General features: G+C 41.8%; 6 protein-coding genes and 2 long non-coding RNA genes across 17 annotated transcripts; 3 read left to right on the top strand and 5 right to left on the bottom strand.

Annotated features, from left to right (window-relative positions):
- The first annotated feature begins 6,438 nt into the window (after positions 1–6,438).
- Positions 6,439–44,930, top strand: COMMD7 (COMM domain containing 7). 3 transcript variants are annotated; one of them, XM_078150206.1, is made up of 10 exons: positions 6,439–6,652; positions 13,993–14,046; positions 15,130–15,232; positions 27,913–27,969; positions 28,051–28,088; positions 28,981–29,071; positions 29,822–29,871; positions 30,438–30,486; positions 31,544–31,622; positions 43,782–44,930. In XM_078150206.1, exons 1-9 carry the CDS (start codon positions 6,569–6,571, stop codon positions 31,618–31,620), a joined length of 603 nt encoding a protein of 200 aa, XP_078006332.1. In that variant the 5' UTR covers positions 6,439–6,568; the 3' UTR covers positions 31,621–31,622; positions 43,782–44,930. The 3 variants fall into 3 exon arrangements, with proteins under 3 accessions (XP_078006332.1, XP_020846395.1, XP_020846394.1); XM_020990736.2 differs by lacking the exon at positions 43,782–44,930 and having other exon boundaries at positions 13,996–14,046; positions 31,544–33,755; XM_020990735.2 differs by lacking the exon at positions 43,782–44,930 and having other exon boundaries at positions 6,440–6,652; positions 31,544–33,755.
- Positions 44,931–129,393: 84,463 nt separating this feature from the next.
- On the top strand, positions 129,394–329,836 carry NOL4L (nucleolar protein 4 like). 3 transcript variants are annotated; one of them, XM_020990731.2, is made up of 11 exons: positions 129,394–130,238; positions 185,242–185,397; positions 195,821–195,932; positions 208,815–208,924; positions 261,941–262,082; positions 299,553–299,824; positions 307,405–307,590; positions 307,783–307,974; positions 309,390–309,512; positions 310,118–310,319; positions 324,781–329,836. In XM_020990731.2, the coding sequence occupies exons 1-11, from the start codon at positions 129,915–129,917 to the stop codon at positions 325,023–325,025; spliced, it is 2,064 nt and encodes a 687-aa protein (XP_020846390.1). In that variant the 5' UTR covers positions 129,394–129,914; the 3' UTR covers positions 325,026–329,836. The 3 variants fall into 3 exon arrangements, with proteins under 3 accessions (XP_020846390.1, XP_078006331.1, XP_020846391.1); XM_078150205.1 differs by lacking the exons at positions 129,394–130,238; positions 185,242–185,397; positions 195,821–195,932 and adding an exon at positions 207,553–207,636; XM_020990732.2 differs by lacking the exons at positions 129,394–130,238; positions 185,242–185,397; positions 195,821–195,932; positions 208,815–208,924 and adding an exon at positions 246,729–246,948.
- Positions 176,456–196,425, bottom strand: LOC144455925 (uncharacterized). Its single transcript, XR_013484792.1, has 3 exons — positions 196,178–196,425; positions 186,813–186,880; positions 176,456–181,168 (listed from the first exon to the last, which is right to left on the bottom strand). It is a non-coding gene; the product is annotated as an uncharacterized LOC144455925 (long non-coding RNA).
- LOC110211433 (uncharacterized) lies at positions 198,765–246,223 on the bottom strand. Its single transcript, XR_002325394.2, has 4 exons — positions 245,574–246,223; positions 237,100–237,272; positions 208,883–209,013; positions 198,765–198,839 (listed from the first exon to the last, which is right to left on the bottom strand). It is a non-coding gene; the product is annotated as an uncharacterized LOC110211433 (long non-coding RNA).
- A 4,033-nt stretch (positions 329,837–333,869) lies between the features above and the next one.
- On the bottom strand, positions 333,870–395,357 carry ASXL1 (ASXL transcriptional regulator 1). 2 transcript variants are annotated; one of them, XM_020990728.2, is made up of 12 exons: positions 394,697–395,357; positions 389,470–389,552; positions 376,136–376,244; positions 346,360–346,480; positions 346,184–346,281; positions 345,532–345,625; positions 344,110–344,262; positions 341,859–342,022; positions 341,673–341,769; positions 340,793–340,898; positions 339,724–340,357; positions 333,870–339,057 (listed from the first exon to the last, which is right to left on the bottom strand). In XM_020990728.2, exons 1-12 carry the CDS (start codon positions 394,751–394,753, stop codon positions 336,073–336,075), a joined length of 4,701 nt encoding a protein of 1,566 aa, XP_020846387.1. In that variant the 5' UTR covers positions 394,754–395,357; the 3' UTR covers positions 333,870–336,072. The 2 variants fall into 2 exon arrangements, with proteins under 2 accessions (XP_020846387.1, XP_020846388.1); XM_020990729.2 differs by having other exon boundaries at positions 346,184–346,239.
- Positions 395,358–445,454: 50,097 nt separating this feature from the next.
- On the bottom strand, positions 445,455–482,921 carry KIF3B (kinesin family member 3B). Of its 2 annotated transcripts, XM_078150204.1 has the most exons (10): positions 482,739–482,921; positions 481,364–481,400; positions 459,466–460,939; positions 457,826–457,927; positions 457,315–457,437; positions 457,107–457,225; positions 451,376–451,489; positions 450,581–450,686; positions 449,792–449,970; positions 445,455–449,060 (listed from the first exon to the last, which is right to left on the bottom strand). In XM_078150204.1, exons 3-10 carry the CDS (start codon positions 460,870–460,872, stop codon positions 448,964–448,966), a joined length of 2,247 nt encoding a protein of 748 aa, XP_078006330.1. In that variant the 5' UTR covers positions 460,873–460,939; positions 481,364–481,400; positions 482,739–482,921; the 3' UTR covers positions 445,455–448,963. The 2 variants fall into 2 exon arrangements, with proteins under 2 accessions (XP_078006330.1, XP_020846389.1); XM_020990730.2 differs by lacking the exon at positions 481,364–481,400.
- Positions 482,922–523,905: 40,984 nt separating this feature from the next.
- POFUT1 (protein O-fucosyltransferase 1) lies at positions 523,906–540,771 on the bottom strand. 4 transcript variants are annotated; one of them, XR_002325393.2, is made up of 8 exons: positions 540,600–540,771; positions 539,319–539,440; positions 538,426–538,608; positions 537,317–537,429; positions 532,977–533,169; positions 531,758–532,000; positions 525,523–525,783; positions 523,906–524,533 (listed from the first exon to the last, which is right to left on the bottom strand). XR_002325393.2 is itself a non-coding variant. In XM_020990725.2 (7 exons), exons 1-7 carry the CDS (start codon positions 540,712–540,714, stop codon positions 525,595–525,597), a joined length of 1,158 nt encoding a protein of 385 aa, XP_020846384.1. In that variant the 5' UTR covers positions 540,715–540,770; the 3' UTR covers positions 523,906–525,594. The 4 variants fall into 4 exon arrangements, 2 of the variants coding, with proteins under 2 accessions (XP_020846384.1, XP_020846386.1); XR_002325392.2 differs by having other exon boundaries at positions 525,093–525,783; positions 540,600–540,770; XM_020990725.2 differs by having other exon boundaries at positions 523,906–525,783; positions 540,600–540,770.
- A 101-nt stretch (positions 540,772–540,872) lies between these two features.
- Positions 540,873–558,598, top strand: PLAGL2 (PLAG1 like zinc finger 2). Its single transcript, XM_020990723.2, has 3 exons — positions 540,873–540,991; positions 551,350–551,718; positions 553,194–558,598. The coding sequence occupies exons 2-3, from the start codon at positions 551,435–551,437 to the stop codon at positions 554,413–554,415; spliced, it is 1,506 nt and encodes a 501-aa protein (XP_020846382.1). The 5' UTR covers positions 540,873–540,991; positions 551,350–551,434; the 3' UTR covers positions 554,416–558,598.
- The last annotated feature ends 18,118 nt before the right edge of the window (positions 558,599–576,716 follow it).

The following is a 576,716-nucleotide window of genomic DNA, read 5'->3' as shown; positions in this document are numbered from 1 at the left end:
TGCCTATTCTAATACAAATTTCTTTTTCTTCTCATATTGCTAAAGCTAACATTTCTAGTACGATATTGAACAACAGTGGTGATAATGGCCATCCTTGTTTCACCCCCAATCTTATTGGAAATGCTTCTAGGTTGTCCCCATTACATATGATGTTTGCTGAAGGTTTTAGGCAGATGCTATTTATTATTTTAAGGAAGACTCCATTTATTCCTATGCTTTCTAGTGTTTTTAATAGAAATGGGTGTTGTATTTTGTCAAAAGCTTTTTTTGCATCTATTGAGATAATCATGTGGTTTCTGTAAGTTTTATTGTTGAAATGATCAATTATGCTGATAGTTTTCCTAATATTGAACAAGCCCTGCATTCCTGGTATAAATCCTACCTGGCCATAGTGTATTATTCTTGTGATAAGTTGCTGTAATCTATTTGCTAATATTTTATTTAAAATTTTTGCATTTATATTCATTAGGAAAACTGGTCTATAATTTTCTTTCTCTGTTTTGACTCTTCCCAGTTTAGGTATCAGCACCATATTTCTATCATAAAAAGAATTTGGTAAGATTCCTTCTTCACCTATTTTCCCAAATAGTCTATATGGTACTGGAATTAATTGTTCTTTAAATATTTGATAGAATTTGCTTGTAAATCCATCTGGCCCTGGAGATTTTTTTCTAGGGAGTTCATCAATGGCTTGTTCAATTTCTTTTTCTGAGATGGGGTTATTTAAGTATTTTACTTCCTCTTCTGTTAATCTGGGCAATTTATATTTTTGTAAATATTTATCCATCTCATTAAGATTATCAAATTTATTGACATACAGTTGGGCAAAATAGTTCCTAATTATTGTTTTAATTTTCTCTTCCTTGGTGGTAAATTCACCCTTTTCATTTTTGATACTGGTAATTTGGTTTTCTTCTTTTGCTCATGGGTAAGCTGAGTTAAAATAATAAAAATGACAATTCTACCTAAGCTAATTTATTCAGTACCACACCAATCAAACTACCCCAAATTATTTTATACAGTTAGAAAAAATAGTAACAAGATTCATTTGGAATAACAAAAGGTCCAAAATATCAAGGGAATTAATGAAAAGAAATTCAAGGGAAGATGGCTTAGCAATTTCAGATCTTAAGTTGTATTATAAAGCAGCAATCATCAAAACTGCTTGGTGCTGGCTAAGAAACAGAGTGGTGGATCAGTGGAATAGGTTAAGTATGTAAGACACACACAAAAAAAGTATGAAAGACACAGGAGTCAATGACTATAATAATCTATTATTTGATAAACCCAAAGACCCTAGCTTCTGGGATAAGAACTCACTATTTGACAAAAACTGCTGGGAAAATTGGAAAAGAGTATGGCAGAAACTAGGCATAGACTAGACTCCCATACCATATACCAAAATAAAGTCAAAATGGGTTCACGATTTAGATATAAAGGCTGATACTGTAAGCAAATTGGGAGAGCAAGGAATAGTTTACCTATCAGATCTATGGAGAACAGAAGAATTCATGACCAAAGAGGAGATAGAGAACATTACAAAATGCAAAATGGATAACTTTGATTACATTAAATTGAAAAGGTTTTGCACAAACAAAGCCAATGCAACCAAGATTAGAAGGAAAGTAGAAAATTGGGGAAGAATTTTTACAACCAGTGTCTTTGATAAGGGCCTCATTTCTAAAATATATAGAGAATTAAGCCAAATTTATAAGAATATAAGTCATTCCCCAATTGATAAATGGTCAAAGGATATGAACAGACAGTTCTCAGATGAAGAAATTAAAGCCATCTATAGTCATATGAAAAAATACTCTAAATCACTACTGATTAGAGAAATGCAAATCAAAACAACTCTGAGGTACCACAGCACACCTATTAGATTGGCCAACATGACAAAACAGGAAAATGATAAATGTTGGAGAAGATGTGGGAAAATTGGAACACTAATGCATTGTTGGTGGAGTTATGAACTGATCCAACCATTTTGGAGAGAAATTTGGAACTATGCCCAAAGGGCTATAAGAATGTGCATAGCCTTTGACCCAGCAGTAGCACTTCTAGGGCTATATCTCAAAGAGATCATACAAATGGGAAAAGGACCCACATGTACAATATATATTACATATATAATATATTATAGCAGCTCTTTTTGTGGTGGCAAAGAATTGGAAATTCAGAGGATGCCCATCAATTGGGGAATGGCTGAACAAGTTGTGGTATATGAATATAATGGAATACTATTGTGTTATAAGAAATGATGAGCAGAAAAACCTGGAAAGACTTGTATGGACTGATGCTGAGTGAAGTGAGCAGAACCAGAACATTGTACACAGTAACAGCCACATTGTTCGATGACTAATACTGATAGACTTAACCCTTCTCAGCAATGCAAGGATCTAAGACATCTCCAAAGGCCTCATGATGGAAAATGCTATCTATATACCAAAGAGAGAACTCTGGAGTTTAAATGCAGATGGAAGCATGGCATTTGCTATTTTTCTCTTCTGTTGTATTTTGTTTCCTTTTTCTATTGGTTCCTCCTTTTGGTTCTATTCTTACTTACAACATCACTAATGTGAAAATATGTTTAATAAGAATGTATATGTATAGCCTATATCAGATTGCACACTGTCTTAAGGAGGCAGAGAGGGAGGGAGGGGGAGAAAGATTTAAAACTCAAAAGCTTATGGAAGTGTCTGTTGATAATTCAAAATAAATTAATAAAGAAAAAAAGAAAAAATGTTTATCAATTGATTATATATATGTAAATATGAATACATAGACATATATATAGGTATAAATGTATGTGTGTGTATGTTTCAGGTGTCTGACCTAGCTCTGAATGATGTCAAAATGACCACAAATACCCAAGCCGGGGATGCTTGTCATTTTCAGTTCCTTCCTGGTCCAGGAATTTCTCAGCTTGGTCCTTTTTATCTAACACCAATTCCTCCACACATAGTTCCCTAGAGCAGTGGTATCAAACAAATAGAAAGAGGGTCACTTAAAGATACGTAAGGATCCCTGCTAGCACACGGTGACTTAGAACATTACATATTAACATTATCTATGTCTAATTATATATTTATGTATCTTGTTAGATGTTTCCCACTTACATTTTAATCTGGCTCTGGCTGTGCTCTGGAGTGCCCCCTGGCCTTATGTTTGACATCTGCACTCTAGAGGAGCAGCTCAGCTATGCAGGCCCAGGTGCAAGAAATCATCAATCAGCAATTATCATCATTGTCCATATGTCAAGAGGATATCATCAATAGGGGATCAGGATCTAGGAAAGTTTTTTTTTTAAATTTCTTAAATTTTGAATTCAATTTTATTTCAGTTCCAAATTCTCTCCCTCCCCCACCCATTAAGAAGGCAAGAATTACAAAATTTATTATACATATGAAGTTATGAAAAACATACTTCTAGATTAGCCGTGTTCTGAAACAACAAAAAGCAAAAAAGAAAGAAAGAGAAAAAATATGCTTTAATCTGCACTCAAAGTCCATTACTTCTCTATTTGAAAGTAGATAGTTGTTTTATCATGAGTCCTTTGCAGTTGGGGTAGATCATTGTGTTGATCAGTTACTAAATCTTTCATAAATTGTCAGCATGTACATTGTTCTCCTGGTTCTGCTCACTTTACTTTGTAGTTCATGTAAGTCTTCTCAGGTTTTTCTGAAACCATCCCTTTCATCATTATCTTTCTTTCATTTTTTTTTTTTGGAGGCAATCAGATTTAAGTGACTTGCCCAGGGTCACACAGCTTACAGTAAATGTCTCAGGCCACATTTGAACTCAGATCCTCCTGACTCCACAGCAGGTGCTCTATCTACTCTTCCACTCAGCTGCCCCTTCTTCATCACTTCTTGCAGCACAAAAATGTTCCATCACGTTCATATACTACAAGTTCAGCCATTCCACAACTGATGGGCATTCCCTGTTTCCAATTCTTTGTAATCACAAGAGAAGGTGATGTAAATATTTTTGTACAGATGGGTCCTTTTCCTTTTTCTTTGATCTCTTTGGTGTATAGACCTAGTAGCGGTATTGCTGGGTCAAAGGGTATTTACAGTTTTACAGCTTTTGGGGCATAGTTCCAAATTGCTTCCCAAACTGGTTGGACTAGTTCACAGCTCTACCAACAGAGCATTAGTGTACCTGTTTTTCCACATCCCCTCTAGCATTTGTCATTTTCCTTTTTTATCATCTTAGCCAATCTGATAGTTATAAGGTAGTATCTCAGAGTTGTTTTAATTTGCACCTCTCTAATCAATAGTGATTTAGAGCATTTTTCATATGATTATTGACAGCTTTGATTTCTCCTCTGAAAACATCAATCGAGGAATGGCTCTTATTCTCATAAATTTGGCTCAGTTCCCTATATATTTGAGAAAAAAGACCTTTGTCAGAAAAACTTGCTGCAAAATTTCCCCCCCCCCCCAGTTTTCTGTTTTTCTTCTCATTTTAGCTGCATTGGTTTTATTTGTGCAAAACCTTTTTAATTTTATGTAATCAAAATCATTGATTTTACCTCCTATTAACCTCTTTATCTCCTGTTTGGCTATAAATTCTTCCTCTATCCATAGATCTTACAAGCAATTTCTTCTAGAAGAGGTATTTTTAACATTTTTTTGTGTCAATGGGTTTCTTTGGCAGTCTGTAAAGCCTATGTATTCTTTCTCAAAATAGTGTTTTTAAACATATAAAATAAGTAAGATTACAATGGAAACCAATTATATTGAAATACAGTTGTCAGAATATCATTTTAAAAGTTGAAGGAGGGGCATTTAGGTGGCACAGTGGATAAAGCACTGGCCCTGGAGTCAGAATGACCTCAGTTCACATCTGACTTCAGATACTTACTAGCTGTGTGATCCTAGACAAGTCACTTAACTTCAATTGCCTCAAAAAAAATGTTGAAGAAGGGGCAGCTAGGTGGTGCACTGGATAGGGCATGGGCCCTGAAGTCAGGGGGACCTGAGTTCAAATTTGGCCTCAGACCAAACACTTGACACTTACTAGCTGTGTGACCCTAGGAAAGTCACTTAACCCCAATTGCCAAAAAATTTTTTAAAAAATTAAAAAAATTTTTTTTAAATGTTGAAGGACTTCAGGTTGAGAACCCTTAAAGTTTAGTACAATTTCTGATCAAAGGCATAACACACAACACATTCTGCACACTCTAGAGCAGGAGTGGGTAACCTTCAGCCTCCAGTCCACATGTGGCCCTAGATTCAGTCAAAAGGCTGTACTTGAAAGGCCACATGTGGCCTAGAGGCCACAGGTTCCCCACCCCTGCACTAGAGCTATACACATACTACTTGTAATTATTATTAGTACTCCTAAATACTTTTGTGTATACATGTAGTATCTCCTTTAGGATACGATTTCTCTTTTTCCTTCTCTCTCTCTCTCTCACCAGCACTTAGAATTTAACAGGTACTTAATAAATATTAATTGAATTGAATTGGAAAATAGTTAATTATCCTGGAAATATTGACAGCAGCTTTCCTTCCATATACAGAAAATTTTTCTCACAACAAACCTGTGAGAAAGATAGTACAAGAATTACTGTGCCTATTTTACAGATAAGGAAACTGAGACGTTCAAAGAAGGGAAGTGGTTTGTTCAGGGTCCATGCTCCTACAGCTGAGCCAAGAATGGAAACCCAGATCTTATTTTTGAGGGCTTATGGTGAATCAGAAAGCACACCGGACTTTTTGTGTGGATACTTGGGTTCCAGTAGCAAGGAATCCACACAAACACGTACCTTAAACGTCTGATTCGGAGTCATTTCCTTTTTAAGAGCCTTACTTTTTTTTGATCTGCAAAATGGGGATGATAATTTGTTACACTACACAAAGACTACTGGGAAGAAAGCAAGAAAGAAGTAGAATGCAAGCTGTTATTATTATTTTCAGAAAACCGGAAAGCAGGGAGGAGTAAGAAGAAACTCTTCCCAGGTGAGCCAGACCTTCATTTCTCTCTAGGCTGCATACTTGACTCTTTGGACTTTCTTTACTATCGGTCTCCTCCCCCGCCCCCTTTTTGCTATTCAGCTTCTTTTTCTTTGTGTTGTCTTCCCCATTTAAATTGTTAGACCATAAGCTCCTTCAGGAGAGGGATCGTCTTTCTGCGGGTATTCCTATTCCCAGTGCCTGGCACAAAGTAAGAACTTAAAAATAAATGCTTGTTGACTGGACTGTACTTCTCACCCTTTCGGCTTTGGTTTGCTTCCCTGCTACCCTGGACTGGCTCCAAGCTGGGGTAAATTCAGGATGCGTAAGGCACGCCAATGACTGGGAACCACTGAGAGAATGTAAGACTCATGCACAGCTGGGGCGGGGCGGGGCCGGGTGGAGTTGCGCATGCACCCAAGCACTAGGTTGCCAGCCTCCTCCAGCTGAGCAGGGGAGGGGGCGGGTCACGCGCGGGTGTGCGCGCGCAACGTTCAGCGGCGGCGGCGAAACCGAGGCTAGCGGCGGCGGCGGCGGCGGTTAGGGCGAGGCTGCGCCTAGCTACCTAGGCCAGGACGGTGGTGCGCCTGCGTGCGTGCGTGGCCATGGGACGCTTTCACTTCACGCGGGACCCCATCCCCGAGTCCGTAGGGAGCGATATGCTGCACTTGAACCAGCTCAGCGCGGAGGTGCGCGCGGCGCGGCCTGTGGGTGGGGGAGGGGCAGGGGGCGTCCCCAGGGGCTCCGGGGGGCGGGGCCCGGCCTGGCTTTCGGTGCACGCTTCGTTTTTCTGCGCGCTTGGGTTGGTTTTGTAAAGAGCCCGGGGTCTGGCATCCCGAGGCCGGGGGGGTTCCCATCCGTGCATCACTGTGTGTGGCCTTAGACAAGTCGCATGCCCTCTCTGGGCCTTCGGGACCTCATCTGTAAAGTGAGATGGGTGAATTAGCGTCCTTACGGTCCCCGAATCATTGATCCTTTGAACCCCAGAAAAAACCCTTAGAACCAAAGCCAAGGAGATTTTAGGGGTGTGGAGAAGGGGATTGGGCTGAGGGGTGGCCCCCGTGTTGACGTTGTGGGGCGATTGGGGGGGCTGCTGAGACAGGGAAGTGCAGCCAGAGGTTAGACCCGAAGGGAGGGCTTCCGGGAGTGAACCCCATCCAGCCCAAGGCCGACTGGCTGAGCCCAGGGCGTGTTTGTTCTCGGCCTCCGCTTTCCCGAATTTTGCTTCGGTTGTAAAGGAAAGTCATCTACAAGGAAAAGTTTGTTTGACTTAAGGTAATGTTCCTTACAGGAAGCCAGGTGGCAGCAGTGGAGAGTGCTGGATTCGAGTTCGACAGACCTGAATTCAAACCCAGATGCTTACTAGCTAGCTGGGTGAGCCTGGGCAAGTTATTTAACCTCTGCCTGCCTCAGTTTCTTCGTTTGTAAAATGGGGATGATATTAGCACACACATTGTTGTGAGGATCAGGTGTGATAATATTTGTAAAGCGTTTTGCAAATCTTGTATCCCTGACCCCTTAGGCAGTCTGATGAAACCTACAGACTCCTCAGAAGAATGTTTTTAAATGCATAAAATACATAGAGTTACAAAGGAAACGAATTATATTAAAATGTAGTTATCAAGAGAATTTGGAACTTGAAATTTTAAAAGATCAATGTTAAAAATTAATTTTTAAAAATAATGGTTATCAAAAGTTTAAAGGGAAAAAAAGATTGCAGACAGCAAGTCAAGAACCCCTAACTTAGAGGATCTCCGAAACCCTGGCATCCTTCAAAATTCCAGGATTCCAACTTGTTTTGTGAGTTTCATGAGAGCAGAGGCAGCCTTTATTGATCGAAAGGAAGGTGTTCTATCTAGGCTTTATAGTCAGGGGAGATGTCTTCAAATTCTTATTCCCTGTGCTAGTTTTGTCGCCGTGGGCAAGTGGTTTAAATAATTTGAACCTCAGTTTCTCTCTCTGTAAAGTGGATGTAATAATACCTTTAGTTCTGTACTTAAGGGGTTGTTTGTATCAAATGAGATGTCAGCTGTTATTACTGTAAAACTTTTCTCTGCTCATTGCACACAGTAGGGTATGAAATAAAAATTATATTGTAGTCCATGAGCAAATACCTTAGTATTCTGTTAGTGGGATATTGTGCTTCCCAGCCTTTCTATAAAAATTAAGATAATAAAAACAAGGTGAATTCTGTGTAAACTACAAAATACAGGCAAGCACTAAATGAACATAAACCATATTTCTTTCTGAAAATCAAAACTAAGATCCAAACCCCTTTTTAAAATTAACACTTTATTGATTCCTTTTTTTTTAACAGCATACATTTTTCAACATACCACCATCCCAACTCACCCAGTGAACCTTCTTTTGTAACAAAAACAGTTAAGCAAAACCTACTCACACATTGACCAAGTCAGATAGTATATGCAACATCAGTCAATCAGCAAGTATTTAATAAGGGCCTACTATATGCTAGGTATTGCTTCATGTCAGGTATACAAATACAAAAACAGAATCCCTGCCCTCAAGGAGCTTATATTCTTAGGGAAATGTGAGCTGGTTACAAACAAGTAAATATATGATATATACAAAGTGAAAAAAAAAATTTTGGGGGGGGAACTAGGAGGGGAATTAGAAAAGATCTCTTGAGGTGGTGAGCTTCTGTACTCATAACACCTCACCCTTTTCTCCTCTCCTAGGAAAGAGAATAAGGTGCAGTTCCTTATTCTCTGGGACTAAGATTAGTTATTACAATTACAGCACAATTGACTTTGTTAATGTTCTTTTCATTTATATTTCTGTAGTCATTGTTTACCTGCTTCTGTGTCCAGTCATTCAGGTCTTACTATGTTTCTCTGAATTCTTCATTGTTCCCTACAGAGCAATAATAGTTAATTGATTTTCCATAATTTGCCCAACATTTCTCTATATCCATCCTTAGTCTCTCTCCGGAGTTCTTGTGCAAAAATGTTTATTGCCTATTGGACATTTCAACCTACATGTTCCATTGGCATCTCAAATGTAACATGTCTAAAACAACTCAATATTTACTTTAAAAAAATTTTTTTCCCCCAATCAACAAGCATTTATTTTCTCCCTCCCTCCTTTCTCAGTTGGGGAAAAAGAACAACAAAACCCTTATACAAATATGAGTAGTTGAGTAAAACAAGTTTCCATATTGGCTGTATCCTAAAATTCTGCAATTTGAGTCTCATCTCTTAGAGGAAACTTGTAATAATTTCCTCCCAACCCACCCCACTTCCAGATTTCTGTTTTTCTTGAATATCATCCAGGTTTGTAACCTTGGAATCATTTTCCACTCCTCCACTCTCTTTCACTACACATATCCAATTGACAAGTCTTGACAAGTCTGTCTTCATCACCTTTCTCATCTATTCTTTCTTTCTATTTACATCACCCTCACCTTACTTCAAACCCCCATATCTTCTTGCCAGAGCTATTGCAGTAGCCTAGTTACTGTCCTTGCCTTAAATCTCTTTTCCAGTCTGTTCTCTACCAAGCTGACAAAGCTGTTTTTCCTAAAGAGCAGGTGTGATCGTGTTGCTGTTATAGTCAAAGCTTGTAGCTAGTTCTTTGATACCTGTCGGGTATCTGTTTGGCATTTAAAGTTCTTTATCACCTTGTTACAAACGATCTTTCTAGCCTTATACATTATTTCCCCAGCACACTTTAGGATCTGACCGAACTGGCTGCCTTCTTCCTGACACAGGACACCCCATCTCCCATCTTTGTGCCTTTGCGCTGATTTCTTTATGCTTGTAGTAAACAATTTCCTCATCTCTTGTCCACCTAGTTTCCTTCAAAGCTTAATTCAGATGCCACCTTCTACATGAGGTCTTTCCTGACATCCCTCCCCAACAATACCTTGCAGAAGGTAGTATGTCTGTGTATATATATGTATAAATTGCTATCTATCTACTTGTTTATGTACACCTCTCTTAATAGAATGCAAGCTCCTTGAGGGCAGACTTTTTCACTTTTGTTTTTGTATCCACGTTTTCTGGTACTATGCCTGGTATATAGTATGTGCTTAATAAATGCTTATTGATAGATTGATGGGTCCCTCTTCAACAACCACAGAGTCATGGTATGAATATTTTGGCACCAAAAAATAGACCTTTTCTGTCTTTGACCCTCTTGGGATATATGCCTAGTTAGTGGATCTCTGGGTCAAAGGGTGTGAGTAGTTTAATGATTCTTCTCCCATAATTCCAAATAGTTTTTCAGAGTGTTTGGACCAATTCACATGTCCACAAAACTTATTTTTTTTAAGTACAACTTTTTTCCCCCAGTTACATGTAAAGACAATTTTTAACATTCATTTTAAACATTTTTTGAGTTCCAGATTTTCTCTCTCTCTCCCTTCACCTCCCCACTTCCTGAGACAGTAAGCAATTTGGTTTAAAACCTTAACTCTTAATGTAGAAAATTTCCTTGGTATTGCTGCCCTGGGGTTGGCTGGCTCTACAGTAGAGTTTATTTTGGGGCTGGAAGCCTAGCCCTGAGGAAGCAAACGAATCAAGGCTGTAAATTAAAGAGTTCAACATTTAGTCTTTCTAAAAATATTTATTGAGTACTTAACCTGTGATGGCTCTGCACTTACCCTTTAAAGGAGATGAATATGGAGAAGACTACCTTCGCCCACTAGGAGTTTGCAGTCTGTTAGGGAGATAATACAAATGATAATTGTCTTATTAGCTTAATATATTACTGTATTTGAGTTTCTCAGCCACCCATTAAGATAAATAAAGCAAGTGTTTATAAACCTCATTTTACAGATGTAACTACTGTGGCGTGTGTCTCTCTGCTAGTAATCAAGTAATAAACATTTATTTTTGGTGCTATTGTGTACCAGTGGCCTTGCTGGGGTTACTAAGGGAAAAAAAAGCAAAAAAGAGTTCCTGCCCTCAAGGAGCTTACATTCTAATGACTGAACTGTAGGAAGGTAGGAAGGAAGAACATTTATTGGGTTCTTATTAAATTCAAAACACTATGTTTAGCTCCAGGAAAACAGAAAAGGTCCTTGCTCTTCAGGACCAAACGTATTCTAATGTGATACATAACTCAAATTTAGGAAGGAGGTGTTAGCCTTAAGTCAGAAGAAAAGGGTCCCTTGGTCCTCAGGTTGCTGAAGCCAAGCAGGTGGCAGTGCATTTTCTTTATAGTAATTCAACATTTTAAAAAGAATTCTGAACAAATATAAAGAAGTATTTTCACACACAGAGCAGAAAGTAAGAGAATTCTAATATGAAACCATGAATCTCCATTTCATACTGATAGTTGTGTTTTATTTTTTTTAATATCTAATAAATTGTGCAAGTTACTTTCAAAACCGCCCAGCGTGGCTGTGCTTCTTTCTGAACTTCACCTGTTCTATTTGCATTTTTAAAAATACTACAAATAGACCTCTTTTTTTCTTTTGACATCACAGTGGCTAACCACTGTCTCCTCTCCTTCCCCAACACTCCTCCTTCCATTAACAGTGAAACTAAGAGAGGGAAAAACCTTTGTAACAAATAAAGTACAGCAAACCAAACCGATTCTGTGGCCATGTCCAGAAAAGTATTGTCTTTTTCTGCATCCTCTGCGCATCGCCTTTCTGACAGGAGGTGAGGTCTTAAGTCTTTCAAGTTTATTTTTCTTTACAGTGTTGTTTTCCTTGCTTAAATTGTTCTCTTTACTTTGCATCAGTTCATAATATCCTGGAGTCTCTGAAATTTTCTTTTGTCATTTCTCATATTCTTGTATGTTTTTAGACCACAATTTGAATCATTCCCCTGTTGCTAAGAAGCCATCTAAGGTAACCCCTGAGAGTCTTGTTCTCCCTTGCCCCCTTTGGTGTCTTTCCTGATGTTGCACTATTTGGTAGGCCAAGGACTTGGGTGGGATTTTTTTTCCTCCTTGGTCTTCCTTGGCTCTGGCTGCTAAGGGGCTGGGAGCTGCTGCAGGTGCACAGGTAGTTACCAGGTTGCACGTCCTGAAGGCTTACTCCCCAGGGTGATGGCAGGGTTGGAGAGGCGGGGTGACAGGGGCCTTTATGGATCCATAAAGGTCTTCTACAGGAGGTGGTGTTTCAGCTGAGTCCAGAAGAAAGCCCATGAGTCCCCAGAATTCAAACCCTTCTCAATTTCAGTAAAGGTTGTATATGTTGGGTTCATTGTGAGGGAAACAGACTAAGGGATTGAGCAGCATGATTATGCCTTCAGATATTGGACTTCCATTTGGAAAAGAGACTGATTCTGCTTCCTCTGGCGGAGAGAGCTATGGCCTACCTGTTAGGCTTTCAAAGCCCTTCACACCCTGGCCCCTTCCTGGCACCTCCTATTCCCATATTCTTATACTTTTCTATTCTTATACTTTACTCCCCTCCACATTCCCTGTGACCCACTGACTCTGCTGCCCTTTCTGCTCCTGGAATGGGATACTCCATTTCTCGTCTCTGATCATTTTCACTGGCTGACCTCCATGCCTGGAACATTTTCCCTTCTCTGCCCCCTAACTACCCTGTCTTCCAGGCTGGTCTCAGTAAAAAGTTTCACTTTCTGCAAGAAGCCTGTCCTAGTCCTTAATCTTAGTGTCTTCCCTCTGAGACTACCCCCAATTTATCCTGTATCTATAACCCTGTATCTATCTTGTTTGTATATAGTCGTTTGTCTGTTGTCTCCCCTCCTTGGGAGCAGGGACTGTTTTTTGCCTTTCTTTATATCCTCAGAGCTTAGCACAGTGCCTGGCACATAGTAGGCATTTAATACATGCTAGTTGACTGCCTGACTGACCTACTAGGTGCATGTTTGCAAGGATAATTTCAGTTGAGCACTTATTGCTAAGTTATAGAGCTGTCCAAAAATGGAACAATAATAGAGTTGACCATCACCACAAAGCTTCAAGCAGAAATCACTTGGCAATCTTGTGGTTAGGATTGGAGAGGACCCCAAGAGTCTTCTAGCTTTGAAGTTCTCTTGTCCATTTAATAGTCATGTATTAAGGGTCTGTTCTATCAACTGTGTTGTAGGCTAAAGGAAGTTCTGGATCTGTGCCCAAGAGCCTGCAGTCTGATATGGGAAATAACAGTGCTTTATATTCATTTGTTATCTCATTTAATCCTCACATTCTTGTGAGGTAATAATTACAAATAGTATTAGTCCTATTTTATAGTTGAAGAAATTGAGACATAGAGATGTGTCTGCGGCTTGCCAATCAGTGGGCACACAGCTCATTCCAGGAGGTGTTCAGACCTAGGTCTCTGCTGACAGTCTCATGCACACAGATGGAGAAGCTCTGTGAAATCAATTGAAAAAGATTGCTTTCAGCTGGGGTGGATCAAAGGGAAATATAGATTTACAGCTGGAAGGAAGCCCAGAGACTTTAAAGACTAAGATGGTTTCTGAAGTTCTGTCTTTAAATCTGTGATCCTATAATCCTAGTGGGTCTCTTGCCCCAGGATTTGAACTTAGATCCTCTTATTTGATTGAAATCCAGCATTCTCTGTAATACTTTGTGCTGGAAGAAACGTAGATCCTCTCATTTGATTGAAATCCAGCACTCTTTGCAATCCTCTATGCTGGAAGGCACTTGGAAGCCGTCTTGAAGGAGGTGGCATTGAAGCTGGGCCTTGCAGAAGAACAATAGATGCCCTGGTGCTGCAACCTATGGCAGAATGGAGATTGAATCTTCATCTCAGTTCACAGCTTTATGTAGCACCAACTGCTGTGTAAATACTTCCTGGTGCTGATGAGCTATTTTTAAAATTAACGCTCCTTCAGTGAACTGGATGCAGGTGGCAATTTGTTGTTGGGAAGAGATTTCAGGGTGTTGGAGGCAAAGGCTGGTTTGGGAAGTGAGCCAGGAGGAGGAGGGGGAGGAGGAGGTTTTTGATGTTTGGGGCTGTAAATGTTCTGAGGTCTTGCCTTGTTCTTTTCTTTTGAGATTCTGCAGCCCAGAGTGGAGTTGAATCAGGAATCTGACTCAGGAGATGAACGTACTAAAACTCTTGTTTTCATTTTTGCAGCAGTTTGCCACGCTGACCGAAGTGATTTTCTACTTTTTGGTTCAACCCAAGGAGGTAAGGTCCTTTACTTGATGACCAGAAGTGTTTGATTGGGATGCTGTTGTCCTGGACAGCCTGGAAAGTAACTGAGGGCTCCTTGCCCCTTGGCAGAGAGGTGATGGGCTGGCGATCTTAACCTTAATCTTTATTTCAATACAGTTGGTTTCCTTTGTAATCTTATGTATTTTATTTTATGTAATTAAAAACATTCTGAGAAGGGCTTCACTAGACTGCTAAAGGGGTCTGTGACAAAAAAAGGTTAAGATTCCCTGGATTAGAGGCTTAGAATGAGACATACTTTTTCAGACATGGCTAATGTTTTGTTAAACTATATTTATTTGTTACAAGAGAGGACTGTTTTTTAGAGGGTAGTTATTGGGTAGTAACAGAGGAAAGAAAGTAGAATCAATAAAACATTTCAAAACACAAAAGAAAAGGAAAAATATAAAAAGGGACATAAGTAATTTTGGTACCGTACACTTTATTTAACATAAGCTCTATTTTCCTTTTTTGCCATATTAGCCACTCTGATAGTGTGAGGTGGTACCTCAGAGGTGTTTTAATTTGCATTTCTCTAATCAAAAGTAATTTAGAGCACTTCTTCATATGCCTATAGATACCTTTAATTTCTTCATCTGAAAACTGCCTGTTCATATCTTTTGACCATTTGTCAGTTGAAGAATAACTTGTATTCTTATAAATTTGACTCACTTCTCTACGTATTTGAGAAATGAGGCTTTTATCAGAGACACTTGCTATAAAGATTGTTTCCCGGTTTTCTTCGTTCCTTCTAATCTTGGTTGCATTCGTTTTGTTTATATAAAAGCTTTTTATTTTCATGTAATCAGAATTATCTATTTTACATTTCGTAATGCTCTCTATCTCGTTTGGTCATGAATTCTTCCTTTTCCAACAGATCTGACAGGTAGACTATTGATAGACACTTTAAAAACAAGTTGTACGTGATAGAAGTTCTTGGTTTCATAAACAGTCCTTTTTTTGTTCATTGCATATTGAAATATTTGTATTTGATTATTAAGATTTTAATAGAAATGATTTTTAAAATGTTAAGGAGTTTGTGTTTTTCTTGTGCCACAGGTTGAAACATTCCTGTCTAAGCTGTCTGATTTTGCTGCCACCAATCAAATCAGCCTCGGGCCCTTAAGGAATATTGTGAAAAGCCTTCTCCTAGTGCCCAATGGTGAGTGAATGCATGTTGTCTGCCCTTGATGCTTGTTATTGGTGTTACTATTCACTCTGCCATGTTGGAAACAGTGCTGTCTTTTCTCTCTGTCTTATCATTCATGTGTCCTTTAGGCTTCTGAACTTTTGAAAAAATATAAATCAAAATAATTTTTTTTGAATGACATATTTATTTTCTCTTCTTCTTACCTTCCCTATTCTCCAGTTGATTAAAAAAGAATAAAAACGCTCATAACAAACACTCACAGTCAAACAAAACAAATTCTTGTATTGGCTGTATCCAAAAAACTGTATTTCTCATTCTTCATCTTGAATCCATCCCTTCTCTGTTAAGAAGTTGGTAACATGCTTTCTCATTGGTCCTCTTGAATTGTGGTTAGTCATTGTATTGATGAGAGTTCTTAAGCCTTTCAGAATTATTTGTCATTACAATGTTGTTGTCATTGTATGAATTGTTCCACTGGCTTTGTTTGGTTCACTCATTCATACAGTATTTCCAGGTTTCTTTGAAACTATCCTTTTCTTCCATTCTTATGGTACATTGGTATTACATTTCACGCCATCATTTGTTCAGCCATTCCCTAAGTGCTGGCCTCTAAGTCTTGCTGATTCTGTGGATGCCATGTCTTTTATATCTGCCCTCTTATAGGTCTTCTCATGCACCCCTCCCTGCTCCCAGGACAGATCTCACCCACCTGGACTATTAAAATTGCCTTGAGGTGGAGTTTCCCAGCTCTATCCTTTCATCCATCCATTACCCGTTGCTAATTTATCTTCCTTGGGCTTAGATCTGGCCCCATCACATGTGAGGAGAGTGTGGTGCGGGGAGAAGGGCCCTGAAGTTGACACCCTGGACTTCAGTCCTGGCTCTAACCTTACCTGTGAGTGAGCCACTTACCTCTCTGGATCTCTTTTCTTCCTCTATGACAGGGGTGTTGGAATAGGCACCTCTGAGGTCTCTTCTAGCTCTGAATGTGTGAGCTCTGACTCTTTAATGGTGCAGGTCTCTATTCCTAGTACATGAGTTCAGACTCCTTTGCTGGCCTCACAGACTCCGGGTGCCATGCTACTTTTTCACCTGTATCTCATCTTACTTCCCTCTTTATACTCTCTGCTCTTGCCACGTTGGAGTCTTTTCCCTGGATATGTTCTTTGGACTTCTCCTCCTGTGCCCTTACTCAGAGTGTTCCCTTTTTAGGGTACTTTCTCTTTCTTTCCCTTTCTCCTTTGTCTGTTAAATGCCCACCTAGTCTTTTTTTTTTTTTTGGCTAGGCAGTTGGGGTAAAGTGACTTGCCCTGGGTCACGCACCTAGTTAATGTCAAGTGTCTAAGGTTGGATTTGAATTCAGGTCCTCCTGACTCCAGGGCTGCTCTATCCACCTAGTTTCCCCCCCCCCCAGTCTTTAAAGCCCAACTCACATAGTACTTCTCTGATTTGAGTTCCACACCATTAGTAATGACTTCTCCCCCTCAGCCTTCATTTATAAAACAAATACTCTGTCAGACATTCAGTCAGTATGCATTTATTAAGGGCTGATTGTGTGCCCTGCAATGTGTTAAGTGCTTGGGGAGCTGAGGGTGGGAAGGCCCAGGATGAGATCTTACAAAGAAAAAGCAAAAATGGTTTCTCTTCCTCAAGGAACTTACATTTTAATGAAAGAGACGTATATAAATCGGTACATATGACATTCATATAGGGTCAGGAGAGGGTAGTTTTCTTTTCTTTTTTCCTTTTTTTTTTTTTTGGTGAGGCAGTTGGGGTTAAGTGACTTGTCCAGGGTCACATAGCTAGTAAGTGTCAAGTATCTGAAATTGGATTTGAACATAGGTCCTCCTGACTCCACTGTGCCACCTAGCTGCCGCTGAGAAGGTAGCTTTAGAGAGACACTGAAAGGCCTCCTGTGGACGTGGCTTTTGAGTGAAGTCTTGAGGGTAAGCCAGGGCTTCTAAGTGGTGGAGGTGAGAAGGGAACAGCCAGGGCAAAGACAAGGAGATGAGATGGAATGTCATGTGAGGAACATTCCCCAATTTTTGGGCATCCCCTTAGTTTTCAATTTTTTGCAACCGCAAAAAGAATCACTACAGATAGTATTGTATATTTTTAGTTAGAGTTTGTTTCCTCCTTCTTCTTTCTCCCTTTTCCTTCCTGTTTTCCTGTTGCATGAAATGTATTTCCTTACCTAGTTGTGTGTGGAGCTTAGCTGTACTTCTTCCTTGAGACTCTGCCATCTTGGCATCATCATTCATGCAATTTAAAAAGAAAGAGTTTTTAAAAATTGACATCAACCAAGTCTGCCAGTCTCTGCGGTATCTCACACCTGTAGTACCCCACCTCTGCAGAGAAGTAAAGGAGGAGGTACATCATCTCTTTGAAACCCACCCTGATTTTTACAGTTAGCCAGTGTTTGGCTCTGGGGGTTTTGTTGTTCTCTCCCATTCCATCATTGTCATTGTGTATATTACTTTCTAGGCTCTGCCCTTTACTTCAGTTTGTAAACTTACCCGTGCTTCTCTGAATTCTTGATACTCATAGTTCCTGACACAGTAATATGCTGTCATATTTCTGTACCACAGTCGGTTTAGCTCTGAGGAGAGCTCTCTGACTGCCTTCCTGGTCTCCAGCCAGTTGTAGAATTCCCAAGCTTGAAAAAGACCTTAAGTCCAACCGCCTCCTTTTTAAGGTAGAGGAAAATGAGGCTCAAAGAGTGAAAGAAATTGCCCAGAGTTACTCTGTGAGTTAATGTAGACAGGGATCTCTCGCCTCCCAGGCTGGGATTCTTTTTTTTTTTTTGGTTAGGCAGTGGGCTTAAGTGACTTGCCCAGGGTCACACAGCTAGTAAGTGTCAAGTGTCTGAGGCTGGATTTGAACTCAGGTCCTCCTGACTCCAAGGCCAGACCTCCATCCACTGCACCACCTCGCTGCCTCCAGACCAGGATTCTTTATATTTTTGTCCATCCCTAGCACCTAGCACAGAATAAATAGGTACTTAATAAATGTTTGCTGAACGAATGGTTCTTTCTACTTCTGTCCATACTAACCTGTACTGTTTCACCATTTAATCATCTAGTCTTTCTTTTGCTACCTGTTTCACAGGTGTCTGTCTTGTTTCCCTAAGAAACTGGACGCTTCTTGAGACCAGCAGTTGTTTTGGTTACTCCGTGGCTGGGGCTCAGTAAACACTGGTTGAGGTGAAGTGAATTGAATGAGGAGAAGAGGAGCAGGACAGTGCCCCTCCATCCCTACTAGATGACAGATATGTGTTTGTTTATTAGTCAAGATTTGTTAATGACATTCATAGCTAATCCTTTTGTGCGGGAGGACTATACACTTAGGCATTCACTCAATCAGCAAGCATTTATTAAGTGCCTCTTCTATGCTAGGCATTGTGATAGGCCCTGGGGATACAAAGACAAAGAGTAAACCGGCCCCTGCCCTCAAGGAGCTCTGTTAGCATCGAAGTAGGAGTACTGAGTCACTCTCAGAAGGAGTACCTGTCAGACCTCTGCTCAGAAATCTTGAGTGGCTTCTGTTGTCACACTCCTGGGGAGCTAGGGAGCTCTCTCCCTACCTTTCTAATCATATTGTCTTCATTCAGGGGCTCTGCAGACCTGTTAGCTCAGCTAAACCAAGACCTGCCTTTTCATCTCCCACTTCTGTGCCTTTATTTTCATTGTTCCTTATGCCCTAAATATTCTCCTTTTTTCTCACTGGTGGATTTCTATTATTTCACTAAATCACAACTGAAATGCCTTCTCCAAAAAAGATTCCTTCTCTTCTCCCTTCTGTCCCCCCACCCCCAGTTATTGGTAACAGCCTTTTTCCTTAGGCCTCACAGAGTATATTGTATGCATTTACTTTATCATGTAATTTTGTGGATTATAGTTTTCTGTGTTTTGTTTCTTCTCTCCCTGTTAGACTATGACTTCATGAAGGCAGAGTTCCTGTCATATCTAAGTAGAAATCACATAACCCTGAGTACAGTACCCTATATACTGTCAGCACTTAAGAAATGTTGGGAGAAAGCACAATTACAGGGTCTTCACAGTTTAGCCTTCTGTCTCATCAAAGTAAAGCTAACATGTCAAATAAAATGTTCATTGTTGTGAGAGAGAGAAGGCTAGCTATGCATTCATCTGAGTCTGAGACTGGCATTTTCTCAGGTTTTTATGTAGAGGTGGGAACATCCTTGACTTGAACAGATTCAAGTATTATCATTTCTAGCCTTTCTTTCCTTTCCTTAATTTGTGTTACTTCTTTTCACCGGCATTCTTACTGGGTCCAGGTTATTATTCTTTCATTCTCCTATTTTTTCCCCCCAAAACCTGGCTTTACTTTTTCTATTAGTCACCTAAGCTTTAAAAAAAAAAAGGACTTAATTTTAACTCTTGATTCTCCCTTCCCTCAAGAGGTTAACAAGTCCTATCAGTTCTTCCTTCATAATATCTTCCTTTGTGAGTCTCTTCTTTTCTATCCCCCCTGCAACTACCCCAGGCCAGATTCTTAATCATGTCTGTTTTGCTGCAACGATCTTGACATTCACCAAACAATGGGCAACTTTGCTCAGTAAGGACAGTCTTAAGTGCTCAAGGAGCCCCTGAGATGAGACCTAGTTCCTTCTCTGAAGGAGCTCACAATCTGACAGCGGAGGTGAGACAGATACAAGTAACTATAATACAAAACAGATTATAAGTGTGTGTGTGGGGAGGGAGTTGGTCCAGATACCTTTGATCAACCAAGGTTGTTCGTTCTCTACCCCCTCACCCCCCAGTTGATGAAATCACAGAACAGTCAGGTAACAAGGACAGGGTATTAATTAATGTCTTGAACATTGTGCAAAGAAGGATTGTCATTTTGCTCTCCTTTATGAAGTGTCAGGGAGTTGTTCCTTGATGAAATTAAAAGGGTAGCTTACCATTAGCTGGACTTTAAAACGACAGCTTGCTAGCCCTCGAGATAGTCTGGGCAGGATGTATGTATAAGGATTGTGACTCATGGCGGTCTAGAGGAGAGCTAGCTATGGAGGAAGAACCTAGCTCTTGAGTGGGGGTTGATCACCCTTTTTTTCCTTACATCTCTACCCAAGGGCAGTGGTAGAGAGATTTCTCTTTTTTCCTCTTCCTCACTCTTCCTTCAGACATGGCACTTTATAGCAGAGCTAGTTGCCCAGTAGGTGAAACTGCAGTCAGCAAGGAGCAGGCCCAGGGAGTCAAAAGAGTCAAAAATTAGAAGCAGCTCTGAGGAGTGATGTCCCTGTAACTGAGAAAAGAGTCTGCTGTAGTTTCAGGAGAGTCTGGCAGTCAAGAGTGGGGCTGTGGAGAGGAGTTGGCCTGGTGCACGAAGTTGAGTGACCTGCCCAGCCAAGAGGCTGCACCCAGAGGGGAGCAGTCTGAAGACAACCAGAAAAGAGGCAAGGCGCAGATAAAATAAGGAAGACTTGGCAGCTAATTAGATGTGAAACATAAGGAATGATTAGGTATTAACGGTAATAACTTGAGGATTTGGTGCTTGGTTGCCTAATAGGAGTGTGATGCTGTTAGGATACATATGAACATCAAGATGAGGAGGAGCAGATTTTGGGGGAAAGAAGATAACTTCTGTTTTAGACATGTTGAGTAAGAAGTACTAGGAGGATATCAAAGTATAGGTCTCCAGCAGTCAGTTGGAAATTTGAGTGTAATGCTTATGAGAAGGGTTAGGGTTAGAGATGTAGATTTGAAATTCACCCTCAAAGGGCAGCTAGGTGGTGGAGTGGATAGAGCACTGGCCTTTGGGTCAGAAGGACCCGAGTTCAAATCCAGCCTCAGACACTAATTGTGTGACCATGGGCAACTCACTTAACCCCTATTACTTCCAAAAAACAAACAAACAAAAAAAAAAAGAAATTCATCTTCATAGGGGGTAATCGTTGAAACCATAGGGAGTAGATAAGGTCACCCAGGAAGAAAAAATAAAAAGAGAAGAAAAAAACAGAGTTAAGACAGAATTTTCCTTTGGGGAGAGAGAAGATAAGTAGGCCATAGGAGCAGTTAGATATAAGAGGAAATCTTGGGGAGAATCTGGTGTCACAGAATCCAAGAGAGGAGAAAAAGTATCCCAGAAGGGAGTTAGTTTCTAGTAGTGTCACGTGCTGCTAAAGGCTCAAAGAAGAGGAGGATTGGAAAGAGGCCATTGGCTTTGGTGATACAGTGTTGGCCACTTTGGGGAGGATAATTTTTAATAATCCTGGGGTTCAAAGCAGTGTGGCAAAGAATTGAAGAATGAGGAGCTAATGAAGAAATGGAAGCAGTGAGTAAGGGGGAAGAGAACTAGGACAATAGGTTGAGGTGCATACCAAGGTCAAGTGAAGGGTTTTTAGCACAGAGGAGACCTGACCTATTGTAGTAGGTAAAGTAGGCAGGAAAAACCCATTATTGGTTTCCCACCACCAGTTTTTCCCTTTCTAGTCCTTCCTATATACAGATACCTCATTAATTATCCTAAAACATTGCTTTTATCATGTTACTCCCCTGTTTAGAAACTTTTCAGTGGCTTCCTGTTCTCTTAGAGCAGCATTTCTCAAACCTTTTGATCTCAGGACCGCTTTATACTCTTAAAAATTATCGAGGACTCCCCCTCCCCTCCCACCAAGATCTTTTATTTATGTGGGTTATATAAATTAATATTTACTGCATTAGAAATTAAAATTAGTATTATAAAGTACTTTTGACTTCACTGACCCTCTGAAAGGGTCTGGGTGACTTCCAAAGGTCCTTTGAGAACTACCACCATACAGGATCAAGTTCAAACTCTCAGGCTTCTGTGACACTGTTGTCTCCTAGTTCTCCTACTACTTGTCTGACCATTCCTTCTCAGTCTCCTTTGCTTCTTCATTTCCCACTCCCTTAGTGTGGGTGTCTACCATGGCTTTTTCCAGAGTCGTCATCTTTTTCTAGATTCCCTGGTTGACCTCATCTAGTTTCATTTCTTCAGTTATCACTTACCTCTTATGCACATGACTCCCGGAGTTACACACCTAATCTGGACTTCTGCATTTATAGCACCCTAGACAAATCCAGATAGATGTACCTCAAACTTAACGTGTCTAAAATAGAAATGATTACTTTTCTCTCCAAATCCCTCTGCCCCTTTGAAATTTCCCTCTTTTCTTTTGAAGGCATCATTGTCCTTCTAGGACACAGCCTCATAATCTCAGATACAATTTTTGACCCGACCTTTTCTTTTCTTTTCGTTAATTTAAACATTTTATTTATTTATTTTAGGCAGTTGGGGTTAAGTGACTTGCCCAGGATCACACAGCTAGTAAGTGTCAAGTGTTTGGTCTGAGGCCGGATTTGAATTCAGGTCCTCCTGACTTCAGGGCCAGTGCTGTATCTATTGCACCACCTAGCTGCCCCAACCCTTTCTTTTCCCCACTCCCTGTCATCTAATTGGTTCCCAAGTCCTGTTGATTTTAACTCTATAATACATTTCACACTTGACTCTTCTCCCCTCATGAAGCCACTGTGAGAGTTCAGACCCTCCCCACCTCTTGCCTAGACTACTGTAATAGCCCACACTTTTTTCTACTGTTCCACAGAAGAAAACATGGCCTATTATTTTTGGTTTTTTAATAATTTATCTTTTTTATAATTATAATTTTATTAATATATAAAAATACAATTATATTATTATTATTATATATTATATAATATAATTATAATTTTTATAATTTATCTTTTCTTTCCAGCTAGATAAAGTTCTATATCCAGTCTTATACCTCTTTATATCCTTAACTCTTAGTCCATATCCTATAGAAAGAACATCAGCTGTGTAACATTGGGCAGGTCACTTACACATTCTGTTCCTGTATTAAATAGGGATGAGTTATATTTGTACCACTGGGAACCTTTTATCACTATTATTAGCCATTCAGTAAGGGTTTGATGAGGGTCCTTGGAGTTGAGACTGCCATTGTAGAGATCTCTACTGCTGCAGGAAGCTTTAGGAAGTAAGATATTCATTTAGCAGAGTTATTAGTACCTACTGTGTGCTAGGCATTATTTGGGGTGAGGTATTCAAAGACCAAAAAAAATGTAAAAAAGGGTTCGCATTCTACTTGAGAGATTATATACATTATATCAACAACTTTTCAAAAGCAGTTCTTTCTAAAACTCACTCCCCAACATTGACTCAGGGGTTACACGCCTTTTCGTTTTCAAGGGAAAGTCTTAGCCAAGTGTACAAAAAGGGCCAGGCACATTCAATCGTGTTTTTTACTTCACCCAGCAGTTAATAGGTGCCCAGGCTGTGTCTGGGACCGTCCTAGGAGCTGAGAAGCAAAGACCAAAATAGAAATGGGCACCTGACCTCAAGGAGCTTATGTTGGCCTGGGGGTGGGGTTGATGGGGGAAACAACCTGTACAAAGATAAGTAAATGCAAAATGATTATAAAGGGTCTCCTGGTTCAGCTGGTGAAATTAGGGAAGGCCTTAAAAAGGAAGCGGCCCTGTGGCTGAACCTAGAAGGGAAACAAGGGTTCTGAGAGGCTTGAGTAGATACTAAACTGTGTGGTATCACTAAACAGGCTTTTTAGTACATATTGATTGAATTCTTGAAACTCTGGGTCTTCTTTCTTTCTCCCTTCCTCCTCTGGAGTTTTTTCACAATGGCCTCATTTTGGCATCCTTCTTCCCTTGCTACACCAAACAAGATTGTGCAGATTGATGGCCTGAGGAACAATATTTGCTAACTTTCCAACAAATTTTAACAAAAGCAGAATCTTTACTCTTACCTTAGTTTCTCTCTAGACCCTCACACTGGTACCAGGTGTTCTAACCAAAATTGCCTTGCCTTTGAAAAACAAGGCTCTGGGGCTTTTTAGTAATGGCTCATGTTAGCAGTCTCTTCTGTTAACTCATCTCCCACAGCCTAATGGGAGTGGTGGGACAAGTACTACTGGCCCTGTATCAAAGATGTGGAAACTGAGGCTCCAACAGGTCACTTGGGCCCAAGATCATGCAGCAAGTTAGTATCAGAGCTGGAACTTAACCCACCTGTCTTGATTCCTGGGCCAGTGTTCTTGTAGCATCCTGCGAAACTGTCCAAGAAGAAGGGCAGCCAGGTGGCGCTGTGAATAGAGCTCTGGCCTTGGAGTCAGGAGGTCCTGAGTTCAAATATGACCTCAGACACTTGACACTTACTTACCTGTGTGACCCTGGGCAAGTCACTTAACCCGATTGCCTCACCAAAAAAAGCAAAAACAAAACAAAACAAAAACAAACAAACAAACAAAACTGGCTAAGAAGGAAGGAAACAAGCTTATATTAAGCCTCATCTATGTGCCAGGCACTGTTCTGAGCACTTTACAAGCATGATCTTATTTGATCCTCACAGCCACCCTGGGAAGGATGCTATTATTATTCCCATTTTATAATTGAGGTAGACAGAGTTGTTGAGTAACTTGGCCCAGGGTCACATAGCTAATGTCTGAGGCTTGATTTGAACTCAGATTTCCTGACTCCAGGCCCAGCACTCTAAGATCCAGAACTGTGTTTAGGGAAAGAAAATCTTATTTCTCCCTGGTGGGATTCAATGATTGATAATCCTTAGTGCTTACATGGGAACTTAAGGTAATACTTTAAAACTGGAAGGGACCTTAAGAGTTCTGTCCTCATTTTACAAATGAGCAAACTGAGGCCCACATTCTCCTTTCTGTTTTACTCAAGTCAGCCACCTATTACTGTGAGTGTTGCACTAGGCTTAATATCTTCTTGAGTGCCCCTTTTTTGAGAAAGGAACCATAGATTAAGTTTTCTGCACTCATTGATTTAGCAGAGAGTAAAAGTACCAAGGACTAGGATGATCCCTAAATTTTTTTTTTTACAATGGCTCAGTCTAGGGACCTGCTTTCTCCAAATTATAATGCGAGAGGGCCTGAGAAGTAACCTTTTCTATTGTTCATGATTAAAAAATAACAAAAACAAAAAAACAACAAAAATGATAAAGTCTTGGCCTCAAAGCCTGTGACCGTCTAGCTCAAACCTACTCATAACTCTCCTCCCACCTTCCGTGCCCTGGTCAGACACCAGGCCTTTCTTGCCCAGGCCCTTCTCAAGCAAAGCTCTCCCCAGTGCTGCCCCATCAGGAGGGAGCCTGAGAGAAGATCCTCTAGATCCTTAAAGATTTAGCTCAAATTCAAATGAGGTTTCAAACCCTGACAGCCTTTGTCCTCTTAAAAGATCTCTCCCTCTGACTCCCATTTTAATCTCATGCACTTATTGTAATCTAGTTTGTGTTCTGTTTATCTAGCTTAGAGGTGGTGTGGCCTAGTGGATAAAGAGGGAACTAGGAAGACTTGGGTTCAGGTCCTGCCTCTGACACATCCTTGCTTTGTGACCCTGGGCAAGTCACTACCTTCTTGGTGCTCTAGACAACTCTCCGAGTTCCAGATCAGAAACTGACCTGCATTAGTAGAAAGTGTTTCCAAACCTGGGAGCTCATTTTGCCAATGAAATGCCATGTTTAGTGATTGTACTTATTTGGAGGAGTGCATAGCTTAACCCCCTACTAGACTGTTAGCTCCATGAGGGCAGGAATTTTCTTTGTGTACCTGTATGTATCTTCCAGCATAGTGCAGTATATACAGTGAGTGCTCAGTCAAGCTTTGTCCAGTGAATGGATCACGAATGTACTACCTGCCCACCCTCCACCTTCCTGCCAATGCACCTTACCCTTTATGGAGGGAACCCAGACGTCCCTCTCTACTTAGACCCTTAGGCTTATTCTCCCCTCTCCAGTGGTGGTGGACTGCTTTTATGAGACAGATACCCCAGTGTATCCTCAAGATATCTGGGCCTTTCCAGACATCTTGTAGCCATACCCTTAGGTCTTTGGGCCCTTGACCTTGCTCCATAGCTGAACTCCCCTACATGTCCTATCTTCCTGATTTAGAGTGTGATCTTCTTGAGAGCCAAGACAGTATTATTTTTCTTCTTGTTGTCCCTAGAGCTTACTTAGCATAATGCTTCTCACATAGTACTTTATAAGTTCATTTTAATAAATATACTGCAAAGGCAAATTTCAAGAATTATGAAAGATTCCTTGGGCCCTCTAGAGTGGCCCCACTGGATCTAGTGTGGTGGGGGTTTAGATGGGACTGTTGACTGACTCTTTTGAGCCTGCCCAGGCTGCCCAAAAGCACATAGTGCTTCCTGGTATTTCGACTTTTTCCTCTTTAGACTTCCTTGTCCTGTCAGATTTCTGAGATGAAAGATTTCCTTTCTTTGTTTAAATGGTTTCTCTTCAGGTGTTAGTGTCCATAGACATGTCTGAGTGTTGGAGGAGTAAAGGGAGGAGGCAGTTTGGGGCCCATAAGAGGTTATATCTTCACTTCTTGTTCTTTAAGCCTCTTCTCAAGGTTTAGGAAGAGGCTAGTGGCAAAGCCACCAGGCATTTATTTGTGACTTTCTACTGTAGAATTTTGGTTGAAAAGTTGGTCTCCAAAGCCTAGAGAAGGTACAGACATTTATAAACACTTTGTTGTCCCCGCCCCCGCCACCGCAAACCACCATCACTTCAGAGACTTGGAGCCTCTTGTCCTGACCCCAGAACAAAGCCTGAGGACTCAGCAGGGCCTGGTCTCTAGGGGCTTCAGGGGCATGACTTAGCTGAGCCCGATAGGAAGGAACTTTAGAATTTAAGCTGCTGCTAGCCAGAGGGTTGACAGCTTAGCCACAAATCTAATTCCTGTGGCATCCAGCTGATATCTTTAAACAAGTAGTATCTGCAAAGAAAGGGGTGATATTTCTTACAAGTTGATTAGGAGCTCAGTATAATCTATAAAACTTAAGTCTTGTAAAATCTTTCTTGCTTTCCCCTGTAAACCAGTTTGCCTTGAATTTTATTAGATGCGGTTTCTCTCCTCCCACTCCTATACTTTTTTTCTACATATTCATAACAAGCATCCTTCGAGGACACAAGTAGATTCTTACCTCTTCTAGGAAACCTTCCCTGATTACCCATATTAGTCCTTTCTGTTTTCTCTTTTTCCACTTCAGAATCTTTGTTCAGCCCTCTCATTTGACAGAGGAGGAAGCTGATGTCCAGGGAAGAGAAATTGCTTGCCAAGCCAGAACTAGAATCTTGACTTATGTAGAGCCCAGTTCTGTACCCTACATAGTCAGTCCCCATACCAGACCCTTTGTCTTCATCCCCTTGTTGGTTACAGTAGAAGCCTTTTGAGGGCACAGTATAGGACCATTTATGTCACTTTACCTTTGTATCTGTCCCAGGGCTTTCATGCAGTGGGCTCATAATTCATCCTTAGCCCTACATTCTAATTCAGGACTTGCTACTTTGTTCCCTTGGGCAAATTACTTCCTTTCTCTGAGCCTTAGTTTCCTTCTCTGTAAAATAAAGACCAAATGATCTTTTATATCCCTTCAGTTGCCAAGTCCTGGGATCCTCGGATTTTGTATCCTCTAGTGCCTAGCACAATGTGTTGCACATTGCTTAATATATTCAATCAGATTGTCTTGTTAATTCTTGCCTGTTTCCTTTCTCCATTTTAGATTTTAAACCTTATATGGGTCTAAGTCTTTTATTTCTTTGGTCTCCCCTGCACAGCCCAGGACACTTGTTAATCCTGCAAAGGCTGACTGTTCTCAGGTTTAAAACAAATTTGTCTTTCTGCTTCCTAGGTGCCTTGAAGAAGAATATGACTGCTGAGCAGGTCAGAGCAGATTTCATTACTCTGGGTAGGCCCTTTATTTGCCTCTGCTAAATATTAAGTGATTGGTGCCTTTTATTATGCTAATCCTCATTCTTTTCTCCCTCAGGGCTCAGTGAAGAGAAAGCCACTTATTTTTCTGAGAAGGTATCTCAATTCCTTTTAATCAGGATTAATTAAGATTTCTTGTTTTATTTCCAATACTCCAGTGCATCTGTGATCTCATTCATGTGGGTATTCATGTTTTACTTCATAAAAGGAAAAATACTGATTTGGAGAAAACAGTCAACCACAGATAACTTCTCTTGGCTTAATGGTTTTCGTTCGATAGCACAGAGTCACAGAAAAGAGGGCTGGGGAAAGGCTGCCTGGCAGGATGCAGGAGTTAAGAAGGCTTAGGTTCAAGCCCCACACCTGATAAAAAGACTGGCTGTGTGACCCCTGGCAAGGCATTTAGCCCCAGTGTCTCTCCCCTTCTGTCCCCATCCCTCAGTCTCTTAAGACTGTATGTCTATCCGCTTTGATAGAAGGAGTTTCCTTATTGGGCATTCCCTATACCTCAGAAAAGAAAAAAAGTACAGGGTTTAAAGTCGGGGGACCTATTTTGAGGCCCATATTCTGACCTCTGGGTATATTAAAAGGGAGTTAATAATACTTGCACTACTCAGTAGGGTTGTTGTCAAGAGAGAGCTTTGTAGTGCTGTATCACTGTGAGCTTTTATTATTACCATATAACTGGGGTGATGCTTTTAGTGCGTGGTTTTTTTTCCCTTGGGCCGGATTTAAACATTTCAGAATTAATAAGTGATATTTCATTATTTTTATACCAGCCACCATTGCTATGTTGAAAAGAAAGAAGATATTTAAATTCCTTCCTCTTCCTTGTTGCCTTTCTGGATAGGGGCATGTAGGCCTCTTTATGTCTACTGCCTAGGATTGAATCTCTTATTGGGGGAAGGGAGTTGGGAAATGGAGGAAATGGGAGAAAGAAGATTTTGTTCTTCATGTGATTTTTTTAAATTTGTTTTTATTCTGGCAGTGGAAACAGAAATCTCCCACACTTGCACGATGGGCAGTAGGACAGACATTGATGATCAACCAGCTTATAGATATGGAATGGAAATTTGGAGGTAACTAGCTTGAGCCAGGTTTGAAATTAATGGGGGGGTGGGGATGAGGGGAAGTATGTGGAAGAAAGGGAACTTCTGGGGCAGCTAGCTGGCACAGTGGATAGAGCATCGGGCCTGGATTCAGGAGGACCTGAGTTCAAATCCGGCCTCAGACACGTAACACTTACTAGCTGTGTGACCCTGGGCAAGTCACTTAACCCCATTGCCTAAAATAACAACAACAAAAAAAAAAAAAAAGAAAGGGAACTTCAAATGGGGAAGATGTTGTCCCCTTTTAGAAGGGTGTTTGTGTTAATTCAGTGGGGACCCTCCTGCCTAAGCAATGAAATGATATCTAACCCTAGCTTCTAGGTGCTAGTAACCTGTTTTTCCCTTATGGCCAAGCTTCTAATTTTGCTCTCTCCACTTGGTCCTGATGATCCATCAGTTAGATGGTCTGTAGAATCTGGATCTTCCAAGTAACTCTTGGGTCAGTGACTGGTTTACTGCCTGTCCTGTGGAAAGCCAGTGTGACATAATTATATAAGGCAGCCTCAGTGACAGTGGGAAAGGCCTTCCACTTCCTCAAGTCTTTTCCTCACCTGTAAAATGGAATAATGACACATAAAAGAGTGCCTGACTCCTAAAACTGCCGTCCAAAAGCTGCCCAATAAAATGTATGTGTAGATAAAGCTTCTCAAACACTTCCAAACCTTTCAGGAGTGTCTCTTGATACATCTCATTCTCTTGATTTTTCCTTCTGTGTTACAGTGACGTTGGGGAGCAGTGAACTACAGAAAGTGGGCAGTATTTTTTTACAAGTAAGTCTTCCCTCTCCGCCTCCTTCCCCCCCAAAAGAACCTTTTGGAAATATGCATACTTTTGTCATTTAATCTTTTAAAATGAAGGTAATTAGGATCAAATCTGCATTATATTTCCTGAGAACAGTCATAGAAAAAAATATAGGAAGTTCCCAAAGTCTTAATGCTTAGCAAATTTAAGCTTCACTAGCTTACAACTGCACTAATACTTATGGGACTCCCCATAGATCCCTGACTTGTTATTAGAGTAAAGGACTTCAACGCAGGTGGGCTTCAAGCACTGGCACCTGCTGAGCAGTGTTGTGGTGAGGGTGGGCCTTGGGGCAGGGTTGGGTTGGACAAGATGGTCTTTGAGCTCTCTTTCAGCTCTTCGACTCTGGGATTCTTTGGGGGGTTGGAGGGAGGGGTGACCATGATGAATGTTACCAGTTTTATGCAAAATGTTTGATTACCAGATACTGGGGTACATTTAGGAAGCTTAGGTTTGGGAGGAGAATCAGACTGCTCACAAGGAACTATGAAATTAAAAGCTGACAGCTTTGAATTTTGCTTTTTTTCTTTGTCAGTTGAAGTTGGTGGTTAAAAAAGGAAACCAGACTGAAAATGTGTATATAGGTAAGTCCTACCTCCCTTTTCCTGAGCAGGGCTATTACAGAACAGAAATATTTCTTCTCTGTGACTTGGACCCATATTTAGCTTTTCTTCATTTGTGGAGCTCTCGTGAGAGGGCTAGGGTAAAAAAGAGTGGCAGTCAGGGGGTCTGGGTTCAAGGATTGGTGCCATCACCAGTGAGCTTTGACAAGTTGTTTCCCTATTCAGAGTATTAGTTTTCCCTTCTATGAAATAAGGGTCTTTGTTTACATGAACATTTCTATTTATAATAATATTTATGATAATAATAGCTGGCACTTACTATGTGCCAGGCACTATGCTAAGCACTTCACAACTATTATTTCCTTTGATCCTCACAACAACTCTCAGAGGTATTATTATTATTATTCCCATTTTATAGTTGAGGAAACTGAGGCAAAAGGTTAAGTGACTTGTCCAGGGTCATACAGCTAGTAAGTGTCTGAGGTCATATTTGAGCTCAGTTCCTCCTGACTCCAAGGCTGGTGCTGTATTCATTGTGCCACCTAGCGGGGTCCCCAGGTCCTGTGGGTTTGATTTTCAAAAAGAAGAGATAGAAGTTGAGGATTAAAATTCTTCAAAATTCAATTCTATCCCATAAATGCTGATTACTCTCTGGTAAACATGTGAAGGGTTATAAGGATGAACAGCACTATAATTTGGGGAAATAAAAACATGTTCATAAATTCATTAGTCAGCAAGCATTTTGTAAGTGCCTACTCTGTGTCAGGCTCTGAAAATACAAAAGGAAAAATAAAAGAGTCTCTGCTCTTAAGAAGCTTACATTGTACTAAATAATACAAAACATTTAAAACTGTAGAAGAAATCACTCTAAACACCATGAAGACTATCCTTCATTGTGGAAATCTGTCATTTTTCACCCTTTTATATGTGATTTTGACCTTTTTTTTCTTTTTGTCATTTTAGTATTTGTAGGCCCAGTAAGAAGGAAGGTTTAAAAAAGGTGTTTATGAAAAGTAATCCTTTGAGGAATCTATAAAAATTGGGAACATTTACCTGACACTGAATTTTCTCTCCCTAGAGTTAACTCTGCCTCAGTTCTATAACTTCCTGAGTGAGATGGAACGTGTCCGAGCCAGCATGGAGTGTTTCTGCTGAAGGTGAAGGAAGAAGGCTCAGAGGGATAACTTGTTTGTCCTTGTGGCCTGCTCTGTAACAGCTCGAGGGCTGGGGTGTCCCCCAAAAAGGTTACAGTTCTGTACTAGGGAGCCCAATACAGTTATCACATAAACTCATGATTCTTGAAATAACCACTCATCACACAGGCCATGTCTCAAATATTTAAACCATTGCGAGGGGGAGAAATGGAGCCAGTTTGTGATACTCTGCCTTTCCCTCCTCCAGAACTCCTATTTTCTCAAACTTACAAGATCAGCAGTCTAACTACAGAACAGAGTTAACCTGAAATTTGGCAAGGGAGGACTTAACTGCCAGCATCCTGAGAGCCAGAATCTGAAACAAACAAACAAAAAAATGCATTTACCATGTGTAGTGGAGATTCTCTCAGATGAGACCCTATTTTAATGATATATCTGTATGTAAACCCAAGAGCTCCTCTTTCAAAGACTTCTGTTCTTTGGAGGCCTTGACTTAGTCTCTCCTTCTGCATCTGCCCTGCGAAGGTCATCATCTTCTCAGCCTCCTTAGGAGTCTTTTTCGCTGGCTGAGTAGCCACTGAACAGAGTTCTGCCTTATCTAAGTGTCTAATAGAGGGTTTGAAGAAGAGGCCTTGATCCTCTTGTCCATGTGCACTGGGTTGGTGATGGTTTGGGAGACAAGATGACCAGAGTTCGGATTGGGCCTGAACAGAGAGTCTGGGCAAGGCAGAGGAAAGTTGCTATACTGTAAGGACAGTTTAGGAGCAGGATTACCTTCAGGTTAAAGCCTTGTGGAAAAGAGGACCATAGATTTGGAGCCTCTTTCAAGACCTTGGAGGCCATCTGGTCTAACATCCTCTTTTTGTAGATGAAGAAACTGAGGCCCAGAGAGGGTAAGTGGCTTGCCCACTTCACACAGGTGGCAGAGCTGGAATTTAAACTTAGGTCCTGCTACTCCAAATCCAGCATTCTGCACCATTATACCATGTTGCCTTGACCACATGAAGAAGTTGTGTGTACTTTGATATTGACATGAGACTTTAGTTTCCAGCCTAGTATATCACTTTTCACAAATTGCTGATTAGAACATTAAGAACTTGGCAGGCCTTAAACTGCAGCGTGTCTAGGTAAGTGGGGGACTGTAGAAATCATTTCATCCACCAATTCTTAACCTGGAATTCATTAACTTAAAAAAAAACCACTTTTTTTTAGAACCTATTGCACTATGCTTGATTTCCTTTGGAACTTTGTGTATTTTATGTTATACATTTTAAAACATACTGAAGAGTCCATGATTCAAAAAAGGTGGAGGATCCCTGATCCAATATGTCTTACAGTTATTTAGACAATCTTCTTTTTCTGTTCTTTGTTTTATAGGGAAATGCATGTGGTGGTTGATGTTTGTCAAATTCATAATAATGTTATTTGTTTTGGGGGTTTTTTTTTTTGAGAAATTGTCTAATCCAACCACCCTCTCCCATTTTACAGATAAGGAAATAGGTCCAGGGAGGAAATTGCCTTGTGAAAGGATGTACAGTGAGTTAGGGGCTAACCCAGACCCAGGTCTTCCAGTACTGCACCTTGTTCTTTGTATTCCCCCAGCTGAGCTGCCTGGAGTTGTTGCTTATGTTGCTTCCCTCCAGTGGTCTCACTCTCCACCTGGCCTGTTGAGAGCCAAGGTCTAGCCAGGCATTGCATTTTTCATTTCTGGAGGTTTTAGTATGTCTGCTGTTGGCTAAACAAAGACTTAAAGAAGCTTATGGACTAAGGCTGCTTCCACATCAAAGGCCTGTTACAGATCAGCCTAGGGATGAGTTAAGTATGGATGAATCAGGAGCACATGAACTCAACATTCCAATAAATACACTTGGGCTCCAGCAAGGAGAAATAACATACTCAGCCAAAGGCATTGTAGGTTTCCCTTGATTCTACATTATGCCAGCGTTGAATTACTCAGATATTTCAGGTCAGTGTTAACAATTTTCCCTTTGTCATTCAGCTAACTCCCTGTGATGTTCATGTTTAAATGTGAGTTTTCCTGAGTTTCCAAAGTGGTGATGTTTTGTTGGGTTATTTTGCTTTGTTCTGGATTTTTAGGGACAGAACTAAATGTAATAAATGCCTTCATTTCCCTTTCTTGGCCTCATTTTCCCCAATTGTAAAATGAAGGGATTGAATTAGACAAACCCTTCCAGTTCCAAAATTCATAGTTTTCAGGCCTCTTCCAGCTCAAATTAATTTTTTTAAACCCCTTCCAGTTCAAGTCCTTTTTAAGGCCTTCTTCTGTTTCTGACATTCTGTGTTCTAAGGCCCCTTCCAGCTCTGACATTCAACATTCTATACCCCCTTCTAACTCTGTTTTCCAAAATCCTTCTGAGCTTTGAGTTTATTTTCTAAGATCTCTTCCAACTTTTGCGTTTTATGTTTTAAGATCCTCTAGCTGTATCTTATGTGTTAAGGTCTCTTCCAGGCCCAATAGTCTCTGTTCTGAAGTTCCTTTCAGCTCTGGCATTCTTGGATTCTATAAGTAGTTAAGTATGTTTGTAATATGTCTCTTGGTTTTGCTCTGTTCTATACCTGTCCCTAGTTCAATTGATGCCTCATCCCTGGACTAGTATAGTAACTTCTTAACTGGTCATCTGTCTTCAGTAATCCACACCCCTCACAATCCATTTTACATATGACCACCATATTAATCTTCCATAAACATTGCTTTAAACATAGTTTCCTGCTCCACTCTTCGGAGACTCCTCAATTCTTCCATCATCTGCTCTTACCCTTTGTGATCCTATAAGCCCAAAAGGTGAATGCAGATCGATTGAGTTGTTCCCTGTTCCTCTATCAGGAATGCAGCGCTCCACCCTACTGCTTTGCTTTATTCAAAGTTGCCCAAAATAAGTATTGTTCATATCTCACCACAGGAAGATCTCTGTACTTTGAGCTCTCGTTATGCTCAACTACTTAACCCACTGACAGTAATAGACTACCTTGGGCTGTTATTTGTATGTGTTATTTTATTTCATCTTTACCAGTAGAGTGAGGATGACTATCTGGTAGGTAAGAATTAGAACTTCTGCTTTTTTATATCCCCAGCACCTAGTAGAATATTCTCTTTGCATAGTAGGTGTGTCATACCTATCTGTTGATGACAGCAGATTCTGTTCTGAAGACCTTACCCCAAAGTCTTCCTTTCCACAAAATATGAATCCAATTAGACTTTGGTCAGCTATTTGTCTACAAGATAAATATTTAAGACTCAGAACCGTGTTTCATACTTGTAGCTTCTTCAGAGCTCCTAGAATAGGAGGGAGCATGAAGTAGACCCTCAACTAAAATTTGTGGGTTGGCTGATTAATGAGAATTGTGTCTCAGAGGATGCTTAAAACCGCTCTTTTTAATGAGTCATTTAGCATTCTATAGGCCTCCGTTTTCTCATTTGTTAAGTGAGATGGTTGGATTGGTTGCTTGAGTTTGCTATAAGTCAATGCTTCCATAATTTTTTTGTCAACTAAATAAAGTTCAAACTCTTGAACCTGCTATTCAAGGGCCTGCAAAATCTGGTCCCACAATACCTATCTAGACTTATTTGTCCCAAAGGCACTATCCCAACCAACTAGTGGTCTAGTAGTAACTTGGTCATGCTTCTGTGGTGGCCTTTGGAGAGAGGGAATATGTGCATTCCTACTTCTGTTTTAGGGAGTTCATTTATGTCTTGTTCAATTTCTTTTTTTAAGATAGGGTTATTTAAGTATTCTATTTCCTCTTCTGTTAATCTAGGCAATTTATTTTTTTTAAGTATTCATCCATTTCACTTAGATTGTTAGATTTATTGACATATAATTGGGCAAAAAAGCTTCTAATAATTGCTTTAATTTCTTCTTCATTGGTGGTGAATTCACCCTTTTCATTTTTGATACTGGTAATTTGGTTTTCTTCTTGCTTTTTTTTAAATTAAAATAACCATGGGTTTATTTTGTTGGTTTTCTCATAAAACCAGCTCCTAGTTTTACTTATTATTTTACTTTCAGTTTTATTCATCTCTCCTTTGATTTTCAGGATTTCCAATTTGGATTTTAATTGGGGATTTTTCATTTGCACTTTTTGGTTGCATGCTCAGTTCATTGATCTGCTCTTTCTGTATTTTATCGATGTAAGTGTTTAGAGATATGAATTTCCTTCTGAGTGCTGTTTTGGCTCCATCCCATAAATTTCCTACTCCCATTTAATAGAAGAGAAAATACTTCATAGAGGCAAAGTGACCCATCTACCATCATACCTAGTAAGTCATGGAATCATAAAGTTAGAATAGGAAGGGACCTGAGAGGCCATCGAGTCCAACCCATTCATTTTACTGGTACCTTGACCCAGAGTAAGCATGTGAGGTAGAATTTGAACTCAAGTTTGCCTGATTCCAAGCTCAGCACTTTGCCTTGCTACCAGTTTCTAGCTGAAGTGTTGAAACCAGCTTGTAAACCAGGTGCTCTGATTCTAGGATAAACCTTGCTATGTCAGGTCCCTGTTTTATGTCCTTTCTCCCCAAACACTACCTGTTCATTCCCACCTGGTAAGCATGGATGCCCTTAGTGATACTGTGCCTGTCCCCAAAGTACCACCTTTCTGATCACTACTGCACTCTCCTTTTTCTGTACCTTTGTTAGCACTCCATTTTCTTGACTTAGTTCTTGCTATTTTAATCTACTCTTGGTAGATCTCCAAAAGGTGGTTCCTAAACCCTTCTGTGGGTTGAGGGCACTTGGCAGAGCCTGGGAAAATCCCAAGTGCCCAGTCACTGGGAGTTTTCAGACCTAGACTGGATGTGCTGCCTGTCAGGGGATGTCTGATTGAATTGATGCTTTAGTTAGACGGTGAATCCAGGGACCTAGGGACTTTTTCAGCTCTTCAATACTGATTCTGTGATCCTGAGGGCAAAGAGGGGAATGACAGCTACCCTGGGTCACACCAGCAGTACAAGGCTGGGATTCTAGCTTTGGTCCTCCCCTTCACTCACAGAGCTCACACTTAGGTGAGGTAATAAGACCCACTTGTGTACAAAGATGCCATATCTCCTCTGGTAGACATGGACCCCCCAAATGCCCAGTGCTGAGTGTGGCAGATATGCCTTGGGGCTGCCCTCTTCAGGGAATGAATGAATGAATGAATGCCCCTTGAAGGAGCTTGAATTAAATTTGGGCCTCAGTGGAGGAGCACAGCTTCAGCAGGTGGAGATTTTAGGAGAGGCACAGACAAGAAGACATGCAAGTGTATTTAGGGGAAATGGAATAGGTTAGTCATGATTCTAAAAAGCTGTCTGAGATGTGCCAAGTTAACTGAAGGGCTAGTGGTTCCAGTGTGAAGCTAAGTTAGAGCAAAGCCTTTGCATTCATTCATTCATTCATTCATTCATTCAACATCTAATAAGCATTTTTTTTTCCCCAGTAAGCATTTGTAAAGTGCCTACTTACTATGTAGGGGCAGTATGGAGAAGTGGTTAGACATCTCTCCCTAGAGATGGGATGATCTAAGTTCAAGTCCTTTCCGTCTTTCCCCCCTCCCCCCCATACTTGCTGTGGGACCTTGGGCAAATCATATGACTTAACCTCTTAGTGCTCTAGAGATGTCAAAGACACTCCTCGCATTGGGCTATATGTAAATAAAAAAATACAATAAAACATAGATACATTTTAAAACTAGGTCAGTAAGCAGCCTGTGGGGAATATGTATGGAGTAGTGGCCCCCAGTTTCTACTTGAGTTGGACACTGTTGGTCTAAGCAATTCTCTTAAAGCCATATTGCAGAGAAGGTGTGGCCCCGTGCAGTTTTCTCACTTGGCAGTGAGCTATACCAAGGCAATCACAGGTACAGTCCTAATCCTCATCCCAAATATGTGACAGCCTGTGCTGTACTAGAACTGGGAGACACCAAAAACCAAGAGGCCCTGATCCCAACGACCCTGCATCCTGATGTAGGGAGAATAATGTGCCAAGAGAAATAAATACAACACACCTGCAAAGTAATGTTGTGGGGGGGGGAGGGTAACACCAGTGCTTGGAGGTATCAGGACTGGGTCTCTATAAGAGATGCTGCTTGGGCTGAGCCACTTTCTACGTGGGACTAGGATGCCTGGATTGTTCCATAAAGAAAATTCACACTTTAAAGTTTTACCAAGAACTTTCCTCAAAACAATCCTTTGAGGTAAGTGGTGCAAGGAGCATCGTCTCAGTTTTAAAGAGAATTTTGAGTCTCGGAGAGTTGAATTGACTTGTTCTGGGTCATAGTTAGAAGAGTTGGTTTTACAGCTGGTCAGACTTGGCCCCTTCCACCAGAGGCCTTGAAGAGAATGTCTAAAGTGGGGGTGGGGTGGGAGTTCTTTGACTTTATGCCCTGGACCTTTTTGACAGTCTGGTGAAGCTAGGAGGCCCTTTCTCCGAATAATAATGTTTTTTTAAATAAATATAGTCAGAGGAAATGCAGAATTTCAGTTAGAAGTTAGTAAAAATAAAGATATGACTTTTTTCCATCCAAGTTTACAATCCACCCGAATTCTATTCCTGGACCTTGGTGGGGGGGGAGGTTTGTGGGCCCAGGTTCAGACCCCCTTGTCTGAAAAAAAATCAGAGTGATTGATGAATCCATAGGTATGTCTACATACTGCCAGAGTCACTGTACGTACCCTGCTGTGCATCCTTATCTGTCTCTCCTAATATGTTCATAGGTGTGTGGGATTATCTGATGTAGTCAGAGGTGCATGGGATTTTCAAACCCTTGATCAGAACAGTTGTAAATGCATTTAAATAGCTTGTTTACTCTCCTGTATAAAGGAATGTGCCTACCCTCGCCTCAACTGGACCTTTCAGGGCCGGTCTTTAGTTCTGCCTGGCAGAGTTGGCCAGCTCCTGGATGAACCTGTGTACCAAAGGCATGCCAGGAGCAGGAAGAGCCAGGGGGTATAAGAGGCTACATTTGCAGACATGCCCATGTATCTTCTCTGCATCTTTTGTTTTGATATTGACAAATTACTAGGTAAATTCTCAAGTTTGAGCTTGCATCACCTTCTTCTGAATCTCAAAATCAAGCTTGATTTCTGGATTCAGGAGAGGTGAGCAAGCACCAGATTCCCCTGACTATAGGCCTGGCCTTCTCTCTCAGAGTGCCTGGATGACAGCCAGCAGCATTTTGTTCCAACAGTATCTCTGGGCTGTAGCCCCCTGGGTCTGACACAACGAGGAAGACAAGGAAGGGAGATGAAGGTGCATTATTGGGGGGGGAGGTGGGGGGCAGACAAGAGGCCACAAGGGGCATTGGTGGTATTGCTCTGTGATGGTGGTTTGGCCCAGGCCAGGGGTTGGCTTTGGTCGAGGAGTGTCAGTTTTTTGAATGATTTCCTGACAGGTAGAAAAAGCTGACTCAGCTGACCTCCTGTGGTGTCCTGTGCACTGCCAGTTTTTCCGGCTGCCAGTCAAATCCACTGAGCCGAGAGCTAATCTGCCCAGGCCAGCTGGCTCTGAGGGAAATAAGGGCCCCTTCCAGCTCGGTGGGAAGAACTAAACTGTGTATCTTTGGTGGTTTTTATTTCTTGGACGTTTCTCAGCTTGGTCCTGTGGGGAGTGGGGGAGAAGAACAGCTTTAAAGGAAAGAGAAAGATCCTTCTTCTCCCCCTTCCCTTTCCTAGAATTCTATTGTCAGACCTCACACCCTCCCCTTCCCCCAGCAGAGCCTAGGGCCACTGCCAGATGTGCTTTCGGTTCCCAAGTCCCTGTGGGGTGCTGAGCCAGGAAGCTGAGGTAGGCACCTGGTAGAGAAATAGAACTGAGCCAGGCAATCTGGGTTTAAATCCTGCTTTGCTTACCCTCTGCACCTCAGTTCCCTCATCTGTAAAATGAGAGGCCTAGATTAGATGATCTGTTATTATCGGCATGACCTTCGACAAGTCGTCTGACCTCTAAACCGAGGGGATTGGGCTGGATAACTTCTAAGGTCCTTACATAGAGCTGTCTATGAACCTTTGAAATCATTCCCATGATTTGGGCAGTGGAAAGAATTCTGGATGGAGAGTCCATAGATAGGTTCAGTTCCTGACTGATTTGACTATGGATAAGCCACTTCTCTGCCTTACCTCAGTCTCTTGAGCTGTAAAATGGAGAAATTAATGTGACAGTGAGGTGGTCGGCCTTTGGAAACAAATACTGAGCACTTTCAAATTTCCCAAATGCTTTCCATGTATTATCCATCTCATCTGAGCCACAAAACTCTTAGGTTCTCTAGGAATTAGTCCCATTTTGCAGATGGGGAAGCTGAGGTATCCTAAAGGACAAATGACTTGCTCATGATCACACAGTTCCTAAATATCGTAAGTAGGATTTGAAACCAGCTCTTCTTAACTTTTAAGTCTAGCACCCTGTTACTATGAAGTCCTGGGGAAAGCAGGCTCCCATGCCATTATTATTATTATTATTATTATTATTATTATTATTATTATTATTATTATTATTATTATTATTATTATCATCTGGCCTTTTCCAGTACAATTCCAGGTCAGAGAAGCCTACTTTGAACAGGCTTGGCACCTGGATCAGGAGAAAATTTCAGCCAGGCAATATCCCAGACTCTGCCTTGCTATGGAATCAATTAACCTTTTGGTGAGGCCTTCCTTCTCCCCTAATCAAAAAAGAAGAAAACCCCATAGGGAAGGTAGATAGCATCCTGTTGTAGGCATTTGAATTCCTTGGGAGATTTATCTAGTCCCAATCATTTTTTTTAAAAAGTTTTTTTTTAATTACATTTTATTTGCAATTGAAGATCTCTCGTCTTTCCTTCCCTCCCCCCATGGAGAAAGAAAGAAAAGCAAAATGTTATAAACAGTCAAAGGAAATTTCCACATTAGCCATGTTAAAAAACAAAACAAAACACAATCTGCACTCTTGAGTGCATTGCCTTTATCAGGAAGTGGGCAGTGTGTTTCATCATGAGTCCTCTGGAGTTGTGTGTGGTTGTTCATTACCAAGTTACCTTTTTTTTTTTTTAAACAGAAGAGGAAATTGTGTTTCCCAGAGGGGGAGGTAGCTTGCCTTTGGGTAGTGACAGGATTAAAAAATTAAAAAAAAAAATTGGCTCAGCCCAGGGTTCTTTTATCCTGCACTCCTGCTTTCTCAGAGGCTAGTCTTCTCCCCTACCCCACCCCCCATTCTGGGGCCAGGGAGCGATGATTACTCCGCACAGATAATCAACACATTTTTTAATGTGTGCCAGGAACTCTGCTAGGTACTAAGGATACAGTACAAAAATGAAAACAGTAGCCATGTTCTAATGGAGCTCACGTTCTAATGGAGGAGAAAACAAGTCTAAATAAAAATACCTAGAGAAGTTAATAAATACAAAGATAAACAAAGGATTTTGGGATAGGGCACTAGTGGCTGGGGTTATTGGGAAAGCTTCTGAAAAGTGGAAGATGGTGCCTGAACTGCAGCATAAAGGAAGAAAGGGCCATGGAGGTAAGGAGGGAGTGAATTCCAGGCATGGGGGGCAACGAGGCTGCCTAAATCAAGCACAAAGGGGTCATTAATATCCCTTGGTGGGGGGGTCACATGCTGGTGGGAGCCTGGCTGTGAGTGAAAGTGTATCCAGGAGCTGGTGTTGAGAGAGGGGCTGCTGTGGGTCTGATTGCTGATTCCCGCTTTCTTCCACTAGTGTATCGGAGCTGAAGGTTGAGGTGGGTGGGAAGCAGCTGAGAGCCTTCTTTAGGGGCCCAGCACTGGCGTTTGTCATTTAGCTTCAGTCTATTAGAATGATTAAGTTGTCCAGCCAGCGAGTCTGCTGTGGTGAAAGGCAGGGATTCCTTGGAAATTATGATGCTCTTCAGAGCCTCCAGAATTTACTAAGCTGCTCCTTATCCCTGCAATCTTCAGGAACACTCCTGACATGGGGCAGTCAGGCACTGCTGTGGCTCCACTGTGTGCACTGGCCTTTCTTTGATGAAGGGCTGGGAGGAAAACCACTCGCCAGTCCAAATGATTAAAGGGCTTAAATGATTAAAAATAAAACGGGCATTTCATAGAGCATTTCAAAGGCAAATATTCTTGGCCACAGGGGTTGGAGTCAGGAAGACCTGAGTTCAAATCCAGCCTTAGACATTTACTAGCTGTGTCACCCTAGGCAAGTTACTTAAATTTTGCCTCCAGTGTCGTCCTCTGTACAGTGGGGATCATAGCACCCACCTCCCAGGGTTGTGAGGATAATTCTTGCAAAGGGCTTGGTACAGTGCCTGGTATGTAGTGCTTAATAAATGCTTGTTCCTCCCTTCAAGCCCTGGGCCCGCTCATGGGCACCAGAAGAGCAAGGTTAGGGTTTACTCCCTCTACATCTTGGCGCTATTCCTCAGCTCCAGCTCTGCTTGGCCCAGAAACTCCCTTGAAGGTCCAGGAACTCCTGTTCTTCTGCCATGGAATTGCACTCTGCAATATCAGGGCTCGTATAGAATATTAGTACTGAAAGGGGCCATAGAATAGAGAATATGAAAAGTAGGAGAGACTTTGAAACAGAATGTAAGCTCTAGCTGTTACCTCTATTGTGTTAGTGTGCACGTGTAACATGTTGTGTTTGTATATTTGCTTGCATTTATATATTGAGGTTTGCAGAGTGTTTTACATATATTATCTCATTTGAGCTTCACAATAATCCATTGTATTTCCAATTTTTCTCTCCATTTTGCAGATGATAAAATTGAGTCTGAGAGAGATTAAGTGACTTGCTCAGGGACACAAACTAAGTGCCTGAGACAGGAGTTGTACTCAGGTCTCCTGACTCTGAACACTCTCACTGCTATGCTACCTAGCTATCTCCTACTTCCCTCTATTTTTCAGGGTCATAGTGGGAGGGAAGGCAGAACTAGATATAGTGGGCTGAAGGAAGGTAAGTGGCCATAGGAGTAAGTGGCCATTAGGACCTTAATGAGTACCAAACAGTAAAGATTAAAGGTGATGAGCTACCCATGGTATGCAGGATAAAAGTAGTATTGTGATAGGGAACTATTGACTTAAAAAACAGAGTTGAAGTGTTTTGAAGTTATGAACTGGTACAATTTAGAATTATGCTAAGAAAGTCATTAAAATGTTCAACCAAAGATCCCAGTAAAGGTATGTACCCCCAAGAGATCAGAGGCAGAAAAAAATACCTCATGGGTTAATAGCAGTACTTTTTGTAGTAGCAAAAAACTGAAAAAAATTTTTTTGGAAACAAAGTAGACACCCATCAGCTGGACAATGGCTCAACAAATTGTACAAGAATGTGAGGGAATATCACTGTACCAACCTCAGTGAGCTCTTCCCTCCCCATCCATATCAATCTGCTGAGATTCGTCTCTTCCTGTAAGCCCAAATCAGTTGCCCTCTTCTCCTTGAGTTTTCTCTGACCCCCATCAAGTGAAAATGTTTTCACCAAAGATTTCTGCCAGTTTCGTGGAAAATGTCCTCCAGAGTCCAAATAGAAGAGGGGATTTCCTATAGATGACAAAGTGCCCCAGATACTTCTTTCTGTTTGGGAATGATATCTTGATTGAATCAAGCCCCAGAGTACTATAGGGCCTCCTCAGGGAGATCCACAGCCATTCCAAAGAGATCAGCTGAATAATCCACACAAGAAAAATCAAGGGGATGAAGAGTGGCTATTGCCCAGGTATGGCATGGCAGTCTGAACAGTTAAGTAGTTAAACAATATATATACTTTGGACAGACACTGTGGGTGGACAATAGGCTGGGAACAGAATTGAATAAGAGGAAGAGAGCAGGCTTTATCACATGTTGGAAATTGGATGCCACTTTCAAAGCCCTCAAGCTGTTTGCTGACACCATTGTGCCTCTGGTGAAGCTGTTGTGTCTGTAAAACGTAAAATGACAATTTCTGAAGAATTGAAATTGCAGGTTACCCAAATGGCAGTGGAGGGATGTGCGGTAGACCTATTACCAAAGAAAAGAAACTGCACAAAAGAAGCTTAGTAAAAGTGTTGGGACATGTATGATTATAAAGGGCTACAGGCTGATCATGTAATGAAAACAAAGGGTAACCAATCGATAACTCAAGTCCTATGCTAGAACCCGTGGAATCTTAAAAAAAATTTTTTATAACTCATTTTTTAAAATTTTGAATTCCCAATTTTCTTTGTCCTTCCAGACACTCTCCCACTGATTGAGAAGGCAAGCAATATGATACCCATTGTACATGTGAAGTCATGCAAAACATCCCGTGGGATCTTCTGAGCCGTAGAAGTAGAACTCTGGCAGGACAGGTGTCTCTCTTTGGAGGATATCTGTAGGAGGAAGTAGACAGTCGTGCAGATGGGTGAGAAGGTATAAATGGGTCACCATCTTGAACACTGAAGAGAGTACTCACAGGGATGAGGCTACACATCTTAGCACCATCAGAGAGCTAAAACCAATATATCTTTGTGCCATCCCATTTTCTGGTATTTTTCAAGGTGCTTCCTCTTCTTTCCCTTCCTATTTCTGTCACGCTCTCTTTTGGCATGTAAGGCTTTTCATGCTGGGTCATTGCCAATGATCTTGACTTCTGTCTTGCCACTGGACTCCAGTGACTCTGGAGGAGAGAGTGAGGCTGATGATTTTGTGCAGCTCTGCCTCACTCTTGTCTAATTTACACACAAGTCAAGACATCATCCTCAGGATGTCATTGGTCCTCTTCAAAAACGAAGGATGAACAACAAGGCTCTTCGTAACCTTGCCGCTTCCTACCTTTTCAGTCTTCCTACGCTTTACTCCTCTCCATGGCTCTTTGGTGCTGGTGCATTGACCTCTTTGCTGTTCTCCCAACAGGACTCTCCGTTTCTCTCTCTGTCTTTTGGTTGGCTGTCCTCCGTGCCAGGCTGCCCCCTCACCTCTGCCTCTTAGTTCCCTTGGCTTCCTTCAAGAGTTGGCTCAACTGGGGCAGCTGGGTGGTGCAGTGGATAGAGCACCAGCCCTGAAGTCAGGAGGACCTGAGTTCAAATCTGGCCTCAGACCAAACACTTGACACTAAGTGTGTGTTCCTGGGCAAGTCACTTAACCCCAATTGCCTAAAAATAAATTTTGAAAAAGAGTCAGCTCAGCGTACCTCACTTTTCCATCTGTCCAGCTGCTAGGGCCTTTCCCTACCTTTATCTACTCTATGTATCTTATAGGTAACTAGTTATTTACATGTCAGTCTCCTCAAATAGGGTGGAGACACCTGAAGGGTAAGGGCTCTTTTTGACCTTTGTATTCCCAACATATTTCTTTGTATACTTGGTACGCATAATAATCACTTAATAAAAGTTTGTTGACTGACTTACTCAGTTTCCATCGTTAAAGTTTCAGTCTGTATCAGCCCAAGAGGAACCAGAGCCATGTAGAAGCCACATTATGATGCACTGGTCTGGTAGACAAGAGTCTTGTATTCTGAGAAGTCTCTTTGCTTATCTGAACCTCTTTTTTCCCACCTGTAAAATGGAGGTAGTAATTCCTGCCTACCTCACAAGTAATAACTGTGTGCTTACCTCAGGGCACAGGAATAGGGATAAGGATGAATCAAAGGATGATGGGTGGTAAAGAAGTCTGAACTGAGAGAACTGTGTGACTTTGAGGAAGTCACTTGCCCCCTCTGAGCCTCTTTTCTGTGGTATAAAACAGGCTTGTTGAATTTAGTGAACTCCAAGATTCTTTCCAGCTCGAACACCCTAGGAGTAAGTTTCCCATCCCAGCACTTATCGTCAGCATGATTCCTGTTAGGGGCAGGAGTCTGTGGCTGTGTTCTTAATGGACTTCGAAAGCTTAGAGCGAACAGGCTTTTTGCTCTAGCTCTTTCTGTAGCTCAAACTACCCTATTTTATATTAGCACAGAGGGTAGGCACCAACAGAAGGTTCTCCCCACTGCAGGCTCTGATTTAGAAGCTGAGAAATAGGCTGAGGATGTTAACCCCTGAGCCACCAGGAATGAAAAAAGACATTTGTGGACCATTTGCTTGGCTGGTGTCTGAGGCTTCAGAATGAATTTCAGGCTGTGCAGGGCAGGGAATGTTTTCTTTGTTGTATTTGCAGCCCCAGGGCTTAGTATAGTGTCTGGCACTTAATAGCATGTCATAAATGCCTGGTGATTGATTAATGAGGCCAATGGGGAGAGGAAATTTATGGGACCTTCAGGTGGAAGCCTAATATCTGATACTGCTGCAATTTACTAAAGTTTCCTCACCCTAAGCTTGGCATAGTGGGATGATTACTGGCCTTGGAGTCAGAAAGAGCAATATTATAGACCAAGCATTGCCACTAGTTAGCTCCGTGACCTCAGAGCTCATTCAGCTTTTCCAAGCCACTAAAAACTGTTTACAATTTTAACAGCTTAAGTAAACTTTACAGTGTAACCCAGTGTAAATTTTAAGTGTAACCTTAGCTGTAAACTGAAGTAGTTAGATGAGATGGTTTCTGAGGCCTTGTGTGTAATCCTTTTAATGACTTACATGTGCATATGCTTTATAAGTACCTTCCCAGAGGGCCTGGGTTAGAAAGCTAGGCTTTGCTCTCGCGCTCTCGCGCTCCCTCCCTCCCTCCCTCCCTCCCTCTCTCCCTCTCTCTCCCTCTCTCTCCCTCTCTCTCCCTCTCCCTCTCTCTCCCTCTCTCTCCCTCTCTCTCCCTCTCTCTCCCTCTCTCTCTCTCTCTCTCTCTCTCTCCCCTTCTCTCCCCTTCTCTCCCTCCCTCCCCCCCCTCTCTCTCCCTCTCTCTCTCCCTCTCTCTCTCCCTCTCTCTCTCTCTCTCTCTCTCTCTCTCTCTCTCCCCCCCCTCCCTCCCTCCCTCTGTGGTTTCCTTTTTTTTTTTTTAGAGGCAATCACTGTTAAGTGACTTGCCCAGAGTCTAACACCTACTAAATCTCTGAAGCTGCATTTAAACTGAGGTCCTCCTGACTCCAGGGTCAGGGCTCTATCCACCGCACCACCTAGCTGCCCTATCTGTGTGATCTTGAGCAAGTCAACAGAACTCCAGGCCTCTTTCTTCATTTTTAAAACGAGGGTGTTGGACTATATCAGGAGTCCTTAACCTCTTCTTGTGTCTTACGCCTCATTGGCAGTCTGGTGAAGCCCATGAACCTCTTCTCAGGATAATGGTTTTAATGCATAAAATAAAATACATAAGATTGCAAAGCAAACCAATGATATTGAAATACAGTGATCAAAATATTTCTGCAGTTTTCCATACCCCGAATGGCTAAACAAATTGTGGTACATAACTGTAACTGTGCTGTAAGAAAGGACAAATGTGACCAATACAGAGAAGAATGCCAAGATCTGCATGAACTGATGCTGAGTGAAGTAAACAGAGCCAAGAAAACAGAACACACAATGACCACAACAGTGTAAATGGAAAGAACAACCGTATACACACAAATCAAAAGTGAATAGAGACAACTGATAAAGAACAAGCATGACTCCAAAGAATAAATATGAGAAGATGCTCCTACCTCACCTCTTTGCAGAGGTAGGAGGGCCACAAGCATTGCCATTGCATATATTTTCAGACTTTTTTTTTCACGTATTGATCAGGAATGCTGCTTTTTTTCCTTTTCCTTCCTTTCTTCCTTTCCTTCTTTTTCCTTTCTTTTTTTCTTCCCAAATATTCTTTTTTTATTATATATGATTTCTCTCTGGAAGGAAGAGAAGGAGGAGGGATACTGAAAGAAATTCTGATGGTGTAAAAAAACCCAAAAGACATCAATAAAATTTTATTTAAAAAAAGTTAATGGACCCCAGGTTAGGAACCCTTGGTCTATAATCTCCAAAGTCCCTTCTAAACCAAGATCTGTCCACGTAGGAGTGACCTGAGGTCACACAATGAATAAATGGCAGAATCTGATTATCCTGATTGTACTTGTAGCCTCAAGCCTAGAACTGAAACTATGTGTTTGCATGGATTGGGGTCCATGTTTGGAAATTCTCTCTACAGTGTCTTTTTCTGGTTTGTTCCTCAACCTAGGGTTTCTTCTAGGAACATAAAATTTTAGCTCATTTCTAGGGTACCACAGCAAAAGAAAATGCTCTCAGCTCCCGTGTAAGGCTTAAGGCAAATATGCTACAAAATTTAGGACAGGTTTTATCTAATTTGACAGAAATGCAAAGGGCTCACACCCAAGCCTATCAACTGTCAAGGAAGTCTTTTTTGTTTTCCTTGGGAGCCTCCCCTCCACAGGGAACCATGTAATTAAACTTGTTCTGTTACCCTGTGCCCCTCCATTTCCTATATCAAATAGGCATTTGGAGCTTCATTCTTATGATGAGCCCCTCCTTTCCCAGGACCTACAAAGTCCTGCAAGCTTCTAAATGTACCCTGGGTAGGGACTTCTTGACGGGGGAAAACACTCTCTAGATTTGTTGTTGAGTTGTTTTTCTCAGTCTTGTCTGACTCTTTGTGACTCTATTTGTAGTTTTCTTGGCAAAGATTCTGGTTTGCCATTTCTTTCTCCAGCCCCTTTTACAAATGAGGAAACTGAGGCAAACTGGGTTAGGTGACTTGCCTACAGTCACAAAGCTAGTAAGCGTCTGAGACTGGATTTGAATTTGGGGAGATGAGTCTTTCTGACTTCAGGCCCTGTAATTTTTCCACTATGCCACCTAGCAGCAGATCTCTAGCTCTGTACAATCCATATCACTCACAGTACCAATGAAGAACAAGGTTGGGGTTTCCCTACTCTGCATCTTGGCACTGTTCTTTGCTGTTCCTCAGTTCCAGCTCTATTTGGCAAAAAACTCCTCTGCTGGCCCTGGAACTTCCGTTCTTCCACTATGGATACTGCACTGCTATTTTTAAAAGTAATTTTTTTCTTTTTTAATTTTTAATATTCATTTTGTAAAAATTTTGAGTTCTAAATTCTTTCTTCTTCCTGTCTATCCCCCATCTAGTGAAAGGTTTAAAGTAATTTTAAAAATATTTTTGTTATTCTGAACTTGACAAACAGCAAACAATTATTTACATACAAACAAGAACAGGAAAAAGATTTGTATGTGTTTTGTGGATCTCTAAACTTGTAGCATGTTCCTTTGTAATAAATATTTAATACCTTCTGAACATTAGTTCCACTTGTCTGTGTTCCTCTCTGAGCTTCTGTTCTGTATCTTTTTATTTTTTTATTTTTTCTCTTCTTCATTTTAAATAATTAATTAATTTTTAGTTTCCAGCATTCACTTCTATAAGATTTTGAGTTTAAAATTTTCTCCCTCTTCCTTTCCTCCCCCCTCCCCAAGACAGCATGCAATCTGATATAGGCTCTACTTATACATTCATATTAAACATTTTCACATTAGTCATGATGTAAAGAAGAATTAGAACTAATGGGAGTAACCAGGAGAAAGAAGAAACAAAACAAAACAAAAGGAGAGCAAATAGTATGCTTCCATCTGCATTCAGACCCCTAAGTTCTTTCTCTGGATGAGGACAGCATTTTCCATCCTGAGTCTTTTGGAGTTGTCTTAGTTCTGGTCTATACATACCCTTTTAAAAGATCTGTTACAACAAATCATTATCATTACCTCTCCAGCAGGTAGACGTATGTTGGATAAAGCACTGGGCTGTAGTTAGGAAAACCAGAATTCAAATCCAGCCTCCAACACTTAGTCATACCTGTGACTGTGGGCAAATCACTTAACCTCTACCTGCCTCATTTTCCTCAACTGTAAAATGAATGACGATAATAATAGCACCAACCACAAAGGGTTGTTGTGAGGATCAGAGATAATATTTATCAAAGCATGCTTAGCATGGTGCCTGGCACATAGTAGGTGCTTAATAAATGCTTGTAAAGATGTGCTTAGTACAGTGCCTGGCATATAGTAGGCACTTAATAAATACTTCTTCCTTTCCCTCTCTTCTCCAATAAATATAATTAAGTAAAACAATTATACCCTTTGACCATGTCCCAAAATGTGTCTTAGTCTTTTACCTCTACTTCATGACCTCCTTCACGACATGGAAAGCATTGCCCTCCAATTTTTGCCATAGTTTCTAGATTGTCCCAAGAACTCCTTGGGGTTTGGTGATTGGTTCCATCTGGTTCAGGTATCCCTGGCACTTCCTGGTTCCCTGGAGCACAGGATTCCCTGGAGGGTCCATGTGGCTGTGCAAGCTTTCTTCCAGGGAGCCCTTCATGTAAAACTGGCTTAACTCTGACTGATTGACCTCTCAGCTCTTGCTCTCTGCCTCTTCAGCCTGCCCCTTCCTTCTTTTAAAGGCAAAGCCCAAGGATACAACTCAGGTATGAATTAGCTATGAATCAGCACATAGGTCATCAGCAGCATGTTGTGGATGGGCAACAAATACCCATAAACAATTCACACTTTATGAAAAATTAACCTTGTCGATGGAATTTCACACTTCGTTAAGGACAATCACCAAGGCCAGAACAAGGTCATCCTGAGTAGGGACAATGAGCACTTTATATACCTTGTTTGGAGTACCATCTTCTACTCCTCCATCCAGGGCTTCAGGGGAGAAGCTAGGAGCCAGGACAAAGGCTAGACAGGTCCATTACACACCCCATGGTCTAATAATGGCATTGGGTGGGACTGTGAACGTACTTGTCTAACTGGAACAAAGGGTCAATGTTGGAAATAAGGGAGAAGGGAAGGCAAGATTGGGCTATGGGGACCTCAAATATTAACCAGAGAAATACAGACAAATGGTCTGGCCGCCTAGAGATTTCTCAGCCTGTGTTTGGGAAGGTGGCCCCATACTGCAGGGCCTTAGGTTACCTTAAAAGTCCCTGCTAGCTCTCAAAAATCTTTGTGACATCCATGAGACCCCTGTAAAGGATGTAGGGCAGAGGTTATTATCCCTATTTTTTTTTTTAGCTGAGGGAATGGAGGGAATCGTTCGCATAAGTTCAGTCACTGGCAGAATGGGAGATGCAGAACTTGAACCCAGTTCTTCAAAATATAGTGCTATTTTCACATAAACATTAGTCTCCTTTGGAGTCAAACACATTAAGTCTAACTAGGCCATTCTCCTACTCAAGAATATTCAATGGCTCCCAAATGTTTTCAGATCAAATACAAAACTCTGGGGCAACTAGGTGGCATAGTGGATAGAGCACTGGCCCTGAAGTCAGTAGGACCTGAGTTCAAATCTGGCCTCAGACCAAACACTTGACACGTATTTAGCTGTGTGACCCTGGGCAAGTCACTTAACCCCAACTGCCAAAAATAAATAAACAAATAAATAAAAATACAAGACTCCCTCCGTTTGGCATTTAAAGCCTAGCACAATCTGGCTCCAGGTTATCTTCCCAGACTCAATTCTCCTAACTCTCCCTCACAAAATGTACATTCCAACTGAATTGCCCTACTTGTTATTGCCCCAGACGGCATTCTGTTCTGCTTAGGCTGTGTCTCTCATGCCTGGAATGCACTTCCTCCTCATAGAATTCCCCTCCCCCCTCCCCCAGAATGCTGAGTTTCTTTCAAGATTTAGCTCAGGTGCTACCTCCCACATGAGGGGCTTTTCCTGCTTCCTCTGGTTGTTAGTGCTTTCCCTTTCAGGAAATTATTTTGTATATACTTTGTCTAGCACGCCTCTGGGCCACTCCCTGCCTCACCCTTGCAGACTGGGTCTATCTAAGAATGACTGCCCCAGGTTCAAGGTATTCCTATGGGACCACACTCCTAAAACTGTGGTTCCAAATTCTCCACTATTGTGTTGCTTTTTTTTTTCTCTAGTCAGCTGGAGGATACAGTTATCTCAAAAGAAAGGAATTCACTGGAATGATGTAGTAAGAATATTAGCAACAAAACATCTCCCAAACAAAAGCCTGGAGCAAACTCTCCCACAAATGCAAACATCATTAATGGGAATAGTGGATAATGGAAAGGTACCTGAGTATGAAAAACCCTGGGTAGGGGCCCCTTAGCTCTCTGGTACTTACAGCAAGGCCCCTCCGCATGTCCTCTTGTAATATCCTCACAATGCTCTTGGGCTGGGCATGTGTGTGGTTATAACATCAGAGCTCTGGGCTCTGCTGAAATCCTTAGGTACTGCTGTGCTCTTCCCCAGAAAAACAACAGAACCAACCTTAGGACCAATAAATTCTATCTTATGACTCAGCTGAGATCCTGGCTTAGCGTATTGTTATCTTCTGGAAAAACAACAGGAAACTATATTCTAGGGCTAGTATGAGTCTTGACTCTGGGGCCTGTCATCAACTGAGCAGGATTTTTAGCTCCAGGCACAGGAATTTCTCCATCTTTGTCTTTTCTTTCTCTCCCTTCCCCTCCCCTCTTTTCCTTATTTGTTTCTTTTTCCCTCTCTCTCTTTCTCTGTCTTTCTATCTCTCCATCTTTCTGAATCTCTGTCTCTGTCTGTCTCTTTCTCTCCCCCTGTCTTCTATTGCCTTCTCTCTCCTTGACTGGACTCTCCCATTTATATTTATTTATCTGTCTGCCTGGTTCTGTCTGTCTCTCTCCTTCTATTTTGCCTTCTCTCTACTTGGCTGGACTCTCCATTTACTTATCTGCATACCTGTTGTATTCCTACTGTAGAGTACTTGAAAGTAGGGACACTTTCATTTTTATCATTGTGTTCCCAGCACCTGGCACATCATAGGTACTTAATAAACGTTTGTTGAAATGAATCCTGGTAATTGAAGAGGCACCTTATTACCAGACTTCACAATCTGTTGTGGAACAGTGGTTATTGGAACTCCTTTTTTTTGTTTTGTTTTGTTTTGTTGTTGGTAGGCAATGGGATTAAATGACTTGCCCAGGGTCACACAGCTAGTAAGCATTTTATGTCTGAGGCTGGATTTGAAGTCAGGTCCTCCTGACTCCAGGGCTGGTGCTCTATCCACTGTGCCACCTAGCCGCCCCAGAACTCTTTGGTAGAATAGACCAGATGGGCAGAAACCAAAGGCAGTGAGTGGTTCAGTGGGTGGTGATAACTGGGGGAAGGACTCAGAGGTAGTCTTCCTTGTGGTTAACTTTTTGTTTACATCATTGTAGTCATCGTGTGTATTGTCCTCTTGGTTCTACTTGTGCTTGCATTAGTTTATAGAAATCTTCCCGTGTTTCTCTAATTCCTCATAGTTATCTTTTTTTTCTTACTGCAGAATGATAGTCTGTTATATTCATATGCCATAGTTTATTCAACCATTCCCTAGTTGATGGGTATCTACTTTATTTCTAGTTCTTTGCTACCACAAAAAAGGGTTTCTGGTATTTTGGTATATATTGTTTTTGTTCAGTCGTTTTTCACTCACGTCTGACTCTTTGTGGTGGGGTTTTCTTGACAAAGACACTAGAGTGGTTTGCCATTTCCTTTTCCAGCTCATTTTACAAATGAGGAAACTGAGGCAAACAGGGTGAAGTGACTTGCCCAGGATCATCCAGCTCATAAGTGTCTGAGGCCAGATTTGAACTCAGGAAGTTGAATCTTCCTGATTTCCGGCCTGGTACTCTGTGCCACCTAGCTGCCCAGATATATATTATACCTTTGTTTCTGTCTGACTTCCTTGGATTGTGTGCCTAGGAGTGGGATCCCTGGGTCAAAGGATCACTTTTAATCACTTTTCTTGCATAATTCTAAATTGAAGTCCAGATTGGTTGGATTACTTAATAGCTTCATCAAAAGCAGTATGTATATCATGTCTGTGTCTTCCCACAGCCCCTCCAACACTGACTGTTCACATTTTTTTCATCACCCAATGATTCTATTGATTATCCCCAATTTATCCTGCATCTATCTTGTTTACATATAGTTGTTTGCACATCCCCAGTGCTCGGCACAATGCCTCGCACATAGTAGACACTTCACAAATGCTTACTGATTGGCTGTGGTCTTACCAGGGGAGAGAAGAGCAGGAGTATCACCTCCCTCACTCTGGATAGTCTACTTCCATCCATACAGCTGATGATTACATTTACAATCCCTCAATGACACTGTTGCCTCATCCTGAGCTTACAACCCACTAGCACCTGCCCTGTCCCCTCCAGGTCTTTTTTTGTACATGAACTGTTTGCCGTCTAGCAGTCTTGATATACCCAAGGATAGTCACACAGCTGGTTGTCAGAACCAAGGTTAGAAATACCCAGGAGAGGAAGGCAGAAGTACCATGGAGGTGGTCTGGTGTCTGGCCCACCTGCAGGTACTCTGTCTAATCTTTGCTCCCTTTTGCCTTCTGGAAGGCCCCAGAAGAAGAGAGCAGCAGCAGGAGGTGTGGTCAGGACTAGGCTGGGGATGGATGGGGTGGGGGTGGGGGAGACATGGAACAACCAGGACTTCCTGTTCTTAGGGCATACCGGGAGCTCACTAAGTGCCTACTAACAGATTGAGGGTGTGGAGCGTCTGAGCCACAGCAAGCCACTTGGAGGGTCACGAGCACAGTCAGCCAACAGCAGGAAGGCTTAGGAATCCCCAGAGACCCAACAGCTCCCAGCTGCCCCTGGTCCTGGAATTGGTCACTCTGTCCTATTCTCCTGCAGGGGAAGGTCCTAGCTACTGGGCTGCACTGTGTAACTTGGGCACATGCTTGGCCCCTCCTGCTTCCCTTTTGCTTTTTCAGATCTGGAAACCTAGGCCACGGGGATTTTTAAAATGACAGCAACAACTGCCAGTGGAACTCTGCCTCTTGGAATCCCAAGCTCCCTTCGAGGCTCACCTCCTACAAAGCACCAGCTGTTAGTGCTCTCACCCTCCCCCAAATTACTTAAGGATGTAAAGTTCAGACACCTACCAGCTTGTATAACTCATCGGTGAATCACTAAACCTCTCCTACCTGTTTCCTCATCTGTAAAATGGGCATGAAAATAATAGCACCTACCTCCCAGAATTGTTGTGAGAATCAAGTGAGTTGAGTGAAAACCTTAAAATGCTAAATAAATGCTAGTTATTATTATAGGCTCTTGCCCATGCCTGGAACAGATCCTGGCTATTGAAACCCTTCTTTTTTCTTTCTTTCTCTCTCTCTTTTTAAGCCCAGTGAAATAGCTGAAGTCCCATATTTTCTATGAACCATTCTCTTATCTCCCCCTCCTTTCCAGTGATCTCTTCCTCCTCAAATCTCATAGCATAATAGTATGTCTCCCCCAATAGACTGTGAGCTCCTTGAGGGCAGCGACTGTATTTTGCCTGTTTTATATCCTCAGCACTTAGTTCAGTGCCTGACACATAGTAAGTGCTTTAATTTTTAATGATTGACTATTATAGCTGATTCTTTTCCTTCCTATCCTCTAGATTTTAAGTTCCTTATGTTCAAATGCGGTGCCTTATTTTATTGTTGTATCTCTGTGCCCTGCATATATAATATAGTACCCTGTATTTCAGTGAAACCACAGGCCCAGTCTATCTCTGCCCTCAAAAAACCTATCTTCTATTGGGAGAGACATTTGCATGTAAAAGTATACATACAAAATAAATCCAAAGTCATTTTGTTTGGGGAGACAAAATAAGTCCAAGGTCATTTTGTTTGGGAAGAGGAAGAAGAGAGAATAGTAGCTGAGGGACACCAAAAAAGACTTCATGTAGTGATAGCACTTGACTTTTGAAGGAAGCTAAGGTTTCTATGAGACAATTCACAGAAGAGAAGAGTAGAGAGGACATTCCAAGTCACACGAACACTGAAAGATGGGTCTGGCTCTATTGTTTACTAGCTGAGAGACCATGGAAATGTGCCTCACTTTCTCCATATGTGCAATGACAGGTCTGGGCTAGGGTCTCTAAAGACCTTTTCAACTCGGACAAATATATGTTGTCGTTCAGAGATAGTGGAGTGGTTTGCCATTTCCTTTTCCAGCTCAGTTTTATAGATGAGGAAAATGAGGCAAATAGGGTTAAGTAACTTGCCTAGGATCACTTAGCTATTAAGTGTCTGAGGCCAGATTTGAACTTCAGGAAGATGATTCTTCCTGACTCCAGGCCTGGCCCTCTATCCACTACACCACCTAGTCGCCTGTTCAACATTTCTGTCTCTCCAGCATTAGAAAGGGGCACTTTACCTTCTGGACTGACCCATCTGCCCGGCAGGGGCCAGCAGAGGGCGCCAAAAGATCAGTGTTTTGATAGCCACTCAGGTTGACGTCTCAGGTTGACGGCTGGCCCCTGGAAGCCGGAGAGCTGTTTTGCTTGGCTAGGATTTGGGGGATTCTGGGTCTTTTGGGGGCTTCCTGATGACTACATGCCCCCCCTGTTGTTGAGTCATTCTAACACGGGGTCCCTGTCATCCTACTGGGTTAAAACCCAAACCACAGATAGAGGGACAGCTAGGAGAGAAAGAGGTGGTGAGGGGGTGAGTTTAACAAAACCACTCCCCTTCCCTTAGTGACCTTTCATCAGATTCCTGCATTGGTTAAGACCCTGTCTTTAGGCTTCTTTCTACTCATACAGAAGAAACACAGAATGTATGAGTTCAAAGAGTTCTTAGAGCCTATATAGTCTAATCCCCTATTTTACAAAGGAGTAAACAGAGGCTGGCCGCTAGTTATGATTTTCCCTGACATCCCTGAGTTTACAAATTGCTCAATTATTCCTGCTTTTTTGGCTTTTCTACCAGCCCCCCTCTATGTTTTCCTGAAAAATCCCAACTTCCAGGCATCTAGGTGATCAGCCTCCAGCCTTCTACCTCAAGCCTTTAGCTAAAGTCATTCCAGCATCTTTATATCCACCCTGGAGATCTTCTCAGCACTTGGCTTTAAGGCCTTGAGGCCCTGAAAGAAAGAACCCAGCTAGGCCTTTCCAGGCAGCCACCAGAAAAAAGATTATCAAGACAATATATGTATTATGAAAAGGAATTTAGGACCACAATAGTCCTGCTGCCTCCTTTCTGGCTATCATCCTTATTTCCCTCCTACCAGAAACTTGGACTCTACCTCTGGGTCCCCTGGCTCTGACAGGTGAACTATTGCCTTGACTTTCCTGGGTCCTGGCCTCCAGGCCACTTCTAGGCCATCTCTTCATTATGTCCTCAAAAGGTGAAGATACCCCCTTTCTAGCATCTATTTATGTATTGTCTTCCCTATTGGATATAAAGTCCATGAGGACTGGGGCTGTCTTTCTGCATCCCCAGAACTTGTCACAGTGCCATTTAATTTTATTGTTCAGATGTTTCTGACTCTCTGTGACTCCCATTTGGGGTTTTCTTGGCAAAGATACTGAAGTGGTTTGCCATTTCCTTCTCCAGCTGATTTTACTGATGAGGAAACTGAGGCAAACAGGGTGAAGTGGCTTGCCCAGGGTCACCCAGCTGGTAAATGTCTGAGGCTAGATTTGAACTCAGGTATATTCCTGGCTCCAGGCCTTAGTGCTCTATACACTGTACCACTTAGCTGCCCATGCATTTAATAAATATGTTATCTATCTATCTATGTCAAACTGGGTTCTTCAGCAAATCCTCATCAAGCAGGGGTGGGGGTGGGTAGGTATAGTGTTATAAATGACCAGACTGGAGCTTGAGGAATCCTAGGTTCCAGGGATACTGGTCTCTCTCTTTCTCCAATGGCTGTCTTCCACTTTACAATTGTGGGTCACAATTTTCGGCCCTCTGGAATGGAGTAAAATCAGAATTTTAGGTAATTGACTTTTTTGTATAGACGTAGGTCCATGTGTCAAAGACTCTATCTTACTGCTGTATTGTGAATCCTGTTTTCCCAAAGGAACAACCTATCACCCAAGATCAAGGAATATCAACTACGGAATCCACAAGGTGGCGCAGTGGATACAGCACTGGGCTGGGAATTGGGAAGACTCGTCCTCATGAGTTCAAATCCTGCCTCAGACACTTACGAGCTGGGTGACTCTGGGCAAGTCACTTCACCCTGTTTGCCTCAGTTTCCTCATCTGTAAAATGAGCTGGAGAAGAAATAGCAAACCACTCCAGTATCTCTGCCAAGAAAACCCCGAATGGAGTCAAGAAGAGTTGGACAGAACTAAAAAAACAGCAGAACGACACCAAGGGAATCCATTATATAAGAACCCAAGATTCCTGGGGACTATGAGATCTATAAGATCAGGACTGTATCTTATACAAACCTTGGATCTTTTCTAGTGCTTGGCATAGTACTCTGCACATGGTAGGAATTTAATAAAAGTTGAATTGAATTGAAAGATCATAGAGTCTTTGCATATTAGAACTGGAAGGGTGTTTGGACAATGGAATGGCAGACCTGAAAGGCCATAGATTCAAATCAATTATCTTAATTTCAACCCAACAAATATTTATTAAAAACCTACTATGTAGCAGACATTAAGCTAGGCACAGGACTATAATGATGGAGAGTAACACAACCTTCAGTTTTAAAAAAACTTACTACAATGTGGTAGAGGGAGTGAGACAATCCTTCTTGGTATAACAGCAGCTTGCCTATGAGTTATGCATTGAAAGTGTCAGAGTGCCCTGAGAGCCTCTGGGAAGGAAGGGTCCACCTCTATGGCAAGAGAGAGGAGCTTAGAGAAGACTTTCTGAGGGTGGTGGCACCTGAGTTGAACTTTGAAGGAAGACACAGATTTCAACAGATTTTGGTGTAAGGGGCTGGGGCAGGGGTGGAGGCAGAGGAGCCTGTTCCAGGCTTGGGGTACAGTGACTGAAGAGGGGCAGAGTAGTGTCTGGGAGTAGCTAGTACTCATCCAGTCTAGTAGAATAATAAAAATAAGAGCCTCCATTTACATACCACTTTAGCGTTTACAGAGCCCTTTACGTGTGCATTTATCTTTACATTCATTATCTCACTAGATCTTCTCAACCACCCCCTGAGGTAGGTACTGGTCAGGACCTGTGTTTAATTTCATTGGTTTGGGGAGCTCTTGAGAGAAAACTCCCTCTTCCTGCATGGGCAGGCAACTGTTTTGCAATGTAAAGTTTTAGCTTCCTGGCTTTAATTTAAGTGATTGGCTCAGCGTCTCACAGCCTGGATATGTCAGAGAACTTGAACTCTGGCTTTCCTGAGCCTGAGGACCACTCTGTCTCCAAGAGGTCAGGCTGCATATTATTAAAATGGGGAAACAGAGGCTTAGAAAGGTTCAGTGGCTTAAGTAGTGTGCTACAGTAGAAGGAATACTTACTGGCTCAGGAGTCAGAGGAACTGGCTTTAAATCTCCCCTCTGAAACTACCTGTGTAGCCTGGGACTGTCCACTAAGCCTCCCTGGACCTCATTTTCTTCCATTTGTAAAATGAAATGGCATCTGAAGTCCCTTCCAGCTCCAAATCCTTGATCCTCTGGCACTTGGTCACAAAGTGGTGGAGGTAGAATTCAAACCCAGGTCTTTCCTGATCTAAACCCAATGCTTGGTTTCTTTTGGATAGAGGGTAGAAGAATTGGGCCAGAGATTGTGTTCCCTGTCCTCCCTGTGTGACTGCAGGTCAGTTACTAAACCTCTATGTGTTGACACATTCTTACCTCATAGGCATGTTTCAGGAGGGTGGTTGATTTTTTTTTTTAAGCCTCTTTTGAGTTCAGCTATGTAAACAGCTCCTCTATAAAAAAAAAAAGGTAGGGCTATGGTGTCTCAAGTTCTCTGTGTGTGTCTCTTGTGTTACTTCCAATCTGCCCTTCTTGGGGTTGTCTGTGGGGGTGGGAGGTGGGAAGATGGGGAGGTAATACAAGGGTCTGTAGCACATTTCTGCCCATCTGCCTGCTTGTTGCCTCACCCTCTCTCTTCATCCTCCCAGTCCCCCAAGGCCCTTATCAGGAAGGCAATTTGGGTTTGTGGGGAGGCAGGCAGTAGGGGAAGTTCCCCAGGCCCCTGGGATGGGTAGGAGAAATAGGAAAGCCACGAGGGGTGAGGGGCCCAGCTGTGTGGGCCTGGTCTGAAGGATGTTCAAGGCTGAGGGGGAGGGGGCTCCTCCCCTATTTCTCCCCCCAGCTCTCTGACTCAATTCCAGAATCTCTCCTGTTCTCTGCCTTCACCAAGCAAGGCACCCACACCTTTAATTAGAAAGCAGCCGTTTCCTCTGGATCGTCTTCATCACTGTTTAATTAACTGCACACACATAGACCCCCACCTTCTCCTCACACCTAAAGCTCCCCCTTCCCACAGACACCCCCACCCCCATCCCTCCCCTCGAAGTCTGCCTCTCCCACCCCCCCACTCCCAGCCCTTTACCCATAGACTCCTTCCTTCTTTCATAGGCTCCCTTTCTCTCCAGCCATCACCCCTTTGCAGACCTCCCCTAGGATTCCTTCTGCCTACGCATAGGTCACTTTTTCTGCCCCCTCCCCCCAAGGCTACTGAGCCTGGTTTCGCAGAGAAGCTGGGGTGAAGAGGGGGGAAGGGAAGAAGTTGGGAGGAGGGGGATATGTGAGAAACAGGGAAGGTTTGGGGTCCATAGTCCTGTAGATCTGCTGAAAACTCCAGGTCCTGCTCAGAACCACCCTTATCCCCCTCCAAACCTCTCATTTGTGTGTTATTTTAGGGGAAAGAATTGGGGGGAAAAGTTAAGTTTTTGTTTGGCAATGGGAGTTAAGTGACTTACCCAGTGTCACACAGCTAGTAAGTATTATATGTCTGAGGTCAGGTTTGAACTCAGGTCTTCCTGAATCCAGGGCTGGTGCTTTATCCACTGTGCCACCTAGCTGCCCCCCCCCCCGAAGAAGTTAAGTTTTAGTCTTGTTTACTCTAATGTCATCCTGCCTCAGGGGAATAGAGACCCTGGGCTCTCCTGTTCTTGCCACTCTAATAACCTCCCCGCTTATCCTTCCTTTGGGGAAACTAACCCAAAGAGCAGGCTGCTGTTCCCAGTAGAAGGGTTTTTTCTCCCTAAAGAGGGAACATGCTCCCCACCCCCCATAAGTCCTGTCTTGCTCTGCCCTCTTACATTCTGCTAAGAAGACCATTCCCAGAGCTACAGCCTCAGTAGATGGTCTTCCAGACTGAGGATGCTGAATGGAGACCTTTGCAGAGGCCAAACTGAGTCCTGGGGGGAGAGGGGGGAAGTTGGAGTTAAACTGGGGCCCCTACAGAGGCTGAGCTGAGGCCTGTGTGGAGGCTAAGCTGAGGTTTGTGTGGAGGCCAAGCTGAGGCCTGTGTGGAGGCTGGGCTGAAGCCTGTGTGGAGGCTGAGCTGAGGCCAAGCTGAGGCCTGTGTGGAAGCTGAGCTGAGACCAAGCTGAGGCCTGTGTGGAGGCTGGGCTGAAGCCTGTGTGGAGGCTGAGCTGAGGCCAAGGTGAGGCCTGTGTGGAGGCTAGGTTAAGGCCAATCTGAGGCCTGTGTGGAGGCTGAGCTGAGACTAAGCTGAGGCCTATGTGGAAGGGGAGTTAAGATTCTACTAATCTCTACATTCCAGCAGCTGTTTCACTATGGATAAGAGGAAGAAAGGGGGAAATCAGTCAAGGGAAACTCCAATTTGAATGTCTGGGGAAAAAAAAGAGATGGGGAGACAGGAATTTTACTCCTGGCCAAGACTCCTTGGGCAGGAGTCTGGAGGAACTGTTTGTCAGTACTGGGACTGTCCATCATTATTACCACCTATTTTATAGGATTGTTGTGAGGGAAATTCTTTGAAAAACTGAAGGCCTCCTAGAAATATGATTTACTATAATTATTACAAATGCTTATTGACAATGCTTATTATTATTGACAAATGCTCATTAGTCTTTTTTAATGCATGGGTCCTTGGATTACCTTTATCTTTTACTCCCCCTTACTAAACCTTCCACCCCAGAGTTAGTTCTTTCTAACCCTCAGTAGTGCTGTCTTTGGGGACCGGTAGAGGAGAAGGGCTTTAGCCATGAAGGGGCATTTGGGGCATTGTCCCCATGGGGGTATACAGGGCCCTTACTGGCATTGCACCCACCTTCATGACCCAATTTTTTAGTTTTTCATGTACCCTGTAACTATTTCTAGGGCCCCCACATGTCACCATGACTGGGAATATATCACCTGAATGAGCCTCTTAGCTAAGCCAGTACTTGGACAATGGATGCATTGTTTTTGACTGGGCCTGCCCTCAATGGCTTTCCAGCTTGCTAGAATCTCCTGGCAAAGGCTATAAGAGCCCAAGATTACCTTGAGGTCAAGCTCAGGAGGAAGGCTTTTCTTGGGGGCCCCATTAGCATAAAGTTCCTGCCATGGTCTTGGAGGGGGAGGCAGAGAATGAAAAAGGTGAAGGAAGATATTAGTCTGGGACCTAAACCTATTGACAAGAAGACCCGTGAAAAGCCATCTCTCTCCCTTTCTTTCTATTCTCATCCTTCTCTGGAACAGTCAGTTTGCTGCCCCAGCAACCCTCTGTTCCTGTCAAATCCAATATCCAATGGCTATGTCAGGGGACGCAAAGTGTTAATTGACCTCAGCTCATCCAGTCTCTGTGGAGGCCTCATTTCAATATGGCCTCATCTAAGATGCCTGGATTTAGTTAAGAGTTAATAAACATTTATCAAGAGCCCACTACTGCTAGGCATTGTGCTAAGTGCTAGGGATATGAAACAATGTGAAAAAAGAAACAATTCCTGCCCACAAGAAGCTTGTAATCTTGTTTATTTGTTTGTTTTTCTAGAAATAAACCTGCTTTATACCAATACAATCTCTGTGGCTTTGGTGGAGGCGAGAGGGAAGAAGCGTTTATACATTTTGAATCTAGTGGCAAGGATGAAGAACGGCCCCTCCAATCCCTTTTGGTTTGGGGGGAATGAGATTTAAAGCTGTGCATGGGAACTGGAACCTAGCAGTCTGGGCAAGAAGAAAATATCCAAAAAAAGAAAAGAAAAAAAGGAAGAAGAAAATATGCCGTTGATTGATTCAACCATGAGAGTAAGAGTGAGAGGTTTTAAGCTGTGTATGATGGCAGGAGTGATGGTAGGATGGGAGGGAGTGCCCTACATAGTGATTCAACTGTGAGAAAAAGGGTGTGAGGGGCAGGGTGAGTAAGTGATTATCAGTCATTAAGACCTAAAAGTAGGGAAGGGTCCAGGATATATCAGATCGAGGGGGAGAAAGGCAGTCCTTCCAACATGGAGTGTGTTGATGGAAAATTTGGAGTTGGGGGGGAATCACTGATTATGTTTCTGGTAAAGGAATTGAAGCTGGTCCCAGAAGAAGAGTGAGAGGATGGTATGGGTGTCAAAGTGGAAGTAGGAGGCGCCCATGCCCTTGTACATGCCCCAAATGCCCTCTGTCTGGTAGGCCCTGGTACATCAGACCCTTCCTCATCTGTGGGTTGGTTGTGAAGCCTGGTACTGATTACGTTGAAAGATGTCACGGTGAGGACAACAGCCAGCCTACTTACCATCTGTGGCCAGAACCAGCTTCTAGCTTTGCGGCGGAAACACGTTTGAGAGACAGCATCTCTCTGATGCCAGGGTCAAACTGTTGGTGTCTCTCAGGAGTTCAGGATGAATTGGTGGTCCCCCCTCCTCCTAATACCAAATAGGAGCTTATAATCTAATGGGGGAAGACCCACACACACAAAAGGAAGCTGAGAAATGAGGAGGGGGGGAGGCATTGGGTACCCAAGGCTAGAGCATGGTGAAGTCAGTCAGAGATATCCCAAAGTAGTGTAGCCGGGTGCGAAATGAGAGGCAAATTAATGGTCAAAAAAACTTAGATTCAAAGTCCTGACACTGCCAATTACCAACTGGGTGACTTCAGGCAAACCAATTTATTTCTCTAAGCCTCAGCTTAAAATGAGCTAACGTAGCTGTGTGACCAGCAGAAAAATCATTGAATATTTCTGATTCTCAGTTTTCCTGATTTATAAAGTAGATAATGATAGCTGCAGGACAGAGCACCCGTCCTGGAGTCAGGAAGACCTGAATTCAAATCTGGCTGCAATCATATACTAGCTGGGTGACCCTGGGCAAGCCACTTTACCCTGTTTGCCTCAGTTTCCTCATCTGTAAAATGAGCTGGAGAAGGAAATGGCAAATCACTCCAGTATCTTTGCTGAGAAAACCCTAAAAATTTGGTCGCGAAGAGTTGGGCACAGCTGAACACCAGCGATTGCTGTAGTGTACAAAATTTCTGTGAGGTTCCAATGAGACAATGTATCCAAAGCATTTTACAAACCTCAAAAGGATATGTATATTTTGGTAGTTATTACCCCCACAGCTTATTGTTAATGGCAAAGGCCATTACCAAATAGTTGTAACGATTAGTAATTTCTAATCATTTAAAATATGATTAACCTAGGCCTTGCCTAATATCTCTTTTCATTCCTTCCCTTGAAAAATTTGACCTTTTGGACTTCAGAAAAACCTGGAAAGACTTACATGAACTGATACTGAGTGAAATGAGCAGAATTAGGAAAACATTGTACACAGTAACAGCAACATTGTGTGATGATCAACTTTGACAGACTTGGGCTCTTCTCAGCAATGCAATGATCTAAGACATTTCTGAAAGACTCATGATGGAAAATGCTATCCACATCCACAGAAAGAATTGTGGAGTCTGAATACAGATCAAAGCATACTGTTTTCACTTTTTTTGTTTTTTCCTTCTCGTGGTGATTCTTCTTTCACAACATGACTGATGTGGAAATATATTTAATATGATTGTACATGTACAGCCTATATCAGATTACTTGCTGTCTTGGGAAAGGGGGAGGAAAGGGAGAGAAGGAGAAAAAAATTTGAAACTCAAAATCTTATAAAAATGAATGTTTAAAACTATCTTTACGTGTAATTGAAAAAATAAAATGCTATTAAGTGGAAAGACCAAAAAAAAATAACTGTTAAAAAAAGAAAAATTTGACCTTTGTTTCCTTTGATGGAATGTTATTTCTTACTATGGAATTCTTTGAAGTAATTACTGTGGGTAATTGGGTATAGCACTATAATGTGGGTAAGTAAACTATGGGTTTGATAGGTAGAGCACTTTAACTGTAAATTATAGAATCACAGAATGGAAGTGACCCCAGCAGCCATCTAGTCTATCCCACACATGAAAGGAATCCCTACTATGAAATACCCAATTAGTCATCTAGACTCTTGTGAAGACCTCCAAGGAGGGAGAGATGATCACCTCTTAGATAGTCCATTCTACCTTTGGGTAGATCCAATTATTAGAAAGTTTTTCATGATATCTGGTTCAAATTTGCCTCTATGCAGTTTTTAATTTAGATAGTATTGTAAGTTCTGGTATATTGGGATGGCCCAGCTATGAATATGAGAAATCTCTCTAATATTTGTCTTCTTTTATTGCTGTAGAATGTTTTATAGTTATGTTTATATAAGTCTTGTCTTGGTCTTAGTAGGGTAATTCTCAGATAGTTTATGCTTTTTGCAGGTGCAAAATTTTTAAAAAGAAATTCTTACTAATATCTTTTGTTTTCATGTAGCTAAGTTTTCCCCTTGAGTTTATCCCTCTACCCTCACCTCAAGAGTCATTCCATATAGCAAAAGATATTTTTTCTTTCTTTTATTTTTTTAGGCAATTGGGATTAAGTGACTTGCCCAGGGTCACACAGCTAGTAAGTGTCAAGTGTTTGGTCTGAGGACAAATTTGAACTCAGGTCCTCCTGACTTCAGGGCTGGTACTCTATCCACTGCACCACCTAGCTGCCCCTGCAAAAGATATTTTTTAAAAGAAAAAGAGGAAGAAGAGAAAAAACAATCAGCCTAACCAATCAATACATCAAAAAAGTCTGAAAATATATGCAATGTTCCGTATTAGTTGACCTCTCACCTCTGCAAAGGAAGAGGGAGAGATGTTTTCTTATATCTCTTCTTTGGGGCCATGCTTGGTTTTTGTAATTTTGCAATATTCTCGTTAGATTATTTTGTGTTAGTTCTTTTGATTTGCATTGTTGTAGTTATTGCACATATGGTTTTCTTGGCTCTACTTACTTTACTCTGCATCAGTTCATGTAAACTTTCAATGTTTTCCTATGCTTATATTTGTCATTTCTAATAGCACAGTACCATTTCATTACATTCACATAGCACAATTTGTTCGGTCATCCCCAATCAATGGGCACCTTCTTTGTTTAGCTACCACAAAAAGTGCTCCTATAAATACTTTGGTATATGTGTGATCTTTCTTTTTATCAATAACCTCTCTGGGATATATGCCTTGTTGTAGAATCTCTGCATCAAAAGGTATAGACATTTTAGTCTTTTTGCAGTTTCTAAAAAATGAACTTTCTCTTGTTTTTTTTTTCCTCCTGCGGTTGTTAGTACTGTATATAGGACTTTGTATCTATTTTGTATCTTATTTGTGGAAGCTATTGATCATCTTGATTGCTTTCTCCATTGAGAAAATGAGATAATATTTGTAGAGCTTAGCAAAGTGCCCGGCACATAGTAGGTGCTAAACAAAGGCTTGTTCCGCTTCTCCCACTCCCAATTCTACAGAGGGGAACAATCTCTGTGGGGAAGGGGTCCACTTTCTTTGCCACTACCAATGCCAACTAGTGACTAACTATCACCAGATGTCAGATAAGCCTGGGAGCCCTGGGAGTGGCAGCATCTCCAAGACCACTGCTTCTGTTTCTAGCCACCTCTGGAGAAGCATCCCCTCTGGGCGCCTGGCCTCAGAGGTGCTTGGGTGGGGGTGGGGGGGTGGGGGGGTACCCCAGCCACAGCTACTGAAGACCCAGAAAGGAAAGAGTGTTCTTGCCGTCAAAGTCCTTGTCACTCTTAAATGGCTTGACATCAGAAACTGATGTGATTTTATCAGTGGAAATGACATTAAGGAAGATGAATCACTATCTGTTTTGCTGCTGCACTGTCAGAACCATGGGCACTTTCCATTTGACTTGCCATTGAAACCTTTTATATGTATTGTCTCCTCTGTTGGAATGTGAGCTCTTTGAGAGCAGGGACTGTCATGCTCTATACCCAGCACTTAGTACGGAGCTTTGCTCTTAGTAAATGCTTAATAAATGCTTTTTCTTCCTTCCTTCCTTCCTTCCTTCCTTCCTTCCTTCCTTCCTTCCTTCCTTCCTTCCTTCCTTCCTTCCTTCCTTCCTTCCTTCCTTCCTTCCTTTCTTTCTTTCTTTCTTTCTTTCTTTCTTTCTTTCTTTCTTTCTTTCTTTCTTTCTTTCTTCCTTTCTTTCTTTCTTTCTCTTTCTTTCTTTCTTTCTTTCTTTCTTTCTTTCTTTCTTTCTTTCTTTCTTTCTTTCTTTTTCTTTCTTTCTTTCCTTCCTTCCTTCCTTCCTTCCTTCTTTCATACATTTATTTATTCATATCATTCTAGGTCTTAATATATGATCCTGTAAATAAATCCTTGGCCTGAAGGTTTGCAATTCTGGGGGCTCCTGCCGGGATAGGGATGGAAGTGGTAGGCCACTAGGTGGCGGAGTGGATAGAGCACGGGTCTACAGTCAGGAAAACCTGAGTTCAAATTTGTCCCCAGAAACTTACTAGCTGTGTGATCCTGGGCAAGTCACCTAACCTCTATTTACCTCAGTTTACCCTCATCTCTAAAATGGGGGGAATAATAGCACCCACCTCACAGGGTTGTTGTGAGGATCAAATGAGATAATAATTGTAAAGGGCTTAGCCTGGCACATAGTAGGCGCACATATAAATGTTAGCTGTTAGCTGTTAGGGATGAATATCTGCAAAGGAAGGTTGAGCACTTAGCAGCCAAGACTTAATTGTGTGATCTCAGGTAGCCTATTTAGCCTTTCTGGGCCTTAGTTTTCTCATCTGAAAAAAAAGGGGGGAGTGATATGATATTTCCATTGCCCTCTTCTCAGGGGTTTTGTGAGTATCTAATAAATGAATGTGAAAGTTCTTGGTAACTCCAAAGTGTTATTTTGTAACCATGAAAGATATATTATTCCTTTGTTCCTTCTGATGCCCAGAGCAAGGCTCCCTGACTGCCATCTTGGGCCCTTCCCCCTCTTAGCAACCCAACCCAGCTTTGTGGTTCTGCTACAGCCAGTGGGCTGGGTTATCTCTGTGGCCTCAGCTGCCTCCTGGCCCTGCGCTATGGAGAGACATCTCATAAAGCTTAGGAGCCCTGGGTTTGTAGGTCTCTGATAAATCAGCCAGGGAGAGGGTAGCCAGGCAGTATTTCTGTCAGGGCCCATTTTTTTCCTCAGCTGAGTCTTTCATGTGCCCAGTCTGTTCCCACCCCACCACCATCACCACCACCCCCATTCCTCCAAGGACAGTGATGATGCTTTCTCTCCCTGTTTGCCTTGTTCCCCTGCTTTAATCTCACAGGCCTGCTTCTTCCCTGGCAAACTAAAGGTTGTGTGGGGAAGCCAGATAGTTAAATGAGGAAGGGGAGCCAGCAGGGAGGCCTTTGGGCCTCAGCTACTTCCTCCTTGTTTTGTGTTGTTTGATTATTTGTTCCTTCCCTATTTGGCCAACCTGTTCAGAGAGATAGAGAAAAGCTCCGAGGAAGGATTGAGGCTGGGAGATCTCAGGGTGCAGCATGGTGGAAAGAGGACTGCTTCTGAACCTGAGAGCATGGGCAAGCTCCTTTTTAGGATTATAGGCCAGAGGTCCAGAGAGGTTATGCCAGCCAAGGTCACACAGCTACTAACCTGCAGAGTCAAGATGCAGCATCAGGCGGTCTATTCTGGGGCTTGCTTCCCTCTGCCACCTTGCTTCTCTGCACCTCTGTTTTCTCCTGTTTTTTAGGGCAGGAGGACGTTACTAGATAAGCTTTAAGGTCTCTTCCGGGTAGAAAATATCCATGAGGGGGAAATCCTGTGACCCATTTGTAATAATAAGAAATACAAGAACAAAAACCTAAACAATCCCTGCTCTCAAGGAGCTTATATTCTATTGGAGGAGAGGGAAATGATGATTGTCTATACACACATATATTTCAATATAGATATACATGCTACACATATGTATATATATTTCCCTTGTCTTCATATATATATCCATATATATTCCCTTTTCTTCATATACCTGACATCTTCCCTTGTTTTCTTCATATATACTTGTATATGTGAGTATATGTGTGTGTGTGTGTGTGTGTATATATATATATATATGCATATATATATATATATGCATATATATATATACATATATATATATACATATATATATATATATATGTTTAGGTATAAAGTGAGGCTAGATTTGAACTCAAGTCTTCCTGACCCTAGCCAAGGAGCTCTATCTACCAGCTAACACATATATACATAGACACACATGACACTAGCTATGTTACTCTGAGTGTCACCTCTTTACCTCAGTTTCCTCAACTGTAAATTAGGGATAATAAAGTACCTACCCCACAGGGTTGCTGTAAGGATCAAATGAGATAACGTTGGTAAGCACTCTTAGCACAGTGCCTGGCACATAATAGGCATTATATGAATGTTTATTCCCCTTTTCTTCATATATACATTATATATATACATACATATATGCACATACATACAAAGAGAACAAGGGAAGAAAGCATCATTTTTCCTACATACTGTGTATGTGTAGCATATAGTTAAAGATAGATAAAGAACCTACAGAAAAGAAACATAAAAATTTGGTTGGTGTGGGGAGAGGCCCTAGCAGCTATGGGTTTAGGAAAGGTCTCATGTAGGAGGTGATGCTTGAGCTGAACTTTGAAGAAATTAAGAATTCTCAGAGGCAGAGATGAAGAAAGAGTACATTCTGGGCATGGGGGACAGCCAGTGCAAAAGTATGGAGACCAAATGGAATGCCATGTGTGAGGGACAGCCAGAATAGAAAGTGAGTGAAGGAGAGTCAAGCATAATAAGTCTAGAAAGGTAGGTTGGAGCCAAGCTATGAAAGCCTTTAAGAATCAAACAGGGGAGTTTGCATCTAATCCTAAAGATAATAGGGAGCCATGGGAGTTCATTGAATAGGAGAGTGACATACTCAGATCTGTGTTTTTAGAATACCACTCTGTCAGCTATAGAAGAATAGGTTGGAAAGGGCAAAGACTGGAGGCAGGGAGACCAATCAAAAGGCTATTGCAATAATTTGGTAGGGAGATGAAGAAGGTATTAACTAGGATGGTTTGGGTATGAGATAAGGAAATGGATGGGAAAGATGTAGTAGAGATATAACCAAAGAAGGCTTGGCAACATGTTTGATATGTATGGTAACCCCCAAAGAGATGAAAGAAAGAAGAAAAGCATTAAGGAAATGCATTAAAATATTTTAGCAGCTCTTTTTGTGGTGACAAAGAACTGGAAACTAAGAGGATACCCATAAACTAGAGAAATGGATGAACAAATTATGATACATATATAAATATGATGCAATACTATTGCAATCTATGAAATGGTGGAATGAATGGCTTCAGAGAGATCTGAGAAGACCTGTATGAACTGATGCAGAATGAAGTGAACAGAACCAGGAATACAATTTATATAAACAATATTGTAATGATAAACAGATTAAAAAGACTCAAGAACTCTGATCAATGCAGTGGCCAACCACAATTCCAGATGACCAGTGATGAAGCCTACTACCCATCTCCTAATGGAGAAATGATGACCTCAACAAAGTACAATGAGCTGTGTGACTCTGGGCAAGTCACTTAACCCCAATTGCCTAAAAAAAAAATAGAAAAAAAAAATTTGAAGTATAATGAGATGTACATTTTTAGACACAACTGGTGTAGAAATTGTTTCACTTGACTATGCATATTAGTCATAAGGATTTTGTTTTTCTTTGTTTCAATTTGAATTGGGGGTGGGGAGGTGGGAAAGAGAGAAAATAAAAGTTTGTTTTTGAAAAGAATAAAAGTTAAAAAAGAAGAAAAGGCAGAGAAAGAGAAGAGGATGACTTCAAGGTTGTGAACCTGGATGACTGGATGTTAGTACCCTTAACAGAAATAGGAGGAATAGGGGTAGGGATTTTGTCAGGGAAAAATAAAGAGCTCTGTTTTGGACATCTTAATTTCGCAATGCCTATTTCAGTTGGAAATGCCCAATAGGTAGTTGGTGGTGTTGAAATTGGAGCTCAAGAAAGAGAATAGGAATGGATATATAGACCTGGGAGGCATTTGCATAGAGACAATAATTGAACCAATAGAAGCTAATTAGGTCTAGGGGAATAAGGAAGAGAGAAAGAGAAGAGAAGAAGAAGAAAGAAGAGAAGACAATAAGAGAAGAGATGAGGAGAAGAGAGGAAAGGAGAGCAGAGGAGAAAAGAGAAGAAAGAAGAGAAGAGGAAAGGATAGGGAGTGGAGGGCAAGGGAGGGAAAGGGAGGGAAGCAGAGGAAAAGGGAGGAAAGGGCCCAGGATAGAGGCTTGGGGTAGGACCATAATTAGGGGGCAGGCCATGTATTTAGCAAAGGAGTGGACCAATAGACAGAAAAAGAAGCAATAAAGAAGAGTGTCACAAAAATCCAGAGAGATGAGAATAGGAAAACGTGGTCATCAGTGTCAAATGCTGCAGAGAAGAAGGATGAGAAAAGGATTGAGAAAAAACTATTAGATTTGGCAATTAAAAATATTATTGGTAACTTTATAGATAATAACTGAGTGATGAAGTCAGAAGCTAGCCAAGGTGTTAAGGAGTGAGAAGAGGGGAAGCGGAGGCAAGAAATGTAGACAGCTTTTTCTAAGAATTCCACTGTAATCAGAAGAGAAATGAGATGATAGTTTGAGGGGAAAGTAGTTTCTTTTTATTAAAGGTTTTTTTAGTGTTTTATTTTCCCCCAGTTACATGTAAAAATGGTTTCAACATTCATTTGAAAAACTTTGAGTTCCAGATTTTCTCACTTCCTCCCTCCCCCCCCCACCCCCATGGGATAGTAGTTTCAAGAGATGGTCCTTTAAGAATATACATTATCTGAGTGTTGTTTGCATGTACAATAGCATGAAATGATCCAGTAGATAAAGAGATTGAACAGGTATTTGAGAGGGAAGTGGTAATTGTGCAGAAAATCTTGCTGGAGAAAATGGGAGAGGATAAGATCCGGGGAACAAGTAGAGTGTTGATCTTGGTTGAGAAGAAGGGCTACCTCTTCATCAGAGGCTAGAGTGACAGAGGAGAGAATGGGGGATGATGACAAGGGGATACAGAATATAGAAGAAGAAGCTTCTGGCAAATGGCTTCTTTTCTTAGTCAGTTGTGAGGCAAGGTCTTCAGCCAAGGTTAGAAGAAGAATGGTATGGGAGACCTGAGGAGAGAAGGGAAGATCTGGAAGTCTCTCTTAGGGATTGGGATTAAGAATCAAATAAGGAAAAGTAAAAAATTGCCTTGCTGCACTAAAAGCCCAGTTGATATTAGATAATACACATACATTTGTATTCAAGTCAGTCACTATGGTTGTGTGACTTCCTTCAGCACCCTTGGCAGCATGCAAATAAGAGTGGGTAGAAAGGAATGGGGTGGTAGAAATAATCCACAGTTGGGGTTCAGCAAAGTATGATTGATGATAGGACAAGGCGATAAGGAATTTGACAGGAGAGGGCAATTTAACATTGAACTGGTTATTGGGGCAATGTTAGGAAAGGAGGAAAAGGAAGCCTGGGAGAATACTGAGGGGTGGAGGGACAAGACATGATGGTGAAGAGGGTGCATAGATGGGCGAGACATAGGGAACAACAGAATGACAGGTTGTGTTAAGATAAAGGAATTTCAGAATTCTTAATCACAGAAGGAGGATATTTGTGGGTGATGGTGACATCAAGGGTGTGATCATCCCTCTGTGTCTTAGGAAGAGAGAAAAAGTAGGAGAATAACGAGGCAATATTTGCAAAACACTTAGCATTGTGCCGGTCAGAGTTGTTTAGTCACGTCCAGCTCTTTGTGACCTCGTGGACCATACAGGGGTAGGGAACCTGAGGCCTCAAGGCCACACGTGACCCTCTAGGTACTCAAGTGCAGCCCTTTGACTGAATCCAAACTTCACAGAACAAATACACTTAATAAAAGGGTTTGTTCTATAAAACTTGGACTTAGTCAAAAGGTTGTACCCAAGGACTTAGAAGGCCACATGCGGCCTCAAGGCCGCAGCTTCCCCACCTTTGCCTGTCCATGGGGTTTTCTTGGCAAAGATGCTGGAGTGGTTTGCATTTCCTTTTCCAGTGTATTAAGGCAAACAAAAGTTAAACAACTTGCCCAGGGTCATACAACTAGTAGGTATCTGAGGTCAGATTTGAACTCAGGTCCAAGCCCAGCACTCTCTCCGCTGAGTCACCTAGCTGCCTCCTAGGCAAATAGAGGTTAAGTGACTTGTCCAAGGTCACACAACTAACACGTATCTGAGGCTGCATTTGAACTCAGGTCTTCCTGACTCAAGGCTCAGCACTCTATCCGCTGAACCATCTAGTTGCCCCACCCAGCACATAGTAGATGCTATTTACATGCTAATAATAACTATCATCACAGTAATTATTATTACGTCATGGGAGTTGAGAAGATTGAGGAACTGGGAAACCAGAGTGTTTAAGGGAACATCTGTATGGAAGCTGAAGTTCCCCAGAGTAATGCTATCCTAGCCATGAAATATCACTCCACAGTTCACAAAGTACCTTATGTTCCTTATTCCATTTGATCCTTTCAACTCTCCCCATTTTGCAGATGAGGAAATTGAGGCACAGAAGGAAAGTGATTTGTTTGGGGTCCACATGACTGGTGAGTGTTAGAGCTGAGACTCAAACCCAGGTCTCTTCCCAGTACAATATACTTAGGTCCTGTTTCTACTACTGCTGATGTACCCCATATAATTTGGACCTAACTTGTCCAAGACCTAACTAGTATAATAAATAAGACTTTCAAGAAAGTCCTGTCCAACTCTGATTCCATTAATTATAATATGGTATTAGTCTCAGAGGCCAGAAGGATTTCTCCAAAGAGAGAAATCTCCCTTCTTTGTCTCCCTTATGATTAGTAGGCAATCCCCTTTAATGTTCAGAGCCTCAGTTTCCACATCAATAAAAAAAAGAGATACGGCAGTACTTCTCTCAATGGGTCTGTTGTGAGGAAGGTGCTAGCATGAGTAATTAATCCTAACCTCCCCCCTTTCCTCCTCTGGCTCACTCCAGAACTCCAAGGGAGCTCCCCACTCATGCTATGGACTCTGTCTCTCTTTTGCTTCCCATCTATCTCTCTGTCTCTGTCTCTGAGCGTCTGGTTCCGTGTCAGTGGAAGAATGCACGGAATGACCAAGTTCAGCTAGGGTTTGAACAGCAAGCCCAGGCTTATCCTCAGGACAAGAGGCTCCACCTACTGGTGATGGCGGGGAAAAACACACCCAGGGAGCCCTTGTTTCTCAACAGGGTGAGGAACTATTTTTATAGGGTTGGAATATCATACTGTAATTCCAGCAGCCAGGCAGGTAGTGAGCCTCAGAGGGACTACTTGAGAGCCACAGAAGCTGGGCTGCCCACGTCGCTTTCCCCCACATCGCTTTAATACCTTAGAAACAGCGGTTACAATAGGGAGTTCGTTGTCACCATCCAAAATCCAATTCACTTCTCCACACATTTATTAGACATTGGCTATATGAGGGGCTTTATACCAAGTTCAGATGAGATTGGGGGGGTGGTCCCGCCCTCATGCTGCTCACAACCTAATGTGGAGAAAAGACATAAACGCAGACAGCTGGGAAACAGTTCCATGAAAATTACCTCATACAGTAACAAAGTGCTATACCTGCATTAAATCTAATGGAGAAGGTGGCAATGGGCAGGGGGAAGGCAACCTGGAGGAAGTGACGTTTGAGTTAGGTTTTAAAGGATAGGCAGAAATTCAGTGGGCGTGGTGGTGTGGTCTAGTAGATAGAAATTGGACTTGGAATTAGGAAGACCTGGGTTGGACTCTGTTCTGCTACCCTTGCCTAGCTATGTGACTCCGGGCAAATGATAACTTCTCTGGGCCTCAGTTTCCTCATCTATCAAATGAGAGGCGTTAGACTCAATGACCTCTCAGGTCCCTTCCAGCCCTAAGTCTATGATCCTATGAATAGTCAGAGAGAGAGGGGAAAAAAGATATTCCAAGCTCAGGGAATAGTGAGAAACAAAGGAATTCACACACACACACACACACACACACACACACACACACACACACACACGCAAATATGATTTCACAGGGAAATTGATTACAAGGATGACTAGTTCAATTCAAGAAACACTAGGCACCTGCTTTGTACAGAACTTTATCCTCTGTTGCTAGGAGAGATGCAAAGCTTAGATACCCAGTTCCTCTCCTCAGGGGGTTTACAGTTTATTATTAGGGCCCTAAATATTGATAACTATAATAACCAATAATACATGACAAATGTACTAGAAAGGTACAAAGGGTTGTTTATGGAGCACTTTCACTATGCCCAGCCCTCATCTAGAAACATAGGAATTGTTAGGCTGGATTAAGCTGGTAGCCCATTAGGTCCAAGAATCATCCAGCCAATGGCAAACAATCCCAATTCAATTCAATTACACAAGTATTTCTGAAGCCCTGCTCTAAGCTTACCAATGAGGACGAAAAAAAACTGAAAGGGACTTTAGAAGTCATGTAGTTTAATCCCTTCTATCTATATAGAAGGAAACTGAGGCAGAGAGAGAGACAGAGACAGAGAGATGGAGACAGAGATGGAGAGAGAAGGGCATGGCCAAAATAGTCCATCAGGCACCAGCTTGAATACCTAGATTCTACCTCTCAGACCAGTGGTATTTCCACTAGATGACACTACCTCACTTTCCACCACAGGCACTGCCAGGGACCTCCAAATTCTGAGGCTAATGCTCAAAAGCCAACCTGTCCATTCCCCTGAGGTGTGGCAGGCTGGCATCTGAATCCACTGAGGGATATGAGCAGCCCTCACAAAATGTCAGAGCTGAATTATGAGGAGAAGGAATTTGCCTAAGGTCACACACTTAAGTGTGACTGGGTAGCCCAGGTCTTCTGATTATGATACCAATATATTGTATACAATACTCTCTCCCCATCACTGAATAGAAACTCATTGAGGGCAGATTATTTCACCCTGTCTTGGTATCCCCGAATGCCTAGCCTGGTAATTAACAAATGCTGTTTTGATTAATTAAAAATACAGCCACCCTGGGCAAGTCACTTAACCCCAATTGCCTAAAAAAAAAAATACTGCTGTTTGAGTACAGATTGAGGCATTTTTGTTGGCTCATTTGGACATGGCCTTTGATTCCACAAGTATTTATGAAGCCCTGGTCCTCTGATTACAATACCAATGTATTGTATACAATACCATAATATCAATACCAATTCCTGAGCACACACCATCCTGTCTCTCAGTCCCAGGGAAGAAGTTCTGAATGCTTCTCATAATCATCTGTTCCAGGGTCTAACAACCTCAAGTGGCCCAGAAGCACTTCCTAGTGTCTACCTTGGATCACTTCTGCTTCAGTCAGAACAAATTTCTATTGCTCAGACTTGCGGAGAGAAAGTCATAGGGTCTGGCTGGTGAGACTCCAGTAGGTAAATTCTTCTTGATTTTGAATGTAATATTCTAAAGGTCTTCTCAGACTACTGCTTTATTGAAGCCTCTTGGTCAGATGACTGGTCTGAGAAGCTGACTCTGGATCAGTCTTTACTGGAACCACAAGACTCTCTCCCCAGCCATCCTGCCCCCAGTCCCTTGGTTATTACTCCCCAGCACAGTACATTCTCCTGATGGTCAGGACTAATGGATTTGGTATATCATTAACCCCAAGCAGGGCTCCTGCCAATTTGCTGACCTTTTGCCAAAGGGGACTTTCCTTCCAATGGCAGGGTACGGGCTCAGAAACTATTAGAGCTGGAAGGGCCTTGAGAGATCAACTAGTCCAATCCCCCTCATTTTACAGATGGTGGAAACTGAAGCTCAGAGAGGGGAAGTCATCTGGCCAAAGTCACACAGATAATGAGGGGCAAAGCTTGGGACCTGAACCCAAATCTTCCAGCTCCAAGTTCAGGGCTCTTTTCACTAGATCAGAATGTACACAGAAATAGCCTTTTTATAAAAAAAAATTAAATTTTATTAATTTTTTCAAATGAAGATCTACCTGCTCTCTCTTCATCACCACCCCCCCCCACATTGAGAAAGCCAGAAAAACAAAACCTCCTGTTACAAACATGTATAATCAAGCAAAAGAAATCCTTGCATTGTCCATGTCCAAACAAACCAACAAAAATGCCTCAATCTATGCTCACACAGTCTTATTTTTAATTAATCAAAAAAGCATGTGTTAATTACCGATCTAGGCACTGGGGACACCAAGAAGGGGGGAAATGGTCTTCCCTCAATGAGTTTCTGTTCAGTGAGGGGGAGGGGGAACAACAACATACAGACATCCAAGTAGATCCCAGATATTTTCAAAACAAATCCAAGATAATTTATGGCAAGGAGACACTAGGAGCTGTTGGGGGGGAGGGGTCAGGTCAGGAATAACCTCATGTCAGAGGCCGTTCCTGAGTTGAGCTTTGCAAGCACTGGGAATGCTAAAAAGCGGAGGTGATGGAGCGCATTTTTAGGCATAGGGAACAGCCCTTGCCAAGGTACAGACATCAGAAGGGGAACATTGGGTGTGAGGGACCAGTTGGCCATTATGGTTGGCATGCCAAGGGCAAGAAGGGAAGTGATGTTTAATAAATCTGGAAAATTAGTCTGGAGCCGGACTGTGAAGGGCTTTAAATACCAAAGAGAGGAGTTGGCATTAGGGAGCTACTGGAGTTTCTTGAGCAAGAGAGGCACATGGTCAGACCTATGCTTTAGGAATGATCTCTTTGGCAGTCAGGTGGAGGATATATCCAAGAGAGGAGAGCCTGGAAGCAGGGAAATCAACTAAGAGGGTGTTATAATAGTCCTGATGGCAGGTGACAAGGGCTTGAACTAGGGTGGGTGGTGGGAGTGTGAATAGGAAGAAGAGGATGGATGGGAGAGGTATTCACAAGTAGAATAGACAAGATTAGGCAACAGATTGGCTCTGGGAATGAAGGGGAAGGGAGGACAGCTGTGTCCTGTGCAGAAAGAGAAAGTTAGGACTAAACAGGAAAAGATAAATGTTGGAGAGGATGTGGGAAAATTGGAACGCTAATACATTGTTGGTGGAGTTGTGAACTGATCCAACCATTTTGGAGAACAATTTGGAACTATGGCCAAAGGGCTACAAAAATGTGCATACCCTTTGATCCAGCAATAGCACTTCTAGGGCTATATCCCAAAGAGATCAAACAAATGGGAAAAGGACCCACATCTACAAAAATATTCATAGCAGCTCTTTTTGTGGTGGCAAAGAATTGGAAATTGAGAGGATGCCCATCAATTGGGGAATGGCTGAGCAAGTTGTGGTATATGAATGTAATGGAATACTATTGTTCTATAAGAAATGATGAACAGGCTGACTTCAGAAAAACCTGGGAAGACTTATATGGTCTGAAGCTGAGTGAAGTGAGCAGAACCCAGAGGACTTTGTATACAATAGCAGCCACGTTATACAATGACTAAGAATGTTAAACTGAACCCTTCTCAGCATTACAAGGATCTAAGACATCTCCAGAGGCCTCGGGACGGAAAATACTGTCCACATCCAAAGAAAGAACTATGGAAGTCGAATCGCTCTCACTTATTTTTACCTTAAGTTGAATTTTGTTTCATCTTTCTGATGGTTCCTCCTATTGGTTTTAATTTTTACTTACAACTTCACTAATGTGAAAATATGTTTAATGGGTATGTAAATGTAAAGCCTATGTCAGATTGTGCACCGTTTGGGGAGGGTGGGGCGGGGAGAAAAAGAGAGAAAAAAATTTCAACTCAAAATCATATGGAAAAAAAAATTAAAAAAAATTAAATTTAATTTAAAAAATTATGAAAAAAAAAGAAAGTTAGGACTAGGGGTAGGTTGGGGGGGAATGATTAGTTCTTCTTTGGACATGATGATTTTGAGGTGCCCACAAGGCATTCAGTTTGAAGCGTTCAATAGGCAGTTAGCGGGACAGAAGTTGGGAAGAGAGATTAGGACTGAGTATGTAGATTTGTAGTCCTCCGCATAGAGATGATAATTGAACCCCTAATGAGGTCACTGCAGGAGAGAGTAGAGAGATAAGAGGGACCAGGAGAGAACCCCGGGGTAGATACACATCTAGGGGCTAGAATATGGGTGCTGATCCGGTAAAGGAGAGTGAGAAAGAGGGCTCGGATGGACAGCAGACAAAGCAAGAGCAGGATCATGAAAACCCAGAAACGAGAGAGTATGTAGGAGGAGAGAGTGGTCCAATAGTGTCACATCTGCAGAGGGACCAAGGAGGATAGGGAGTGAAAAAAAGCCCATTGTATCTGGCAATTAAGAACTCTTCATTAATGCAGGGAAGGAGGCAGCTACTCAGGCCGTATGATTTGAGAGGTGCAAAGAAAGTCCTTTTGTTCCCAGATGTCCCCTTATACTACTTAAATATGAGTTTCCTCACAGCCTCTCAGGAAAAGACAAGGAAAGACGGCACAGTGCAATAGATAGAACTCTGGCCTGAGAGTGAGGAAGATTTGGCTTCAAATCTCATCTCTGATACTTACTAGCTATGAAATCATGAGTGAGTCATTGAACCTCTCCCAGCCTCAGTTTCCTTGTCTATAAAAACGAGGATTGGACTCACTTGCTTCAGGGAGCTTTCCAGCTCTAAAACTATAGTTCTATAAAAGGCCTCACGCCAGCCCAGCCCAGCCCAGAGACTCCTTCTGGAATTCCCTATTATAAATAGTTAACATCAATATGGCATTTTATGATTTGCAAAGCACGACATATCATTGTACTGTATCTCCTAACAGCCCTGTGAGATACATGTTACTGGGATTATTAACCCCCTTTTAGAAAGGAAACTGAGACTCAGAAGGGGTGAAGTGGTTTGACTGGGGTCTAATAGCTAGTGAACCCTCATCTTTTGGCACTAAGGACTAGTGATCTTTGCACCAGCCCTGGCCTGGCACCCCGGATGAAAGGAGGCAACGTCAGAAGGCAGAGTCAGAGTTTCCCTCCAGGTTTACCCTCTATATCTGGCCAGTCAGCAGGAATTGGCCAGCTCTCAATTCCATAATCTAAGCCAGTCTCATTCTGGGCCCAGAAGGCCTGCTCATCATACCTGCCTCCAGGGACTAAGTCTGGCAGCCAGGACAAAGGAGCTAGTGGGCGATCTTCAGGTTCCAGTTCAATTCAATTCAACAAGCATTTATTAAGTACCTAGTAAGTGCCAGAAAGTGTGATGAACGGCATGCAGGTCAGGGTAGTATGAGGAGCAAGGGTGCTGGAGAGAGGCCAGACTAGACAGACGGCAGCAACGTGGTAGAGTGGAAGGCTGCGTTTGTGGTTGGAGGGCCTGGATTTGAATCCTGCATCTCAGACACTTCATAGTTGTCTGGCTTTGGACAAGTCATTCCTCATGCCCTTGGGCCTCCATCTTTACATCTATGAAGTGATGGTAGAGGACTAGACTCTCCCAGCTCTACATTCTATGATCCTATTGTGATTAAAATGGCAAGGTTTGTATTAGGTCTTTGAAGAACAAAGGGAAGCAGGACAGGATTCAGATTCATCATCTAGTGCATCTTGAAGGACCTGTGGGGCAGTGAGCAGGACACTAGGTCCCGAGGTAGAACCTGGGTTCAAATCCTAGTTTTGCTACTTCCTACCTGTGAAACTTAGGGTGAGTGGCTAAACCTTTCTGGGCCTTATTTTTCATCCTCTGTAAAGAGTAGGCTGGGATAAATGATATCTGAGATCTTGCTTCACCTCTAAATCTATGACACTCTGCTTATCTATGTACAACATGTCTCCCCTCCCCCACCTCTCACCTTCCCAGGAGAGAGCAGAGAAGGCTTCTAGGGAGAGGTGGCCTTTGAGTTGGGGCTTTAAAGATGAAGGGATGTTAGCAAGAAGAGGTGAGGGTGGGCAGTAGCCTGGAGAGATGGTTTCCAAATCTGGGGAAGGATGGGAGCAAAGGTGTGAGGGAGGGAAAGCACTTAGCTGTGTTTGAGAGAGCTGAGGAGGGGAGGATGGGTTAAAGTAGGGCTTCTGAGCCTTTTTTTATGTTGAGGACCTCTTTGGCAAACTGGTGAAGCCTATGAACCCCTTTTCAGTATCATTTGTAAATGCATAAAATAAAATATGTAGGATTACAAAAGACACCAATTCTATTGAAATAAAAACACATTTTTCTTTTTCTTTTTTTTTTACCATCCAAATTCACAGACAATTGAAATTGATCCATAGACTCCAGACAAACCACTTCACCCCCTCTGAGTCTCAGTTTCCTTCTCTGTAAAAGGGGGTCAATAATCCCAGTAATATGTACCTCACAGCATTGTTGTGAGATATAATACAATAATAGGACATGCTTTGGAAATTGTAAAATGCCATGTTGATGCCAACTATTTGTAATAAGGAATTCATCCTTTGTTCATTCTTTGTACTTGAAGAGAACCAATGACATCACACTGTTGGGGTCAAGATACAGTGTGTTCAACTGTGGCTGATCAGTCCAATATGAGCTTGGAAACTCTGGATTCCTGATTCAGAACCCCTGGGTTAAAGAGTCAAAGAGGGCAGCTAACCACAATCACATGGGGATCTAGGGCATGGTAATGTGGAAGGAGACCTGGCATTGGAATCTATAGACTTGGGTCCAGGTATTGGCTCTGCCTCTTTCTAACTGTCCACCTGTGCACTGGTCACTTCCTTTCTCTGAGACTCAATTTCCTTACCAATGAGATGCTAGGTGGCAGTGGAGTCAGGATGACCTGAATTCAAATCCAGCCTCAGACACTTACTAGCTGTGTGACCCTGGGCAAGTCACTTCACCTCTGTTTCCTCAACTGTAAAATGGGGATAATGACAGCACTCACCTCACAGAGCTGTTGTGAGGATCAAATGAAACATTTGTAAAAACACGCTTAGCCCAGTGCCTGGCAAAAAGTAGGTGCTATATAAATGTTCATTCCCTCTGCTCTCCTCCCCTAAAATGGAGACAGTAATACTCATACAAACACTTCCTATATCATCAACTTTTTTTTTTGTGGAAAAAAATCCAAAAAACAAAAAAATCCCCAAAAAAGAAAAAACCAATAAACCATTTTGTAAGTCTTGAAGGAAATGTGATCTACAGAAAGGGGGCCCTGTTAAAAGTGAGAATAACCAGGAAGGGATTCGTGTAGGAGGCGTTTCCAAGAGGGATGAAGGAGAGAAATGAGTAAAAAAAAATCTCTGCAAGCTTTCAAGCCAGAAAGGCAAAGAGAATGGTGGTACCATCGGCAGAGCTGGAAAGCTGGGATGTACAGCTGGTTTGGGGAAGAAGATAATGAGGTGGAGTTGGAAGACCATTGCAGGGACCTCTAATTGGGCCCCCATTGGGACAGGGGGCAGAGAGGTCTAAAAGATCGGTTTTCCTCATTGGACTAGATGACCTCAGAGATCCTTTCCAGCCCTAAATCTATGATCATGTGATCAAATTGGGCTTGGGTGAGAAGAGGGGAAGGATCAAGGCAAGAGGTAAACTTGGATGTTTGCTGGCCCTGACCTATGTGAAGCCCAATAGCTGGGGAGAGGTGCAGTAGGAGAAGTTTGGAGACAAACGTTGCTAGATATGGCCTTAAAATTCCCACCTTGCCTGTGTCCCTATTTTCCCCGCTAATTCAAATTGCCATCAGATTTCATTTTCTGACCAACATTTCACATTTGCCAATTAGTATAGATGTATATGCTTTTCAAAGCACTTTCAGCTTTACTCTGTCTCACTAGAGGCCCAGGGGCATAGCGGAAGGACGCTGGATTGGAAGTGGAAGGTGACTGGGTTCAAGCTCCACCCGCACTGCATGTTTTTGCTGTTGGCATTGGACAAATCACTTTATTTCCCTGAAGTTCAGTTTCCTCATCTGAAGAATGGGGACTAGTAATACGTGCATTAATTACTTTGCAGGGTCAGATCATTTGTTCATATTTTAACATGTTTTGCAGATGCTTTTTGTTTTTTATACCTCTGTCATTCTGTGTTTTATCATCAATGGTATTATCCCCATTTTACAGATGTAGAAACTGAGGGACAGGCAGCTAGGTGGCGTAGTGGATAGAACACTGGGCCTAGAGTCATCTTCCAGAGTTCAAATCCTGCCTCAGACACTTATCACTGGATGACCATAGGCAAGTCATTTAACCCTGTTTGCCTCAGTTTCCTCATCTGTAAAATGAGCTGGGGAAGGAAACAGCAGACTACTCCAGTATCTTTGCCAAGAAAACCCTAAAAAGGACTGAACAACAAAAACTGAAGGCCAGAGAAGTAAAGAGGTTTATCTAAAGTCCCACAAGAATTCAGTGACATACATGGACTAGAACCCAGGTCCTTCGACTCTGAATCTAGTATGTATCCTACTACGCCACCCTACAACTGACTAACCCTTTTCAGCTGTGTAGATGCTGGGGGACTCATTACCTCCTGAGGCAGCTCTACTTTGGGATAATTCTAATCATTAAGCATTTTTTTTCTCCTGATAGCATGTCACTCTCTGCAGCTCGTCTCCTTCCTATCCTAGTCCTGGCCTAGTAGAACAAGTCTAAACTCTCTTCCCCAATACATCCCTTCAGTTTCTTAAAGAAAACAATCATCTACTCCGTCCCCACCCCCCAAGTTTTCTCCTTGGTTGGTGGCTGTCAAGGCTTTCTAACCTGGGATTGGCAAATGTCCAACCTGGGGCCACAGCTAGCAAGCAAGCTCCCTACTTCTTCAAAATGGCTGCCTCCCCAGCACCGAGGCTGGCTGATTCTCAGCTAGGATAGTGGCTGTTTTGTAGGTCACAGGGGCAGTGTCTTCCTGCCGGGCCTGGAAGATGGACCTTTTGAGGCCAGGCAGCTTGGCCTAGTATGATAAAGCTATTGCTTTATTGCTCATAGAATTCCAAGCTGGAGAGAACCACATCGACATCCTTAAAGCACCCCTCTAGGGAGGAGAAATCCCAGGTCTGAGTTTCCAGGGTCCCAAATGGGCCACAGGCACCCACCAAAAAGAAAGAGAGTGTTTTGTTAGAGCAGGGAGACCTCATGAACTGACTATATGATCCGGGGCTGGTGATTTTCCTTTCCTGGGCCCTAGTTCCTTTATTTCTAAAATGAGAGGGTTGGACTCAGTGATTTCTAAGGCTCCTTCTAGCTCTGACTAAACAAAAGAGGTTCCATTGCAGGATTATTTTTTCTCCTTGAAACATTGATAGAAATGAGTTGCAGTTTAGTTTGATGGACTGGGGAGGGGTCTAAGGAGTAATGGGGGGGAAAGGTTTATTATAGGAACACCCACACACTCTTAGCAAAGGTGTGGCTTAGGGCTGTGGCATTGACATCTGGGGGCCTCCTCCTGAACCCCAAGAGGTATCCCCTCCAAGGAGTTGAACTCTGCCATGGCTGCTGCCCCACGCCCAGGTCTGATCCCGTGGCCTGGATTTCTTTTTCTCTCCTCTTCATAGCTTGCCTCGGCATCTTGCCAGGCCGGGAGGGGCATGGGGGTGGAGGGAGGAAGGCCGAGGGGGGCTGTCCCTGGCCTGCCTTCGTTGGTGCCGGGAGCTCTCTCTCTGCCTCTGATTTTCCCCAGCGAGGGTGTCGGGGAGCGCGAGGCAGGATAGATGTTTGCAATAATTACCCAGCCGAACCCTTTCTGAGCTCTGCCTCCATGGTAACAGCAATGGGTTGTCCCAGCCTGAGCCTGCAGTAGGATGAAAAGAGAGGGGAGAGGGATGCAGAAGCTGGAGAGAGCCCTGCAGTGTGCGCTGGGCGATTTCCTGGGGGGCTGGCACCAATACTCTGCCACAGGCAGCCCTTGCCTTCAATTCCCTTGCTCCCTTTGTAATGCTTTTGACACATTCCTCCCCCCAACACACACACACACACACACACACACACACACACACACACACACACACACACACCCTTCGGGTGCCTCCTTACCCCCTCCTACATCCTCCCCCCAGCTGCTCCCTTGAATCCACCAGAGACACAGAAACTGCCAGGGGTGGGTCAGGGAGGACAGGCCTCCAAACAGCTCTTTGTCTGAGCCCAGCCGCTTGGCCCAGGGGGAGGCCTGCTTGACATTGGGCGGAGGCACTGGGGGCATAGCAGAGAACACTGCATTTGGAGTCAGAGGCCTGGGGCTTGAAGCTCAGCTCTGCCACTCATTACCTATGTGATCGTGGGCAAACCGTTTTCCCTGGCCCTCACTTTCTTCCTCTGTAAAACGAGGGGTCTGGACTAGGTGATTTCTACGGGTTCTTCTAGCTCTAAATTCTACGATGCCGTGGTTGTCAGCCACATTCGAAGACCTGCAAATAAATGGGAATAGGCCAATGGGACTGTGCAGAAGGAAGGGGTGAGGGAGGCCGAGGTGGGGGAGGGAGCCCATCATGGGGGAAAATAGCACAGGAGGGAGGAAGCCATCTGTAGGGGAGAGCAGGTGTGCGGGGGAAGTGAGAAGGGGGAGGGAGGGATGCTGGGCTGGGGGTTGGGACTCTGGGGGTTCCAGCCCCACTTATCATAGGATAATAAGATTTGAAAGCTGGAAGGAATTGTAGAGACCATTCAGCCCAGCCCCCTTATTTTGCAGACAAGGACAATGAATCCTAGAAAGGTGAGGTGACTGTACCCAAGGTCACATGTAGAATAAATATGAGCCTTGGGATTTGAACCTAGATCTTCTGACTTCAGATCCTTTCTGTATTGTGAACCCCCATTGTCAGAGCTAGTGCTGCCTCCCTCGGGTTCTTCTTTAGTCCCACAGGGCTTCTAATAATAATTCAAAGCACTTTCTTCCTTCTCACAACATCCCTTTGAGGGAAGGAGTACAGATGTTATTATCCCAATTTAACAGATGAGGACACTGAGGCTTAGCAAAGTTAAGTGAGTTGTCCAGGGTCACTCATGTCAGATGGAGCTGGGACTTGAACCCAGGTGTTCATATTCCCAGGCTAGAGTTCTTTCCATTGGCTTACTTGCCTAGAATACATGCCAAATCCCTTTCTCTCAAGAGCAAACAACAAGCATTCATTAAGTGCCTACTATGTGCCATGTGGTAGCTAGGTGGTACAGTGGATAGAGCACCCCACCTGCAGTCAGAAAGACTCATCTTCCTGAGTTAAAAATCTGGCCTCAGACACTTCCTAGCTGTGTGACCCTGGGCAAGTCACTTGTCCTATTTGCCTCAGTTTCTTCATGTGTAAAATGAGCTGGAGAAGGAAATGGCAAACTATTCCAGTATCTTTGTCAAGAAAACTCCAAATGCGGTCACAAAGAGTAGCACACGACTGAAAATGACTGAACAATTATATAGTGTATGTGTCATACACTATTCTAGGTGCTGGCAAATGAAACAATACCAGGCTTTGAGTTCTTGATAAAAGGTGTTTTTGAGGAGGCAGCATGATGTATCTGGGTCTCAGCTAGCTGGATGACCTTAGGCAAGTCATTTCCACACTCCAGGCTTTTTTTTTTCCTCTGTAGAATGAGAGGTTTGAATTAGATGATCTCTAAGGCCTCTTCTGATCCCATCATCCTTTAATCCTGTGATTGATGTCTGCAGCTAAAGAAATAGGAATAGCTTAGGAACTCCATATTGTTTCTAGCTCTTCATCCCAAGAAAATTGTGGGGTCCCATGGTTTGACTCATGCTCTGGAGACCATTTTAGGGTAACAGCACAACTCCAGGGGAAGCTGCCAGGAACAAGTTCAATCACTTTTGTGGGTTACTGGCTCACCTTACCTTTGGGTCCCAAATAAATGTGCAGCAAAACACAGCTGGGCAGAAGATCTCAGTGATCTCAGACCCCTTTTGAGAATGTTTCAGGAAATCTCAGAAAGGCTCCAGACCAACTTTGGGAGATTAGATGGAATGGTGTCTAAGGTCCCTCCCAGGTCTAACACTTTCTGCCTTGTGTTGGAAGGTCCTTCCCAGCTTTCATGATCTCTGTTTTCTATCTTCTAAGATTCTCCCCTGTCTCTTTTCTTCTCCTCTGATGTCCAAGTTAGCTTGGACCCCAAGTGCTGAGGAAGTCAAGCCAGCAATTTTTCCCAAATTATAACATATTGATCCTGAGAATCATATTGGTTCTCTGAATGGTTGTGACCTTAAAGTCATTTCAGATCTTTTGAGAGTCAGTTTTTTCATCTATAAAATGGGAATGATAACATTTCCACTATTTATCTCACAGGAGTATTGTGAGGCTCAAAGCACTCTATAACCAGAAATGTTAGCTATTATTTCAAAGAATTTTTTTTTAAATTTTTATCTGCTTTTTGAGGCTTTTGACTCTCAAATACATTAACACTGAAGTGTTAAGGACTTCATTAGGGACCCCTCCCAGGGGAATTTGCATTTTTAAAGAGACAGATGGAGAAGGCAATTCTTACTCCGAAGGAATGAACCTCTAATTTTGAGTAGCAGTGACACCTGACTGGAGGCAATATATTTGGGGTGACACAGGTGAGAGGCTGAGCTGGAATGTCTTCCTGATACTCTTTGAATCCCACTGTCCATGCCAATGATGCTACTAGATTTGCCTACAAGGTCTAGATGTCATCCCAGGAAAAACTGAACTGTCCCCATAGAAGGTGATACATGTTGGCAGGACCTCTGGGAACAGACTGGGCACAATGGGACACACCTGTTAGCAATGTGTTGAGCTGCTACCAATATTTCCATATTCCTGTAATTCAGCAGGCAATAAACTGATCAAGATGTGGCTAACAAATAGAACCCAATTAGATCATCGTTTGTGATTTAGCTGAAGTGTTTCTTCAGGGAGGCAGGGGAACTAGGGAGGGGCACACAAAGGCCAGTGCCCCCTCCCCTGGGATATTCTCTTTGCCACCCCATCTGCTACCCCAAATGCTAAGTGGATCCCTGAGGAGAACCCTTGCCCAGCCCTGTCTTGATCAGTGACTGCTTTAAGCTCTATGTGTGTATGTGTGTGTGTGTGTGTGTGTGTGTGTGTGTGTGTGTCCAAGTGTGTACGCAGATATGCATACGGGGGTCTGTCTGGCACTGGGTGAACTCCAAGATCTTGCTGGAAGCAGCTGAAACAGGAGAAACCCAAGCCAAGGCTAGGCAGCCAGCATTCCTGACCTCCCCTTGCAGGAGTCTCTAGGGGACAGCCGGACAGATGTCCTACTGGCCAGGTTGGGCAGCTTACACTACAGGTGTTACTTTACCTGAAACATATTACTTGGGTTCTCCCTACAGAGGAGGAGGGAGCAGCTGGGTGAAGTAGTCCTGGCCACTGAATCACTGCAATCCTCCTGACTCCTCCACAATTGCAAATAATCACCTGCAGGGTCGTGGGCAGGGTACAACTGAGGACTCTATCTCTGAAGGGAAATTGAGTCACAGGGTATCAGAAACTGGGAGGAACCTAAGGGGGGGGTGGGGTGATTCGTCAAGTCCATTCCCCCACTTCAGTGTCAGAAATCAGCTTTCCATCAATACAATTGGGAGATGAGAGGGGAAATCCCACAGTTTACCCCATGGGCAAAAGAAAAAAAAAAGAATCAACAGAGGATTCATTAGTATGGTAATGATCACTTCTAAGGAGTCCTGCTTAAAGGCCAGTTTGCTGTCAGCTTATTGTGCAGATGGAAAGTGAAACAGCACTGCCCATCCAGGGTGGGCAGATGGTGGGAAGGCAGGGAGGCAAACCCGAGAGTCCCATGTAGTATCCAGAGTGGGGCAATATGCTTTAGTGGGAAAAGCATCCAGCTCTGAGACAGGAGACCTAAATTCTAGACTTAGCTTAGTCACTAAATTACTATGTGACCTTAAGAAATTCACTTGACAATACTGGGTCTCACTTTCTCCATCTATAGAATGAGATCCGGAGTTGGAAAGGACCTTAATGGTCAATAACCTTTTTATAAATAAGGAGAATGACTTACCCAAGGTCACACTGTTAGTGCATAGCAAAGGTAGGATTTAAACCCAGGTCGTGTGACTCCAAATTCAGCATTCTTTCTATTTCTAGTCTCCAGACTTTTTGATCATGCTTCCTTCCTCTTAGCAATCAAGTTTTGAACATATACATTTATATATTATATATTTAATATTTACCTATTTATATCTATATTATGTGTTTAATATACATTTATGGATTTATAAATTATATTTATATACTATTAAACTGATTGTATACATTACAAAAATTTATGCAAAAGTTAGAAATCTTAAAAAAGGATGAGATAAAGACAAAATAATATTTTTTTTCTTAGAGTCAGTAGGGAGTCCCTGGAGTTTATTGAGTAGGCAATATGATCAGATCTGTACTTTAGGAAGGTAGCTTTGACTCGATGTTGAGGCTGGACCAGAGAGGGGAAGATTTGAGGCAGGAAGACCAATGAGAAGGGCAGCTAGGTGACAAAGTGGATAGAGCACCAGCCCTGGAGTTGGGAGGATCTGAGTTCAAATCCAACCTCAGACACATAACACTTACTAGCTGTGTGACCCTGGGCAAGTTACTTAACCCCATTGCTTAGCCAAAAAAAAAAAAAAAGACCAATGAGGAGGCCATTGCAATAATCCAAGTGAGAAGTGAGGAGTGTGTGAGTAGTGAGAAAGGGACAGATGTAAGAGACATTGTGGAGGTAGAAACAAGAAGAGCTGACAACTAACTGCTTGAATTCGTGAGATGAGTGAAAATGAGGAATCAAAAATGTCATCAGATTTTGCACCTGAGTAATTAGAAATTTGGTGGTATCCTCCACAGTCCTGGGGATGTTTGGAAGAGGGGCAGGTTTGAGAAGAAAGATAATGTAATGAAATCCTCAATCTGTTGTATCCCATGTATACCTGCTCATCCCAGGCAGCCCTGTCCCACTCCAGATGGATAGGGGAGGGCTGGGACTCTTACTCACCAGTCACTGCCTTAGGGTGAAGAGCCTGCAAGGGGCATCTGTTGCAGCCACAAGGTGATCTGGGGGCAGGGGTGGGTATGATGTGGGATTTTTCCCAGTGATGCCTATGCAGCTTTTGCTGTAGGTATTCAGGATAGATTAGATTATACCTTCCCTTAAGGGGCCCCAGTCCTTGCCTCAGCAAAGTGGATGTTGGGAACTTTTGCACCTGAAGAAAGGGAGAGTTGGGTATAATGAGGGAAAGAATATTTTGTGATTGTATTTGCAACAAACCCTATTGTTAGCTATCAAGAGAATAGGATTTGACCCATCTTCCCACCTTCCTATTGGATGATCACACTCTCCTTTGGAGACCAATGCTCAGAAGATTGGTCCTTTACAACTCTAAATCTGCGACCTAGAGCCACACATCGTTCTAGAGCTGGAAGGTACCTCAAAGTTCCTCTAGTTCAACTCCCTTATTTTTACAGATGAGGAAACCAAGGCCCAAGGAGCATGAGTGACTTGCACAAGGTCACATAGGTAGGAAGCTTCAGAGGTAGTATTGAATTCTGTCTTCTGGTTCCAATCAATTAACCAACCAATTAATTTACATTTACCAAGTGCCTACTACGAGCCAGGAACTGTGCTAAGCTCTGGAGATACAAAAAGAGGCAAAAGGACAGTCCCTTCCCTCAAGGGGCTTACAGTCTAATGTAGAAGATGACATCTGGCTCCAGAGCCAATGTTTGTTCCACTACATCCCCAAGCCTATCAATCTTTACCACTCTAGAGTCCTTTCTGGCTCTGACTTCTGATGGTCTATGTGCTAACGTCCATATTAAGTGGCATTCCCATCACTTACTACTTAATGTACTATGGTCTAGGATCTCTTTAGCCTCTAAGTTTCCACTGTCTAAGCTCTTTAGAGAGGGAACATGGAGTAGGGTGGAGATGTCAAAAATCTAGAGTTCTTCCTGAATCAGATTGAAATGTAACTGGGAGGGGCAGCTAGGTGGCACAGTGGATAGAGCACTGGCCCTGGAGTCAGGAGGACTTGAGTTCAAATCTGACCTCAGACACTTGACACTTACTAGCTATGTGACCCTGGGCAAGTCACTTAACCCCAACTGCTTCAGAAAAAAAGGAAAAAAAATATAACTGGGAAACATTTAACAAAATAAATAAAAATATAATAGAATAGAGATGATGTCAATTGTAGTTTTCTAAGTCAATATGCTGCAACAGAGATGTTTTATTTGAGTTAGACACTGCTGGCGTGGGGGACAGAGTACTGAACTTGGAGCTGGAAGGAAGACCTGAGTTCAAATTCTGATTCTGACATAAGATGAACAACCCTGGAGAAGTTACCATATCTCCCTGATCCTTAGTCATCTGTAAAATGATAAGTATTGGACTAGATGAGTTCTAAAGTCCCTTCAACATCTGACATACGATCTTGTATAGCCATTCCGGCCTAGCTATTCAACAGTATTTTTATGTTCTTCTGGGACAGAATCAAATGCCCCACCACCTTCAGGGAGCTTCCCAGCCTACAAGGCAACCCTAGGCCTTCTTTCCTCCCCATCTTAAATTCTTGCCATGTCCCTACCATCTTGCCTTCCTCTTGATCCCATTGGAATGTAAGATTTTTTGAAGCCTCAGCTGGGCCATCCAAGACAAGAGAATTGCTCTCCCTAAGACAAAAGCAAATTGTTTAGCGATGGCTTGCCCTAGAAGAATCAGTGAGCTGCTGTCCTGGGAACTTGGGGAAAATGAGATGGGTGTCCCATGGAATTTTAACTCCAGCAAAGTTTTAAATACACATCAGGATGAATCACTGTGTCCCTCCTTCACCCCAATCAGGATGGCCCCTTAATTGCACACTAATGCTATTAGGAAATGTTCCCAACCAGCAACAGTATTTTTAAACAACGAGTTGGAGGAAATATTTTCTAAATCCTGTATCGTGCTGTGGAACCGCTCTGAATTATTAACCACCCAGGAAAACCTCTATATTTCTTGACGGGATTTAATTTCGACAGATACAATTTTCCTCCTGGTGATTTATGAAAAGCACGTTCTTTTCTCCAGGAAATCACACTAGCCACCCCCTTCTCCTTAACCTCTCCTCCCGTCTCCCGAACAAGAATGTTTACCTGGAAACTATATAAACTTTTATCTTTAAAAAACTCTTAATCACCTCCATCAAGTGCAGCTTCCTATCTCTCAGGCTCTTCAAAGGCCAGGGGAGCTGTAGATATGGCCAATGCTAGGCTTATTATAAATGCAGCAATCAGTCACTAATTAGTGTATAAGTCATTGGAATAATCTTACTCATCCCACCAAAGGGGTATCCTTTTATTCCTGTCACATAAATGGGAGTAACTGGTGGTGTTTGCTTGTCGTTTAAAGCTCAGAGTTCTCATAACAGCTCAGATTTCCTATATTGCTTTGAGGTTTACAAAGTACTTTTCCTTCAACAACCCTGTGAAGTGGGAGGTATAAGTATCATTATTCCCATTTTACAGAGAAGGAAACCAAGGTGCAGGGTCACATCTGCTGTATAAGCTGGGATTCAAACCTGAATCTTTCCTGATTCTAATTCCAAGACTCCTTTCACTGGATCAAGCTACTGCCCTAATGTTTAGACTAATTTCATTGTGAACAAAAGGGTTTTGTGGCATTTTTCAGAGGTGTCAGAACTCAGATATAGAAATGGACCAGTTAATTAAACAGTACATGAGGATCCCTACAGACAACATATTGACTCAGAAAACCACATATTAATATTATCTACGTTATCTTGTATTTTAATTTATTTTGTCAAATATTTCCCAATTACACTTTAATCTGCTTAGGGCAATGCTCTAGAGTGTTGTGAGCCATATGGGCCCTGCATAACATACCTCTGGTCTACTGGTAGATAACTAGCCTTGGAACTAGCAAAACCTGGATCAAGTGCTCCCGCTGTCATATCCTGATTGTGTGATCCTTGGCAAGTCCCTTAACTTCTCAGTGAACTGGGAAACTCTTATATAAGACTCTAAGTTACACAGAAGGTCATGACTTGCATTAGTAGAAGGACTTTCCTCATCTAGGAGACCTCTATGTCAATGAAATCACAGGTCCAGTCCCCACTCAGAAGTGGGGAGGGGAGGAGAGTTATTGTCATTATTCTGCTATGGAATAATTCCATCAAATCAAACAGTAGAACAGGGCACCTCAGCCTCTCAATATTTATGTTACCTCTCTGGGTCTCTGTTTCTGCCTCTGTGGAGTGAGGTAGTTGGACCAGATGACTGTCAAAGTCCCTTTCTCACTCTAAATCTACAATCCAATGACCCTTTGATCCTGGACCTCAGAGTCTGACCCCTGAGGAAAGGAAGAAGTGGGCAGTGGAGAGAGAAGAGCAATGGGAAACTATGCATCTCCTAGCCAGCCTAACCATTTGAGATATCATAAAAGATGCCATTTTTATAATCCTTTAAGGTTTTCAAAGTACTTTCCAAGTAGCATGAACATGTCATCAAATCAACTTTTAGAAAGAAATTTATTTAGTTAGAACATCAAGGAAGAACCTGAGACCCAAGGCTTCATTTAGGAAGATGCCTTGGAATCGCCCAGGACCACTTTGAGGCATGAGTAAGTCCTCACTTAGGGTTACCTCTAGTGGTCTTTGTATTGTGAGGGTGAGGCCTGCCTGACTAGGGGCTAACTGTTCTAAGCTCTGTTGTTTCCAGGATAATCAAGGTGTGTGAGTGCTACCAGCTTCTCCAAATTTTATGCTTTGCAGCCCTGCCCTAGTTATAGTTCTGTTCCTGCTTCCAAAGCCAAGGCTCTTTTCAGGATGCCATGTTGACTCAGTTGAGTTTCCAGGATCATTCTGTCTCTTGGGCTAGGAGCTGGGGGTGGAATCAGGGTAATACCTGGACTCCCACCATAATCTTCCACCTCTCAGTCAAGATCAAATCCCATATCAAAGAAAAAAGGAGGTATGGAATTCAATGTTATGAAAGCATCCTAGGATACAGATCTAGAAGGAATCTTAGTAATTTGTCTAATGTCCATATTTTACAGATGAGTAAACTGAGGCCTAGGGAGAGGAAGCAACTTACCAGAGGCTCCATAGTGAGTAAGCAAAAGAGTCGAAATTCACATTCAGATCTTTGAGTATTAGTCTGCATCAACTAACCCAGAACAATCTTCTCCTTAGAGTCATTTTCCAAATGTGCCTTGGTCTTCCCAACCATGCTTAACCACTTTCTCCTACCTAAAATTACCAGCCCCACTCCTCTATACCCGTCCAATACCTGCCTATCCTTCAAGTCCCACCACTTCTGCTTTGGCTCACCTGTCAAAGTCATCATCATAGGATCAAAGGATTCATAGGACACAGAACTGAAATAGCCCTTGGAAACTAAATCTAACCCACACAATTTATTTAGATTTTAAAAACCTGATCGATGCCTTTTGCTTTTTACATCATATTCAGTTTCTGATACACCCCTTCCTGCCCAACTGAGTCCTCCTTTGTAAAGAAGAAAGACAGCACAGCCTACCAACAGCAGGAGAGTGTCTGATGACATACAGAGCATCCCATGCCCCCAGTCCACCATTGGCCAAGAAGAAGGTAGTGCATTTTCATCATCCCTTCTCTACAACCAAGATTGGTCATTAAAATTAATCTGAGTCGTAATAGCTTTTTACTGTGGTTTTCATTTGCATTATCACAGTCACTGTAGATAGTTGCTCTGTTTCTGCTAACTTCATTCTGCATCAGTTCATACAGGCCTTCTCACATTTCTCTGAATTCTCATATTTGTCATTTCTTGCAGCATAATAATATTCCATTGTGCTCACCTACCATAGTCTGTTTAGCTATTCCCCAATTGCTGGATAACCCCTTTGACTTGAGGTTTTTTGGTTTTTGGGTGTTTTTTGCTACCACTAAGAAATGTTACCACTTCCCAGGCCCAGGTCTCTGAATAGGGCTTATTCCACCATGCCCAACAGAATGTCAAGGCCACCTCTGTTGCTGACCTTGTGACATGCAAGTCTAGTTCCTAAGGTGCTCTCCTAGTGCTCCACCTCCTGCCTGGCTTGATATGCAAGACTTTCCCTAGGGGTACCCAGCACAGGGAAACACAAACACAGACAAATCACACACAAAAATCTACCCAGGAATACCAGACACTGCATAATAAAAAGACCTAATATTTATGTAGTGCCTACTATGGGCCAAGCATTGTGCAAAGCCCTTTACAAATATTGTTTCCTTTGATCCTCACAACAACTCTGGGAGGTAGGTGCTATTATTATCCCCATTTTACAAATAAGGAAACTGAGATAAACAGAAGTTAAACAATTTGTCCAAGGTCAAAGAGCTAATACGTGAGAACAGATTTGAACTCAGGTCTTTCTGACTCAAGACCCAGTGCTCTATCCATTGAACCACCCAGCTGCCTCTGACCTTTTCTTCCCTCCCTCCTCCACCCCCCAGTCACCCCAAATTCTGCTGCTTGGGGATAATGGGGTAGCCTCAACACCAGCTCAGAGACCCCAGTGATCATTTCTCTTCTGTCACAGAATCATAGAAGATCAGCATGGGAAGCGATCCCAGGGATCATCTATTCTGATCCTAACTCCCCTGCCTCCTAATCACGATGAGCACAACCCTGGCCCTCCCCTTCTTGGAACTTGTTTTGTTGGTGGTTTGTTCTGCATGGTACCCAGCTTCATCACAGGACTTGGATTTTGAGCTGGAAAGGAAATCAGAAGCCATCTGGTCTAGCCCCCTAATTTCACAGAGAAGGACACAGGACCAAAGCCTTGCCCCAGATCACCCTTGGAGTTGGCTCCTAAGGGTGGAGATTAAAACCCAGGCCCTCTAACTTTCAGCCCAGCGTCCCATGGCATGGCTCCCCCTCAATTTCTTTCTTCCAGAATCCCTGATACTGGTGCCTCACTGCATGCCGCAGCTGGGCATATAATTCAATGAGCTCATCCAGACAAGGGGGGAGCACCAGACGACTTCTAGGTCTCTCCATCTGCCCTGCAGTTGAACTTTTTTTTGTGTTTCATCTCCCCCAACTAGAGCGTTAGTTTCCTGAGGACAGGCACTGTCTTGGTTTTTCTATTTGTGTGCCCAGTGCTTAGGCAAAGTGCCTGATACATAGTAAATACTTACTAAATGCTTTTTCCTTCACTCACTTACTCACTCACTCATTCATCCATTCATCTTTCACAACACTCACAGACCAGCCAAATCTGCTCCCCCCTTCATGACTTTCACTTTCCAGGACCTCACTCCCCCTTATTTGACCCCAGGAAGCTTCCGGCAGAGAAGTTGTTGGACAGACAGCAGCAAGGCGGGAGAGACTCCTTGGGAAAAATCTCCCTATGTCCTTGCCCAGAGGGACCTTGTAAGATGCTGAATCATGGTTTGCAGGAGCTGCATGTTAAATATTTCAGGGCCAAGCTGGCCCTGGTCTGCCCCTTTAAGGTCTCACTCCCCGGCTTCGGAGGATTAGGATAAGGAATCCCCCTGGGGGCTATCCCCAAGGAAATGGATGGGTCTGATGGGCTTCTCAAAAAGCCAATTGTCTTACCTGAAGGACCGGCCTGGGGGAGCCCCTTGTGAAGCATACGATGGGTGGTCCCCCAGAAGATGTTACTTCCTAAAGGAACTAGGGTTCTACCTTTGGGAGCAGGGCTCAGGGTGTCCTGAGAGCCCTTTCAGCGACAAGAGCCTTTCAGGTATCTGAAGACAGTAATCATGTCCCATTCCCTCTCCTCCCGTCTCTCAGTCATAGACTCATAAACTCAGAAAATGTCAGACCTAGGAGAAACATTAGAACATCAAACGCAGAGTGTCAGAGTTAGAATCATAAGATCATGGATTTCAAGCTGGAAAGGACCTTAAAGGTAACCCTATTCCAACCCTCTCATTTTATGGATGAGGAAATTGCCCAAGGTCACACAGGTAATAAATGACAGAGGCGGGGTGTGAACCCAAAGCCAATATTTTTTCTACTGTCCCATGAAAGCTTATAGATAACCCACTCCAAGCCCCCTCCCCCCATATTAAAGATGGGGAAACTGAGGCCCAGGGAAGGTAAGTTTATTTCATGAAACTCCTTTAAATAAAAATTCTGAAAATTTCCCACCTACTTCGCTTTCTCTTTCCTCTGCCCAGCAACATCCACAGGTCTAGTCAAAACAAAACAAACAGAACAACCTCTCAGTTTACCCTACTTCCCTGTTTTGCTCCTATCCTTAGAGTAGGCTCAGACTCTCCCTCAGGAAACCCTGAGAGGTGGGAGGGACCTGCTGTTTGCTTTGGGTGGGAATATGGTTGGATTCAGCAGCAGTTGTGAGAGCCCTTTGTGAGTGAGATGAAGGAATGCTGAACTTGAAGTCAGACATTTTAAGATCCGATCCTGGCTGTGCCATTATATTATCTTCTATATGGCTCTGACCTTGGCCAGGGCAGTCGGCCTCTGTGTGCCTCTGTTTCTTTATCTGTAAAAAGAGGGAGTTAAACTAGGTGAGCTCGAAATAGCCTTTCAGCTGTGAATCCTATGAATGCCTGCCCAGTATTGTGTTAAAACAAGGCACCTCTTATGGGAAAGTTGTCCCACAGGCACAGGGGAGGAGAGGCATGGGTGTGGTCATGGGAAGAACCCTGCCCTGGATCACTGTGTCCCCAGTCTTGCTTCTGAAGTTAACCTGCCGTGTGACAACTTAGTCTCCTGCCCTCTCTGGGCCCTAGTAGTGTCATCCATAAAGCTATGAGGGTAAGGTTCCTTCTGGATGTAGCATTCTGTGATTCTAGCAGATGGATTTGAAGAGCTGATCTGACCTCACTCGCTGACTTCTTCTAAGGGATAGGGCAGAGTAGGAGAGACTTGGTCAAGGTCATATAGCAAGACAGCCCTTGGAGGGAAGTCTCCTGACTGATGCACGGTCTAGGGCTCCCCGTCGATTTCAGAGAGGCAGGAGTGGCCGAGACTGTGAATCTAGGGATCGATGACAAGGCTTTTTCCTCATGTGAGAAAGGGAGGGAGGGAAGAAGAGAGAGAAGCTGGGCCTGGGTGTTACTGGGCATGCTGTCCCTGCACCAGCTAGGCACTCAGCCTCCCTCCTTCCTGCTCCTGCTCCCTTCAGGCCCCAATATCATTTCTATTCTGCCATGGGATTTCCCAGAGGCCAGGCAGCAGCCTTGATTTCATTCATTAAGCAGAGGAAAAGGAACCTGCTGCTGACCCACAAAGATCAGGATATATCCCAGGGATGAGGGCATTTCTGAACCTTTCCTGTGGCTCAGCCTTTCCATGCACCATCCAGTGAGGGTCCTGGGGAGGCTTCTGGCCAGCATGGGTGTTTGCAATCATTATCCAGTCATCCCCTTCAAGTATACTGCAACCATAGCAACCCACAGATGTTCTGTCCTAGCCACACTCTGCAGTGAGCCAAGCACAAAATTTAACCCCTTCTGGCCCAGGGCAGTCAGTGATCAGGTTTCCTGTGGGACCAGGGGAAACCTAAGCAGAAAATCACAGGAACACATCTCACCTGCTGAACCAAATGGATCATAAATCCTGGACGGACAGGACCTCCCCTGAGCCAATCAGACTCCATCTTCCAAAGTCAAGAGGAAAGACAACAGCTGGCTTCCCGCCTGCTTCACCTGACTATAAGGGAGAAGCCAGAGCAGCTCTAGTACCTGGAAGCCTGGACACAGGAGGGGCCTCACCTGAGTTACCTATTAATCAACGACAGGCTTATATTGTCTTTCAGGGACCCAGAGACTTAGGGACAGCCTTTTGTAGTGGCTAGAGCCCTGGCCTGAGGGTCAGGAGACCCTAGTACTACCATTAACCTGCTGAATGATGCTAGCAAAATTCTTTCCCCTCTCAGGAGTGGCAATTTCTTCCCATGTAAAGTGAGGTATCCAAGCACTGATGTCCTCTAAGGTTCCTTCCAGCTTTGACATTCTATGACTTTTGTACTAAGGTTCCTCCCCCCACCCCCACATCCAGCTCTGACATTCTGTGTTCTAAGGTCCCTTCTAGCTTTAACATTCTCTGTCTACTGTTCTGAGGGCCCTCCCCACCCCTACCCCCATTTCCAGCTCTGACGTTCTGTGTTCTAAGGTCCCTTCCAGCTCTAACATTACATGTTCTAAGATCCCTCTGAATTCTGAAATTCTTCCATTCCGAAATAGCCTTAGATAGAATTGACTTTTCCTGGGGGACCCGGCAATTGACTACAACCTGCCATAAATTAGCAAACCAACCCAAATTTTAAAACCTACTCCTGCTCTACAGATAGTTCTCACTTTTGAATGGGTCTTACATGCTTTTCACAAATCCATTATCACCTGGGTCCTCACCTCTCTATGGTTACATCTATCTGACAGAGAGGGACGCTAAGGCCCAGAGAGGACCAGTGAGTGATTTAGCCAAAGTCTCTTTCTGGGAGGAAGCACCCAAAGAAAACCAAAGGAAATTAGCCTAACCATGTGTGAGATATGTTTTCAACTGCCTTACCACTTAATGTGTAAGCCTCTTGGGATCCTATTTATATGGACTGGGTAGTCTTTGTTATGCTGCATTCCAGACAGAAAAAAGAACCCTGAACTTGGAATCAGGAGACCTATGTTTTTATACCACTTTTGCTGCTTACTGGTTCTGTGGTTCTGGACAAATGGCTTTGCGTCTTTGGCCTCAATCTTCTTGTTTGTAAAATGAGGACAACGAACCTTTGAATTCACTTGCCTCACAGAATTGTAGTGAGGATCTAATAAGAATCAAATGGGATCGTTTACATGAAGTGCTTTTCTACCTATAAAGCTTTATATATGTGCAAGTTATTAGATAATCATTATGCTTTATTTTTGTTGTTGTGTCATTTCAGTCGTGTCTAACTCTCTGTGACCTCAGTTGGGGTTTTCTTGGCAAAAATACTGGTTTGCTATTTCCTTCTCCAGCTCATTTTACAGATGAGGAAACTGAGGCAAACAGGGTGAAGGGACTTGCTCAGGATCACACAGCTAGGAAGTGTCTGGAGCTGGATTTGAACTCATGAAGATGAATCTTCCTGATTCCAAGCCCTGTGCTCTATCCACTGTGCCACCTAGCTGCCTCTTGTGTATTATACAAATATATCAATGTCAATGATAATTTAGTGCTTTTCTAACCAGAGGATTGGATTCCCTGGGAGGTAACTACCCCACATTCAGGGTATTCTCTGTGTCCCCACTCATTATGGTTTATGAATCCCCACTATGTTCCCCTTTCAAAATTCACAGGATGCACTTAGTTCAAAGCAAAGATATTTCCTGATGTGGCAAAGTAAGAAACATATTATCTCCCCTATAACCTGGGCCATACTCTCCCATCAATACACAATGCATCAGCAGGAAGAGTGACCCAAGGAGGGAGCACATGTGGCCTGAGTGCACAGGAGGAGGAAAGTCTCATGTTTCTGATGCTTCTAAGTTGCCATGTCCTCACCCTGCTCACACTGAGCAGCTTCCATCCTGCTGGATCCCATCTTTTTCTGGAGGAGCACAATATTCCCCCTGTCTTCTTTTCCTCTTTTCTCTTACATTTCTGCTTTTTCTTACCTCTTTCTTTCCTGCCATTTCCAGGCAACTATTGTTGCAGTGGATAGAATTCTAGTCCTGGAATCAGGAAGACCTGAGTTCAAATCCAGTCTCAGACACTTAATAGCTGTGTGACCCTGGGCAAAACACTTGACCTCTGTTTTTCCCAGTTTCATCAGCTGTAAAATGGAGATAATAATAGCACCTACCTGGCAAGCTGAATATGAGGATCCAATGAGATAATGTTTGAAAAGTCACTTAGCACAGTGCCCAGCATAATAATAATAAGAGCTAATATTTATATATAACACTTACTATGTACTAAATGCTATAGAAATGTTATCTCATTTGATCCTCACAACAGCTCTTCCAGGTAGGTGCTAATATTATCCCCATTTTACAGATGAGGAAACTGAGGTAAACAGAAATTTTTGCCCATACAGCTAGTGAGTATCTGAGGCCAAATTTGAACTCAGGTCTTCCTGACTCCAGGTCCAGTGTTCTATCCACTGAGACACCTAGGTGTCAGCACATAGTAGGCTCTATACAAAGACTTATTCTCCCCCTACTCCTTTCCTTCTCCTTCCATTTTCCATTCTTTCCTTCTCCCTGCCTTTCTTTTTCCTTTTCATTCTTCTTCCCTTCCTGCTATCCACAAAACTTGAAATTGAAGAAATAAGGTGGGTAGAGAGTTATAAAGAGAAGGACAATGAGGTTTCAGAGTTAAAAGGAGATGACAATAACTACAATAGAGCACATTTTTTGCACTTTTATGCTAATACAACAATGTCATATCCATTATCTCATTTGATCCTCAAGCACCCTATGCCAGGTAGAGTTGAGGTTATTATCTCCATTTCCCAGATCCTGAACTAGGATGGAGATTATAGTCAGGGTTGGGCAAAGAGTATGTCTGGTGGTGGGCATACTCAAAGGAAGGATTGCTGTTGGAATTGAGGGGAAGAGAAATGCTTCAGGGCCAATTCAGTTCAATTCAACAAGCATTTATTATGTGCCTACTATGCGCAAGGCACAGGTGCTAAGTACTTAGAGACAAAAAGACAGAAAGGAGAACAGTCCCAGACTTCATGGAGCTTATATTCTTTTGAGGGCAGGGAGCAGATCTGGATGTGCTGGGGCAGAGAGCGGTGGTCAGATGTACTAGGTCACAGTTGGGGGATGTTCTAGAGAGAGATGATCAGTTGTTTCTAGGTTTCCAGATTAGTGTTGGCCTCTTTGTGGGTCTTCACTGACTACCCTTTTCCCTCTTCCTTTGTAGTGCTCAGGAATATTTCATGGCTTACTCTCAGAGCTGGGAGGGGCCTTAGATAGCAGCCTATCCCAGCCTAAGCTGATCCACACATATTTATTAAGCACCTGGAATCATGCTAAGCAATGAGGAGACAAAGGCAAAAAAAAATTTTTTTTGACTGTGGCCTCAAGAGACTTACAGTCAATAATGGGAGAGAAAACATGGAAACAACCATGTTCAAACAAGAGTGTAAATAGGAGTTAATCTTGGAGAGAAGGTGCTATCATTGAGGGAGCCTAGGAAAGGCCTCTTGCAGAAGGTGGGATTTGATTTGAGACCTGAAGGAAGCCAGGGAAACCAGAAGGTCTGAGTGAGGAGGGACAGCATTCTAGACATGGAGGATGGCCAGTGGAAAGATGTGGGAGCCACCATCGTAATTTCACAGGTAACAAAAATAGTACCTAATGTTTATATGGCATTTCAAGGGTTGTAAAGTACTTTACACTTTCAATTGACCCTCTTGATCACTTGGTGAGGTAGATTCTATTATCCTCAGTTTATAGATGAGGAAACTGAGGCTCACAATGATTGTGACTTGCTAACCAATGAGTGTTAGAGGCAACATTCCAGTCTGGATCCTCCTGACTCCAAGGTCAACTGTTTCACCATTATACTACCTTTCAGGTGTGGAAACTAAGGCCCAGAGAAGAGATGCATTTGTGAAATGAGGGATTTGTATTAGATGACCTGTAAAGTCCTATGCTATAAGATTTTTTACTTTCTATGGTCTAAGGTATCTTCCAGTTCTAACCTCCTATTTCCAAAGTCCATCTGAATATAGACAATCCATATTCTAAAGTTCCCAGCTAGATGGTTAGGAGTTTCCAATTCCAGACAGGTGGACTGATGGGCCTACAGTCTGTAAGACTTGAGTTCAAATCCAACCTCAGATACTTACTAGCTGTGTGATCTTAGGCAAGTCACTTAACCTCTGTCTACCTCAGGCTCCTCAACTACAAAATGAGGATAGTAAATGAGATTATGTTTGTAAAGGGCTTAGCACAGTGCCTGGAACATGGTAGGCACTTAATAAAAGTGTGTTCCTCCTCTCCCTCTGATAGTATGTGTTCTAAGGTCCTTCCTAGTCCTGACATTTGTATTCTGATTCCTTCAAGCTCTGGCATTCAATGCTGTAACAGTCTAGGTTCCAAGCATCCTTGCCTAACATACTATGATTCTGTCCTGCTCAAGGATAATGTGGTACAGGTAGATTATTCCAAAGGAAGAACCTAGTTTAGTACTAAGTCTAACTACTAGGCCACACTGTGTCCCTCTAGCTCATCTGGAGGTTACGAAGGCCTGGGGCTTCCTCTTAGCCAAGACACCGAGTGACCTCGGAACAAGGTTTCACTTCTCAAAACACAAACCTATTTTGGATCCTACTGACTTCCTTTCTTGTACTCTCTACTATTCAAACTTTTATAGCTCCAAATAACTGTGAAATGGACATCCTGTCTCTTCGAGCCTTTCCCAATGTCCTTCTCTTACACCACAGGCTAAGATGTTATTTTTTTTTAACTGCCGATATCTGTTACTCTGTTTTCCTTGACACTCCTATTGGACTTCATTTTGTTATACCAGTGTCCAGCAAGGCAGGGCAGCCACTTTGAGAATGGCTTCTTCCCCATCCCCTATCTAATATCCCCAGTGGCCACACTGAGCTTCCTCACTCCCTAGACCTACCTAGTCAGCTAGGCCTAGTTAGTAGCTATTTGGACCCTCATGGTAAGAACAGCCTGCTCTGGGGTGGATTCCCAGAAACAACAGCCACAAGGTTGAGTTTACAGTCATGAAGCATTAGAACTATAGAATACTAGAGCTGGGAGGGACCTGGGAATGAAGAATATCCAAGATTAGAATCCAAAGGATTGTAGAGGTTGTCCAAGTGAGCCTCCTCATTTTATAGATGAGGAAACTGGAGCCCTGGCTGTAGATGTGAAAATCCACTTATGTGACCTAGGGACAATCCAGAATCTACTTACCCAAAGTAACTCACCAGTGGAGTATTTTAGTTTTACCCTGTCACTAATATACTGTATAACCTTAGGGAAATCACTTCCCCTCTCTGGGCCTTGGTCTCCCTATCTCTCAAATGAGGGGGCTAGACCTTAAGGTCCTTCCTTGTTCTAATGTTGCAGGATTCTGTGCTTCAAAAGGAGGATTTTTGTCCTCTCTGTGAGAGAAGTTCTAGGAAGAGGGCTGGACTTTTGGGTATTGTAATCACCCACCTGGCTCATAACTAGGCTTGGCCTTAGAAAGGATGGTAGCTAGATTTGGAAGCAAGAGTATAGTATTTTACATTTAGTTAGATTCATTTCAATGAGGATTCATGGAGCTTTTTGTCCATCTCTGTACTTGACACTATGGGAAAGATGAAAGGAAGAGACATGACCTTACAATATGGTTAGGATTATGTGATCATCAGATTAAGATCTGGAGGAGACCTTTAAGATAACAGATTCTAAAAGTCCATCCTTGTCAGCACTGGACATGGAGTCAGAGGACAAATTTCTAGTTTTGCTGTTTATCACCTGGGTGACCTTGGACAAGTTATACCCTCACCTATCCAAGTTTCTTCATCTGTAAAATGAGAGGTTGGAGTCTATGATCACTAAGGTCCCTTCCACTTCTAAATCTAAGCTGATCTTCTCCCTAATTTTATAGATAAGGAGATTAACATCCAAAAAGGGGGATGGACTTGCCCAGGCACACAGGTAAGTAACTGTTGGGATTAAAACTCATATTTCTCCTGATGTCAAATCCAATGAGTTTTTTTTTTCTCAAGTATTAAACCAAGTGGTCTAGTTGAGGAGATCAAACTCATGCACATAAAACAGACAACAAGGCAGACTGGTCTTTGAGTAATTACCAGTGAAGAACACAGTCTCCAAGCTCCATAAAAGCTCAGAGAAAAGAGCAAGAACCTTCTGAGCTAGGGAGATCAGGAAAAGCTTCCTGGAGGTGATAGAATTTATTGAATCGAACTGGATTGGGATTTGAGTGAGACCTTGAAAACCTCATAGTATTTAGAGATATGGGGGAAGCAATAGGGCATTCTAGGCAGGGCAAATAGCCTGAGTGGGTCTGTGTGAGGAATAGATGAGTAAAGATTGGCTAGTTTAAAAAAATGGTTTCTGTTGTGGGGGAAGGAAAAATTAGATTGAATCTCTAGAGTAAATTCAGATTATGGGAGTTCCTTGAAAGCCAAGCACATGATTTGAGCAGGAATTGGAAACCATGGAAAATTTTGAGTCAGCATTGTATAATGGAGAAAAGCCCTAGACTTGGAGAAAAGAAAGGGAATAAGCATTTAAATGGTGCCTACTATATGCCAGGCATGCGCTAAGTGCTTTACAAATATTATCTCATTTGATCCTCACAACTCTGAGAGGTAGGTCCTAGTATTATCCTCATTTTGCAATTGAGGCAACTAAGGTAGACAGTGATTAAGTGACTTTTCCAAAGTCACATAGCCAGTAAGTGGATTTGAACTCAGGTCTTCCTGCCTCCAGGCCCAGAACACTATCTACTGTACTACAAACCACCTCCAAAGAGTCCCCAGAGACTTGGGTTCTAGTTCCAGTTCCAACACTTTCTTGCTGTGTGAGTTTAAAGCCAATTCCTTTTTCTGAGACTCTGTTTCCTAATCTATAAAATTCATACAAGATTTACTTTAACTATATCAGCTGTTCTGAAGAAACCATTTTCTAAACTGCTATGGGGAAAACAGGATTATTATGATTATTTTTGTCTTGATTAAAAGAAAGACACAGTGGCATTTCTTTTTATTTAGCTCAATAGCTACCAGGGAATCAAACGATCAAGTATTCATTGAGCATCTTACTATGTGCCAGGCTCTGTGCTAGGCTCTGGAGATACAAAGTGCTAATTACACAGTCCATGCCCTCAAGGAGCTGTCATCATATCAGGGAGAAATGACATGTACACATATAAGTCAATAGAAAAGAAATGCAGTGTGTTTGTAACTGGTGGGATAGGGTAGGAACTAGGGGCCAGGGTGATCAGGAAAGGCTACTTGAGTTGATCTGGGAAGGAACTAGGGAGCCTGTGGGGCTGAGATGAAGAAGAGGAGCATCCCAGATGTGCGAAACGGCTTGCACAAAGGTATAGAGGCAGAAGATGGAATATCCATTTGTGAAGAGCAGCAAAAAGGCTAATTTTGCTGGACCAAAGTACTTGAAAGGGAATATGTGGAATAAGACTGGAAAGGTAGGTCAGAGCCAGATTGTGAAGGGCTGTAAATGCCAAGTACAACAGCTTGTATTTCATCCATTGGAGTTTATTGTTTGGGAGAATGATACCGTCAGCCCTATGCTTTAGGAATAACAATTTGGCAGCTATATGAAGAATGTAATGAGGGGGCAGAGACTGGACGCAGGGAGATCAATTAGAAGGCCATTGTAATAGTCTAGGTGAGAGATGATGAAGGCCTAAAGGAGAGTCAGGAAGGAAGGAGGTCTATGGTCTCCTGGTAAGATGTAATTTACCATAAATGAGAAGGAAAGGTGAGAACTGGGAGGGTGATGTGTGACCAGGAAAGACCTCCTGTAAAAGGTAGCATTTCAGCTGAGTCTTGAAGGAAGCTAGGGAAGCTAAGCAGGGGGCTGGTGGAAGGGGTACATTCCAAGTATGGGGATAATCAATATAAAGTATAGAGATATGGAAATGGAAGATGGAATGGAGTGTTTGTATAAAAGGTCATAAAGGTAGGTAACACAGTGGATAGAATGCCAGGCCAGGAGTCAGGAAGACTCATCTTCCTGAGTTCAAATCTGGCCTCAGACACTTACTAGCTATGTGACCCTGGGCAAGTCACTTAACACTGTTTGCCTCGGTTTCCTCAACTGCAAAATGGGCCAGAGAAGGCAATGGCAAAGCATTCCAGTATCTTTCCGCAAATGGGGTCATGAAGAGTGAGACATGACTGAAAATGACTGAACAACAAAAAGGTAGGAAGGACCAGGTAATGAAGAACTTTACAAAGAACTGAAGAACAGTTAGCCACTGGAATTTAACTGAACAAAGAGGTGACATGGTCAGGCCTGTACTTTAGGAAAATCATTTTAGCCTCCAAGTGGAAGATGGATTTGGAGTAGGGGGAAGACATGAGGCAGAGAATACAAAGTTTACTGCAATAATTGAGGTGAGAAGTTGCGAGGCCCTGAACTAGGGTGGTGAGTAGAGAGAAGGGGAGCATACATGAGGAAGGTCTTGAAGGTAGACATGACAAGATTTGGCAACAGATTAAATATGTGGGACAAATTAGAGTGGAGAGTCGAAGATGACCATGAAGTTGTGAGCCTTGGTAACTAAGAGGATAGCAGTTTCCTCAACACTAATGGGGAAGTTTGTAAGCAGGAATGGTTTTGGGGAAAAGATAATGAGTTCTGTTTTAGGCATGTTGAGTTTGAGATGTCCACTTCTGAAATGCCCAATAGGCAGTTAGTGATGTGGGACTAGCACTCTGGAGGGAGTCTAGGCTGGGAATCAGCTGCAGAGAAATGATAATTGAATCCACAGGAGCTGATGAGATCATGAACTGGGAGAAACAAAAAGAGGACCCAGGACATGGCCTTGGGAGACATCCATGGTTAGTGGCAAGGATATGGTTGAAGAGCTTGCAAAGGAGGCTGAGAAGGAGCAGTCAGATAGACAGGAGGACTGAGAAGTGTTAAGAAAACCCAGATTGTTGAGAGTATCCAGAAGGAGGTGCTCAACGGTGTCAAATGCATTAGAAAACTCAAGAACAATGAGGATTGAGTAAAGGGCATCAGAGTTTTCATTTAAGAGTGGGAAGTTTCCCACTTTGGAGTGGGAAGTTTCAGTTGAATGTTGCAGTTAGGATCCAGATTGCAGAGGATTGTAGAGAGAGGACATAAGAGGGAAGCACCTAGTATAGACAGCTTTCTCAGAGACTTTAAAAGGAGAGAAGTATAGGATGAGAGCTAGTGGGGAAGGTTGGACCACATGTGGGTTTTTTAAGGATAAGGGAGAGATGGACATATTTATAGGCAGCAGGGAGGGAACCAGTAAATAGAGATTACAAATTAGAGAGAAAAAGTGGGAGTGATAATGGGGGTGATCTTCTGGAGAAAACAGGAGGGTAGTGGAATCAAGGGTGCATGTAGAGAGATTGACCTTGACAAGGAGAAAGGCTACCTTTTCATCTACTACAGGAGTGAAGAATGAGTTAGAGGAGGAAGATGTCTGATTGATGGGAGATCTGGAGGAGGGGGAAAGAGAAAGCTCTTGACAAAATGGCCTCAAGTATGAGGTAAGGTCCTCAGTAGAAAAAGTAGAGGGATACGTGCTACGATAAGATATAAGAATGGAGAGATAAGAATGTTTGGAGAATAGGATTTTTTTGTCCTTTGAAAAGGACCAGTGATATCATGGGGTGATGTCTTAACTCATGCATGAACTGGATTTAAGTGAAGCAGAGTTGGATAAAGTTACCAGCCTCACTGTCTCTTTCACAGTCACCCAAGTTTAGTGGTAAGACAAAAGTCAAGACAACTGGCAGTGGCCTGGGATGCAGTGGATGACCTTGGCATCTTTGATATATGACCAAGCTGTAAGCATTCCACAACACTTGCTTCAGCTGTTTTCACGGCCATTAGAACACGTTTTTCTCACCCACCCATTTCCCCGTGGGAAGTCTTCACACGCTTGAAGTAGACATTCTCCCTAATTCACTGACAAAGTTGAGAGTAACTAACAGGCCAGGTTTGAGGCCTGTTGGTTACCTTCAACCTGGTTTAGCCTGTCTGCTGACACAATTTTATCAGGGTGTGGCCATTGTGCATGCTACAGCTTCTTGGAGCCACAAGTGAGAGCTGGGTGAAGGTGGACACCAAAGGTTGATGAGTAGCCATGAAAAGGACTAGAAGTGCTAGCCATCCCTGAATACCCCACACACCTCTGGAGAATAGGCTAGTTAATTGATGAGAGAGGAGTAGAATGATGTCCTGGTTGTAGTAAGGGGCCAATTGAGATTAGATGACATAAATTTGTAGTGGACCCAATCAGTACATTTTCTTTCTTCTTTCTTTCTTTCTTTCTTTCTTTCTTTCTTTCTTTCTTTCTTTCTTTCTTTCTTTCTTTCTTTCTTTCTTTCTTTCTGAGACAGTCAGGGTTAAGGGACTTGCTTAGGGTCAGGTAGCTACTAAATTTTGAGTGTCTGAGGTCACATTTGAACCCAGATCCTCTGATTCCAAGGCCAGAGCTCTATCTACTGTGCCACCTAGGTGCCCCTCTAATCAGTACATTTTCATGATTTTTCTCCAGGTCCATTCAGCAGTACATCAATAGGATAGACTCAAAGGAAGCAGCCTAGGGGCAGGGTTTGACAAGGTAAGATGAAAGGGCAAGGGATTTAAGAGGAGAGAAGAGTGTAGACTTGAATTGGTTCCCTAAGGGGTCAAGACAGGGAAGGAGAATGTTTAGGGATGATGAAGGGAATGGAGAATTAAATAAGAATTTTGGAGATGAACATGGAAGCGGAATACTTACTGGTGATGGCAAGATCAATATATAGGTACTATTCACAAAAATAAACCTAAGAGGGGGAGGACAGGAGGGGGAGGCTGCACTGATTGTTCTATCCAAAACATTTCTTTTTTTTAATTATTATTTTTTTTAGGCAATTGGGGTTAAGTGACTTGCCCAGGGTCACACAGCTAGTGTCAAGTGTTTGGTCTAAGGTCAGATTTGAACTCAGGTCCTCCTGACTTCAGGGCTGGTGCTCTATCCACTGTGCCACCTAGCTGCCCCTCCAAAACATTTCTTGACTGAATCAATCAATCAGAACTAGGTGTGAACAAGACCTAGGTATCTCCTTGAATAAGTCAAAGACATTTCAGGTATGTGCCAAAAGAAGTCTGTTCCCATTGGATGAGGAACTTGAGAATGCCCTGTAGGGCCTATATAAAAATAGGGAGCTAATTCACAATCTAAGAGATTTGAACAAAGAGATTTCTGGTCAAGCCCTTGAGAGAAAGTGTCTTATAGGGAACTAGAGCACCTTTACAAGGACTAGGTCTTGGTCTTCTTCCTCTGATCCTTTGGCTAGATCCTTCTAAGGGTCTGAAGAATTTGTTGGCTTTGTTTTTGGGACAGCAATGATTGATGGAAATATTTACATTGGGAACCAAAGATAGACTGAACACAGTGAGGAATAGCAGATTCAAGGCTCTACCTAGAGCCTAAAAGAAAGTGACATCATCCCTAAGAGAAACATTTGGAGGGCTCTACTGAATGGACTTTGAGGAGATGAGTTACCCCTTTGCTACATGGATTTTCAGCTTAAGTCCACTTTCCCCCTGAAATCTGTATGTACTTATAGAGAAAGTATATCATGTACTGGGGAAGGGGGAAGGGAAAGACATTTCATACCAACTATTTTTACTATACCATCTAACTAAATATCCCTTTCTAAATGAAATTTAAATCTGGCTAGTAATTAATATTAGCTGATAATCATGGGGGAAAACACACTGTGGGGGATTCATGAACTATAGTACTAGAAAGTACTAAAACCCTGAGGCCCTGAAGGTGAGAAGTGATGAAGCTCTGAACTAGGTTCCCAAACCATGCTCTGGATACCCAACTTATCATGTGAATGACAGCTGGGCCAGAGTCTTTAAAAACTCGTTTGTAAACTCTTACGAAGAAAGTTAATGTATAACTGTGAAGAGTGTCATCTCATAAAAGTGAGAAGCAGCAGAAAACAAAACCAATTTAAACAAAGCTTGGCGAGAGATCCAACTAAGCAAAGTCATGTCAAAAGCATTGCAGGATGAAAATAGAAGGACAACAAAAGGAAGAAAAATGGAAAAGATCTGTTTAGATTACTCTAACAAACTGTTTTTGTTGTTGTTACCATCAAAGACAATATAATGACTGCATTTGGACTCTAGCATCTCAGCCTCAGAAGTGCCTGTAGAGGAGAAAGAAATGAAATTAAGGAGAACAAAGATAGGAAAAGCAGTGGGATTAGATGAAGTGCATATAGAAAAGATCTCTGCGGGAGGGGATACAATTGTAAGGGTGATGAAGGATTAATATGTAATGTATTTAAAGGAGGAAAAGATAACAAAAGCAAAAAAAAATCCCAGAACTTACTAACAATTTAAAAAAAAGTGACCAAGAATGCATCAACTACCAACATATATGCCCACCATCCCACTTATTAAAAAATTTTATTTGAGTCATTTATACTCAGACAGATGATATCCTCAATGGGGGTATTAGTAAGGAATAATTTAATCTTTCATAATCAGTATTTGGCAATAGACTATTTCTTTACCATTTCAACTAAAAGATGTGGAGGATGTAAGATCCCATTGTGCTTATTGTTTATAACTATGAAAAAAACTACTTGATTCAGTTGAGCAAAGCACAACTTCAAAGGCTCCTTCCCAGCAAGAGGTCTCCCATCTATCCATCAAAATAATTTGAGATTCTTTGAAATGACAAAATAATCCTTTTCAATCACTCTCCAATCATAAACACCAGGTGAGGCATGAAACAGGGAGGTGTATGCTTGTCGAAGGTGTTTACCACTGGGATGGAGGAGGCAAGAATAAAGTTGAAGAGGGTTTCTCTCTAGATAATTAGGCCTTCCAGATGCTCCTACAGATGGTGTTGTGCTGGTTACAGCAGTCACTAAAACATTGCAGAGCTTCCTGGAAAAGATCCATGATACCTTAAAGGAATTTGGTTTGACCATTCAAACAGGAAAGACCAAGTGGATGAAGAATATGTTTATTGCCCAGATTATAACATGCATTTGGATAGACACCCTGTGGAACTTGTCATCAGTCTGTATATCTGGGACAGATGATATAATTGGATATTGACTTGAGACTGGAGTTGAACAGAAGGCCCAGAATGGTCTGGATTGCCTTTGGGGAATTAAAAGCTTCTTTAGGAATTCCAAGCTTCCCAGGGAAACAAAAACCCATCTTTTTAATGACAATGTTCTACTAGCATTGCTGCATGGCAGAGAGTTGGAATACAACAGTGTTCAAAGAATTAAAGGTGAATATAAGATGGTAGGTTATGTGTGAGTAGGTTGCAACATAAAACCTGTGAAGGACTTTGAAGAACAGGAGTAAATGATATTATCAACGAAATGGGCCAGTCATCTGGTGATAACAAGGTAGAGAGGCTGACAAGTAGAGAGTTCTGCTGGTATCTTTGAGACATCAGAAGAAATCAAGGGAGGCCTCTGGTATGCTGAGTGGACCCCCTATGGCAAATTTATGGGAGGACAAAGAGAAGAGTTGAATGACATAGACAGGCATAGATGGATTGGATCTGAATCAAAGATCAAAGATCCATTGGAGTGCTTGAATATTGTTTCAGCTCTAAATTTCTACAATCCAAGATTTTTATTTTATATATTATATACAGAATGAGTTTTTAATGAATAATAACATGTTTCCAAGGCATTTTATACTTTACAAAATGCCTTCCTATCCATTATTCCTACTTCAGAGTCAAAAAAACAAAACAAAACAAAACAAAAAACTGAGACCTAGAGAGGTTAAGTAATGTGCTAGAAGTCATATCACTGGTTAGTGGTAGAACTGAGACACAGCCCACCTGACTCCTTATTCTGTGTTTTTTCATACCACTTACCATGCTATCCTATGCCAATATTAAGGACCCTCATAACTAGATTCTTCCTCGGGTCTTTGTGAAATGTTTCAATTGAGTCTGTTTGCTCTTATCTGGTCTTCCCCACACTTGGAGAAATATTTCTAGAGATTCTCGATAGCTTCCCAGGTTTTTCTGGGGGACTGTGGGAAGTGGAGGTAGAGAGTGCAGGTGTGGAGTAATCTTCACTTCAAGCCAGCAAGAGTTCATTAGGGGTCTTTGCTTTGTGCGAGACCTTCTCAGATATTGAACAGTGCTTTGTTTTACCTCACTAAAATACTTACCAAGTCATGTTGTATAATATGTAAGATCATAAGGTTCTAAAGGTAAAAGATACCTTAGGGGTTATCCAGTCTAACTTTTCTATTTTATAGATGAGGAACCTGAGGCAGAAAGAGGGGAAGTGATTTGCTCAACCATTAATAACATAGGTAATGAGCAGCCAAGAAGTTTAGGGCTGGAGAGTAGACCCATGGTTTCATTAATATAAGGAACTCCCAGATAAGGAAACTCATTCTGCTATTGCAGGTTGACATCTTCTTTCCAATTCACAGTCTTAGAAAGTTTCCTAAAACAATGAGATGTTAAGTGACTTGCCTAGGGTAACACAGCCTGTCTATGTTAGAAGTCAGACTCAAACCCAGGAGTTCCTGGTTCCAATGCCAACTTAGTCACTACCTCTAGCAACTTACCTCATAAATAACAGAACGAAGTTTTTTTTTAATTTTGACTTAAAAATATTTTTAGAAAATGTTATTGATATGTTCTGTTTTTATATTACAGAGTTACAGATTACTCCCATTTCATGAGAAGTCTCTTGTAACAAAATGAAACAGTTAACTTAAACTAATAATACAGTGGCATTTCTTATCTATAGCAACCCCTACCTCTCTATCAAAAAAATTAACAGAAATCTATTTTCTTTCTTTCACATCCCACCCAATTGAAAAAGAAAAGAAAAACATATCTTGTAGTAAAAATACATAGTTAAACAAAACAAATTCACTCAATGACTGTACACAAAAATATATGTCTCATTCTGCACCATAAATCCATCACCTCTCTGGATAGCATGTTTCATCATCAGTCCTCTGGAATCATGAATGGTCATTGTATTGATTATAGTTCTTACAGCTTTCAAAATTGTTTTGTTTTGACATGGTGTTGTTATTGTATAAATTGTTCCCCTGTTTCTGCTCATTTTATTCTTTGTCAGCTTTTTATACTCCTGAAAATGGCCCATTTTTATTATATTGATCTTAAAATATAAATTGTTCTTCCAGTTCTGCCTACTTCCTTCTACATCTGTTCATGTGTGTCTTTCCATAACTTTTTAAAATCATCTATTTGCTGATTCCAGACCAAACGTTCTTAATTGCTATCTGGTTTTGTGCATTAACCTACCACTTCATTGCAAGCTTCATAAAAGGAGGGAATCTGTTTTATCTGAAATGTTTTTCTCCTTGGGCTTAGCACACAGTAGGAACTTAAACTTTTGTTGAATAAATGATTGAATGCGGCCCATGCTGGGCACTGGAGATAGAAAGGCAAAAAACAACTTGGGCCTGGCCCTCAAAAAGCTTATACCAAAGATGAGGAATATGATATGTAGGCTTTTTAGCAGAACCCAAGAGGGACTGTGATTAGAGGTAAAGAAGATGATCTGTGTACTACATCTGTGGGCCAGGCTGGTTGAAGTCCATATGTCCTGTCTGTCTGACTTTGGGGACTGAAGGGCAGTGTGAATGAGTCAGAGGAATCAGTCACTACTTATGTATGGGGACTTCCCATGATGGGAGCTTCTAGGAAATCCCCAGAAACTCTTCTCAGGGGAAGAGCCTGGCTAGAATCATAGAATCATAGGACTTATAGCTGAAAGGTCTTATGAGGTCATCAGCCTAACTCCTTCATTTGACAAAATAGGAAACTGAGACTCAAAGAGGTTAGGTGACCGAGAGGCAGAAATCATAAGGCTTCTGTACAATTTAGAGGCAGACTCCACATTGGACCTGATCCAAATTGAACCTGAGTTCAATCCCAGCTGTAATACATGCTATATAAACCCTGGGCAGGTTATTTCACCCCTCTAGGCCTCAGTTTCCTCCTCTGTAAAATGAGGATTTTAGACTAGGTGATTTTAAGATCTCCTTTGATCTGACAACCGTGATCCTATGAGCTCCTCATGCATAGATGTTTGCTTTTTCCTCACACAGTTCATTTGGGTTGTCAGGAACTACTCAATAAAATCAAATTTTTAAGCCAAAATGAGGATGAGGGATATAGATGTAATGGGGACCTGGACAATGAGCCCAGTCTGTATAAGCATGCACAGAGTGCCTCAGATGTAATCCCCCTTGTGGAAAAAGGTAGGGAGACTGCTTCTGGAGAGAAATGATGACATGTAATGAAAATGCCTTGGGAGCGTATGTAGATATTCTCTATCTAGTTCCAATCTGTTTAAGATGTGATGAAAAGGGGCTTTTTTGATTGGTTACCAGGAGCCAAGTATACATTCAAAAGTCACTGGTCCACCAGAACTTTGGTCCTTCTCATTGGTGACTTCTCTTTGCCTGAATGTGTCCAGTGAGTGAAGGGAAGACAGTGATGTGAGGGGAGAGCTTTGATCCCTCTCTATCTGTGCTGTGATTGACATATGGTCTGTGCATTCAGTTCTCCAGTCTTTGGGCTCTTTGCCTTGGCATTTATTCTTTCATTTTAGGTGACAGAGAGTAGGGATGATTACAATGCTATGAAGGGTCAGGAGAACGCAGCTTCAAGGTATCAGGAGAGCAGAGCCATCCAGGGTCAAGGAGTTTAAGAGCTAAGTCCCTGACAGGTTTTGCAGGCAACCCCAAGGATTGAGAATCAACTGCTCAGACCCAGTCCAATGATAGCTGAGAAGAGGATTCATCCAGCAGATTTTGGACATGAATTAATGGGACCAATATGTGTATATATATGTATGTATATGTATATATATGTATGTATATGTATATATATGTATATATATGTATATATACATACACACACATATATATGTGTATATATATATGTATATATATATATACATACACACACACACATATATATATATATATATAAAATACATATAGAAGCTGCATTAAGTCTGAGTTCACTCTTCTGAGACTCCAAAATGGTATAGGGAAGAGGGTCTCCAAGGTTTTGAGCAGAAAATGTATTTCTGTTCTTTCTGTATCTTCAAAATAAATCTCCCTTTGTAAAGTCTAACTGATATTAACCGGTTAAATTGGACCAGGGTGTTATTCAGTTGCAGCTAACAGTGGGCGGATGGGGGGGGGGCAGGAAATACACTGTAACAGAAGTTTGAGTCAATAGTATTAGAGAAAAGCTATCTTAATCCCCTTAACCTCTTGGGGCATCCCCTAAAACTCTGAAATGCACATGCAGTCACCCTTGTTCTGGGAGAGTAAGGCTAGAGTACTTGATATATAGACCTTGTTTGAACAAAAATGTTTCTCTTTTCAAGTCAAGAGTAAAATAAAGTTATGCAAATGGCACATTACTGCATGTAGCCTGTAACTGATTGAAAGTAATATTTTCTTTCCCTGAAGTCTTGAATTCAATTCCAAATTGGGATTTGATTTCAAATCCACTTATAACAGTGTGTTAAAATAATTAGCTTGTTCTATGCCCATCATCAATATATAATGGCCTCTAAGATCCATGAGATTTCCTCACTTGGATCTGAGGGAGCCTAATTTAGTCAAGAAGATCAGAGTTCTTAAAGCTCTTCAGATTTGTTTTTCTTTACAAGTTCATGTTGTATAAATTGTTCTACTGGTTCTGCTCACTTCCCTTTATATCAGTTCATATAAATCTTCCCAGATTTCTCTGAAGCTGGACCTTTTCCTTATGGCACAAAACTATTCTATCATATTTATATACCATAGTTGGTTTAGCCATTCTCCAGGTGATAAGTACCCTCTTCCTTTGTTTCCAGTTCTTTGCTAGAATAAATAGAGCTATCATAAATGTTTTTGTAGACATGGGTCCTTTTTCTCTTTCTTTGACCTTTTTTTTGGGGGGGGGTGTAATATACCTAGTAAGTGGATCACTGGAGCAAAGAATATGTATAGTTTAGTGACTTTTGGGGCAGAGTTCCAAATTGCTTTCCATAATGGTTGGTCTAATTCATAACCCCACCAATGGTGCAATGTTATGGAATTCTATTATCTCTAAGATCCCTTCTACCTCTAACATTGTGTGCATTATTATATGCATTCATTTATTTCTTAAACACTCACTGTGTGCCACACGTTGTGGAAGACACAATGATAAATAAGACTAATTCCCTTCTAGCTGTTAAATTCAATGTTTTATGGTTCAAGGACCATTCACAATTCAGTTTAATTTAATTTGGCAAATGTTTATTAAGACCTGCTATGTACAAGGAATTGATGGCATAGCAAAAGAGAATCAACCTTGGAGTCAAGAAACTCTGGATTCAAGTCTGGCCTCTAACATATCCTGGATTTGTGAATTTCTAGAAGTCATTTAACCCCTCGCTGTCCCAAGCAACTCTTTTAAAACAGGGATTCTTCAAGTTGTGGTGTAGGATTGTGAAGGAATACTATTGTGCTGTAAAAAATGATGGAGGGGATAGAGTCAGAAAAATCTGGGAAGACTCACATGAACTGATACAAAGTGAAATGAGCAGAATGAGGAGAACATTGTACACAAGTAGCAGAAATATTGTAACAGTAACCGATTGTGAAAAACATAGTTACTCTGATCAGTACAATGATCCATGACAGTTCCAAGGGACTCATGATGAAAAATGTCAGCCACCTCAGAGAGAGATGAATTCTGAGTACACTTTCTTGATTTTTCTTGCCTTTTTTTGCCTTTTTTTTGCAATATAGCTGATATGGAAATATGTAGCGTATGACTTTACATGTATAATGGGTATCATATTGCTTGCCTTTTCAATGGTAGTGGAGGGACTGGAGAAAGGGAGAGAATTTGAAACTAAAAGTTTTAAAATGGAAGGGAGTTTTTAATCTGGGGTCCATGGATGGATTTCAGGGAATCGGTGAGCTTGGATGGGATAAAAAGACTTTTTAATTTTCACTAATTTTTGGTTTTCTTTGTAATCGTGTGTCTTTTATTTTGTATTGCATTTAAAAATATTATTCTGAGAAGGGGCCCATAGACTTCCCCAGACTCCCAGAGGTGTCCATGACACAAAAAAGGTCAAGAATCTCTGCTCTAAGTATAAATTAGAATTCAGGGCAATTTGTATTGGTGGGGAGAGTGTCCTGATACTAAAGAATTCATAATTCTAGTCCAAAAGGAAAATGTGCTAGGTACTAGGATACAAAAATAATAACAATAATACCAATAGTGATAATAATAATAATAGCATTTATATAGCACTTTCATGAAATGTTTTACAAATATTATCTCATTTGAGCCTCACAACAACCCTGAAAGATAGGTGCTACTATTATCCCCATTTTAGAGATGAAGAAAGTGAGGCAAAAACAAAGCAACCCTCTATTTTGAAGGAGTTACATTCTACTTGCACAAAGTATGATACAAGTTAAATTGAGGAGTATACACACACACACACACACACACACACACACGCACTCTCTCTCTCTCTCTCTCTCTCTCTCTCTCTCTCTCTCTCTCTCTCTCTTCATCTTTTCTTACCAAAATCTTTGAAGGTTCAGCTTAGGTGCTAATTTCTCTAGGAAGTCTTCCCAGATCTTCCTAGCTAAGGATTTTCTCTTCTTCAAAAGAGAATCATCTATAACTCTTCTTTCCTCCATTACACTCAATCTTTTATTACAATTATTTGGATATATACGAGAAGAACTCTTGCTATTAGACTAGAAGATCCTTGAGATCAGTGGGTGCTGCTTTTCATCTTTGACTCCCTAGGCAGCATAGGAGACCTTGCACATAGGTAGGTGCTTTATAGAAGTTTGCTAATTTGAATAGAATACATGTGCTCAGTACTGAGGGAAATACAAAGATCAATAAAATATGTGCCCTCCTCTCATGAAGTTTCTAGTTTAGAAGATAAGATACAGCATGCATATCTTATTTATACATTTTTATTTATATTTGTAGTGTACACACATATAATATATAATATATTATGTATTCTATGTAATATGTATTTATATATTTTGTATTTACTCATCTGTTTCCATAGAAGGAGAATGGAAGCTTCTTCAGGGCACTATAGGTGCTTAATTTATGCTTGTTGAGTTGAATGTGCACAAGTAACTTTAATATTAAACAGATTGTGATCTTTGTGTGAGAGAGATGTCTCATACTCTTCAATTCCCAAAACAGTAACTATAAGATTTTCTATGCCCTGATACTTTTATCAATCATGTGAGATCACCTGATGATTAAATTACAAAATCAATCAATCAAAAGTATAAACTAAGTGTGAATAAGTTCTTAATCACTTTGGGGAGAGTGAGATGCTTGAAACCCTGAGATGAAAGTAGATGAAACTACAGAGGAAATGTATTGGGAATGACTGAAAGTATTGGGCATGTCACTGGGTCTATGTATATCCATCCTCTGATAAATTGCTCCTGGGATTACAACAAGAGGAAGTACAATTTTGGGAGCATTGTGAGGTGACAGAACCTTGCACCTGTAGCCAGAGGACAGGGGATAGAGAGAGTGTCCTACTTCTTCCTCTGCCTCTCCATTGCCCATACCATTGGAGAGACTGGACCAGTCACATAATGAATCTAGCTTGAAGTTGACATATTGAGGAAAAGCAGCTTCTGGGTCATGACCTCTCCACAGTGAGAGAAGTACAGCTACTCACCTTGCAAAGGCACAGATTGCTAGAGCCCAGAAAAAAGTTACATCCCAGAGGAGCTTTGTGAGGGTCTGACAGGGTAATAAAGGACTTCCCATGATCCAAAACTATGAGTTTATCCTGTGGCCATTTGAGCTTTCAAAGCTTGAACCCACTTTCCCCTGGACCCTGAAGGTGATTGGTTTTGTATCAATTGTTCTTACTCCACCACCTTTGTCAATATCTCTTTCTAAAAGCTAACTATCTCTGGCTGGCTGAGTAATAATCACTGCAGAGCACGTTGGATGGGGGCTTTTGAGTTCTAAAAACATTTCTAGACACAGTTCTCTTCCAACCCCTTAGGATTACCCCCTAGAACCCTGAGGGGAAAAATAGTCAGCCATCTCTGGAGACTCACCAAACAGTGTGAGTGAGCCCAGAGGGGCTGATACATATACATGAGAGGCTTCATGCCAGAATGGTTAGAAAGCTGGGCTTAGAGTCAGGAAGACCTGTAATACATATTGGCCCTGTGATTCCAGCAAGTCACTTAATGGATTAGTGCCCCAGGAAGCTCTCAAAGTTTATCAATGTGGGAACCAGCCTGGGTGACCTCTAAGGCCCTTCCAGCTCTAGTGATCTTAAGTTCAAGGGAAGGTGCTGATCTGCATTGGGAGAGAGGGGGCTTCTAACACTAATGTTGTTTAGTTGCTTAGTCATGTTCGACTCTTTGTGACCCCATTTGGGGTTTTCTTGGCAAAGGTGCTAGAATGGTTTGCCATTTCCTTCCCCATTGGATTAGGCAAACAGAGGTTAAGTGACTTGCCCTGGGTCACATAGCTAGTGAGTGTTTGAGGCCAGATTTGAACTCAGGTTTTCCTGATTCCAGGGCTAGTAGTCTATCAGCTGAGCTACCTAACTGCTGCCAATGAAGTTAAAAACTAAACTAAAAAAAAAAAAAGATTTGTGTAAGAGAGGTACAGACAAAAAGCCATGTGAGTAAGAATTGAAAAAGAATTCACCATGGAGTGAGGTAGAAAGGAACAATCAGAGAAGATTTCTTAGAAGCATCTAGGTAGTAGTACAGTGGATAGAATACCTGGTCTGGAATCAGGAAGATCTGAGTTCAAATGTGGTCTCAAACATTTACTAGCTGTGTTGCCCTGGGCAAGTCACTTGACCTCTGTTTGTCTCAGTTTCTTCCTCTGTAAAATGAGGGTAATAATAGCATCTACCTCCCTGGGTTTTTGTGAGGATAAGATGAGATACTACATGTAAAGCACTTAGCACAATGGCCAGACAACAGTAGGTGCTATTTAAATGTTAGCTATTATTATTTGAGTAGAGAATGTTCTAGGTAGGCCTTAGACAAAGGAAAGGATTACTAAAGATGATCATAGGATCCAAAGCTAGCTTACTTTTTAGAAATCATCTGGCTGAGCTACCTCATTAAAGACAAGAGGAAAATGAGAGGACCAGGAGTGACAAAAACTTGTCCAAGGTTACATGGATAGTAGTTGATAGTGTGAATGAGGTTTTGAATTCAGGACTTATGATTCCAGAATTCCAGGGTGTTCATTCCACTGTAAACCAGATATTAGGGCAATAGGGATGTGGTTGAGGGTGGGATTCCAGGCATGCGGATGATTGTGAGTAAAGGCACAGAAAGAGGAAAAACTCCGTGTGTTTCAGGGGATGTCATGGAACTCAGTATGGCTAGAATGTCAAGAAAATGGGGATAAGAAGGGTCAGGGATGAAAATAATGGGAGTTAAAGCTAGAACTGGAGGGTGAAACCAGGTTGTGAATACCCAGCTAAGGAGCTTGATCTGCATTAGGTAGACGTGAAGAAGCACCCAGGGATCTGGAGTCTGATATACACAGAGACAAATACTCCCTTACTCCGGTCTTTCACTGTTTTCTACCAGTGCTTGGGACCCAACACCAATGTGGTCAAGGGGAGACAATGATGAAGGTGGAAAGCCTACATACCCACATGGACTAACCATTAAGATTCCTGGTTTTCGTGGAGGTGATTCTCAATCCGTGAATAATAAGGGAACCTGATACAAGCTTGTTGACTTGACTTTCTAGAAGCAGGGTGCTCTGGTAAAGGGGAAAATACATGCCTGGAAGTCAGGAGAATTGGGTTAGTGTTCTTACTACTTTGGATAAGTCTCTTTCCCTTTCTGACCCTTCAATCTTCTCATCTAAAAAATCATGTATAATAATTTCTGTCCTGCTGGCCTCACAAGGCTTTTGTGAAGATGAAATGAGATAATTGCTGGGAAGTTGCTTTGGAAGCACCTTTTCAGGTGGGTATAATGATCTAGGAGAAAGAGGGCAGGTGGTATAATGATCTAGGAGAAAGAGGGCAGGAGATGGAGTCAGTGGGTTCAAACTTTGACCCTTACTAGCTGCACAACCTTAAGCAAGTCACTTGACAACCCTGAACTTTAGTTTCCTCTTCTTAAAAAGGAGAATAATGACACCCAGAATATCTGCCTCTCAGAACTGTTATGAGAAATCCAATAAAGTAAGGTATACCAAGTACTCTGTAAAACTTAATGTGCTATATACCCAACAGCTCTTATTTAAAGACAGGGCCAGTCATTATCTTTAGGCCCTCTATGTAATACAATGAAAAGACCAAAGAACTTGAAACCAGAAGGCCCACGTGCAAGTCTTAACCCTGCCCTTAACTTTGTTTTAAATAAATTTTCATTTACCTTTTGTTTTAAATTTCCCCTATATCCCTCCTCTTTCCTCTTCAAGAGAGCTGTACTTTATAACAGAGTTTTGTTTTGTTTTTTTCAGGAAAAGAGCAAATTCAGTAAAACCAATCAATACATTTTAAAAATCTGGTATTATAGCAAAGCTCCACACCCATGGACCCCTCACCTCCACAAAGGAGTAGGGGCAGATATCTTCTCTTATCTCTTCTTTGTGCCTCTAACTTTCTGCATAACCTTGGAATACTTCTCCTTTCTGGGCCTCAGTTTCCACATCCATCAAATGAGAGTAATTTCTTATCTGCTTCTTTCAAAGAGATAGTGTAAGACAAGCACAGTGGTGATGTAGATGAAAGAAAACCAAAGTTATAGTCAAAAGACCTGAGTTTGAGTCTCAATTCTGCCATATATTAGCAATGTGGCCTTGGGCAAGTCATTTCAACACAACCTTACTTTCTTCATCAGTAAAATAGGTATGATAATACCTACCCCACAGTGTTATTGGGGGAGAAGTAATGGGAATAGCAAATGTTATAGGGCCATAAAGTCCTATAAAATTATTATTATTATACTTTTTGTTCCTCAGGCAAAAGTTCATAAAGTTTGCACCTTAACCTTCTAACCCAAAGGTTCAGGTCCAGGAGATTTGAGTGACTAGGAGACTAAAGAGGCATCAGGCCTGGAGCATCCAGCAGAAAGAACCCCCACTCTTGGGCCCACAGCATTGATTTCTTTTGCTTGCCTCCTTAGGATCCCATGATAGCTAGCTTAAGAGTGGTCCAGACATCTGGGTGAAGCAAAGATTTTCCAGGTATGGAAACTAGGATTTGGGGGAAAGGAAGTGACTTACCCAGAATCACACAGCTAACTTGTGGTAGAGTTGGGATTCAAACCCAGGTCTCTGCTGACTCCAGCTTCAGTGTCTCTTCATCCACACCGTGCTGCCCATGAATGAAACAGCTAGCATTTAAGAGCTCAGAGGAAGGAGAGAGCTCTGCTTATGGGCTGTGATGGTCAGAAATGGCCTCCAGAGTAGGAAGGACTTGAGTGGGGCACTGAAGAATGACTTGCATGTTTTGGTTAGGTAGAGATAAAGGGAAAGGTCATAGCAGGGAAGGGGTACGAAGACCCAAAGGTCTGTAGGATGTTAAATCTGACCAGTTTGGAGATGGGGATAGGTTGTTGTGATTGTGATGAATCATAGTTTCTGTATTTTAAGAGAGAGAGAGAGAGAGAGAGAGAGAGAGAGAGAGAGAGAGAGAGAGAGAGAAAATAGGAACTTGAGTATTTTATCTCCAAGCATTGAATTAATGAAAACTTCACATTAATTCATTAATATGAGGCAAGCCACTTCCCTTTGTTGTACCTCAGTTTCCCCATCTGTAAAATAAGGGATTTGGAGTAGATGATTTCTAAGAGCTCTTCCAGCCCTAAATGCTGGGAAAACAATAATATAGGAAGAAACTATTCTAGGGATAAAATTCCCCTTGCCCTTTGATTTATAATAGTAGTAAATACAATTTCCATACCTGTGGCTCCATTTCCAAGGTAGGGACTGTTTTCATCCTTGCCTTTGTATCCTCTTTGAGAGGCAGCTTCAGAGTCAAGAAGACTCTGAGTTCAAGTCCTGTCTTTACCACATATCAGCTGTGTGGCTCTGTAACTTCTCAGTGAGTTTCAGAGCAGATGCTGACTTCCATTGGTAGAGGGAATTCAGTAGAGGGAACCTGGGAGGTCGGGTGCAGATCCTATCCCTGTTCTATCACCTAATACAGGTCCTGGCATACAATTGGTGTTTACTAAATGCTTGTTGAAATGTATTGAATTAGATTTGAAAGCTTACAACAACCTGATGAGGTAGGAGGAATGAATATTTACAACTGTAGAAACTGAGGCTTAGAGAGAACAAATGAACTGTGGTCACACACATGGTCACACATTGAGCTAGTAGCAGACCTGTCCAAATTAGGTCAGGAATTAGTCTGAACAAGCCTGTAGACTTTCAGAAAAATAATGTCAGAGCTAGAACGAACCTTGGTGATTAATGCAACGTTGCCCTCTCCTCCCAGCCCCTGTTCCTATTTTATAGAGGTGACTTGCACAGTGAGCTTCCCCAGAAGACCAGCCCAGGATGGTTTCATCACACCTAGGTACCTCCTTCCCTTTTATTTTCCAGCAAATTCTAGTTTTATATGTAAGACTATCACAAAGAACGAGTGAATCTCAAGTAAACTTATTTGTCCAAGCAGATAGCAAATGAAATTATAGAGATTAGAGCATAACTGCAAAATACAGAGTGAATGAGTTCTCTCCCTGTTCCTCTTTCTCCCACTCTCAACCCCTGCCAGTTGAAATGTTACCCATCTGTCCTTCAAGGCCTCATTCAGATGCCATTTCTTCTGAAAAGGCTTCCTTGGGCCAGCAGCATGGCACAGTGGAAATAGCAATGACATTTGGAGGTGGAAAGATCTGGGTTAGATGTTCACCTTTGGTGCTAATAATTCACGAGTTCTGGTGCTAGTTATTCACGAGTCCTGGGGCATACGATTTCCCTTGTGGGCCTCAGTTGCCTATTGTATGAAGTGAGGTGTTTGGATGAGCTGGTGTTTGAGGTCCCTCCTAGTTCTATGATTCTATGATGTCATCTGTGTTCCAAGGCCCTCCTACTGTAAATCCTATGAACATTTTACCTATGACTTTTCCATTTGGCAGTGGCTTCTCTTCATGAATTCTATGGTGGACTTTGTCTCATTCTCTTCTGTGTCACAGCTCTTTGTGTATGTGTTATACCACCTCCATAAGACTGAAGCTCCATAAGGGCAAGATCTGTGTCTTTGCTAAGCTCTGTATTTTCTCCAAGGCCCAACAAATGCTCTGCAGGCAATAGGTACTTAATAAATACTTGTTGACTTTAATTTGAATCTTTCTTTTGTACTTGGATCATAGATACCTTAAAGGTTATCCCATCTAAGTTCCTTATTGCACAGATAAGTGAACCAAGTTCCAGAGAAGGAAAGTGACCTGAGGTCACATAGGAAGTAAGTAGCAGAATTGGGATTGAGCCCAGTTTCCTTGGAGTCAGCTAGATGGCTCAATGGATAGAGCACTGAGTCTGTAGTCAGAAAAACCTGGGTTCAAATCTGGTCTCAGATATTTACTAGCTGTGTGACCCTGGGCAAGTCACTTAATCTCAGTTTGCCTAAATCCACTGGAGAAGGAAACAGCAAACTACTCTAGTATCTTTGCCACAAAACCCCATGACACAGGGTCATGAAGAGTGGTTCACTACTGAACAACACTCAGTTTCCTTTTCTGTAAGATGGGATTCTTTTCAAATTAATTGCTAGGGTACATAGGAAAGCAATCTACTTGAAAAAGACTTAACAACTTAGTTGTAGGGTAGCTAAGTGGTACAGTGGATAGAGTGCTGGGCCTGGAGTCAGGAAGACTCATCTTCTTGAGTTCAAATCTGGAATCAGACACTTACTAGCTGTATGACCCTGGACAAGTCACTTAAACACTATTTGCCTCAGTTTCCTCATCTGTAAAATGAGGTAGCAAACCACTCCAGTATCTTTGTCAAGAAAACCCCAAATGGGATCACAAAGAGTCAGTTGTGACTTAAAAGGACTGAGTAACTTCTCACTCCACATCCAATATTCTCTCTACTGCACCATGCTATCTGAATCTGTTTTAGGTGTTTGATAATAAAGAAATTACTTTGTATTTACTTTATAAATATTTTGTATCTCCTAATATGAATACGTATTGTTTCTTCTGAAAGAATGTAAGTTCTCTCAGGACAGAGATTGTTTTACTCTTGTCTTTCTATCTCTACTGTCCAGCACAGGGTCTGGTATATAGTAGCTGATTAATAAATATTTGTTGATTGATTGAATAATAGCTTACATTTCTGAAGCACTTTGAGGTTCCTGTGGTGCCTTTTCCCCCTAATAATAATAATGTTGTGAGATTTATAGTACAAATGTCATTATCCGTGTTCCAAGGCTGAAGAAATTGAGGCTCAGAGAGGTTTAAATGCCTGGCCCAAGGTCACACAGGTGATAGGCAGCTGGTGGAAGGCAGCATTTTACCTATGACCTTTTCATTTGGCAGCAGCTTTTCTTGATGAACTTTTATAATGGACTTCGTCTCATTTTCTTCTGTTCTTTTTGTTTGTTTGTTTATTTTCTCCTTTCTCCATTAGACCAAAAGCTCCATGAGAGTAAGATCTATGTTGTATTGAGTCATGTATATACTCAAACCCAGATCTTCTTACCCAAGAACCAAGGCTCTTGTGACAATACTAGGCTACCTGTCATAATTGTGTCTTATTTATATACTGCTTTCTCCACTACAGAGGCAATGGGCTATAAGGATATAGAGTCAGGAATACCTGGTTTTGAAACCTGCCTCTGGGTCTCATAAGTCTCCTTAGGACTTCTTTGCTAAGTTTTAGTAGCTAAGTTTTCCATCAGAAAAAAAAATTATAGATCCCTCCTATATTCCTCACCTCTACTCTGTTAGCACAAGTATTGCATTTTACAAATGAAGAAACTGAGACTCTGAGAAACTAAGTTATTTGTCCAGGGTCACACAAGTAACGATCATGGGAATCAAGATTTGAACCCAAGTCTCTTTGACTCCAAATCTAGCAGTATTTTTAATAGACCAGTTTACCTGTCATCTCTACTAATTGTAAGCTCATCTAGAGAGAGATCTTGTTTTCTTCATTTTTGTATCTCTGACACATCTAAGCTTAAGGCTCAGGACACAGAAGGTTTTAAATAAATGTTTGCTGAAATGAATTAAATTGAATTGAGTTTTTACCTCAAATTAACTTATTGTCTTCTCTTTGGCCTCATCAAATCTTAGTTTTCTTTAAAGTAATGTAGGAATTAACTTTTCCAGGAGGCCTTACCTGATTCTTCCCAGTTTTTAGTGTTTATACACTCTTGAAGTTACTTTTTGTAATTTTGTATTGACTTATCTCTGCACTCGTGTTCCCCTACATAGTATGAGTTTTTTGAGATCATGGTTTATTTTATGTGTAAGGATGAGGTTCCATTCCCCCTGCCCCCCAAGCTAATTACAGAAAGCCCAGATACTTCCCCTCCAATAGATTGAAAGTATAAGCTAGGTATGAATAAGTCATTAATCAATTTCAGAGGATTCTAAAGTTTTGGTCACTGGATGGAAAGCAGATGATAGCACAGAGGAAACATCTTGTGATTAGTTGAGAAGATCAAATTCTATCTCTTGAGCTAGGTATAAAAACAGCAAACTAGTGATCAAGTCTAGTGATAGAAGAGTTGCAAATTGCAGCCATGCTCCCAAGAGGGAATCATTCTTGGGAAGAAGAGAAGAGTTTCTTGAGTTTTCTTTCCTCTCTCCCCCAACCATATTGACCATGTCATTGGAGAGATTGGATCAATAGCTCAGCTTGGCCTGCTGGAATCAAATAGATTGGACCAGTAGGGGACCACACATCCAGTCAGTAGAATAGAAATTCAAAGAAAGGTGGCTTTAGGGAGCATGGCCATTCATGTTAGAAAGAAGTTACAGTTAGGGAATCTACAAAGGTATTTACCCTGAGAGGCCATCAGAGAGCTGCACCCGAGGGGAACTTCACAAGGATGAAGGGAGAAAGTGACTTCTAGTAGCTAGGAATGGTGTGTGTTACACCTTTGCCACACGTGTTCTCTGCACATATGCTTTAATACTTTAAATTTTTGTCCAGTCTCTCTATGAACACAGTGAGTATTTGTAGGAGTGTATACGTTAGACTTCTGGGGGATTGTTTTTTGTAGCTATTGTTCTTGTTATACCCTTTTAGCAAATACTTTTTACTTAGAAGCTGAGTCTGGCTGATTTTAGTGGAAAGTACACTGATGGGGGCTCATGAGCAGCAGTACTGAAAACACAACTCCTCAGATTATTCTTAAAACCTTGAGAATAGTAGTCAGCTACTATCTGGGAACCCAGCTCTAGCCCATGGGAGAACAAGTTGGGGAAGTAGTTCCAGAAAGGGTGCTACATATGCATCCCCAGTCCTTAGTTTAGTGCCTTGTATAAAGTAGGTAACATGAATGTTTGTTGTGTTGTATCATATTGTATTGTATTGTATCACTGGGATACGTGCTCTTGTTTCATCTTACCTACTAGACTGTAAGCTCTTGAGGGCAAAAGCTGTCTTTCTAACAAGTTTGTATAGCACTCAGTGCCCTGGTCACAGTGTCTTGTTGAAATGAATGTAGTATCTGCCACAGTTTCTTCCTCTGTGAAATGGGAACACCAATTTTCAAACCAAAGGAGAGTGTTAGGAAAATTAAGGACTCAGATTTCATATTTGCAGAGCCATTGGCATATAGAAAAAAAACATGGAAATGTTCAACTATTTAAAAACAATTCCCTCTACCTTCAACGCAAAGAAAAATTGGAGAACATTAGCCAATCCTAGCTGAGGCCAAGGGGAAAAACTTCTGCAGAGTGAGGGAGCAGGAAATGGGGCCTGAGGCCTACATTTCTGGTGATAGAAAATGGTTCTGTATGGGCCAGAGTCTAGGACTTTTTATTTCCACCAAAGTTGGTGGAGGAGCTGGCCTGGGGCAATCTGACAGAGTCAGCACACGAAATGTGGGAGGAACCCCCTGAGGCAGGCTAGAAATGAAGGCCTGTGTTTCTTGATGACCTGGTTGGAAGACAGAGCCGAAATCAGGCAGAATGTAGCAGTAACCTTTATTTATGCCCGTAATTTCTTTGAGCAAAGAGGATTGTCCCTGCTGGGGGTGGCAAAGTAGCCAAGGTCAGTTCTCTACAAATACTTGAATGCCCAGGTTAAAGGGTATAGAAAGGGTCTTAGTGGAAAGAGCCATGGACTTGATAGTGGAAGAGATGCTAGCTCTCTTACCAGCTATGTGACCTTGGGCAAATCATTTGTTTCGTTAGGCCTCAGTTTCCTCATTTTAAAAATGGAATATTTTGACTAGATGATCTCTAAATTCCATTTCAGCTCTAAATCCTAAATCTGAAATCTCTCTTGAGGTTTTTCCTTGTTTGGGAAGGCAGACCCAACCTGGGGGCTTCTCCTCCATTCCCCCCACAAGACCATCTGTTCAGGAGAGAGCAGGGACTAGAACATTTCATCTTATTTCACAGCCCTCCCCCCAGAATTAAGTTTTTCTTAGAGGTAGACAATTGGGTATAATTCTCTGGGGATCTTCAAGTGAAGGTGGAGGTCTGGAGATAAAGAGTTTGGGGCTCCCACGAAACCCACTGCTCTTGGTCCCCCCTCCCCAATTCATCTTTTTCCCTCTAACTGGGAGAAGTCTCTCCGACTCAACTTAGTTCCTGCCTCAGGCCCCAAAGCTGTCCAGAGAGGTTGGAGACTGTAGGAGAGGCAGCCTGCCCAACCTGCCCCCAGGCCCTGTGGGGAGGAGGAGGGGGACTGTTAGGGGAGAAGAGGCAGGCCCCGCCCTATGCGGGCCCCAGCTTGGGCAGTGGGGAGAGGAGGGGAGGGGACGTGGAGACTTGCAGTCCAGCGGCCAGGGTTGGGGTCAAGCAGAGAAACAGCGAGAAGGGGGCCCAGTCTCAACCCTAACCGGCCTGGGACAAGGCGGAGCTGGGCCTCTGAAGGGAGGCCCCAGGGGCCGGGCCGGGGCCAAGGCCAGGGGGAAACTCGGCTTCTGAGGCCTGAGGGACTGAGACCGGGGCCGGGACAGGGGGAAACTTGGTCCCCTGCGGCCTCGGCCCGGACACTGGAAGCCCGGCCCCCTGCGCTCCTGGCGGCCCCGGCTGGGGCGGTGGGAAGTCCGGCCCCCTGCGCCCCCTGGGGCCAGGGACTGGGGGGGGGGAAGCCCAGCCTCCTTTGCCCTGGGGCCGGGAGGGGGAGGGAAGCTACGCGGCTCTAACAGGTGGGATCCCGCTGCGTGGAGGAGGCGGCTAGGACAAGGACGACGAGGAGGAGGAAGAAGAGGAGGAGGAGGAGGAGGACGGAGACGAGCAGCCCGCTAGCCTGACAGCAGCCACCGCTGGCGCCGCCGGTGTCTCGCTCGGTCTCCCTCACCCGCCCCGGGCTCCCCCTCACAGGCTGCGGGGCGGCCCCTCCCGGGGAGGGGACTCGCCCGCCCCCTTTGCACCTCCCGGTCCCGACTGCTCCATCCCCTCCTGCATCCCGGCCGGGGGGGAGGAGGAGGCGGAGCAGGAGCGGGAGCAGGAGCAGGAGCAAGAGCCGCCGCCGCCACCGCGGGAGCGCAGGAGGAGCGGGAGGGACCCTGCCTGCTGCAGCCCCGCGCGTCCCGGCCGCCGAGGTCGCCGCCACTGCCGCCGCCGCCGCCGCATCTCGGGACGGGGCAGCCGCTCCCCAGACCCAGTCTCAGTCCCAGCCCCAGCGTTAGTCTACGCCCGTCGCTCCCTCCTTAGTCCGGGCCGGCCGGCCGGCCAGCTCCGCTCTCTGCCCGCCCCCAAGGGCCCCGAGGATGCCGAAGCCGACACTGCTCCTGCGGGGGGGTTGGGACCGCAGCCCCGGGGACACGGAGCTGGGGCGCCAGTTCCGGGACTGGTGTCTCCGGACCTACGGAGACTCAGCCAAGACCAAGACGGTCACTCGTAGCAAATACCAGCGGATCGCCGAGGTCCTGCAAGGCGGGGGCAGCGGGACCACGGGTGCCGGCAACAGCGGCCCCTCATCAGGGGAGAAAGGCAAGTTCCAGTTTTGGGTCCGCTCCAAGGGCTTTCGGCTGGGGACCAGCAGGGAGCCGAAGATGGGTCAAGTGGTGTATGTGCCGGTGAAAACTGGAACGGTCAGTGCGCGCCCGCGCCTCCCCTCAGTGTCCGCGTGTGTCTTGTCTGTCTGTCTGAGTGCTGTCCGTCTGTCCTAGCCCTGCTTGTGTCTGAGTGGTCATCTCTCTCCACCTACCCACAGCCCAGTCTGATCCCGCAGTGTCTCCCCATCCCAGGCAGGGGACCCCTTCCCTCCCTTCGGTACCCTTTGGTTCCCGACGGGATGGCCCAGGCGGCGCAGACCCGCCCCGGCCGGCTCTCCATGTAGCGAGCGGGCTGTCCCGGGAGCAGGAGGCAGCGAGGAAGGCTTCGAGTCCTCCCCCCGCGCCTCTCTCCCCAGCAGCGCGGGCTGTCCCGGGTGCTCACCCGGGCATGTTCTGTCCTCCTCCTCCTCCCCCTCCCCCTTCCTCCTCTTCTTCTTCCTCCTCCTCTTCTTCCTCCTCCTTTTTCTTCCCCCCTCCCCCTTCCAGCAGGCGGCTGCTCCGGGAGCCAGACCATCCCACCCCTAGCAAGCAGGCTGTCCCGAGCGGGCTGGCGAGCGAGCCCCGGGCGGGAGCTCCTAGCTAGTGCCACCGCCCCCTGCCCCCTGGCTGCTACGGGGGTTGCAGTGGCCTGAGGAGAGGGAGTCTTCCCAGGGGCGCCCCTCTTCTCCTAGGCTCTGGGACGAGGCCCCGCAGACTGGGGGAGGGGGGCGGTGCGACGAGCCCGGGCCAGGGAGTAGGGGCTGGAGCTGGAGCTGGGGCACGGGCAAGGGCAGGAACGCCCCGACCCCACCCGGGACTGGCCCTGGGTGGACGGGCGGGGGCGGCCCGGCGCGATGCAAACTGGCGCAGGAGGCGCCCCCGGGCGGGGCGGGGCGGGCGGGGCCGGACGGTCCTGGGGTGCGGATGGGGACGGGTCCACCCCCTCATCGCTCTCAGCCTTGGTCTGAGGAGAGGGGATGAGGCTGGCAGGGAGGGGGCATCTGACCCCTCCATCCCCCCCTCACCCCTCGGGCTGCCTACCCAGGGAGTGGGGGAGGGGTGGGGCCTCCTAGCGCCCGGTTTGGCTGGGGCGGGGGCCAGTTAGGGTGCAGGCGGGGGCGGAGGTAGGGGAGTGTTGCTTCTCCCTCCCACCTCGGGCCCCTCGGGCTGCTGCCCTGGGGAAAGAGCCGGAGGCTCCCCCACTGGGACCTCATTGTTCTAAGGAGGGTTTGGGGGTGGGGGTGATGCAGGGGCCGCCCCAAGAGCTCAAATCTTTGAACTTTGAGTCGGAGAAATTAAGAGATTCACGTTTTATATGCGGACATCGCACCCCCCCCACCTTTCCACGCCATCCCTCCCCATCCTCTTTTTTCTTCTCCGGGGGGCTGGGGTTTAATGTGGGTCTTCCTAACTAGTAACTCCCTCAGTCTTTGCACCATCTGCCTGAGAGTAGAATCTTCATAGACAATTGATTTTGTCGTTACTAAAAGTGCACTTGTCCCTCCTCCCAGCCCTCCGCGGGCGAAGGAGGGGGGTGGGGGTAGGGGCTGTGGGATGGGGAGGGGAGAGGCAGTGGGAAGGCTGGCGAGCAGGCTGGCGAGGGAGATGCTGGAGCTGCCTGGTTGGGAGGATGGAGGGAGGATAATTCGGGGAGGGAAAGGGGATTCAGCAGGCTGCCTCCCCCCGCCCCCTTCTTCGCAGCTCTGAGGAAACAGTGTTGTCCCCTCTCCCAGATACCCTGTAAGGGAGATGGTTGCAGGCTGCGGTGAGGGCAGTCCATCTGTGGTAAATGCTTATAAACGCACTATTTACCTCCCATCTGGTCTGCCTCTTACCAGGGGCTGGGCTGGGGGAGGGGAGGGGGCTTCAGGCCTGGATTCCCAGCTTGGAATGAGGGATCCCTGGGGTAGGCTCCCTGCCCTCAGATTTTAGGACCCTTTCAAACCTGTCTTTAGCCTGACCTCCCTTGCCCCACCCCACTTCGCTTTCCACCAGACCTTCGGAACGGGTTGGGCCTGGTCTTTGAGACCCCAACAGGCCCCAGGATGTCAGGCAGCCCATGCCTGGCCTTGGGAGAGAAAATTCCTCCCCCTACCTCCCAGTACAAGACCCCAGGCCCGGGGAAAGGGGGGGGGGGCACAGCCTTCTTAGTTAAGGATACCAAGGCCAAAATGAAAGCTACCCCACCCCACCCCCAACCTAGCTCCTACTCTCAGGAATGAATAAACTCCCCCAAAGGGAGGATAGGAGAGGCCAATCCTCTGGAGAGCTGGTTTACTGGGAGGGAGGAGAGAGAGAGCGAGCGCGCGCACACGCTAGTGAGCCAGCGGACTCTACCTCCTGTCCGGGACTCACCTAAGCTCCCATAAATCTGCAAACAAAACAGACACACCCCTAAGAGACTGTGAGTTTCCGAAGGGATGAGAGGCTTCAATTCCCCGAGAGAAAAAAATCAGGCACGTTTTAAAGATAAACAGATCGGAGTTGGAGGAAAAAGCCACCCATTCGCCTTCCTCTTTAAGTTTCCAGGTGCCTGCCTGCCCAGATCTCTCACTCTTCCTCATTTTCAATTATTTTAGGTGAACCCTACTGCTATAAATTCAGTATGGGGGGGTGTGGGGGATTCCCTTAGAGTTAATTTGTTAGATGACAATTTTTGAAGATGTGGAGGGCATTCCCCCGCCTCAACTGAGAGGGAACCATGCCCTGAGGCTTCCCAGTATATAGATCATGGTGTAATGTAGAAAGAAATACTGAATTTGGAGTCAGAGGGACCTGAGTTCCAGTCCTACCTCTGCTCTACTAGTGATCTTGGGCAATTGGTTTCACCTCTCCTGGCATTAGTTTTCCTCTATAAAATGAGAGGGTTGGAACTAGTTGATATCTAAGGTTCCTTCTAACTCTAAAACCTATAGTTCCTCCCACCCCCATTAAAAAATTAAAGTTAGAGATTTCCCATTGTGGTAGGGATTGCACTATAGGCCCATCTGGCCTGATTTTTTTTTTTAAACTAAGGGCCAGGCTGGGTGAGGGGAGGGGTCCCTCTGTGGATTCCCCTGAGGCAGGGCCCTTCTCCGATTAAACTCTCCTAAACTGTGTTCACCTTGACCTCTCCTACTCCCCCCTCCCCCTCCCCCCCCCGGCCAAATCTCACCCCCCCCCCCCACGCATGGTCTCTCTGGAACAGACACAAAGAAAGATTGAGCCTGTGGATTTTTAGGGTGAAGTGTTTTGTTGAATGATTCTGTTCTGGTTCCTCCTCCAAACATCCCCCCCCATTTTCCCTCCTCCCCCCATAATTCCCCTTTCTCAGAATCCCCCCCCCCCTTCCCCAAAGCCATATGTATTGGGCTGGACTTGGTTTGTGGCTTTCCTTCATCCTGCCTGGTTATCTGACACCACTTGTCCCCTGTCCCATCTGGCCCTTCCTTTCCTGGGTGTATCTGACAAAGGCTTAATCTGTCCCGGACTGTCCCAAGGCTGAAAGAGGGTGAGAGAGAATTAAGTTTATGCAGATGGGACTTGAGGTGGGGGTTGGGACTTGAGGTGGGGGTTGGGGCTGGGACTTAGGCCGGGATCTGTAGCCTGAGCTAGGGATAGGAGTAGGGCCAGGGCCAGGGCCAGGGCAAGGGCCATTCCACCCCCCCCCTCAGCTGGAGCTGGGAGATAGTGGAGGAGGGGATCCACAAGTTGATTTTCAATGTCTGCAGGGTGTCACAGGAAATCTAAGATACAGACAGTGAGAGAAAGCGGAGGAGGGGAGGAGCTGAGAGTGCTCAAGGGGATAAGATCTTTTTATGACAGGAGTTGGGGCCTCTCCATTTATGAAAAAACACAATTAAGATTTCCTTCTTTTTTTTTTTTGCCTCACTATGTCCTGTCAGAGACAACCCTTTTTGGGGTCAGGGAGACAGGGAAATCAAACTGACCCTTTTCACTTGCCACAAAGTAAACCTTTTGCCTCCTTCAAGCCTCTGAATGAGGTGACCCTTTCAGTCAGTCAATATTTATTAAGTGTGCAATGTGCAAGGCACTGTACTGGGCTCTGGAGATACAGAGACAAAAAATGAACCGGTCCCTGCCCTCAATTAATATATATTGTTACTTAACACAGATAAATAAATGCAGGATGTATATAAATTAAATACAAAGTACACTAAAAACTGGAGAAATCAGGAAAGGCTTCTTGAAGGAGGTGATTCTTGAAGGATCCTTTAAGGGACCTAGGGGTTCCGACAGAGGTGAGGAAGGATATAATTCTATGCACTGAGTTGGCTGCCTGGGCAAAGGAGGGGAGGTGAGAGACAGAATGTTGTATAGGGGAATTGTATGTAGGCCAGTTTGCTTAGAACTTAAGAGTATGGGGTGGGGGTGGGGGAGTAATAAGTAGTCATGGAAGGATGGCCAGAGATAGATCGAAAGGGCTTTAAATACTAAACAGAAAAACTTGCATTTTATCCTAGAAGCAGCAGGAAGCTACTGAACCTTCTGGAGCAGGGGGTGACATAGTTAAGCCTGTTTTTTCAGAATATCATTTTGTCAGTGGTATGGAAGGTAGATTGTAAAGGAGATGGGCTGTGTGCAGGGAACCCAGTTAGGAGGCTATAGTCTAGGCCTAAAAGGTCATGAAGGCCTGAGGGTCTTATGAATGGAGAGATCTGAGAAACATAGACTAGAGAAGACTTGGTAATTGATTGAATATGGGTAAATTAGAACTAAGAGTTGGGGATGCCTCTTAGGCTATGAGTTTGAGTGACTGGAGACAAATAGTGGTGCCCTTGACAAAACTAGTGAAATCAGGAGGGCAGGTGGGTTTAGAGGAAAAGACAATTTTTAAATTTTAGACTTGTTGAGTTTGACATGTCTAGGAGACATCTTGGTGGAGTTGTCTAAAGGCAGGTGGAAATGAGGGAGGTGGGCTGTCCTAGAGATGGATGAGGACCCAAAAGTATAGATTTGGGAGTCTTCTGCTGATTTGAAAATATCTATGATAAAGAGTAACCATAATCTAGCATTTTTTTGAGTGACAGTTCTGGGCCAGACTCGGTGTTGAGTGCTGAAGACAAAAACTGAAACGCTCCCAGCCTTCAAGAAGCTTATATTCTAACTAGGGAGGCAACATATGTGTATATAGATAAATACAAGATATATGCAGAGTAGATACAAGATAATCTTAGAGGAGAAAGGCACGAGGAGGTGGGGATGGGGCAGGGAATGAAGGGGGAGGCCCCAGGAAAAAACCCTCGTTGAAGGTGCTTCTTGAGCAGACTTTTGAAGGCACGGGTTCTAAAAGGCTGAGATGAAGAGAAAGAGCATGTCAGATATGTTTGGACAGCCCAAGTTATACTCATGCATAGAGGAGATTTCTCTTTTTCTTATCATTGTAGGGTATTAAGTCAGGGATGGTGTTAATGTTATTAATGACATTCACCCATTTATATAGCACTTTTAAAGTTTACAAAGCACTTCCCTCTTAGCAGCCCTCTGAGAGTTAACTATAAGTGCTCTTATACCCATTTCACAGGTGAGGAAACAGTCTCAGAGATGTAGAATGACCTGTGTCATAGAGTCATAGAGTTTTATAACCAGGAGAAATGTCAGAGCCTAGAATGTCAGAGCCAGAATGAACCATCTAGTCAAGCTCCTATCCTTTTATAGATAGGAGAGACTGAGGCTCATAGACAGGAAAGTGACTTGCTGAAAGTCACACCTTGAGTTAGTGACTCAAGGACTAAATTGGGACTAGACCCTTTAGGTCTCTAAATTCCCAGTCCATTATTATTTCTATTATATTGGGATTAGCCGTATCTAACCCACCTTTTCTACTGGCCCTTAAGTTGTAAAATTCCATTTTTTGGGCTAAAGGATTATTCCCCTTAAACATCCCATTATGTACATGGAGGTAGGTGGGAGCAACACCTCAAGTTATCTTCAGTCATTTGCTCCTCAGTGTTTATAAGCTCCCAAAGATCGCATTAAACATATTGAAATAGGAAAGGAGGATGCTAGAAAGGCAACCAAGTAGACGAATCAATATTGTTGCCAGGAACAACTCTCAATGTGTATGGTATCTTGTATGGTATTTAGGATCGTGGATTTGGGGTGGCAGCAACAGTGGTGGTGATAGATAAAGTCTAGGTAGGTTAAATGTCTTCCTTGTCTAAGGTGACACCGTGTATTAACAATATAGGCAGAATGTTAGAACTGAGGAATGGCTCCATTGATTAGTATCAGTTTGGACCTCTTATTCACTGTTACAGTTTTGTGTTTGTGTCTTGTCCCCTTATTGGACTGTGAGCTCCATGAAGACAGAGGCGCATCTGAACTTTATTTCTCCTTCAGCTTTTGACAAAGTGCCTAGCATATTTAATAAATGTTGGTTGAATTGAATTGAATGGGAGATGTCCTGAATGGGATTTGAGTGACAAATAGGTGAGAAGGGCAACCCCATGCAGGGCACTAGGAAGGCTGGGTCCTGAGAGAAATGTGTGTTGGGGCTTCAGAAAGGGGTACTAGGGGATTTGGGGAGCACATGACTGACTTGCTTCAGCCTGGGCTGGCACCCTAGACCTGCAATAGGAAAATGATTCCAGGCAGGAAAACCATTTGGATTGCTGTTGCCCAGATGAGGTGGGTTATTTCATTAATTAAACGCCCATGTATCCCCAGGCAGTCAGGAAAGCGGGTATCTGACCCCCAGTGTCTTCCAATTTCCCAAAGCCACTATAGGACCTTGGCCTGGACCTGGGATGACTCCCTCAGGTACCAAGATTGAGCTTCCCTTCCTCCCTGCTCCCATAGTTACTACTATTGAGATGAGGATAAGGATGCTATGGCTACCTGCCCTGGGGGAATGTCAGCTTATAAAGATTCCCTATTTCTTTTTAATACCTTTCCCTTTCTTGAGGCAGTATGTTGTATTGGAAAGAGCACTGCATTTAGAGTCAAAGGATTTGAGTTCAAATATCAGCTCTCCTACTTATTAGCCATATTATTCTAGGGGAGTCATTTCTCTTTGGGCCTCAATTTTCTCATCTGTATAATGAAGGGTTGGGTTAGGTGATCCCTGTGTTCCCTTTGAGCTCTAAATCTTATGTCCTTATGAGACTGCATCTTTAGATTAGCTTGCTTTGGTGCATTTGGGTGGTGGGAGAAGGAGGAAACTAGATAAAGACCTTTTTTCTTCATGGTGATTAGAAATGCTGTTTGGCCCTTTCTTCTTGAGGGTACATGGTCTCTGGAGTGAGAGGGCAGAGGTTGGGAGCCAGGTGTGAGCAGGTGCTTTAGTATTTTCCTTAATCTCAGAGGGGTGTGTGTGTGTGTGTGTGTGTGTGTGTGTGTGTGTGTGTGTGTGTGTGTGTGAAAGGCAGCAGGAGCTTGTCACAGGTCAGCAACACTGTCCAGCTGGCTAGAAGGGAGAGATTCATCCAGGCAGCCTGGTATGCACAAGTAAGGAATGAGTCAAATGAGACAAGATGAGATGCTCATGGAATGGCTACACCTCAGGCTGAACCCTTAGGGTTCTGAGGGCCAGGCTGATGGAATCATAGAATCTATGAGTTTGGAAAGAATTGGGAGGTTGCCTAGCCCAACCTGCCTCACTTAGATGATATGGTGACTCTGCCAGTGTGAAGACTTGCCTTGCGATTCCTCTTGTTTCTCCTCCTCTTCTGCCTTCTTTCTTATCTTGCTCTTTCTCCTTATTATCTTCCCCCTTCCTTCTCTTTTCTCCTTTTATTCTTCTCCCTTCTCCCCATTCTCCCCACCCCCAATTCCTCATAGGGTTGTTTGGTGCATCGTCTCAGGGTCCTTTCTAAGGTAGCAATTAAAAGATTATGTCATTTGTCATGGTTGTGTGTTGGTGAGCTTCCCTTGTGATGGATAGTCAGGCAAACTCAAAGACATCTTCCATGTTCCTGTGAGTGGGGGTATTCTTATTAACAATCAATGGAGGAAGGTGTTGGGAATCCAAGAAGAACAAAAGTGAAGTGTCCCTGGCCAGGGAGAGGGAACAGGAAGGAGATGGAACTGGTCCAAATTATGCCCAGAATATGGTTTAGGTAGACCTAAGACAATTGGAGATCATGGAATATTAAAGATGGAAGGAACCTTAAAGACTGACTAGTCCAGCAGCCTCCCATTTTATAGAGGAGGAAACTGAGGGACCCAGAGAAGGGAAGTGAGTTGCTCAATGTCACTTGGTGTGTTAGTGGTGGTATTGGTCTTCAGATCCAGATCTTCTATGTCTGAACCTATAGTTCTTTTCATCACTCCAGGCTCCCTAGTCCAGCACTAACCTTGGGCCAAGCCCCTTTTCCCCACCTAGTGTCTTAGCTGACCCTTCTGGAAGGGTGGAGCAGGATGATGTTACCAGGGATGGAGGAGGTTAGCTTTATGTTCCCATAGCACCTAGGCAACTCAGCTGTATAGGGGGGCCTGCGAGGCCACTGAGAAGCCAGTTGGGCAAGACTCTTGGGAGTCAAGGTGGTGGGTTGGTGCCTCTCTGCCTTCCACTCTCACACTCAGTCTGGGGGGAGAAGCAGATGCCACTCCTCCTCTCTAACATTATTTCTCCCTCCTCCTTCCTTTTACCCCAGCACAGCTCAACATCCCAAGCCTGCTTCTGACCAGTTTGCCTGAGTAAAGAAAAAGAGGCATGACAAAGCCTTCAGCACTTCCCAGGTCCCAGTCTGGCAATGAATAGTGCTTAGAGATCTGCTGAGAATAAGGACCCAACATTAGAGTCACAGAATGTGTGAACTGGAAGAGAGGGACCTTAGTACATAGAACACAAAATGTTTTCTCTAAAAGTGTAGAATGTCAAGCTAGAAAGGACTTTATGGCATAGAACAAAAAAATATTCAGGACTTAAAGGGACTGTATAAAACAGAACACAAAATGTCAAACCTGGAAGGGACCTTAGAACATAAGACATAGAATGGCAGGCTTGGAAAGGAGCCTTTGACACAAAACAGTATCAGGGCTAGAACAGACCTTAAAACACAGAACACAAAATGTCAGAGCTGGAAAGGACCTTAGATCACACACACACACACACACACACACACACACACACACACACACACACACACAGAGTTAGAGCTGGAAGGGATCTTTGAACATAGAACCTAAAATGCTAGACCTAGAAGGGACTTTAAAACTTTGATTAATAGAACTAGAAAGAACATAGAGCATAGAATGTTAGGAAATAGAACATAGAATGTCAGTGCTGGAACAGACCTTAAAACATAGAATAAATAATGTTAAAACTGAAAACCTTAGGATATAGAATGTCAAGGATGAAAGGGAGTTTACAACATAGAACTAGAAAGAAACTTAGGACATATAGAGCTGGAAGGAGCCTGGCTTAGAACATAGAACAGAAAATGTCAGGGCTTGGAGGAACTTTACAACTTAGAACATTAGCACTAGAAAGATGCTTGGAGCATAGGATGTTAAGAGCAGAGACCTTCAAATATAAAACATTAGCACTGAAAGCTAGGCAGACCGTTACTACATGGAATATATATTGTCAGCACTGGAAGGAACTTTCTACACCTTCTAGATTAAACCCCCTAATTTTGCATATGGGGAAATTAAGTCTCTGGAAGGGAAATAACTTAGAGTTATTATACAAATTTCTTTGGTTCAAAGAAAGGCATTTATTATTATTATCATACATGTTATTAATATTAATATTATATTAACCAACATTATATAGAATAATTAATAATATAATCATATTAATAATATATTTATATTATTATTGTGTATGTTTTTTTACTCCCATAGTTTAATAACAGGATTCTAAGCCCCGAGGTACGGACCCAGATAGAGCTAAGCCCTCAGAGGGCTAAACTATAGGGCAAATAGCCAAGTAGCAGTGAGGTGGGCTCAAGGGGTTTGAGCCTATGGCCTCCCTTTTTCCTGGTACCAATTTTTTAAACCCTCATTCTTATTGATATCCTTTCTTTTTTATATCACTCTTATTTCCAGATATATCCCTTTTCCCTTTCCTTTGAGCTATCCATCCTATTTTTTAAAAAAAGCATAAAGGAGAGAGGAAGAAAAAGCAATTCAACAAAATAATTCAACACATCAATTATGTCTGACAATATATACAATAATCCACATCCATAGTCTCCCACCTCTTTGAAAAAGGAATGAGGGGCTCACACCAGTTTTAATGACAAGATTTGGTGCTCATGGCAAAACCCAGGGAAGGCACTTCTAGAAGAATAATCCACCAACCTTAGACGTGATAGGGTCTCTTTGATAGCCTTCACTCAGTTATAATAATGAATTATTACATATACATACCATAGAATTATAGTTATGTAACAGGAGATGGTGCCAAGCAATTAAAGGCTCTCAGTTTTATTCAGCTAATAGTTGAGGGCAAAAGTGGCCAGGCTGTAGTGGAATATACTTACTTCATAGACTGCTGGTAATGGACACTCTAAACTGGGCTATTCCCTCCCCTGAGGTAGGCTAAGCTCACATTCAGACATTCATTTCAATCAAAGGAGTCCAGTCGTAGGAATTCTCAGCCATTACATCCCTGGTGTGTCCTAGCTGGGACTCCAGCCATGGACAGAGCCCCGCCCCAATTCTCAGGGTATTATCAAAGCTGCCCAAGTGTGTGCTGGGAAGCAGGTGGAGGTGTCTGAGCCAGGTGGGCTGATAAATATCTGGCAATGAGGTGGAGCTACCAACCGTGCTATTTGAAAGCTTCAGACAGTAATATGGCAAAATTGTCAAAGACTTAAGAAAATTTTAATGCTGAAAGGACCCTTAGAACATAGACTGTCAGGGCTAGAAGGGCCCTTTGAATACAGATTGTCAGAACTAGAGTACAAATTGACAGGGCTGGGCAGGGCCCTTAGAACAATGATTGACAGGGCTATGCAGGGCCTTTAGAACATTGAATGTCAGGGCTGGGAGGGCCCTTAGAACATAGAATGTTGGAGCTGGGAGGGCCCTTGCCCTAAAAACATAGAATATTAGAATGGAGATTATTGAAACAGGTCTGGACCTTAGAGATCATCCAGTCATATGTCTGTGTTCTCGTAGGCTTAGATGGTTGTGCACCTGAGCTTTCCAGAAGCCTTTCAAATCATTTAGCTTAATTTTCCAACATTTTGCTTCCAGAAGTCAGGCAGTTATAGACTCTAAGAGGAAACCCCTGACAAGTTCATTGGTAGGCGGGGGTGAGAGAGAAGGGGAATGACACTCTGCACAGTCACTCCTATCCTTCTCTAAGCTCAGTAGGAGCATCCTGGATCTCACTAGCTAGCACCTGCAGGGCCAAGATGGTATAGTGGAAAGAAGACCCAGTTTGGAGTGAAAAAACCTGGGCTTCATTTCCAGCTCTATCACTCACTTGCGTGCTGCAATGCCCTGCCCCTTCCCCTCCACCTCTTAGCTTCCTTCAATACTCAGCTCAACTCCTACCTTCTTCAGATCTTTCCTTAGCTGCTAGTGCCTCCTCCTCTCAGATTACCTTCCATCTACCCTGAATATATCTTGTATGAATCTCATTATTTATACGTTGTCTGCCCCATTAGAATGTAAGCTTCTTGAGGGCAGGGGGTATTTTTGCCTTTCTTTGTGTCCTGTGCTGAGCACAGTTCCTGGCACTTAGGAAGCACTTAATAGATGCTTCTTGACTTACTGTGTGACTTTGGAAAAGTCACTAAGGTGGTCTTATCTGTAAAATGGGAGAACAATTTCTTTAACTTTTTTCAGAAAGATGGTGTGGAAATGAAATGAAGTCATGTATCTGAAAACTTTTTGTAGAGTGCTCAACAAATATGGGGTCTAGAATGAGGAGAGGGCACCTTGGGTTAGGGTGACCAGGGAAAGATTGACAGGTGAAGGAGGTGTTGAGCTGAGTTGTATTCAGCCCAGTGGAGAGGAGAGCAATTCCAGGTGGAGCTACTGACTGAATAAAGGTTCAAAGGAAAATTTTGGAATCCACTTTCTCCTCTTTGTAGTCTTGGAAGTCTTGATATTCTATAAGTGTTCTCTAGAAGTGATGTTCTCCAGCATCCTCTTGACAAGTTGTTGTACATCCTCTGACTGAAAACCTCTAGTGATGAGGAGCTCCCTACTTCCTGAAGCATCCCCCTTCCAATATTAGTTTTGATTGTTAGGGGTCCAACTTCAGTTCTTTCGTTGTACAGATGAAGAAACTGCAACCCAGAGAGGGTAAGGGACATATCTAATGTTACATAGCAAGTTTGTGATAGAGCTGGGATTAGGTCTCTCAGTCTGCTTATTCTTTTCCTTAAATATTGAATCTAGTTCCCAGCTAACTCTTAATTGCCCATCCCACCACCCCTTTAAAAAATGGTCCTTCACCAGTGACTGGCAGGAGGCTTCTATCCCTCAGCAAAGGATGTTAGAGTACCACTCTCTTGGGACCCTTGGGCTAGCCAGCCTTGTAGCAAAGATGGGGACCTTGAAATTTTTTTGGGGGGGGCAATTGGGGTTAAGTGACTTGTCCAGGGTCACACAGCTAATAAGTGTCAAGTGTCTGGTCTGAGACTAGATTTGAACTCAGGTCCTCCTGACTTCAGGGTCAGTGCTCTCTCCACTGCGCCACCTAGCTGCCCCAGGACTTTGAGCTTTTGGGAAGTTCAGCCCTCACCAGATCTGTTTCTATCACACATATCATGGAAGGAGCCCTGGGCGTGGAGTCCAGTTTTGGTTCTAGAGCTGACTCACTGTGTGACCTTGAGCAAGTTACTTCCCTTCTCTGGGCCCCGATTTCTTCATCTGTAAAATAAGGGGGCTGACCTTGATGATCTCTAAGACCCCCACCTTCCAGGAAAGCTGGCCCTTCTGGCTCCAAGGCTAGTGGACTCTCCTTTTCCCCACCAATAGGTGGGAGAGACAGAGCATTAATAGTAGACTTGGTCCTTGGTGATGATTTCAAGAATGACTTTCGTGTGAACTGCTTGCCTTATAGGAAGACGGCCATCATTGCCATCCCCCTCCCTCCATATTTATACTATGCTTTTTATATTTTATACTCTCTGGCTCATTTCTTCCTCTTTTTATAGATGAGGAAACAAGCCCAGGGAGGTTGGATGACCTAGCCAAGGTCATCCAGTGAGGTAGCAGCAGAACTGGGCCTGGGGCCCCTTGTCTGTCCCTTCTTTGCACTGTATGAGGTTGTCTCCCTTGAAACACTGGAGGAAGTGTCTTCATTGAGAGGAGTCCCAAGAGCAAAAGGATTTGAGGCGTAGAAATTGAGAGACAGTAGAAACAGTCCTGGACTTGGAGTCAGGAAGTCTTAGAGAATTTCACCTCTGTCAGTCAGTGCTAGCTGTGTGACAATGGGAAAGCCGTTTCCCCTCACCGGCCTCAGTTTTCTTCTCTGTAAAATGGCAGTAATAATGGTAACACTACCTAACCTCATGGGATTGTCCCGAGGAAAGTGTTTGTAGTTCCTTAAAACTTTCTAGAAATGGGTGCTAGTCTGATTAATAATTATAATAAGTTCTGTCCTTTTGAGATGTAATAATAATAGTCCACTCTGCCATGACCTCCCCCCCCCCCAGAAATAGCTGCCTTCAGATTTGTGGTTCTTGATCAGGTTTTGTAAAACATGTTTCTTGGTCAGAAGGTCTGTTGTAAGAATGTCGAAATGCAGAGGGAAGGGCTGAAACTCTAGTCCCAGCAGCCTGTGTAAGAGGGCTATGAACTGAGCTAAGCAAGGGTCCTAGGCTCTGGAAAGAGAGAGGATAGAATTCTCCTGACCCACCTGGAAGAGTTTGAAGTGGAATCTCTGTAGGGTGGACCCATCCCAAAAGGCTGGCCCAGTTTGGTAAGGAGTGAATGCTCTTCTGAGGTCGTATTTTCACCTAATTGGTCTATGTAACCTCACTGTGAGGTAGGGTTTTTAGACACCTGACCCTGTCATCATCATCACTAGTAATGACAGTGGTTCACATTTCTGTGGCATTTTGTGATGTAGAAAGTACTTTCCCTGTGAGGTAAGTTGTTGTATGTCATCCCTATTTTACAGATGAAGAGGCTGAGATCCAGAGAGATGAAGTGAAGCACCTAAGATCCATAGTAGGACTTTTCTTACCACCTTGTACAGTTAATTAACAGCTTTTGCCCCCACCCCCACCCCCACCCCATGCTCATTTTTGCCCTCATCTGCTATACCATCCTACCTGGTCTGGGTGTCAGTTGCCCCCAGAAGCTCTCTAGGCCTCCTGTAAGGTGCCTAAACCCACTGCCAGAGACCACCTCAGAATTTGAATGGGATCTTTCCCTTCACAAGTGGCAGCAACCAGGAAGGTAGAAGCTCCCCTTTCCAAATCTATAGGAACCATAAGACCTAGAGTTAGGAGTGGCCCTCCAAATCCTAGCCCAATGTATCCAGTAAGCAGTAGCGCTGGGCCAGATGTGTCATGTCCCTCCAGGCTCGTGTCATGTCACAGGACTGTCTCCTCTCCCAGTAACAAGGGAGAGTTTGTGTGGAAGGAGACCTAGAGCCCAGCATTTCTTCTCTTTGGCTTCCTGCTTTTTGCTCAAATTGGCTTCTTGACTTCCAAGAGATGTCATTTGAACCCAGAAGGTCTGGTAGTAGCAGCCATTTCTCCTGAAGAAGGGCTGTTGGCTAAACCTTCTAGTCGAAATTAAGGTTTTGGATCATGGCATGTTAGAAGTGGGAGTCCAAAAAAAGCTAGTCTAACTAAAAAGACCTCATTTTACAGATGAGGAAACTGAGGCCCAGAGATGGATGCTTAAAAGACAACACAAATCAAACTCTGAGGGAAGAACCCAGTCTTTGACTCAGGAGAATTAAAGGTCACATGGGCTTGTGTCTATGCCTGAAAGCAGTGTGAGGCAGTCACAGTCAGCCGACAAGCATTACTTAAGCAGTTACTATGTGCCATGTCCCGTGCTAAGTGATAGGGAGACAGAGAAAGGCAGTGGCAAGGGTTAGGGCTCTAGAGTAAGGGACTTGGGTAGAAATTCTGGCTCTGGAAATTGTCCTCTGTGTGATCTTGGACAAATCACTTTCCCTTTGTGGGTCTCAGTTTCACCACTGTAAAAAGAGGGGGTTGGATTAGATTGTCTCAAAGGTCTCAGAGGATGGGATCAGATCATAAAGCTGGAAGGAAGCCAGAACCCTCCTCCCTTTCCAAGCCAGGTAGGGTCTGGGAGCTGGGTGGCTGGTGGCAGTAGAGAGAGAGGCCATTCCTTAATTGGGCTCAAGGGTAGGAAGAGAGAAGACTCTTGGGGAGGGGAGTCTGAGGGTCAACCGTGAGGGCTGTCTCTTTTCTACATGCAGAGGGTGGGAGGAGAAGGAAAGGGTATAAAAACCAAACTTTTTCCAACTGCAAGTCATTTTATGAGGGCCATTTTTGTCTATACCTCTCCCCCCCCAACCTGGAAATAAGGTTTAGCAGAAGGAGCCCTAAATTAGAGGTAAGACAAGGGTTCAAATCCCAGTTCTGCTGCTTACTAGTTATAGAAACATGTAATTTCCCCTCTCTGGGCCTCAACTGTCCCATCTGTAGAATGGGGATGTTGGATTAGATGACTGATATTTAAGGTCCCTTTCACCTCTGATATTCTGTGATTTTATATTTAGGGAAGACATAATGATTGTCTTGCAGCATTTAAAGGCCTGCTTATAGTTAAGAAGAATTAGATTTGTGCTTGACTCCAGAGGGCAGAAAGAAAAGCAGTAGGTGGCAGTTGTGGGGGAAATTTTTGGCTCAGGATAAGGAAAAGCATCACATCAATTAGAGCTGTCCAGGGAAGTAATGAGTTCCCTGGCTCTGGAGGTCTTCAAGTGAAAGCTGAATGGCCACTTGCCTGGGATGTTGTTGAGAGGTTTCCTGGTCAGGTTGGGGTTGTACTAAGTGACCTCAGAGGTCCTCTTCATTTCTGTGAAGCTCTGGCCGGGAAGTTCGTATTTATGTCTCTTTGTCTTCAGCTCCTTCTCTTGTGCAAATTAGCAATTACCTTCCCTGATCTCGTGTTCTCAGTGCCCTTCCTGGGAGGATTGCGCTGAGATGGGCCAAAGCAAGCTCCCGGGCGGAGGCTGTCTGTCTCATTAGCTGATGGCAGCAGGGGGAGGAAGGGAGGGGACCTGTTGGCCAGAATCAGGAGCTCAACCCCAACTGGGGCTTGCAGGGCTGGTGCCAGCCAAGGGCAGTGTATTCTGTTAGATGGCCATGCTGGGATGCTGAGGGATCCCCCAGGGGCAGTCAGTCAATCTCCAAATATTTACAAAGCACCTGCTGTGGGCCTACCTCAGGTTTGGTTTGGACTGTGCTGTGCTGAAGGCAAAGTAAGCCCCAGACCCAGTCTTTGCTCTCTAGGACCCTACAGTCTAGGAGGGGAGACAGGTTTCATACATGTGAAGAGATAACGAACAAGGGAAAGGCTTAACTGGCCAACTTAATATTCCCTGGAATGGACCTGCCACCTCATCTTCTGCCTTGGTACATTTGTGTAAGCCATCTTCCATGAAATGGACTCCTTCTTCATCTCTGTCTTCCTGAATCTTTCTCCTCCTTCAAAGATCACCACAGGTACTGCCTCTGTCATGAAACATCTCAGGATCTCACCAATTTCTAGTGCTCTCCCTCTGAAAATATTCCTACAGTATCTTGTCTGATTGTCCCTTTCACTCCCAACCCTGTATTCATAATTACTTCTTTGTACATGGTACATTTTCGATGAGATCTTTCCAGATCCCCTCAGCCATTGATGCTTCCTCCCCTAAAGTAGCTTTTTTGGCATGACATACACATATAGATATAAAAACATACACACACACACACACACACACACACACACACACATGCATATATATATGTATACCTGTATATCATATGTACGTCCCTCTACAGAATGTAAAACTCTTTGAAAGCAGGTACTATTTAATTTTTGTCTTTGTATACTTTAGTGCCCAGCACATAGTAGGCACTTAATAAGTGCTTGTTGACTGACTAATAGTAAACTCTATGTTCTTTAAGGTCAAGGGATCTTTCCATCTTTTTGCTGTTTTCTCCTCCATGCCTATTCTGGCACTTTGGATGTAATGAGTACTTTATAAACATTTGCTCAATCGAATTGAATGCTAGTTATGGAATATGCTTTTTTTTTTTAAGGCAATTGGGGTTAAGTGACTTGCCTAGGTCACACAGCTAGTAAGTGCCAAGTATTTGGTCTGAGGCCGGATTTGAACTCAGGTCCTCCTGACTTCAGGGCCAGTGCTGTATCCACTTTGTCACCTAGCTGCCCCTGGAATATTCTTTTTGAACCTCAATTTCTTCATCTGTAAAATAGGGACAATAATCTTACATCAAAGGACTGATATGAGGAAAGTGCTTTGTAAACTCTTAAAACTTATAGAGATGTGAACATTTCTTACTATCAGATGTCATTGTGTCATTGTAGAAAGCTCTCTGGACTGAGAGGGTCAAGAGAAAAAGGTTCTAGATTCAAATCTTCCGCTAACTTGTGTTAACTTTAGATTAGTCCCTTTAACTCCCTTCAGCCTCATTTTTCCCATCTATAAAATGGAGAACTAGTTGATATCTAAGGTCCTATTTAGCTCCGACATTCCATGCTCCATAAGACATTCCGTTTAAATTCCGGGAACAGAGTACAGATGGGTAAGTACTGGGGGAACTAAAAGAGACCTCTGCTCCCTGTGGGATGGAGTAATTAGGAAAGGCTTCTTGGCCTTGAAAACCAAATAGGATTTGGATAAATGGAGATGAGAGGGGAAGGGCCATTCAGGTATGGCAATAGCTGCAGCAAAGGCATGGAGAAAGTGAGAGCCAGAGGACTATTCCAGGGACATTTTGGAGATTTGGCTGGAGGAAAAAGTTTGAGTTGAGGATCAAGGGAAGGAAAGGCTGAAAAGCTAACTTGGGGACAGACTCAGTGTGTGTGTGTGGGGGGGGCCTTTAATGCCAGCTTAAGTAGCATTACTTCTCCAATCTCTCCCCCCCACAATACCACGACATCAATCTTCCTTGAATATCAGAGCCTTCAAAAAAGAAAAGGGTGAGCGATGGGGTCAGTGTTTTGGGCTGGACAGCATGAACCTGAACCTCTGAATTTTGCTCACGAACCAGTCCTGGACAGGGACTGGGTTAGCAAGAGGCCTCTACCCCTGCCTAGAGGGAGGCAGTGCAGAATAGATAACTGTATTGGAAAGTGCTCTCAGATCTGGGTTTAAATCATGCCTTCAACACTTACCAGATGTGTGACTCTGGGCAGGTCAGTTGATCTCTCTACACCTAGTTTCCTCGTTGGTAAAACAGGGATGATACGACCTTCTTCTGGGGGTTGTTGTGAGGAAAGGTGCTTTGTAAATCTTAAAGGGTTATTATTAGTATGTCGTTGGTGGGATTTCTGGCTTGTGACTCAGGTCCCACAACAGGGCCCCCTCCTAGGAGACTTCCTGCCAGGCCTAGAAGGAGAGAAACAAGATGGTCTAGTAGAAAAGGGACTGGGCTTTGGTGTCAGAAAACCTAGGTTTAAATCTGGCCTCTGTCACATATTACTTGTGTGGTCATGGGTGTGTCACTCCATCCATGTCCTCCTCTGTGAAATGGGGAGTAGGACTCAATGACCCATAAGGTCCCTTCTGCCATTTGATCTATGTTACCCAACTAGGAGAGTTAAACTCTGGCCATCCCTGGTGCTTGATGGATCCCCTCTGCTGATTGATAGAACGTAGATTGGACTGCAGCAAACCCAGTGCTGAGACCACCCCCAGAATGGGAATGATATTCCCAGCTTCACAGCAATGGAGGAGGAGGGCCTGAACTGCCCCCTGCTCCAAATCTACAGGAACCATAGAATCGAGAGTTGGAAGTTGCCTTAGAAATCCTAGTCCAACAGTAGCCTAAGCTCCAAAGGGTTGGGTATCTTGTCTAAGATCCCTCAAGAGTCAGTAGAAGAGACAAGATTTGATCCCAGGTCAGTGGACTCCAAATCCAGTTCTTTTCCCCACTACACCAAGCGGTCTGTCTTCCCCAGAGAACTTCCATCCTTCTCTGCCCTCGACCTTTCTAGAACTCTCTAGGGCTATAGCCCTGCAGCCTCTTGTGTGGTTGGTCCCTACCGGATGCAGCCTCAGCTGGGTGAGAAATCTTGTGTCCAGCTGTACTGTAGGGCCAGTGGTTATTTTTTGCTGGGTGGAAGGAGAGGGGTGGTACACACACACACACACACACACACACACACACACACACACACACACAGCCTCCCAGGATTTCTCCAATGATCAGTTTGCCTGCTTCTGGAGCAAGCAGTCCCTCTCCTCCCCCCAACACACAATCACTCTCTCACACACACACCCTCCCCACCCGACTCCCTTCCCCTGTCTCCCCAGCTGAGCCAGAGGCATGTGATGGGCTGTCTGTAGGCCCCAGTGGCTGGGGAGGCCGACTGCTCCTTCTTCTCACCTACATGGTATGTTTTGATCCAGAGGAGAGAGGGGAAAAAAAAAAACCCTTGAGCTAGTGACAAAGGTCTGAGTGTGGGCTGGAGAGTACAGTTCCGTCTCTTAGCAACTGGCTCCTACCTCGGCGCTCCCTGAGTCTGTGTGGGACACGGTGCATCAGTCATGCTTCTGCGGTACTGGGAAGGCAGGCAAGCGCCGCCCGCTCGCCGCCCGCCAGCCGAGGGGGTGGAGAGTGGCCCCGGCTTGGCCTGTGGGAAATACAGGGAAATACAGGAGTCTCAGACGGAGAGGGAGCATCTACCTGGGGTCCAATCCAAGCTGCGTTTGAGCCACTTTTCCCACTCTTCAAGCTAAATCTGGAGCCCATAGGCTGAATCCTAGGATCACGGGATTTTCAAGCAGGAAGGTAGACCTTAGGGATTATCTGTTCTGACCCTTTTGATTTACAGATGGGAAAACTGAGGCCCACAGAACCAAACTGACCTGCCCAGTGTCCACATAGATTGTAAGTGACAGAGCTGGAACTCAAACCCAAGTGTCCTGACTCCCTAGGCCAGCACTTTCCATTCTGCCGTGCTGCCCAGCAGAAGCCTCGTGCCAGCTCCCTGGAGGGAGGCTGCCTTGCATTATTGATGTCTTTCAGGACAGCCTCCGAGAGGGACAGTCGGCGCCTGCAGCTTCGGGCTGCCAGTTCTGTATGGAACTTTCCTGGCAGAGGGGAGAATACTCTCCTGGGACCGGGTTCAGCTCCCAAGAGAGCTTAGAGAATTTGGCAGAGAGAGAGAGAGAGAGAGAGAGTTTGCCACCCAGGTCCATCCTTCTCCCTCTAGCCCACTCTTCTCTCAGGAAGCCTTCTTTCCACTGGGGTTTCCTCCTCTTTTCCTCTCCCATTTCCCTCTTTCACTTCGTTTTCTCTACTTGTTAGCTCTTTTGAACTGGGGTAAATCATCTCTCTTCTCAGTTCACTTGTCTGTAATATAAAAGAACTGGACCAGGTGATCTCTAAGGGCCTTTCCAGGTCAAAATCTTCTGATTCTGAATTTTAGACCCAACCCCGTCATCCATCTGACAACAGAGCTCATCTCTGTAATATTTTAGAACTGGAAGGGATATTTAGTCCAACTCCATTTTATAGATGGGGAAACTGAGGTCCCAAAAGAAGTAAGGTGAACTGTTTTTCCTAAGGTCACATAAAATCAGGACTCCAACCTAGGTCCCCTGGCCCTGAATTCAATGTTTGTTTGGTTTTTTTCCCCCACTTCGAGATGCTTAGTTCTCCCTTTAATGCAGAGCATAACCTGTCAGCTATGAGCCTGGCTCCCCATAGGGAGGGGCTGATCATTGTCAGTTCTTCAGCCTTCTGCCCTTGCCCCCTCAGGTCTCACCATGCCTCCTTCCCTCTTCCTGGCTTGCTTCCCACCACCTCTCACTACTCTCCACCACCCCCACCCCCACCTCCAACTCCCCTTTTTAAAAAAAGTAAGTTTCAACACGAAGATGGCTGGGAAGGGAGGCTTCCAGCCCAGAGGGTCCTGCAGCCCTGAGAGGCTGTCTGATGCCCAGAGGGGGAGGGGAGGAGCAGCCAGACAGTCCCAGTGCCAGGGCTGCACAACACGCTGCCGTCCTTTGTCTCCTCGAGCTCCAGGCCACATGGGTGAGGGGAAGGCTTCCCCCCTCCTCCCAACCCCCCAGCCGCACGCCACATTGCCCAGTGTTCTGGAAGCAGCCATCTGGGCTGGCCGCCTGTGCGAGACTGGGTGTGCTGGATGAGGGAGTGTAGGAACAGCCGCAGCACCCTACCCTGCTATACCTCCCCACCTTGGCGTGGGGGCAGGAGATGGGGGGGTGTCTTTTTAGCCACTTGAAAGTGGGAGGAAGAAGAGAAGGGGGGGTAGAGCATGGTGGGGGGTTGGGGAAGGACCCTGATTTGGTTTGAGAGATAGGCTGGGTGATGCTGTTTCTCTGGCAGCTGGCTCTCTTGGGGAAGAGAGCAGACAGCTTTCCCCCAGGATGCTGAACCACACAGCTCTGGCATGGCCACATTCTTGGGGCCCCCAGCCCTGCTCACACTGCACCACAGACACAGGGAGTATGGGGTCAGGAGAACACTGATAATTCGTAGAGAAGAGTGGCAAGGTGATGGGGGGCACCCCTACAGGCCGCCTAATGACAATTACTCCCATTTGTAGAGCATTTTATATTCCTTCTTTTTGTGATCCCCACAAAGGAAAGACTGTAGTCCAGAAAAGGGAAGAGACATATCTAAGGTCACAGGGCTTGGGACAGACAAAGTGGACACGACTTTAGGCAGGCTTTCTGACTCCTAGTCCTGTGCTCTTTACACTATACCATGCTGCCTCCCAGAAGACACCCTTTCCCTCCTCCCCCTCCCAAGTCCTACATTTAAAAGGGGTCTATATAGCAGCTGTATAGCTCTTTAAGATTTGCAAATCTCTTTACATGTATATGTTAACTCATTTGATCTTCAGTGATAATTAAGGAATCATTTGTATTTGCCTTTGGAACCTTCTCATAGCATCCCAGATCCCCAAGTTGGAAGGGACCTTAAAAACTATCTGAGTCAACCTCCTGCCTTCATACTGTCAGTAATAATAGCTAACATTTATGTAGTACTTTGTAGGCAGCCAGGTGGCGCAGTGGATAGAGTACAGACCTGGAGTCAGGACTCATCTTCCTGAGTTCAAATTCAGCCTCAGATGCTTACATTGTATAACCTTAGGCAAGTCACTTAACCCTGTTTGCCTCATTTTCCACATCTGTAAAATGAGGTGGAGAAGGAAATGGCAAACCACTCTAGTATCTTTGCTAAGAAGACCCCAAGTGAGATCATAAAGAGTCAGACATGACTGAAAAATGAACATGTAGTACTTTAAAGTTTATAAATTGCTTTATATAATATGTGAACTTATTTGATACTCACAACAACTCTGTTGGGTCAGTACTTTTATTATCCCCTACAATCCCCTACAGATGAGGAAACTGAGGCTGAGAGAGGTAAAGCAAATTGCCCCGGGTCACATAGCTAGTGAGTACAAGGTCTGCTTGACTCCAGAGCCAGCGCTCAATCTGTTCTGACACCTTAGGGACATTGTAGGCTTCCTTCTTCCAAAGATGGATTTGCTGAGACCTAATCACTTGTCCAAGGACACCCAGCCAGTCAGTGGCAGAGCTGGAACTAGGACTGGGTCTTCCTGATCCCCAGTTAAATGCAATTGCCACAACACCATACTTCCTCTGTGTTGCAGAGTCCGTGCTGAACAAACTCTTTTCCTAACCTTCAAATATCCTGAAGAGCTTGATTAGCTGAAATGAAAGAAAAGGGGAGAGATGGGAAAACGAACCCTTTGGCCCTCCCTGCCCCAGTCTCACTTCCCTTGGCTCTACCTGCCCTGCCCTGCCCTGTCCTGTCTTGTCCTCACTACCTCTCCCAGCCTTTCATAAGGACAGAGCACATGCCTTCCTGGCACTCGTTGAAGAGCATTCATCGTGCCATGCACTATGCAGCTGGACTGAACATAAAGAGGATGTGGTTAAGTGTTTAGAATGCGGCTCCCCATCAGATAATGATTATTACGGGCCCTCATGCCTGGCTATGCAGGTGAAGCATCTGCCCAACACTTCTATCCCATCTTACACACCTCCTCCCCCACCACTGTGCTGCATCCCCACCCCACCCCCAGGCTTAGCTCTACCAGGCTATCAGGTGGTCTTTTCCTATAAACTGTTTATCCCTACATCATCAGCAGCAGCACTACAAAGCTATTTTGCTGCTTGCTACCTCAGTTTACCATATGTAAAATGAGGAATCAATGAATCAGTGAGCTTTTATTGAGCACTTTCTATGTGCCTTTATTAAGCACCTACTATGTGCTCAACAACAACATGCCCAGAAGTGGGCTGAGCACTGAGCATTTATATACAAATATAAAATGAAATAGCTTCTGGCCTCAGGGAGCTTACATTTTGACAAGGGATGGGGATGGAGTTCTAACATTAATTAATTAGGCTTTAATACCTATTATTACTCCCCTTCATATAAAGGATGTCCCAGCCACACTATACTAATCTCCTTTGCATGTTCTTATCTTGTTCTGTTCTGTCCTGTCTGTATGCCTTTGTTCACACAGTCCCCTAACCTTTGAATAGACTTCCATTCTTGTACGCTGACATCTCTTCCTTCCTTCAAAGCTCAATTCATGGGTCACCTCTTCCGAGAAGTCTTCCCTTAGTGTATCCCCTAAATCCCCACTTAAGGTGATCTCTCCCTCTAGATTTCTCACAGCTTGTGCTTGGATCTCTCCTTTCCAATTGCTGTCACATTCTTGTACCATATTTATTTGTGTACATCTCCTATGCCCTTTCCCACCCTCTGCCCTCACTCCATCCCCTTAGGAAGTCAACCTCTTGACAGCAGGGAGGAACTTTATCATGTTGCATCTTTGTACCTTTAGTGCAGAGCAGGGTGCTTCTTGTACATAAAAGGTGCTTAACAAATAAATATTTGGTTAATTGAATTGAATTGAGGGGTTGGCCTAGATGGTCTCTAAAGTCCCTTAAAGCTCTGACATTCTGTGTTGTATGTTTTAACATTCTGCATCCTAAAGGCCCTTCCAGCTGTAACACTGTCAATCTGATATTTTTGCTGCTGCCCCAAAGCCCCAGAACCTTAAAAAACAAGGCAATCCAAACCACCTTCTAACATCTTTAAAACAAGGATTGGTTAATTGTTTTTCATGTACTTGCTCATATGAATGAAGTATTCCAGAAAGGCGTCCTTAACAGGAACAGCCAGCGTGACCTCCAGAGGAGAGATGCTGGCTGAGGCTTGCTGTGATGCTCTCCAGCCTCACTCCCTCAGTGGGGAAGGAAGCAGCAGGCCTTTGGCAGGGGGCCATTGCTACCCCAAACTCCTGGTGTTTGGGGAGCTCTCTCCTCCCCACAATTCTGTCACCATGGAACCAGCTCCCTCTAATCCTTTTACCTGCTCTCAGGCTTTCAGGAAGGAAAAAAATGCCAAATTCCTGGCCTGGCCTGGCCCAGCCAATTCAAAGCTGTCTTTCTAGAAACACAAAGCTCACTTGTGGTGAGAGGTGGTCCATCTCTGTGTCTCCTGGCTGGGTTTCATTTAAACCTTTGCATCGTCAACCAAGGTTAAAAGATCTCCTGAGAAGTAAATAGTACAAACTTCTGGTGTGACCTGTGTGGGTCCTGAATTACTTGTTAGGAAGTCCTCCTTCATATCTAATTTAGATCTCACCTGGTATATAATAGGAATCCATTTCCCCTTACTCTATTGTCATACATTCCATTTAATTTAATTTTAAAAATCAACAAAATAACTGGCTACTATGTGCAAAATTGTTGAGACGTTCATTACCAAGTTAGTGTAACCTGGGAGGGGGTGGGGAAACCAGGGCAGAACTAGCTGACTTCTAGATTGATTTGTTCATTTTTATTCATTCAGTAATCATTTCTTAAACACCCCACATGTGCAGTGCACAGTGCTCAGCATAGTTGGAAATACAAAGACAAATAAGATATGATCTTGCCCCAAGGATCTTCCAGTCTGGTGCAGAGATAAAAATAATACAAATTACAGTAGGGTAGCTACATAAGAAAACTATACCATGCTAAGAGATTAAGTGAAATAAAGTTCCCTTCTAGCTGGGGGGAAATCAGGGAAGGCTTCTTGGAGGAGTTTGCACTTGAGCTGGTTTTTGAAGGATGTGTCGACAGATGGAGAGTAAGGTAGTGGGAGGAATAGGTGTTCTAAGGTACAGTATGAAGGCAAGAAGTGAAAGTGTTCAGGGGAAGTGATCTATCTTGATCTGAGGGCAGAGGAGTCTCTCTTTTGACATAAAGTATTGTATGTCATAAAATGTCTTTCTCTATCATCACCTCAACTTGTCAGGGGTGGGGACGATAAGGGAGAGTGGAAAAGTAAGATTGGGAGAATATTCCAGTCCATGGAAGACATTGAGGTCATAATTCTTGCATTTTGCTCTGGACATAAATATGATGAGCCACATATCTTACAGAGGTTTGATTTAAACAAGTGGACTTTGGTGTCTTAGAAAAGCAGAATCATAGCCTGATGGGGAAAAAAAATGGGATGTGAGTCACAAGAATGGGTTCTAGTCCCAACCCTGCTACTTATTACTAACTCTGTGATTGGGCAAATCACTTCCTCCTCATGACACTCATTTTTATCCTTTGTAAAGTAGATATGATAAATCCTATACTACCTAAGTCACACTGTTGTTTTTGAGGGTCAAATGAGATTAACACATCTAAAAGTGTTTTGTAAACTATAAAGTAATATGTTATTTAAGTTATTAAGCTGCTTTCATAGAATCACAGCTGGAAGGGGTGATCATCCAGTCCAATCATTTCATTCTACAGATGGGGAAAATGAGGCTCAAAGAAAGAGGGTAGAAGAACTCAGATGAGAATCAGGTCCCCTGATTTTCATTCAGTGCTCTCTCTGCTATACCATATACCCCTCAATTAGGATAATAGAATTTTAGAAATGGAAGGAATCATAGAATACGGAATAGTAGAACTGGGTTGGAAGACATCTTTAGAACATAGTGTCGGTGCCAAGAGGAACCTTAGAATATAGCATGCCCTTCATTTTCTGGAGATAACCGGGGCCCAGAAAGAGGAAGTTTCTTGTCCAAGTTGACACATTGAGTTGCCAACCTAGCCTCACCTTTCCAACAGATGTGGTCCTGGGCAAGGCCCTTCATTACTCTGTACCTTGCTTTTTCCCAGTGTCACATGAGAAGTAAAAACCAGAAATTTATTTTTAGATGGCATTTTGAGGTCCTCGCTCAGAGGCAGAGAGCACCTCCTAAACTATCTCTTGATGGAGTACAGTTTGATGCAATTTGGTGTTCCCCAATTGTTTTTTTTTTAAGCCAAGGATAATAAGTAAGATCTCCCCAGGAGAGAATTTTTGGTGGAATCTGGAAGGCCAGACAAACTTTGTGGGAGCCTGAGGAAATTACATACACAGATACCTTGCTTCCTTTAAAAAAAAAAAAAGGTAACATATTTCTCTGTGCCCTCTTGGTTAATGTGTATTTCCTCTGTGTTGAGTGGAAACTTCTAGGCCCTTGCCTAGTGTGCTATAGTGTAAAGGATGCTGGAAATTGTTAAGTCTTGGGTTCAAATCCTAGTTCTGACATTGACCTCCCTACCTGTATGATTGTGGGCCAATCACATGACCTCTCTGAGCCTCAGTTTCCCCTTTGCAAACGATTTCCAGTACTTACCTCGCAGGTTTATTGTGAAGGAAATGCTTAAAATGGGATAGAAATGGGGACTATTGATACGCCCAATGTGCCCTCAGCGACCAAAATTGATTCCTCCAAGAGTAAGTGGTAGATCTCATCTTCCCTGATACCAATGCCCAGCTCCTCCATCCTCTAGCTTTCCTTTACAACTTACTAACCCCTGGTATCAATGAGAGAATCCATGTTGAAAAGATCATTAGCCTTGGAATCACAGCACCTAGGTTCAAATCCTGGCCCTGCCACTTCAGGTATTGGACCAGATGGTCTCTACTGTCCCTATCAGCTCTAAATCTGTGATCCTATTATTCTGGACTTAGAGTAAAGAAGACCTGGGTTCAAGTTTCATTTCTTACATTTACTAGCTGTATGACCCTGGGCAAGCCAATTCTCTTTGAACCTCACTTTCTACATTTGTAAAAAATATTAAAAAAAAGGGCCAACCTTGGGCAGCTAACACATTGAACTAGAATGTGTTTGTTTGAGTACCCTTGACTGCCAACACTTCCTAAACTTCACTCCCCATTGTCCCATTGAGTCAGTCTATATGGACTTTTAAGAGCTGGAAAAGACCTGAGAATACAGAACATGGAATAGCAGCACTGGAATATAGAACGTCTGAGCTGGGAAGGTAGTCAGGACATTAGGTCATAGATTTTAGAGCTGTAAGGGGCCTTAGGAAGCATCTAGTCCAATCACCTCATTTTACAGATAAGGAACCTGAGGCCTTGAAACATTCAGTAAACTGCTGTATAGGTCTTAGAGGTAGAAGAGGCAGAACTCAAATCCAGGTCCTCTGACTCCAAATAATATCACCTACTCCACAGATTTGTGGTGAGAATCACAATGAGTATTATATGTGAAGTTATTTATAAAATATGGAGTCCATCTGACATAGAGGAAGAAAACTGTGGCTACAGTGATCAGGCCTTTGCTTTTTGTGGGATGAGGCAGAGGACGTACATAACATTATAAAGTAAATTCTGAGCCCCAAGCAAAAAAATTATGGGAAAATCTATTCCCTTGCTCTTCACCACATCAGTTATTACAAAATAAATAGGTCTTCACCTCTTGTGGGATACTCTGACATTCAAGGACTGCTTGGTTAAGATTTCGAACAATTTCCAAATTTACCTTATTTACTTTTGGATTGGCCTCAAAGTCATATAAGCTTTCTTCAACTCCTCCCTTAGCCTCATCCCTTCATCAGTCACCAAGGGTTTTGTTTCCACGGTATCTATCTAATTCATCCCCTTCTTTCGTCACTCGTTGTTCCTTCTTCCTTTGCCTATTGTGACTGCCTCCTAATAAGTCTCCCCAATGAGATAGTCTTTCTTTCTCTTTCCTATTAATCTTGCATATGCTGACATAGTAAACTTTCTGAAGTAGGGTTCTGATACTGTCACAACTCTGCTCAAACACCTTCAGTGGCTCCCTACCTCATGCTGAATAAAGTGTAACCTGTCGCTCAAGGCCCTTCTGTTCAGATTACAACTTGCTATAGCCCTCTGTTCTCCTTTATGTACTTGGTACTTCAACCAGACTAGACTGACTGTTCACTGTCCGAACACTTCCTATGCTTTCCCATTTTAATGCCCTTTGCTCCTATTGTTCCTTTCTTTTTAAACATTTTTTTAAAAATTATTCCATTTTATAATTAATAAGCCTCTATTTCCTTTCCTTCCTAAACCCTCCCTCATTTTTTTTAAAGCTCAAAACCTTTGTAACAAATATGCAAAACAAGTCCCCACATCCTCTGTGTCCAAAAACATGTGCCTTGTTCTGCTTCTTGAGTCCATTACCCGTCTGTCAGGAGGCGGGCAGCATAGACCATCATCAGTTCTCTGGACAGATGTATTCCTTTAGCCTGTCCTGCCCTATCTCAGCCTGGAGAATCTTACCTATCTTTCAAAGACCAGCTCAAATGCTGTCTCTTCCATGAAGCCTTCTCTGATTCCCTATCTGATCTCAAGAGAATTTTGCATTTTTCCCATTCATATGTGATATTATAATTTGTATCAGTGGTTTGTGTACTTGTGCTATTTCTTTTACTTCTACTAATTTCCTTAGAATTTTAAGGTTTACAATAACTTTTTTTAAAAAATAGATTTTTGTGGATCTTTCGGGTTTTTTCTCATCACCAAAGGTTTCCCCAATATCCTTTCCTCTCCCCAGAGGAGCCATCCCATATAAGAGATAATATTTTTAAAGACAGAAAAACAAGAGAAAAAACATCAAAAATCATCAAAACATCAGTTCATTGAAAGAGTCTGAAAGTATATTCAATGTCCCATACTTGTGGACTTTTCATCTCCACAGAGGAAGTGAAGTGGGGTCATGGGGGAAGGGCCTTCTCTCATCAATTCTGTACAGCCTTAGTTGTTCTTCATAATTTACAAAGCACTTTATATTCTATCAGTCCTGGGAAGTACATAAGGCAAATCCTATTAATATTTTACAGTGGAATAAACTGAGGATTAGAAGAAAGTGACTTCCCCAAAATCACAGTTAGGAAGTGTCAGAGCCAGGGCACATGATCACAGACTTTTCTGACTCCAGAACCGGTGTGTTCCCCTATAATGTACTGTTAATAAATAGACTATAAGCTTCATGAAAGGAGAGACTGTCTAATTTTTGTATCCACTGCTGCTCCCAGAACACTACGTCACACGTAGTAAACACTGGGCTCATAGGTTTAGACTGTGGTAGAGATTTCAAAGACCATCTTGTTTCATCCTCTCATTTAGCAGAGGAGGAAATGGGCCCAGATGGGTTAATTTGCTCAAGGTCGCATAGGTATTAAATAGCAGAGATTAAAATTTGAATTCGGGTCCTCTGATTCTAGGTCTCTGGCCCTTTTTATGAGTCCAGAGTTGCCCTCCTAGGCAAAGAAGGCAATCTCCTTCCTTCCCTGCCCAGGACTTAGCGCAGTGCCTGGCAGGTAGAAAGCATTTAATGTTAGTTCACTGACTCACCCTCTTTCTGAGGGGAACCTCATGCAAGCCAAGATCTGAGACTGGGTTTCTTAACCTGGGAAAAATGAGAACTATATTTCAATATAATTGGCCTCATTTGTAATTTTACATTTTATTTTATGTATTTAAAAACATTCTGAGAATAGGCTCAGAGGTATTGCCTCACCCCTCAAAAAGTTGAAAAACTCCTACCATAAGGGTTTCATCAAAGCCTTTTTCCACACAGTGCCCCAGCTCGCCAGGTCTTTCACAAAAGAAAAGAATGAGGGTGGGCTCTTCTGACTCCCAAAACATTGTTTTTTATAGCAACAGTGCCTCCATCTTAGAAATCATCTAGTCTAATTCTTTCATCTCACAGATAAGGAAAGAGGCCTAGAGTACTTGCCCATGGTCACCCAGAGCTGGGATTCAAACACTAACTCCAAATTCACTACTCCTTGTCTGACACCATGTTACTTTCTTTAAGGAGAGATGTGTATTGAGGTTAAGGAAGGTGTTATGCTACCTGAGAGGGCTAACCTTGGGCAGCTAACACATTGAACTAGAGTGTGGTTTTTTTTTGAGTAACCCATGACTACCAACACTTCCTAAACTTCACTTTCCATTGTCCCATTGAGTCAGTCCATATGGACTGTTAAGAGCTGGAAAAGACCTGAGAATACAGAACATGGAATAGCAGCACTGGAAGATAGAACATCTGAGCTGGGAAGGTAGTCAGGACATTAGGTCATAGATTTTAGAGCTGTAAGGGGCCTTAGAAAGCATCTAGTCCAATCACTTCATTTTACAGATAAGGAACCTGAGGCCTTGAAACATTCAGTAAACTGCTGTATAGGTCTTAGAGGTAGAAGAAGCAGAATTTGAATCCAGGTCCTCTGACTCCAAATGTAGGATTCTTTTCATTCTGTCATGCTGCCTTCTAGGAGAGTGGTGCTAGAAGGGACCTTAGAGATTGTGTAGCCCAACCTTCTCATTTTACAGATGGGAAAACTGAGGCCCAGAGAAGGGGAATGGTTCACCCAAGGTCAGCCTGTATTCAGGATAGGTCTTTTGACTGAGCCTGTTGGGAAAGCCCAATACTAGCTTGAGGTACAAGGAACTGGTTTTCATGTAAGTCAAGGTCACTTACTTCCCTTTTTAGCCATCAGGAATGAAGCATACAAATTAAGTTTTTGGGATTGAGCCGTTATCTCCAACTTTCACAATATTGGGCAGGTCAACCCAGTTATTTAACCCTGGGAGGGGTCTTTATTAATAGGCCAAATTTATGTAATAAATTAAGGTTTACAAATATGTCATTTGATCCTCACAATAACCAAGAGGTAGGTGATATTATTACTCCTAATTTTACAGTTGAGGAAACTGAGACATTCAGGTTAAGTGACTTGCCCAGATTCCTACAGCTACTTATTTATTGAGGGACTGTTACATTTAGGGTCTTGTGCTGCTAAGCCAAAGATAAGTGAGTCTTTTAGAGGTTCCTACCCTCATGGAGTTTATAATCCAATAGAGGAGATAAAATACTAAGACAAATAACCACAGTAGATTTGAAGTCCTGCATGGGATGTCAGGATTTTAGTGTTAGAACACCTGAGTTTCAATACTGCCACTGCTACTGTTGCCTATGAGACTTTGGGAAAATCTCTCAACTCCTTTGGGCTTAAATGGGGACTTGGGGTTCAGTTTGCCCATCTATAAAATGAGATTGGTTTAGATGATTTCTAAGGCCTCTTGCAGCTCTAAATCTTGTGATTCCCATAATACAAAACCATTTGAGAAGAAATCAAAGGAAGGCAGGATCATTTGTTTGGAGGAGGAAAGGGGGACAGAGGCTTCCAGAAGACTTCCTGGAGGAGGTAGCATTTTGGTAGGGCCTTGAAGGATTGGAAAATTTCCATAGGTGGAGTTATAAAGAGGTTGTCATTGTGAGCAAAGACACAGAGTTGGGAAAGAAAATTAAAAGAAGGGAAACAGAGCTCTTTGGCTGGCCCTTATTGAACAGAAGTAGAAGAGAGGTGAAGCTGGAAAAGTAGCCTGGACCCAGCTTGTGGAAGAATTTGCATTCCAGGCTGAAGTGATTAGGCTTGACTTGGTGGGCAGCTCCAGTGGTTTTTTTGAGCAGAGAAGTGACAGATTCCCACTCAGAGCATGCCAGGAAACCACTGATGAGCCCAGTGGTGAAGCCCTGTCTCTGGATACCTCCCAACAGTTTCCAAAAGGGATTTCACGGAATTCCAAGTCTTCTCCTGTGAAAGGGAGTGAATGAAGTGTAATATTGGTGGCATTCTTTTGTTTCACAGATGAGGAAATTGAAGATTTCTGGAAACTAGGAATCCTCTGTGATCCCAGTCATGGGTCAATGGTAACATGGGGCAGGTTAACAGCAAGGCCGTCAAACTAGTTCAGATGCCAAATGATAACATTGAGTCATATATTGTTACAAGTGAAAGGACCTTGTTGTTCAGTCATTTTTTCTTTGTGTTTGACTCTCTGTGACCCCATTTGGGGTTTTCTTGGCAAAGACACTGGAGTGGTTTGCCATTTTCTTCTCCAGCTCATTTTACAGATGAGGAAACTGAGGCAAGCAGGGTTAAGTGACTTACGCAGGGTAACACATCTAGTAAGTGTCAGAGGCCAGATTTGAACTCAGGAAGATAAATCTTCCTGACTCCAGGTTGGGTGCTCTATCTACTGTGCCACCTAGCTGCCCTTTAAAAGGTATTTTACAAGTCAACAATATATCTGGCTTATTTTATAGGTGAGGAAGTAGTGGCCCAGAGAGGGGAACTCACCACCTTGCCTAAGGTGTGTTAATGGCAGAGCCGGCATGAGAGAACTGCGTCCCAAGCTCAGTTTCTTCTACCACATCAATGCTCCTTCCAGCGTTGTCTTGTACAAAAGTGCCCTTCTGGGTTCAGGACCAGACTCTGTCTATGCCTGACCACCAGGTATCTTGAAGAAGGGAGAAAAACAGGGAAAGTTGTATGGGTAGAGAGAAAGGAATACATAGTAGAAGAAGTGTTATTAAGGTAAAAATTATAAGATTTGGCAACTAATTGGCTATGGAGGGTAGGAGACTGAGGGATGCAGTTCTATGAACTCCCTACAACTCAAGGAAGTATGTTATCCTCCAAATCTATTTAGGCATCTAACACTTACTTGTTGTGCAACCTCAGGCAACTTCTCTGGGTCTGCCTGACCATTTGTAAAAGGAGGGTAGTAATACCTCTCCACCCAGAAGGAGAATTTGGATTAATATACATGAGGTCCTCTGAGCTCCCTAGAAGATAGGGTTTATATACATCCACAATATTATTGTTTCATTGTTATTTAAATGACACCCGATTTAAACAGGCCACCCAGTAGAGCCACCAGCTAAGGACAAAACACCATTCAAAAACCAATCAGAATTACTTGATCTAAAATGTCGTGGATTTGTATAGAAATCACATCTCCATTTAATTCTGAAGCCACATCCCTGCTGCAGACAGAGAAAGCTTGGCCCAATTGCTCTGCCAGCCTTGAGCTGTCTGCAAATGCTCAGAGTGATAGGTGCTGGAAATATCAGTGCACGTGGTTTTAGATCTGGGCTCAGAAACAAAGGAGAGTTTGTGGGGGACCCTGTCAGGGCAGCTCCTATTCCAGGCCCAGGGCATTGAACTCGCCACTACCAGCTGGTCTCCATTGACTGAATTTAGTACCCTTGAAGAGTTATTGACAGGGCCCGTTCCAGGACTGTCTGTGATGGTAGCCACCTTCCCTGGAAATCTGGCTGGTGCTCAGCTACTCAGCATGTTACAGGAAGAAATAGATGACTCCCATCTCTGTCGAGCTTTACGCTTTGCAAAGCGCTTTCTTCACAACAGCTGTGGGAGGCGGGTAGTACAAGGATCAGAATCTGCATTTTATAGGTTCATAGATTTCAAGGCCTGGGAAGGGACCTTAAAAGGTTTTCTGGTCAGGTGGAATGAGCTGTCCAGGGTCACATAGCTAGTCGTTGTCATTGTCTCAGCTAGAATTTGAACTCCTGATGCCATATTGAGCATGCTTCCTAGTCCTCCAATTTATGGAGTAATGGAGAGGACCCTAGACTGGATTGTAGTGTATGTGGAGGGGAATTAAGTGTAAAGAAGACTGGAAAGGGAGAAGGGGACCAGGTATTGAGGATCTTTAAATGCCAAAGGACTTCATATTTGATCTGGAGGCATGAGAGATCTGCTGGAGTTTATTGAGGAGTGGGGTGACACAATCACCTTTAGGAAATCAGGAATCAGGAAAGCTAGGTTCTAGTCTGCACCCTGCCACTAACTCACCGTTCGACCTACTTATTCTCTGTGCCTTAGTTTCTTTATCTATAAGCTGAACAAGGGGGAAACAGGAAGTTGTATAATTCAATGAAACATTTTTCAAGCACATACCTGGTTCAAGGCCCTGCAGAGGATTAAAGTAAGTAAGACCCAGTTCCTGCCTTCACAGAGCTTAAACTCTAGCAGGTGAATAAAACTAATACATGTAACTAGAATAGTGGCAGAATGTGGTAGGTGTGAAGTTGTGGAGGTAGAAAAGCTCTTTGTAAGAACAGTTGAAGGTTGGTAAGGCAGGTTGGGACCAGACTGTGTTATTATGGCTGTATGTTTTCTCTCTTAGCTAGACTACAAGGGCAGGGACCATGTCTCATATGGTCTCTTCTAACCCAGAAAAGCACAGTTCTGGGAACACATTTATTTAATTGTTTCCTATTTATTCTGTATATAGCTTGCTTTGTATATATTTGTTTGCTTGTTGTCTCCCCCATTAGACTAAGCTCTTTGAGGGCAGGGATGGCCTTTTGCCTTATTTTGTATCCCCAGTACTTAGCACAGTACCTGGCATATAGTAGGTGCTTAATAAATGCTTATTGATCAACATAATAGTCTCTTAAGAAATAGTGGTTGAATTGAACTGTAGGACCTTGGATCCTGGACTAAGATTGGAGTTCATATTATCTACTCAGGCCTTTAGGGATGGTGCCAGTGGCACAACAATCATAGAATTTGAGTTAGAAGGGATCATTTGACCTCTGGGATCATTGTCATGATGACCTTTGGAACCATTCTTCTTTTATGAAGAAATTAGGGTCCAAAGCAGGGAATTGACTTGCGCAAAGTCACACTATTAATGTGGCTAGGTCAGAATTTGAGCCCAGGTCTTTTGACTCCAGACACAGGGCTTTCTTCACTCTACCATGCTCCCTGAGTTGAGGAGCCATTAAACTCCTTTCTAGTTTAAAAGGATAGGGAATTCTCCCAACATGGTGCCATATAAGTAACAGCAGCATATTGTCGTTCTGTCACATCCACCTCTTTGTGACCCCATTTGGGGTTTTCTTGGCAGAGATACTGGATTGATTTGCCATTTCCTTCTCCAGCTCATTTTACAGATGAGGAAACTGAGGCAAACAGGGTTAAGTGACTTGCCCAGGGTCACACAGCTAGCAAGTGTTGAAGGCCAGATTTGAACTCAGCAAGATGAATCTCCACATCAACTCACTGTGCCATCTAGCTGCCCAATAGCAGCATAACTTAATAGAAACAAAAAAATTCTATTTCAAGTCTGAGCCCTAGATTTGAATCCTGGCTTTGCTACTAAATACTTGTGTGACCTTGGGCAAATTACTTCTGCTCTCTGGGCCTCCATTTCTTCATCTGTAAAATGTCCTCTAACATCCTTTCCTGCTCTGAGACCCTGAACCCTGTCATCCTGAGACTTTGGCTCACATTTCTGTATCATTTCAATAGTGAAGGTAGGTGGGAAAGAGTCTGGGACTAAGAGGAACTTTCTGGCTAAGACTGAAGGAGCAGGTAACCAACCCCCGGCACCTGGAGAGTTGGAGTGGGGCAAGAGGTGGAGGAGTAATGGTTAGGTCATTGGAGATTTAGAAAGCATTGTCTCCCCATCATAATTTGGAAGGGATAATGTGATAACTTGTGTTTCTTTAATGCTCCCAAGTTTTACAAAGTGCTTTCCCTCCCATATGATGAAAGTAATGCAAGGATTATTTTTCCATTTTACAGACAAGGAAACTGAGGCTAGTCAGTGGCAGGCCAAGGTTTGAGCTCAGGTCTTCTGATTCCCAAGGGCAAGGCTCAACTCTCACAGTGTGGGGAGTCTGTCCTAGCCTCCCTGCCCCACCCCCTTTGCCCTCTCCTGACCTCCCACAGAATGTGTATAGTGCAGGAGGAGGGAAGGTCCCAAGGGTGAATAAGAGGTACAGAATGAATCTCTTTTGGAGTGGGACAGAAGGCCACCAGGCTGGCAGGAAGCAGACAGCCCTGCCTTGGGGCTAGGACAGCAAGGGCTAAGGGCTCTGGGTGAGGTGGACAGACGGAGCTCCTCCCCCATCCCCATTGCCTGACCCCCGGGGCAGATGCAAAGGAAAGAATGTGTGTAGGGGCTCTACTGTGGGGCTGCTTGCTCTGTGGACAGAAAACAAGTCTTGTATCTACTTGAGTTTGGCAGGAAGTGGCTTTTTATTGACAGGAAGTTGAATTCAGCTGGTATCAGCCCTCAGCCTGAAGGGCAAGGAGAGCAGTCAGTTATCTCTAGTTAAACAGAGCTTACAGAGAAACAGCAACCCCGAGGCCCCCCTAGTCCCTCTAGGCATGATAAAACTGAAGGCCAGCTTCTCCTCCTCCTGCCTAGTCTCTTCTTTGGGATTCTTGGGAGATGGGAGGTCAGGAGGGCCCCTAGTCTCATCTTTCAAGGGCACTGAGTCACAGTAATCGAGAATGCCTATTTTTACACTTTCTGGTCCACTTAGCAAAGTTTTGTTAAGTCACTAGTTTGATCCCAGGAACCAGGCCTAAGCTCCCTGGGAAAGAGTATTTGTAAAGTAGAGTATCCAAGATGAATAAAATATTAGAATAGAGAAACTAAGAATGTGTGAGAGCTGAAAGGGACCTTAGAATACAGTGAGAAAAGTGCATTAAACCAAGAGTCCTAGATGACTTGGGTTCAAATCCCAAGGAGATATTTACTTGCTAGCTGTGTTACAAGTAGATGGGTCCCTTCACATCTTGGAAACTTTACTCATCAGGAAAATGGAGATAATAACATTTGCTCTACCTAGCTCGTGGGGTTGTTCTGAGAAAATGATTTAGCAGACCTGAAAGGGCTGTAGAAATGTGAGCTGCTAATGATGATGATGATGTCTGAACTGGAAGAGACCATAGAATTTGACCCCTAGCAATGACCTTCCCCTCAGGATCTCAGGTAACATTTCTTTTGGTTTTTTTTTTTGTTCTAGGCAATGTGGTTAAGTGACTTGCCCAGGGTCACACAGCTAGTAAGTGTCAAGTGTCTGGTCTGAGACTGGATCAGGTAACATTTCTAATGCTACACTTTCTAATGTACTTATGTCTTATCATTTATATTATAGTCATCTGTGTTTGTTTTTTAATCACCCTATTATACTTTGAACTCTATGAGGGCAAGAATTGTATCTTATCTCCTTTCTATCTCCCTCAGTATCTAGTCCAGGAGGACTTTACACACAGCAGAACAGATGCTTAAGTGCAATGACCCAGTGGACATAGAATATGTGTCAGAGTTAGGGACCTTGGAGATAATTTCATAGATGAGAAAACCAGGTCCCAGAGAGCCCAAGCAATTCTTCCAAGGTCACACAGCCAGCATTGACAGCATAGAATAGAAACTGGGTCTTGACTCCTGATGATGTGGTCTACTCATCAGTGGCTCTGGGTGCTAAATAAAAGCTTATAGTGGGCAAAGTGGAAAGATGTGTGTGGTCATAGAACCCGAGTTTATATCCTGCCTTTTATTAGATGTGTGATGTTGGGTAAGTCATTTTTCTCTAGGCCTTGATTTCTTCATCTATAAAAAGAGGGGGTTGGGATGATCTTTGAAGTCCCTTCCAGGTCTAAATCTATTATCCTCTGACTTGGAGTCAGGAGAAACTTGGGTTCCAGTTTTCTCTCACTTATTATCTATGTGACCATGGTCATGTCATTTAACTTTTCTTATTTTCAGTTTCTTCATCTGGTAAATAAGGATGATAATACCTGTACTATTTAACTCGTAGGGTTGTCTTGAGGATCAAATGAGATAATGTTTCATAAAGTGCTTGGCAAGGCTTAAAGCCCTATAGAAATGTCAGCTATTATGTTACTTAAAAAAAATACGACACAACTGGACCTGGTGAGGAACTCCTATAAGTGTAGATTCTCTGCAATTTACTCTTGCTGGTGTAATCCTGGGCATTGAGAGGTTAAGTAACTTCCTCAAATTCACTCAGGATTTGAATCCAGGTTTTTCCTGATCCCAGGCCACATCTCCATCCACTACACCAAGCTACCATCCTTACAAAAGAAGACAAAAACAAGAAAAAAGAAACCTTAAGGTGTTACTTATGATCCTTCTAGAAAAAGAGTCCAGGCTTCTCACCCAAATGTAGTAATAAATGCTAATTTGCATATTGGATTGCATGAAATTTACATTCTATTTTCTAGGTGTCAAAATATACTAAGCTGGCCCTACCCCTTTTCCTGGGAGTGAGCTCTAGACTAACTCTTCTGTTCCTGTTTAAATAACAAGCTTTCAAGCTGGAAGGGGTCTTAGAAGTTATATAGCCCAACATACCCCTTCTATAGATGTGAAAAGGGAGGCCCAGAGTAGGGAATGGACTTTTCCATGGTCACACAAGAGAGTATATATAGCTAAACTGGTATTCCTTACCCTCAAAGGTCTCTAGCACTTGTCTAGAAAATTGACAAGTTGACTCCACTTAAGTTGGACCTAGATTCAGTAAATCTGATTGTAGCACCCACAAAAATAAGAATTTACATTTACATAGCACTTTAAAGGCTCTAAAGCACTTTTATATGTATTCTCTCATTTGGCCCAAATTACAGCCCTATCTGGGGCTATATTATTATCCCCTTTTTATAGATGAGGAAACTGAGGCACAGAGTGGGTCCAGGGTTACAGAGCTAAGTAAGGGAAAAAACAAAAAGCCCAGATTTTTTCCCCAAAACTATCTTTGGGCTGCCCCTTCCCAAAATCAAATTTAGGCCACAGCCTAGGAAGAAAACATCTGGGGGAGGGATCTGAGGCAGGAAATAGGCTGACTATGGAAAAGGCGCCTGGCCCCAGCCTTCAGCTACTACTACCTTTCTGGAAAGGCTGAGGGCTAAGCAGCCCTTAGAAAAGTTTCTGACCCTGCACCTATTCCCTAAAGCAACAGGATTTTTCCAGTCTGAGGACCAAAGTTTCCCCAGAAGGCAACCTAACCATCTACTCTTGGCAATTGAGCATTTTCCCTGGAGGCTGCCTGGATTTTCTCAGCCTGGAAGAGGGAGTGTCCTGTTACTTCAGAGGGTGGTAGCTAACCCTGGGCCCTGGAGGGGAGGAATGGGAGGTCACGGACACGGCAGTATGGAAGGGATCAGATAGCCACAGCCTGACTGCCCCAGACACACCACAAAGAGGAGAAATAAGGAGGCTTGCTGTTCAGCACTTCCTGTCCCTCTAAAGGCTGCTCTCCTCACCCCCCCTCCCCAATCCAGCACATATCCCCAGTGAGAGTGGAGGGGGTTAATCTCCTGGACAGAAGTACTGGGTGGGGCTGCTGTGCTAGTCATTCCCAAAGAGAACTCATAGAAGAAAGCCTGGCTAGGAAGCCCGAAAGACCAAGAGCAGCTGGGTGTTGTTGAAAAAGCTGGTGTCAGGATCAGAAGACCAGAGTTCAAGTGCTAAGGACTTTACTCTCTTAACTCCCACACTTGTTAGCCCTGCGATCCTCGCCTACTCACAGTAGCTCCATTCTGTACCTATTTCCTCATCTGTAAGATAGAGAAAATCATAGTACTTTGGAGGGGTCTCCTGAGCAAATGCTTTGTAGCCTTAAAGTATAGGCCTTTATAGTTATAAAGGCTCTTTTAATTCAACTCCTTCATTTTACAGAATAAACTGAGGTCTGTACAGGTTAAGTGACTTGTCCAAGGTCATTCAGCTAACCGTGAGGTGTTATTCCTTGGAGAAATGATTTCTCAGGGCATTTTTGGAACAGTCCACTCATTGGCGCTGAAGGGGAAGTTTACCTGGTTGCATTGGAAAAGAGCATTTTATTGACAATTAGGAGAGCCGAGTTCCCAACCTTATTGTGTAATTAATTGGAGATTCAGTTCCCTTCACCGTAAAATGGGAAGGTAAAATGGGAAGGTTGGGTTCGATGATCCTCAAAGTCCTTTGTATCTCTAAAACTGTATGCTAAGATTCCTTCCAGCTCTTACATTGTGTTTCCAGTCCCTTTCCAGATCTGACATTGTATGAGGAGGAATAAAAAAAAAAAAAAACGCAGGGTGTGTCCTCTTGGGATATAGCAGGGATTCGCCCCAATTAGCCGGGAGAAGGGTATGGGGAGACCCGATTTCCTTCAGATTCCAGCCAGGTAGACAGATGAGGGGCAAGGACGGTAGGATGGTGAGGAGAGCAGGGGTGAGGCAGTAGGTGGGCAAACAGCAGGTGTGTCCGGGACAGGAGGCTTTAACTCTATATAGGAGCAGCAGCCTCTGCAGCCAAGGGGACAGGTGAGGCCGAATCCTGGAGACGTTGGAAGAACAGCAGGTGTGCGTGGGATGGGATGGGAGGGATTTTGAATATGTAATAAGAGACAGGTGAGAGGGGTGTGCGCAAGTGAGAAGAGTCCCAGTACTGGCTCTTTGCCTGGACCATATAGTCACCATCTCTCTCTCTCTCTCAAGTTCCAGGAAACCCCTCCCCTGCCGAAAAGGGTTCCCGAACCTTTTATACATCTCCCACACCCTTTGTGTACCCCCAGCCCCAAGCCAGTCCACAGCCACAGAGCCTTCGCCCTACACTGACAGCTGGTATCTAATTACTGTGTGAGAATGAAAAGTCAGGCTGTCCCAGCTCCGGGGAGAGGGGATTAACGTCTCCTGCAGAATACACTTCCTCTGGTGGGTTGCCATGGTTACCCTCATTACCTGCCTGCCAGAGAGGAGCCCGCGGTTCCAGCCGGGCTTTTTAGGCCTGGGAGGGGCTGGTCCTGCAGTCCCACCGCCACCGCCCCCTTCCCTTCCACCTCCCAACCCCCCTTCCTCTCCCCACTTTGGGCACCCTGGGCGGCTCGTGGAGCGGTAATCTACAGCCCCTGCCCCCACCCAGTGCGCCCCACCCCTCCTCCTCTTTTCCCAAGATGTCCGGCATGTCCCAAGTCCGCTGCTGCCCGTACCCAGTGCGCCCGCCCGCTCCCCCCAGGAAGGGTTTAGAGTCCCCTCCCCGTGCTGTCTTGCATCTTTCTTCCCTCCCATTTCCAGATGGTCCTGGACCCCCTCTCCTCCCAGCGACTATCCCGAGGCCCCTTCCCTTTCCTCCTCCCCCACCTCCCAGCTCTGGGCGCCCTCGGAGGCTCGCGTGGCTGGCTCTGTCCAGCGGCGCTGTCCCCACCCCCCACTGCCGGGCCGCCTCTCTCCTCCCCGCTGTGTCGCGCGCCCCCTCGCCATCCGGGACAACCTCAGCCGCGCCTGTGGAGCTGTCCCGCGGACACATCCCCATCCCCACGCAGGGCTGTTCACCCCCCGCACACCCTCGTCTACCAGGCCACCCTCTCGGTGCAAGTAGCGGGATCTGGCGCACCCTTCTTCCCCCATCTAGGGCAGTGCCTCCCCCCGCCCCGTGCGGCTCTGAGCCGAGCGCTGGTCAGCCGCCCCCACCGGGCCCCGAGGAGGCGGCGACAGCAGCCGCAGCCGGCCGGGTCTCTGGCCAAGCGGGGGTGCCGGGGGCGGGGCGGAGGAGGCAGGGAGCTGGCACCTGGGGCTGCTCTTTAAATCTCCTGCCGTCGGCTCTTTCCTCCAGCCCTTGCCCCAAGCCCCCCCAAGGGGACGCAGGACGCCCTGGGAGCTGGCCCAGAGCCGGCGCCCGGCTCGGGCCTCGCGGGGGCGGGCGTGGGGGCAGTGCTCAGCCGCTCGGGGGCTGACCCCTGTACGGCTGGCTCTCTCCACCCCCCCCTTCGCTTCTGCCTCCTTTTCCGGAAAAACCAGGGGAAGGGGTATGCAAATGACAGCCCTCTCTCAAAAGAGATCTTGAATCCTCTTTTCCCCACTTCCCACCCTCTCACCCCCGCTCCAGTGCTGCTCTGGAGCCTAATGTCTTCTGAACCCCTGGCTCCCCCAAAGTACTGAATGTATCTCCACAGAAAATCCTAGATATTCCATCTCTGGTCTCTTTGCGGGTCCCCCTCCCCCTCTCCCCCATCCCACGTCTCACATCTTTTCCCAGAGTAGGGTGTATATGTGTGGGGGGGTATTTTCTCACGAACCTTCCCAGGCTAGTTCCTAAAAAGTACTGGCTCTCTGGCCACAGAAAATTCTGGATATACTTTCCTCCTCCACCCACTCCCCCTCATCACCCCCCCAAAAAAATTACATTCCTTCTCCCCAATGCCAGTGAGGGAAGGTCCTCTGCTCTATTCTTCCAAAGTCACTGGATATACCTACTGCCATTGAGAATCCTACACAGGCATCGCCCCTTATCCCTCCCCCGGCACAAAAAGGTAACGGGAGCGGGGTTCTAAGAAGCGGGACGGCCCGGCCCCCATGGTCCATTGAATGCATCAAATACTACTCCCTCCCCGCGCCTGAGGAAGGAAGAGTTTGTGCGTTTGTCTCCCTCCCTCAAAACCCCCCGCGGGCACTGGGACAGAGCTGAATTCTAGTCTCTGCCCTGGCCCCTGCTTAACTGAGGCCTAGCCCGAGAAATTTAACTTTTCCTTTTCTCCATCTGTTAAATTGGGGGAAGGGGATAGCAGGGTGCGGGGAGGGTGTAAGTTAATACTAGTATTTGCATCTATCCAACCCCTTTCCTCTAAGGAATTGGATACCTGGATACCTGCTCTCCCCTTTTCTGTCTCCCCACCCCACCTCCCGACTTTGCCGAGATACAGAGAATCCTGTGAGGATTGCTGAAAACAAGCTACCAGGAACATTTGGAGCTTCTTGAGAGACTCCCAAATTCTTGTAAGGTGTTGCCTGTTATTTGGGGGCTGCTCCTGCCACCTTCCTTTGTTGCTGGTGGTGTGCAGTTTGGTCCAGGCGTGATTTGAAAGAAGATGGAGGTTCAGCGAGGCATAAAGGAGGACTTGGAATATGGGAAGGCTGTTCCAGATGGCGGGCACTGCAGAGAAGAAGGCTCTCACACTAACAGTTGGAGATTGTATGAAGGGATGGAGAAGAGGCAGGTGCTAAATTGAGCCAGCAGATAGTGCTTTAATTTAAAAAAAAAATTTTTTTTGAGAGAAGAAAAGGGAGAGGAACTGATCATTTTATCTTTCTTCCCTAAGACTTAAAGAGTTCATAAAAATTATGGGGTTCTAAAATTCTGGTGTGATCGTTTATTTTGGAGTTCTCTTCGGCCTTAAATCTATATTCCATTAAATACATAGGCAAAAGAATAATAGTCTTTCATTTCTAGAATGGTTTAAGTTTTACAAAGATTTTTCTCAGGACAGCTCCTATGAATGAGATGAGCATACAAATATCATTATTCCTAATAGATAAGGAAAGTGAGGCTCAAAAAATTGAAATGACTAGTTCAAGGTATTACAACCTTGGGTGTGTAGACTGAGATTTCTTTCTTCACAAGATCTGGCATTCTGAACCCAAAGTTGATAAAGTTTTGAATTTGAAAAGAATTTTAACAATTATCTAATTATGTCCCTTCTTTTTAAAAGTGGGAGAAGTGAAATCCAGAAAAGGTAAATAATTTGCAAAAGGGGACATGGAATGACTTGAACCTCCAAGGTTTCTGGCTTTCTGTTTAGCACTCTTTCCACTAACTAAGCAGACACTCCTTTCAATAACAATAATAATAATATTTCATTTCTCATTTTGTATTTTGCAGAAGAGAATTTCTGGGAATGCTGATGATTACCCTGATTCTGGTCAGAGGTGTTTTTTGTCCAAAAGAGTATTTCTAATCTTTTCTCATTACTCCACTCTTCTCTGCAGATCAGATCAGTGTGATTTGGGCTCCCTCCCCACCTCTTGTTTTTCTTCTGAGGCCAACCCTGCTAGAAGCTGACTGTGTGCTCCTTAGCTTCACATTCCCTGTACCTGCTGTTGGCCCTGTTCAGCTCTATATTAATGAGAAGGCAGCTCTGTAGGCCTCCCTCTCCTGGAATAGCAGCTGGCAGAACCCCTACCCTGCTGACCCAAGATGATTTTATTAAAATGTGGTTTGGGGGAAGGGAGACACAAGCCCCCTCCTCCCCTTCCCCAGGGTTGAAGGTAGCCCACTGATAATATGCATAGTAGCCTTTGCCTCTTAATCTCTATAAATTTGCTTCCTGGTCTCACTGTGATGAAGTGATGTGGTTACATTTGCTTGTGCAATCAGCCCCCTGAAGGCTGGGGCTCTGACACTAGCAGTAGCCAAAGGCTCTACCTCTAGAGCCTTCCCCACTGGCTGGCTTTTCTCCCCGACTCCAATCCCTTTGAATAATTTCCCTGACAGTGAGCTGAATTTGAAATGTGCCAAAATCACATTTCCTAAGGAAATTCTCTTTGGTGTTTTCCTACATCAGAGGTACTGCCCCAGTTGAGAAATCTCTCTTTTTAGGCTGGGGCCAATCAACCAAACTTTTGTCCTTCCTAGAAGAAATAAACTTCACATCTCTATGACTGTACTGCACTGAATGATACCCTAGTGGCCTGGAACAGTTAACCTGCCTCTCTAAGAGCGTAACTTATTACCAGGGAGTGACTTCTAGAGCCCAGTGAGGAAGACAGGATTGCAGCCTATTAGGAGTTGGGCTTCTCCCTGCTGCCAAGGTCAGAGAGCCATTTAATTGGCTTACATGAAGAGACTGAGGAAATTCAGATTCTAGACACTTCTAAGGGATGAATGCATGTAGCCAGGAAATGCTTTGGTTAATATTGGAAGGAAGTATAGGGTAGTGTAAAGAACACTGACTTGCTATTTAGAAGTTTTGAATTCAAATCCAAGCTCCATCATTTATTAGCTGTGTGACCCCCTGAGCAAGCCACTAACCCTCTCTGTGCCTCAGCTTCCTCATCTGTAACACAGAGCTAATAATAGTTCAGTTGACAGAGCTGGGGATGTTTAACTTAAAGAAATGAAAACTTAATGGTGACATGATAGTTATCTTAACATATCTGAAGGGCTGTCACATATAAGAGAGATTTGTTCTTTGTGGCTACAGAGGGCAGAACCAGAAGGAGGTTTTGGTTTGTTTGTCTCTTTGGGGGGTGGGGTAGGCAAAGGAGTTGCAAAGAGGAAAAATTAGGATTGATGTCAGGAAAAGCTTCCTAACAATTAGTTCTATCCAAGGCAGAATAGATTGTCCCAGAAGTAGTGGGTTACCATTCACTTGAGTATTCAAGGAAATTAACTTTTGCCAGATAGAAGAAACTCATATTCAAGTAAGGACTGCCTTTTTATTCCCTTCCAACTCTGAGAATGGGTGATAATTCTACTCTGTAACTCATGGGACTATTTCAGGGAAATCCCATTGTAAACCTCTTTGGTTTTTTGTGTTTTTTTTTAACTAGACCTATGATTGCATCAGCTTAGGGATCTCCTTCTGAGGAACTCCTTTTTCCAATGCAGATTGGCACCTGCTCTGAAAATTGTAGTCTTTGAGAGATGACTGAGCACTCAGGCTAAATGAATCTATATACTTTCTAAATGCTATATGTGTGGGAGCTACTTATTAGTCATAGGCCAATAAAGTTCCTCTAATTCTTTCACTATATAGACAATGTAAAATAGCAGAAAGAACACTGGATTTGGAGTCGAAGGACCTATGTTTGAATTTTGCTGCTTACTAAGCTATGTGACCTTAGACAAATCACTTAACTGCTCAGCCTCAGTTTCCTTAAACTGAGATTGAACTAGATGGTCTCCAAAGTCCTTTTCATCTCTAACATTCTTTGATTCTGCAGTATACAGAATTCCACAATAAGCCTTTATTTAGAAATGTTCGACTGAATTTGTGCCAGTTTTAGTCAATGAGGTTCTGTTAACTTTACAGTTTTAGAGAGATGGATAATTGACCTGCATGGCTGATGGAAAGATAATTCTTTAGTATTACAAAAGATCTGTGAGTTCACCAGCATTGAATCCTTCTTCTAACTGGACTTTACAATTCCTTTTCACCTAAGTGGATAATCCACAGGTGTTGATGTGACCAAAATATCACCACTTGGTGATCACTATTGTGGTGATCTGCCTGTTGGCACTTAGCTAGGCCAATCCTTGGACAGCGGACACACAGTTCATTACTATGTGCATACCTGCCAGAGCTTGGGCTGCACTAGCATAGCCTTTGAGAATCCAAGCTTACCTCCACATTGCAATGAGACAGCAGAGGAGGGCTTGAGTGGAAGATGGAATGATTTGAGGACATTATTAATTTAAAAAAGAGATAAAGCTTTCCTAAAGGATGGTATTCTCTTTTTTAAAATAATATTTTATTTTTTCCAATTACATGTAAAGACAATTTTTAACATTCACTTAAAAAGATTTTTGAGTTCCAAATTTTCTTCCTCCTTCTCTTACTTCCCCCTTCCATGAGATGGTAAGGAATTTGATATAGGTTATACATGTGCATTCATTCCAAACATTTTTCCATATTAGTCATATTATCAAAGAAGACACAGACTAAAAGAAAAAGAAAAATGGTATGCTTCGATCTGCATTCAGACTACATCAGTTTTTTCTCTGGATGTGGATAGCATTTTTCATCCTGAGTCCTTCGAAATTGTTTTGAATCATTGTATTGCTGAGAATACACATTGCTGAGAATCACAGTTGATCATTGTACAATAATGCTGTTACTGTGTACAATGTTCTCCTGGTTCTATTCACTTCACTTTGCATCAGTTCATGTAAATCTTTCCAAGTTTTTCTGAAATCATCCTGCTGGTCATTTGTTATAGTACAATAGTATTCCATTATAATCATATGCCACAACTTGTTCAGCCATTCCCCAATTGATGAGCATACCCTTAATTTCCAATTCTGTGCCACCACAAAAACAGCTGCTATAAATATTTTTGTACAAATAGGTCTTCCCACCCTCCCCCTTTTAAAGGATGGTATTATATTTCTGAAGCTCTGAATACTTTATGATCAATTAGCCAGTCAACAAGCATTTATTAAACTCCTGCCATGTGCCTGGTACTGTATTAAGTGATGGGGATACGAAGAAAGGTAAAAGCATCCTCTGCTTTTAAGGAGCCTATAGATAATGTCTCACAGGGTCTGATCTGATTACAGAAATGGTTTTTTTTTTGATAGAACCCATGATGTAATTGTCTTAGGGATCACCTAGTGAGGAAACTTCTATTAGGTCATTTCTAAAACTTTTCTGAGATTTATAGTTTCAGTTGCCTGGAGCACTGAGAAGGAATGTGATTTGCCCAAGGCCATACAGTCAGTATTTTTCAGAGGTGAGACTTGAATTCAGGTCTTCCTTGGCTCTATGCTCTATCCATTTTCCCTGCTCTCCCAAAAGGAAGCTTCGGGAACAGAATTGTCAGAGTTGGGGTGGGGGGTGGGGCCTTGGAATGCAGAATATCAGAGCTGGAAGGAAACTTAGAGTTCATTTAGTCTACAGCCCTCATTTTAGAGATGGGGAAATTGATGTCCAGAGACAGAGACTAACTTGCTAAAGGCAATGGTGAGGTGCTATTAGTGGCAGAGCCACAGGAACCTAGGTCTTCTGACTTCCAAGTCTACATTTATCCTTGGTGTTAATATCCTTCCTAATTCTCTCCCTGACTTAAGATTATTGAGATATTGAGAATATTTAAAATGTTACTTTCAGCTGTCATTCTGTACCTTTCTTTGCTACTATAAACTAATTTTTGGATTAGAGATTTGCTGATCTCTGTCTTTGATGATCTTTTTAAAAAATTTTATTAATTTATTTTGATTTATCAATAATCACTTCCATACGCTTTTGAATTTAAAATTTTTCTCCCCCTTCCTTCCTACTACCCTCCCCAAGACGGCGCACAATCTGATATAGGCTATACATTTACATTCCTATTAAACATATTTTCACATTAGTGATGTTGTAAGTAAGAATTAAAACCAATAGGAGGAACCGTCAGAAAGGGGAAACAAAACTCAACAGAAGAGAAAAAAATAGCAATTCAACTTTCATAGTTCTTTCTTTGGATGTGGATAGCATTTCCCACCGCAAGGCCTCTAGAGATGTCTTAGAGCCTTGTATTGCTGGGAAGGGTTAAGTTTATCAACATTAGTCATTAGACATTCTCTTGGTTCTGCTCATTTCACTCAGCATCAGACCATGCAAGTCTTTCCAAGTTTTTCTGAAGTCAGCCTGTTCATCATTTCTTATAGCACAATAGTATTCCGTTACATTCATATACCACAACTTGCTAAGCCATTCCCCAATTGATGGGCATCCTCTCAATTTCTAATTCTTTGCCACTACAAAAAGAGCTGCTATGAATATTTTTGTACATGTGGGTCCTTTTCCCATTTGTATGATCTCTTTGGGATATAGCCCTAGAAGTGCTATTGCTGGGTCAAAGGGAGCTGATGATCTTAAAAACCAAGTTAGTAGCTACACTGAATCCTAAAAAAAAACCACAACAAAAACCTGGCTGAGCATCAGTTTAATACTATGTAAAATGAGGGGATTGGATTAGATGGTTTTTAATACTAGAAGGACCAGGTGTACCAACTGTGTCAATTGACACAAGAATTTTTAAATGATTTTTAATAATTTTACTATAATTTCTACTCAATGCACATACATACATAAATACAAATAATTATAAGCAAATATTATAATTTTATCCTGAAAAATGTTCATCCTGTTATCTCTAATACATGCAAATCAATGCTTGTTCCTTTGAAGTATTCTTAAATTCCAGTCCTTCTAGTGTGTTAACCTCCCTCATAGCTTTAACATTTTATGTTCTAAGGCAGAGATGTCGAATTGATCACATGAGCCCCCACAATACTCCCAAGTATGGCCTGAACCAGATTAAAATGTAATTGGGAAATAGTTTAAAAAAATTTTTTTTTATCTTGGAGGCAATAGGGGTTAAGTGACTTGCCCAAGGTCACACAGCTAGCTAGTAAGTATCTGAGGCTGGATTTGAACTCGATGCCACGTAGCTGCCCCCAATTGGGAAATATTTAGCAAAATAAATAAAAATACAGTAAAACACAGGTAATGCTAATATGTGATTTTCTAAGTCAATATGCCTACTACAAGGATCTTTACATATGGGTTAGTTGTCCCTGCTTCTATCTAAATTTGATGCTACTATTCCAAGGTACTTTCTAACTCTGATGTTTTGTGGATCTAATTCTGTGGGTCCTTCCAGCCCTATAGTTCTATTCTATGCTATGATTCTATAGATCCAAATTTGTGTGATATTACTGGGGGGGGATAGAAGAAATAGTCTCCACATTAAGGTCTTTCTTTAACCCAGAGGAATAACCTAATAATTCAATCCAAGAAACATTGAGCACCTACTAGGTACATAGCATACTATTAGATTGAGAATAGAGAAATTAATGAGAATCTTAGTTCTCAAGGATCTTATTTAAAAGGGGAAATATAAAGCTTTCAAACAGATATGATATAAATTAGGATGTGATAAGTGTACAATAGAAGACTAATTTAAAAGTTAAGAAAAACTTAAATGGGGGAGAACTAAATTCCATCAGAGAGATCAGGGATGGCTTCATAAAGGAGATGGCCCCTGAAGGGGAATTTCAACAGGCAGAATTGGAAGGAAGAAAAAGTGTGTGCATTCTAGATATGAGGGATTTGATGAACTAAGACCCAGAAATTAGAAAAAGAATGGGGTATGGGAGACCATCCCGTTTGTCTGGAATATGAAACACATGAACTGAAGTTGTGGGAAACAAGGTAGGGAAGGTGGAGTTCTTGGAATATTAGAATCAGGAGTTTTGCTTTTTTTTTTTTTCGGTATAGTATCACAAATACAAAACTTTGTTCCATCTTTTCATCTGACTTGCTGGTGCAATAGAGTTGGCATTGCTGTTGTAGTCAGTCAGTCAATAAACTTTTATTAAGCACCTACTATGTGCCAGGCACTGTGCCAAGTGCTGGTGCCAAGTCAGCTCAGGGGCATGATCCAGATCAAACTAATTTTGGCACGAGACAGAAGTGAGTTGGTTGTGAAAAGCATCCTAAGGATAGAGTGAAGATGTTTTTTCTTCCCTCAACTACTCTACTTGGGTGTCCAGGGGTTGTGACTGTTTGCAGCTACTGGTAGTGATAAGTATTTCCAGCCTCATTAGAATGAAGATGATTATCTTCTCTTTAGATTCAGCTTTTGCCAAAGGTATTGCTGTCTTGTGACTTGTTCCTTGAATTCCATAGAGTTGACTGTGTTGCCATGGGACATTAGAGGTGAAAGGAACATTAGAGATTTCAGATTTTTATAGTGGCAAGGACACTGAATTTGGAGTTAGAAGGACATGGGTTTGAATGCTGATTCTGATACTTATTACTTCACTGTCTTGGGCAAATCAGTTTGCCCCTCTGAGTCTCAGGTTGGATTGTAGGACTTCTAAGGTGCCTCCCAGCTCTAAATCCCATCATCCTGTGCTTTGGTATTTGCAGATCAGCTGGTCCAAATCCCTTCAGGAGGGAACAGAAGTCCAGAGAGGCGAGGGGACTTGCCCTGAGTTCCCCCCACCCCCACCATCACACACACACAGTCGGGACTGGAAAACCAGGCCTCCTGACCCTGTTTGATTCTCTTTCTGTTACATCTGTTGCTTCTTCTGTTCCTTGGAGACCACCCAAAATCTTACCCAACATAGTACTCTCGTCTTTCAACTGTGACTACATAGGGCATATTTGTGGACACCATCTAACCATCCTAGATTTCTTGGGACTGTCCTGATTTCAAGAAATGAAAGTATGCTTTTCACAAGACATTTTAAAAGAAATGTCCTCTTTCCAAACAGAGGTCCCAATTTAGGGTTCAAAAATCATGGTCCCCAAATGCACTGTAGCAACTGCATAACCTTGGTGCCAGCTCTGTTGGAAGACAATTTAAGGTGTTGGTCTTGTAGCCCCTGCATGGTTTGGTTACCACAGGCGGTCATCTCCTTTCCTGTGCAGCATCTTGGCAGTTGAGATTGGCTGATGACAGATAGGATCCTAAGTTTGAACTTCAAGGAAATAGAGATCATATTGTTAATGAGGGCCCCACTGGAAATCATTCCACCAAATGTTTTTCCAGCATTAAATTTGCTAGCCTTTGAGGCCAGCTGCAGAGCTTTGGGTTTCTCATAGACTAATAGAATGCTAGAGCTGGAAGGGACATTCATGACCTTCTGATGTCCAACACTTTTCTTTACTTCCCCTCATAGAGGGGAAATGACTTGTTCAATGCCATGTAGCAGGTTAGTAGCACAGTGAGGACTCCAAGGGTTCTTCTCTCCCAGCCCAGGCTTCCTCTCACCATACCCTGTAAGGGCTCTTTTCTCTCAGCCTAGGCTTCTGCTTACCATACTCTGTAGCCTCTCACCATCACACTACCATGCTCTTGCCTAGAAACGATAATAGGGTTAGACTTGGAGGGGACTTTAGAGACCATCCCATTCCAACCTCCTCATTTACTAGAGGAAGAAATTTAGGCTTAGAAAAAATGAAAGTTAGTAGTGTCTTGGGGGGTGGTGTAAACTGTTAGACAAGCATAGCATTTGAATGTTTTCACTGGGATGATAGGGCACAGATCAGTTTTGTGAAAATCTGTTCAAAGATATGTGACGTCCATGGTATACAACTGGAATAAGAAGAGCTTATTACTAATAATAATTCACATCTGTGCTTGTGTTTGCAGGTGCTTTTTCACATCATCTTGTCTGATCCTCATAATATTCCTTGGAGGCAGGCAGTGTAAAACATTGCCATTGTGCAAATGAGGAAACTGAAGGCCGGAGGAGTCAAGTGATTGCTCCAGGTCCCCCAGCTAGTAAGTGATGGAATCAGGACTAGAATCCAGGCCTCCAGTACTTTCTCCACAATAGCACTGTCGTTTCAATGGGACAGCTAGGTGGTTCAATGGATAGAGAGTCAGGCCTGGGGTCAAAAAAACTCATCTTCCTGAGTTCAAATCTGGCTTCAGACACTTATTAGCTGGGTGACCCTGGGCAAGTCACTTCACTCTGTTTACCTCAGTTTCCTCAACTGTAAAATGAGCTGGAGAAGGAAATGGCAAACCACTCTATATCTTTGTCAAGAAAACCCCAAATGCGGTCACGAAGAGTCAGACATGTCTGCTAAATGACTGAACAACAACAAAAGTTGTTGCTCCTCTAAAGATAGATTCTGTGATTTCATGTGCATAAGCTAAATGCTGTTCAGTGCCTAGTCTTTGAATTGGGGCCAGATTCAAATGGGAGGTACCTACACTGCTGGAGAGACTGTGGGATGGTGGGTCCCTGTCTGAATATGGGCTGTGCACACCATGCAGTTCAGAGAGCCCTGCTCTAGGTCCAAGATGTTCAGCTGCGAGCTCCTTTCACCCTACTTTGGCCACATCGTTTCTCTCCTAGGTGCTGAGGATTACAAAATCAGAGCTCCAGACTTACAAGGGACCTCAGAGGCTCTCAAGTCAAACCCTAGGGAAGACAGCACAGTACATTGGAAAGAGTATTGACTGTGGAATCAGGGGATCTGGGTTCAAATCCTACCTTTGGCGTTAACTGTGTGACCTTGGGGAAGACACTCCTCTTACCTGTGGTCTTCAGATTCCTCGTCTGTAAAATGATAGTACGGTTGGACTACACCAGACAGTCTCTGAGTTCCTTTCTAGCTTTGGATCTGGGATCTTTTTTTTGTTTTAAAGAGCCTTCATTCTTAGATGAGGAAACAGGCATAGGGAAATAACTTGAATTGTCCAAAATCACAAAGGGTGTAAGTGTGACCGGGATAATTTGGACCCAAGTTCTGTGACTCCATAGCTGGTACTCTTTCCACTGTCTTGGTGACCTCTATCATCCAGTTTGAATTCTAGCCCTGTCACTTTTTTTTTTTAGGCAATTGGGGTTAAGTGACTTGCCCAGGGTCACACAGCTAGTAAGTGTCAAGTGTTTGGTCTGAGGCTGGATTTGAACTCAGGTCCTCCTGACTTCAGGGCCAGTGCTCTATCCACTGCGCCACCTATCTGCCCTATATTTATTTATTTTTGCTTTTTTTTGGGGGGGGGTGAGGCAATCAGGGTTAAGTGACTTGCCCAGGGTCACACAGCTAGTAAGCGTCATGTGTCTGAGGCCAGATTTGAACTCAACCTCTTGACTCCAAGGCTGGAGCTCTATCCACTGTGCCACCTAGCTGCCCCTTAGCCCTGTCACTTACTAGTTTTATCCTAAATGTGATGTGGGGCAAGTATTTCCCTTCTATAGGGCTCAGTTTCTTCATCTGTTAAATGAGGGTTTTAGATTAAATGATCTCCAAGGTTCCTTCCAGTCCTGTTCTATGCTTTCTTTCCATAGAAGGGCAGCATGGTATGAGGGAGAAAGGCTTGGGTATAGAGCCAGAGACACTTGGGTTCAAATCCATACTATCACATTAACTGTGACCTTCAGAGAGCCTATGCATCTGTAAAGTGGGAATAATAATCCTTACATGGTTCTTGCAAAGAATAAACGCTATAAACATGAGCTAGTGGGGGAGGGCCATATTTTAAAAATAAAATCTAAGTTTTGTTTTAAATGAGTGCCCTGTGACAACATAATGGGGTTGTGGAAAGAGCACTAGCCTGAGAATCAGAAAACCTGATTCTTTGCACCTTAGAGTCTTCATCTGTACAATGGGTATAATCACACCTGACTGGCCTCCCTCCCTCATGGAGCGAATGAACATGAAAGTGATCTGTATCTATGTGTCTTTATCTATGAAAGTTAATGTTATTATTAGCAACGTCATCATCATTTATAGAGTTGCTCTGAACAAAAATCATCTAAGAGATTTTCACTTTTTGATATAATTAGAAAACCTACTTTTTTTTTCTCTCTTCTTTCCCAAGTCCTCTCCAGTTTGAACCCTTTCCACTTTTCTCCCAGACCCACTTACCCATGGCAGACCCACTCTGAAGGTTTCCTGGGGAGGAAGACAGGGATGATGTGTACCTGTGCACGTGTTACAAATACCTATGTGTCTGTGCCTGTGTGTGTATACATGTGTGACCTATATATGTTTACTGTATCATTTATGAATATAGTTTAAGTAACTGGTTTTACCTCCTGCAAAGGAGCTATTCCTTCCTGGATTTTGGCCCCATCCGCCACAGATCAATTTCTTTTGCGTTTCTCAGTCCCCAACCATCCTCAAAGTTCTGATTTTATGTGAGGAGGGAGCCTTGGTATTGAAGGATGCCCTCTCTATCTTGGCACACCTTGCCAGTACCAGCTGACACCACAAGAATGATCCTGATAAGAAGCGCTTAGTGGCCGTGCTTTCCCCATCCCTCCCCCCCCCCCACGTGGCCTAATAACAGGCTGTTATTACCTACATCTTCACACACAAAGACCCCTGGTGAGGCTGCTGGCATTCAGCTGCTTTGGTGGGGGGGGGGGGGCTGGGTAAGAGGGTTGGGCAAGTGAGATTGTGGAGGTAGCTTTTCAGAAAGGCCAGTGTGGAGAGAGATGAGGAGGCACCCAGGTGATTTGAGCTCCTTTCCCTAGGGCCCCCATCCTGGGACTGCTGTAAAAGGTTCCTACTAATTGGCATGAGCCTGGTGGGGTTGCATCCTTCCAACCACCTCTCCCTCCTTTTCCCTACCTCAGTCCCCTAGGGACTTCTGGGATGGTCTTGGCACAGTATGCAACTCCAGACCCATCTCTCTTTCCCCCGCCCTTCCTCCTCTCTTCCTCCTCAAACCCCCTCCACTAAGTCTGGCACAATATGTCTTAAATCATGGAAAATGTCATTCCTTAAATTTGGGGCCCAGAATCTGTCCCTGTCCTGTTTTTCCAGGCCCATTGTTGCTGGTAGACTTTACTATCAGCAGCTGCAGCCACCCTAGCTCTGATATCAGTCTCCCTGGAGCAGTGTTTAATTTATACCCCTCACTGCACTTCCCCCTTCCTTTTTCTGCCCCCTAGACCCCATTCTTCAAGGCATTTCAGGGCTGGAGAACTATGCCTGTCCCTCCCTCCAACCTTAATAGCCTCAGGCCCATCTCATCACCCTTGTCACCCATCCCTGATACTAACTCAGCTTGCCCACACTGTTGTAGGGGGCAGATGGACTGTCGGAGCCTGAGGGCATCTCTCTGAAACGGGTAGCTGTGGTGGAAGATTTCTTTGACATCATCTATTCCATGCATGTGGAGAGCTCTGCAGAGCCAGGCAAAACCCCCAAGCATGCTGGGCAGAAGAAAACCTACCGAGCGGTGAGATTTTGCTTCCTTGCCTTCTCTCAAAGCTTCAGGCCACAGACTTGGCCCCGGGCAGGAGGGATCTGCTGCAGAATGAGATGGCCCCTCAGCAGAACAGGGAGCATGTGGGCAAGGGCACAGAGGGCATCAGGAGGCTCAAAAAATGGGAGGGGGATGGGAATAGAAACTGTGGTCTAAACACTGGGGAGATCACCGGACTGGCTTGGTGTGTGACCCAGGGCATGTCACTCCTCCTTTTGGGAGAGAAACCTCCATTTTTTCTTCTAAAAAATGAAGGTCAGGATAATCCAAGCTGAGCCGTTTATGACCTGTGTGACCTTGGGCAATTTACTTTCCCTTTCTGAGCCTCAGTTTCCTCCTCTATAAAATGAGGATTGAGAAAATTCTATCTGTTCTGGGCAGTTGAGACTCATAGACTTAGAATTAGAAGTGTCTGTAGACACCATTTAGTCTAATTCCTTCATTTTATAAATGAGGGAATTGAGGCTCCAGAGAGGTTTATGACTGGTCCAGGGTCATGGAGGTAAATGACAGTGGTAGGATTTGAACGCAGGTCCTCAATATCCTTGCCATTGAACCACACTGCCCTTTCGGCTACTCAGTATCAGTGTGGTATTGGGCTATTTAGTTCCCCTGTCTTGGCCTCAGTGTTGTCTATGAAAGGAGAACCAAATGACCTCCAAGGCTATACACTGCCATTACTTTCCCCCTCATTCAAATCATCTCTCTTCTGGGTTAGACACTAAACTCCACAATTCGTAGTGATTGATACAGTGGAGGAAAAATACCTCAAGTCACCAAGGCCTCATATATATCTTCCTAGGTCAGCATACTCTGCAGATGCTATGCCCAGCACTCTTCTAGGCACTACAGGGGTAAGAGAAGCCCTCAAACTCAGTTTATTTGGAGAGACAAGTATACACCAAACAACAGCAAGCAGTATAAAACATTACGCTAAATTGATTGGCATAAGTTATTAGTGGTGGAAGATTTCAGAGAGGGAGGCCAGGGAGGGCTGAAGTAGTCAGGGAAGACTTCATGGAGGAAGTGGGGCTTCGGTTGAAGCTGAAAGGGCAGATAGGATTGTATTATGAAGATGGTAGCTGATTTTTGGTGAGGGATCATGGGAGGTCAGATAGGTGCAGGGTCAGAAAATCTGGGTTAAAATCCTGGCTCTGTCATTTAATTGCTGTGCAAGCTTGGGTAAGTCTTTTCTGAGCTTCCGTCACAGCATTTATAAATTGGGGATAATCAAACTTGCTGTGCAAACTTCATGAGGGTTTCAGATTGCTCAATAGATGCAAAGCACATCGAAACTGCAATGTGCTATACAAATGTGAGTTAGTTTTGTGATGAAGAACAATGTGAATGAAGCTATAGTGTTGAGAATGAGATTGCCAGGAACCAACCTGGCTAGAATGGGACGTCCAATCCGAGCCATTGGAAAGTTCCACGTCCTTGGATTCCCTTTCATCTCCTGTCAAAAAAAATCAAGGGTTACCAGTTTTGTTGGGTTACTCTGAAGCCAGCACCTATGTCAGTGTGGATTTGGCACAGTGCAGGGCATATGGTTGTCCTCCTGCTATTGCCCTAGAAGAAAGAGAGTCTTCCCTTAGATGGGACAGATTTCTGAAATACGGATGAACTGTGCATCCTTGGCTAAGCCCTGCCAAATTGTGAATTCAATTCTGCCACTTTTGGTGCTTCAGGACTTCCTAGAGTTCATTCTGTGAACAGCACCAGAACAATATTGTATAGGTTGAATTCACTCTTAAAGGTGACCATTTCCCCTTTGTGACCTGATTCCTTTTATCCACATACTTTTTAGCTTATTTCTCTTCTTAGGAGATGAACTTTGGCCTAAATCATTCATGAAAATAGACCCCAGCCTATATGCAAGGTCCTGAGAAACCCAGGGAAAGCTTGATGAGAATCATGGGACCAGAGACTATTAGAACATAGAGAATCTGAGCAAGAAGAGGCCTTAGCATATAGACCTTAGAATGTGGGAGCTAGAAGGAACCTTGGCAGATAGGACCCAGAAAAGAGCTTAGAGATCATCTGGTTCAGAACGCAAACCCCTCGCTTTACAGACGAGGAAACTGACAGCCTTGGGGGTTACTTGCCAGTGATCACATAGCAAGTTAATGATGGATGTGGGACTTGGACCCAGGATTTTTGATTCTAGGCAGAAATCCATGGGGAAATGGTTATATTTGTCCCTTCCCTTTTTGGCTAGTATTTGTAGAAAGAATTCAAATGATCATTATTATCAAAGTCAGACAGATATGCTTAGCCCATAGGTAGTAGTAAAAGGAGGTCAGGGGGTTGACATTGGTAAGTGTGGGCAGAGCTAACATGTATTTTATAGGCTAAATAGAATTTTTGTGGTCAAGTGGTTTTTGGAAGGTCATCCTAAATTTTCCCCCACTCAGCCTACTGACAGGTCTGATGGTCTTGTGAATTCAGAGGTACCTTGGAAGTAGGTAGAATGCTAGACCTGGAATCAAGATGATCTAAAATTAAATCTTGCTTGGCTCTTACTAGCTATATGGCCCTGGACAAATTACTTAACTTCTCAGCCTTTGTTTCCTTACCTGTAAAATGAGGATAATAATGAATTGGGCTAATAATGATTTGATATATTATGTGTGTGTGTGTGTATGAAAAGTACTTTGCAAACCTTAAATTATTATATAAATATTAGCCATTTTTGTTGTCTGATTTGGATTAACAGGACCACATCTCAAAGAGTTCTGAACTTAGATTTGGAAGCTCTGAGTTCAAATCCTGGCTCTGCTATTTTCTTATCTCATGACTTGTGCTGAGTGATGTCACCTCTTCAAGCCTCAGTTTTGTCATCTGTAAAATGGAGATGAAATACTTGCATTACCTACTCCGGGGGAGTTATTGTAGGGAAAGTACCATAGGAATGTGAACTGCTTTGATAATTATTGGGAATTATCTATAGGTGTCACAGAATTATAGCATTTTGGAGTTTGTCAGTGGTCACCAAATCCAAGCCATGTAAGAAAAACTATACCTCCTACAACATTTACAACAACTGCCTAAAGACCTCTAGTGAAGGGAGAACCCGGTTCTAGCCCCTTCAGGAAGCTCATTCAACTACTAGCCCTTAGGACAGTTTTCCTTACAATAGTGTGCTGTCACTATATTTTGTATGCCCTTTGGTGCCTAGCACTCAGAAGGTGCTCTATTCCCCCCCTGAAGGTTTCAGTCTTCTCCCTCTTTGTTCATGGTGCTTATGGGCTGGAACTTGTACCCAGGTTCAGCCTGGACCATCCAGGGCAGTTTGGATTCAGGAACAAACTGATTGATATCAAGAGGTGGTCATCTCTAGTCTAACCCTTGTTTATCCCTTTGTTGCTGCTGCTGCTGCTAATAGCTCACACATATATCATGTTTAAGTAAATTCAATGCTTTCCTCACTATCACCTTGGGAGTGATAGGTAGTATAAATACTATGAATGCTGTTTTACAGATGAGAGGATTGGTTTATAGTGCCGAAGCTTGTATCACAACTGCTAGTGAGCAGCAGAACCATGATTTGAACCTAGGTTTCTCCGTCTGGTCCAGCGCCCTTTCCACTATCCCATGGCATATAACAGCTAGAATAAAACGATTGTAGGATTGTAGAATTGGAAGGGATCTTGGAGTCATCTAGTCCAAACCCCTCATTTTACAGAAGAGGAAGCTGAAATGCAGGGGAGGTTATATGGCAGCACCTAACAGAACTGAGATTTCAACCTAGGTCTTCTCATTTCAAATTAAAGGTTTTTTCCCCCAATACACTGAACTGCCTTTAGGTCTAGCCACTCTCTTGTCCTTGATTCTACATTTTTGGGGACCTATCCTCCATATGTCTTCCCACATGCTCTACTTCCTATTGTCCTACCTAGATCTGGCACATGACTGGCAAGGGTCCAACTGGGTTGCACAGAGAGTTGGAATTTCAGCAACAATGCCAAGGCTGAGCTCTATGTGGGGCCCGGGCCTTCCATATCACGTCAGCCTGAATGATGCTCAGTGGAGCACGTTGTTTTCTTAACTACTCTGCTCTCTTTTTTCTCTCCTCTCCACCTGTCACACTTCACTCACTCAAGCTATTTAATAGGCCTATGGGTCTGCTTTTTTTTCTCTCCCCCCCCCCAGTATGTTCACAATTTCACCTACATCAATAAATTCAACCAAATCCCAACTCCCTAAGCATACCAATCAAGATAAGTACTGGTGTCTCAACTGATCTCTTCATGGTGTAATGGCAAGAGCTAGGTCTAGGATTCAGAAAACCTGGGTTCAAATCTGTCCTACAATTTAATTAGCTGTGGAATTTGGAGCAAGCAGCTCTCTTTCTCTTGGCTTCTATTTCCTCTTCTGTAAAATTCAGGATTTGGAACTACATTCTTCCTAAGGTCCCTTCGAACCCTGAGCTCTAAACTCAATCTCCTCCAATCCCTTCTAGCTCTAAATACTATGATCTCTTTAAAAGAGATTACAAATTAAACCTAGCATCATATAATGTTATTCGTGGAAGGGTCCTTAGAACATAGAATGTGAAGGTTGGAGGGTCCCTTAGAACATAGAATGTGAAGGTTGGAAAGTATCTTAGAGCTTTTATTTTTCAGCAAGGGTTGGGCGTAAACCTGTTTTTGTCTGTTCTACTCCTGGGTATTGCTGGGTGGTGACATTGCCCAGCCCCAAAGCTAAGCCTCTGAGGTAACATCAGAGCTTCTAGGGCTCCTGGGGCATCATCATCTACCATTCAGGTCAGGCCAGGGGTGCTTACAGGCAGCCTGTGGCCATTTGCAAGAAATCTCTGCATTGCCCTTGTAATTTCATCTGGTAGAACCTGGAGGAAAGAGAGGAATCTACTGGGCCTTACTTTCATGATCTGTAAGATGAAGGGGTTAGATTAGGTCCCAAATCTCCAGTCCCAAATCTTAACACCCCACAATCTTACAAATAGGATCCTGGCCAACACAGAAGAACTGTAAAATTAATTTCAGATTCTAATAAAACAAACCAATGTGAAAGACAAATTCGGGGGTGGGAGTGGGAGAGAGGGGGAGTGGTAAGGAAGTCAGGAGATGAGAGGCAGCAGTGTATAGTAGAAAAGAACAGTAGGCTTTGAATTAGGAGACAGGAGTTTGAGTCCCTGCCTCTTACTAACTTGTATGACCCAGGGGGTTGGTTTACTTCTCTGGGCCTTGGTTTCCCCCTCTGTAATAGTAATAACTCAGATTTACTTAGCATTTTGTTGACAGAGCCCTTGCCGCACAACAATTCTGAGAGGTATGGGTAACATTGGTATTATTGTTCCCATTTTGCAGATTAGGAAACTGATTTGCCTACAATTTCATGTAAAGCTTGTCAGAAACAAGATCTGAACCCAGTTCTCCTGACTCCAAACTCAGCATTCTTTCCACTCCCTTAAGTCCTTTCTTACACTGATGTTTTAGACATATTCAACTTAACTCAATAAGCATGTATATTAAGGGAGTACTAGATGCCAGGTTGTATATAACCTCAAACTGAGAATCAGAAGACTTGGATTTCTTCCCTTTCCTCTGCCACAAATTCCCTGTCAAATCTTTAAGGAAAAAAAATTATCCTTATTCCTCATTTGTCTTAGCTGTAAAACAGAAATAGTAAACCTACTTCTAGTGTTTTAAAGAAATGTAGTAGGGCAGCTACGTGGTTTAGGGGATAGAGCCTAGAGTCAGAAGGACCTGAGTTCAGTGTGGCCTCAGATATGTACTACCCTGGGCAAGTCACTTAATCCTGATTGCCTAAAAAAAAAAAATGTGATGAAGAATGATATTTTTGCAGGAAAACATACATAGGATCCTAGAATTGAGAACTGGGAGAGAAATCCTAGGGATCCAGTCCTCTTGTTTCATATATATACATATGCATTCCTTATATATATTTTAAGAACATAAGAACCCCCCAGAGAGATTGAGTGATTTGCCTGAGGTCATACAAGTAGGAGGTAGCTGAGGGAGGGCACAGATCTAAGTCTTCTGAGTCTAAAATCCAGTGGTCTTTCCCCTACTTTCTAATGCCCTTCTCAGGAGAAAGATTCTGGATAAACACGTAAATGAAGGGGGTTGCGGGGGTGGGGGGGGCCTTCAGCTTGTCACAGTTTTAGAGACTTCCCTGATTCTCAGGTGGGGTCTGAATTTCTTTGTTTCCCACAGGGCAGCCTTTGCTCTGTAGGGCTGGGCTAGGGCCCCTGTCCTTGTGTCCCTTCAGTGGCTCAGGGGGCCTTGCCGGCCGTTTGCACATGACTTGTGTCCCCACGGTGGGGCAGGCAGCCAGAAGGCATGCTTCTTCCTGCAGCATGCTGGCACTGCTTTGTCCTCTGGCTCACGTCCTCCCAGTGGGCTAGAAAGGCTATTGACACCACTCCTAGCCTTGGTGGGGACCTGTCTCTGTCTGGAAAGTGTTGGTGACCTCCTCTTGGCCAACTCTACCCCCCGCCCCCCCTGCCCCCCCCAGCAAAACAAAGGTGGTGGAGTGGAAACATCATTAGATTTGAAGTTGGAGGGAGGACCTGGGTTGCAATTCCATCTGAACTACTTACTAGCTCTGTGGTCTTGAACAGATCATTTAACTTCTTTGGGACCTGATTTCCTCATCTATAAAATGAGAGGGTTATACTAGATGGCCTTTAAAGGTCTTTTCTAGCTGTAACAGGTAGTGTGGGTTCCAAACTAATTTAGAATCAGAGGCTGTGAGTTTCATTTGAAATTTACTAAATGTTTGACCTTGGGCAAGTTACCTCACCCTTCTAGTCTTCTTTTCAGTGAAGGCATTGGACCAGATGACCTCTGAGGTCTTTTCCAGCTGTGAGTCCCAGAGACATTTATAAGATCTTATGTCCCCTACATAGAAGCGGCCTGGTTAAGGAGGCCATACATGATTTTTTTTTCTTGCACGGATGGGGAGGCAACCTCTCTGTGAGTAAGAAGGACATCTTCATCAGGGTGACCATGATTTAGAAACTTTCCACTCATTTCCTAAGCAGACAGCTGCTCTGCCCCTCCCCTAATTCCTTCAATGCCCCTCTTCTGAGGACTAATCTGTGGGTTGCACTGCCTCAGGGGAACAGGCTGGATCGTCTCTTTTCCCAGGCCTGCTAACTGCACTGGCTTTCCCCGGTGCCCCACCCCTCCGAGCTCCTCCTGAGCTGAGATCATCACATTAGCCGAGTGTATTCCCTTCTGACCCCGCAGGGCTGTGCCCAACCGACCGTCTGCCCCTGGCACACTGGCCTGGAATTTGTTCTCAGTCAGACACAGGGGTAGAGATGAGATGTGTCCATCAGACATGGTGTTGGTTCCCCTGGCTTAGTGTTAATACGGGAGGAAGGCTGCATTGGGGTTTCCAGAAATTCCCGGGTGTCTTCCCAATCCCTGACTCTCTGGCTTTCTCCATCCACCTGCTCTAATCAGAGTCACTGGAGAGTTTGCCCTTGTCCAAGACCTCTAGAGAGACCTAATCAGACAGACAGTTTGGAAGGGAGATAACTCATCAAGACTGGCCGCTCTGCAGAGCATCAAATCAGCTGAGAAATAACAATGGGACCACCCAAATTAACTGAATGGTCTGAGCAGAGCTGGGCTGGGGGTAGTGCTATCACAGAAGAAAGAGAAAAGGGTGGGCAGGTTGCCAAGGGCAGCTTTGGGACCATCCCAGGGTCTCATCACGGGCCCTTCTGCAGGGAGTCCCTGATGGTGAGACGATGACAAATGTCTTATAGACACCTTGAGTGCAGGAAATCGAGCAGGGAGTTTGCTCAGCTATAACCAATATGGAGCCAAGAGAGAGAGGAGACAGACAGTTTGAGCTGATGGGTCTCATCTGCAGGGGAGAGTCCCCAGAGGGAGAGGCTCTGTAGAGAGCCCCATTTTCCTTTTTGAGGCTTTGGGACAAGGCTTTGAACTTTCTCTGGCTGTGATTAAAAGACCTATAAACTGGGGTTATGCTGCCACTTAGTGGAGATAAATGTGAGCATCCACTCATGCTTTGAGAAATTTCACTAGTCATAGAATATCAGAGTGGGAATGGACCTGGGAATGTAGAATGTCAGAGCAGGAAGAAACCTTAGAATAGGGGTGTTTAAGCTGGGGTACATGGTCTCATTCCCCACTCCTCACCCATGGTCCGTGGATTGATTTCAGGGGGTGCATGAACTCGGAGAGGAAAAATTACATATTTTTTTTATTAACCTCTATGTAAAATTGAGCATTTTCTTCAATTACTTAAAAACATTATTCTAAGAATGAGTCCATAGGCTTCACCATACTGTCAAAGGAGTCCATGTTACACCAAAAAGAGGTTAAGAACAGCAGTTTTAGAACATAGAACACCAGAGTTGTCAGAGACCTTAGACTTTAGGACATTGAATAAAGTTCAATGGGAACATTAAAGCACAGACTATCAGAGCTAGAAGGGATCTTAGAGTATAGAACATAGATGGTCTGACCTGGAAGGGGACCTTAGAACACACAATGTCAGGAAAGGACCTTCAGAGGTTGTCTGCTCCAAATTCCTCATTTTACAGTGGTGGAAACCGGGACTCAGAGAAATGACTCATTCAAGATCACACTGAGTTAAGGAGACTAGAGAGAGCGTCCAAGTCTCTATGACTGTTTCTCTTAAACTGTGGTGTTCCTTTTGGAAAGGATTTTTGGTTTAATCCAGGATGTCCCCAAAAATCTTAGGATTGTTTTAAGCCTAAAACCTGTCTAGACCCTTTCAACTGCCTTGGGCAATGAAAGGAAGAGGATTACATTTGTTTTAACTTTTCTTTAATTTTTATGTGAATCCAAAAGAGAAAATGCTTGATTGTTAGAGCAGATTGGGCAAATGATAGGGGGAAATAGTGTCTGCAGGGATTTGGGGAGAACAGGGACGCTCTCCTATTCCTCATTGTGTCCCATTTACTTCTTTTCTTTTTTTTCTTTAACTTCTTTCCCCACATTTTTTCCATTTCTATACCCAATGACAAACTTGGTAAAGATTAATCTGTGTAAGGGATAATCATGGATGGACTTAAATGAATAAAATAAAATATGTAGGATAGCAAAGGAAGGTAATTCTATTAAAATACAGTTATCTAAATATCACAAGTTCACAGACCCCCTGGTCTCCTTCCAGTCCTGTCATTTCATATTCTAAATTCTAAAGCCCACACTAGCTCTGACCACCTATGTGCCAAGGTCCCTTGTCAGCTCTAGCATTTGGTATTTTGAGGGTCATGCCAGGCCCAACATGCTATGTTCTAAGGTCCCTCCTGGTTCTAACATTCCATGGTTCTGTTCTCCTGTCTTTGACTCATTCCAAGGTGGGAACAGAAAATTGGCAGTTAGACCCTTGAATTCTATTTCTGGGAGGGACCCACTGGTTGTGATGAGAAATCCACTGGGCTGCCTCTGAGCACCTATGAGCTGCCTTTAGTAGCCAGTAGCAGGCTATTTTTGCAATTAAAAGAAGATGCTAGAACTAGCTTAGCTCACAGTATAATCCTGAGAGTCAGTTCTCCTTAACAGCTTACTTGGCCTATCTCTAAAACAGAACCTATAACAAAAGACTATAAATGATTACCAAAATAAGAAACAGCCTTATCTAACAGGCCTGCTTTTCGGTTACATACATCCTCTGACAGAAAGAACTAATCCTCAGAAAACATCTTGAATGATTTCAGTCCCTGGGAATTAAGGAATCCCTGACTTTGGCTCTCGGTCCCAGATAGCTCCTTGCTCTTACTTATCCCTGCTTTTCTCATGAGAAACAGAGTAAAATGTTACTCACGTTTGTGTCATGTGAACCTCACAGTTGAGGTTTACATGGAGTACTTTCCCCACACTGGATTTTGTGAGGTGGCTGGTGGAAGTGTTGTTATTGCCATTTTCAGATGAACTGAGGCTCAGATCGGGTTAAGTGAAGATAACAAAGCTAATAATTGCCAGAGAAATCTCGTGGTATATAAGAAATAACAATAACAACAATGATGAGGGTGATAGCATTTAAATAGAGTCTTAAGGTTTGCGAAGCACTTCACAAATATTTCATTTTATCCTTACAACAACCCATGGTATATTTTACAGATGAAGAAACTGAGGCACAGAGAGGTTAAAAGACTTCCCCAGGGTTACACAGCTAGTAAGTGTCTCTAAGCTCCCTCCTTTCTCTACCATTCTATGAGCCCAAATCAAACCCAGGTCTCCTGACTCCTGTCCCAGTGCTCCTTTCACTGCCTGATGGTACAGTTGTGCAGGGAAATAGAGTCACAGCACCTGTGAGCAAGGCAGGCTATTCCTTGATCACCTTACCTAGCGGCCAGAGACCAGGAGCCCGGAGATAATTAGACTTCTGTCTCTTTCCCTAGATTGCAGAAACCTACGCTTTTCTCCCAAGGGAAGCTGTGACCCGGTTCCTGATGAGCTGCACAGAATGTCAAAAGAGGATGCACTTTAACTCCAATGGGTTAGAGCCCAAAGGTAAACAAAGACAGATATTTGGGGTCAGGAGTGGGGCAGAAGGGCGGGCTGGAGCAAGGACCCCCAAGACAATATATTTCCACAGCTGCTGCTGCATCATCTGAGTAGGAGAACTGTGAATGCTGGCAGAGCCCTGAAGAGAAATGCCGATTAAGCACTTGTCCTAAATCCCAGAGGCCAGTGGGAATCCATGGTGCTGCCGGAGAGAGCTACATTTTTATCTCAGGGATCATTTGAAAACTCACCAAACATTCATCCCAAATGCCATCTCTGAAGCCTTCTTTTGAGCACCATGACTGAAAGTGATCTTGCTGTCCTCTGAAACTCTTGTAGCACTTAGCATTGTGGAATTTGGAGCTGCTGGCAGAGATCTCAGACATCATCTTGGGTGTAGACCAATGCTCCTGGAGGAGGTGACTTTGGAAGGCCCTTCCAGCTCTAGGATTCTATGATTCTGAGGACTGCAGATTCAGTTATTCAGCAAACATTTAGTATCGACTTAATGCTCTATGCTGGGCAGTAAGGGAAATATAAAGAGACTGAGACAGGACTGTCATGTAGTTTATAAAATTTAGTAGAGATAATTAGACGGGCACAGATAAAGAAAGCATAAATTTGGATGTAAAAAGTGAAACATGCTATTAAACAAAATGAGAAACACTGCTTTCAGCTCAGGGAATCGTGGAAGGTTTCCTGGAAGAGGTGCCTTTTGATTTGGGCTTTGACAGGCAGGTAGGATGTTAATAGGCAGAGAAGGGGAAGAGGTTTGGATGGGGTAGAAGACATTCTGGGCATAGAGAGACTGAATATTGTGAAAAAAGGCCCTGCTGAGGAAGGAAAGCAGAGGTCATTTTGGAGGTGGAGAGCAGGGGAGGGTAAGGGAAAGTTGGTCTATTTTAGATGGTACATAAAGTCTATGAAGAGGAAGATAAGGCTGGCAAGGTAGGCTATGACTGTATTTCAGGAGGGCCTTGAATAACATGCTGAGGAATTTGGATTATCTTGAACGAGCAGCCAATGCTCTGTGAGTTCATTTCCTTACCATTCATTCATTGTATTGCCCCAACACAATGCTTTGAATATAGTAGGTGCTTAATTCAACTCAACTAACATTTATTAATTACCTTTTGGGAACAGAGCAATATGGGGGAGACATTCAGATTAAATTAGATATAGTCATCACCCTCATGGAACTTATTATTTCCAGTGGAAAATAAGCCACACGCAGAGATATTTATAATATGAAAATAAGGCATGATGAGTATAAGACATAAGACTAGTATGATAAGACTTATAAAAATAAAGACTTATACAGGAACTGGTTTTTTTGGCCCTTTTTTGTATCTCCAGCACTGGCATACAGTTGGTGCATAACAAATGCTTGGTAACTTGACTATCAGAGTAGTACAAGCGAAGGTGTTTGACATGAGAAGAGATCACAGGTGGCATGGTGTAGGGGAAAAATCGCTGAAATTTTACTTAGAAGACCAGTTTCAGATCCCAGCCATGCCATCTAGGATTCTGTGTGACCTTGGGCAAGGGGAAGGGAATAAAGATTTCTCTAGCACCTCCTGTGTGCCAGGCACCGTGCTAAATGCTTTACAGATGTCATCATAAGTCACTTAACCTCTTTGGGGCTCCATTCCCTGCCTTCTAAAATGAGGGGGTTAGATGGCCTCTGAGGTCTCTTTTAACTCTAACTCAGTGATCTTGTGCTCCTGAAACCTCTGTGGTCTCATCTGTAAAATTATTCCCTTTCAGTTCTGAGACTGTAAATTGGCTAATTATTTTATGAACTTTCAGGGAAGGCTTCCCGGAGGAGGTATCATTTAAGCTAGGCTTTAAACTATGCATAGGATTTCAGTAGGCAGAGACGAGCTGAGGACATGCTGTCTTAAATTGTTAATAAATAAATATTTGTTGTTGTTGTTGACTCTAAGCTACCTCCAGTGACAGGAAGGTAAGTGGGGTAACTCCTAGCATTCAGGTACACAAACTCTAGCCTGTATCTACTCAGTGAGCTGCAGGTAGTCCCTGTACCCCATTTCCGCCCAGCCTCCCCAGAGACCCCCACTAAATCTTGGGGGCACATCTGCTTGCAGGTGGCTTTGGCACAGTAAAACAGGCCAATAAATTTAGCTGGTGCATGTAGGCAGTCTCCCTGAGAATGGAGCCCAGGTGGGCCATTCATCTAGGGTTTAGCTTCCCCCAAGTGCTCTGTGCCAAGTCTGTTCTCTGGCACCCAGCCCAGGGAAGGTTGCTAGAGTCAGGGGCAATTTTGCCCCTGTTTGAAGTGTAGGCTCTGGCTCTGAATGAAGGATGGCCCATTTGTTTAGGTGTTGATTAAGTGGATTCTGCTGTAAGTGACACAAAGAGTATTGTTACCATCGTAGATAAAAATCTTATACTGAAATGAATGGCAAAAGAAGCAGTACATGAAGAAGACCTGTGGGGTTTTCATTTCATTTTGGTTGGCCTGGGAAACAGCACATTAGGAACTTCTGACACCAGCTCAGTCACCATCGTCCAATGACTCTCCTTCCCCTGAGAGCAGTTAGGCCATTACCTCCCATCAGGCCCATCCACTGGCTCTTGCCATGTGAGGCACTGAAATAAATCTCTTGTAAAAGGAGCTGGTATCCCCTGGGAAATTCTGATACCCCCACACTTGGATCCAGAATGCACTGGCATGTGCAAAGTGGGACCCTCGAATTGTGATGAGAAATATACCTACCCATCTCTAAGCATTGACATTGATTGGCACAGTGCTACATAGGTGACTTTCTGCCTAACACCATCCTGCCCCAAAATTTGTCTGAACTAAAGCAGGGTTTTGTATACACACCTTGGTTGGTTGTATAATGCATTTCCTTGGTAGCTGGGACATAGAGGCATAGAATGGTGGCCCTGGAAGGTAAGACCTTAGGATGTCAGAAGAAAGTTTAGAACATAAAATGTCAGAGCTGGACAAGAGACCTTAACATATGTATAATAGTAGTAGTAGTAGTAGTAGTAGTAATAATAAAAATAATATCACTCATATTCCTATAATGCTTTAAGATTTCCAAAGTGTTTTCCTCACAACAGCCATTGGAGGCAGAGTTCAGGTCCAATTATACCAATTTGACAGATAGAGGAACTGAGACTAAAAGAGGCTAAGTAAGTGACTTGCTCAGTGTTGAGTACTAAGTGACTCAAAGCCAGGTCTCCTAAGTTAAAGGCCAGTGTTCTTTTTACTACTGCTGTACTGCTTGTCAAAAGAGGAATACAGGTTGTCCTAACTGGGAGGGACCTTAGAGATCCTCTCCATTTCTTTTACTAGCTATGATTTTGGACAAAACTACCTCTCTCAGCCTCAGTTTCTTCATATGTGGGACAATTATAGTTCCTATCTCACAGAGTTGTTAGGATCAAATGAGTTAAGGTATGTAAAGCACTTTGAAAACCTTAAAGTGCTATATACAGGTGAGCTATTATTATTGTTATTATTATTATGTAATCCAGCCCCTTCACTTGTCCGATGGAGAAACTGAGACCCAGGAAAGGGAAGTGACTTGCCCATGGTCACACAGCTAGTAAGAGTATGTGTATGTGTGTTTGGGTGTGATGATAATCACTAGAATTGGGACCCATATTGGTCCACTGGTGTTGACCACACCCCACTGCTTCTTTCTTTTAGAAACTTCTAGCCTAGGCAGTGTTTTATTCCTCCAGGATGTCTTTTCAAAAATAGGGTCTTAGTCCTGAGGGCATCTTCTCCCACTGCTTAATTCCTGCCTGGAGTCGTCACCCTCCGTTTCACATCCTAATCATTTCCACAGCAACTGGCTGTGTCAGACACAGAGCCCGTTCTGGGGGAGGAAAGGGGCTACGAGAGGTTGGCGTCAGCTAGGAAGGAGGCTTTGCTCTGTAGCGATTCTAAGGGGAAGCTACTCTCTGTCTCCCTCCCACTTCAACAGCAGGGATCCTTGAGGCAGGGTCTGTGGCAGTACTCTCTCCTGCCCTTTGCCAGCTTCATTCCATTTCAATTTCCCCTCTGGCAGCCAAGCTTCCTAGCAGGAGGTGGCATGAGGAGGATGCTCCCGTTCCCTTCCCCCTCCCCTCCCACCCCCCACCTCTCCAGGGCTCTGGAGATCATCAGCATGATGATGTCCTCATCCTCCCACTCCCCAATTAAGGCTCCAGAGGTCTCCTGGGGCTGCTGACTCCCTCTCCAAATGATCTTTATGGAGAGGAGGGAGGGGGTATCATGCAGTGAGTGGCTCATTTCCCCCACCTTCTGCAGGGAGGGAGGGAGAAGAGGAAAGAGGAGAGAGGAGGAAGCTGGAGCTGAGAAATCCCTTGGAATATAAATAAACCTTGTGGGTTCAGCAGAGAAACCTCAGTCCAGTGTGCTCCTGTCAGGAGAAAGGGTGGATTAATTCCCCATTGTGCCCATCAGGTCCTCACCCTTTGAATACACTTCATTTCTTTACCTCAGGTAACAGAGCTTTCCCTGTTGAAGCCAACACCCTAAGAAATGAGGGAGAACCGAAGAATGGGTCGCGACTCTAAGGTTGCTTACACTAGGACAGGTTTTTTGCCTGTATATTCTCCCTTTGTAGCTGAGATAGGTGAGGTGGAGAGCTCTGAGTGCACAGCATTTTAAACCCTGGCAATCATACTAACACAGGCTTATAGAGCCTTTCCTTACCTCTGCCCTCTGAGGTGGTTCAGGAAGCATTATTATTCCTGTTAGTCAAATTAGTAAACTTAGACCCAGGTAAGCAAAGCATATTACCTAAGATCACATACCTATCACCTTGAAATGCCGCAACCTGAACGTTGGTCCCTTCCAGTTCTGTGTCTTATGAGCCTACATCAGATCCCTCTTCTATAGGATAGCCAGACCCAGAGGCATTTGAAGACAGTGATCTTGCCTTCTCTCCAGGATAAATACCCCTAGCTCTTTCAAGCCAGTGTTCCTATGGCATTGTCTCCAATCTGTTCACCAACGAGATTCTTCTGAATCTCTTCAAGTTGAGCCTTCATTTTTCAATATCCTTCTTAAAATGTGATTTGTGGAATGGGGAGGATTTGGCCACTAGCAATTGAACTGCAAGTATTTCTAAGACATTACGCCTTAGTTTGCTCCTGGTACTGTTCAAATTAATTTTTTTGAACCAGGCCCATGATTTTATTGATATAGGAAACTTTCAATAAAGAAACCCTTTTAATCAATGCAGAGCAGTACTAGGTGCAAACTGAGGGACCTCAGAAACCATCTAGTTTACCTCCCAGGCTCTCATTTTACAGATGAGAAAACTGAGGCCCACTTGTTCTTCTTGACCCCAAAAGTCAGTGCAAGGGGTAGAAGTTGCAGAAAGGCAGGTTTCTATTTAATATAAGGAAAATCTTAATAATCATGAGAGCTGTCCCCAAAATGGAATGAGATGGCTCTGAATTCAAGTCTTCTGACCCCAAGGCAAATGTTCTTTCTCCTTTATCACACTGCTTCTCACCCTCTTTTCCACTTCTTGTTCCTTGGAGACCCCAGAAAAAGGGATTTAAGGAAACTGTAAGGACAGAAAATGTCAGCATGTACTCTTTGTGGCCCTATCTTGATTGGGGAAGGCAACAGAATTACATTATTTCCCTTCCTCTTCTTCCTTCTCTCTCTTTCTCTCTCTCTCTCTCTCATCTCTTTTGCTTCCTCTTCCTCTCTCTCTCCCCCTACTTCCTTTCTCTCCTCCTCTCTTTTTCCTCTTCTCTCTGTCTCTGTCTGTCTCCCTCCCTTTCTCTCTCCTCTGTCTCTGTCTCTTTCTCTCTCTCTCTCTCCCCCTTTCTCTCTCCTCTCCTCTCTCTGTCTCTCTGTCTCTCTATCTCTCCCTCTCCCTCCCTTTCTCTCTCCTTTCCTCCCCTCTCCTCTTTCCTCTCTCTCTCTCTCTCTCTCTCTCTCTCTCTCTCTCTCTCTCTCTCTCTCTCTCTCTGTGTCTCTGTCTCTCTCTGTCTCTTTCTCTCTCCCCCCACCTTTCTCTCTTCTCTCTTTTCCTCTTCTCTGTCTGTCTGTCTCTCTCTCTGTCTCTCTCCCTCTCTTCCTCCTCTCTCTCCTGCTGACAAGAGAATTGTCTCTAAATATAACATCCCCTCAAAATGCCTAGAAGGCATCAGCCAGCTCTGGATGCCTGGCAGCACACAGGTGGGGCAGGGGAGGAAGAAGGGACAGCAACCCTTTGCACTTTTCCTGGTCCCTCTGGCCATTAGGGATTGGTGTTCTCTCTCACTGCTGCTTCACTGCCAGCATTCTCTCCCTTAACCTCCATCCACTGTCCTAGAAGAGATAAGGGATGTTTCCCAGCAGGGCTAATTTGGGCTTGTTTGGCTTTTTGAGTTGATTCAGCACCGGACAAGAAAGGTGAAAGGTCATTTACAGAGTGAGGGCCTGGGGAAGGGGAGGTTCCCCTGGGCTGTTTCTAACTCAGACTAGGACAGGGACATTGCTCATGCTTCCTTTAGAAGAAGCCCCTGAATCCTGCCTTCTAGGTTTGTGGAAAGTATCCTTTCCTTGTCTGTTTCTAACCACGGACAGTCCAGGCCCCTGCATCCTGATTCTCCATTCCCCATGAACAGCATAAACAAGGGCTGAAAGCAAACGGGAAATCAGGGTGAGAAATGCCAGGGCTGCCAGACTCTACCGTCATTCTCCTGAGAGATACCTGACGACCCCTGGGGCGCTTAGGTCCATGAAAGAACATAGACTTAGAACCATGAGGTGAAGTGGGGGACTTAGGCCTTTGCTGAGGCTCTTGCCCCAGTACCCTCTCTACTTAAACTGCTATTTATTCTTCCCTGATCGCTTGTGGTGTGGAGCTACCCCTAAGTTCTCAAGGGCTATGCCAGTGGGACACAAGCTTTGTGTTTATGGTTCTTGAACTAGCCTAGCTAACTACTAGCTATGTGCCACTGGGCAAGTCACTTAATCGCTCTGTGCCTCAGTTTCCTTATCTGAAATAGTGGGAGTAATAATATCTGCGGTACCCACCTAACAGAATCATTGTGAGAAGCCAATGAGATGATGTAGATATTTGTAAAATTTAAAGTACTGTATAAATGCCATTTAATGAATGTTTCCCTACCAGACCTGTGATGTTACTTGGAGGGAGGTAATAAGCATTTGTACAACACCTACTATATGCCAGGTACTGTGCTAAGTGCTTTAAATATATCATGTCCTTTGATCCTCACAATAACCCTGGGAGGTAGGTGCTATTTTTATCCTTATTTGAGGCAGCAAGAGGTTAAATGACTTGCCCAGGGTCACACAGCTAGTGAGTGTGAGGCTGGATTTGAACTCAGGTCTTCCTGACTGTAGGCCCAGCGCTCTATCCAATGCTTCACTTAGCTACTGCATTAGAGTAGGAAACTAGTCATGAGGAAATGTCCTCTACCACTGTGAAACCTGCTCTGTGGCTCATAGCCTTTAGAGTTGTCTGGGGCAATGGCAGGTTAAGTGACTTAACACAGAGTCAGAGCCGTCATGTGTTGGAGGCAGAATTTGAACTCAGATCTTCCTGGGACTGAGACTGGGTCTCTCTCTCCACACCCTTGTGCTGCTTTTCTCAGCCACTGTACAGCATTATCTTGTTCTTCTTACATTTTAAATGGAATTTAGATAGAAATAGTCCTGGGACAAGTCAATATACTGCTATTATTCTTTTATTTATAATGTTGTGTGAACTATTGTAGAGATGGATGAAATGATTGCTGTTTGTCAATCTGTGCTTGTTGGAACAGCCAGCTGGTACAGTAGATAAAGGTCCAGGCCTGGACTCAGGAAGACCTGAGTTCAAATCCAGCCTCAGATACTTACTAGCTATGTGATCCTGGACAAGTCACTTAACCTCTGTTTACCTCAGTTTCCTTGTCTGTAAAATGGAGATAATAATATCACCTTCCTCTCAGGATTGTTGTGAGGATCAAGGGAGATAATTGTAAAGTGCTTAGCCCAGTATCCGGCACATGATAAATTCCATATAACTGCTATTGTTATTATTATTATTATTATTATTATTATTATTATTATTATTATTATTATTGATGATGATGATGATGATGATGATGATGTTACATACTTGTCGTCAGAAGGTGGGCCACCAGATCATGAATGCTTTGGCCCTAGCAATTCATGAAAATTAACTGCAAATACCTGGAAGAGGTTGTGATCTATATCAGTGAAGCAAGGTCTCCCCATAGATAAAGTCACAGATCCCTAAAGACAAAATAACTATAAAATCTTAGACTATCAGAGCTGGAAGGGACCCTTAGAAGGCATCTCCAAGCTTTCACCTCCCCTCACAAAACTGCTTCCAAAGTTGCCGCCTTGTGGCTGGCCCTGGGAAAATGCAGGAAGTACTACGGTCAGTTTTCATTGATTCATTAATACTTTCTGATTTTAGGTGATGGAGTAGGTTTAGCTTGGCTGGGTCTGAGGGAAGCTTCTGCACCATTGATTGTCTGTGAAGTTCTGTAAACATATCCAGCCCTTGAGCTGGTTGCCATCTCGATTTGGCAAATAGATATTGAAATACATCTCCAGAAGCTCTCCTCTTTCTCACTAAGGATTTGCTGGATCATTCACGATCACACTCCTTAGTATCTAATAAGGCAGCTTTTTCCACTGGGTAACATTATCTAAAAGTACAGACATCTTTTTCTTGTGAATGACACCCTTGGTGAGAACATTTAAAGTTTTGGCGCAATATACCTATTTTGGTCGTTAGGATATTTCTCTAATTCTTTAGCTTCCGGAGTGAATTCTGGACCATTTACTTAGTTCAGACTTAATAAGACCCTTGTTCTTCTGGAACAGTGGTATCAAACTCAAATAAAAATGGGGACCACTAAACCATTCAAAAGAATCCCTATAAGCTACATATTGACTTAGAAAACCACATATTAACATCTATATTCTATTTTGTTCTTAATTATCTTGTTAAATATTTCCCAATTACATTTTTATTTGGTTCTGCAGTCCATGTGTTTGACATCTCTTTTCTGGAAGACCCTTAGAAAGGGAGCAGGCATCCTTTTGTATTGAATCTAGATGTTATGTAATCAGGGAGGTGACAGCTGCTGCCAATAGCCCTGAGGAGGGAACCAGTCTCTCTTCCATTCTTCATTCTGTCTTTGGGCAGGAGAGAGAAGCAATGAGACTCACTACCTCTGGGCTAAATTGGCCCTTTTTTGGTAGCTGCAGAACTGAGTGTACTGATAGAAGGGAGAATTAGTCATGTGAGATCCCTGCATGTCTGAGCAGAACAGCTCTGGGGAGCCTTGTGTTTCCTTGGTGGTTTCCTTGTGTGTCTGTGTTTTTGTTCCTCTGAGTTAGATTTGACCCTGGGGAAATAAATCTTATACACCAGGCTAGAGTGTGAGCCACCTGTAGTCTTAGGCATGGAAAACACTGAAGAGCTTGGGCGGTGATGACTGTGTCAGCAAGAAATGGATCCTCAGATGATAACTTCTGTAGCTGAACCCAAATGTTCCTGTTCTTCTGGGATTGCCCATATCAGAGACTGCCAGGATGTTGGCCATCAAAGGTTGGGAGACTGTGACCCTAGATATGGAAGAATTGAATGTGGAATATGGAAGAATGTGTTGTGTAGGCGATCAATGTCAGAAGCCAGGATCCAAATCAGCTCTGTTTCTACCCCTACTCTTACCCCCCCCAAAGGCATCCACAGCTATGCAGATAAGTGAGTGACCTGGTAGTATAATTACAAGAATTTGGGGAAGTAGTCAAGACTTAAATGTATAATGACATCCAGTTGCAGAGGAGACTTCCAGTAAGGTCTTTCTGTATACCATTGGCATAGCCTTTTAGAACTCCAGGCTACGTCAATCAAGTACTACCTGTATCTCATCTTTAAAAATGGGAAAGCCTTTTTTACTTGAGTCTAGTCTCAGACCGTTTGTCTATTGTTTGAAGACCATCGTAGACAAGTGTGGAGAGGCTAATGAGATGACGAGGGGTTTTTTTGTTGTTGTTGTTGTTATTGTTTTTTACCACACCAACTCACAGCTTGGCTATGATACGTGCCTGTGGAAGGTGTGTCCATATAGGGGGAATATCAGATCCTTGAACTGATGAAGCTATTAGCTTCAGGAGGGAACTCTGGATTACTTAGTTCAGGCTTTAAAAAGGTCCTTGTTCTTCTGGAAAGCCCTTGGGTTGATGGAAGCAATCAGTCTTTTGTATTGAAACTAGATGTTAGAATCAGGGAGGTAGCAGCTGCTGCTAATAGCCCTAATGAGGGCACCAGTCTCTCTTCCACTCTTGAGTATGTCTTTGGATGGTAATATAGAAGAGGTGAGATCCAGTAACTAGTGAGTAGAAGAGGGAGGAGTCAAGAAATGTTTAACCTAACTGATGGGGAAGATAATGAATCAAGAAAAGCCCAGAGGATACATGGTTTTGTTGTTGTTTTGGTATTTTTTGAAGGGGGAAGGGAGGAGATAATGCCTTCTTGTAGATATCCCTTGCACTTAATAATGAGAAATTACATAGACACTGTGATTTATAATTTATAAATAGATTTCATAGATACTGTCTCATTTGACTATCTCAACAACCATATGATACAGGTAGTTAAAAAGAGAAAGATGATATTGTCCTTATTTTACAGGTAGGGAAACTGAGGCTGATCATGGGATTATAGATTTAGAGCTGGAAGGGCACTCAGGTGCCCTCTAGTCCACTCCCTCGTTTTGTAGATGAGAAAACTGAGGTCTGAGGCATCTCAGTAACTTGCCCAAGGTCATACAAGCATGGAATTCAAACCCATGTCTTCTGGCTCCAAACTGAGAGCTCTTTTCATTGGACTGAGCTGAAGAGGCTTGCTCAGCCAGATCACTAATATAATAAAAACTGACATTTTGATGGCACTTTAAAGTTTGCGGAGTGTCTTACATATATTATCTCATTTGAGTCTTTCAACAGCCCTATGGCGTAGGTGCTATAGGTATACTCATCCTAATTTTATAGATGAGGAAACTGAGGCTGAGAAGTTGTGACCTACTCAAGGTTACCCAGCTAGTAAAATTTCACAAGTAGGATTTGAACATAGGTCTTTCAGAGTTCAATTCCAGTGTTCTATCCATGCCACACTCCCTTTAATCAATAGTGCAACCAGGGACTTTGCCATCATCTCCAGACTCCAGGGCCAGGAGTCTTTCTACTAGAGCCTGCTCCTTTCATTAGTCTCTCAGCCCAGGCCAGGAGGTGGAGGGGAAACTGGAATGTGAAGGGTGTTTTTTTCCTACCCCCTGTGGCTGTGCCTGAGGGAAGGGGTGGGTAGGAGCTGACAAGGTCCTCCTGTGGAAGTGGAGGATGGAGCTAAAATCCAAAGGAAAGCCCAGTGCTCCACCCTCCCCTCTCACCCACTGAGCACTTGGGATGTGTTTCATTATGTTTGGGAATTCGGTTCTAATCGATACATGGCCAGCTAACCTTGGAGTTGTCCTTGACTCATAACTTTTCCTCTGCAGCCTCACCTGACCAAGATAGAGACTACAATAATAGCTCCAGGGCTGTGCAGAGCCCTTCAGTGGCTTCTCACCACCTACTGAATAGTGCCTCAAGTCCCAAAGCTGACATTCAAGGCTTCCTGCCAGGTTCCCACCTTGCCAGCCTTATAATAACATTACTATTCTGCAGCATTTTAAGGTTTGTGAAGCACTTTCTTTACAAGATCTCCATTTTATGTAAGGAAAATTGAGGCTCAATAAGGTGCCTATGGACTCCATTCTCCAGAATCTAGTGTTCTTTCTACTATATCATTTCCTATCTGGTGCTACACCCCTTCATGTACCCTTGCACCAGCCAAACTAGACTCTTCCTCCCCCTCCCTGCCCACATGCCCCTTGTTTTTCCACCTCTATGCCTTTGCTTGTACTGTTTCCCTATCCTTGGATTAACTTCTCTCCCAATCACCATCTCTTGAAATCTTCTGCATTCATTCTTCAAGTACTAACTCAAATGTTACCTCTTCCAGGAAGCCTAATGTTGTTATAGGCTATTCTACCTTATAATTATTTTGTAGTTATTGTATGTTTGTGTACAAATCATAACTCCGTGTAAGATCATAAACACCTCAAAGTCAGGGGACTCTTATTGTTTCCCCAGGGATTAGCATGGTGTCTGACATGTAGCGGGCACTTAATAAGTGTTTGTTGATTTGAGTTGAAAAAGGTAAGTGCTGTTTCCACAGAAGAGAGTTGGACTTGAGGTCGGGAGATCTGGATTCAAATCCTAAGTCCACCACTTAACAGCTGTGTGATTTTGAGGAAGTCATTTCACTTCTGTGAATTTCAGTCTCTTTATCTATAAAATGGGGTTAATAATACTTTCACTCAAGAGCTGCTGTGAGGGAAGCATTTTTAAAACATTAATGCACCACAGAAATGTGACTTATTATTTGTCTTTGTGTCTTTTTCCGAAGCATAGGACTCTCCATAAAGCAAACAATGTTTTTTGAATGAATAACTTAAGTTTAAAATGGTCACTTCAGTTTTGTCCAAGTTTCACATTTAACACTTCAACACTAGCCATGTTATCATGAGCAAGCCACTTCCTTCTCTAAGCCTCAGTCCCCATTTGTAAAATGGTGATGATAACACAGTACTAAGCCCAATGATGGTTAAGAAGAAAGTGTATCACTCATGTTAAAGGATTATAGAAATGAGTGTGTGAATAGCATGGGTTTTCTCTCAGTCCACTGAGTCCACTGAGAGTAAAGATGAAGCATTCTTAGGTGTCAGTGGCCGAGTTCCTCCTTTGAGGTGGAGGCTCCTGGAGCCCTAAGTACAGGCTATCAATAGCTTCTGGTTTGTTCTTTCCTTCAGAAAATGAGCCTCCCTCCCCTCTGGTTTCTGGGATCATCGACTACAACATGCCCCTCACTTCGACATACCTGAAGCAGATGAAGCTACGGGTAATGAATTCCCAGGAGCAGGTGAGTAGCCGTCTTCAGAGAGGGTTGGTTAGAGAACATCAGGCAGAAATGTCTCCCTTCCCTGGACCTGCCAGGTACATTGTATCACCCTATCAGAGACAAAAGACCAAGGCCTGTGAAAATTGACTGAAAATTGAAGAGGTTGCTGGTCTGTTATCTTGGAAAGGCAGTCAAAGCTGAAAGAGGTGGAAGAAGGCAAGGGAAGAAAGTATTCCTGCTTAACTGGTCTGCTGAGCAGAACTCCCTGATGGTCAGGAGGAGAATTATTCCGGTGAAATCCACGGAATTCATGTTCCCACCCACCTCCACATACCTTCTCAGACAATTATTAATAAGAAGGGGTCAGGAAGCTAGAATTTTGAGTATTCAGTTTGCCTTTTAACAAGTGTCAGAGCTGAGAGGGACCTTAGAACATAGAGTGTGAAACCTGGAAGGGACCTTGAAACATATAATGTTAAAGCTAGAAGGAGACTTTAGCAATCACAGGATCATATCTGGAAGGAACCTCAGAAGACATCTTATTGCATCCTCTCATTTTATAGATGAGAAAATTTGCTCAAGGCCACATAGCTAGTAAGTGGCAAAACTAGAACTCATGCCCAGATATCTGGTGTTTTTCCACCAAACAGCTATGTGTTGCAGTGGATAGAGCACTGGACCTGGAGTTAGGAAGACCTGAGTTCAAATCCAGCCTCAGACACTTACTAGCTGGGTGACCCCAGGCAAGTCACTTAAATGCTTTCTGCCTCAGTTTCCTCATCTGTAAAATAAGGATAACAATAGCAACTACCTTATGGGATTGTTGTAAGGATCAAAAGAGAAGGTATTTGTAAAGTGCTTTGCAAACCTTAAAACACTATATAAATGCTAGCTATTATTAAACCATAATTCTGTCTTATAGCAGTAATAATAAAAACTCACATTGCTATAACACTTTACACTTAAAAGCGCTTTTCTCACAGCCAACCTGTAAGGCAGTACAAGTATTATTATACCCATTTTATAGATAAGGAAATTGTGACTTTGAACAGTGAAGTGAATTTCCTACTGATTGAACAACTCATAAGTGTTAGAGGCAGGATTCAAACCTTGGCCTTCTGACTGCAGGCATAGTATTCTTTCCATTACCCCTCACTGCCTCATTCATCTGAGAGAATGAAAGAGTAGAATCTGAGCACTTTTGTGAGCTCTTTTCCTCAGGGAGTCAGGAGAAGTATGGTCTACTCTAGAGGCTTGAGACTGGGAGAGTGGACCTCAGAGGATGGCTTGATAATATTCTAGGGCCCCTAAGCTGTCCAAGCCTCCCCAGCTGTGGTTTATTCAGGGCTTTTCAGGGCACCCTGGAAACAGGCTATAAAAAGAAAAAAAGCACGCATACTTTACTGTCTATTCACAAAGCCAACCCTACAGCCCTCAGCAAAGTGAGGGCTTGGATTTTCCTGTTCAGCAGAGTGCAAGGTAGGGGGTGCATCTTATTCATAGGTTTTTTCACTGTGCCCTGGCCCATCATAGGAAAATAACCATGTCTTGCATTTTAAAGTATGTTTACATCCATTTTCTCAGTTGCTCCTCTTAACAGCTCTGTTATAGACTGAAGGGGCAAGGATTACTACCACTCCCACTTTATAGATGGGGAAACTGAGGCTCCATGATGGTTATGTGATTTGCTCGTGGTCACAAAGCTGAGAAGTATAGCTAGTAAGTGTTAGAGCAAGGACTTGAACCCAGAACTCCTGATCCCAGGCCCAGCATTCTTTCTACCTACTTCAGTGAGAGCTGGGAAAAACCTTAGAACATAGAACTTAAAAGGTCAAGGCTCAAAGGAGCCTTAGAACATAGAATGTAAAAGAGAGAAGGAACCCTCGAGGTTATCTAGTCTAGCCTGTATTAGTTGACAAAGGAGAAAACTGATGCCCAGAAGAGGAAAGGGACCTGGCAATTCAGTTGTAGGTTTGGTACTAGTGATCAAGTTTTTTGACTCTGAATACCAGTGTTTCTGTTTTCTTTAAAACACACACACATTTTATTGACACCTTTTGACTTTATTTCACATAATATCCAAGCTGCACCCCTCCACCACCACCACCACCACCACCACCACCACACACACACATTCCAGGTTGAACAATCCCTTGTGACAAAGATCCAGGACTCTGTCCACACCCCTTGCTGCCTCCTAAAATGATGCATTGATCCATATTTGGTCCAGGTTGGACTCAGATGTCTTTTGAGGCCCTTTCCAGTTTTGAAATCCCATGATTTTGTAATCTCAGTGCTCATTGTTCCATTGTATCCATGTGCAGAGGACAGATTATAACATTTTCAGTACAGAAAATACAAGATTAGCTCCTATTCCTGAATCCATAGAAAGACAGTAACTAATAATTTCAGGTTTGGGAGAGACCTAAAATCCAGTCTATGCCTGAAGAAGAATCCTCATTCCAACATCCCTGACACGTAGTCATCTAGCTTGTTTGAAGTCTTTCAATGAGGGGGAACCCACTCCCTCCTGAAGTGGCCCAGGCCACTAATAGTCCCCTCTGACCATTAGGAAGCTCTTCCTGACATCAAGTCTAAATTTGCTTTTTGGCAGCTTCTACCCATTGCTTCTAGTGCTGCTCTTCGAGGCCAAACAGAATGAGTCTGTTACCTCTTTCACATAACAGCCCATCAGATACTTAAAGACAGCTCTTGTGTCTCCCCTGAGTCTTCTCATCTCCCGGTTAAATATCCCCAGTTCTTTCATCTGATCTTCATTCGGCATGGACTCAGGACCCTGTTATTTTCATTGCACTACATTATGCTTTCACTCTACCCATTCAAAAGTGAGAAAGTAGAATCAGAACCCCTAGAAGAAGAGGGCACCCCTAACCCTCACCCTCCTCTTGTCCTACCTATATGGAGCCAAGGTTACTCTGTAAAAGCCCAGTTTAAATAGAATAAGTTTTTCCTTTGGGAAATTAAGCCTAAAACATAAATGGAGAAGGATCTCTACTATTATTATTGTTATTATGACTCAGATTTACATAATACTTTGTAGTTTACCCTTTTCTTACTCCACCAGACCTTGAGGACTGTACCTAAAAATCCATGGTACGGTGGAAAGAAAGTTGAACTAGAGATGGGGATGTTCGACCTGATTAGTCAACTCTTGTCACTGAGTCCATGTGTGATCATGGGCAAGTCACTTCCCTTTTATAAGTTGTGATTTTCACCTCTGGAAAAGAAAGTACCTATTTTATAATTAGGAAAAAATGGTTTAAATCCCAATACTGATCTTTACTACATTTATAACTTATAGGTAGATCCTCTCTCTGAGCTTCAAGTCTCCTCATCTGTATAATAGGGATGATAATGATACTTAACAGTACCCATCTCAGCTTCACTAGGGCTACCTGAGGAAAGTACTTTATAACCCTTAAAGTGCTATAGAAAGTGAGCTATGATGATGATTCCAACTCTGAATTTCTTTGATTCTGTGAAGTAGGGAGCTGCTGTCCACTGGGGCTATCTTTATAAGGTGCTAAAGGTCTAGAAAGCTTGGTTGGCTAAAATGAGGAAGAGACATTTGGCTTCATGGTCACCATACATGCAGTGTGGAATTCCATCCCCTACACGCAGCTCAAACACATGTTATACCCCAAAATATAAGCTATTCAGACTTCCCAATCAGCCTTCCAGGAGAGACAGGTTATGGCCTGTACTTCAGTATACTTCCTTGGTCTCATTAATGTGAGTACCCCCTCCACCGGGGCAGCTCCTGGGCTTTCCATGCCTCTTTTATCCTGTGGCATTCTTGACTATCTTTTTCTAGAACTTCTCCGTACAGAATCCACCTAATTAGGGGCCTAGCTCTGATTCTTTGATTCATAGTTAGCAGTAACACTGGGGTCACCCATCTGTTTTACAAATAATAACAAGACTTTTATTTATAAATCACTTTAAGGTTTGCATAGCACTTTACATACATTTTCTCCGACCTGTCTCTCATTCTTTCTCAGTCTATTTTGCTGGGTCATTTTCCTTCTGACCACTAAATGTGGGCACCCCCTAAGTGTCTTTGCTTTGAGTCCTCTTCTCTTCTCTTCCTATCTTTTCTCTCAGTGATTTATCCATTGTCTTGGGTTCACATATCATCATTATGCAAATGCAGCTCAGATCTGTATGTCCAGCCCTAACTTTCTCTCACGAACAGCAGTCCTGCTTGCTAAACATCTCCACTTGGATGTTGTTTAAGTATGTCAAACTCAACGCGTCCAAAACAGAATTCATTTGATTTTCTCCTTCAAACTCGACAGTTTCTGTGAACGGCATCAGCGCCCTTCCAGTCATCCAAGTTCACAGGCTTGGAGTTATCGTAGACTCCTCCTTCTCTCTCCACCCCCATGCTTAATCAATAGCCAAGTCTTGTTCCTGTCCATATTGACTGCCCTCCCATTTGTCCCTTTCTTTGGTAGTTCAGGCTTTTATCACCCCTTGCCCAGACTATTGCAATAGCTTCCTATTTGTTCTGCCTACTCCTAGTCTTCCCCTTCTGCAATTTATTCTCCACACAACTGCTAAATCTCCTGCCTACATTTCTAGTCCTATTTCATATGACTAACCTTCATATACCCTCTTCCAGTCAAACTGGCCCATTATCTGTTCTCAGTACGAAGCATTAGATTTCCTGTTGCTATGCAGGAAAGTGACACATGACTGCCCATCTCTGGAATGTGCTTTCTTTTCATCTCAGTCTCTTGAATGTCTAGCTTTCACTAAACTACAGCTCAAGTTCATTATTCAGCTGTTTTTCAGTCATATCCAACTCTCTGTGACCCCATTTGGAGTTTTCTTCATAAAGATACCGAGTAGTTTGCCATTTCCTTCTCCAGTTCATTTTTACAGATGAGAAACTGAGGCAAACAAGGTTAAATGACTTGCTCAGGGTCACACAGCTAGTAAGTGTCTGAAGCCAGATTTGAAGTCAAGTCTTTTTTATTTCAAGTGTGGCACTCTAACTACCTAGCTCCCTGTAATTTAAGTTCTATCTCCCAAATGATCCCTTTCCTGATTTCTTCCCCTCTTCGCCCTGGTTGTGAGCACTCTGTTCCTCTTAAATTCCGGTATTATTTTGCACATACTTTATATCTGCTTTTTTGTCCATATAGTCTGTCTTCTGGGGGAATGGAGGCTTTCTGAGAGAAGAGATAGTTTCATCTTGTCTTTGTCCCTCCCATACCCTCCTATACCACAGGCATGGGTACTGCCTTGTACAACTAGCCACTTAGTAAATGTCTATTGACCTGAATCCTCAAAATAATCTGGTGATATGGTGCTATGGGCATTATTATTCCTGTTTTACAGATGAGGAAGCTAAGAGGTTAAATCACCTACCCGGGGTCACACAGTGACTTAGAGACAGAATCTCAACCCTGGACTTGTGGAATTCAAGTCTGGCTCTCTATTCACCACACCATGCTACCTCTCCACTAGCTTTCACTTTCTCTGAGTGACCCATCCACTTCCTTTTCCTGCCATAAATGTCTTTCACACAAATAGGTTATCATTGGTAATATGCTACATCCTGGTTATGCCTGCCATATGTCTTTCCATTAATTTTTGGATCACCTGCCATTATGATTCTCCTGAGTTCTGGGATTTATAGCCACAGTGCATCCCTAGGACAAAAATATTCAATATAAAACACTTGGTAGCCCATGTACTAATGTTGTGACCACTGAGCAGTCGTGTTAGGGCATTCCTATGAAATCCCTCTGTATTTGGGGGCAAGGGAAGGAGCCTACACCAGGGAAGTTTGGAATGTGCCCGTTCCTTGGGACTTTCAAAGCAGCTATTGAAATCCAGTTGGATGGTTCAGTCATTCAGCATTAAAGTACGTATTTCCTGCCAAGTACTATGCTAGACCCTGGTTGGTCAGCCTGCTCAGTGACAATGGATTTACAGATAATTTAATCTAGTCACCTTCTTTCACACATAAGGAGACTGAGGACCAAGAAGAACAGATTTGCCTCACTTACACGTAGAGTGGCAGCACTGGACTTTAACCTAGGCCTTCTAGCTCATAGGAATTGGAGCTCTTGAGATGTTTCTTTGAGCCACATAGAATCTCTCACAGTGTTAGGGCTAGGAGAGAGAGAGATGATCCAGTGTGGGGAAGGGAAAGGGGTGAGGAGACAAGCATTTATTAAGTACCTACTGTGTGTTAGGCACTGTGCTAAGCACTTTACAAATATCTCATTATATCCTCACAACAACCCTGAGAGGTAGGTGCTGTTATTATCCTCATTTTACAGCTGGGGAAACTGAGGCAGATAGTGGTTAAGTGAGTTGCCCAGGGTTCACACGGCTAATAAGTGTTAGAGGTGAGGTTTAAATTCACATCTTCCCGACTGGGTTAGAGCTCTACCCATTATACCACATAGGTTTCTCCTAATTTTAAAAGCATGGAAACACATCAAGGAAGAAACTTGTCCAAGGACACATAGTATAATTAGTGAGGAGCTAGCACTACAGCTGATGGCTACTAATTCTGAATATAAAGTTGTTACTACTGTGTCATGCTGTATAGGAGGCAGCTTGCACCCACAGGCAAGGCATTTGAGAGGCTATTCAGTGCAGTAGATAACACGTTGCATCTGGAGTCAGAGGCCATCAGTTCACACTCTAAATCTGCTCGTTACTCTCTGGATAACCTTGGGCAAATGCCTTCTCTACTCTGAGCCTTGGTTTCCTTATGTATAAAATAGCGAGGTTAGGTGTAGAGATGTCTCTAAGGTAAAATCCAGTTCTAAATCTTATGGTCTATTAAATTCTGTAATTCTCTGCAAAAAATATCCAGATTATGTGAAGTTGGTATATTGTTGTTGTTGTTATTCAGTCATTTAAGTAGTGTACCACTCTTTATGACCCCATTTGGGGTTTCCTTGGCAGAGATATTAGAGTGGTTTGCAATTTCCTTCTCCAGCTCATTTTACAGCTGAGGAAACTGAGGCAGATAATGGTTAAGTGACTTGCCCAGGGTCACACAGCTAGTAATTGTCTGAGGCCAGATGTGAACTCAGGAAGAGAAGTCTTCCTGACTCCAGGCCCGGCACTATGGCGCCACCCAGTTGCCCCTAGCTTTGGTGTATTATACTTAGGGTATTTGTAGAGTGGATATGGAACACCTGGAAAGTGAAACTGATCAGACAACTGCCAGAATCAAACGTGAAACTAACCAGTGATTATTGTTTTTTGTCTCACAATTAAACCAACCACCTATAAATGGAAAAAGAAATCCACTCAAATATATATATGTATATGTACATATACATATATATTTTTTTTTCATTTACACATCTGAGAACTCTATAGTAAGACAAGAAAAGAAACTCAAAAAATTTTTTTGGTTTGATGAAACAACGTATGAACTATGGAGGTTCATCCTAGCATAAAAGAAGTGTAAAGTTACTTCCAGTCCAGTTATGTCTCATGAATTGTTGTTGTTCAGTTGTTTCAGTTGAGTCTGACTCTTTGTGACCCCATTTTGGGCTTTTCTTGGCAAAGATACTGGAGTGGTTTGCCATTTCCTTCTTCAGCTCATTTTACAGAGGAGGAACTGAGGGGAACAGGGTTAAGTGATTTGCCCAGGGTCACACAGCTAGTAAGTGTCTGAGGAAGAAGGATTTGAACTCAGGTCTCCCTGATTCTGTCCAAGCTCTGTCTACTGTGCCACACTGAGATATTCGTATTCCTCTATTCAAGTGTTCCGGGATGTCTCAAAGAAAGGAACTGGAGCTGTGATTTCATTGGCATAGAGGATTCCTTCTGCCTATTTGGAATGCACCTTCTCTGCGACCTGTAGTCTTAGTTGCCTACAGCACAGAGAAATTAAGGGAGGGTTGCCCAGGGTCACACAGCTTATATGTGTCAGAACTTAGTCTTCAGCCCAGACTGGCTCCAAGGCCAGCTCTTTACCCGCTATGCTGGGCCATTCCTTATGGTGCTCCAATCCAGTAACCTTCTTTAGGCTAAGCAAATGCCCTCTGTTCTGGGCCAGCCATTTCTTCACAGCTAGTTTTTCTTATTTATGGTAAATTCTTTGTAAATGAATTTTACAAAGGCTTTTGAATCTGTTCTTGGCCCTGCCACTGACTCTAGCCATACAACCCTGAACAAGTCACTTCCCTTCCTTGCCTGGATTATTCCACCTAGAAAATGAGTTGGAAGTTTACCTCTAGCTTTATAAACCACCAGAACTGGAAATTAGCTTAGAACATGGACATAAGAACTGAAGGGATGTTAGCTCATAGAATATATAGTGTTAGAGCTGTCCAGCACTTTTAGCAACCCATCAAGTCCTTTGTTTTACAGATGGGGAAACTGAGGCATAGAAAGGCAAAAACAACTTGCTTGTCTGGAATCTGTAAGAAAAATTTGAGCAGGCTTTCAATACCTTAAGGTGAAAGGCACACATCCATATCAGAGGCTGTTTTTTTTTTAAGTGACTGAGATGCTGAATTTGGAAAATAGCTATCAGTTGCCAAAGAGAGAAATTAAAAGCAAAGTGTTATATGTGAGTTGGGTATTTGGAACCTTCTAAATCCTCAAGGGCAGTTCTCCAACACTGGCAAACTAAATATCTGGTTACAACTAATTAAAAAATACACCAGGATCAGAAGAAAAAATGGGGGGGGGGGAACTATGATCAGACTTTTAAATTCTAAATTAGATATTGTTTACATTTTAGTTATTTGTGTATGTCTTTCCTTCCCTTCCCCCATTTTTCTAATCCCACCCAAGATTATGAGCTTCTTGAAGTAACTGTCATTCCTCCATTATTGAGCACATATTTTTGTACTCGAAAAATCAAGTTGCATTGATGTTGGTCTTCCTGCTGACATCGAACATAGAGCACAAGAATGTCAGAACTGGAAGGACCTTGGAAATCAGGTAGTTCTATCCCCTTGAGGAGGCAAATGACTTGCTCAGAGTCACACAGCTCATTAGTGACAGAGGTTCTACCAAGTCCCACATCCCCTGTCCCCAAGTCTATGGGGTTTCCAGGACTGTCTCTCTTACAGCTTTTCCTTTATGACCAAACCAGATTTATAACAAGAGTACCACCTAACAAAGGGCTCTCCTATCTGCTGTCTGACTTGTGTTCCCAGAAACAACCCTGAGAGGTAGGTTGTATAAATACTATTTCATAAATGGGGAAATTGAGGCCCAGTGTTCAGGAAGTGACTTGCCCAAGGTCCCATAGTGAGTTAATATCTGAGCTAGGATTTGAAGCTGTTGGCCACTGCATCATCATCTTTCCTCAGTTTTTACTTGATTTCCTTTACTTATAATTCACCTAGTTCTATAAATATGTATAGTCATCAATTTGGAATGGGTTGGAGCCTTAGAATTCAACTAGTCTAATCCTCTCCTTTTACAGATGAGAGAACTGAGCCTCAGAGGGGTTAAGTGCCTAGTAATTAACAGAGTTGAGATTTGAACCCAGGCCCTCTGCCTCCAAATCCTCCACACCTCTTGGGCTCTTTCTTACAAGCTAGAGCTTGCCCCATCTGCCTCCTACCTGTCTGGTTCCCATCATTGGAATCTTTTACTCTTTCCAGCTAGATTGTGCAGTGGACAGAGTACCAAGGTGGATAAAAGACTCATCTTCCTGAGTTCAGTTCTGACCTTAGACACTTACTAGCTATGTGACTCAACCCTGTTTGCCTCAGTTTTCTCATCTGTAAAATGAGCTGGAGGAGGAAATGGCAAACCACTGCAGTATCTGCCAAGAAAACCCCAAATGGACAAAGAGTCGGACACAACTGAAACAAATGGACAACTCTTTCCAGTACTTAGCCTCATCCAGGGAAAGCCATCCAAACAATTCAATCTTCTTCCATTAGGAGCTCTGTGATTAATTCCTGTGTGTTAATGTCCTACTAATGGTCTCAATACTCCCCTCTCAACAAAGTGTGAAAGCTAGGAGGGACTCATTGTTTAAATATGTACGATGGAGGCTGTCTCTTTAACCCACTAACCTTTAGCTCTTGGGTTTTTCTTTGGGATCCAAGCTTTCTCAAGTCTCATTTTTTGGAGAGGAGAAAGGCAGGAGTGGGGTGAGACTATACAAAGAAGAAGGGGCACTAAGTTCTTTCCCCCATCCTGTTTTCTTTTGCCTCCCTTCTCTTTCAGTCTTTTGTCAGGGGGCTGCATTGGCTTGTTCTGCTTCTAACCTTCCCCCACATCCATTATCTCTCAGATAATCCTGTTGATTCTGTCTCTTCACTACCACTCCCATCTGTCCCCTAGTAACCTTATAGAATTCTAAAATGTCATTAGCTGGAAGGGACCTTAGAGGTAATCTAGTTTAACTCCCTCTTTTTTTCCAGAAAAGGAAACTGAGGCACTGTCGGGGGGGGGGGGGGGGAGGGGTTGGGGAATGGGAGAAGGATTTTCTTAAGGCACACAGAATCAATACTGAAACTGTCTTGGCTGCGGGTCAAGTACTCTTTCCACCAAACCATTTCTCCTATTGCCGTTGTCCTATTGTAGGCTCATCTCATTTCTCCTAGACCAGTATAGTATTCCCTAACCTTTCTTTCTTTTTTTTTTGTTTGTTTTGTTTGTTTGGTTGGTTTTTTTAGGCAATTGGGGTTAAATGACTTGCCCAGGGTCACACCTATCCTGTCCATAATACCAGATTAAGGAACAACTCTAATCATATCATTCTTCTTTTCAGAAATTTTCAGCAGCTCCTAATTACCCATGAGATAAACTCCAAACTTCTTAGCCTAGCATTCAAGGTCTTTCCTATAGCTTTCCAGCCCTATTTCCTTTTGAGAAGTATCATGATATAGTGGATAGAGTACTGGGGTCAGAAAGACCTAGGTTCAAATTCTACTTCAGAAACTTACTAATTGGATAACTCTGGACAAGTCACTTAACTCTCAGCCTCAATTTCCTCATCTGTAAAATGAAGGGATTGGACTAGATATCCAAGTACTTCTTCCCACCTGTTCAAAGTAGACTAATCATGTTCCTGAGTCAGTCTATATTCTCCCTCCCCTAATGCTCTGGATACCCTTTCTCCACCCCTGCTACCAGCGGTTGCATGCTGAGATCCTACTCATCATTTGAGGCCAACCTCAAAAGCTATCTGCTCCAGGAAGCCTTCTCTTATCACCTCCAGAAGGAAAGGATATCCCTCTTGATCTTGTATTCACCTTACACACTTATCTCATTCTATTTTATATGTTTTTCTGTGTTTGTGTAGCCTGTAAGCTCCTTAAGAACAAGAGACAACATTATCTTTTCCAGTATAAAAATAGCACTTTCATATAGTAGGTGCTTAATAAATGTTTTAATTTACTTGACCTGGCTTTGATCTGGTACAGATCTGAAGTTAATTTTTCTGCTGGAGAAATGGAATAAAATGATTTGGAGAGACAGTGAAGTTCACTGAACTGCCATAGTAGCTGCATGGCCTCAGGCAAGCACTTGATTTTCCTGAGCCTCAGTTTTCTCATCTGTAATATGTATGTAATAGTATTTATACTTCCTACCTCAGGAGTTTTTGTGAGGAAAGCTTTTTACAAACTTTGAAGGACCAGAGAAATGTGAGTTAGTGAAAATGGAACTGTTTTCCCCAATTCTATAATCAGATACAAATGGATTTGGAGGTTCATTTTTATCTACGGTAAATATGCCTCTCCCTCTCTCCTTTGCTTCTGTGGGCTCTAAAGGCTATGTGTGCACACCACACTGCTAAGTGCTAGACTTCAGAAGAACATGGGGAAGAAGAGCTATTTTTCTTGGCATCATTCCAGAAGCCTTCTAGCCCAAGCCCCACACTCTTGCCTGCCTGCCTGCCTGCCTGCCTGGGCTGATGACTTCAAAAGTGTAGGAAACTGAGAACACTCAGGGCCAGCAGTACTAGACCTAGCCCTGCCCCAAAGCCACTCACCTAGACTTACAGCCATACATTATTAGTGCTGTAGTAGACATTAGACAACACAGTGAGTTAAATGTCTTCATTTGACAGTTAGGGAAACTGAGGATCAGAGTGGAGAAATCATTTCCCCAAGGCCACATAACTCGTAAGAATTAGAATTAGGATTTCACTCAGGTTTTTCTGATTTCCATCCTGGTGTTCTTTTCATTACATCAAGTTGCCTGTAGAGTTTTGTAATGTAAGGGAACTGGCCATTTCTGATTCTTTAAACCAGTTGTGTCAAATTCAAATACAAACATATCCCTGAGGGCCAAATATTGACTTAGAAAACATCAAATTTAAATTATCTGTGTTGTATTGTATTTTTATTTATTCTGTTAAATATTTCCCAGTTACATTTTAATCTGGATTTGGGAGGGGAAAGAGAAGTAGCCTAAGCCTTGAATTTGAGGTCTCTGCTTTAAACTACCATTCTCCCTGGCCTACTGCAGCCAGGAACTTTCCCTGTCTAGCTCCCTCCTTCTGGCCTTAACTGTTCAATGAAATCAGTTGGAAAAAAGAAAACAAAAACAAAAAACCCCCAAACAAACCACAACTGATATTCTCTTTATTGTGATCTCTTATAATGAGTTATAGAGCTGAGAAGAGTCTGTCCTTGCAGCAGAATCAGACTTTCAGATCTGAGTGGGAGATGAGAGACATTTAGCTTAACTGTTACCTAGAACAAGTGTTCAAACGCAGCTTCTTCTCTGGAAGACCTTCATTTATGGGAACTCACTACATTTAAAAAATTTTTATTTTATTTTATTTTTTTGTCTGTATTCTCCCCCTCCTACCTCCCTTTGCACCACCTCCGCCCCATTCCCTCCAAATTGAGAAACAAGAAAATCAAAATCTTAGCTACGAACATGTCTTGTCAAGCAAAACAAATTCCTGCTTTGGCCATGTCCAAAATATATGTCTCAAACTGCATGCTGAGTCCATCACCTTTCTGTTGGGAAAAACATAGCATGTTATATCATCAGTCCTCTCTGGAATTGTAGTTAGTCATTGTGTTAATCAGAGGAACTTGCTACATTTCAAGGTAGCTCATTTCTACTTACAAATAATTTTATATGGAGACTGAAGAAAATGGTTTTAGTTTCTTCTTTCATGCTCTAGGCCTTAAATACTGGGGTGGGGGGGGAGATTTTTGCTCTCTCAACTTATTTCTTTTATTTCTGTCTCAGCCTTACACATCCTCAAAGGGAGTGCCCAAAAAACCTATTGACTGAAAAGGGAAACAAGAAAATAACTGAAGGATTGGAGAGGTAGCCCAGTATAATGCAAAAAGCATTTAGATTTGGAATCGGAAGGCCTGAGTTGAAGAGCTAGTTCTACTGTTTAATAGCTGACTGACTTCAGGCAAATCACAGCCACTATGGGCCTCAGTTTCTTCTTCTATAAAATGGGGTTAATAAAATCACCCTACCTAACTTACAAAGTAGCCCTGAGGAAAATACTGTTGAAACTGCAAAACATTTTAGAAATATAATAAATGTGATAATGACAATAATAATTATTGATGATGATACTTTGATGAACCTGTGATTTCATTGATTGTGTGACCCTTTACCACCAATACAGATCAAAGCCTTTCTGTGCCTTCCCACATCCTTTGCTATTCTTGCCTTTGTCTGTCTAGAAATTCTTCAGAGAGGATTTGTCCAATGCCCTGGAGGCCTTACCCTAGGCTTTAATTATTTATTAAGATAATGATATGTCTCGTTGAAATTCAATATAAACACTGTCTTGCATTGCCCCATTTCGATTTTAGAATTTTGTAAGAAACTTATATCAGCTGCTATTCAGTGACTAAAGAATTGCATTTGTAATCCTAGAAGTAAAATCATCCCAAAAAGGAGGTTCTCTCTCTCTCTCACACACCCACCCACATACATACACACACCAGTTTTGACATAACCCCCACCCCCCCCAAAAAAGAGAGAAGTCTAATGGAGATAGATCAAGTGACCTAAGGTGACCAAACACTTATCCAAGGGTCTGAAAAAGTGTCATCCAGAAACTTTTGCATATGAAGTATGTATGGAATGGGTACGTTGTCTTTTTTAAAGATAAAAAATTATTATTCAAAATTAACAAAACTCAAAAAGTTGGTGAGAAATTTAAATAAATTTTCAAATGATTTTTAAGGAGTTTGTGGGGTTATTTGAACTTAAAACTTCACTAAGACTTTAGGGACACCCTGTATTTCTGATACCAGAGCAGCACTTGGGATTACCCATCTGTTTGTTGTTCCTTGTACTCAATACATGATCCATCCACCTCTTTTTCTGTTTCACAGTTCTTTCTTATTGCTGCCTTTTATTCTACTCCTAGGTTAAAGTTAGAGCCTCTTTTACATCCTTAAATTCTGGATCTCTACCTCTCCTCCCTACACCCCCCCCAACACATATATACGCGTACACATACACATGTATATGCACATGTGATAGCTAAAACCCTCAGGGCTGACTTTGAACAGGTATTTAAGCACAGTGGTCCTTATTATAGATGGTGATACCAGGGTAAATAAAATAAGGTCTTTTCCCTCAAAGAGATTATAGTTTAGAAGGGGAGATAAATGGGGAAGGAGAAGAGAATAAGCATTTACATAGCACCTACTGGGCATCCAGGTGGAATAGTGGATAGAGTGCTGGGCCTGGAGTCAGGAAGACCTGAGTTCAAATGTGGCCTCAGATGCTTACTAGCTGTGTGACCCTGGGCAAGTCACAATCCTTTTTTGCCTCAGTTTCCTTATCTGTAAAATAAGCTGGAGAAGGAAATGGCAAACCACTCCAATGTCTTTGCTGAAAAAACCCCAAATGGGGTCACAAAGAGTTAGACATGATTGAAACAACTGAACAACAACAACAAATAATACCTACTATGTGCCCAGGTACTGTGCTAATTCCTTTTTAAAAATATCTCATTTGATCCTCACAACAACCCTTCAAGGTAGGTGCTTTTATTATCCCCATTTTACAGTTTAGGAAACTGAGGCAACCAGTGGTTAAGTGATTTGCCTAAGGTCACACAGCTAGTAAGTTTCTGAGGCCACATTTGAACTCAGGTCTTCCTGACCCCAGGCCCAGTACTTGGTCCATTACGCCACTTAGCTACTACTAAATAACTTTAATGCAAAATAGATGGCCAAAACGTGCTATTTGAGGAGAAAGGGGAATTTTTGATTAGGAGTAGAAGGGAGGCATGGTAGATTAACCAGGAAGACTTATCAAGGAAGGAAAACTTGGGAAGCTTACTAAGAATAGTTTCATTTGATTTGAGTGTCGAGGCAAGGAGGATGAGAGGCAGGGTGGAGAAATCATTGTTGAACATGAAGTCCAGGAGGAGGAACCAGTGAGGGTTTATGAGCAGGGGACTTTTATAATCAGATCTATGCACTAGGAAGATTCATTCAGGACCTATAGAAGGTGATTTAGCTGGAAGGAAACTGGAGGTTATGAGGCTATTGCATTATTCTAGGGAAGGGGTAATGATGATCTGTATGATGAAATTGATAATCAGGTTTAGTAGTGTTGATTATTCTGCTAATTTGCCATCTCTTCCCCTCCCCAGACAGAGTCCCCTCCCTTAGCTCTGGCTATTCTCAGGTAACTTAGCTCAGGGAGACCCATAATAGACTGGAAACTTAGAGAAGTTGGCTTTCTGTATGAGAACTTTGCAAACCCCATAACCTTTCTGGGTCAAAGGTGGGTGCCTAAGGAAAGACTGTATTATGTTGTAGAAAGAGCACCAGACTTCAAATAGGATAACCTGAGTTGCCTATATGTTCACTTTGGGCAAGTTACTTCTGGGTATCAGGTTTATATTTTACATTATAAAACAGTGATAATAAAACATCATGGTTGTAAGGAAAGCACTTTATAAACCTGAAGGACTATAAAAGCAGGAGCTATCATTATATGTAGTACATGTTAGACTTCATTCAACAAACATTAATTAAGTGCCTAAAGCATAATGCTCATTGCTAGAGGAAGCATAAAGTTTGGATACTGTTGCAGTCTAGTAGGGGTACATAGGATACAAACCCAGATAACTATAATCTATAGATCTCAGTATAGGCGTGTGAAGTATATTTCATTAGGCTGTATACCCAGGAAATTTTATTTTTAATTTTTTTTCAGATAAACATTTATTGAATACCCAATCACAAAAAAACATTTTTACTCATCAAACTAAAGAAACTAAAACTTAACTGTTAAGAACTAACAACTAAATTTTACTTTAAGGGCAGCTGGGTGGCACAGTGGATAGAGCACTGGCTCTGAAGTCAGGAGGATCTGAGTTCAAATGTGGCCTCAGACCAAACACTTGCCACTTACTAGCTGTGTGACCCTGGGCAAGTCACTTAACCCCAATTGCCTAAAAAAATTTTTTTTTACTTTAAAATATAAACTTTAAAAATGAGACTTAAAATACCAAAAATGTGTTTTGACACATTAAGTTATATCTGGATACACCTCAAAGGAATATTGTGCTAATAATAATAATTAACATTGGTATAGCAAAAAGGTTTGCAAAGCACTTTATATACATGATCTCATTGGATCTTCATAATAATACTGTGAAGTGGGCACTATAAGCACAATTATCATTCTTTTTTTTTTTTTAACAGAGGAGAAAACTGAGGTTTAGAGAAGTTCATTGAATGCCTAGGGTCACAAAAATCGTGTCTGAGGTAGGACTGGAACCTAGGTCTGCCCTAACTTCAAATGCAGCACATCTCATATTACATAAATACATTAGACAAGTGCAAACAAAATGCTATATGTGAATCTTGGGGAGGAAAGTAAGTGGGGTTTGTGTTTGGTTTTTGTTGTTGTTTTCTTTTGTTTTGCTTTTTGGGCTTTTTTTTTCTTTTTGTGGGAGGGAGAGGGGCTTCATGGAAGAAATAGTAGTCAGAAACAGGAATGGTGACCTTTCTGAAAGGATGGCTGGGAATCAAACTACCCTTCACCAGTGTAGTAAAAACAGTAGGTTTAAGCTACACTAGCTCCTCCCCCTTAATGTCTTTTGGACTTCTGCCCTCATCTCTCCTGGGATTTCCTTTTCTCTGTTCCCCCTTCAATAGCAGAGCCTATAACCAACTCCCTGAAAACTATCAGTGTTTGGCCTGATTCTTCAAACGGTCATAGAACAATATGCTATAGTCACAGTACAGACTTTGTCTTTGTCAAGACTTCCTGCCATAATTGTTCTGGCTACTCTACTTGACACCTGGATATTCTCATATGCTCTGCCAAGAAGGGTCTGATGACTGAGATCCCTAAGACTCAGTTTTCAATTCTCAGTATCTTTTTATGTATATCTTTTGTCCCTCTGTATTCTAGATTCTTATGGAAATCAGGGCAAATATATATGTGTGCATGTATGCATGTATACACATATATAAACTACACATATGTGCTATAATTATAATAATACAAAATAATATAATACTATAATTATAATAATATACACATGCATATACCTACATATATATACTATAATTATTTTAAATGTTATATATTATTATCATACTATATTAAACACAAATGAAATCAGATTAATATATAATGACATAATAATATATACATATATTTGCCTTCATATTTAAATTAAATATAATGCAATTATATATAATCATGCCCAAATATAAAAACATGCATACACATATAAACAATAATAATAGCTAACATTTATGTAGCATTTACTATATGTCAGGCACTGTGCTAAGGTGCTTTACAATTATTTTCTCATTTGATCTTCACAACAGCCCTGGGAGGTAGGGGTTATTATTATCGCCATTTACATATGAAGAAATTGAGGCAAATAAGGTTTAAGTGACTTGCCCAAGGTCACACAACTTATAAATGTCTGAGGCTTTCCTGACTCCAGGCAGCACTCTGTCCACTGTGGCACCTAACTTCCCACAAACGAATATGAGCCCCTTGATTCTTATGGAAGATGGATTGTATTTCAGAGCTCAATTAGACCTTAGAGCTCATTAGGATAGGGGTGCTTAACCTTTTTGTGTGTCATGGACCCCTTTGGCAATCTGATGAAACCTATGGACTGACCTCCCTTCACAGAACAATATTTTTAAACACACAAAATACTTAAGATTACAAAAGGAAAGCAATTTGATTAAAATACAATCATCAAAATAGTTTTTATTTTGTTTTTGGGTTTTTTTTTGCTGTTTGGTGAGGCAAGCAGGGTTAAGTGACTTGCCCAGGGTCACACAGCTTAGTGAGTGTAGTGTGTCTGAGGCCAGATTTGAACTCAGTTCCTCCTGACTCCAAGGCTGGAGCTCTATCCACTGTGCCACCTAGCTGCCCCAAAATAATTTTTAAAAACAAGTTTACATACCCTAGGTTAAGAACCCTGATCTAGAACAACCTCCTCATTTTATAGGTGAAGAAACCAGAGAGATCTTAAGTGACCTGCCCAAGATCACAGAGGTAATCAACAGCCAGTGGCCTAACCCAGGTCATTAAGCTGTAAAGTCCTGGAGAACAGAGACTATCTTTTGCTCTCCTTTGTATCCACCGTGCTTCGCACAGTATGTGGCACGTAGTAGGCACTTCATAAATGCCAGTTGACTGATTGACTGACCCAGGGCCTCTGGCTCCAAATACAATGTGATCTCCACTTTATGATGCTGCTTCTCAGATGTCAGACAGCCAGTTGGTGACAGGGCCAGGACTGGAATCTGATTCTCCTGTACTTCCAACCTGGTGCCTCCTTATGCCACTCTGCCCCAGTAAGGCAAGCTGTTCTGGGGGCCTTTCCTGTTATATCACCTGTTAATTACATAATGAGGAATGGACTTGATGACTCTTAAAATCCTTTTCAGGTCTAACACCCTACATTCTAAAATCTCTTCCAGTTCTGAATTCAGTGATTCCATACCAAGGCTTTTGTAATTAACTGGGCTACGTTATTACATATAGCACAGTGAATGGAGATCAATTTTGTCCCTACGGTGTCCCCGTGTGTCAGGGCCTGAAACGACAGCAGGCCCAGTAGAAAAGACCTAGGTATCCAGGATCAAGCCTTTTCATATCTCAGTAAGTCACTGGGAGGCTGGGAAGATTTTGCTGCATCTTTTGTTCAAGGGAGAGCTGACCTTGACCAAGACAGTTGTTTGGATTTAGAGACTATCCCTGGAACTGGCACTTCTACCTGGGGTGGATATTTTTTGTAGTAGGGCAGCAGTCTCTCCACCACTACAGATATTTTTCCCTTGTACGTATAGGGCTCTACTTACAGGCATAGCCTAAGCAGCATAGTGCTTTTTTAGGTGGAAATACTGCTGTATATAAACGACCATTGATCTGACCTCTTAAACATAAACAAACCCATTTACCCTAAACTCCACCTTTACCTGTTAAGAATTAGATCTGGAAGGTACTTTGAGAGATCAGTCATCTCTCAATACTAGACTTGGAGTGTGGTGATCTTCAAAACTTTTGACTATAAACTCCCAATTCTATGCATATTTATTTATTTATAAATTAAATATATAAGCTATAATGATTATGTAAGCCATAAAATTTAGTCAGTCATTATATGTTTGTAATGTTACATAAAAACAGTAAATGTCTACTGTGTGCCAAAGAGGTAGAAGGTCTTCTTGGTCCTCAAGGACCTCACAATCTAATGGAGGAAACAACAAACAAACAAATATATACATATAAACTATATGCAGGATCAAAAGGAAATAATTAAAAGAGAGAACAGGCTAGAATTAAAAGGGGTTGGGAAAATCTTCTTATAGAAGATGGGATTTTAGTTGAGACTTAAAGGAAGCCTGGGAAGAGATGAGGAGGAAGAGCATTCCAGACATGGCAGATAGCCATTGAGCCAAGAGATGGAATTTGTTCTTCATAGAGAAGGAAGGATCTAAGACTATGTGTCAGGGAATAAAGTATAAGAAGACTAGAAAGGTAGGAGGGGGTTGGGTTATGAAGATCTTTGAACACCAAAGAGAAGATTTTGTATTTGATCCTGGAGGAAATAGGGAGGCACTGCAGTTTTTGAGGGATGGGTGGTTTGTGTGACATGGTTGGACCTGCACTTTAAGAAAATCACTTTAGCAGCTGCCTATAGGATGGATTGGGGTGATGAGAGATTTAGGGAAGGGAGACAATTAGGAGGTCATTATAATCATCCAGACATCTAGAACCCATGAGGTTTTGAGCTGGGCTGGTGCCTAGAGTAGGGGACAGATGAGGGAAGTGGAGGCAGAGCAGACAGGATTTGGTAACCAACTTGATATGTGGATATGGGGTAGAGGGTAAATGAAAAGTTGAAGATGACACTTGGATGTGGGAACCTGGGTGACTTGAAGGATGGAGATGGCATCAGTGGTAATAGGGAAGTTTAGAAGAGGGTTGGGTTTAGGAGGGAAAGATAATGTAATGATTCCTGTGACCCAGATGACAATCCCTCCATACCCCCTCCTCTTTCATGACTCACTCTGACTCACCCAAAATGAAAAGGGGAAAATCAGTGTTCTTACTCACTGGTCATCGCCTTTAAGTTAGAGCCTGCTTTCTAAAGCTAGGGAAGTGATTTGGGGAGTAGGAGGATGGGAGTGTAATTTTACCAGTCATACCTGATAGCTCAGAGAGGGGAGGTGGGGAGGTTGGGAGCTTAGACATCATAGTGATGGGGCAGAGTGGGAGAGTGTAAGGAGATAAGGAAAGGCCCATGACGAAAACCATCACTGTGAGATGCAACAAAAGCCTCCAGTTAGTCACACACCTCTTGGTGCCAGGTCATGGCCTCTCTGGGGGGAGGCCCAGGGACTGGGAAGGCCACATGGAGAAGGTGATACTGAATTTGAATCTTGAAGGAAACCCAGGATTCTGAGAAAACCATGGTAGGAAGAGTGATTGGCATTGGGATAGCCAGTGTAAAGACATGAAGATGGAGGGCCATGTGTGAGGAACAGTAAGAAGTCCATTTTAGCTAAATCATAGACCACATGGAGGGAGTTAACATATAAGAAGTCTGGAAAGGGGGGAAGGGCCAGGTCATGAGGAGCAGAGGAGTCTATATTTGATTATAAAGTAATAAGGAGCCCCCAAGGCAGGCGTTTTTTATTTTGGGCCCACATATCCCTATGGTGTCTGTGGATAGATTTCATGGGTCTGTGAATTTGGTTGGGGAAAAAAACTCTATATTTTTATTTCAATGTAATTGATTTCCTTTGTTATTTGATATTTTATTTTATTCTTTTGAAAACAGTATTCTGAGAAAGGGGTCCATAGGCATCACTGGCCTGCCAAAGGGGGCTAAAGGGACACAAAAAAGGCAAAGAACCCTCATGTAGTTTATTGGAGGAGGTGGTTAAATGGTCAGATCTGATGTTAGGAAAATCACTTTGGCAAATCTATAGAAGATGGATGAGTGAGGTTGAAACCTAAAGTAGGGAACCTAATTAGGATGCTCTTGGAATAAACCAGATGAATCTCACTGATGTTGGTCTGCACTAGGGTGTGGCTATGTGGGTGGAGAGAAAGAGATGTATGTAAGATATTATAGAGGAAGAAATGACAAGATTGGGCACTGATTGCATATGTGGGGTGAAGTGATAGGAGAAGAGAAAGAAGGGGTGATAGAGACTAGTAAGATTTTTTTAAGGATGGGTAAAACTTGGGCATGTTTGGAGGCAGCAGGGAAGTAACCAGTAGATAGGAAGAGGAAATCATAGTAGCGGCAATCTTCTTAGAGAAGACAGTAGGGGTTGGGATCAAATGGGTACCTGTGCAGTCATTAGCCATGGGGAAGAAAAGGGCTGCCTCTTCATTAGTTTGGAGTAAAGAAGAGTGGAGGATGATGTCAAGGGGTTGTGAGATAAGGAGAAAGGGAAAAGAGGGAATTCACAGTTAATGGCTTTGATTTTCTGAGCAAAATATATCAGGGTCCTCAGTTGAGAGGATGGGAAAAGGGGGTTATGTTTGTAGCAGCAGCCACTATGGTGAATGGGCTGAAGAGTAAAGGGATTGCCTTACTGTAGTGAGAGCCCAGTTGAGCTTAAATAATGTGAAGTTGTAGTGAATTGAGTAAAAATAGTTGTATGAATTCTTCCAACTCCATTCAGTGGCAGGTGAGATGGGTCAGAGGAGGTGAACAGTGGAAGTAATCTGGAGTTGGAGTTTGGACAGGGTATGAGAAGCATTAGGTCAAAGGGGCAAGAGATTCAAGAGTAGTGTTGACATGGTTAAACTGGAAGGGCAGGAGGATGTAGTCAGAGAAGGGGTGAAGGCCTGGGAAAGTATGGAGGGTAGCAAGATTTGACATCAAGGTAAAGACAAAGAATAAGTTTACAATTCTGAGTGCCAGAAGATAGAGGGACCATGTAAGAAAGATGCCCAAAATAAAGGGAAGTTTAATCATGGACTATCTAACTGTCCCTCCCCGCCCCATATATCCTGTGCTTTCTCACCTGAATTATTGCTCAATTGTTCCCTACTCTTGGATGCCCTTCCCCCTCTCCCATCTGCCTATTCGTCTTCTCACTCCCTCTCGTTCAAAACATTCTGTCAGTTACCAACTCCAGTTGTTTCTGCCTCCAAAATATTTTTTGCCTTGGCATCAAACTGCCACTACCCTAGTTTGGACCTTCATTCACTTTTCACTTAGACAATTGATTCCCCTTCCTTAAGTCCCTTTAGCCCGTCTTCCACACAGTTGCCAAAATGATTTTCCTAAAGAACGGATCTGCAGCCACGTTGTGCAATGACTAAGTTTAATAAACTTAGCTCTTCTCAGCAATGAAAGGATGTAAGACATCTCTAGAAGTTTCATGATGGAAAATGCTATCCACATTCAGAGAAAAAACTAGGGAGTCTGAATGCAGATCAAAACATACTGTTTGCTCTTTTTTTTCTTTTGTTCTGTTTCTTCTTTCTTGTGGTTCCTCCTTTGGTTCTAATTCTTCTTCACAACATGACTAATGTGAAAATATGTTTAATAGGAATGTATGTGTAGAGCCTATATCAGATTGCACGATGTCTTGGGGAGGGAGTGGGAGAAAATTCAAAACTCAAAAGCTTATGGAAGTGAATGTTGAAAACTAAAAATAAATTAGTAAAAAAATGGATCTGACCATGTCACTCCCCTGCTCAATAAATTCCAGTAGCTCCCTATTGCCTTTAGGATCAATTATTAACTCTGTTTGACATTTAAAATCCTTCATAACCTGTCCCTAACCTACCTTTCCAGCCTTACTACACATTACTTCCCTCCACACACTCTATAATCTAGTCAAACTGGCCTTGTATTTCTCATACATGGCACGCCATCTCTTGTCTCCATGACTTTGTCTATCAAGTCTCTAATATATTTTCTCCTCACCTCTGCCTCTTAAAACCTGTTGTTTTCTAAAAGACTCAGCTCTTCGCCATCTTTTTGTTTTTGATGCAATTGGGGTTAAGGGACTTGCCTAGGGTCACACAGCTAACAAGCGACTGAGGCTGGATTTAAACTCAGGTCCTCCTAACTCCAGGACCAATCCTCTAACCCTTGGGCCACCTAGCTGCCCCTGCATTATCTTTTTCATGTAGTCTTTACCTATCCCCCCATCTCTTCCCAGAAGCTAGTGTCATCCTCCACAAATCACTTTGTAAGGGTTTGGGTTTCTTTTTTGACATATGTTTTATATATTGCAACATAGATACATGATAGAATTTAACTTTTACAAGGACTATCTCACTGTTGTTTATATATCCTTAGCATAGTTCCTAGCACACAGTAAGCACTTAATAAATACTTATTGATTGCTTTTTTTTCTTTTTGGTGAGGCAATTGGGGTTAAGTGACTTGCCCAGGGTTACACAGCTAGCAAGTGTTATGTTTCCGAGGCCTGATTTGAACGCAAGTCCTCCTGACTGCAGGGCCGGTGCTCTATCCACTGTGCCACTTGATTGCTTCTTTAAAGCAGTTGTGGTTTATTAGAAAGAGAATTGGGTTTGGAATCAGAGGAGCTTGGTTCATGGCCTACTTCCAAAACATGCCATGTGACCTTGGGCAAGTCACTCAACTTTTGTGAGCTTCGGTTTTCTTACCTATAAAATGGAGATAATAATGCCTATACTAGCTACTTCATAAGATTATCAGGATGATGAAATGAGAAGAATAATTTTAATTCTAAAGTAATTATCTCCTAATCAGCAGGTGTTTATTGTATAGGTTCAGGTCTCATTTAGTCTACAGAGGGCTGTGGACCCTAACCCAAAAGGCTTTATATTTCATTGTAGGTTTCCAAATAAGGGAAGAACAAGATCATTTTCAACTTTCCAACTTGTTTGGGTTCAAGGAAGTGCTTAGATTCTTTGTTTGCTCTTGTTTTTCCAGAATCTGGGTAGGAAGCTTGTTTAAAGCAACCAAAAATCTTGCCATGCCAACTCTGACTGTTTGGTAAAATGAATAGACAGAGACAGAGTTGTGCAATGTGTTCTCTAGGAATATATCAAAGACAGTTTATTCATTCTAGCAGCTCTGTGAGGAGTTCAGCTCCTTAGAGATAATGGATATACAAAGGCCATGGGGTGAGGTGGCAGGAGGTTGGATTTGGGGGGTCAGAGGACCCAGGTTTACATGCCAGCTCTGTACTTATGTGACCTTGGGCTAGTCCCTTCTTTCTCTGGGCCTCAGTTTTCCCTTCTGTAAAATGAGGAAGTTGGAATAGACCTCAGAGGTTCCTTGTAGATTTATGTCTTGTCAACTTCATTTACTGATTTAGAGTTGGAAGGGAAAGAAGAACACAGTGTCAGAGCTGGAAGGGGCCTTAGAAGTCAGAGTTCAACCCCCTCATTTAATGGATGAGAAAGCTGAGATGCAGACAGAGCATCTATTGTCATCATTTGGGAGGAGGGTGGAGAGACTATAGCAACTATGTTCATAGATGCCTTGAACTAGAATAATGTTGGCCTGCATGGAGAAACCAGATGAGAAGGGCCTAGGTGGGAATGCTTTATCTGTTTCAAGGGAAAAAACATAGGCAAAGGTCAGAAATTCCTTCTCGTCCTTCAGAAAGGAGAGTATCTAAAACTCAGACAGTAAAATGGTGCTGCAAAGCACGATGGGAAACCTTATTCCCTTATGTCTCCAAGGACATGTGAGATTTAGCAGGAATGGAAGCTTCATTACAGAAGTTGCAGCAGGAGGAGAATACTCCATAGTATCCAGATTTCATTCACCTCCACAAATCAACAAATATTTATGAAGCACCTACTATGTGCTGATCCTGGTGTTGGGCAGAGGATGCAATGGAAGGAAGGCAGCTGGAGGTTAAGGTTTAGAGATGGTGACAACTCAGATTTTGATTGTCCGACTCAAAGCCTGCTCTGACGGGAAAGCCAAACAAATGTAAGAAACAAACACTTGGAGTCACAAGACCTGAATTTGAGTCTGAGCTCTAACAACTGATTACCTGTGTGATCCTGGGCAAGTTATTAGGTTCATAGGATCATACATTTAGAGCTGGAAAGGATCTTAGAGGGCATCTAATTTAACTTCCTCATTTGTTTAAGGTCACACAGGTAACAGAAATGTCCCTGTGCCTCAGTCTCTTCATTTGTAAAATAACAATAATAATAACTCTCATTCCTCTAGCACTTTAAAATTTACAAAGCATTTTCCTCACAACACCCCCTTTGAGATCAGGAATGCAATTATTATAATGACTATGCCACTGAGAGCCTTAACTAGAAGTATCATCACCTGAGAAAAAAACAGTTTAAAATGGGTACAGGCCTGGAGAACAGACCATATGTGTTGACACATAAGGACAGGGAATAAGCACCTCTTATCACGGTGGGAATTTGGGGGTTAGGTGGTAAAGTAGACTCCCAAACTAGGGTGTCATAATGATGGGACCCTGCAGAAGGAAGTGGCCCTTAAGGCAGTTGTACCCCATACCACTCCTCTGCATCCCCTCTTCATGCCAGCACCCTTGTTAGTTATAGCTCTGACAATGTCTTCAAAGGCACCTCACTAGCATTTGCAAATGTGAGTTATTATTACAAACTAGCTATTGTTAAACTTTCTTGTCATTGGGGACCTCCCAGTTACTGAAGTTGAGTTCTTCCATAAAACAGATATTTTCATTGAAATGTCAATGATAGGAATTCAGTTACTTCAGCCCTCAGACTGGACCTTGAACCAAATGTGAGTTGGACCAATTGTTCTTTCCTCATCAATCCTGTGCCTTTTGCAACAGTGTCCTCTGAGGACTGTGGTTTCAGGGAGGGCTCAGCTCTCCCTTTAGTAGGTCCTGTTCTCCCAAAAGACTTTGTAAAAAGCAAGCTCTTAACTCAAAACACCAGGTGGACCACCTCAGATCTGGAGGAGGAGCAGCAGTCTTGGGAGATCTGATACCACTCAGTCTGAGGTTTTGTCACCAAATCTAAATGATGCAGGAGGATTTCAGACTGTTTCAGCAGCTGATGTCTGGAGATCAATTAGAGATAATGGCTTCTGGTGGACATGAAGGAGCATGTCCGATCTTTTGACTGGCAGTGATTGTTCTTCCTTCATTAATGTGTGCTTTTTCCTTTAGAGGATGGGAGAGCCCAGGGCTGCACTGTGCATTTGCACGGGTGTCTCATCCTAATTCCTTGTTGCTTAACTCAAGAGTGGCTTGGATTTGGGCCCCTCTGGTTGCTCCAGCAGAGACCCATTCAGGCTTGAGAGGCAGAGGTATGTTTTGGAGCTCTGTGTAGGGTCTGCCACTCACAATAGACAAGTCTGCCTGGAGCCACAGGCCCCCTCAACCAGGATTCTGAGTGGTTTGAAATAAGCTCCTGGTACCCCTTTCTTTAACAATGGAGAGCAGAAACCTTCCCCTATCCAATTTCTACCTCCAGTGTCCCATTGGGCATTCAAAGCCCCCAGCTCAAATACTCCTTTCCTGATCCCACTCTGCCCCCTCCCAAGTAGAAATGATCTTCCCCCTCTCTGACCTCCAAAAGCACTGTGTATACCCCTCTTCTGTGAATTATCATGTTCTGTTTTGTATCATAGTTACTTGTGTGTATATGTTCTCTCATGACTGTGAACCCAGTGTCTTCTTCCCATTTTTGTATCCCCTTCAAGATTGAGCTTTTTTTTTCTTTCTTTTAAAAAAATTTTGTTCCAGACCCATCATTTCATCATTATGGGCAAACACTCTTGGTATGGAACTGTCTCCACTAGTGCAGATCTGCAAATCCACTGAAATTTAGGGTCTTAAAGAATAGCTTTAAGGGCAACTGGGTGGCACAGTGGATAGAACACTGGCTCTGGAGTCAGGAGGACCTGAGTTCAAATTTGGCCTCAGACATTAGTTGTGTGACCTTAAGCAAGTCACCTAACCCTGATTGTCCCCCCTTCCCCCACCCCACACACAAAGAATAGCCTGGAGTGCTGAGTTTAAGGTAACCCCACGTCCACAAGGTCAAGGTATCTCAGAGGCAGGACTTGTATCCAAGCCTTGCTGACTTCCAGTACCAGCCTTCTCTCTGCTACCCTTTGGTGCCTGTTAAGATCATTATTAGGTGCTTAATGTGGGAAAGGCATTGGCCTGAGAGTCTTGTTTAGAATACGCCAATTCTGCTCCAGTTAACTCTGTAACTTCAGCTCACTCAGGGCCTCAGTTTTCTCCTTTGTTGTGGGGGGTGGGGCCAGGGGCACTAGGTCCCTTCCAGCTCGAACATTATCCCTTCCCCTTCATTGTGCCAAGGTCCTGCCCTACTCGATCATTAACTGTTCTAATATTCTGTGTTCTGTGAGAAGAGGTAGTGAGGTTGATGGTGAGGGTTGCACTTTTGACTCAAACTCTGTCCTTGAGTAAATCACTTTATTCATTTTCTTCAGGTTCCTCATTTGTATAAAGGAATAGCCATGGCTGCTTCTTCCCTCTTAGTCATAAAACCATGATGACTGAGGCAGCATACACATAATGTGGGAGCTGGAAAGGACCTTGGAACATGGAAAGCTAGAAGGGACTTGGAATGAGCTAATTGTGTAGGTAGCATGGCGTAGTAGAGAGAGGATTGGCCTTAAAGCTTGGGACATCTGAGCACATTCAGGCATCCTGACATACACTGGCCAAGTGAACTTGGGTAAGTGCTTGACCACTTAGTGTCCCCCCATTGGACTGGACTCTCTAAGACTGTTAAGCTATAGAGCAGTTACTTACCTGCATTGGTAGAGGGGAGTTCCTTACTAGGAATCCCTATATTAATGAAATCACAGGTCCAGGCCAAAATGTATTTTTCTGTAGAGGTACTGTCTGTCTTCTGTTCATTTTGCCTAGAGTCATCTTCTAAGTTCAGGCCATTATTTTTCTGTTTTGCTGCTGTACAGAGTAGCCTAGAAGAGGTCCAGAGTGAGAGAGTGATTGCCAGGAAAGTCTGTGGCACCAGACCTGAGCACTGTGCTGCCATGGCTAACCCCCCAGCCCCAACTTGGCCCCAATACTGCGCACTCACAACAGCATGCACATTTGTGTCAGCAGAGTCTCATCCCAAAATATATTTTAATATAGATGTTATATAGACATAATATGCATAATATAGGTAGATATTATATAACATATAATTCTATTAATTATATAATATAAAGTGCTTTTAGGAGGCAGCTAGGTAGCTCAATGGATAGAGTGTTGGGACTGGGAGATAGGAAGACCCAAGTTCAAATCAGCCCTCAGACACTAACCATGTGACCCTGGGCAAGTCACTTAACCCAGTTTGCCTCAGTTTTCTCATGTGTAAAATGAGCTGGAGAAGGAAATGGCAAACCACTCTAGTATCTCTGCAAAAAAAAAAATTCCATACAGGGTCATGAAGAGTTGGACAAGACTGACACAACTGAACATACCTAAAGAACGTTAAGGTTTGAAAAACATTTTTCAGATACTTCATTTGAGCCTCACAATTACTCTTTTAGGAAAGTGTTAGAGTTGTTTTTGTTCCTGTTTTTTTTTTTGCTTTTTTTTTGGGGGGGTGAGGCAATTGGGGGTTAAGTGACTTGCCCAGGGTCACACAACTAAGTGTCTGAGGCTGAATTTGAACTCAGGTCCTCCTGACTCCAGGGCTAGTGCTCTACCTACTGTGCCAGCTCGCTGCCCTTTGTTCCCATTTTAAAAAGGAGAAAACTGACCTGAGGGAAGTTACATGAATTGCCTGTGGCCACACAGCTAAGTGTTTGAGTGAGGATTCAAAACTGGTTGAATTGGGCTGCTCTTGACTCAGAGGCCAGTGTTTTCTCCTGAACGTAAAATACACAGCTTTATTGCACACCAGAAGGGGAAACAGGCCCAGAGAAGAGGGAGTGACTTGCCTAAGGTCACACCATAAATAGCAGACCAAGGACTAAAAATGTAGGCAGGAGAAACAGCATGAGCAGAGACAATTAGGCAGAAAAGCTCCCATGTGTATTCTGTGGATAGTGAGCTAAACTTTTGGGCTAGAGTAATGGGTTTGTGTGGAGTTAAGAGACAATAAGGAGGGCTTATAGGGAAATTGTGGAGGGCAAGGCCAAGCATTTGGCAAGTCTCCTATCTTGTTCATAGTAAGGAATGACATATGTGGAAAATTAATCTAGTGGCCATGGGCAGCTAGGTGGTGCAGTGGATAGAGCACTGAGCCTGGAGTCAGGAAGACTCATCTTCCTGAGTTCAAATCTGACCTCAGATACTTCCTAGCTGTGGACCCTGGGCAAGTTACTTCACCCTGTTTGCTTCAGTTTCCTCATCTGTAAGTTGAGCTGGAGAAGGAAATGGCAAACCACTCTAGTATCTTTGCCAAGAAAATCCCCAATGGGGTCACAAAGAGTTGGACACAACTGAAACAACTGAACAACAATCTAGTGGTAAAAAAAAATCTACAAAGTATTGTTATCAAATTCTTGATTTTGCTTTTTATTGACTATATTTATAGTAGGTAAGATTCTCCAATTCTTATATGGCTCTAGCACTTGATAGCTGTAGAAACTCTTGGCAAAGTGACTAAATCTTTCTGAGCCTCAATTTCCTCGTCTTTAAAATGAGGATTAATAATACTTATACCCACAAACTTGGAGAATTATTATGAGGAAAGCAATTTCCAAACTTTAAGGCTTTGTAGAACTGTGAGCTCCTACTATTATTCCATATTATTCCATATGTATGTTTGTGTGTATATATGTATATATATGTGTGTGTGTATATGTATATACATATACATATATGTATATATGTATGTATATATACACACACACATACATACATGCATACACATATATGACTGAAGGTCACCTGCTCCCTGGCAGAGCCAAGAGCCAATCACAGTGTTTTGTAGCTAGGAGTTAATCTTGCTTATGTCCTCTGCAGACTGGCAGAGGACAACTCAAGACCTTGACAAGTAGGGTTTGCTGTGAGCCATTAATACGTCTGCCATGTAGACAAACTGGGAAAATGTCAAACCGAAAGAGAGAACACATCTTAACTACATCAACAGAAGCCAACCTCATAAAGTGCCAGGATCATAAAGGCCCTCTAACGTTATTTGGCCCAATCCAGACCTGACCTCTTCTACATTATCTTCAGTAAGTAGTTAAGTGGACTCTACTTGCAGGCCTTTGGTAATGGAGAGCTCACAACCTCCTGAGGCAGTGAATTCTGCTTTTGAACATCTCTAATTGTTAGAAATTAACACTAGTCAAATGGGGGACAATGAGGGGGAGCAAGGATCCAGACCCCTGGGGACCAATGTTGAGTGTAATTAAGTATCAAGATCTAAGTTGATGCAATTGTACTGTAACCCAAGAGGAAATAACTAAGCTGAATAGGACCAATAGAAGGGAAAATTGGAACTAATGACCAGAATCATGGTGAAACTGGGCAGAATCCTTGGGGGGGGGGACTCACTAATGAATTATGCAGTAATAAGGTTAAGTTCATGGTCTTCTTTTAGCAGGAAGGAATGACTTGGTGGTCATACTGTCACCAAGGATCTTAAAGCAATTACATTTTATGGTCCTGAATATTGATATTCATCACACTCATTATAAAGAAGGAAGTATTTTTTAATTGATTCTTTTTCAATCACCAAAAATTTGACTTTTCTCCTTCTTACCTTCTCCCTCCACCCCTGGCCCTGGCCCCGTTGAAAAAGAAGGAAACCCCAAACTCTATTACAAACTTTTAGAGTCAAGCAAAACAAATCCCTGCATTGTACATGTCCAAAAGAAATGTACATCTCATTCTACACTATGAGTCACCTCTCTAGCTGGAGAAGGGTAGCATGTTTCATCATGAATCCTTTGGGACTGTGATTGGTATTTGTGTTGATCAGAGTTCCTAGGTCTTTTGGAGTTATATTTATTTACAATATCATTGTTATATAAAACGTTTTCTTGATTTTGCTCATGTCACTCTACCTCAATTCATACAAGTCTTCCCAGATTTCTCTGAAGCTGTCTCCTCCAACATTTCTTACAGCATAAGAGTATCCCATCACATCCACATGTTATCACTTGTTCAGCCATTCCCCAATTGATGAGCACCCCTCAGTTTCTAATTAGCAAATAAGGAATTGTGAAGGAGAAATACCATAAAGGATTTCATAAAAATATGGGATCAAAAAAGAAGAGGGGCTGGTCATGTAGCAAGAGTAAGGGATAGACAATTGATGAATAACCTACATGCTCCGCTGGCACCCTTAAGATATCAAGAGACTGTGAGGAAGGAATACAGCACATTGGCTGGACCCTCTGTGGGAAACTTATGGGAGGACAGGGGCAAAAGTTGCCCAGGTATGCACATGGATGGCTTTAGATCTCTGTGCTGGGACAGAATACCCATAATGAGATTTTAAACCTTCTATGGTGTAATCACTATGCTAAGCAGGTCACACAAGACCTACTGTCATAGAATGATTCTAGTCCGGGGGTTCTTTACCTGGGGCTTATGAACTTGTTTTTTTAAAAATTACTTTGAAAAAAATTACTTTAATAACTGTATTTCAGTGTAATTGTAACCCTGTGTGCTTCATTTTATACATTTAAAAACGTTACTCTGGGAAGGTTTCACCAGGCTGTCAAATGGGAGAAGTCCATGAAACAAAAACAAGTTTAGGAGCACCTGTTCTAGTCAATTCATTTCAACAAACATCTACTGAGTACCCACTGGGTAGAAAGTACTGTGCTAAGCAGGATACAAAGTTTAGATAAGATATTGTCCCTCCCCTCCTGGGGCTTTCATTGTGGGGGCTGGGTGGTATGTTACTTACAAAGGTCACTAGCTCACAAAGTTATCCAATCTTCTTGTTTTATAGATGAAGAAAATGAGTCCCAGAGAGAGACAAAGTTTCTTGTGAAAGGTTGCACAGTGATGGAGAAGTCTGTATTTGAACCTAGTTCTCCTGACTCTGAGTTCAAAGTTTTTTATCCATCTATGCTTCTAGGAATGCCACCTGGGCTTCTGTCACTGACTTACTTTTGTTTTTGTTTTTTCTTCTCGGATCCTCCAAATCTACAAAATGGCCATGTCACTCTCTGCCTAGTTCATGTGGATAGTGAGAGGATAAATTTCTTTTAAAGTGGAAAGTAGATGTCCTAAGTGGAAACAATTAGTAAGAAAAGTAGGAAATCATAGATTTTAGAGCTTGCTGGGCCATTAGTCTAGTACCCTCATTTCACAAATGAGGAAATGGATAGGTGGAGAGGAAATAATTACTTGCCAAAGGTCATACAAGTGATCAGTAGAAAGAGTTCATGACTCAAACCCAGGTCCTTGGACTCTGAGTCCTTTCTACTATAGCATACAGTCTCCTAATGGCAAATGCCTATTGCTGGTATCTCATTTCTAGAAGCTTGCCTTTTCATTGTCATGAGAATCTTTTACCTTTTCATTGTCATGAGAATCTTTTAATTCTAGTTGGTTCCAATACTAAATGCTTTGCTCACTGGCTTTTGCATTTAAGCCCCCACTATGTGCAGTGACTTTAGGTATCAAGAGATCAGATAGTATGCCTTCCTCTGAATATCAGGATCTTTTGATGAATAGGAGAAGCAGGTGCTCAAAGAAACTATCTAGTCAAGCATCAGACTGGGAGAGGAATGGGGACAGTGAATTGTTGAAACGACTTGGTATAGAGACCTGGTTTGGTGTCCCAGCTCAAGCCACTAACTCATCATGTCATCTTGGACAAATCCCTTCCTCTCTCCCAGCCCCTGTTTTCTCCTCTTTGAAATGAGGGAGTTGAATAAGCTGATTGAACTTTGCTTCTCTGTGATTCTATGTGAACATGGGGAAAGGGAAATTGGTTTCAAAACGCTTCAGGTTTCAGATTTACAAGGTGCTAATGAGAAAGGCAATAAAATGCTATTTAAAAGACAGGTGACTTTTATATTTCCTTTGGTTTTCCATGTTAATGTATTATTACCTTTTCATTTGTTAATGGTGAATTTTTGTTGTCTAATGTGCATTGCATTTCCAATTTAGATCTACAGAGGGAGCCTTTTTTCCCTTTTAAACCTTGAATTGTTAACAATGCAAACCTTTCAGGCACAAGAAAGCTCTTCACAAAGTTAGAGATCCACGTGAAAATGATACCAACCACTATAGTTTTTTCTTTTTTCTTGGATAATTCTAGTTTAAATATGTAGCCACTTCTGAAAGCCAAGTCAGTAGTGAGTACTCCTAGTTTTAGAAACCATAGACTATTGAAGCCTGAGGGATTTTAGAGATTATCTAGGCCAGCCTCTCTTATTTTACAGAAGAGAAAATTGAGGACCAATAGGGGAAGTAATTGGTGCAAGTTTATATATCAAATTTATGGCAGAGCTGGCACCAGAACCCATGACTCCTGATTCCATGCCCCACGCTACTTCAGCTATGCCACATTTCTCACCACAAGTCTGTTGCCCTGACAAAGAGGTGAGGTGGGATGAGGGTATCTCCTTGAAAAGAGAGGCCCTGAATTAGGGCAGGAAAGAGAAATTCTTTGATTCAGATTAAGACCTGAAACTTTAGGAGATACCTCTAGACCTCTCATAGCAGTTACAAAATAGCATATCCATAAATACTTATGTAGGCTATGGGGTCAATTTTATGAAGTCTTCTTAGTGATGAAATCACTGAGAGAAGCTTAGTTGTAATTCTGCTGTTCATCTCAGTACTGCCTGTATCATTTGTAAAGCTCTGAATACTGCCCATTTGCTTTGTTCTGAGCTTGGGTTGCCTCTAGCTAGAGTATATGTATGTGGAGGGGGAGGTGGTAGTGGTGCAGAATTTCTACCTTGTGTTTATTTAGGACTAACCTCCACTAGATTTTTTCAACTTTGGGGTAAATTTTTGGCTCCTCCGTGTGGAGAGTTTACATTTTCATCTTAATTGTATGTTCTGTTTTAATTCTGTTTCATTCAACAAACATTTCTTAAATGCCTTTTATGTATAAGACACGGTGCTCAGGGAAATAGAATGATAGATCAAGTGTTTATTAAGCACTCAGCTATGTGCCAGGCACTACGTTAAGTGCTGGAGGCATAAATACAAGTAATCAAGACAGTCCCTGCCCTCAAGGAGATTACATTCCAACCAGAGAAGGGATACTGGAAAGGGAATTATGCTACTGGTGCCATGTGAGGAGATATTAGGGAAGTGGTGTGGAGGCCTAGTCTCCAGCAAGATAAGGCAAAAAGCTCACCTCTCAGGGCTGGGAAACCCAGAGTCAGAATCTAAGACATGGCCCTTGTCCTCAAGAATTTATTGAGGGACATAGGACACACACACACACACCTCACTATAAAACAAAATAGAGCATCAGGTAGTGAAAAGAGTACTGGAATTGGAATCCAAATTATTTGGATTAAAATCCCAGTGCTGACACTTTCCTAGCTGTGTGACCATGGGCAAATCACTTCTCTCTGAGCCTGTTTCCCTATTTGTATGGGGATGTCACTCAAATTACTTACCTGAGAGCATATCTGTGAGGGAAATTGTTTTGTAAAGTGACACAGAAAATTGAGCTGCTATTATTATGACAAGCAGTCCAAACCAAGTGTTATTCAGGTCTGTGGAGGAAAAGCTCATTTCCAACTATGTGTGTGTTTGAGAAGTAAAGAGGCCAGGAATCAGGGAAGACTTCATGGATGAGGTGGCTTTTGAACCGGGCCTTGAAGGAGAGGTTTTGGGAAATATGGTACAGTGTTTCTATTTTATAGCATTTTAAAAAATCATATTCATTTTATCCAGGGACACTGGCTTTGATTGGACAGCACTGCTGTGGTTTTTGGGATTACCATGTTTCTGGATGGCATGTGTCTTTTTGTCTTTTTCTGATACTGTATCTCCGTGGACAGTGTGTGCTCCCTTCTAGGACATTATTACTTATATAGCACAAAAAATATACAATATTTAACAATTGTAGTGTGTACTAAGAACAAAACACTTTCTCTGAAAGGTTGGAGAGGGTACAATGTATAGTCCTCTCAAAAAATAAAAGGGACAAAAGAAGTGACAGATGTTTATTGGTGAGTCAGGCAGGGAAGGAGAGGAAAGATCTAGGGACTTTTTTGTCATTGCCTCTCCAGCTCGTAGCACTGTATCTGGTACGTAAGAGATACAATAAATATTTGTTGACTCATTGATTCACTCAGAGTCAAGATAGACCTGAATTTTAATCCTAGTTCTAACCTTTACTGTATTTTAGACCTTGAACAAGCCATTTAATTTCTCAGTGCCTCAGTTTCCTCATCTATGCAGGGGGGAATTCACTTCTCTCTTTTTTTAAAAAAGGGTTTTTCCCTCACTTCTCTTCTCCAGACCTCCATTTCTTCATCTATGAAGTGAGGGGGATAGACTAGATGAACTCTAAGATTCCTTCAGATCAAACATAGTGTTTTAAGTTTTCCCTCCTACCACTGACATTCCACCCAAGTTTCTTCATGGGCAGTTCCTTACACCAATGAAATTCCGGATCTTTTGTTGTTGTTGTTGTTGTTGTTTGGAGGCCCTTTTCAGCTCTGTCATTCCATGTTTTAAGATACTTCTAGATTTAAATTCCATCAAACCTAGACTATTACATTGCTGTCCTTCAAAGTATAAGGAACAACTGCACTGTGCTGTGAAAAAGAGTCCTGCGTTTAACGTCAGAGGACAGATTTGAATCCCAATTGTTATTCACTACCTATGTGACCTTGGACAAATCACTTTACCACTTTGGGCCCCTGTTCCCTCCTCTGTAAAATCAGGGGGTTAGTTGGACCTAGAGAGGCTTTAAAGTACCTTCCTGTTCTAAAGCCGGTGAAAAAGCTTTGTAAATCTTAAAAGAGCTATATGAACCGGAGTTGTTATTACAACCAGTACCGTGTTGGTGTTTGTAAAAACAGGTGACTTACTGCATTCATGCAGACTCCGATCCAGATTGGTGGGGGGAGCGAGGGAAAGGAGAGGGCGAGAGAGGATAGCTGAGAAACAGTGTGAAGTTGAGTGGTGGAAAAGAGACAAAGGAAAGAAGAGGAAAGAGGAAAGATTGTGTGACAGGGAGAGAGTGGGAGGGGTTAGAAGAGGAGAGGAGGGCAGTGGGTTAGGCTGTGTGAAGGCTGCAGAAACTGGAGGAGGAGTCAGAGCAGGGCAGCTTCGTGATGGATGGGGCAGGGCAGGCGATTGGGGTACGGTTGAACACTCACCTGTCTAGTTTTCAAAGTCCAGTATCATAACCAAGTGGTAGAGTGAGCCCTCTTGGGTGTTTGTGAAATATGGGTCTGTAAAACACGGGGATGAGGCCACTAGCCAAGCAGCACAGCACGAACGGGAAAATTTCAGCTACTGTCCTTTGATAAAAATGCCAAGGTTCTCTGGGGGCCTCCTTCAGGGTTCAGGATAGGAAGGCTGGGTCTGGTTCTGCCTGAGGCTGGCGTTGGCTATCTTCCTTGATATAGGAAAGGTGCTGACTGTCCCTTGGACTATGGGTGATCCCTGGTCCTTTTCTCTCCATGAAGCAGTGGCTATACACCCCTCACTCCCTACTGTGTGGGCTCCCTGGGTGCAGTAACTGTGACCACTGGAGCCTGCATCTGTTGAGTGGGCCCAGTTTATCTTTGTTCCTCCTCTTCGTATCTTCATGGAAACATTTTTCCTTTAAATGCTCCTCAGCTAATCACAGCTGTCTCGATGCTCAGTGCTTCTCCCCATCAATCCCCCCTACCTGGTTCTTCTTTCTCTTATCCTTGCCTACCTCCTCCTCTTCTCTTCCCTCCCCTTATCGCTCCCCCTCCCCTCTGTGTCTCCAATCTCATCCGTCTCCCCTCGCTGCACCCTCCCAACTCAGCTCCCCTCCTTCCAGTGCCTGGGACCTCCCTCCACCCACTCCACGCCCCCTTCCCCCTGCACTCCTCTCTCGTCCGCCCCGCCTCCGTGCATCCTCCCGGTTCCATACCAACCCCTTTAATGCACCCCCACCTCCCAGGCTCTTTTCTGTGCCTGGGACCTCCCTCCACCCAGGCCCCGCCCCGTGCACCCTCCCGGTGCCCGGGACCTCCCACTGCCTTGCCCCGCCCCTCCTCATTACACTCCCCCACATACACACTGTCTCCCCCATCGCCGTGCTGGGCATCTCCCCCCGCCCCTCCTCTCTGCACTTCCCCCTCCCCGTGCCCGGGACCACTTCTCCCCGTGCCCCGCCCCCACTTCGTGCACCCTGCCCCCCCCGCCCCGTGCCTGGCCCCTCCCCCCGGTGCCCGGTGGGGCCCCCCCCTTCCCTGGCCGGCCCCGGCGCCGCTCGCACTGGGCCCTCCTCGCCCCCGCCCCCCGGGCCGGGCAGTGACGCGCCGCGGCGGTGCCAGCCCCTCTCTCCGGGCGGCAGCAGCAGCAGCAGCAGCAGCAGCAGCAGCAGCAGCAGCAGCAGCAGCAGCAGCAGCAGCAGCTGTGGGGCTGTCACCGCGGCTCACTCTCCGCAGCCGCCGCCGTCTCCTGCTCCTCTTCTCCCAGCTCGGGCCCCCTCCTCCGTTCACCCTCCCTCCCCGCCCCCCCTCCCCATCCGCCGCCGCCGCTGCCGCCGCCCAGGTACGGAGCCCAGCCCTCCCCCCCAAGTCCCCGCCCCGCGGACCCCTGAGCCCTGTCGCCCCCAGCCGTTGAGCTGCGGTTGGGGGGGGGTCTTCGGAGGGGGTGGGGTGGGGGTGACACAAGGGGTCCCAGGGAGGAGGACGATAAAGATTGAGGGGGAGGGCTTCCTGCTTCAGGAGAGGAGGAAAAGAGGGGAGGGGGTGGCTGCTCTTTGCCTTCACCCCCCCTCCCCTCTGGAGTGTGTGCGTGTGTGTGTGTGTGTGTGAGAGTGAGGGGGAAGGACAGGGTTCTGCCGCGCGGCGGGGTGGGGGGTGGCCCGGACTCCCGGGTGGCGGGTCCCTCTGGTCTCGGCAGAGTGGGCGCTTGGACTGGACTGTGTTGCCTGTGTGGGGGATGGCTGCGAGGAGAGGGGAGAGGAGGGAAAGAGGTGGAAGTGTGTACCTCTGTTTAAAGAGTGTTGAGGGGCTCGTGGTGTACACACACACACACACGGAGCTGAGGGTCCACGCCGCGGCGGGGATGGGGTGGGAGCGGAGTGTGGAGGGCTGCGATCAGACGCACAGTAGAGGTATTGTAAAGCGAACACTTTTTGTGGGGACTAGTGGACTAGTACTCTGTTGGCGCTTAGAGAGTTAAGGACTGTTCGGGGATTGTGGAAGGTGTTTGAAGAGAGGGTGGATGCACCGGGAGCTAGGAGGCCACTCCAGGTCTGCCGCTGTCTGAGGGGAAGTGGCTGCTGGTGGGGGATGGAAGGAGTGAGTGGCTGCCTGGAGCGGGGCGGGGGCGGCTCGGACAGGGACTTTGGTGTCCCCTAGCCAAGGAGTTGAGCTGGTGTTTGGGGAGTTCTCTTTGCCTAGGTTGGGGCTGCTTTGACCCCGAGACTCCGCCTGCGTGCCGAGTTCAGGTGAACTAAAGCTGAGATAACCTGTTATGGTACTCACTGGTGGGAGGTGACTTGGTGGGGCATATATGCTTGGCGGTTTGGTGAGCAGGCATTCCTAAATTAAAGAGGTTTGGGTACGGGGGCGTGGCGTGGCAGTGCGGAGGTTTTGCCTCCCTCGGGGAATGGAGATTGATGGAATTGGAGGAATTGTAAGATGCGTTTTTAAGGTGGATTTACACCTCAGGGGCCGGAAGCCTTCTCCATTGGAAAAAAAATCCCATCCACATTTTGATTCCAGCTGCTGCGGTTCAAAACTCAGCCCCCAAGAGCTGCAGCTGCAGCTCCTCAGACCATCTCCTGCCCCTCTGGAGCTGGGCTTCCAGGGGAAGTTCTCATTAAGCCTCTCTAATTAGCATTATTCCTGGAGAAAGGTTAAGGTTAGATCGTCCTTTTCCTTATCAAGAGCGCCTCCCCCTCCCCTCCCCTCTCCTCTCCTCTTCCCTCCCCTCTCCTCTCCTCTTCCCTTCCTTCCTCTTCTCTCCCCTCCTCCCTAAGTGCACAAAAGCACAAAAAATAAGTGTGAGGAGGAACAGATCAATGAAGGAGCCACAAACCCATTAATTCAAATGGAACCTTTTTTTTTCTAAAACATTGATTTTTCTTTCTGTCTGTGTGCAGGGGAGATTAATAACCTCCTGATTTCACCTGAAATGGTGTTTGAACTCTGTGATTTCCTCCCACTTCTGGTGGAGGGCTGTGCTTATGATAGCATCTCCCTAGGGGTAAAATCCTTCTTATTCCAGATTCTCATGGAAACCCCCTGTGCCCCAGCAGCAGGATAGGTGTTTGTATGTCCTGACCAGCTGGGATATAAGCTGGGCGAAAGACTGTGTATGTAGCCTCTCTTGATTTCCATGTATTTGGATGGTTATGGAAGGATTATTTACATGAGCTGTATGTAGGACTTCTTACCTTTTCAACTCCTGGCCCTCTGCCAGCAGCTGCCCCTGTGACCTTGAGAAATGACTTCCCCTCTGTGGTCCTCACTGTAAAATTAGGAGGTTAGATTAAAGGGTCTCTAAGATCCCGTCCTAGCCCTGTCTTTTTGCAGCTCTGTAAGGCATCATGCCTATATTCTGTTTGTCAATGAGTAGGGCCGGCTTTATGTAAACAGTAGAATAAATGATTCGCTGTTGTTTTAAGCTCCCAGTACTGTTGTTTCTTCATTGGAAAAACTTAAAAGTTGCATCATTAAAGTCAAACCCTTGTCTTATTCTTGGTTCATTTGGGCTTCCTTGAATGTCTTCAATAGTTGAAGGGTTGTCTGTTAGGAGAATGTGTTATTGTTACCAATAACAGCTCGGAATGGTTGCTTAAAGGATGAGTATGGGCAGAAAAGAGGTAGGCTAGTCGAATCTCGAGGATGAGAGACAACAGATGGGCAGCTCAAGTGTTCATTGGCAGCCTCAAGAATAAGAGGAAGGCTTTTATTGTATTGGGTAAATCCTCTGTGGAAGCTTCAGGGGAAAACAGGGACAAGAATTACATAGGATGAGAAAGCATGCCATGTGAGTGAGGCTCAGCTGAAGGGACTGAGGTTGTGTTTAGCCCAATGAAAAGAAGACTTAGGATCAGGAATGAAGGGCTATCTTATGGAAGGAGGATTAAATTTGTTTTGCTTGTATACAGAGAGCAGTGCTAGGTGCAGTGGTTAAAAGATGCAGAGGCAGATTTAAACTCAGTAGAAGGAAGACCTTCCAAATACTGATGATGGTGATTACTCTGTCTTCCAGTGCCTCAGCCTCTTACAGAGGTAACTCTGGGTCTTGGGAATCTGTGGAAGAGAAGAACATGCCCAGAAGGCCGAATATAAGCCCGTGATGGACTATCTGCCTAGCTGTTGCCAGAGAATCGGCTTAGCTAAGGGAGAAGAGGCATCACTAGAAGGCTGGCTACTCCTAAGGCATCACATCTCTTGAATACAGTAGTAATCTGTGAAAACATCTACTAAAACATAGAGGGGTTTCAGTCTCTATCATCTCCAGTCTTGAAGTATTGGATTAAGTAATAATATATTCCATGTATATAGCAGCCCAAAGATCTTCTCCACCATTCAGAAATGGACTGATCTGTCTTGGGAAGTAGTGAAAACCCTAATGAGAGGTCTTTAAGTAGAGGTTGGGTGGTTAATCCCGCATCAGGGATGTTGTAGAGGTAGGGAGAGGTTGGACTAAATGTAGCCTGCCCAGATGTAAGATTCTTCCAGGCTGGCTTTGAAGAACAGCCCCTTCCAACACAGATTTCAGGCCTCATCAATTACTCTCTGGCAATAATAGACCCAGTTGCTGGGTATGTATGTCCTGTGGGGTCAGACAACACTCAATTCAGCACCTCAATGTTGAACAGCGAGAACACAGCACCCAAAGGCATTTCCCAGCATAGAAGGTTGATATTCTGGATCTCTCCCTACCTGGGGTGGATGTTAAACTGGAACATGCTCTTCATTGCTTAAGAACTTTTGATCCTCTTCCTGGAAGGCAAGATCTCCATTCAGGGGAAGTCTTAGGCAGGGAAGTTGCTACAAGTTCAGCCCTAGCTTTCCTCTGAGGAAAGAAAACCTTTCAAAGTTATCTCCTCCCTATAAAGAAGCTATTTTGTCCATACAGACTATCTCAGCGAAGTGTCTTCAGCTTTGATTCTTACGTAGTAGAGAGAAACTCAGACTTTAAGAATCAGGAAACCTGGGTTTAAGTCTCAGCTCCAACACTGACTTGAACAAGTCACTTCCCCTTTTTGAGACTTGTTTTCTTGATCTATAAAATTTGAATAATACTACCTACCTATTTCAGAAGGTTATTGGGAGGAAAGCACTCTGTTCACTTTTAAATGGCTATATAAATGTATTATTGATCATTATTGCGATAATTATTACTAATAACAGCATGAGAGTTGAAATACTATTCATTTGTTTGCCTAGAAAGAATGAAGCATAGTTGGTTTGCATACAATTTGGTTTGTAGACTCGTCCTTAACGTCTTTGGTTTCTGTTATTTTGAGTTATTGTCCTAGTGTACTTACGTGTGAGAAGATAGGCAGGGTGTGATTGCCATTTTTAAATGTCTAACGGACTACCTAATAGAAGGATTAGATATATAACTTATGGTGCTGGAAAATGGAGGAGGAGTAAAAGTTACAAGGAGATAGATTTTTAAAATCAGTAAGTATTTATTAAGGACCTACTGTGTGCCAGTCACTGTGCTAGGCTCTAGGGATGAAAAAATAAGATCATCCCTGTCCTTAAGGAATTTATGTTCTGTCAAGGGAGAGAATATGTATATTTGTAGATATATACAAAATAGATACAAGGTGATTTTGGGAGGGGTGGGAGGTGAGGAAGGGCACTAGCAGCTAGGAAGAAAAGCTTCGTGTGTAAGGCTGGTGTTTAAGCTAAGTTTTGGAAGAAACCAGAGATTCTAAGAGGCAGAGGTGAGGAGGAAATGCATTATGATGAAGAACTTTTTAGTGATTAGAACTGTCCAATAATAGCATAGGCAGCCTGTGAAGTAGTGAGCTTCCTGTCACTGGAGGTGCTCAAACAGGAGACCAGATGACCAATTGTCACAGATTCTGAAGAGGTAATTCTTACTTGAGTTAGGAGTTGGAGTGGTTGACCTCTGAGGTCCCTTTCAGCACTAAAACACCATTCTGTGAATACATATTCTTTTTTTTAGGCAATTGGGGTTAAGTGACTTGCTCAGGGTCACACAGCTAATAGATATCAAGTGTTGGGTCTGAGGTCGGATTTGAACTCAGGTTCTCCTGACTTCAGGGCCGGTGCTTTATCCACTGCGCCACCTAGCTGCTCCTAAATACATATTCTTAAGAGATATTGTGTCAGGGAGAAAAAACTAAAGAGAACAGGAAGAGAAATTGAGAGAAAGTGTGTGTGTGTGTGTGTGTGTGTGTGTGTGTGTGTGTGTGTGTGTGTGTGTGTGTGAGAGAGAGAGAGAGAGAGAGAGAGAGAGAGAGAGAGAGAGAGAGAGAGAGAGAGAGAAAGAGAGAGAGAGAGAGAGAGAGACTGAGAGAACACTTAAATGCATCTGTGTTCTCATTGATGACAGTTCTCTCCCTTCTGGGGCAGATTGCAACTTCTCCATACCTTTTTATGTGTCTATATAATTCAAAATGCACCAGATGATGGATTATTTATATGCCCTCCTATGTTGTTTCCACATTTCTCACAAAAGTGTATGTCCGTAGAAGTAGTGGTAAAAACAGTTTATGTTGTCAGACATGAAATTCCTTATCGTTGCAGAAAAGGTGCTGTTCAACTGAGATTGTAACTGAAAAAGGCAGCTTTAAGGATCTTCCTGGTCCCATTGGGCAGAAAAGTGAATGTGCCCTTCTATTTAATTAGTGCTGTACCAGATTTCTTGGGATCTGCTGCTTTTCTTCATGACCAGCATTTAAAGTCTGCTGCCTTTGATCCTGATCTGTTCATCTTCCATTAGTCAGCCAGGCTGATGAACTGGCTGATGAGCAGAAGTGGTTAAGTTGGGGTCAAATGCGGTTCAATACCTTCTTGGCATGCTCAGAAGGCTGTGCTTAATGTTTGCTGACATGGAGACAAGGTTAAGGAGAGCTTTCTACCAGGGAATTTCATGGAACTGGCCTAGGCTGGCAGGGACCAAGGGGAGGTGCTGCCCAGTGGTAAGAGACCGAGAAACAAAGGCAGAGACAGAGAGAGGTGCAGAGACATATGGACGGGTGGGAGGAAATCATTCTCTGGGCCTTTAGAATGAAAGCAGGGGAACTAAGAGGGGCTTTCCCATTCCAAATCCTGGGGTGATGATGATCTTGGTGCTGATCTAGTCTGGAGAAAGCTGTTGCTGGGGCAACTGAAGGTGGCACAGATTCTGGGTTAAAAGAAGTTAACAGCTTTAATGCAAAACAAAATGCCATAATATGGCAACTGTGGTTTTTGCCCATGGAACCTGTTTCATCCACTCCCAGTGATCCCTGTCTTGGCTGGAGGGGAAGAAAGAAGCCCTTCAGAAAGAAGGGCTTGTTTTTGGCTTTCCTGCCTCAGAAATGCCTCCTCTCCCTCTCTGTTCCTCTCCCCTCCCCTCCTTTCCCCCAACCACACCCAGGACTCTCGGACCCAGGGTTACAGGTTAAGATTGCATTGAATTCCAAGAAAATCCCTCTTTTTTTTTCTTTGCCCAAAGTAAGTGGAGCATATAGAGTTTCAGCTCTCAGAAAGGGCCTGGAAAGTAAATCGTGTGTGGCAAGAGCCAGGATCCCACAGCGGGGAGGATATAAATGGCCTGACTTCAGAGGCTCCAGGAACCCAGTTCCAGAGAAATTGACCCCAGTTGTAAAATAATCAGGTTACTGATAGCACCTGCCTGTATTTACAAGCCTTGGTTACAAGGACAGTTTCCTAACCTGCCCAGAAGCCACCATTTTGCTTCATCTGTGCTATGTGCTCTGCCTGCCAGGCTCCTGGGGCCCCCTCAGTCCTGGGTAAGGGGTTTGTGTGCCAATGAGAAAAGGTGGCATGGTAGAATCCTGGAATCATAAAGTGGGAAGGTTCCTTTTAGAAAAGGGACCTTAGGGAACATGTCCAACCTATTCACTTTATAGATGAGGAAACTAGGGAACTGCCTGGGGGAGTGACTTGCTTGATGCCATAGAGCTAGTAATTAGCACAGCCTGTATTAAAACCCCAGGCTATCTGACCCTAAATTCTAGACTTTTCCCATTATTCCACTTCCCCTACTATAATGTCGATCTGGGGCTGAACAGTCTGAGGTCAAATTCTAGTGTTCTTGGACAGTTCCCTTGACCTCTGCAGTCTTCCATTTTCTCCTCTGTAAAGGGATTGGAACATTTCTAAGGTCTCCTCCTATTTTAAATTCTATAATCCTATGATCTAGGCCAGAGGTGTCAAACTCAACCTGCCAGCAAAACTGCCAACCAGAAAAAATAAAAATAAAATATAACATAGATAGGGTTGATTTGTGGTTTTTGTAAGTCACTGTGTGACCTGCAGGGATCCATTTCTATTTGAGTTTGCCACTGTTGATCTAGTCAGATTGACTCATTTTCCAGAAGAGGAAACTGAGGCCCAGAGACAGAGGAAAGCTACTGTCTCCCAGGTGACAGTGAATCATCAGCAGAGTTAGGACTAGATCTCCAGTTGTCCCATGTCCTCATTTTAGGCTCTTTCCATTTTGTTGTGCTATTTGAAAATGAACAGAGACTGAACATGCACGTGAATTTTGGACTGGAGATAAGGAGGAGGGGAGGGTTTAGCTTCCTTCCCTTTCACCCTCCCAGCCCTCTGTCACGCTCAGAGTGGAATCCTGGTTCCAGTGGGAGGGTGCGTCCCTGTGACTGTATTGCTGACTTCTGAAGAGCTCCCCTTTCAGGGGAGCAGTTGGCCCCAATGCTCTGTGACCCTAGTGTTACCAGTTCAGGCCCTTTCCTTGTTGGAAAAGAAGGCGGTAGAGTTTTTTATTGCCGGGCTCTAGAGACTGTTGGCTTTGGAATGCTGGAGGGCAGAAGGAGTGGGAGGGAGATGCCAGGCAGATGGTTCAGGGCAGCTGTTGTCACATGCTGCTGCCAGGTGTCTTATGGACGGAGGGGCTGAGGGTTGAGTGCTATACGGCACCTAAGAGATCAATGAGAGCTGCCCCATCATTTTACAGACAAGGAAATTGAGGTCTCACACAGCTTAGTTAAGTAGTAGATCTGGGATGTGATCCCATTTTCTCAGACTCCAAATCCAGTGTTATTTATCCTACTCTGACCCCATGCCTCTTAGGGACCAAGTTCAAGGATGGGGTTTGAGAAGGGAAACCTCCCACCATAATTCCACTTTTGTCAGGAAAGTTTTGTGCTCAGCCCAGCCTCAGCCCTGGAAGGGACCTTGGGCTATTTATTTCAACACCCTCATTAGATGAGGAAACTGAGACTTGTGGAAGGGAAATGATTCGTCCATGGTCACACAGTTTGTAAGTATTCAGATCTCTGACTCCAGATCCAGGGCTCTTCCCACTTTGCCACACTGCCTTAGAGGAAGAAGATTGAGGCTCAGAGAGTGCTTGAGGAGAGAGCTGAGAGGTAAATGGATGGCTCTTTTATTTTCTAATGAAAGTTTCACTGAAGTTTGCTTACATGAAAGAAGAAATTAGTAGACCAAATTCCCCTGAGAACCAAGGAAGGAAAAGAATGAAGGGCACAACTTGTAAAGCCAGAGTTGTAGAAAAACTGATTAGCCTAAAGGCTGGCCCCCCCTTTTCACTTGTGGAGTGGATTTTCTTTCTCTGAGTTATTTATGGGTACAGAACAGTGCACTCTGATAATTACCTGAGCAATTAGCTGAGGTTGCCTCATTCTCAGGGTGCCAGGGGGTGATGGGAGTCATGATTAGACTTGCTACAATTGAAGCCTTTATGTAAATATATATTTATATACATATATATGTGTGTGTGACATGTCTATCTATATCTGATATATCTCATCTATATCTGAGGAATTGATGGCATTTGCAGATAAAATTGGATAAGAGGCTCCTTTCTCAATTCAACACTAAAAGCCTTTCATCCATTTTTACAAGCATTTATTAAACACCTTTTTTCCAGATATAATTTTACATGCTAGAGTTACAAAGACAAAAAATAGTCTTTGCCTTCAAGGAATATATATTCTGTCATGCAGGGGTGGGGATAATATTGCTTTACAGGGTTTGGGTGATTTCCCCCCCTTTGGTCAAAATATATTAGTAGAAAATGTTATAATTTTTTTTTTAAGTTCATAACTTTAGAGTCACAAGGGACCTCAGAGAACACCTAATCCAGTTCCTCATTCTACTGGTGAGAAAGCTGAGACCCAGGAAAGGGAAATGACTTACCAAAGGTCATACAGACAGCAGCCAAGCTGCAAGTTCCAATCCAGGTCCTCTGACCGAAACCAATGCTCTTCTACATTCAAATCAACCCAGGTTCTGCCCAGGTCAGTCTGAGTCTAAACTTCCTTGGCATAATGACACCTCATGCAGAAGGGCGGGGAGGACTGGGAGCTTATAAACAGAAGGGAAGTTGTCTACTCTTATTAAAACAGAAATGATAGTGAGCATGCCCCTGCCCAGTATGAGTATGGAGTTAAAAAAAATCTAACAGTGGGAGCAGGGAAAAGAAAACTGGCTTCCAAAAGTCTTGATGTTAATAATTAAGAGAATTAAAGTCATGCCTCCATTTCTGTTCTCCCCTCAGTATTTCCTTTGGCTCCCACCCTAAGGTGTGGTGTTCTTGATCCTGACCTCTGTTTAAAGTAGGTCCTTCAGATCCCAGGACCCCCAGGCCTTTGGAGGGCCACCTCTATAATAATGTCGTCTCTGTACACTCCCCAGCTGTTTTACATGGCTTTCTTACGGAAACGCTGTGAGGTAGAGGGTAAGTGTCATCTCCTTTTACAGATGACAAAAATCAAGGCTCAGAGTGGGAGAGATTATAACTCAGGCACTCTGGATTTGAAGTTAGAAGCTTTGGGTTTGAAACTTAACTCTTCTGCTTAATTACTTGTGGGGCTTGTGGAAGTCACAATTTCACTGGTCCTTAGTTTCCTCATTGGTCAGATTAGAGGGAGGTGGGCTTTTAGATTAAATTTGGGGTCCTTTCTGCCCCAAGTCAGTCCCATGAATCTATGGCTTACCCAAGATCACAGGGCCAGTCAGTACTGGGACCAGAACCCAAATCTAGGCCTCTTGACATCCAGTCTTATGTTGTTTCTGTACTTCTGTGGTAGCTCTTGTAGCAAAATCATTACGTTTTATTAGAGTTCAATATGTCATGGTAGAAGAGTACCATATTGGGACTCAGAGGACCTGGGTTTGTATCCTAGCTATATAACCCTGGGTAAGTCAATGGGCCTCTTTAGGCCTCAGTTTCCTTTAAAGTTCTGGAGTTGGAGAAGATTATCACTAGAGTCGTTTGACAAACTGGGGCAAGTAGGTGTCACACTGGATAGAGTGCCAGCCTGGAGTCAGGGAGACCTGAGTTCAAATCTAACTTCAGACACTTACTAGCTGTGTGACACCAGGCAAGTCATTTAACTCTGTTTGCCTCAGTTTCCTTATCTGTAAAATATGCTGGAAAAGGAAATGACATCACTCCAGTTTCTTTGCCAAGAAAACCTCAAATGAGGTCACAAACAGTCAGACACTACTGAAATGACTGAACAACAAAACAATGACCTGTGACAGATTTCAATCCCGTGGAATCATGACTTTCTTGCTCAAAGTCACAGGGTCAGTGTCAAGAGATAGGATAGGAACTGGGTCTTTCAGATGTCGAGTCTGGTGATGTAGCTCCTTCCACTCATCACACCAGCTATTGAGGCAGATGGCTCTCTCCAGTAAATCCCTGCTGCAAAAGCTCTTCCTGGGATCAGAATTTGAGAAGCTCATTACCTTGGGGACATATTGGGATGAAACACCCATTCCTGGGAGAGATTTCAGCTGGCACAAGGAAGGCATTGCTAGGAAGCCTTGCTGGCCGTACTACAACACTGTGGGGTGGGAGTGCTGGGCTGGGTTTTTACGCAACCCCCTTTTGGAGAAACTTGTGCCAAGTAGATGGGGACCCTTGCTTTGTTAGATTAATATAGTGTATTTATTAAGTGCCTGCATTGTCTTAGGCAATTCAGTTCAGCAAATTCAATAATTACCTATTGAGAATGGTGAAGTGAAAAAGTACCCCAGACTTAGGCTCTGGTCTTGGCCCTGATATTTCACCACCTGTTTGATCTTATCTTGTATGAAGTAACTTCAATTACCTGAACCTCGGTTTCCACACCTATAAAATGGGGACAACAGTCCTTGTACTACCTGCTTCGCAGGGTTATTGTGAGGGAAAGGGCCTACTAAGTCCTAGAGGACTCTAGAAACGTGAGCCGCTGTCCTTGCTTACTCCTCTATCTTTCTCTGTGGGAGAAGTATGAGGTGTGGTCCTTGTACCCAGAGAGCTAACTATCTTGCTGGGTAGACAAGACTAAGGCATAGGAAACAATTATATACCAGAGGATGTGGATAATTTAGATCTATGAATGAAAGCTTTGAATGCCAGGCCAAAGAGTTTGAATTTCCCCCTGTAGGCACTGGAGAGGATGGAGAGTCTAAGTAGAGGATAGCCAGGGCACATTGCTTTCTAAAGTAATGACCACTGTATCTCTCCCTCTCGCTTCTTCTTCCCTCTAGAAATTCAAGATGGACTGAAAGAGAATTTAGGGGATATTTAGGCAAAACAGTTCCTAATCTGGCTAATCAGGGAAGGCTTCCTGAAAGAGGTAGAATTGGAAGCAAGTTTGAAAAGAGAGACAGGAAGTAGCCTGGACAGGAAGCAGAAGGCAGTTATCAAGCCTTCCACCTCTTGGCCTGGTGAATAATTCCTAAAGACCAAAACAAATGTTAACCTCTTTCATGAAGTCTTCCCTGGTGTTATACACGTCCACCTTCACCCATCCCCAGGACTAATAACTGCCTCCCCCCTGGAGTCTTATGTGGTACTTTCTCTTGCACCTCTCAGTTTCTCTTTGTTGGTGTCTTATTCTGTTAAGGTCCATAAGGCAGAGACTGCTGTCTAAAATTTTGTGTCTCTCCCAGCACTAAGAACAGGTCTCTCCCTACATCAGGTACTCTATAAATGTTTGTTGGTTAACTGTATACAGTAATAGACCATAATGTCAAAAATTTCCATTGTAAAGATTCTCAACAATTCCAAAAAGTGCTGGAAAAATATCCGTGCCCCGGCATGGGCACTGACTGTGGCTTTATTCTGACCCCACTGAAATAAAGTTCACAACACAACAAAAACGACGACAGCAGTGATGACTCATGTTTCCATAGCACCCCAGAGTTCACACAGTACCTGATTCTCTGCCACTCTTTAAGGGGCTGTTAGCAGTATTCCAATTTTACCATTAAGGAAACAGGTTCAGAATTGTGAGGCCACCGGCCCATGGTTGTTCTGTAAGTGTCGGTGCTGGGATTGGGAACTTGGGATTCCAAGTTCAGCTCTCTTTCTCCCCGAGTGTGCTGTCTTTGGATTCACTTCTGCTGCATTCTCAAGTACCAGGTTTGGGGCCCATTTTTGTGTGGTCACCAAAGGGGTACTTTTGGAATATGACTTTACTTTCAATAGAACACAAGCTACTTGAGGGCAGTGATTGTTTCATTTTTTGTTTGTGTCTCTATCCACAGCGACTGAGTAGTGGGTGCTTAATAAACATGTTTGTTGAGCTAGATTGAATTGGAAGATCGTTCATGCTGCCCTTGTCGGGGGACATTCCTAGAAGGCGACTAGCTAATCTTTATGGTCTGCTCCAGGTCCAAATTCTCAGCATTTTAGAGCTAACTTGCACTAGACATAATGCCACGCACATAGTAGGCACTTAATAAATGTTGGTTTATGTGATTGAGATATGAGATTCTGAACTGTGGCCTCTGCTGATGGAAGCATTGGCTGGTTTCAGAAATATCTTTGTAAAAAGTCTTCCGTGGGTGAATGAAGCTTCCCTTAGCCCAAGATGGAAGAGCTGGAAGCTACCAGAGATATATATTATTGAGTAGTACCAGGAAATGCCAGTCAGCCTCATGTGTTCTTTTTCTTTTTGGAATGATAGAGGATCCGGGGTGGTGATGAACATGAAGGGAAGTGGTTGGTGAGACATGGGGGTGGGACATGGGGGGGTTGTTTGAGCTTTTATTATTCATTATTTATTATTTATTATTCATAACTAGGTCAGGGTTTAACTCTTTGGAGAAGCTGAACAGTATGTTCACTTGAGGGCCAAACAAATGAAGTAGGAGTGTTTGATCGTGGGTAGAAGTCTGAAGGAGCATGATAATTTCAGAGAACATTTTCGTGAAGGGCAGCATGTTCCCTTACTCGGAAGGGTTGTTCTTTGGGGACAGTCTGAATCTCTGTGGTTGAGAGGACATATTCTCTGGAAATATTAGTTCTTAAGAGATGTGTGTGTGTGTGTGTGTGTGTGTGTGTGTGTGTGTGTGTGTGTGTTTATGTATTTAAGGGACCCTTGTACATTCCTCGTAATCAGCATACAATAGTGGAAAGGGAATCCAAAGACCTGGGTTTGATTCCTGGCTGTGTGAGTTGGAATCATGGGATTTAGGTTTGGACAGAACCTAGAAGAACATTGGATTTAGCCCATATATTTGACAGAAAAAGAAACTGAGGCCCAGAGAGGGAAAGGACTTAATCCTAGGTCACAGAAGTAGTCAGTGAGAGAGATGATATTTGAACCCAGGTAATTTGAGTCTAAATCTAGTGTGTTTTTTTCCCTACTTTACTACCTATGGACAAGTCATTAAATTTCTCAACCTCAGTTTTTCCATCTGTAAAATGAGGGGGTTAGACGAGACCGTCTCTGAGTTCCATACTAAACCTAAATCCTATGATTCCAATGTAAGGTAGAGAGTTGAGTGAAGAATACAATTCCCTCCAAAGGCTGGACTGTCAAGGGGGAGAGATTGAGAAGCCAAATCTGTAATTCTTCTTATTCCTCCTTACCGACGTCTCCCTGCAGATATGTGCCTGCCATTCAGAAAGGGACCAAAGAAAGTTCAAATCGGTTTTTTAAGATGTTTAGTCATTATTTAGAAAAAAAAAAGAAGGTTAGGCTCTCAGTGGGAGTAAGGTTGATATTGATCCTATTTTTTCCACCAGTGAAGGGAGATGTAGCCAGGCTCTGAATCTGAAGGAACCCAAGAAATGTTGAGGTTCCCCTTGTCCAACCGGCATTCTATTGCCAGCTTTGAAACACCCTGCTTTATTTTTCCTAGAAGATGGCCTGGAGGGAAAAGGCTTCTTCCAGGGTTGGGAGGTTGGGATCCAGTGGCTTTCTTCCCAGGGTTTTCCAGACAGCAGGAGAATTGGGACAGGGACCATGTGCAGAGTCTTAAGTGATTATGGGGGTAGAGAGCTCTGAATTTGGAAAGACCTGAGGATTTTTTGAGAACCAGTTCACTGCTAATTCAGTGTTACCTGTGTGGCTTTGGGTAAGACATTTAGCTTTTCTGGACCTCTGAACCTATAAGTATAAAATGAGGGGATTAGAAGGAATGTTATCTCTTAGGGCCTCTTCCAGTCCCAAATCCCATGTTCTTCAGTCTTGTGCTTGTTTGTAGTGGGTAGCAGCTCAGTGGATAGGACTTGGTCTCCAGAAAGAGACTACAACATTTTATCTTCTCCAGAAGGCTGCCTGTTACTATTTCCTTTCGGAAAGGACAGATCCAGGAGGCTCCCCTCACCTCCCTGGCCCCTTTTCAGACCCTCTGTTTTTGTTCAGCTGTGAGCCACCCACCCCCTTCCTTTCTTTAACATTCTGTGGCTGACCTCTTTGGCTCTGGAAGCTATCCAAGTGCTGTATCTCAGAAACCCAGGAAAGGTTAGGAAGGAGGAAGAGAGAAATGTCTTTTTGGCTGGGGGAGTGGGAGAAAGGAATTCCATGTATGCTGCATGGGAGTTGGTGGTGTGTCGCCAAGCATGGTTTGCAGTGGCTCTCCACACAGCCACTGGCAGCCAGAGGGACCCGGGCAACCTCAGGGCTCCCAACCCTGCTGGAGCTCCCTGCATCCTGTTTCCTTAGCCCAAAGCCCTAGCTAAGCCTTCTTCCCGAGGCTGGGTGGGGAGGCAGGGTGGTGCTTGTTTACTGGGCTTGCTTCAATCTTGGTGTTGACTCCAGGCTCTGAAGGGTAAGAGCCAGAGAGTCCTGCCATCCGCCCCTCCAGGATGTGAATCCTTGTAATTGTCCTCAATTACAGGCAGGGCTGTTCCTCAGCTCTGTCTTCAAACAGGAAACAGAACACCGGTCACTTCTTTGGGGGAAATGTTATCCAGCATGGCTCCTGCCACCAGATGATTTGGAAGTTGATGGTGGCTTGTGTGTGTGGTGCCTGTCCCCTACAATATCTGTGGAATCAAGATTGGCACAGGAGACTGTCTTGGGGTGAGGATGGTATATTAGGAGTAATTTCAGTCTTTCCTCTGTAACACTCTTTGTTCTTCTGATTATTATTACCCCCAGGATGAGACTTCCGTGAGCAGTGAGGATTTTGATATGAATGACTCCACATGGATGTCAGCTGATCAACATCTAAGCTCCAGCTTGAGCCCCAGCCAGGACGAGAGGATGCGGAGCCCACAGAACCTCCCTAGCCAGGAGGATGGTGAGTGCCTGCTTCCCTTGCCAGGGGCCCCTCGGGTGGAGGTGTGGGGCAGGAGGAGAGTCTGGACTCGGCGGTTGACCTTAAGATTTGAAATTATAAATTCTGCTCTCTGTTAGATGGGCTTGTCTGTGTGTGCCATGCAATTTCTAGCCCAGCTTGCCATGTGGAAAGATTTCTTCAAGGCTAAGAAATGGGGGTAAGGCAGCATCTGAATCCATAGGTCACAGCAGGCAAGCTACCCATAGACTTGCCTGAGAAGCTCCTTGGTAGGCTAGGAAGACAACTGGTCTGGGACCAAGGGGTCCTGGGTGCTAGTCCTGACTCTGGTATTACCTAGCTGTATGACCTTGGTCAAATTGCTCTTCTTCTCCCCTGACGTTGGTTCCTTCCTCTGTAAAATAAGGGAATATGGTTCATCTCAGCTTTTATGTTTTATTCTATTATCTTCTCTTGTCCAATTTGGCTGTGATGTCTTTGAACTACTACACCAGGGAAAATAAGCTGGTGGCCTTTTCCAAAATAGAGGGTTGTTTTGGGTTTTTTGGTTGGTTTGTTTTTGGGGGGGGGTCCTTATAATGTCTGGTAGATTGGCACTTGGAATAGTTGGGCTCCAGAGAAGACAGAGTCAAAGGGCTGGGGTTTTTCAATGTCCTTAGCCTTGCCAGGGCTTAACCTTGGAAAAGCCACCCTTTTAAATCCTGAAGAGTGAACCAGGAACATGCCTAAGTCCCAGGTTCCCAGCTTCTAACCCTGATAGAAGAAAAAACTTTGCAATGTTTAGAGTGATCCAAAAATGGACAAGGGGATGACTTGGGAGGCAGGGAATTACTGATTCAATTCAATAGACATTTAATGAAGGTTTTAATAAAAATTTAATAAATATGTACAAGGCACTATGCTCTATGAGTGGAATACAAAGATGAAAAGTGACAGCCTCTGTATACAGTCTAATAGGAGAAATTGCATGTATAGAAAAAAGGAGAAATTGCATGTATAGAAAAAAGTGTAACAGAGTCAAAAATGAAAGGGTGGGGGGCAAAGAAGAGATCTGGACAAAGTTCCCTGGTTGAATGTAAAGCCAAAGGAGAACCCTTTTACCTGGAGGGGATGAGGAAAGGCTTATGAGGAAGTGACATCTGAGTAAGGAAGGCCTTGTGGGAATAGAAGGATTTCACCATGCAGAGATGAGGAGGGAGTGAATGCATTCCAGGTGGGTGGGATGGCTTGTGCTAAGGCATGAAGGAAGGAGATGGCATTACTAGATGAGGGGACAGATCATAGTTGTTTGACAGGAGCATTGAGTGAAATAAGGCTGAAAAGGCAGGTTAGAGCCAGATTGTGTAGTGCTTTGAATGCCTGGCTTAAAAGTTTATATTTTATCCATATTGGAATAGAGAGGATGAATAGGATGAAGGCCAAGTTAAACAGTCTTGGGGTGGGTTTTTGTGATGATAATACTGTGATTTGGGCCTGGGCCCAGCGGAAAGGGAATCAATCACTCTTCTTTCTTCTAAGGTTTCTCTTTTATCTGCTGCCTTCTCCCCCAACCCCTCCCAAGTGGCAGCCAGCAGCAGTGAAGCACTCCTCTATCCATTAAACATATATTAAGCACCTGCTGTGTGCAGGTCACTGCATTCTTTACTAGGGGAGAGGCAAAGTTTATGGAAAACATGATAACCTGCCCTCACAGAACCTACAATCTGGCAGGGAGACAAAATCCCCTCACATAAAACTATAAAACATGATAACACATTAGAGCAGTGCAAAAAAAAAAAAACAAAAAGCATTTTATGAGTTTAAGGGGAACATTGTTACTGAAAGGGGAGCTCAGAGAGACTTCTTGGAAGAAGTGGCATTTTGGGTTTGGCTTTAAAGCCTTGGTAGGATCAACAGGAAAAGACAGAGAGACTGGACGAGAGAGCATAGAGGGAGGAAGAATAGTCCAGGCAGCAGGGAGGTAGGGAACTCCTAGGGTAGAATATCGTGCACATTTTGGGGCATGATCATTCTAACAGGTGCTTTTGTTTAACTGTTTTTCTTTGTTAGAAGGGAGGGCTCAATTCTAAGGAGACGGATAAGAGGAGAGAAGTGGTACCAGAAATGATCATGATGTAAAAACAAAAGGTGTCAATAAAGTTGGTTATTGGGTTGTTGTCATTTTTGTTTTAAATAAGTCTAGGCAAATGGTAAGGAAGGTCTGGAATCGGGTGGTAGCAAGAGAAGTAGAGAGGATGGCGCAGTGAATGAGCTTCTTACTAAGATCTTGAGGCCATAGAACTGGAAGAAGCCCTCTAACATCATCTTTGTCAGGGGTGCTTAAACTGGGCTCCATGACCTTGGATAGGAAAAATATTTTGATAGCTGTATTTCAATATGATTGCTTTCTTTTGTAATCTTATTTGTGTTTTATGCATTTAAAAACATCGAGAAGGGGTCCACAGGCTTCACCATGTTGCTACTCTTTATGACATGACATGCCTACCCTTTATTTTATGGATGAGACTCAGAGAATTGTTAAGTGACCTCTCTGAGGTCACACAAAGCAATTTGTGAACCAAGATTTGAACCCATGTCCTCTCACTCCAAATCTAGGACTTCTTTTCAGTATGCTATGATCCCTCTCATGGGGCACTGTTATCTGATCCCTCTGGGCACCTTTAGACGTCTCAAGGGAGCAGCTGCTGCTCGCCTGTGGCCTGATGAGGACTGTAGGAAACGGCAGAGTCAAATGAACATTCATTTATTCACCCGTCTGGAGAGTCAGCTTGGCAGGTCCGAGCTGGCAGAGCTAGTGTCAGAAGTGAGTTCCTGAGGTGGCTCAGAAAGTCCCAGCTTTAGATCTCCCACACAGGACTGGCTTGTACCCAGGGGAGATGTGGGGCTGCTGTGCTTTGAGGGTTTGGCATCTGGGGAAAGCTTTGAGAAGGCCCAGGATGTGGGGGTTGTTGCCAAAGCATCTGGGGTCATGGTACACTCCAGTTTTACTTTTGATCTGCAAGCAAGGGATGGGATATGTAATAGGCAGCAATGGGGACCGGGGGGTGTTGAGCAGGTAATTAGGAAGGGTTGAAGGTCAGAGGCCTGGAATGTGGGAGGAGGCACTGGGTCTAAAAAGGGGTGTAATGTTAACTCTGTGAAACGTGTTAGCTTTAAAAAGTAAATAAGGGGTAGATGTGTTGGAGTTTGGGTCAAAGTTCATCTCCATGGCAGAGTTGGTGTGGTTTGACTCGGGCTGTTTTTCTCAGGAGTTTGAATCCCTCTTTGTCTCGAGAGCTGTGACCCAGAGGCAGCTGGAAATGACCAGGCCAGTAAAGCCTTGAGAGGGTCTGGTGTGTGTTTCTCTGAGGAGTGGGGCTAGAATTAGAGAGCCATCTTCCACCAAAGGGAAGAAAAGGCCTTTGTGCCTACCCCAGCCCCAGTGACGTCGACTCCTTCGACCCCCTTGGGCCTCCAAAGCTTCCCGGGCGTCAGCCCTGCCACGAGGGGTTCCCACAGTCTGAAGCAGCCAGGTGCCCTTTGGGAGCAGGAAGTCCATGCTATCTAAAAGAAAACCACCTCTGGGGAGTTGTGTCTCCTGACAAGAGCCCTGGATTGCCTACTTTCAAGTTCCAACTCTAGCACTTTAGCCATGTAACCTTGGGCAGGGCATTTTGATTCTCTGAGTTTCAGTTTCATCCTCTGTAAAATGGGCACAAGCAACATTTGTACTACAGCCTGCAGAAAGTCACTTAGCAAACCTGAAGGTGTTGTAGAGATAAGAGTTTATCACTGCTACCACCAGCATCACCTGGCTTGGGGTGGCGTTCATCAGCATCCTGAGGCTGTACCAGCCATGTTAGTCTGGAAGACACTGATTGCTTCTGTGTGGTCCCTCTGGGCACTTTCAGACCTCTCAAAACAGAGAGGGCCCAAGTTCAGGAGATGTCTATTCTCTGGTCCAGGTGACCAGGGAGAGAGGAAAGGCTTGACTGAGAGACAGGACCGGGGAGGGGAAAAAACCAAACAACAACAAAAAATTAGAGACTTAAAACTGGATTAGTACCAATCCATCTATCCTTAGAGGGGCAGGTAGGTGGTACAGTAGATAGAGCTTCGGGCTTGGAGGCAGGAGGACCCGAGTTCAAATTTGACCTCAGACATTTGACACTTACCATCTGTGTGACCCTGGGCAAGTCATTTAACCCTGATTGCCTCACCAAAAAAAAAAAAAGAAAAAAAAAGAAAGTTCCCTAGAATATTAGCTTGCAGTTTTCTAGTGGTTGAAGGTTCAGAGACAATAAAAGAATTATCACACCCATTTTCCTGAGAAGGAAACTGAAGCCCAAAGAGAGGAATTGACTTATAATGATTAAGTAGAGCACTTTAAGCACTTAACAAAGCACTTTCCTCAGCATAACCTTGTAAAGGAGTTAATGCAAGTATTATTATCCCCATTTCACAGGTGAAGAAACTGAGGCTCAGGGAGGTTAAATGACTTTCCCATGGTCACACAGCTAGTGAGTGGTACAGCCAGGATTTGAACCCAGGTCTTCTGATGCCAAGTTAGTGCTCTTTCTATCACACCAACCACACTGCCTCCCATGTTATTATTACATCACATATGTCAAGGACCTGTGACTTCACTGGTTTGGGAACTCCCTACTCACTTTGCTGACATGGATCGCAACCCATCCATGACTTATTAGCTTAGAGCTGCCTGGTGCTCGGGGATTAAGTCACTTGCTTGTGGTTACACAGCTAGTAACAACAGAGGTATGTTTGGAACCATATTTTCCTTGACCCCAAGTCTGGCATTCTGGTCACTATACTGTGCTCCCTCTATAATTATTTACAAAAATAACATAATTATAAATAACCCCTTTTGGAGGGACAGTCACTATTTAATATTAATACCAAGTACTTTAGTGGCTTTAATTTCCCTCTGCTCAGTGAAACTGATCCTATTGGCCAAGGGAACCACTATCAGATCTAGCCTTTCCTCTCTTCCTGGTCACCTGGACCAGGAATAAAAATCTCTTTCCTTCTTTGGGAGGAGTCCCTGTCATCAGACTCAAATTAATTGACCATCCATTATACAACTGGCATCCCACCCTTCTTAATCCAGCCCTCTGCTGTGTGTAGGGGAGGGCAGGCAGTCTGAGACTGACCAGCTACAAGGACAGGGTTGTTCATCGGGGCAGGGTGGGCAGGCAGATATGACTAGGGAGAAGGAGAGAGAAAGGAGAACCAGAGTAGAAGACATTTACTGCTGCACAATCAATTTAGTTATTTAATCTGAAAGGTCTGGAGCCTACAGAGTGATCTGTTCAGGGAAGGGGAAGATTGAGTCTCAGCATAGGCTCAGTAGCTATTAGCAAGAGCACTGAATTAAAGTCAGGGGCCCTGAGTTCAAAACCTGGCTCTAGTCCTTACCATCTGTGGCATCTTGTGCGATTCACTTAATGTCTGTGGACCTCTGAATCCTTGTTTGTGAAAAGAGGGGTTGGGCTAGATCTCAAAGAATCCTTCCAGCTATAAACCTTCCATTCCTATGAACGGCATAACATTTCTGCATCCTGTCCTGTCCGCCTAATTTTTTTCTTTTCTCTTTTGTTTTTGGAGGCAATTGGGGTTAAGTGACTTGCCCAGCGTCACACAGATAGTAAGTGTCTGAGGCCAGATTTGAACTCAAGTCCTCCTGATTCCATAACATGTGCTCTACCTACTGTGCCACCTAGCTGCCTCTTACCATCTATCTCCCTGCCCTGTCATACACTAGGGCTGCTAGAACTTCTCCGCTTTGCTGGATTTAGGCCGTAAGCAGAAACGCTTTGTGTTTCACGAGTTACCTTTTGGGCAAACCTTCTAAACTTCAGCCGTATGTAACCCACTTGATGGTTGTGTATGGGGTCGCTGGACCCCCATGTGGGAAGACCCTTTTGGAAAGGTGCACTGTCACCCCATGGGAGCATTACCTAGCCCCATAGTACGCGGGTTGTTACTTTGCTAGCTCCTTCCTCTGGAGCAAGCTCAGTTTGTAGACCCAAGAATGACAATGGGAGGCAGCTAGGTATCTTAGTAGATATGGCAGTGGACTGGGACCTAGGAAGAACTGAGTTTGAATACTGCCTCAGACATTTACTAGCTGTGTGACCTTGGGCAAGCCATTTCCCTCCCAATGCAACAAGCATCTGTTTATTTTAAATATATATTTTACCGAATGCTTTTGTTTTTACATCACTGAGATTTTTCCCTGTATCTCTTCCCTTCCCCCTTCCAGAGAGACATTTCTTATAACAAAAAATTTAAAAAGAAAAAAAGAGAGGAAGAAGAGGAAAAAATCAGCAAAACTAATCAAGATATTAGAACAAATCTGACACCATAGGCCCATTGATCCCACTTCCAACCCTTTGCAAAGGGGGAAGGAGAAGTATTTTTTCAAATCTCTTTTTTGAGTGGGCAAGTCAGTCAGTCTCACCCAGCCTTTGTTTCCTCATCTGTAAAACTGGTATAATGGCACCTCCCTTGAAGAGTTGTTGTGTGGATTAAGTGATAGAACCTATGTAAAGTGCTTTGCCAGCCTTAAAGGGCCATGTAACTATTAACTGTTATTGTTATCTTCATCGTCATCATCATAATGAATCAGTGTAGCTCAAGAGAAAACAATGGATTGAGGCTTGGTATTATAGAGAGGACTGTGTGATGATACGGTAAGAGAGTAGGATTTGAAGTCAGGAAACCTGGGTCCACATCTCAGTTCTGCTACTTGCTAATAATGTGACCATTCCTTCTCTGGGCCTCAGTTTCTTTATCTATAAAATGAGGATGATAATCACACAACTTAACAGGGTTGTCATGAGAAAAGTACTTTGTAAATTATTAAAAAACCAAAACAAAACAGTATAGAAATGTGTGCTAACCCCTAAATATAAATGACAGGAAAGGGTAGATTGGTCATGTAATAAGCACTGGTACCCACAAAATATAAAGAGATTTAGGGCATTGGGTAGATCCTCTGTGGAGGCTTTTTAGGAAGACATGGACAAGAATCACACAGATGAGATGGTGTGGATGGGTGGCTATGTTTACCAGTGGAGGGATTCACACCCAGATTATGGGTCCATCAAAGTAACAATAATAATAACGATAATAATCATAAACAACTGACACTTATATAATGCCTTAAAATTTACACTGTGATTTATGTACATTATCTACGAGTCTCTTTACAGCCCATTGAGATAAGTTCTATGAGTGTTATTATTATCGCCAATTTACAGAAAATTAAGTTAGAAGTTAAATGACTTGCCTGTGGCCAAAGAGCTAGTAAGTGATGGGAGAGAGATTTGTAGCCAGGTCTTCCTGGCTCTGAATCCAGCACCCTAGGCATTAGTTCAAGCTGCTTCTATTAGACTTCTTAATTCCATTTGCTTGGCGGCAATAAACCAATCAAATGGGAAAATGTGCATGGGTGAATTTGAACTGCTTTGGAGAGGAGGCTATAATGTACCCATCTTCCTGATTAAGAAAGCTGAGGGCTGAAAATCTGTGACTCTTAAGATAAAGTAAGGAGCTCCAGGACACAGAACAAATCAGTAACGAGGCAAAGATTTCAAATCCAGTTAGTGATTCTGAGAAGAAGGTTTTGCCCTCTGGAGCAGTGACTGTCAAATATAGATACATATGGGAATAGCTGTAGTCTGTGTTTAGCCAGGCTCAACAAGATTATTCTCCAAAATAGACCTGCTGGCTGTAATTGTGTTCCTTCTGAATGAGTGCATGATGTTAGGCTGGGTTGGTGGGTCAGCAGAGCCACAAAAGATTGGAGAGGAAGCATACAGAGTTCTCCATCCTCTTTTCTAAGAATGTAACTGGACTATATCTTTGGGGCAGCATAATATGGCAGATGGGGCATTGGTCCTCAGAGTCAGGAGCTGTGAGTTCATATCTCCACTTTGCCCCTTCCTAGCTGTCTGACCTTGAACAAGAGGCCTTCCCAGCTTGGCTTCAACCTGACTTTGTGAGATGGGGGTGACTCTTTCAGTGCTACTTGTCTCATCATTGTGGGGAGAGTGCTTTGTGAAACTTTAAAATGCTATTAAGAAAGCAGTTTACTGGCTTTCCATAACTTTCTTGGGAACCCTTGATCTGGAATACACTGTTCAACATGGGCTCCTCCGCGTTACCTTGATGAGTTGTTTGTGAATCTGGGATAATCTCAAAATAAAGCTCTCCCAATCCCCTTCTCAGACTTGATGATCCTGATTGTGTCTATATGTGAATGTCTGCCTATACATACCATTCATATAAATCATGCTGCCCCTCCCACTTCTGTCTGTTGGCATTCTACCCATCCTTCAAGACCCAGCTCAAATGCCACCTCCACCTGATTTCTTCTCTTCCCCGTGTCCCTCCAATCCAAGCTGGAAGGGATTTATTCCTCCTGGTCTCATCGTTACTGTTATCTCCAATTTTAGGGTCTTTTCTGTAGCCAAAGGTTTGGTTGTGACACTGATCACCCCACATCCTAGGAGACTCTGCCTCCAAAGGAGAGAAGAGGAAGTGTTCTGGGGAAGTTTAGATTCCCAAGAGGTACAGAGTTCTCCCGGACCTCAAGCTGCAGTGCCACAGAGGTCGGGATGTGGGAGAGGACACCCATCCCTTCCATTTCCCTTTGGGTGTTATTCACCAGACCTCCTCTCTCAGCAGCTTCCGCACCGGAAAATGTGAGGTCCTGCTTCCCAAAAGGATGAGTGGGGGAGGGGAGAGGATGTTACTCACCTCCAAAACTGCTTGACAGGAAGTCAGAGCCTTAGCAGAGATCAGAGGAAAACTCTAGGGCTCACTCAATTCCCTGGGATGGGAAGGGATGTCTCAGGTGGCTTAGCTGGGCACACTGGGTGCTGACAGACTTGGCACACTTAGAGTGCCTTGTGGGGGGGTCTTTTACCAAGACCTTTTTACCTAGCTTGGAGTTTGGCATCCCTCCAACTCTGTCTAAAGATGTATGCTTTGAGGGTGGGCATGCAATATGCAGATTCTGTTGGAATTCAGTTTTTCTTCGGATTTTAGCAGTTTTTAAAACATCCTTTTATTGATGTCTTTAGTGTTCACGTCATAATCACTTCTGGGAGAAAAAACCATCCACTCTTCTTCCCCTCCCTCTCCAAATTTAACTTTCTTCATAACAAAACAATGAAGCAAAAACACCAGGTACAGTAACCTCATCAGATAATAAATACACCATTGTGTCTAGTAGCCCTCCACCTCTCAACCATGTGGAGAAAAGCATATTTCATAATCTGTTCTTTAGGATTTATCATTGTCTTTTCAGTCACTCAAAATTTGGCCTCATTTTAGTGACCTTTTCACTAACATTGTTATAGTTTTGTGTGTGTATATATCTGTACCTATATCTATCTATATTTTTGGGGGGTGGTTCTATTTATTTCACTCTGTATAAGTTATATAAATCTACTCAGGGTTTTCTTTTTATGAGGGACATAGCCATGGCCTCTTCCTCCCCAGGGCTGAAGGTTTTTCCGTTGGCTTGAAGCACATATGTTGTCAAATTCAACTAGAAACAGTGTCACTAATCCTTATATTCAGATCCCTGAGGGCCACATAGTACCTTAGTTTTAAAATGTAATGTTATCTATGTTTTATTGTATTTTTATTTACTTTGTTAGAGATTTCCCAATTCCATTTAGATTTAGTTTGGCTGCACTTGGGAGTGCTTAGTGTTTGATGCCCCTGGACTAGGATGCCTCCGAATTTGGAGGAAGGGGCCCTCAGTTTATATCCCGGCTCTCCTACTTACTGGTTCTGCCATCTCTGGCAAATCCCTTATCCATTGTGGGACTCAGTGTCCTCCTCTGTAAAGTGAAGGAGTTGGACAAGATTGTGTCTAAGGTTCCTTCCAGATCTAAAATGCTGCGGTCTTTTCTTCAGCTGTGATTTCCCATATTTAGCCACCATATTAGGTATCTGCTACCATGAGGGTATTAGGTTTGATCAAGAAAATGAGGGCCCAGAATCTTGGATTCCAGTTTTGAAGTTAACATTTATTTGTTTATTATTTATGTTTATTTTTAAAATCATTCCAGGTCCCTCAGGATTTTTCTCTAGTTGGAAAGAATAGAATAGAGGTCTCATGGAACTTGCTTCAGTGCAGCTCTCTAAGGTTCCCAAAGGAGAACTTCAAAGGGCAGAGAAGAATTGTAGTTGAAATAGAAAGAACTCTGGAGTCAGAAGACATGAGTTCAAATGCCAGCTCTAAAAACTTACTAGCTAAGTGATCCTAGACAAGTCACTTCTCTCTGAGTTTCAGGTTTCTCATCTGTAAAATGGGAATACTATAAAATCCTTCTTTTCACTTTCTCAGTGAGATGCTACAAAGGAAAGTGCTTTGTAAACCTCAGAGCCCTGAGGAGGAAGTACATTGTAGTTGTTGGTGAGGTGATCAATACCTCCTGAATCTTGCCTAAAAATTCAGAACCCAGCCCCATAAGCCTATTTCCTTCCATAAGGTAACTGTGTGCTAATTCAGTCCCTCTCTGAAGAACAGGAAGAAGGGTCTGGTTTTGGCAGAATGGTTACATCGACAGCCTTGTCTGGCTGCAGACTGTCGGGGCAGTGGTGTTGGCACAACCAGCAAGAGGGGCAGGGATCGCTTCCCATCCAGAAATAGAAATCTGGCTCTAGAACCAGTAACCTGGGGAACAGGTTTGTGACTCAGCCTTGCCCAGGGCTTGGTATTTACAATATTGTAGTGGTTTCATTTATCCACATCAAGCCCATAGGCACCTCTTTCACTGGGCTGCCCTGGGCCGTGGGTGCTGCCCTAGAGTCAGACACTAAAGAATGAGGCATAGAGGAAGCTCTTATTAGACACTTAGGCATTTAGTCCTTTCTCTTCTAGCATCAAGAGCTAATTTTGGTACCACTCATTCTCCTACCACTCCCCAGTTCCCTCCCTCCTTCCAAACATCTCAGTCTAGATGTGTTTCCAGTCCTTTAGATAGTATAATATAGGTATCTGGGTGATGGGAACCGAATTCTGGTCCTGGCTAAGCCAGTCACTTACTGTTCTACCTTGGGCCATTGCCTCTCTCTCTCTCTCTGAGCTTTAATTTTCTCCTCTGTAAAAGGAAAGGCTTGGACAAAGTGAGGTAAGGTTTCTTCTAGCTGCAAACCCTATTAGTCTATAATTTTAGAATTCCTTGACTTGATCTGTTGCTTCCCTAGCCTGTTTATAGTCTAGGATGGGCTCCTGAACTTTAGAAGCCATAGACCCTATTCCACCCCACAGACTACCTCAGCACTGGCATACGGACAGCTATTACCTCTCAAGACTTTGTGTTGGCTGACATTAAACCACTAGGCTCATAGAATCAATTATTTTCTCTTCCAATATAAATCACTCCTCTCCTCATCTCATCCCATCCCATTCTTGCCAGCTCCTTTCCTTAAAGCCTCCAGATTTGTGAGTCAACCTTCTGCCCTCTCTTCCTACATACTACTGGCACAGGACCACCCAGTATGGCATGCCCACATCAAAGAAGGTGCTGTGCTCTGCGAGCAAAGCAGAATTGCAGTAGCTCAAAAGAAACATAAGATGAACAAATTTGGAGACATCTCCACTCCAAATGTTCATATGGACTGTTTGTGCCTAACCTGTGGAAGAGCCTTCTGAGCTCATATTGGTCTGATCAACCACAGTCAGGCACACTGTACCTTGGCCCCAACATGGTGATGTCATTTTGGTCCTCTTTGAAAACAAAGGACAACAACTAGCAACCAACCAACCATTCAATAATTCAACAAATATTTATTAAGCACCGACTGTGTGCAAGGTCCCATGCTGGGCATTGGAAGTACAAAGACAAAAAACTACCTTCAAGAAACTTGGGTTCTTTTGGGGTGGAGGTAGGAAGAAGATGTGTAGGCATATAGTATAATAGAGAGGACGAAGAAGATAGCTAGACAAGGAGGGGACCAGTACTAACAAATTGGGGACATCACTGGGACATGAACTGAGGAAGGAATGCCTCAGAGGTACAGGTAAAACCCTGAACAAATGAATAGGAGTAGGAGATGGCAAATTGAATTTTGGGTATAAATAGTAGTACAATTTAGCTAGAATGTAGAGTGCCTGAAAGTATGTGATACAAAATAAGTCTGGAAAGTAGGTTGGAGTCAGATTAGGGAGAGCCTTAAATGCCAAGCTAGAGGTTTGCAGTTTATCTATTGGAGTAAGAAACCACTGAAGCTTTTGACTTAGTAGTGACATAGACACAGGCCCTAGGGAGCTTTGGGAAGAGCTATATAAATGTCCTGGTGGGAAATAACGGGATAAATACAAAAGATGTTATGGTGGTAGAATTGACAAGATTTGGCAGTGGTTTGGATATGAAGGAAAGGGAAGTCAAGGATAACTTGGAGGTTTTGAGCCAGGATGCCTGGGAAAGATGGTGGTGGCCACCAACAGAAATAAGGAAGTTGAGGAAGGGCAGACTTGTGGGTGGGACCAGACTGATGAGTTCATTTTGGACATTTGAGTATAAGGTAAAGGGGAAGGTGGGAATTGGACTGGCTGATCTCCAGATCTTATATTGCCTCAATCATGGGAGCTTCTGAATCTCAGAAATGGAGCTAACAATTCCTGCTGGGGCAAGTCATTTTTGAACTCTTCCCAATGACCTTGGGACTTTGGGGGGGGGGTGCAGTCCTTGCCATTAAGAAGCAAAGGATTGTTGTGAGGATCTAATGAGATCATTTATATGAGAACACATTTTTCAAGAGGCAGTAATAATAGCTCACATTTACAGAGCATTTTATGGTTTACAATTAGTTTTTCCTAGGGTTCATTTTCATCACCCTGCATCTTTGCTCTTCGAGCAAAGGCTACATGAATTCTGTTCCCTGTTCTGCCATTTATCTGGTCTGTGACTTGGGTGGGGCAAGTCACACCACCTCTCTGGCTAGAAACTCCTCATTAGTAAAATGGGACTGTCTCCAGAAAGCTGTTGTGAATGAAGGCATTAGGCTTCAGTAGGCTGCAGAGCCCTTAAAAAGAAGGAAGGGGATGTTTTTTGTCATCATCGTGTCAAAACCACCTGCTCAAGAACCACTTGCCTTTGCACAGTTTGCCCAAAGGTAAATACTGAATCTATCCTCTCCAGAATGCAATAAAGTAAGCATCTCTAAGCTAATGTTCTGTGGTTTCTTCTGCTATTCCATGTTCCTTATGCTGACTCTTAACTTCAGCCCTGACTTTGCTTAAGGGCAAATCTGCCACCCTTCTATCATGGCATGGTTTATATTTATCTTTGGTTTTCCTAATGTAGATATTCATAGTCAACAAGACGAGCTTTCTTTTATTTCATCCCACAGCCCTTCTCTCTGTACCCCATCCCACTGCTGCTTCAAACTTTGACTGTATCCCATCAGCTCTCAGAGAGTTAGCAGAAGTGGACAGGACCTCAGAGTGCATCTGCTCCAATGCACTGCCCACTAATAGGGGCAGTTATTCTGTCTTCCCTGGCAAGTCTCTTCTTGAAGCTATCCAGTAACATGGGACTCACTGTCTCAGGCCAGGTCAGGTTGGACAGAGATAGATTTGACTTTGTCACATCTAATATACTCCTTTCTATCACCAAGCAGAATGTCTTTTTCAATGTAGCCCTTCAGGTATTTCTCCCCCACCCAAATGTTGTGTTTTCCAGATGAAATATCCCCAGTTTCTTTTATAATGTAGTTTTGAATTTCCTCTCTATCCCCATCACCTTCCTGTAGACGTGTTCCAATCTGTCATTTTCACACCTAAAATACAAGGCTCTGACCTGAACACAGTACTGCAGATGTGATTTGACCAGGGCAGAGCTCAGCGGGATTATCACCTCTTCCCTTCTTCTGGACAGGAGACCTAACCACCAGGGGAGGGTGGGGGAAGAAGAGGTAGTGACAATAATCATAACAACAGCAGTAGTAATAATTTTGTTGTCGTTCAGTCATTTTAGTCATGTCTGACTCTTTATGATCCCATTTGGAGTTTTCTTGGCAAAGGTATTTGAATGTTCGCCATTTCCTTCTCCAGTTCATTTGACAGGTGAAGAAATTGAGGTAAACAAGGTTAAGTAACTTGTCCAGTGTCACACAACTAGTACGTGTCTGAGGCTGGATTTGAACTCAGATCTTCCTGACTCCCGGCCTAGTGCTCTAACCACTGTTTCACCTAGCTGCCCATCTCACACTTATGTAAGTGTTTTATGGTTTACAAAATACTCTCTTCTCAACAACCCTGAGCTGTGCCTATAAGGTTATACCAGTTAGTAAACAGCAAAGTCTGGATTCAAACTCAGACCTTCTGACTGAAAATCCAGCACTCTTTTTCCCTCATTGTGTCCCATTTTGAGCCAAGACCTGTTTACCTCATGCTGTTCCAGTCAAGACTTTAAAAGCCTAAGCCGGATGGAGAGGAAATGGTGCTGATGGGCAGCTTTCCCTCCTCTTTCCCCCCAGGAACAGGCAAGCATGAGGGAGAAAGGCTCTTCTTCCTCTATGGGCCTGGGAGGAGGAAGGAAAGCCAAGTCGAGGAGGTAGCCCCAGGAAATGGCTCTGGCTCTGGGGCAGCTCCAGGGGCTTGGCTCTTCTCAGCCAACAGGAAAATGTCCATCAGGCTGAGCCTGCAGGCAGCTCACACAATAAGGAGCTGTCCCAGTCTCCAAGGCCAGGCCAGGAGAGGAGGAGCCTGGGAGACAGCACAGGGAGATACCTTTATCCCACCAGCCCAGGACCAAGCTCAGCCGGACACAGCCCTCCCCTTGTCCAACCCAGCCGAGTCACTGCTCTCTCACATTGTGTTGGGGCTTCCCAGATGGAGACACTGACCCATGGCGGGGTTGAGGGCAGGCTTCTGGGATGAGGACATCTGAGTCTGGGGCCTGATGAGGTTTGTTCATATTAACAAAGGAGAACAGGGAAACCTAACACCTCCTTGGGAAGTTAGCCAGCAGAACTGTGCCCCAACCCCCACCCCCAGGCCCTAAGCAATTATCTTTACTGGGATGTGCATTTGAGAAATCACACTACCAGAGGGGCTGCCTGTTTCCAGTACCCCCGAAGTAAAAGAATGACTTGGTCACAAAGACTGTTTGGGGCTACATTTCCATTAACTTCAGGCCATTAGGCATCCTCTTAGCCTTTTGCTAAATGCTGTCAATCCAGCTATGTTAGAGGAAAGGTAGCAAGGTCAGGGAGTAGGAGTGGGATTAGTTATAGGATGTTAGAGCATGAGGAGGCTTCTGAATTTGAGGGGTGAGGTGTGAATCCATTTGTAATGCCCACCTCATCCCCAAGGTTGTAACCTGGGAGAAATCACTTGTTTATTTCAGAAATGTGTGAAACCTGAAGCCTGTTTAATTTTTAATTCTATTATGGTTAGTCTAACATAGTCTTTGGAATCTTGAACATAACTTCCTTGAGATAGGGACTATTTCATGTTTTGCCTTTGTAATCCCAGGCCTAGCGCTATGACTTGCTTTTTAAAATGTTGATTGAATTGAATTAAGACCATGAGGTGGGACTTAGTGAGAAGCAGATTTTAGTTCAACAAGAAGAATTTTCCAAGAAAGCAGAGAGCTACCCAATGACAGAATGAACAACTCCAGGAAGTAGTGAGCTCCCCATTACTGAAAGTGCCTTTCTTGAGCTCCCAGATTTGGCCATGAAGAAAATTGGCCCAGGATTTAAACAAAAAATGTGCCACAGATAACTTCACTTAGAGATAGAAGGTAGTTGTTTGTGTGTTAAAATTTATGTGTGCCTAGCCATATTGGAAGTAGGATAATGGAAACCCTTGTGTGGATGGAAAACTGAGGCCCTAAGAGAGGGAACAGCTCCAGTAAGTTGTGATTGTTTGGTCCAGAGAGCCCTTCATCATCAGGGATATTAAAAGTTTTAAGTAGGTGGCATACCCCAAGTCAGGCCCCAATAGAATAGAGGAAAGTCGAGCTGCCTATCATGTGGTTACTGTGAGAAAAGCAGTAGGAGAAGAGAAGGCTTGGGAGGATGGGGTGAAGGAAGTGATGGCTGTTTTCAGGTGCTCACAGAAGAGGAGTCAGCCTGGTTCTGATTAGCCTTGGAAGGCAAAAGAAGGAACAGTGAAAGGGAGCTGCAAAAAAGCAGATTTCGGTTCAATGTAAGGAGTAAAATTCCTAGTAACAGAGCTATCCAAAAAATGGAATGGGTTGCCTCAGAAGCAGTTGGTGGGTCCTTTGTTCAGGAATGGGTTAAACCCAGTGGCCTCTCTCCATCCTAAAGTTCTATGATTCTGTAAACTACATAATGCTATACATTATTAGCATCATTATTATTTTTATTCCTTTAAGATGAGCTGTTATTTTTATTAATTATTTTGGGCTATTATTATTGTTACCGACTTCCACATCCCTATGACTTTTTTCCCCTCACAAGATATGTCAAGACTTTACCATCCTTGGGTATTTCTGGCTGCCTTAGCACAGCTGGGGTCTAGGGTTACAGTTGGGCTGGACCAGGGGTTCTGCTTTCTGAGGAACCCCTTCTACTTCCTCCAAGAAGAAGAAATAGCCCCTGTGTTCCTGAAACTCGAGGCCCACAATGATACAGTTGTTACTATATGTGGATGTGACTATGGCCTTTGCCTGGGAGCAGTGGAGATGTCTGGACCCTTCTCAGAAGTTGCACAGGAATGTGATGTTGGAGAGCTCTAAGAACCTGGTCTGTCTGGAACCTACAGTTCCCAAACCAGAGTTAGAGCAAGGAGAAGGAGATAATTTGGATGCTCGAGGGAGATTTATCAAAACGAGTAGATGTTCAGATGAGAAGAGTGAGAACCATAGTAATGGTGAAGTAAGGATTTGAAATTCTTTCTCTAGCTCCAAATGCTCATCAAACTCCCATGCGGTACATTATACTCTCTATAGCAGAAACTCTCAGTTCCCCATATCTGGCTGCCATCCTTTTCCTGAGCTCTGTCTCCATATCACCCTCATCTCTACCTGGATGTCACACGGGCACTTCAAACTCAATATACCCAAAACAGAACTCAGATCTCTCCCCCAAAACCTATCCCTCCTCCTAATTTTCCTGGTTCTCTTAAAAACAACCCTACATCTAGTCATCCAGGTTTGCAACATAGGAGTCTTCACTGATTCTTACCTCTCCTTCACCCCATCTCCCCGTAGCCAGTCATTTATCACCTGCTGTTGCGTCTCCTCTCTGTCCCCTTTTCTCCATTTACACAGCCCCCCTCTAATTCAGCCCTTCATCACTTTTTGCATGGACTATTGAAGTAGCCTCCCAATTGATGGCTCTATTCTCTCTCCTCTCTGATCCATCATCCGTGCAGCTCCCAAGATAATCTGCATGAGGCACAGGTTAACCGTGTCGCTGTCCTGCTCAAAAATCTTCCGTGACTTCCTACTGCCAATAAAGTAAAATACAGACTCCTTAGCTTGGCATTTAAAGCACTCCACAGTATGGTTCCAGCCTGCCCTTCCAAACTTATTTCCTAGTACTCCTCATCACACACTTTACATTCCAGTCAAAGTGGACGTTCCATCTCCCACTTATGTGTCTTTTACAGGCTGTCCCCTATGCCTAGAATACCTTTGAAATTCATAGCTCCTAGCCAGGTTTAGCTCAGCTGCAGCCTTCTATACAAGACTCTTCTGACACATTGCCTCTGTCCCCCAAGACCAAAAATGTGAAGTCACTGTCAGCTTTAAAACTTGGTGCTGTATCCCATTGGTTTTCAAGGAGGCCTGGGGAATGAGGTGCTATGCTAAGACCAAGCTAGGCCATTGGCTTTCTCCAGCACATCCCATGGTCTTGAAAGCTCAGAATGTCAGAACTGGAAAGAGCCTTAGGACATGAAATGTTAGAGCTAGGAGGATGAGATTTTGACACTTAGGAGGGGCCTTTGAGCACAGAACATAGAATGTTAGAGCTGGGAGGGACCTTAGAACACAAAACACAAATTATTAGAATGTAGAATGTCAGAACTGAAAGGTGCCTTAGAGACAATCCTGTTCAAGCCCCTTAATTTGCATGTGGGGAAACTGAGGCCCAGAGAAGGGAAATAATTTACTAGAGTTCATATAAAACTAGGACTAGAACCCAAGTCTTCTGACTCCCGGGGTTCTTTCCATTGTACCCTACTATATTTTCATTGGTTTCTCCTACATTTCTCCCATATTTTTGAGAGATCTAGCTATCTCATACCCTTCCTTCTGTCCCTCCCATGCAGAAATGGAGATGTGAGGCCTGTTAGGAGTTTGGAGTATTTTAGAACTTTGTGTTATGTAAACATTATCTAAAATATCCATAGTCATCACCATAACAAACTTAGTTTTGACTGGACCAGAGGATGAGTTCCCAAAATTCAGAACAGAGCAGATTCCCCTGGGACTAAGTCTAGGAATCCTGACTGAAAGGGAATACTCTAACTGATCTCTGTTGTTCTGAGAACTCAGAAAAAAGGAGAAGGAGCATTAGCTTTGATCAGAGGACCCATGTTTGACTTTCAGCTCTAATATTTACTACATTGTGTGACCTTGGCCAAGAGATTTACCCTCTCTGAACTTCAGTGTCTCTTTCTATGAAATAGAGATACAAATGCTTGTGGTATGGCTTTCTTGATCCTCCTTACTACTGGTGCTTTCCTTCTATTAATCATCTCCAATTTATCCTGTATGTAGCTTGTTTGTCCAGGGTAGTTTTCATGTTGTCTCCCTACCTAGACTGTGAGCTCTATGAGGGCTCGGGCTGTCTTTTGCCTTTCTTTATATCCCCAGCACTTAGCCTATGCCTGGCATCTAGTAGGAGCTTCATAAATGCTTATTGACTGACCTGCTATGGAGTTATTGTGAAGAAATCACCTTTAAACTACAAAGAGTTTATGGTGACATGAATTGTGATCTCTCTAGAATTCTGAAGACAAATGGCACAGACTCCTGGAATTCCACATGTATAGGATCATAAATGTAAAGCTGGAAGGGACTCTAGAAATCTTCTAATCCAGGCCTTTACCCTTTTTTGGTGTCCTGGGTCCCTTTGACAGTCTGGTGAAGCCTCCATAAGCCCCTTCTCCAAAAAATGCTTTCAAGAAACATAAAATAAAATCCGTTAGATTGCAAAGGAAGCCAATTACATTGAAATATAGTTATAAATTTTTTTTTTCAAATCAAGTTCACACACCCCATGTGAAGTGCCTCTGAATCTAGTTCAACCGCATCATTTTACAATGAGAATGAAGCCAGACTTGGAAAGGAGGGACTTGCCTCCTTTCAGATAGGGAGGTAGTAAGCAGAAGGCCGCAAAGTGAGACTCTGGCTCCTGAGGTGGCTCTTTCCACCACACCAGGCTGTCCCTGGTCTGGTATGCCTGCCTCCTCCCTACCTCCCCAGAGCTCCTGGCTTTTCTTCTTCCTGATCCCTAGCCCCCTTCCCTCCCCTAGCTTAGGCTTGACTGGCTCATTCGTAGCCTTTCTTTTCCCATCTCCTCCTCCTCCTTCTCATCTCTTTTGTGAGTGAATTATTGATAGGCTTTCCCCATTCCCTCCCTGCCTTGCAGGGAGGAGACTATTCCTGCACCCCCCTACTCTCCCCAGCAGCCTTTGAAGGCTGTTGCCAGGAAGTCAGCTTGAGCTTCCAGGCTGTGGCTGGTGCTACCTGGCTTGGATGGTGACCCAGTACTCAAGCCCTTCCCATCTACACCTTCTCACTCCTCCCAGCCCTCCCCACCCACCAGAGGCAGAGCTGGAAAAAGAAGAAACTTCTATGGCCTTGCTTGCCTGCAGGTTCCCAAAGCAAGGGCGTCCTTTGGTGGGGGAGAAAGGAAGGAGTGGGTAGGCCAGACAGAGAGAAGGCCAATTCCTGAGAAAAGAAGTCCTGACCTTTCTCAGATTGGCGCCCGATTCGCAGAGAAGTGGGGAACCCTCCAAAGTCTCGGGGGCTCCTTGGTGGAAGGTAGTTGGGCAATGGATAGATCTCACAGAGCCACACTTGTGCAGCTCTGCTGGCTTTTACATAAGGTCATTGTTTTCAGAGGTAAAAGAGGTTTTTGTCTCTGCTCTGGAGACGTGACAGAGGGAGGAACAATTTCCCCCATTCATCTTTAATTCCCTATTTGAATTAGGGCCCATTGCCCTAAGTTAAAAGAGACATTAATGGCACCATTTCCCTGCCCTCAGATATTCCAGTGAGCAGGTGGTGCAACTTTGTCTGTGGCCCACCAAGTTGCAGGGATTGGGTTTATTCTAAATACTCTGAGGGTGTGGTTATGGGTCATGAGACTGGTCAACGCTCCATGGGCCCATGCCTTATGAAACAAATCTTTGCCCTCCAACCCAGTCCCTCTCACACCTTGGGTGGTCAAGGAGGATTTTTGTGAGGTCCCAGAAAGGCAATGGCTTTGGGTCTTGTTCCACTGCTGTCCATCTATCCCTAAGGTCCTTTGCGTGCCCTGTGGAAGCTGAGGAACGCTTGGGCAGGCTCATCCAAGGAGGGGGAGTGGCAGTATTTGGGAGTGAAAAGAAGATGGGACACACATCCCAGTTGGTGTACACTTTCCCTCCCCTGCGTGTACTCTGTGATCTACTAAACTGCCTCTTTGACACTCCTCACACAAGACACTCCATCTCAAAATCTTCATCCCCCAAGCCTAGAATGCGTTTCCTTCTATCCTCTGCCTCTTAGTATCCAGGCTTCCTTCAAGACTCAGCTCAAATCCACCATCTGCAGGATGCCTTTCCTAGTGTCCCTCTCTCAGCTACCAGTGCCTTCCTTTCTGACATTACCTTTCATTTATACCATATATATCTTGTATATACCTGGATATTCATATGTTGTCTCCCTCATTAGAACAGAAAGCACCTTGAGGGCAAGGTCTGTGTGTTTTGTCTTTCTTTGCATCCTCAGTGCATAGCCTGGTACATACCAGGCGCTTAATAAATGCTTGTTGACTGACTTTAAGGTTTATAAAGTACTTTGTAACATTTCTGTGAAGTATGTAGCACCAATATTATTCTTATCCCATTTTCCAGATCAAGAAACTGAGGTTCTGGGAGGTCCTGAGTTCAAATCTGGCCTCAGACACTTGACACTTACTAGCTGTGTGCCCCTGGGCAAGTCACTTAACCCCAACTGCCTCACCAAAAAAAAAAAGAAAGAAAGAATGAAAAGAAACTGAGATTCAGAGAGGAAAAAACGGGTAGGACATTTCCCCTCCCTAGGATTTAGTTATTTAGTTTCCTTATCTGTAAAGTGAGTTGATTAGACTGAGAGGATTTCTTGGGTCCTTTCCAGCCCTAGACCCCTGATCCTATGACTTTTCCATAGGTCACACAAGTAGTCTGAGCTAGGGCTAGGGTTTAAACACCAGTCTGGTTCTCGAGGCCAGCATGCTCTCCCCTGGCCAGAAGAAGGCAGCCCAGAGCAGCTTGGCACCTGCTGAAAAGGTGTGGGGGCAGGGAAGGGACAGGGAGGAGTAGGAAATAGGTACAGATGAGCACCAGGTAACCGGCTACACCCCTTTGGCAGCTGAAGGGTCATCAAACAAGTCCTGGGGCAGAGTATGTCAGGGGGTGCAACTTTGGGAGTCAGTGGGTCCCTGCTCCTATGTCCACTACCTTAGTGAACAAAGCTTCAGGTTACAACCGTATCCTTCTGTACCAGAGGTTTGGGCGGTTCTGTCACGAAGGAACCATGTGCCCGGAAAATCCCAGCCACCGCAGGATTAAATCTGACTCTGACGTCATTTGTGCGAATGAAGGAACTAACTTGTTTTAACTGTTTGATGGGGTGGTGGTTATGGGTTTGGGTTTTTGTTTTTTTGTTAGTTTTTTGGGGTGGCTTTTTTTTTTGGTGGGAAAGAATCTGACTTGGTTTGTGGAAAAGCTAGGTAGGAGGAACTTTCCTTCTTCCTCTCTCCCTCACCCTCTACCCCTGGCCTCCTCTGTGTACTGGAATCCCTCAGTCATTTCTAGGTATGTATAATTTTTATCCCCAGTTCCCCTATAGGTCCCTTGGATCCATGCAGCTGCTTTTAAATATAGGAGCACAAAACTAGATCCCAGAGGGATCTTATAGGTTCATCTAATTCAGCCTCATAATTTTACAGATGAGGACTGTGAGATACAGAGAAGAGCCCAAGTGTCTTGTCCAAGGCCACCAGGTAGTAAGTGACAGAGCTGAGACTTGAACTCAGGTCCTGTGACCCCTAAGTTTACTGTGGCTTCAAGGGCCCAGAAAATGTTAAAGCTGGAAAGACCCTTAGAACACAGAGTATTAGAATTGGAAGAGTCCTTAGGATAGAACATGTTAGAGTGTAGTCTGTTAGGACAAAGGATTATTGAGTCAGAGCTTGAAGGGACCTTAGAGATCTAGTCCTGCCTCCCACATTTTCATCAGGGCCACTGAGGCCTAAAGAGGTTAAGTGACTTGTTCAAACAGCAGTAAGTGGCAGAGCTAAGATTTGAACCCAGGTCCTCAGATTCTAGAGCTGGAATACTTTCCAATGGACCATGGAAGTGGAGGGGACCATGGAACATAGAACTTGCATTGTTCTATGTGCCTTAGAACAGTGATGTTAAACTCAAATAGAAAAATAGGGGCAAGTAGGTGGCGCAGTGGATAGAGGACCGGCCCTGAAGTCAGGAGGACCTGAGTTCAAATCCAGCCTCAGACCAAACATCTGCCACTTACTAGCTGTGTGACCCTGGGCAAGTCACTTAACCCCAATTGCCTAAAAATAAATAACATAAATAAATACATAAAAATCAAATAGAAAATTATATTAGCTTAGAAAACCACAAATCAACATTATCTATGTTGTATTATCTTTTTATTTATTTTGTTAAACATTTTCCCAATTACATTTTAATCTGGTTTGGCTGAAGGGAGTTTTACAAGCTTGTGGCTTGGGCTTGAGTTTGAAAACTGTCTTAGAACATAGAATTCCAGAGCTTCAGGGGACCGTACATTATATAAAATAGAATGTCAGAACTGGAAGGAAGGGTCCTTCACCATCAACACTACATTATTGTCATCGTGGCTAACATTTAGATGATGCACTTGATGTGTGCACTGCCATTTAATGAGAAAGCCTTAGAACATGGAATGTTAGAGCTGGAAAGGAATATAGAGGACATCTAGTGACCCACTTATTGTATAGGGAGAAACTGAGGCCCGGAAAGATTGTGATTTCCTCCATTCCCATCTTTGCAGAGGCTGTGGATGTGGAAATACACTGCTAGACCCTGTTGATGTGTTAATTGTTTTTGTGGAAAATCTTTTTCCCCTCTTTAAGAATTCATTGTTGCAAGGAAAGTCTCCCTGGGTAGAAAGCATTTAGGATGTATTTGGAAATAAACGTGTTGTAAAAACAAGATACGAATAAATTTTTAAAGCCACAAAAAGAGAGAAAGAAATTGAGTTATTGAAAAAACCAGAACTGGAACCCATAGCTCCTGACACCCAAGTTTGGGAATCATTCCACTCCCCATTACCTCACTTCATGTAGAAAAGTGAATGGATAATTTTTTTTGAGACTCCCTGAAGCAACCTAGATTTGAAGCAAATGAGGGATAGGGAGGGGAGAGAATCAGAGCTAAGCTGGCTCCAATCTGTCTTGGTAATTCCCCTAGACAGTCCAAGAAACAGGTTCTGAAACACTTCAGAGAAATGCATGTGGGCTGGCGTTTAGCTTTGAGTATGTGATAAAGCCGTCAGCTGCCCCTACCTCAGATAACATCACAAAAAGCGAGGACCCCCAGCTGGTCCCTTCCAGCTCCTACATTCTATTGGTTGTCTTGCAAGGTTCCTTTAAGTTCTAAAATTCTGTGTTCTAGAATCTCTTCTAGTCCTATGTTTGCTCCTTTCTGGTCCTCTCCAGCTTTGGAGTCAGAGGACTTGGGCTCACTTCCTAGAACCCAGTCAGGCTAGGTTGGGTTGGTGCCGCAGCAGCTGTGGAGGAGGGAACATTCCAAAAAGCGAGAAGAGATCGATACCTCAAGCAGTTATTGCTCTGTCCCCAAGGGCTTGAATATTATTAGTGCGTCAGATTTCTGGATTTCCCACCACAACCATGACACTTGCAATGGGCACTTGAAGAAAGCCGTACAAAGACTCCACCAGTAAAGATTCAGTATGGCCTCACTAGCTCCAGCACTGGAGTCACTCCAGTGACCCAGACATAACCACACTAGGTTAGATGGTGGCATTGCTGGACATATAGAAATAGTAATCCATCAACAAACATTTATTAAAAGCCTACTGTGTGCCAGGTATTGTGTTAGACACTGGAGATACAAAGACAAAAGTGAAACAGTCCTTGCCCTCTGGGAGCTTACATTCCAACAAGACAGATACTATGAATAGCAATGGATAGAGTGGTGAACTTGGAGACAGGAGAACCTGGGTTCCAAATCTGACCTCAGATACTTACTATCTATGTTACCCTGGGCAAGTCACTTAGACTCTCTTGACTTCGGTTCTTAATCTGTGAAATGAAGGAGTTGGACCGGATAGCCTCTGGATCTCTTTCAGCTCTAAATCTTACGAGGCTGCGTATCCATAAAAGTATTTATGGATGTACAAAATGGATTCAAGGTCATTTTGGAGGGAGGGCATAAGCAGCTGGGAGCTGGGAAGAATTCACATAGAAGATGGGGCTTAAATTGGGTTTTGAAGGAAACCAAAGATTTCAAGAGTCAGGGGGGAGGAGGGAGAGCCAGGCATGAGGGACAGCCAGAGCAAAGGTGCTGAGATGGGAGATGGCATTTCAGGTGTGAAGAACAGTGAATAGGCTACTATGGCTGGAGCACAGCATACACAGAAGGAAGGAAGTTAGAGCCAAACTTGGACGGCAAGGAGGGACAAGGTCATAGGGAGCTTTAAATGCCTGACAGGAGCTTCTATTTGGTCCTGGAGATAATAGGGAGCCACTGGCATTTATTGAGGCAGGGTTGTAACGGGGTCTGTAACAAGGTCAGACCTGTGCATTAGGAAAATCAACTTGGCTAAAAGGAGCCTCAAAGCATAAGGAGTCCAGAGCTCGAAGGGACCTTCTCATAGAGTACTATATGCTTCCTCCCTTGTTTTTGCCAAGGTGGGGGTCTGGGCTGGTAGACTGTTTATCACCCACACTGTCAGATACTGTGCAGGTGTTGACTGTTTTTATTGAATTCCTTTTTTTTTCTTTTTCAAATTCTTTGTTGGACTTTTCCTTAAGTTTTGGAAGTGACCATAGAGGTCCTGTAAACCCAGCCTCTCCCTGAAGCATCGGCTCTGTGGTCATTCTGGGAGACAGAGGATCTGAATTTTCCATTAATTCTAGCAGCTTCTTGGCTTGTCCTCCATACGCTGTCCGCATTCTTCCAACCTGTGTGACTTTGGGCAATTTGTTTAACATCTCTGGGCCTCACTTTCCTCCTCTGTAAATTAAGTGGGTTTGACTATATGATCTTTAAGGTCCCTTCCAATTCAACCTATGATCTACAAATCCTTACAAAGCATTCTGACGGGCGGTCATCTTGTCACTGCTTTGAAAGGTCTTGAACAGTGGCAAAGAATTGGAAATTGAGGGGATGCCCATTAATTGAGGAATGGTTGAACAAGTTGTGGTATATGAATGTGATGAAATACTATTGTGCTATAAGACATGATGAGCAGGCAGACTTCAGAAAAATCTGGAAAGACTTGTATGGACTGATACAAAACCAGGAGAACATTGCACACAGTAACAGCCACACTGTGCGATGATAACTTTGATAGACTTAGCCCTTCTCAGCAATGCAAGGATCTAAGACATCTCCAAAGGTCTCATGATGGAAAACACTATCCACAACCAGAGAAAGAACTATGGAGTTTAAATGCAGATCGAAGCACATTATTTGCTCTCTTGTTTTTTTTTCCTTCTGTTTTGTTTTGTTTCTTCTTTCTTGTGGTTCTTCCTATTAGTTCTAATTCTTCTTTACAACATGACTAATGTGAAAATACGTTCAATAGGAATGTTTACATAGAGCCTATATCAGATTGCACACTGTCGTGGGGAGGGAGGGAGAGAAAATTTAAAACTCAAAAGCTAATGGAAGTGATTGTTGAAAACTAAAAGTAAATTAATTTAAAAAAAGATCTTAAATTTGGTACTGCTTTAAAGGTTATGACACATATAAGAAAGATGGACCTAGGAGAGCTGGTAGTGTGTTGGGTGTGAAGTTTGGCAAGGCCTGGGTTCTAATCCCAGTCACAGGCTAGTCACTTCAGTGAACCTTGGTTTCCTCCTCAGTTTCCTCATGCATAAAAGGGTATAATAATACTTGTGGAGATCCCTAACAGGGCTATTTTAAGGATCAAATGCGATCACATATGATAAGTGTTTTACAAACCAACTTTGTGAAGCTTAAGGTGTTGTCTGATGTTATTGTTGTGGTAGTCATTCGATTCCACAGTATGAGCCTATGGGGAAGTGTGGTGAGGAGAAAAGGCCCTGAATTGTCTCCAGGGAATCTGAATTGGATGACTTTGCCCTCCCCATCTCAAACCTTATCGCTTCTACCTCTGTGAATTCTCTGGAATCTCCTCCCCTTCCTGCAGTCTCCTTGCTGCGGCCCGCCATCATCCAGGGAAGGGTAGGAGAGCTGGCGACAATCAGCATTGCTCCTTACGGTTCTTCTCACCACTTACTCTCTTCCCCAGGATGAAGACTTTCTTAGGCAAGTCTACTTATATTCCACCTCTGCTCTAAAAATTTTAGTGACTACCTATTACCTTTCTTTTCTGGCTAAAAATGGCACTGCTTATAAATATTTTTGTAACAATTGTACCTTTTCCCTCTTTGACCTTGGGACATGTGCCCAGTAGTGCCATCCTACATTTCCAACCTCATATTATTGCCTTATATACACTCCAGCCAAATGAAACTTGTTTTATTTTGTTTTGGTTCCTGAATATAACTCAGTTTACTTACAGCTCTCCATTTTTTGGCCAATGTTGTCCCCTTTGCCTGGCATGTCCTCCTTCCCTTCCTCCCTCTCTTCACCTGTTGAATTCCTACTCATTCTTTAAATTCTAACTTAAATCTTGCCTTCTCCCTGAAGCTTTCCCTGGGCCCATTGTCTTTCCAAGTGCATGCTCCTCACCATTAACCCACAGAACACTTTGTGTTATACCTCTCCAATTCAGCAAGCATTTATTAAGTGCCTACAATATGGCAGGCATTGTTCAAGGCACTGGGGATAGAAAGGCAAGAGTCCCTGCCCATCAGGAAGCTTACCTTCTTCCATCAGGGTAACACTAATGCACTTACCATATAATATTATTTCTATTAGAATCCTCCTTTGAGGCCAACCCCCTAATGCAGAGGTGAATTCCTGGTCCTCAGAAGCTGGACCAGCAGAGCCTACATAAGCTCGGTCAGCCAAGCTAGGAAAGCTGCATCTAAAGGCCCAGCGATGGACTCTGTCTCTACCGTCTGAGGGCCAGTCTTGCTGCAAAAAGAGGTTCGTTGACATTTGGCCACAGGGTGATTAATTTACTGGCCATGGAAACTCCAGAAGACCATCTGCTAAGGCAAAGAAAGGGCCGTGATCTACATCCACAGAGAAAGTATCAATGTGAATAAAGCCAGAGGTTCTTAACAAAGTGAAGAATGATCTCTGTCTTTGTGTCTTAAACATGTTTCCTCCCCAGGAGGAAATGCTCCCTACCACAGACTCAGCTCAACTTCAGCTTTGTAATGTGAAGGTTAAAAGAGCTGTCTGACACTCAGAGGTTATGTGACTTGCCCAAAACCAATATGTATGCATGCGAGAAGTGAGATTTGAACCCAGATCTTCCCCACTCCACAGCCTTCTCTCTATTTGCTGTGTCTTTAAATTATTGCCATTATTTTTTAGTTTTTGAAAAAGTTTGTTTTTGCTTATTGTTGTTGAGTCCTTTCAGTCATGTCCGACTCTTTGTGACCCCATGTAGGGTTTTCTTGGCAAAGATACTGGAGGGGTTTGCCATTTCCTTTTCCAGCTCATTTTACAGATGAGGAAACTGAGGCAAACAGTTAAGTGACTTGTCCAGGGTCACATAACTAGTAAGTGTCTGAGGCCAGATTTGAACTCAGGAAGATGAGTCTTCCTGACTTCAGTCCTCTCATTTTATCCACTGAGCCGCCTACCTGCCCTTAGAGCCTGTAGTAGGAAGCCTTAATTGAATTGAATGGAGGACAGCTGAGCCTCACCTTGATGTATGAGAATTCAAAGCACATATGTTCAGGAATGATTGTCCACATCATTGGTGTCAAATTCAAATAGAAATGGGAGAGCTACTAATCCCTGTGGACTACACATTGACTTAGTTTTAAAATGTAATCTTATCTATATTTTATAGTATTTTTATCTATTGCTTTAAATATTTCCCAAATATACTTTAATCTGGTTCAGGCAACACTTGGGAGTATTGTGGGCCAGCCTGTGTGCTTGACACCTGGTCTATATCACCAAATGATCATAGGTTGATTTCTTTTTTTCTTTTGACTTTTATTTTTAAGCAATTGGGGTTAAGTGACTTGCCCAGGGTCACACAGCTAGTAAGTGTCAAGTGTTTGGTCTGAGGCCGGATTTGAACTCAGGTCTTCCTGATTTCAGGGTGGTGCTCTATCCACTGCGCCACCTAGCTGCTCCACCAAATGATCATAGGACCTGGAGCCAGAGTTTAGAACACAGAATGGACAGAGCTCAGAGATCATAGAACACATAATGTTAGAGCTAGAAAGAAGCTTGAATTTTAAAGTGACAGATATGGAAGAGAACTTGAAAAGAATCATCCGTCTGACTCCTGTATTTTACAGATGGGGAGAATGAGGCCCAGTGAGAGAGAGAAAGAGAGAGATGCAGTGACTTGCTCAGGGATTACATGCTAATTGGTAGCAGAGCTTCATTTGGAGCCTCGTTTCTGACTCCAGGTCCCAAGCTCGTTCCACATTCTTATAGGCTGCTGTGATGAAAGCCTTTTGTAAACCTTAGAGATGTATAGAAATGCAAGGAGTAGTTGTCATGCTTCTTCACTTTAAGTGGGTTCTACCACAGGCTATCTTTTAAGTGTCATTTTCTCCTAGTATAAGTAAAGATTTGATTTACAAAATTTATGCCTGTACAGAATGCTTCCGGAATACACCTGTGGTGTAAAGGGAGATCTGATGTAGGCTGGTCGGAGATCTTTTACTACAGACCTCCCTGAGGAAAGCAGGACAGAAAGACTGCGACAGCTAAGAGCCAGGCTCCATTGAGCTGTCAATTTGTCAAGACAGACCAGTTGGCCATGCATTGTGCACCCAAGATATACCAAGTCCTTCAGAGATGGAATCAAATCTTTTTTTTGCCTTTTAAAATTTTGTAATTTATTTATATATGTGTGCGTGCATGTGTGTACGAGTGTGTGTGTGTAGTTTTCACATCACTTTCTTCTCCAACTATTTCCTTTTCCTCCTTCTACTTAGAAAATCCTCCCCTTGTGGCAAAGATGTAAAAAGAGAGGTAAAATTAATTAGTCTATCAGTTGAGTGTGATGGTATAGGCTGTGTTCCTCAACCAAAGTCTCCCACCTCTACAAAAAAAGGAGGTGCATTTTCTCATCTCTTCTTTGGGACCAAGTTTGACCATGCAATCACACTATTTAATTTCCATTTTATCTTTCCATTCGAATTGCTGTAGTCATTTAAACTGGTTTCTGGTTCTGCTTACTTCATTCTGCATCAGTTCATATAAGTCTTCCTTTGCTTTGTATTCTTCATATTAATTGTTTCTTAAGATACAGTAATAATCCATTATATTTATGTGCCCCAGTCTCTTTAATCATTCTCCATTTTGATGAGTATCTACTTTGTCCCAATTCTTTCCTACTACAGAAAGTGCTGCTATAAATATTTTGGTTTGGGGCAGGTAGGTGGTGCAGTGGATAGAGCACTGGCCCTGAAGTCAGGAGGACCTGAGTTCAAATCTGGCCTCAGACCAAACACTTGACACTTACTAGCTGTGTGACCCTGGGCAAGTCACTTAACCCCAATTGCCTTAAAAAAAAAACATAAATATTTTGGTGCGGATGCAACCTTTCTCTCTGTCCTTTACTTTCTTGGGTAATGGGATTTCTGCCTAGTAGTGGGATCTTTGCCTTGTAGTAGGATATGGATATTTTAGAAATAAATTGAGAGGCAGCCTGGTATAAGGAAAGACTCCAAAAATTCTGGACTTGGAATCAGAAGCCCTAGGTTAGAATCCTGGTTGCCTTGTCCCTCAGTAACTCCAGGACTTTATACAGGTCTTTTCACCCTCTATGAATCTCAGCCTCCTTCTCCATTAAAAATTAGGGTGTCTGACTAGATCAGGGGCTTTTAACCTATTTTGGGTCATGGACTCCTTTGGCAGACTGGTGAAGCCTATGGGCTCCCTCTCAGAAGGATGTTTTGTTTTGCCTGCGTTCATAGTGGAAGGAAATGTTAGAAGTTAGTGAAAAGTAATTTTTCCCCATCCAACTTCATGCCCTCCCCCTTCTGAGATCTATCCATGGATTCACCAGGGGTTAAGAACCCTGGGTCTCTGAGATCCTTTAAAGAGTCAACTCTTAGGATTATCTAATCACCAGGACTCTCTGGGAAAGGGAACACAAGTCTGTCAGTCAACAAACATTTATTAAGTACCTACTATGTTGCAGGCACTGTGCTAAGCACTGGGAATACAAAGAATGGCAAAAATATTATGATCATTTTATAGCCATGGAAATGAAATTTAGTGAGCTGATTTGCCCAGTACTATATAGCAAGTATCTTCTGACTGCCAAGTCTAGTGATCTGTTGACCATTTTACAATGTCTGTGAAGAAGCTTGCTTCGTCTGGAGGGAGTCAGAGTTTACCTAACCCAACCTCCCATTGCACAAGAGCTGCAGGAACCCTTCATGACTTCTCCCATAAATGGGTCCTCAAGCCTCTGTTCTGACACCCAACTGGAGCAGGAAATGGCATTTGTTTGGGGCATTAGGCCACCTGTCTGTTGGGACCAAGAGAAGTGAAGCCGGTGCAGCTGCAACTTGTATGTGGCGTCTCTACCATGTTGGTACAAGGCAGTGCCTTCCTTCCACTCTAAAAACCAATGAGATCTGAGCCTCACTGGTCCGTTCCTTACCTGTTGAATTCCTCGTCATCCTTTAATGCCCCACATTAAAGTTAGTCCTTCCATAAAGACTCTCCTGATCCCAGTTGGGTGAGCAATGAATGATCTGTCCCCTTGGATCTCACATAGTACTCTCTAATGCATTTATCTTATATTGTTAGTTATTGGGGTTATTTGTATTTGGGTCTTCATATCCCCTTACTAGGGGTAATCTCCATAGGACTTGAGGGCTCTATCTTATCAAAACTCTTTATCTGCTCCAATCAATTGATGCCTCATTCAATCAACAAATATTTACTAAATGCCTTCTCTATTCCAGTCACTATGCTAAGTGCTGAGGAGAAAATCAACATGTAGACAGATAGCTATATACAAAATCTAAACAAAGCAAATTCAAAGTAATAATGGGGAGGGGTGGGACTAATCCCAGGGAGAAGGAGATGATCAGGAGCTACCTTGCTATAGGAGGCAGTGTTTGAACTGAGCTTTGAAGGAAACAGGGGCTTCGTATGCCTAGCGTAGACCTCTGCACAACAGTAAATGTTTAAAGAATATTTATTGAATGAAAGACCAGTCTCCTAACTTTGATTCTCCTTCCATTCAACATTTATTAAGCGCCTGCCCTATGCTAGGTTCTATTCTTGGTGCCAAAGGAGTGACAAAGAGGATGGGGATAAATTCACCCTTTATTTTCATCATCAGTATTCTTTTCAATCTAGCATATATTTCTCGAATGCCTACCATGTGCACAAAGCATTGGGGTTGCAAAGAGGTAAAAGGAGAGCTCCTGGCCCAATGAGGTTATGGTCTCCTGGGAAGGAAAGATACGCCATGCCCAGGAAGACCAAAGGCTGAGGTAGACAGCAAACATATAGCCCATTTTTGGACCATTCTTAGAAATTGAGTTTCTTTGTTGGTTTTAATATCGTTTATGTTGTTGTTATTATTATTAATAACAGTTGGAGGGACCCGTGGGATGATCACCATCGTACTGCCTCAGGGCTAATTAAACTGTATCCACGTTAGAGTAGTAGGAAAAAAACTGGATTTGGAGTCAAAGATTTGGTTTTAAATCGCATCTCTGCTGCTTACTACCAGTGTGACCAAGGATAAGTCACTTAACCCTTCAGAGCCTCAGTTTCCTTCTTCATAAAATGAGAGGGTTACACTGATGACCTCTACGATTCTTTGCCACTTTAAATCCTATGATGCCTATGACACAGCCCCCACCTTTTGGGAGCTCAGAAACTGGAGGGAGGGGCAGAAGGCTAAACTAACACCTATGAAACAATTAATGGGGAAGTCAAGTCATGGCTCCCAGATTGTAAATGCCTCAGGAGCTCAGAGGAGAGAAAGCAGGTTGCTACAGCTTTGGGTGTTCAGGGAAGGCTTTCTGAAGGTGGTCCTAGAGCTAGGTCTTGGAGGATGAATAGGGAAGGAGGAAGAAAAAAGGGCTTGGATCAGGGGATGGGGAGAAAGTAGGATATATCCTCTGGGTTAGTTCCCCTTCCCAATTCTAGGTGCCTTCCCTCTTCTGCAACTTGCCCTCCCCACCAGTGTCTCTGAGAGCCTGGGGTGCTTTGGTTAGTGAGACTCTGTACCCCTGAGCAGTCATCTCAGATTTCAGGGCTTGGCCTGGGTGGTCCAGGCTATTGGGAGGGGGGGTGTCTGTTCCTAGCCCTTCAGAGAGCAAAGAGAGGTCCCTAGGACTCATTTGACAGGCAACCTGGGTTATCTCCAATTGGCCTGTGGGGAGGCCCCTGATTGGCCACTTGCTGAGGAGCCACTCTGTTGCCGTGGCGATGCCCAGGCTGACAGCAGCCCGGGTGTGTTACATGTGCCTGTGAGCTGGGGAGTAAGTCTCCCTAATCCTTCCAAGAGGGAAAAAGGTGGAGGGGCCCTGAGGTTCCCTTGGGAGCCTAGGCTGACCCTGGAAGGTGGGGAAGGGGAGTGGGATGGAATTGCCTAGCAGTGAATCAATCTCTCTCTCTCTCTCTCTCTCTCTCTCTCTCTCTCTCTCTCTCTCTCTCTCTCTCTCTCTCTCTCTCTCTCTCCCTCTCCCCCTCCCTCCCTCCCTCCCTCCCTCCCTCCCTCATGCTTAAAGGAAGGCAAGCTATCTCCCTCCCCAAACAAACACTAGCAGATTCCACCCCTCTCCCTGATTTAGCTGGGGTCGCAGGGAGAAGAGTTGGACGTGAGGATAAGCATGATTATGTGTGCCAAATTCGGCACGCAGATAGGTGGGGTGTGGACCCAGGCCAATGCAGACTACATCCTCCCCTCTCCCCCCAACCCCCCAGCATCATCCAAAGGACAACATTCCTAGTCTCACCTTTAACTGGTATTTATTGATGCCTGCTTGGCTGTATGTAGAGCACAATGGTAGGCACCAATGATGGCACCCATTTTTCTAGCACTCTAAGATTTACAAAATGCTGTCTTCCTCACAGCACTGTGGAGATGACACTATGTATAAATGTGAGTTGTTATCATTGTCAGCTCATGTTTGTACCCGCTGCCTGACTCAGAGCATTGTGAGTCCCTTCCCTTCCTTGTAAACTTTTAACTTCTGTAGAGCCAGGAGGTGTTTTTCTATAATAGTTTGAGATTCACCAAAAAAATGATATAAATTGACTCCTCATGGAATGTACCCAAGAATACTGGGCTTAGAGTCTTTGGACCTGAATTCAACTACCGGCAGTTATGTGCTGGTGAATAAGTCACCCAACCTCCCGGGCTGTTTCCTTATCTTTAAAAATTGATGATTGGGATCCCTAGTCCACTGACCTTGATGTGTTATGTAGGATAAGGAGGTTTAGAACTGGAAGGGATAGGGCCTTAGACATCAACCTTTAATTTTACAGGTAAGGAAACTGAGGCCCAGAGGGAAAGTGATTTGTGGGTACATGGCCAAGTTAGAAGCAGAATAATTTTGAACCCAAGTCTTCTGATTCCAAATCTAGTGCTTTTCCCACAAAACCTCTAGGTTGTTGTGAGAAAAGTATTTTGTAAATGATAAAAGTACAGTACATGTGGGCTAATAATAATAATACCACCAACCCAGGGACCCTCTCCCCCATTCACACACTCACAACTCACTCTCCCTCTTCCTCCCTAACTCCCCCCCTGCTCTCTCTCCTTTCTCTCCTCTCTCCCTTCCCCCTCTCCCTCTCTCCCCCTCCCCCTGCCTCTCTCCTCCAGGGACACAAGGCAGCCAGAAAGGATACCCATTGCCACTGCTAGCTGGAGTGGGGGAGGGAGGTGGAGAAGGGAGGGCACTTAAAGCCAGTGGTGGGCATCCGGCTGGCCACATTCGGCTGCTTAATCCGATCAGCACAGGGGGGATGGGAATGTGAAGGGAAGAGGAAGAAGGGAGGTTTTATAAGGTTGGGAGCAGGCAGGAAGGGTGGGGGGGAGAGTATAAGGGGAGGGAAGCTTAAGGACCCAGAATGGGTACAGCTTACACAAGAGGGGAAGAAGGGAGAGATATGGATTTATGTTGAGTCCAGGGTATCCCCATTGTGACTGCCAGAGCCCTGTTCAGCTACAAGGCTTCCCTTCAAAGTTCTCTGTAGTGGCCTCATTAAAGTTTACCCATCACCCCAAGGGAAAGGGAAAGATCCAGCTGATAGTGGTAGCCAGAGCCCTTTTCCCCTCCTCTCCCTCCTCCTCCTCCGCCCCCTCCTCTTCCCCCTCCCCCTCTCGTTCCCCTTCCTCCTCCTCCTTCCCTCCTCCCTTCCTTCCTTCCCTCTTCCCCCACTCCCTCCACCCGGACACACATACACCTTTGGACTCCCTGCACATGCGCCACAGTTCCATATGTCACGGTGACACGAGGCTGCTCCCGGCTGCCTGACCCCCCCATTGTCCTGCCAGGGGAGTGAGGATGCAGGGAACAGGAAGCGGAGCGGGGGGGGACCGCCATCTGCCTGTGGCTCAGAGCAGCAGCAGCGGTGGTGGCGGCGGCGGCAGCAGCAGCAGCGTCTTTGTTTGGATCCCGGCTGGGGCCGTGGATGTTTCTTAAGGAATCGCTCCCAAAGTCCTCGCTCTTTGGCCCTTGCAAAGCTCTGCTGGGTGAAATAAAGGATTTGCTGTGTGTTGGGGGTGGGGGGAGTGAGTGAGGAGGGAGGATGGAGCAGGAAGAGGGAATCCACAGGGGGAGGAAGATATTAGGGGGAGGAGGGAGGACCAGACTACTCCCATCTTGACCAGGATATCCCGTCTTTTTTTTTTTTCTCTCTCTCTCTCTCTCTCTCTCTCTCTCTTTCTCCTTCTCTGCCTCTAGGGTGTGTCCACACAGATACAGGCAGCTCCCTCTCCTCCCCCCATCCCTGTCAGAGATTGTACCCGTAAGCTGACACTGTGGGGAGGTGTGTAAGGGAGAAGGTAGAGAGGCTGACTCCCTGAACCAGAGCTGGGAGGGAGGGGTTTGTGCTGAGTGTCAGTATATGTGTGTGTGTGCATGCGTGCCAGAAAGAAGGGGAGAGGGAGAGAGAGAGAGAGAGAGAGAGAGAGAGAGAGAGAGAGAGCGCGAGTGAGCGCAACAGAGAGACAGAGAAGCTGTTCATGACCCAGAATGTGGGTGGCTGTGTTTGCAGGATAGCTAGTAGAAAGATTGTGTGCATGAGCCAGAGGGTGGGTAGGTTACTCTGTGTGTGTGTGTGTGTGTGAGTGAGAAAGAGAGAGAAAGAGAAAGACAGACAGACGAGGCAGAGGCCCGTGCCCAAGGGGAGGGAGACAGCTAGGAAGAAGGAGGTGGGAGGCTACTTTCTCCCTCCCCAGGGTGACAAGACAATGGGGACCCTTCCTTAAGGTAGTGGGGGTGGGGGCGGCGAGAAAGGAAGAAGCTGAGTTGGAGGTACATGGGGGGGGATGCAGTGGCAGGTGGGTGTGGGAAGAAAAGGACTGTGCAGAGTAAAGGGGGCTAGTGTGGGAGGGGAAGGAGTGGTTTGGCACTCCTGAGATGGAGGAAGATTGTAAGCACGGGAGTGAAGGGACTGTCTCTACCTGCGGAGTTGGGGGCTGTGAGCCAGAGAAAGCAGCCGTGCTGGAGAAGGGGACATGAGAGGCAAGACCGAGAGGGTTCAGGACAATAATTTGGAGCTAGGTGTGAGAAACTGAGTTAAGCCGAGGGAGAGAGCAGGAGAAAGGCTAAGGTCTGTGGCTGCCTGCCCACCCAGAGGGCTTCATGGAGAGGTTATTAGGAAGATGCGTTCAAGAAGGCACTGGGGTGAGTGAATCTTTGTCAAAGGAGATAACATTTCAATTCTGAGACTCTAATGGGGCCTCCCACTATTTCCCTAATAGGTGCCATGGTGACAGGCGCTGTAAGAAATACTTAGATGAGAGTGTTGGATCTAAGGCTCAGGAGAGAGCCCTGGCCATCCCTGGGGCCCCTCCCAGCTCTGTCTTCAGAGCAGAAGGTCCATTAACTCAGGGGCTGGGAGTTTGGTTCGCTGGGTTTGGGGGAGAGGAAGCCACAAGAGAGAAGAACCTTCTCTCTCTGAGTGGAAATGCTGCCCCTGGCTCCAGCCTTTTTGGTACCATTAGGAGTCTTGATGAAAGGAGTGTGTGGGGTCTTAAAGGAAAGAAAACCAAGGAGGGGAGAATTCTCTCTCTCTCTCTCTCTCTCTCTCTCTCTCTCTCTCTCTCTCTCTCTCTCTCTCTCTCTCTCTCTCTCTCTCTCTCTCCCTCCCTCCCTCCCTCCCTCTCTCCCTCTCCCTCCCTCCTTCTCTCTCCCTCTCTCCCTCTCCCTCCCTACCTCTCCCTCCCTCCCTCTCCCCCTTCCCCCTACTCTTTCCCTCTCTCTTTTATCCTCTTCCTCTTCTCCCTCCCACCTTCTCTTTTTTCTGCTCTCCATATGTCTGTCTATCTGTCTGTCTCTCACTCTCTCTTTTACCTATCCTATTGATGTGAATCCGTCAGCTGCAAGGATCAGGAGTTATCTACCCTCCTTGGTCCTGTCCCACCACTGTCTTTGCCAACTAGGGACGTGGGTTTTGTTCCTCTTCATTAAGGGTGAAGCTTTTCACCCTCTTCTTTTGAGCTGGGGATGCTGGGGTGGGGCCGGTCAGCAGACAGGCTTTGCCACAGGCTTGCTTCATGGCCTTGGATGTTTCCCCCCTGAGCCCCAGTTTTCCCTTCTGTGAAACGAGAGGATTGAATGATCATTAATCTTCCTTTCCAGATCCTATGACATGCCTGAGTCCTGGGGAAAGTGGATAGGCCCATTGGGCAGCTCCAGGGCGAGGCTTTGACTGGGGGCCCTAAATCTCTGCCCCTCTTGTTTCAGATGACTCCTCGTCAGAGAGTTGCAGTGGGAACGGCTCCTCGACGTTGAACCCCTCCACCTCCAGCAGCACCCAGGGGGACACCTCATTCCCCGAGATGAACGGTAATGGCGCTGTGGCCCCCATGGACTTCACAGCCTCGACGGAGGACCAGCCTATCAACCTCTGTGACAAGCTCCCCGCCTCTCATCTCCCCACCTCTTACCCAGCAGACAGCTGCAGCGCCGACGGGCTTCGAAGCAGGGTGAAGTATGCTGTGAAGACAACCCCAGAGGTAAGTCTGAATGACAGGGACTGACAGACCATGGGCCCAAATGGAGGCTGTGGCCCACAGAGTCATGGGCCTCCTTTCCTCCCCTCCATATAGTATGGATTCCAGGAGATTGAGAGTCCTCTTGCAGTAGAAACTATCATTCCTGTAGATTTAGGGTGCTGGGCTCAGAGCCTGCAGAAGGAAGATAGCAATAAAAACAGTTTCTTTTTACACTTCTGTAGGTCTTTAAGGTTTTCAAAGGAGGAAACTAAGGTGCAGGAAAGCAAGCTATCTTGCCCACTCCATGTCTAGGTCTCGTTATTTGACACTAGACTGCAGATACATCCTTCGGGGGGAAAAGTACTTTCCCACCTTGGCTTTTATTTTAGGTCATAACAGCCCCATAAAGGCAGTAGGAGCAGACATTCATACCCCTGTTTTTGAGTTGAAATGGAGAAAGGAAGCCTGACTCACCCAAAGTCACACAATTCATGATCAGACCTCAGACCTCAGTCCCAGGCCATTGGCCAGAGTGTCCATGGTGCCAGGTCATGGCTGCTCCCTTCTCCACTGGACAAAAGCCAGCAAAGAAGGTTCCTCTGCCCCATGGTCATCTGCATCCTCCGAACTCCCAAACTATACCTTACTTTGGATCGTGGTATCATAGATTTAGATCTGGAAGGGGACCTTAGAGACCATTTAGTCTCACCCCTTAATTTTCACAGATGAGGAAATCGATGTCCAGCAGGGTTAAGTAACCAGAGGAGGAATGGAAAAGCTGGGATTCCACCCCAGGAAGTTGGACTCCAAATCAGGGTGCTGCCTCACAGGGTTCTGGTAAAGTGGATAGAGTTGTTGGCTTAGACTCAGGAGGGACCTGAGTTCATATCCTGCCTCAGACACTTACTAGCTATGTGATCCTGGGCTAGTCCCTTAACTGCTGTATGCCTCAATTACCTCATCTATAAAATGGAGATAATAATAGCACCTGCCTTACAGAGTTGTCAGCATCAAATGAGATCGCATACTTTAAGTGCTTTACAAACTTGAGCATGCTATATAAATGCTATCTAGTAGTAGTAGTAGTAGTAGTAGTAGTTGTTGTTGTTGTTTGTAAGCCTGAGACGTTAATGATGATGACCATGTCTCCAACTAGTCTGTATGAATTTAGGCCCAGTGTGGGGGGGTGGCGCTGATGGCATGGCTGAGCCAGTAGTGATATCCCAATCATCAAGTCTGAACTCAGGTGCCCCATGAGCTCATGGCAGCATGAAGGGAATAAGATTCCCTTAGAGTCCAGGAAAGTTACCCTTGGCAGCTCCTAAGAACCATCCTCGTGTTGGGGGATTGGAGGTGGAGGAGAGGCCTGATGTCTGCTTAGCAGGAAGCCTGAAGTAGTCAGGAAAGAGGGCGCCAGCTCCATTCTCTCAGGCCAGCTTTTGTGGCCTTGGGACAAGAGAGGCGGTTTGTCTGCCCTTGGCAGTGGCCTCTTCAGAAAACAGACTGTCATTAGATTCCAGGAGCTGGCGGATAACAGAGAAGAAGGAGCCACGAACGCATAGATTCAAGGCCCTGCTTAGTTGAGAGCTTCCTTCCTACTCTAAGTCCCATGCACCATTCACTTGACTTATTGCCTGCCTAAAAGAATCCTGGGAATCGGCACTGGCGAGAGATTGGATGGTAAGCCCCATGTTGTTGGACAGCTGGCTGCTGTGGCCTGATCGCCTGGAGTCTGAACCAGTCACCAGACTTGAGGGGAGGCAGGACAGCATGAAAACACACATCAAGGTCTGGAGTAAATCAGAGGCAGCAGAAAGGCCATGAGCAGAGAGCTTGGAGATGAGGATTTGGGTTTGGGTTGTTAGGTCAGGAAGCTGGGACCTGGACACTGTGGAGGTCAGGGAGGCTTTCTGGAAGAATTTGGGATCTGGGATCAGGAGACCTAGGTTCAGGCCCCACCTATGTCACTACGTTGCTGTGTGACCTTGAGTGAGTCATTTTACTTCTCTCCATCTACACAATGTGGGGCAGTTGAGGGAACATAGGACTAGATGATCTCTTAAGGTCCCTTCCAGCCCTGAAACTATGTGATTCTATGACTGTGAGTAGTTTACTGGTAGTTTACTTACCCTGCTGTAATCTCAGTTTCCTCATCTATAAAATGTAGATGATGTGGAACATTGGTAAGAGCCCTGGCTCCAGACTCAAGAGGACCTGGGTTCAACTCCTGTGCCCAATCCTTACTCCTTGTGTGGCCTTCACTTCTCCACTTCCTCATCAGTAAAATGAGGGCTTGGACAAAATGGTCTCCAAGGTCCCTTCTGGCTCAACTCTGATTGCCTATTCTATAGGGCCTTTTTTGTGAGGGTTGGAGGCTTTAAAGGGTGAGGGGCAGCAGGCCTTAAAGACTGGGAAGTAATGAGTGTCAGTTGAACTCGGCATGAATGAGCAAGTGTGTGTTGTCAGAAAAGGAGCAGGCAGCAGCCGATGCATTTTGTCTCGGCCGTGGCTGTGTGGTCTTAGGGGCAAACACTGGCTGGAGCCAAGCTCCATGTTCTTGAGATTGTGACAACCAGCTTTCTCTGATTAGTGCCTCCACCTAGCAATGTGACCAGCCAGGGCTGCCCTTTAGAGTCCATAGCAATGAATGGGACAGTGGACACCAGCCAGGTGGATGGGAGAGAAGAAATCCATTTGACCCTAAACCTCTAGCTGGAAGGGATCTTAGAAAGCATTTAGTCCTAACCCCTCATTCTATAGATTGGAAAACTGAGGCCCAGAGACACTGAGTGATTCACTGGAGGTCATGTAGTCAGACAAAGCTGGGATTTAAAGCCAGGTCCTTTAGCTTCCAAATTTAAAGCTCTTGCCATGGTTCCACAGTCTTGGTTTTTAGAAGGACTCTTTGTACACTGGGTAATAGTAGTTCACCTTCTGTAGTCTTTACATTTTAAAGAACACTTTCTTCACCATACCTATAAGTATTATTACCCCCATTTTGCAGACACAGAAACTGAGGTTCAGAAAAGGACAGTGGGACCACTGCTTAGCAGAAGTCATGTTGGAGCCAAGATTCAAACCCATGACTTTCTACATCCAGGGTTCTTTCCCCTGTACTCTTGTGCCTCTCTCTGTGTGGTCCCTGATTCCTAGCGGGTTGTGTCGGGGGTCGTGAACAGGAGCCAGGAAAGTGAGGAGAGAAAGGCAGCAAAGTCCACACAGACGGTCCTGAATCAGGATCTCCGGAGTGTAGGCGGGTAGCCGTGTGCTTAGAGTGGGCACCGTGGGGGTGGGCACCCCCGGAGAGATAACTGCCCAGTGGTTTTCATTCATTTTTCCCCCTTGCCAGCCATTAGTTCACTTGTCCCTTTACCAGTTTGTTCATTCAACTTAGCTCAAGCTCCTACAATGTGCCCAGCCCTGTGTAACATGACGGAGATGCCAGCTAGAAACTGTCCATGCCTCAGAGGCTGCACCTGACCCTAGCCAGGGACACAAGATGTGCAGGCCAAACAGAAGTGGTGCCTCGATCCAAGGAGGAAGGGACAATGAAGAGGAAAGCACCACAGCCCAAGGGTCTGTCCCAGGGCAGTCTGTGCTGAGGATTCCAGGAGGGCAAGAGGCAGGAAGTATTGTGAGGCAAGAGGAGGAAAGGAGAGAGATCCTTGGGAGGGCAGGGAAGGCTTCTTGGAGGAAGGGGCTTGAAGGAGAACCAGGATTGGGTCAGTACCTTTAGGAGAGGAGGAGCTGTCTTTCTTGTTGTAGTCTTAGGAGAGAACTTTCTTTGGGGAGGTCCCTGATACTTTTTTATGTGTATGTATGTTTTTTTTTTAATTTGATGCCAAAGGGATTTTATATCAGATTCATTTGTATTTATTTACCTATTCTTGTCATTGTTTCTTTCTTACATATTACTGATACAGGTCCAGGTAATAGTAGTTCCATCCTCAGGGACAGATATTATTAAGAAAAGTGTTGCTCATAGAGTAATAACAATAGCTCACATTTATATGGCTCTTTAAAGTCTGCAAAGGACTTTGATCCTCACAACATCTCTGTGAGTTTGATGATATTATTGTCCCCATTGTATAGATGTGGAAACTGAGGCTGAGAAAAGTTTAGTAACGCATAGCTGATAAGTGTTTCAGGTAGGATTTGAAGCTAGGTCTTCCTGACTCCAAGTCCAGCACTATACTCATTGTGCCCAAAGGGCTGCCCTGCTGTCTGTGAAGTGCTAAAAGAACCAGAGAAATACCACTCAGCACATTAGATAGACAGATCCTCAGGGGAAGGAGGACTTATTGGAAAGAATTGTACCGGGTCTGAAGGTACAGGTGGGCTTCACAATGCACCAGTGGGGCTTGGCTCCTGGATCCATTGATTATACGGGGTGTCTCAAAAATCTGAGTGCGGCTTTAATCTAACCCCAATTCTGAGCTTTAGCTTAAAGCTGCACTAAGACTTTTGGGACAGATACCCCACCCCACCCACCTTAGCTTAAAACTGCAGTAAGACTTTTGGAATACCCTGGCGCGCCCCCCCCCCATGTTTTTAAGCTTAAAACTAAGTACTGAAGTACTAAAACTTTAGGGACCTCCTGCATAACTTAATATACCTAGAACAGTACTTCTGTCACTCAAAGGCCCCTTCCACATCTTAGTAGAGAGTCACACACTGCCATGGCCAGAACAGATTCTTCTCCTGCCAGCCAAATCCCTGATGACGAGCTTCTCTGTGGTTAACTCATTTACTCCTCAAATGACAGACACATATGGTGCAACACTTCCACGCACCACTGGCGTTTCTCAGATGGTGCGAAATGCCCCCCTACCCCCACCAATGGGCCATTGTCCCGTTGTACACAGATACCAACCTCCTGGTCTGTATCAGTTAAGAGCCATGCACTCCTCAGGAGCCGCCCATTGTGAAACCTGGGTGAGGCAGAGAAGAGGTAAGAGCCGGAAAGCCTTCCTCAGGAGGGGAGGGCGTGCACAGCTCAGAGGGAACACCTTACAAAATAGCAGAAAGTAACACACATTGTGGCCTGTGTGCAGGAGAATAAGCAGAGCAGTCTGGTTCAGTTCTTACTTTCCACCAGACTGTGGAAGACCTTAAGTCCTGTTGGTGGGTGTCAGGTCACAGTGTATTTGGCCTCTGTCCCACGTACCTTCTCAGTAAACTAAATCCTGCCTTCTTCCATTGCTGGTAGAGGTAAATCAGTGTTTCAGGTAGGATTTGAACCCAGGTCTTCCTGACTCAAAGTCCAACACTATATGTACTGTGCCCAAAGGGCTATACTGCTGTCCGTGACGTGCTAAAAGTACCAGAGAAAGGCCATAGAGGTTTTAAAAAGAAGCCAGTGCTGGGAGTTACCCTAAATGTGGTCCCTGCCTCTCCTCAATTAGGACAGATCCATGATATTAGGCATGAAGTGTAAATTTGTGGATCATCCCTCCCGGGCCCTGTCCAGCAGATGAAGACTTTCTGAAGGGAGCAGCCTGTACTAGAACAGGGCCATGGAGCCGACAGGGGAACACTGGCATTACCACTTTCACTCCCCTCTCCCATGCCTTCCTATTTTTAAAAATAAATTTTATCCCTTCATTTTTTTTTCTCCCTCTCACCTCCTCCCCCTCAACTGGGAAAACAAAAAAACAAAACTAAGCAAATCCCTTGTAACAAATGAACACAGTAAAGCAAAACAAATCCCCACATTAGCCATGTCCAAAAATATGGGTCTCATTCTGCATCTTGAGTCTATTCCCTCTCTGTCAGGAGGTGGGCAATGGCCTTCAGCATCAGTCCTCTGGAATCATAGATGATCACTGCAGTGATCAGAGTAATTAAGTCTTTCAAAGTTTGCATTTACAATGTTGTTGGTTTAGTATAAATTACGCCCCACATTGGGTGCATCTCCTTGGGCAGCTAGGTGGTGCAGTGGATGGAGCCCTGGGCCTGGAGTCAGGAAGACTCATGTTCCTGAGTCCAAATCTGGCCCCAGACACTTACCAGCTGTGTGTCTCTGGGCAAGTCACTTAACCCTATTTGTCTCAGTTTCCTCAACTATAAAATGAGCTGGAGAAGAAAATGGCAAACCACTCCAGTATCTTTGCCAAGAAAACCCCAAATGGAATCAAGAAGAGTTGTACATGATCTAAAAACAACTCAGCAATAGTTTCCTGGTTCTGCTAACTTTACTCTGCATCGGTTCACACAAATCTTTTCATGTTTCTCTTAAACTTTCTCTTTATTTCTTACAGCACAATACTATCCCATTGCATTCATAGATCACAATTTGTTCAGCCATTCCCCAACTTATAGACACACCTTTACCTTCCATTTCTTTGCCACTGCAAAAAGAGCTACTACAAATATTTTCATGCATTTAGAACCTTTTTCCCCTCTCTCTGATCTCTTTGGGCTGTAGGCCTAGGAGTTATATCGTTGGGTTAAAGGGTATGCACAGTTCAATAACTTTTTGGGCAGAGTTCCAAACTGTAGTCCAGAATGACTGGACCAATTCACAGCTTTGCCAACAGTGCATCAATGCTTCACTCTTATTTTTAAGTACAGAATCTTGTTGTTTTTTACAAAATATCGTTGCTGAGCCATTTGGTTCTCCTTTCAGATTGAGAGTGGATTCTGTTATTTAGCATCAACTCCATTGTCAGTTTGGGATTGTGCTTTACTTTGGGATCAGGGCAGCCACTGGCAGAGGGAGAAGTCATTGGCCAAATACAGACCTTAAAGGGAAAAAGAGGGGAAATGGACAGTGGGAGGCTGGCCAGCAGCAGGAATCTTTTCTTTGGCAATCCTCCAAAGTATCTGTGCTTCTCCTGAAACCATGTTCTGCTCTCCTTTTTACACTATCCTACATGTAAAGACACTGCATAAATACTTGTTGATTTAAGAACAGGTCAAGAGAGAATACAAACTCTTCAGGAAATAGGGTAGTTTAAATCACTGCCTATTGTACACATGGTAAAATTGAGGCCCTGAGAGAGACCTGGCCCCAGCAAGTTGTTGGCTGAGCCAGAATTCAAATTTGGGCTCCCCAGGACTCCAGCCAACCATAGAAGTCCCACAGAGTCAAGAATATGAGGCAGAGACTTTGAGTAAGGATATATCCCAAAGTCAGGTCTCAGTTTCCTCATCTCTCAAATAGGGATAATCCTACACACCCCATGTCACAGTGTCAGATGTGAGGAAAAAACTGAAAAGACTCCAGGATGATATGATCATGGCCTTGAAGTGACCTCTCATGGGGAAAATGGCATAGACTAGGAGCCAATGGAAGGCTGGGAATGGGGATGACTGAGGGAGATTTTTAGGTTCACATTAGGGAAAGTTCGCTGACTAAACTGAGATGACCTGCTGCTGGTAGGGAGCCCCTCGTCACAGGAGTTCTTGAAGCAGAGGCCGGGTGACCACGTTCAGGAGTGTTATAGGAAGGGCTCCTGATCAGATACAAGTGAATGAGTTGATTTCTGCAGTCCCTTCCAGCTGTGAGTTTTTGTAATTCTGGATTGTGGGGGTCAGAGACAAGGGCCTTGGAAACCTAGACTACAATGACCACCTCCCTACCCCTTTCTCCTCTCCAGTCCCCTCCATATAGCTCTGGGAGTTATGACTCCATCAAAACAGAGGTCAGTGGCTGCCCTGAGGACCTGACTGTGGGCCGGGCTCCCACAGCTGACGATGATGATGATGACCATGATGACCATGAGGACAATGACAAGATGAATGACTCAGAGGGGATGGACCCTGAACGTCTCAAGGCCTTCAATGTAAGTTCAGGCCTTAAGGTCCTTGCTCTCATGTCCCTTCTACCCTGACCTGGATCCTGGGTCTCACCCTGCTCATGCTAACCCCGGGCCGCTGTTCTTTCCCACCTCTCCTAGTGTGCCTTCTCTTGTGTCCACTCTCCCTGCCAACCCACCATATCTTAAGCGTTACCATTTTCCTTCCCCTCCTTCCAGATGTTCGTGCGCCTTTTTGTTGATGAGAATTTGGACCGCATGGTGCCTATCTCCAAGCAACCCAAGGAGAAGATACAGGCCATCATAGAGTCCTGCAGCCGCCAGTTCCCTGAGTTTCAGGAGCGAGCCCGCAAACGCATCCGCACTTACCTCAAATCCTGCCGTCGTATGAAGAAAAATGGCATGGAAATGGTAAGACCCCTCTTGCCTTCATCTCCCTCCCTGCCTTCCCTTTTTTGTTGTTTATTTCTCACCCTGTATTAATCACTCCCCACCTTCCTCTTTCCCCTTCTGCTTTTTCCTTTGAGAGGGGCACTGTGCTTTAATCTTCCCATTTCTTATAGCACTTTAGGGTTCCCAAAGCACTTTCTGATAATCACCCTGTGAGCTAGGGAGTCTTACCCTGTTTTTTGTCCTAGACCCCATACACAGTCCGGTGAAGCCCAGAGACTCCTTCTCAAATTATGTTTTTAAATGCATAGAATCAAATATGTAAGATTACAAAGGGAACCAATTATGTCCAAAGAGTTATCAACATATTTAAAGCAAAACAAGAATGACAAAGTGAAGTCCCTGGAACCCAGGTTAGGAATCACTGCAGGAGGGGCAGCATTATCTTCCTTTAGAGATGAGGAAACTCATAGATGTACCTTGGTGTAGTCTGGTAGAGTGGAAACAGTGCTAGCTCGGGAATCAGGGAACCTGGCTTCAAATGCCACCTCGTAGAACTATTATCTCTGTGACCATCACCTGCCTTGGCCCCACATTGCTTCTCTGTAAAATGATGGGCTTAGAAGGGCCCTTTTAGCTCTAGATACATAATCCAGTGAAGTGCATTGGCTTGCCTGAGCATAACATGATCAATAACTGGTCAGTACTGAAACAGAATTTTCCTGATTTTGAGGTTAGCACCCCCCAATACAGTCTTTCCTCACATATAGCAGTGGGCTTACAGCAAGGAGATTTGGGTTCCAGGCTTGCTCATTGGCCAGCTATGGGAGCTGGGCACCTTCTCTCTGAGCCTCGGTTTACTACTTCTGTTTTACAGGTCTGTTGTGGTGGAAGTGCTTTGTAAATTATAAAAATGTTTTAATCCTGTTAACGTTTCTCTTTTCCCTTTCTTGTCCCTCTCATACCTTCCTATGAATATAAATTGTTGCATTTCCCACTTTCACTCCCTTTTCCTTATCCAGACCTCCAAAAGTCTTCCCAAAGCTGGACCCTTATTCCCCATCAAAGATGGGGAAGGAATGCTCCTTACTGACACTTTCTCTCTCAGGCCCTCCTCTTCTCTGCTCCCGAAACCCCCTCCTTGCCCTCAGACATAGCCAAGAGATTTCATCCCAGAGCTCTGGACCTTGTGTCAGGACATCTGAGTCCAAAGCCCAGCTATAACTACAGGTCTGACTCTACAGATTTAAGTTATTTATGAGCCTCAGTTTCTTCATCTGTGTAAAACAAAAAACAACAACAAGTTTAGGGTTTAAACTAGATGATTTCCAAGGTCCCTGCCTGCATAAACACCCTTTGGTCTATTTTCTAAGAGCACTTCTATTGCTGACATCCCATGAGGCTGGGAGCATCCTAAACTGCCCTCTCTTCCCTAGACCAGACCCACTCCTCCCCACCTGACCTCAGCCATGGCTGAAAATATCCTGGCAGCCGCATGTGAGAGCGAGACAAGGAAAGCAGCCAAGAGGATGAGACTGGAGATCTACCAGACATCCCAGGTACGGAGTCAGGCCTGTCGAGCCCTGTGGGCTTAGAAGGCAGGAGACACGCACCATCCCAGCTAGAGTGACCAGCAGCCTGGGGACCTGTGCCAGCTGAAATGAGCAGAAGAAAGCTGATGAGAGAATGAAGAAGGGGGCGTAAAGAGCCAGGGTGGGAAGAAGGGGTAAAAAAGTAAACTGTATTAATGGGTTCCCAGGAATGAGCCATTCAGGAGCCATAAGGATGATTCCAGTGGAAGCAGGGACCAGGGCACTGGTCTTATCAAGTGCTGGCGGCTAGAGCATCACAACCAATTTAGTTGCTGCTGACATTCTGAGCAGGCCACTGGTGCCCTGTGAAGAGGAAATGCAGGCCAGGCCCACAGTGGAGAGCATGGGATTCAATAATAATAATAATGATAATAGCTCCCATTTTGCAGTACATCCGCAGCTTACAAATTCCTCCCTTGCGCCACCCCTAGGAGATAGTCTTATCTTTGTTTTACAGATGGGGGTTAGTGAAGGAAATGTTTCATAGGAACCAGAGGCTATGAAAAGGGAAATGGGCTCCCTGCTCCTTTTCCTCTCTGAATCTGACTAAAGCCTTTGGTCCCCTCGTGTAGGATGAGCCGATCGCTCTTGACAAGCAGCATTCCAGGGACTCTGCAGCCATCACCCACTCGACCTACTCACTGCCAGCTTCCTCATATGCCCAGGATCCCGTCTACATCAATGGCAGCCTGAACTACAGCTACCGCAGCTATGGGGCTTTGGGCAGCAGTCTGCAGCCCCCAACTTCCCTCCAGACAGGAAGTCACAGTAACGGTGAGGCTTGGGGAGGGGTAGCTCAAATCTGTTCTTATGATATAAACTCATAGACTGTCAGAATTGAAAGAGGCTCTAGAAGTGATTCAGTCTAAACACTTTATTTTACAGATGGGGAAACTGAGACCCAAGAGAGGGAAAGTGATTTGTCTAGTGGAACTGGCAGCACTGGGATTGATTCAATTCAACCAACTTTTATTAAGCATCTGCTATGTGCCAGGGACTATGCTAGGGATATAACATCCCCTTAAGGTAGGGAGGTGGGTAGTTGTAGCATTCCATCTTCTAGAATTAACCCCATTTTAGCAAATGAGGACCCTGAATCTCAGCAAAGAGAAGTGACTTGCTGGAGGTGGCAGAGCCAGTAAGGGACAGAATCACAGAGAGCCCCACCTCAAAGCCAGTGCTCTTTCTGCAAATCCGTCCAAGACTCGATAGTCCGTGATGTCCGGGTGGCCTCACCTCAGGGTGTAACACCCTGTGGTTTCCTCTTCTCCCTCTTGTTTTCTTCCTGAGGAACAAGATCTCCTCACTTCCCACCCCTGCTCCCGAATCATGCTTTTAGGATCTTATCAGATGCTCCCATCCATCACCTGAAGATGAGGGCTTGGGAAGGTAGCCACACAGCTGGATGTGGTGGTAAGAGACCTGAGTTACAGCTCTAGCTCTGTCAAGTATTATCTGTGTGACCTTGAGTAAGTAATTTACCCCTTCTGAGCCTTACTTTTCTCATCTCTTAGCTATATTTGCATTCTGTCCCTACTACCTAAGATTATTGTAGGGGGAAATGGTTTGTAAACCCTAAAATGATAGAAATGTGAGTTGGTGCTGTTAGGTTAAGTAGCACAATAGTCTCTTCTCTCCCTTCCCCTCAGCCCTAGAAGAGGCAACAGAAAAGAAACCTAGGCCAGAAGTCAGATCATCCATGTTGGAGTCCTGTTTCTTTGCCCCTAACTCTGTGTGCCTTGAGGAAATCATTCTTCTGTCCTGGACCTTGGTTTTTCCTCTAAAAAATGAGGGGGTTTGAGGGGGTCTCTGAAGTCCTTTCCAACTCCGCCGTTCTGTGGTTCCATAGATTCCTTCCCTCACCCTCTTCTAAGAACCTCCTGTTCCCAGGAGCATCCTCAAAGTTGGACTGTTCTGTGTAAGGCCTATGCTCCCTGCTCCAAGATGAGAGGGAGTGCAAAAACTGGAAGAAGCTCAGGAGAGGACAAGAGGCAAGACCCCATCATCTCTCCTCTAGCAGGCTCGCTGGGACTGCCTAATGTTAGGCTAAATTCACTTAGCCACTGGTTGAAGCAGGGGGGACAAGCCATTGTGAGATTTTCTCATCCAGTCTGGCTCCCCACCTCCGTTTTGTTTGATTTGTTGAACATTTGTCAAGAACCTCTTGGGTGCAAAGGTAAAAGTCATCTTCCTCCGATGCTTTGGCTGGGTGCGGAGGTGACTCTCTGAGGCTCTGTGAGGCTGTACCGGCAGAGCATGAGCTCTGGAAGTTTCTACACTAAGGGTAGGGCCCGGCTGAGCTCAGGGAGGCTCATTACTAGATGGGTCAATGTGGGCAGTCTCCAACCTATCGAGAGGCTGCAACTTGGTGCTGGGTCAGTGGAGGGAGCTCCATAGCAGGTGAAACTGGATTCTTGAAGAATGGATACAGGAATAGGTTATAGGCCCTGGGGAAGACACAGACCCCCTACCTGGCAGCCACTTGGCATAGCAAGGTAGGTACAGGGACACAAATAATAGTCATACAGTAAGCACTCTGATGGATGAATACATGGTGGAAGAGTGCAATGCACCCCCAGAGATCGGAGGATGGGAAGAAGTCTGAGGCTGGAGAGCTTCCTTGAAGGAAGGGGAAAATTTTAACAGGTGTGCCTACTCTAGGGCAGTGGGAAGCTTGCTTCAGGCCTAGAGGATCTCTTCTCCCATTTTTTATAGGAGGATAACATGGAAACCTCCAGGAGAGGGTCAGGGAGCTGGACTCATAGAAAGAGGCTCCTTCACTCGCTTCAGGTCCTGCACAGTTCCCGTGGTCCTCCTGCCTTTTTCCTTCCCAGCCTCCACTTTGGCCCAGTGGTCCCCTGGGTCCAAAGCACTCCTCTCCTGATTCATTGCAGGGGGATCAGGGAGAATATTTTGAGAGAGTCCACCCCGGTCTAATTGATCATTTCTACTCTCATGCCTTCACACTCAATTCAAACATTTATAGCTGCTTCCATTGTGCAAGGTTCCACAGTAAGGACACAAAGAAAAATGTCCTCCTCAGAGGGGCCCAAAAAGAAGAAGGGTCCTGCCCACCCTGCCCTGACTCCCAGAGCCGTAGCACCAGCCAATGAGCACAGCCAGTGGGGGGAATTTAAATAGGATTTCCAAGGCCAGTCTGCCCTTTCCCAAGTGATCCATTTCCATTCTTGGGTTTCTATTTGGTGCTGCTGACTCCTGTCCTGAGCATAAATTATAGGATTTAGAGCAGGAAGGGCTCTTAGACCAGAATATTAAAATGGACTGCCAAAGCTTGAAGGGTCCTTAAAGACTACATATTATAGGGGTTTTTAACCTGGGGTCCATGAATTTGTTTCTTTAATATTTTAATAACTGCATTTCAGTATAATTGGTTTCCTTTGTAATCTGATATGCATTTAAAACATGATTCTCAGAAGGGCCCCATAGACTCTACCAGATGGCCAAAGGGGTCCAGGACACAAAAGAGTTTAAGAACTCTTGACCTAGTTAAGCTTCTGTGTTTTATAGAGAAGGAAACTGAACCTTGGAGAGGTTATGTGACTTACCCACAGTCATACAGGCTTTGAACCTTGGGCCTCTGACTCCAAATCCATTGCTCCCCTACTATTGCAGCTAACCTCAATGTACACATACTTGTCATGGAGTATGTCACCCATCAGTGCCATGGAGCCAAAAACTGAATTTGGTATTTTAGAGGAGTCCCCAGTTAGAATTAGCTTACACAGTTCAACTAGAAAAAAGTAACTTGCCTGAGGTCATTCAGCCCTAAGAAATTACTTCTTCCCTGCCCATCCATGAGGCTGTGAGGTAAGTCTGAGCTCTTGTAAATGCCCTTTGGAGATGACTTGTCCTTTCTCTCATGTTATAGGGTAGAAAGAGGTCTGGGCTAGGAGTCCAGAGGTCTGAGTCCTGCCTCCACTAGTGAGCCATTATGTAATGGACTGGGTAATTCACCACTCCTCTCTGGACCTTGGCTTTATCATGTATAAAATGAGGGAAGCCCTACCTGATCTAGGTCCCTTCTTTTGTCACTAATCTCTTTGCCTTGTTTACCCCATTCCCTTGGTCCTTCTATAAGTATCCTCTGATCTCCGTCTTAATTCTCTTTTGAAGGGGCTCCCCTCACCCCAGGCCATGGCAATAAGGCCTGACTGGATCCAACTGCAGACTCAGATACAATTTCCCCATCCCTGCTTACTCCTGTGTCTCCTTACCTCTTTCCTAAGGAAATACAGGTTAGGGAATACTGCTACTTATATGGCCTTCCCCAGACATGGTTGCTTGGGACGGTTTTGGCTTAAGGAGGCTTTTCTCTGGTGATGAGCGAAGGCTCCAGGACTCCAGTACCTTCTTTTGATTCATGTTTTCAGGTCATTGATGAGGAGGGTGGAGGCAGCCATCACTCTGTTTTCTTATTCTCTCACTCACAATTCACTGGGAGGGGATGGGGGATGGGTTTGAGGGCAGGCAAGTATAATTGCATATGGGTCAGGGGTAGAACTGGTCACTCAAAGCACCTTTTCTTCCTTTTGTACCTCGCCTCATACTTCATCAAAAAAATTAAAGCCATTCACATCAAGCCTCTACTTTCCCTCCCTCCTTCTTATCTCTCATTCCCCTGCTGCCATTCCCTACTATTTCCTCCTTCACTCTAGTTTCTGATGAGGAGGTGGCCCTCTGTCCTTGCCGAGGCCAATCCCTCTACATACACCTATCCCCTGCCATCTTCCCCAGGAAACTACCCCCCTTAATTTCCTTCTCTAATCTTTAGTCTCTCTCTGTAACTTCATTCCATGATGTTTGTAAACACCCTTACATTTCTACCATTCTTAAAACACCCTCATTAGGTTCTGTCATCCTGTATCTTGCCTTCCCTTTTCAGCTAAACTCCCAATAAAAGCCATCTACTCTCTGTTTCCACTCTCTCTTCTGCAGTTTGGCTTCTGACTTCATCATGCCACAAAACTGCTCTTAATTACCAAACCTGATGGCCTTTTCTCAGACCTTGTCCTTAATTTCTCTGCAGCCTTTGACACTGCTAATCCCCTTCACCTTCCCTCTTTCCTGGAGAGTCTCTTCTCTCTATGGCAGCTAGGTGGCGCAGTGGATAGAGTACTGGGCTTGGAATCGGGAAGACTCATCTTCCCGAGTCCAAATCCAGCTTCAGACACTTACTAGCTGTGTGATCCTGGGCAAGTCACTTAACCCTGTTTGCCTCAGTTTCCTCATTGGTAAAATGAGCTGGAGAAGGAAATGGCAAACTGCTCCAGTATCTCTGCCAAGAAAATCCCAAAGGGGGTCATGAAGAGTCAGACACGACTGAGAAATGGCTAAAGAACCACTTTTTCTGGTTCTTGTCTTACCTGTCTGACCATACATCCATCTCCTTTGTGGAATCTCCCAAAGCTCTATCCTAGATATTTTTTCCCCACTCTGTACAATCTCATTTGATGATCTCATCAGTTCCCATGGTTTGTTTTAACTCTGTACATGTGATTCTCAGATCTATTGATTTAGCCCTAATCTCTTTCCTGATTTCCTCATCGTCAGCTACCTTTTGGACATTTCAAACCAGATGTGTCCTGTCGGCATCTCAAACTCACTGTGCCCAGAACTGAACTCTTTATCTTTTCCTTCAGGCCATCTCCTCTTCTATACTTCCCCATTGCAGTCAAGGGCAGTGTCACCCTCAACAACCAGTCAGTCACCAAATACTGTTTCTTTCTCCACAGCATGTATCTCTCTTCTCTCCACTTGCCCAGTCATCACCCTGATTCTCAAAACCTCATCCCTTTTCACTTGGAATATTATAGAACCCTCCCTCAAGTTTCTCTTTCTCTCTCATTCATTGGCTACATTGCTACTGAAGTGGTTTTCCTAAGGCACGAGTACGTCTGTGTGATCCTCTTGCCTGCCCACCCTTACTCAATAAACTCTAATGGCTCCCTCATAACCTCTAGGATCCCTTCTATAGCATTTAAAGCTCGTCACAACATGGTGCCTTCTTATCATTACACTTTTCTTACACTTCATTCCCATCAGTGCAACTCTAACCACACAGTCCAGTCAGACTGGCCTATTTGCTGTTCTTCCCATGTTATGCTTTATCTCCCATCTCGGTACCTTTGTACTGGCTGTCCCCATTGCCTGAAATGTTCTGTATCCTCAGCTCCACCTCTCAGAGTTCCCAGCTTCTTTCAAGAGTTCGCTCAAGCAGCTCCTTTCAAAGGCTACCTTATATCTACTTTGTATGCATCTTGTATGTACCTATTTTTGTACATGTCTCCCTCATTAGAGTTTAAGCTCCTTGAGGGGATTTGGTTTGGGTAGTGATATCATTGGTTTGGAGCTGTTGACTTCACTTATTACACTGGCATCTGTTTGGAGGAAATCTCACTACATCAGAAGTTCTTAACTTGGGATCCACAGACTCCCAAGGAGTTGTCTGTCCATGGATAGATTCTAGGTGGTCTGGGAACTTGAATGGGAGCAAAATTGTCACTAGCCTTTATCTGAAATTTAGTATTTTCTTCAGTTATTTAAACATTAATCTGAGAAGGGGTCTATCGGCTTTATCAGTCTTCCAAAAAGGGTCCATCTCGTACACATACACATGCACACACACACGTTAAGAATCTCTCTTCTAGATGGAATCAGTAGTTCCCCTGCTTACAGCCTACTCAAAACTTCAGAATGGAGAAAGGATCCCATGCCACCACACTCACTGAGAGAGAAAGGGAGAGTAGCTGACATTCATTTTGTCCTTCCCACAACCCTGGGAGAGAGGGAATGTAAGTATTCTTGTTCCTGTTTGATGGGCTCAGCCCAGAAAGGTAAAATGTCATCATTCAAGGAGCTTAGACCTAACCCAGGCCAGGACTCTTACCCTTTACCCCAGAATGCCTCTCACTGTTTATTTCTCCAAGAAGAAACAAAGACAGATTCACTTGCAGAATTTCACCTGATCTTTTTGAGGAGAAGCATGTTTATTTTTCTTTTTTGGCATCTTCTCAATTACCTGTGACTTTTTCCAAGAACGTCAATTTGGAATGAGTAGGCTTGGGTCTGACCTACCTGGTGATCTTGGATAAATCACCTATCCTTTCTGACCCTTAATCTCCTTGTCTGCAAAATGAAGAAACTGCGAACCAACCCGACTTATGTCAGAGGCTTGTTGTGAGGATGAAATTAAATAATGTAGATAACAGTTCTTAAAACCTTTAAAGTACTACAACAATGTAAGCTATTATTATTGCTACATATTCGAATCGACTAAAGCAGGACTTATTCATTTGGATCTTCTGCTCTTTCCTTACCTGTAGTTTTCATGAGTTTTCTCCTCTGGTCTTTTGGCTGTGGATCCTTTTCAAAGGTTCTCATCATCCTTCATTTATTTTCTTACTAAAATTCTGGGCTATTCCAAGGCCTCCCTAAAGGCTTACCTCTAAGATCTAAGGGCTTTAATCTCTTATTCTTCAAGAGAAGCACTCCCTTCCTCCAACCTTTCCCCTCATTCATTCATTCCTTAAAACATTTATTGAATACTTTATTGAACACTAACCATAAAAATAAGGTTAGAGTCAGAGGCACAAATCTAGGGTTGGGTTAGGGTTCGAGTCAGAGGCACATATTTAGGGTTAGAGTCGGCAGGTTAGGGTTAGGACCTAAGTTGTGGGAGAGCCTGATAAAGCCAGAGAGAGGACATAACTATAATGTAAAATAAAATGTTCTAAGTAGACCTGACTTAAAGGAGAAGATTTCAAAGTGTTCAGGAGGAAAAAAAGAACAGCGGGATCCCATTGGCAGAGACCCCAAGGGAACAGGAGGCTCTCACTCCACACATCTCATCTGTTGCCAAGTCTTGCTTATTGCTACCTTCACAATAGCTCTCATATATGTCTCCTTCTCTTCACTTACTGCCACTACCCTGGAGCAGACCCCCTCATCACCTCACTCGTGGACTATTGTAATAGCCTTTTTATATAGATTGCCTTACTTTGATTTTGATAATTAATAAGCATTTATTTCTTTCCCTTCCACTTCCCCCTAACTGAAAAAAAGACCCTTGTAAAATATGCATATCATTCAAAATACCACATCTAAAAATGCATTTCTCATTTTGCTGCTTGAGTCCATAAGCTTTCTGTCAGGAGGTGGGTAACCAGCTTCAGCACTGGATCTCTGGAATCATGCTTGAGCATTGCATCAGTCAGCTTTCAGTCTTTAATGGTTGTTCATTTTTTACAGTGCTGTTATAGTACAAATTTCTCTTCTGGTTCTGCTCACTTCATTGTGCATAAATTCATACGAGTCTTCCCAGGCGTCTCCAAAACTGTCTCTTTTCTTCATGTGGCATGATTTTTGTTGTTTAGTCATTTCAGACATGTCTGACTCTTAGTGACCCATTTGGGGTTTTCTTGGCAAAGATACCAGAGTGGTTTGCCATTTCCTTCTCCAGCTCATTTTACCGATGAGGAAACTGAGGCAAATAGGGTTAAGTGACTTGCCCAGGGACATACAGCTAGTAAGTGTCTGAGGCCAGATTTGAACTCAGGAAGATGAGTCTTCCTGATTTTTATCCACTGTGCCCTCTATTAAATTAATATATCATAATTTATTCAGCCATTTCCCCCAATAGAGGAATGGATGAGTGCTCCCTTAGTTTCTAGTTCTTTGCTTCCACAAAAGGAAATGCTTAAAATATTTTCCTACATATAGGACCTCTGATCTCTCTGGGCTGTAGGCCAAGCTATAGTATAGCTGGGCCAAGGGGTATACACAATTTCGTAACTTTGTGAACAGAGTTCCAAATTGCTTTCTGGAATTGCTGGACCAATTCACAGCTAAGATTGTGACAGATGTTTATGAGTAGACTCCCTCTCCCAGCCTGTTAATTTGACTCACCATTTCTAGAACCAATTTTACTTTTGTAAAGTGGGATTCTGGCTACCAGAACCAGTCCTTCAGAAATCTTTCTGAAGGACGATCACTGGCCATTCCTCCACCCCTTGCGTTTGCATTCTTCTGTTGGAGGGTAAGTACAGTCGGCTGATACTTTGGGATGCCTTAGATACCAGCTTTTATCTCCCATCTATACATTCTGCTTCTTTCTGGTGTCTGAAGAATGGAGCTTCAAGTTCCCACACAGAGGTGCTTTCCCCTGGCATGGAATGTGACATGGTAATAGACATCTAAGCCAGCCAGTCTACTTCATAAAGATATAAAAATTATCTCCGTTATTTCTCCTTCTTCCCCTTCCCACACCCCACAAAATCTGACCTCTGATCTCTCAAGGCAAGCATCCTGTCTCTGAAAATCATAAGACATGGGAAGATACCGTGGTAGCTCTCTCTGACATCAGCTCTCAGACACTGTGTACTTCAATAAGGAACTGATCTTACTCATGTCACTTCTCAGCATGCAGTGGCTCCCTGTGGTCAGGCTTGTTCAACCATCTCTGTTGGGAAGAACCTCAGAGTCCCATCAAGTCCAACCTGTATCTCAACAAGAATTCATTTAATATCATCCATAACAAATTGTGCTCAAGCCTTTGAAGATGGCAGGAGACTCGCTTTCTAACCTGGGCTTCTTAGGGATCCTTTCTTTCAGTTGAATTAAAATCTGCCTTTGTAAATTCCACCTTGTGTTCCTAATTCTGTCCCCTCTGGCCATGAAGAACAAAGTTAATTCCTCGTGCAATGTTTTCCCCAAGGCTTCTCTGGCTGAGAACTTGCCAGTTCCTTGTTTTTTCTGATTTCCAGTATTCTCATCCAATTGATCACCTTCTTTTGGACATCTTCCAGACAGTCTCCTATTCCGTTCTCCTCCTCTTCCCCCTCCTCTCCACCACTACCCCCTACCCCAGAGAAACACATGCAAGCTAAACATTTTTTTAAAAATCCCTTTGAGGACTTTCTTTGGTTTTTTTCCCCCAAAATTCTGCCCCACCCCTTGTAAGTTTTCCAATGTTAATGAAGCTTAGATAGTAACTCACATTTCCTTAACACCTTAGGTTTTGCCAATTTCTTTCTTCATGCCCTTCTATGAAGCATGTAATGCAAATTCTATCAGCTCCACTTTATAGATGCAGAAACTGATGCCCAGAAAAGGGAAGAGACTTGCTCATGGGGCTGGGGCAAAGACTTGGACCAAGGTCTTCTGACTCCAAGTCTTGTGGTATTCTACTTTACCATGTATCTTCTTTGCAAGTACCAAATACTATTATTTTATGGCCAAAACAAGTTACTGAAAACAGTTTTATATTTTTAAGCTGTAGAATAATGGAAGACACTAAAACTAGCATATATCTAAATCTTCCCTCCCTCTGCTAGAAAAATCCCTTCCTCAGTTCCCAATTTGAAGAACTCTTACATCTCTATAGTGACTGACCATCCTCTGAAGATATCAAGAAAGCTTGTCACTTGCTGGGGCAATTGTTACTCAACAACAATGTCCATCCAGACAGTTGATTACTCGGAAGATTAGGGCTGAAGACCCCAAATTAAGAATTCAATAAACTGGGGCAGCTAGATGGTGCAGTGGATAGAGCTCCTGCCTTGGCGTCAGGAGGACCCGAGTTCAAATCCGGCCTCAGACACATAACACTCACTAGCTGTGTGACCCCAGGCAAGTCACTTAACCCCACTGCCTCATAAAAAAAGAATTCAATAAACATTTATTAAGCATTTCTTGTGTGACTCAAGGGAGATGCAAAGTTTAGCGACAAAGATCCAGTCTCTACCCTCATGGAGTTTATAGTCTTATAGAGAGATTATTTAACTGACATCATGGGATTATAGAGCTCATTCTACCTAGTAAAACCACAACCAAAAGGCCTGGATGGGACAGGTTTGGGGTTCATTTCTAAGAATCTATCTAATTCAGCCCCATGGGAGAGAAATTAGACTTCTGTAAACTTAAGAAGCTCTCTCCAGGTTGAAACAATGGAGAAGAGGTTGAGAAACATCTTCCTAATCTGGTTTCTGCACCTCCCTCTTTGCCACCATAATAGCTAACATCACAGCAATCCTAGAAGGTGTTGGCACTCTTATTCCCACTGTACAGGTTGGGGAACGTCAGCTGAAAAAGGATAAATGAAGAATCTAAGCAAGATTTGAACTCAGGCCTTCCTGACCTCCAAGTCCAGAGACCTTAGCTACTGTATCGCCTAGCTGCTTCAAAAAGACCACAGTTGGGGAGGGTGGGACAGTGTGTAGTGCTGGCATGAACCTGGCCTCAGAGTCAGAAAGTCTATGTGTATCCTAGCTTATCAGCTTCCTAATTGTGCAACTAACTATTGGCAAGTCACTTCCGCTCTCTGGGCCTCAGTTTCCTCATCTACAAAGGAGGGGGGAAGGGAGGGCATTATTACTTACACTACATCCCTCAAAGATTTTTGAGGAAAGCACTTGGCAAATCTCAGAACACCTAATTCTTCAGTACCCAAGAAGAGCTGAGGGCCACAACAAACTTTGACTGTGTAAGGGGCAGCTAGGTGGAGCAGTGGATAGAGCACTGGCCCTGAAGTCAGAAGGACCTGAGTTCAAATCCAGCTTCAGACCAAACACTTAACACTTACTAGCTGTGTGACCCTGGGCAAGTCACTTAACCCCAATTGCCTAAAAGTAAAAAAAACAAACAAACAAACAAACAGAAATAACGTACAATTGAGTTACATCCTACCCCAGAACCATCTTCATGTGATGGATCTCAGTGGGTAACAGTTGTAAGATGGGGGAGAGAAGCTGGAACCAAACATTAGAGGAATAAGAGCAAATCCTATCTCTTCCGCTATGGCCTCAACGTTGGTGGGTTTGCTTTGCACAGGTTTAGGGCATTTAAATCTGCCCCATCCAGATACCCCCTGTCTCTCTGCTATTTCACCTGGAGGCTCCAATTCCTCTACCCTCTGGGCAGGACTACTTCTGGTCACGCTGCACACTTAGGTCAAGCAGTGGCTTTCTACAGCACTGTCAAGAAGGGCAGATCACTTCATCTTCACCAACATCATGGGAGTAGTAATACTTGTATTCCCCACCTCTCAGTTCCTGTGATGAGACGAGAATTGCGTTGGCCAAGCTCTGTAAACCTGGGAAGCTGTTATTCAAGTCTTGGTTTAACCTTGTCTTCATCTCCCACTCTGACCTATGACATCAACAGATTTCAGTCTCTTTCTCTAAAAACATGGCTATTTTCCTGTCCTTTTTGGACCTGTTGCTATCTGTGGATGATGCCTGCAGCTGCCTCTGAATTTCTGCCTTTACTTTGCGCCCTATGGTCCACAGCTCTTCCTGGGTACCACCCAATCAGTTGAAGGTTCTCTCCTACCTTCTGCCCCACCTCACACTCTGGGAGCATTATTTTATCCGAATGTAAAAATCAGTATGGGAGAGGGTGCCCCAAATAACTTTTGCTACAACCTCAAAAACATTTCAGATTCCACACACCATCCCTACCCTGGGTCTGAAGAGTTGCATCCACAAATGTTTGGTGGAAAGGAGAGTCAGGGGAGATGGTGCAGAGGTCAGTAGATTGCTTGGCTTGCCGGGGCGTCTTTCCCAGCCACTCAAACACGAGGCTCAGAATCAGAGGACCCATGAATCCTGCTGTGCCATTTCCCATCTGTATGACGTCAGGCAAGGCATCACCTCTCCTTGCCTCAGTTGCCTCATCTGTAAAATGACATTGAAGGTCCCCTCAACCATGACTTCCTGCTTTAAGGCTTCCCCCACATTGAACAGTCTGTGATTCTGCGTTTGTCATCATCCCTTATTTTCTCTGACTGAGGGCAGACCACCCTCAGACTTTGATGGTGTTAGATGTGAAAAGGATCTTGAAGGTTAGCCAGTCCAGGTGCCTCATTTTATAGGACACAGGGAAGTGACTTTTATCTAAGAGGCATGATTGGAACCCAGGTCTCCTAGGGCTAAATCAGTACTCTTTGCCTGCACATGGGGTGGTGGCTCACACAGTCTTAATTTCCCTTGAGAAAGAAGAAATGGGTTATTCCGATCAAGTATCCCTGCCTACATGTCAGGCATGTAGCAGGGAAGGGTTCAGAGATCTCTGCATAAATGCCAGAAAACTTGATCAGCTTAGCTCAGCTTAGGTCTGGGGTGGAGGCAGGATGGGGGGGGGCAGTGGAGGAAGAGACAGATTCAGTAAACAAAGTTTGGGGCATGGTTTGACATGTACTTAGTACAACAGGGAATGAGAACTAAGATGTTGAAAGCTGGTGGAGAATGTGGGTGAGATCACCGGACTTACAGATCACCTGTAAGTCACTTTCTCTCTGGTTTGTTTCCTTCTCTGTAAAATCAGGATATTGGCCTAGATCATTGGTGTCAGACTCAAACAAGAAACAAGCAGCCTGCTGACTTAGAAAATCACAAATTAACATTATCTATATTTTATTATATTTTTCCTTTGTTAAACATTTTCCAGTTACACTAGTTTGGCACCTCTGGCCTAGATGGTCTCTAAGGTTCTTTGCCAGGCTAACCTATGTCCTATGTCTGAGAGTCCCTTCCAGTGCTAATATGCTATGCTTTATAAGCTCTCCCATGTGACGGAGAATCCATCAACTGTCAACAGCAATGATTCTTTGAACTCGTGGTCAAATCAGAAGACCTTCTACCAGAAAAGGAGTTTAATGGCATTGTTATTTCTCCTTAACTTCAGGGTCAGAATCTATACTTAGAGGCAAGATGTTAGTCTTCCCCTTACTATGCTTTATGCCAGCTAAAACATATAAAAGCACAGCCCAGTCAAATTTGAGTCAGAGCAGCTGGGAAGAAATGATCTTTGCTTGTGGTGGGAACTGCAAATGGGTAGGACTGTAGCCCTTACATTTGTAATGATCAGGCTTCTTGACTGGACACTTGCAAACAAGGTAGAATTAGGGCAGAAGTAATGACCATGGTAGGTGGTGAGAAAACCCTAGAGGGTGATCAGTTCTGAACAGGACCCTCTTAGATTTGGGTCAATGCATACCCAGGGAGAGGATGCCAAAGGCAAGATGGAAAGTCTGTGTGTGGCAGTCAAGAATGTAGAAGCAAGGTAACTGTGAGTGAGGGGGCTATACAGCCCCAAAGCTTCTATTGGTCTCGATGACCTAAGGGATATCTTGGGTTTGTATTCACAAGCTCCGTAATAACAGCCTGTACTGTTAGGTGGTGAAATGGATAGAGCACTGGACTTGGAATCAGGAAGACTCATCTTCCTGAGTTCAAATCCAGCCTCAGACAGTAGCTGTGTGACCCTGGGCAAGTCACTTCACCCTGTTTGCCTCAGTTTCCTCATCTGTAAAATGAGCTGGAGAAGGAAATGGCAGACAACTCCAGTATCTCTGCCAAGAAAACTCCAAATAGGGTCATGGAGAGTCAGACACGAGTGAAACAACTCAACAACAGTGTTTTGGGTCAATTTCCCCTAAGTGGCAGTAAAGGGTCCTGGTTTAAAAAAAAAACTAAACTAAAAAACTCAACCTTGATAGTCCAGGTTTGGCCTGGTAAGGTATTTCTGGTTGGTGGCAATAGTACAGAGATAATGAAGGGTCACTCCTCACCAGTTTTGAAGGACCAGGGAGAAGCATAGGAACAATTTTGTAATGACTGGTCCTTCCACTCCCCCAGGTTGAAATCAGAATATGCTGCTATGTGCAAGGAAATGTGCTAAGTACTAAGACTACAGAGACAAACATAAAAAAACCTGTTCCTGCCCTCAAAGAGTTTATCTTCTACCAGGGACATGGAACAGGTGAATAGCTAAACAGAGCTTAAAGAGATTGTATAATACAGGACACAGGTCACCACCAGCTCATCTCTTCCTCTCTGGGTCCTCTGTCTCTCTCTGCATATATAAATTTTGTAGAGGAAGAAACCAAGTCTCAGAGATTGGCCTTTCTCGCATGGTAAAAGTAGGATGTGAACCCAGGTCACTGCCAAACTCTATTATATCATAATGTCTTTCGATGCTAGAGCTAAGAGGGACCTTGAGACCCCAAATCCATCTACCCCTTCACCCCCCCCACTCCTGCTACACACACACTTTACAGAGGGGAAACTACAGCCTTGGGAAAGGAAGTGATTTGGCTAAGGGCATTGAGCAAAGTAGAAGTAGAGGCAGATTTGTGCTCATTTCGTGCCTCGAGGGCACCTCCATTTGGTGGACATCAGCCTCTCTTGCTAATTCTGGTTTGTCGTGTCCTCTACAGGTCCTACAGATCTCAGCATGAAAGGTGGGGCTGCCTCCACCACCACGACCACCACCACGACCACCACCACCACCTCCTCTTCCTCCTCTTCCAGCAACAGCACCAGCCGGGGCATGGCCACCGCCCAGCTCAGCCCCACGGAGATCAGTGCAGTGCGGCAGCTCATCGCTGGCTACCGAGAGTCTGCTGCCTTTCTCCTGAGGTCTGCAGATGAACTGGAAAACCTCATATTGCAGCAAAACTGACGCCCCAGCGCCCAGAGAGCTCCTATGTCACATGACAATTTCCACCCTGGAGAAAGGGGCTGCCCCCAGCTGAGGACCTGGTGTCCTCTTTCCCCTCTAGCTGGTACATTTTATTTAAAGAAAAAAAATGGGTGGAACCTAAAAGAGCTGTTTCTACACACACTCCAAGCACCTGGGACTTTGGGCACAAGGACACTTTTTATTTGTTTTGAATCTCACCACACAGGTGCACTTACCTGCTTGGAAGAAGCCAAACGGGCAGCTTTGGAGGGGGTTTGAACTTTCTTGACAGGGAGCTTGGGAGCTGCGGCCGTATTTAGAATAACCTTCGTGGACCCTGACGTTAGAATCCCATCCCCAGATAATTACCTTTCAAGTCTTAGGTGAGCAGAATTGCATATTTATTGAGAAAAAAACAAAATGGACCCTCCTCCTCCTCCTCCTCCTCTACCCTTAGTAATTTATTTTTCTGAAAATGGATTCTTTTGTGTTTGTACAGATCGCTAGTTTGTGTCTGTCTGATCAGAAGGAATTTATTCCTATGAACTAACATTCCATATCACTACAGTGATGAGGGGTGGGCAGCAGGGCGGAGAGGCGGAACAAGGCCAGCTTCTCCTGGGCATGCCTCGTGCCACAGGGTAGAGGTTACTTACAACCTGGGCCTGGAGCTTCTGGCCCACCTATCCTGCAGTAAGCCACCATGAGGCTGAACTGCACACACTAGCTGTCATGTTTAGACTCATATACGCTCTCAATCAGACCCCACTGCTGCTACAGGAACACAGTCTCCTCCAGTCAGTAACCTCAGCACGGGCGCCACCAAGTGGAAGGACCTCACACACAGAGCAAACCCAACCCCATCCCAACCCCACTACTGTGGCAGTCCCACTTCTGCAAAACCCCCATCACATGGTCACCATCTGTCTTCTACCTCACACTCCAACGTGGGCTTTTTCCAGTATGGATGTGCCCTGAGCCTGCTCAGAATGGCTGTTCCCCAACTTTTCCCCACCCCCAATACCTTAACTATGAAGTGAATCCAAATTGGGTATCTGAGAAATGAAGGGCAGTGAGCTTCCTGTAAGTCTAAACCAGCAAATGCCAGACACCTGAGCCCCAACCCCTCCTAACTGCTGAGGCCATAGAAGACAGCCAGATGACAGCTCCTTTACAAACCTCCCCTCTCACCACCTTTCTTGGTGAGCAAAAACAAACCTTTCATTGGGGGTGTGCAAAGGAAAATAACTCGTGGCTTCCACTCTCCCTGGGAGAAAGCTTGAGGAAGGTAAGGAGAAAGTCATGCTCCTCTAGGTAGGGTGTCCGGCAACTACTTCCCTCTCCCCTCTCTGCCCAGTCGACTGGTGGATCATAAAAAGACCGTGAAGCAGATGCCACAGAATCCCTCCTGGGACCAGTTTCCCTTGGTGTGAACAGTCCAGGAAGAAACCCACAGTCCCTAGAGTGTGAAGGAAAAAAAAAAAAGAGTTGGCCTGGTTTCTTCCCTTCCTATAGGCACTTCCTTTTGCTCAGTGCAATACCTACCAGTGCTGCTAAAGCCAGGGGCTTTGCTTAGACCTCAAAGGGCCATGGCAAGGCCTCAATGCAACATGTGCAGTAGCCATAAGTGCAGCAATTGCTGCCTGCTGACCTGTGAGACTTCTAGCTCCTTTATCTCAGCGAAGGCCACCTTTACCCAGCTGAAGCAGAATGGAACCCAAGGTGACTGGCTGAGTGGAGCAGACAGCTCCCAGCAAACCACCTTGGCTCTCATATCAAGACCCCTCCCCCTCAAACCAGCTCCTCTGTAGCCTTGGTCACTCCCTCTTACAGCATTCAAGATGGTGGCAGGCTTCCCTCAGGACGGGAGGGAGGGAACTAGATCGGACTATTCCTCCTTCCAGGCACAAAAACCTGTGGCCTGGGTCTAGCCAGGAAGGCCCCTGGATGAGTGGCAAAGGACAAGGGGCAACCGAAAGATGAGGAACCCACCACTCTGCCTTTCAACCCCCCACTAAAAGTGGTATACACTGTTCCCAGGGACAGTAGGGCTCCCACATGCCATTTTAATCACACCAGTTCTGTCAAAATAAGCCCTTTCCTTGACTGATTTTTTTGGGCAGCCTAGGCCTCGTCAGGGTTGAAACAGCCAAGACAGATCCACATCACAGCACAAACTTCAGTGCCCAGAGCTTCTCCCCCTACACTTATATACTTCCCAGACCATGCACCGTTCAGATCACAGCACTCCCTAGTCCCCCCTGCCCCAACACACACACACACACACACACTCTTGACATTTGAATTTGTGTAAATATTTATTTTTGTGTGTGAACAATACTACAAAGTAACCAACAGACCTTTTGCAAAATGTTACCCCAAGCAATTTGTGAAAGTCTTAATGTTAAAAAAAATGGCTGAGACAATCGCCGCCTTAGAATTCTTGTTATCAATTGCTTACATGTTTCACCTTCTTGAGGCAGCAACCAGGCTAATCCCAGAGCTATCAGTCTCTTGACACACTATGACATAAGGAAGACATGGGGAGAGGTGCCCCTCACAAGGGACTGTATAAAGAGCAGCATTTGCTACAATTTGAAGTTGGATTTTTCTGAGTTCAAGCGTCCTAATAGATCACTTTCGGCCCTGCCTTAGTACTGTGGTAAGAGTGTAGGTTTAATAAGAACCACATGCTACTGGGAGAAGACAGGACTCTCAGGTGTAGCTGAAGGACAATAGATTCCCCACCATGTTACCATCACCTCCTAGGTTTAACCTGCACCTGGTGGGTCAGCTAGTTTTGAAGCCCTAATAATGAATGGCAGAATCTGGAGCAGGTTATTAAGTGGAAACAGGACCCCATTTCCTAGTATAGTAACAGAAATTTCTTGGGTTCTTGGTTTGCCTTTTTTTTTTTCTCTCATTTAAAAGATGCAGCTTCTTCCCCTCCCACCCCATACTCCTCACTGTCTCTTCCCAAGTACCAGCATGCTTGTTCTGGCTGTAGGCCTGAAGAACATGTTCATATCTGCCCTGGTCTCCATTCCAACTGCAGCTCTGCTCCCTAAGGCTATTTCAAAAGCCATGTCCCAAATGTCCTAAATTCTTGCTGAAGGGCCCAAGGGTTAAACTCCATTTTGGATTTTAAGAGGGAAAGGAAAAAAGGAAAAATGAACAGCAAGAATGTTTGGGATAGGTTTTGGAAGAGTAAGGAGGATAAGTGTTAATGAGGAGAGAGCTGATTGGGACTTGGGACTTTGTAGATCAAACCCATGGGGAAACCCGTGATTGTGTTTAACCCATCTGAAATTCATCTTACCTTCATACCTTGTACACATCAATTATTCAGTTCCTGAGGACAGTGTTGTAATGAGGGGGGAAAGCGTTCAGAGGATTTCCAAACAGGTGAGACCCGTCTACTCCGAATCCAAAGGGCCACTCACCACTCCAGGGGTGGCTGGTGGATTAACTACCAGTCCATTTTCAAAATGCTGCTTTGAACTCAGAGGGTTAATATACTTTTAATTTGTAATTTTTTGTAAAACTTTTTACAAGGTAGTGTAGTATTTCACCAGAATACCAGTTTCAATCCGTCCATGGTCTGATTTTTATATAATTTAGTGGTGCTTTAGAAATTTTTGGTTTTTGTTGGTTCCGAGCTCAAGAGCTCGATTCTTTGCCTGTATCTACCTAAGACCAATGTGAACCTTTGTCTTTTGGCTCCTAATTTTGGACTCAGTGAAAGTGTACTGTTTACATGTACAGATCCCCCCATCCCTGTGTGGTCTGCAAGACTCACTGTTGAGGAGGAAGATGCTCCTCACTCAACTCATCTGCTTAGTAAAGCCACAAATCTCTTCTCTTTTACCTATGTTTCCACCTAAAAGAGGAAAAAAATAATTTTTTTAAACTCACCACAATAGAACTAAGATTTGCTACAAATACTTCTGGAACTAGCAAATCATTTCCTTTTTTGCATGGATGACCCATGGTCCTTTGTGTTGTGGTTGGTCCAGCAGTGATAGTCAAAGTAAGGACACCTCTTGATCTCTTTGGTTGGTAAGTGGCATAGATGGAGAATTGTCAGCACCTAGATGGGTCTAATTCTCATGATAAAAAGATGGAAAAGCAGAGGTTATACTAGCCTTTGGGTCCAAATGGCTATAAGGGACAACCCAACAGGCCTTCACCTTCTGGCACAATACAGGTTGGTAGAACAGTATAAATCTGATACTGAGGAGATAAGAAATGAAGACTTTCAATATTTCTTCAGTACTTACTTGGGACACTTGGGGACCCAGGAGGGAATAACCACCTTTTGGGAGAGGCTCAGATAGCACGAATATGGCACTTAAGACAATAAAAGGATTCCAACTTCTAAAGGTGACACTTTACTACTTAATCAACTGTTTCACCTCGAAATTATATTTTTACAGAGATGCACCTATGCAACTTAATGTGGCTTTTTTAAGCAGATGAGGACTTCCTCCTCAATGCTCTCTATAAAAATTATTTGTGTTCTATATAGTGGGTTTTTCCAGTAAATGTGGCTTAATATTTTAATTCTTAGAATGTGTGTCTATTCTATGTGATGCAACTGAATTCTGTTTTGTTTGTGGAATGATTAGCACAGGCCAATGCCCTCCCCCTCACTTAACAAAAGACCAATGAGCTGTTAATCAAGCTGTTCTCTCCATGGTATTACTTGCTAAATGCACTGATTTCATAAGTACGTGGAATCCTTTTTCTTTGGAATCTGTATATCATATATAAGACTGAATCTACTTAATAAACACACTGTATAACAAACAGACTGCTACGTATCCTCTCTGTATCCGGTGGCCAAAGTATGCATTCACTTCCTTTCAAGCAAGCTTTCAGTACCCAAGGAAAACTACTGCTAATTCAGCCTCTGCCTGCAGCACAAGAAAGCAATAAATGAATCACTCTCAGAGCCAGAAGGAACTTCAGAGGTCCTCAAGTCCAGTCATTAATATAAAACAGGAATCACAGTCTACAATATCCTTATCATCTAAGTCTCTACTTAAAGATCTCAAAAGACAGCTTCCAGCCTCCTCAAGCAGCCCATTCCTCTACTTGACAATTCTACCTATTAAGAATCCTTTCTCAGGACGAGCCGAAAGCACCTCTGTAACAGCCTCAGTAGGCCTACCACAAGTTCTAATTCCTCTCACACACAAGGATGCTTTTAATGTGTAAAGACTAAAATTCCCAGCCCACCCTCAAACTCACTCCTGTAGGCTAAACAATCTCAGTTCCTTCACCTGATTCATTTATAACATGGTCTCTCATCCTCTTCCCATCTTGATTCCACCCATCCCCCAAAATCCACTTGTTTGTCAATAACCTTCCTAAAATGTACATGACTTGGATAAAGAACCAACAGAGGAGACTAAGAAGTGAATTAGGAGACACCAATGTCACAAAAACCCAGAGTATACAAGACAAGAAGGTCACCAACAGCACTGGGCTACTGAAGACTGAAAAAAACAGCCATTAAATCTAGCAACTGAGATCTTCTTGACTCGCCCTCACCCCACACATACAATCTGTTGCCAAGCCTTGTTTTTACCTTCACTGTCTCTAGATGAACATTTTTTTTTTTTGGTGAGGCAACTGGAGTTAAGTGACTTGCTCAGAGTCACACAGCTAGTGAGTGTTATGTGTCTGAGGCTGTATTTGAACTCAGATCCTCCTGACTTCAGTGCCGATGCTCTATCCACTTCGCCACCTAGCTGCCCCTACCTTCACATCTCTAAAAAGCTAAAAAATGACTTAAAAGTAAGTCCCCTTTCTTCATCACTTTAGTGTAGGCCCTCCTCACCTTATCCCTATTATGTAGGAACGCTGCAAGACTTCTAATAGATTTGCCTGCCTCAAGTGTCTTCTCATTCCAATCCATCCCCGACTCAGATGTCAGTGATCTCTCTGAGGTATAGGTCTGACTCTATCACTAACCTACTCAGTAAACTACAGGATTCCTTATTTGCCTCCATGCCCTTAATCTGTCTTCCTATACTGTACCCTACTCTCCTCCACTTAATTCTACAATCCAGGGACACTGACCTCACCTCCTTGTTATTCCCTCCTCACTATCTTGTAGCTCTGCCTTTTCACTGGCTGTCCTTCATGTTCTATCTCATAACTTCCTTGCAGACTCAACTCAAATCCCACCTTAGCTAGGCCTTTCCCAGTTAGGTCAGCACACATCTGCATGTCTCACCACGCACACCAACACACAGAGCTTTTCCTCTGAAATTAAAACACACACACACACACACACACACACACACACACACACACAACTGCTTTCCTCTGAGATTACCTTTCAATTCCACTGCAAAAATCTTGTCAAGTTCAAATTTTTCATGTCATCTCCATTAGAGCCTGAGTTCCTTGAAGGCAGGAACCATGTTTATTTTCTTTATAACCCAGTGCTTTGCAGTGCCTAGAACATAATAAGCACTTAATAAATGCTTATTGAAGGGCATCCAGAAAACAAAATACTCCACATGTGGTCTGGCCAAAACAGAATATAAGATTTGCTTCTCTTTAAATAATCATGGATCAGGTCCCTATAGCTACCATGGAAAGACAGTCTGAGAAACTTACAGAATAAGTTGGTTCAGTAAGCTAAGAACTCCCCAAAGGCAATCCATCAGAAAAGTACTCATCTAATGAGAAAACTATACCAAGCAAGCTCACGCCCAGATCATCTTAAAGGGAGCCTGTGCTGCTCTAATTTGCAGAATAGCACTTAACTCAGGCTGCCCCCATATCATATTCTGATCTCAATCAGAAGTCACTTATGTTGGTTACCTCGTATGGGGGTATTTTTTAATGATTTTCAGGAAATTGTTTTAAATATTATCTTAAAAAAAATTAACTGGGGATAGGGATCATGGGAATTCATAGATCCAGAGCTAGAAGGGACCTCCAGAGTTTTAATCATTCAATTACAATATAGGCAGACTTCAAGTTATGAATTAAATTTTGGGAAATCAATAACTTCTGATTCACAATTGCAAGGAGAGCTTGATGTTTAAATGAGTCCTACAGGGGATGCTTTTGCAAAGAACACAACCCCACCATGCTTCTCCAGCTTTTACATGGTTTTAAAGTAAAATCACTTGATCTAGTGCAAAGAGCTCTGGGTTGAGAGTTGGCAGACCTGAGTTCCAGTCCTAGTTATGTCTGCCATTAATTACATGACCATCAAGTTACTTTCCTTCTTTTTGCCTCACTTTCTTCCGTAATGGGGATAGGACTATTTGGTCTATTACGTCTCCTCCTAGTGATAGTATCTGGTTCTAATACGAGCAATTTGTGCCCTTTTTTGTCCAAACTTTTTTTTTGGGGGGGGGTGAGGGTGTTTGTGAGGAGGTACTCCTTTTCCTCCCTCCTCCAAGAGTAGATTCCATCTCTAGCCCTTAGGACAGTTAAAGGGAAGACCTAACACTAAGTTGGAGTTTCATTCTGGTGAAAATTTTCCAATAATAATGAGATTTACTGCTACTGGAAAAACCCAACTAGCTCCTTTTAGTAACAACTCACATTTCTGCAGCACTTTCAGTTTTAACAAAGCATCCCTGCCTCAACCTCTGAGATACAACAGATGACCTAGCAGAGGTCACTCAACTAGTTAGCATCCAGGGATTCAATCCCAGGTGGTCTGTACATTACACCATCAATCTGTCATTAATATGCTAGCTTGCAAAATAGCCAATGAAAAGCCTTTATCTTAGTTTCCTAGACATATTTTGGTTCACATATACTAGTTATCTATGCAATTTTTTAAAGAGCTTATTTCAACAGGACAAGTTATATTAAAAAGGAGTTAATGATTGCACATTTAATGCAATTAAGATCATGTTCCTTCCATACTTTTGACAAAACATTCTCCTGTGCCACGGAACAAGGTTAATTCTTCCTATTCACTGCTAACTCTTATGATTCTGCTCAACAAAACTAAAGCTGGAGTCAGAAGAATTTGGGATGACTCTAAATACAGTCACCTCTCACGGACTGGATGTCTAGATTGCCAAGCAGTCCTGACTCCAGACAAAGGATCAAAAAGTAACATTCTACCATTTAACTTGAAATACTAAGTTCCTTAGAGGTAGGGGTTGTTTCAGTTGTCTTGTATCCTAGGCACCCAGCATAGTGCATGGCATATAGTGGGCATTTAATAAATGCTTGCTGATTGATTTTGTGATACATTAGCACAGGCTAGGCCTAACAAAAAAACTTATTTGCAAGGCAGAGTTAAAAGGTAGCTCACTTCCAAGGATGTAGACTACATCAGCAATGCTCATTTTCAGTCACCACACCTAAAAATCTTAAGGTTCAGCTCCTCCACTCTTATTCTGTTCAATATACTTTAGTACACACCAATCATTTGAAATGTATCAACAATTCTCCAATTCTGATGGGCCTACTAACCATCTCCTTCTTAACTACAAGCGCAGGAGAGCACTGTGAGTTGAAGATTTTGCTTGCAATGTTAAAGACAAAATTCAGAAGGAGGAGGGTTTTACAGTTTGTGACTTGGGGCAGGGAAAGATTAGACAACAAACAGCTTACTTCTTCCTTGCTCTAAAAGTTTTTATACACACACACACACACACACCCCTAAATAAATTTCACTAATCTTCATGAATTCAATGAAGCGGAGGGTCACTACATTTTGACCATCACAAGATGTTTTTGATGGAAAACGTCCAGAAGAAAATGGAGTATTCTCACTCCTACTACCCCCAAATCAGTGAGATGTATACACTCCAAATAACAGACTACTTAGGAAGATAACTGAAACCACAAATGCAGATTTTACAGAAAGTTTATTTTTTCCAATACCACAAGGGACATACAAGAGCAGTGCTTTCTCTGGACAGCTCTGCAGACCAGACCAGTTTCAAACTGTACACTATAGTGGCCCCAAAGGACACAGCGAAGAAGGAAGAAGAAGCTCAAAACTGCTTGGGCTCTCTGCTCCCTATCTTTGGTAAACAGGCTTTTGAAATTGTCAACTTGGACTTGCCAACCCCGCATTTCAAATCATCACTTTGTTCTCTCTCATACTTCATATCACAAAGTTTTGCCACAGTGGACTGAGGGAAAGGGGGGGTGGAGGAGGTGGGGGAGAAAAGGACAGATAAATGACCCTAATTCAATGAAATGCGCTTTTGCCATACAAATTTTATACTTCTTACAGAAGCACTCTTACAGAAGGGTAAATTGAAATTAAACAGGATAGTCAAGTATGTAACAAGAAAGGATAAAAGAACTGGGCGGGGGGGTAAGAGGGGTAGAGCATGAAGACAAACAGGTGAGCCTATTCACTAAAAAATTGGCTGGGGAGGAAAACCATTATACCCTTTTATCTTCCCAATTCCACCATCCAAAGTCAGGCCAGACCAACCTACACAGCCACATTTCTAAAGATGATCAGGCTTACAGGGCTCCCTTATAGTTCATGACACCGAATTCAAACATGAGGACACTTCTTGTGCTGCCTGTGAATATATGAGGGAGCCCCACAGCAATTAATACTGTCTATGACAAAGGGCGCCTCCTTGTAAATGTTCCTGGAGATTTGCCATATGTGGCAGCAAAAAAGCCACAGTTGCAGAATTTATACCTTTAAAAAGAAGGCGCCAAGGAGCAAAATGTATGTGTTCGCCAAGGTATGGGCAGGCTGACCTTGAAATTGCACCTGAGTCTGCCCACAGTTACCTATGAGAGAGAGCCTGGTGGATCTAACAGGAAACGCCTCTTTGAGCCCACCCTCACATTAGGTAGACCAGAATACAGTGGCTCTGACTACAGATGTAAATTAGTAACTAACACCATCTGAATGCAATACTGCTGAAGACTGAAAATAAGGGAACAGACCTTTATGTTCTATGTACAATACATCCATTTACAGAATTGGCCAGTACTGTGTACAACATATAAATACATGATAAAACATTAGAGATGCATAGAGTATACTTACAAGAGCCAAATATTTCACTTTATACATCCAAGAATAAAGAGTTAAAAATATAAAAATAAGAAACACACACTGCTTTGAAATGTAAAATGACTTTCACATACACAGGTGCGCTCTCACAGCTGCCCACTCAAAGCAAGTCCAAAATAGCCTGGAGAAGGTCTCTGAGGTGGGAAGTCACTTGCCACACCACTGAACTCCTGAATTACAGGGTCTTGAGACAGTAGCAGTGGCCTTTCAACAAGAAAGCTGGCCCCCTTCCCTCCCAATTCTGAGCCCATAATTCAGGCAGGATTCCTTCAATCCAGTGAGAGATGTCAAGGCAGGAAAACTTCCAAATTTGCTTCTCAGGAGTGAAAGGCAGGAACCACTCTTGTTGAAATCGCCCAGGGTCAAAATGGCTCCATCTAAGTAATCACCTAAACATGGGTCAATAGCCCTGCTTGGCAGGGCTGAGAGTTACTGCAATGTCACTCAGCTCTGAGGAGCTCACAATCTCTCCCTTTGCTTAGGAGAGTGGGGGAGGGGCAGGAGGGCAGTCAGTAGGGGAAGAAAATGCTGACTCGTTGCAAAGTAGCAGAAAAACAGGTGGCAAGAAGAATTGAGTGGAAGACTGAAATTGTTCTGTTTAAGCAAAGCAGGTCCTAACCTAACAGCCCCTCATAGAGAACTCAGCCTTCTAGCTCCTCCTACCAGTTCTGTTGAAGGTCAAGTAGCTTCTACCCTGACAGGGCCCACTGGAGGGCAGGGTGCTTCTCAGAGTCAGGGGTTAGACCTGGGAGAGGCAACAAAGTCTCCATAATGGCATCAAGCTAGAAAAACCCCTCCAGCAAGAGAAGATCCTCTGCAGACCCGAGGAGCTCAGTGAACAGAAGGCTTGAGTGTTGCACATTTGGGGGGAAGGCAGGAGTGGTTCCTGCTCAGTGTAATATTGTCTCTATTATAACAAATAATATTTTCCTGTGTACAGATTTCAGATCGTTATCAAAATACACACACTAAATATACAATTTTTTCCATGGCCATAATTTATTATCTCACCACAAGGCACAATACACAAAGCTTTGAGGGCCCTATACAGTCATCATGACAAAATGCCCCACATCCTTTACACATAATCATAGCTTTTAGGCTACAGGAGCATTTCAGCGAGATTTCTTCCATGTTGCTGCTATCAGTGAACATTTGCACTGAGAGCGATGCACTGTGGTTTGCAGCAAAGTTTGCTTTGTGGCTAAGCTGCATCACACTCCCAGCGAGGCTTCTGGGAAAGGCCGGTGTGCTAGATGAATAATTAAAACTGGTGGAATTCAACTGCAGCTTAGAAAGCTTCCCATAAAATGCTTGCTTGATATTGAGCTGGGAGGGGATGGAAGAAGGCTCTAATGGCTGACTGAGCCCTTTTCCAGGTTCTCTGGGGAGCTTGAAGAATGGCAAATCCATGACAAGGGGCATCCCTTGAAAGTGTTCCATCAGTTCGAAAGGTGTGTGGCCAACGGCTTTCCTGTTCTCTGCATTACTCTTAGGTGGGCCACCCCCACAGGCCAGCATGTTCTCATTCTTGATGCTGCTAAAAGAGTTGGGAGGCTGCTTCGGGGACCACTCTGCTCTTGATGTCTGGACTCCCCCTCCTCCAGATACTGTGCTTTTATTTAGTCCTGGCTTCCTACTAGGAAAAACTGGCTCCACAGTAGGGATATTGGGAGGCAGCGGCTCCACTGACCTGGAATGATGCAGGGCCACAGCTGTGCTCCCAAGGAATCCAGAGCCAAAAAGCTTTTTCCCTTGTCCACCAACATAGTTTTTATCCATTGGGGCCCCACAGATTTGATTGGGACCAATGGAGATCACATTTGGAGATAAGAATCGAGGTATTCTCGGGGTGGTTTGCTTTCCTGGACTTTTACTGAGGGTTGACTCTACATTACTGGTTTGTGGTAGGCTAGGGGATATAGTCAACTCTTTTTGCTCTTCAAAATTGCAGGAGGAGAATTTCTCTTTGGACTTCACTTCTTCCAGTTTCCCAGAAGATGTTACCAGGTTTGCCGATGGCTGTGGGGAGCCTGAATTTGGGACGACCTTGGAGTTCTTTGGGGGAGTGCCAGGGAGAGCCTGGATACCCTTGGGCATGGGAAGCACTGCCCCAGGATTATGGCACTCCTGTGTAAGCACATCCCTTAAAGCCCTTGGGGAACTGGAACTAGAGTTAGAGCTAGAGCTATTTCTTCCAGCAACATTTCTATTTGTCTCAGGATCAAGAGTGGATTCTCCAAAGGAACCATTGCTACTCTGCTCCATGTTTTCAGATAATGGCTGCATAGCTTCCAGTTTGGTGGTTACATGTGCTGCTGGCAGGACCTTCTCTAGGGTCAAGTTGCCCTGAAGCAACTGCATCACCAGTGGATTGGTGGCCTCAACTGATGACACAGGACGGGCAAGGCATGGAGACCCTAACTGTTTCTCAGAACTGACCTGTGGTAAAGATTCAGTGGGCTTCAGCGGGCCAGATACATGAGACACCCAGCTCTGAAGCTCAAGCCCCTTGTCCACTGCAGTTACCAAAGGCGAGTCTGCCTTGCATGGCTCTCCATTAGTTTTTAAAGAGTCAGACTGATTCCAATCCCATTTCTCACTCATGCTCCCAACTGGAGATCCTTGTCCTACAGCTTCCTCAGTGCTGGCTTGGAGGCCCGGATTGGGATCTGTCTCTGCAGTGTCCTCAGTTAGCTCAGCTTCCAAGTCAGAGGCTGTGTCTGTCGACTCACTGTGGGTACTCAGTGCTTCACAGTCTCCATTCATTTTAAGTCTTTGAACTTCTCCAATCTGTTTACAGACACTAGCCATATCCCCTTGTGTGGAGAGTTCCCAAAGCTGCGGAAGATTATCAGAAGGATTGATGCTATCTTGGGTAGCAGGGAGGCAACCGAGTAAATCCAATGTTTCAGTAGTAACCTTTTTCTCTGGGTCACTTCCATTGTGGGGTTCAGGAGATGAGGTGCTTCCCCTAGAGTCTAACTCTTGCTGTTGTACTGCCTGGACATTTACTGGACCAGATAACCAAGGAGCTACACTGTCAGCAACAAGAGCTTCACCTCTCAAGTTCTCTTGGCTGGCACTGCTTTCCCTGGTGGGTGGACTGCAGTCATTAAGTACTACTTCATTCAATGGTCCATCCTGCTGCCTTTCATCCAATAACAATTCAGGGATTAGACTGGATACCAGTGAATGTACAGGGTCCTTCACAGTGGAATTAGAGTCCAAACTTAGGGCCTGGTCAGCTATTTCTAAGACAACTTCTCCTACCTGAGACTGAACAGAATCATTCTCTGAGAGAACCATCTGTCCCTGTTCTTCACTCTTCTCTTTCTGAGAAGTGGTACAAGACTCATGTTCAGTCCTTACATCAGTAGGCAAATCAGACTTCTCACTCAACCTATCATGCACTAGGGTGTCAGAAGATGGCTGGTCCACAGCATCATTTTGCTGGCCATGAGAAACAACAGTGAGAGGCAGTAAAGCCTCTTCTGACTCACTTGTGAGGATGTGAGTAACTCTGTGAAACATGCAGCCTTCCTCTCCAATGGGAGGAGAGGACAAGTCATCTTTCCCAGCCAGCAGCCAGTCTCCTTCAGGAGTCTCTGTTTCTAACAGGGCTTGTTCCCCTTCTATGACATGATCAGGCGGCAATAGTTGTGTTCGTTGTAGATCTGGCGCACACCTTCCGTGAGTCCTCTTGGCTCCCCTGTGCTCGGGATGGTCACTAGCCTCACCTCCACCGCCTCCTTCGTCAGTGTTCCCTCCACCACCTCCCCCTGGCCCACCCCCACCTCCGATGGAGGCTGTGGCAGCTTCTCTCTGGGCTCGGGCTTGCAGAGCGCGGGCCTTAATGTCTGCGAGGGTTCTGGCACCAGTTCTGCCCCGGCTGGAGTGTTCTGTGTTGGGGACAATCCGGGGGCATATCTGGTAAGCGGGCTGACCTTTAACCACCCAGGGCGGTTTGATACGTGAAAGTTGAATCTGAAATGAAAAGAATCAGAAAATATTTTTTATTCCTTATTATATTTCAGATCCACATTTATCCCCCACGTTACGTACAATTCCTAGTTCTAGAAGATAAGTTACTCAAAACTTTTTTTTTTTAAAGAGAAAATACTAATGGCTGTGGCAACTGTTCACAACCCCTTTCTCAAAAGGACTCTTTTCAGGCACTTCCTCCTCCTAGCCTGGCATGACATACTTCTAAATTTAATTTCTAGCAGGATTATATGAGTCACAACACAAATAAATCTAACATTAAAAATGCTAAAATACCAATAAGACATAAGGGATTCTGTACTCTGGAGATAATTTGAATAGAATGGTCCACATGGATGAAGGAATGAACCATATTCCCCTTAACTACAAATAGTAAGAGCTTCAAAATGTAAGGATGGACATAAGGACTATTTATTGCATGGACGACAAGAGGGATGGCAAGAAAATGCAGAAACAAGGATTTAGCTGTAACACAGAAAATGAACATTCAGCCTAAAAATGCTCTCAGCCCCCAAACTGCAGTTTATCTAATATGTAGTACCCAAGCCCTTAATTTCCTGCAAATGAGACCCTACAAATCTCATGTCTATCAAAGTCAACCTGACTAGGAGCACTCGGATGTTAAGTAGCTACTAAATAGCTCCTTACCCGGATGGGCGGGACTTTGGGCTCCTCTTTAGTAGGCTGCGGCTTTTCGGGGTGAACACTTTCAATTGTGTTACGAAAGGACTGACGATCTTCAAGCCGGGGCTTCTTTTCGGGAAAGGAGGAAGCAGATGCCTGCTCGAAGGACTTCCGTTTCTGGTCCTTTGCTTCCTGGTCAGTATTTTCCTGAGGCAAGCTGGGAATTCTGCTGAGAGAAGTTGAGGCTAAGGCCAAGACCTCTGGACTATTTTGAATCCTGGCAGTCATGGTCACAATTGGTGTCTCTGGAGCGTCTGGTTTTAATTCTGTGGAGGACACACCAGGTAGACACGAACTGCTTCCTTCTGTCAAGTCTGTTTCAGCCTTTTCTTCTTTATAAAGGGAGGAATCTGGCACCACAGGTGGTATCTCCTTAGTGCCTTCTGTTTGTTCAGGTTCGTGTTTCTTATACAGACTTCTCCTGGCTCTGCATCGAAGGTCTGGCCTAGAGCGTTTCTTGAAGTGGCCATCTCGCTGACGTGTAGCAGGACTACGTTGTGGTCGCATTGCTTCTCCTGGAACGCACAAGCCACCCTTGAGGTCAGCTTCCTCTTGGCTAGAATTCTGCTGCAGCGACTCTTCTCTGGTCAAACCCAACCTGCAAATGAAAATCATGTAAAGGAAGTTATAGGCCAAAAAGATCTTTTCCATTTTATAACTTTCCTGAGCACAGATGGGTCAAATTATCTTAGAAACAGATCACATTATGAAAAATCTTGACTAGCTCAGAAAGATCAAAAGCAAATCTCAAGGGCCAAAGGCAGCAAAAGCCGTCAAAGTAAAAAATCTTAATAGTGTCTATTACAGAAAAACTACATGGACGCTGTATAATATATGGACCCCAAACCCAGGTAGCTCCCATATACTCTAAGCTTTCTTAAGGTCAAATTTGTGATGTGAATTAGCTAGCCCACTCAAATGCTTCACATTACTTGTATGTACTTGTGTGTGCGTTTGTATACGCATGCCTCTTTAAGATCCAGTCTACCTTCCTTTGGGACAGAATTGTAAGTAAATAACTCCAAGAGCTTACTTTTGTCCATAGTAATCTTCAAAGAATTTTTCTTTCCACTGTTCTACCTTCTTTTCTTTCTCCATTTCCTGTCGTATTCTGACTTGCATCTCATGAGTGAATTCACCTGTAGAGGAACAAAACTCTCCTAATGATTGGGCTATCATCATCATCACTTGGCTGCTCTCCTGGTACCCAAATGCCTTGAGCCTGCAAAGCCTATGTTCTCAGATAAGTTGAGGTGGGGGGGAAGCTCCTGTTCTTCATCCCCTCTGTCCTCTTCATGATCTTCCACAGTCTCATCTAGAGAGGAGGTTCAGCTTCACAAATAGCTTCAAGAGAAACTCACTCCTCCCTAGAGAAATCAGCCATGCAACAGCAAGCAGCACATTCTGCCAAATGAAACCAAGAACTTTTTCTCCTCCCCCACAACAATAAATGAAAAGGACCTAATGATCACATGGAGTCAAAGTGTTTAATTGTTTAAGAAACCAGATTATACTAGGGTTTAGGGGTCAGAACTAGTAGGTGTTATTTTCCACACAACACCACCTACTTTGTATAACTTAAGTCTATTGGTTAACAATGATTGCAACAAGGTGATTACTAATCAGAAAGAGTAAGGATGAGGAGATACAGGAGAGATGTACACAAAAGTTATATAATGACATACCAGATAAAATGAGAGAGAATTTTAAACCAAGAGTTGCTAAACACAATTTTATATCCTTTGTAACATAGGAACACTCACCAATACATTTGTATTGTGAATAAAGACTACTGGAAAGTACTGGGATGGGAAAAAATTAATATCTGGACTTTAAATTAAAAGAATATAATACTATGTATGATCCCATAACAAACACATCTCAAGGTACTCAAGATGGTGGCATCTACCCACCATCAGCCAAGCGTTCCCGCCAACTCTGAGCCGCATGGGTGAAAAACTCATTATTCAGAGCACTGCTGCTGAGTCGCATCAGGCCATCTGTCCCAACCTAGAGGGATCAACACAGAAAAAGATATTTATGAGAGAGAAGAAAAGAGATTCATACAGAGAGACAAAGGAGGGGTCACTCATCTCTACCTGTCTGTCCACCTCAGGCAGGAGGAAGAGGAGTTGTTGCTGGAAATGTGAAGGAAGGGCATTGAAGGTTCGAGAATTTATCAGGGCACGAAGGTTTGTGTTGACAAGGATAGAACCCGGTGTCTCAAAATCTATTTCCTCCCCTCTGTTGCGCTTCATTTGCCCTGCAACATTTGAAGCAAGAAAGAAAACAAGGTATAGTGTATGTTTTGCTTTCTCAAAAGAAAACCATATTCCAACTAAAAAACAGAGAATTTATGTGCTCAGTGCTGAGTAAGCTGCCCAAAGAACTTATCTACACTAGAGATGATCTCTTGCCTCACTAGATCCAATTCAATCCTTTCCAGGTTGCATGTAGGCAGGACACTTGAGTCTGCTCTGCACTAATGCCAAAGATAAAACTATGCCTGTGCTCTAGATTGTTTTGAGGTCAACAACACCAAAAAAGGGCTCCATTCCACTGGAAAACTAAGCTGGCGGCCAGTCATTAGGTGACAGTCATTAGACTACCTGGACTGCACTAAATGAGCAAAAGAGAAGTCCAGGAATAAGCCCTGCAGTAGGATAACAGCTGCAAAGAATCCTAGAATATCTCTTTACCTTTTCTCATTTTATAGATGAGGAAACAGACCCAGAGAGGTCAAGCAGCACAACTGGAATTCAAATCCAGGTCCTGATTCCAAATCTAATACTCTGCCTAATATATCACACAGCCTCAGAACACAATGTCCATTAGAAGAAACGAAAGGTAGTTTTTTTTAAGGGTGGAATTAGACAAGATACTATGGACATATTTTATACCTAGACAAAGATCTACCTCTGAATGAGTCAAAGCACAGAATATTAGAACTAGAAGGGACCTCAGAGAAAATTTAGCTGAACCTCAGGCAAGTTTATAGATGTGGGAAATAAGGTACACAGGGGTGGACTTGTGCAAGGCAATCCAGCTAAGTAAGAAACAATTCTATAGGAAGAATGGAAAGTTATGGAGGTGGGGGTTGGGGAGAGTGGGTCATAGCTCACAGATAACAACAGTAAAGGGATTAGGTTAGAATCCTTAGTTAAATAGGGCTCCTGCTCCAACGACTGTGACCCCATTACTGCTAGAGTGGTAAAGAATGGTTGAAGGCAGAGATAGCTTCTTCTAAATCAATCCAATTGAACATAAGTTCCTTAACAGCAAGGACTTTCTAAATTTTGGGCTCAGTGTCTGAAACTTAGTAAATGCTTAATAAATACTTGCTGAGGGGTAGCTAGGTGGCATGGTGGATAGAGCACCAGCCCTGGAGTCAGGAGGACCTGAGTTCAAATCTGACCTCAGACACATAACACTTACTAGCTGTGTGACTCTGGGCAAGTCACTTAACCCCAACTGCCTCAAGCAAAAAAAATTAAATAAATACTTATTGACTGATTCTAAAAGTTAACAATAACTCTTACATAGCTCTACACACATAGCTCTACAGCCTCTTTTATAACCCAATGAGATGGACAGCACAAGTATTATTATTATTATTTTATAGACGAGAAAGCTAAGGTAACAAAAGGAAGCAATTTTACCATAACTAGCAAATGAAAGAGACAGAAATGAATGCTAAGTTCAACTAACCCCATGCTGACTCAATCTACCAGCAAATCAGGGCTTTTTTTTTAAGTATCTGGACTTGTTTTGAGTGATGAGGAGAATGTGGCAAGGTGACAACTGGATTCCCATTTCAAAATGTGAGCATGTTTTTCTACTCGACGTAACCATTGAAAACCAGTAATACCGACACTACCTCACATTTATACAGCACTTCCATATATGTTATTCTATTGACTATGTAGAGAGAAATGGTTAATTAGGTTGAGAAAAAAATGGGCAAGTTCAACAAAGAAAAAGAACTTTAAAGAAATTGGCAAGTGGTTATTGATGAGGAAAAAAACCCCTAATGTCAGAATTCTTCACCAAAGGTGAATAATGGAGCAAGAAGATCACTGGACAAGGAGTTAGAAGATCCAGATCCTAATCTCAGTTCTGAAAAAAATTCACTGTTTGACCTCTGAGCCTCAGTTTCTTCTATAAAAAATGAGAATTTTGTACTATATAAACTCTAAGGTTTTACCCAGCTCTGACATTATGACTATAACACTGTAGTGAAGGACATGTGGCTTATATGTGTACACAATTAAGACTTGTAAGCTCTTAAAGAAAAATTACACATTAAATGGCTGTATTTTTAGGCAAATAAATCAATCTCTACCAACTTACCTGTTGCTGGTTTCCTAATACCTCGCAAGATCTGGGGAGGGTCACGGGTAATTTCCACCCGATTCCGCATGGCAGTGCTGCACAGGGCCAGGGAGCTACTGCTGCTGCTAGATGTGCTGCTGCTCTCTCCATCAGCATGTCGTCCAGAAAATCCTAAGAGCAGATCAGATCACTGGTCAAAATGTATCAAGCAGGAGCTAAAATGTTCTGAAGACTTGTCTGTGGCCTTGCTGAATACTTCTTGGGAAAGTGTGACAAAGATGACCACACTACTGTGCTCTTGCTTCTGAGCAGATATTAAAAATGAATATATCCTTATTTGCAAAAATTAAATAAAATTTTAAAAATCAGACTAACTCTGTGCGATGCCTGAGTTTTCAAATACTCTTAGAGGGGCAGCTAGGTGGTGCAGTGGATAGAGAACCGGCCCTGAAGTCAGGAGGACCTGAGTTCAAATCCGGCCTCAGACCAAACACTTAGCACTTACTAGCTGTGTGACCCTGGGCAAGTCACTTAACCCCAACTGCCTAAAGAAAAAAAAAAGAGACAAATACTCTGAACTATAAAAGACCCAGGTCATCTACTCTAATCTTACCTGAAATTGATAATCCTCTACAACATCCTACCAAGTAGACATTCATCCTCTGCTTCAATGCCACCACAGAAGAGGGACTCACCACCTCCCGAAGCAGCCCATTACACTCTGAAACAGTTCTAGTCATTAAAAAGTTTTTCCTTAGAGTGAGATTAAAAATCTTCCTCTCTCTAACCTATTGGTCCTAGTTCTCCCCTCTAGGGACAAGCCTAATACATTTAATCTCTAACTATAGCCAGCTGAAGCCATATAGCTAGCTAGCTGAAGACAGCAATCAATGCCCTATTAATAATAAGCCTTTTCTTCAGCCTAAAGATTACCAGGTCCTTCAAATTATTTTTACATAGCATAGGTTCAAGTTTCCTCCCCATTCTAAAGCTTGGCAAGGACAAGAATAGATCATAGATTGCTGGATCAGAGATTTAGAACAAGAGGCAAATGAAGGCCATCTAGACCAACCTCTCATTTTACAGATGAGGAAACTGAAACCCGATAGAATAGTTAAGTGACCTGTCCAATATCACTAAATCATAACGACTATAAATCTAGCAGTTTCCCCACAATATTATGGATAATGTTTAGAAGGACCATGTCCAGCAAGAAATGTGCACAAGGGGCAGCTAGGTAGCACAGTGGATAGAGCACCAGCCCCGGAGTCAGGAGGACCTGAGTTCAAATCCAGACTCAGACACATAACACTCACTAGCTGTGTGACCCTGGGCAAGTCACTTACCCCCAACTGCCTCACCAAAAAAAGAAAGAGAGAAAGAGAGAGAGAGAGAGAGAGAGAGAGAGAGAGAGAGAGGGAGAGAGAAATGTGCACCTACCTGATGCAGATTCCATGTGTGCTCCATTTACTTTCAGAGGGGTCAGGACAACTCGAGGTAGCATCACCCCAGTCTTTTTCTTAGGTTTGCTTGTCTATATTACAAAAGAGAGAGAAAAACTACTATTATATATCCCAAAGTATTGTCCCCTCTTTTGCTCCCACAGATCCTAAGGGATTTTTCAATCAGATTATCATTATTTATTGGAACCAGACACTAAAATTATCTATCCAGGAAAGTATAAAAATACCTGTTACCTACATTTCTCTACACACTTCCATAATGACCTACATTTATACAGAGTTTCTGGGTACAAAGTGCTTTCCATATATTCTCTCTCCATCTTCCCAACAACCTCTGACACAGGCAGTCTAAATAGTATCCCTTTTTGAAAGATAAGGAAACTGGGACTTGAAGAAATTAAGGGACTTGCCCCAGGCTACACCGCACAGGGTAAAATTAGAATCCAAACCCAGATTTTCCGAGTCCAGCGCTCTTTCCACTACATCTACCTGCCTTTTAACATAGTGCTTACAGATCAGCAGATAGAACTTCATTTTTCTTACTTTATACAGATTTCCATAATCCTCAATCTATACATAGGAACTCCGACTTGCAACTGTATATCTCCCCATTCTCCAATCATTCATACCTGTGAAGCAGCTCTGTAAGTCTCCCTGGCAGCAGAGATAGTTCTACCTTGAGACTCTGTAGAACAGGAGGCATTGGAAGAGGTTTCATCAAGAGATACTGGAGAAGAAAAAGTAGAAGTTCAGCCCCTAAAGAGGCTCTTCATAGCTTTATAATAATGTTGCTAAAGGTACTTACCATCATTATCACCACTCACAGTGCTGGCTTCATTGGATCCACAGCTTTCTACATCTGCTGTATCCTCCAACTCTTCTCCCTCAGGCACAGATGGATTTCGAGACCACTGTAGGGCATCTTTCTATAAAAATCAAACCACAATCAATGTAACCAAAGTCAATTAGCAATCCCTAAGTTCAATACAAACATTCTAATTGCCAAATTCATATTGCTTCCGGGAGAATTTAGTATGTTAGGATGTGATATGTTTGTAGCTGACAAGTTCTTTAGACATGCACCCCTGATATTATGGGCTTAAACATCATTATAAATAAATATCAGCATGTTAACACTTGATTTTGAGGGGGAAATTTTTTAAATGTTGTTTCTTTTTCTTGTTCTTTTACCCACAATGGAAGGTTTATAATTCATAATTCATTCAAACACCACTTAAGTACCTGCTACATGCTATAACATACAATGCTAGATCCTAGTAAGTTACAGGAATAATTAAGGTCTTTGCCGTCACAGAACTTATAATTTAATATGGCAATATAACTCACAGAAAAACCTACTATAATTATAGAACAACAACTTAGAATAGAATTAGAGAAGCAAATTAAGGAAAAGAAAACATTATGGAGAACATTCTATGTTCTTTCAGAATCCTTTTTTCCTGCCACCACTTAAACTATCAGAGTGGAATTGGGTAACGTATATAAGGCATATGGCTTAATGAACAGTTAGGAAATCTGAATCCAAATTCTAGCTCTAGGCAAATCACTTAACCTCTTTGTGCCCTAGTTTTCTTACATACTACCTTCCCCAAAAGGGAGCTATACAAATGTCAATTATCATCATTAGTTTCTACAGAATCTCTAACTAACCATTATTTTTCAAAATTGTGAGTTAATGTAGGATCTACCCTTTATCATGTGAACTTAGCATAAAGGAAAAAGAAATTCATTCTTTGATGATAACCAACAAACTGGGATCTGCCCCTTACTTAAATGTTAATTCCCAATAACTAAATCAAAATTTCTCTCTTTGTTGGATCAACTCAGTGACCAACTTCTCTCATTCTAAAACCTGACTAGTAAGTCCCTAATTCCTCCCCAGACAGTTATGAGCTTTCTTTTCTACTACAGTCATCATTTACTGCCAGATCCATTAGTTTAGAGTCCTAGTCAATACCTTAATTTTGTATCTTCCTCAGTATTGAACAGAGATATGTGAACAGACTAAGGACCTAATAAAGATATGTTTAATACTTCCCTTCTCTCAGATAGAATGATGTAGAAATTGTCAAATATGGTCATTATATTGAGTGTTTTGGCTTAACTGTTTTTCTTTGTTATGACAGAGTTCAGTTGGGAAAGTTGAGAGTGGTATTTCCAGAAATGATTCTTTAAAATGACACTAATAAAAACATTTTTTTAAAAAGATGCTTTGAAATAAACTAATCCTAAATTATTTCTACAAAGTTTAGAAAAGGATTAACCTAAGTTTCTAAAATCACTAATATTTTCTCTGGTAAAATGAGAGATAAATTTTAGCTTTAAGATACCAGATGGACAATAAAAGTATTACAGACCTATAAAAGATTTTAAGGGCCTCAAGAATTTTTTTTTTGACATACTTGCAAGGCTGGTTTATATTTACATATTACTTTCAAGAAGTTTGACTAGTCACAAGAATACCTGCATGTATCAGGAAATATCTACTAAGTACAAAACATTGTGGGGTATCAATGCATAGACAGAACTTGAAATCTAGTCCAGGAAAAGAGTACATTTACACATGAAGCAAAAGTAACAGAACAAGACAGCATATGCTAGGTAACTGATATATAAAGTATACGACACAGTAATTCAAGGGAACGGAAGATCTCTCTGAACTGGCATCATTAAAGAAAGCTTGACTGATAAGAAAGGACTTGTTAGTCAATAAGAATTTATTAAGCACTTACTTTGTTTCAGGCATTTTGCTAAGTACTAAGGATATAAAGAAAAGCAAAAATATGGTCTCTGTTCTCAAGGAGCTCACATTCTAATGGGGGGAAGACCATATGCTAAAAACTAGGTACATATAAGATATACACAATGTAAATGGAAGGTAATCTCAGAAGGGAGACACTAGCAGACAGGAGGACTGGGGAAGGCATCTTGAAAAGAAGCCAGGTGGTTCCTCCTATTAGTTCTAACTCTTCCTTACAACATCACTAATGTGAAAATATGTTTAATAGGAATGTATATGTAGAGCCCATGTCATATTGCACACCGTCTGGGGGAGGGAGAAGGAGAAAAACTTAAAACTCAAAAGCTTATGGGAGTGATTGTTGACAAATCTAAATTAATTTTTTTAAAAATAAAAAAAATAATAAAACACACACACACACGAAAAAAAAAAGTGAAGCCAGGGAAACCAGGGGACAGAAGGAAGAAGTGAATTTCAAGTATGAGGATGAAAAGGTAGAGAATCAGGAAATGGAATGTCATGCACAAAGAACAGCAAGAAGTATAGTGTTGCTGGATCATGGAGTATGTGGAAGGGACTAAAGTTTAAGAAGATTAGAAAAGTAGAAAAGGACAGGCTGAAAGTTTCAAATATCAAACAAAGCCTTTTCTATTTGATCTTGAAAACAAAAAAGGGTTATTGGAATTTACTGAATAGTATAGTGACAGTCAGATCTATACACTAATGTGCGAAGTGACTTGAAGCTATTGCAGTAATTCAGGTGCGGGTTTATTTTATATCCTACAACTCTGGGTTTATAAAATACTAAGTTACTATGTTCATTTGCTTCTGTATATTATGTACCTAAACTTGTTCCACTGATCAACTTCTCTTTCTTACCTAATACCAAAGTGTTTTGATGATTACAGCTCTACAGTATAGTCTGAGATCTAATATTGCCAGGCTCTCTTCTTTCCCCCTCAAACCCCCTTATCCTCTGTTCTGCTGATATTCTCAACCTTTGGTTTCTCCAGATGAATTTTGCTATGATTTTTTTCTAGCTTTATAAAGTAATTCTTTGGTGGTCTGATTGGTATGGCACTGAGTGCATAAATTAATTTAGGTAATATTATCATTTTTATTACATTGGCTCAGCCTACCCACTGGCATTGCCTATACAGCAATTAATATTTCTCCTATTATTCAGATCTGTCCTTGTGTGAAGGAGTGTTCTGTAATTATGTTCCAATAGTCCCTGTGTCCTGGCAGATAGATTCCCAGTTATTTGATACTGTCTGTAATTATTTTAAATGGAATTTCTCTGTCTATTCCTGCTGAATTTTGTAAATAATATACAGGAATGCTGTTGTTTGGATGGGTTTATTTTATACCCCGCAGCTTTGCTGAAGTTGTTGTTTCAATTAGTTTTTTACTTGACTTTCTAGGGTTCTTAAGTTGACCATCATGTCATCTGCATGTTTCTTCACTGCCTACGCTTATTCTTTCAATGTCTTTTTCTTGTCTTACTGCTATAGCTAGGATTTCTAGTACAATACTGAAGCCATCCCATTCACAATTATGATTGCTGTGTGTTCCCCTCCACCTATTCTCTTATATTTATCTTTTTTTTAACCCTATCCCATCTTTAAAAGTCTGTTTTGTTTCTAACCACTGCCTCCTTTGATCTATTCTCCCCTCTTCATATAGCTCCCTCCTCAGCCCCTTTTCCTCTTACTTCTCTATTTGGCAAAATGAATTTCTGTACACGTGCGTACATACATTCTTCCTTCTCTACTGGACCAGCTCAGATGAGTGACGTTCAAATGTTGCCCACACCCCCAACCATCCCCTTTATTATAAAACTTTTTCTGGGCTTTCCTAAATATTTGGTTTGGTACATTTTCCAGGTTGTTGTGGAAGAGCTGTGCTGGGAGAGCTAGGCAAAACTGTTTCCTCTCACTCCACCATTTTGATCCAATCTCGCTCAGGACAGCAAACTACATATAAATGATGTGTGATATGGCAACCAAAGAGCAAAACAAAACAAAAAAAATCTAAATACAATCTTCATCTGCATTAAGAGAATCAAAGTATATTCACAACTGGGAGGTGATAGTCCCATTTGTACTCTTGTCTTAGTCAGACTGGGTAGTACTGTGTTCAGTTCTGGTGGCACATGGAAGGGCAATGATATATCCCAGAGCCTTCCAGAGATCATGCTATATGGGGTTTAGTTGAAAGGTCTAACGACAATGTGGAGAAGAGTTGAGCCATGAGAGACATGATACTTGTCTTTAAGTACATTTAGGTGGAAAAGGTATTACTTATTTTTCTGGCCCCTGAGGGCAGAGCTAGGAGCAAGAGATAAAAGGTTCATTGAAATAGACATTTACACTTGGTAGAAAGAAAAACTCTTCTAACAATTAGTTATCCAAAAATGGAATGGGCTGCCTTGGGAAGCACTGAGTTCCATTCACGGGAGTTCTTCAAGCAAATACTGCACAGCCACTTGTCAAATCTGTTTTAGAGGGGATTTATTTTCATGTGCTAGTTGTACCAGGGCACCTCTGAGGTCCCTTCTTCCTGTAAGGATCTGTGATTGTGTTTGCTTTTCCTTTTTTTCCCTTAAGATTACTGAACTAACTCACATATCTTGGGAAGCCAAATGTTTTTTAACATTCTAGAAAAGAAAAACATAACTTGATATATTATAGTAATACTAACATCAATAAGACTAATTCCCACCCATCTTAAGTCACCAGTCTTCTCAAACATGTCTTGGGTTGCAGCTTGGTTTTGTGGATTTTAATACAAGTTAGAAAGTTTCCAAGGCATGTCTGATCTGCTGAAAAAATTACAAAGGGAACAACTGTTTCCTTAGCAATTATGAAGACTTGACATAAAATAACAGACATATTTTACTTAACCAAAGTCAGATTATAATGCTTCCTTGTGGCATAAAGGTGACTGCAGGTTGTTGAAAGCTGTTCTAACTAAACAAGATCAAATCTTGGCAGGTCTTACCAAGCAAGAAAATCTTTTGAGTAGGAACCTATTTGGAAAACTGCATGTCTGTTATCTAGGAAGAAGCTGAGCTCTATTATCACCAGCATGGCCCTAAACTGATTAAATTTTTGGCCACAACAGTTCACTAAGATCACTTATCAAATCATAAAGGGACTGCAACCTGCAATCCACTGACCCACCCACACAGATAAAATATAATAATGGATGCTTAAAGCAGCAAAATAATAACATGTTTCTGAGAAAACACTGCGCAAAAATAAATAACCTTATGGGGACACCTCACAATTGGTTGACAGTTGTGTTTTGGCTACATAACGTGTTAACAACATTATGGGAGAAACACTTCTCAGGGCAACATTTAGTAAGGAGATTCCTATAATCCTACCCACACTATGAAGCCTCTGGTACTTCTTGGGTAAAGGAATAATAAGATGACACATATCTCATTTGGTGTTCTTTTTGGGAAAGTACTTCTAAGCCATAAAGTGTTCTACTCTTCCTAACTTCCCTAATTGTGTTGAAGGTACTACCACCCTTGCAGTCATGATCCTTAACTCTTCCTCTCCCTCAGTTCACACATCCAGTGCATCAAAAAGTCCTATCAATTCAGCCTCCATGACACATATCTCATCCATCTCCTACCCACTTAACATAGCTAACATACTAGTTTAGGTTCTCATCATCTTTCACCTGGACCATTCTAATAGTTTCCTAACTGGTCTTCTAGATTCAAGTCTCTCTTTACTGTACTCCATCCTCCATATAGCTGCAATAACTATACACATATAATATACCATATATTACACTATATACATAATATGCAGTTATTAACAATTGAGGGAATGCTCATCAACTGGGGAATGGCTGAACAAATTGTGGTATGCAATTGTGATGGAATGCTACTATACTATAAGAAATGCTGAGCAGGAAGCTCTCAGAAAAATCTGAAAAGACTTACTTGAGCAAAGTGAAATGTACTGTGTGCAAAGTAACAGCAATATTGTAAGATGATCAGCTATGAGTGACTTAGCTATTCTCAGCAATACAACGATCCAAAACAACTTTGAAGAACTTAGGATGAAAAATGCTATCCATCCCTAGACAAAGAACTGATGATGTCTGAATCCCAGATTAAAGCTACTTTTTTTTTACTTTGTGTAGTTTTCTTGAGTTTTGTTTGTCTGTTTTCTTTCACAACATGACTACTATGGAAATGTTTTGCGTGACTACACATGCATAACTTATTTATCAAATTGCATACCTTCTTAATAAGGTGGGTGGGAAAGGAAGAAAGGACAGAATTTGGAACTCAAAGTTTTAAAAATGAATGTAAAAAATTACTTTTACATGTAACTGGGGAAAAAAAAGATATTAAATAAAGGCTAGAAAAACAAATTAAAGATCTCAAATCAAGTATCAAAATAGCTATTCTGAAAATCAAAAGATAAACTAACAAAAATGAAATTAAAAGATTATTGGATTAATAAACTACAAGTTAGGTTTTTTAAGGAAAAAAATAGATAAGCCATTAGCTAATTTGATCATGAAAAAGAAAGAAAAAAACCAAACTGCTAACATACCAAAAATGAAAAAGGTGAATCACAATGAAGAAGAAATAAAAGCAACTATTTGGGAGCTATTTTGCCCACATATATGCCAACAAAACTGATAGTCTAATAATTAAATGGACAAATATTTACAAAAATATAAATTGCCCAGATTAACAAAACATGAAAATAGAATACTTAATCTTAAAAAAAATACAACCTTAGAAAAAGAAATTGAACAAGACATAAATGATCTCTCAAAGAAAATAATCCCACACTTAGTCCTTCTTAGCAATGCAAGGATCTAAGACATCTCCAAAAGTCTCCTGATGGAAAATGCTATCCACATTCACAGAAAGAACTATGGAGTTTGAATGCAGATCGAAGCACACTATTTGCTCTTTTGATTTTTTTTTCTTCTGTTTTGTTTTGTTTCCTCTTTCTTGTGGTTCTTCCTATTGGCTCTAATTCTTCCTTATAACACCACTAATGTGAAAATATGTTTAATAGGAATATATATGTAGAGACTATATCAGACTGCACACTGTCGGGGAGGAAGGGGGAGAAAAATTTAAAAAGTTTATGGAAGTGATTGTTGAAAACTAAAAACAAATTAATTTAATACATATAGCTAGATCGATAAATAGAGGGCACAGGGGGAACTGAAGATGAAGGGGTTATATCTAGAGAATAAAATTAAGGGGTAAGAGGATTATACTAGGAGAAGGAGAAAGGGAGAGGTAGAATGGGGTAAATTATCTCACATAAAATAGACAAGAAAAGGCTTTTACAGTGGAGGGGAAATGGGGGAAGGTGAGAAGGAACGAGTGAATCTTATTCTCATTGGATCTGGCTGAAGGAGGGAATAATATACACACTCAATTGGGTATGGAAATCTATCTTACCCTACAGGAAAATAGGGAGGGGCAAGGGAACAAGAGAGCAGGGAGATGATAGAGGGGAGGGCAGATTGGGGGCAGGGGGTAATCAGAAGCAAACACTTCTAAGGAAAGACAGGGTCAAAAGAGAGAACAGAATAAATGGGGGCCGGAATGGGATCAAGGGAAATATACTTAGTTTTTCACACACAAAAAAAACTAATAAAAAAATTAATATAAGAAAAAGAAAAAAAGAGAAAATAATCCCATGACTACATAAATTTACAAGTGAATTCTACTAAGAATTAAAAGAACAATTAATTCCAATTACTACATGAACTGGTTGAAGAAACAGGTTAAAAAAAAAAAGGATCCTACCAAACTCCTTCCATGATACAAGTACAGTCTTGACACCTAAACCAGGGAAAAGTCAAAACAGAGAAGGATAGACCAATTTCTCCAATCAGTATTGATGCAAAAGTTTTAATAAAATGTTAGCAGGTCACTACAGCAGTATACTGCAATGATCATAAACTGTGACCAGGATAGATTTATACCAGGCTTCAAAATTAGGAAAAGTATCAGAATAACTGACCATATTAATAACAAACGCATCAAAAAATCATGACTATTTCAATAGTTGCAGAAAAAGCTTCTGACAAAATGAAACACCTATTCCTCCTTAAAACATTAGAAAGCATAGGAATAAATTAAGAGTTCCTTAAAATGATAATTATCTATCTAAAACCAAGAGCAAGCATTATTTGCATTGAGGATAGGCAAAAAGCTTTTCCAATAAAATCAGTGGTGAAGAAAACAAGTTCACCATCACCATTATTATTCATTATTGTACTAGAAATCCTAGCTCTAGCAATAAAAAGACACTAAAGGAATAAATATAGGTTAAGTGAGGAAAAGAAGACTGTCATTCTTTGCAGATGACATGATGGCCAAAACTTAGAGAACCCTCAAGAAAGAACTTAAAAAACTAATCTAAACAAATGCAGCAAAGCTGCAGGATATAAAATGAGCCCACACAAATCAACAGCATTTCTGTATGATGCCAACAAAATTCAGTAGGAAAACATAGAGAAATCCCAATTAAAATAATTACAGGGAATATCAAATACTTGGGAGTCTATGTGCCAAGACACACATAGGAACTATATGAACATAATTATAAAACACTCATCACACAAATAAAAACAGATCTAAATAAATGGATAAATATTAATCGCTCGCTCATGGGTAGGCTGAACCAATGTAATAAAATGATAATACTACCCAAATTAGTTTACTTATTTACTGCCATACCAATCAAACTACCAAAGAATTACTTTATAGAGATAGAAAAAAATCCTAACAACAGTCATCCAGAGGAGCAAGAGATCAAGAATATTCAAGGGAATCAGTGGGGGAAGAAAATGGAAAGGAAAGGGGCCCAGAAGTACCAAATCTCAAACTATACTATATAGCTGTAATTGTCAAAGCAATCTGATACTGGGTAAGAAACAGGAAGTTTGATAGTGGAACTGATTAGGTACACAATACATGGAAGAACAGACAATATGGCAAAAACTGTTGGGAAAAGTGGCAAGTAATCCAGCCAAAACCAGGCACAGACCAGCATCTTACATATCAAGGTAAGCTCAAAATAGGCACATGATTTAGACATAAAAGGTGATAAATCGTAATCAAATTAGTGGAATAAGAAAGTATCTATTATAGATAAGACCTATGTGTACAAAAATATTTATAGCAGTTCTTTTTTGTGTGGCAAAGAATGGAAAGTGAAGAGATGCTCATCAATTGAGGAATGGCTAAACAAGCTAGGGTATATGACTGATAGAACACTATTGAGCTATAAGAAATGATGAAAATGATGGTTTCAGCAAAATCTGAAGACTTATATGAACTGATGCAAAATGAAGGGAGCAGAACCATAATAACAGTAATATCATTACAATGAATGTGAAAGACTTAGCTACTCTGTTCAATATGATACAAGACAATTTCAAAAGACTCCTGATTGAAAAATGGATCCACCTCCAGAGAGAGAAGTGATGAAGTCCGAGTGCACGCTGAAGTATAATTTGTTCACTTTATTTTTCTTGCTTTTCTTTTTGCAACATGGCTAATGTGGAAATATGTTTTGCATGATTTCATATGTATAATTTATATCACACTGACTGCCTTATATGGGTGAGAGAAACATAAGAGGGAAAGAATCTGAAACAAAATTTTTTTCCAAAATGAATGTCAAAAATAAATAATGCATTTTTGATGAGTTTTTACACACACACACACACACACACACACACACACACACAATTAATGTAGCGAAAATTAGAAGAGAAGAAAGAAACGAGGAAGGGGGGAATCTCTGTAGCAAGTTTCTATGATAAAAGACTCATTTCTAAAATATACAGAAAACTGAGTCAAATTTACAGAAATAAGAGCCATTTCCCAAATGATGAGTGTTTAAAAGATATAAATAGGCAGTTTTCAGAGGAAGAAATCAAAGTTATCAATAGCCATATGAAAAAATGCTCTACATCACTAATAATTAGAGAAGTTCAAATGAAAACAACTCTGAGGTATCACCTCACACCCATCAGATTGGCTAAGATGACAGAAAAAGAAAATGACAATACTGGAGGGGGTGTGGGAAAACAAGTTCACTGATGTAGTGTTAGTACAGCTGTGAACTGGTATAACCATTCTAGAAAGCAATTTGGAATTACCATCAAGAGACTTTTAAATCATGCATACCCTTTGACCCAGTGATACTGCTACTAAATCTATACTGCCAAAGAGATCAACGAAAGAGGAAAAAAGACCCATTTGTAAAAAAAATTTATAGAAGCTCTTTTTGAAGTAGCAAAGAATTGGAAATTGAGGGGAATGTTCACCAATTAGGGAATAACTAAACAAGTTTTGGTACATGAATGTGGTGGAACACTATTGTGCTGTAGGAAACAATGAAAGAGATGGTTTCATAAAAATCCGAGAAGACCTGTATAAACTCACTGATATAAAGCAGAGAGAACAAAAGCAGAAGAATAGTTTCTATGGCAGCAAAAATATTATAAAAATAACCAACTTAAAGACATAGTAAACGATCAATACAATGACCAACCACAATTTCAAAAGACTCATGATGAAATAAGTTCTCCACTTTCAGAAAGAGAACTGATGGATGCAGGAAGCAGACTGAAGTACATTTCCTTCTCTTTCTTTGAGGGTTTTTTTTTTGCACATGACTAATGGAGCAATATATTTTGCATGTATATACTTTTTTGTAATGGGTTTTATTTTTCTTGCTTTCTCAACCGGTAGAGGGGGAAGGACGGAATATGGAACAGGAAATAAAACTCAATATAACATGAGAAAGAAAAGAAATTTTTTTAAAAAAACCCAAAGATTGCTCTGATTCTAATATACAGGTAGTCTACTATACCACCCAGACAATTTTCATATATGAACTACTATCATACCAACACCTCCTTTATCTTATACTTCTGTTAATTTTTTTTAAATCAAGGGTAAAACTTTGTCTATGCTACTAAATGTCATTCTATTTGATTCAGTCCAATGTTTAAGCTCATTCAAATCTTCTGGGAATTTTACACTATCATCTAGAATGTTGGCCATTCCCCTGCTTGATTTGTGTTATCAACGAATTTGGCAGGAAAGCCATCTACTCCTTTATTCAAAACACTGATAAACATGTTAAAAAGCACAGGTCCCCAGGGGACTATACTGGAGACCTCTGCCCAAACTGACATTGACACTTATCTGCCAGCCTAATAATAAGCCTGTCCAAAAATGGAAATGAGATTTGTTTGGAATGAAGCCATGATGAAATGGCTTTGTGATCCCCACTTGCCTTATCTAATTAGATATTCTCTATTTCTTTCTTTCATTCATTCATTCAACAAGCATTTACTTGTCTATTGTGTGCAAGGCACCCAGCTAAGTACTGGGGATAAAAAAGGGAACTGGGTCTGCACTCTCAGAACTTACCTCCTGGAACTTTTACCCAGACTGAAAACCTCCTTGATTATAACTTGCTGAGTCCACAGTCTTTTTTTCAAAAAATTATTTACAGTAGCACTTTTTATAGTAGCAAAAAGACTGTCTTCAAGTCTCCCACTGCCTTTCAGCTGGACTGGAAGGACTGACAGTAGAAGTTTCTTTTCCCTAACAACTCATGGTGTTTCTACCACTTGCATATACTGGAAGTCATCAGCTTCAAGCCTTCTGCTGAGATGTAGGACCACCATCCCACTGGATGCCCAGCCCCTTCTATCTGCCTTGAGAACAGAGACTGTCTCCTTTTTCTCTATTTATATACACACAGCTTAGCACAGTGCTTGACAGATACTAATGCTCATTCACTCCCCCACTTAAAGAACTGGAAACAAAGTAGATGCCTATCAATATGGGAATGGTTAAACAAACTTTGGTACATGACCGCAATAAAATATTATTGAGTTATAATATGTAACAAATGAAAACACAGGTAGAAGCATGGGAGATTTACATGAAATGACACAAAAGTAAGCAGAATCAGGAAAACAATACATACAATGACTATAATGATGTAAATAGAACAACAAAATTGAGCACTGAATAATTTTAATGACCAAGCTCAGTACCAAAGAAGAGAGGAGAAAAGGTACCTCTCTTCCTTTGCAGAGGTGGATGCAAAGCAACGTATATACTGTTAAACAAGGAGGATGTGCTGATTAGTTTGGCTAAGCCGCTGTATACCCTCCTCCTTTTTATTTTTATTACAGGGAATAGCTCTCTAGAGTATAGGAGGAGACAGGGGAAGGGTATAAATGGAAATTAAGGTACTTACTAGCAAAACAAAATACACCAGTAAGTTTTTTAAAAATAAAACTAGAATATTTGCCCTTCTTTACTAAGATGGCCCTTCCCTTGTTTTCCACAATCTTTCAAAGATTACTGACAGTAGCTCAACAATTAAATCTGCCAGTTTTTTCAGTAAGCTGGTAAGTAATTCATTTATGCCAGGTGGCCTGAACTCAAAGGAAGTTGTAAGCTCTTACTACCTCCCTGAGCATTCAAATCCCGATATCTTTTCCAGTCCAAAAATAAGTCTTGTTATGAAGAACAATTAAAATAATTCAAAGAAACAGGAAAACCCTGAATGATGTGATTTAGAGTTAAGAAGCATATACAAAAGTATACACATAAACAAAAATGTTGTAAAACATTCAAATTAAACACCATGGAAAGTTTTACGTTCTGTCTTCTTAGAGCAAAGAGTTTTCCAATTTGGTAAAGTATAAAAAGTGTACTGTTCCATACTCTATGTTGTGTCATCTGGCTTAACTTGTTTTGAGTAGATGTATTTTTTGGTTTCAGTCTTTATGTTTATCAATAATTTTTCTTTAAGTAAGAAAAAAGCCAAATACAAGAGCGCTCTTGGCAGAGAAAACAGAAGAGATGAAGTAGTTCTTATTTTTCTTTGTCATTATAATCATTCATCTAATCTTTTCCTATACTATGTTGTCCTTAAAATTCTTGTCAGTCACAGCTCAACTAAGCTTTAGTACTGCTGAAATTCTTCTTATATATCTACCATTCTAATACTCATCCTTTGTTAATATAATATCTAGTAGGAAAACCTATTGGGAGAACCATAGTCTTATTCCTAAAAATACTGGGAATGTGAAAGTACATTATGAAGCTGCCAGAGCATATATTCAAAATGATAAGTGTCAGGGCAGCTAGGTGGTGCAGTGAATAGAGCTCTGGCCTTGGAGTCAGGAGGACCTGAGTTCAAATGCAGCTTCAGCCACTTAACACTTAACTAGCTGTGTGACCTTGGGCAAGTCATTTAACCCGGGATCACCTCACATAAAAAAATAAAAACAAAACAAAAATAAACAAAATGATAAGCGTCAAACTCAAATAAACTATACATAAAGATCCCTGCTGGCTGCACACTGACTTAGAAAATGACATATTAACATTATCTATGTCTTATTGTATTTTTAATTATTTTGTTAAATATTTCAATTACACTTTACTCTGGTTTCCTAAGCACTCATGGGATAGGGTATCTGATACTTCAACCCTAAATGATCCTACCACCCAAACCTGATAAACAGTTGTCAATCAAGTATATTACACCAACCATACAATGGCTTATATTCAGTACTTAATAGTCACAAAGCTCTTTTTCATAATCTCATTTTATCCTCTCAGTCCTGTGAGTTAGGACATATACATTCCTGTCTCCATTTTACAGTAAAGGAAACTAAGGTCAGAGAGGGTGAGTGGCCTACAGTCGATAGAAGCTAGACTGGACTCCAGCTCTCAAACCAGATCGTATATCCTATCACTACTCTAATCTGTCTTTTAAAATGGGAAAGTAACTAACATATAACTAACACGTTCACTAGATAGCAAACACTTGGTTTTTTTTTAATTCCTCCACTAGAAAAGCACCAGAAGTCCTGGGTTCTTGATTCAGACACCTTCTAGTTCTCTGACTGTGGATCAATTACTTATCCTTTCTGAATCTTAGTTTCCTCATCTGAAAAACTGAAATGCTTGCACAACCCGCTCTCCCCCAGGGTTATGAGAAAATAATTTTGTAAATCAGTAATCACAATATAAAAGAAAGCTATTGCTATCTGGCTACTCTTCTGGATTTCATCACTGTTTTGAGAAACTCATCTTCCTTCAATTAATTCTTGACACTCACCTAACTCAGTACTGGAGAGGGCAAAGGGTGGACAGGGGAGAGTTTCTCATGCAACCTCCATTTAAGGAGGGGCCCTCCTAGCAGCCATCTCATCATTTCTTTCCCAGTGGCAACTCAGGGCCCCTGCACTGCTTTGCTCCTTCTTTGCCTACCCTTCCCACTTTTTTATTTTATGCGCTGTCTTTCCCCTATTAGAGTGTAACTCCTTGAGAGCCAAGGACTATCTTTTGCCTTTTAAAAAAATCTATTTTACTTTTCCCCCAATTCCATGTTTTCCTGGTTCTGCTCACTTCACTCCGTATCAGTTCATGTAAGTCTTTCCAAGTTTTTCTGAAATTATCCTGTTTGTCATTTCTTATAGCACAATAATATTGCATCACAATTACATACCACAGATTGTTCAGCATTCCCAAATTGATGGGCACCCCTCCGATTTACAATTCTTAGCCACCACAAAAAGAGCTGCTATAAATATTCTTATACAAATCCTCTGCCCACCACCCTTTTTAAATGTCTTTGGGATATAGACCTAGCAGTGGTACTGCTAGATCAAAGGGTATGCACAGTTTCATAGTCCTTTGGGCATAGTTCCAAATTGCTCTCCAGAATGGTTGGGTCATTTCACAATTCCACCAAGACTGCATTAGTTTCCCAGTTTTCCCATATCCCCTCCAACATCCAACATTTTCCTTTTTCGTAAGATTTAGACAATCTGATAGGTGGGGGGTAGTACTTCAGAGTTGTTTTAATTTGTATTTCTCTAATCAATAGTGATTTATAGCATTTTTTCATATGACTATAGATAGCTTTGATTTCTTTGTCTGAAAACTGTTTGTTCACATCCTTTGACCTATCTTTTGCCTTTCTTTGTATCTCCAGCACTTAGCACAGTACCTAGAACATTTTTGTTGTTGTTCAGTCATTTCTGTTGTGTTCAACTCTTTCTGACCCCATCTAAGATTTTCTTGACAAAGATACTGAAGTGGTTTGTGATTTCCTTCTTCGGGTCATTTTAAAGATGATGAAACTAAGGCAAACAGGCTTAAGTGACTTGCCCCGAGTCACACAGTTATTAAGTATCTGAGGTCACATTTGAACTCAAGAAAATGAACCTTCCAGATTTCAAGCCCAACCTCTATGGACTTAATAAATGTTTAGTGATTGATTCACTTAGCCCCAAATCTTATTTCCCACTCCTCCCACCCCCCATTTCATTGGCACTTCCAGGGGGAAAAGGGTTGCTATTTTGTTATCACTTTATCAGGAACATGAATGGAATTATATTCTTTTCAAAATTCAAACACAACAGCTATTCCCCCAGCTGATTAGTCACACTATTGATCTTGAATAAAAACACTACAAAATGCTACCCTAGCTCAATCAAAGACACATTTTCATTGCATTTCAAAGCAATCAGGTTTCATTATACTATTAAATACTTCTTTTTGCTGATCAAATATTAAAAACGTTGAGGTTTCTGAGTCCTTCTCTACCTTATTTTTCCACTACCTCCCTCTGAATTTTCACACCACATTAAACCAATATAGCTCCACACAGGTGAAACAGATCAGAACACTTCCATGGAGGGTTAAAACAAATTCTCTTTCTACACCCTTTTCTACTATAAACAGCTTAATACAATTAATGAAAACTGGCAGGAATTCATGTAGTCTCCCAACAGAACGAATACTCAGACAAAAGCATTAGCCGGCAATCTTTAATTCCAGGTGCACATTTCAAAGCATATTAACTCCAAAGAGGTGGGATTCTACCGGACAGAAAAAAAAGTCTACTTTTTTGATCCTTGTTCCTTTCCTCCAGGTTCTGGGTAGAGTTTAAGCCATTCTCAGAATGCTGAACATGAAATTAAGACTTTTCACTACCCAAAAATCTCTTTCTAAATTTAGATCACAAGTCTCCATTCGGTAATACCTCGAAAATTTAGTCAACTGGAGACAATTTTTCTTAGAGAAAAGTCACCACAAAAGCTCTGTCTCCCAAATACAGGCATTCAAGCAGAGAAGCCAAATCCAATTCTCAATAGCTGACCCTAACTAAAATGTCAAATTCCTGCAAGCACAGTTCCTGAAAGGGATGCAAATCACCCCGACCACGACCAATTCCCTACTGTCCCCCCCCCAACCCTTGGCACCCTGGCTTACATTACCTAATGATCACGAGTGTGAAAAACTACAGCCACTTATTATACTCATTCCTACTGCCAATACAATAAAAAAGGATAGAGAGGTGGCAACTTTCAACCCATTTTATGATCAAGTATCTGACCATTATCCTATTACCATTATTTTAGGCTCAAGGGAAACTGCCTGAGAAGACCCTCCTCCTGCCACTGGTCCATGAATGCAGAACATTGTATACTGTCAGATAATACTGATCAATTTTTCTTTTTTTTTCCCCTAAAAAATTTTTTTATGGTTAACACACAATTGTAGTCCCTGATACTGGGAAGACTGTGGTTTGTAGATCACTTGAGTCTGGAGGTTCTAAGCTACAGTAGGGTTAAAGTGGATCAGTCTAGCACCAACGTGACAAGTCTTGAAGCAGAAGGTCATCTGGCTATCCAAGGAGAGAAGTGACCTAGGTAGGAAAAATGAAGCAGGTTAAAGCTTCCTTGCCAAGAAGTACTGGGAGTCATGACTGGCCACTGCATTTAAGGACACCCAGTCTCCTCCCCCAAAAAAATTATTACAGGAGAACAAAGGGGAAAGATACAAGAAAATTAAGTTGATGCAAAATCATAAGATATCAATAAAGTGTATTTTAAAAATAAGAAACAGATTAATGATTAATATAAAAAAGCATGGAAGGACATATGAACTAATGCAAAGCAGAAGCAGTAAACACAAATCCAGGAATATACATAACGACTACAACAACGTAGGTGGAAACAACAACAAAAAACAATTAGAACTAAATGCTACAAAATTATAATGACTAAGTTTGGCCCCAAAGAAGAAATATAAAAAGACACCTTCCTCTCTCTTCTTTGCAGAGGTGGAGTATAGGTGTGGAACACTGACGGGTAACATCAGATTTTTTCAATGTGTTGAAAAATAAATAATTTTGTTGAACTGCTTTTTCTTTTTTTTTTCTTTATTATTCTTTGTTATAAGCTCTCTCAGAAAAGGAAGTGAGATGCACTAGGAAATGTGATGTAAAACAAAAGATAATAAAAATTTATTTTAAAAAAAGCATTAAGTACCTACTATGCACAAAACCACTGTACCAAGAGGATACCAGCAGAAAAGTAAGACAGTCCCTGCTGTCAAGGAGCTCACATTCCAGTGAGGGAAATAACAATGTATAAAGGTTTCAGCTACAAACCAAATTTGGAAAAGTTCCATGGTCCTTAGCAGCAAAGCAGATGTTAATGCCTCTCCTTTAGTATCAATTCCACTGATAAAATTATATCAGTTTCTGATGCTGAACTATTTGAAAAGTGTCAAGAACTCTGGCGGCAACACAAATACTATTATCTCCTAACAGATAAACAAACTGGAGATCAGAGGTTAAATGACTTGTATAAGGTCACATAAGTGTCAGAAGTAGGATTCTAATCCAGGTCTTTCTTAAATCCAAAATGAACACTTTCCACTAAACTGCTGCACTTTATAAACTTCAGATTACCCTCCACCCAGACAGAGTGTTGTAAGGAAAGCACTTTGAACTACAGAAATGGAAAATGTTAATATTGTGATGTAATTGCACAGAAAATAAATACAAAAATCAGGAAAAGATGGTCTTCCTACTACATATCAAAAATAAGACAGCTTATTAGCTGTTATAGCAGACCATAAAAAATATACTGTCAAATGTCAGATTTAAGTGCAATATTCCCACTTTATGCCCAAATAGAAATTCCCATTCTGAACAAGCAATCACCATGTTTAGTTCTCTCAGCAGAGGGAAAACACTGATTAGTAACTAAAAAGAATCTTGCATTTTAAAATAGTTTCTAATGGCTCACTCTTCTTGCTTTAGCAACTAAACGAAAGGAAATTACAGTGTCAGGAGGCAAGGGTGAGAAGATGTTTTTCTAGAGTCAGCAGATTTATGGCAAGTTACTACAAATAAAAAGGTTTTTGTTTTTTGGTTTTTTTTTTAAAGATAACAGGGAGGGGAAGGTAGAGGAAAGAGGACAGAAAAAAAGAACATGTACATTCTCCCCCTCCCAGCCCCACAAAAAATTAGTGTAAAAGAGTAGAGTGGAAATTAACTAAATTTAAAATTTTAGTGATCTTTGAAAAAAAAACAACTCCATGACTTTTGGTATTATGTGTAATAATAAAATAACATAATTATTTACCTAATTGTTTATATCTTATCTCCTTTGTCCAGTTCCACCCACCCTCCCTATAAGGTAATACAAATATCATCATCATTTCATAAATGAATAAACTGAAGTGCTCAGCAAGATAAAGTAATCGCTAGTTATCAAAAGCCTGTATACAGCAGAGCCAGGACTCAACCCCCTTTCTACCACATTTCTTCTTTAACTAATAGCGACTTTTCATATGATGTAGATTCCAATCTTACTAGCAGTGATTCTATACTTTACTCCTTCTTCTCTTCCATTTTAGTATTTTGTGGCAATATAAATAGCTTAGAAAGTGCTGTAGGTGTGGAAATGCACCATGAATATTATTATTAGGGTTATGTAAGTAACAACAAAAAGGCAATAGTAATTATCTCCTCCTCCTCTCTTTGTTTTATTCCTCATATTTATTTGCAAACTGTAGTGTTAAGGGAGGCATACTTCAACTGCAGTCTTCAGTACTTTTGGGAAGATTACTGAGAAGAACAGTCAAAAGAACCGAGTCACAACACTTGGTGGCTTGTCTCATCTCTGTCACTTACTAGATTTCTCCTCTCTGGACCCCAATTTCCTTATCTGTACCATAAGAATGTTAGGGGGCAGCTAGGAGGTGCAGTGGATAGAGCACCTGGATTCAGGAGGACCTGAGTTCAAATCCAGCCTCAGACAAATAACACTCACTAGCTGTGTAACCTTAGGCAAGTCACTTAACCCCAATTGCCTTGCCCCCCCCAAAAAGTGTTAGACTAAATTAACTCTAATGTATCCTCCAGCTCTAACATTTTGCATCCTAGGGTCCCTTCCAATTCTAACAATCCATTTTTATTCTGAACTACGTTTTTCTATTGTATAAAGTAGCTCAGTCTAATTAAGTGAAAAAATCTTGGGAGGTATTTTTATGTCACCATTTTAGATAGATAACATCAACTAATAAAGTTTACACTTTCATTAGTGACATAACCACCCTATGATAAAGTTGTTACAGTTCAAGTCAACTTCCTAGAGAATACATACCAATAAAGTCACCAAGATAAAGACAGAATTTTAGAAATAGATGAGAACTTAGAGATCTTCCAGTCCAATCTCATTTTAGCAAGACAGAGAGTTTTACAGAATAACAAATACTTGCTCCAATCACACAAATGGCAAGTAGCAGATTGTGGACTAGAACCCAGGGCTTCCAACTCCTAATTTACTTCTCTTTACACTATACCATGCTAATCATTACAGCTTACAGGAATCACACTTATAAATACCAACATGAATCATCTATAATACCTTGTGCCTTCCAGCTAACACTGGGCATAGTTAGTTGATATTACTAGGATTATCTTTAAGGAATTAGTTCTGATAAAAAAAAATTTTTTAAAGTTTATGTATACAAGTAAAAAATGTGCTGTACACCTTAAAACAACTACTGGTACAAACAACAGAAACAATGAAAGAAGCCCGTATCACTGTATATAGATAAGGTAATGTATACTCCAACCAAATGACAGATACTAAGGCTCAAAGAGTTATGGTTGTGAAGGATGATACAAAACTAGGTAGCGAAGACTTCATGGAATCACACATGACCAGCACACCACCACAAGAACCTCATTCAAAATGAATCCCATGGAACTTAACGAAAACTTCAGCATTATCACTGCATTTCTGACAAATCTGTTTGTCAATGGTCTCAAGCGTCTATAGAACCTGACATAATTAGACAATTCCAACTTGGAAATAAGTGGCCATCAGGTACTAAGAAGGAAGAAAACTTTGAATTCAATAGCACAGAAGAAATGTCCAAATAGGGAGGTGAAGGGCTGCCAAGTCATTTATACAGGCTTTCCCTTAGCACATGAAACTTTGAAAATGCCACAGGATTTTAAACAGACCACCATTAACATATCACAACGAAAAGATGAGAAATCTGAGGCAAATACTATAGGATTTCAGTCAAGATATACTACACACCATCTCAGACTACTGTGCAATACAATCAGTGCAATACATGCACACTTCTGAAAACAAATGAATTTAATTCAGACAGGCTGTATTTGTAAAAGCATATCTGATCTTACTACAATATGGGTGAAATTTAATTTTCCATACTACAGACAAGTTTTCGAACAACAACTGACATCATCAGTTGACTTGGACTTTGAAGAGAACTAGTCAGGGTTATTTACCCAGACTACAAAGACCCTATCTATACAAGTTACACCATGATGGCACGGCCAACTAAATCAAAGTTAATCGTGTTCTGTCATATCCATCTCCTATCAATAACAGAATAAATCACTGCACATGTTTGGGAAGACAGGGAGACATACCATTCAAATCTGAATTAAGACAAAACTTTTAACAGAAGAGAGCTACTAATTTTAAATATAGTGATGAGATAAGAAGTAGATGTGATGTTAGGAGAAGGAAAAGAATAAGCATTTATATAGCACTGTGGCAGGTGAAAGATGAAATGACTGAAGATACAAAGGTTCAATCTTCTGAGCATATCAATTTATTAAGCAACACATGGCAACTTCCCAAAAAAGCAGGACTAGACTTCCTCAGCTTAAGCCTGGACCTTGAATACAGGGGGAGACAATTTTTTTGTAAATTGAAAACAATTAATCAAGGCCAATTCATTAAAAGGAAACAATTAACCAAGAGACATTAGGTAATCTGATTTCTAATTGGAGGAAAGATTAGGGACTTTCCAAGTTGGGAAGGTGAAAGCAAACAAGTACAATTCCCTGAATTCAGAAAAAGAAATGTCCCATTCCCCCCAACTATGTATAAATAATCAAAGGAACATGGAAACAATTACTGATTGAACAGGGCCAGTTTTCAGATAAGATTTAAGGCTGCTTGAGATGTATAAGTGTGAGAAAACTCCTTGCATCAGTCTTTGGATCTGACCTGATTTCTGGTCATCATAACTTAGGTCTTTAGTTAAGGGTCTGTAAGCAGCAGGTAGAGGTGGTCCAGCTTCCCAGTCACACAGGAATAAATTCAAACAATGCAATAAGGGTTTCTTCCAACTCCCACAATTGAACAGAAATGGAACTAAGCTAGTTACAGAATTGAATCATAAGATGGAGTCAACGTAGTTCACTCAATTCCCACAATTAACCACTTGCTGTCCTAATTCCTTCATTCCCCCCCTTTTGATTTATGGGGAATGGGCGGCCCACTTGCCCCATGGATCACTTATCTATAAGACAAACCTATACTTTTTAATATATTCATAATCAGAATTACATGTAGGTTACAGATCATACTTAGAGGCCTCACACCTTTAAGAATAGAGATTTACTTGTCACCAAGGTAAAAAACAAAACTTAAACATGTGTCAGACACTGTGCTAAGCGCTTTTATAAATATAATTTGATTTGATACCGATAAAAACCCTGAGAGGTAGTATTATTACCCCATGTTACAGGAGAGGAAATGTAGGCAAACAGAGGTTAAGTGACTTGCTCAAGGCCACACAGTTACTATCTGAAGCTGGATTTGAACTCAGGTATTCCTGACTCCAGGCCCAGTCAGCTGCCCCCAGTTGTCTCATAAACATTGTCATTCCAAGTATGGGCCAATAAATGTCAAAATAAGACCAAGAATTATGCAACACTAGAAGACAGAATAGTAAAGCAGTAGGTATTAAGAGGTAAAAGATCAGTATTCTAGACTGAGTCCCACCACTTAACAGATGTCTGATTTAGAGCATTTTTTCATGACTATAGATGGCTTTAATTTCTTCAACTGAGAACTGCCTGTTCATATCCTTTGACCATCTATCAATTGGAGAATGACTTGTATTCTTATAAATTTGGCTTCATTCTCTATGTATTTTAGAAATAAGGCCCTTGTCAGAGACAATGGTTGTAAAAAACTTTCCCAGTTTTCTACTTTCCTTCTAATCTTGGTTGCATTGGCTTTCTTTGTGCAAAAACTTTACAATTTAATGTAATCAAAATTATCCATTTTGCATTTCATAATGTTCTCTATCTCCTGTTTGGTCATGAATTCTTCTGCTCCCCATAAATGATCGGTGAACTATTCCTTGCTCTCCCAGTTTGCTTATAGTATCAGCCTTTATATCTAAATCATGAACCTACGTTGACTTTATTTTGGTATATGGTGTGAGATTTTAGTCTATGCCTAGTTTCTGCCATACTCTTTTCCAGTTTTCCCAGCAGTTTTTGTCAAATAGTGAGTTCTTATCCCAGAACCTGGGGGTCTCTGGATTTATCAAATAGTAGATACTATAGTCATTGACTACTGTTTCTTGCATACCTAAGCTATTCCACTGATCCACCACTCTATTTCTTAACCAGTACCAAGTAGTTTTGATGACTGCTGCTTTATAACACAATTTAAGATCTAGAATAGCTAGGCTACCTTCCCCTGCATTTCTTTTCATTTAGTTCCCTTGATATTCTGGACCTTTTGTTATTCCAAATCAATCTTGTTGTTTTCTCTAGCTTCATAAAATAATTTTTGGTAATTTGATTGGTATGGCACTGAATAAGTAAATCAGTTTAGGTAGAATTGTCATTTTTATTATATTAGTTCGACCCACCCATGGCAACTGATGTTTTTCCAATTATTTAGATCTGACTTTATTTGTGTGGAAAGTGTTCTGTAATTGTGTTCCTGGGTTTGTTTTGGTAGGTAGACTCCTAAGTATTTTATAATGTCTACAGTAATTTTAAACGGAATTTCTCTTTCTATCTCTTGCTGTTGGGCTTTGTTGGTAATATACAGAAATGCTGATGAATTATGTGGGTTTATTTTATAACTTGCAATTTTGCTAAAGTTTTTATTATTTCAAGTAGCTTTTTACTTGATTCTCTAGGATTCTCTAAGTGTATCATCATATCATCTACAAAGAGTGATAGCTTTGTTTCTTCTTTGCCTATTCTAATACCTTCAATTTCTTTTTCTTCTCTTATTGCTAAAGTTAACATTTCCAGTACCATATTGAACAATAGTGGTGGTAATGGATATCCTTGTGTCACCCTCAATCTTAATCTAAATCACTATTAATTAGAGAAATGCAAATCAAAACAACTCTGAAGTACCATCTCACACCTATAAGATTGGCCAACATGACTAAACAGGAAAATGATAAATGTTGGAGAGATGTGGGAAAATCAGAACACTAATGCATTGTTGGTGGAGTTGTGAACTGATCCAACCATTCTGGAGAGAAATTTGGAACTATGCCCAAAGGGCTATAAAAATGTGCATACCCTCTGACCCAGCAATACCATTTCTAGGGCTGTATCCCAAAGACATCATACAAATGAGAAAAGGACCCGTACATACAAAAATATTTATAGCAGTTCTTTTTGTGGTGGCAAAGAATTGGAAATTGAGAGAATATCCATCAATTGGGGAATGGCTGAACAAGGTGTGGTATATGGATGTAATGTAATACTATTGTGCTATAAGAAATGATGAGCAGGCAGACTTCAGAAAATCCTCAAAAGACTTGTATGGACTTATGCTAAGCAGAACCAAGAGAACATTGTACACAATAATAGCAACGTTGTGTGATGACTAATATTGATAAACTTAACCCTTCCCAGCAATACAAGGATCTAAGACATCTCCAAAGGCCTCGTGATGGAAAATGCTATCCCCATCCAAAGAAAGAACTATGGAATTTGAATGCAGATCAAAGCATACTATTTGCTATTTTTTTTCAAGTCTTCTGTTGAGTTTTGTTTCCTTGTTCTGATGGTTCCTCCTATTGGTTCTAATTTTTACTTACAACATCGCTAATCTGAACATATGTTTAATAAGAATGTGTGCGTGTGTGTGTGTGTGTGTGTGTGTGTGTATATATATATTTATTTATTTATATATATAGCATCTATCAGGTTGTGTGCCATCTTGGGGAGGGTGGTAGGGAGGAAGGGAGAGAAAAATTTTAAACGCAAAAGCATACGGAAGTGATTGTTGATAAATCAAAATAAATTAGTAAAAAAAAATTTTTTTAAATTTTTTATATTTCATATTTATCTTTTTTTTTTAGGCAATTGGGGTTAAATGACATGCCCAGGGTCACACAGCTACTAAGTGTCAAGTGTTTGGTCTGAGGCTGAATTTGAACTAAGGTCTGCCTGACTTCAAGGCCGGTGCTCTATCCACTGTCCCACCTGGCTGCCCCCAAAAATTCTTTTTAAAAAACCAAATGTGTGACTGTCATTTCACTTAGCAGTTTCAACCATAAAACCAAGATAAACACTTCTTTGCCTACCTGAAAAAACCTGTATTAAGATTACATAAGATAATGGATGTGAAGACACTTTCAAAATTATAAATAGCCATAAAAAATAGTTATTATTAATGCAACCATTAATGACACCTTGCTAAATTACAACCTTGCTTTTCCTGATTCTTACTCTTCTGTTAGTGGGTATAAACTTCCCCTCTCCTGACCCTAACATATTTATTATCATTGTATATTATAGCTATTTTTGTTTTTGTCTTATTCCCTTCCTAACCCCACTTCCCAAACTGAAGACTAAACTCCTTAAGAGCAAAATTTTGTATACACTTAGCACTAATTCCAGTACTCTACACACAATAGGTACTTAATAAAAGGTAGTTGCTATCCTTCAACCAATCCACCACAGATCTGGTCTACTTAAAAACAAAGGGCAGAAGAATATTATGGAGAAAGCAACCTGGTACAAATCAGGATTAGACCAGTACCTCACACTACAACAACATCTAAATGAATCAATGATGATAAAACATTTAATAGAGGACAATAAAAGACATTTCACAACCATACATAGAGGGAAGTTCTTGACTATGGTAGGGATAAAGATTATCATTAAGATAAAATGGACAAAACCAGTAACATAAAAGTTTGTACCAAACTCAATGCGATCAGAATCAGAAGGGAAATGGCTGAGGGAAATTTTTTTGAAGCAAATTTCTTTGATAAAAATAACCTAAAATTCAAGATATGTAGGGAACTGACACAACTATATCTACAACTAGATCATCAGACTCTTTCGTAGTTAAGAGTGAGAACTATCTTTTATCTTTCATTATGTCCCCAACACTTAGTATAGTGCTTGGCATATGGTAAGAGTTTAAATGTTTGTTGATTCAGTGAACTATATAAGAACAAAAGCCATTACCAATAGATAAACAGTTGAAGGATCCGAACAGGCAATTTTCAAATGAAGACATCCAAGCTATTAAGAAGCATGTTGAATTGCTACAAATTACTAATAAGAACAAATGCAAATTAAAACAACTCTAAGGTTCCATCACATTTCCGTTATATTGGCAAAGATGACAAAAAAGATGACAGTTGTTAAAGGTAATGTGGAAGATCAAGTACACATGATGTGTATGTGGGATGGTGGGTGAATAGGTGCAACCATTCTGGAAAGCAATACCCAAGAAATCACATAAATATATATTCTTTGACGCAGAGAAACCACTAACAGGCATATACCAGCCCCCAAGACACCAAAGAAAGAGGAATATGATCCATATGTACAAAACAAAATTGTAGCAGCATTTTTTGTTGTAGCAAAAAAACAGAAACAAAGTAGATGCTCATCTATAGGAAAATACCTAAACAAATTATGTTATATGAATGTCATAGAATATTACCAAACCATAAAAAAATGATGAAAAATCTTCATAACAGCCCTTTAAGGTAGGTAGGGTAGGGTTCATCTCAATTTTATAACTGAAACTGATAAGTGACTTTGCCATAATTATTCACATATCTATTAAGTAGGTGGGCCTAGGACCAGAACCTGATAGAGAAACTTAGAAAGATTTATATGAACTAGTGAGCAGAACCAGAAAACAATTTATAAAATACTGTAAAAGAATGAAATTATGAATTGTGATCAATATAATAACCAATCAAGGTTCTGGAGGGCTGAAAAAAATCATGCTTCCCAATTCTTTGCAGAGGTAATGGACTAGAGATACAAAATGAGATATATATTTTCTGAGAGCCAATGTGTGGATTTGTTTTGCATGGCTCATTTTATCTTTTATAGAAGACAGCTTTCTGTAAGGAAAGAGGAGATGTTTAGGGAGAAGTATGGGAGCAGTGAAAACAATGCTAAAAAAGAAAGAAACAAACACCGAGTTTTAAACAAACAGAAGATAGGGAGCAGTTAGGAACTATGCTCAAAGGGCAACCAAACCAAACCCTTTGATCCAGCAATACCACTACTAGGTCTGTATCCCAAAGAGATCATAAAAAAAGTTTGTAAAGGACCTACATGTACAAAAATATTTATAGCAGCCCTTTTCACGGTGGCAAAAAAATTGGAAACTGAAGGGATGACCATCAATTGGGGAATGGATGAACAACCTATAGCATATGAATGTAAAGGAATATTATTGTGCAATAAGAAATGACGAACAGTCAGATTTCAAAAAAATCTGGAAACGCTTGTATAAACAGATATAAAGTGAAATGAACAGAACCAGGGAAACATTGTACATAGTATTAGCAACATTGTGTGATGATCAACTATGAATGACTCAACTCTTCTCAGCAACACAACGACTTAAGACAAGTACAAAGGACTCATGAAGGAAAATCCTATCCACAAATAGATAAAGAACTGATGGATTCTGAATACAGATTGAAGCATATTTTTTCACTTTATTCTTTTTCGTGTTTTTTTTTCCTTTTGATCTTTTTCCTCTTTCACAACTGTGACTAATATGGAAATGTTTTACATGACAGCACATGTATAACCTATATCAAATTTGCCTACCATTTTTCAGAAGAGGGGAGGGAGGGAGAAAAATTTGGAACTCAAAATTTTGTTAAAAATGAATGCTAAAAGGGCAGCTAGTTGGCACAGTGGATAGAGCTCTGGCCTTGGAGTCAGGAGGGCCCAAGTTCAAATCCAACCTGAGGCAGTTGACACTTATTAGCTGTGTGAGCCTGGGCAAGTCACTGAACCCCAACTGCCTCACCAAAAGGGAAAAAAAAAAGGATGCTAAAAATTGGCCTGACATGTAATTGGGGAAAAAATTAAAATACTATTAAATAGCCAAAAAAAAAAAGGGGAAGATTCACCAAGTCCTACTGAAAAAAATAAATAAAATGAACAGAAGAGAGTAGAAGGGGATATAAAGCAGGGCAGTATTACAACTGCTATATAACATACTTTAAAAAAGCAATTGGTTATGTAACAATTCACAGTGTTATGAGCTATACAATCCTTTTCTGTTGTTCTTTATATATGGAAATGTCCATGTTTATTAATTCATAAAAATAAGTTTTAAACATAAGATATGTGAATGTAATGGAATATTATTATAGTGTAACAAATGATGAATGGAAGAGATACAGAGAAACCTAGGAAGACTTGCATGAACTGATGCAAAGCAAAGTCAGTTCTGTTATAAAGCTCAAATTTTTTCCAACATGATTGATACAATGGGGAACATTTTAAGCATAACACAACTTCTGCAAGATTTCTTCATGAGAAACAACTAGAGAACTCAAAAAATGGAACCATTTCATAATAACTCATAAGCTGAAACTCTTCTCACAGCCACTTCCACAAGCAAACTTCAGATTTTTGTCAAGGTAAAGTGTTACATTTATTACATATCTTCTAGTACAATAGGAATTTTGATTATAAAAGGGTCACTGCATTCACCCATGGCCTCCACTCTGAGGCCTGCAGCTTGAGCAGCCTGGGGCAGGGTGAAAGCCTAGTAACAACAGTATTTATATATTTTTTAACCATTTAATATGTATAATACCGTGCCATCATTTTTATTACATTCCTATCTTTCTTTTATGTGTTAATAACAACGTTTTTGAGCATTGTGCCCTTACACTCATCTTCACTTTTCATGTAATAATAAAAACAATAACTAATATTCATACAATACTTTAAGGTTTGCAAAGACTTTCTGTTCATTGTGTCCCTGGATGTTGACTAAAATCTCTTGAAGTAGGTGCTAATATTATTCCCATTTTACAGATAAAGAGGCTGAGACATTAAGTAACTTGTCCAGGGTTATATGTGCGTAAGGTGGGATGCAAAACCTGGTTTTTCTAACTCCTTGTCTGCAACTCTATTCATTATTGCCAGTTGCTCAAATATCACAAACGTGATGTAGTTTAGAAAGATGATGATCATGTTAATTAATTAAGGCCATTTACAATGTTTAACAAGTGTAACCATTTATGCATATGAACGAAGTTCTGCTTTTGATACATAATCAAACAATGGTACAACTTGGATGGGACCTAAGAAATCATCTACTCCTCCAAATAAGGAAATGGTGACTCTGAGAGATCAAATGACTTAAATAAGGTCACAAAGCTAGTACTGATCAGTAAACAAGTACATAAACTTATATACTCTTTCCTACTTATAAACTCCTAAAACCATGTTTAAGCTTCATATATTTGAAACAGCTAGTGTCAATCATTCTTTTCCACAATGAAGACTCTTACTTCATATATGTATTTATTCTTCATTACTTCAACCCTTATTGAGGTGACATTTCTGTAGGCAAACATAAATATAGATACATGCACTGGAGATAGTAAAGGCAGTTCTTACTTTATGTAAAATTCACATTATGCAAATTCAACTTTCACAAAGAATTCTGAAAGAAATCCGAATGAGGATTCTGAATGTGGATCTGATTGAGCTGCTAGCTGCAAAGACTGCAGAAGAAAAAAGGGAAGCTTTGGAACCAAGGTTGAACCAAAAAGATTCACAACAAAACAGTTGGCATCATTTCATCATTTGAGCAAATTTTTTTCTTGTACTAAAAAGATGGATCCAACTATTTCAAGATTTTTAAAAGTTCAAAGACTAGTTGAGCATAATATTGCTTGCTGTTGTCAGATATATGAGGGAAAAAAGCTATCTACAGATAGCTTCATAAAAAAAGTTACGCAGTCAACCACCAGTGATAAAGGCTAGACACAGTGGGTGAGTAAAGGACAACATACTGTATACCTATGTTAACTTCACGATGCAGTACTGTTCCTACTTTATCATTAACTTTACCTTTCATTTCATAATTCTGTTTATTAGCATGGTACAATAGTTAATATGTCTATTTTAGTAAATTTTATGACTTGCATAAAGGTATTAGTCTGTATACGCTTTTGTTATATAGGCCAAATGAAGTGGGTAGTTGAATTTGCATTATATAAAAATTGCTTTACATAGAAGTCTGTGGAACAGTTCACTTAACATTAAGTGAGAACTTTCTATATTTGACACAATTAAAGTCTACAACCATTTACCAGGATGAGAGGTAACTAACTACTTACCTTGAGCGTGAAAAGGCTTATTCGTCCAGGAAGTTTGTAAAAGAGTCCCTCACCACCTCGAGAATTGGAATGAAGCATAGCATTGAGGCAAGCCAAGGGAGACGTTCCACTGCAATAGACAAGAATGAAAAGGGAACATAATTCATATACATCTTATACACTAAGGTAAGACCCTCTAACGCTTTATCAAGTGAAGTAGGAAAGAAGACACAGAAGAATCTTGAGACAATTATTCTCTTGTCAAACAAATTTAGCAGGATCAAATGAAGACAGTACAATGGATTGTATTGCTCAAAGTGTACTGACAAATGTTACCTGGGGAAACATTTATGCCATCTAACCAATTAAAACTATCATAAGTTTACAGGTAAGGAAACTGAGGTCTGAGAGATTAAGTGATTCATTTGAGATCATACAAGTAGTGAGCAGGAGAGGTAGGACTAGAACCCAGAATTGCTGTTTGGTACAGAAAAAAAAGAGCACTTGTTCTGGTATCAGGAGACTTGGATTCAAATGTCACCTTTGAAAACTGTGTGGTGCTGATTAAATCACTTAACCTCCCTAGGCCTAAGTTTCCTCATCTGTCAAGTGAGGTCACTGGAACAGATGGTATGAGATCCCTTCCAGTTCTAGATCTATGTTCCTATGACTGTCAATTGGAACTCCTAGTGTTTTTTTTCCTACTACATTACACTGCTACCCAAACACTAGTCAATATTTTTGATATGTTCTGTGTACTGTAAGCCCTTAATGTTTATTGGCATTAGATAATAAAAATGAGGTATCATGAAACTCATAATGATTTTAAATTCAATCAAAAACTTGAAGGTAATTCTAAAAACCAGCTCCACCCATTTATTTTTTTCTTCTTTTTTAATTTTTTCATTCGTTTTTAACTTAAATACAAAAAGATGTACAAAAAACATTTCCATATGCACAGCACAACATAAAAAGAGGATTCAAAATGAACACATGAATTTCCATTTCATGTTTAATTTTTTTTTGGTCCACAAATTTAAGAAAAAAACAAAATTACAAAATTTTCCTAAAAGATCTACCTTTAGTAAAGCATCAACTTCCATTGAAAAAGTTTGTTTTTCCCAAAATATTTCTTAATTAATCTGATTTAAAGGTGAAGATAATAGAACAAGAATACACACATGGAATATTTTTTAAAGCAAAAAAATTCAAAGATATAAACAGAAAAAAGAATTTAAAAAGAGACATGGAAGATCAAAGGACATTTTTCTTATAATTTTGTTCAAGTTAACATACTTTTTTTTAAAAAAGCTCTAAAAATGTGCTTTCAGTTTTGTGCTTGATCTCTTAAATTTTTGTTTGTGCATTTTTTCTATCTTTTTGTTGATGATCACCAAGTTTAGAATAAATTTTTTTTATTCGAATTAGAAACAAGTGATAGGTTAAGATCTATTGTTTAAAAATACCATTCTTTCACCTCAATTTGGGCAAGAGAGTCATTTATAGGGGCAGTCAAGATAGAGTCAAGGGCAACTTAGGTGGCATAGTGGATAGAGCACTGGCCCTGAAGTCAGGAGGACCTGAGTTCAAATCAGACCTCAGACGCTTGACACTTACTAACTGTGTGACTCTACGCAAGTCACTTAACCCCGATAGCCTCACCAAAAAAAAAAAAAGATAGCAGAGTCAACATTTTTACCCAACTCACACAGGATACGTCCTCCACAACAACCCAGAAAACAAGACAGACTGAATTATGATCAGGAAAGCCAAGAAAAAGTCACCATGAGTCATTTTCCCAAACAGGGCAACTTGAGAAGATAGACAGAAAAGTCTTCAGACACTGGGATGGGGGCTGTCCAGAAGCACAGCTGTGGCAACAGTAACAAGGAGCATTTCAGCACACAGGGATAATAAGGGGGTTGAGATTGAACATCAGAGCAGGAAGCACCAGAGACAGAGAGATCCCAGAGAATCACTGAACCAGGGTTGGAAGTAGGAACAGGTGCCAGCTGGTAGCTTTGTCACTTATTACCTAGTTCCAGGTCACAGTTCTAGGACAGAGAGGAGCAATCGCAAGCAAGAAGGGCCTGAGTTATATACAGAGTGAAAAACAAGTTCCAAAAATTTAGCTGTGTGGCTCTGAAACTAAGAGCCAAGTAAGAGATTCAGTTCTGACCTTTAGCCCTGCATATAAGACTGCAGTGGAATAATCAGGCCAGGAGATCAAAACCAAAGCGGAGCCAGCAGCTCAGTCCCTCTGCATTTGCATAACCTCCCAAAGGACTAATAGTGACTAAGTCCAGCACCAATCTACTGCAACTCATCCAGCCAAAAGCCCATAGACTCAAACATAGGTCAAGAAGTTGTATGTAGAGCAAAGAAGAGGAGCACAGTGAACAGACCTCTCCCCGGATCACACCACTGACTGAGCCATGAAAACAGCAAGATGTAAAAGACAAATGTTCAGTCCAGACATCATTCCCAGAAGTGAGGAGAGAAACAAACACTAAAATATAGTTTAAATTCAAGAAGTATACTGGAAGAATGAGCAAACAAAAAAAGAATGCAACCATAAAGAGTTACCATAATAATGATAACAGGGAAGCTCAAGACACAAACACAGAAGACAGTAACTTGAAACATCTACAAGCAAAGCCTTAAAGAAAAATGCAAATTAGACACAATCCCAATGAGAATTCTTCCTGTTGTTCAGTTGTGTCCAACTCTTTGTGAACCCCATAGCATACCAGGCCTTTCTATCTTCCGCTATCTCTCAAAGTCTGTCCAAGTTCACATTTGTCGTTTTCATAATACTACCTATCCATCTCATCTTCTGCCATTCCCCTTTGCTTTTGCCTTCATTCTTTCCCAACATCAGGGTCTTTTCCAATTGAATCCCATCTTTTCATCATGTGGCCAAAGTATTTAAGCTTCAGCTTCAGTATTTCACCTTCCAATGAATAGCTCCAATTAATTTCTTTAAGCACTGACTGATTTGACCTCCTTACTGTCCAAGGAACTCTCAAAAGACTTCACCAACACCACAATTAGAAAGTGTCAATTTTGCAGTAGTCAGCTTTCATTATAGTCCAATTCTCACAGCCATACACAGCTACTGGCAAAATCGTAGCTTTGATTATACAAACCTTTATAAGAAATGTGATGCCTCTGCTTTTTAGTATGCTGTCCAGATGTGCCATACCTTTCCTTCCAAGAAGCAAGTGTCTTTTAATTTCATAGCTGCAGTCACAGTATGCAGTGATCTTTAAGCTGAAGAACATAAAACCTGACACTAATTCCCATTTCTCTATTTGCCAGGAAATGATAGGACTATTTGTCAAGATCTTAGCTTTTTTGATGCTAAGCTTCAAGCCAGCTTTTACCCTCATCAAGAAACTTCTTAATTACTCTTCCCTTTTCTATCATCAGAGTGGCATTGTCGACATATCTGAGATTACTGATATTTCTCCCAGCAACCTTTTTTTTTGGGGGGGGGCTAGGAAATGGGGTTAAGTGACTTGCCCAGGGTCACACAGCTAATAAGTGTTATGTGTCTGAGGCCAGATTTGAACTTAGGTCCTCCTGAATCCAGGCCTAGTGCTCTATGCACTGCGCCACCTAGCTGCTGCCCCCCCCCCCCGGCAACCTTCATTCTGGTTTTTGATTCAGCCAGCCTGGCATTTCGTATGATATACTCTGCATATAGATTAAATAAATAAGGTGACAATATACAGCCTTGTCATATTCCTTTACCCAGCAGCTGTTCCATGTTTGATTCTAACTGTTACTTCTTGGCCCACATACACGTTCCTCAGGAGACAAGAAAGATGATCAGGTATTCCCATCTCTTTGAGGACTTGCCACATTTTGTTGTGATCCACACAAAGGCTTTAGTGTAATCAATGAAGTAGATGTTTTTTCTGGAACTCCCCTGCTTTCTCCATAATCCAGCAAATGTTGTCAATTTAGTCTCTAGTTCTTAGAATTCTTAGAAGAGCTAAATAAAGTCATAAAAAAAGGCAAAAAAAAAAAATTCAAAAGCCAAATAAGAGCAATACAGGAATAAAACAGGAAAAGAAATAAGACCTATGCAAGAAAGCAATAAAAAAAATAATTAACATTATTGAAAAAAATAATTCCTTAAAAATTAGAACTGAAAAAAAAATTAGAACTGCTCAAATGGAAGCCAATGATGCTATCAGACATCAAGAAAGAATAAAGTAAGTTAAAAGACTGAAAAAATAGAAAGAAAATGTGAAATATCTCAGGAAAACCAAATGACCTAGAAAATAGATCAAGGAGAGATAATTTAAGAATCACTGAACTATCTAAAAGCCAGGATCAGAAAAAAGAGCTTAGACATTATATCTCAAGAAATTAAAAAGTAAAATTGAGTATATTATCTTAGAACCTGAGGATAGAGTAGAAATTGAAAGAAGTCACCAGTCACCTCCTGAAAGAAATCTCAAAGGATTATTACAGAAATAATCCAGGAATATTGCAGCCAAAATCCAGAGTTCCTAAGTTTAAAAAAAAAAAAAGAATGAAAAAAGAAAAAAGAAACTTGCAAGCAGGCAGAAAGAAAAATTCAAGCATTGAGGAATCAAAGTCAGCATTACACAAGATTTAGCAGAACCACTAAAAAGGAGTGGAAGGCTTAGAATATGGTGTCTTGGAAGGCAGAGTCTAGTATTATAGCTAAGAATAACCTATCCAGCAAAACTGAGTATAAACCTACAGGGCAAAAAAATGGATTGAAAATTTTTTATTATCACTAGAGCTCTTAGTCTAATTAGTCAGGTATGATTCTACTATGCTTGAATGATCTCAAAAGAAGAATGGAAGAGTGAGAAAGAGGAATTTATTGGAAAAGGATGGATGGGAGACAAAAATAAGGAAAAGTACCTCATATAAATAGGGTGCACAAGGAAGACTTTATACAATGAAAGGATGAGTAGGAGGGGAGTGAGCAACACTTCAGTTGGTGCAAGGAGGAAAGAATAAACACACAGACAAATTTAGGTAATGATATTCATCTTACCCATAATGGAAATAAGAGGGGAAGGGATTAAAAGAAAAGGGGGTAGGGTGAAGGGGACAACAAAAGAGTAAGGGTAAATTAAGGCAGGCAGGGGTCATAAGCAAAACAGACTCTTGAGGAGGGATAAGCTAAAAAAAGAGAAACATAAATAAGAGAATAGGATAGAAGGAAATACACAGTTAGCAATCATAAATGTGAATGTGAATGGAGTGAACTCACCAATAAAACAAAAGAAGATAGCAGAATGGATTAGAAACCAGAATCTAACAATATGTTGTTTATAAGAAAAATATTTGAAACAGAAAGATACACAGAAGTAAAATAAGGCACTGGAGTAGAATTTAGTATATACTTCAACTGGAGTAAGAAAAAAAAGGGCAGGGGTAACAGTCACAATCTCAGAAAATGCAAAAATAAAAATAGACTTATTTAAAGAGGTAAACAAGGAAACTACATTTTGCTAAAAGGTATAACAGACAATGAATTATATCAACACTGAACAGATATGCAGCATAGCATCCAAATTCTTAAAAAAAAAATCTAAACGAGTTAAAGGATGAAAAAGACAGTAAAACTATATTAAATCAATCAATAGACATTCATTAAGCACTTGCTATGTGCCAAGTACTATGCTAAATGCTAAGGATAAAAAAAAGAAAAAGAAAAAGATAGTCCCTGCCTTCAAAGAGGCAGGGAAATGAAGGTTATAGAGAAAAATAATGAGTTGAGTTTAGACATACATAAGATTTCTACTGAACGCTCAGTTTGAGATGTCCTAAAGGCAGTTGGAAATGCAAGACTGGAGATGCAATATTAGTGGGGGACTCTGATTTTACCCCTCTCAGAGCTAGATAAATCAAACCAAGGAAGAAGTTAAAGAGAGAAATAGAATTTTAGAAAAGTTAAATATGATAGACCTCCGGGGAACAATGAATAGGAACAGAATGGAGTATACCTACTCACCTATGTGTGGCACCTTCACAAAAGTGACCAATTATTGGGGCATAAAAACTTCACAAAAAATGCAGAAAAATTAATCTTTTTCTGACAATAATGCAATAAAAATCAGATTCAATAAAGGGCCTTTTAGGGCAGCTAAGTGGCACAGTAGGTAGAGCACTGGCCCTGGACTCAGGAGGACCGAGTTCACATCTAGCTTCAGACACATGATACTCACTAGCTGTGCCACCCTGGGCAAGTCACTTAATCCCAACTGCCTCGCCCTCCCCCCCAAAATGGCCTTTGAAAAACAGAATAAAAATTAAGTGGAAAACTAAATAATTTAATCCTAAAGAATGAATGGGTCAAAGAACAGATAGATCATAGGAATAATCAATAATTTCATCAAAGATAATAACAATGAGACAACATGCCAAAATTTGTGAGATGTAGCCAAAGCAATAATTAGAGGAAAATTTCTCTCTAAATGTTCACATGAATAAAAAAGAGAAAGAGCCATTCAAGAAACAGGATGTGAACTAGAAAAACAAATTAAAACCTTCAAATAAACAACAAAATAGAAATCCTGAAAATCAAAGGAGAGATGAACAAAACTGAAAATAAAAAACCATTGAGCTAATAAATAAAACTAGAAGCTTTTTTTTGGAAAAAGAAAAAAAACCCAATAAAATGGATAGACCACTGGCTAAACTGATTAAGAAAAAGAAAGAAGAAAACCAAATTACCAGTATCAAAATGAAAAAAAAAAATGAATTCACAATCAATGAACAGGGAATAAAAGCAATTATTAGGAACTATTTCATCCAACTACATACCAATAAAACTGACAATTGAAATGAAATGGATATGAACAAAAACATGAATTTTCCAGATTAACAAAACAGGAAATAGAATACGTAAATAATCCTAATTGAGTAAGCCATAAATGACATCCCTAAGAAAAAACTCCAGAACCAGATATATTTATAAGCAAATTCTACCAAACATTTAAACAATTAATTCCAATACATTTTAAATAAGTTGAAAAAATAGGTAAAAAAGGAGTCTTACCAAATTCCTTCTCTGACACAAATATAGTCTTGGTAACTAAACCAGGGAGAGTCAAAACAGAGAAAGAAAACTATAGACCAATTTCCCTAATCAGTATTGAAGCAAAAAATTTAAATAATATACTAGCAAGAATGCTACACCCAATATATCACAAAATTATACACTATGACCAGGATGGATATATAAAAGGAATGCAAGGTTGGTCCCATATTAGGAAATCTATAAGCAGCAAAAATAATGATTATTTCAATAAATGCAAAAAAAGCTTTTGACAAAATACAACATCCATTCCTGTTTAAAACATTAGAAAGCACAGGAATAAATGGAATTTTCCTTAAAATGTTAAGTAGAATCTATCTAAAATCAAGAGCAAGCATTACTTGTAACAGGGATAAGAGAGAAGCTTTTCCAATAAAGCTGAGGGGAAGAAAGGATGTCCATTATTACCACTACTATTCAATACTGTACTACAAATCCTTGCTATGGCGATAAGACAAAAAAAAAAGACATTGGACAGAATAAGCATAAGCAATGAGGGGAAAAAAAACTATCACTCTTTGCATATGAGTAATGGTCAACTCAGAGAACCCTAGAGAGTCAAATAAAAAACTAACAGAAACAATTAACAACTTCAGCAAAGTTGCATAACATAAAATAAATCCACACAAATCATCAGCATTTCTATATACCATCAACATTCTGAATTACCAACAAAATCCAGCAGGAAAAGGTAGTAAGAGAAAATCCATTTAAAGTACCTACACATATAAAATACCTGGCAGTCTACCCGCCAAAATATACATAGGAACTATATGAACACAATTACAAAACATTCGACACACAAATAAAAGCAGATCTAAATAACTGGAAAAATATTAATTGCTCATAGGCAAAGCCAATATAATAAAAATGATAATACTAGCTAAATTAATTTACTTATTCAGTACCATACCAATCAAACTACCAAGGAACTATTTTATAATGCTAGAAAAAATCCTTACAAAATTCGGCTGGAAAAACAAAAGGTCAAAAATACCAAGAGAAAAAAACCATGAAGGAAGGGAGCTTAGCAGTATCAGATCTCAAACTTTACTACAAAGCTATAAATGTCAAAAATTTGGTAGTGAGTAAGAAACAGAGAAGATGATTAGCGGATCAATTAGGTACACAACACACAGAAGCAAATGAACACAGTAATTTAGTGTCTGATAAACGCAAACAGCCCAACTACTAGGGCAAGAACTGATTATTTGGCAAAAATTGTTAGGAAAACTGTAAAGTAAGCTGGCATAAACTAGACACAGAACAAAATCTCACCCCATATACCAAAATAAATTTAAAATAGGTATATGATTTCGACATAAAGGATAATGTCATAAGCAAATTAGTGGAACTGGGTAGAAATTACCGTTCAGATTTATTACGGAAAGGGGAAATGTTCACAACCAAACGACCAAACTAGAGAAGTTCACAAGAGGGAAAATAGATAATTTCAATTACATGAAACTTAGAGGTTTTTGCACAAAATCAATACAACTAAAATTAGAAAATAAACAGGAAACTAGAAGGGGGGAATCTTCAAAGCAAGTTTCTCTGATAAAGGTCTCACTTCTAAAATATACAGAGAACCGAGTCAAATTCCCAAGAATAAGAGCAATTCCCCAAATGATGGGGAATATGAATAAAAGGATATGAATTAAAGGATATGAATATGAAATATGATAAAGAATAAGAAATAAAATTTCAAAGAAATCAAAGGCATCAATAGCCATACGAAAATATGTTCTAAATCACTACTAATTAGAGAAATACAAATTAAAACAATTCTGAGGTCCCACCTCATACCCATCAGGTGGCTAAGATGACAAGAGAAGAAAATTCCTAATGCTAGTAGGGGTGTGGGAAAACAGGTTCTCCAATACATTGTTGGAGGAGCTATGAACTAGTCCAATCATTCTGGAAAGCAATTTGAAACTATAATTGAAAAGGTTTTGATCCATACATACTCTTTAATGCAGCAATATCATTACTAGGTCTACATTTTAAAGAGATTCAACAAAGAAGAAGAGGACTCATATATACAAAAATACATCTTTTTCTTGTGGCAAAGAATTGGAAACTGAAGGATGCCTATCAATAGGGGAATGACTGAATAAGTTACGTATATGAATATAACAGAACACACTACTGTGCTCTAAGAAATGATGGAGATGGTTTTAGAAAAATCTGGGAAGACATGTAAGTATTGATGCAAAATGAAGAACCATAACAATCTACACAATAAAAGCAATATTGTAAGGATGATAAACATTGAAACTTAATAACTCTGATCAACACAATGACCCACCACAATTCCAAAGGACTTAAGATGAAACATGTTCTCTACCTCTAAAGAACCTATGATTGGGGGGGGGGGGCACTGAAGCATATTTTCTTCTTGCCCTTTTTTTTCCCACACAGCTAATGAGGAAATTTGTTTTGTATGATTATACTTACTTGTAATGGATTTTTTCTTTCATGCCTTCTTGATAGGTGGGGGCACAGGGGGCAAGGCAGGATGAGTGGGGAAGAGAATTTGGAAATGAAAAAAACAAAAAGGCTCTTTGCTTTGGGAAAGGAAAAAAAGGGGTGGGGGGCATTTACCAGGAGGAAAATATGTTACTTTTCTCCATTAAGACAATAATGTTCCCTAATTGATAAACAGTCAAAGGATATGAACAGGCAGTTTTCAGATAAAGAAATTAAAGCTATCTATAGTCATATAAAAAATGCTCTAAACCACTACTAATTAGAGAAATGCAAATCAAAATGACTCTGAGATACCACATCATATCTATCAGATTGGCTAACGTGACAAAACAGGAAAATGATAAATGTTGGAGAAGATGTGTGAAAATTGGGACACTAATGAATTGTTGGTGGAATTAAACTGACCCAACCATTCTGGAAAGCAATTTGGAACTATGCCCAAAGAGCTATAAAAATGTGTGTACCCTCTGACCCAGCGATACCTCTTTTAGGGCTATATCCCAAAGATATCACAAAAAAGGGAAAAGAACCCACATGTACAAAAATATTTATAGCAGCTCCTTTTGTGGTGGCAGAGAATTGGAAATTGAGGGAATGCCCATCAATCAGGGAATGGCTGAACAAGTTGTGGTATATGAATGTAACGGAATACTACTGTGCTGTAAGAAATGATGAGCCAGTGGACTTCAGAAAAACCCGGAAAGAGTTATATGAACTGATGCTGAGTGAAGTGAGCAGAAACAGAAGAATATTGTACACTAACAGCCACATTGTATGATGACTAACTTTGATAGACTTTAGCTCTTCTTGGCATGCAAGGATCTAAGACATCTCCAAAAGTCTCATGATGGAAAATACTATCCACATCCAGAGAAAGAACTACGGAGTCTAAATGCAGATAGATAGAAGCATACTATTTGGTTTTTTTTTTCCTTCTGTTTTGTTTCTTCTTTCTCATGGTTCCTCCTATTGGTTCTAATTCTTTACAACATGACTAATGTGAAAATACGTTTAATGGGAATGTATATGTAGAGCCTATATCAGATTGCACAGAGTCTTGGGAAGGGAGGTGGAGAAAAATTTAAAACTCAAAAGCTTATGGAAGTGATTGCTGAAAACTAAAAATAAATTAATTTTAAAAAAAGACAATAATGAAATATTTTCTAATATGTGTAAAGTGTCAGAATTCCTCTCAATTATTTTTTCTCTATTACAATTTTGTATTTTATTAATCCATATATACCTGGAAGCAATTAAGACAAGTAAATTTAGCTAGAATGTCAAAAATGAAAGTAGTCAAATTTAGTACAGTGGTAATGTTCAAATGTTAAACACCAGCAGTTTAGTTTCTCTTGTCTCCATAGCAGGCCACTCAATAATGTTAACACTGTGGGAGAAATCCCTATTTCCTGAAAACAGACAACTGTCAAAAACACTGCCAGATGCATATTTAAATCCAAGTGTACTATTCATTTGCCACTTGCCCTTGCCCTTGTAGTTTCCCACTGCAACATGGTATAGTAGAAAGAGTATTGTCCTTTGAGTCAAGATACTAAATCTCTAGTCTTGGACCTACTGCCATGCAATCTTTGGCAAATCAAGTCATTTCACCTCTCTCAGTTTCTTAATTTGTAAAATATGCGTGAAGGAAGAGATCACATGAACTATGTGATCTCTAAAGTCTCTTACAGCTCTAAAATTCTCTAATTTTAAGGTTCTATGATTTAAAGTTCAAGTATTTCCTAACCCTTCCCTACCCCAAGAACAAACCTGGAACATAACCATTTAGCATCTTTAAGAGCAAAAGGGCCTGACTTAATCAGTATGTCAGAATAAACTCTAATTCTTAAAATCTCTAAATGACTAAATCTATTACTTATTCTGCTTTGGTTACACTGGATGCTATGAATCTCTCGCCAAGTTAAATCCCTAAAAGAAACCTTGTTCAGAATCTGGAGTAATAAGTGGGTGTTTTAACAGTTCTGCTACAAGGGAGCGCTACATGCTGGCAAAGTCCCTCTCTGAACAATGTGACTCCTACACACTATATACCTCTGTCAATAAATTACAAAGCTGCTCACTAATCACAAACCATCATGACTGTTTCATAGTTCCTACATGAACAAGGAGCAGAAACAAGTTAACATTCTGATTTTCATCTCTCCCAAAGGGATTAATTTGCCTGCTATAGGTATAGTAGTTCAACAGTAATGCAGACAGCGGCATGATGGGAAATAGCTCATAAAAATAAAAATGAAGCATAATTATGATACCAAAGAGTAAATGGAAATCATCTAAATAAGATTCAGCCAATGTGCAGAACACCGTCTTAATGTCTCCACCTCTAGAAGGTTTGAATGTCTTCAGTCAAGAGAGCTGGAAATGTTGGAAACTTTTTCAACCTTAAAAGGTATACCAAATTTTTTGTTCTAAGATTCATGTAAAGGCTATATATTTCACTTTTTAAAAAAAAGATGAGGAAGAAATACAGGAGAATAATGGATAATCACTGATTTTTCAATCCTTGTTGCTTTTAATTCAGTTCTTTCGGAAAATATAAAAAAAATAGGGTAAATGATCAAAAGCACCCCAAAATACAGTTATCATGAATTCATATCATGAATTGCTACTGGCAACATGGTCAAGTAAAAGAACACTGGACTTGCAGACAAAACACCTACGCCAGAGTCCCTGTTTTTCCACATATTAGTCCCGGTCATATCATTTCACTTCTGAGTCTCAACTTCCTCATTTATGGTTGTTGTTGTTGGGGTTTTTTTAAATTTTTTTTTTAGGTGAGGCAATCAGGGTTAAGTGACTTGCCTAGGGTCACACAGTGAGTAAGTGTCAAGTGTCCGAGACAGGATTTGAACTAAGGACTTCCTGACTCCAAGGCCAGAGCTCTATCTGCTGCACCACCTAGCTGCCTCCTCAATTTCCTCATTTATAAAATGGAAATAATGTGTTTTGCTTATACCATCAAGGATAACTGTGAAGATAAAATATGAAAATCAAATGAGATACTACATGCTGTCTATATCTATCAGAACCACACAGCAGTTTATAAATATTATTACTGCAGTAGACAAAAAATGTCAAAAGGAATATACACTGAAAAGAACTCTTCTTTGACCCTAAAGAACTTTAGAAGTATAAAGAGCAAAACACAACAGAGTGCTACAGTACAGCCATACAATCTTTTTGATGACTGAGGTAAACAGAAATATAAGAGAAGATGCATGTGACTCCACATAAATGGGCAAGTCCCCAACTGCAGATGCTTGAAATTCAGGTTTAAAACAAATAAAAAAACCCAGGACACTGCCATCTCTTAATGGAAATGTGGATGTTCAAACTCCCTTTCCCAATTAAAAACAAAACAAAACAAAATATTTCCACACTCCACCACCCAGACACATGAATACATAACATTTATGAATTGTCAATTAGTCATTTTCAGTCATGTCCAATTCTGTGATCCCTTTTAGTTCTGTTTTTTTTTTTAGCAAAGATAGTGGAATGGTCCTTTCTCCAGCTCATTTTACAGATTGGGAAACTAAGACAAACAAGGTTAAGTGACTTGTGCAGGATCATACAGCTATTGTCTAAGGCCAGATGTGAATCCAGTTCTTCCTGACTCCAGGTCCAAACTCTATCTACTGTACCACCTAGCTGCCCATACATATGTATACATTCGCATTTCAATCAAAACTCAAGATTCCCTAAAAAGGGAGATATGTTTCTTGTTTTAGGGCATAAAGTCAATACAAACCTCATTTCCTTTAGCCCTTCAGCTTCGATGACCTGCAGAATCTGTTTTGGGGTCATTGGAGCATCCGAGTAGTTTTCTAATACCTAAAGAAATACAAAATATTCACATCAGTGTGTAATTTCTACTTATATCCACGAATTTATGTTATGAGCTATGATTCAACTCTGAGAGTGGCTAATCACAACATATTTCCACATTCAAAATTAGGTTAGGTAGGCCAAATTACAGGACAAAAAAACATATATCTAGTATTGTAAATACTACAATTAGCTAAATTTCTGACTCTCAACACTAAGTGAGAATGCAAACATTTCTTAACATGACTTTTATGCAACATTAAGGCCTTTGTAACCCTGGTTACTATTTAGTATAAAATGAAGATATTAAGTGTGGCTAAACCATAAGATTACATTTTGTTACACTACTTAAACTATAAGACAGAAAAATGTAGGGTTTTCTTCCCCAGGAAGTTTGGTTAGGACCCACATTTTAAACAGTGCCTTTTGCCACTGTGTTGTAAAATTCTGATTTTAGCTATCACAGTGCTTTTTTACAATTTGGCAACATGATGCTACAATTCAGTGTGAATAGCGCCAAAAATAAATAAATAAATAAATAGACAAAACCAATTGAACGTCCCTTTCATGTCAGAATCATCTATAACTAAGTCACTCAGTGACCTACGGCTGCTATCTAACTTCAAAAGATTGAGTAATATTAGCAATATTGCTCTCCTAAAGGAAGAAAAAAGAAAAAGGCACATAGTCACAACCCCTATAGCTCTTTGACCTCTTGAGGGGCAAGGACATAATATTCATTCATTTAGCAAAAATCACAAATAGCAAGCAAAACAGTCCCATTAGTAGCCATTCAAGAGGATCAAGACTTTAAGAAATTGGGAGGAGAAGGGGAAGGAAGAGATAAGGAAAAGGAATCAAAGACGGAGTAAATTAGACATTAAAATACTACTGAAGTATTTCAAGGGTCTGTGATTTCATCAGTCTAGATGTTGCTTCCGCTGACACAGACAAATCGCAATCCACTTACAGTACAGAAGTTGGTCTTTCAAACCAACAGCACCCAACTTGATGATGAGCCTCTCCAATCTCTATTCCAATGCTTCATCATGGCTTTGACTCCATACTGGATTTTCAAAGCCTAGACCACTAAAATGAACTGCTTCCTCAAAAAAGGATTCATTACCTATTTTACAAATGGTAAAAGTGTGGGACAGAAATATTACGTGACTTGTCTTGAGTTAAACAACTTGTAAATAGTAGAGCTGAGACCTAAACCGGGGCCCATTTCCCGTGCCCCCCCCAACACAGAACAAGAACTGTCTAATTAAGTGAAAATTTTTAAGCTGACTTTTTGAAAGATTTCCGAAAAATTTACCTTCTGATTACATAAATATAAACCTGGGAACCAAAGTCATTGGAAAGAAAAACTTGGAAAGAAGTTACTTCAAAAGATACAACGTATTCACTTTTATTAAAAATATATAAAATATGCTACCTTTAGCCTGAAGACAATTCTACAGTATTGTTTCTGTTCCTAGTTTCACCTTGCTTTTTTCTATGGTGTGTTTTTTTATTTTAGTAATTAAGTATTCAAAATTTATCTCTTCTACATCAAGAAGAAAGTATGGCCTATTTACAAATAATTAATCAAAGTGAAAGACAGCACATGTAATGAAGAGTTTCTCAAATCCAGGTAAAGGTTCATTCAATTTGGAAAGCATTAGCCTTTAAAAAAAAAAAAGGGAAGCACTAAAGCTAACAACTTCATGTACCCTACCTCACATTCTATCAACTTCTAATTTTGACAACTAGAAAAGTTGTACAATATTTGAATGAAAAACTTTTACTTCTCAGCAACATAAGTATAAGCAACAACTGAGTTAATCTGGAATATTATTCCTTTCTTTTAGAGCTTACACGCCCAAAGACCTATGCTGGAATAGTCTTGCCTCTGAAAGCATACAATAACCTATGGCCAACACTACATGAATCCCAGCTCTTTATCTATTCTTTCCACCACCAAAAAAGAAATGTTTTCTCTTTGGGATTACCAATACTGGACTGACCTTAGCAGGATTAGGTTTAATGTGAGACAACTTAGATACACCTGATTTGATAGCAAACATTTCAATTTAAGACAGGCTAAAAGGGTGTTAGAATTTTGATCAAGAGAACTAATCTAGTATCTTATTAGTGCATCTCCTTTCAAATCAAATTTGTTAGACCAGTCTTCTCTCTCCTTCAGGACTATATATTCATTTAATATAACATTAACAAAAAAAAAAGCTTCTAATAAGTCCTCAATCTTCAGCAGCTGCAATGTCCTTTAATATTTGTGTCTTTTATGTAAAGTAATTCTTCTGTCCATGCTCCCTTTCTCCTCAAAAAATCGAAAAGGGATGGAAAATTTAAAAACACAAGACACATAAAAACCACAAAATTATACCCTACAATACATCTCTATGTGGACAACTTGAGGTTTCTAAAAAAGTCCATTTTTCCTGGATTTAAGATCAGACTGAAAGGAATGCTTTAGAAGAAAAACTATAGTAAAGGCCTCCTTGGTCTTTAAGTAGATAATCTGACATGAGGTTGAGTCAATGACAAAACAGAAATAGAATGACAGTGATTTAAAAGATCAGATCGTAGCAAATTCAAGTACCCAAAAAAACCTAACATAATGTCAATCCTCAATTGCTAAAATCAATTAAGAATAAATTAAATTAAAATCAATTAAAATCAACAATTAGGTTTTAGAATTTTGATTCAAATACAATCAACACAGATTTCAAGAAAGCTTCAATTAACATTAATATGTAAAAAGTAAATCAATCCCTCTAGGGTGGCTACAGTGACTGAGGTTCTAAACACCTGTAGCAATACATTATCATAAGAAGAACTTCAGAGAAGTGTTTCAGTTGAAAACCCTAAGCTCTATCTACTTCAAGGAAAGGGATTTTGGAAATGCTTATATTAAACTCTCCTACCCAACCCCTTTTTCTCAGTTCCAATCTTTTCCCTTTTCCCAAGTGAAGAAATTTTAAAACATGCAAAAAGTCTGAATTATCCAGGAGGACCTAACAAACAGGCACAAATAACAATTTGTTAGTAAGTCTCAAGAAAAAAGAACACTGAACAAGGGACCAGGAGACCAGAGTTCTAGTCCTGCCTCTGACACTAAACTAGCTGAATGGCCTTGGGAATGTCACTCAGCTTCTGCAAGGCTCAGATTTCTCTTGCATAAAATGAAGGGTAGACAGACTAGACTATCTCTATGATCCTTCTATTCACATTCTGGAATACTCAACCTCAAATTCCAATGCCAAACCAAGACAAAACTAACAGAAACATGAAGCTATTAACAATCACCAGTCCAGTCCTTAGCCAACAAACACCCCCAGTGAATTGACCAGGAAATGCTAGTGAAAATTTCTACAGACCAAATATTCAATTTATTGTGAATCAATAATCAAGAAGCCCAACGAAGTACCCAGGAAAGTAAGAAAGAAAAATGTCTTCTAAACCCATACACAAAGCTCAGCTCCACCCACATCAATTACCTGTCTTTTACACAAGACCTCTGAGGCACGAACCTCACTTAATAATAAAATATAAGATTAAAAGATAGAGATTCATTTATCATTAAGAGTAAATTATACCACATCATGACTAATGGGAATGTATAAGTAGAGCCTATATCAGATTGCACACTGTCTTGGTGAAGGAGGAGGAGAGGGAGAAAATTTAAAATTCAAAATTTTATGGAAGTGAATGTTGAAAACTAAAAATAAATTAATTATGTATAAAAAAGTAAATTATACCTCTTTATAAGCACTCTACAGTGTGGAAACAGACAAGTGTGACATGAATTTTGACTTGCCTTCTGAAACAGCTCTGTGATAAGAGATTTCTCTGGGAGTAAACACCTGTTACTTCTGCAACCACTACAATTTTACAAGTTTTTCACCATGTATTTCATCAGGCCTTGCTCTGAAGACCTTGAATTTGCACTAATGTTTTACTGAACAAAGAAAAAAGTACAACATTCAACAGAAAACTTGGGATTCTTAAATGAAACTCTCTACTTTGCTAAACACTAAATTAAAGGATTTCTTGACGGAAACACTTCTTTGGTCTGTCAAGCCATTTGACTACAAGAATAAAGATACTTACAAGTGGCATAAATACGGAATAAAACTGGCCAGCAAACTTTCCCAAGTGTCTACCTCTGTTCTACATTTTTTTTTACCCAAATACCTCTTGGTTTCACTACACTATTTCAATTCAAATGAACAAACTAATATATGTTAAATATCATTTGAAGAGTACTGAGCTCATATTGAAGGATGCGCAGTAGAATAATACTTTTACAATGCAGCAAGGAAGAAAGCATTTACACAAATAACCACAAAACAAAATGAAACATAACTGCATAGAAAAGGCACAAAGTGCAAAGAGATTTGAGAAGAGAGAGATTACATTCAGTGGGAGGAAGGCGGTAGGAGGGGCTCGGGTGGGAATCAAGGGAAGCCTCAAGCAAGGAGTCTCAGGACTAAAATCTTGCCATCATTCACCCGGTTAAGCTGGGGACGACTTTTTCCATACCAGCTGAGTTCCATCTGCCTTCTGAAAACTAAGCTCTTTCCCACCACCCAGCTTACTACATTTGGGTTGGTCTTTTCTCGGGAATGGAGACTATGTTCCCCTAACCACCACCCTCCCCCAAAGAGTGACGGGAGGTGGTAGGGAAACCTTGAAAATCTAACTGTTAATTCCAACACGGCCAAAGACGAAAAGGGGAGGGGAAGGAAACCTCACAGTTCACTCACACTAAGAAATTTTTGGGAGGGGGGACTGGGGTGAGTACGCCTAAATATCTCCCAGCACCTTCCCGCCTCCCCCCACCCTCGTCTGTTACTAGGAGGAAGGGTCAGCTCACGAAGGTGGGGGAAGGGGAGAGAAGTTCCCGTCAGCGAAAGAGGCCGCCCCCCCATCCCCCGCGCCGAGCAAGAACGAGAAGGGGGAGGGGTGGGGCGCGTTCCGTTAAGGGGGGGAGGGGCAGCCCCGCCCCTCCCCCCCTCCTTGGCTTCCTCGCAGTGGGAGCCCCCCCACCCCGGCCCTAGTATGTCTACGGGACAGTGGAAAGCAAGACCATCCCGCCCTCACCCCAAGACCCGTCGGGAGCCCCTTCCCTTCCCCCTCCTTACCAAACGGGCGGCCTCAGCCCACGTGCGCTCCTTCTTCCTCTTCTGTTTGTCCTTCATCCTCCTCCTCCTCCTCCTCCTCTTCCTTGGCGGGGGTGGTGGCACGCGGGGCCTCCTCGCGGACCGGGTGGGCACGGGGCACGAGGGGCCGGGCGGCGTCGGGACTGAGGCCGGCGGCTGGGGGCGCGTGGCGGCGGCGCGAGGCCCCGAGCCTAGGGCAGGGGACGTGAAAGGATGAAGGAAGAGTTCGGGTGGAGATAGTGGTGGCAGAGGAGGCGGAGGCGGCCGTTCCACGCGCCCCGAATGCGCCCGTTACCACAGCGGCGGCAGCGGCTCCGCGATCACTAAGGAATGCGGCGGCCCCACATAACAACGGGGTCAGAGGTCACGGCTTTAGCGTCCGCCCCGCCCCGCCGCCGCCGCCGCGGCCGCCGCCGCCGCCGCGCGCCCCTTTCCCCAGCTAAGGCCTTGGGCCTCCTTGCGGAACCCCTGCTGTTGGGGGTAAGTGAGGGAAAGTGAGAGAGGAATAGGAAAACGGCTTTCCTGTCGTTCTGGTGGGGGGGGGTGCGTGCGAGAGAGCGCGCGAGTGTGTGTGTGTGTGTGTCTATGTATGTGTGCGTGTGTGTGTCTGTTATGTATATGTGTGTCTCTGCAAGGAATTGGGGGGCGGATGGGGGGTGGGTGGGTGGGTTGGTTTTTTTTTTGAACAAAAACAAATCTCAAGAGCCGCTGGGACTTGTAGTCCACCGCCGCTTATCGGGCATTCTCGCTCCGGAAGGACATACGGATCTTAAGTGGCCTGGACTACATTCCCCAGCAGTCATGATGGCTCAGGCTCTTTCCGCCCCAGTCTAACCCCGGTAGTAAAAGGTGGGGCTGGGGGCGGGGGGAGGAGGGGTGGTAGGCAAACCTGGAGAAGAAACTGAACGGAGTCTCGCGAGATTAGGGAGCTAGATTATGGGGTGGGTTGGGTCTGAGGGATGCTGGGAGGGCAGTGCTGGGAAGGGGCGCCGAAGTGTCCTCCCCCTCGGTGCGCCATCTCTGCCTCCTACCCCCAAGCACCACTGCGGAGCCTTCCATAACTCTCACCTGAATGGAGGGCTGGCCAGGCCCCCAACATGAAGAGGGGCTGTAGGAGCTGGGATAAGAACTCAGATTTCTTGGTGCCAGGCCCCCTGCCCAACTACCTTCCCAAGAGGTCGGAAAGTGGACTGGAAAACTTGTTTTCAGTTTACCAGGCGTTGTTAGCCACCATTTAGGGGCAGTGAAGGGTACTGAAAATGCCCTGTCCTCTCCCTAGGCATCAGTTTCCCTATCTGTAGAATGAAGGATTGGATGCACTTTTCTAAGGCCCCGGCTTTGATAATCAGTTTCTAAGGACCTTTTCAACTCTGGCCTTCTATGAGTCTTCGAATTTATGGATAAACACAGACTGGTTTGGGGGGCCTATGTTCAGTGCCCTCTTCCAGAAGTAATAGTGTCAGGTTCCCACTGGGGCCAGGGTGCAACCCTCTTTACAACCTTTCAGATAGAGTTGTTACCTCTGAATCCAGAAGGCTGGAGCTCCCTCCTATATGACTCACAGTTGCACAATAACGGGGAAATGATCAAATTCTCATACAAATGTAGTAATTATTATGTGACTGACAAGCAACCTTCATGGAGCTGGCCCTGACGATGCATTTGACTTGTGCCTGGGCCAGTTCTTTATTTAAAAACAACAACAAAACCTTAGCTTACAGTTGCGTCTAAAATGGCCTTACTGTCCCTTGGTATTAGCAATATGGGAGTCTTTGTCTAGGGGAAACCAGCCACTGAACCCCAAACACTGAAGTTACAGTATTCTCCTTCAAAATTCTTACAGCTCAGTTACTTGGGGTGTAAACAGAAGATTTGAGTTTCTAGTAAACAAAATCCCTCAACTGTTCAGTTGAGGGAAATTCAACGTGTAATACAATGTATTTTTTTGTATCCTTCACACGCCTTTCCCCCAAGAACAGGAGAAATTCTAACTGAGTTAGTTGTTAAAATGCAAAATAAGGTTTGTAAAATATGTTGCTGTTTATAAACTGAGACAAATCAGTTGGATTCTCTGTTTCAATTTCTTAATCTTTAAAATGGTTAAGTAACAGCTACCTCCCTGTTACCTCATATGGGAATGATACATTTCATTTCTTTGAAACATGTTTTAGGTACACTGGGTAAATTGTCCTTGAAATATGCTAGCTGAACAAATTGTGGTGTATAAATATAATGGAATCTTACTGTACCATAAGAAACAATGAAGATGAAGAATTCAGAGAAAACTTATATGAGCTGATGTTCAGTGAAATAAGCAGAACCAGGAAAGATAGATAGACAGACAGACATAAAATGACAATAACAATATAAATGGAAAGAAGAAAGAAACCCAAAACTGGATGTTATATAATTATCATGGGCAACCTTGGCTCTGAGAACAGAGGCAAAAATGTACCTCCCTTCTTTCTTTACATAGCTTTGGTGTGTTGCCTATTTATGAACTGCTGTTTTTCTTTCTTTCCTTTTTTTTATTCTTTGTTCTGAGAGAATGATAGATGGATAGGGGATAGATATGTTGGGCAATAAAGGTGACATAAAAATAAAAAGTATAAAAAACTAAAAATATAAAATAAAAATATAAAGTATATCCATTCATTTGGTAAGATTCTTTACCAAAAGGTTGAGCACCAAGTGATGAATTTTTGCCAGTAATAATTCATGAAACTAACTACTGTGTCATGTAAGGGAATATGACACTCATCAAAGGAGCTGAAGACCTTAGATTCAGAGCTAAAAGAGAACTTAGAGGTTGTCTAGAAAAGTCAAGTAACTTGCATGTGTTTACACAGGAAGTAAGTGGCATCATCAAATTCAAACCAAGGTTCATTGTCTCTAATCCAGTGCCAGTATCACAGATCTTTTAAGTGTGGAATCAATCATTCCTCTGGTGTTTATCAAGCTTTTTCTATCTGCAAAGCCCTTGGCCTTAGCATAGATTCTTCTCTTTAAAGAATGAACCATCGCATTCTTCACTAAGATAAGATCTGGGCATAAAAGTATAAGCCATTACAAAGTACAGGGTAGGGGATACAACAATGAATAAACAAAGACCATGGAGCTTAGAGTCTAGTACAGGATGAAGTAGGTACAGTGTACTTCACAACTTCAGGGATCGATGACCCTGTCATTGTCACTACACCTTCTACATGAAGATTACCAATGTTACAGTAGATGTAGATGACCATCATACCATTTGAATTTCTTTGACCTAAAAATTTATCACTCATAGTGGTGAACCTCTTCCAACTTAGCCCAGGATGACCTCAGATATCTGACAATCTAGACTCAGTCTTTACAGTTTTGTGGAACCTACCAGAGTTTGTATTCCAGACATAGACTTCAAGAGCTCTAGTCACAATCCTACCATGATTAAACACCAGAGGAATGAAGAATTGCAATTAGATACATACACAAATAAATATAATAAAGTATATAATATGAATGTGGAATTACAAGTTCAGTTGTACATGTATTTTGCAATAATTTTAAAGAATTTGATTTAAACAACAACTACAGGTACCCCAATGTAAGCCTTCATCACCTCATGCCAGGACTGCTTCAGGGAGGTCTCTCTGCCTGAAGCCTCTTCCTAACTCCAGTCTGTCTTTCATCTAGCTGTTAAACTGATCTTCCTGAAGTACAGATCTGATTATATCACATACTGATTATATGAATTATATGATTCAGTAAACTCCAGTGGCTCCCTGTCACCTGCAATATTAAATATAAAATCCTCTCTAACTTTTAAAGCTTTTCATAACCCAACCACTTCCTACATTGTGAATCTTCTTATAACCTTACTTCCTTTTAAAACTCTACAATCCAGTGACACTAGCCTCTTTGCTTTTCCTTGCACAAGACACTCCATCTCCCAACTCCGAGCATTTTCATTAATTGCACCTCCAATCTTGAAATGTTGTCACTCCTCATCTCTGCCTCCTGGATTCCCTGGCTTTGTTTAAGTTTCAGCTAAAGTCCCACCTTCTGCAAGAAGCCTTTCCCAGTCCTCCTCAATTTTAGTGTCTTCTCACTGAGACATCCCCTAGTATCCTGAATCTGTACATAGTTGTTTGCATGTTGTTTCCCCATTACACTGTGGGTTCCTTGAGGGCAGGGACTGTCCTTTATACTTTTCTTTGTATCTCCAGGGCTTAGCACAGTGCCTGGCACAAAGTATGCACTTAAATGCTTGTTTCCTGACTGACTAAAACTAGTTTTTCAACTAAATTAAACCCTTAAGTTAATTCAGTTTTCAAAAGTATTAGTGAATCCTAGAAATTTAAAGTGAAAAGGAACCACAATGGAACCTCAATACTACTTGACATACATAGTGGAATTTAAGGTGAAGTCAAGCCACTCTAAGCCTCCAGTGAAACATGGATACTGAAGTACCAAAAGTACAATGGCAAGCAGACTTTCCCAGAAGGCATTTCTAGGATCTAATGACACCATGTAGTTCAGATCCAGTATCTTATTTTGATTCTAACTGTCCTAAAGATCATTTGCTCTCCAATGTATGTTTCCTATAGCTTCATCTACCCTTTAATTCTGGAATTCTAGATGTTCACAAACTACCCATGCTCTGCTGGGAATCTTTTGGAATCTGAATGATCCAAGGCTACATGTCTAGTCAAAATTGATGGTATACATTTTTACAAAGTGCTGCCAAACTTCATGTTGTGAAGTGGAGATTTGAAATCCCTTCGCAAATACTTAAACTGCCATTGGGTATACCAAAGAGATAGAGAAAGAAGAAAATGTTTTATGTGTACAAAAATATTTACAGTAGCTTTTTTGCAATGGCTAAGAACTTGAAACTAAGGGAATGCTCATCAGTTGGGATTGGGTAAACAAATTATGATATGTAAATATACTGTAATACTATCGTGCTGTAAGAAATGAAAGAGATGGTTTCAGAGAAACATGGGAAAATTTTTATAAACTATTATAGAGTGAAGTGAGGAAAACCAGGAGAAAATTTTCTATTATGACATTAATGTAGTAAAAAGTAACAGTTTTGAAAGACTTGAGAATCTGATCCACACAATGATCAACCATGATTTCAGAGGACCAAGGATGAAAAATGCTACCTACCACCTAACAAAAGTGGAAAAATAAATAATTTGGAATGAGACACTCATTTTTGGACATAACCAGCATGGAAATTTGTTTCACTTGACTATGCTTATTTATTCTGAGGGTCTTGTTTTTTCTTTTTCTCTTTTTTTTTCCCCTGGGAAGAGAGGAATTCAGAGGAAGAAAAAATAAATGCTTGATAATTGCCCAAATAAAGTTTAATTTTTAAAACAATAAAGAGGGGAAAATACCATACGGCTCTAGAATTACACCACTTAAGAAAAACTTTAATTACTTATCTTTAGATTCATAGGATTTAGAGTTAGAAGGGACCTTAGAGATCATCTGTTTCAACACCCTTATTTTATAGAAGAGGAAAAAAGAGGACCAGGGAGGTTAAGTGACTTGCCCATGATCACAAAAGCCAGTATTCTTTAACTACAAATCTGGTGCTCATTCCATTATACCTTCTATCCCTAAATGCCTTAGAATTGTGCTTGAGATTTGCCTAGGCTGCTAAGGAATTCAAAAGCTGGGAAAGATGTCATGATCAGTCAGAATTTCACCTAAAACATCAAAGGAAAGTAAGACTAGCTGTCTTAAAATTCTACAGGGATAAATTTCTTGACCTTATTGTAGTTCATGTCAGTATTTAATCGTGCTTGATATTAAATCTCTTTTCCTCATCTCTAACTTAAATTGCACTCTAATTTCAACTCATTTCCACTTAGTGGGGTCTTTCAGTTGTATTTTGGCCTCTATACTAAGTAATCTTTATCACTTTAATCTTTCTTCATTGGACCAGTTTCCCATCCTTTTAATCATTTTTTTGTTGTATGCCTTTGGACCCTCTCAAATTTCTCTATATCCCTCATAAAATCCAAAGCCTATAATAGTGTTAGGCATTTGTTGGTAAATGTTATATATTTATTGGGTTTACATAAAAACTGCCCATAATAATAAAGGCCTGCTGTAGTACTGGGGGTATTAGAAAGATTATTCTGCTGCTCTTCTCTAGTTCATGTTGTAGTACAAAATGATGTTAATGATTTTATTTTTAAATAATAGTATATTCTATTCAAATTGTGAACTGCTTTTACTCACTGGTTCTTTGTTTCTCTAATTCTACCTAGACAACAATTTTCCATATTATATCAATACATTTTCTTTTTTTTATTCTGAATTTACTAACAAAAAGAGGAATGTATATGAAGATATGAATCTGTATTATAAACATCTTGCTCTTTGAGTATATAATAAATTTAATGTGTTATTTTCAAAACTGTCCTGCTTGTCTGTTGTTTCTACTGACCTTCTTTTTGTTCTCTCCCACACATTTGAAAAATGCTTCAGTGACCTTTGTTTTTATTTTGGTAACCTCATCTTCTGCTTTCCTTTCCTCCAAATTTTTGCATACACATACAAAATTGAAGTAAAGTAAAACCTTCTTATCAGATATTCATGGTCATACAAAATAAATTCCCTCCCCCAAACTGGCCATGTCTAAAAATGTATGCTTCTTTCTGCAGTTTGAGTTCTTTACCTCTCTATTAGAAATTGCATAGCATTTTTTCAAATATGGTCCTTTGGAATCATATTTGATCATTAATCAGAATTCTTCCAAAGTTGTTTATCTTTACAATGTTGGTATCATATAAATTGTTCTCTCATCATTCTCATTTCACCTTCCATAAGTTCATATGTCTTCCCATATTTCTCTGAAGCTGTCCACTTAGTTATTTCTTACAATATAATAATATTCCATTACATTTACATACCATAATTTGTTCAGCCATTCCCCAATTCATGAATATCTTTTTAAGTTTCTAGTTTCTTGCCACTGAAAAAAAAAGGAACTACTATAAATATTTTTGTGCATCTGTATCCTTTCCCTCTTTCTATGATGTCTTCGGGTAAAGGCTTTACATAGTATTAGCTAGGTCAAAGGAAATGCACAGTTTAGTAGTGACTTTTTGTGTATAGTTTCAAATTGCTTTCCATAATGGCTGGACCAATTCAGTGTATTTAGCTCAGTATGTTTACGTGCTTGTTTCCCCACAACTTTTCCAAAAAATTTTCATTTTCCTTTTTTTGGGTCATTTTCCCCAATCTGATGAGTTTGAAATGAAACCTTGGAGCTATTTTAATTTCATTTCTTTTGTTATCAGAGATTTGGTGTATTTTTTCATATGGCTATTGATAAAATGTGTATTTTTCAAAAATTAATATTAGTATTCATTTGAAAAAAATTTTAAGTTTCAAATTCTCTCCCTCTTTATAACCCCTTCATCCTTTGAGAAGGTAAGCAATATGATACCCATTATACATGTGAAGTCATGCAAAATATATTCCTATGTTAGGTTTTAAAAAACAAAAGCAAGAAAAATAAAGTAAAAAAGTATGCTTCAATATGCACTCAGAGTTCATCAGTTCTCCCTGTGGGGGTGGATAACATTTTTCATCATGAGTCCTTTGGCATTGTGTTGGATCATCCTCTTGGATTAGAGTAACCTAGTCTTTCACAGTTGATCACCCTTACAACATTACTGTTACTTTGTACAATGTTCTCCTGGCTCTGCTCACTTTGTATCAGTTCATGTAAGTCTTCCCAGGTTTTTCTGAAATCATCCCCCTTGTCATTCCTTATTGCATAGTAGTATTCTAGCAGTTGTGAACTGATCCAACCATTCTGGAGAGAAATTTGGGACTGTGTCCAAAGGACTATAAAACTGTGCATACCCTTTGACCCAGCAATACTGCTTCTAGGGCTGTATCCCAAAAGATCATAAAAATGGGAAAAGGATCCACATGTACAAAAATATAGCAGCTCTTTTTGTGGTGGGCAAGAATTGGAAATTGAGGGGATGCCCATCAATTGGGGAAGGGCTGAACAAGGTGTGATATATGAATGTAATGGAATACTATTGTGCTATAAGAAATGATGAGCAGGCAGATTTCAGAAAAACCTGGAAAGACTTATATGGACTAATGCTGAAGTGAGCAAAACCAGCAGAACATCATACATAGTAACAGCCACATTATAAGATGATTAACTTTCATAGACTTGGCTCTTCTCAGCAATGCAAGGATTGAAGACAACTCCAAAAGACTTATGATGGAAAATGCTGTTCACATCTAGAGAAAGAACTATGGAGTCTGAATATAGATAAAAGCATACTATTTGCTTCCTTTTTGTTGTTGTTTTCTTTCTTCTTTCTCGTGATAGCTCCCATTGGTTCTAATTCTTCTTTACAACATGACTAATGTGAAAATGTTTAATATGAATGTATATGTAGAGACTATATCAGATTGCATGCCGTCTTGGGGAGGAAGATGGGGAAGGAGGGGGAGAAAATTTAAAACTCAAAAACTTATGGAAGTGAATGTTGAAAACTAAAAATAAATTAGTTAATTAAACAAAAATAGTATTCCATCACAATGATGTAACAACTTGTTCAGCCATTCCCCCAATGGATGGGGCATCCCCTCAATTTCCAATTCTTTGCCACCACAAAAAAAAAAAGCTGATAGCCCAGACTACATTTCTTCTTTAAAAACTACCTTTGGCATCTATTGGGGAATGGCTCTTGTTCTTATATATTTGAACCAGTTGCTTAATATACCTTGTATGTCAAACCTTTGTTAGGGAACCTTCCTATAAAGATTTTTTTCCCAGTTAACTATTTTCCTTCTAATTTTAACTATATTTAATTTTGTTTGTTATAAAAAATTTTCAATTCTAAGTAATTAAAATTGTCCATTTTATCTTCTGTGATCCTCTCTATCTCTTGATTGGTTATGAACCTCTTCCTATCCAAAGTTTTATTGTATTTCCTTCCCTGCCCTTATAATCTGTTTGTATATTGGATTGTTTATATATTTATATTTGCTTATGTATAGGTCATGTGTCTATTTGGAACTAATTGCAAGATGTTGGTCTAAACTATTTCTGCCAGACCGCTTTCCAGTTTTCCTACAAGTTCTTGTTGAATACTGAGTTCTTGCCCCAGAAGTTGGGGTCTTTGGGTTTATTAAAAACTATGCTACGATTAACATGGAAATATGTTTTACATGACTACAAATGTAAAACCTATATCAGATTGCTTGCCTTCTCAATGATGGGGGTAGGGAGAGAATTTGGAACTCAAAATTTTGAAAACAAATGTCACATATAATTGGGAGAAAATAAATTTTTTTTTAAAACCTGTTATTATGTTTGAATCTTTATGTTGTTGACATAGTCTCTACCACTAATTGTCCTCTTTATTTTTTAATGAGTACCAAATAGTTTTAATGATGCCTTGTACTCTTAGGATCCCTTCCTTTACACTTTTTTTCATTATTCCTCTTGAAATCTTGACCTTGCATTCCTCCAGATAAATTCTGTCATTATTTTTTCTAGCTCCATAATATAATCCCTTGGTAGTTTGATGAGGGAGGGGGAGTTTGCTAGGTGGCACAGTAGGTAGAGTCAGGGGTCCTTAGCCTTTTTGGTGTCATGGACTCCATTGACATTCTGGCAAAATCTATGTACCCCTACTCAGAATAATGTTTTAAGTGCATAAAATAAAATACATAGAATTAAAAAGGAAAACAATTGTATTGAAATATAGTTACCACACTAATTTTACTTTAAAGTTCACAGACCTCAGGTTAAGAACTCTTGAAATTTCTTCCCTTCAAGAGCCAGTATAAATCCTACTTTGTCCATGAACCTTCCTCCTTTGCTGTACTTAATGTCTTTAGTCATTTAGTTATGTGATGCAGTGGATAGAGTGCTGGACCTGGAGCCAGGAATGCCTTCATTCAAATCCAGTTTCAGACACTTACTAGCTTTATGACCTTGAGCAAGTCACTTAACTTCTGTCTGCCCAAGTTCTTGTCTGTAAAGTAGGGTTAATAATACCACCTTTCTTCCAGTGTTGTAAGAATCAAATGAGGTAATTGCAAGGTGCTTTGCAAACCTTAAAAGTGCTGTGTAAATGTTAGCTCTTTAGTGTGGCTACCTTGCATATAGTTATCTTTTTATGTCTATGTTATATCTTACCAATTAAAATATTACTTCCTTGAGGGCAGGGTGTTTTATTCATCTTTCTAACTCTACCACCTAACACACATAGTAGATGCCCAATAAATGTTTGTTGAAGATAATATTGAAGAATCATTTATATACATTAAAAAGAATTTATATTCATGTAGCATTTTAATACATTATTTCATTTAATCCTTATAAGAGCCCTGAGAATTAGGTGCTTTTCAAGTATTATTGCTTCATGCTCTGTTTGTGGTAACAAAAAGCTGAAAACTAAGAGGATGCCCATAAACTAGAGATTGGCCGGATAAACTATGATATGTAAATATAATTGAATATACTGGTTGTGGTTAGGGAATTGGAATACTCCTTGCTTCCCATTGCCACTGCCACATTCTCGCTCGACCACCATTACCCAGTAATATTCCCTCATTTGAGGTTCATTCAATCCATATTTATCATCCATTCAGGGTCCTGGTAGCTATTGTCTACCGATTTCCAAGACACCCTCTTCCATCTTCAGTGAGTTCAGTGTCTGGTTTATGGGCTATCTTTCCTCACTGTTCTTTCTCTCATACAAGAAGATTTCAACATACATATTGATACTCCCTTATATATTCTATGCAACTAGGAAGTGCAGTAGATAGAACACAGGGCCTGGAGTCAGGAAGACCTGAGTTCAAATTTGACTTCCCTTAGACACTTACTAGCTGTGTGGTCTTTGGCAAGTCAGTTAACCTTGTTTGCTTCAGTTTCCTCATCTGTAAAATGAGCTGGTGAAGGAAATGGCAAACCACTCCAGTATCTTTGCCACGAAAACCCCAAATGGGGCCACAAAGAGTCAGACACAACTGAAAAATGACTGAACAACAATATATACCATAACCTACCAATTCTTCAATTTATTTATTTCTCAGGACCTACTCCTCTACCCACCACAGCTATACAGAGATGGTCATACCCTTGACCTTGCCATCACCCACAAGTGTTCCACATCCATGTTCAGGAACTCTGAAATTCCTTCATCTAATCGTAATTGGTTGTCATTTCCACCTCTTCCTCTGCTTTGAAACTTCAAATCCTGTTTATCATTACCAAGACCTCCAATCCTTATACCCCACAGTTCTTTCCCAAGCTATTGCCCCTGCACTGGCTACACTCTCTTCACTTGGTGAACCAGTTCAACTGTACTGTTCTCTTGATTCCCATACACCGTTATGCTACCAAAGATAGTGCTCTTGCAAATCCCAGCTTTGGATTACTCCCACCATTCACTACCTTCATTCCTACTCATGTGTTGCTGAATGAAGCTGGAGAAAACCATGAAACCTTGCTGACTGGGTCTACTATATGCTTATGTTACATAAGCCAGGTCTTCATTGAAAGGCAGTCCTTTCACACCTCTCTAGTTGATTAACTATCTCACTTAACTACAGCAGCTTATGCCAAGCATTTCTATCCCTCCTCAAACCTGTAACTTCCCTTCTCTTGCCTTCTCAGCTGAAAACCTTGTCTCATATTTAACTGAAAAAAAAAAGGCCATTCACTGAAAACTCTCTCTTCTCCCCTATTCTTCATTTCACACTATTCAGATGCCTTCTACCACTATCTCTTCCTTTACTTCTATTTCACATGAAGAGATAGGTTTTCTCCTTACCAAGGCTAACATGCGCTAGTGGTACCATTACATCCTGTCTTTACAGCATACCACTGCCTCTTATGGTCTGAACTCTCTCATTGATCTTTAATTACTCCCAGTTTACTGGCTACTTCTCTGCCTACAATCCTATTCTCTCCCATCCTCAAAAAACCCTCACTTCATCCATCGATCCCTACTAGCTATCATCTGCTTCCTTTCTTCTTACTTATTGCTAAACTCTTTGAGGAAGGCAACTGCAATGGATGCCTCCATTTCTTTTCCTCCAGCTCTCCTCCTAACTCTCTTCAGTCTAGCTTCTGACCTCATCATTCAATCAAAACTGCTCTCTCCAAAAGTTACTAATAATTTAATTGCCAAATCTAATGGCTTTTTCTCAGTCCTCATCTTTCTTGACCTTTCTTGCAGCCTTTGACATTGCTGATCGCCCTCTTCTCCTTAATATGCTTCTTTCTAGATTTTAATGATGTTGTTCTTCCCTGGTTCTCCTCTTACCTGTCTGACCATTCTTGCTATATCTTCATCCACATCTCACCTGCTAACCATTGGAATCCCCCAAAGCTCTGTCCTGGGCCTTCTCTCTATATACTATTCACCTGATGATCTCATCAGCTCCCATGGTTTTATTTATCATCTCAATACAAATGAAGAGATTCTTTCCTTACAAATGTTAACTTATATATAAACATTATTTAAAAACAAAGCAATATATACAACGGAACTAAATACATATATAATTTAATATAGTGCTTGTCATCAGCCAGGAGTGGAATAAATATTTGGTACTATGACTGAGTATTCACTTTTGTCCATTGGTTAAGTGGCTAAATACAAAAAAAAAGAATTTCCACCTCTCAGCAAGAGGTCTTACAAAATTATTCTACAGTTTTCTACTACACATTTCTGTAATTAAGTATTTTCACTTTATTCTTGTTTTAAATCAAAATACAGAAATAAATTTGATGCAGAACCATATTTAAGACTTTGTTTATCTGGTATTGAGCCAGACATCACAAACCTATGTTCATTTAAAAAAAAGTCCAATATCAAAATTAAGTTTATGATTATAGTATTATGTTAAACATCTTCTAAGTTGCAGCTTGTTCTATTAAAATGTTATTTTATTCAACAAAATTTGTAAAATAAATTGTAAAATATTGTGTCTTGTAGAAAACAGGAAACCTGAATTGTTGTTGGGTTTCTTCTTTTAATCCTTACAAAGTGTCCTCCACAAAAAAATCATAATTATATTTAGAGTTTTAAATTACTGGTAAGATAAAATTTTATATAATTATAGAATGTACATTTTTATTTTGGAGCCTCTTTGGCAAAAGTTTTATATTTATATAAAACATTTAAAATTATATTTTATGTATTTATATATAATATGTAATATATGATATATTAAATTGTATAAAATATAACATGTAATATATTTTTGTATTTCATGATTATATAATATATGTACATTTTGATTTGCCTTGGAGCTTTTTTGGCAAGAGTTACTTTAAAGATTTTAAAAAGACTGTTGCTATTTGAAACACTTAATGAATAAATCTGAAAGAATATTATGAGTAGTATATTAAATTACCCTGAAGGTTCATAACACATTTTGTTGTTGTTGCAGGGGGTTCAAAGAACAAAAAAGCTTGTGAACCACTAATCTAATCCATCTTCATCATTTTACAAAGGAAAAGACAGTCCTTGATACTTGTGTAGATTTTTCTCATTAAAACAAAATGTTTAGATAGGAAAGTAAGTGTGTAAGTCAATAGTTTTGATAGTTTCTTGAAAACTTTTTTTGGGGGACAATAATAATGATCCAAGATTTTCCCCCTACAACTTTGGTCTCATCCATCCTCTTTTTGAGATTATCTTGAAAATCTATCCCTGGGTTATGAAACAGGGCTCTGTTGGAAGGCAAAACAGAGGATTTTATATTTTATCCGGGAGATGATGGAGAGCCACTGGAGTTTAAGTATGGGGGTAAAACAATCAGACTGGTGTTTTAAGGAAAATCACTTTGGTGGCCAAATGAATGATGATCTGGAGTGGGGAGAGGCTTGTGGCAATCAGAACCTCCAGCAGGCTATTACAGTTAGCAGGAGGTGATGAGGTCCTGCACCAGAGTGGCAGAAGTATCAGAGGAGAAAAGGAATCATATTTGAGAGAATGTTGCAAAGGTGAGATTGACAGGCCTTGACAAGAGATTGGATTGCAGGGGGAGAGGAGTGGTGAGAGATAGTGAGGAGTTGAGAATGACATCTAGGTTTCATGAGCCTAGAAGATTAAGAGGTTGGTGGTGCCCTCTACAGTAATAGGGAAGCTAGGAAGTAGGCAGCATTTGAGGGAAAGATAATGAGTTCAGTTTTAGACATGTTGAATTTAAGATGTCTACTGGACATCCAGTGAAAGATGTCTGAAAGGCATTTAGAGATGTGAGATGAAGGTCAGCAGAAAGGTTGGAGCAGGATAAATAGATTTGAGAATCAATAGCATGGAGATGATAATTAAAAACGTGAGAGATGAGGAGATCCCCAAATGAAGTAGTATAGAGGGAAGGAGAAGAGGGTCCAGGACAGAGCCCTGGAAGACACCTGTGTGAGGATCCAGCAAAAGAGAATGAAGAGTGTTCTGCTGGGTAAGAGGAGAATCATAAGGGAACAATAACCCAAAAGGTCAAAGTATGTGAATAGGCAGTTTTCAAAGGATGAAACCTAAGCTGTCAATAGCCATATGAAAAAAAAAATGTTCCATATCAATGATAGAGAAATGCAAATTAAAGGGTCTCTGAGGTTCCCATCAGATTGGCAAAGTTAACAAAAAAGAAAAATGTTAAAGGGCTAATGCTCTGTTGGTGGAGCTGTAAATTGGTACAGCCATTCCAGAAAGCAATTTGGAACTATACCCAAAAGCTACTAAACTATATATATCATTTGACCTGTTGATACCACTACTAGACCTATGCCTTCAAAGAGAGCAAAGAAAGAGAAAAAAGAAGTTAAGCACAAAAATATTGATAGCAATTCTTTTTGTAGTGGCAAAGAACTGGAAACTAAGGGGTTGCCAGCACATCGATTAAAGAATGACTGGACAAATTGTAGTATTTGAATGTAATGGAGTACTGTTATGCTGTCAGAAATAGTGAAAGGGATAGTTTCAAGGAGACCTGGGAAGACTTGTATGAACTGATACAAAGTGAAGTGAGCAAAACAAACAAACAAAAAAAAACAATTTATATGGTAATGACACTGTACACACAACCTAGAAAGACTTAAGAAATCTGATCACCACAATGACCAGCAATGATTTCAGAGGGCCCATGATGAAATGTACTGTCCACTCCTAATGGATTCAGTATGCAAATTGAAATACACACACACACACACACACACACACACATACATACATACATACATATATGTACATATGTTTGCATAGACAAACATAATTCCTATATTGGCCATGTCTCGTGTGTATATACACACACATATTTACACACACATATAAAAACAAAAGTAATATTGGACATGCACAGTGTAGGAATTATTTTTGCTTTACTATGTGTATTTATTACAAGATTTTGTTTTTTAGGGAGGGAGAAGTGAATGGAAACATTTAAAAACTGAAAAAAAAATTAATTTTTAAATGGTGCTCGAGCTGAATCTTAAGGGAAGAGAGGACTCTGTGAGGCAGGGTAAGAAGGGAATGCATTCCAAGGTGTCGCTGATGGACAGGGAAAAGGCACAGTGAAAAGAGATGAAATATCATGAGTGAAGAACAGAGTAAAAACAGATCTGGCAGAGTACAGGAGCACAACAAAACTGCACAGGTAGGTTGGTGCTATGTTGTATGGGACTTAAAAAGTTAAACAAAGGAGTTTATATTTTATCCTAGAGGTAATAGGAAATCACTGGTTGGTTGAATAGGGAAGTCACACATTCAGATATGTGGTATGGAAAATTACTTTTTCAGGATGTGTAGAACAGGCTGGACAGGGGAAGAGATTCCAGCAGGGGAAACTAATAAGGAGACTGTTGCAACAATTAAGGACAGAGGTAAGGAAAGCCTGAACCAAGGTGGTAGCTGTGTAAATTAAGAGAACAGGTCATATGCAAGCTATGTTGTGAGGGTAGAAATAACAAGATTTGGCAACTAATTGCATATATGGAATGATGGAGAATTAGGAGCTGAAGCTAACGTAGATGATATGAACCTGAGAATCTGAAAGGATGGTAGTGTCTTTGACAAAAATGGGGAAGTTTTGAAAAGGAGAGGATGGGGTGGGAGTTGGGGATGAATAATGAGTTCAGTTTTCATATGTTACATTTAAGATGTCTCTGAAACATCCAGTTTGAAATATTCTATAGGCAAATGGTAATGAGATTAGGAGAAACTTGAGGCTAGATATATAGATCTAGGAATCAGCTGCATAAAGATAATAGAACTAAATCTAATGGAACTGATGAAGTTAAAAAAGAGAAAGTATGAGTAAAGGAGAATGTAGCCCAAGACAGAACCTTGGGAACCACAGTGGGCATAATATGGATAATGAGGTAGTCATTGAGGCTGAGGAGTATTCAGAAAGGGAGGTAAAACAGGAGAGTATAGTTTCACAAAAACCCAGAGAGGAAAGAGTATCCCAGAGAGTGGTCAGTGTCAAATACAGTACATAGGTTCAGAAGGAATAAGACAGATTTGTCAACTAAAAGATCATTAGTAACTTAGAAGAGTTGCATTTGAATAGTAAGGTCAAAAGCCTGATTGTAGAGAGTTAAGGAGGGAGAGGAGAGGAAGAAGAGGCACCAAGTGTAGAAAACTTTTTCAAGGAAATTGGATGAAAAAAGGAGGTGGGATATATAATATTTGAAGGGATGATTTACTCTATTAAAGGTGGGTTTGAGGCAGGGTTGTTTTTTAGGGTGGGAGTCACTTGAGCATGTTTGAAGGCAGTAGGAAAGGAACTATGTAATAGAGGTTGAAGATGTGAGAGAGGGGGCAATGACTGAAGATGAAATCTACTGGAGAAGACAAGAGCAGAATATCAAGGGCACATATTAGAAGAGTTGGCTTTGGCAAAAAAGGCCAGAGACTGGGGAAAAGGAATGAGTGGGAAATATTACCAAGGAGTTTTGAGATGAAGAAAATGGAATAAGAGGGAGCTACCATCAAATAGCCTTGGTCTTTTCAACAAAGTAAGAGGCCAACTCAAGTTAGAGAGAAGAGAGTTTGGGGGGCTTCAGGAGAGAAGAGGAAGTTTGAAATAGTTTCTAAGGGGAGTGATATAGGTAATCAATTAGGAATAAATGGACTGCCTTGTGATAGCACACATTACTGGACTAACATTAATTTTTAATGATTTAGAAATCAGCGTGTTTCTTTTAGTTTCATTCAGCAACTCGAGAATAGTGTCAGAGTATGTGGATGATGGAAGATTACTTAGGGCTAAGGTTTGGCAATAGAGGAGTGTTAATGGGCCAAAGGATTGAAGAGCAAAGGAGTATAGAGTTGAAGATCCTACCGATTGGGTTAAGAGTTGGAGAGAAGAAAAAGGTCAGAGCAGAGATAATGGCCTTAGGAGATACTAAGAAATGGAGGGAATAGAAAGCTCCATGAGGGTAGCTGAACAGGTATGGGAGGGATAGGGAGAAGTGGAATGATAGGAAGTTATGGTCTGATAGAAGAATGTCAGAATTTCTTATTAGGGAAATAGAAATGCTTTTATTGTCATCTTTCTAGTTTTATGCCTAAATGCCTTTGGGATGACTTTGCTTAGTTGGGTCAGTAGCCAAGCTTTCATTAAACTTAAGAAATATCTATTCTCAAACATCCAAAGAATTATTTTATAGAGCTGGGAAAAATAATACCAGAATTCATCTGGAAAAACAAAAGGTCAAGAATATTAAGGGAATAAATGGGGGAAAGTGGTGAATGCCAGATTTCAAACTATATTACAAAGTGGTGATCATCAAAATAATTTGATACTGGCTAAGATATAGAGTGGTGGATCAGTGGAATAGATTAGGTACACAATACACAGTAGTGAATGACCATAGTAATCTACCGCTTGATAAACCCAAAGATCCAATGTTTTGGGGTAAAAACTCACAATCTGATAAAAATGTCAGGGAAAATTGGAAAGCAGGTTAGCAGAAACTAGGCATAGACCAACGTCTCACACCATATACCAAGATAAGGTCAAAATGGATAAATGATTTAGACACAAAGGATAATATAAGTAAATTAGGGGAGCATGGGAAAATGTACTTGTCAGATCTATGGATAAGGAAAGAGTTTATAACCAAATGGGATATAAAGGATCATGGGAAATAAAATGAGTAATTTTTATTATGTGAAATTAAAAACCTTATGCACATACAAAATTAATGCAGCCAAAATTAGAAGGAAAACAGGAAACTGGGAATACATTATTACAGCAAGTTTCCTCATTTCTCAACTATATAGGAAACTGAGTCAAATTTATAAAAATAAGAGCCATTTCCCAGTTGATAAATGGTCAAAGGATATAGTCAGTTTTCAGAAAAAGAAGTCAAATCTATGAATAGTCACATGGACAATAACACTCTAAATCACTATTAATTAACAAAATGCAAATTAAAACAACCCTGAGATACCACTTCATACCTATCAAACTGGCTAAAGTGACAGAATAGGAAAATGACAAATGCTAGAGAAGATGTGGGAAAATAGAGATACTAATGCACTGTTGGTAAGGTTGTGAACTGTTCCAGCCATTCTGGAGAGCAATTTGGCACTATGGCCAAAAGGCTATAAAACTGTACTGTGTACTCCCGTTGACCCAGCAATACCACTAGTATGTCCCAAAGAGGAAAAAAGGGGGGAAAGGATGTATTTGTGCAAAAATATTAATAGCAGCTTTTTTTGTGGTGGCAAGAATTGGAAATTGAAGGGATGCCCATCAATTGGGAAATGGCTAAACAAACTGTGGTATGTAATTGTAATGGAATTCTACTACGCTATAAGTAATGATGAGCAGGATACTTTCAGAAAAACCTGAAAAGACCAACGCAAAGTGAAATGAGTAGAACTAGAAAAATATTGTACACAGTAATAGCAACATGTAAAGATGATTATCTATGAAAGACTTAGCTACTCTGGTCAAGAACAATGATCCAAGACAATTCCAAAGGACCAATGATGAAAAATGCTATATTTATCCAAAGAAAGAACTTATGAACTCTGAATGCAGATTGACACATACTTTTTAAACTTTATTTTACTTGGGGTTTTTTTGGTCTGTTTTCTTTTGCAACATGGCTAATATGGAAATATTTTGCATGATTTCACATGTACAATTGATAGCAAATTGCTTCCTTTCTCATGGGGGAGGAAGGGAGAGAATTTGGAATTTTTTTAAATGAATGTTAAATTTTTTACATGTAGTTGGGAAATATTTAATGAAATTAATAAAAATATATATTTTAAAATATCTATTGTACAGACCAGAATCTCCAAAGAATTGAAATATAGACGTACCCAAAAGGCAACAGAGAGGTTCACAGTGAGCATGAGCGAACTGCAGCACATACCAAACAAGAAAATTACATCAGAGAAGCAAATAAAGGGTATTATCAGGGAGACAGATGACTAGTAAACAAAAGATGCTGTAGTCACTTGATGAGAATGAGAGATAGACAGCATACTCTGTTGATATCCTCCATGTGAAAGGATTTCAAGGAAATCCCTGTGCACACTAGGTGGACTTCCTGTGGTGGATATGTAGGAGCACATAGACAAAAATTGCCAAGGATGGAAAGTCACAGATGGCATGTGATCCACATCTCTGCAAGGAATGCCCCTCTTAATCACAGAGCCATTGGCATATTGGAACAAGTGTAAAACCTTATATTAATTCCTATTTCACTTTATCCCATTGGATTCAGCCCAACATTCTAATCTGCTGAGGTGCTTTTTATCCCTAGCCTATCATCCAACATGTTAGCTGATCCCACTAATACTGTTTCATCTAGTTTGATTTGTGATGCCTTTATCCAAGTTATTGGCAAAAATGTTCAAAACCACAGAGTCAAGCACAGATTCCCTGGGCATTCCACTTTGGAGTTGTTAGCAATTAATTTATAACTACCTTTTGGGTACAGCTATTTAACCAGTTGTAGTTCCACCTAATTGTATCATCATACAGACAATATAACTTCATTTTGTCCATGAGAGCAGCATGAGAAAATTTGTCAAGTGCTTTGCTAAAATTCAGGTAAAATATTTCCTGATGGATAAGTGGTCAGATGATATGAACAAACAGTTCTTAAAAGAATTGCAGACTCTATGAAAGATTGTTCCGAATCACTAATGCAAATAATGAAAGAAAATGCAATTCAAAAACTATTATCTCACTTCCTTAAATTTGCATTTTGGAGCGGCTATGGAAAAATAGGCATATGAATGCACTGTTGGTGGAACAATGAATTGTTCCAGCTACTCTGAAAAGCAACTTGGACTTATGCTAAGAAAGTGACTAAAATATCCATACCTTTTGACCCAGAGATCCCAACTATGTCACCCAAGAAAGTCAAAGATAGAAAGTTCCCATGCACCAAAGTATTTATAGTAGAAAAAAAAAACAACTGGAAACAAGATATACATTCACTTGGGGAATGGCTATCTGAATTGTAGTACATCAATATGATGGAATATTACTGCCCTGTGTGAAAAAATAAATATGAATAATATCAGAAAGCTGAAAGGTAGGATGGTATAGTAGATAAAGAGCTGGTGTCTTAGTCAGAAAAACTGGAGTTCAGATCCCACCTCTGACACATACTGGCTGTTGCAGGGTAAGTCACTTAATCCCAGGATCCCCTCACAACTCTAATAATGAAAGTGTTGAAAGAGTAGGTGCTGACCTGTCTCACTAAAGTGAGTTCCTCACCAAAATCTCTCTACACTAAAGAAATCACAGGTCTGGTGTAAAGAATATGGGGGTTATTTTTTGTTATTGTTCAGTCATTTCAGTCATGTCCAACCCTTCATGAACTCATTTGGGTTTTTCTTGGCAAAGATATTGGAGTGGTTTGCCTTTTGCTTCTCCAGTGGATCCAGTGCATCCATTCTGTCAGGCAACCAGAAGTTAAATGACACACAGCTAGGAAGTATTTGAGGCTGGATTTAAAGTCAGGTCTTCCTGATGTCATACCCAGTGCTATATCCACTGAGCTTCCAGTTGCTTCATAGGGAGGCATGAGGTGACTTAAATTCATAAAATGATTCAGAAGGAAGGGATCAAAACCCAGAAAACAATTTACCTCCCCCATGAAGATAGTCATATGCAAATGGTCCTTTGAGTCAAGGGTTACATAAGACATGGTTCTTTGTATGGAGTAAGAAAGGATGAATTGAGGAAGGAAGGTGATATGAAAAATGAAAGATATCAATAAAAGTAAAGTAAATCTAGGTAAACTATATATACAGCATTCCTCTAACCTACCAGTCTAGTAACTATCAAATATATGGGATTAGTTTGTCATGCTCTATTCTATTAATAATAGATTTTTATCACTCTTTTAGTTTTACACCACCTAGATTTATCCCTTATGCCCTTTTCCCTACTCCTAAAGAGCCATCCCTTATAACAATTTGTTTTAGAAAAAAGGAAAGAAAAAAAGTGAGTAACTAGTCAACATAAAAAAAAAATCTGGTGTTATATGCAGTGTTCCACAAAGGGGTAGGATGGAGGTATCATCTCATATCTCTTCTTTGGGACTTGTTCTTTGCAATTTCACAATATTCAGTTTTAGTTCTTTTGTAATGGGTCTTTCCAATTTATTGATGTAATTGTCTATATCATTTTCCTTCCTATGTTTACTTAATTTACATAAGTTTATATAAATTTTTTCATGTTTCTCTGTATTCATATTTATCATTTCTTACATCACAGGAATATTCCATCACATTCTTGTACTGCAATTTGTTTCCAGTTCTTTGGTACTATGAAAAGTATTGTTATAAATATTTAAGTGTATATAGATCCTTCTTTTTGTCAAACTTCTTAAAGTATATGTCTAACAGTACAGTCTCTAGGTCAAAGGATATGTCATGACTGGTTCTTAACAAAGATATTGTTGCTTATTGAGATAAAGATTTCCTTCTCTTAAATGTTCATTTACAATCTTTTTACTGAAATGTTCTAGAATTTTGCTAGAAATCAAAGTCTAGCTTACTATATGACCAAATATTCTGAAACTGTCCCATTTCCAGTTGTTTTATGCCATTGGTCTACCTCCTCCCCAAAAAAAGAAACCATTATAATGACACAGAAATTCCATTAATTCAGCAAAGTAACTGAATAATGAATTAAGTCAGTAAGCATGATAATAAAACTCATACATTTGACAGAGAAAATGGAGAACCCTAGGGTGAAAAAACATTGAGATTGCTCAGAAAAATACATACATACTAACTAGACCATATCATATGCACCTATAACAGTTTACACATGAGTACCTATGGTCACAATATATGTAGTACAAACATTATTGTGATAGCAAAGGTTGGTAATTTTCATTATTTAACAATTTTGAGGGATTAAAAATGTCATTATAGGGAGCCAAGATGGCAGAATAGAGGAAGCATTACATCCCAGCTCTCCCAACATTTCCCTCCAAACAACTTTAAAATAATGCCTCAAATCAAATTGTAGAGTGGCATAGCCAACAAAAATTTGGGATTAGACAGCTTTCCATCCAAAGAGAACTTGGGAGATCAGAAGGAGAGGTCTGTGTGACACTGGAGTAGGGGTTGGCCTGGAGCACACATGGCAGCAACATCAGCTGTAGACCTTGGAGGTGACTGTGATAGCAGCAGCAACAGCTTCAGGAGCTTTCATCCTAGCACTGATAAGGGAATTGGAAAATGGGTCAGAAAGAAATTACAGGGGACTCCTGTACTAGCACTGGACACAGGACCCGAAGCTGTTTGGCAACTCCATTTCCCATATGCATTTCTGAGTCAGAGTTCTAGGGTGGAGAAAACTGCTAGTGCTTGTAGTTATAAGAGAACAAGGGCCCTTCCTGGGTAAGGACCATAGCACAGACCAGAAGAGCAATGACCACAACACTTCCAGATCCTTTGGAAGCACCAGAAACTGATAAAACCCCAGAACTAGCCATGAAAATAGCAGTGTGAAAAAAGCCTGAAGCTTGGGGCAATGCCATAAGTGATGACAATGTCCTAGGTGAAAAGAGCCCAGCTTTAACATCAAGTTTAAAGTCAAGAAATAGGCTGGAAAAATGAGCAAATAATAACAAAATAACCTGACAATAAAAAGGTACTGTGGTGGCAAGGAAGATCAAGATAGTCTTAGAAGTCAATGATATGAAAACAGCTATAAGCAAAGCCTTGAAGAAAAATGCAGGAGCAGCTAAGTGGCACAGTGGGTAGAGCTCCAGTCTTGGAGTCAGGAGGACCTGGGTTTAAATCTGGCTTCAGACACTTCACACTTACTAGCTGTGTGACCCTGGGCAAGTCACTTAACCCCTATTGCCTCACCAAAAAGCAAAAAAAAAAAAGTTATTTTCTTCAGTGCTTTGTGCCTCTTTTGCCATGCTGTTAATTTTCTTTTAATAGTTTTATTAGATTGCTCTCATTTCTTTTCCCAGTTTTCTTCTACTATTTTTATTTGATTTTAAAAATAATTTTTCTGGCTTTCTTTAGCTCTTCTAGCAATTCTTTGGTGAATTAGCAAAAAGAGAAATAGAAATAGAAAGAATAGTAGAAGAAAACTGGGAAAAGAAATGAGAGCAATATAAGAAAACTACGAAAAGAAAATCAACAGCATGGAAAAAGAGGCACAAAACACTGAAGAAAATAACTTTTTTTTTCTTTAGCAGTCAGGGTTAAGTGACTTGCACAGGGTCCCACAGCTAGTAAGTGTCAAGTGTCTGAGGTCCAATTTGAATTCAGATCCTCCTGACTCCAAGGCTGGTGCTCTATCCACTGTGCCACCTAGCTGCCCCAAGAAAATAACATTATAAAAAGCAGAATTGGCCAAATGAAAAAAGATATACATATTTCATACGGTCTCATATTTCTTCCAGGTGAAGGAAAATATACTGAAAGCTGCCAGAAAGAAACCATCAAATACCAACTAGGATCACAGAAGATTTAGCAGCTACTGTGCGTATATGTATACATATATGTGTTTACGTATATATGTATATATGTACACATATACATATCCACATGTTTGTATATACACACATATCTGTATATATAAATACACATATACATACTTGGTGAGGTATAGAAATCTATCAAATGCAACAGGGAACTAAGAGGGGAAGGAGATAAGAGAAATGAGAGGGGATAGGCTGATAAAAGGGAGGACAGATTAAGGGAGGCAGAGGCCAGAAGCAGAACTGACTTTTCAGAAGAGACAGAATGAAAAAAGGGAGAGAAGAATAAACGGAAGAATAGAATGGTGGGAAATACACAGTAAACACCCATAAAACAGAAGTGGATAGCAGGATAGATTAGAAATCAGAATCCAACATTATGTTGTTTACAAGAGACAACTTTGAAACAGAAAGACACAGAGTTCAAATAAAGGGCTAAAGCAGAATCTATTGAGCTTCAGTTGGAAGTTCAAAAAAAAAAGGTAGGGGTAGTAATCATGATCTCAGACAAAGCAAAAGGAAAAATAGATCTAACTGAAAGAGAGAATCGGGAAAACTACATTTCACTAAAAGGTACTTCAGACAATATCAAAAATTTTCACAGCCAAGTTTTTTTGATAAAGGGCTCATTTCTCAAATAAATAGGGGAACTGAGTCAAATTTATAAAAATAAGAGCCATTCCTCAATTGATAGATGGTCAAAGGATATGAACTGGCAGTTTTCAAAAGAAGAAATCAAAACTTTATAGCCATATGGAAAAAATGCTCTAAATCACCAGTGATTAGAGAAATGTAAATTGAAACTACTTTGAGGTACCATCTCACCTATCAGAAATGACAAATGCTGGAGGGAATGAGGGGAGGATAATAAAATGTTGATGGAATTGTGAACTGGTCCAATCATTCTGGAGAACAACTTGGAACTATATCCAAAGGGCTATAAAATTATGCATGACCTTTGACCTAGCAATACCACTGCTAGGTCTGTACCCCAAAGAGATCAAAGGAAAATGAAAAGAATCTATATGTATAAAAATATTTATAGCAGCTCTTTTTGTGGTGGTAAAAAATTGGACATCAAGGGGATACTCATCAATTGAGGAATGGATGAGCAAGTTGTATCATATAATTGTGATGTAGTACTATTGTGCTATAAAAAATTAAGGAGGGGTGGTTTCAGGGAAAAAAAAACGGACATGACAAGACCTAAATGAAGTGATACATAGTGAAGTGAGAAGTACTGAGAGATCATTTTCTATAGTTACAGCAATATTATAATGATGATCCGCTGTGAAAGACTTAGCTACTCTGATGAAGACAATGATCCATACAATTCCAAAGACTCATGATGGGCAGTCCAGGGCAGGCAGTGTCCAGGCAAGCCACCAACAGGCTATACACCAACAAGCCAGCAGGAGGCCCTGAGCCCCAGCGCAGGTTGGTGGCTGAAGCCCTACAGCCCTGGTGCAGCAGCAGGTGAGCAAGCAGAGCCCCCAGACCCTTCCCCCCATCACCAGGTCCCCAGTAAGCCCCAACATGGCACCAGGTGAGTAGTCAGGCCACACACACCCTGCAGCCCTACGCAGCACCAAGCCCACCAAGGGCCCCAGTACAGCTCCAGGCAAGCAATCAGGCCCCCTGCCACCCTGGCACAGTGCCAGGAGAGTGGCCAGGCTCCTGCAGCATCTGCATGGCACCAAGCAAGCATTCAGGGCCTGCAGCCACTAGCAAGAGAAGTTTAGGATAGTGACCCCTCCACCCCAGGAACAGAGCTCAACTGTAAAAATAACAAAATAGTCATGTCACTCAAAACATTCGAGGAGAGATTTGCTAAAATGATACCAGTATTTGTTCCAATTTCATCTCAACTATGACAAACCTAGACATTTTAGATGTTTATCAAAGGTCTTTTATTGGGAAGAAAGCAAGTGTGTGAAATACATATGTGACATTTATGAGTAATATTTGCTCTAAAACTTTTGAAAACTTAGTTGACAAAATTTTGGATCAACTTTTAAAAAAGCATGACTTTCGAAATCTCTGAATGCCTTGGTTCTCAGTATTATCATTCTTTATTGAATTAATTTCTTATTAAAATATGTAGTTTTAAGACTTTTTTCTGACAGTATTATGTAACTTTTTTTAGAGTGGGTAGGTGGGAGTGTCGCTTGTATGCTACTATATAGCTGACAGGTATGTTGTCTATTCTTTATTATCTTAGTAGTTTCATGCTATATATGTACCATAACCAATCTATTGCCTATGAGAAACATATAAGATAATGTATTTACAGCCATTGTTACAAGTTTATAATGTATTTTTCTATCTTGTTTTATATGTGTTACATAACATTCAAAAAGAATTTTTTTTCCTGATTGAAAAAAGGATACAAAATGCACAACCCACAATTTTGATAACTGAAAATTGCAAGCTGTTTTGTAGTACTTTATTATATTGAGAGTGTTGTCTTTCTTGGGCTTTTAGTTAGCTACTGAATGAATATATTAAACACATTCAGGTTTTAGTTGGGATTTTACATAGCTTGCATTTTAATTCTTTGATTCTTTGCTGTTTCTATTAATCCATAACATTATTTTAATAAATGTCATAATACCAACCTATTAACTGTGGGCCATGTCTGTTTATTAACCTATACATGTTTAATTTAAATAAATAAAAACAAAGGGAAAAAAAACAAAATAGGCTGGAAAAAATGAGCAAAACCCAAAAAAAGAACCTGACCATAGAAAGTTATTGTGGTGACAAGGAAGATCAAGACACGAACTTAGAAGAAGACAACAATGTCAAAATGCCTATATGCAAAGACTCAAAGGAAAAATGTGAATTGGACTCAGTCCCAAAAAGAACTTGGAGAAGAGCACAAAAAGGATTTTTTAAAAATCAAATAAACAAGGTAAAAGAAAAATTATGAAAAGAAACGAGAGTAATGAAAAACCAGTAATAAAAAAGAGACAATAGCTCGATAAAGGAAGCACAAAAATGGGAAAAGATATACAAAAATTTACTGATGAAAACAACTCCTTAAAAAGTAGAATTGGCCATATGGTAAAGGAGGTAAAAAAAAATCCAACTAGAGAAAATAATTCCTTAAAAGTTAGAATTGGACAAATGAAAGCTAATGACTCCATGAGACATCAAGAATCAATCAAACAAAATCAAAAGAATGAAAAAATAGAGGAAAATGTAAAATAACTCATTGGAAAAACAACTGACTTGGAAAATAGATCCAGGACAGATAATTTAAGAATTATTGGACTACCTGGAACCCATGATCAAAAAAAGGACTTGGATATTCTACTTCAAGAAATTAATCAAGGAAAACTGACCTGATATCCTAGAACTAGAGGGTAAAATAGACATTGAAAGAATCCACCAATCACCTCCTAAAAGAGATCTCAAAATGAAAACTCCAAGGAACATTATAACCAAATCCCAGAACTCTCAGGTTAAGGAGAAACCATTGCAAGCAGCCAGAAAGAAACAATTCAAATATCATGGAGCCACCATCAGGATTACACAGGATTTAGCACCTTCTATACTAAAGGATCAGAGGGCATGGAATATGATATTCTGGAAGGCAAAAGAGCTAGGATTACAACCAAGAATCACCTACTCAGTGAAACTGAGCATAATCCTTTGGGGGGAAAGGGGGAGTGGTTATTAAATGAAACAGAGAATTTTCAAACATTCCTGATGAAAAGACCAGAACTGAACAAAAAAAAAACACCTTGATTTTCAAATGCAAGACTCAAGAAAAGCATAAGAAGGTAAAAAGGAAAGAGAAAACATAAGGGGTTCAATAAGGCTAAACTATTTACATCCCTACACAGTAAGATGATACTTGTCAGTCTTAAAACTGTATCACTATTAGGGCAGTTAAAGAGAGTATACATAGACAGAGGGTGTGGGTATAAGGTGACTTTGATGGGATGACATCCAAAAAAAATTAAGGGAGAAGAAAGAGGATTACAGTGAGAGTAGAAGGAAGGGAGAGATAGACTGAAATAACTTATCTTGGATGAAGAGACACAAAAGACCCTTTTTTACAGTATTTACAGTATTACAGTAGAGGGGAAGATCAGGGAGGGGGCATGGTAGGCATTTCTTCAACCTTACTGTCATTGGAATTGACTCAAAGGGGGAATAACATATGCAATCAGTTGGGTATAGAAATCTATCTTATCCTATAGGGAAGTAAGAAGGGAGAGGGTTAAGAAAAGATAGGGGACTAACAAAAGGGAGCAAATTGGAGGAGGCAGTGATCAGAAGCAAAACACTTGATGAGGGGCAGGGTGAAAGAAGAGAGAGGATAAATAGAGGGAAGACATATGATGAAAAAATGCTATCCACTTCCAGAGAGAAAACTGATGAACTGTAAGTGCAAATTGAAGTATAATTTTTTCACTTTTTTTTGGTGATATGGCAAATATGGAAATATATTTTGTGTGACTTCACATGTGTAATTAATTGATATAATTTTGCCTGCCTTCTCAGTGGGTGGGGGAGGTGTGGGAGGGAGAGAGAAAATTTGGAGTTAACAATTTAAAAAGAAAAGAATGTTTAAAATATTTTTAAAATAAAAAAAATTAGGGGAGGTAGTGGTTAATTGTATTAGTCTTCCAAAAAATATAATTTTGCATATACTGTGAGAAGTAGCTGTATTGTCAGTTGGTTTCACTTGTGTTCTTTGCAGCAAGGAAGGGTTTAATGACAAAGTATATCAAGAAATTACTGAAATAAAAAGCAAAAGCTATTTTTAAAAATGGTTAAGAAAATAAGGATTAGGAAATATGCTAGGTTGCACATTCTATTCAGACAGGAATCATATTTTTTATGTAAACTATGTATAAAATTTTTTGTCCTTCCTAGTGCCATATTCTTCCCATAGTAGTTATTTTAAAAATGTTTACCAAAATACAAAAGTATTTGTGTATACATGTATACACATACTATATATATGTAATATACATATATGTAAATAAAATTTTATTGATATCTTTCATTTTTCACATCCCCTACATATCTCTCCCCTTCACCCCTAACAAAGTGCCATCTCATTTTAACTCTGTAACTCTATGTTTCAAGTATTTTTCTTGTAAACAACATATTGTTGGATTCTGGTTTCTAATACATTTGGATATCCTTCTCTGTTGTATAGATTAGTTAATCACATTTTCATTCGCTATCATAAGTGGCAATTGTGTGTTTTCCTCCATCATAACCTCTTATTCTTTCTTCTCTCTTTTCCCTCCACTCCATCTCCTTTACAAAGAAAAGAGTGAAAAATGAAAATGAATTTCATCACCACTAGTAATAAATAATTGAATTTATCTGTTATTACTCTTCTGTCCCTGCTCTCTTCACCAACCCAGACGCTAATCTCTGGTTCTTTCTTTCTCTCTTTTAATTATCTATGATCCAGCCTCCAAAATTGAAGTTTGTTTGCTTATGACTATTTCCTTCCTGATTCTACCCTCTCTTACACTCTAGTCTCCCCTTTCCCTGTCTACATTCTTGTTGAGTTTATTGTATTTCTAAATTATACTCTATGCTTAACCCTGTCCTTTGTCCAGCTCAGAGTATGGTTCATAAGATGCCTACTCCTTCCACTCCTTCCTCCATGTTTATGTACTCTTCTCACATACTCCTTTATGTAAAATAATTAAGTTCTTCCCTTTTAATCCTCATAACCCTATCCCATTTTCCTTCCATTTTCTTTATTCTCTTATAACAATGACGACAACAACAAACCCCACACTTAGACCTTGTGCTCGTCTTCTTTAAGGACTAGTATCCTAAAAGGACACTTTTCTCTTTTTCTCTCATCAGAATGTAGGCACTTCATCACCATTTAGCCTCTTCCAGTTGCTCAAATATATTTACTCTCCTAGGTTTCCCTTGACACCTTTTTGTATTTCAGTTTGTAATCAGTGTCAGTCATTTCATCAGGGATACTTTCAAAGTTCTCTGTTGTATTAAAGAGTCATGCTTTCCCCTGTGGGATTATACTAAGTTTTGCAGAGTGGTTATTCTTGGTTGTAAGTCTTTATCTTTTGCCTTTTAAAATATTGTATTCCAGAATTTTCTCTTCTTAATACAGTTGCTGTATAATCTTGTGTCATGGTTTTCAAAGAGCAATGATTCTTAAATTCTCTGTTGATCTTTTTCCAGTTAAGTTTAAAAAAATAGATACCTTCTATTTTCTTCTACTTTTCAATCTTTTGACTATATTCTAATAGTTTTTGCTTTCTCACAAAACCATTGAATTGTTTGGTCCATTCTATTTTTCAGGGAGTTCCCTACTTGGCTAAGGTTTTCTGCCTTCTGTTCTTATCTATCTATCTATCTATCTATCTATCTATCTATCTATCTATCTATCTATCTGTATTTATTTATTTTTGTTTATCTAGTATTTTATTTTCCCCCAATTACATGTAAAAACAATTTTAATATCCATTTTTAAAACTTTGAGTTCCAAATCCTCTTCCTTCCTCCTTCCTCCCTCTTGCCCCGATGAGAAGGCAAGAAATTTGATATAGCTTATTCATGTGTGGTCATGCAAAACATATTCATAATAGTCATGTTGTGAAAGAAAACATAGACAAAAAAACTCAAGAAAAATAAAGAAATTAAAAAAGTATGTTTCAATTTGTATTCAGACACCATCAATTCTTTCTTTGGAATGGATAGCATTTTTCATCATAAGTCCTTCAGAATTGTCTTGGATCATTGTATTGCCGAGAATAGCTAAGTCATTCACATCTGATCATCTTACAATATTGCTGTTACTTTGTACACAGTACATTTCACTGTGCATCAGTCAATGCAAATCTTTCCAGGTTTTTCTGAGAGCATCCTGCTTATCATTTCTTATAGTACAGTAGTATTCTATCATAATCACATATCACAATTTATCCAGCTGCTCCCCAAATTATGGGCATAACATGAACTTCTTGTTTTTTGGCATTTATTTTACATATAGGTCTTTTTCCATTTTTGTTTTTTATTGCTTTTGAGTTACAGACCTAGTAGTGGTATTGGTAGGTAAAAGGGCATGCATGGTTTTATAGTCCTTTAAGCATAGTTCCAAATTGCTCTATAGAATGGCTAAATCAGTTCACAACTCCACCAACAGTGCATTAATGTCTAATTTTTTTCCCACATCCCCTCCAACATTTGTCATTTACCTTTTGTGTCCTATTAGCCAATCTAATTGGTATGAGGTAGTACCTCAGAATTATTCTAATTTGCATTTCTCCAATCAGTAGTGAGTTAGAGTATTTTTTCATATGGCTATAGATAGCTTTGATTACTTTATCTGAAAACTGATCATATCTTTTGATCATTTATCAATTGGGGAATGGCTCTTATTTATATAAATTTGACTCAAATCTCTGTATGTTTGAGAAATGAGGCCCTTATCAGAGAAACTTGCTTCAAAAAATTTTTTCACAGGGGCAGCTAGGTGGCACAGTAGCTAGAGCACTGGCCCTGAAGTCAGGAGGACCTGAGTTCAAATGCAGCATCGGACCAAACACTTGACACTCACTAGCTGTGTGACACTGGGCAAATCACTTAACCCCAATTGCCTAAAAAAAGAGAAAAATTTTTCACAGTTAAAATTGCTAACTATTTTCCTGCATCCTACCCCCTACCCCAGTTTATTTTATTCCCTCTCTCCTTTCACCCTGTCCCTCCTCAAAAGTGTTTTGCTTCTGACTACCACCTCCCCCAATCTGCATTCCCTTCTATCACCTCACCCTTCTCTGATCCCCTTCCCTTCCTACTTTCCTGTAGGGTAAGATAGATTTCTATACACAATTGTGTATGTTATTCCCTCTTTCAGCCAGTTCTGATGAGAGTAAGATTCACTCACTCCTCCTTACTTCCCCCCCTCTTCCCCTCCACTGTAAATGCTTTTTCTTTCCTCTTTTATGTGAGATAATTTACCCCATCTCCCTTTTCCTTTCTCCCAGTACCTTCCTCTCTTACTCCTTTATTTTATTTTTTAGATATCATATTATATTTTTTGAGATATTCAACTCACACTTGTGCCCTCTCTATATATATACTCCTTCTAACCACTCTAATAATGAGAAAAGTCTTATGAGTTACAAATATCATCTTCCCATATAGGAATGTAAACAGTTTAACCTTATTAAGTTCCTTATGATTTCCCTTTCCTGTTTACCTTTTTATGCTTCTCTTGAGTCTTATATTTGAAAGTCAAGTTTTCTATTCAGCTCTGGCCTTTTCATCAAGAATGCTTGAAAGTCCTTTATCTCATTGAATATCAATTTTTCCTCTACTGGATCATACTCAGTTTTGCTGGGTGATTCTTGGTTGTGATGCTAGCTCCTTTGCCCACCAGAATATCATATTCCAAGCCCTCTGATCCTTTAAGGAGGGAACTGCTAAATCTTGTGTTATTCTGACTGTAACTTCATGATACTTGAATTGTTTCTTTCTGGCTGCTTGCAATATTTTTGTCCTTGACCTGGGAACTCTGGGATTTGCCTATAATATTCCTAGCAGTTTTCACTTTGGGATCTCTTTCAGAAGGTGATTGGTGGATGCTTTCAATTTTTATTCTATCCTCTGGTTCTAGAATATCAGAGCAGTTTTCCTTGATAATTTCTTGAAAGATGAGGTCTAGGCTTTTTTTGATCATGGCTTTCAGATAGTCTAATAATTTTTAAAATATCTCTCCTGGATCTATTTTCCAGGTCAGTTGTTTTTCCAATGAGATATTTCACATTGTCTTCTATTTTTTTTTTCATTATTTTGGTTTTGTTTTGTTATTTCTTGATTTCTTATGAAGTCATTAGCTTCCATTTGCTCCATTCTAATTTTTATGGAATTATTTTCTTCAGTAAACTTTTGTACCTCCTTTTCCATTTGGCCAATTCTGCTTTTTAAGGCATTCTTCTCCTCATTGGCTTTTTGGACCTCTTTTGCCATTTGGGTTAGGCTATTTTTTAAGGTGTTATTTTCTTCAGTGTTTTTTGTGTCTCCTTTAACAAGCTGTTGACTCATTTTTTCATGATTTACTTGCATCATTCTCATTTCTCTTCCCAAATTTTCCTCTACCTCTCTTACAGGATTTTCAAAATCCTTTTTGAGCTCTTCTATCACCTGAAACCAATTCCTACTTTTCTTGGAGGCTTTGTATGTAGGAGCTTTGACTTTGTTGTCTTCTTCTGAGTGTGTATTCTGATCTTCCTTGTCAACATAGTAACTTTCTTTGGTCAGAATTTTTTCTGTTGTTTGCTCATTTTCCTACCTTATTACTTGACTTTTAACTCTTTGCTAAAGTAGGGCTCTTTTTGCAGGGTGAAAAATGCACTGTCCCAAGCTTCAGGGGTTTTGTGCATCTGTTTTCAGAGATAATTCTAGAGACCTGTACGTTTTCAGTTCTTTCAAGTTGGTATGATCTAAGAAGAGGTGATTGCTACTCTCCTGGTCTATGCTCTGGTCTGTGAGCAACCACAAACATTCTTTTCTGCCTTGGAACTGAGGGAAGGGTCCCCCCTCCACTGGTGCTGCAAGCTCTGCTATGCTAGTACTCCTCCTCACCCTGGGACTGCCACCCTGGACTGTGACGTAGATCTGAGTATGGGCAAAGCAACAGAGTCCTGCCTCAGTGCTAGCAGAAAGACCCCTGTAATCTCCTTCTGACCAGTTTGATACTCTTACTGTCTGTGGACTGAAAGCTCGAGCTGCTGCCACTGCTAATTCTGTTACTCCTAAGGTCTACTCCTGGTTTTCTGTGGCTGGGGCTATGCTGGTATGGCCTACAGTGGACAGTGCTCCACTCTCACACAGGTGCAACAGACCTTTCCTACCAACCTTCCAAGTTGTCTTGGGCTGGGAATTTGTTTTACTCTATCTTTTTGTGAGTTCTGCTGCTCCAGAATTTGTTTAGAGTCATTTTTAAAGGTATTTGGAGGGGTTTAGGGGAGAGCTCAGACAAGTCACTGCCTTTACTCTTGCCATCTTGGCTCTGCCTCCTCCAAGTTATTTACTTTTCTTCCAATTTTTACTCTAGGATTCTAATTTCACTGATTTTTTAAAACTCCCTAGCTTGGGATCATGAGCAAGCAGCGCAAAAAGAGTCAGACCATAGAATCTTACTTTGGTGAAAAAGAAGATCAAAATATACAACCAGAAGAAGACAACAAAGTCAAAGCTCCTACATCCAAAGCCTCTAAGAAAAATATTAATCAGTCCCAGGCCTTGGAAGAGCTCAAAAGGGATTTTGAGAAGCAAGTAAGGGAAGTATAGGAAAAACTGAGAGTGATGCAAGAAAATCACAAAAAACAAGTCAACAGCCTGCTAAAGGAGACCCAAAAATATACTGAAGAAAATAATACCTTAAAAAATAGATTCATCCAAATGGCAAAAGAGGTCCAAAAAGCCAATGAGGAGAAGAATGCCCTAAAAAGCAAAATTGGCCAAATGGAAAAGGAAGTCCAAAAGCTTACTGAAGAAAATACTTCCTTAAAAATTAGAATAGAGCAATTGGAAGATAGTGACTTTATGAGAAATCACGACACAGTAGAACAAATCCAAAAGAATGAAAAATTAGAAAACAATGTGAAATATCTCATTGGAAAAACAACTGACCTGGAAAATAGATCCAGGAGAGAGAATTCAAAAAATTATTGGACCATCTGAAAGCCATGATCAAAAAAAGAGCCTAGACATCATCTTTCAAGAAATTATCAAGGAAAACTGCCCTGATACATTAGAACCAGAGGGCAAAATAGAAATTGAAAGAATCCACAGATCTCCTCCTGAAAGAGATCCCCAAAGGAAAACTCCTAGGAATATTGTAGCCAAATTCCAGAGTTCCCAGGTCAAGGAGAAAATATTACAAGCTGCCAGAAGGAAACAATTCAAGTACTGTGGAAACACAATCAGGATAACACAAGATTTAACAGCTTCTACATTAAAGGACTGCAGGACATGGAATATAATATTCCAGAGGGCAAAGGAGATAGGATTACAACCAAGAATCACCTACCCAGCAAAACTGAGTATAATCCTTCAGAAGAAAAAATGGTCATTCAGTGAAATAGAGGACTTTCAAGCATTCTTGATGAAAAGACCAGAGCTGAATAGAAAATCTGACTTTCAAATACAGGACTCAAGTGGAACATGAAGAGGTAAACAGGAAAGAGAAATCATAAGAGACTTATTAAGATTGAACTGTTTACATTCCTGCATGGAAAGATGATATTTATAACTCATGTGACCTTTGTCAGTACTAGGGTAGTTGGAAGAAAAAAAATTATATGTATTTATATGTAGATAGATAGATAGAGGACACAGGGTGAGTTGAAGATTAAGGGGTCATATCTGGAGAATAAAATTAAGGGAGGAGAGAGGATTATACTCAGAGAAGAAGAAAGGGAGAGGTAGAATGGGGTAAACTATCTCACACACAAAAAAAAAACAGGAAAGAAAAGTCTCTTACAGTGGAGGGGAAACGGGGGAAGGTGAGAGAGAATGAGTGAATCTCATAGGTTTTGGCTTAAGGAGGGAATAACAAACACATTCAATTGGGTATGGAAATCTGTCTTACCCTACAGGAAAATAGGGGGAGAAGGGGACAAGAGAGCAGGGGGATGATAGAGGGGAGGGCAGATTGGGAAAGGGGGTAATCAGAAGCAAATACTTCTGAGGAGGAACAGGGTCAAAAGAAAGAATAGAATAAATGGGAGGGCAGGATAGCATAAAGGGAAATAGAGTTAGTTTTTCACAACATGTCTACTATGGACATGTTTTGCATAACTGCACATGTACAACCTATATTGAGTTGCTTGCCTTTTCAATGAGGGTGGGTGGGGAGGGAGGAAGAGAGAAAGTTTGAAACCTAAAGTTTTAAAAACATATGTTTAAAAAAAATGTTTTCACATGCTACTGGGAAATAAGAAATACAGGAAATGGGGTACAGAAGTCTATCCTGCCCTACAGGAAAATAGAAGGGGAAGGGGATAAGAGAAGGGGAGAGAGATAGAAGAGAGGACAGACTAGGGGAAGGGATATTCAGAATGCATGCCATCTTGGGTTGGGGGGAAGGGGGAGATGAGGTATAAATTTGGAATTCAAAAACTTGTGGGAGTGAATGTTGAAAGCTAAAAAAAATAAATTTTTTTTTAATCCCTAGCATCATTTCTTGCAGTCACTCTTGTAATCCTTATAGCTAAGCCATTTTTTTCCTTTGAGTTTCTAGTTGTTATGCAATTAGTCTCTTCTTCTGGACTTATCTCTTGGATTTCTCTTAACTCACTGTATGTCTTCATTGTGTTTGATGTTTTTGTCTGTTTGCTCATATTCCCAGTCTCAGTTCTTGGATTGGGACTTTGTGCTCAGGTCAATCATTTCTGACACTCTTGGACAGGCTCTATTTGGTCCTGTTCTATTTTCTGGTTGCTGCTGGCCTGCTATTCTGGATGGGGTAGCTGGTACTAGACCCACCCGCATGATCTCTCTCCTACTTCAATTTCTGGCTTCTATCTTAGTCTTTTGGTGATCCATCATGGGTTCTGCCTTCAGCCAGTTTCTGTCTCCTCCTTGCACAGTCCCTACTAGGGTGCTAGTTCTGTCCCCTAGAGTGGTTCTGAGAGGCCCAGTTGCATGTCAGAAATAGACTGGTTTTAGACCTCCTTCAAGGCCTCCAGATATGCCCTGGCACTGAATTAGTCCTGTCATCTGCTGTGCCACATAGTGCTCCTGGGAGTACTTGATTGGGTTGTCTCCCTATGTAGTGACCTATGACAGGCGGGCTCTGTCCCCCACTTCCGTCATAACAGGTTAGGGCAGGGATCTAGCTATATGTGCTCCTGATTTACAGAGCTTTCTCTGGCTTGTAAGTCTCCCTCTTCAGAGTATCAGCTGGCTTTGAGATTGTTTAGCAAACTTTGCATTGGTTTTTTTGATGCAAGCCTTCTGGATTCTGCTGGCTTCTGGCCATCACATTGCACAGTCGTAGTCTAGTTAGAGGCACTTACTCCTGGGGCCCTTTGATTTTCTTTATCATTGCTCTATCTGGAGCATTTTTAAAATATTTCCTGGGATTTATGTGGGAGACCTGGGCTTCTCAAAGACTTTTCACATTGCCATCTTAAATGAAAGTCTGGTAAGCCTGCTTACTTTTGTATCAGTCCATATTAAATAAGCCTTGCCATGCTCTGTACCCATTTTTCCTTACAGTCATGGACATCTACTTTGTTTTCATTTTTTTCTACTGTAAAAAGTGTTGCCACAAATATTTTGGTTTATATGGAACCATTCTTTGTATCTTTGACCTCCTTGAGTTACATGCCTAGAGTGGAATATTGGGTTCAAAGATTATGGACATTTCAGTCACCTTCTTAATTACAAATTTCATTCCAGAATGATTGGGCTAATTTGCAGCTCTACCAGCAATGTATTAGTGTGCCTTTCTTTTTACAACCCCCCAATGTTGACTATCTCCATCTTTTGTCATCTTTACAAATTTGTTGGATATAAAGTGAAACCTTAGAGTAGTTTTGATTTACATTTATCTTATTGTTAATAATTTGGAACAATCTTTCATATGGCTTGTTCTTTTTTAAGAAAGAAAGTCCTTTGATTACTAAAGTATTGGGGAATGGCTCTTGTTTTTATATATTTGTGTTAGTTCTCTCTATATCTTGGATTTCACACCCTTAGCAACATATTTAATACAAAGGGAAGTGAGCTATTTCCTTTCTTATTCTGGTTGCACTAATTTTGTTTGTGAAAAATCACGTTATGTTTATATGATTGCCTATATCTCTTAGTTAAAAATTCACACAGTAGCTGTGAAATATACCTATTTTAAACCTCCTGGGTTTTTTTTATGGTATTATCTTTAATATTCAGATCACATATCCATTTTGAACTCATTGTGGTATATGGTGTAAATGTTAGTCTAAATCTAATTTCTGCCAAACTGCTTTCCACTTGTCCTAGCAATTTTTGTCAAATAAGAAGTTCTTCACTAAGTAATTTATTTTCTTTAGTTTAAAAACTAAGTTACCTAGATCAGTTGTTTGTGATTCTTGTCTAGCCTGATTGTTTTTTAAACCAGTACCAAATAGTTTTGATAACTGTCTATTGCTTTATAGTACAATTTGAAGTCTAGAATTACTATTCCTCTCTCATTCGCATTCCCCCCCCCCCATTATTTCTCTTTAAAGTCTAGATTAGGGGTGTAGAACCTGCAGCCTCAAGGCTATATGTGGCCCTCTAGGTCCTTGGGTGCAGCCTTTTGACTGAGTCCACGTTTTACAGAACAAATCCTTTCATCAAGGGGATTTTATCTGTGAAGTTTGGATTCAATCAAAGGGCAGAACTTGAAGACTTAGAGGGCTGCATGTGGCCTCGAGGCTGCAGGTTCCCCACTCCTGTTCTAGCTCTTTCATCCTATTGAGCCTATAATTAATCAGTTCAACTTTATATTGCTTTCTACCCTCAAATTACTTGCCCCTATCAGACTGTTGATCGTTCCCTCACCCTGGAAAGTCTTCTCTTCCCTGGATTTTCTTGACAGTATTCTTTCCTGGTTCCCCTCCTATCTCTCTAACAGCTCCTAAATTGCTTTTGTTAGATCATCATCCAACTTTCCCCCAAACGATAGGGGTCCCCCCACCAAGGCTTTGATCCTGAGCCCCCCTCTTTTCTTTGTACACACTTTCTCTTATGATTTCATCATAGGAGCACAGATATAGTGCTGTAATCCACTTCCTAGGTTCAGTTATCTCTAAGCAGATGACCCCCAAATCTATATATCTTATCCCCATTTCTCTCTCTTAAGTTCTAGTTGCAAACTTCCTGCTAAACATCTCCACATTTGTGACTCAAGGCACTCAAACCTAGCATGTCCAAAATGGAAGTCATTACCTTTCCCCTGAGTCCAATCCCTTTTTCTGATTCCCCAATTTTTGTCAATGGCATCATCAATTTTCTAGTCACCAGGTTCAGAACCTTGAATTCTTTCTGGACACCTCACCCTCCCTCACTAAAATCACCCCATATCCAGTTGGAATAGTACAACAGTAAGAGTACTATACCCTGGAATCAGAGAACCTAGGTTCAGTCTTATTTCTGATACTACTTGTGTGACATTAGAAAAGTCATTTAAACTCCATAGGTCTGAATTTCCTCATTTGTAAAATGCCTGGATTGGGCTTCTGAGGTCTCTTCCAGCAATAGGTCTATGATTCTGCAATCTTATGACCACATATTAAAAAAATTTTCCAAGTCTAGTAGGTTCTTTCTATGCAACATATTTTACATTTATCCCCTTCTCTTTATTGATATGATCATCATATTAGTTCAGGACCTCATCATTTTTTGTCCAGGCTATTGCAGTAGCATCCTGAGTGGTCTTGCTTCCAGTCTCTTCCCTTTCCAAATCATCCTCCACAGTTTCAAAGTTAATATTCCTCAAGCACAAGCCTGACTACATTTTATTTCCCTGATCAAGAAGTTTCATGGTTGGGGCAGTTAGGTGGCATAGTGGATAGAGCTCTGGCCTTGGAGTTAGGAGGATCAGAGTTCAAATCCATCCTCAAACACATGACACTTACGAGCTGTGTGACCTTGAGCAAGGCACTCAACCCCCTCCATACTCCCCTACCCCACCCCCACTGCCTCACTAAAATTTTTTTAAAAATCATTGTTTCTCTGTCGCCTCTAGGATAAAATACTAATTCCTCTGGCTCCAACCTACTTTTCCAAACTGATTTCACATTGCTACTCCTTACACTCTATATTCCAACCAAATTGGCCTACTTGCTGGCTGTTCCTTGTAAACACACTCCATCTCCCACTTCCGTTACTTTGCACAGGGTATTTCCTATACTAAGAATGCTCTCCCTCCTCACTCTGCCTCTTGGGAGTCCCTAGCTGTCTCCACAATGAAGCTCAAGTGCCATCTCCTACACAAGTCATTTCTTAATATCTTTAGTTGTTAGTGTTCCTTCCCACCCCACCCCTTAAGAACAATTTACTTTGCATATGCTTTGTGTTGACGTATTTTTTTTTGGCTTTTTAGGCAATTGGGGTTAAGTGACTTGCCCAAGGTCACACAGCTAGTAAGTGTCAAGTGTTGGGTCTGAGGTCGGATTTGAACTCAGGTCCTCCTGACCTCAGGGCCTGTGCTCTATCCACTGCGCCACCTAGCTGCCCCCATATTTTTCTACATGTTGTTTTACTCCCATAGAATGTAAGCTCCTTGAGGACAGGAACCTTTTTTTGTCCTTATTGCCCTAGCACAATGCCTAGTGTATAGTAGGCTTTTAATAAATGTTTGCTAAATTGAATTCTTCAAATTACTACAGGGTGGGATAATATAATAAATTTCAATGGTAGGTGAATGGCAAAAAATTACAACACAAATATTATGATGACTGATATTTTTGCCAAATTTTAAATTTCCTTTCATGTGACTATCTTTTCATTAAAATCTATTTAATCAAAAACCTATAACTAAACATGAAAATATAATTTTTGACATTTGTAAGACTTTTAATAGGAATAAATTCACAAATCAGCAAAATACTTTGCAAGGCCTATATTTTTATCTCTATTTTTGGTTTAAAAAATGCAGTCACCATTAGCAATGCCTTTGGCAGACATAAATTGCATGATGGAATTTGCAAGAGCTGCTCAGGAAGTGTGAGTGTGAACAGAAACTGATTAAATTAGCACATGCTGAAATTGCTTTCTTTTATCTGGAACAGAGGCAGTCACAAGCAAGTCTGCCTTAAAGGCTAGAGTGTAAATAGGGTTGCACTTTTTTATAATATGGGCAGAAGCAATAGATGACAAATCTTTTACAATGCCCATTTTTCCTATGCATGATATGTACCCATATATTCCCTGAAACAAAAGTGATAGAAACAGCTATTTCTGGATGCCTCTGGACACCCAGTAAAGTATGTAGACTTTTTATTCTAGACTAGAGTCAGAAAACCTTTCTTTAGAGAGTTGGCTCTATCACTCATTAGCTGTGAATTCGTGGGCAAATTACTTAACCTCTCTAAACCTTTCTCTTTACCATAAGAACAATAATAACTATCTATGTGGGGTGTCCTGATAAATATTTAACAATGAGTCCTCTATGAAAAAATATGTAGACACTTTTAAGTTTAATCTGCTTTATTAACATTTTCTCCATGACTTTCTAAAGTCCAGAGAGTCGACAAAACAATAACTCAAGGCCTGGTTTGTAGCATCTGCTGATTTCTGAGATGTGAATGTTCCCACTGGACATTTATCAGTTGGCTCTCCGGCACACTCCTATATCTGTGTAAATAATGATTTTATATTTATAAAACACTTTCCTCACAACTACCCCATGAGGTGGATAGTGCAAGTGTTTACCCCCATTTAACAGAAAAGCAATCTGAGGCTGAGACCTTAAGTGTTAAAAATATACTTCGCCTACTTCAGGACACATTAGAACCAAATGAGATCATGGGTGCAAAGTTCTTCGTAAGTGCAAAGTGCTATGTAAATGGGAGATAATATTTTTTAGAAATCTAAAAGGACCTGCCAAAGTTATAGTATCAGAGGATCTTGAGAAGAACTTTAGGATCCTCTAGTCAAGAGGTGTCAAACACATGGCGCACAACACTCCCCAGGGCAGCTGAGCCGTATCAAAATGTAATTCCAAGGCCACCTAGTTAGTGAGTGCCTAAGACTGGATTTGAACCCAGGTCTTCCTTACTTCAAGCCCAGCACTCCATCCACTAAGCCATCCAACGAGAAACACCAACAAACATTTTCCTAAAAAGAATTCATTAGAAGTACAAGAAAGAATGCCCCAAATCATTGAGGGAATACCCATCAATTGGGGAATGGCTGAACAAGTTGTGATGTACGAATGTAATGGAATACTATCGTGCTATAAGAAATGATGAACAGGAAGACTTCAGAAAAACCTGGAAAGACTTGTATAGACTGATGCAAAACCAGGAGAACATTGCACACAGTAACAGCCACGCTGTGTTATGACTGACTTTGATAGACTCAGCTTTTCTTGGCAATGCAAGGATCTAAGACATCTCCAAAAGACTCATGATGGAAGATGCTATCCACATCCAGAGAAAGAACTATGGAGTCTGAATACAGATCAAAGCATACTATTTGCTCTTTTTTTTTCTCCTGTTTTGTATTGTTTCTTCTTTCTCATCATTCCTCTATTGGTTCTAATTCTTCTTTACAACATGACTAATGTGAAAATATGTTTAATAGGAATGTATGTGTAAAGCCCACATCAGACTGCATGCCATCTTGGGGAGGGAGGCGGAGAGGAAGGGGGAGAAAATTTAAAACTCAAAAGCTTATGGAAGTGATTGTTGAAACTAAAAATAAATTAATTAATTAAAAAAAGAACACCCCAAATCACAGTTTTAAGGAAAATGTAAATTGAAATTGCCCTGAGCCTTCACCTCACACCTACAATTATAAAAGATGAGAATAGTCAATGTTGGAGGGGCTGTAGAAAGAAAGACACTGATGAATTCCTGATGGAGCTGTGAGTTGGCCCAGTCATTTTAGAAAGCTATTTGGAATTACGCTAAGGTAGTGACTAAAATAGCCATAAATTTTGATCCCAAGGATTGAACTTCTGGGTATATACCCCTAAAAGGTCAATGACAAAAAAGAAAGGTTTCCAAGAGCTGGGGAAATGGTTAAACAAATTGTGTGGTACATAAATGTATGGAATATTACTGTGTTATAAGAAATGATGAACATAATGAATACAAATAAAAGTGGAAAGACAAAATTATTTAAATTGAAACAAGCAGAGGCAGGAAAACAATATGCACAATAACCACATAAATATAAATGGGAAGAATAAATACCATGAAGCAACCAAAACAATATTGAGAAATAATAAAGAACAAGCTTAACTGCAAAGAAAAGATATGAGAAGATACCTTGTCCCCTCTTCTCTACAGAGGTGCAAGTGGGAGAGAGATCCACAGGTATGAAACGTTGCTTATATTTTTCAGATTTCCCCAACATTATTAATTGGTTTTCCTGATTTTTTTTCTCTTCTTTTAAAAAAAAAAAAAGAAAACTGCCCTGATATTTTAGAACCAGAGGGCAAAGTAGAAATGGAAAGAATCCACTGATCACCTCCTGAAAGAGATCCCCAAAGGAAAACTCCTAGGAATATTGTAGCCAAATTCCAGAGTTCCCAGGTCAAGGAGAAAATATTGCAAGCAGCCAGAAAGAAACAATTCAAGTATTGTGGAAACACAATCAGGATAACACAAAATTTAGCAGTTTCTATGTTAAGGGACTGCAGGGCTTGGAATAGGATATCCTGGAGGGCAAAGGAGATAGGATTACAACCAAGAATCACCTACCCAGCAAAACTGAGTATAATCCTTCAGAAGAAAAAATGGTCATTCAGTGAAATAGAGGACTTTCAAGTATTCTTGATGAAAAGACCAGAGCTGAATAGAAAATTTGACTTTCAGATACAAGACTCAAGTGAAACATGAAGAGGTAAACAGGAAAGAGAAATCATAAGAGACTTAAGGTTGAACTGTTTACATTCTGCATGGAAAGATGATATTTGTAACTCATGAGTCCTTTGTCAGTATTAGAGTGGTTGGAGGGGAAAAAATGATAGATAGATAGATAGATAGATAGATAGATAGATAGATAGATAGATAGATAGATGGATAGATGAATAGAGGGCACAGGGTGAGTTGAAGATGAAGGGCTGATATCTGGAGAATAAAATTAGGGGGTGAGAGAGGATTATATGGAGGAAGGAGAAAGGGAGAGGTAGAATGGGGTAAATTGTCTCACATAAAAGACAAGAAAAGGCTTTTACAGTGGAAAGGAAACTGGGAAGGTGAGAGGGAATGAGTGAATCTTATTCTCATTGGATTTGGCTTAAGGAGAGAATAACACATGCACTCAATTGGGTATGGAAATCTATCTTAGCCTACAGGAAAATAGGGGGGGAAGGGGACAAGAGAGCAGGAGGATGAGAGAGGGGAGGGCAGATTGGGGGGGTAATCAGGAGCAAACACTTCTAAGGAGGAACGGGGTCAAAAGAGAGAATAGAATAAATGGGAGGGGCGGTATAGAGTAAGGGAAATACAGTTAGTTTTTCACAACATGACTACCATGGAAATGTTTTGCATGACTACACATGTATAACCTGTATCAAGTTGCTTGCCTTCTCAGTGAGAGTGGGTGGGGAGGGAGGAAGGGAGAAAATTTGGTACCCAAAGTTTTAAAAACAAAAGTTAAAAAAAATTTGTTTTCACATGCAACTGGGAGCTATGGAGTCTGAATGCAGATTGAAGCATACTATTTTCTCCTTTTTCTTCCCCTTAGTTTTTCCCTTTTTTTCTGATTCTTCTTTCACAACATGTATAATGTGGAAGTAGTTTAATATGATTGTGCATGCATAGCCTATTAGATTGCATGCCATCTTGGGGAGGGAGGAAAATTTAGAACTCAAAATCTTATAAAAGTGAATGTTGAAAACTAAAAAAAAAATTAAATAAATCTTTTTAAAATTATTTTTATAAGGAATAGCTTTCTGGAAGGAAGTAGATGGAGAATATGGGGAAAATCTAGAGGATGTAAAAACCAAAGATATCAATAAAAAACAATTTCTAAAAGAAGCTATAAATATGACATATATTGGTTGGTTAGTTGTTGTCCTTCATTCTGGAAGAGGACCAATATGACATCACTATGTTGGGGTCAAGGTATAGCGTTTCCAGCTGTGGCTAACCAGAACAATATGAGCTTGAAAGGCTCTACCACAGGTCAGACACAAATAGTCCATATGAACATTTGATGTGGAGATGTCTCTAAATTTGTATATCTCATGTTTCCTTTGAGCTACTACAATTGTGCTTTGCTCAAAGCACCTTCTTTGATGTGGGCATGTTATGTTGGGCAGTCCTGTGCCAGTGTCTCCCATGTCTCACAATTGATCCCAAAGTTCTTCAGAGAGACCTTGAGAATGTCCTTGTATTGCTTCTTCTGACCTCTGTGTGAGCACTTGCTTTGTGGGAATTCTCCATAAGTCTTTTAGGCAAGCATTCATCTGGCATTCAAACAACATAGCCAGCCATTCGGAGTTGCCCTCTCTACTGTAGAGTTTGAATACTTGGCAGTTCAACTTGAGAAAAGACCTCAGTGTCCAGTACCTTATGCTGCCAGGTGATCTTCAGAATCTTCCTAAGACAACTTAAATGGAAGCATTTAGTTTCTTAGCAAGGCGCTGGCATACTGTCTAGGTTTCATGGGCACACAACACAGTTGGCACAATGGCTCTGTAGACTTGAAATTGTGATAGGTACTCTAAATACTTCTCCTCTCCTATACCTTCCTTTGGAGCATTCCAAACACTGAGCTAGCTCTGGCAACGCATACATCAACCTCAGCATCTATGTGTAGATCCCTGGAAAGTATATTGTACCAAGATAAGTGAATTATCCACAGCATTCAAAGTTTCTCCATTTGCTGTAACCAATGATTCCACAAATGGATGGTGCATTGCTGCCTAGCGGATAACTTCTGTTTTCTTGGTGTTGTCAGGCCAAAATTATCATGAGTGGCAGAGAATCGATCCATACTCTGTTGCATCTCAGCCACAGAGGCTTCATTGAGTGCACAATCGTTTGCAAACAAAAATCCACACACCAATTCTCCCTCCAATTTGGTCTTGGCTTGTAGCCTTTTCACGTTAAATAATTTATCATCAGCACAGTAGCTGACTTTGATGCTGTTTTTGTTCTTGTTGTGGGCATCTGACAGCATCACTGAAAACATCACTCTAAATAGTGTGGGAGCAAGCACACAGCTCTGCTTCGTTCCGTTGGTGACTGGGAAAGAGCAAGAGAATCGTGCATTATCGAGAACCCGTGAAAGCATGCCATAATGAAACTGACATACAATACTGATGAACTTCTCCAGGCAACCAGAGAAGCATGGAAAGATGTTGCAAAGTGAAGTAAACAAAACAAGGAAAATTATGTATATACAATGACTACAACAAAGTAAATGGGAAAGAAATGCAATCAGTACTGAAATGTTGTGAAATTATAATGACCAAACTTGGCCACAAAGAAATCAACAACAAGCATTTAATCACCTAAGTGATAGGCAGTGAGCTAAAGGCTAGATAAGAGATACAAGGAAAAGCCAAAGGAAAAAAAGTCCCTGATTTCAAGGAGCTCACAGTCTAATAGGGAGGAGGGAGGAGACAACATGCAAACAACTGTACACAAACAAGATACATACAGGATACATTGGGGATAATTAACAGAGGAAAGGCACTAGCCGTAAGGAGGCTCAGGAAAGGTTTCTTGTACAAAATGGGATTTTAGCTAGTATTTGAAGTAAGCCAGAGAAACTAGGAGATGGAAACGAAGTAGAAATCCCAGGCAATGGGGAAGAAAAAATATGAAAGTGCATTTTCTCACCTCCTTTGCATGGATGTGGAATATTGCATGTAATATCAGACTGTTATAATACATTGATTAGTTTTGTTGAATTCTTTTTTTCTTCCTATCACTCTGGGATAGGTGTATGGAGAGGAATATAATAGGAAACATAAGTTTCCTTTTGTAAAACATGAAACATGAAAAAACAAAAAAGATCAATAAAAATCAATTGTTAAAAGAAAAGGCAGGATGAGGGTGGGAAATTCTAACATATCTGCAGGTAAGGGCAGCTAGATGGTGCAGTAGATAGAGCACCAGCCTAAAATAAGGAAGACCTGAGATCAAATCCAGCCTCAGACATTTACTAGCTGTGTGACCCTGGGCAAGTCACTTAAACCCTGTTTGCCTCAGTTTCATCTGTCAAATGAGCTGGAGGAAATGGCAAACCACTCCAGTCTCTTTGCCAAGAAAACCCTAAATGGGGTCACAGACAGACACAACTGAACAACAAAAGTATCTGTAGACATGTTTACTTCTTTGAATCTGTTTCTCCCACTGTAAAGTGACAGGGTTAGACTAGATGATCTCTAAGGTTCCTTCCAGCTCTAACTTAAATTATTCTATGACATATTTGAAAAAAAATTAAATTCCATGATTAAACTTCAAAAATTTTTCCATGTGTTACTTTCTCTTCCAAGTTGCTTCTATATTCTTAGCTTTGCCTAGGTTAAATGTTTAGTTACTTTTAACATTCAGAATTGTATGTGACACTTTGATACACACTTTGAAATGCAAATCCTGGTTTTAAACTCGAGTTCTGAATTCATCCACACTAATAGTGATTTAAACTGAGGCCTATTGTTTATATCCTTTTTGGTGGAGTCTTGGACCTTTGTGAAATCAGAGGGCAAGTTAAAAATGTAGAATGTGCTGAGGTGGAACAGAGAAGGGAAATTTTTGAAGATGAGTCCTCTGAAACATAGAGGTAATTGTTCTTTATTTTGCTATTCATTGTCCTGATGTAACTAACTGATCTAGACTGTAACTTTTCCTACTAACAATTTCAGGTGCTTCCCTCTAGTGAGGGGAGGAGAGGACTGCAGGCACTTATTAAAACTATATCCTGAGATACATTCCACTCGATTCTACAGAATAATCATTTCTAGTGATACATAGTAGCCTGAGCTATCTTCTTTAAAGGAATAACATATCTGTTTCTGGGTTGGTTTGTTTTGGAGCCAGTGCTGGGGGGGTGGGGGTGGGGTTGGTACCATAAGGGAACTACAAATAAAGTACTTGGTACACTGGGGAGAGCATTAAACTTGACGTCAGAATGCAAGTTCATATGTTCACATCCTGGCTCTGCTATTTACCAAATGTGGCAGAGGGCATATCTCTGAACCTTTCTGGGCCTCACTTTCCTCATCTGTAAAACGAGAATTGGACTAAGTGATCTCTTAGAACTTAAAATACCTCTAAGTCATACATTCTAAAGTATCTTAAAGTTCTATATTCTAAAACTTGGGCTCATTATGAGTATAAGCCCAGAGACAGCCCAATGGAGAGGATGGAATTTGGAGGGAAGGGATCTGGGTACAAATTGTAACTCAGCAATTACTGCCTCTTTGAATTGGGCTAGCCTTGCTGGGCCTCAGTTTCCTTATACGTAAAATGAGAAGGTTGGAAACCTTGCAAGTCAATCAGTCAGCAAGCATTTATGATGTGCTTACTATGTGTCAGGCATTGTGGTAAGGGCTGGAGAACCAAGAAGGGAAAAAATACAGTCCATTCTTTCGAAAAGTTGACATTCTAAGAAAGGAAAGAAGAAGCAATTATGTGCACACAAGATATTTAAAGTGCAAATTGGAGGAAATTTCAGTGGGAAGGAACTGGGTGGGAGAGAGATGGAGGAGGTGGGCAGAAAATTTGCAGAATGTAGGATTTGAGCTGGTCTTGCAGGAGGCTAGAGAAGGGAAGAGGTGAAGGCAAGGAAGGAAAACATTTCCAGGCAAGCACAACCACTGAAGATTCATGGAATCAGAAGATGGAGTGTCATATACAAGGAATAGCAAAAATACCAGTTTCACTGAATTGTAGACTCCAAAGAAGGGAGGAAAATATGAGTAGAAGGGAAGGGACCAGGTTGTGAAGGATTTTAAAAGCCAAGCAGAGGTTTTGTATTTGATCCTGGAGATAATAGGGAGCCACTGTAGTTCCCTGAGCAGGGTAATAACATGATGAGACTTGTGCTTTAGGAAAATCACTTTGGCAGCTGGAGGATGACCTAGAGTGGGGAAGACTTAAGACAAGGAGACCAAACAGTAGGCTATTGCAATAGTCCAGGCATGAAGCTGCGTGAGTGGAAAGGGGACATACACAAGAGATGTTATGAAGGTACAAATAAGATCTGGCCAAAGACTGGATATATGGGATGAATGGGAGAGGAATCAAGGATGACACATCTTGAGCCTGGGTGATAAGGATGGTGGTACCCTTTAACCATCCATGGGGAGAGTTTGAGCAGAAAGAAAATAAGCGTTGTTTTGGACTTGTTGAGTTTAAAGGTGTCTGAAACATCCTCCTTTCATCCATGGAAGAGATATAAGATAATAGCTAACAGGGACAGTTGGTTCAAGTGAGAGGTTTTTAAGGATGAGGGACACATAGAGGTGTGTGTATGGGTTTAGGTTAACAAGGAAACATCTAGCAGACAAGGAAAAATTGAAGATTAGTGAGAGTAGAGATGATAAAAGGATCAATCTGCTGGAGAAGAGATGGGATGAGATCAAGGGTGCATGTAGAAGGGTGTGTCTTGATAAACAGAAGGACTACCTCTTTAAGGGGGACAGAGGTAAAGGAGGAGATAGTGTCAGAAGACATCTTAGTGATATAAGATGAGGAAGAAGGGAAAAGAGGGAGTTCTTGATAAATAACCTAAATTTTTTAGTGAAATGTAAGAAGGTTCTCAGCTGAGAAGGTGGGGAAAAGGGGTACCATAGAAAGTTTGAAGACGGATTTTTTAAAAAGTATGGAAAAGTGGCTGTGGTGAATTGGATAGTGAATTATTAGGGAAGTATAAAAGGATTGCCATATTACAATGACAGCCCAGTCGAGGTTGAGTAACATCATTTGTAGTGGATCCAGGAAGCATGATTTTATGAGTTTCCCCAACTCTATTCATCAGAGCAGTAGATGATGGGAATAATCCAAGGTTGGGACTTGGCAAGGCATGATGGGTGATAAGACAAAGGAGCAAGGGACCTGAGTGTAGAGAATGGCATAGAATTACACTGGTTTTCCCAGAGGTCAAGATAGAGAAAAGTGGAGAGTGTGAAGCCAGTTCAGGGTGATGGCCTGGGAAAGAACTGAAGAGTGGAAGGATGGAGGTTATGGTGAGATGCAGAACAGGGTTAAGAATTATAAGGCAAGTGACTTAACCCCAACTGCCACACACACACACACACACACACACACACACACACACACACACACACAAAATTATAAGGGAAAAAGCAAGACAGAATGATAAAAGATTATAATCAGATAAAAGAATTCAGAGATCATGAACATGGCAGGGTATGACTATCATTGTATGTAACTGAGGTAAAACAGAGGAGTAGATTATGGGAAAGAATTAAGTTGAGAATACTCCCTTCCAACTCTAAATCTGTGATTCTACTTGACTTCATCATCAGTTTGTCTATAAAATCGGGATAATGTGAATCAGCAAGTTATAGTGGAAAAAGCAATGAATTTAGAATCAAAGGACCTAGGTTCAGATCCCAACTCTGATCTACCTATATAACATTAGGCTTACCTTTATACTTAACTTCTCTGGGCCTCAGTTTCTTCAACTGTAAAACAAAAGTTTGGATGAGATGATCTCTCAAGTTCTTCCTACTCCAAATTTTATAATCCCAAGTCATCTTCTGTAATATTATTTCCTATTTTAGATTCACTGATTCATTCACTAGAAGAATACTAGTTCAAAACAACTGAATTTTTCTATCACCAATCTTTCAGAGGGAAAAAAGTAACTCATTTGATTTTTTTTTTTTTGGCGAGGCAATAAGTGACTTGCCCAGGGTCACAGAGCTAGTGGGTATCATGTGTCTGAGGCCACATTTGAACTCAGGTCCTCCTGACTCCAGGGCCAGTGCTTTATCCACTGTGCCACCTAGCTGTTCCAACTCATTTGATTTTAGTGACACTGACAATATGGAGAATATAATCAAAATTGTTTCCAAAAGTGTTAGTAATTTATGAGGAGACATTTTTATAGGTACAATAAATCTGAATGATTTTATTACACATCTCATTTTAGAATCACTTTTACATTCCTAGACAAAGAAAGAAGTGATACAAATAAATATCAGCTGTAAAACCTAGAGCTCGAACTATTGACATATTCTTTGTCTAAAGGTAGTCAAAAAGAAGATTTAAGATCAGTATTAACTCTGAGGAGCCATAAGATTTCCCCAAGGCAGTTCTCCTGTACAAAAGCAACCTTGACAACATCTCTTTCTAGATCCATGAGACATCTGGAACCAGGCTGGATGGGGCTAGAAGGGCTGCTCTTCCTAAGACAGTACCAGCTGCCAGCCCTTGCAGAGTGCAAAAGAGCCAGGTCCGATCATTTTTGTCCAGTTCCAAACATTGCTTTATGATTTTTATAAGTTGTAATAACACCATTTTGTTTTTTTCAATTACAAATGCTGAAAAGTTAAGTCACTGTTTAGGGTAAGCTCAGCTTCACAAATGGAATCCTGGGGCAGGAAAGGTTTCCCGAGTTAACAAAGAATCAACACTTCTCAGAAACTTGGCAACAAACCTACATTCAGTACAAGGGTTAGAAAAGAAAGTGACAAGAACCTGTATGGTCTGTATGACACTCTAGTTCAACCGACTGTGGAGGGATGACTGATGAAATTCAAGCAGCATGCAGGCATTTAAGTGGAGAATAATCCAATTAGATTTAGGGATTCTTATGAAAGTGCTTCATTCCTTGATTTGTGATCTTGGACTATGCATCCAGAATGTCTAACATGTAGTTCTAAAAATGAAACCAGATACAGACCATAGCAAAAGGTGGAAGATGTTAAACCATTCTGATGAATGTTGTGGGGGGGGGGAAGGGCGGGGTATGAACAGTTCAAATGCCTACCTACTCAGTGAAAAGTTTTCTTCAGAGGTTGGTAGATTCATTTCTAAACTTCGCTGCCTTAGAAGACAATCCAGATGATTTAGAATATAATATGCATGCCTGGCAGGCAAGCAGGCAGGCAGGCAGAGTGACCCATCTGTGTATTGGGAATGTCTGAAGAGACTTCATGCATTTTGGTCTAATTCAGAACAAAGCCCCTCATCCTCAAAGACAGTCTGCTGCCTACCTCCTTTATTCCAATATTTATGTTATTAATTCTGAGAGAAGAAAAGCACCAGAGGGAGGCTGCCTTAAAAGGGAACATTGACCTGCCAAACTAGTTTCCTTTTATATCATTTCCCCAGTTCCACATGAAATAAATGGAATTCAAGGCAATCGAGGCAAGACTGTGTTCAGCTTCGGGGCTCTTTGTTCACACATTTGTCAGAGTTCTGGGCCTCACTCACCAGCTCTTGGTCATGTTGGTCACTTCAGGATAAAGTACAAACTAAAGTCTAGTTTGTCCTGCAGTTTCCAATTCACATAACGTTCCTGTCAGAAAGGATATTTTCAACTCGCAGCATTCTGACAAGCTCAAGGAAAATATGGTAGAAGAAACAGATATATAGCTATAACCATCTCAGGCTATACAACAGCCTCATCATTTGGTTTCTATTTAAACAGTAAAATCCTCTTTTGAAGACGGGAAAATGGTTTAATCCCCAGAAAAGAGGCAGGAAGGCATAACTCAATTATGCTACTGAAGCTGATGAAAGAAAGAGCTCTTGGTCAAGGAATAATTGTTTCTGCAAAGGAGAAGGGAGATGTTATACAGGTCTCTGTTTTTCAGAAATGACAGACATTGCACATGGTTCCTCCCTTTTCCATAGATAGGCAAAGACAGTCTTGTGGTTCTGATCCAGAAACATGCACTGGGGAACTGAGCAGCAGAGTTAGAACATAACCCAAGGTCCACCTGAGCAGCCATCTTGATGAGACACCATTGCCAGCAAGGTGCCCCAGCACAGCTGACCCAGAGACTACTGTCCCCCCTGCTTATGCAGCCAGATACCTACACTGTAGAGTTTTTCCAGCCTGAACAAAGTTACTTAGTGAAGATTTCATAAAGACAAGAGTAACACTCATACATTAGTGTATTTCTAGAAATGAGCAGATCTTCACACATATACATAGAGATGCAGGCACATGTGCACCTGCATGCGCGCGCGCACACACACACACACACGCACACACGAGCTTGGACTTTTCTCTTTGAGTGGAGGGAGCAAGTAACATTCATATGACAACCAAAATAAAATATAGCTCCAAATTTCAATGTACAACAAACTAAAACTTACAAACCAAACTAATATTTGCAAACAGGAACTCTTCTGAGCAAGGCAGTCACATACAGCAATTGATCTACCTTCAGCTCAGGCCTGGCCTGAGGAGTCAGCCTGTGATTCTGCTGTATGATGGTAGTCTGCCACTGCCCCAAACAATTATGGAAAGATCACTAGGAGGCACAGTTCCTTTGCCCTAGGCTATGGTGTCCCCAGTTACCACAGCATAAAGTCTCATTCTTCCTGCTATGAGTCAGCCTGATTCTGTTCTCCTATAGGGTTAATAAGAGTTAATGAATCTGTTCCTTTATGGAAGAGAATGAGGCACAAAACCCTAGCACTCATCTCAATGAACTACTTTCCTTTGTCTTCAGGTGAACTCAAAATTATAACTACTTCATCTCTTTATCCCTAACCCCATCACGGTTGGCAAAGGTAAAGCAAGGCGTTCTTCCTCAAAACAGAGAGGCCCAGACTCAAATCAAGACCCACTGCATGTGGCAACATGATAGTAAATGAAGAGGAAAAAAGGGACACTATTTGAAATTCGCATCAGTTTATCAACTTAACTCTTTGACAGATAGTCACAACTGAGGTCTGAAAGAAGCTATTTCCTAAACCTACCAAGTAGGTAAAGGATATCAATTTCTATTGCTTCCACTGTCATATCTTTCAGGAGCAGAAATATATAGGACCCTAAGACATAGCCCCCCTCATCCAGTAGCTCTCAAGGGAGGTAAATATTTCTTAATAGGAATGGGGGAAGATCTCTATTCCCACCTATCTGGAATTTCAACCTAAATGAAGCTCTCTGGATTTCTCTAAACAGAACATGCATCAAATCACATTTTAAATCTTTTGCTTTTCAACCTCCCCTATCATCTGGCCCTAAGGGCTCTGGAGAGCTAATCCAGCTATGGCAACTCTCAACTCTGCCCCTTCTGTCCAATAGTAAAGGAGCTCTCAGTGCAACAAACAAGTTGAAATTGAAGGAGAAGGGACCACCTCATCGCCGCTAACACACTTTACTGTAACCCATGCATTTCTGATTTACTAACTAAGATAATTTCCCCCAAAGGGGTGAATGCCAAATTATAAATCTCTTCCTCCCATGTTTCAGAATCCCCAGGACCAGCACATTTGCACACAAGTCAGTTATTCAGCAAAGAGGCCCTCATATTTCCCTAGAAAGAAGTGGTCCTTGGTTTGGTTTGAAAGCCTCTCTGCAGGTTTTTGCTGGTTTTTTCTCTCAGAAGGCGACGGTTGCTGCTCACGCCTTGAGAGGAGTTACTGGTTTTACTTTGGAACCAGCCCCCGCGATTGTGGATAAAGCTGAGATGCAGGAGTTCCAGAGGAAGACGAGGAGGATCCTGACTTTCTTCCACTTCTGGGCCTGAAAAAAAAAAAAGAGCAAATACATATGAAAGTTCATGTTCCAAGCTTTATCCAACACAAATTAAACCCTTCTCCTTTGTGTACCATGTCAATTGCAATCATCTTGATCATTCTTCTACAACCCCTAAACCACTATAGTTTTCAATTTATTTTTCCAAGTAGTTGCCCAAGTGATAGGAACTATATGGACTTTGTACAGCAGAACAACCTGCCTCAGTGGGCCAGGGAAGATACATACTCTTGCAGCACTAGATTTAAGAGAACACCTAGGTTTGTTTCTCTGCTATGATACCTATTAGCTGTGTGACCTCAGGTAAATCATTTAACCTGAGCCTAAAATTTCCTTCTTTTCAAAACAGGATCATAGGGCTTAGGCTTAAAGGAACCTTAGATGTTTTCTAGTCCATCTCTGCTGCCGTATTTTATAGATGAGGAGGCCCAAAAAGGTTAAGGAGATAAGTACTCAGGATCACACAGATAAAAAATGGCAAAGCAGAGATTCAAACCCAGGTCTTCTGCTTCCTGGGCTCTTTTCATTACAATATATTTCCACAACCAACTTCAGAGGGTTGTTGCAAAGAAACCATTTTGTAAAGTGTAAAGGCTACCAAAATGTGAGCTATTATTTGGGTATATGATATATAACTGTGGTTATAGGTGTATTTTACATTTTATTCTTGTTCATTCTTGTCTAAATACTAGAGATTCAGTCCAATAAGTACCACTTACCTAGCCTTGGATTTTTTATTTGATATGCTCTCAAAGGATGAGGCATCCACCTGTATTTCATCTTCATCCTGTAGAGCAGCCTCCAAAGCAGCTTGGACTTTGGGAGCAATAGCTGGGCCCTCATAGTCTCTGGTTGTCCGGCTAGGCATATCCAATTCTAGTAATACGATATTCTCTGCCTAGAAATGCAGAGCCACAGATAATGCCTAATTAGCTGGTGTAAAGAAATCACCCCAAACAAGAAGGAAGCTGGGATATGGTGGTGAATGCTGTCTACTTCCTAGATGGGGGTCTTTTCTTCACAAGTGGTAGTGGTAGTAGAAGGAAAGAGGCCCTACCACCACAGTAGGTCTGCAGTGTGGGTCCATTACGGCAAAGTAAAGAAAAGTTCTACTAGGATTGGGAAGGAGTGCAAAAAGCACTGGATTGGCTGTCAGGAGACTAGTGGTCTGCCTTAAGAACTTACTGTGACACCTTGAGCAAGCCCCCTCCCACCTCACTGCTGCAATTTCCCCATTTGAAAATGGCCCAGATGATTTGTACTCAATTTTTTTTAAATGAATGCTTAAAATTAATCAATTAATTGATTAAAAAAAAAAGAAATAAAGAAAATGGACTAGATAGTCTCTACGGTTGCTTCCAACTCTATAGCTCTGTGAAAGCTCTCCCCTTCAAGTTTTTCTTTGTACATGGTCAAATCCTTCTTGCTCTGAATTTACAGGACAGCACGTGAAGATTTCTAAAGGATCAAACTCTTCTGATTTGGAGAGAAAAAGCAATAGTTCCTACCCTATATCGGGCCTCTGGACGAATCATCATGGACATCCTCGCGTGTTGGCTAAGTGGCCTCTTATAACCCACAGCTGAAACAGGCCGTTTCATCATCTGCTGATTACTGGTGGGAAAGAAATCAATCACATCCTGGAAGTGGACCAAAAACCTACTACAGAGCTTAGAAATCATAATGAATCTATGCAAACATCTGTGCCTTCTCCAGACTGTTGTTCTGAACTAGATCTTGGGCAGATTTTATACCCACTACAAACAAAGCCAGAACACAAGCAATTTCTTGGCTCCATTATTTCACCTATGTGGCTTTAGGCAAGTTACTCAACACCACCAAACCTCATTTTCCTCATTTATAAAATGGGGATAGTTAAATTTAGACTACCTACCTCATGATGCTATTGAGAGGCCAATGTTTTATAAACTGTAAAGCACTAAATGGTGGCAGAATTGCTTATTGATTTAACAGAAAGAGTCATTGAAAAAGGACTCAGGAGACATGAATGCCAGTCATACCTCTGGTATGAATACTTTTGGCAAGTCACTTTCCCTGGCTGGGCCTCAATTTATTCACCTGTAAAATAAGAGGGTTGGACTGATTCCTAAGACTCCTTACAGCTTTGCCTTTCTATGAAACTTCTCTATAAATGAGTCTGGTTTTATAATACTTATGGGAGAACATGTTTCGTCCACGATTGAAATGACATAGACTTCATTCTTACTAGATTTCCTCTAACCAAGTTCCAGTTCTTTCAGACCTCTCAGATCACTCCCTAAGAAAGGTGAATGGTAACTTACTCCAGTCGGGTTATGGGATGCAATTTCCAATGATCTTCCTCTTCATCAAAGAAGGATCTATTCATGATTTTGCCTTTCTCTTCCAGAGGAATAAAGTTTTCTATAATAAGATGCCTGTAAGAATATACACATATTAGAGTTATACACCTCAATAAAAAGAGAAAGAAGAGTTTCCTATATCAGTCTTGCACATGTGCTTCTACATGCAGCTAGTTTCTAGCTGTTAGGGTAGATATTTGCTAAACTAAACATCTCTTGGTTGACAATACTGTTAATGCTAACTTGAATTACTAGTTTTTAAGAGTGAGAGACTTACTGAAAATTAAATCACTCAACGCAATTCACCTCTAGTACTATGTACAATACAAAACCTTTCTTTCCTGAAACCTTCCATATCTTCCTCTGCTCCCCTCTCTTTCTCAGTTGAGGACTTCATCTCTTCACTGAAAAAATTGAAGTCATTCACTATGAGAGTCCTCTTCTCCCATTCTATCTCAAAATCACTTGACATCATCCCATACCACTCTGTACATATGGCCTTGATCTTGATCCCATCCTATCATATTCTCTCTCTCTCTTCTTATCCTACTATCTTCCCCCTCTCTCTTCTCCTTACTCCCTCCCTCTCTTTCCAGGTCTCCTTCCCTCTCCCTCACCCCCATTTTCATCCCTTCTTCTAGAGTCCTCTCTTCCATCAGTCTCTTTCTTCCATTCCCCTCATCCTATATTTTTCCTCTCTTTCTCAACCAAACTTCTAGAAAAAGCTGCCTGTATTTGTTGACTTCATTTCCTCTCCTCACTCCCTCCTCAACCCTTTGCCTTCTGGTTTCTGATTTCATTTGTTAACTGAAACTGTTCCCTACAAAGTTATCAATGTTCTCTTAATTTCCAAAACCGATGGTCTTTTCTCAGTCCTCATCTTTCTCAACTTATCTGCTGCTCTTTTTTTTTTTAATCAATCAACCAAGCATTTATTTAAGTGAATATTATGGGCCAAATACTCTAGTAGGTGCTAAGGGTACATATACAAAGAATGAAACACCCACTCACAGGGCACTTACATTTTAACAAGGACATGTATATGTATGAAAAAAAAGTGGAGAAAGCATCAAGAAGAAATTTCTCTTCGTATCCCAAAATTATTTGCTGTGAATTATATTTGGGTCATAGACTGGTCATGACCAAGTGTGAATTTGCATTTATTTGTCATGTGATTGGAATAAAATGTATATCAACAACAACACCGAAGCATTACTGTATTCTACTTTTGAAGATTTCCTGCATCAGCAAAGCTAAATGAGTTGTCCAAGATCATAAAATGCCCTATCTGCTGCTGTTGACACTGTTAACCTCCTTCTCCTAGATACTCTTTTCCTCTCTAGTTCTCCCTGCCTTTCTCATAGCTCCTTGTCAGGTTTCTCTGCTGTTGCATGATCCATATCATACCTCCTTACTATGAGTGCTCTCTCACTCTAGATCAGAGCTTAGACTTTTTCCACTCTCAACCCCCTCAGTGCTTCTTAAACTGTGGGTCGCTACTCTGTATGCGCTAGATGGCCTCAGCAGCTCCCATGGGTTTCATTAGCGTCTCTATGCATGTACACACACACACACACACCCCACTCCAGTCTCCCTTGAGCTTCAGTCCCATATCATCAATTACTTCTTGGAGACATCTCAAACTCAGCGCATCCATAACTGAACTCATTATCTTCTCCCCATCCCCAAACCCACCCCTCTTCCAAACTTCCCTATTTCTGTCCAAATCACCTTCCAGGCCTCTCGGTCCATAACTTCAGCGTTATCCTTGATTCTACATTTTCCCTTACTCCATGTATCCAATCGCTTGCCAGATCTTGACATTTCTGCCTCTACAACATTTCTTGCGCCTGACCTCTCCTCTCTACTCACACAGCTGCCACCTTAGTTGCGTCCCTCATCACCTTTCACCCAGTTTATTGCATTGCCCTCCTATTTGGTCTCTGCTCAAGGCCTTTCCATTCCCAGTCCATCTCTACACTGCTGCCAAAGTAATCTTCCTTAACCACAGTAAACTGCGATGACTCCTTAGTGCCTCTTGGATCAAACAGAATCTCTTCTGCTTAACTTTGAGAGCCCTTCACAATCTGGTCCCAATCTGTCTTTTCAGCCTGGTTGTATATTACTTCTCCTCCCATAATCTGTAATCTGGCCAAACTGACCTTCGCCCTCTTCCTCACATACAACAATCCATCTCCCATCTCCAAACCTTTACACTAGCTATCCTGTGTCGGAGATGCACACTCTCCTCACCTCCACTTCAAAGAATCCTTCTCATCTCCCTCTCTTTTAAAGACTCAGTTTAAGCAACATCTTCTACATGAAGCCCTTCTTGATTCTCCCAACTGCTAGTGCACTCCCTCCCAAACTGTCTTGTATCTAACTGCTTTGTATTTATTCTGTCTATGCTTATATATGTGCTTATTATTGCTTGTGCTAGAAAGTAAGCTTCCTGTACATAGAGTTTAATTAATTGTATTTGTGTCTCCACCAAAGTCCTGGCACATAGTAGATACTTAACAAATGCTTGCTGATAGACCTTTTCTGTCACCCTTGTTAGTTTTCTCTAGCTCCTCAAATTAGTTTCTATTTACTTATATGTGTCTGTCTTGTATTCTCCCAGAGGAAGGTAAATTCTTTGAGGGTAGGTATTATTTCATTTTTATCTTTGTAACCCCAGTACCTAGTACAGCATCTTGTATACAGTAAGAGCTTAATAAACATTTGATTACTCAAATTGAATAAACATTTATTAAGTCCTTACCATGTTCAGAGCCCCATGATGGGCACTGGGGAAAAAAAAACAAAGGTTAGATAAGATGGAAAACCTGTCGTTACAAAATATTCATCAACCTCCAAATGATAATTTTTAAAAGCTTAGTAGTGCTTTATGGTCTATAAAGCCCTTAATATCTATTACCTCATTTGATCCTCACAATCACCTCGTATGCCCATGCTGAATCTCCATTTTACAGATGTAGAAATTGAGCGGCAGATGAATGATTTCTCCAAAGTTATAGATATTATAACAAATACAACAAATATTCAGTAAGCACCTAAGGAGAAGAGCCAGGTGTTAAACCCAGAACTCCTAACTCCATAGCTAGTGAGTGTTCTTTCCACCACAGTAGAGATACCTTTAAATAATCAAAAAGACTTGAGTAATTACCTAAATGGACAGTTACTCAAGATTAAAAAGGCCAAGATTACTTTTTTGGTTTTTTTTTAAATTATCAATGTATTTAATTGAGAGGATTGTCCTCAATCTTACTCACAAAAAGGATGAAACTTCTAGAGGTGTCTATGGAAAAATCAGTGCTTCCAAGGAACCTCATGTGGGGATGAAAAGACCATCCTTCCAGTGGAATTGCAAGATTTCTAATCGATTTGGGTGAAGTGTGGAACCAGACTGCTTTGTTGTGATTGATTTTCACACCGGTGCTTTGGCACTGGGTTGGACTAACTTTTTAAAGCAATAAAGGTAAAGACAAGAGGCAGCTATCACTGTGGAGATTTGGTTTTCATTTTAATATGCACTTGACTATTAAACGGAGTCAAAACTCCTTAATTGAACATTTAAAGCCCTCCACCATCTGGTGCCACCCTACCTCCTAGCTTTGTCTTGCGTTATTCCCTCACAGGAAGCCTGCACCCTAGCCAAGCCACATCACTGGATGGCTCCCTGTATCCTTCACATGCTTTCCCACCCTAGTGCCTAAGCTTACGACTATTCTCCCACCTAGAGACCAACTTTCTACACATTCCCCATCTCTATCTGTGCAAATCCTGCCCCGTTCAAAGGCCCCTTGGAGAGAAGTTGGGCTTGTTTAAATAATTCAATTTATGGCTAGGTGTTAAGACGTTGCATGATTACTGCTACTTTGACAGTCTCCAAAATAAAATGTGTATCATCACCAATGACTGAAAAGCAAGAGATCCAAACCAACTTCCAGGTGCCACAACTCCACGTGTACACGAACATGTACATGATGAGAAATAATATAACCTATTAAAAAGCATATACTACTACTACCGCTACTACTACCACTACTACCTCAATCCTGCTGCAAAGAGTAATGAACTCGAAGTTTGAAAAGACCTTAGAGTTCATCTATTCTACTTCCCTCTGAAGCATGAATTTGGACTCAAGAGTTGCATAAGCCCTGCCTAGCTCTATTGCCACTTCTTAATAGCTGTGTGACTTTCAGAGCCTTAGTTCTCACCACTCTAAAATGTTGCTAATAACACTTAGACTGTCTTTCTTATTAACATTTAGGAAATAGAACCACTAATCCCTAGATACTAGTAACACATGACAGTTCAATAGCTTTTTACATGTCATTTAATTTAATCCTTTCAACAACCCAGTGAGATAAGGAATGTTGGTATTATTCCCAATATGCATGTACATGAGGAAACTGAAGATCAGAGAAAGTAAAGTGACTTTCTTGAGGGTCCACAGTCAGTCAATAATCAATAAACATTTATTAAGCACCTACTCTGTACCAGGCTAAACTGAGGAATACAAACAAAGGCAAAAGACAGTCTCTGCCCTCAAGGAGCTCACAATCTAATTGGGGAGACAACAAGCAAACAAAAATGTACAAAGAAGCTATACAGAGAATAAATAGGAAATATTAACAGAGAAAAGGCACTAGAATTAAGAGGAATTGGTAAAAGCTTCCTGTAGAAGGTAAGAGTTTAGCTGGGATCTGAAGGAAAGAAAGCCAGGAGCTGGAGATGAGGATGGAGAAAATTCTAGGCATGGGGGGGACAGCCAACGAAAATGACTGGCAACTAGAGATGGAGTGTCTTGTTCACAGAAGAGCAAAGAGATCAGTGTCACTGGTGAGTGTTACGTCTAAGAAGACTGGAAAGGCAAGGAGGGCTAGGTTATGAAGAGCTTTGAATAGAGCCCAAAATAGGATTACATATCTGATCCTGGAGATAACTGGGAGTTTATTGAGTAGAGGAGGTGACATAGTTAGACTAGCACTTTAGGAAAATCACTTTGGTAGCTGAATGATGGATGGACTCACCAGCAGGCTATTGCCTAGGCATGAGGCGATAAGGGCCTGCACCATGGTGGTTGCAGTATCAGAGTAGAGAAGGAGCTGTATTAGAACGTTGCAAAAGTGAATCAATAGGCATTGGCAACAGATCGGATGTAGGGAGTAAAAGGCAGAGATGGTGATGAGTTAAGGATGACACCTAGGTTTTGTGAGCCTGCGGAACCTGTAGGATGGTGATGTCCTCTACAGTAATAACGAAGTCTGGAAGGAGAGAGTTTATGGGTAAAACAAGTTCAGTTTTGGATATGTTGAATTTAAGATTCACTTAGAGATTCAAGTCATCTGAAAGGCAGCTGCAGATTTAAAACTGGAGGTCAGCAAAGAGGTTGGATTGCATCGATAGGTTTGAAAAGCATCACCATAGGATGATAATTAAAACCAAGACAGCTGATAAAATCATTAGTGAAATAGTATAGAAAGAGAAGAGGGTCCAGGATAGAGCCCTGTAAGACACCCACACTAGTAGGTGAGACCTGGATGAGGATCCACCCAGATAAGTAAATGAGCCAAGATTCGAATTCAGGTTTTTCTGACTCAAAACTCAATGTCATTTTCAATATAGCCCAGTTGTCCAACTTCCTTCCTGTAACTTGGGGTCTCTTGTGGCGTTACAAACTTACTTGAGTTTCAATTCTCTCGTAAGTTCGTTTTGAGTCTGTTCCAGCTCCTGACGCTCCTTGATATGTTCTTCTTGAAGGTCATGTATTTCTGCCTTTACAGCCTGGAGCTTAGAAAACAACTGGAAGGAACCAAAGAGACAAATCAAAGTCAAAAAGAACAATTCTCCCATTCTTGTAAAATTTCAGACTTTTGTAGTTTTCTCTCAACCTTTTTTAGTTTCTTGGTCTTGATGTCCACTTCTTGTTGTAAAGAGCTATAAGTCTCCTTCAGCTCCAGTGTTTCTTCATCCCGACTTTCCATCTGCTGTTGAATTTCACGTTCCCGACGTTTCTAATAAATAACACAAAAAAGATCAGTTTTACTCTAAAAAAGAGTTCTACTTATTTACTTATACTTTATCTACTCATACTTAGGATTCTGCTGAAGATTACAAGAACAATACACCTTACATCTCTTGATGTAAATATCCAAAAAGCAAGTCAAACCAAAGGAAAAATATACTTAAAAACTTTTTTTCAATTAATAGGCATTTATTCTTTCTCCCTCTCATCTCTCTCTACTGGAAAATAAAAATAAAAACAAATCCCTTATAACAAACAGGTCACATACTTCTAATTTTAATTTCCTCTGGAAGAGTACAATATAAGAGATATTTGCTATATGCTTCAAACCAAGAAATAAATTTTTTTAATAACTTTTTTTTCAAATTTGTAATTACTTGCTCTGCAATTTCCTGTCGCTTCTGCTCAAGTATTTTTTGTTGTTCATTGGTATGGTCAACTATATTTTTTCCTCCAACAAGCAGCTTACTTTCCATGGCCTGAAAGGGAAATAGAGAGATAAGGCAGCTTTGTCCTACAAGTGGTCTACCTGAGAAAAACATTCTTCCTCTCATATATTCTATTGAAATCTCTTCAATTCAATTCAGCTCAACAATTGTTTATTAAGTACCATCTGTATAGAGAGCTAGATGCAGAGGTAGATACAAAAATTGGTTGATATATGGTGCCTGCTCTTATGTTACCAGTCTGTCTGTTATGGTTACTGCTTAGCCCTCATCCCTAAGCAGCACAAGGTACTGGGCCAGCCCTAAGGGATAGAGGCTTGGGGTATATTATATTATGTCTTCAGCCTCCTTCCCATCACAACCACCCCAACAAGTGTGAGAAAGGCACAGGCTCAGTCCTTTACTTTGGTAAAAAGGGCTGGGGGAAGGAGAGGTTGTTGACTTACAGGCTAATGGCATGTATGTGAGACTCAAGTGTTTGGGGCCTTTTTAATTTTTTTAATATCAGCTAGGGAAGCCACTTCCTTCTTCACTACCTGCTGTGTCCCTGAATCACTGCCCAACTATAAACAGTGAGAAAGCCTCAAAAACCAAGAATGAGTCATACATTGTATCACGTATATTTTAATTGTAGCCAACTACTTAACTCTTTGGTGAAATGTTTCCTAGCATCTTAAGTTTTAGAGTCAATGTTTTCCCTTTCTTTGTTACTTTCTTTCTTTCTTTTCTGTCTTTCTTTTTTTTTGGCAAGCCAATATTTTCCTTCAGTCTTCATTTTAGAAATTTGCACCATCATTGTGACCTCAGCAGGGTAAGAGAGAGGCTTTCACACTCTGTTCACTAAATTACAGGATCAATCTGGCAGTGACCTAGAGTTAAGAGAGGCATGTGTTGTGTGTACAACAGCTTAGAGCCCTCACATCATCTGCCTACAGTTGTAAATGAACCCTCAATCGCAAGTCATCACAAGTGCTCCTTGCTCTGGATAACATGTGTTACTGAAAAATTGTGTGGAAACCAAAGTTATTAAAACCAAATCAGATTTCAAATGCTCAGAATATTATTTAAAGACATCCTTTGGAGAATTCCTTTGTAAAGCCAATAATCTTTCCTCCCCCAATTTAGTTGTTTTATAAATTCAAGTTTTCATGTTAAATTTAAAATCACAAAAGTTTAGAGCTAGACAGGGACCTTTAAAGACCACTTAGACTAACTTCACCTTTTATTTCTAGGTGAGGAAATGGAGGCACTTATTGATTAAGCAACTTACCTAAGGTCACACAAATAAATTAGTGATAAAGCCGGGACTAGAACCCAGGTCTCTTTCCATACATATCTATACATTGTCTTCTGAATCTACATCCTTAAAAAAGGCCATGTATCCCTTTCTTAAAGCAAATTTGTTTTTAAACCTCTGATCCACATCCCCTTTCCTAAAATCTTGTAAGATAATGTTATTTTCTGCCATTCCTGCCTCTTTTGGGGGGACCAGGGCAGGATATATTCAAACTATATTTGCCTAAATCAAACAGAGAGAGCTATGGAAAAAGTCCTTTGGGACAGTACCGGACCTTGATCTTGGCACCCAGCATTTCTGCAGCATCTTTCTCCCTCCTCAGATCCTCCATCTTTTTCTCCTTCTCCTTTAATAATCTCATCTTGTCTTCAGCTACCAAGGTGTGATCCTCTACAATGGCCTTCTTTTCAATCTCCAGTTTCTCTTGCTGCTCCCTCCAGTAGTCATCTTTATCCTCACCTTCATCCTCACCTTCTTCACCTTCTCCCTCTTCCTCTTCCTCTTCTTCCTCTCTGCCTCCAACCCCCTCTTGGCGTTTTTCCCTCTTTTTTCTTTTGCCAATGGAACGTTTTTCTAGCTGGGCCTTAAGCCGAGCAATCTCTTCTTGAAATTCTCGAAGGAGGGCATCTTTAGGATCCTCATTAACTCTTGGCTTATTCTTAATATTTTTGGCACGGTTGGCATATCTCAGTGTGGTAAGGGTTTCTTCTACATTATAAGAGGCAGGCCCAACATTGGCCACCATCACAGTTTTAGCATTGCCACCTAAGGAGTCTTGTAAGAGCCTTGTAAGTTTTGAGTCCCGATATGGAATATGAGTACTTTTGCCATCTACAAGTGCAGATATGACATTGCCCAAAGCTGAAAGGGACAGATTAATCTTGGTGGCTTCCTTCAACCTTTCCCCCTGAGCTCCTGTCTTGGCTTGGCGTTCACTGCCTGCAAGATCTACTAAATTCAGCTTCCCCACACGGATATGATTTTCTCCATCAAGCCCTACTTCACTGCACTCAATAGTGATAACAAAGATGGCATGAGATCGAGAACTGTGTTCATTCATGTTGGTAGCACCAACTGAACGGTTTTGATTTCCTACATTCATGACATGTTCTATTTCCTTGACACTCTTTGTAACAAAGGAAGACAGATCCTTCACATAAACACCAGTGTCTGGCCTCTCTTTTAGTTCAAGCCTTTTTGTCTGATCCTTTGACAGCAGATCTCGAATTTCTTCTTGGTATATTTCTAGGTAAGAGGCCCTGACAAGGTACTGCTGATTCTGAGATCTAGAAATGTGGGTAAAGATATGATCAAAGGAGTTAGGGATAACACCTCTTTTCTCAGCGTCACCACGAACCCCTTCCATCGTATAGGTTTTCCCAGTCCCTGTTTGCCCATAAGCAAAGATGGTTCCATTGAAACCCTGAAGGACAGAGTCTACAAGAGGTCTGAAAGTCTCATCATAAAGCTCAAACTGCTTGGAATTCCAGTCATAGACAGCATCAAAGGTAAAAGTCTTGGGCATCTCATGGGTTGTTCCCCTGGGATTCTTGACTGACACCTGCCCTAGCTTCACATCCACATCAACAACTTTATCATACGAAGCAGCCTTTTCTTTTCCATTCATAGGACGACATCGTACCACCACCCTGACCGACTCTGAGCTCTTCAACTTAGACATGGTGACAGGTCAGTGTGGGATGAATTGTAATGACTGCTGATCCAAAATAGCTCAGGATGCTAAAATCCTAGGGGGAAAAAAAGCAATTCTTAAGTTGCAATTTCAGTAGGTTATTGCATGTCACAAACCTGATAATTTTTCTCTTGTAAATTAAATTTAGTATTTTTAGAATCCCACATGTTTTTACCCCTAGGCTCTTAACTATCTTCAACAAAAAGTATTAATGACAACTCATTTATTTTATTAAGTTTTCCAAGTACTTTCCTTATAATCCTGTGAGGTAGGTAGTATAAAAGATGAGGAAACTGAGATCTAGAAAGGATAAGAAATTTACTCATATTCATACAGTTAGTGAAGTGTTAGAGCTGAGATTCAAAACCAGGTTTCCTCACTCCAATTCACTTTCAACTATACCATACTCTTTCTTTCACCAACATTACTAGTCAATCAATCAACAAATATTTATTAAGTTACTACCATGTGACAAAGACAATACTAAGTGCTGGAGGCACAAATAGTATTACTAAAACAATTCCTACTCCCAACGAGTTTACATTCTAATATGAGAGACATATACATAAACCAGTATATACCAAATAAATATAATCAATAAAAATAAGCATAAAGGAGTTAAGTACAAAGTAGTTTGGGAGAAAGGGCACCAGCAGTTGGGAGAATTTGGAAAGGCTTCAGGTAAAAGGTGATGCTTACTGCTAATGAGGCTGTGAACTGATCCAGCCACTCTGGAAAGCAACTAGGCCGAAAAAGCTATTACATTGTGCATACCCTTTGACCTACTAATGCCACTACTAGATCTAAACCCCAAAGAGATCAATGGAAAAGGACTCCATATGTACAAAAATATTTATAACAAGCTCTCTTTGGGGTAGAAAAGAATTTGAAACTAAGAAGTCCATCAACTGGGGAATGGAACAAGTTATGGTATATTACTGTGATGGAAAACTACTGTGCTATAAGAAATTATGAAAGGGATGGTATTAAAGAAATCTGAGAAGACTTGTATGAACTGATGCAGAGTGAAGTAAATAGAGACAGAAAAACAATTTATACAATAACAACAATATTATAAGGACAATCAACTCTGAAACTTAGGGATTCTGATCAACACAATGACCAATCACAGTTCCAAAAGACTCATGATAAAACACTTTAGAGAAGCGATGGACTCAGAGTGCAGAGCAAAGTATGTATTCTTTTTCTTTTCCTTTTTTTTTTTGGACAAGACTACTGCAGGAATTTGTTTTGCATGATTATAGCCAAGCCCCAACCTTGGATTACTCCTCCCACCATCTCCTGTTCTCACCCTATTCATGAACTGCTTCATAAAGTTGGAGGAAATCATGAAACTATGCTACCTGGATCCACTACAATTAAATCCTACTTAATCTTAACTGGGCCCTCACGGTAGTAAGGCAATCCTTTTACATCTCCCTAATCAATTCACTATCCTCACCACAGCAGCTTCTCCAAACTTTTTTATCCCTCTTCAAACTTCCTATAGCACCCCTTCTCCCTGCACCCTCTCAGCTGAGAACTTTGTCTCACACTTCACCAAAAAATTTAGGTCATTTACCAAGAGCCCTCTCTTCTCCCCTCCTTCTCATCTCACATCCCTAAGATATCTTCTGACACTATCTTCTTCATTCCTGTCTCATATAAAGAGGTAACTTTCTGCCTGCCAAGACAACCTCCTCCACGTATACCCTTGACCTCATCCCATCACTTATTCTCCAGCAGATTAATTCTTTTTTTAAATTAATTCTTCCTCAAAAAAAGAGATTAATTCTTCTATCAATCCCACTTTTCCTAATCTTAAATCTCTCCTTGTCTACCAACTGCTTCCCTGTTATATACAACCACACCCATGTACCCCCTCTATCCTTAAAAATCTCTCAATTGATCCAACCATATATTAGCTATCACCCTACATCTCTCCTTATTTCATGGATAAACTCAAAAATAAAACATATACAATCAGTGCTTCCACTTCTGTCACTCTCTTCTAACACCTCTGCAGTCTGTCTTTAGACCTTATATCATTCAACTGAAACTATTCTCTCAAAAGTTAGCTATGATTTAATTGCCAAATTTACTGGCTTTTTCTCAGTCCTTATCCTTCTTGTCCTGTCTTCAGCCTTTGACACTGTTGATTACCCTCTTCTGAATTCTCTCTCCTATGTTTTCATTACACTGTTGTCTCCTGGCTGTCCTCCTATCTGTCTGGCCATTCATACCCACTAACTGTGGGTGTCCCCCAAGACTCCATCCTAATCCCTCTATCCCTTCATACTATCTCATTTGATGATTTTATCATCTTCCATGAGTCCAACTATCATCTCTATGATTCCCAGATCTATCTATCTAGCTCTACCCTCTCTTCTGATTTCCAGTCTCACATTAGCAACGGTCTATTAGTTATCTCAAACTGGATATTTCACAGATATCTCACACTAAACTTGTCCAAAAGAGAACTCCTTATCTTTTCCCTCAAACTCTCCTGTCTTCCCAATCTCCCTATTGCTGTTAAGGTGTCATCCTTGATTCCTCACTCAAACTCACCCCATATATATAAAATCTGTTTCCAAATCTTGTTGATTCCCACCTTCACATCACCCTAGTACAGGCATTCAATACCTAACACCTAGACTTTTGCAATAGTCTGCTGGTTGGTCTCCCAGCCTCAAGACTCTTCCAACTCTGGGCCATTTTCCTGTCAACTGCCAAAGTGATCTTTAAAGCATAGGCCTAACCACATCATTCTCTTACTGGTTAAACTTGGTGACTCCACATTACCTATGAATCAAATATAAAATCCTCTATTTGACTTTCAAAGTCCTTTACTACAGCATGGTCCCTTCCCATCTTTCCACTCTTTTTACCTTTTACTCCCTTCTTTGGACTCTATGATCCAGCAACACAGGGCTTCTTGTTATTCCTTGAACATGACATTCCATCTCTGAACTCTGAGAATTTTTATTGGCTTTCATGCCTAGAATGTTCTTCCTTATTGTCTCTGTTTCCTTGCTTCCCTGGATTCCTTCCCTTTTTTTTTTTTGGTTAATTGATTACAGTATGTTTGGACATATGCCTTTAATAAAAATCCATGCAAAACAGGGAAATCAAGGAACAAGATGAAAGCTTCCCCATTGCAACAAATAAAATTGAAACAACAATCACGTCAATTTCCCAAGCTGGTCCCAAGGAGTGAGTCTCTCTTATAAGTGAACCATCATCCCAAAAGAGCCCTTGTACCAAGAGCTCTCCCTCTCCTGTGAATGACTCCTTCCTTGTTTCCCTGGCTGCCTTCAAGATTAAGCTCAAAACCTCACCTTCTATAAGAGGCCTTTCCCCAGTCCCCCTTATTGCTAATTCTTTCCTTGTGAAATTACCTTAGCACAGTACCTGTTATGTTGTAGGCATTTAGTAAAGGTGTGCTGACTAACTCAAAATAATTGTGCAAAGCATTTTCATCACAAAAACCCTATGAGGCTGAAAATGTGTGGATTATTATGCAGATAAGGATACAAAGACTCAGGGAGATGCAGGACTTGCCCAAAGGTACAGAACTAGTAATAAAAGGGACAGAACCAAGATTTGTGACTCCCAGTCTTGTATCCCTTCCAGGCAGCCTCTGGAATCTGATATATTCATGTAATACTCAGTATCAAGAAGTGGCTCAAAACAAAGATCTCATCATAGAATTTGGGAGCCAAGAGGGACCTTAGAAACCATATAGTCCAGCCCCTTCATGTCAGAGATAAGAAACCAAGGCCTAGAGCAATGAGATGACCTGCCCAAGATACACAACTAATAAGCCAGCCTCTCTACTTCTGCTCATTCATTATTTGACATTATTTTAGAATGTGCACTTGGAAATAATCCAGACTCTTAAAATGTCCTCTTTGATTACCAAATTTTATTTCCATTTCATGGTACATGGTTCCTAAAGCCATGGAAATTTAAAAAGCATCCTTATCCATTTGTACCTGTTCATTTTAGAAAAACTGCACAAACCCATCACAGACTGAATGCTTCCAACTCAGCCCTCTGAGCCTGCTGTGAGGTCAAAGATTGCATCATAGAAACAATGAGCTAGAGAGAGGAAAAGAAGAAAGGGAAGTCAACACAGTAGCCCTTCTGCATAATCAAGGCACCTTAAGAAAGACCTATCTGTCCACAGTTTTATTCAATTTTTATTTAATAAGCTGGCCTTAACATCCAGTCATTTCTACTGAAACAAGCAGATTTTTAAAGCTCTCCAAATACTGAAACAAAAAGGAAATATTCTATTGTACATCATATTTATCTTCATCATTAACCCTCCATTAAAGTTCTTCTCATGTCTACTGAGGTAGAGAAGCTTTTGGATTCTCAAAGGTTATGTCATCAGAGCATATGCTCTAGTAGATTCTACCAAATTAGAAAGAGTCTGAAATAACATATAAAGTCTTTTGCAAAATTTAAAGGCAGTATATGTCTGTAAGTAGTGATGAGGAAGAGAAGAAAAAGAGAAGTTTTTTGGTTATGGCAAATCTAAGTCATAGAGGGCTATAGCCTGTATTGGTGGGAAAAGTCTCCACACTGATAAAGTCCTTGAAGTATCAATAATATTACAGTGCTTCATAGATCTGTGATTATGTCCATGACAATTCTCCCTTCGCACTAGTGCATATTACCATGCCTCCACATGGTGATGATCTTGGAAGCAGCAAGGCATCCAAGAGTGAGAAGAAAGGTAGCACATGCCAGGCAAATCAAACTGCTATCATCACCTCAAACTCAGATGGAAATAGCTCAGGTCCCTGAACCCAAAAGCCTTGGAAATAACAATGCCTCCTAAACTACTAGCCTTGCTTTCAGCCTAGTCCACATAGCCATCATTGAGGGAAGCAATTACTCCGGGAAAGGGACTATCTTCCTCCCCAGCATGAACTACTGACCAACTGCTATCAATGGACATGTAAACACAAGAGCTCCAGGAGTAGTAGCACCCCACCCCCAACACTAGTCTGACTTCTAGCCCAACCCCTACAACTGTCATCCCAGGAAGCAACTGTTATGGCAATTTAGTCTTGCAACTGCTTCTGCAGATGCTGGAGCCCCTGCCTCATCAGTAGCCAACACTACTTAACTCCCCCCCAAAAAAGGGCATTGTCACATAATACATCAGAAATGGCTATGATTTAGCAGAAATGACATTAAATGAGATACATTGTCATCTGATTTGCTCATGTGCCCAGAGAACCATGGGGTCTTTCCATGTGACTTGCAGCTATTATGTTTCATGTATTATCACCCTCATTAGAATATGAACTACTAAAGAGCAAGGATAGCTTGCTTTTCTTTTTTTAAAGTATTTTTTCAATTACAAAGCATTTATTTTTTTCTCCCTTCCACTACTCCCAGTCCCCCAATGGAAAAAAAAAAGCCAAAAACATTTCTAATAAATAAGTATAGTCAAGCAAAACAAATTTTCATATTGGCCATATCCAAAAATGTGTGTCTTCATATTAGTCCATCACATCTCTCATGAAGTGGGTTTATTTTTCTATTTGTATCCCCAGCACTTAGTAGAGTGCTGTAGAAGCAAATAGTAAATGCTTAACAAACACTTTTCCATTCATTCATGATCTTCTGACCAAAAGTTAATCACTTTATTACCATACCTTCAGTGGTATACCTCTTTTGGTTTTTGTTTGTTTGTTTGGCTAGGCAATGAGGTTAAGTGACTTGTCCAGGGTCACACAGCTAGTACGTATTATGTGTCTGAGGCCACATTTGAACTCAGGTCCTCCTGAATCCAGGGCCGGTGCTCTATCCACTGCACCACCTCCCTGCCCCAGTATACCTCTTTCAAATTAAAGCTGGTCCTCAGATAACATACACTCAATCAAAGGACCACAGTATTTAGAGTTGGAAGGGCCCCTTAGTGAACATTAATCCAACGCCTTCATTTTCAGATGAGGAAAATCAGGCCCAGAAAGGGTCAAGTTATTTGTTCAAAGGAACATAGGGATTAAGTAGCAAGTCCAAGGTTTGAAACTAAGAATTCTGTTTCCAAGCCTTATGCTCTCTCTAGTCTGTTTCTGGATCTGTCTATTCCAGCAATCTGTCAATATAAAGTGAGGTTCACAAAAGAATCAGTCTGCCTGGTCATGCATAAGAAATAGGCCGAGTTATATTCTAAATCACATAAGGAAAGGCTCAAGACCTAAAATGTAACACCTAAGGACACAGAGAAGCAGAGGAAAAAGAATAGATATGGGTATAATTCACCAAGCCTTGAATGTAACGGTCTTCAAGTCATGGTAAGAAGAGGAAATGGAAGAGAGGATCAACAATTGTTCTCTCTTCTCTATACCACAGCAGCTCACCAAAGCAGGCAAATGCCATAGGTTTTATAGGGAGAGGGCTAACTCTCATTCAGGTGTCTTTGATGCTACATACAAGAAGAAGCTGGGGGCCAGACAATGAGGCACCAAGCTATATAGACATGTAGTATGGCAGCTTCCCTAAAAGGGCAAGATTGGAAGGACAGAGAAAGGTCATTTCAAGTGCTCCTCCCTAATCAATAATGACTTCTCTTCCAGGGACTTTATCTAGCATTTTATATCCGAAATTCTCTAATATACTTATCATATTAGAATATATAGCTGTCTTGATATCTTTAACCTCTAATGGGCCATATGTTCTATGAGGACAAAAATAATATTTTATCTGAACTTTATATCTCCTTTAGTGCCTCTGCACAAAGTAGACACTAACGAAAATGGAAGAACCAGTCAGAGAACCAGCAACTCTGAGAAGCAGTGTTGCCTCCATACCACAAAGAGGCATCAGGAAGGACTTTAATGGAAAATTACTATGATCAAGTCTCATTTCCAAGATATATAAGCAACCAATTCAAATTTATAAAAATAGCCAATTCCCATTTAATAAATGGTCACAGGACATGAACATGTACTTTTCTTTTTTTTTTTAAATTAATTTATTTATTTTTAGTTTTCAACATTTTATAAGATTTTGAGTTCTAAATTTTCCCCTCCCTCCTCTCCTCTCTTCCTTCCCCCTTTCCCAAGACAGCGTGTAATCTGATATAGGCCATACATATACAGTCATATTAAACATATTTTCACATTAATCATGATGAACGGGCAATTTTCAAAGAAATTCAAGCTATCAATAGCAATATGAAAAAATGAAAGAACAGAAACCAAAACTGACCCCTGTATGACCAAGCTTTCCCTCTAAGAAGAGATATGACAATGCACTTCCCATCACAGAAAATGAATGAATAAGTTTTATTTGTATAAACAAAACCAACACAGCTAAAATTAGAAGGGAAACAGTTAACAAAGGAGGATAATCTTTGTAGCAAGTTTCTCTGATAAAGATCTCATTTTCAAGATATGTAAAGAACTGATTCAAATTTGTAAAAATAAGAGCCATTCCCCAATTGAGAAATGGTCAAAAGATATGTACAGGCAGTTTTCAAAGGAAGAAATCCAAACTATCAATGGCCCTATGAAAAATACCCCAAATCATTAATAATAGAGAAATGAAAATTAAGGTACTACTTTGTACCCATCAGTTAATCAACAATTATTGGTCAACAATTAAGCACTTACTATATGTCAGAAACTGGCTGGGGATACAATGAAAGGGGGACAATATATTGAAATTCAAGGAGCTCACAGTCTAATGGTGGAGTCAACAGGCAAACAACTATATACAAACAAGATAACATATAAGGAGAAACTAGAGATGATTAACAGAGGGAAGTCATTAGCACTAAGAGGGATCAAAAAGGGCTTCTTGTAGAAAGTAGGATTGTAGCCAAAACTTGAAAGAAACCAGGGAGACCAGGTGAGGGAGAAGAGGAGGGAGAGAGTTCCAGGCATAATGAACAGCCAATGAAAATATCAGGAGTTGAGAAATGGAATGTCTTGTGCAAGAACAGCAAGGAGTCTAGTGTCACTGATCAAAGAGTACCCTGAGGGAAAGGAGAAACTGAGGTATAAGAAGACTGGAAAGATAGGAGGGAACCAGATTACAAAGGGCTTTGAATAGCAAACAGAATTTTATATTGATCCTAGAGGTGAAGAGTCATGGAAATGTATTGAATGGGGGGAGGGGTGACATGATCAGACCTGCATTTTAGGAAGATCAATTTGACAGCTGAGTGTAGGATAGATGAGAGTGGGGAGAAACCTCAGACAGGAAGACCAACCAAAAGATTGGTATGAGGTGATAAGAGCTTTCACCAGGACGGTAGTAGTATCAGAAGAGAGAAAGGAATATATACCAGAGATGTTATGAAGGCATAATTTATAGCACTTGACAACAGATTAGATATGGGGGGCAGAGGAGGAAAGAGAGTGAAGAGTCAAGGATAACACCTATGTTTGGAGCCTGGGTGACTAGGAGGATGGTAGTACCCTCAACAGTAACAGGAAAGTTAGGAAGGAGGGCAAAGATGACAAAAAAGGAAAATTACAAATGCTGGAGGGGCTGTGGAAAAGAAACACATTAATGCACTGTTGATGGAACTGTAAATTGGCTTAGCCATTCCAGAAAGCAATTTAGAACCATGCCCCCAAAGTTATTAAACTCTGTGTGTGGGTGTATGTATGTATGTATGTATACACATGTGTGTGTGTATACACACATATATACACATATGCATGTATACACATAGATATAGATATAGATATATCTCCTTTGATGCAGTGATATCACTACCAGGACTATATCCTCCAAAGAGATCTAAGAAAGAAGAAAAGGATCCATATGTATAAAAATATTTACAGCAGCTTTTTTTGTAATGGCAAAGATGTGGAAACTAAGAGGACGCTTATCAATTGGTGAATGCACAAATTATGGTACATTAATAATATACTGGAATAATATAAAAAACAATGAAAGAGATGATCCAGACAAATCTGGGAAAACTCGTATGAACTGACAGTAAAGTGACAGAACCAGTAAAACAATTTATACGACATTATAAAGACAAACAATTTTGAAAGACTTAAGATCTCTTGTCAATGCCATGACCAACCATGATTCTGGATGCCTGATGATAAACTCAAGATCTAGAATGAAATATATTTTTGAACATGGTCAATGTGGGAATCTGTTTTGCTCAAAATTTGTTGTAAGGATTTTGTTTATTTTTTCCTAAGGGAGACTGTACACAAGGAGAGAGAAAAACATTAATGCTCATTAGTTTTTTAAAAGTAAAATTTAAAAGTTTTTTAAAAAGAATGTTACTATCAGTAACTCAGATTCCTATATTACTTTATGGTCACAAAGAGTTTTATTTATATCTATTATCCCCTGTGATCCTTTCAACACTTTGAGGTAGACATTAAGAACAATTCAAATTTACATAAACACTAATTTAAGGTATGCAATGTGCTATACTCACAACAACTCAGAGACAGACATATCATGTTAAATATTATCATTCTGGCACAGCTAGGTGGTACAGTGGATAGAGCACCGGCCCTGGAGTCAGGAAGACCTGAGTTCAAATCCAGCCTCAGACACATAATGCTCACTAGCTGTGTGACCCTAGGCAAGTCACTTAACCCCAACTGCCTCACCCCCCCAAAAAAAATTATCATCTCCATTTTACTTCTGAGAAAACAGGAAGTACAATGAATTACCCAATGTCCCATGATGAAGGCAGTGTAATACAGTGGTAAGGGTCTAAGGTCAGAGAAACTGGATTCAAATCCCACTTTCAATGTTTACTCCTTGTATAACCTTGAAGAAGTTATAACTTCCCTAGGCCTCAATTTCCTCTTCTCTAAGATAACAGGGTCTTCGAAAGAAAATGGCTGGTTAGACTAGATGGTCCCAACCATCTCTAAGTTGCTGATCCATGATCCTACGTGGATTATAAGTGACAAAGCTGGCACTTGTCTGACAATCCTTAGGAGTGATCCTCTAGGGGACAGGGCCTACACACACTGGAACACCTGAGGGACAGGTTATACAGACATGCTGGGACACACGTTGCCTGATTAATAAGCACAAAAGAATTCCTGGTGTACATAGCTCCTGGTGTACATAGTCTCAACTCTAAAGTCAGTCACAAATTCAATTCTTTTCTAAGATGACTGCATAAGACTGAATTAGTCTTATGCTATTGACATATTTCAAGATCAACAAACAACTTCCTGCCACCACTTTCTCTTGGTTATCCTCAAAGGATGGATTTCCTAAAAGGGTTCCTGATGTTCTCTCTCCCTTACTTTATGACATTCTTGCTTCTTCTATTAGGTCTAATTACAGTGTGCTAAATCTTTAAGAGGTCTCACACCACTGCCAGGAAGTAAACAAAACAAAAAATCCTCCACAGATTGTCATCATCAGCCTAAATCACCTCCCCATTGGAACTTCAGTCATTCTGATGCTAACACCCACATTCAGAGTATATATAGTCAATGTAAGAAAAAAATGTTTTCCCAGCCTCCACTCTTGCTCTTGTTTAGCATGTAAGCTGACAAAATCAGTTGGAAATAAGTAAATATTTTGAACTCAGTCATATTGAACCATTAAACTCTGTTTTACAAATGAATATAATACCTTAGATCAGAGGTTATTACCTTTTATTTTGTCAGAAACCCCAGTGGCAGCCTGGCAAAACCTATAGATCCCTTCTCAGAATAATGCTTTTTAAAAGACATAACAAAATACACAATATTCTACAAAGAAAATAAATTATCATAAAATAATATATTATTGAAATGAAATATAGTTATTAAAATTTATCAAAAATTTATTAAAATTATTATTAAATTATTCACTTTTACTTTAAAATATTTTAATAAGTTCATATCACTAGATTAAGAATACCTCCCCTAGGGTTACTCTCAAACTATGGCAATACTTTTCCAAACTAATCTCCTCAATTTCTCCTTTCTAATAATATATCATGTACTTGCTGCCTAATGTAGCTGCTCCTTGTCATTCCTGTGCTCAAAAACCATCAATGGTTCTTCATTTTTTTACCAAATAAAACATAAACTTTTTAGTCAGGCTCTGGGCTTTCCACAACTTAGTTGCAACTATATTTCCAGCTTTTATTTACTCATTCATCAAACACAGGCCTATTTTGGGCAGAGCACACCAGAAGAGAGACAGAGTTTTCTAAAATATGGTCTCTGTCATAAAGCTTACAATCTAGTAAGATGACCATACAAAAATACAGATAACTGTAATACATAGCATTGTAGAATTTCAAAACAAAGTGCTATGTGAGATCTTGGGGAAAGGTCAGTATTGACCAGAGTACATCACATCTCCTTATCACTCTTCATGTACTCCATATTCCAACTATGATATCCAACTAAATAACATGCGTTTCCCACCTCCATATTGTCTGCCACACCAAGGAATGGATCTCCCCTCCCCCCATCGAACTATTTCTACCGGTTGAAATTCTTCCCTTCTTACAAGGCCCAGCTTAGGTACCATGTAATATCAGTGAAGTCTTCCCTTATCCCAATCATCTATAAGTGACATCTCCCTCCTCAGGTCTCCCACAGCACTCTAGATCTCTCCTAGGCATATAAGTTCTAATTCATATTATAATGATTTGCATAAATTTCTCTCCTCCTCCTTTCTGCCCTCCCCCCATGCCTCCATTAGCCTCTAAGCATTCTGAGGGTAGACTCAGCTAGGTGAGGGAGGTAATGTATAGAAAGTCCTGAGTTTGGAGATAGGAAGATTAATTTACATCCTTAGAATGTGAGCTGTGTGATCCTGGGCATCAATCTCCTCATCTGTAAAATGAGGGAACTGGACTCTATGACCTCATTATAATCATAATGTATCCTAACCTTGTACCTCATAGATACTTAAATTTTTTTTTTATTTTAATTTTCAGTTCCAAGTTCTGTTCCTCCCCTTCAGTCCCTCCCCAACCCACTGGAAAGGAAACATATGAAGACATGCAAAACATATTTCCACATTATCCATATTCCAAAACAAACAAACAAGGAAAATACAGAAAGGAGAAAATTACTTCAATCTGCACTCTGAAACCATCAGTTTTCTATCTGGAGGCAAAGAGCATTTTACATCATGAGTCCTTTGGAGTTGTGGTAGAACACTGTATAAATCAAAAGTTACTAAGTCTTTCACAATTGATTATCTACATTATTGCTACTACTGTGTAAATTGTTCTCCCCATCCTGCTTACTTCACTTTGCATCAGTTCATATAAGTCTTCTCAGGTTTTTCTTGTACCCCTCCATTTCTTTCAGCATGATAGTATTCAATTGCAGTCATATACCATAATTTGTTCAGCCATTCCCCATATTATTGGCATCCCCTCAGTTTCCAGCTCGTTGCCACCACAAAAAGAGCTGCTATAAATATTTTTGTACATATGGTGCCTTTTCCTTTTTCTTGGATCTCTTTGAAATATAGACCTAGTAGTGGTATTACAGGGTTAAATCCATATTTTTATAGCCTTCTGAGCAGAATTCTAAATTGTTCTCCAGAATAGCAGGACTAGTTCACAGATCCACCAACAGTGCTTTAGTGTACCTATTTTCCCATATCCCCTCTAGCATTTGTCATTTTCCTGTTCTGTCATCAGCCAATCTGATAGGTGTGAGATGATACCTAGTTGTTTTCATTTAAATTTCTCTAATTAAAGTAATTTAGAGCATTTTATATGATTGTTGATAACTTTAATTTCTTCCTCTTAAATCTGCCTGTTCATGTCATTTGACCATTTATCAAATGGAAAACACATAAAAGGTACTTAATAAATATTTGTTAAAATGACTAGTTCCCTTATAGCTTTTCCTCAAAAAATTACAGAACAAGCGTGGACTTGATTCTGAAAGACAAATGACCCGTTTGATTTAACAGTTTTGTGACATTTTTATTAAGAAAATTTTGCAGTTCACAGCTAACAGCTCAGGATGAAAGAAAAATCTAGAAAAGTGCAGAGTGTATACTGACATATCCATATCCCCAGAGCTTAATGTACTTTTGTATTACTCCCCTACATAACTGCTTGCCAATGGTGTGAGTGAGAGATCCAAGTTTGCAGTTTCTGAAACCTGGCTTAAACCTTAGGTTATAAGACATCCAATGAGTACAGTCTGAAAATCATTACAACATTCAGGCATAAAGAAAAAACAACTTCCTATTAATAAGGCCCAAGTTAGCTCCTCCTAGGCCTCACAGGGTATTCTCAAGGGGAGCTCGTTTCTTCTACTCTAGGTCCACTTGGATCACTAACCTCATTATTGTATTTCACAACATCCTTTAATTGTTCCTAAATATTTTGTGTTTTTCTTTCTTATTTATAATGCTTGTGCTGAACTTGAACAACAATTCCTAGTTCTGCTTCTATGTACACTGTGGTCTCTGGTGAGTTCAAGTTTTGCCAATAAATGCTCAATATAAAATGAACAGTAATTTATTTTGATTTGTGTGTGTATGATTTACCATATGAAAACTTTGAGGAGAGGGAGCAGTGTGGTATAATGGGGGGGGGGGAATGGTCTGAGAAATAGCAGACCTGGCTTCTAGTCTTGGATCATTAATTCAATGTGACCTTGGCCAAATCACTCCATGTCTCTAGCTCAGTTTCCCCAGCTATACAATTAGAAGGTTGGCTTAAGTGGTAACAAAGGTTCTTCTATCTCTAAAATTCTAAAATGAATTTTATAAAATCTTGCAAACAATAATCTGGTGCTTGCTACTCCAAAAAGATTGAGGGATAGCAGACTTCATAGAACAAGTAATGAAACTATCTTTTCCAAGTTTCAAACCAAGCTTGATTTATTTGGGGGAGATGGACTCATTAAAGGCAAAGGCCATGTCTGTATCTTCTCAGAGGCAAGAACAGTGTTCTATAAAGACAGGGTGCTTGATAAATGTGTACTGAATGAATGTTGAATAAATAATCTTATAGAAGGGAATCAACCCACATTCTCACTCCCTTAGAATACAGAATATTTGAGCAAGAAAGATCCTTATAATATAGAATTTTAGTCCCCAATACAATCAATAGTATTTGAGCTTGAGTAAGCAGATCTTGAGAGGGCATGATATTTCTCTTGAAGGAAACTTCTAAAGGTCAGTAACAAAAATATAACCAGCTAAAAGCTGCCCTGAATTCAAATAGCTCACTTCATTTGATTGAATGAACAAGCAAACAATGAAAGCATTTATTTGGAAACAAAAGAAACCCTCTTTTGTATCTACTTTTGAAATACTGTACATTCATAAAAAATGAATGGCTAGAGAAAACCTCTGATTCAAAACTGGTGTTGGCCCAGGCTCTCACTCCCTGTACTGATCAACTACACTGAGAAAGTCTCTCATATAGCAATGACATATGCTTCTCTTTCTAACACATCAGCCCTGAAAGGGAATGGAAAGGTAGATATTTACCTTCTTAAAAATTCTTCTCTGACCAATCCCATTTCATTTTATTTGATTACAAATCAACTGAGTCTGGAGCTGCATCTATGTCTATATTTATATAGCACCCTGTGCACAAGTTGGCATTCAAACATATGAGTAATAAATGATCCTCTGAATCACAGAATGTCAGAGCTAGAAAGGAGTGCAGAACACAGAATGTTAGAAAACAATGTTAGAGCTGGAAGGGACCTTAGAAAATAGAGCACAAGGGGCAGCTAAGTGGTGCAGTGTATAGAGCACTGGCCCTGAAGTCAGGAGGACCTGAGTTCAAAGCCAGCCTCAGACCAAACACTTGACACTTACTAGCTGTATGACCCTGGGCAAGTCATCGCTTAACCCCAATTGCCTAAAAAAAAGAAAAGAAAAGAAAAGAAAAATAGAGCACAAAATATTAGCTTGAAAAGATTTTTGAGGTCATCTCCTCTAGTACAAGTTTATTCCCCTCATGTAACAGAAGAAAGAGATCCAAAGATATTAAATGATTTGTCCCAAATTCCAGTTTGTCAACAACAGAGTTAAGACTAAACTAGAAAAATTCAGGTCTTCTCATTCCTAGTGCACTATATCAAGATACCTCTCTGATAAAACCTCAAATTAACTTGATGACATTTTTTCAGATTCTGCCTTCCTCCTTGTTATAACACCCCAAAGCATTTTATAAACTACAAATCACTATGCAAAAATGTGAACCATTATAATTTAAAACATGATATTTATTAATATGTATTAATTAAACAAGTTTCTTAAAGAGAAATTATTTGCCAAAGTTAGTTGCTTTACATACTTTATTCTTTCAATAAACTAGTTAGTAGCTCTAAAAAAGGTAGTGTAGAATTTTCATACACACACACATATATATACACATAGATAGATACACATGTGTATATACATACAGACATATCCATACACAAAATTATGATAAATTGGCATTTCATTATCTCAGGATTTACCTCAAATGGAAGCAATATATCTTTTTTAAAACTTCCCTGAAATGAAGCCCATCAAAACTAAGCATCCTACTATCTAGCATTCCCACGCCACTATCCTTAGGTCTAACTCTGACTACTCTATTTACTAATCAGTTCTGTGACTTTGAACATCTCTGAGCCCCAATTTTCCCATCTACAAAATGAAGATAACACCTATCCTACCTACAGTATCTCAAAGACCTAAAGTGAGAATCAAATGAAATAAGGGATATAAAGTCTTCTGCACCCTTAAAGCACTACTTAAAATGTTAGCTATCATTATTACCAAGTCTCCAACTATCATGAATCTCTTTCACTTTGTCACTGTACTATTTAACTACTGTCATTTAAAAGTCAGTGTTCCAACACAAATTCTATTTATGCCATAAGAAAGACTTCCCTCTTTCTATTTGAAAGACAAAAATCATAACCATGTTTTTTGTTTTGGTTTGAGTTTTTTAACATTTTTTTAAAATTCAATTTTATTTTCAGTTCCAAATTCTCTTCCTTCCAACTCCCCCTCCCTCATCCACTGTCTAATACCATTGAGTCATTTAAAATAAGCCAACATGCATATGTCTAAATACAGAACACTATCATTAACTTGTTCCAAATTAGTCTAACAAAGTAAGGACAGATACAGTATTGCAATCAGAGTGGGAGGCTTAAAAAAGCAAATTTAAAGCAGTAGTGCAGATGTGCACTGGAGATGAGCTAAACTGATTGGAACACATTCTAACCGCCAAGAAAATATGCTTTATTAGCCTCACCCAAGAAGGTCTGGGAAGAGAGAATATAGGCACTAACAAAGAAAATGGCACCCTATTCACACTGTAGATCTCTTAACAATCATCATCATCATCATCATCATCATCATAATTCACATTTCTACAGTGCTTGAAAGTTTACAAAGCACTTGAATACATGAATTCAACAACTATGTGAGGTAGCCAGGTTTATCATCCTCAGCGCACCTATGAGGAAACAGGTTCAGAGATCCCAACATCATTTAGGTAGCAGAGTTAGGAGTTATACCCTGGTTTACTGACTCTAAATCAATGAATGATCTTTCTACTATACCAAACTATCTACCTGCCAGGTAAACCAAATGATATGTCTGAAAATAATTCAACATTCATAGTCACAGAATCAGAGAGCTAAAAGGGATCTCAGAGATAATCAGAAAGTGATATATGAGGGAAGTGAAGCTCAGAAAGGGTAAGCGTATCCAAGTTACAAGCCCAGTTAGTGACAGAACTATGAATAAAACTAATCCCCAAAGCATAACTTTCTAATGTAGCACCTTTTTGGGATCTGCAGTTCACTAAAACAAGTACAACTGGTCAACTGTCCTAAGACTCTGGGTATAATGAAAAGATCACAAGACCCGGAGTCAAAAAACCTCAAGTTCCAGATTTGCTACTTACTACTAGCTGTGTGCCATTTAACAGTTACTTAATTTCTCTAGGCCTCAATTTCTTTATCTATAAAAATAAAAAGGTTGGCAGTGAAGGTCCTGGAAAAGAGATAATTAAACACACCTCCTCCCTCAAGGAAGGGCGATAAGGGACTACTAGGCCAGAATATTGTCTATCCTGTCAGCCATGATCTTTGTGGATGTTTCTGCTTGTTTTCCTTTGTCACAACAGAGAATTCAATCTGGAGAGGGTGAGATGGGATGGGAAACAACTGCAATGTGGAGGCAAAAGATATCAATAAAGCTTATCTTTAAAATAAGATATTTTTAAATGAAAGAGTTGGAAACATTCTGTTAATGTATGACATACAGGTCAAGATCAACAGTAATAACGGCACTGGACGTATGGGAAAAACTGAGGGACTAAGAGGATAAATAATCTGCTTACAACTGCATAATCAGCCATTGAGAGTGATAAGGCTCTGGTGCTTTATGGTAGTTTTGATGTTACAATATTAAGATAACAACAAATATCACCCCAATGAAAAAAAAGGATTTATGAGTAATTTATATAATAATATCTTATATTTATTACAGTATATATTATGCTATACATACTACAGTATATATAATACATACAGTATATACTAACTCTGACTATTCACTGAGAGGACAAATATTGAAACTAAAGCTTAAATATTTTGTCTACGTAATGAAAAGACAAGACTCACTAGAAAAGACCCTGATGCTGGGGAAAAATTGAAGGCAAAAGGAGAAGGGGACCACAGAGGATGGATAGATGGTGTCACAGAAGTAACGAACATGAGTGTGGACAGACTTCAGGAAAGAGTGGAGAACAGAAGGGTCTGCTGTGCTATGGTCCACAGAGTCGAGAAGAGTTAGACACAACTCAACAGCAACAACAACCACCACATATATAAGGAGAGTGGTATATTCCAGGGGTGGGGAAACTTAGGCCTTCTAGGTCCTTGCGTGTAACCTTTTGACTGAGTCCAAGTTTTATAGAACAAATCCTTTTATTAGGGGGATTTGTTCTATGAAGTTTAGATTCAGTCAAAGGGCCAAACCTGAAGACCTAGAAGGCCACATCTGGTTTCGAGGCTGCTGGCTTTCCACCCTTGGATATTCTTTCAAAAACTCAAGCAACAGTGACATGTCAATAATGTTCAGAACACTGTGCTAGGCACTGGAGGGAAGTATAGATACAAAAGTTAGGTAATATATAGTCCCTACCCTCATAGAGCTGACAAAAAACCATTAGACTTGGAGTCAGAAAGCTTAGATCCTTGGCTCTATGATTTATTTAGCTGTGTGACCCTGGCAATTCAGTTTGCCTGAGTGCTCATCGATAAAATGAGAAGGGCTGTACTATATCTCTAAGGGCCCTTCCAGGTCTATCAAAATTCAGTGTTAAAGAGGACTTTCTTCCAATAAAGTCTCCCTCCAGTGTCTCATTGTGTTAAGGAAATGACCCCTAATTTCTCAAAGGCTATGCTAGAGAACACAAGTTCTGGAAGATCTTACCAAGTTAGAAAAGCAATAAGCTGTGTGTCTCTGTCATAAGTGTTGAAAGACTCAATCTCAGAAAGCTAATCATAAAATGATAAATTTTTTTTGGCCACAAGAAGTCACGAAGTACCAACAACTAGCAGGAATTCTTAATCATTTTTGTGTCTTGGACCCCTTTGGCAGTCTGGTGAAGCCTATGGACTCCTTATAACAATAATGTTTGTAGATGCATAAACTAAAACACAGGGATCACAAAGAAAATCAATTATTTTTAAATCTAATTGTCAAAATATTTTGAAAACAATTTTATGGGCCAAGGTTAAGAAACCTTGCATTAAGGCATGGGTCTACAATGGTTGGGGGAATATCCATATTAATGAAATCACCAACATTTCAGAGCATCAAGCTAGGAATAGTTGGCCCTGTCCCAAAATGGATATCGTATTCTCTCATCTACCACCACTCCAACCTCACCAGCAATGCTAAAGAATTCCCACACACACACACCCTGAGCAGTTCTTTATTAACTTATTTGAAATGTCACTTTTCAAAATAAGCAGTTTGAAGTGAACTATCAAAGAAAGAATGAGAAAGGCCTTCGGACACATAATATACACCCTACATACAATTACATGTGTGAACTATGCTAAAATGATTTGAGGTTATGGAAGGAAAGAGCAGACTTTCTTAAAGGATCTTCTAGGAATTTTGGCCAACCACATCAACTTTTCAGGGAATTCCTAAGACAAAAGCTATGAAACCTTAGAAATACCACTGGGAAGACTAGGATAAAACCATTTTGGCAGGGAAGGAGGCTGTTTTTAAGTGTCACTACTGATTCATCTTTCTTCCCTTTCTCCCTCTCCTAGGTCTGGCGGTCTCCTTTTAACAGTCATGATGCCAAAAACCCAGGGTCAAAGTAATGACTCCAACAGTAAAGGACAGAGAGCATCTGTCTCTCCACAGAATGGCAGGGTGCTCAATAGTAGGAACCAGCATTTCCTCCCTAGGCTCCATGTAAAAGACTTCAATCCATTCTCACTCAGTACAATTCAGAATTTTCTCATCATAAACCAAAAAGGATAACATCCCATTGAATCGCAGAATTCAAAGGGATCAGAGAGGTCATCTAGTCTTACTCCCATCTGAAGCATGAATCCTTTCTTAAACATCTCTAGTGTAAAGTCAATTAGGCTCTGCTTGAATATCTCCTGCACTGAGGAGTTCTATTTCCCAAGGTAGGCCATTCCACTGTTGGAGAGCTCTAGTTGTTAGGAAGATCTTCTTCATATTAAATCTAAATCTGCCTTCCTATAATTTCCACCTGCTTACAATAATTCTGCTGAGAATATGCATAATAAATCTAATTGCTCTTTCACATGATAGCCCTTCATATAATTGAAGATAGCAATATGTATTCCTTAAGCTTTCCCTTCTCCAAGTTCATTATCTCTAGATTCTTAAACATTCCTCATATTACATCATTTTAAGACACCTCCCCTCTCCATTATCTTGGTCATCTTTCTCTAGACATGCTCAGTTTGCCAATGTCCCACATAAAATGTGATCCCCAGAACTGAACAAAATATTTCAATTCAACAAATATTAAACACTTGTTTTGACCCATGCATTGTATAGGGCACTAGGAATACAAAGATGAATAGAAATAGAAACTTACTTTCTATTTCAGAAGTAGCTTGACACTAGACACTGTCACTATAATCCACCTCCTTCAGTTTGGCAACTATACGTTTGTTACTACAGCCCAAGACTGAATTGGTGTTTTTGGCTAACTGATCACACTGCTGGTTCACACTGAACTTGCAGTCAACCCAAAACCCTAGTGTTTGTTTCCCACATGAGCTGCTGCCTAAATAGATATTATGCCCCCAATCTGTAGTCACATCAGATGATTGCAGAAAGAAGCACCTTTCCCAAGGAGGCAGTGCAATATAATGGAAAGAATACTGGACTTGTAATCAGAAGACCTGAATCTGAATCCTGCCTTTGACACTTACTAGCCACATGACCCACAAGAAAGCCACTTAACTTTCCTGTCTTTTCTCTTCTGTAAGATAGAGATAATACTTACTTTGCAGAGTTGCTGTGAAAATCAAATGAGACAGTGCCTGTAAAACATTTTGCACACATTAAAATGCTATGTAAATGTCAGTTATCATGATTAGAAGGAAAGCTTGTAAGCACACATTTTTATTTTTATATGTAGGTAATTAATAGGAGGGCCTGATGTATATAATCCAAGTCTTCCAATAAACACTAAGCACAAGTATTGATGGAAATAATATCTATTTCTATAACACTTTTAAGGCTTAATAAGTGTTTTCCCAATAATAGCTTGGTAAAGTATGTAACATAATCAGCACAGTATTATCTCCATTTTAAAAGTGAGAAAAGTGAGGCTCTGAGAGGTTAAATGACTTTGTCTAATGTCATATGGTTAGTGTGTTAGGCCTAGGTTTCAAACCCACCTCCCCTCATTCCAAACACAGAATACTTTTTACCACAGGATCCTTTAGAGAAGGGCTATGTGCTACTGGCTTTAAGTCACCCTCAGACATACTGGGAGAGTATCAGATACAAACTCATTTTAAGGGAAAAAAAACAGCTAAAATGCTAACCATTTCAAGATGGTTACCACTCTGGCTTCTTGCCACAAGGCATTACCCTTCTCTGCAGTGAATATATATCATCACCCATACTGGCCCCTGCCTCTGCAGTATCTTCTTTTCCATAATCCCTTGCATTTACACGGGCTGTTTCGGCAACTGTTTACCCTGTGAGGACTGGTACTGTTATCCCCATTTGGTAGATGGGAAAACCAAGGCTCCCAAGGTCAGAAAGCTAATAGAAAAGAGAACCAAATCTAGAACCCCGACAAGCCCTCTTCTAGCCAGGGCTCTCACCACGTGACTGCACTTTCTTTTCTCCTGAACATCTAGAGGATGCCAAGGTCCCACATCAGCTAAGGACCCGCAGATCCGACCATTATGAGCAGGCAAGTGGTAGACAGACAGATACACACACACACACACACACACACACACACACACACTCCCACTCACTCACTCTCTCCCGCATCCATCCCCGCCTGGACAGCTCCCCTACACCACGGCCTCCCCCACCCCACCGCGGCTCCCCGGCGGGCCCCCTGCCCTGCCCTCCCTGCCAGGCCAGCTCTGGCTCTAAGCACCTGGCCTCAGAGAGTGGCCCGGCTGCGGGCAGGGTTCCCCGTCACGGGTGGGTCCGGGTCCCGGTCCCGGTTGTGGCTTTTCCCCGACTCGGGGACAGACAGGACCGGGCGGTCTCCTCTGGGTTGGATGCTCGGCGCCTCCTCCCGCTCCCGGCCCTGAAGGAGGTTCCTCCGGGCGGCGGCACAGGGGCCTGCCCAGGAAGAAGGCGGGCCGAGGCCGCGGGGCCAGAGAGAGGCCTCCGGGGAACTGACTCACCTGCGGCCGGAGCCTGGGGCCGGGGCCGGACCAGGCGGCGGCTGTGGCAGCGGCGGCGGCCGGTCGCTGGGCTCAGCCATTCCCCGCTGCCCCGGATGGGGAGAGACGGCGGCGGCGCACTTCCTTAGCAACCCGGCTCCTCGGCCCACTTCCTTAGCAACGAGCTACCGGCTGCCGCTGCGATTTCAACCAACTTTATTGGTCGCCGGCCGTGGACAAGGCTGGGCGCGCGCCCCGGGAGCGGGGCGAGGGAGCCGGGGCCCGTCTGCCTGGCGGGGGCCTCGATTACCCCGCTTTGGCTTAGGGAAAATAATCTCCTCCCCTCTTAACCTTCTTCTTCCCCATCCTCCCCCTCCCGCTTCTCGCCTTCCTCCCCTCTCTCTTCTCTACCCCCCCTCCCCTCCCCTCTATTCCTCCTCCTCCCTTTCCTCATCCTTCTCCTCCTTCCCCCCTCCCTATTCCCCCCCTCCCCTTCCTCTTCCTCTCTCCTCACTGCGTTAATTCTCGGGGAAATAATCCGAACCAACCACAGCACCCCGCCCTGGGAGATAGATGCAGAGGGGGGCGATGGGGCGTAGCGGGTTACTTGTCCTTGACGCGGCACGAGCGTGCTGTGTGACCTCGCGCAGGGCCCTTGCTGTCTCTGGGCCTCTGCTTTTACCTCTGTAAAATGAAGGGTTTGAATTTAATGATAACTCACGTTTCTATTTTCAGAAGTGATGTGCAAACAAGGACTTTGTTTTTCTTGCTTTCTCAATTGGGAGGGGGCGATGGAGAGGGAGAAGGCGGATCTGCAAATTAAATATTTTTCAAAGAAAAATCATAAAGCACTCTAAAAATGAATAAAATGATTTGCAAACAGATGTTTCGTTTTGCTTGCTTTCACAATTAGGGGAGAGGGAATAGGAGAGAGAAAATGATGGTAATAAAAGCATAAAGTTCTCAAAATAATAAAATGCTTGCATACATCAACTCAGTTGATCACAACTATATAACCTGTGAGCTAGAACTAAAATTATCCCTACTTTACAGAGGAGAAAGCAGACCCGAAATGGGAAAGGTATTTGTCCAGGATCCTACAGGGAGTTATAACAGAACTCGGACCAAAACCCAGATCCTCTAACTTCAATTCCAGGCTCTTTGATTGTCTACTGAGAGTCCTTCCAATTCTAACCCTTCCAGGTCCTACTACTTCTTGTAAATTTATCTTTTCTTTTCTCTTAGGGCTCTATACAGTGTTTTCAAGTATAATCTATGAAAAGTGCAAAACTTAAAGTGATATATAAGTGTCAGTGATTATCATTAGAGAACTTTATTAAATTTTTCATAAAATCCTATATGTCAGAGCTGAAAAGAGCCTTAGAACATAACACAAACTCTTAGAGCTGAAGAGACCTTTGAAATATCTAATCAGAACCTCATTTTATTCTATTTTATTTAGGCAATTGGGGTTAAGAGACTTGCCTGGGGTCACACAGCTAGTAAGTGTCAAGTGTTTGGTCTGAGGCTGGGTTTGAACTCAGGTCCTCTTGATTTCAGGGTCCGCGCTCTATCCTCTGCGCCACCTAGCTGCCCCCAGAACCTCATTTTACAAAGGAGGAAACTGAGGGCCAGAGCCAGATAAATGCAGCTACTTGTCCAAAAATCACAAAGAATGTGGCTTTCTTGGAAGTCCCACTCCTAGAGGTCCCTTTCCACTACATCACTACCTACCATACAGTACAAGATTGTTGTGAGTAAAGTGCTTTTTGAGCTTTAAAGCATAATGAATTTTTGTTTCTATTATAACACAGGCTTGCAGAGTGCACCATCCATATTGTGGTTGTTCAGTGATGTCCAGCTCTTCTGACCCCATTTCGGGTTCTCCGGCAAAGATACTGGAGCGGTTTGCTATTTCCTTCTCCAGCTCATTTTACAGATGAGGAAACTGAGGCAAACAGGGTGAAGTGACTTGCCCTGGCTCACACAGCTAGTAAGTGTCTGAGGCCAGATTTGAACTTAGGAAGAAGAATCTTCTTGATTCCAGGCCCAGCACTCTAGATCCACTAAGCCTCCTAGCTGCCCTTGCACCATCCATATTTGGAGCTAGTAGATATTTGTTGAAAAAATGGAGTGAATGAGTGCCAACAGATAGGTCCCTTGCAAGTCATAGTTACCGCCTCCTTGGCCATGGCTTATTCCCACTCTGCTATTACAGCAAGAGGAGAGTGATGTATGTTGGGGGCAGGTGCAGAAGAGAACAGAAAAGCATCAGAGGGTTCTGTTATTCCAGCTGGTGAACGCGAAGATTCTTAAGTCTAGAGACAGCTAGGTGGCATAAAAGATCACATGCTGGGGCTTGGAGTCAGGAAGACTTGAATTAAAATTCAGTCTCAGACTTGCTAGCCCTGTGACTGTGGACAAGTCATTTAAGCTCTGTCTGCCTCAGTTTCCTCAAATGTAAAATGCAGCTATTAACAGAAGCTACCTTGAAGGCTTGTTGTGAGGATTAAATCACATATTTGTTTTTTTGGGTTTTTGTGTGTGTGTGTGTTTTTCATTTATTTATTTGCTTATTTATTTATTTTATTTTTTCCCATATGCTTTTGAGTTGAAAATTTTTCTCCCTTTTCCTCCCCCCACCCTCCCCAAGACGGTGCACAATCTGATATAGGCTTTACATTTACATACCCATTAAACATATTTTCACATTAGTGAAGTTGTAGTAAAAATTAAAACCAATAGGAGGAACCATCAGAAAGATGAAACAAAACTCAACAGAAGGTAAAAATAAGTGATAGCGATTCGACTTCCATAGTTCTTTCTTTGGATGTGGACAGCATTTTCCATCCCGAGGCCTCTGGAGATGTCTTAGATCCTTGTAATGCTGAGAAGGGTTCAGTTTAACAATCTTAGTCATTGCATAACGTGGCTGTTATTGTGTACAAAGTCCTCTTGGTTCTGCTCATTCACTCAGCGTCAGACCATATAAGTCTTTCCAGGTTTTTCTGAAGTCAGCCTGTTCATCATTTCTTATAGCACAATAGTATGCCATTACATTCATATACCACAACTTGCTCAGTCATTCCCCAATGGATGGGCATCCTCTCAATTTCCAATTCTTTGCCACCACAAAAAGAGCTGCTATGAATATTTTTGTAGATGTGGGTCCTTTTCCCATTTGTTTGATCTCTTTGGGATATAGCCCTAGAAGTGCTATTGCTGGGTCAAAGGGTATGCACATTTTTGTAGCCCTTTGGGCATAGTTCCAAATTGTTCTCCAAAATGGTTGGATCATTTCACAACTCCACCAACAATGTATTAGTTCCAATTTTCCCACATCCTCTCCAACATTTATCATTTTCCTGTTTTGTCATGTTGGCCAATCTGATAGGTGTGATGTGGTACCTCAGAGTTGTTTTGATTTGCATTTCTCTAATCAATAACGATTTAGAGCATTTTTTCATATGACTATAGATGGCTTTAATTTCTTCATCTGAGAACTGTCTGTTCATATCCTTTGACCATTTATCATTGGGGAATGGCTTGTGTTTTTATAAATTTGTCTTAATTCTCTATATATTTTAGAAATGAGGCCTTTATCAGAGAGACTGGTTGTAAAAATTTTTCCCAATTTTCTACCTTCCTTCTAATCTTAGTTGCATTGGCTTTGTTTGTGCAAAAACTTTTCAATTTAATGTAATCAAAATTATCCATTTTGCTTTTCATAATGTTCTCTATCTCCTGTTTGGTCATGAATTCTTCTGTTCTCCATAAATCTGATAGGTAAACTATTCCTTGTTCTCCCAGTTTACTTATGGTATCAGCCTTTATATCTAAGTCCTGAACCCATTTTGACTTTATTTTGGTATATGGTGTGAGATTTGGGTCTATGCCTAGTTTCTGCCATACTCTTTTCCAGTTTTCCCAGCAGTTTTTTTCAAAGAGTGGGTTCTTATCCCAGAAGCTGGGGTCTTTGGGTTTATCAAATAATAGATTACTATAGTCATTGACTACTGTGTCTTGCATATTTAACCTATTCCACTGATCCACCTCCCTATTTCTTAGCCAGTACCAAGCAGTTTTGATGTAAATCACATATTTGTAAAAAAGCGCTTGGAGGCAGTTAGGTGGCAAAGTGGATAGAGCACCAGCCCTGAAGTCACGAGGAGCTGAGTTCAAATCCTGCCTCAGACCAAACACTTGACACTAGCTGTGTGACCCTGGGCAAGTCACTTAACCCCAACTGCCTAAAAAAAAAAGTGCTTAGAAGACACATCATAGGTGCTACATAAGTGCTTATTCGTTTCTCTTCCCTGCATGTGTTAGTTTGACTGAACTGCTTGGTTCTCTTTAATCTTTACCACAAGGGAAGGTTCACTGGGGAGGAAAGAGGGATGTATTTGGAAATACAACATAATAATAATAAATACAACATAAAAATAAAACATCATTAAAATGAGACAAATGTTTTAAACCTTAACAAGCGGTAGAAATGTCAAAACAGAAATAAGAACATAACTCACACTTCTTGTGTTAGCACTTTCCTCACCACCCTCTGTGGATTAAGTGCTAGTTGTTATTTTGTTGTTGTTCAGTGGTTGCAATCGTGTCTGACTCTTCATTATCCCCGTTTTACAGATGAGGAGGCAAAGAGATGAAAAAACTTGACCTACACCATACAGGAAGTGGCAGAGAATCATAGGATTATAGATAACAGGGTTAGAAGGGACCTTGGAGGTTATCAGTCCAACCCTTTCATTTTACAGAAGGAGGAAACTGAGGTATGGAGAGGGAAAGTGACTTCCGGGTCTTCTAATTTACACTCATTGTACTAATATTATTACTTCTCCACATTGTCTCCACACTGCCCTTCCTCCTTCCTACTCCACCCTTTTGTCCTGGAGGGCAGTTAGGGTCCTTGTCCTCTTACCTAACTTCCCAGTATCCTCCCACACTATGGGCCACTAGACTTGGAACCCTTCCTGGGGGCCATGAACTTTTCCACTCTATTAAATCACATCAATTGTGAACCTCACTCTAAGGCTTGCCAAAGAGAGACAGACAGACAGACACAGAAAGAGACAGAGATAGAGATAGAGACAGAGACAGACAGACCAAGAGCCAATAGGTTCAGTCACTCCAAGGTGTTAATTGCTAATAACCTACTTAACAAGTGTTATTTTTACTTGAGGGAATTTGCAGATCAATATCAAAGGGACTCGGTCTCTAAGAGTGAAATTTTAGGTATAGCTTTCAAAGAAGGAGATATTTTGAGGCAAGAGGTCTTCCACACACCCTCAACTCGGTACCTTGCAAGGCACAACCTATTTTTTCCTGTCCCCCTCCCTCACCCAGCAAACCTCTTGTAACAAAGATATAGTAAGAGTTCACCTAAAGCAGCTGAGACAGATCCTTCTAACACCATATGCAACATTCCATATCCATAACACTACATCTCTCAAACAAAAGTAGGGAGATGCATTAAAAAAAAAAAAACAATAACTCCTCTCTGGGGCCAACATGGAGTTTTGTCCTTCTGTGTTCACTGTTTTAATCTGTACATGTATCGTTTTTCTAATTGTACTTACTTCGCCCAAGCATCAGTTCACATAAATTTTTGTTTATCTGAATTTTTCAAATTTATCATCTCTTATACTACAACAACATTCCATTATAGCCATATACCCCAATTCCTTTAGCTGTTCCCCAAATGAAGGGTATCCATTCCAACAACTGATTATTAAGCTCAGCCCTACTATAGGAATATACCCACATTCTTGTGACAATTACCTGATCTCAAAGGAGGCCACTGCCAGCATGTTCTTTTCTAAACCAATGTCTAGTTCTCTTTTGCCACATGTGGGAGCCCTGAGGTCTCAGGGAACAGAGTGGAAGAACAGCAACTGAGTCACTAAGATCTCTCTTTTGATATCCCGATATCCCTATAGAGACTCTGAAGAACCTTGAAGTTGGAATTTGTTGTTATTGTTGTTCAATCTTATCTGACTCTCTCTGACCCCATTTGGGGTTTTCTTGGCAAAGATACTGGAGTGGTTTGCCATTGTCTTCTCCAGCTCATTTTCTAGATGAGGAAACTGAGGCAAATACGGTGAAGTGACTTGTCCAGGGTCTCATAGCTAGTAAGTATCTGAGGCTGAATTTTAACTCAGGTCTTCCTGACTCAGGGTCCAATGCTCTATCCACTAGCTGCCCCAAAAAGGTAGGAATTAGGACCTCTAAATTCTAGTTCTCTGCCACCAACTTGCTGCGTGTCTTTGGTCAAATCATTTCCTCTCTCTAGGCCTCAGTTTCCCCACTTGTAAAATGGCAGGCCTGGGCTAGAGGATCTGTAGAGTCCTTTCCAGTCTTAACATTCCATATTCTGTATTCTAGGGTCCCTTTCATCTGTTACATTCTAGTTCTGTATTCTAAGATCCTTTCCATCTCTGATATGCCATGACTGTATGGCCCGAACTTTGAAGTCCAAAAGTCTGGTGGGAAACAGAAAACATAGGCCTTTATGGCTAAAGATGAGAGCAGTGCTGCTGATTTTTTTTAAAAAACAACTATTTTAATGGTAATTCAACATCACTGAAGAGAAAGTGGTAGAATTAAAGGATGTTGAAGGACAGGCTACTAAATAAATGATTACTAAATCAGGAACTATAAAAGAAATTGCATCTCAAAGCATCTTTAAAAAATAAATAAAATGCTCGCATTAATGGAGCTTGGATGGAAGCCTGGCCCTGAGTCCTACTTGATGGGTCTGTTCTGGCTAATTGCCAGATGTTCACCTTCCAGGAGAAGTTGCCCATTTCTAATGAAGGCTCTAGCAGGAGGGGATCCAGCTTATGGTTTCCATTTTCACACTTAGATGCTTCCCTAAGAAATTCCTTCAGGAAAGTGACTGCTAATTGGTCCTGCCACACTGACTTAGTTAGAGCAGGATAAATACGAACTCTCCAGGGCTGCTTGGCCTTTTGTTAGCCTAATTCAGTTGGTGAGAAAATGATTTCTGTTTCAATTAGCACAGGCTGCATCGATCAACAAACATTTCTGGAGATATTCCATGGAGCATTTTCACTGACTGTCCCCCGTACCTGGAATGCTCTCCCAACTCATCTCCACCTCCTAATTTCCCCAACTTCCTTTAAGTCCCAGCCAAAATCCCTCCCATCTTCTTCAGGAAGCCTTTCCAGATCCACCTTGATTCTATTGCCTTCTCTCTGTCAGTCATTCTCTGTTTATCTTCCACATACCTTGTTCATACGTAGTTGTTTACCTGTTGCCTGCCCCATTAGACTGGAGGCTCCTTGAGAGCAGGAACTATCTTTTGCCCTTCTTTCTATCTCCAGAGCTGAGCACAGGGCCTGGCATACAGTAGGCGCTTAATACATGTTTAATGACTAACCAACTGAGGTGAGCCTGCTTTATGCAGGAGTGAAGCCTACATTCTTGTGGCATGATCTTACAAAAACAGTGTCAGGAACACTGATGTCCACAATGACCTGAGGCTAGTTATGAATATCAAGGGAAATTTTTTTTAAAAAGGGCTCTTAAAAAAAGGGAAAAAGACTCACATGTACAAAAATATTTATATTTGTGGGAAAAGTGTTTTGTAATTGTGTTCATATAGTTCTTGGGTTTGTTTTGGTAGGTAGACTCCTAAATATTTAATAATGTCTACAGTAACTTTAAATGGAATTTCTCTTTCTATCTCTTGCTGTTGGGCTTTGTTGGTAATATATAGAAATGACGATGATTTATGTGGGTTTATTTTATAGCCTGCAACTTTGCTAAAGTTGTTTATTATTTCAAGTAATTTTTTTACTTGATTCTCTAGAATTCTCTAAGTATATCTTCATATCATCTGCAAAGAGTGATAGCTTTGTTTCTTCTTTGCCTATTCTAATACCTTCAATTTTCTTTTTCTTCTCTTATTACTGAAGCTAACATTTCCAGTACCATTTTGAACAACAGTGGTGATAATGGACATCCTTGTTTCACCCCCAGTCTTATTGGAAATGCTTCTAGCTTATCCCCATCACATATGGTGCTTGCTGGAGGTTTTAGGTAGATGCTACTTATTATTTTAAAGAAGACTCCATTTATTCCTATGCGCTCTCGTGCTTTTAATAGGAATGGGTGTTGTATTTTGTCAAAAGCTTTTTCTGCATCTATTGAGGTGATCATGTGGTTTCTGTTAGTTTTGTTGTTGATATGATCAATTATGCTGATAGTTTTCCTAACACTGAAACCCCCAATAAATAAAGAGATGGTAAAATACACCTCACAGGCTGAAATACTGACAAACTCTTTCCTAAAGCACTGAAATAACCGGATATTCTGATTGCTGAGTCACTATTGGTGACCTTTTTGTAATCAGGGAGCAGCAGGGAAGACATAGATCCAATAATATATGAGATACAAGAGCCTCAAAAAGCAGCCTCCAGCAGGCACCAAAAACATTGCATTCTGGAATCTCAGTTTTAAGGAGGACACCCAGGTCAGATGTGTCTTTATTCCTCTCCATACTGCACTCCCATCTCTCCCCAAACTCTCCCCAATGCCCTAGAAATTTCTTCCCCCTGGAGGCTTATTTCATCGCTGGACTTCATATACTGGAAGTATCCTCCACCCCTGCAACCTGCCCCTCATTTGGCTAGTTCCTCCCAGAATCTCAGCTTTAAGGAGGATGCCCAGTCCATCCATGTCTTCATTCCTCTCCAGCCTGTAGACTTGACTCTCCCAGGACTTTCTCTAAAATACCCAAGCAGGTTATCGTACCCTTCCCTACTTTTCAACTTCCTTTTTATGTGTTGTCTTCCTCTATCAGAAATGCTCATTAAAGGCAGGGTCTGTCTTTCTTTCCAGTTGTATTTGTGTTCCCAGCACTTAGCACAGTGCCTGGCACATAGTGAATACCTAAGAAATACTTATTGATGACTTGAGAACAGGAGAAGATATCCCAAGCCTGGATAGGGGCAAATGTCTTTATTTTCAAAAACAAGAAGAGAGTAAATTCTTCATACTATAGATTAATCGGTCAATGTCAAATTGGAGGAGAATGGTGTAGAGTTGGATTTGTTTGCCAAGGAGTCAAGCTAAGGAAAAGAAGAAAAAGTGACTACTGCAGGGGGCATGGCCTAAGAGAGAATTGAGGGTTCGAGGGATTAGAAGTCTTAGTGCAGACAGAGTAGGGTTTTGGAAGGAAAGGCATGAAGTTCATTGCAGGACATGGTTTTGGTAATGGAAGAGTTTCTCTAACGTTCAGTTTAGCTGGCTCCTTGCAAGGTGTAACACCTCAGTTACATGGGTTACTGCTGGGCTGGGCCAAGTAGGTTGCTCAGCTACTAGGCTAGCTCCTCACCAGGCTTGGCACTGCTGGACCTTTAGTGTAAGATTGGCAGAAGCTTCTCTTCTTTGATCCCTAAGGACTCAGAGCTCAGGTTTATCACCTCCAAGCAGCAGGTAGGAGAAGTCTAGCCTTTCTTGTTCAGCAACTCCTTCTGGCCCAGATCAGGGTTTCCTCAGTGAGGAACCCCACCCTTACAATGATCACCCCAGTTACACTTACCAGATTCCAGTCAGGTCTTGTGCAGATAAGTGGCTTAGGACAAAGGTATAGAGGAAGTCTGTAACCTGGGGCAAGTTCATAGTCTTTGCAGACTTTCTTAGGAGCAAAAGAAATTCAAGCTTTCAGACTCTTTCTGAGTTATGGAATGCTTCCTTTACATCAGGAAGGGCTTTGCCTTTTACATTTCAATGTCTGTTTTTTGGAGTGCTCTCCCCTCCCCTTCCAATCTTCCGCTTTGCTAAGTCTAAAAGGGGCATACTTTTATGCTTAAAACAATTCAACTAAATAATATATATTGCTTTGAAAACCAATGCAATCACATTGCATCATGATCAACTTTGATAGGCTTGGCTTTTCTCAGCAATACAATGATCTAAGACAATTCCAAAAGATTAATGATGGAAAATGCTATCCACATCCAGAGAAAGAACTATGGAGTCTGAATGCAGATTGAAGCATATTATTTTCACTTTTGTTGTTGTTTTTTTTTCTTTCTCGTGGTTTTTCCTTTTTTGTTCTGAGTCTTCTTTCACAACATGGCTAATGTGGAAGTATGTTCAATATGATTATACATGTATAGCCTATATCAGATTGCTTGTCATCTTGGGGAAGGGAGAAGGGACGGAGGGAGAAAAATTTGGAACTCAAAATCTTATAAAAGTGGATGTTGAAAACAATAAATAGATAGATAGATGATTAAATAAGTAAATAAATAAATAAATGATGCAATCTTGGCCTGCATGAAGACAGAGGTCCTATCTAGAATGAGGGAAGACACAATCTCCATTGCACTCATTCCTGGTCAAGACATACCTAGAACATTATGTTCAGTTCTGGGAAATTTTAAGAAGGACTTTGACAAGTTGGAGAATGTCCAGAATGATGAAGGAAATAGAGACTATATCACATAAGAACTGGTTAGAAGAATAGAATTGTTTAGCCTAGAGAACAGAAGACAGTGCAGATGTGATAATTGTCTTTGTGAATCTAAAAGGCTCTCATAAAGGAAGAACAATCACATCTGTACTTAGGAAATATAGATCTAGGAACAATTGGTGGAAGTTGAAGAAGGTTAGTTTTAAGCTCAGTATAAAGACCACCTTCCTAACAACTTGTTCACTTTCAGTCATATCCAACTCTTTGTAACCCATTTTGGGTTTTTTCTTGGCAAAGATACTAGAGTGGTTTGTCATTTTCTTCTCCAGCTCATTTTACAGATGAGGAAACTGAGGCAAACAAGGTGAAGTGACTTCCCCAGGGTCACACAGCTAGCAAGTGTCTGAGACCAGATTTGAACTCAGGAAGATGACTCCTGACTCCAGGCCCAGCAATCTATCCACTGTACCACCTAGCTGCCCCTAACAATTAGAGATCTCCAAAAGTGAACAGAGCTGCTTCAGGAAGTAAATGGATTTTCCTTCACTGGAGATCCTCAAGAAGAGAGTAGATGGTCACTTTGGGGGAAGGTTGTAGAAAGAATTCCTGCTTAGGTAGACTAGGTGTCCTATGAGATCCCAAGGTCTGCTGTAGGAAAGCTTGAAGTATTCAAATTCTTCTAAAGTCCTTCTCTTAGGACTTCTAATATAGAGGTGGTCTTAGGTTCTCAAAGGTCAATGAAACAGATGTTCTGGTTAAGTCTTACCAAGTTGGAAAGGCTCAGGATGTGGGCCCTGCATATCAGTCATCCAAGAACTGGTCTAAAAAGTCCTTTTTAGTTTAGCTGAGCTAAGATTATGGAAAGTCTCATTACTGCAAGGAAGGTCACCAGGTGATTGATTTTTTTCAACCATAGCAACTCAGGAAGAGCTTCTACTCAGGTGAAGAAGGAGCTATAATAGATTATATAAGGTAGACCTTATAGAGGGAAGGCTCCCAATGATGAAGTTACAATTTCTTCAAAGTAAGCAAGTACTATATACAGGAGATTATCCTAAGTGCTAAGAGAATACAAATGTGAGTTAGGCACCATTTTTGCATTCCCTTTCCAGATAGCTTAAAGTCTATCTGGAAAAACAAAACACATGTGTGTACAAGTTTGTCGACCACAAAATGAATTGCAGAAAAGGGAGCAGATAATGAAGTATTTAACTGCAAAAAATCAGCCACACCAGGTGATACTTCTATGAGATATAAATAACCTTTTTAAGAATCTGAAAGGAAGTAACACAGGACAAAGAGTGACAGGCTTCCTTCCAGACTGTTAAAAAGATGGTGCAGTGCACCCAGGAGAGAGATAAACCCAGATCCTGAAAGGATGAGAAGGATATAGAGCTGGAGAAAGGGAAGCTGTAAACAAATGAAGAAACCAACAAACCACGTGGAGTAGCAACAATGGAAACACAGGCAGAGGTAATATCCTCAGAGAAAGAGGCCAGGACTCTGGAATCTTGACTGCTTGGGCCATTTGGGCATGAGGCAAGTTGGGACAGAAGCTGTTTATTTAGCACATCCTCTCACCACCACACACACACACACACACACACACACACACACACACACACACACACACACACGATCACAGATTTATTTCCTTTCTCCCTTTGAGCTCCTTTGTGGGAGCCTGAAACTTTTTCTTTGGGGCATGGTGAAGATCTGTGTACCCTTTTTTTAAAAGACATCTCCTTTTTAATTTTGAACAATGTTAACCACATTATATACACATGTACATTACATATCAAACAGCCCTGTGCAGCTGTAGTAGGTGGGGAATAACAACAACAAAGGGTGGGGAGATTTTTCAGGGACTAGTTAGTCTTCATGGGACAGATTTTCTAGACTTGTAGAATTTCAGAATAGGAAACAATCTTCAACATTATTTAGTACAAGCTCCTCATTGTATAGTAACTCATGACCTAGACCCATAGATCTAAACTCAATACTGACCAGATTTGACAGTAGGGACTTCTTTCTAAAATCTCTTTGACTCATGCCCTCACGTAGAGTTTCCACTTGGAAAATATCAGAATTAGATATATATCTAGGTTTCTATGCCAAAAAGAAAAGGACCCTCAGCTACTACATAAGCACTCAGGCTAACTAAACACATATAAAACTGGTGTCATTTACGTATTTTATTTTTTGGGGCAATTGGGGTTAAGTGACTTGCCCAGGGTCACACAACTAGTAAGTGTCAAGTGTTTGGTCTGAGGCTAGATTTGGACTCAGGTCCTCCTGACTTCAGGGCCAGTGTTCTATCCACTGCTCCACCTAGCTGCCTTGGTGTCATTTATCTTGACAGCAAATTTAAGGACTTGTCACCAACTATATACATGGTCAAGACAACCTTTCTCACTTTCAGGTGGGCTGCCCTCTTTCCAAAGGTAGGCAATTCTCTAGACTTACCTTGGGTAGCATCCCCTAGCAAGGAGAAAAAAATCAGGGTTTTTAGGGAATTCAGAAACCCTTCCCCAAATCCTCACCTCTTTTGAAGTTTCCTGTTACTTTGGAAGGCATCAATATCCTTCTAATCACCCAGGTTCCCAACCTTGGTGTCATCTTTGACTCCTCTCTTGATATCACCACACATCCAATCAAGTTCCAAGTCTTATAATTTCTTTCTCCACAGCATCTCTCAATTATGTCTCTTTTTCTCCAGTAATGTAGCCACTCCCCAAATTCAGGCCCCTATTGTCACCTTTCTCGAGAACTACTGAAAGAGCCTTCTCCCTGCTTCCAGTCTCTCCCACTCCAACCCATTCTGCACACATATATCAAAGTGATTTTCTTAAAGCATAGATCTGACCATGTTACTTCTCCCCACTCAATAAACTCTAGTGGCTTCCTACTGCCTCCAGGACCAAAAATAAAGTCCTTTGTTTGTCATTTAAAGCTCTTCACAACCTGGCCCCTTCTTACCTTTCCAGTCTTCTTACATTCTACATCTTCTGCACACTCCACAATCAACCTCATATTGGCCAACTTTCTGTTCCTCACCAATGAAATTCTATCCCCCATCTCTGGGTCTTTGCACAGTTCTTATCCATGCTTAGTATGCTCTTCACCTCCACTTCTGACTTTAGAATACCTGACTTCCTTTAAGACTCAACTCAAATGTCATCTTTCCCAAGAGACCTTTTCCTGGTCCCCTCAGCTACTAGTGCCATCCTCTCCATCTAGTCTGTATTTAGCTTATATGTTTGGATTTACATGTAGGATATGTGTTTCTTACTCCTGGAAAAGGATGGAAGGCGTCATGGAACTGTCTGACTTTTTCTCCTCTGAGTGGAGGTACCAGACTATAATAATATCTGTCCCCACTAAGTACTGCAATTTAAGAGAATTTTTTTTTAGGTTCTAAGGCAACAAAACTGCTAGCTTCCTCGGTCACTATGGCCTAAATGTATGTAGAGGGGTGAGGGGAGGGGTGTTACCTCAAGCTTATACATACAGGCCCAACTCCTTCCCACTAAATACTGCTTACACAAAATACATCATAAACAGTGACTAAGTAAACTCATTTATCCAAGTAGATAGCAAACAGAAATTGGAGAAGTTCTACATAATAGAATAGACCAGAAAATACACAAGAGTAAATGAGTTCTTTAGATAGAAGCCGATCAAGATTTCATTTAACTAAGAGAGGCCCTGATATCAATGAAGGAGAAATTCCCCGAAGTCTCTAGGGAGGCAAGCTGGAAACCAGGGACTTGTTGAGGAGCTGACTTCCCAATCATGTCTGCAGAAGCCTTTCTCTTTCTCTTCCCTATCCCTCGGTCACCCAGTCATGCAGGTTAGCCTCTTATTCTTTCCAACAAATTAGGACTCCTACCTGAGCAGCAGCAAGTAAAATACTCCAGGTTTGAATTCCAGCTTACATGTATATGTTGACTTCCCCCTTTTGAATGTGAACTCCTTACAGGCAGGGACTGTTTTTGCTTTTTCTGTATATATCTAGAGCTTGGCACAATGGTTGGCACATAGTAAGTACTTAATAAATGTTTATTGCTTGATTAACTGATAAACACCAGGCTGAGAACTTGCATGGATTCCTTGATTCCATGATTATTCAGTGCCTGCTTTCTGAAAGCTCTGCTCTGAGCTTGATCGTCTAAGCCACAGGCATGAAAGATTACAAGAAGAAACTTAACCGGTGACTCCATTTACAAGGTCCAGACCAATCACCAAATGCCAGGTATCAATTAGGATTCCTCAGGCTTGTATTGTAAGCATGGAAACTTTGCTCCTTCATAACAGCCACCCTTACCGTCCCCCTTCATCTATAGCCAAAAGCAGCCATCCAGATAAGGTAGAGGAAAGCTTTCTGATTACATTTGTCCTGGGTAGGCTCACACCTACATTCTCCAGAAAGCTGAGAATTCTCTAGGGGTGTTGTGATACCATCTACTGAGTACCCTGGAGGCTATCTGGAGTTTAGTCGGTTACTGGGTATTTACTCATTAATAAACACACTCTCATAATGGTCCTGTCAGATTTTGGGGAAAAAAGGTCCTCTGACCCCCTTCCTTACTATGTAACAGTAGATCAGGTAAATAGCTTAGACTTAAACAACAGACTGTTCTGGAAAAACAAACAACAGTATCTGGTGTTTTCTCTATGCTTACCCCCCTCTAGAAGGGTCCATTTCCCATGAAATAATTGGACTCCCATTTTTGGACTGACCAAACTGGCATAAAAAATGAAGATGTTTTGCCAGTAAATATACATGGTAGATACGAAATTGAATTAGGTGACTGCAATGAATCCATTAAAAGAAGAGATAAAAATCACCAGAAGGTTGTACTGTGTGTATATGGAGGGAGAAGAATGGGGGAGGGGAACAGCAGTCCTGGAAAAGGCAGTGAAGGCATGGAAGAGTGGAATGATTTTGGGACTGAGATAATTTGGAGATCCACATTCCAGCAGTCTCAGCTCTGCAGCTTAGTGGCCATTCAATTAATTTAGCCTCAGCTCCTCATCTGTTAAACGAGCACAATAATATGCTTGGACAAGGGAATGAGGAGCCCATGGTCCTAATCTCAACTCTGTCACTATCTGAATGACCTTAAGCAAGTCACTTCTCTCAGGGCCTCAGCTTTCTTATCTGTAAAAAGACAAATTTAGACTAGCTGATCTCTGAATGAGATGACAGGTGGGAGAGTGGGAGAGTGAAGGTTTTCGGAGGGCTTCTCTCACAACAACCCAGTGTGGTAGATAGTGCACGTCTTCTCACCCTTGCTTGACAAATGTAAAAACAGGCAAAGGGAGGGGGAAGTAAGCCCCCTCCCCACCCCCAGTTGCCCTGCACTTAGTAAACTATGAGGTGCCACCGGAATGTGAGGAAGGGTTATTGTCTCGGTTACTCCTCCAGCAGAATCACCATGCCTCGTTGGCGTCCATGCATGAATGGTCTGTTTTATAAAACGGGCTCCCAGAGAGCTGGAGCCAGATCTTTCTTTGCTGAGTTTTAGACTGATTCTGGCACAGTTGGCAGCTGCATCTGCACAAAAAGACCGCATGAGTATTCCAGGCACTCGCTACAGTAAGAGGTCTTGGTGCCTACTGACTCCCAGTGCTCCAGCCATCCTGGCTGCTGAGGTTCAAGCGTACAATGAACAAGCACCAGGAATAGATATTTACTAAATGAGCACCTACTTAGTAGGTGCTTATCCTCAACAGCTGGATGATGTTGAAGAGATTAAAAAAAGAAGTCTAAGAGAGAGGCCATGAAGCATAGTGGAAAGAAAATTAGATGTGCAGTCAGAAGAATTCCCTGCTCTGTCACTTACTGTGTGACCTTAGGCAATAATAATAATTGCTGACATTTATAGAGACTTTAAAGTTTGCAAAGCACTTTAGACACTTTTATTGCACTGGATCCTCACAAAGGCCCTATGATGTAGGGATCAGAGGCATGGCTTGCCTCATTTCATGGATAAGGAAAATGAGGATGACTCACCCATGATCACACAGCTAGTAAGTATCAGGGGCAGGGCCCAAACCCAGTACTCTCTTGACCTCCAAGTCACTCTTCTCCCACACTTTCAAATCCTTTATCCTCTCTGAGCCTGTCTGCTCATTGCTAAAATGGGGATAATAATTCTTTCTCTATCAAAGGCAATGAGGTGGTGTAGTGAATTAAATGATGGACCTGGAGTTAGGAAGACCTGAGTTAAAATCTGACCTGAGACATTCCTAGCTGTGTGACCCTGGGCAAGTCACTTAATCTCTGTCTGCCTCACTTTCCTCATCTGTAAAATGGAGATAATAATAGCACCTCTCCACCCTTGGGCTGTCATGAGGATAAAATATTTGTAATATTTCCTTTGTAATAATATACAAAAATTCCTTCCAAATCTTAGAACACTATGTAGATGCTTGCTATAAATATTACTACCTCTCTAGGAGTGTTGAGAGGAAAGAATTTTATAAGTCTCAAAGTGTTATAGAAACGTGAGTTATGATTAAGACACTGGCCCCACCCCAGAGCAATTCCCCATCTAGTTAGAGAGAAGATTGGTGCAGGATAAGAATGGGGGAAGATGAGAGATTAATTACTTACTAAGTGAGAGGCAGCCTACTGTACTGGATAATACAGGAATAATATCAAGCATTTATTTAGTACTTAAAAATTTCCAAAGCACTTTACAAATATCTCATTCTATCTTCAACAACCCTGGGGAGGGGAGGTACCATTATTTCTTCCCATTTTACAGCTGAGGCTAAGTGACTTATTTATCCAATGTCACACAGCTCTTTAGTGTCTGAGGTCATATTTGAACTCAGGTTTTTCTGACTCACTTGGGGCAGCTAGGTGGCACAGTGGATAGAGTGCTGGGCCTGGAGTCAGAAAGACTCATCTTTCTGAGTTCAAATTTGGCCTCAGACACTTACTAGATGTGTGACTCTGGGCAAGTTACTTAACCCTGTTTGCCTCACTTTCCTCATCTGTAAAATGAGCTGGAGAAGTAAATAGTAAACCACTTCAGTATCTTTGCCAAGAAAACCCCAAATGGGGTCATGAGGAATTGGACACGACTGAAATGACTGAACAACAATGTTCTGCTCAAGCTAGCCTTTCATTCACTGCACCACTTAGCTTTCTCACATCCTGACTGACACATGCTAGCCATGTAACACCGACCAGTTCACTGAACTTCTTAGTACACCAGGCAACTCTCTGGGCTTCTCCATTCCAAATGAGTCACTAAAATAGGTTGGAGGGAGTTTTCCTACCCAGAGTGTGCTTTGTTGTTGTTCAGCTGTTTCAATCTTGTCTGATTCTTCATTTTCTTGGAAGAGATTTGCCAAATGGTTTGCCATTTCCTTCTCCAGTTCATTTTACAGATGAGGAAACTGAGGCAAACAGTGATGTGACCTGCCCAGGGTCAAACAGCTAGTGTCTGAAGCTGGATTTGAACTCAGATCTTCCTGACTCCAGGCCTGGCACTGTATCTACTGTGCCACTTAGCTGCCCCTCAGAGTGTGCTACACCAATGAAATCACATGTCCAGAGCAAAGGAATATCACAGCCTACCCAGGCTATGGGAGGGGAAAAGGAAAGAAAGGTTCTGGGGGGCTATTAGTCATGGGAGACCTCTAGGAGGAGGTGACATTTAAAGTGGGCTTTGAATGACAGGTTGTCAGATTGGCAGATAGAAAACACCTACTGCTCTAGTAATTCTCCTTCCACCAACTCATCATTTCTCTATCTAAAAAACATCTGTTTCACACAAATAAAGTCAGATCTAAATAGTGGAAAAACATTAGTTGCTCATAGGTAGGTCGAGCTAATATAATAAAAATGACAATTCTACCTAAGCTAATTTATTTATTCAGTGCCATACAATCAAACTACCAAAAAATTACTTTATAGAATTAGAAAAAATAATAACAAGATTCATTTGGAAGAACAAAAAGTCCAGAATATGAAGACAACTAATGAAAATAAATGCAGGGGAAGATGGCCTAGCCATTCCAGATCTTAAACTGTATTATAAAGCAGCAATCATCAAAACTGCTTGGTACTGGCTAAGAAAGAGAGTGATGGATCAGTGGAATAGGTTAAGTATGCAAGACACAGTAGTCAATGACTAGTGTAATCTATTATTTGATAAACCCAAAGACCCCAGCTTCTGGGATAAGAACCCACTCTTTGAAAAAAGCTGCTGGGAAAACTAAAAAAGAGTATGGCAGAAACTAGGCATAGACCCAAATCTCACACCACATACCAAACTAAAGTCAAAATGGGTTCATGATTTAGATATAAAGGCTGATACTGTAAGCAAACTAGGAGATCAAGGAATAGTTTACCTATCAGATTTATGGAGAACAGAAGAATCTGTGACCAAACAGGAGATAGAGAACATAACAAAATGCAAAATGGATAACTTTGATTACATTAAAAAGTTTTTGCACAAACAAAGCCAATGCAACTAAGATTGGAAGGAAAGTAGAAAATTGGGAAAGTTTTTTACAACCATTGTCTCTGATAAGGGCCTCATTTCTAAAATATATAGAGAATTAAGTCAAATTTATAAGAATACAAGTCATTCTGCAATTGATAAATGGTCAAAGGATACAAACAGGCAGTTCTCAAGGGAAGAAATTAAAGCCATCTATTGTCATATGAAAAAATGCTTTAAATCACTATTGATTAGAGAAATGAAAATCGAAACAACTCTGGGGTACCACATCATACCTATCAGATTGGCCAACATGACAAAACAGGAAAATGATAAATGTTGGAGAGGATGTGGGAAAATTAGAACACTAATGCATTGTTAGTGGAGTTGTGAAATGATCCAACCATTTTGGAGAGCAATTTGGAACTATGCCAAAAGGGCTATAAAAATATGCATGCCCTTTGACCCAGCAATAGCACTTCTGGATCCTATAAGTGGGAAAAGGACCCACATGTATAAAAATATTTATAGCAGCTCTTTTTGTGGTGGCAAAGAATTGGAAATTGAGAGGATGCCCATCAATTGGGGAATGGCTGAACAAGTTGTGGTATATGAATGTAATGGAATACTACTGTGCTATAAGAAATGATGAACAGGCAGACTTCAGAAAAACCTGGAAAAGACTTATATGGTCTGATGCTGAGTGAAGTGAGCAGAACCAGGAGAATGTTGTACACAGTAACAGCCATGTTGTGCGATGACTAATATTGATAGATTTAATCCTTCTCAGCAATGCAAGGATCTAAGACATCTCCAAAGGCCTCGTGATGGAAAATGCTATCCACAAATAAGAAACAACTATGGAGTTTGACTGCAGATTGAAGCATACTATTTGCTATTTTTTTTTCTTCTGTTGTATTTTGTTTCCTCTTTTTGGTGGTTCCTACTATTGGTTCTAATTCTTACAACATCACTAATATGAAAATACATTTAATAGAAATGTGTATGTATAGCCTATATTAGATTGTGTGCAGTCTTGGAGAGGAAGGGAGGGAGGGAGGGGGAGAAAAATTTAAAACTCAAAAGCTTATGGAAGTGATTGTTGATACATCAAAATAAATTAATTAAAAAATATCTGGAGGACCCAATTACCTGCTGGGTGAAGTATCAATTTCCATTTCAGGAATTCAGGCCCTTGACAGTATGCCTCCAGCCTCTACTGTCAGACATCTGTTATGTACTCTGCTTTACAACTACTTATGCCCACTTAACAGAATGCCCACCCTTATCCTTCTGCCTGTTAAAGTCCTTCTTATCTTTCAGGGCCCAATTCAGGTGCCATTTCACTCAAGAAACACTCTCTAAACCTTCCAGGTGAATGAATGAATGAGTTAATTAATTAATTTCAAGAAGTGGGGAAGATATATGGGAAGAGGCGGAGACAGGATAAGCAAAAATGCTTCCTCCTCCCCAAGGTCAACTTCCTTATTCCCACACTTTTTCTTACACCATCAGAGCTTCTCTAAGGGCCTCAGATAACAACAAGGTTTTCAATCCAATTTGAGCCCCTGATATTCTGAGGCCAAATCTTTAAAAAAAACAACACAAACCAGCACCTCTCCCTGTCCCCCTTCCCTTTACCCACAGCCCAACAGTGAGTGCGGTGTTTGAATTGGAATCAAGCAGGTAAATTCCTCTTACAAATCCTCCCAGAGGGAGCTCTTATCACTGAAAATAACTCATGCATGGGTTTGTTAATCTTAACCTAGGAAAATAGAGCCATCAAGGAGATGAATTAATATTATCTAATTAAAGTTAGAGAAAGGAGTAGTGGATAGAAAGTTATTCTGGGAGTTGGGAAGGTCTGAGTTCAAGTCCTGCTTCTGAAACATATTGGCTGTGTTGCCCTGGGCAGATCACTTAAGCCTCTCATGGCCCCCAAGTTACAGAACCATTATATTGGTAGAAGGAGTTTCTTACCTGGAGTTTGCTACACCAGTGAAATCACTGGACTATATCCCCTCAAACTGGAGCCAACAATTTATTATTGTGAAGTGAATTGCCTCTGGAAGCTGTAACTACTTCCTCAGGGAAGGTCTCCAAGCAGAGGCTGGATAACCATTGGGTTTTTTTTTTCAATTTTGTTAATTTATTGATTTATCAACAATCACTTCCATATGCTTTTGAGTTGAAAATTTTTCTCCCCCTTCCCCCCCTACCCTCTCCAAGACGCACACAATCTGATATAGGCTTTATATTTACATTCCTATTAAACATATTTTCACATTAGTGAAGTTGTAAGTAAAAATTAAAACCAATAGGAGGAACCATCAGAAAGATGAAACAATACTCAACAGAAGGTAAAAATAAGTGATAGCGATTCGACTTCCATAGTTCTTTCTTTGGATTTGGACAGCTTTTTCCATCCCGAGGCCTCTGGAGATGTCTTAGATCCTTGTAATGCTGAGATGGGTTCAGTTTAACAGTATTAGTTATCGCATAACGTGGCTGTTATTGTGTACAAAGTCCTCTTGGTTCTGCTCACTTCACTCAGCATCAGACCATATAAGTCTTTCCAGGTTTTTCTGAAGTCAGCTTGTTCATCATTTCTTATAGCACAATAGTATTCCATTACATGCACATACCACAACTTGCTCAGCCATTCCCCAATTGATGGGCATCCTCTCAATTTCCAATTCTTTGCCACCACAAAAAGAGCTGCTATGAATATTTTTGTAGATGTGGGTCCTTTTCCCATTTGTTTGATCTCTTTGGGATATAGCCCTAGAAGTGTTATTGCTGGATCAAAGGGTATGCACATTTTTGTAGCCCTTTGGGCATAGTCTGGATAACCATTTGTTAGAATGCTCTAGAAGGCCTAGCTGCCCACTGGGGCACAGGCTAGTTTGGGTCTCCCAGATGGACACTCTGACTCACAAATTCTAGATGTCTGTAATTTCTTAAAGTCGTGGAATCATAGAATGTGCAGGACCCAAAGATTTTATATTTGACCTAGAAGGTACCACACATGCACATCATTTGGTCCAGCCCTTTGCCTCTAGGATTCTAAATCTAATTTTGCAGATAAAGAAACTGAGGCTCAGCGACTATTATCTCAAGCATTAGATAACAGACTAGGTACAGGGGTGGGGACCTCAAGGCCACAAGTGGCCCTCTAGGTTCTCAAGTGCAGCCCTTTGACTAAATCCAAACATCACAGAACAAATTCCCTTAATAAAAGGATTTGTTCCGTAAAAGACTCAGTCAAAAGGCTGAACCCAAGGACCTAGAAGGCCATAAGTGGCCTTGAGGCTGCAGGTTCCCAACCCCTGGAATAGGATATGTATTGTCTCCACCTAATGCAGTCCCCTCTCCACTATGTCTGCTGCCTCTTGTAACCCCAACTCTTATTTGACAGGGAAGGAAAGAGGTCCAGAAAGGTTGAGACATAGTTCAATGTAATGGAAAAAGTTGGTATCTTTAAGTTAGGTAACCTAGGTTTGTCGTGCCTCTGCCACTAACTAATCATATAAACTTGGGCTACTCCTCTCAGGGCCTCAGTTAACTTACTGTAAAATTTGGGAGGGTTAGACTAAATAGTATCTAAAATCCCTTGGTTTAAAAGATTCTATGAAAAAGGTTTTACTGAGGTTTTTTGTTTCTGCAGCATCATTTCTCCTTGTTAACAACAGCACAACAACAAAAACAAGTGGAAATGTGATAAAGTGGCCACACCTGACAATGAATGTGAACTTCTGTCTCCATGGCCCGCCCACCTCTCTGTCAAAAAGAGGTCGGTTATCTTTCTCTATCTGTTTAGATGACTCTTAGGAGATACAGTCAAGCCAGCTGGTTTAATTTGGTGAGTTGATGGACTGTTGTGTTTTGTCCCGAGGAGATTTACTCTCTTCTCCCCTTTCTCCTTCCCCCTACATTGTAGATAAATTTAACTCTTAACTAGGTTTTACCTCCTAGAGAGGAAGGTAGATCTATAATTTGTGGGCTTTCATGGGGCCTATTCAGCTTTGAAGTGACCCAGAAACCTGGACACAAACAATCTTACAACTACAAGCTGATGCAGGCTTTGGGTAGGCTGAGACTGCTGGTGTCTTAGACCTAAAAGGCTGAAGACTTCAATCCTTTTTGGTTATTTTGTTGAGTTACTTTCCTTAATTCTTCGGGGTCTTCTTTTCTTCATCTGTCAAAGAATGGGTGAGAATGAGAGAGCACTACAATAGGAGGCAGGGGACACCTGTTCTAATCCCTCCTCTTTCTTCCTGACCTTGGGCAGGACACTTTGCCAGTAAGTCAGTAAGCATTTAATAATCACCAGCTATGTGCTGGGCACTGTGCTAAGCACTGGGGATTCAAAGAAAGACAATAGGCAGTCCTTGCTCTCAAGGAACCCACAGCCTAATGAGGGAGACTACATGAAAACATCTATGTACAAACAAGAAATATACAGGAAAAATTGGAAATAATGAACAGAGGGCAGAGACTAGTGTTAAGGGGATAGGAAAGCCTTCCAGTTGAAGGTGGGATTTTACTTAGGATTTTAAGGAAACCAAGAATGCCAGGAGGAGGAGGTAGAAAAGGAGAGTATTCTAGGCATGGAGAATAGCCAATGAAAATGCCAAGAGTTGCAAAGTGAAATGAGCAAAACCAGGAAAACATTGTACACAGTAACAGCAACATTGTGTGATGATCAACTATGAATGACTTAGCTCTCCCCAGCAATAATAATGATCTAAGACAATTACAAAGGATGGAAAATACTATCCACAGAGAAAGAACTGAGGGAGTCTGAATGTAGATTGAAGCATATTACTTTCACTTTATTTTTTTAATGTCTTTTTTTTCCTTTTGGTCTGTTTCTTCTTTCACAACTGTGACTTATATGGAAATATGTTTTACATGATTGCACATACATAACCTATATCAAATTCCTTACCATTTTAGGAAGAGGGGAGGGGAGGGGAGGGAGGGAGAAAAATGTGGAATTCAAAGTCTTGTAAAAATGAATGCAAAAAATCATCTTTACATACAATTGGGAAAAAATACTATTTTTAAAAAGGAGAAAAAAATAAAGAAAAAATGCCCAGAGTTGGGAGGTGACTTTTTTGTTGGAGGAACAGCAAAGAGACCAGTGCTGACCCACTCACTAGATCAAAGAGTATGTGGGAGGGAAACAGGAAAGAAGATTGAAAAGGTAGGAGGGGCCAGGTTTTGAAAGACTTTGAATGCCAAACAGAGGATTTTATATTTTATACTGGAGGTGATAGAGAGCCACTAGAAATTATTGAATGGTATATAGTGATGATCTAACATGGTCAGATTTTCCTTTTAGGAAGATTAATTTGACAGCTGAGGGGAAGAAAGAGTGGAGTGTAGAGAGACCTGAAGCAGGGAGACTCACCAAGCAGGCTATTGCAGTAGTGTAGGCATGTGATGATAAAGAACTACCCCAGAGCAGTGGCAGTATCAGAGGAGGCAGAAGTGTAAGGACATGGCAACAGATTGGACATGGTAGAGGAGGGTGAAAAAGAATAAGGAGTTGAGAATAACACCTAGACTGTAAGCCTGGAAGACTGGGAAGATGGTGGTTTCCTTGACAGTAATAGGGAAATTCAGAAGGGAGGAAGATTTTGGGGGGAAAAATAATGAGTTCAATTTTAGATGTGCTGAGCTTAAGAAGTCTTTGGGATATTCAATTTGAGATGCTAATAGGCAACTGGAAATGTGAGTCTGAAGGTTAGGAGAGATATTAGGGCTGGATAAGTAGATCTGAGAATGATTAGCAAAGAGATGATAATTGAATTCATAGGAGCTGATGTGATCAAATGAAATAGCAGAGAAGGAGAAGAAGAAGAGGAAGAAGAAGAGGAGAAGGAGGAGGAGGAGGAGGAGAGGAAGGCCCAGTAAAATGTAAAATGGGGAAAATAATTTCTTAACTGCCTACAGGTAGAAGGCTGGACCAGATGATTTCTTGTAGTGCCTTGCACCTAGGAGAATTATGATTCTATTAAATATTTATTGAGTGTCTATGATGTACTATTTGTAACCATATCCAGCTGATTGTTCTGGACCATTTTTTAGAAATTATTATTGAAATTTATAAATTTTGTCAATTGATTTATATGGCCTTGGGGACAGAAATATAATCCTTCCTTCCAGGACTAATCAATACAAAACGCTAACTACCAGCTAATGAAATTCTGGAACATAGCAAGTCATGAAAACTAACTTCTAAGTCAGGAAGGGATTGGGATCTATATTAATGCAAGGAATGGTCATACTGACGAAATCATGGATTTTTAAAGTGTTAAAGTAAGAGATCTGTAGAAATCTCTCTCTAGATATTGTCATAGGTTCATAAGATATAGAGATGGAAGGCATCTTAGAGATCATTTAGTTTAGTGATTTCTAGACTTTAGGTAGCGATGCCTAGCTTTAAAAATTATCATTACCTCCCCCCCCACACACACACTTTTCTTTTTTAATGGATTTATTTTTTTGTATTTTATAGTATTATTTATTTTTAACACTCTTTTTAAAAAATTTTGAGTTTCAAATTCTCTTTCTTCTTTCCACCCCTTCTCCACCCATTGAGAAGGCAAGCAATGTTTTAGCAATTATACATATGAAATCATGAAAAATATATTTCCATATTAGCTATGCTGCAAAAAAAGCAGGAAAAATAGAGAAAATTATGCTTCAATCTGTACTCAGACTCCATCAGTTCTTTCTCTAAAGGTGGATAGGATTTTGTATCATTAAGTTCTTTGGAATTATCTTGGATCATTGCTGAGAATAGTTAAATCATTCACAGTTGATCATTATGCAACATTGCTGTTACTGTGTACAGTGTTCCCTGATTCTGTTCATTTCACTTTGCCAATATATGTCTTCTCAGGATTTTCTGAAACCACCTTGTTGATCATTTCTTATAGCACAATAGTATTCCATCAAAATCATATACCACCATTTGCTCAGCCAGCCCCCTCCCACACACACTTTTCTTAAAACAAGTTACACAAATAATTTTCTTAGCTCGTTTTATTCAAATAAAGCTAATAATTTAACAATTTTAATATTAATAGTAACACAATCTTAAATATGCAATAAGATAATGCAAAATACAAACATATTTATTGATAAAATCATTTCCAGTTTTTATATTTATAACATAAAAAAGAATAACTATAATAATAGTATTATTAATGTGCCAGTTGGCCTTGTTTTTTTGGTGGTTTCATTGACAGTATTGCTGCTAGTAATTCTTTTTTTACCATGAATTAAGACCAACATTTGTCTTTATGATACCTACTGCAGAAAACTCCATCTCACACACAGAGGACATAGATAGTAGTAAAATTTATGTCAGCTTGTTTGATAAAGCAGCAGACTGTGATTGCCCACAGCTTTTGTTTCAAAGTCCTATCACAAGACATATCTATTAACTGTGCTTGTTCAGATGGAGTAAAACCAAATGTATCATATTCATTCATAGCAAATAGGTTACTTTTCCATCCATATCCAGAAATATCTAGGTCTTCCTTATAATAACTCAGTGGCAGCTCTATGAACTGAACTGTGGCCTGTTGGTTGGAAACCAGCCGTCTAGCATTTAACATTTTCTGATGTTTGTGGTACTGGTTTTTTGTTGTTGTTGAGAGGCACCCATATGCAAAGTATGATATAGGGTACTCCGATTTTTTTTTTTTGGTAGTGTCTCAATCTGCTAAATAAAGGAGTTGAATGGGGAAAAATAAATATCTAGGTCTTCAAAACAAAACAAGAACAGCTTCTGTGGATCAGTCTGATTTCTTCTATTTCACTTATCAGATTTTTAAAATTGGGAAACATCAAAATATTATTTTTTAAATTTATTGTCCATAGCACTCACCAGTCACAAATCTAGTCACTTTATCTCTTTATCTTTTCAGGATCATAGTATGAATTTGAGAACTCTATACTATTTATTTAAAGCTCAAAAATCCACCAAATACCAAATTTCAAGAGAAAATTTCTGTTATAAATGAATTTGTTTCTTCCTTACTATCACCAAGAAAAACAATTTCTTCTTTTAGCTCAAATATCCTTTAAAGTACTTAGGCATGTTTTTTCTGTATGTTTTTCAGTAATATAAGGACGCTCTATTCTGTGCCTTCATATTATCAAACAGTTTCGCAAAGAGCCTTCCTTTTAATTGGTTATTTTTAAAGTGGTAATTTTTTTTAAAAATAAAGTTGTTTCACTCTTATAAAAACTTGAAAAACTGCACGGAGCTCCTCATTCATTTCTATCTCTTGGTACAAACAATTGTCCTTTCCACACGCTCCTGGCCCCAGACTACCCAGAACCTATGTGGTCTACTTGACTACTCACACAAATTAGATAAGATAGAAGTCAATAATTTTATTGCTTCCAACGAAATGGAGGATCATCAGGCCTTACCATTTGCCCTGCTACTGCTTTCTCAGGCCTTACAGGCCTTATCATCAACCTTGCCTGTGTACACTGCAGTCTAAGACCCTGTCATCTGCTCTACTTATGTAACCTATGGATCCCTGAGTCTTTCTGTCTGCCCTGTATCTGAACTTTTTTTTTATATGTTATCTACCCCCAATTTCAGGTTGAGCTCCTTGAGAATAAGAACGATCTCATTTTCTCTTTGTATACTTAGTTCTTAGTCTATAATAAGTTCTTAAATCTTTTTCATTCACTCAAACCAGTTATGTATTTATCCATCACAAAAGGGTGTTATTGCATTTTTTAAAAAATGAGAGACAAAAAATTTAAGACACAAGTTTAGGATTAATAGTCAAAATTTTCAAGTAAATGGCAAAAAATAAAAATGAATGACAAGTGCTAGGGAGGCTATGGGAAAACAGATACATTAATGTACTCTTGGTGGATCGGGGAACTGTTCCAGATATTCTGGAGAATTTGGAACTGTGCCCAAAAGTTACCAAACTGTGTATATCCTTTGACCCAGGGTTACTACTACTAGGTCTATACCCCCAAAGAGATCAAACAAAGAGGAAAAGAACTTATGTACAAACATATTTATAGTAGTTCTTTTTGTGGTTGCAAAGAACTAGAAAGGGTTACTACTACTAGGTCTATACCCCCAAAGAGATCAAACAAAGAGGAAAAGAACTTATGTACAAACATATTTATAGTAGTTCTTTTTGTGGTTGCAAAGAACTAGAAAGGGTTACTACTACTAGGTCTATACCCCCAAAGAGATCAAACAAAGAGGAAAAGAACTTATGTACAAACATATTTATAGTAGTTCTTTTTTGTGGTTGCAAAGAACTAGAAAGGGTGTTCATCAATTGGGGAATGGCTGAACAAGTTATGTTATATGAATGTGATGGAGTACTGTTGTGCTGAATATAAGAAATGATAAAGGGGACAGTTTCAGAGAAACCTGAGGTAATTTGTATGAACTGATGCAGAGTGAAATAAACAGAATAAGGAGAACAATTTATATGACAGCAATAATATTGTAAAGACAAACAACTTTGAAAGACTTAGGAACCCTCATCAGCAGGGTGACCAATCACAATTCCAAAGAACTCATGATAAAAGTATACTACCTTCTTCCTTACAGAGAGATAATGGACTCACGGAGCAGGTTAAAATGTCTGTGTTGGGATATGGCCAACGTGGAATTTATTTTACTTGACTACACATGTTTGTTACAAGGCTTTTGTTCTTCTTTCCTTTCAAAATAGGTAGAGGAAGTAGAAGGGGGAGAAAGTGAATTTTTGTTCATTAAACAAAAGAAAACTTCAAGTAATTCTTTAGAAACCTTGAGTTATTTCATTTTTTAAATTGCAGGTTTGTAAAAAAAAAAAAAAAACTAACTTATTAGATGATTAAATGTTGAGACATATGAGAGATATTTCTGGAATTTTTACCTTCCACATAAAGATTGTTTAACTTGGACTTTACACACTTTGGAGTTCAAATTCAGCAAAGAGTACAATCACACAACTCATATGTGTCATGAACCTATGCTGAAATGACTTTAGCCATGGCAAATCACTCCTGTATTAATTCCAAGTTCTCAGAATTGATGTATAGCTTAGTAAACAATGACTATGTTGCATTTATTGTAAGTTAGAGGTGATTCCTCTGTATTAGTTTTATCTTGGTTTGAACTTTGTTTTCATTGAAAAAATTGGATATATTTATGCAGATGTTGTACTTGAAAATATCCAATAATTTTGACAGTTGCTTTATGTCCCTTCCCCACCTAGGGTCTTGCCCTCTTATATGAAGGTGTCCACAGTTTGAAAAACTCTGGTCTAATCCAACCTTCTCATTTTATAAGTATGGAAACTGAAGCCCAGAGAGATTAACCAATGTGCTTAAGAGCAGGTAGATCAGTAGTAATAATAATAATAGTAGCAGGTGTAGGATTTGAACCCAGTACTCAGATTCTAAATTTAATTTTTTTTAACCATACCAAGCTTGCCAACGGATATTATTGGTAATTGTGGGGTTTAGTTTGTTTGGTTTGGGTTCATTCATTGCAGTCCTGTCTGACTCTCTGTGACCCCACTTGGGGCTTTCTTGGCTAAGATACTGGAGTGGTTTGCCATTTCCTTTTCCAGCTCATTTTACAGATGAAGAAATTGAGGCAAACAGGGGTATGTGACTTGCCTAGGGTCAAATAGCTAACAAGTATCTAAGACTGGATTTGAACTCAGGTCTTCCTGACTCCAGTCAGGGTACTCTACCCACTGTACCACCTAGTTACCTAGCTAAATTATGGGGTGTTTTTTTTTTTTTGCCAAGGTATAAGCTCCAAGACTGTCTTATTTACCTTTCTATCTTCTCCAACACCAAGCACAATAATATACACAGAGCAGGCCCTTAATTAAATAGTTGTTGATTAAATAGTTCTGTTTATATGTTTGCCTTTGACCCCTAAAAATCCTGCAAACTCAGTGTTATACCAGTATACTCCTTAATTCTTCCTAAGACTGGGCTTTGTTCCTCCCAGCTAATCAAATCTCTAAATGTTGGGTGGGTACTGTTTGCTCTTCCAGGGAGTGTTAGGGTTTTCTTACTCTGTGCAAACAGTATATTGAAAAACTTTTGAAAATAGACCTTAGAATAGAAAACTGAATGTCAGAGAAGGAAGGGATTGCCTATCAAAGAATGTCAGAAGAAGGGACTTAGAACCCAATGTTAGAGACAGAAAAGGACTTTAGAACATAGACTGCAGAATGTTGAAACTGGAAGGGACCTTAGAACATAGATTTTGGAATGGAATGTTGTATATGCTGTCAGACCCAACGGCTTTGTTAGTTGTTTTTGCTTAACTGTTTTTCTTTGTGTGCAGTGGGGGAAGGGTATATTGGGAGATGACAGCAGTATCCAAAACAAAACAAAACCCCAAAGAATCAATAATTTTTTTTTTAATCCTAAAGAATGTCCAAGTGGAAACATTAGAACATAGAACAAGGAATGTTGGAACTAAAAGCAACCTTAGAACAAAGAACATAAAATGTTAGGAGTGACAGAGGTCTGAGATCATAGAAAATAAGGTGCCAGAGCTAACTAGACAGGACCTTAGAGACCATCAAGATGAACAATCTCATTTTACAAATGGGGAAGTTGAGACAGAGAGATGAAGTGACTTGACCAACATCACATAGTAGGGGAGCCAGAGTTAGACTGGGTTCTAGTCTAGTATCGTTTTCACCATATGCCACAGAAATACACCACCACACAGGTATGGTGCCAATATCACTGGGGAGAATCCAAGGGTTAGTCATGTTTATGAATCCAGTGCTCTGCTCTAACCTTAGCAACCAAGCACAGGTTTTCAACAAAGAAACCAGTAAGCCAATCAATAAACATTTATCAAGTGCCTACTATGTTCGAGGCACTGTGCTAAGCACCATGGAGTATAAAAAAGGCAAAAAGTCCCATCTCTCAGGAAGCTTACAATTTGTGTAATGGGAAAACCTATGAGGAGGTCTCCTCTCTCAGTTATATCTCGTTGGCTTGTCCCAACGTAGATCTCCATTTAGGCAAAACTGTAAATACCTCCACTCAAATTAAGGTGTTGACTGATAAGAACTAACTGATAAGAATTTACAGCCCCAACACCCCTCCCCTATTCAGGGATTTGCTTTTGATCTTAGATCAGAGCCTGAAACTTAGATAGCTGAAGGTATAGAGACTGGAGCTGTGATTTCAAATGGTATGGGGAACTCTCAGATGAGTAAATTTCCTCTATGGAAGTCACCCCTTTTCTGGGGCTTAGATTCATAGAAGAGGAAGAGTCCTGAACCAGAGATCCATGAACCCATAAGGGCTCTTTAGATAGATTGGGGTGGGGGAGAATGGGAGAGCAGCTATGAACTTGAATGAGAAAAATATTACATCTATATTTTCACTAAACTCTAACTGAACTTTTAAAAATCAAAACCATTCTGAGAAACAGTCGATTGTTTTCACCAGACTGTCCAAGTAGTCCATGATGCCAAAGAAGTTAAGTGCCTAGAGCATTGAAAGTCTCAGAGATTTGCCATCACCAAGACCATAGAGTCCAAATACAGAGATGGATCTTGAACTCAGATCTTCCTGGTTTCTCTGTCCACCATTTCAGGCTGCCTCTCAGTAAAAGTAAATGATGGGGGAAGATTTAGGGTATTGGGACTTTGCTCAGAATTGTTTAAATCATGCCACATATGTGCCCATTTGCTTTGCCTACAGGTAAGACCAGCCCTTACCTTCTGAAATTTGTTGTTAAGAGAGTCACTGAAATCTTCCTGCATTCAAAATACAAATGCCTGGGAAACTGGTAATACATGAATAACTACTATCTTAGTGTGAATGAATTACACAGTGGATAGAGTCTAGACTAGGAGCAGAGAAATCTGAGTTTAATCCCACCTTAAATATTCATCACTAGCTGGGTAAGTCACTCAATCCCTCTGAGCCTCAGAGCGCTTTCATCTGTAAAATGGAGGTAATAATAGCACCTACCTCACAGGATTGACATGCAGAACAAAGGATCAAAGGACCATTGCCCTAGAGTTATCTAGTCCAACCTTCTCATTTTACAGGTGAGGAAACTGAGACCCAGAGAGGTTCAGCAATTTGCCCAAAATCTCACAGGTAGTAAATATGAGGATCTGAATCTAGGTCCTTTGACTTCAAGTCTAGTGCCTTCCACTGTGCCAAGCATTCTTTGCCCACCTTAAAGTGACATTTAACTGTGAACTATGATTATAATGATGATTATGATTCAGGTCACAAGGATAGAAAAGACAAGGAGCCTGGAAATTGAAAGGGGTGCTGGAGAGGGAGAAAAGTTGTCAAAACTTTTCTAAGTTAGGGGTAGGTGCTAAAAGACTCCACAATATTGGTGCTCAGTATGGAAGGACACATTTAACAAATACCACTGGTTGAGACTGAAGGGACGCTTTTTGAGATTGTACCGGTATTGAAGAAAAAGCGCAGGGGAGTGGCCTCTGGCAAGTCATTTACCCTGCCTAAACCTTGGTTTCTTCCACTGTAAAATCATAGTTTCTAAGGTCTCTTCCAGATCTAACATTCTAAGTTCCAACATAACTTTCAGCTTTGACTTTCCAGCTTTTTCATTTTAGAAATGAGCTCCTTTCCAGCTCTGACATTTCATCTTCTAAAATCTGAGGTCACTTCAATTCTGGTATTCTAGGATCTATAGGTTCAAATGTAGCATCATCATCATCATCATCACAGGTTTCTGCAACATTCAAAGCTTCTTTAGTTATGACCCCTCCTGGCGTCCCTAATAGGGAGCTCTTGAAAACTAATGACCCAAAGGAATGAATCTCTAATGGTGGATTTTCAGGTTACAGTGGATAGGGGAATGGGGAAAGGAAAGGGGTAGAGAGACCTTTTGTGAGCAGGGGGACCTCAGCATATCCTACACATCACATCAGGGGGGTAAATGGGGCTTGCTCAGCCAAGGTGCCTGGAGATTCACCATGCTGGTGGGTATTGTTTTCCCTCTTCTTGCTGAGCTATTTAGCTGTGGGGGATGGGGAGAACTTCTGGGAAATCTCTTTTCTTTGTCCCCCTCCTGGTGTTTACTCAGTTCTGCATGGGGTCCTCACTTGAGGCTTGAGAGGCCCCACATCCTAGACTCTTAATAATGGATTAGATGCTGAAGCAAACGGAGCCTGCTCGCCCTTAAATAATGTTATTTGAAGGAGAAGGCCTGGGGCTTGAAATAAATCAGGTTTCAGGCAAGAATTTGAATTAACGTTGACAACATAATCCACAGTCCTTCAGGCCACTGTTTTCCTCTGTCATCACCACTCAGACTGTAGTGAGAGGTGGGGGTGGGGAAAAGTTTTCAGGCTGGTGGAAGCTCTTTTATTGAACTACTATGATTCTTTGAACTTACTAGCAAAGCTGTAATAAGCTCACTAATAATAATAGTTCGAGTCCATAGTGCTTTAGAGTTTAATAATAACTCATATTTATATAGGATTTTAAGGCTTGTAGAGTGCTTTGCAGACATTGCCTTGTTTGATCCATAACAATTCTGTGAAGTAGATGCTATTATTACCTCCATTTTACAGACAGGAAACTGAGGCTTAGAGAAATTGTGACTTGCCCAAGGTCATACAGCTAGTAAATCTTAAGATCATAGATTTAGAATTGCAGTAAATCTTAAGATCATAGATTTAGAATTGGAAGGGACTTGAGGGGCAATTGAACCCAACCCCTTCATTTTATAGATGAAGAAACTGAGGCACAGAGAGATTAAGCGACTCCCTGAGACATAGGATGAGTAAGCAGGATTTGGACCCACGGCTTCCTGCCTTCAAGTCCAGTACTTTATTCCATACTGCCCCTAATGTCTGAGGCAGTATTGAACCCTAGTCTTCCTAACTCTATCAGTTCAACACTATTTGCTATACTATTTTTATTCAGTCATTTCAGTCACATGAGACTCTTCATGACCCCATTTGGGGTTTTCTTGGCAAAGATACTGGAGTGGTTTACCATTTCCTTCTCCAGCTCATTTTACAGATGAGGAAATTGAGGTAAACAAGGTGAAGTGACTTGCTTAGGATCACATAGGTAAGTATCTGAGGCTAGATTTGAACTTACAAAAATGAGTGTTCCTGACTCCAGACCCTGCACTCTATCCACTGCTCCACCATACTATTGTCTCCTTAATTTTTCTAACATTTTTCCTTATAACAGCCCTGTGAAATAAGTAGTGTGAAGATTTTTACCCCCCATTTTACAGATGAGGACACTGAAGCTCAAAGAGTTTAAATTACCTGCTTGGTTGACCAAGTGCCTCACAACAGCCCTATGCAGGAGGCATAGTTCGAGTATTATTATCCCCATTTTAGAGATAAAGAAACAGGTTTCTGAGAAGCATAGTAACTTGCCCAGGGTCATAAACAAATCAGATTACATGTTTTTTTTCCTTTTTTCTTTGTCCAGACCTGAGATTTTGCTGGTATAGGGAATTCTCAATAAGGAAAATCCCTTTACCAGTGCAGATCAGCAAGTATTCTGTACCCTGTAGTTCCAGGGAGAGTACACTGAGAAATTAAGTGATTTGCCTAGGATGGCACAGACAGTATCTAACAGAAGCAGAACCTTGAGCTCCATTCTTTCTGACTCCAAGAACCACTTTCTCTATATTACTCTACATCACTTCTCTCAAGGGTTCTTCCCACTATACCATGGTGCTTAACTCTACCCTCTTTTCCCAACATTGGTGAGAATGGCTAATTTGAGGGATGGGACTGACATGTGATACCACTCACTCTCTATTTGCTAATATGTCCTTGCCACGTATAAGCCCTTTGGATCAACTTTAAACATGAATGGTTCAAGAACCTTGGTGACAGGCCGCTCTCTCAAAGAGCACCAGACCTGGTTTGAGTTTTGACTCTGCCATTAACTTGATGGGTGACCTTGGAAAAGTCACTTCCCTCACCGCTTCTCAGACTCTCCTACAAAATAAGGATGCTGCTATTTCTACTAAGAGGCAGTGTGGAGCTGTGAATAGAGGAACTCAGGGTCAGAGAAGCCCTACAAAAATACATCTCTAACAATTATTGGTGCATGACCCTGGGCAAGTCATTTGACTTAGTGCCCCAGAAGACCAGGTTGATCAACATCAGTAGAGGATATTTTCTCACCAAGGATTCCCTACACCATTGATATTCCTGGGCTCAATCACTCTTACACTACCTACATCACAGGATTGTTGTGAGGATTAAATAATAGAATAAGTAATAAGCAGGTTTAAAATACTTTATAAAGTTCCTTCCAATTCTAAAAACTTATGTTCAAATGCCATCTCTGCCAGTTAATTATGTGTGCCTAAGAGAAAGGAATAAACATTTAGGTAGAGCTATTTGCTAAATGCTTTAAAAAAGTGTCTCATTTGATCCTCACAACTCTTCCAGGTAGGTGCCTTTTCAAGGCAAACAGAAGTTAAGTGACCTGGCCAGGATCACATAGCTAATAAGTATCTGAGGCCAGATTTGAACTCAGGAAGATGAGTCTATCTGACTTCAGTACTCTAACCACTGTGACACCAGCTTACCTTTACCTGGGAGATGAGTACAGATAGTTGAATAAGCAGATAACAAGTTCAACGGGATTCCCAGGAGTCATTCTCTACTCTCAATCCACATATTCAGCCATTAGCCAAATTTTATCTATTTTACCTCCTTAACAACTGTTGTAATTGCTCTCTTTCTCTCTATTTACAATAAAATCACCTTTGGGGCAGCTAGGTGGTAAAGTAGATAGAGCGCTGGCCCTGGAGTCAGGAGGACCTGAGTTCAAATCCAGCCTCAGACACTTGACATTTACTAGTTGGATGACCCTTAACCCCATTGCCTCAAACAAATAAAACAAAAACCTTAGTTTAGGTCCTCATCACTTCTTCCCCACACTGTTGTACTTGTCTTCTAATTGATCTCCCTGTATCTAGTATCTTCCTTCTTCAAACCACACAGCTGCAAAATTGCTATCTCTAAGGCTTGATCCTGCTTATGTCACTTTCCTGCTCCAGGAGCTTCCAAAGGGACTTTCCATTGTCTTTAAGATAAAACACATTGGTAGCTAAGTGGCGAAGTGAATAGAGCACCAGGCCTAGATTCAGGAGGACCTAAATTACTTACAAGCTCTGTGATCCTGGGCAAGTCACTTAACCCGGGGAAAAGAGGAGGAGAAGGAAGAAGAAGAAGAGGAAGAGAAGGAGGAGGAGCAAGAGGAGGAGGAGGAGGTCCCACAGAGGGTTAGTTTCCATTGATCTTTCTGTTACACAGAAGTATGACGAGTTGTTGTTTAATATCTACATTTTACAGAAAAAAACAAGTGAAATGAGAAGAAGAAGGCAAGACCTTCTGTGAGCAGGGGGACCTCAGCATGTCCCACATATCAAAGCTCAAATGAGGTGCATCCTCCTTTTCTATGAAGCCTTCCCTAGTCCCCAAGCAGAAATTAATGCTTCTCACCTCAAATCACACATAACTTTTTATTTAGATCTCTCCTTTGCACTTAGCATGTCCAATTTAGATTATATTTACCTTTGGACTTATTTCCTTTGCAAGACTATGGACTTGTGGGAACAGTTTTCAACCTAAACTATGTATCTCCTCCATTACCAAGCACAGGGCCTACAGAAGTGCTTAGTAACCATTTGAGTGGTAACTGCAACTTTCTGGATCTATAAATATATTTATACTTGGTCCTATGTTACCCTCATGCGTGCATCCTAACCCCACAATTCTATTGTGTAAATTACTCAAAGAACTGCCTTCTCTTTCATCTTTCTTCCAAGGCATCTAATCTAGATCCTTTGGGTGCTGTTGTTAAATTTACATTTGACACAAATTGGTCTGATCAGCCACAATTGGATACGCTGTACCTTGACCCTGACAGAGTGATGCCATTTTGGTCCTCTTTGAGCACAAGGACAACCACCAATCAACCATTTGACACACGACCCACGGATGATGAAAAGACACTTGATAGGTTTAAATTGGTGACCTGTATGGCTGTAGTGAAAAAGGTATTATGAAAGGGAATGGGGCTGGTTATGGGGCAAAAGGGAGGAAGAACAAATGGACAGAGCGAATGCTACATTGGTACCTAGGGAATGTTAAAAGGAGAAAGACTTTAGATTGCTAGGTGCACCTAAATATGGAAAATTTATGAAGTAGCCAGTTTGACACAATGGATAGAGCACTGGACCTGGAATCAGAAAGACCTGGATTGGAATCCAGTCCTGGATACTGACTAACTGTGCTATCTCAGGCAAGTCACTTCACCTCTGCTTGCTTTGGTTTCCTCATCTGTAAAATGGGGCTAATAATAGCACCTCCCTCCCAGGGTTATTGTGAGCCTCAAATGAGAATATTTATAGAGTACTTTGCAAACTTTAAAGCACTACATGAATGTGACCTATTATGATTTATGGAAAAGCACGCACAGGCATGATACAGGATGAGAAAGCATTATATCTGCAGTGGTTGAGCAAAGTCCTACTCTGATTGATGAGATCATAGATCTATCAAAGTATCAAAACATAAATTCACATATTACTAGATTTTAAGGATTGCTGTTTCTGCAAATTTAAAAACCAAAGATCTATGAGGAATCTATCAAGTACTCTGAGAGCACGGAAAAGAAAAAGATGAGTCTTTGAGAAATATTCACAGTATATACCTGTGGGGATAGAACATATGCATGGTTCATGTGGACATTTAAAAAGATGACAGAAACAAAAATAAATGAATTAAGCAGAACCTTTCCATCAATCATTCAACAAACTAACTTTCTACTAGATATTGGGCTCTATGCTCAGGGATGAGGGAGATAAAGGCATGGTCCCTATCTTCATATTAGGCATGGTCCCTATCTTCAAGAAGTTTACATTAAGCATTTTGTGAGGACAGAAATACTTATCTTGAACATTTTCCCCCATGATTCTACCTGGCTGTTAATCACGGAACATAAATGATTTCAGAACAACAAACATGACAAATAACCCAATGGAAAGGCTTGTGGTGGGTGTAAGCAGGTGGTGGCACATTGCCAATAATAACCTGTGCATGAGAAGAGGCATAAAAGACATTAAGGGAAGTCATAGATGATGAGAAAAGGGAACAGACCAGTTATTTGGTGAGAATGAGAGTGGTAGCAGTGATACCTACCCCTGAGATATTCAAAAAACAAAGAGTGCATCAGTACATTGATTAAAATAACCCTTATTTCTATAGCAAAGTTCCTCCAAAACCCGTATCAACCTTGTGAGGTAGGGGACACAAGTAAATCATCCATTTTAGAGATAACTAAACTGAGGCTCAGGAGAGGTGAAATTATTTGTCCCAAAGTTACATTACTAGTTTCATAATGAGAACTTGTTCCTAGGTCTTTTGACTCCACTTCTAGTGTTCATTATACTAGCATACCACTCAAATTCACGGGGAAACATGAGTAAGATTCACCTAAGGTGAGAAGGCATGAGGTATGGGGGAGAGGTTGGGTTGTAATTTGGATTGGTAGAGGGAGCAACAGCATGGATTGGATCCATCACAGCAACAAAACATTCAACTTTGAATATTTTCACACCTATGAAGTGGGGTTTCAGGGATAGGGAACCTGTGGCCTCGAGGCCACATGTGGCCCTCTAGGTCCTCAAGGGAGGCCCTTTGACTGAATCCAGACTTCACAGAACAAATCCCCTTCATAAAAGGATTTGTTCTGTAAAACTTGAACTCTGTCAAAAGGCCAAACCCAAGGACCTAAAAGGCCACATTTGGTCTCGAGTCCTCAGGTTCCCCACCCCTGATAGTCAATGGGGGCAAATCACAGTCTCCTGCACGTGGATTGGATTTTTGGAAATGGACAGAGGTCATTGGGAGCAGAGTCTGGGAAACAAGGTTGAAGATCACACTGGAGAATTCCATGTGTGGTGTGTGTGTGTGTGTGTGTGTGTGTGTATAAAAATGACTGTAAAACAATTAAAACTGACCATTGTGTGCCATATTTTAGTTCCAAAGTCCCCAAGAAAAGTCCAAGAAAGTTAACCTGGAACCTCACAATGGGACTGTGTTAGAAAGACAAGTATTTGGATGTACACATTTTGATATACAATACTTCCATGCACCAGTTGTCTTACTGTCTCTGTATTCTTACCACTGTGTGGATCACAATCAGACCATGCCTTCTTATCCAGTGAAATTCTTATCCGAACCCTATGTTGTAGAGCCCTTACACATGCTGGCTGAGCGACCCTGGGGACGTGACTTCACCTCTAAGCGCCCTAGGCAGCTGTCAGAGGCACCAGCAACCTCCCTGGGTCTCCTAGTGTATGCCTTGACTCATTTTCATTTACCCAGGACATACAATCCATTGCTGAATGTTCTCACTTTCTACCCTCACACCTCTTGAACAAGTCCTCTTCTCTCTACTCACAAAGCCATGCCCTTGGTCCAGGCCCTGGTGACCTATAACCTGGTTTCTTGCAGTTCTTGCTGTCTGACTGGCCTACTGGTGTCAAGTCTCTCCTCCCTCCAAACCACCCTCTTCTACTTGGCTCCCAAGGTGATTTTTCTAAAGCTAAGAACTATGTCATCCTCTTGATCAGTGAGATTCAGTGGCTCCCTAAGACCTTCAGGATCCACTATACCTGATCTGTTTGGAATTTGAAGTTCTTCATAACCTGGGCCCTTCCAACCTTCCACTATTCTTACATTTGACTCTCCTCCATAGACGGTATAATCCAGGAATGAATGCCTATTTGATGTTTCTCTTTCTTTTTTTTTTCTTTTTTAGGCAATTGGGGTTAAGTGACTTACCCAGGGTCACACAGCTAGTGTCATACGTTTGACCTGAGGTTGGATTTGAACTCAGGTCCTCCTGATGTCAGAGCCGGTACTCTACTCATTGCACCACCTAGCTGCTCCTCATTTGAAGTTTTTCAAAGGAGACACTTAACCTTCTTATACTTGAATTCCCTTCATATACAATATAATCCTGGAAAGCAGGCCTGATATTCTTCAAACCAGACACACCATCTTCTGTTTCCATATCTTTGCGTTGGGTGTCCTGCATGCCTGGAATGTTCTGTCTCCTCCTCTTCCTATCTCCTTAGTTTTGCTGGCTTCCTTCATGACTTAGTTCAAACATACACCTTCTTCAGGAAGTCTTTCCCAGTTCACCCCGGATGCTAATGCCTGCTCATCTGAGATTACTTTCCATCTACTCTGTATGTACCTTCTATGTACCTGTGATTCATGTCTCCCCTATTAGATGTGAGCTTCTTGAAGGCAGGGGCTGTTTCTTTTTTTCTTTTTGTATAGGGCCTAACATATACTAAGTGAATGCTTGTTGACTGACCTTTGCAGGCAGGGTGGCAATCAACAGATGAGGAATTTCCTCGTCTGAGAGTTTCTTAAACCAATGAAATCAAAGCTCCAGTCTCTAAGCCATCTCATCCTTTCGTAAATCTTCCCTAAAGGATCAAGGAACTAGAGGCCATTCTCTGGGTCTCAAGACTTCTTATCCCCATTCTTCCCATACTGCCTTTCCCAGGCATACATGTCCTTGCTACCTTTTATGATCTTTTGTTGTTTCTTAAGTCAGTGTTGGTGATATGCTGCAGTCTACCTGCCCCCTTCCCCAATGCTGATTTGGTTTTAAACTCAGCCTCTTTACTTTATAGCCACAGTGTATTTATCTCATTTAATCTTACAAACCTATAAAGGGCAATATTAGTTGACCCATTTTATAGATGAAGAAACTGAGACCCATAATTTAATTATCGTCCAATATCCAACACAGCTGGTGCCAGTTAATATTCGCCCATTGATGAATTGGAGCACATTGGATTTGGAGACCAAAGATCTGGGTTTGAGTCTCTGCTAACCATGTGACCTTGAGCAAGTAATTTCATCTTTCTGGGTTTCATTGTGACTATTTGTAAAATGAAGATAAGCCTTGCCTTGTCTCCTTTGCCAGGGGTATTGTGAGGAAAGAACTTTGTATACTGTACAAGCCCTGCAGAAATGTAAGCTACACAATGGCTCACTAAACTACCCAAGCTTTAAGAAAGGAGCAGCTAAGTTTGTTCTTGTGACAAGCATGTTTGGACAGCGGGAGGCTACTAGGTCAGTTTTCCAGCTTGTTAACTTGCCTGGCTGGTTAGGGACAGGAAGACAGGAGTGAGAGATAGTCATTTAGATAATTTCCTCAAGACTTAAAAATGTATGGCTGTATTTTATTGAAAAAAAAATTACAAAATTCCTTTCCAGGAGATTTAAGGGAATTTGAGCAGCACAAACTCATCTTCCTGCATGTCTTCCCTTCTCAGACGGGCATTCTGAGGCAAGGCCCCTGATCACCTCTACAACACATCACTTCCACCCTACAAGGGGAATTAAGCTCCTCCTCTCAGAAGAAGAATGTCAATGTTAAAACCAAAGTGACGAGTGGCAAGCCTGGGATTCCTCTGAGAGGTCTCCTAGCTCCCAGCCTGAACTATCTCCACCAAGGACAAGCAGAGGGGGACAGGCTATCTCTCAGTGTCGAAATCTGAGAATTTTACTAGTCATCTAGCTAAAGCTTCCACCCTTGGGCAGCGGGCAGGATGACTGTACAATGCCTTAGTAATAAGAATATGTTGAGAGGGAATGACTTCCTCCAGATATAGACAGAGCTTTGGAAGAAAATCTCCCAGGTCCTGCAAAAAGGATGGAAACTAGAGTAAGGGAGGATGTCAAGAGTCACTTAAGAGTGAGAGGTCAGATGTGGAAGTTCCATCCAGCGACTGGACCACTTGCATCTTGGTTGTCCATACCCCATCGCCAGAGCCTCATCAGATCCCACTGTGCAAAGGAAGGAAGGCAGGAAGTAAGCACAAAGTTTTGGTCAGCACTCTGGAGCCCAGAGAAAGTAAAAATCATTCTAAGCAAACTCTTTATACTGAGAGGCTGTGCTAGGGGTCAGCTTATCCAAAATGGTCCTTCTGTGATATCAGTGCACATGGGCCTCACAAAGAGGAGAACCACAAAAGGAGGGGTGACCATGATGTGCAGAAAGGCAGGGGCCAGCATGGGCAGGTGGCAAGCAACCAAAAGGTCATCTTTGGCAAGCATGGTATAGGCTGCCAACCCTAAGCCAACAAACCTGCCTCAGTTTCTCATCTGTCTGCACCATTAAGGCCACTTTAGGTTTCCATATGAATGCCTTCCCCTGTTATAAAAATAGTTATGTGGGAAGGAAAATCTAGGCTGGTCATGTATTAAAAGTAGAAAAGCTGTAATCCAGATCTGCTGCTCAGAGGATTATAGAGTTAGAGTGGGAAGGGACCTTGGAAGTCACCTATGCTAACACTCTTATTTTACAGATGGGATAAGGGAGGTCCACAGAGTTGAGGTGACTCACTCAAGGTCACACATCTTGTAAGTAGAAAAGCCAGTGCTTCCAAATCCGGTGCCCTCTTCACCACATTATGTTGCCAGTGGAAGCTTAGAGAACCAGGAGGGCCATGTACTTCAGTGATGGAGTGCCAATTAAACACGGGCCCCTTGAAGAAACAGCAGGATGAAGACAGAGGAGCATGGGGAAATAAGGAAGAAACAGGGTATTCCATTGCCTAATACTAAGGATTAGCTCTGGAATTACCCAGAAATGGACCAGCTCTTTTCTTAGAGGAAGCCCTTGCAATTTGAGGTATTCTACTTTCTGGTCTCTAGCAGGTAAGATGAGAAGGCAGCCTGTATCCTGGAATTCAGGTGGGTTAAGACCAGACACTGGACACAGTCACACCCCCCCCCACCCCAGCATTTGGAATGAAGCAGGCTGGTAACTTGACCTCACTGTCTGGTCAGATGACCACACCACCACTGGATCTATGGCCTTGATTGCTGGGGGAGAGGATGGAAGATCAGAACTCATCTCGGAGCTGTGGGGGACGGTCCATGCCAAAGAAGGAGGAGGACTGGCCCCGTAAGTCCCGTTCCCGTTTCACAAAGGCAGTAAAGGATGAGACACAGTTGCCAATGAAGTGGTCTGCCTGGCCAAGGATATATAGGTCAATCTGTGCCACTTCAGGCTGAAGGGTCACCACCTTCACCTACAGGGGGAAAAGAGGCAGAGCAGGTTAATCTGAGGGACTTGGGCCAATTCATTTCAACAGTTTAACTAACACTAACAAAGTACCTACTACACAGGGGTATAGCAGTGTCTAGTGATGACAGAGATGCAAAGTTTAGCTAAGATATTGCCTCTGATCTCATGGAGCTTAAAATATAATAGGGAGATAAGACACAAACACGAAAAACTGCCATGTATAACACATGATAAATGCAATGTTCTCCTGGCTTTGAATAACAGAATACCACAATTTTCAAAGAATCACAACTGCAGGGACCTTAAAGAGTAACTGTAAGCCACATGGTAGGCATAAACAAGCACTATGCAACCAATAATGACTTGTACCTGGGAAACTCTGTGAAAGATCAGTCAATTAATAAATGACTACTTCATTAAAATACTACTATATGTAACCTAGATGCTATCCTCCACTCCTCATCATCTCTCAACTCCCTCACTCCTGCCCCCACATTCCCTATCCCCATTCAAGCTGTTGCCAAGTTCTGCTGATTTCACCTTTTCAAACTCTGGAATACGTCCCCTTCTCTCCTTTGACACTGCCACAACTCTGGTATAGCAGGCCCTCATTGCCTCATATCTGGACTACTATGATGGTTTGCCTGCCTCAAGTCTCCTCCCACTCATCTACTCTCCATTCAGCTACTAAAGTGATTTCCTAAAATGCAGGTCTGATCACGTCACCCACCCCTACTCAGTAAACTCTAGTGGCTTTCTATTGCCTCCAGGATCAAATGCAAACTTTGACTTAAAGGGCATTCAGAGCCCACTATAACCTAGCCCCTCCTACCTTCCCAGTCTTTTTACAGCTTACAATCCAGGGCCACTGGCCTCCCGGCTGTTCCATGAACAAGACACTTCACTCTCAACCCCCAGCAGAAAATTCTCTCTGGCTGTCCCTTTTGCCTGAAATGTTCTTTTCTCATCTGCTCTGACTACTGACCTCTCTGGCTTCCTTTAATATCTAATGAAAATCCTACCTTTCTACAGGAAGTCTTCCCTAATACCTCTTCATTCTACCATTTTCCTCTTTTAATTATTTCCTATTTATCCAGTATATAGTTTGTTTTGTATATATTTGTTTGCATGTTATCTCCCTCATTTAGATTGTGAGGTCTTTGAGGGCAGGGACTATCTTTGGCCTCTTTTTGTATCCCTAGCTCTTAGCACAGAGCCTGGTACATAGAATAAATGCTCATTGACTGATTAATGGCTGGAGTCCTAGGCTAAGCACAGGGGATACCAAAGGAGGCAAAAGATAGTCCTTGCCCTCAAGGAACTCACAATCTAATGGGAGAGATAACATGCAAACAAATATGTGCAAAACAAACTACATACAGGGTAAACAGGAAATAATTAAAAGAGGGAAAACACTAGAATGAAGAGGTGTTAGGGAAAGGCTTCCTGTAAAAAATGAGGCTTAAGCTGAGAATTAAAGGAAGCCAGGGAGGTCAGTAGTCAGAGCAGAGAAGAGTCTTCCCAACATAAGCGTAATGGACAGCCAAAGAAAATACCAGGAGTTGAGAGGGAAGTGTCTTGTTCATGGAACTGCCAGAAGGCCAGTGTCATTGGACTGAGAAGTACTTGCTGGGGAGTGAGGTGTAAGAAGACTGGGAAGGTAGGAGGGGGCTACGTTACAGAGGGCTTTGAATCAAAGTTTGTATTTGATTCTGGAAGCCCCAGGAAGTCACTAGGGTATATCGAATAGGGGGATAACACGGTCAGACCAATGCTTTAGGAAAATCACTTCAGTAGCTGAATGGAGGATGGACTGGGGAAGAGGAGAGACTTGAGGCAGGCAGAGCCACTTCAGGCTACTGCAATAATCTGTGTGAAGTGATGAGCATCTGCACCAGGCAGTAACAGTGTCCGAGGAAAGAAAGGAGCATGTTTGATAGATGTTGCAAAGGTGAAACTAACTAAAGGTGAAAGTAACAACTTGGATGTAGAGGGGGAGAGATCATGAGGAATCCAGGATGACTCCTAGGTTTTGAGCCTCAGGGATTGAGGTGATGTTTGATCAGAAAAAGAATCAGGCTAGTCATTTAATGAAAGTGGGAGAAAAGGGGGAAAGTGCTTCACTGGTACCTGCAAGACATCTCAAGAACCAGAAAAAGATATCCCAACAAATTCAGTAGATCTTCTATGGAGGTGAATAATTCCTTAAACTGTTGAAATAAGAGCATTAAAAAGGCACAAGCTAAATACTATGTAAAGTCTAAAAGGGAAGAATGCAATTTTTTCGGGGGGGGGGAATCAGAGAAGGCCTTATGGAGAAGGTAGCACTTGGGGTGGGCTTGAAAGGATTGGGTAGGTTTCCAACAGGTCAAGAGGGATCAGGAGGACATTCCAGGCACAAAGGAACATAGAGAGAAAACTGAAGAGGGCAAGGTGTAGGTAGGGTAGAAAAAAGAGCAGTTAGGCAAGGCACAGATTACAAAAGGGAGTAGTAACGTGAGATAAAGGTGGAAAGGTAAGGGTTGGCATGAAAACACATACCAGTTTGGTGTAGAAATACATTAGACTCAACAGGGAAACAAGTGAGAAGTGGGGGAGGGCACAGAGGAGTTAAGAAAGAAGATAATACTGAGGAGGGAATAGTCACAAGCAAAACAAACTTCCTAATCCTGAAGGAAGGATTAAAAGTGGGGGAAGGGAAAGAAAAGAACTAGAATATGAGGTGCCTTAGCTCGCTTCTTAGACAAGCGGGAAATGGCTGGAAAACTTGAATAGGAATGCAATAGACTATCACTTCATTGTAAGAAGTGACGAAAGTGACTATTTCAAAGAATCCTGAATTGTGAGAGCAGAACCAGGAGAACAATTCAAATATGGGCAACAACAGTCTAAAGAAAGTCAGCTTTGAAAAACTCAAGAACTCTCATTAAAGCACTGACTTGGAGGACCTTTACTGAAGCATGTTACCTACCTCCTGAGAGAGGTGAGTAATACAAGGTGCAGAGACACACATTTTTGGATATAACCATGGCTTATTTGTTCCAAGGGGTTTTCCCCCTCTTTTTTACTTTTCGCAGTTAATGGGAAAGAGGAAGAGGAGATTAGCAATAATGATGTTGAGAGAGAGAGAGAGAGAGAGAGAGAGAGAGAGAGAGAGAGAGAGAGAGAGAGAGAGAGAGCCATTTAAAAAAATGCCCAGAAGAGAACAGAAGGAAGTTCAGACAAGCAGGACAATTTTGAAAGTAACTTGTAGAATTTATTATGTACTCTTCAAAAAGGCCAGGGGTGTGAAACAGAGATTCACAATTTCATATAGAACACTTTTTTTTCCTGTTCTCCTGGAATGTGTTGAAATTTTTTCTTTTTGGTGTTTAAGTTCAGAGTAAAAGAATATGAAAAATTAAGATAGAACCAGAGCGTGGAGGGCCTTGAATTCCAGGCTTCAATGAGAGTCAGATTCAATAGTATTTTCTTTCCTAGGGTCTGAGGTCATGACTGAAAATTTAAAGAGCCAAGAGGACTAATACACAGAATCAAATTCCACCTCACATTTGGCACAAACAAGTCTCCAATCTTTTCCAGTATGACACACCCATGAACTTGCTAGTTCAGCCTATATCTGTATCTTTCTCCATTGCTACCTTCCCTTAGTCCCTTATCCAACCCCTCCTCCACTCCAGCCAGGTAAATCTCCTGAACATTTCTAAAGGTATTAGGATTTGTTCCTGCCCCTACGTTCTCTTGCCCTTCTGCCTTTGCTGGAAATGCTCTCTCCCTCCTTTGGCCTCTACAAACTGTATCCTTTCATTAACACTGAGATCTAGTCTGAACTCCTCCAGAGCAACAAGAAGTTCATATTTCTATGGCTCTTCAAGGTTTACAGAGGGCTTTCCTCACAGCACCCCAGTGAGGTAAGTAAAATAATAATTATTGTCTCCATTTTACAGAGGAGGAAAAAAAGTTCACATGACTAGCACAAGGTCATGAAGCTCCTAAGAGGCAGAGTGAAGACCTGAACCTTATTCTCCTGATCCCAAGTCCAGGGCTCTGTCCAATGAACCCTATTGCCTCCGGTGGGTTGTTTTCTTGATCATCTACACAAACTCATTTAAAAATGTTTTACTGAAGCTTTTTGGTCTTTATATCACCACCATTTCCCATAATCTCCCCTCTTCTTTTTTTTTTTTGTGAGGCAATCAGGGTTAAGTGACTTGCCCAGGGTCACACAGCTAGAAAGTGTCAAGAGTCCGAGGCTGGATTTGAACTCAGGTCCTCCTGACTCCAGGGCCAGTGTTCTATCCACTGTACCACCTAGCTGCCCCCAAAATCTTCCTTTTCTCATAGAACCTTCCCTTAAAACAAAGACAAAAAAATGCTGGGAAAAACTGAATACAGTGACCATGTCAGACAGCAAAGCCAACATTTCACACCTGTCATCTCCCACTTTCAACTAAGAGAAGTGTGATCCATTACCTGTCTTCTGGATACAAATCCTGAACTACACTATGGTACAAATCTCGTACTATAATCTAGTCACTGGCTGTGTTTAAATTAGCACTTTGGTGGATGTTCTAGCTGTTTCCTTGTATTAAATTTCTTTCTCTTTCAACATGACTGTAAGCCCTATAAGGCAAGGCTTATGTTGTATATGAGACAAAGATAGAAAGTCAGCATGGAGTAGTGAATAAAAACACTGGTTTGGAGTCAAGTCATACTAGTTAGTGATGAACCTAGAATTTGAACCCTGGTCTTCATGACTACATGGGGCAGCCAGGTGGCTCAGTGGATAAAGAGCTGGGCCTGGAGTCAGGAAGACATGATTTCAAATCCAGCCTCAGACACTAGCTGATCACTTAACCCTGTTTGCCTCAGTTTCCTTATCTGTAAAATGAGTTGGAGAAGGAAATGGCAAACCACTCCAGTACCTTTGCCAAGAAAACCCCAAATGGGGTCAAAAAGAGTTGGATATGACTGAAATAACTGAACAACAACTTATAACCATAAATCTGGTGCTCTTCCCACTATCCCATGTTGTCTCAAGGAAAAAAGAGTCCACATACTCTAAAAAAGTGACAAACCCACCACTTCTACCATATATCCACTAATAACAGGGGATGGCAAAGAGGGCAGAACATAGGGCTTCCAAAGCCACCCTCTTCTTTGGGGTGGCACTGATAGCCTGGGCCTGGGGACAGAGAAAGAAGGCCAGTCATTATCACCACCACCACCATCAGATCATTCCCATTTATAGAGCATGTTAAGGCTAATCAAATTCTTTCCTCCAACCCTACCCTCACAGGCTGGATGGTGCAGCGATTATTACCTCCATGTTACACAGGAGTAAAGTGAGGCTTTGAGACGTTGCCTAATACAGAGGGAGAGAATGTGAAAGCCAGGAATTTTTAATCAGTACTTCAACACAGTGTCGGCACAAAGGAGGTACTTCATAAATGTTTGTCGATTGATCTGTTGATGGATTAAACCAGATCTGAACTCCTGACTGCAATATTTTTTCCACTCTACGATGTTGCTATTCCATCTCTTTCTTGTATAAGAACACACAGCCTCTGACTTGTGAAGGATTTACACATATGGAAACAATTAGAACATTACAATGAGAGAATCCAGGAAAGAGCAATAAGCAAGCCCTCTTGGTGGTCAGAGAAAAGGAGGATTAATGGTGACCGCAGTTAGCCGTCACAAATCAGAGCCCTTCCTGGTGCTGGTAAGCAGGTGGAGAGAAGGACAAACAAAGGGAGGAAAGGCCCAGAGAAGCTAGAAGTAGCCGCAGTGACAAAACAGACCTGCTAATGGTGGCATAGGCTGCCAGCCCCTAAGGAGCTGGTCCAGCCTTTTTCTCATCAGCCTGCCTCCCTCCCTCACATGTCACAGTTCCACACAAGCAGGCAAAGAGTAATCCCAGCTTCGTCTCTGGTCAGTTTCTAACACTGCGCTCCCTTCTCTCCCCAAGAACCTACCTTCCCTTTGAACAGCTGCTGAATTTCAGAGACATAGCTCTCTGAGTCTGTGGCAATGTAGATGGACTGGGCTTTGGCCGTCTTCACCCAGAGCCTCAGGGCACGTTTGATCTCCTTCAGGTCTGGCAGGCACATGGCCATGGTGAGAGGCGTGGCAGTGCTGCGGTTGTAGCCCACACACTGGGGTGAAGCCATGAAGTGGGAGCCCGCTGTTCCGTCCTTCAGCATATTACAGGCATTTTTCTAAAGGGGCAAGATGTGAGGAGGAACAGGAAGTAAGAGGAAAAGAAAGGATTAAAGAGATATCACTCTCCTTCTGATGGCCCCCTTCTCTATAAATTAAGAAAAATCCTCCAAAGAAAATACAAAATTCAAACTCAAAACTTTACATTCTGATGGGAAAAATTAACAACACAATAAAAAAATAATATACGTTCCTATGGGTTTCTTGCACTCTTCCCTGTGAAATTTCTGAATATATCCGGTCAGTTTTCATGCTCTCAAGGGGCAGCTGGATTTATCTCCGCTTATCCCTCACTGCCTCCTCTATACCAGCCTGCTTGGAGGTCTCTGTGATGCAGATATTCCTGGATTCTCCATGGCAGGGAGGGCAGTGGGGCACCAGCTCCGGCCAGGTCCTGCCAAGCTGGCATGAACTAGCACCAGGACCATGTATTCATCAGCTGTGGAACAGCCCCTTTAAGTGCAGAGAAGCTTATCCACAGAGGCCTGGCCCCAGCATTCAACTGCTTGATATAGCAAAGAGGAGTTATAACCTATATCTACATGGTACTGAGAGCATCCATGTGGGTAATATCTTGGCTCCTTGATACGGTAAAAAAGTATCCTACCCCAGTTTCTAAGAGCTTGTCTTTCACAAGATTCCACAAGCTAGCACAAGGGATGGAGGGTCAAGATTCCCATATTCTATTTTCCCCTCTGTCACTGGCCTGTTGCCTGATCTGCGGAGAATATCACATGCATGACCTCTCACTGCCTCAGTCTATCCATCTATAAAACAGGGAGAAAAATGGTGACTATTGGAGGTCTCTGTGACGCAGAATAGATCACAACTGAGCTTTTTTTTGTTGAAAGGGAATCCAGCAGGAGAACGTTAGCAAACCACAAACATCAAACACACTCATGATATTCCTACAATTGCACACACACCGGTAAGCTCAGGGCACTTAAAGATCCACAAGGTAAATAGAAAAGTTACCCAGTCAGAGCCAATTCGGAGATGAACCCCAATGTAAGGCCTGATGAGATGAGACTGGATCTGGGCCTCCCCCTTCTTTGTCATCTCGTCTGACCATACCATGTACTTCTGCAGGGCCTTGTGTTCCTCCAACACTGGAAATTGGGCTGGAGCTCCAGGCAGGGCAAGCACTGGGTGTTTATCTGGGGGAAACCTAGGAGGGAGAAGAGGGCAGGCTGAGTCACAGGCCCAGCCACCTCAAGGGAGAAGGATGAAGGGAAAAGACATGAGCCTAAAGCATACCCCCACAGGAAATGGATGAAGTTGCGCCATGACCTCGGAGTAGCTGAAAAGTCGCACCACATGCAACAAGCACAAGAGATTTTGAAATCCCAACGAACTGATAAGAGTGCTAGGTGCAGAGCTCAAAGCATTATTGTCTCTGACTTGGAATTTACAATCCTGTCTGCTTGTTTTGTAATTAAAAATTTACAGTGGAGTCTTCTAACCTTGTGAATGTCATGTTGGCTCCCAATCTGTGGTGCTGTAATTCACTCCTGGGTGTGGCGCCAGCCAGAGCTTTGGGCCTTATACTCAGCAAATAATGAACATACTTCAGCTGTACGGACAAGTGGCTGCCTTTAGAGAAGAAATAGGTTTTGCTCAGGGCCTCAATGAATGTGACTCTGTAGAACAAGCCTACGGCTCTTCTTCAGCTAAGACCACCTTTAACTTAGAAGGATTTAAAAATATATATATTCCTAAAAAGACCAGATTGGCTTATTTTCAAAATGAAGAAAGAACTATTTCTTTCTTCTATTGAATTATACTCATTTGCAGGTACCAGAAGCAGTAGGGATGTCAACCAGGATCAAGTATAAAAATCACCAATCCCATCCATCTCAGACACCTCTTCATTTAAGACAGTAATTTTGGAAATTCCACGTTCCTATCAGATCTGGAATATGTCACCCACTAGCTGGATCAGGCCCAGTGAATGAGGGGATAAAGTGACCAAGCAGGGAAGAGGCCCTTTGTCTTGTAAGAAATGTCAAAATGGTTCTTTCGTTGTCCAGGAATAAGTCATCTAGAATAGATTGATCAAGTTGTTTTTTTCCTGATAGGGATGAAAAGTTGCTTTTTGGGAAGCAAGCTTGAATAACAACCATGAGATCCACGGTCTTTCTTTACTTGTTCCAGCTCTGATCATCTTCTGGCTGAACCATTATGGTCATTTTATGAGTGTTTCTAGAACTTTTTATCACAGGCTACCAGGAACGGCATTCTCCCTTCTCTCCTCTAATGCCTGCAGTACCTCACCCTTAACAGCTACATTATTATTTTAAACAATAACAACGACTCACATTTAAATAGTGTTTTACAGTTTATAAAATTCTTTCCTTGAGACAACCCTATGAGGAAGGTAACCCAAGTATTATTTATCATCCATATTTTGTAGATGAGGAAACTGGTGCTCAGAGAAGAAGGAGAGGAGGAAGGAGGGAAGAGGAAGAGGAGGGGGAGGAGAAGGAAGAAAAGGAGGAAGAAGGAGAAAGAGGAGGAGAAGGAAGAAGAAGAGAAGGAAGAGGAAGTAGAGGTATAACTTACATTTCTATAGTACTTTTGAAGCCTGGAAAGGTGAAATAACATGCCCACAGTTCCACACCTAATACCAGGCAGAGACAGAACTCAAACCCAGTTCTCTTAATTCCTAGAGTTCTGTAATCTGCAATCTTTCAGACACCATGTCATCATTACAAACTCCTCCAACTTTACCCCAATAAACATATTTGCTGCCTTCTTTATCAAATTTCATGCCCACCACAGAACCTCAGAATGACTCCTCTCCCAAGAGGTCATTCTTTGTCCTGAAAAGGCATCTATCTATCTATCTGTGTCTATTTATCTACACATACATATAGATACACATATGTATATACATCTACATATGTGTGTACATACACACACATTACAGATTCCCCCAGTTAGAACTACTGGGGCCATGTGACTGAAGGCATCAAACCACAGCAAAAAAATTTTTGACTATGTAAATCCAAGGGGTAACTGTGGAGTAATGAGGCTACCTAAAAACAAATACACAATAGAACTCATACACCCCAAATGAGCTGTTTCTCTCAAAGCAAACCCCCTGGGAGTTCACACATTCTAACAAGGCTCATGATGTATCAGTGCTCACTTTGCAAATGGCCTTCAGGGCTTGTGGCAGGCCTCTTTGGAATCTCCTCAATGGAAGCAAACTTCCCATTTTTGGTGAGGCGGGCACTTGCTAGTGTTCTGGTAAATGTCCAAGAGCTATTTGGAGCTGAGTGCAGAGGAAGAGATAGCAATGACATACAGAAATTCAGTCTGGGTCAGAAATGAAGTGTGACTATAAAACAATAAGACAGATTTTTTTGGGGGGGAGGGCGGGGGCCAAATGGACCTGCCCAGGAAGCCTATTCCCAAAGAGGAGTTCAGCTTGTGAGCTGTGGTACTTTTGAAGAATGACAATGTATTTGTATCCTGGCTCCAATATTCACTAGTTGTGTCACCAAGAGCTAGACACAAACTCTCTTTGCCTCAGTTTGTTCACTTTCAAAATGGGAATAATGATACTTGCACAACCTAGCTCACAGACTTGGGAGGAAAATACTTTGTAAACTTTAAATAAATGTGACTGATTATTACAAGTTCTAATCTATTTATTTATTTATTTATTTATTTAACTTTCTTTCTTTCTTTCTTTCTATTTTTAGGCAAATGGGGATAAGTGACTTGCCCAGAGTCACACAGCTAGTAAGTGTTAAGTGTCTGAGGCTGCATTTGAACTCAGGTGCCACCTAGCTGCTCCCTCTATTTATTAAAAAAGAAACAAAAACCAGTCTCTATACCTCAGTCCCTAGAGGAGACATGATCTCACTGATATGGGCACTCTCAACACTATCTACCTCTGCCCCTCTGATCCGTAGTAGATGGTGCTCATAACGTGCGGCAGTAGAGACCGGCTTTCTCATGATGAATCTCTCTCTCGTGATGGCTCAGATCACAGACACACAGCCAAGTGCTGGGCCCATCCTCGGTCTTTCCAGCTTCACTGGTGAAGACTTTGGGAACTCAACCCTCTCACTCCATCTTCATACCGTAATGAAGCAGCAGCAGATTTGATTTGACTTTCCCACCTTTCATTAATTAATTTATTTTTGGTTTTCAACAATCACTTCCATAAGCTTTTGAGTTTTAAATTTTCTCCCTCTCTGGAGTTCCCTGCCTCCCTCCCCAAGACAGAGTGCAACCTGATATAGACTCTACATATACATTCCTATTAACAGGGGCTTTTAGTGAGACATCTCTTCACTTAACACCAATAAAAAGTAGTTTTGATAGTCACACATCTCTCTGCCTCAGCTTGTATTATGTTGGAAACACTACTCTGTCCGAATGAATCAAGGGCATTAGTTTAAAAACAGAGTTTAGTGGTTTAAGAACTATGCTTCTATCTGCCCCACATGATGCCCCTTCTTTCTGCCTCTCCCAAACCTTCCTATCCTTCACAGCCCAGAACCAGACCAATTTTCTCCATGGAGACCATTCTAGGCCTCTTGATCCTTCCTTTCTCTGCCTCCTGCAACATTTATTATCTTTACCACCATGGGGCATTTAGCTCTGACCACTTTGGATTGCTTAAGTTTTCTCTCCCTAACTCAAATATAAAGTTCTTAAAATCTGGGACCATGAAGTCTTCTGCTCTTCTATATTTCTCCCAGTACCTAGTGTCTAACATATTGTAAACAAGCATTTGATAAATGTGTCTGTCCACTTAACCTACTTTTTTCTAAACAATGCTATATGTCTAAGGGCAATTATTAATTATCCTGTATCTGATGATTACCAGGATGACATCATTTTCTTAACTGAGGCTGGAATTTTTTTTCTCACATAGAAGCAGCTTCCAATTTTAACTTCTGAAGAGGAAGATTAACTGGCAAGTAATTCTCATGCCTTGACCAGGAAACCCAGGTTCATGTGATCATAAAATGTTCATTTTATGATAGTTTTTATCAGGGGATAAACTATTGCTCAACCCCACAGTAGGTCAATGTCCCACGGTGTGAGGCTGTGAAATGAGAACAGATCAGACAGCAGATACTCTCTGGATACTGGCCCTTTGCTGTGGGTTATGCCTTGGTCTCTAAGCCTCACAGGTTCAACAGATGTACTGGCTACCCCTTCGATTCCAAGTAATTGTGTGTTATAGGGTGGAATCGGGAGGCAGAATGGGGCTCCGGCCAGTTACTGACCTCCACTGCTAACACCTGATTGCCCGAACCCCTTTCCACTCCCACCCCCCCCACTCTGAGTACCTTTGGATCCAGTGGTCCTTGTAGGAAGAGCTGAAGGAGATGCCACCAAAAAGTTCTGATCTATTAAAATTGACATTGAACTGATCCCAGAATGGACCAAAGGGGTTCCCTTCCTGCAAAACAACATATTCAGTCAGTTGCTTGGATGGGCAGGAGCTAGGTACTAAGTGGACAAATGGAGCTGGGCTTTGAAAAGACAAAAAGAACAGACTAGGGGTGGGTTCTGTGTGGAGATGACAAGAGATCTAATTCCAGGTGACAACGAATGTCTGAATGGCCTGAACAAAGGTAAGTGAATACAAAGCATACATAAAGTCATACAAAATAATGCCAGTGCTAATAGTTGGGGCCTAGGGGGGAGAAGGGGATCAGGAAAGACCTCATGTAGGAGGTGGTACCTCATCTGTACTTTCAAGGAATGTATTCCAGACATAAGGAGGGAGGAATCTGGGCAAAGGCATGGGAGTAGGACTGGAAACACTGTGTATGGGGATTGTGGGTCAGCGTGATTGAAATGGGAAGTGTATAAAGTCTAAATTAATTATTAAGGTTCTGAAGGGCATCACATACTGCTCACCCCTATAGCTTCATAATTTCCAAAAAGCAATACAAATTGATCTGCCTAAACAAACATTTTATCGAGTATTTACTGTAAGGAATTAGATTGAATTTGAGCCCTGGACTCGAATGACTTCTAACCATTACAGTAATTTGCAGTTAACACAATCACAAAATGTTGGAACTGGAAGGGACCCTTATGGATCGTTTAATTCAACTCACAAGTAGGACCAAAGGACCAGGTGTGACATCTAAAGAGGGGTGACATGTAAAGTCATGCCATGAATTACTGGTAGAAGTAAGCTTGGGACCTGGATTTCCTGACCACTTGTCTGGTACTCTTCCCACCATATTTCATATGGCACATTGCTAGGTGGTATTTTTAAGGAACCATAGGGGAACTCAACAGAAGGAGTACTCCTTGCAGCTACATTTGGCCTGAGGAAAAGATGCAGGAAGAAAGAGCGCACAAAAGAAATATATAAGTAGAAAGTACAGTAGGTTCCAGGTATGGACAAATGGAGTGAAGGCCAAGGCATCCAAGGACCCACCTTCATGGGGCAGGTCTTCTTGTCAGCACTCCGCTGGGCTGCAACATCAAAGCAGTAGGCCACTCGATTCTCAGGGGGCCAGTGGATTGGAGCCAACTTCTCCATGAACTTTTCCAAGCTGATGACCCGATGATATTTCTTGAGTGGCTCTAACTTGAAGTATGTCTCATAGGACACATGCAGCTATAAGAATGGAAGAGGGACAGAAAGATAGTAGGAAAGAGAAGTGGAATAAAGAAAGAGAAGGGAGAAAAGAGAGAAAATGTAAAAGAGAAAAGAGAAGTAACAAAGCAAGAATGGAGAAGAATTGGGGAGAGGGAAAATAAGGGGAAAAAATGAAGAGAAGAGAAAGGAATGATTTAGGGGTTACTTTAACTATTGTCTTGATAAGGAGGAGCCATTTTATGCCCTCCTTTACCCTTGGGTAGATGCCATCTCTTAGAGGAAAAGGAAAACCAGCCATTGCTACGTCTGTGTCTATAGGCATTGCCAGCCTATGTCTCGGTGAACTCATTGAAAATATACTGCTAGTGAGCCAGGAGCCATGCGTTTGAATTTAATGTAAGCTGGCTAACTTCTGCCTTGGCTCACAGTCACAGATTAAACTCCAAATACCATTTCACCTTTGCAGCGTATGTCACAAATAAGCCGAGATGAGAATGAGGATGGTTCAGTGCAACCTATTCATACTATAGGGCAAACAGATCCAATCACACTTTCTGAAGACAGAATAGGATACCAGGAAAAAGAATATGTGCTTGTAATCCCTGAGGTGGACCCAGTAAAAAAGCCACAGTTTATTGAGAGTATCCCATGGACCCACTGTGGAATTTGTAAATTCTCTCAAAATCCTGAATGGCAGGGTTAAGGCTGAGGCAAAACCTAGGACTCACATTGGTGTATGGAGGCTTGTGATGCTGGTATTCAATCCATGGTGGGACAGCCAGGGTTCGGTTCAGTAGCTTTGCAAATGCCAAGGAGCCCAAGAAGTGATCTGCCTGGTTCCCAAACCGCCCTGGAAACATGAATAAGCCAGGTTGAGAGGGAGCCATGAGGTACTGACAGAAACAGTTCAGCTATGTACAGAATAAGTATTTAATGTTTGTGGAATAGAAGTGAGCTAAAAAATTATAAGAACCAGAAGGAACCTGAAAAGAGTATTTCTGACTCCCTTAATTTACAAACTGAGGCCCAGAGAAATGAGCAATGTCCTCTTGTACAAAGTCACAATAATAAGTAGCAAAGCCAGGATTTGAATTCAGATCTTTTGACTCCAAATCTAGTTTTCGTTCCATCAGGATGGTGGCAAGTTGTTTCAGTTGGCAAGAGTTCTTATCTCTAGGGGGATGAAGGGGAGAAAACAAGAAAATGTTTAATTAAGAAAATTATAACTCCTTCCTGGCTACCTGTCCCTAGCTTTGAAAACCCAGAGTTCTAGTTGGAGGTCTGCCACTGACCCACTGAGTGATCTTAGTCAAGTCATTTCCTCTCTGGGTCTCAGTTTTCCCATCTGCAAAATGGAGGGACAGGAGTTCAAGTCCCTTCCAACTTAAAGATTCTAGCAGTCTACGTTTCCTGGCCATTCCTCTGGAAAAGAGGCCAAGGGCCCAGAAAGATCCCTGGTCTATTTTCTGGGGAGGAGGGGGCTGGGGCTCCGCAGAGAAGGAACGCCTAGCTGATGCAAAGGAGCAGGCAGGATAGCATAACTTCAATCATCTCCAACATCTGCATGGCTGGGGCAGGGCCTTTAGACGAACACTCCCTGGGTGGCCAAACAGGGCTTACAGGGCGGTCTGGGGGAACAGTTCGGGGAGGCTATCTGGGAACACCGGTCAGGTTCCCCCAGGGAGCTGAAATGGACCAACTGGGCCGGAACTGGCGGGTCCTCCCCCCGCCCCTTCCCAGGACCAGAGTGGACAGGTCGGGGGCCACAGGGCAGGTTCCTCCTGAGGCCACAGTGGACTGGTCCAGTCCCTGGGCAGACTCAACCTGGATCTGAAGGAGAACAAGCTGGTGGGCGCTTAAGGGGTCACAGCGGACAGGTCCGAGCCCCCAGAGAGGCTCATCCCCTTCCCACCCCGCAGAGTGAATTGGTCCGGAGCCAGGCTCTTGGGGACTCGTGCAGGATCGCCAGGAAGAGCCCAGCAGGGGGCGCCCGGCTCAGGAGGCCTTACCCATGCAGGGACAGTAGAGCAGGTAGCCAGCGGGGTCCCAGGCATGGGCAAGGGCCCGCTCGGGCAGCAGGAGCCCGAGCAGGGGTAGGATGAGCGCCCACGCTGCGGGGACCATATCTGTTCACGGCTGTAGGCTACCGGCCCGCCCGTCGCGCTCCCACCAGGCTTCGCGCGCCGCCCCGCCCGCGCCCTTCTATCCATCGGACGCGACCATAGAGAACCCGCGGCACCGCCCCCGCTCCTCCCCCCCTCCCCTCAGCGGCCCGAGCGCCCGCTCGCGCGGCTCCCAGAATGCACCGCACAATGGCCCGACCGCCGCCACTACCGGGGCCTGACCGGGCCTGGCGGAGCCGGAGCGCGGCCCGCCCCGGAGCGCGGGGGCCCCGAACGCGGTGAGTGAGGAGCGTGAGCAGGAGGAGCGAGGCCGGAGAGCTCCCCCGGGGGGCGCTGGGGCCGGGGCTGAGTGGGTAGAGCCGGCTAACGACCGAGCTTCGTCCCCGCCCCCGCCCCGTTCCGCGCGCCCCACAGGGAGGGAGAGGCCCGGATAATCCGAGCCCGGGGCGGGGGGAAGAGGAAGGAGGGGTAGTCCCGGATAATTCCGCTGCGCGGGAGAGGGAAGCGAAGGCCCGGCCCCTTAGACCCCCGAAGAAGGGGAGCGAGGACCGGAAAGCTCCCGCCCCTCTTATTCTCCCCTCCCGACCCCCCCCCCGCCCAGACCCAGATAAACGGGATCCCGGACCCCTGGAGGTCTGCCCCGCAACCCCTCTGGCTGTGACGCCGCGCCCCTCCTAGCACCTCACCTTCTCCTTCGTGGGGGGCAGTGGGGGGGTTCTCTGCGTTCTCGACCCCCCCCACGTGATCCTGGCCCGCCAGCCCGCAGGTGCAGCCGCCCCCCCCTTTGGTCTCGCTGTCTGTCACTGTGAGTGCTTCCTCCACCCGGGCAGGCCGAGCCCTGCGATCTCGTTGGGGCCCCGGCCCCCCACCACACGCACAAACATGCAGCAGGCCCCACGGGTGGGCTGGGAAATTGAGCACCGTAGGGAGCGAAACTACTTGCCCAAGGTCACGGGGGGAGCAGGGATCCGAACCGGCTGCTCCCTTCCCGAGTTAACAGTTTATTACTCAGCCTTTGCTGGAGATACCTTAGCCCCTGCCTTCCACAAACAGATGTCCGAGGGACCTGCAGAAAGCATATCCGGGCCTTGCTAATCCTGTTTGGTGCCTCCTGGAATGGTGCAAGCCGCTGAGGCTCCTTCGCGCCTCTTCTCCCACCCCCACCCCCGCCCCCATGTAATTCTCGGCAGAGTCTAAAGAGCCTAACGTAGCTATTTCCATTTCCCTTCCTGCTCCTGTATTTTCTTCTCCGGGAATGTATCATGAGGATTTGTTTCTAGTGCTGTGGGTCAGGTCCTGGTTGCTCTCTGTCTATTTATAATGTCTTGGTTGCTATTTTGAGCTCAGAGGAGGGGAAGGCGCCGGTCCACCCGCTTTGCACGTTTGCCCTTGGTGATGCTTTCAGTCAGCAGGTGGTGGGGCCAGTTCCTCAGATCCCTGGGTCCTGCAGAAGAGGGATAAGAGAGTCTCATGCTATTTTGGGGTAGTCATTGAAGTGGAGACTCTAATCCTCTGTGGGTCTTCGATTTGGTAAGAACTCACATGGAGGTTAACCCTTTCTTTGCTGCAAAGAAATCACTGGGAACTGCCTTCTTTGGGCAAAAGGCGAGAGTAGAGTGTAATACGTAGAACAAAGGCATAATAGTGCAGAAAAGTTTTCATAAAAATTATGTAGTGCCAGAAAAACTCTAATTTCATCTGAGTGGAATTAGTAGCCTTTTGAAATTAAAGCATTGGCTGGACCTAATTGCCTCTGATTTAGACTTCCAAAAGGAGTATACATTTTTGAACTGCACATATGTTGATACAGATGTTTCAGAATAATTTTTCCTAACCAGAGGAAAAATATTACAGAAATAGTTCCCATTTGTGATGGCTCCTGTGTCCTGTAATTTGAACCTAGTCTTCTTGGGGGTATGCTTTGGCTCTTTTGGTAGCCAGTAGGTGCTTCTTGGAGGAGCTTATGGGATTTTGGAGGAAGCCAGTTAGGAGGAGGAGGAGTGGCTGCAGAGGATATCCTGAAGGAAAAGGAGTAGTAGCTGGCAATTAATTGTGAGAAGCAAAAAAAGGGGGGGTGGGCAGGGAGAATAAGAATGTGGGAGGGGTTGTGAAGGTAACAAAATTGGCTTTGGAACCTGAGGGGAAGAGATACATTTTTTAGTGCCTCATTGCCAAGAAGTGGGTAAAATTTAGACATCAAAGGAGGGCCTTCCCCATCCATTTCCCCTTCCTCTCCTTCCCTCCCCCCAGCCAGCCCCATCAAACACCAAAAGGACTCTGTGGAAAACGTTGGAGAACCACACCATGGGGAACCAGCTTACTAAGATGTCTTGTCAGCTGGGAGGGAAGGATTGTGTTTGTTTTATGGGAACAGGTTCTGTCGGCTTCTCTGGTTGTTAAGGTCAAAGCACAAGACCAGAAGAGCAGCCTGGAGAGAATGGCAGAATTCTTCTGAAGCTTTACTGAGGAAGGGGAAACCTGAAGGAGTAGGGGTTCTGAATAGCACAGAGATCTTCCCAGGTCGGAGAAAGTAAGAGACAAAGACGGAAAAAAGGATATGTCCTCCAAAGGGATGACCAAGTTACACCTGTTTCGTAAATAACCAGCGTGTGACTCTAGGTGTAAAGTAATTCCACAGCCACTTTGAACAGTTTAGTATAGAGCAGGATAAGGGTGTTGGTTCTTTTTTCTTTGAAAGCTACATTCCCATTAAGTGCACAAGCAAAGAGAACGAAACCATGTGCTTTTTGTATGGACAGAGCCCTTGTGAGCTCTTCTGGGCCCCCGCTGGCCTCTTCCTAGAAGCCCATTACTCACTCTTTCAGTAAAAGTGTATTGAGCTGCTTGCTGCTACTGTTTCTGCTTGTTCAGGAGAACTGATGAGGTGGATGTGTGGGAGGTGGGGGACGGACTGTTCTCTTTCTGAGTTTGAGTGGAGTTTCCAGAACCAGTCCCCTTTTTCATATCATTGAAACCCAAGTGACTAGGACTCACTTCTCTCTGCTTTTCATCTTCACCTAGACAGCAGGCAGCAGTTTGGTTTTAAAGGGTAACTTCCAGAACTGGGGATCTGTCTCTTTTTACTATGCCATGGGCTCTGGTAATCACTGGTAGTATAAACAGGTAATTCCACCCACCCATCCTCATGGGGGAGGGGAGTAGCACAGCATGAGAACTCGACATTAAAGAAACTTGAGGAGTGTTGTGTGGCAAACAAATACAACAGGATCATCCAAGGGCTAAAGTGGGACTGGTTTTTTAGTGGGCCATCCTCAACATGTGACTAGTGTAAAATGCTGCCACCTTTGTGCAGATCTTTCTAGACAGATCTGTACTTCTGATGGGAAAATACTTGTATTATGTTTGGCTATTTATTGAACAAGAGGAATGGTCTCTAAATAGGGGAAGCTGATCAATTTTGCAGTTAATAGCTCCTGTTTCTATTGTATTTTACATTTTACAAAATCTTTACAGCAATCCCATGAAGTAAGCAAGTATCTGTTGTTTTTTAAATCCATTTTTCAGATGAAGAAACTGAGGCTCAGAGAGGTAAAGCAATTTGCTCATGAGTCTTATGACTTACAGTTGGTAGAGCTGGGGCTTGAACTTAGATCTTTGACTCCAAGTCTAATGTTCTTTCTTTATACGATATGTTCATTAATGATGGTGGAAGCTGGCTGTCAACCTGGTCTATTTCTCTAGGCTTCCAGGAAATGGTTCTTGTGAACAGCAGGTGCAGGCATGAGGAGCAGGCATGCAGTGGCTTATCATGCCCTGGTCCTTATAAGCAACCCCTTCTCCTTTCTAACATAGATCTATAACCACATATTCTGTCTGGAGAAGTGCCTGACTGATGAAATGCCATGCTTGCCAGGGTCAGCTTGATCTGAGAGGGAAATCTCCCTCTGTTTACAAGAGATTGGCAACATAAAGTCTATATATCGAAGGTAGTGAACATAATTATTTTTTTTTAATTTTATTAATTCATTTTGATTTATCAACAATCCCTTCCATATGCTTTTGAGTTGAAAATTTTTCTCCCCCTTCTTCTCCCCCACCCTTTCCAAGACAGCGCACAATCTGATATGGGCTTTACATTTACATACCCATTATACATATTTTCCCGTTACTGAAGTTGTAAGTAAAAATTAAAACCAATAGGAGGAACCATCAGAAAGATGAAACAAAACTCAACAGAAGGTAAAAATAAGTGATAGCGATTCGATTTCCATAGTTCTTTCTTTGGATGTGGACAGCTTTTTCCATCCTGAGGCCTCTGGAGATGTCTTAGATCCTTGTAATGCTGAGAAGGGTTCAGTTTAACAATCTTAGTCATTGCATAACATGGCTGTTACTGTGTGTAAAGTCCTCTTGGTTCTGCTCACTTCACTCAGCATCAGACCATATAAGTCTTTCCAGGTTTTTCTGAAGTCATCCTGTTCATCATTTCTTATAGCACAATAGTATTCTATTACATTCATATACCACAACTTGCTCAGCCATTCCCCAATTGATGGGCATCCTCTCAATTTCCAATTCTTTGCCACCACAAAAAGAGCTGCTATGAATATTTTTGTAGATGTGGGTCCTTTTCCCATTTGTTTGATCTCTTTGGGATATAGCCCTAGAAGTGCTATTGCTGGGTCAAAGGGTATGCACATTTTTGTAGCCCTTTGGGCATAGTTCCAAATGAACATAATTATTTTCAATAGCACATTAGGTGGTGGCTGCTATACTGCACTCTTTCCCCCTACTGCTTTTAAGATTGAACATAGTAATACATCTGTAGAGCACAACCCTTCACCCTTAGTTGGTAGCCTGGAGATAATTACACATATAACCCTTTCTGCTTCCGTCCATACAGAACCTTGGCGTTCAGAACCTTCATCTCTTAAAAAAAATTATTGGTGTCTTTTATTCTTATATCACCTTCATTTCTGAATATATCCTGAGTGAACTGAATATATCCTCAGTTTTCTGTAACCAAAAAAAATTTTTTTAAAGAGTAGTTCAGTAAAACCAACCAACGTATCAACCAAGTTTGACACAATGTATGCGATAGCTTAAATCCATAGTCCCCTACTTTTTCAAAAAAAGGGAGGAAGGTACATTTTCTTAACTATAGAAGTAAACATCGTTATAGTTACATAGCATTGCAGATGACTTTTTTGCTCTCATTTCTTCTAGTCATTGGATAGATTATTTTCCTGGTCCCATCTGTAGCAGTTCACATAAGCCTTCTCATGCTTCTCAGAATTCTTCATATTCCTTGTTTCTCATGGGGCAATTTATTTCACATACTACAGTTTGTTTAGCTATTTCCCCAATTGATGTGCATCGACTTTCTTTCCAATTCTTTGATAACACAAAAAAATGTTGCTATGCCATTCACCATATTAAGTGCTTATTATGTGCAGAACACTACTAGACTTAAAGGGATCTAAAGCTCAGGTTGTTCCATTCCATTTACTCAGGATCTCAGCAAATTGGACTATACACCCCACCCCTCTACCCTCGTTCTCATTCTGCCATTTCTGTTGCTTGAAATGGACTCCTCTTCCTGTATTGCCTGAAATGGACTCTTCCCCACCCATTTCTGTAGGTTGAAAATTCTCCAGTCTTTCAAAGCCCAGTGTCACCTCCTTCATGAAACTTAACTTGATTCACACACCCTCTCCCCTAGGTGGGCTGACCCTTACGTTTTTCATTAGTACTTTGTCTTTATATCATTTGTATTCTTTTATGTTTATTATCTGCCTTGAGTCATAATTATTTGTGGATGTATCTTACTGTCTCTTCTAAACCCTCCCCCAACAATTGTAAGCTTGAAAACAGGCGTTGTTGTCTTTCATCTTTGTATCCTCCAACCACTAAATGTGGGGCAGGCCTTTTACATATAATTATTTACATTTCCCAACCTCATGGAACTAATCTAGTGGGGGATAGTATATATAAATAAATAAATATACTTTAGCTTTGCCATGCAGAGTAGAACATGGTAAGGACATCATGCAAGGTATCCTGTTAGGTCCTTGGAAGGAAGGAGTGAATAGAGCTTTCAAAAGGTTGCTAACCCTTTGTTCAAATAAAAAACTTTCTGGGATTATGTAAATCCCTGGGGGAGCCTCATAGTCAGCATATATATAGCCTGTGTTTGAGTGCTCAGAAACAGAAATCTCACCATGGGTATGCTAGCGTATACACTGCCGTATCAACCTAGTTCTAAGGGCAGGTTATTCCAAAGGCTCATTTCCCAAGAAAGGGATTCCCTCGTTCTGTCTGCCTTTTAGGTGTTTACCTATTAGTGTCTCTGTGATGGAGGCAGAAAATTAAGAGTAGCATAAAAGGGAAACCAAAATCTGTGGCAAGAGCTTTGATGGGAAGGTTCATTGATTCTAACAGCTGAAAAAGAAATTTGAGGCTTATCAATGGATTCTGGAGAGGCAGCATGATAGGTGGAAAAAAAGCACTGGACTTGGACTTGGAAAACTTAGTTCAGATTCTGTATTTGCTGCTTACCAATGTCACCTCAGGCAATTCTTTTTCCTCTTTGAGCCACAGTTTTTTCTTTTTTGAATTTGCTTTGTATTTTTTTCTCCAGTTATAAGTAAAAAACAATTTTTAACATTGGTTTTTAAAACTTTGAGGTCTTTTGAGGTTTTTCTGTCCCTCCTTCCCCACCTCCCCCTCCCCCATTGAGGAGGCAAGCAATTCAATATAAATTATACATATGTAGTCATGCAAAACATTTCCATATTAGTCACGTTGTGAAGAAAACATAGACCCAAAAAAAAGCCTCAAGAAAAATTTAAAAAGCAAAAAAAGTATGCTTCAATTTGTATTCAGACACCATCAGTTCTTTCTTTGGGATGTATAGCATTCTTCGTCTTAAGTCCTTCAGAGTTGTTTTGGATCATTATATTGCTGAGAATAGCTAAATCATTCACAACTGATCATCTGATATATTGTTGTAACTTTGTACACAGTACCATTTCACTTTGCATCAGCTCATGTAAGTCTTTCCAGGTTTTTCCTGTAAGCATCCTGCTCACCATTTCTTACAGTATTTCATCATAATCACATACCACAGTTTGTTCAGCCATTCCTCATTTGATGGTCATCCCCTCAATTTCCACTTCTTTGCCACCAGAAAAGAGCTGCTATAAATATTTTTGTATATATATAAGTCCTTTTCCTCTGGTTTTTTTTTTAATTTCTTTTGCCATACAGACCTAGTGGTAGTATTGCTAGATCAAAGGGTGGCATGGTTTTATAGCCCTTTGGGCATAGTTCCAAATTGCTGTATCGAATGGCTGAATCAGTTCACAGCTCCACCAATAGTGCATTTATATGTAATTTTTCCTACATCCCCTCCAAAATTTGTCATTTTCCTTTTCTGTCCTAATCTAATAGGTATGAAGTAGTACCTCAGAATTGTTCTGATTTGCATTTTTCTAATTAATAGTGATTTAGAGCATTTTTTCATATGACTATAGATAGCTTTGATTTCTTCATCTGGAAACTGTTCATATCTTTTGACCATTTATCAATTGGGGAATAGCTCTTATTTTTATAAATTTGACTCAGATCTTTATGTTTGAGAAAAGAGACCTTTAGTAGAGAAACTTGCTTCAAAATTTTTTCCACAGTTACTATTGCTAACTGTATTTCCCTCCATCCTAACACCCTCCCCTTTTTTCTTTCTCTCCTTTTACCCTGTCCCTCCTCAAAAATGTTTTGCTTCTGACTACCCCCTCCCCCACTCTGCCCTCCCTTCAATCACCACCACCTCATTCTCTTATCCCCTTCCCCTCCCACTTCCCTGTAGGGTAAAATAGATTTCCATACCCAATTGAGTATGTGTGTTATTCCCTCTTTGAGCCAATGTCTGGTGAGAGTAAAGTCCCCCTCACTTCCCCTCTATTCCCTTCCACCATAAAAGCTTTTTCTTGCCTCTTTGATATGAAATAATTTTCCCCATTCTACTTCTCTCTTTCTCCCAGGACATTTGTCTCTCACCCCTTGATTTTTTTTTTTAGCTATCATTCCATCATATTCAACTCATACCCATGCCCTCCTTCTACGTATGTTCCTTCTAACTGCCTTAATAATGAGAAAGTTTTTACAAGTTACAAATATCATTTCCCCATGTAGGAATTATAAACAGTTTAACCTTATTAAGTCCCTTATGACTTCCCTTTCCTGTTTACCTTTTTATGCTTCTCTTGAGTCTTGTATTTGAAAGTCAAATTTTCTCTTCTGCTCTGGTCTTTTCATTAAGAAGCTTGAAAGTCCTCTATTTCATTAAATATCCTTTTTTTTCCTCTGAAGGATTATAGTCAGTTTTGCTGGATAGGTGATTCTTGGTTGTAATCCTAACTCCTTTGCTCTCTGGAATATCTGATCCTTTGATATGGAAGCAGCTAAATCTTGTGTTATTTTGACTGTGGCTCCATGATACTTGAATTGTTTGTTTCTGGCTGCTTGCAATATTTTCTTCTTGACTTGGGAGCTCTGGAATTTGGCTATAATATTCCTGGGAGTTTTTATTTTGAGATTTCTTTCAGGAGGTGATTGGTGGATTCTTTCAATTACTATTTTATCCTCTGGTTCTAGAATATTAGGACAGTTTTCCTTGATAATTTCTTGAAAGGTAGTATCTAGGTTCTTTTTTTGATCATAGCTTTTAGGTAGTGCAATAATATTTAAATAATCTCTCCTGGATCTGTTTTCCAGATCAGTTGTTTTTCCAGTGAGATATTTCACATTGTCTTCTATTTTTTCATTCTTTTGGTTTTGTTTTATTATTTCTTGATTTCTCATAAAGTCATTTGCTTCCATTTGCTCAATTCTAATTTTTAAGAAATTATTTTCTTGGAGCAGCTAGGAGGTGCAGTGGACAGAGCACTGGTCCTGCAGTCAGGAGGGCCTGAGTTCAAATCCGGTCTCAGATCAGACACTTGACACTTACTAGCTGTGTGACCCTGGGCAAGTCACTTAACTCCAATTGCCTATAAATTTTTTTTAGAAAAAGAAATTATTTTCTTCAATAAGCTTTTGGATCTCCTTTTCCATTTGGCCAATTCTACATTTTTCTTTCTTTCTTTCTTTCCTTTTTTTTTTTTTTTTGCTTGAGGCAGTTGGGGTTAAGTGACTTGCCCAGGGTCACACAGCTAGTAAGTGTCAAGTGTCTGAGTCTGGATTTGAACTCAGGTCCTCCTGACTCCAAGGCTGGAGCTCTATCCACTATGCCATCTACCTGCCCCCCAATTCTACTTTTTAAGGAGTTTTTTTCTTTAGTGAATTTTTGTACTTCTCTTTCCATTTGGCCAATTCTGCTTTTTAAGACATTCTTTTCCTCATGGGTTTTTTGTACCTCTTTTACCATTTCACCTAATCTGTTTTTTAAGGTGTTATTTTCTTCACTATTTTTTTGTGCTTCCTTTACCAAATTGTTGACTTGTTTTTCATGATTTTCTCACATCACTTTCATTTCTCTTCCCAGTTTTTCCTCTGTCTTTCTTGCTTGATTTTTCAAAATCCTTTTTGAGTTCTTCTGTGGCCAAAGACCAATTCCTGTTTTTCTTGGAGGCATTGGATGTAGGAATTTTGACTTTGTTATCTTCTTCTTAGTGTGTGTTTTGATCTTCTCTGTCACCATAGTAACTTTCTATGGTCAGCATTTTTTTTTCAGTTCTTTGCTTATTTTCCCAGCCTATTTCTTGAATTTTAACTCTTTGTTAAAGTGGGGCTCTGCTTCCCGAGTGAAGGGTGCACTGTCCCAAACTTTAGGGGTTTTGTGCAGCTGTTTTCAGAGATACTTCCAAGGACCGTAAGTTTTCAGTTTTTCCAAGTTGGATCTAACAAGAGATGTGTTTACTGCTCTCCTGGCTTGTGCTCTGGTCTGTGAGTTATCACAAGTATCTTTTCTGCCCAGGAACTGTGACAAGGGTTTCTGCTCCACTGTAGCTGCAAGCTCTGGTGTGCTAGTGCTACTCCTAGCCCTGGGACTGGCACCCAGGACTGTGACTCAGATTTCATAATGGGCAAAGCAACAGAGTGCTGCCTTAGTGCTAGCAAAGAGAACCTGTAATCTTCTTTTGACCAGTTTTTCAACCCCCTTACCATCTGTGGCCTGGAGCTCCCAGAGCAGTTGCTGCCACTGTTGATTTAGTGGCTCCCAAGGCTAGCCCCTGGTTTGCTGGGGTTAGGGTTGTGCTGGTACCGTCCTACTGGACTGTACTCTACTTCATCCAGGTGTGACAGAGCTTTCCTGCTGATCTTCTAAGTTGTCTTTGGCTGGAAAATTATTTCATCCCGTCCATTTGTGGGTTCAGCTGCTCCAGGAATTTTTGTGGCATTATTTAAAGGTGTTCAAAGGGGAGAGCTCAGGCAAGTCACTGCCTTTCTCTGCCATCTTGGTTCCACCCCTTAGCTCAGTTTGTTTATCGCTAAAGTGGGTAAAAAATGCTTGCACCACCTGTGTCAAAGGTGTTATGAGAAAAGAGCTTTGTAAATGTAAAAGTACTGTTTCTATCACTGTTTGTCAATCTCCTTGTTTCTCTTGGCACAGATAATCAAGACTACTTATGACCTAATGCTGGCTTTCCTAACCCTAGTTTTTCTAACATTTCAGGTGAAGATATTCTTTTGAAGCCTCCTTTGAAAACTGTGTCAGAACAGAGTGAGCACACTGCTGATGGGGAAGAGTTCTCATTAATATGGCCCTCCCCCATAGCCCTGCCATGACGGCATTCTTCGCCAGTGTCCCTAACTGGATTCAAGATGCAAAGCAGGAGGAGGAGACAGGCTGGAAACTAGTTCCCAGGCCAAGAGGCCGTGAGGCAGAAAGTCAAGTCAAGTGCCAATGTGAAATCTCCGGTACCTCCTTCTCAGGTGGGGAAAAGCTGAGAACCCACAGCCTCCCTCACACAGAACAGAGACCGTACAACTGCCCTCAGCTGCACTGTGGCAAGGCTTTTGCATCCAAGTACAAACTTTATAGGTAGGTGATAAAATCCATTCTAGGGAATCTTTGGAGCCAGAAATTCTTTTGGAAACAAACCCAAGGAGACCATACATTGTAGTGAGTTCCATCTCTGTTAAAGAACAGTACACTTCTTGAGGTCAGGGACTATGTCTTCTACATATTCGATGCCTGATGTTGTGCACATTCATTAATCGATGGTGGTGATCTATCTGGAAAATAAGAATCAATCCTACTTTTAGAACTTGAAGGGAATTTAGAAATCATTGAGTTCAGCATCTTTATAGAGGAGAAAATGAGGCCCAGAGAAGGTGATTTGCCAAAGATCACACAGAAAGCCAGTGATGATATCCATAACTAAAACCTATGTCTCCTGTTCATCAATTCAGTGTTCTTTTCACATAGTATGTTACTATTTAAAGTATTATGACTTGGGATCTATGTTCTCTAGTTTGGTCTATATAACTTTCTCTTCCTGATTTTGCGGTGGAAAAGCTCTCTTTTCAAATTTGATTATCATCCATGTTTTCCATCAGAGTAGCAGTGAACTTAGAAGAACAACTTAGAATTACTTACCAGAATGAATTAGTCAGTTATGATGCAGATAGCTGAGTTTCCACTCTCTTTTTTATTCTGTTGTTTGTAGGACAAAATTGATAATAGGTATTTTTTACTTTAAAAACAAATTCAAATTTTTGCCTTGTTTGCTTGTATGTTTAACATTGTTTATTTGTTTTATCTCTGTGCTGATGAAGAAGGTAATAATATAGCAAGAATCCTACACTGGGTGTCAGGAAATGTATATTCTCAATTGTCACCTGGTCATCTTGTGACCTTCGGCAAGTCACTTCCTTTATCTGGGCTTCATTCAGTTTTCTTCTCTATGAATTTGATGACATGAGCCGCCGAGCTCCCTTCCAACAAGAAGCAGCATTCCTGTGGTGCACATATTATATTCTCTTACCCCAAAACAATATAAGTTAAACTTACAAGCATTAGACTGTCAGATCAATGAGGCAGAGATCATATTTTAGCTAAAATGCTGTCTTTTCTTCAGTACCTTGCATAGAATTTTGGCACAGGTGGCCCCTGACAAACACTGAAGTAAATTGAAGCTAAAGGAGAAGAATAATTATCATCTGGATGTCTGTAGCATCCTTCCTCTTTTGAGAATTTGCACATGTGGTATCTGCTTGATGTGAGGACACAGTGAGAGAGTGTATGTAAAGCATTTTGCAAAGCCACATAACACTTTATGAAAGTTAGGTGGGGTCTGGCATGCTAGAGGTAGATGAGAGATTTTGTGGGTGGCATCTTTGGAAGAGGGAATTGACACATTAAGGATAAAGAGTACTGTGTTTCCAACTCCTAGCTTCTGAATCACTAGGCTAAGCCTTAGTCCTCTTTCCTCCCCCACCCTTTAATCTTTGGATCAAAGAAGATTGTAGGCTGAATGTGGCCAGATCTTTTGATCATCTGTTTTCTTTATCCAGGCATATGGCCACTCACTCAGCCCAGAAGCCCCACCAGTGCATGTATTGTGAGAAGATGTTCCATCGGAAGGATCATTTGAGGAATCACCTGCAGACCCATGATCCCCATAAGGAGGCCCTTCACTGCCCAGAGTGTGGCAAAAACTATAACACCAAGTTGGGCTATCGACGCCACCTGGCCATGCACGCTGCCACTAGCGGTGACCTTAGCTGCAAAGTGTGTCTCCAAACCTTTGAAAACACCCAGGTTCTGCTGGAGCACCTGAAGGCTCACTCACGGAGAGCATCAGGTGGGGCCAAGGAGAAGAAGCATCCCTGTGACCACTGTGATCGACGTTTCTATACCAGGAAGGATGTAAGGAGGCACCTGGTGGTACACACGGGACGCAAAGACTTCCTTTGCCAGTACTGTGCCCAGAGGTTTGGGCGTAAGGACCATCTCACTCGGCACATGAAGAAGAGCCACTCACAAGAATTACTGAAAATTAAGACAGAACCAGTAGACATGTTGGGACTCCTCAGCTGTAGCTCCTCAGTAACAGTGAAAGAAGAGCTGAGCCCAGTTCTGTGCATGGCATCCAGGGACATGATAGGGGGTAAGACCTTCCCAGGCATGTTACCTATGGGTATGTATAGCACCCACCTTCCAGCCATGCCAAGTTCAGGGATGCCCCATTCTCTGGTTCACAATTCCCTGCCAATGGGAATGAGTTATCCTCTGGAATCTTCCTCATCCATCTCCTCTCCACCGCAACTTCCCCCCAAATACCAGCTTGGATCTACCTCATACTTGCCGGAGAAACTACCCAAAGCAGAGGTGGAAAGCTTTCTGTCGGAGCTTCCCGGAAGCCTGTCTCTCCCATCCAGTGAGCCCCAGTCCTCCTCACCTCAGCCGGCCCTTTTGGATGAAGCCCTGCTTTCCAAGAGCCCTGCCAACCTCTCTGAGGCGCTTTGTGCTGCTAACATGGACTTTTCTCACCTCCTGGGCTTCCTCCCCCTGAATCTTCCTCCATGTAACCCACCTGGGACCACAGGAGGATTGGTCATGGGTTACTCACAGGCAGAAACCCAACCACTGCTTACCACTTTGCAGTCTCAGCCTCAAGATTCTCCAGGACCTGGGGGTCCCCTGAACTTTGGGCCGTTACATTCATTACCCCCAGTTTTCACCTCTGGCTTGAGCACCACCACTCTGCCACGTTTCCATCAGGCATTCCAGTAGGTTGAAGGAGGTACCAGGCTTGGCCCTCAGGTCATAAATCCCAACTCTTATTTCGTCCTTCTCTTCCCTGTGAAGGCTGCTGAGCTTTCAAAGCTGGGTTCAAAATGAAAGGATTCCAGTGTCTGTATGGAGCACTTGGGTTCAGCCTCCCAGAGCAGCCTTGAGGTTGCTTGAACCCTAACCCCGTGAAAAGATTGCATACAATAGGACTTCAGGTATTTTTTGTTTGTTTGTTTTCAATCTGAATCGGAGCCACACTTAGCACTCTCCCTCCCTAAGGCTTGAGAGCTTCATTCTTCTCTCTGGGGAGAGGGGCTCCTTGGAGAAGCAGGAACAGTGAGGTTTCACCTTGGATTGTCTCAAGAAAACCAGCTGGAGAGACCCACCTTCCAGTCCACAATTGCAGACCCTGTAACAGTCCCTGGTGGTGAAGGGTCTTCGAGAGATCAGTTCCAGTAACCTGCCTTGGACAGAGTGGGCAGGAGAAAAGGCCTCCTTGTTCCCTTCCCCCACTGCCCCATCCCTCTTTACCGCTACTCTACTCTGTATCAGTGTTGCCAGCAGTGATACCGTTTACACAGTTGATTCAGACACATCATTTCACTTCCCCTTGCAGAGCCGTTAGAGTAGACTTATTCCAGTGAGCATTGTTTACACACCATGAATCCATTCCCACCAGTACAATCCAGTTGACACCAGCATGAACCTTTTGGGTACCTGGTGTTAACTGGAGCTCTGTTTACATGATGGAGTCGGGTTTCACTGACTTCTCTTCACTTGAGGTCACATTTTTCCCCCATGGGGAAATAAACTGACTTTGGACTACTTCAGTTTCTGCCGTCCTCTGTGGCTCTCTTAGCTCACATTACCCCATGAGGCAGACAAGGAGAATGGAGCAGTTTTTAAAAGGTCTGGATCACTTCTGCTCAAATACACATTGGTCTCCTTTTGAATTGGAGATGGAAACAAGTTAAAAGGCAAGACCTGGGGCCTCCTACCCTTCCACATAGCTTGTGCTATGCCTAGATATAGGAAGGCATCTGGACTCCATAGGTTAGTTAAGGTGGCAAAGGAGAGGGTGTGAGCACCTCATTTGTTCTCTCCAACCCCATTCCCCTTCCAGGAAGCTGTGGATTTACTGGAAGGATAGTATTCAGAAAGTTAGGATTAGAAAGTCCAAGATTGGTTTGTCATTGAGAAGTAACTATATATGAACTGTTCCTTCCAACACTAAATTCCTCTGATCATTATACCCACTTTCACCTATTATTTTCACAGTCACTGATATATCTAGGGGCCTTGGTATGCAAGCTGTTCTCAGCAAAAGGCCCCTGGTCTTGCTTTCTTCTCTGCTCTTATTTTCCTATCCTTGGTTTTATATGGTAGTACCAAGGAAGGTATCTGTCACCCAGTAAGCATCTGATCCCTGTCAGCTTTCAACCTTGCATCCCCATCCATCAGTGCTTGTTTTAAGTAAATCTGGTCCATCTTACCCCACCACCTTCCTGGCTTTGCCCCATTGTGTTTGTGACCCAACATGTGCTCCCACTAGCCTGCAGGCAGGAGTCCCAGGGCCAACATTGCTGGAACCCATCCAGATGTCTACCAACCCAGGAAACACACATCTACCTCTTTCACTATGAACTCCACAAGCGCATACAGTGGCCAGTCCCCTAGGGTTTCTCATTTTGAGTGATTCCCTTACCTGATGTCTCACTCTGGCTTTATCATTCACTTTTTAGGACAAACTACTAAGGTGATTCTGCCTCATTTGCTTAAACCTAGTCCATTTTTCATGGTCTTTTGATTCCCCACTAGGAATTATCTCAGAATTGCCATTTAGGAGAAGAGCAGATAAGTGATACTAGGCACCTGCTCTGGCCTGTGACGTACCAGTTGTTTGAGGTGAAGGTGTTAAAACACATTGATGCCCTTAATGGTGAAGGGATGAGAATCAAATGAGCATGTTAAAAAAAAATTAACCAGGTAGTTTGGGATACTGTTTTCAGATGTAGAAATGTCTAGTCCTCCTTAGGTTTGGGCTAGGTGGTTTGCTTTCAAGAAACAACTATAAGTGAATTCCATGGACTAATTATGTTTTCTAAAGAAAGGTGTGGCCTTGTCCACATGGCCAGTTGCTGTTCATTTCATCTAAGACTTATATTATGGGTAATGGTAAAGGAGGGGCCAGTGGGGCTCATCGCTACCATTCTTGACTTTATACTCATCTGTTATATTTTGTCTTCACCACTGTACCCCCCATCCCCCTCTCCCTGCGGTCACTGCACACTTGACCAGCAGAGGTCATGGGACCTCTGGCTGTAAAATACAAATTTCCCTCGATCCTAAGTGGGCGGAGGACTTGGATGTGAGTGTTTGTTCATCTTTTTCCTCCCCCTGCATGTTTCCCCAAGCCCCTCACTCCCCTCTAGCTTTCCGCTTGCTTTCTCTGGCTGAAGTGATATAAAGTAAAAGGGCTCCCAGAAATCTTATGTGATAAGCAAGGCAACTACTTAACCCTGAAACTGGTACCTCATTTCACCCTCCCCAAGTCCTGTCATCCTTTATTTCCCCACACCTACCTCTCCAAATATCCTCATAAACCACCATGAAATTACTATCTCAAGGTCAGTTTTCCAGTATGCCCTGTGCAGAGGAAACATCGGCAGCTCCTTTTGGCCAATAGCCACCTGATCATTCCTTTTTGGGTCCAAATTAGGGAAGTGAAGTTACCCCATTTTTTTAAAGGCGGAAAGTACAGTTATTTTAAAGATACAAGTAGCTTAATAACTCTGTCTTTGCCCTGAATTCAACACCCAGGCTTAAAAGATTTTTGTTGAAAAGTGCTGCAAAAACTCAGAGACACCTTGGCTGAGGATGATAAGCTCTTATGCAGCATTGACCAAAAGACAGCCAAGAGTTTGTGCAGTCAGGGTAACTGAGTATCAGGAATATGAATGGCAGAGGAAACTGCAGTCCCAGTGTACCTTTTCTGCCTCTACCCCTGTTCCCAAATACTTTCCCACTTAACACTGGCAGCTTTTGACTGACCTGGTTTTGCCTACCTTGCACAGCAGAGCTGGCCAATCTGTTCCCACCCTGAACCTCTGTCAATCTGGCTTCTGTGTAACCTGATGTTCCCCATTCCTGTTTAGGAGAGGGGCAGTGTGGATCTGTGGCATGAGCTGAGCCCCTGAGCCCCTACAGCCATAGCAGGCAGAGAGGCCCTTTAGTGAACTTTTTCAGCCTTTGACTAATGGCATTTTGTTAAAAGTGGAAATCTGCAGAGCAGGTTTGATTACTTATGCTCGTAGATATTGCCCTAAGTTTATGAAATCCCCCTCCTAATCTTTCCTTAGTGCCTCATTAAAATCCCTTTCCCTATTTTTTTTTTGATAGTTTTTTTCCCCTCATATCTAGGAGCTGTTTTTAGCACGATTTTTTTTTTTGGTAACAGTTTATATTGTACAGGATCAATATTTTGCTTTTTAACAAGGATATTTATGTAATAAGAAACTTTGCCTTAGGCAGGTGGTGACCAGAGAAGTCCAGAGTCTCTGGAGCCCCCACCCCGGCCTCTCCTGAAATTAGTTGAGCTCTGAACCTGCTGTGGGAGGAACACTGCCAGTGACCTTCACAGCTGGAAGGTGGTATTCCCCAAGAGGAGCAAGCAGGGAGGGTCTCCAGATGCCCAGAGAAGGCTTTTCAAGGGACTGGGGCAGGGGGGAAAAGTGGGGTTTAACAGTGGAGTTTTACAGGCAGCAAAGCTTCCTCAGCAAGCTGTCCCTGGTAATCTGTATGTTTGGCACCCTCTCCACCTCTAGCACACCCGCTTCTCAAACTCCCCTTTCCAAGTCCTACACCCAACACCCCCCTCCCCCCTCCCCCGGCTGTTAAGGCCACAGAGCTGCCCGTTTGTAAGGCCGGACTATTTAAAAAGAAAAAAGGAAAAAAAAAAACAAAAACTTTCTAGCACTTTGTATACACAGTGAATAACCTCTTTTTATTGGAGTATTTTTGGCTTTATATAAAACAAGGTTTTTAATTGTAAAATATTAAGTGCCATTAGAAAATGCACAGGGCGTATCTTTGTTAAATTAGATTTTTCAATGTTTTACAGAATTACATTTTCAAGAAGAAAGTTTTTATAATGAAGTTGTTTATTAAAAACCTTTGAATGATGTGTTTGGAAGTTGTGAGCCTTTGATTGGGGAAAGGGTTGGAGAGACATTTGAAAAGAGTTGGAGCCTCTCAACTAAATCTACAATCTGATCCCTTGGTCAGCCAAGCAGGAGAATGGGTGTGGGTGACATGGTAGGAGCAACATGGCCTACTGGAGAGTCTGGGTTTGTAGTCCAAGAATCTGATGTAAACTCCAGTTCAGCCAAGCACACGTAGTGATCTTGGAGGAGTCGCCCAACCTTTCTTTGCCTTTGTTTCATCATCTAAAATTCATGGGTTGGATGAGATGATCTCTAAGATTCCTTTCAGATCTTAATCTTGCACAATACCCAGGCTGTTGGATTCAGAGCCCTAAATCGTGCCATCAGATGGACTGAGTACAAGTTCTGGCTTCAAAGATGTATCATACAAAGATGTGTGACTACTGATAAACTGATCAAATCACTGAAGCTCTTTGAGTCTGAGTTTCCTCATCTGCAAAATGGGGACCAAACCTGCCCTGCCTCCCTTAAAGTATTAGGAGGAAAGTTCTTTGTCAATCTTAAAACATCAAAGAAATGAGAAATGTTACTCAGACACTGGTCACCACCGCCAAACTCATAATACCAGGAACCGCTTAGAAGTGAGTGTAAATGCTTTGTTGGCTTTTTTTTCAATTTGTTCATTTTGTAAATGTGTAACTCTTAAATGCAGCCTAGGACAGTGGAGAAAGGATACTCACTGACTTTGGAATAATGGCAGCTGACACTATAGTAGTTTAAAACATTTATTTCATTTCTTTTGAGCCTCACAACAAACCTGAGATGATACTAAAGGACCTTGGTCTATCCTGGTCCTGCTTCTTTTCTATATTCATGACTGTGCGCAAGTAATTTTCCTTCTCAGGGTTACCAGTTTCTACTGTAAAATGAAAGGGTTGGGCTAAAGGAACTTTTTTCAGTTACTGAAGCTATGAGAAGCAAGTATGGCTAACTGCTGAGGAAATATGAAAGAAGACCCCTGATTCCTGCCCTATTGGTGAGGTAACACTGGGCTTTTTGAGTGGTATTCAGGACTTAATAGCATATGGTTGCCTCTACACTGTGTTCTCATGGAAGGGGATCTTATGAATGTGGGAATTTAGGCAGAATAATTTGAATCTAAACATCTCAGAGGAAAGACTACCCAAGCTACTGTGGTCTCTAATCCTTGTTGCCTTTTGAGAATTTAGATATGGTGCAGTGAAAAGAACAATGAACTTGAAATAACAGACCTAAGTCCAGGTTCTGGCTAATGTTATTTGCCATTTGTGCGACCTTGGATAACTCTCTGGACCTCAGTTTCCTCATTTATAAAGTAAAGGGTGTAGGCTTACTAACCTGAAGTTCCCTTCCAGTTCTAGATCTATGATTCTGTGAGCTGAGGACAGTTGGGGTTAATCCAAGAGCACTGGTAGTTTGGTCTTAGTTTGTACGAAGAAGCCAGGTAGTACAGTAGAGTATTAAAAGCATTGCATTCAGAATCAGGATAGATGAGTTTGAATCCTAAACTCTTGCTGTTTTAATCCGTGTTACCTTGGGCAAAGTGCTTAATCTTCTATTTCGTCATTTGTAAAATGAAGGGATTGAACTAGATGATTTTGAAAGTGCCTTCCAATGTTAAAATTTTATGATCTTACTAACCTTCACCTGTTCCCAGCACACTGAGCCCTGGTGGGAAAATGCCAAATGAAGCTAACTACTTCAGACGTTAGAACAGTAGTGATCCAGGAAGGAATGGAAACTGGGAATGCAAATGTAATGAATCACTTTTTTCTTGAATTTATTTTTGTTTTCTCCCACCCATTGAAAAGACAAGAAATAGGATACATATTACATGTGGAAAGTCACGTGAAACATTTCCACATTGGCAATGTTGCAAAAAAACCAAAAAAACCCCAAGAAAAAGAAAAAATCATTCACTCTGCCTCTCCAGTCTGTCAATTTTCTGTTGCTCTCTGGAGGTGGATAGTATTTTTCATTATGACTCTTTTGGAACTGTCATGGATCATTTTACTGCTCAGAGTTGTTAAGTGTTTCATAATTGATTGTCTTTTTAAAAATTTTTTTGCATTAATTTGTTTATTTTTAGTTTTCAACATTGGCTTCCACAAGATTTTGGAGTTCCAAATTTTCTCCCCATCTTGTCCCTCCCCCTATCCCAAGACAGAATGCATTCTGTATACCCCTTCCCCTAATCTGCCCTCCCTTCTATCTCCACCCCCTTCCCTTCTCTTATCCCTTTCCCTTTCTATTTTTCTATGAGGCTGGATAGTTTTCTATACCCAATTGTCTGTATATCTTATTTCCCAGTTGCATGTGAAAACAATTTTTAACATTTGTTTTCAAAACTTTGGGTTCCAAATTTTCTTCCTTCCTCCCTTCCCACCCACCCTCATTGAGAAGGCAAGCAACTTGATACAGGCTATACATGTGTACTCATGCAAAACACTTCATAGTAATCATGTTGTAAAAAACTAATTATATTTCCCTTCATCCTATTCCGTCCTCCATGTAGTCTATTCTCTGTTTTGACCCTGTCCCTCCTCAGAAGTGTTTGCTTCTGATTAGCCCCTCCCCAAATCTGCCTCCCCTTCTATCATCCCCCTGCTCTCTTATCCCTTTCCTCCCTATTTTCCTGTAGGGTAAGATAGATTTCCATACCCAATTGAGTGTGTATGTTATTCCCTCCTTAAGCCAAATCTAATGAGAATAAGATTGACTCATTCCCTCTCACTTTCCCCCACTTTGCTTTTCTTGTCTGTTTTATATGAGATAATTTACCCTTCTACTTCTCCCTTTCTCCTTCTCCAAGTATAATCCTCTCCTTAATTTTATTCTTCAGATATCACTCCTTCATCTTCAACTCACCCTGTGCCGTCTGTCTATCTGTCTGTCTATCTATCTATCTATCCATACATATAATTTTTCCCCTCCCACTACCCTAATACTGACAAAGGTCTCATGAGTCATAAATACCATCTTTCCATGCAGGAATGTAAACAGTTCAGCCTTAATAAGTCTCTTATCATTTCTCTTTCCTGTTTACCTCTTCACGTTCCACTGGAGTCTTGTATTTGAAAGTCAAATTTTCTGTTCAGCTCTGGTCTTTTCATCAAGAATGCTTGGAAGTCCTTCATTGCACTGAATGTCCATTTTTTTCCCCTGAAGGATTATACTCAGTTTTGCTGGCTAGGTGCTTCTTGGTTTTAATCCTAGCTCCTTTGACCTCCGGAATATTATATTCCAAGCCCTGTGGTTCCTTAATGTAGAAGCTGCTAAATCTTGTGTTATCCTGATTATGTTTCCACAATACTTGAATTGTTTGTTTCTGGCTGCTTGTAATATTTTCTCCTTGACCTGGGAACTCTGGAATTTGGCTACAATATTCCTAGGAGTTTTCCTTTGGGGATCTCTTTCATCAGGTGATCAGTGGATTCTTTCAATTTCTATTTTACCCTCTGGTTCTATAATATCAGAGCAGTTTTCCTTGATAATTTCTTTAAAGAGGACGTCTAGGCTCTTCTTTTGATCATGACTTTCAGGGAGTCCAGTAATTTTTAAATTATCTCTCCTGGGTCTATTTTCCAGATCAGTTGTTTTTCCAGTGAGATATTTCACATTGTCTTTAATTTTTTCATTCTTTTGGTTTTGTTTTACAATGTCTTGATTTCTCATAAAGTCACTAGCTTCCATTTGCTCCATTCTAATTTTTAAGGAAGTGTTTTCTAAAGTAATCTTTTGGCCTTTTCCATTCATTGGCTTTTTGGACCTCTTTTGCCATTTGGGTTAGGCTATTTTTTAAGGTGTTATTTTCTTCAGCATTTTTTGGGGTCTCCTTTAGCAGGTTGACATGTTTTTCATGATTTTCTTGCATCACTCTCATTTCTCTTCCCAGTTTTTCCTCTACTTCTCTTACTTGCTTCTCAAAATCCTTTTTGAGCTCTTCCATGGCCTGGGACTGATTACTGTTTTTCTTGGAGGCTTTGGACATAGGAGCTGTGACTTTGTTGTCTTCTGAGTGTATGTTTTGATCTTCTTTGTCACCAAAGTAAGATTCTATGGTCCGACTTTTTTGTGTGCTGTTTGCTCATGTTCCCAGCCAATTACTTGAGTTTTAAATTCTTTTAAGGTAGGGGTCTGCTTCCAGTGTGGAGAATGTACTGTCCCAAGCTTTGGGGGTTTGGGGCAGCTGTTTTCAGAGGTACTTATAGGGACCTGTAAATTTTCAGTTCTTTCAAAGTGCGATCAAGGGCGAGGTGTTTACTCCTTTCCTGGCCTGTACTCTGGTCTGTGAGTGACCATAAGCACTCTTTTCTGCCTTGGAACTGTGAGGAGGATTCGCTCTACAGCACCACCACAAGCTCCACCACACCAATGCTCCTCCTCTTCCTAGGACTGCCACCCAGAACTTTGATCCAGATCCAAGCATGGGCAAAGCAAGAGAATCCTGCCTTAGCGCCAGCAAAGAGATCCCTGCAGTCCCCCTCTAATCAGCAACTCGATTACCCCTCCATCTGTGGGCTGAGAGCTCTGGAAGCAGCTGTTGCTCTGAGGCTGCACCAGGACTGGGGAGGGGGCCGAGCTTCTCTCTCACAGACCTTTCCTACTGACTTTCTAAGTTATCTTTGGCATTTGTGTGTTGAGAAGTCTGGAAACCGCCAGAGCTCCCCTTGATTCAGTCCTCTGAGGCCTGCTCCAGGTTCACTGAGGCCTGGTCTTTACCTGTGTGCCCACGCTGAACTGCACTCCGTTCCCAGCCCAGAGCAATAGACCTTTCCAATCAACTATCCAGGTTGTCTTGGGCTGGAAATTTGTTTCACTCTGTCTTTTTGTGGGTTCTGCTACTCTAGAATTTGTTTAGAGCCATTTTTTACAGGTATTTAGAGAAGTTTAGGGGAGAGCTCAAGCAAGTCACTGCTTTTATTCCATCTTGGCCCCACCCCCCACAGTATTGATATTATTGTGTAAATTGTTTTCCTGTTCATATAAGTCTTCCCAGGTTTTTTCTAAGAACTGTCTCCATCATTTCTTATAGCACAATAGAATTGTATTATATTCATAACTTATTCAGCCATTCCGCAGTTGATGGGCATCCCCTCTCAGTTTCCAATTCTTTGCTAACACAAAAAGAGATGATACAAATATTTTTGTACATGTGTCCTTTTCCTTTTTTCCTGATCTCTTTGAGGGATAGACCTAGTAGCAGTATTGCTGGGTAAGCTTTTCTTGACAATTAAGAAAATTGGCTTAAGGAAAGGGCAGAAAAATAACCACACGTAGTCAATCCATTGTCCATCTTGTATTACAAAGTTGTAATGTGAACCTCATGGGTTGTCCCCAACAGCATCCAAGGTTAAGGATGGACATGAACATCCTGAGCTTCCTTAATAACCAGTTCATAAAAGCTCTAGAGTTGAAGCCTTAAAGGTTGTCTATTTCAACTCCTGCATGAGAAATACCATTCTATAGCATCCCTAAGAAGTGGTCATTTAGCATCTACTTGAAGTACTTAGTGTCTGGGGACTTTGCTTCATGAGGCCACCCATTCCATTCCTGAACAACTCTTCTTCATAACAATCCAAAACTGGCTTCCATGTTTCTCCCCACATTGTCCTAGCTCTGCCCTTATGGGCCAAGTAGAACAAGTTAGAACATCATAGAGTTTAGAGCTATAAAGGATTAATTGTCTAATTTTATAGGTGAAGAAAGTTAAATTAAGCCCAGATAAGTTAACCAAAATCTTGACCAAAATCTCACAGATGACAAACAGCAGAGCTAATATGTGAACCCGATTCTGATCACAAGCCCAGTACTCTTGCCACTATACCATGCCCTTTTCCACATGACAGAAAGATAACTAGATGGCTTAGTGGATAGTGTTGGCCTTGGGTCAGACTTGAATTAGAATCCTGCCTCAAATATTTACTGTCTGTGTGACTAAGCCTCATTTTCCTTATCTATAAAATGAGAATATTATAGCACCTATCCTACAGGGTTGTTGTGAAAATCAAATGAGATTTTATAATACCTCATATATACTACATACCACATATATATTCATCCAAATCTTAAAGCATTACCTAAATGTTAGTTAATATTGTATGAGTCTCTCTATTTCTCCATATATATGTATGTATGTATATGTGCGTTAGGGGTTAAGTGACTTGCCCAGGGTCACACAGCTAATAAGTGGCTGAGGCTGGATTTGAACTCACATCCTCCTGACTCCAGGGCTGGTGCTCTATCCAGTTCACCACCGAGCTGTCCCAGTCCTTCACATATTTGATTGTTTTTTGACTAGGCAATAAGGTTAAGTGACTTGCCCAGGATCACACAGCTAGTAAGTGTTATGTGTCTGAGGCCGGATTTGAACTTAGGTCCTCCTAAATACAGGGCCAGTGCTCTATCCACTGTGCTGTCTGGCTGCACCTCCTTCACATATTTGAAAACAGCAGTTATGTCCCTTAATAGCCCATCATCATCATTATTATTATTATTTTTTTTTTGTGAGGCAACTGGGGCTAAGTGACTTGCCCAGAGTCACACAGCTAGTGAATGTTATGTGTCTGAGGCCAGATTTAAACTCAGGTCCTCCTGACTCCAGTGCTGGTGCCCTATCCACCGTGCCATCTAGCTGCCCGGCAACCCATTATTTTCGAAATTTATCTAAGCTCTCCTTAAATTTTGCTGTATTTTTAGCTGGGTATCACTTTGAAAAGGATTGGGGGAGGGGTCGTAGAGGCCCATTTTGTCCTAAAGTGAAATCTTTCCAGCTTCAAGATGCACATTTGTCTGGAATGTGATGACCATGTCCAAACTCTCCAAGATGAGCTTTTTTTTTTTCAAAAGTTAAATCTGCCACTTTATTTTTTTCTTTTTTTGATTTCATTTTTAAGAGATTCATTAATTTATTTTTAGTTTTCAGCATTCACTTCCACAAGATTTTGAGTTCCAAATTGTCTCCCCATCTCAACCCTAAGACAGTGTGCATTCTGAATACCCTTTCCCCTAATTTGCCCTCCCTTCTATCTCTCTCCCCCCACCCCTTCTCTTATCCTCTTCCTCTTCTATTTTCCTGTAGGGCAGGATAGATTTCTATACCCCATTGCCTGTATACAAGATGAACTCTTTATACTTTTATGTACATAGTTTTAAACCCCTTAGACCTCACTTTGCTGAAGAGTCCCAATCTTTTTAGTTTTCCTCATGCAACAGTTAGTGAAAAGTACACTGTTTGGGCCATAAAACTAGCCCCAATACTTACAGTATGGTTTAGGGGAACTCAGCCTTTCTAGAATCCAGTTTCCTCACATGCAAAGTGGTAGACCATGCACGTATTGCATAAAAATGTGAGTTGCTCCCTTACCTTTGTTCATTTGAGTTGCTTGACTGGGAACATTTCTAGCTCTGTTATGTCTTCCTTAAGGTGCAATGAGCAGCTTGCACAGTTATTATATATATGTAGGACTTTGGGGGCAGAGTAATATTTGCTGTTTAACTTCTGAAAATCAGGAAGGGGGTCTTTTGAAGAATTGGTTTGGGAGGGAACTGTGGAATCCTTGGGAAAATGAGCCCTAGCCAGGACCCTGAATTAGGTATGTCTAATCTGTGCTCATATAATTTTTTTACATAGATTGTCAGGCTATATCTATATATGGGTATTGGAGATCTGATGTCGATGAACTTACTGTATGACCTTGACAATTTGCTTAAAAATTTTTGACCGTAACCATTTTCCTCATCTGTAAATTGAGGAGGTTGGACTAGATCAGGAGTACTTAGACTCCTTTGGCATTTTGATGAAGCTGCGTACCCCTCAGAATAATGTGGTTTTTTTTTCTTAAATCACAATTAAAAGAAATGCCAAATTTCAATGAAAGACTAGTAAAAATAAAGATGTAATTTTTTTCCTACTCAAATTCATGGACACTTTGGAACCTGTCCACATGTCCCTTGGGAGTTCCTGGATGAGATGATCTCATAGGCCCCTTTCTAGTCTGATGTTCTAAGGTTTCCTTCCACTTCTAATGTTCTACCTTCATGTTTTCTAGTTCTGTTATCTCACATTCTATATTCTGATGTCCCTTCAAGTTCTTGTATTATTTGGCTCTAAGATCTTTTCAATTCTTATGTTAATCTTGTGTTCTAAGATCCCTTTCCACTTTGAAATTCTATGTTGGGGGGGGCAGAGCCAAGATGGCAGAGTAAAGGCAGGAACTCACTTGAGCTCTCTCCCAAGCCCCTCCAAATACCTTTAAAAATGACTCTAAACAAATTCTAGGCAGCAGAACCCATAAAAAGAGTGAAACAAATTTCCAGCCCAAGACAACCTGGAAGGTTGACAGGAAAGGTCTGTTGCACTGGGCTGGGAGTGGAGTACAGTCTAGCATAGGCCATGCCAGTACAGACCAGGTCCCAGCAAACCAGGAGCAGGCCTTGAGAGTGACAGAATCAGTGGCAGTGGTGGCAGCAGCAGCAGTTCTTCTGGAAACCTCAGCTCACAGATGGTAAGGGGCTCGAACAGCTGGTCAGAAGATTACAAAGGGTCTTTTTGCTAGCACTGAGGCAGGACTCTGTTGCTTTGCCCATACTTGGATCTGGGTCACAGTCCTTGGGCAAAGAGGAGCACTAGCAGGCAGAGCTTGTGGCAGCAGTGGAGTTCTTTAGTTCCAGGGCAGAAAAGAGTGCTTGTGGTCACTCACAGACTAGAGCACTGGCCAGGAGAGGAGTAAACATCTCTCCTTAGATCATACCATCTTGGAAGAACTGAAAACTTACAGGTCTCTAGAAGTATATCTGAAAACAGCTACATAAAACTCCTGAAGCTTGGAACAGTTTGCCTTCCAACCTGGAAACAGACCCTTACCTTAACAAAGAGTTAACAAGTCAAGTAACAGGCTGGGAAAATGAGAAAACAGCACAAAAAACGTCAGAACATAGACTCTTACTTTGGTGACAAGGAAGATCAAAACATACACTCAGAAGAAGTCAACAAAGTCAAAGCTCCTACATCCAAAGCCTCCAAGAAAAATAAGAATTGGTCTCAGGCCATGGAAGAGCTCAAAAAGGATTTTGAAAATCAAGTAAGAGAAGTAGAGGAAAAACTGGGAAATGAGAGTGAGGCAAGAAAATCATGAAAAATGAGTCAATAAGCTTGCTAAAGGAGACCCAAAAAAATACTGAAGAATGTAACACTTTAAAAAATAGACTAGGAGGTGGAGCCAAGATGGGGGAGTAAAAACAGTGACTTGCTTGAGCTCTCCCCCAAACCCCTCCAAATACCTGTAAAAAAATGGCTTTTAAAAAAATAGACTAGGGGGCAACTAGGTGGCACAATGGACAGAGCTCTGGCCTTGGAGTCAGGAGGACCTGAGTTCAAATCTAGCCTCAGACACTTGACACTTAACTAGCTGTGTGACCTTGGGCAAGTCGCTTAACCCTGATTGCTTAGCAAAAAAACAAAACAAAAACAAAAAACAAAAAAAAAATACTTTAGGGATAGCTAGGTGATGTAGTGGATAGAGCATCGGCCCTGAATTCAGGAGGACCTGAGTTCAAATCTGGCCTCAGACACATAACACTTACTAGCTGTGTGTAGTGTGACCCTGGGCAAGTCACTTAACCCCATTGCCTAGACGAAAGGAAAAAAAAAAAAAAGGGGGCAGCTAGGTGGCGCAGTGGATAGAGCACCGGCCCTGGATTCAGGAGGACCTCAGTTCAAATCTGGCCTCGGACACATAACACTTACTAGCTGTGTGACCCTGGGCAAATCACTTAACCCCATTGCCTAACCAAAAAAAAAAATAGACTAGACCAAATGGCAAAAGAGGTCCATAAAGCCAATGAGGAGAAGAATGCCTTAAAAAGAAAAATTGGCCAAATGGAAAAGGAGATACAAAAGCTCACTGAATAAAATAATTCCTTAAACATTAGAATGGAGCAAATGGAATCTAATGATTCTGTAAGAAATCAAGAAATTATAAAACAAAACCAAAAGAATGAAAAAATTGAAGACAATCAATGTGAGATATCTCGTTGGAAAGAAAAACAATTAATCTGGAAAATAGATCCAGGAGAGATAATTTAAAAATTATTGGACTCCCTGAAAGCCATGATCAAAAGAGCCTACACATCACCTTTCAAGAAGTTATCATGGAAAATTGCCCTGATATTCTAGAACCAGAGGGTAAACAGAAATTGAAAGAACCTATCAATCACCTCCTGAAAGAGATCCCCCAAAGGAAAACTCCTAGGAATATTATAGCCAAATTTCAGAGTTCTGAGGTAAAGGAGAAAATATTACAAGCAGCCAGAAAGAAAACAATTCAAGTGTTGTGGAGCTACAATCAGGAAAACACAAGATTTAGCAGCTTCTACATTAAGGAACCAGAGGGCTTGGGATATGATATTCTGGATGTCAAAGAAGCTAGAATTAAAACCAAGAATCACCTACCCAATGAAACTGAGTATAATCCTTGAGGGGAAAAAATTGACATGCAATAAGATAGAGGAATTTCATGCATTCTTGAGAAAAAAGCAGAGCTAAATAGAAAATTTGGCTTTCAAATACAAGACTCGAGAAGAAGTAAAAGGTAAATAGGAAATGGAAATCATAAGGGACTTATTAAAGTTAAACGGTTTACATTCCTACATGGAAAGATGATATTTGTAACTCATAAGACCTTTCTCACTAGGGTTGCTAGAAGGAGTGTATATAGACAGAGGGCACAGGTGTGAACTGAATATGGAGAAATAATATCTAAAAAAATGAGAGAGGAATGTACCAGGAGAAAGACAAAGGCAGAGGTAGAATGGGGTAAATTATCTCACATAAAAGAGACAAGAAAAAGCTTTTACAGTGAAAGGGAAGAGAGGAGAGATGAGAGGGAATGAGGGAACCTTACTGTCATCAGAATTGGCCTAAAGAGGGAATAACATACACACTCAATTGGGTACAGAAATATATTTAACCCTACAGGAAAGTAGGGGGAAAGGGAATAAGAGAAGGCAGGGTAATAGAAGGGAGGGCAAATTGGGGGAGGGGGTAATCAGAAGTAAACACTTTTGAGGAGGGACAAGGTAAAAGGAGAGAATAGAATAAATGGGCAGGATAGAATGGAGGGAAATATAGTTTTTCACAACATGACTCTTATGGAAGTATTTTGCATGACTAGATATGTGTAACCTATATTGAATTGCTTGCCTTCTCAATAAAGGGAGGAATGGAGAGAATTTGGAACTCAAAATTTTTTTAAAAAAAAGTTAAAAAATGTTTTTTACATGTAACTGGGTAAAAAATGAAATACCAAATTAAAAAAAAAAGAAATTCTGTGTTCCAAGGCTTAATCCAGCTCTTCTTATCCATAAAATAGGTTAGTGTGAGAATAGAATGATCACTTAGACTCTAGGAAGATGGATTCTAACTCCCTCCACCACCTTCAACACCCCATGTCCTCCCTGCCTCTCAGTTTGAGAACCCCATTCCCTGTGGCTTCCAAAGACCAGAAACCCACTTTATTCCTTGCTGCCTGTTTGCTAATGTACTAATGACAGTTAGGTCAGGGAAAGAACTTTGTACCAGTTCTTGTAAATCTGAGAAAAGTTTGTAAAATTGCAGTCATTACTGTAATCAGTAGCGGCAAGCCCTGATTAGGGTAATATGGTGGGACTTTCCTATTTTCCTCAAAGCCTGTTTCTTCCATACTGGAATGAAGGGGAGGGGCACAGTCTGGCTCCCATCCTTCAGTGTGAAAGCTAAACATTTACCTGGGATTGAGGACTTTGAGTTTCCCTCTGAACAGATCTTAGAACTTCAGGGATTAGTGATAGCCTTGTCTCTAACTAATCTGAGTTTATGGTGGGCCTACAGGAAAGAATATTGATTGAAGCTTTATGTAAAGATCACAAGAGGAGATGGTGAGAATAAGAGTAAAAAGTTGGGAGGCAGTGCAGCACAATGGAAAAGGTGCCAAATTGAGAGTCACTGGACCTGGGTTCAAATCTTGGCTCTGACACTTACTACCTAAGTGGCTTAGACAACTCACATCACCTTTCTGGGGCCTCAGATTACTTGTAAAATGAGGAGTGTTGGATCAGGGGTTTCTAAGGCCCTTTCTAGCACTGTAATTTTTGTAGGCCTGTTTCTGGTCTGATCAGGGCCTCAGGGAGCCAGTAGTAGTCCTTCACCACCACTTCTGAAGAATGAAGAAAGTCAAAGATAGCCTAAAGTAGTAGTAAAAAAAAAAATTTAAAAAAGGCACTGAGCTTAGAATTAGGAAACTGAGGCTGGAATCCTGGCTGTAACACCAATGTTTGGCAAGTTGCTAACTCCTCTGAGCCTTGTTTTCCCTCATCTGTTAAACAGTGATAACACTTGTACCACCTAAATTCACACCACAAGAAAACAGTAAACAGAATATTTCTATCAGAATATAAGCTGCTAGGGGGCAGCTAGGTGGTGCAGTGGATAGAGCACCGGCCCTGAAGTCAGGAGGATCTGAGTTCAAATGCGGCCTCAGTCACATAACACTAGCTGTGTGACCCTGGGCAAGTCACTTAACCCCATTGCCTAGCCCCCCCCAATATATATATGTGTATATATATATATATATATATGCTGCTACTAATAAGAAAGGAAACACTAGTCAGGCATCTGTAATCTACACATAACATGAACGCTACAGTGGTGCATCTGAAACCTAGGCTTGCCAAACACTGTGTACAAGGCTGCTTTAGTATTTAGCAATTTCATCATTGTACCAGCTGTTTTTTGAAAATCACCCCAACTACAGAAGGTTTTTTCTTCCCCCATTAATGACCATTCTTCTTTGATTATACTCAAGAAAGGGAAAAGAAGTTAGAAAAGATCATAGGATGTAAAGCTGGAAGGGACCTTGGAAATCATGTAGTTCGATGCCCTTGCTTTCTTTATGAACAAAAATCTATTTTCTCTCCTGTCTGTCCCATTGGGCAGGGGGAGGGAAGAGACCTTGCAACAAATATGCATAGTCAAGGAGAACAAATTTCAGCATTGGCCACCCTCACCCCCCCCACACACAGAAAAAGTTGTGGATGACACACTTCATCATGGGTCTTCTTGAACCATGGTTGGTCCCTGAGTTCAACAGAGCTCTCAAGTCTTTCAGAGTGACGTGTCTTTATAAACAGCCTCCTCATTTCATAGAGAAAACAGATCCATAGAGGTCAGTGAAGTGGAAAGAATGTAGGACTCAGGAGAAATCTGGCTACGAGCATTTTCTCCAACAATTAATGCTACTGCAACCTAGGCAAGTCATTTAACTTGAGCCTATAAGCCTCAGTTTCTTCTGTAAAATAGGGATACTTGCGATGTCACCTTATAGGGCTGAATGGTTCAAGTGCAAAAATGTTACATAAAGTATTTGCAAAACCTAAAGCACTGTGTGAATGTCAGCCATCATCATATTATCAAATTGCCCAATCTAGGTCTTCTGAGTAAATTGAAAAAGCACCATTGCATGAAGACCCAACTGGGGGGCTTTTCAGCTGTTGTGGCCTGCTTCCTATTCTCTAACCTCCCTCCTGATCGCCAGTCTTGCATCTCTCCAGCTGCCTTTTAGACATCTTAAACTGGATGTTCCAGCAGGTATCTTAAACTCAACACACCTAAACTTGAACCCATTATCTTTGCCTCGAAGTCCTCTCTTTCTAACTTCCCTCTTCCCAGTCACCAAGGCTCCCAGCCTGGGTGTCATCCTAGACTCCTTGCTCTCTTACCTCCCATATCCAATCCTATTGCCAAGTTGCCAAGTCCTATCATTTCCACCTCTGTTAACATTTCTTGCATATGCCCCCTTCTTTCCTCTGACACTGCTACTACCTTGGTGGAGACAGGCCCTTATCACCTCCCACCTGGAATGCTGTAGTATCTTGCTGGTTGGTCTCCCTGCCTCAATTCTCTCCCCACTCCAACCCATCCTCTACCAAGCCGTCAGACTGAGCTTCCTAAAACTTACTCCTCTATTCAAAGAACTTCAGTGGTTCCCTGTTATCTCCAGGATCAACTCTAAAGTTTTCTGGCTTTTAAAGCCCTTTATAACTTTGCACCTTTTTACTTTTCCAGTCTTATACATAGTCTGAGATCCTGGCCTCTTTGCTGTTCCTCAAACTCTGTCTCCCAAATCCTCGCTTTTTCACTGGCCATCCCCCATGCCTGCAATGCCCTCTCTCCTCAGCTCCGTCTCCTACCTTCCTCAGCTTCCTTCAAGTCTCAGAGTTGAAGCACCACTTTCTGCAGGGAGACTATCCCCAGTTTTTCCTGTATTGTCTGTACATTTCCTCCTCCATTAGACTGTGACCTCCTCATAGAGCAGGGACTGGTTTTTTTTTTCTCCCTTTTTTACCTTTCTTTGTATCCCCAGATCTTAGCACAGTGCCTGGCACACTGTAGATGCTTAATAGGTGGCTGATTGACTGACTATTCCAATGCTCAGGTATAGGATTTACAGCCAGAAGACACCCAGAAAAATGAAATATCTTAATTAAATGTTATGTTCCAGGTACTTGAAAAATTAGGATCTGAATCTAGGTCTTCTGAATCCAATCCAATGCTGTTTTGCCTATATACCACATGGATGGGAAGAACTGAAGACCTCTGATCAGTTGGACTGCTGCTGGTCCTCCTCTCATATACAATCCAGGGAATACACTGGACAGACTCAGTTCCCTGTTTGAACTTCTGTAGATGGCTCTCATTGGTACCTCTGGCCAATGTCAAGACAACCTTTATTTTTTTCTTGATTTCCTGGAAAGTTGGAAATTTTTTTGCCCTAATGGAAATGTCATAGACCATAGACTCTCTGAGCTAGAAGCTCTGTAAAGTTTCCAGTCCAACTACCCCTGCTCATGCAGGAGGGAAGCTACAGAAAAGCTTGTCTACTTCACACTGGAGAAAAACATTTGTTCAGGAACCAGAACAGATTTAGCTCCTGGTATGGTCAGCAGGGGCTACTTAGCATCTCACTATTAGACTGGCAGAGCTGAGGAACGTGACAGATACAACTTTCAAAGTCTCATGCTCTTGCAGCCAAGATGGAGAGATGTGAAATTTCAGGCATAGCATTCACAGCTAGGTTGGTGAGAGTTCCCCTGCATTCTGCTCAAAGTACATCTGAACTATTAGTGGGGGAAAGGGAAGGGAATAAGCATTTATTAAGTGCCTACTATATGCCAGGCACTGTGCTAAGTGCTTTTTACAAATATGATCTCATTCTATTACATACACGTCCGGGTGTCACATTTTAGAATGGACATTGACAAGGTAGAGGGCATCCAGAAGATAAACGGGCTCATGCCATGGAAGGATTGGTTGAGGTATAAAGAAGATATCTTAATGGAGAAATGACTGCTTTTGGAGGTAGTGGGTGCCTCTTTACTGGAGGCAAGCAGAGAGGCTGGGTGATTACTTGTCAGGGGCAGTAGGGTAGATAGAGGGCCTTCTTGGTCGGGTGTGGGTTAGACTTGATGGCTTTTGAACTCCTTTCTAACTCAGACCCTGTGGCTGACCTCAACCCAAGCCTCTGGTGGCAGAGTGGGAAAGAGAAAGAGCCTGAGGTTGGGTATATGAAATTCCAAGCCAAGTCTGCTGAGCTCTGACTGGAGTTATTTCTTGTTGGTGGCCCTGTATCACTCCCCATCACGATTAGTCTTTTGCTCCCTCTCTGTCTCCTCTAAGAGTCAGGGCCAGGATAAGCAAGGGAGGCAGCCACACAGGGCTGTTAGTTTTTGAGTAAGGGAATGACATGGCCAGATATCTATAGTAGGTATCTTTTCCAAAGGAGAAGCAGACTTGCTTTTTATAGGTAAGGTGTTGGTAACGCGGCACAGGGGAAACAACATTGGATTTGGAGTCAGACGACCTAGGCACATAACTTAGGCCAGTCACCTCATCCTCACAGCATCATTTTACTTTGTAAAATGATGGTAACTTGTACTACCTACCTCATGAGGAGACTGCGAGGGAAATGCTAGAGAAACAGGTGTGATCATTGTTATTTTGAGGGGCAGACACACTCCTTAGAGCACAATACACAGGTGAGCACAAGGAGGACATTCTAATGTGACTTCAGTGGCTGCAGGGAAGAAAAACGACTTTGGTCTTGCTTTAAAGGAGCTTCTGTCATCTTAATTCAGAGATCTCAGTAGCCCTGAGCAGGGACAGTCCTTGTGGTTCAAGAAGTTGCTTATCTCTGGGCCTGGCTTACACAAAGAAAGGAATACATATTTAAGTTAGAAGGAGACTCCTGAGAACATGGCCAAAGAGCAGGTAAATGTTAGAAAACAGAGATTCCCTGGGAAGCAAGGGAAAAAATGGAAGGAGCATGGTATAATGGATAGGGTGCTACACTTGCATCAGGAAGACCAGGGTTCAAATCCTACCTCAGACATTAGCTATGTCAATCCTGGTCGTCACTTCCCCTCTCTGGGTCCTGGTTTCCTCATCTGTAAGATGAGGGGTTTGGACAGGTTGATTTCTAAGGTTCCCTCCAGCTCTAAATGTATGATCCTTTCTGGACAGACTTGTTTCTTCCCCTCAGAAACAAGGGGGTTGAACTCATTGATTATTACCTCTTTACAGAAGAGAAAGCTGTGGGTAGTAAAGGGGTTTGCCTATGGCTCTGAACTTGGTACAGAAGAAAAAGGTCTGGATTTGGAACCAGAGGGGTCAGCGTTGCTACTGCTTGCTAGCTGTGTGACCTTTGGACAAGTCACTTCAATTCTTTGGGCCTCAGTTTTCTTTTCTCTGAAATGAGGAGATTATATAGTATTAGATCTCTAAGGGCTCCTCCAACTTGAGAGCTGTGATCTTGTGAACTCCAACCTTCTGCCTTCCAGTCCAGAACTCTACATGACCTTGGCTTCTAGACTCAGGGACCCACAGAGGTCTAATCTAATGTTCTCCTTTCCTTTTATCTAAAAGGAAACTGAGGTACAGAAAGACTAGGTGACATGACCTTGGTCATGACGTCACCTAGCCGTTCTGGATCTCAGCAGTGAGTGACGGAGCAGGTCTGCCCTCAGATCCTCTAACCCCCACGCCCTTGTCCTCTCACAGTGCAGCCTCATTCACAGTGCGGCTTGAGAGGCTGAGTGAGAGCACCTGACAAAATTGGAATAAGGTGGACTTTCATGTTTGTGGGGAGAAGTAGCACTGGCCTAGCATTATGGAAATTTACTTTCCCTGGTCTCCGAAGGAAATTATGGAAAATTACTTTGCCTCTGCTTGCCTGCTCTGGGATGCTTGCCCCACCCTCGCATGTGAGGAAAGAGAAGATGCCAGAATACTTACACAGGACCCAAGAGCCAAAACAACAGGACAATGGCATATTTATTTACAACAGGACAAAAAGATACACATATTAATTAAAAATTAAAAACCATAAAAAAAGTCAGAAAAACCTTTGATGGTTTGAACTTCTCCATGAGGAGTCCATCCCAGCATTATCTCTTAGAGAGAATATCCCAAATCTAAATGAATTAGAGATTCCAAATCACAGTTAACGATTATCCCCTGGTTCCCCTTTCCCATCTTGATCCTTGGCTGGTCCAACTTTGGTGTTACAAAGTAACCCCAAAGAGTTATTAGGCAGGATTGTAAAGTAGGTTCAATGGTTGTAGCTGGTGGGTGGGGGAGTTGGGAGACATTAAGAGGGGAACCTCACTTCTCTCTTAAAATAGTAAATCAATCAGCCATCTATAAACAACCCTGAGCTTTGTTCTGTGGTGGGAACCAACGAGAAGGAAACAGGGCAAGAGAAAAATGCCAAGTGCCCCCATCCAGGTATTAATTCTGGTCTGGTGTGGTCTCTTACAACATACAACAGGGAAACTGGTCAGGGCAGAAAACAGAGCTATTCCTATGAGGTCTGTGTGAATGACTAAGGTCACTGTCTGCAGAAGGGCCACACTTGTCCATACATGTCAAAACACTTTGCCTGCCTCAATGAAGAAGGATGGGGAAGGGCTTCTCTTTTTCCCTCCGATATTTGGGGGAACACTCCGACTCACCTTCTTTCTTCACTGCTCTCCATTTTAACTTAGTGGCTGTGACTGTTGCAAAGG

This window comes from Phascolarctos cinereus, unplaced genomic scaffold (assembly GCF_003287225.1).
Source record: "Phascolarctos cinereus isolate Bilbo 61053 unplaced genomic scaffold, phaCin_HiC Scaffold_2;HRSCAF=192, whole genome shotgun sequence".
NCBI lineage: Eukaryota > Metazoa > Chordata > Mammalia > Diprotodontia > Phascolarctidae > Phascolarctos > Phascolarctos cinereus.
This window is presented reverse-complemented; position numbering and strand designations above follow the sequence as displayed.

Excerpts from the sequence above, each read along its gene's own strand:
- COMMD7 (XM_078150206.1), top strand. The coding sequence starts at position 6,569 with ATGGGACGCTTTCACTTCACGCGGGACCCCATCCCCGAGTCCGTAGGG. Across the intron at positions 6,653-13,992 it reads TGAACCAGCTCAGCGCGGAG|CAGTTTGCCACGCTGACCGA; the intron begins GTGCGCGCGGCG and ends TCATTTTTGCAG. Across the intron at positions 29,872-30,437 it reads TGGGCAGTATTTTTTTACAA|TTGAAGTTGGTGGTTAAAAA; the intron begins GTAAGTCTTCCC and ends TTTCTTTGTCAG.
- NOL4L (XM_020990731.2), top strand. The coding sequence starts at position 129,915 with ATGCCGAAGCCGACACTGCTCCTGCGGGGGGGTTGGGACCGCAGCCCC. Across the intron at positions 208,925-261,940 it reads TAATGAATTCCCAGGAGCAG|GATGAGACTTCCGTGAGCAG; the intron begins GTGAGTAGCCGT and ends TATTACCCCCAG. Across the intron at positions 307,975-309,389 it reads AGAAAAATGGCATGGAAATG|ACCAGACCCACTCCTCCCCA; the intron begins GTAAGACCCCTC and ends TCTCTTCCCTAG.
- ASXL1 (XM_020990728.2), bottom strand. The coding sequence starts at position 394,753 with ATGAAGGACAAACAGAAGAGGAAGAAGGAGCGCACGTGGGCTGAGGCC. Across the intron at positions 376,245-389,469 it reads GAAGGGCTAAAGGAAATGAG|TGGAACGTCTCCCTTGGCTT; the intron begins GTTTGTATTGAC and ends TGTCTATTGCAG. Across the intron at positions 345,626-346,183 it reads CTTACAGAGCTGCTTCACAG|ACAAGCAAACCTAAGAAAAA; the intron begins GTATGAATGATT and ends TTTGTAATATAG.
- KIF3B (XM_078150204.1), bottom strand. The coding sequence starts at position 460,872 with ATGTCTAAGTTGAAGAGCTCAGAGTCGGTCAGGGTGGTGGTACGATGT. Across the intron at positions 457,438-457,825 it reads GACAGGAAATTGCAGAGCAA|AAACGTCGGGAACGTGAAAT; the intron begins GTAATTACAAAT and ends GTTATTTATTAG. Across the intron at positions 450,687-451,375 it reads CATCCCATAACCCGACTGGA|TAATCAGCAGATGATGAAAC; the intron begins GTAAGTTACCAT and ends CTTTCCCACCAG.
- POFUT1 (XM_020990725.2), bottom strand. The coding sequence starts at position 540,714 with ATGGTCCCCGCAGCGTGGGCGCTCATCCTACCCCTGCTCGGGCTCCTG. Across the intron at positions 539,441-540,599 it reads GCTCTACTGTCCCTGCATGG|GGCGGTTTGGGAACCAGGCA; the intron begins GTAAGGCCTCCT and ends TCATGTTTCCAG. Across the intron at positions 525,784-531,757 it reads AGCAGCTGTTCAAAGGGAAG|GTGAAGGTGGTGACCCTTCA; the intron begins GTAGGTTCTTGG and ends TTCCCCCTGTAG.
- PLAGL2 (XM_020990723.2), top strand. The coding sequence starts at position 551,435 with ATGGCCCTCCCCCATAGCCCTGCCATGACGGCATTCTTCGCCAGTGTC. Across the intron at positions 551,719-553,193 it reads TCCAAGTACAAACTTTATAG|GCATATGGCCACTCACTCAG; the intron begins GTAGGTGATAAA and ends TTCTTTATCCAG.